Genomic DNA, 476,983 nt, shown 5'->3' with positions numbered 1-476,983 from the left:
AAACTCCTGATTCATCCCTCTCCCACCTCCCCACTTGGCAAAAGTCTGTTCTCTATGTCTGTGAATATGTTTCTGTTTCATAGATATGTTGATTTGTGTCATATTTTAGGTTCCATATAAAAGTGATATTATATGGTATTTGTCTTTCTCTTTCTGATTTACTTCATTTAGTATGATAATCTCTAGGTTCATTCATGTTGCTGAAAATGACATTATTGCATTCTTTTTAATGGCTGAGTAATATTCCACTGTATATATACACCACATCTTCTTTATCCATTCATCTGTCAGTGAACATTTAGGTTGCATCCATGTCTTTCATCTGTCTCTATGAATTATATTTTTTTCTGGGTATATGGCCAGGAATAGGGTTGCTAGATCATATGGCAACCCTATTTTTAGGTTTTTGACAATCCTGCCTACTGTCTTCCATAGTGGCAGCACCAATTTACATTCCCATCAAGAGTTTAGGAGAGTTTCCTCTTCTCCACACTCTCTCCAGCATTTATTGTTTGTACACTTTTAACAATGGCCATTCTGACCAGAATGAGATGGTACCTCATTGTAGTTTTGATTTGTATTTCTCTAATAATTCATGATGTTGACTATCTGTTCATATGCCTGTTGGCCATCTGTATGTCTTCTTTGGAGAAATGTCTGTTAGGTCTTCTGCCCATTTTTCAATTGGGTTTTTTTTTTTTTTTTTCTATGAGCTGTCTGTATATTTTGGAAGTTTAGCCCTTATTGGTTGCATAATTTGCAAATGTTTTCCCCCAGCCCATTGGTTGTCTTTTTGTTTATAGTTTCTTTTGCTATGTAAAATCTTTGTTTGATTAGTTCTCATTTGTTTACTTTTGCTTTTATTTTTGTTGCCTTGGAAGACTAACCTAAGAAAACATTGGTATGATTTACATCAGAGACTGTTTTCCCTTTGTTCTATTCTAGGAGTTTTCTAGTGTCTTGTCCTATATTTAAGTCTTCAAACCATTTTGAGTTTATTTTTGTGCATGGCAGGAAGGTGTGATCTGACTTCATCGAGAATGTCTTTTCTCCATTGTATAGTCTTGTCTCCTTTGTTGAAGATTAATTGACCATAGGAGGACTTCCCTGGAGGTCCAGTGGTCTAGACTCCACACTCCCAATGCAAGGGGCACGGGTTCAATCCTTGGTTGGAGAACTAATATCCCACATGCAGCACAGTATGACCAAAAAATAAATTACTTAATAATTGACCATAGGTATGTGGTTTTATTTCTGAACTCTCTATTCTGTTCCATTGATCCACACATCTGTTTTTGTGCCAGTGCCATGCTGATTTGAGTACTGTAACTTTATAGTATTGTGAGACCATTGCTTATAAGCAAAGAAGGTGGCTGAGCTTTTTGTGAAATGCAATCATGCCTGCTTGCACCATGGGTAGATAAGTAACACTAATGCCTCCCTTATAGGCCTCTTGTTGCAGATTCCTGCTCTTTTCAAAATATACTTCTGCATAAATGGATAAGGAATGAACTTGTTCCTTTGCATCTCCTATAAGATGTAAGAAAGTTGTACTTGGATCTCACAGTCCCTGTCTCTGGAAAAGTAATAATCAGTAGAGACTCCACTTCCAGGAACAGCAGGCTAGCAGATTCTCCTGCCAAAGTCAACCAAGAAAACAAATGAAATATTTTTAAAAATATCTTTTTTAAAACATCCAAGAATTAGGGAGATAATGAGAGAATACCAGGCCAAGACCTAGGAAGAATCCAGAGAGTGAATGCAGCACTTGGGCAGCCTCTGCCCTGAGCCCTTGTATTCTGCCTCCGGCAACCATGGAGGGTTAGAGCAAGGAGTTTTGAGTCCAGGTCCCTCCAAGGGGGCTGGGGGAGGGGCAGTGGTGAATCCAAGAAGCCAGCACCCTGATTTCAGATGGCCTCCCAAATGACTGTGCCTGAATAATAAGGGAGTAAGCCTACCTTATCTCTGGTTGCAGGTGCCCAGAAATCCCAAACTTGAAGTTTGGATTAAGGTAGTCTTGCATTGCTCAGGCCTTTCAGTTCATCAGTTCAGTCGCTCAGTCATGTCCGACTCTTTGTGACCCCATGAATCGCAGCACGCCAGGCCTCCCTGTCCATCACCAACTCCCGGAGTTTATTCAAACTCATGCTCATCGAGTTGGTGATGCCATCCAACCATCTCATCCTCTGTTGTCCCCTTCTCCTCCTGACCCCAGTCACTCCCAGCATCAGGGTCTTTTCCAATGAGTCAACTTTTCGCATGAGGTGGCTGAAGTATTGGAGTTTCAGCTTCAGCATCAGTCCTTCCTATGAATGCCTGGGACTGATCTCCTTTAGGATGGACTGGTTGAATCTCCTTGCAGTCCAAGGGACTCTCAAGAGTCTTCTTCAACACCACAGTTCAAAAGCATCAATTCTTCGGCACTCAGCTTTCTTCACAGTCCAACTCTCACATTCATACACGACCACTGAAAAACCATAGCCTTGACTAAATGGACCTTTGTTGACAAAGTAATGTCTCTGCTTTTTAATATGCTATATAGGTTGGTCATAACTTTCCTTCCAAGGAGTAAGTGTCTTTTAATTTCCTGGCTGCAATCACCATCTGCAGTGATTTTGGAGCCCCCCAAAATAAACTCTGACACTGTTTCCACTGTTTCCCCATCTATTTCCCATGAAGTGATGGGACCAGATGCCATGATCTTAGTTTTTTTTTTTTTTTCCATTTATTTTTATTAGTTGGAGGCTAATTACTTTACATCATTACAGTAGTTTTTGTCATACACTGAAATGAATTAGCCATGGATTTACATGTATTAGTTTTCTTTCTGAATGTTGAGCTTTAAGCCAACTTTGTCACTCTCCTCTTTCACTTTCCTCAAGAGGCTTTTTAGTTCCTCTTCACTTTCTGCCGTAAGGGTGGTGTCATCTGCATATCTGTGGAGCTGACAAAAGCCATTGAAAATCATCTCTGGAAAAAAATAACACCAAACTCTACGTCATCCTAGGCCTCAAATTATTTCTAAAAATAGCATGTTAAAGATTCACTTTCCTTTAACTCCATCACTATGATAAAGGACATTTATGAAAAACCCACACATAACATTATACTCAGTGGTGAAAATTGGCTACTTTCTCACAAGATCAGGCATGAGATAATGATGTTCATATTCCCCGCTGCTATTCAACATTGTACCAGAAATTCTGGCCAGAGCAATCAGTCAAGAAAAATAAAGAAGAGACATACAAACTGGAAAGGATGAATTAAAACTTCATCTGTTCACAGGTGATATTATCCTATATTTATAGGAAATCCTCAAAGGATCCACAGGAAAGCTACTAGAGATGATAAATTCTGCAAAGTTGCAGGATACAAGATCAACACATGACTGTTAATCTCTTTTTTATTTTCCAGCTAAGAATATCCTGAAAAGAAAATTAATAAAGCAATTCCATTTCAATACAACTAAAAGACTAACACACCTGGGAATAAATTTAACCATAGAGGTGAAAGATTTGTACACCAGAAATTATAGAAAATTGCTTAAATAAGATAAAGTATACCTGAATAAATGGAAAGACACCATGTTTGTGGATAGAAAGTCTTAATATCAAGATATAAGTACCCAAAACACTCTACAAATTCAATGTGATTCCTGTGCAAACTCAGACAGACTTTTTTGCAAAAATGGGAAAGCCAATCCTCAAATTCTTCTGGAATTGCAGTGGGCCCCAAATAGCCAAGCAGTCTTGAAAAAGAAGAATGGAATTGGAAGACTCACACTTTCAGATTTCAAAACTTACTACAGAGCTACAGTAATCAAAGCAGTGTGGTAGATGCATAAGGACAGATAGACCATTGGAATAGAATTGAGGGTCCAGAAGTAAATTCATCCACCTAACACCAGTTGAGTTTTGACAGGAGCGTCATCCAGTGTATAAATAATCTCTTCAACAGATGGGGCTGAGACAACTGTATTTTTGTATGCAAAAGAAAGACGTTGGACCTCAGTCTCACATCATATATGAAAATTAGTACAAAATGGATCAAAGACCTAAACATAAGAGTGAAAGTCATAAAACTCTAAGAAGAAAATGTAAGTATAAATGTTTATGATCTTGGATTTGACTCTATATTCTTAGCTCTGACACCAAAACTGTGAGGGACAGAAGAAAAACTAGATTAAATTGTACTTCAAAATTTTTGTCCATAAGAGGATACTTTGAAGGAAGTAAAAAGACAAGCTATTGAATGGGAGAAAATATTTGCAAATGATTAATATATAGCCGATAAGGATTTAATATCCAGGATATATAAAGAACTCCCACAATTCAAAAGCAAAAGGACAACTCAATTTTTAAATGGAGAAATGACCAAACTAAGTATTTCTCCAAAGAAAATGTATAAGTGGCCAATTATAACATGAAAAGATGTTCAACATCACTAATTAGAAAAATGCAAATCAAAACCACAATGTGGTACCACTTGGCATGCGTTAGGATGGCTATTATCCAAAACAAAACAAAAATAAAATAGCCAAGCACTGGTGAGAATATGGAGAAATTGAAATCCTTGTCCACTGGTGATGGGAATATAAAATGGTGCAGCCACTGCAGAAAACAGTATAGAGATATGTCAAAAAATTAATTGTAAAGTTACTGTACCTAGCAATTCCAGGTATACACCAAAAAGGATTGAAGGCAGGGACTTAAAGAGATATCTGTCCAACTGTCTCCTGAACCTTGAGGACATCATGCTGAGTGAAATAAGCCAGTCAACAAAGACACAAATATTCCATGACTCCACTTATACGAGGTGCCTAGAATAGTCAGATTTACAGAGACAAAAAGTGAAACAGTGGTTGCCAGGAAATGGGGGGGAAGAGAAATGAGGAGTTAGTGTTTAATGGGGGCAGAATTTCAATTAGGGAAGGTGGAAAAATTCTGTAGATAGATAGTGGTGATGGTTGGACAACAATGTGCATGTACTTAATGCCACAGAATTACACACTTAAAAATGATCAGGGCTTCCCTGGTGGCTCAGTGGTGAAGAGTCCGCCTGCCAATGGGGGAGACAGGTTCAGTTTCTGGTCTGGGAGGATCCTGTGTGCCTCGGAGCAGCTGGGTCCATGTGCCACAACTGTCAAGCACTTTTGCTTCACTATTGAAGCCCGTTCTCTGCAAGAAGGGAAACCACCATGATGAGAAGCCCGCATACCACAACTAGGGTATAGACTCTGCTTGCCGCAGCTAGAGAAAAGCCCATGCACAGCAACAAAGACCAAAAATTATTTAATTAATTATAAAACAAACAAAAATGTTCTATGATTAATTAATATTCTATGAAAAGAATATTAAAAAAGAATATGTGTATAACTGAGTCACTATACAGTACATATTAACACGACATTGTAAATCAGCTATACATCAATTTAAAAAATGAAAAAAATTAAAATAGATAGGAACTTTCCTGGTGGTCCAGTAATTAAGACTCTGTCCTTCTACTGCAAGGGGTGAGGGTTCAATCCCTGATCAGGGAACTAAGATCCCACATGCTGCAGGGAACAGGAAAAAAAAAAAGATAAATCCAAAATTAAGTTTTTAAGACTTCTGAGTTACTGACTAGGATTTGTGCGAAGCCCCTGAGAAATAAATGAGGTTGGATTACTCAGGAAGGGAAGTGAGGCTAAGAAGTAGGTTCCACTTAAATTAACTCAAACAGCACCATTAAGTCAGGTTATTAGAAACATATATTGTCATGATTTCATTAGAATAAGCAGTTATTCATATTCACACACACTGACTCAAACAAAATTATGCATGAAAGAAATGTTTTGCCTTCAGGGAAAATGTATCAAAATTACGAGTCAAGCCACATGAGATTTGATAATTCTCATCCATCAACTGAACAGAAAATAATGGAGTTGAATTTATCATTTGATTTTGAAGCATGAGAGTCACCTTCAACCAGAACTCCTTGAATAGCTTTTTTATTTTTTAAGTAAGAAACAAAAGTAAAACACTTTGCTCATGGATAAATATGAAGTCTCTGGAAAAATAAACATCACTGCTCTTCAGCGTCAATTACGTGACTGGCCCCACTTTTCACAGCAGAGATGTAATTTAGGCGATCTGTTGGCCTTTTCTGTGTAGGTCAGCTGTGCACTCAGTGACAGCCTTGACCATCCAGCAAATCCCACTCTCTTTCTGCTCTCCCCGATGCATTCCAAGCCCTATGATCCAGAGAAACACCGTTGTTGTTGTTGTCCAGTCACTCAGTCGTGTCTGAATCTTTGCAACCCCATGAACCGCAGCAGCCAGGCTCCACTGTCCTTCACCCTCTCCTAGAGTTTGCTCAAACTCATGTCCATCGAGTCAGTGATGCCATCCAACCATCTCATCCTCTGTCGCCCCCTTCTCCTCCTGCCTTCAATCTTTCCCAGCATCAGAGTCTTTTCCAATGAGTGAGCTCTCTCCCAACAAGTGTGCTCTTCACATCAAGTGGCCAAAATTTTGGAGCTTCACCTTCAGCATTAGTCCTTCCAACGAATATTCAGGACTGATTTCCTTTAGGATTGACTGGTTTGATCTCTTTGCTGTCCAAGGGACTGTCAAGAGGCTTATCCAGCACCACAGTACAGAAGCATCAATTCTTCAGCACTCAACCTTTTTTATGGTCCAACTCTCACATCTGTACATGACTACTGGAAAAACCATAGCTTTGACTAGATGGACTTTTGTCAGCAAAGTGTATGAGACTAGTGCTGTAATAATATTAAAAGACCCCAGAGAGCTCCCTTGCCTCTTCTGCCAGATGACAACATAGCAGGAAGATGGTCATCTGTGAGCTAGGTAGCAATCCCTCAGCAGACACTGAGTCTGCCTGCACCTTGACCTTGGACTTCCCAGCCTCCAGTACTTTGAGGAATATATGTCTGTGTTTACAAACCACCAAGTCCGTGGTCTTCTGACTGTGGCAGCCTGAACAGACTGAAACATGCTCTGACAATATAGCTATAATGACCGTTTTTCAAAACTGGGATGGAAAGGGAAGAACAAATGCAAAAGCTTTAACTGTGTCTGGTAGTTAATTTGTTGTGATAGGGTTTGCATTATTATGATGAGACTACACATAATACCAGATTAAGCAAATGAGGAATTTGGGGACATTCTATCATTTTTTTGTGTCCTTGAGAACCTGGGTTTTCAATGTAGAGACAGGGAGATGCAATATAGATGTTACATAAAATTCCTGTAGTCCTGAATTTGAATTGGGAATAACAACTTTGTGTAACTGTATTAGTAAGGACACTCATTGCAGTGCCTTTAAACTTACCAAATATGTTTAAATCCATGTGGTCATGATAATGTTTTTAAAGAACTCATTGGTTGCTCCCAGTCGATGATAGGGAAATAATTCATAATCTTAAAAACTGGCAAATGACAAGAAGACAATCAGGCATTTATCCTTTCTTTCCTACATAAAGTGTACGTTTGGGTAATCAGATAGCAGGTGAGGGGAAGTATCATTTTATAATAATATCAATTATTATTATAAGAGGTAGTTGAAAAGAAATAAGATGTCACCACTTTGCAGCCCACAGTGAATTAACACATCTAGAAATTGAGCACTGACAGCTGCCGACATCAAATAAAGGGTGAAAACTAGACCCCGACAGGCCTCCTGATGGAAGAATGCATCATTTTTAATCTTGTGAAAGGGATTAAGCCTGACTTCCAATACCGTCTCTGGATCCAGCTGCCAAATGGCAGGACACCCACAGGCAAAGAAACACACTGAACTGAATTAGGAGAATGCACTCAGCAAACGCTGGACTGCTGGACAGTCTGCCTCTTCCACAGATAAACCGTAGGGAAAAGAGAGGGATGGAATGAAATCTGGGAATTCAAACGGACTTGAAAGACATATTTTTAAAAATTTGATAGGTAAGGCTAGTATGTAGTATCTAGAAAGAGATTGTTGTTTGTTCTTTAGTCACTAAGTCATGTCCCACTCTTTGTGACCCCATGGACTGTAGCCCACCAGGCTCCTCTGCCCATGGGTTTCCCAAGCAGCAGTACTGGAGTGCATTGCCATTTCCTTCTCCAGGGGATCTTCCCAACCCAGGATCAAACCCACATCTCCTGTTTGGCAGGTGGATTCTTTACCTCTGAGCCAGTGGGGAGACCCTAGGGAGAGATACTTGAGTGATCAAATTACAAAGAAGTGAGAAATGAGGACTACACATCGGAGAGCAGTCATTGATACTTTGAGGGAGGAGTAAGGGTTTGTCATGGTAATGGGGCAGTTAGAGGAAACTCCAGTGTTTCTGGTGGTTCATTTCTTAAAAAAATATATATTTGTTTTTATTTATTTTATTTGGCTGCTCTCATTTGGCATATGGGATCTAGTTCCCTGGGCAGAGATGGAACCCAGGCCCCCTGTATTGGGAATGTAGAGTCTTTGCCATTGGACCACCAGGGAAGCCCCTCTTGTGGTTAATTTCTTAGCCTGGGGGCGTGGTTACAAGGCCACTGACCTTACAGTAATTCACCCAGATCTACACTTTATGTGTGTGGATTTCGGTGTCACTTTTCCGTTCCCTTCTTCCCCAGAGAATGTTTATTTACAGAAGATGGAAAAACCTCACACTCTGGACTTGTCAAGTTCGTCATGACCTTTCTGTCCCATGACTTTTGTGCCTGGATCAGAGAGTAAATTTTGAAAACTCCATTTTGTGTCTTTCATCCCCTGCAGTGTTCCTCATTCATCCCAGGCAAGGAGTGGCATGTCACCTGCCAGATGCTGCCTGACAAGGAGGCACCCCATTCAGCTCCCCCCAACCCCCACCTCTGCAACCCTGTGGATACTCGCATATGCTGTCTGCTGTGCTGTGTTTTATGGCTGCTCAGATGTCAACTCTTTTGTTTATTATTTTACTGAAGTATAGTTGATTTACAATGTTGGATTAATTTCTTCTGTACAGTGAAGTGACTTAGTTATACACACATGTATATTATTTTTCATATTCTTGTCTGTTATGATTTATCATAGGTATTGAATAGAGTTACCTGTGCTTTACAGTAGGACCTTTTTGTTTATCCATCCTGCATATAATAGTGTGCATTTGTTAATCCCAAACTCCCAATTCATCCCTCCCTAAACCCTTTAACCCTTGACAACCACAAGTCTGTTCTCTGCTTTGTGTGTGTGTGTGTGTATGTGTTTTGGCTGTGCAGCGTGTGAGATCTTAGTTCCCCGACCAGGGATCAAACCTGTGCCCTTGCATTGGGAGCAGTCTTAACCACTGAACTGCCGGGGAAGTCCCCACAAGTCTGTTCTCTCTGTCTGTGGTCTGGATGTCAACTCCTTATTCCTCCCAGACTTAGTCTGCAGCAGATCCATCAGAACAGGTGGCTGTGAAGTGGGAGAAGCAGTAAGCTTGGAATCAAACCCGTGGACCAGCTGGCTGCCCCCCGCCACCAGCGCTATGACCAGGGCCACCCCACAGGCTATTCATCCTTGGTTTCCTCATCTGGAAGGTGTGTGGCTCGGGGGGGCGGAGGGTGGCTGAGAGTGGTTGTGGGGCTTCGATGAGGAGATGAACAGAAAAACCGCTTGTAACCTCAGCTATGAGGCTTCCCAAGTGGCTCAGATGATCAAGAATCCACCTGCGATGCAGGAGACCTGGGTTAGATCCCTGGGTCAGGAAGATCCCCTGGAGGAGGACCTGGCAACCCACTCCAGTATTCTTGCCTGGAGAATCCCATGGACGGAGGAGCCTGGTGGGCTACAGTCCATGGGGTGGCAGAGTTGGACACGACTGAGTGATTGAACAGCAACAATAATAAAGACCTAGGAAAGGTCTGAGGCTCGTCCAGCATCTTTCACGAGAGACAGGCACAACCTCAGGCAGAATGTAGTTCTACCGGGTCACAGGGTAGCATCCTTCCCACTGGGCCCCCCTCTCTGCGGTGCCTCAAGGCTCTGTCTTGGCTTCATGGACCAGAAATGGAACTTGCAGCCGGGCCACCTGGGATGGCTGGCTGTGCTCTGCACAAGGACCCCCATCAAGGGGGCTGGGTGAACCAGGTGGATCTAACTCACCCCCAGTCACCAGGCCAGGCATCTTGGCCTGGAGCATTTCCTGTTCCCATCCTCTGCTTGGCACCCTGATGCTGTGTGTGCTGGCCTCAGCCCTGGCCACCAGAATGCCTAACTCTGTGCCATGGCTTCTCTCCTTGAACCCCTTTCCAAGTGTCCTTGTATCCAGCCCACAACTGATGGATGGTGTGCAGACAGGTGAGTTTTTGATGAAACACGTCAATAGAATAGAGAAGCCAGATCCTTTTTCCATGTGTCCTCCGAGTACTATCAGTAGAACTAGAAACTGTAATTGCTTGTCCGGGCCACTAGGGTGCCATTTAGGAAATTACTTCCTCAGTAAAATTTAGTAAATTACAGTTATAATTTAGGAAAAGTAGGCTACTGTTTTGTGAATTAGTATTTCAGGGTGGTGGAATCATTTACTGCACAGAGTGGTGTCCGGGTGACCTAAAGTCCTTAATGGTCCTTCCAGATGTGTGCTCAGTCCCTTTTTTGCGACCCCATGGACTGTATGTAGCCCACTAGGCTCCTCTGTTCATGGGAATCTCCAGGCAAGAATGCTGGAGTGGGTAGCCATTTCCTGCTCCAGGGGATCTTCCCAACCCAGGGTCTAACCCATGTCTCCTGAATTGGCAGATGGATTCTTTACCACTGAGCCACCTGGGAAGCCCCAACGGAGAAAGCTTCCATGTTGGAAGAAAAAAATGCAGTTTAATTATAATTCACAGAGAAGGGAGAAACCAAGGGTCCTTGGAGGTCCAAGGGGCCCTTGTGTTCTTTAAGGAAAAAAGCTCAAGGCACATGAACTACATGTGTAAATGTCTCCAGAGTGGACCCAAGGTGCTGACCTATACACAGCCTCACAACTTCCAGGAAAAATTAACGTGGAGGGAGGAAAGAAGGAAGGAAAGGAGAATTTTTATGACTGATATAATAGAATATTTAAAGACGTGATGCAAAATGTTTTTAAGAGATCCAGATATTCATAAACATGCTGATAAGGATGACTGTGCTTTATAAACGCTCTAACATAAATTCTAATTAATATGCAAATAATACCCCAGAGGACCTGTAATGTGATCCTCTCAGAAGTTTAACAAACTGCTGCGTCAATTAGCTATGAATACTTTCTCCATTAATCTTACACATTAACTAAACCTTCAAGTGTTACTGTTGTTCTGCCAGTCTCCCCTCAGTCATTATTAAATACAACTTCTCATTTCTTTCTTTTTAAACAACATCCCTTTTTTCTTACATTCTTCAAAAACGGTATAACATAGTAAGAAATTTGAGAAAAATCTGTCTTTGCTAACAGATGCCATGGCAAGTAGATTCCTCTGAAAAGAATTAGTTTTCTCAAAACCAGTGCCTAGATAGTTTTGCAATCTTTTCTTGAAGTCACTTAATTTTGGAAGACTCTTGTAGGGGGAGGTTTTTTCCCTCTTTCGTGCCCCAGAAGGCACCATATGGCACCCACAGTTCATGTCTGTCTACCCCTCCCTTGTTCCTCCCCATAAGAGAGGAGTGACTTACCTGGTCAATGAGTGGACGACGTTACCCGTAGGACAACAATGCCCCTTTCATCTGCTGTGCATTGAATTATGTCTCCCAAGAGGGTATGTTGGGACTTCTCTGGTCCAATGGTTAAGATTCTGAGCTTCCAGTTCAAGGGGCTCAGGTTTGATCCCTGATTGGGGAACTATGGCCAAAACAAAGAAGATAAAAAAACCCAAGAGGGTATGTTGACATCCTCAACCTTGGTACCTATGAATGTGACCTTGTTTTCTGTTTATTTTTAATTGAAAGATAATTGCTTTACAATATTGTGTTGGTTTCTGACATACAACATGAATCAGCCACAGGTATGTGTATGTCCCTTCCCTCTTGAACCTCCCTCCCACCTCCCACCCTATCTTATGCCTCCCAGTTGTCACAGAGCACCAGGTTGAGCTCCCTGTGCTATATAGCAGCTCTTTGTTTTACATATGGTAGAGTATATGTTTCCCACTAGCTATTTGTTTTACAAATGGTAGTGTATATGTTTCTTCGCCAGTCTCCCAATTCATCCCATCCTCTCCTTCCCCTCCCCTATCCCTGTGTCCACAACTCCATTCTCTACATCTGTGTCTTTATTCCTGCCCTGCAAATAGGTTCAGCTCAAATTTCACTTCCATCTTTATCACTTTTTGTTCCTTTGTTGCATTCTCATCTTTGTTGGCCAGCTCGTTCTTTTGATCACCCAGTGTCATAAAGTGCCATGTGGTCTTATCGCTGAGAAGCAAGGAGGCACCACAGCTGCACACTTTGCTGTCTGGGCAGGGACCAAATGATTGGATCCATAAACCAGCCTAAAAGTAAAATGCAATTCAAATTTATATCTCACCAAAGTGATCAGATACCATACACCATACAGGCAAAGGAAGGGGTTTCTAGGCAGAAGTAACAACATGTGCACCATGGTTCAGATGGTAAAGAATCTGCCTGCAATGCAGGAACCAAGGGTTCAATCCCTGGGTCAGGAAGATCCCCTGGAGGAGGGAATGGCAACCCACTCCAGCATTCTTGCCTGGAAATCCCATGAACAGAGGAGCCTGGTGGGCTACAGTCTATAGAGTCACAAAAAGTCAGACATGACTGAGTGACTATTTCAACAGCATGTGCAAAGGCCCTGAGACAAGAAGGAGTAAGGCATGTCCTAAATACCAAATACCAAGGTGCAGAGAAACAAGGAGTGCAGAAGGATATGGAGAGTGTCCAAGGACAGTCCAAAGACCACAGGGAAAGTGTTGCAAGATGTCCATTGGTGGATGAATGGATAAGAAAGTTGTGGTACATATACAGAATGAAATATTATTCAGCTATAAAAAGGAATATATAATGAGGTGGATGAAACTAGAGCCTATGATACAGAGTGAAGTAAGTCAGAAGTAGAAAGCCAAATACTGTGTGTCAAACATATATATGCAATCTAGATGGATGGTACCGACAATCGTATGTACAGGGCAGCAAAAGAGACACAGATGTAAAGAACAGACTCAGTGTGAGAAGGCAAGGGTGGGATGATTTGAGAGAGTAGCATTGAAACATATATATCACCATATGTAAAATATATGACCAGCAGGAGTTTGATGCATGAAGCAGGGCACCCAAAGCCGGTGCTCTGTGACAACCTAGAGGGAGAGGGCGGGGAGGGATGTGGGAGGGGAGTTCAGGATGGAAGGTACACACATACCTGTGGCCAGTTCATACTGATGTTTGGCAAAAACCATCACAACATTGTAAAGTAATTATCCTCCAATTAAAATAAATTAATTACAAAAAGGAGAAGACCGTGATCCAATTTTTAAAAATTTGTTTTTAATTGGAGGCTAGTTGCTTTACAATGTTGCTTCTGCTGTACCCTGATGTGAATCAGCCTTAAGAAAACAGGCGGCAAGCAGATGGGAGAAGGTAGATGTAGGGCAGGAAGCTGTGGCAGGGCCTGGAACGAGGATGTGACACAACCCTGGTGAGAGCAATGGACTTGGGGACAGCGGGCAGATCCCAGAAGCATCAGGATGTAGACCAGTGCTCTAGAGCAGTGATCTCCCTATGCAATGCCAGAACACAGCTGGAACGTGTTAGAGATACAGGTCCCCAGCCCGTCACTGCCCCCGCCCCCAAGTCTCTCAAGTGGTTGGAGCTCTCAGGAGGTTCTGACTCTCAGCCCCATGTGAGATCCACTGAAAAAGGTGACAGAATGCCAAGAAGGAACTCCAGGGCCAAGTTCCGATTGGGGGAGACGCTACCTTGGTGACCAGGTGGGGGCTGTGCTCTCCTGGGGCTGGATTCCAAAAGCAAAAAGGTAAACAACCTGGTCAAACACTAAACAGAAAGACAGCAAAAGCCCTTCTTCAACTTGGATTCACATGAAACTTTGCTTATTTTATGAAGGATACAATTGACAACCTAAAAATTAAGTATTTATATATGGCAAGATTTCTCACCAAAAATTAAGACGAGCAACAGGAAAGAATGCACTTGTAACATTTACAGCAGAGGGGGAAAGGTCACTATCCTCCTTTTCTCTTCTTTTTATCTGCACTGGGTCTTAGTTTCAGCATGCAATTTCTTCCCTGACCAGGGGTCAAACCCAGATCCCCTGCATTGGCAGTGCAGAGTTTTAGCCACTGGACCACCAGGGAAGTTCCAACAGGTCACTCTCCTTAACATGAAAAGAGCCCAAAGAGAAAACTTAATGGAAAACTAGAATGAGGATATGAGAGGGCATTTCACAGAGAGAAGAAATACTGGCTAATCCCGAATGGAGAGATAAGTGATCATGTCAGTAACAAAGGAAATACCATTACAGCAACAGGGTAAGTCTTCCTGCCCATCTGACAGCAAAAAAAGAATTTTTTAGGGCTGATAATACCCAGTATCAGAATTTCAGAAAATTGGGTGTGTGGACTGCATTCTGCACTATTGGTGAGACTGTAAATTGTTAGTTTTTGGTTCTGGCAATTTGATAGTATCTCTCAAAACTTAAGCATGCACTTTCTCTGTGAACTAGGGGAGAAAAAGGGGGAATTTTCATGAGACACACACCACAATATTTTTTAAAGAAATCAACGATTAATTTCTATGCAGGTACCTTCTTATTCATAACATATTATGTCAAGTCATTCTCAGCTTACTTTCAGAGTAATTGTGTTATAAATCCCAAGGTTGTGATATGTCTTATCCAAGGAATTCTCCCATATAGAAATAACAAAGAGTATTGAAATGGAGTAACCTGCTCAGAACATTTTAAATATTTTACTTTGAAATTCAGTGTGGAATTTAAACTGAGTATTTTTATTTCTTTTGGCGTCACAGCAGAGAGCTGTTTCCCTAGGGGAAAAAAGAAAAGCTTTTGTCCCCGATTAAATCCAGTCCATCCTAAAGAAGCTGATTAGGAGAGAGACAGGAGTGTGGTGAGTGTGGTAGAGGGAGTCCTGGATAGGAGACGAGACAGTCCTCACTAGCAGGTGAGAAAGACAGGTAGTAAGGACTTCCCTGGTGGTCCAGTGGTTAAGACTCTGCCTTTCAATGTAGGGGACTCAGGTCTGATCCCTGGTCAGGAAATTAAGGTCCTACATAACATGGGGTGTGGCCAAAACTTAAAAACGTCTAAAAAGAAAGGCAGGTGCTGGCTGTGCCCTATGACTTGGGCTCACTACACAGGGGACAAGCACCACAGTGTTTATAGGGGTATTCAAAGGCAGGCAGACCCCAGTCACTCCCAGAAATGTAAAGATAGAGAATGTTTAACCTGAAAAGCAGCGTGTAGTTAAATAAAGCTTGAATGTCCCTGAAGGACATGTCCCTGGAGGGCCACCTCCTGAGCCACCCATCCTCAATCCGTATGTGTATCCTCAGTGAACAAATTAGAGACCAAACTGTGAAAGGCAGATGGGAATACTACTTTTTATTTATTTATCAATGTCTGTGCTGGCTCTTCATTGCTGTGCATGGGCTTTCTTAGTTGCGGAGAGTGAGGAGTACTCTTTGTTGTGGTGCACGGGCTTCTCTTTGCAGTGGCTTCTCTTGTTGTGGCGCACAGGCTTAGATGCTCCGAAGCATGTGGGATCTTTCTGGACCGAGTATAGAAGTCGCGTCCCCTGCATTGACAGGCAGATTCTTAACTACTGGACCATCAGGGAAGTCCCCTGTTCCTCTGGATTTTAGCCAACGTCATGGGTATGAGCTGGTATCTCAATGTGATTTTGACTTGTGTTTCCCTGACAACCAGTGATGCTGAGCATCTTTTCATCTTTTAAAATTGATAATTAATTGCTTTTAAAATTTTGTTGAAGTATAGTTGATTTGCAATGTTGTGTTAGTTTCTAGTGTACAGCAAAGTGATTCAGTCCTACATATACAATCCTTGTTCATATTCTCTTCCATTAGGATTTATCACAGAATGTGATTCCCCATGCTGTACAGTAGGAGTTTGTTGTTTGTTTGAGTGATAACTGTAGACATTGTGAAAGTACAGAGTGTACACAGTGGAAGCAGTGTGGCCTTTCATGCCCGCGTCCTGACCCCTCTGGGCCCTTGTCTGCATGTCATCCCAGGGACAGATATGTAACTCATCCAGACACATATTGTATGTGTCACGCTATACACACTCTTCTAGGCCAGGCTTCTTTCCCTTGACCGTATACTTTTGCAGATTGATTCATATCAGTAGATCTAGATCTGACTTATTTTAAAAATTGTTTTAAGTAAAACAGGTACAGAAAACCACACAAATCAAATATAGGATTTAATGACTTGTTATTTCTTGAACACGACCTTGGACAAGGCAGAACTTTGCCCAAGTCCCCAAGCCCCTCCTTACACCACACACTAACCACATTTTGCTCCCTCCCAGCATTTCTAGCATGCTATTTTGGTGAAAGTTTTCACTTTCGTCTCAGGTGCAAAGGATTTGTTAACAAAATAAACCACTCATATATACAAATAAATAATACCAATTTGAGAATTATCTAGCTTACTTTTAATATACCAACATTAAAAGAAAAGATAAATAGAAACAGCAGAGGATACATCACCAAATTGGGTTTTGACCAACATCCAGACTCAAACAGCACTGGGAAGTCCTGTGTCCCAGCACATCTGGAGTCCCAATTGGGAAAATGTCCCAGGCATCACTCCGCTCCGTGGATGAGATGTCAAAAATTGCAGTTTGGGGTTCCTACTTATAATTCCAGGATGCAAACTGATATCATCCCACTTATAATCCCAGGATGCAAACTGATATCATCAGTCTGTGAGCAAATAGCAGCTCTGGTTTCATGTTAATGCTGTTTGTTTTGTCATGTAACACTTGGAATGTTGTTAGGCCTGGGGCTTGTTTGACCAGGCCCCCTCCAGGGGCTCAACAATCTCAAGATTCGTCCCCCATCTTGTCTATGGTGCCGCAAGTCTGGTGCTCACTCACAGTCACTCACAGACAGGGCAGTGTCCAGGCAAGTTAGAAGCAAAGTCAGAAGCCTGCTCTGCTATATCTCTAAAGCCTAAACAAGACTATTTAATTTCCCTAACACACTGGCTGTATGCGTGGCCTTTCGTTGGAATTGCATGTGTTTGCTCTGTTTCCTGTTAGAACATTGGTTTTCGAGAGTTTTTTGGACCCCAGGGATCTTGAGCCTTTCTCTGACCTTGAGGTTCCAGCTGCCTCTCTTGTTTTTAGTTTGTGATGTTTGTTTGGTTTTGCTGCAGGAAGAGCCCAGCATTTCCCTTCTGTCTTGTGGCTCAGATGTCACACTTAGAACAGCAGTGTCTACCCCAGGTTATATATACACATATTTACTAAAAGGGCTTCATTTTGTATTAATACATCTCAGCTTTAACCCATCTGATTTCCCTTTCATATAGCAAAACTGCTATTTCAAATAAAAACAAAAACAAAAATTCACCTGGACCCTCTCAAGATTTTCCGGCAGAGACAAAAAGCCCCCTTTGTAAGTTTCTTTTTTTTTTTTTTTGTAGGAGACATCCAGAATAGGTAAACACACCAAAGAAGAAAGAAATTAGGGGCTGTCAGGGGCTGGGAGAGGGAGAAATGAGGAGCGCTTGCTTTGGATACAGGGTTTTATTTGGGGGGAATGAAATAGTCTGAACTACAGTGGTAATGGTTACGCAACATTGGGAATGTACTAAATGCTTCTTACTGCACAATTTAAAATGGAAAATGTTTAACATTTTATTATTTTAAACTTGAAACATAAACACATAGAATGTGACTTTTAAAAAAAAATGTGAATGAAAAAAATAAGTAAGAACAGAAGAAATAACAGAGGAAAGGAAGTAAAGTTAGGGTGTGGGAGTAGGTTGACTTTGAGGGTCCGGAGCTGATGGGATGCTGGTTGCAGGTCTGGACCTGCCCGTGGGGCTGGTGCTTCCTGAGACAGCTTTGGGTGTCCGGCAGGGGTGGTAGTTCCTCACTGGGCTCTGGGTCTCCTGTAGGAACGGGTGTTGATGCTCTCTGCGGGATTTGTGGATCTGCTCCTCCCTCTGAGTCTCCTGTAGGAGCAGATGTGGGTTCTCCTGCAGGAGCTGTGGGTCTTGACCCAGCTGTGGGTTGTTTGCGGCAGCAGGAGCAGGTGTGGCCCAGAGGCCCCCCCCCCCCCCCCCCCCCCACGGCCATGACCACTGTGGTGACCTTCTGCTCCCAGATCAGGCCCAGACCCATGTCTGCTCAGATCTGCCAGAGGGCTTGGGGTAAGCCGCAGGCAGAAGAGCGCTGCCTGCACTCTCCATCCTGCCCAGCCAGCTCTGACAAGGCGTGTGGACACCAAATGCCCGCCAGACTTCTAACCCTTCACCAGCCCGCTCTTGCTGGAGGCCGACCCACAGGACAGAAACCCCCACCCCCACACAGCCAGGGAAGGGACATGAAGCTACCCGGGTGGGATCAGAGTGGTGGCCTGGGTTGGCCTGCGCGGGGGCTCCATTTCAGTGTGAATGTCCAAAGTTAAATGGATTCAGCAGGTCAGCTGGCAAGGAGCGCTATGTCCAATGAACTGAGAGGCAGGCAGGTTCTGCACTTCTCGCACTGACCATACGGTGGTGCTGAACTCGCCTCTTTAACCCACACACCACTTGAAAGGTCCACCTCATGCATGTCCCACGTACATCATGCACGTTCCACTTCGTGCACGTTCATGTGATCCACGTGACCCACGTTTCGCATCATGCACGATTTACATCATGCACGTTTGCGTCACGCACATTTTATATCACTCACGTTAACGCCATGCACTTTCACGTCGCACACGTTTTACGTCATATGTGCATCCGTCGCACGTACGTCACGCACGTTTACGTCACGCACGTTCGCATTGCACACATTTTACATCACGCATGCTTTGAGTCATGCACGTTCACGTCATACACGTTGCGTCAAGCACGTTTTACGTCATGCACGTTCTACATGTAGCGGGCTCTGAGGGCTGCTGACAAGCTGTGTCTCGTCAGCCAGCGCAGGTCTTCGGCTGAACTGCCCCACGCAGCGTCTCTGCAGTTGGGAGCTCAGTCTCCTTACTGCTTGCTGGATTTGGCTTCAGGACAACACAAGGCTGCGTCCACGCTCACAGGAGCTGGGTTTCCTGCTCATCCAGGTGATCCCGGGAGGACAAGGTGAGGAGGAAGTGGGGAGAAGCTTCCTGTGAGCGACTGACAGCTGAAGGTGTCTCTTCAGAGGATGCGGGAAGGGTATGGTGTGGAAAGCTGGGTTTTTACTCAGTTCTCTGTGGGTGTAGAGGGCTTGTGGCACATGGTGTCAGGCCTGCCTGCGCTGTTTGTGGTGGAGCTGCCGTGCTGTCTTCCCCACGGGCTGCACTGGTTCACCCGATTCCTTTATGACAGAATACTGAGTGGTTTGTGGACCACTTTGTTTATCCGCTTACACGCGGTGGACGTTTGCATTGTTACTTCTGGCCGTTGTGAACAGAGTCGCTATTAGAACGTGTGTGTGCTGTGTTCAGTTCTTTAGGTTCTTGTCCTGGCAGCCTGAGCGCGGGTTGGAAAAGAATTTCCAGATGCAGAGCATTTCAGAAGGGACCGAGTGTATTAAGATTGAGGAACAGAGATGATGTGGACGCTGCAGATTCAGCCAGTGGGGGAGAGACCGCGGGGTGCTGTTGTAACAGGGGCAGCTCCAGGGGGAGCTAGAGCTTTTTCTGGGTTAGTAGACATTTATTACAGCCTGGGGACAAAATTTCTGCTCAAACGGTGGCATTTTAGGGAATTGGGTAGGGCGCTGTAGAGTGAGCCCCGGGATGGGCATTTTGCCTTATTTGGGGATCAGGGAGCTGGTGAGTAAGAATCGGGGGCAGTTACAGTGGGACTCAGGCGGTTCCGCGATGACCTTAGTTCTGGACTTCGTATCTGTGGTCTTGGTGCAAGGCCTCCCACCTGTGCCCTTGGGTCAGGATTCCACAGGTTTCTCTCTAGGAGGGTTCAGTTCAGTCGCTCAGTCATGTCCGAATCTTTGTGACCCCATTAATTGCAGCACGCCAGGCCTCGCTGTCCATCACCAACTCCCAGAGTTTACTCACACTTGTGTCCATCAAGTCAGTGATGCCATCCAGCCATCTCGTCCTCCGTTGTCCCCTTCTCCTCCTGTCCCCAATCCCTCCCAGCATCCGGGTCTTTTCCAATGAGTCAACTCTTCGCATGAGGTGGCCAAAGTATTGGAGTTTCAGCCTCAGCATCAGTCCTTCCAATGAACACCCAGGACTAGTTGTAGTAAATATCGGGGCTTCCCCGGTGGCTCAGTGCTAAAGAACCCGCCTTCTAATGCAGGAGACACAGGAGACCGGGATTCAATCCCTGGGTCGGGAAGATTCCCTGGAGGAGGAAATGGCAACCCTCTCCAGTATTTTTGCAGAAAGAATCCCATGGACACAGGAACCTGGTGGGCTACAGTCCATGGGGTCTCAAAGAGTCAGACATGACTGAGCGACTGAGCAACAACAACTTAGTAAACATAGGTTGCACCGTTTTCCCACAAGTAATGTTTAAAGGTTCCAACTTCTGTGCATTGTTGCCAATATTGGTTATCTTTAACTTTCTTGATTTTGAGTTGAGTGTGGAAGAAGTTATTGAATTGTGTTTTTTTGTTTTATTTTTTAGGTAAAAAATTTTATTTTTTTATTGTGGTAAAAAGTTAATAAAATTTTCCATGTTAAGCATTTTTCTTTTTCAAATTGAAATATACTTCCTTTACAATATTGTGTTAGTTTCTGCTGTACAATGAAGTGAATCAGCTACATGTATATGTATATCTCCTCCCTCTTGAGCCTCCCTTACACCCTCTCATCCCACCCCTCTAGGTTGCATTGTATTTTTTAACTTGCATTTCCATCCTGTCTTCATCTGCTTGGTGTCCACATACATGTCTTGTGTGAAGGAAGGTCTATTGAAGTCTTGTTGGTTGTTGTTGATAAGTCATAAAAGTTTTTACTATACCCTGGATACATCATTTACTTAAAATTTCTTTAAAATGTTCTATCGGAGTATAGTTGATGTGACAATGTTGCATTAGTTTCAGGTGTACAGTAAAGTGATTCAGTTCTACATAAATATGTATCTTTTCTTTTTTGAACATGTTTCCCATTTAGGTTATTACAGAATATTGAATAGAGTTCCCTGTACTGTAGTGTAGGTCTTTGTTGGTTATCTATCATTATTTTAAATACAGCAATGTGTATTTGTCCATCCCAAACTCCTAATCTATCCCTCTCCCACTCATGTCCCCTGGAAATCGTAAATTCGTTCTCCAAGTCTGTAAGTCTGTTTCTGTTAGGAAAACAGGTTCACCTGTACCCTTGGTATGTCTACGTCTGTCCTCACCTGGTTCCCCCTTCACATCGCCAATTACAGGAATTGAATGTTTGCTCAGCCACCCCTCCAACATCTCAGTGGCCAATACTCACATTTCGCTGAAACCCAAAGGCAGATCAGTCAGTTCAGTCAAGTCCAACTCTCTTTGACCCCATGGACTGCAGCACACCAGGTTTCCCTGTCCATCACCAGTTCCCGGAGCTTGCTCCTACTTAACAGCCGTCAAGTCAGTGATGTCATCCAACCATCTCATCCTCTGTCATCCCCTTCTCCTGCCTCAGTCTTTCCCAGCATCAGGGTCTTTTCCAGTGAGTCAGTTCTTTGCATCAGGTGGCCAAAGTATTGGAGCTTCAGCGTCAGCATCAATCCTTCCAATGAATATTCAGGACTGATTTCCTTTAGGATTGACTGGTTTGATCTCCTTGATGTCTAGGGGACTCTCAAGAGTCTTGTCCAACACCACAGTTCAAAAGCATCAATTCTTCAGTGGTCAGCTTTCTTTGTGATCCAGCTCTCATATCCATACATGACTGCTGGAAAAACCATAGCTTTGACTAGACAGACCTTTGTCAGTACAGTAATGTCTCTGCTTTTTAATATGCTGTCAAGGTTTGTCATAGATTTTTTTTTCAAGGAACATGCATCTTTTGATTTCATGGCTGCAGTCACCATCTGCAGTGATTTTGGAGCCCAAGAAGATGAAAGTCTGTCACAGTTTCCATTGTTTCCCCATCTATTTGCCATGAAGTGATGGGACCAGATGCCATGATTTTAGTATTTTGAATGTTCAGTTTTAAGCCAGCAAATGCTGTATGTTTTGGAGTCTTAATTTCTCATTAAATTTTGCATTTAAAGAGCCATCTCATTTAGCATCCTGCTTTCCATTCCTGTAGATCCAATAGTTGTTCAGTTTCAAAAATGTAAATAAACATGTATGTTGTGAAATGATGACCACATTCAAGCTAATTAACACATCAAGCTAATTAACACATTACAGGAATTGAATGTCACTTGTTTGGAAGGAAGGAAGTCATGTCACTTGTTTGCATGTTTGTTTGTTTTTTTTTTTTTGCTGGTGAGAACACTTCAAATACACTTTCCTAGCAAAGTACAATATACTCTATAACTGTTTCACCATGCTGTACTTAGATCTCTACAATTTCTTCATCCTGCAGAACTGAATTTTTGTATCATTTGAACAACATTCCCCATCTCCCTCACAGAAAGTTCTTGACAATCACTATTCTGTCCTATTTTGTGATTCGGACTTTAGTAGTTTCCACATATAATTGAGATAATACAGTGTTTTCCTTTCTCTGTTGGCTTATTTCACTTAGCATAGTGCCCTTCAGGTTCATTCATGTTGTCCAAATGGAAGGATGTTCTTTTATAATGCTGAATAGTATTCATTCATATATATCACATTTTTAAATCTGTTTATGCTAGACACCAGGGCAACAATGGTGAGATAGCACCTCAGATTTCTAGATGCTTACATAAAAATGTATATTTACATAAACAGTGATAAAAGAATTGAAATTACCCTATATTGCTGGTGGGAGTATAAAAAATATAGCCAGATAGGAAAACTAATTGGCTTTTACTTATAAAACTTTATCCATTTAGGAAAAAAAAAGTAAACATAAAACAATGAAAATTCTGAACTTCTAAGATACCTCTTCTCTCTGAATTCCTCTAGCCGTCTATGGTTAGCATCTATTGTATGCAAATACTGTTTTTAAGTCAAAGATAAGGAAACAGGTGAATCTCAGGGTTATTCTGAGACGCCCAGTGCCCAAATCCCAGGGTGTTATGAAGAGAAACTCCAGTAATATATTAGGGGCTTCTCTGGTGGTGCTAGTGGTAAAGAATCTGCCTGCCAATGCAGGAAACACAGGAGATGAGGGCTTGATCCCAGGGTCAGAAAGATCCCCTGGAGAAGGAAATAGCAACCCACTCCAGTATTCTTGCCTGGGAAGTCCCATGGGCAGAGGAGCCTGGCGGAGTAGTCTTATGGAGGCGGAAGAATCGGACACAACTGAGCTGCTGTGCACACAGTATTAAACAGTGCACAGTAACCTGTTTTCAAACACATAGCAGATGCTCAGTAATTGTTGTTGTGCTAACTGTATACATATGGTGTCCAATTAGAGACTCATGTTACAGCCTTTATCAGCCTTCTATAAACTGTAAAATGCCAGCCGAACATGTAATCTTTCAAGGCCACGATGGTGGTCCTTAGTGGAGCTCACAGTAGTTGTGTCGAGATAAGGGAGTTGGTATGAGGGGTTCAGGTGTGTTCTGCCCGCTTGCCTGTGTGCAGTGACACTAAAAACGGGTCTGGGGGCTGCATCGGCACAAAGAAGAAACTGGATAAAAATGCCAGATCATGGGTCCCTCCCCGGAACTGCAGAGTCAGTTTCCTCCACAAGTCCTGGAATGGTTTGTCTGCATGTTTAAATTTGAGAGGAAACATTTACGTAAGTGCTTATCCCTCTAGGCTTACAATGAAGAAGATGATGTGGTGAGATTTAATAACTGTAACCTGTGTCCCCTCTCACAGATCCTGTTGGCCTGGGCGGGAGGTTGTTTTTCTGAAATGAAGTAGAGTTGATCGTCGGTATTGTATTTGATTCAGGTGTGCAGTGTCGTTTCAATTGAACATAATTTACACAAATTACAAGTGAATTTGTTTTAATTAGCTGCTCTGGGCAGTTCCGGGGTGAAACCAGGGTTACTCAAGAGGGCTCTCAGATATTTTTGTGATGAATTGAGTTCAGTCTTTAGTTGAAGAAAAGGTAATAGTCTGTGTGGGCTTTCCAGGTGGCTCAGTAGTAGAGAATCCGCCTGTTAGTGCAGGATACGTGGTCAATCCCTGGGTGGGGGAGATCCTCTAGAGAAGGAAATTCAACCCACTCCAGTATTCTTGCCTGGAGAATCCCATGGACAGAGGAGCCTGGCGGGCTACATTCCATTCCATGGGGTCAGCAAGAGTTGGACACGACAACAACAGTAGTCTGTGTGGGCGGGTCTGGTCCATGCAGCCCACACTCCCCTCTGATGCCGCAGGGTGAGTGGTCCAGTGTGTGTAAACAGGGCAGGAGAAAATCGTGTTCTGGTCTCCATGGAGGTACTTGTGTTGTCCTGACTCTGTCAGGTGGCTGTTCCTGCACTTCAAGGTCTTTCTGCCTCACGTGAATAGGCTGTGCTGATGCCGTTAGAAATACACAGGTGTGATTTCTCTACGTAGTATTGCTAGAGAAAGAAACTTCGAAGTGGAGGAGGAAGAGGAAGAAACGCCAGGGTCTCCCGTAAGTATTGTGACCCAGGTTGGTGGCTCTGTTACCTTTTATTGCAGAAACCCCGTGTGTTTAGAACTTGCAAACACTTCTGTAAATCCAGTGTGTCTGCCCATCAGATTTGTTTTTAGTACTTTTCTTCCTAGTGCTAGCCAAGGGTAGATCTTTTCAACATTTCTCCTTCATCCACCACATTCTCTCCATCGTCTCCAACCAGGCTCCCTATATGACATGAAGGATTCCTGCTATGATGTGCAAATGTTAAAACTGTTCCCTTTTTGGTACTGATGAACCTATTTTCAGGGCAGGAATAGGGACGCAGATGTAGAGAACGGACGTGTGGACGTGGGGGAAGGAGAGGATGTGACGAATTGGGAAATTACCATTGACATGTGTGTGTGTGTGTGTATACAGAATTGTTCAGTTACTAAGTCACGTCCAACTTTTTGGGATCCCACGGGCCACAGCTCTCCTGGTTTCCCTTTCCTTCACCATCTCCCAGAGTTTTCTCAGATGCTCAAATATGTGTGTGTGTTTTATGTATATATAGCTGCTTCACATTGTTGTACATCTGCTGCTGCTGCCAAGTCACTTCAGTCGTGTCCGACTCTGCGCAACCCCATAGATGGCAGCCCACCAGGCTCTGCTGTCCCTGGGATTCTCCAGGCAAGAACACTGGAGTGGATTGCCATTTCCTTCTCCAATGCGTGAAAGCGAAAAGTGAAAGTGAAGTCACTCAGTCATGTCTGACTCCTAGCGACCCCATGGACTGCATCCTACCAGGCTCCATGGGATTTTCCAGGCAAGAGAACTGGAGTGGGATGCCATTGCCTGCTCCATGTTGTACACCAGAAACTAACAAAACATTGTAAAACAATTAGACTCCATCGATGCTTTTGAACTGTGGTGTTGGAGAAGACTCTTGAGAGTCCCTTGGACTGCAAGGAGATCGAACCAGTCCATCCTAAAGGAGATCAGTCCTGGGTGTTCATTGGAAGGACTGATGATGAAGCTGAAGCTCCAGTACTTTGGCCACCTCATGCGAAGAGTTGACTCATTGGAAAAGACCCTGATGCTGGGACAGATTAGGGGCAGGAGGAAAAGGGGACGACAGAGGATGAGATGTTTGGATGACATCACTGACTCGATGGAGATGGGTTTGAGTAAACTCCAGGAGTTGGTGATGGACAGGGAGGCCTGGCTTGCTGTGATTCATGGGGTCACAAAGAGTCGGACATGACTGAGTGACTGAACTGACTGACCCCCAGAAAAAAGAGTAACAGATTATAAAATTTCTTTTTCAAAAAAGTTCCCTTTTTGTCTTTCAAATCAACGTGGGAATGTGTTGATATACAAAATTCCCACCGAATGTGCGGTTGGGTCCTGGGATGTCACTGACGAAGGACAGTATGTAGTTTATTTAGGTTCTGTCTGGAGGCAGCATGGGTCTGTGTAGACAAGAATTATGAAAATGCACCAATAAAACAGATGGCTGTGCTGTCCAGAACCCAGAGTTCTGAAAAAGAAACAGAGCTCTCAGTTGCCTCTGAGATTTACTATTTAAAATACACAAGAGTACAGGATACAAGAGTTAATATGTGGCTTTAAATGTGCTTAATCCTGATCTCATGACTAGATTAATGCGTTTTTAAAATCTGTTTTTTGTTTGCTTGCTTTTTTGTAAAACCAACACAGCAGTGATGAGCCCTGCATACATGGGGCAGGTGATATCAATTTGTCCCATCATAGCTGATGTTCATTTTGTTCATTTGGCTCAGAAGCCTGTCTGCCAGATTCCTCGAAAAGCTAAGAATTTTACAATTATTGTTAACAGAGTGCCGGTGGGATTTACTGAGAGATGCGCATGAACCATTGAGTTTAATCTGAAAAGTCCCCCATCTAGTTCATGTCCTTTTACCAGTAGGTTGCTGTGGAAAATGACACCTCTCGGTTTTCTTCAGTCTTTTGTCAGTAAACGTTCTGTAAATTTCTTATTCGACAGTCATGTCACAGTTTTTCTCCTCTTTATTACGTTTTGTATCTTCAAGAAAAGAAAACATGAGTCCTACAGTATATGTTCAGGTATCTTAAAATGCCATAATACAAAAGAAAAATGAGATCATTTCAAGGAACTAGGGGTTTATGGATGCAAAGAAAATCTTTACAATGTTTCATCTCATCCTTCTCATCTCTTGAGTTGACCTCATCCTTCACTCTAGATCATTCTAGAGACTCATAAAATACTGTTGCCCATATCTTAAAGTCAAATAGTCATTCCTTAATTTGATAGAGTTCCTTATTTTTGGAAGTAGAGTTAAGGATCTGTGAATTAGAAATGCTTCCTGAGTATTTTAAAGTATCTGTCAGGGAATGGTATTTGGTGGAATAATTTTCTGTGTCTTCTCTTCTGTGAACACAATACAGGGTTGGAAATTGTAGAATCCCTAGGGTGATTCCTGCTCCATTTTTTAATAGGTCTCGAAGTATGGAAGTTGAACCTGATCACCTTTTTTGAGCAAAGGAGACAGCAGTCATCACTCAGGTAGGTGGGAATGAATGAAGCACATGGCACAGGTGTGAGTTCAAAGAGGGGGAAGGAAGCTTAGTTTTTAAATGAGGGCTGGGAAGCTCTGCTTCAGTGGAAATTACTTTGAGAATTTATTTATCAAGGTTGACATCTCCTGTGTCTCAGAGGTGCATCTTCTGAAAAGGATGAGCAGGGAGTAGGGGTGGAGCCATGGCAGGGCTTTGTTGTTGTTTTAAATATTATCTGAACTGACATTAGCTATTGGAGCCTGATATTAGAAGAGGGTCTGTTCTGTGTGGGGCTGCTGAAGCAGTTTAAGCCGTGCTATCAGAGGTTGATGAGTGCCTCTTGTGTTTATGTTTCTTGGGTGGTTCTGGTGGCCACTCGCTGATCCAAGCTGCTCTTGGGTCGTGTGCTGCACCATTAGAGGACCTGGGTTCAGGTCCTCGTGAGTCTCTCCTGTGTTCCATTTGTGCTTGTGTGAAGTTCTGGGCTGAAGGAAAAGACGGAAAGGGGAAGGTTGTCAAAACCCCGAGGGGTAAGGACAGGGGAAGGAGGGAGAACTGGTCTGTGCTACAGTTGTGGTGCCAGCTCCCAGCTTGCCTGACCTTGGAACTTAGGTGAGTGGGCGTCATTGCAATGGGATTTGAACCTGGTGGTCTGGAGTCCAGGGATGGTGGAGGGAGAAGCCAGGGGCTGTGGGTGCTGGCCCTGGGAGGGGCTGGTGTAGGTGGACAATCCTGTGTGCAGTGCTCAGTGTGCGGAGGGGTCTCTGATAGGAAGGCTGGGTAGTGTTCTTACCAGGGTGAGGTCTGCTCAGGCGAGGGCACAGTTGGGTTGTGTGTTAACGTCCCAAGTGAGTGGGAGTGGGGAGAAGTGGGGAGAGCTGTTCATTGAGGCCTCAGGCCACGCTGCACCTGGATGAGGTGTTTATAGATAAAGACACTTCTCAAAGTAGAAGGTGACTGTGTGGTGTTCAAAGCTACACTTAACACATGTTCAAGTTTCCAAGAGTTAATTCCAGTTCTCACAGCTTCAGATCAAAGGTAGTTTTGGAGCACTTCGTCTGCAGGGGTTGGGGGAGAAGTTTTCTAGAGGACACCACATCAAAGCAAGGATGATACTTGATGGTATCTTAACCAGAAAGCTTGGTTTTGGAAAGCCTGGTTGGCTGTGTGTTGGTTGATCTTAATTTATATTCTCAGATTAAAATGCCTTGACTCCAGATTAAGTTTGCTTAAATAGGTTCCCAAACCATTAGTCATTAATGCGTGCATGCTAAGTCGCTTCAGTCGAGTCCGACTCTTTGCAACTCCATGGACCAGAGCCCACCAGGCTCCTCTGTCCATGGGATTCTCCAGGCAAGAGTACTGGGGTGGGTTGCCATGCCCTCAACCAGGGGTTTTTCCTGACCTAGGTATCAAACCCAAGTCTCTTGTCTCCTGCATTGGCAGGCAGGTTCTTTACCACTAGTGCTACCTGGGAAGCCCAACCTCAGCCTAATGACCTCCTTGTTTAATTACTTTAACACTGGAAATGCAGTAGGGGGGATATTATACTATTTATCCATCTGCAAGGCAAGTCAGCAATTGTTCGATTAGTGTAGAAGTGTAGTCACGTGAGAGCAACAGTTTCATGCCCCAGACCACCAGGTAATCCACATGTGTACAGATTAAAGATCCATAGTCTGTGATAGCAGGAGAAGAGCACATGCAAACATGGAAATGCATCACTAGGAAATGTTTCTGTACAGTCATTTTATTCATATGTACCATGGAATATGATATGATGTCTGTTGGAATGCAAGAGATCCGTTTCTGCTGGTGTGGAAAATATCACCTTCCTATATCATTGGTTAAAGACGGCAATTTGATTGATAGAAAGTTTGATTTAACAATATGTATGTCAATATTGAACCATGTACATAATATTTTGGGCTTCCCTGGTGGCTCTGCAGTAAAGAATCCACCTGCCAATGCAGGAGATGTGGGTCCAATCCCTGGGTTGGGAAGATCCCCCGGAGGAGGAAATGGCAACCCACTCCAGTATTCTTGCCTGGAGAATCCCATGGACAGAGGAGCCTGACAGGCTACAGTCCATAGGGTCACAAAGAGTCAGGCATGACTTAGCGACTGAACAACAGCAACATAATATTTTAGTGTTTGTGTATGTGTGCGTGTGTAATATATAAGTTCAAATGTAGTTTAAATGACACATTTCATACAAGGAGGATATACTTGGAACTGAGGATGTTACATCTGGAAATAAAACTTTAATTGCCTCCAGAGGTGGTTGATAAGTGGGCATTTTTACTTGACTTTTATTGTTTAAATATTTAATAATTTTGTCTTTTATAATGTTTATTATTTTATAATTTGATCCTATATGTAGTAGTTTTTTTTAATCACTGCCATAAAATAAGACCACATATTTAGCAGTTTAAAAAAATTTCTACAGTTCATAAGTTAGAAATCCTGCTGTTTTGGCTGCACTTGCTGTTTAGCGTTTTTCAAGGTCAAAACTCAGGGTGTCATAAGGCCTAGGTTCTTATCTGAAGCTTTCAGAGGACAGTCCATTGCCAGGACCGTTCAGGTGCTAGGCAGAGCCCATTACATCCTGATGGCTTCCTCATGCTCACGTCTTACATCCTGCATCCCTAAAAGAGAAGAAATATAGTGTGTCATTGTTTTACTCTTTTTTTTCTCAAATCCTTTACTGTATATTCAGTTGAAGGGATGGTCACAAGGATTTTAGGTGAATAAGGTAATTTGTTATGTAGGTATGTAATTTGTCTTAAGGACTCAAATTAGAAACTGTTCACTATTGGGTTATGATTTGAATGCAAATCATGGAATTAGTGAAGAGGAGAAAAAAATGAGTGCCCCTCACACCGCCTCTGCAACTGCCATCACCTCACCTCCATCCCTCTCCTCCGTCATTCTCTATTCCTCAGTGTGCCCTCAATACCTTCACCTGCGTGATGTTTATCTCTAGAAATAATTCTTTCCCACCTAGGCTTCTTTATTGCTCTCCCACATCCATCCTGTGAATTTTAGACCTCCATCCCATTGAAACCCCCATCCCCCTGATTCCAGAGCTCTAAGCCCAGCCCTCCTCCATTCCAAACCCTTCATCCTTCATGTCTTCTTTTTCCCTTGCCCTCTATTCTCCCCACACTCCGATGACTTCCACCCATTTCTCGCATTCTACTGTATGTCCAGTGCTCAGTGCTCCAGTCATCAGGTATCAAGGTTTTGTCGTGACCCTGCATCCATTTCCCCCAACCCTATCATTCCTGACTGCAGGTTTCCTCTGCAAGCCTTTGGTACAGTTTGAGAAGAATAGGTGTTAATTATTCTGGAAATGCTTGTTATAATTCATCTGTGAAGCTGTCTGCTCCTAGACTTTGATTTGTTGGAAGTTTTTTATTTTTAAATTTTACATTGGTGAATAGTTGATTTTACAGTGTCATATTGGTTTCAGGTGGACATCAAAGTTCTTCAGTTATATATATACAGATATCTATTCTTCTTAAGATTATTTTCCTATGTAGATTATTACAGAATTTTGGATAGAGTTCCCTGGGCTATACAGTAAGTCCTTCTTGATTATCTATTCTACATGCACTAGTATGTGTATGTTAATTCCAAACTCCTAAATTATCCCTTCCCCTAGCCTTTCACCTTTGGTAACTATGTTTTCAATTATCTGTAAGTCTATTTATGTTTTGTAAATGTGTTCATTTGTGTCATTTTTCAGATTCCACATGTAAGTGATATGATATGATATTTGTCTTTTTCCCTCTGACATATTTAGTGTGACAAACTCTTGACCTGTATGCAGGTCAAGAAGCAACAGTTAGAACTGGACATGGAACAACAGACTGGTTCCAAATTGGGAAAGGAGTATGTCAAGGCTGTATATTGTCACCCTGCTTATTTAACTTATGTGCAGAGGACATCATGAGAAATGCTGGACTGGATGAAGTACAAGCTGGAATCAAGATTGCCAGGAGAAATATCAATAGCCTCAGATATGCAGATGACACCACACTTATGGCAGAAAGCAAAAAAGAAATAAAGAGCCTCTTGAAGAAAGTGAAGGAGGAGAGTGAAAAAGTTGGCTTAAAACTCAACATTCAGAAAATTAAGATCTTGGCATCCGGTCCCATCACTTCATGGCCAATAGATGGGGAAACAATGGAAACAGTGAGAGACTTTATTTTTTTGTGCTCCAAAATCACTGCAGATGGTGACTGCAGCCATGAAATTAAAAGACGCTGCTCCTTGGAAGAAAAGTTATGACCAACCTAGATAGCGTATTAAAAAGCAGAGACATTACTTTGTCAACAAAGGTTCATCTAGTGAAAGCTATGGTTTTTCCAGTAGTCATGTATGGATCTGAGAGTTGGACTATAAAGAAAGCTGAGCACTGAAGAATTGATGCTTTTGAACTGTGGTGTTGGAGAAGACTCTTCAGAATCCCTTGGACTGCAAGAAGATCCAACCAGTCCACCCTAAAGAAAATCAGTCCTGAATATTCATTGGAAGGACTGTTGCTGAAGCTGAATACTTTGGCCACCTGATGCAAAGAACTGACTCATTTGAAAAGACCTTGATGCTGGGAAAGATTGAAGGCAGGAGGAGAAGGGGGCGATAGAGGATGACATGGTTGGATGGCATCATTGACTCAGTGGCCATGAGTTTGAGTAAGCTCTGGGAGTTGGTGATGGACAGGGGAGCCTGGTGTGCTGCATGCAGTCCATGAGGTTGCCAAGAGTCAGAGACAACCGAGCAACTGAACTGAACTGATGACAAACTCTGAGTTCATTCATGTTACTGCAAGTGGCATGATTTTATTCTTTTTATGGCTGAGTAATATTCCATTGTATATATGTATCACATTTTCTTTATCCATTCGTCAGTGGACACTTAGGTTGCTTCCATGTCCTGACTATCGTAAATAGTACTGAAGTAGACATTGGGGGTGCATGTGTCTTTTTAAATTACAGTTTTCTTCAGATACATGCCTAGGAGTGAGTTTGATGGTTCATATGGTAGCTCTATTTTTAGTTTTTTAAAGAATGTTCCTACTGTTCTCCATAGTGGCTGCACCAGTTTACTTTCCTATCAGTGGTGTAGGAGGGTTCCCATTACTCCACACTGTCTCTAGTGTTTATTGTTTGTAGACTTTTTGATGATGGCCTTTCTGATTGGTGTGAAGTGATAATTCATTGCAGTTTTGACTTGCATTTCTCTCATAATTAGTGATGCTAAGCATTTTTTCATGTGCCTCTTAGCCATCTGTATGTCTTCCTTGGAGAAATGTCTATTTAGGTCTTCTACCCATGTTGTGATTGGGTGGTGGTTGGTTTGTTTTTGTTTTGTTTTTTTTTTTTGAGCTGCATGAGCTATTTGTATATTTTGGAGGTTAATCCCTTATCAGTTGCTTCATTTGTAAATATTTTCTCCCATTCTGGGTTTTCTTTTCATCCTGTTTATGGTCTCCTTTGCTTTGCAAAAGTTCAAGTTTAATTAGGCACCGTTTGTTTATTTCTGTCTTTATAATATTTTTCTTACTCTAGGAGTTGGTCATAAAAGATGTTGCTGTGATTTATGTCAGAGTGTTCTTTCTGAATTTTCCTCGTAAGAATTTTATAGAATCTGGCCTTACATTTAGGTCTTCAATCATTTTTTAGTTTATTTCTGTGTATGGTGTTAGAGAATATTCTTATTTCATTGTTTTACATGTAGCTCTCTAGTTTTCCCCACACACTTTTGAAGAGACTGTCTTTTATCCACTGTATATTCTTGACTCTTTTGTCATAGAGTAAGTGACCATATGTGTATATGTTTATCTCCAGGGTCTCTATCCTGTTCCATTGATCTATGTTTCTGTTTTTGTATCAGTACCATAATATCTTTGTAATAATGGTAGCTTTGTAGTAAGTTTGAAGTCAGTGAGTCTGATTCCTCCAACTCCATTTTTCTTTCTCAATATTGCTTTGGCTGTTTGGGGTCTTTTGTGTTTCTATTCAAATAGTAAAATTTTTTGTTCTAATTCTGTGAAAAGTGCCATTGGTAATTTGATAGGGATTGCATTGAACCTGTAGATTGCTTTGGGTAGTATAGGCATTTTCACAGTATTGATTCTTCCAGTCCAAGAACGTGGTATATCTCTCCAGCTGTTTGTGTCACCTTTTATGTCTTTCATTCAGTGTCTTACAGTTTTCTAAGTACAGGTCTTTTGCTTCATTGGGTAGGTTTATTCCTAGTTATTTTATTCTTTTTGTTTCAGTGGTAAATAGGATTGTTTCCTTTATATCTCTTCCTGATCTTTTGTTGTTAGTTGGTTATCCATTTTAAATATAGCAATATGTACATGTGGATCTGAAACTCCTTATTTATCCCTTCCCTCTGCCCTTCCCACATGGTAATCATAAGTTCTTTCTCTGAGTCTGTGAGTCTTTTTCTGTTTTGTAAATTAAGTTTACCTGTATCATTCTTTTTAGATCCACATATAAGCAATATCATATAGTATAATACAATTTCTCTTTCTCTGTCTGACTTATTTCACTCAGTATGACAATCTCTAGGTCAGTCCATGTTGTTGCAAATGGCATTATTAACAACTGAGTAATATTCCAAGGTACATATATACCACATTCTCTTCATCTATTCCTCTGCTGATGGACATTTAGGTTGTTTCCAAGTCTTGGCTATTGTAAACGCTGCTGCAGTGAACACTGGGGTGCATGTGTCTTTTCAGGATCTTGTTTTTCTCCAGATATATGCCCAGGAGTGGGTTTTTAGGATAATATGGTAGCTCTGTATTTTTTGGTTTTTTAGGAATCTCCATATTATTTTCAATAGTGGCTGTACAATTTAAATTCCCACCAATAGTATTGGAGGGTTCCCTTCTCTCTATACCTTCTCCTGCACTTATTGTTTGTGAATTTTTAAGAAATTATTTAATTAGTTATTTTTGCTTGTGTTGGGTCTTCATTGCTGTGTGGGCTTTTTTCTAGTTGCAGTGAGCTGGGGCTACTCTTTGTTGAGGTGCTAAATCTTGTTGAGCAGCAAGGGGCTCTAGAGCGCAGACTCAGTAGTTGTGGTACACGAACTTGGTTGCCTCACAGCATGTAGGATCTTCCTGGACCGGGGATTGAATGCATCTTCTTTGCATTGGCAGGTGGATTCTTAACCACTGGGCCACCAGAGAAGTCTGTCTGTGGATCTTTTGATAATAGCCATTTTGACTGAGGTGAGATGATAAATCTCGTGATAGTTTCGATTTCCATTTCTCTAGCAGTTAGCGATTTTGAACATCTTTTCATGTGCCTCTTGGCCATGTGAGTATCTTCCTTGGAAAAATGTCTATTTAGGTCTCTGCCCATTTTTTGATTGGGTTGTTCATTTTGATGATATTAAGCTTCATAAGCTGTTTGTAAGTTTTGGAGACTAATCCCTTACTGGTCACAACATTTGCAAATAGTTTCACCTAATCTTTGGGTTGTCTTTTTGTTTTGTATATTGTTTCCTTTGCTGTACAAAAGGTTTTGAGTTTAATTAGGTCCCATTTGTTTATTTTTTGTTTTATTTCCATTATTCTGAGAGTCAGATATAATAAGATCTTGCTGCAATTTATGTCAGAGAGTGTTCTGCCTGTGTCTTCCTCTAGGAGTTTTATAGTGTCTGGTCTGACATTGAGTTCTTTGATCCATTTTGAGCTTATTTTTGTTTATGGTGTTAAAGAGTGATCTAATTTCATTTTTTGAATGTAGCTGTTCAGTTTTCCCAGCACATTTACTGAAGAGACTGTCTTCCCACCATCGTATATTCTTGCCTCCTTTGTCTTAGATTAACTGACCGTAGGTATGTAGGTTTGTTCCTGGGCTTTCTGTCCTGTCCCATCAGATCTACATTTCTATTTTTGTGCCAGTACCATACAATTTAATGACTCTAGCTTTTTTTGAAAATTATTTTAATTTATTTTTGGCTCTTCTGGGTCTTCATTGCTGTGTGGGCTTCTCTCTAGTTGAGGCAAGGGCTATTCTCTCCTCGTGGTGCATGGGCTTCTCTGCCATGGCTTCTCTTGTGGGGTGTGGGCTTTAGGGTGCTCAGGCTTCAGTAGATGCAGCACATGGGCTCAGTAGCTATGACTCCCTGACTGTAGAACACAGTTCAGCAGTTGCTGTTCTTGGGTGGTGGTTTTCTACCGCATGTGGGATCTTCCTCATCCAGGGATTGCACCCGTTTCTTCTGCATTGGCAGGCACATTCTTTACCACTGAGCCACCAGGGAAGCCCAATGATTGTAGCTCTGTAGTACAGTCCGAAGTCAGCAAGCTTGATTCCTCCAGCTCTGTTTTCTTTCTCAAGATGGCTTTGGCTTTTCAGGGTCTTCTCTGTCTCCATACAGATTTTAAAATTTCTGTCCTTATTGTTGTGTATAGTGCTGTTCATAATCTGATAGGGATTGCATTGAATCACTGGATTGCATTGGGTAGTATAGTGATTTTCACAATATTGATTCTTCCAACAAGAATATCATATCTTTTCCATTTGTGTCATCTTTGATTTCTTTCATTAGCATCTTATAGTTTTTGGAGTACAGGTGTTTTGTTTCCTTAGGTAGGTTTATTCCTAGGTATTTTATTCTTTTTGTTCCTGTGGTAAATGGGATTGTTTCTTGAACTTTTATTTCTTATCTTTTATTGTTAGTATATAGAAATGCAACAGATTTCACTGTAATAATTTTGTAACTTGAAACTTTAGCATATTCATTGATGAGCTCTAGTAGTTTGCTTGTAGCATCTCTAGTATAATATTTTCTATATATAGTGTCATGTCACCTGCAAACAGTAACAAGTTTTCTTCTTTTCCAATGTAGATTCCTTTTACTTCTTTTTCTTTCCTGATGGCCATAGCTAGGACTTCCAAAACTATAAAGGTAGTAGGAGTGGACAGCCTTATCTTGTTCCTGATCTTTGAGGAAATGCTTTCAGTTGTTCACCACTGAGTATGATGTTAGCTGAGGTTTCTTGTATATGGCCTTTATTATGTTGAGGTAGGTTCCCTTTTTGCTTACTTTCTAGAGATGTTTTCTTATATATGGATGTTCACTTTTGTCAAAAGCTTTTTCTGCATCTATTTAAATGATCATTTGGTTTTATTCAATTTCATTTTATTTTTAATCTATGTCTTTTAGTTTTAATATTTTTGGGCAGATATTTCATTTTTGAACTTTTCCCCCCTCTATAATTATCTCAAATAAGGGAATTTATGTGTGGTATCTCTGTTTTGGCATGTTATAAAGTGTTTCATTAATTGAAATATAATTGACATATAAAATTAATTTCAGGAATGCAACACAATGATTCAACATTTGTGTATATTTCAAAGCAATCGCCATAATTAGTCTAGTTTCCATGGGTCACCATATAAACTTAAAAAATTAATTTTTTATTGAGAACTTTTCCCATTTAGTTTCTTAGTTACTTCCAAATTGGCAATGTGGTAATTTTTACTACAGTCACCTTGCTGTACATTTTATGTCCATTATTTTATAACTAGAAATTTGTTTCTCTTTTCCCCCTTTACCCATTTGACAACCCCCTACCACCATTCCTCTCTGACAACTATCTATGAGTTCTGTTTTGTGTTTTTGGTTGCATGTGTAGTGAAATTATATAGTGTTTGTCCTTCTCTGACTTACCTCATTTAAACTAATAATACCAAGATCCATCCATGTTGTCACAAATTTCATTATTTTCTGTAAATATTCTAAAACAGAAAATTTCTATTTTCATTTCTTTTCTATGGCTGACCAATATATGTATGTATATAAGTGTACTTACATATTGATACACACATATATCTTCTTATATATGTGTGTACAGATACCAGTATCAGTGCTGCTTACTTTGTGTGTCTGTGTGTGTGTGTGTATAGATATCACCTATCAGTGCTGCTTACGTTGTTTCCATATCATGGCTATTATAAATAAAAGTAAGTCCCCTATGCACAAATGAGTCCAATTTGTTTGTCAGTCCAACAAAGTTAGCCTGGGTACCCAACTAACACAAGCAGCTATATGGTACTGTACTGCAAAAGGTTTATAATACTTTTCACATACACACTGCAAAAGGTTTATAATACTTTTCACACAAAAACACATTTAAAAAACCACAAAAAGTAAAAGTTTTCATCATACAGTATACAGTACTTTGAAAATTACAGTAGTACAGAACAACAGCTGGCATACAGGGGCTGGCATCGAGTGAACAGGCAAGAAGAGATACTGACTGGAAGAAGGAGAGGAGGTGGGAGGTAGGAGGTGGTAGAGCTGAAGGATCATCAGCAGTATGAGATGGAGGGCAAGCTGCAATGTCACTCATGCCTGTTGTTGAAGGCTCAGGTTCTGGTTCCTTGCTGGATTCAGTTCTGTCTACATGTTGAAAAAATACTCGTTCGATGTCTGGGTAGAAGCCCCTTTTCCTCATCACGATGACACAGTCGGGCTGGATTGCATCCTGTCGGCTGCTGCAGCCCTTGTGTACCATTCTACATTCGGTCCTGGGCCTCAAAAACTAACAGTGCTTCCTCAAAGAAAATCTCCTGGCCATTTCCTGTGTGGTGAATCTCTTTGGTTCTTCAGCTACTTCTTCCTCTTGTCTCTCTTCATCCTTTCTCTGGGACTCCAGTTCCATCAGGTCTTCATGAGCCACTCATGTTGCACAGCAAGGAGGTCGGTGAAGTTGGCCTTTTGCAGATCCAGCTCCAACTTCTCACTGAGGGTCACTGAGTTGCTGAAGATCTCTTTGGACTCTTCATCAGCCTTTTCAAATTCACAGTATCACAAACAAGCTGTCAGCAAAGGTTCTCCCAAACCCTATTCATGTTGCCAGCCATAACCTCACTTCAAGCGAAGTCATTGTTTTTTATGGCCTTGTGGTTGTTATGCTGCTGCTGCTAAGTCACTTCAGTCATGTCCAACTCCGTGCGACCCCATAGACGGCAGCCCACCAGCTCTCCCGTCCCTGGGATTCTCCAGGCAAGAACACTGGAGTGGGTTGCCATTTCCTTCTATAGTCCTTACAGAATTGTCGCAGCATTGTTCCTGTTTCATCACTCATCTTTGCTACCTGATGAAAAATGTGATGTTAATAATATTTCTTGAAAGTCGATATAACTCCCTGGTCTATAGGTTTGATGAGCAATGTAGTGATAGTATTCAGTAGCAGATGCATTACTTTGACACTGGGATGAAAGTTGTCCTTGAATGGTGGGTAGCCTGGAGCATTGTTGAGTAGTAAAAGAATGTTGAATGGGAAATCCTTCTCCACCTCCCGGATAAAGTGGTGGAAAAACCAGTCCTGGGAAGTGGCCTGTGTAACCCAGGCTTTGGGGTTACTCTTCCACACAACAAGAAGAGAGCCCTTGACTATGTTCTTAAGGGCTTCTGGGCTCTCTGAATGGTAAATTGAGAGAGGCTTCAGCTTCACATTGCCAGAAGCACTGCCACCAAACAGAGGTCAGCCTGTCCTTTGCTACTTTATAGTCTGACATCAACTTTTTCTCCTTACTGGTGTAACTTCAGTCTGGCATCCTCTTCCAGTACAGTCCTGTCTCATTCACATTAAAAATCTCTATGGTAAATGCGCCGCTTTGTCAGACATTTCTTGACGCATTTCAGAAAATTCCTGGGCAGCTGCTGTATCTGAACTTGCTGCCTCAACACCTACTTTTTTTTTTCCCCCATTTATTTTTATTAGTTGGAGGCTAATTACTTTACAATATTGTAGTGGTTTTTGTCATACATTGACATGAATCAGCCATGGATTTACATGTATTCCCCATCCCGATCCCCCCTTCCACCTCCCTCTCTACCCGATCCCTCTGGGTCTTCCCATGCACCAGGCCCGAGCACTTGTCTCATGCATCCAACCTGGGCTGGTGATCTGTTTCATCCTAGATAATATACATGTTTCGATGCTGTTCTCTCAAAACATCCCACCCTTGCCTTCTCCCACAGAGTCCAAAAGTCTGTTCTGTACATCTGTGTCTCTTTTTCTGTTTTGCATATAAGGTTATCATTACCATCTTTCTAAATTCCATATATATGTGTTAGCATACTGTATTGGTCTTTATCTTTCTGGCTTACTTCACTCTGTATAAGGGGCTCCAGTTTCATCCGTCTCATTAGAAATGATTCAAATGAATTCTTTTTAATGGCTGACTAATATTCCATGGTCAACACCTACTTTTACGTCTTGAAGGTTGATGATGGTTCTAGCCTTGAACCCATGAAATCAGCCATGGCTGGCGTTAAAGGATGCACCCTCTGATTCTTCACCATGTTTCCTCTTCAGATATTCATACTGGCTTTTAGCTTTCTCTTGGATCAGCACTAAGATGAGCTCAGCTCGACACTGATGCAGATTATGCAAGCACACAGTGAGGAATTTCTCCATCTCCTCCTTAACTTTTCCATAATTTTTACATATTATTGTTGACATCATTGGTACAGAAAAATCCACATGTTCTGTGATCATGTTCTTGTTCTTTAGAATAGTGCCAGTAGTTGAACAGTTTATAAAAATGAATGATATCTATATATTTTTGCCTTGCTTCACTCTTATTTTTATTTTTGTTTCTGTCATTATCCCTTGGCACTTCTTAGCAGTACCAGCTACATCACTGCTGCTTTTACCCTTGCTTCCAGACATCCTGGGCTTGAAATAAAGATGCTGGACCAGTGTCCACTATACAGGACTATACAGTGAAGTACACATGGACTTAACCAGCTGTACTTGACAGTGTACCCCAGACATGAACTGACTTATGTCATTGGACATGTGAATGCACATTCGCATCTCTGAAAGCTCTCAACCTGAGGGCTCATATGTAGGGACTTACTATAATGCTGTAATGAACATGCACATGAGTCTCTTTTTTCAGATAAATACCCAAACGTGCAATTGCAGGATTGTGTGGTAGTTCTACTTATAACTCTTTGAGGACTTTTCATGCTGCTCTCCACAGTGGCTGTACCATTTTACATTCCCACCAGCAGCGTGCTTGGACTCTGTTATCCACATTCTTGTCAACAGTTAACATTTCTTGTCCTTTTGATAATAGCCATTCTGACTGGTGTGAGGTATTATCTCATTGTGGGTTTAATTTGCATTTCACTAATTATTAGTAATGTTGAGTATCTTTTCATGTGCCTATTGGCCATTCTTATGGCCATCTATTTTGGAAAACAAACAAACATTTAGATTTCTCCCCAACCCATTTTTTTAGCAGGATTGCTTTTTTTAAAATTATTGAGCTGTGCCAGTTTTTTTATATTTTGGAAAGTACCAGATATTTTATATATTTTTTGCTGTTTGGTGGGGAGTCATATATAAGATCATATTTTCTGAAAATAAAATTTTACTTCTTCCTCTCTCTTTTGGATGCCTTTCTGTATCCTATTTTCATGTCAGATTACTCTAACTCAGACTTCATTACGGTCTTTATTTAGACTGGTGAGTGTGAACACCCATATCTTGTTCCTGATTTTAAAAGAAAAAGCTTTCAGTTTTTCACCACTATTACAAGGTTACTTGTAGGTGTGTATTATATTGTCTTATCTTGAGGTATGCTCCTTCCATTCCCGCTTTCTTGAAAGCTTTTGTCAGAAGAAGGTATTGAGTTTTGTTAGTTGCTTTTTCTGCATCTATTGAGAAGATCATGTATTTGTATTTCATTCTATACCATTGTTTTTCTGCATCTATTGAAAGGATCATGTATTTATTCTTCTGCTACCATTGTGTATCACTCTCATCAATAGATAGGTTTAGATTCAGATAGATAAATATTGTCATCCTTCCATGATAGAGAGAAATTCCACTTGATTATGGTGTATATACTTTTTAATTTGCTCTTACATTTGGTTAGACTTTTGCTGAGACTTTTTGCATTTATAGTCTTCAGACATATCAACCTATAGATTTCTTTTCTTGTAGTGTTCCTTATCTCACTTTGGTGTCAGAGTAATTCTGTCATCAAAAAGAGCTCCTCAGTTTTTTGGGAAGAGTTTGAGAATGTTGGGTGTTGATTATTTTTAATGTTTGGTAGAATTTGCCAGTGAATCCTTCTGGGTTGGGGCATTTCTTTGTCAGGAAGTTTGTTTTTATTGTTTCAATGTATTGATTTATTATTGATCTATTCAGATTTTCTATTCATGATTCAGTCTTGGTAGGTATCATGCCTACCAATTCTGGGAATTTATTTATTATAACTTATCTAATTTCTTGGTAATTGTTAAAATATGGGTTTCAGGTGGCACTAGTATTAAAGAACCCACCTGCCAGTGCAGGAGACAGAAGAGACACGGGTTCAGTCCTTGGGGTGAGACAATCCTCTGGAGGAGGGCATGGGAGCCCACTCTGTATTCTTGCCTGAAGAGTCCCATGGACAGAGGAGCCTGGCTTTTATGGTCCCTTGTATTTCTTTGTCTCCTCTCTCATTTACCAGATATTTTGATTTCTCCTTTTTTCCCCTTTGTTAGTCTAACTAAAAGTTTATCAGTTTGCTTTATTTTTTAAAACACCAACTCTTAGCTTGATTTTTAACTCTTGTTTTCTAGTCTCTAACTATGTTAGCAGCCCCTGCTTGCTGCAACTAGAGAAAGCCTTCTCAGCAACGAAGACCCAGCCCAGTCAAAAATAAATAAAATTTAAAAATTATTTTTAAAAGATTTTTGAAAAGTAGACCTAATGGATATACACAGAACATTTCATCTAAAGACACCAGAAAACACATTCTTCTTAAGGGCAGAAAAACCATCCCTAGGATATATCATTCTTGAGCCACAAAGCCAACCTTAACACATTTAAAATTAAGATCCCATGATTGCTTTCTACCTACAATGATATGGAACTAGAATTCAGTAGGAGAAAAATGGTAACATTTTATAAATACATGGAAATTAAAACAACACACTCCTGAATAACCAATGGGTGAAAATAAAAATGAAAGAAATTAGTTTTTGAGAGAAATAAAAATGTAAAATACCACAATTTAGAGAGTACATCACAAGTAATTCTTATGTGCTTCAGTCAGTTCAGTCGCTCAGTCGTGTCCGACTCTTTGCGACCCCATGAGTCGCAGCATGCCAGGCCTCCCTGTCCATCACCAATTCCTGGAGTTTACTCAAACTCATGCCCGTCGAGTCGATGATGCCATCCAGCCATCTCATCCTCTGTCGTCCCCTTCTCCTCCTGCCCCCAGTACCTCCCAGCATCAGGGTCTTTTCCAATGAGTCAGCTCTTCGCATGAGGTGGCCAAAGTACTGTAGTTTGAGCTTCACCATCAGTCCGTCCAATGAACACCCAGGACTGATCTCCTTTAGGATGGACTGGTTCGATCTCCTTGCAGTCCGAGGGATTCTCAAGAGTCTTCTTCAACACCACAGTTCAAAAGCATCAATTTTTCAGTGCTCAGCTTTCTTCACAGTCCAACTCTCACATCCATACCTGACTACTGGAAAAACCATAGCCTTGACCAGATGGACCTTTGTTGGCAAAGTAATGTCTCTGCTTTTTAATATGCTGTCTAGGTTGGTCATAACTTTCCTTCCAAGGAGTAAGCATCTTAATTTCATGGCTGCAGTCACCATCTGCAGTGATTTTGGAGCCCAAAAATACAAAGTCTGACACTGTTTCCACTGTCTCCCCATCTATTTCCCGTGAGGTGATGGGACCAGATGCCATGGTCTTAGTTTTCTGAATGTTAAGCTTTAAGCCAACTTTTTCACTCTCCTCTTTCACTTTGATCAAGAGGCTTTTCAGTTCCTCTTTTTCAGTTCCTCTTCACTCTCTGCCATAAGGGTGGTGTCATCTGCATATCTGAGGTTATTGATATTTCTCCCAGCAATCTTGATTCCAGCTTGTGCTTCTTCCAGCCCAGCGTTTCTCATGATGTACTCTGCATAGAAGTTAAATAAGCAGGGTGACAATATACAGCCTTGACGTACTCCTTTCCCTATTTGGAACCAGTCTGTTGTTCCATGTCCAGTTCTAACTGTTGCTTCCTGACTTGCATACAGGTTTCTCAAGAGGCGGGTCAGGTGGTCTGGTATTCCCATCTCCTTCAGAATTTTCCACAGTTTATTGTGATCCACACAGTCGAAGGCTTTGGTGTAGTCAATAAAGCAGAAATAGATGTTTTTCTGGAACTCTCTTGCTTTTTTGATGATCCAGCGGATATTGGCAATTTGAAATCTGGTTCCTCTGCCTTTTCTAAAACCAGCTTGAACATCTGGAAGTTCTCGGTTCATGTATTACTGAAGCCTGGCTTGGAGAATTTTGAGCATTACTTTACTAGCGTGTGAGATGAGTGCAATTGTGCGGTAGTTTGAGCATTCTTTGGCATTGCATTTCTTAGGGATTGGAATGAAAACTGACCTTTTCCAGTCCCGTGACCATTGCTGAGTTTCCCAAATTTGCTGGCATATTGAGTGCAGCACTTTCACAGCATCATCTTTCAGGATTTGAAATAGCTCAACTGGAATTCCATCACCTCCACTAGCTCTGCTCATAGTGATGCTTCCTAAGGCCCACTTGACTTCACATTCCAGGATGTCTGGCTCTAGGTGAGTGATTACACCATTGTGATTATCTGGATCATGAAGATCTTTTTTGTACAGTTCTTCTGTGTATTCTTGCCACCTCTTCTTAATAGCTTCTGCTTCTGTTAGGTCCATACCATTTCTGTCCTTTATTGAACCCATCTTTTCCTGAAATGTTCCCTTGATATCTCTAATTTTCTTGAAGGGATCTCTAGTCTTTCCCATTCTGTTGTTTTCCTCTATTTCTTTGCATTGATCGCTGAGGAAGGCTTTCTTATGTGCTCACATTAAAAAAAATGAGTTTCCAAAGAAAACAACTAATCTTTACACATCAAGGAAGTAGAAAAAAAGAATTACACAGAAAATAAGGAGAAAGAAGTAGAGCAAAGATTAGGGTTTTTTTAGTTCTAAGTTCTGCTCAACTAGACAGAACTAGAGAGAAGCCCGTGTGCTGCAGTGAGGGAGCCCACATGCCCCAGAGCCCGTGCTTCACCGCAGCAGCCGTCTGCACACCTCGACTAGAGGGTGCCCCGGTGCCACAGTGAGGGGCCCGTTCACAGCGCCAAAGACCTGGCACAGCTCCTCCCACCCCCCTCAGAAAAAGTAGGATCCAACTATATGCTTTCTGTGAGACATGCCCTTTGGATTCAAAGACACAAATAGGTTCAAAGTAAAAGGATGGAACAAGAGATGTCACACAGATAGCAAGCAGAAGACAGTTGGAGTGGCTATACTAATAATGTTGGTCAAAACAGATTTTCAGACCAAATAATATTGCTAAAGACAAAGAAGGACATTTCATAATGCCCTTGTGCTAGTGTTAGTTTTTCAGTATATTCGACTCTTTACGACCTCATGGACTGTCGCCCACCAGGCTCCTCTGTCCACAGGATTCTCCTGGCAGTACTGGAAACTGAAAGTGAAGTCGCTCAGTCATGTCTGACTCTACGTGACTCCATGGGCTGTAGTCTGCCAGGCCCCTCTGTCCATGGGATTTTCCAGGCAAGAATACTGGAGTGGGTTGCCATTCCCTTCTCCAGGGGATCTCCTCCTCACCCAGGGAATGATCCCAGGTCCCCTGCATGCAGGCAGACTCTTTACTGTGTGAGCCACCAGGGAAGCCCCTGAAAGCGTTAGTTGCTCAGTCGTGTCTGACTCTTTGTGACCCATGGACTGTAGCCCACCAGGCTCCTCTGTCCATGGGATTCTCCTGGCAAGAATACTGGAGTGGATAGCCATTCCCTCCTCCAGGGGATCTTCCCCACCCAGGGATCGAACCCAGGTCTCCTGAATTACAGGCAGATTCTTTACCATTTGAGGCAACATGGAAGCCAGAGAGACCATAAAATAAGACTCAAAAAAGTTAAGTTCAAATCACACAAAATGTTCTTTGGTCATTCCCAAATGATCTTTGACCATTCCCAAGTCCAGAATGGGATTAAGTTAGAAATCAGTAAAACAAAGTGATTGGGGAAAGCCCCAGATATTTAGAAGTTAAAGATGACACCTGGATATAAGTTATATGAGTCACTTTGCTATACAGTAGAGGTTGGCACAATATTGTAAATCAACTATACTTCAGTAAAAAATTTTTTTTGAAATAAAAAAGAATACACTTTTAAATAACTCTGGGGTTAAATCATGGAAAATTAGAAAATATTTTCAGTCAGTTCAGTCGCTCAGTCGTGTCTGACTCTGCGATGCCATGAACCACAGCATACCAGTCCTCCCTGTCCATCACCAACTCCTGGAGTTTATGCAAACTCGTGTCCATTTAGTCAGTGATGCCATCCAGCCATCTCATCCTCTGTCGTCCCCTTCTCCTCCTGCCCTCAATCTTTCCTAGCATCACGGTCTTTTCAAATGAGTCAGCTTTTTGCATCAGGTGGCCAAAGTATTGGGGTTTCAGCTTCAGCATCAGTCCTTCCAATGAACACCCAGGACTGATCTCCTTTAGGATGGACTGGTTAAATCAACTGAATGTAAATACAATACAACATATAAAAATTTAAGGAATAAAGCTAAAGCCCTGTATAGAGGGAATTTATAGTTTTTAAATGCTTATATTAGAAAAGACCTCAAACTGATGAACCTCTATCTTCAAAGGCCCAAAAAGAACAAACTGAACCCAGCTAAGGAGAAGGAAAGAATAAAAACTAGAGCAGAAACCCATTCAATGGAAAACAGCTGATAGAGAAAATTCAGTGAAATAGACCAAAATTGATTATTTTACATGTTTTCTGAGGTTGGTAAGTGTACTGCAGTTATGCAGAATAGTTTGTGCTCAGAAAATACGCATCACACCTGTAACCTGTGTTCAGATGACTCAGAAAAAATAATCTGAGTGTCTGTGTGTCTTCTCCTTCCCTGTCAGTTTATATGTTGAACGCATAACCTCCAATGTGGTATATTTGCTCAGGGGGTTTCCATGGGAGTGATTAAAGATTTTTTCCCAGAGAATAGTAGATAAGTCTGTTTTTATTTACACTTTATAATAGGAGATAATTAGGAAGCAAAAATAGATGACAGAGAACAACTATGTGGAAGAAAAATTTTAGTCATTCTTTTTTTTATATTTGAGTGTAGTGTATTTACAATGCTGTGTTATTTTAAGGTGGACAGCAGAGTGATTGTTATATATATACACACATATATCCATTCTTTTCACATTCTTTTCCCATATAGTTTATTACAGAATATTGAGTAAGAGTTCCCTGTCCTATACAGTAGGTCTCTTTTGATGATCTGTTTTACATATAGCAGTGTGTATATGTTAATACCAAACTAGTAATTTATCCCTCACTCCCTTTTCACTTTGGTAACCATAGGTTTGCTTCCAAAGTGTGTGAGTCTGTTTCTGTTTTTAAAATAATTTATTTTGTAACTTTTTTTTAGATTCCACATATAAGTGATAGCGTATGGTAATTGTCTTTCTCTGACTTACCTCACTCAGTATGATTATCTCTAGGCCCATCCATTTTACTGCACATGGCATTATTTCATTATTTTTAATGGCTGAGTAATATTCCTTTATATATATATTTATATATATATAAATATGTTGTTGTTCAGTCACTCAGTCATGTCCAGCTCTGTAACCTTTTGGACTGCAGGACACCAGGCTTCCCTGTCCTTCACTCTCTCCTGGAATCTGCTGAAACTCATGTCCACTGACTCAATGATGCCATCCAACTATCTCATCCTCTGTCATCCCCTTCTGCTCTCAATTTTTCCTAGCATCAGGGTCTTTTCCAGTGAGTTGGCTCCCACTTGCAGTCAGTCCAAAGGACTCTCAAGAGTCTTGTCCAGCACAATTCAAAAGCATTTCTTTCGCACTCAGCCTTCTTTATGGTCCTGTTGTCACATCCATACATGACTACTAGAAAAACCGTAGTTTCCACTATACAGATCTCTGCTGGCAGTGTGATGTCTATGCTTTTTAATACACTGTCTAGGTTTGTGATAGCATTTCTTCCAAGGAGCAAGCGTCTTTTAATTTCATGGCTGCAGTCACCATCTGCAGTGATTTTGGAACCCCCAAAATTAAAGTCTGTCACTGTTTCCATTGTTTCCCCTTCTATTTGCCATGAAGTGATGGGGCTGGATGTCATGATCTTCATTTTTTGAATGTTGAGTTTTAAGCCAACTTTTTCACTCGCCTCTTTCACTTTCATCAAGAGGCTCTTTAGCTGTTCTTCACTTTCTGCCATAAGGGTGGTGTCATCTTCGTATCTGAGGTTATTGGTATTTCTCCTGGCAATCTTGATTCCAGCTGTGCTTCATCCAGCCCAGCATTTCGCATGATGTCCTCTGCATATAAGTTAAATAAGCAGGGTGACAATATACAGCTTTGACGTACTTCTTTCTCAATTTGGAACCAGTATATTGTTCCACGTCTGGTTCTAACTGTTGCTTCTTGACCTGCATACAGGTTTCTCAGGAGGCAGGTCAGGTGGTCTGGTATTCCCATCTCTTAAAGAATTTTCCACAGTTTGTTGTGATCCACACAGTCAAAGGCTTTAGCATAGTCAATGAAGCAGATGTTTTTCTGGAATTCTCTTGCTTTTTCTATGATACAGCAGATGTTGGCAGTTTGATCTCTGCTTCGTCTGCCTTTTCTAAATCCAGCTTGAACATTTGGAAGTTCTCAGCTCAGGTACTATTGAAGCCCGGCTTGAAGGATTTTGAGTGTTACTTTGTTAGCATGTGAAATGAGCATAGTTGTGCGGTAGTCTGAACATTCTCCAGCACTGCCTTTCTTTGGCATTGGGATGAAAACTGACCTTTTCCAGTCCTGTGGCCATTGCTTAGTTTTCCAAATTTGCTGGTATATTGAGTGCAGCACTTCAGCAGTAGCATCTTTTAAGATTTGAAATAGTTCAACTGGAGTTCCGTCACCTCCACTAGCTTGGCAGTAATGCTTTCTAAGGCCTACTTGACTTCACACTCCAGGAATGTCTGGCTCTTACACATACCACCTCTTCAATGTCCATTCTTCTGTTGATGGACACTTAGATTGCTTCCATGTCTTGGCTGTTGTAAATAGTGCTGCTGCAAACACAGGGGCGCATGTATCTTTTCGAATTATACTTTTTTCCAGACATATGCCCAGGAGTGGGATTTCAGGGTCATATGGTAGTTTTATTCCTAGTTTTATAAGGAATCTGCATACTGTTCTCCATAGTGGCTGTACCAATTTACATTCCTGCCTACAGTGTAAGAAGGTTCCCTTTTTTCTACATCCATTCCAGCATTTGTTGCTTATAGATATTTTGATGATGGCCATTCTGACCAGTATAAAGTGATACCTCATATACTTTATTATAGTTTTGATTTCTCTAAAAATGAGCAATGTTGAGCATATTTTCATGTGTTTATTAGCCATCTGTATGTCTTCTTTGGAGATATGTCTATTTAGATCTTCTGTCCATTTTTTAAAATATTGACCTTGCATTAGTTGTTCATGTATTTTGGAGATTAATCATTTGGTCCAATTGCTTGCAAATGTCATCTACAAACAATGACAGTTTTACTACTTCTTTTCCAGTGTGAATTCCTTTTATTTCTTCTGATTGCTGAGGCTAGGACTACCAAAACTATGTTGAATAAAACTGGCTAGAGTGGACATCCTTGACTTGTTCCTGATCTTAGAGGGAATGCTTTCAATTTTTCACCATTGAGTATAATTAGTTGTGGGTTTGAAATATATGCCTTTTTTATTGTCTTAAGTTCCCTCTATACCCACTTTCTCAAGTTTTTTTCATAAATGGGTGTTAAATTTTGTTAAAAGCCTTTTCTGCATCTACTGCAATGATCATATGGTTTTTATTCTTCAGTTTGGTTATGTGTTCTATCACACAGATTGATTTGCAGATACTGAAAAACCTTGCATCCCTGGAATAAATCCCAGTGCATCATGGTGTATGATGATCCTTTTAATGTCTTACTGGATTCAGTTTGCTGTTATTTTGTTGAGGATTTTTACATTTATGTTCTTCAGTGGTATTAGTCTATAATTTTTATGGTGTCTTTGCTGGTTTTGGTATCAGAGTGGTGGCTGTCTCATAGAATGAATTTCACATTGATTCTTTCTCTGCAGTTTTTTGGAATAGTTTCAAAAGGATAAGTGTTAGCTCTTCTCTCAATGTTTGATAGAGTTTACCTAGGAAGCCATCTGGTCCTGGACTTTTGTTTGTTGAGAGTTTTTCAATCACAGGTACTTAAGATTGGTTTGTTCCTGTTTTCTGTTTCTTCCCGGTTCAGTCTTAGAAGTGTATACATTTCTAAGAATTTGTCAGTTTTTTCCTAAGTTGTCCATTTATTGGCATATAGTCTCTTATAAACCTTTGTATTTCTGTGGTATCCATTGTAAACTTTTTTCATTCTAATTTTATTGATTTGAGCCCTCTCCCTTTTTTTAACAGGAAGCATCTGGCTGAAAATTCTTCTATTTTTTCTTTTCAGAGAACCAGCTTTTAGTTTTGTTGTTAATTTGTCTCTATTTCTGCTCTGCTGTTTATTATTTCCTTCCTTCTACTATATTGGGTTTTGTTTGTTCCTCTAGTTGCTTTACGTGTGAGGTTAGATTACTTGAGATATTTCTTGTTTCCTGAGGTAAGATTGTATTGCTGTAACTTTCCTCTTAGAACAGCTTTTGCTTCTTTCCATTGGTTTTGGATAGTTATGCTTTTGTTTTCATTTCTTTGTAGGTAATTTTTTTGTTCCCTATTTGATTTCTTTAGTGATCTGTTGTTTAGTGACATATTGTTTAGCCTCCACGTAATTCTTTTTCACATTTTTCTTCTTATGCTCGATTTCTAATCTTATGGCATTGTCAGAAAAGATGCTTGATAGGATTTCTGTTTTCTTAAATTTACTGAGGCTGGCTTTGTGGCCCATCATATGACCTATGCTGGAGAATGTTACGTATGTGCTTGAGAAGAATGTGTAGTCTGCTGCTTTTAGATGGAATGCTCTATAAATGTCAAGTCCGTCTGGTCTGAGTCATTTAAGGCCTGTGTTTCCTTATTGATTTTCTGTCTGGGTGATCTGTCTGGTGATAACAGTGGGGTGGTAAAGTCCCCTACTATTATTGTGTGGCTTTCACTTTCTTCTTTTATGGCTATTAGCATTTGCCTTATATATTGATACTGAGGTGCTCCTGTGTTAGGGGCATATGTATTTACAATTGTTATGTTTTCTTGGATTGATCCCTTGATCATTATGTAGTGCCCTTCTTTGTGTCTTATAATCAAGTCTTCATTTTAAAGTCTATTTTGTCTGTTGTAACTATTGCTACTCCAGCTTTCTTTTGATTTCCACTAGCATGGAATACCCTTTTCCATCCCTTTACTTTCAGCCTATATGTGTCCCTTTATCTGAAGTGGGTCTCTTAAAGACAGCATATATAGGAGTCTTGTTATTTGTATCCAGCCAGTCTGTGTCTTTTGATTGGAGCATTTAATCCATATACATTTAAGGTAGTTATCAGTGTGTATGTTCTTATTGCAGTTTTATTCTTTCAGATTTGATTTTGCAGGTCTTTTTACTTCCCTTCCTGTTTTGCTCTCTTCTTTTTGATTTGATGAACATCTTTAGCATTCTGTCTCAATTGCTTTTTCCTTTGTGTGTGTGCATCTATTGTAGATACTTGGTTTATGATAAGCATGAGGTTTTGGTATAGCAGTCTATATATGAACAAGATTGGTTTAAGTTGCTGATCTCTTTATTTCCAATGTGTTTCCAACATCCTGCATTTTTACTCTACTTTTCTTACAATTGCTGGTTTTGATACCATATTTGTGTATGGATGATTTCCTACATTTATCATTTGATTGCATTTATCAGTGAGCTTTCCCACTTGTAATTTTCTAGTTTGTAGTTACAGGTTTTCTTTTCCACTTAGACAAGTTCTGATAGCATTTGTTATAAAGCTGATTTGATGCTGCTGAATTCTCTTAGCTTTTGCTTGTCCATAAAGCTTTTCATTTGAGTGCCTTGCTGGGTATTCTTGGTTGTAGGTTTTTTCATGACTTTAAATATAATGTGCCACATACGTCTGGTCTGCAATTGCCCCTGAAAAATCAGCTGACAACCTTATGGGGATTCTTTATGTATTTGTCTTTCTTTTCTTGCTTTTAATGCTTTGTTTTTCTGTCAGTTTGATTAATATGTGTCATGGCATGTTCCTCCTTGGATTTATTCAGTATGGGACTCTGCACTACCTGGACTTGAGTATCTCTTTTTCCATGTTAGGGAAGTTTTCAGTTAGCATCTTTCAGTTAGTATCTCTTCATGTATTTTCTCTGGCTCTTTTTCTCTCTTCTCCTTCCTGAACCCCTGTAATATGGATGTTGCCTTGCTTAATATTGTCCCTGAGGTCTTTTATACTGTCCTTATTTCTTTTCATTCTTTGCTTTTGGTGGTGTTCTTTTGTGTTGGAATATAATTGCTTTATTTTGCTAGTTTCTGCTGTACAATGAAGTGGATTAGCTCTGTATATACATACATCCCCTTCCTCTTGGACCTCCCTCCCACCCATCCCTTCTAGGTCATCACAGAGCACCAAGCTGAGCTCCCTGTGCTATCCAGCATTCCCACTAGCTAGCTCTTTTACACACAGTAGTGTATATGTGTCAATACTAATCTCCCAACTTGTCCCACCCTCCCCTTCCACCATGTCCACATGTCCATTCTGTTCTTTCAAATAGGTTCATCGGAACCAATTTTTAAAAATTGCACATATAAGCATTAATATATTTTCCTCTTACTTCACTCTGTAAGACAGACTCTAGGTCCATCCACATCTCTACAAATAACCCAACCTCATTCTATTTTAGAACTAATATTCCATAATATGTACATGTACCACAATCTCTTTATGCATTCATTTGTTGATGGACATCCAGGTTGCTTCCATGTCCTGGCTATTGAAAATAGTGCTGCAGTGAATCTTGGGGTACATACAGCTTTTTCAGTTATGGTTTTCCTCAGGCGTAAATGTCCATTTGTGGGATTGTGCTGTCCATATGGTAGTTTTATCCCTAGTTTTTCTAAGGAATCTCCAGAGTGGCTGTTATCAGTTTGCATTCCCCTGAAGGCTGCAAGAGGGCTCTCTTTTCTCCACATTCTCTCCAGCATTTGTTTGTAGATTTTTTGATGATGGCTGTTCTGACTGGTGTGAGCTGATATACTTCACTACAGTTTTTATGTGCATCTAATACATGAGAAGATTCTCAATATTGCTCATTGTTTTATTAGCCATCTGTATGTCTTCTTTGTTTAGGTCTTTTGCCCACTTCTTGACTGGGTTATTTTTCTGATACTGAGTTGCATGAGCTGCTTTGTATATTTTGGAGATTAATCCTTTGTCAGTTATTTGATTTGCTATTATTTTCTCCCATTCTGAGGGTTGTCTTTTCACCTTGTTTATAGTTTCCTTTGGCTGTGCAAAAGCTGTGTTTAATTAGGTCCCATTTGTTTATTTTTATTTTCATTACTATAGGAGGTATCATACATAGATGACCATAGGTGCATGGGTTTATCTCTGGGCTTTCTGCACTGTTCGGTTTGTCTGTATTTGCTTTTGTATCAGTACCATTCCGATATACAAACAACAAAAGAAAAGGAAGAGAAATTAAGGAAAGCATCTCATTTACCACTGCAACAAAAAGAACAAAATACCCAGGAATAAATCTACATGGGGTCACAAAGAGTCGGATACCACTGAGCAACTGAAAAAACAAAAGGAGGCAAAAGACCTGTATGCAGAAAACTTGTAAGACACTGATGAAAGGAGTCAAAGACAAATGTGTATACCACCCAAAGCAATCTACAGATTCGATGCTATTCCTATCAAATTACCAATGGCATCTTTCACAGAACTAGAACAGAAAATTTTACAATCTGTATGGAAACACAAAAGACCCCAAATAGCCAAAGCAATCTTGAGAAGGAAAATGAGAGCTGAAGGAAATCAGGCTCCTGACTTGATACTGTACTACAAAGCTATAGTAATCAAGACAGTATGGTACTGGCACAAAAGCAATTACAGAGGCAAATTATACCTTAATTTACTTTATCTCCCCCAAAATATAGCAACATCAGAAAATGTCCATGTTATGTTTTTGGGAAACTGTAAGGGAGGAGACAAATTACATACCAGTTGGCCCTCAGGAATATGAATAAACACCCATGTAGACTTGTCCTCTGCCAGGCTGCAGGGAATTCCCCCCACCCAAACAAGGCCCAACACAGCAGCAGGTGATGACTGTCAGTCTATAGGATTTTATACTAGGTTGTGAAGTTGCAGGACACTAGAGACAGTGGGCAAACAGACCAAACAAGCACCTTATTTTAAAAAGTTTTATTCTGCAGATTTAGAAATTTGAGTTTTTAATAACTGTAAAAGAAATCCAGTCACACCTAATGATTAACAGAATGTAGTGATGTATTATCTAAACAGAAATCGTGCTGATGTGCCATAATAAATTGTCTATTAGTAAAAAAATACACTTTAGGGCACAGCATCGTATCACAAATTACAGTAGGGATACTTTGCAAGAATTTATTCAAACTAGAGAATTCTGAGTAACTGTGTCTTCTGAATGCAGCACTTAAAAATGTAACAACTCTGTGCATTCTTTTTTCTTAAAAAATGACCTTGTGTGTGTCATAGAAATGCTGCTTTATTGCTGCAGAAGTCAAAGTTCAAGGCTCAAGAGGTACAGGAGAGAATACAAAGGTAGCCTTAAGAAACGGTTTTGTTTATGTATAAAAAAGGTAAAGTTTATAAAAGTTAATTTACAAACCAAGAACAAAGTGGTATGCACGCATTATGTACAAGCATCCTTAAAACGTCAAAATTTATCAAATGCATTGCTAAGAGAAAAACAACCACTGCCTCTTGCCAAAAAAAAAAAAAAAAAAATCACCCAAAATCACACCATTATTTTCTTCTGGGTGATCACACATTTCTGAAACCACCAAATCCACAATTTACTCCATCTTTTTCATGATACAGTATCTAGATGCGCACAAAGCCATAAAACTTAGTGATACACAGACAGAATGAGCTAACAATTAAAAACATGAGGGTAAGGCATTCCTGCTGGTCAGTATGTCTGTGGTGATATGGTTAATTTATAGATCCAGAAGAGGCCACGGAACCAGTCTCATGCTTTGGTGTCCTTCCCTAAGAAAAGTGAGTTTTCGTATACAGTAAGTCATTGTCTTCACTTGACCCGCACCCCGCCCCCCCCACCAACACACCACAAATTCCCCTTACTGTACATTTCTGTTAAATCCACTACACTGGTTATATATTCGAGGTGCATTTTAAAAATGTGTGCATATTACTTCATGCATAATAAAATAAATGTGTGTGCAGGCCAGGGCCATAGTGAAGTCTGAAACAGTGTACTTTGGAAAGACTAGAACTCAAATGCACCCCATTTACTGGCTGGTATTTTAACGGAAATCAATGTTAAGTTAAGCAGTGACCATATAAAAGTACAAAAGTCATTACAAAGCATCACATCTCTAAGCCTCCAGCCCGCACCAGCCCCAAATGGGCAGTGGGCAGCATGTTCCCAGGCACGGACACTCAGCCTCCCCCATCCAAACACAGCGCGTAAGACTAACACACTGCAGGATCAACTCCAGGAAAAGGTACTACTTGATAGAGTGGTTCCATTTAGATTTAGTAAGTTTAACCCAGTTTCACATTATTTAATCAAGTTCGTGTATTTTAAGGATTAAAAGTGGTCAATCAGGACAGAAACACAGTTTGCTCCAACAAGATAATTTGGATCTCCAGGAAGACACTTGTTTTGCCAGGTTTTAGGATCACCTACAAGAGAAAAAAAAAGTCCATGTCATTTCTGGTTCTTAAATTGCTTGCAATCATGGGGCAAATAAAACATTTAGACACAATTTCCCTCTATTCCTTTAGCATACTGCACTTGCACCAAAGCTCTTAGTGCTTTTTATTTCATTGCAGACCCAGTGGAATTGAATGACCCAAAAGCTGTTGCAGATTTTAGTTAAGTACATGCCTTTTAAAAAATAAATACAAGTCAGGGTGATTATATGCCTGGGACAGTTCCAGTTTGTCCAAGTCCAAACACTCATTAAAAGTACTCTTCTTTCACTTTCAAAAGTCTGGACTAATTGTATGATCACTCCATTTGAGCTGAGTATAAGAACACATTTCTCACACTTGACACACCAAATGAAATCCTCAATTTGGTTCTTAAAGACTCTCTTCCCTGGGAATTCTGGAGTGGTCCAAGTGGTTGAGACTCTGCTCCTACTGCAAGAAGTATGGATTCCATCCCTGGTCAGAGAACTAGATCCCACAGGGAACCCCCCCATTCCCCTCCACACACCCCACCAAAAGACCCTCTTTCCCTCTACCCAAAATAAAAAAAGTGAGATTGGGCCAGAGATTCTCAGCCTTCTCTGGCTGTACAGAAAAACCATCATGAAGCTTCCAAGTCAGTGAGCTGTGTGAGACTGAAGCCGCCTGGGCCCTTAATCAGGTGACTTGACATTCACAGTTGCAGCTAAGCAGCCCTGGCAGTGGACTCGGCATGAAGGCTTGGGATGGTCTGTTGTCTCCTGTGTCCATGGTAGTGCTGGTGTTAATCACTCAAGTTGTGTCCGACTCTTTGTGACCCCATGGACTGTAGCCTACTGTCTATGGGATTCTCTAGGCAAGAATACTGGAGTGGGTTGCCATTCCCTTCTCCAGGGGATCTTCCTGATGCAGGGATCGAACCTGTGTCTCTTACGTTGCAGGCAGATTCTTTAGTCTAAACGACCAGGGAAGCCTACAGTAAGTCACTGTCAAAGTTGCTGCCTGCACAGCAACAGTTATTCACCAGGGGCAGTTGTACCCCCAGGGGATGGTGTCCAGAGGCGATTTTGGGGTCCCAGCTGGCATCTAGAAGCCAGGGAGACTCTCAAACACCCCACAGAACCTTCAGACTGTAGCTAGGCTGTCCATTACCTCAGCAATGTCATGGATCACATGAGTTCAGAGGAGTTCAATTCAAAGATACATGTAGGTTTATGTAATACTGCAGACAACAAATTGTTCAGGCACTGAGATAAGGTTTTCCTCAGAGTTGTTGTAACTATCTTTAGGTTCAAAATTCTTTTCAGTATGCTCGTTTTTCTTGGATTAAGTCAGTAGCTATCAAAATCTACCCTTGACTTTTTAAAAAAGAAATTTATAGCAGAAAAGCATTCCGAAGTCATACAGAATTACGCGGAAGCACATTTCTCTTCCAGGTGTAAGTATTCAAATTTAACACAGGAAAAAGTTGTTTCAATCTAAAAAAATAACGTGTTTTATGGCACAAGGTGAACTATTTGAAGCATACTAATTTTCACTTACAGTTAGGCCTCTAAACATTTTTTAGATTCAAGGACAGTCACAGCCCATACTGAGACCTGGATACTGACTTGCAGGATAAACATTTTAAATGTAACTTACTAATGTCAATTCACTATCTCAAACTAGGCTAATACAATGTTCTTGGTGGAGGCCCTGAAGAAACAGCTTTAATATTTACTACGTAAAAATTAACTTTTCCCAGAAAATGGGGAACTTGTGAATATATGTAGTATTTTATGTTAGATAGTATTAAAATATGCTCTTTACACCATAAAACTTTTACTCATACTGTACCAAATTAAAAGTGCATAATGGATCATCTGATTTATCAAAAATTCAGAAGGACTTTTAAATTGTAAAGTGATCTATACCAAAACTATAGAAAAGTATACCAAAACTATAGAAAGTTCTAACTGACTTAGTCACCCAAGGAAGTGAGAAATGTGAAAATGCAATGGAAGCCTTGAAATTCATGATCTTGACAGCAAAAAGCCATTTTAAGATAGTGTATTACAGAAGTATTTAGGGTTTTACATGGAAAAACCATGGCCAAGTATGATCACAGTGGAAGGTCTTTTATCTTTCAAGTTTCTCTAGTGTATGTGTATACAAACACACACTCTACAAAGTAATATATATACACTTTGTACATTGAGAAATTAAAGAATAGTAACCAAAACCAAGTTATTACCTAAGTCCTTTCTGTAAGAAAGTGAAAATCCCTATGTATGCAGGACAGTATCAATTCTCCCACCACATCTTAGAAATTTTGACAGATAATTTTGTTGACCATCATGATACTGTCCACTTTTGGCCAAACCATCCATGTTAACAGGCAGAGGCTTCCCCACCTTGCCCTTCTCATTTATGACAGATGTGCCACAAGGAAACTCCACAACACCGGTGATGCCTACAAGGCCAGAGGAATGGAGGGCGATTGGCTCATGATCAGTGTGGGTAGCGCCATCAGCCCAGGCTCAATCAACGACAGCACCCAAAGCCCCAAAGGACAGAGAGAAGACAGCGTACCCGACGAGGAGTCGGATGATTTTAGAGCAAAAGACCAACCGTCAGGAGTCATGGACGCACAGTGTGGTAGGCGCAGCTCCACGGGCTTCAGGAACTTGAGGCCATGAGGCCCACACATCACTAGGGGGCTCAGCAGGGTCTCACCTGGGGGAGGGGAGAGCAGGGAGAAGAGGTTAGACAGCTACCTCCTTCTGGACAGTCTTCTCACCCTTCTCCTAACCACAGGCCTTAAAGCCAAAAGGGGGTTAGTTCTCTGAGTTGTGCTGACCAAGAGAAACATAACATTCCAGATGTAATTTAACGTTTCCCAGTAGCCACGTTACAAAGTAAAAAGAAACAGGTGATGTCAATTTTAGTAGTTTATATAACCTAATATATCCAAAACATTGTTTTAAAAAGTGAGCAATTTACTACATCTCTGGAACATCTAGCCCATCTCAGTTAAAGCAGCCATGTGTCAGGTGCTGAAAAGCAGCACGCTGCTGGTGGCCGCAGGGTCCTGATGGTATGAGACACACGTAAATGTTTTACAGAGGTCACTTGTGCCTTACGTTTTTAATGTTGTGTTTGCTACAGAGTTAAGTGAGTGAAAATGATCTATTTAAGGAAACAAGCAAACAATGCTAAAATACTCTAGAAGAGTTGTAACATGGTTCATTCTTGTGTCATCCTGACTGACCCAGGAAGACTGTGAAAAAACTAAGGCAGAAGCTGCGGCAGCCACTGGGGATGCAGCCTCCCTGTGCGGGGTCTGGGGGTGACGAGGGCTGATCCAACAGCTTTACCTGCACCAGCAGGCAGCTGCTCTGAGCGAGGCCTCTGGAGTGGGTGTTACCTGTTACCTAATCCACCTCTAGAGCTGCCAAGGGTAAGGGACTCACAGATGAATCTGGGGAAGGGCAGCCAGGACTGGCTGGCAGGCCCCTCCTCAGCAGAAGGAACCTGACGGCAGCCAGATATCCTGTCTCACAGCCTGATATGCCTGCAAGAGCATGCAGGCTGCTTGAGGTGCGCACCCACCCTTCTCTTTGTCCAAAGGCGGCAGGATGCTGTTGTCGCGGCAGACCTTGAAGTAGATCTCCTGTTCCACCCCCTCGGGAATGGCTCCCTGGGGGATGATGATGCTGACACCAGTCTCAATGGAGCTCAGCACCCCACCATTGCTGTTAAACACGCCACGGGCAGTAGCCACCACTGTATGACCGTCTTCATCTTCCTCCTCCTCCACGGCTGAGGGACTGAGTTCAGAAACAGCCAATGAAGTACATTGCTAGTGACACAGAGAAGCTCCCATGGCTGTGCTAATCAAGCCTATTTCTCCACATCATTAAGTTACTTTAGTAAGTGAAGTTTCAATGACAGATCCTACCACTGGGGTAACTAAGCATACACGTCCCAGACAAGTTTTGCAACCAGAACACACACAGCCTGATACACTGCTCACCCAACATCTTACATCCGTGAAGCTGGTGTTTTAAAATTGATGGCACATCATGCTTTGATAGCTTGTTTTTTCCTTCTTAGTGATATGTAAGGCAACAGTGGCATCTTAGACATGACAGAATATACTCTCACTGGCCCTTCTCTCTCTCTACTGTGGACTTCTGGTGTGCACACATTTCCCTTCCCACCCAGAGCACAGACAACCAGTTCCATGAAGACATGAAGACCCTGGTGCAGGCAGACACATGGAGAGGGGCCAGCCCGTTTGTGTGGTCACACAAGGCAGAGAGGATGCGGTACCAATTCTCCTTCAAAAGTGGGGGCTTTGGGAATCTCCCAGAGTTAAGTTCTGAGCCAGGACTAAAGGTGAGCAGCAAGATAGGTGGATAAAATGAAGCCAAGTGTGAGGGCCTGCAGCCTCACTCCTAAGCGGCCAGAGGCAGGGGTGGGTCTGCTCTTTCAGGACCCTGACTGTCCCTCTGCTCCAGGGGCAGCTTGCAGGCGTCCCTGACTGTCCCTCTGCATCAGCGGCTGAGGGAGGCTGTCACAGTGAAGACAAGGGAGGGGTTCAGGGAGCCGGCCCCAGGCAAGCGGGCTTCTTCTCATCTGCTCACCATCTGACCACAACTGTTAATTTAACAAAGCGTCTTTTTACCGTTGCTGCAAATGAACAGTGGGTAAGGAAACAAAACTCTTTCTCAGACACTCTCCAAATGTGCCTCCCCAGCTGGAGGTCAGAGGTCAGATAGGGGCCATGTCATGCTAAATGAGCTGCAGTGTCCCTCAACCTGGTTTTTTACACAGCAGGGACAGTGAGTGAGGATGGCCGAGTCACATGAGCAGTGGCTTCTGGACGGCACTGACATCATCTCTGCGGAATCCCTGCTATGGCAGTGGTTCTAGCGTTTGGCATAGCGCCACTCATCATCAAGTCTGAGCTGAGATCATCAGGCAAGTACCCCAACTACACCTGACTCACATGAGGCCGATCACCAGGCGGGGCAAAGACAAGACTCTTACCTCACGGGCACTGCTCTCGGCCCTGTGCTAACACTGTTTACTTGGTATTTCAGCTTGTTGTCTGTGTGGACAGAGAAGGTCTCCACACCACTGTCAAACTCAGGAGGCTGCGCAGACTTCAGAAGGGTTTTTGGAGAAGCGGGAGCTTTGGAGGATAAGTCAGGTTTGTGTGTGGTTTCATTCGGCAGGAGATTGTGGTTGAATTTAGGACTTTCAAACTTGCGTTCAAATGGCCGTGCAGAGCTTGTGTATGGTTTTGGTGTGAATCGATTGTATGCTGGCGTGACCGTTTTCTGTGTCTGTTCGACCCCATTAGCTGGAGCTTTCTCTGGGAAATTCTTTTGGGGGTAAAAAGCAGACTGGACAGCATCCTCTCGGGGGGCTGGTCTGTAAGCTGCTGGCTTATTCTGAGATGGAGGTGGGTCCGGTTTGGACACTAATGAGTTCTGAAAATCCAACGACATAGCACTACCTAAAAAAACATGCAGAGAAGTATTTCAAAAATTTCTGAAAATAATTTAATTTGTAAAAATACTGACTATATAAAGTCAACTATACTTCAATAAGTAAAAAGTATATTCAGTGGCGTGAATAAAAACAGAAATCCATCTCTTACTGACTATAATGGTTGGTGAGATGGAAAAGATGTTACAACAGGCCAAGCATAAATCCACCTGGATGAACAATTTGCTCATCAAAGTATCAACAAGTAATGTTCTGTGGAGACTATGGTATCTGTGATTCTAAACTTGGTCTCTAGGAATAAATCTTGAAACATTTTTCATCCAACAGAAAATAGAAACCAAAATGCCTTTCCTTCCTGAAACAAGCTTCAACATCACCACCTGATTGTCTCTCCCACTGTAACTGGTCCTGGCGTGGAGTCAGTGCCTGGGGCTGGTTGCCAGTCTGAGGACCACATGACCCTGGTGGCCGTGTGTGATCCTGAGGGAGCAGGAGAAAGCATGGTGTGATAGCTGGGACAGCGCTGATGCACCTGGAGTTGGGGCTGTGCCTCCGGAGACTGGCATCGGAGGAACCCCACTCCAGTGTCCATAACAAATCAGAAGCAGAATGACAAATGTGTCCATGTTAAATCAGCACTACAAAACTCACCATAATTAAAGTCAAAAAAGAAAAGTCAGATTGGGAGAAGCTACTTATAACATGCATAATTGATAAAAATTAGGAGGAAAAAACCTGTATGTCCATAAGCAAGAATCAACCAATAGGAAAACAGACAAAAAACTGAACAGGCAAAAATACAAGTGAAAACCAGACTAAACCAGTAATCACAGCAACATCACTATTAATTAGGAAAATTAAAAACCAAAACAATACGATTTCACATCCTCTGAATTTGTGAAATATTAAAAGTGTGGTGGTACCAAGTCCTGGCAAAGATGTGCACTAACAAGAGTTTCCATGTACAGAGCTTCTTCAATTCCCCTGGGAGTGTTACAGCAGCAAGGTGAGTATCCCATGTGATTTACTGAATAATGTCCTGAGAGTAAAAAACAAACTGGCTGTCTGGGTGCAGGACAGCTGTAAGGGTGTCAGTTGTTCACCCCTGTGATGGGGCGTCTGACTGGGGCTCTGCTCATTGCCACTGCTCAGCATCACAAGGGATTGTACTACTCACTAACCTGGGAAAAGACTGAAATTTAAAGTACAGTTTCTACTGAGTGTGTTTTGCTTTTGCACTGCAGTAAAATGAAAGCGTCATTAAGTCAGGAACCTTCTGTACAGCTGGTGGCAGTGTAAAAGAACACCAACTGCATTCTATGAAATAATTAGTATCAGTGTTTTGACACACTCTCCCAGGAATGAGAGTAAGAGGAAACCTCTCCCAGCTCTCAAGAGACTAGTACAACTTTGATACCAAAACCAGACAAGGACAAGAAAATTATAAACCCCAATTTCTTGTGAGCATAGTAATATGATTTATCACAGAACAGAATAAAGGAAATAAATCATAGGATCCTCTACAGGAGGATCCTGCATTTGGCCTTCTGTAGCCTCAGATGTGCAGCCCAAGTGGGGGGTGGGCGCTGTATTGCACCAGTCCCACCAAGGGACTTGTGCATCCATGGATTTCATTGTGTACACGCAAAGTTGGGGTGTCCTGTGGATACCGAGGGCAACTGCACATAAAGTCAGTTGATAGAATGTTTTCAGCAAACTAGAAGGGACATTCTAAACTAATGAAGGGCACCCAGAGAAGTCACACACTGCCCATCTGCTCTCCCAAAGTGGGAGCTGGAGCAAAAGAGGTGTGCTACTATCGCTTCTATTCACACTGCACTGCACGTCCCAGACATTGCAGAGAGGCAAAAAAAAAAAACCAGCAAAAAACGAAACAAAACAAAAAGGCATAAGGTTTGGAGAGTAAAAAGTTAAACTTTGTCTGTAGACATGACAGTGTGTAAAGAAAATCCTAGCATACAGTAACATCAAATCACAGCCCTGAGAGTGAACTTCTATGACTACAGAGCAGCACCATCTGCAGCAGTGGGATGTGAGCAGGAGACGTGAGCTGTGTGTGTCCTGTGAAGGCACCAGAGGGGGTGGGGGTGGGGCTACAGGCCTCCCAGGGTGTCTGGGCTGTGGGCTGGAAAGACGATGGTATGATGGCTCAGAAGAGGTGCACTTGCTGAGACGCAGGAGAAAGCTGAAGGAAGCAGGAAGGGGGGGGTGGGGTGCCTTGGGCGAGGGTTGGCATGGGTGAAGGAGACAGTTTACTGATCACAGGTGTGGAGGACAAGACACAGGCAGACACGCAGGGACACCCCCAAGATGGCCCTGCTGAGACACCTCGTGTGAGGAGGGATGTCACCATGATTTTTATAAACCACCCACCCTTCATTTAGTTTTGGACATACCGGTAAGCTCCACGGACAGAAATTGAGCTGTGTTAGGCAGAATAAAATCTATCTAGCTAAAAGGCAACAGTCATGAAAAAGATGTACTTTTAACAAAATCCTTAATTTTCACGGTCCTAAGCCCATAGGTTTCAAGTATGTCTGTCTTACATGTACCCACTTTTACTTAGAAAGTATGAGGCTAACTGTAGCCTTGTAAGTCTGACTGTAACCGCCGTCTGCCCACTCCTGAGCCATCTACCTTCACCGTGCGGCCCCTTGGTGTGCGCCTGGAGGCCGAGAGCTGTGTTGGGGCTGGGGTGAGCACCCTGGCTGTACTGAGTGGGCAACGGCGGAGGGGGGGGCGTCGCCTGCAGCGGGTCATAGCGCTTCTCCCCGAACGACCTGTCCACAGCTTCAGCCTCAGCAGCCTTCCCCCTGTGAAAAAGTGAGGACACATCAACACCTTGAAGATGGATGCACATTACCAAAGAACTTCCCATTCTTCCAGGCATCCCTAAGTTGTTTGCTTTCAATTGAGAATTTCATAATTTATCCCCCACGAGTATGGGTACTCAACCAAACTACACAAACTAAGTTAAGCCGTCATCAGCACCAGAGATGTGAAGACACTACAGATACAGTAAGAATATTAGTAAGACATCCAGAAGATGGCGCCAAAAGGCAGATGAAATTTCAGGTACATTCGTAATATTGAAGATAGTTGTTCACAAAAAATTTTAATGGTTGGCAAGTTTAACAAAGTCTTGGCAGTATTTTGAAGAAACATTTATTGGCTTAAATCCTCCTTAGATTCCCATCTGCTTTTGCATCTAAGGCATTAGCTGGGCACCAGAGGATGAGGCAGGGGCTAGCAGGCGTTTTTGCTAATGGCTGGGCAGGAAATGTTTCGGTTTCTTGGGCCACACAGTTTCTGTCCCAGCTCTTCAAACTCTGCCCCAAAGCAGCCAAAAACAGCATTTAAGGGACAGGACTCTGCTGTGTTCAGGAACATGGACACTGTGGACTTTAAATCTGCCCTTGATTTACCAGATCCATTCTCTGTTTAGCAATTCCTAGAGGAGCAAACATTGCTTGATTTTAAGACTCATTTAAACCAAACTGTGCCATGTATGCTGCTTTTTTTCCAGATTGCCAACTGTTCATATGGGAACACGTAAAATTCACAAAGAAGAATCTTTACAACAGGACCCAGAATTGCAGTGCTGCCACCTGAGCACTGCAGAGTCCCGCTGCACCTGCTTTGCGCACACACACACAATAGCACAGAACTTGGAATGTTCCGTTTCTGGTTGCAGTCCAGTCACATGGTCAGCTCAAAAAACTACACCCTTAGGATGACGGGAAGTCTGCCACGTGTGCATTGCAACGGGCCCGCGCATAGCCCACACTAGTGTCTTACATGGATGCTCCTGGACCAGCAGTCAGAGCTAGTCTAAGAGGCAAGAAATTTAGGTGATGGCAAAGTCAGCACAAGAGCAAAGTCAAAGAAAACTGTCAATCTAAATTTGCCACAAACAGAACTATGTTTCTGCCTCATGTTATGTTAATGTCTCAACTTGGCTACACTGAATCAGTCCTAGTAGTTAATAGTCCTAGTTACTGAACCAAACACCACTACTGCAGGTGTCCCAAAAGACTATCTAGATGGAAGCTTTTTAAAAGGACATTAACAACCTCTCTGAGCTCAGACATGGCTCCAAATTTCCCTTTCCTGCTGACTTAGGACTTGCTTACCACCACTGTGTAAACGACTTCCTTGTAACACATCCACGTCTGTCTTCATTATTGTGAGTCTGTTCTGCTCAGGTATGGGCCCACCTGTGCCTGCGTGGGATTATACACTCCATTCTCAGAACAAGTTCACCACCAGTCAGGACTCAATCAGAGGCAGAACCAGACCACACACAACATAGGAACCCCACAGAGGCACAAGTGAGCTTGTAGTTTGTAACCCAGCAAAATCCACAAAAAAGAAAAGCAACCAGAGGCCCAGTAGACAAGCAAACAGAAGGATGCAGCATGGAACAGGAAGATGATGGGCAGGACCTCAGAGCTCAGTCCCCATGCTGCTCCCTTCACAGCACCCCACGTTGACAACTGGACCAGCAGTCACTAAGTCCCCTCAAGCTGAAACAATGATAGAAGGCAAGTTTGTTCTTGCCTTGGGAAAAAACCAAACAACTCTTCAGTATTTTCCCTCAAACAACGTCACTCCCTAGCATAGCCTGCTTTTATATTTTAAGAACAAAAACCAAAAAGAATGATGAGAAGCAGCACTGAGTGTGCCATATGGGAAGGAGGGACTTCAAGGTCAGTCTCTTAAATGCTCACCCTCTTACCTTTGTCAAAGCAGTCAGACCCTTAGAACTCTTTTGACATTTAACATCTTTTCTAATATAAGAACCTCTCACAGATGACGCCAGGGTCTAAGAACAAAGCTACATACCCCAGGCTGGATAGCATACATGCTAAACTGCTTAGCACCCACAGAAATCAAGTAAGTATGACACAGCTAACATTTCCCTTCAGAACACACTGAACTTTGTGTGACTGGCTCCACTTGATGCAAGTGATCCTTTGTTTCATCTTAACTTTGAAAATTTAACGTCTGAAATGAAGTGACTCACTTGGAAGAGTAACCAGCAAACTGTGGCTGAGATTGGGGGTGAGCTGGCCTGGTGGGCTCCGAGAGGTGGCTAGTGGGGACATGGGCGGGAGGCTTGGCCTCAAAGCTTCTCCGATCGAAGTAGGAGAGCTGCTTCCGGTAGTACTCCTCATCCTCCTCAGGGTCATAGTGATTTGCCCGAACGATGTCTTCAGGTGGCTTCATGTGAGGCCTCTGTGGTTCAGGGATCCTGACAATGAATGATAAATGAAACAACTTTTGAGATGTTAACCTGACAAGGAGAACAGAATAGGCACCTCTGACCTTCCATTGACACCCTGACTACTCGTGACCTAGCTGAGCGGGGCAGCCATCAAGGCCAAAACTTGGACCCCACATCCACACATATCACACACTCACACACGTTAGGAGAAGGGCAGCCTTCTCCTAACATAACCCATCTACTGAGCTTGACAACCACCTGGTTAGAAGCAGCTTATCAGAGAAAAGACAGAAGGGAAAGCAGACAGTGGGGAGCTCCAGCACGTGCACCATTGTCAGAACGACTGAGAATTTAAGACCTTGATGCCAGGATCAATAGACGATCCTCAGGTAAGGAAGGAGCTAGACAATGATGGGGGAAGCACGCGGCAAAGGAAGTCAACTATTAGCAAAGTGAGGTATTGTTACTTAGGCCCTGCTGGGTAATTCAGGAACTCAGCATCAAAAACAGATAAACCAGGTTTCACACCAAGAAGGAGGGCTAAGCTTTCAGTTATTACACATTTACTCCGTGTAGAAGAGCTTATCTGCTAATGATCCCAGCTAAAGGAGACACCGTAGTAGTTTACATTTGCATGACAAGCACTAGGCATCAGGAAAACCAGAAGAAAATGTACAAATTAGACAGTAGTTCCCTCTTTATTACAAGCACAAAAGTGAATCAAACATTCAGCCAGAGAACTGCTGAAATGCAGCCCATCACTCAGCAACAGCAGGGGCAGCCACAGTGGGGAGCATGCACAGCAGGGCCCCCGAAGCCTCATTCCACCCAGTCATCCTGGTGCTGACCGTGCTCCTGGCCATGGCAGGCACGTGCCACAGGCTACATGCTCACTAAGAGATTATGTTTGGGCTTCCCGAGGTGCAGTGGTTACGACTCAGAGTTCCACTGCAGCAGGCATGGACTCTGTTCCTCCTCAGGGAACTAAGATCCCACATGCCACACAGTACAGCCAAAAATTAAAGAAAAAAAAAAAGAAATTTAGTTCACAGCTATCTGTTTTCTTGTCGCTAAAAACAGCCTGTGTGCCAACAGCACTGTTAAACTAAAAACATATTTCAGAAGTTAGGGCTCTAAAATTGTATATTAGCATATGTTAGAAATTTGCTAGAAAATTGTTTTCAGATTTGTTTATGGAAAGGATAACAAAGATGTGCTGCAGAAGATAAAATGAAGTTATTTGTCTTTCTAAGACCACTGTTTTAGTGGGGACACGGCAGATTTCAAGTGAAGACCAGCAAATCCCCTACCTCCCCGCCCCTCCCCAGCTGGGGCTTGTTCCCACCTATGTGCTGCTCTGTCGTGTTCACTGAGCTGACTCGGAGCGGGGGCTTTCGGACCTGGGACAGGAGCACCTGCCGGTTTTGACATGACTTCTGGGGGCTGCAGAGAAAGAAGACACACATCCTTAGGCAGAGATCGAGAGAAAACAGGTGTCACTTAGGCGTGTTGCACATTCATCACTGAATGTGTTCTGCACACAAGGCACGGAAACAGTGATCACATCTTTACCTTGAAACTAGTGGAATGGCTCTCATCCTTCCTGTTCTCCATGGAAGCAGACCTCTTGTTCTCAAACATCTTCACTCTGGTGAGCACAGATTGTGGCTTCATGGCTGGGTCTTCCTCCTCCTCAGCTGGAGCTGGGGGTGGAGGCAGGGGTTTGGTGCCTGTGGGCGGGAGTTCGGGCTTGTGCTGGGACGAGGGGCCAAGTGGCGGAGTGAGCACGGTGCTGTGAAGTGGCTCGTAGTGGCCTGGGCCTGCCCTGGAGGGGAAGCCCTGGGCAGGCACTGGCTCGTAACTCCGAGGGTACTGGTCCAAGTACGGCTTGGGCTCAGGGGGCGCCTTGGGGCCAGCAGTGGAGTAGGGCTGCGTGTCAGGCCGGTACCTTCCGTGCACGTCGTACCCAGGGGCGGGGGCAGGCGGCTCTTCGTGCCGCAAGGTAGAGGTCCTGGGCAGTGGGTCGTAGTGCGCTCGGCCTTCATAGGACAGGGGCACTGGCTCCTCAAAACGGGGGAAATACCCTCGTTCTGTGGGCTCTGTGGGAGGCTGACCATCAAGAGGCCGGGGCTGGTAGGGCTGCTTGTCGTCGTAGTAGGGCCACTGCTCCTCGTAGGCGAGGAGGCGGTCGTCATAGCGCAGACGGTGGTCATAGTTCCGAGCAAACTGCTCCGGGTAGCTAGAGGCATCATATCTGTATGCAGGCTGCTCCAACTCCCTGCCAGCCTGTCGATCTGTGTACGGAGGCTGCGGCTCGTAGCTCAGGCCTTGCTCCTTGTCTGGCCTCTGCCCAGGGTGAGCCGCAGCCGGCTGCTTCAAGACGTGGTTCTGTCTCATCGTCTCCTCGGGGTAGGGGTCCTTCCTGTACACCTGTGTAAACAGCTACGCATTAAGGACACAGGCTGGCTTCAAATCCTAGTCTAGTGAGAGACAGAAACGACATGTTCTACCCTTTATTACCAGGACAGAAAGAGATTAGTGGAGAAAGCAAGTTTAAGTGAAAGCTCAAAATTTATAACGCAAGTAGGGGCTTTTATGTTTCAGCATGTATCGACACTAAATGAAGTTTAGTAGAAAATTAATGCATTCAGCTGTTGATTCCACTTGATTGGGACACTAAAAATAAATCATAAAGAAAACTTATGGACATAATAGTTTAGAAAACATAAAGCAGTTTACAATGGATCTGAAATGATATATTAAGAAATTTTGTAAGATTCTAAAAGCCAAACATTAAAAAACCTATAAAAGTATTAGGTACCAATCCCAATTAAAAGGCCTATTTAAAGAATCAGGCACCACTGGAAGCCATGCAGACTGCAGAACCAGATGACTCGTAGTGATTTGAGAACATGGTGTTGAGCCCACAGTAAAAGCAGAGGACACTCGAGGGAAAGCAGACGTGCTCATGTGGCAGGCTGACGGGGAGCAGCGGGTGAGGGCAGCCCCCGTGGCACAGGTACCTTTGCTGGGCCCACATGCGACGACAGGGACGGCTCTGGACCTCTGAGCTGCACGTGAGTGGCCTCAGTGCCTGAAGCTCGTAAAGAGTCGGCGTGTGGTGAGTCAGAGGAGGGGGGAGCTGGGCTCGGCTCCTCCAGTCTGACATTAGTTAAGTCTACGTGAGGATTAACAGCAGAGGCTGATGCTGCCGGGTTTGTTTCAGGCGAAAGGTAAGGGCCTGGAGATGAGGCTTCTGCTTTCTGTGAAGTGTTTAAAATATTTTAAATATAATGCTTCTGTTCACTGCTAACTCCCCATTTCCATTTATAGTGGTTGATAGACATACATCGTAAGTGTGCTGAGTAAAAAAACTGTGACCTCATGTCCTGAATTTTTAAATTTCAGTATACTGCTGTGTGAGATTCTAAACACACAAAGTTTAGAATTAAGTCCCTGGTATTCTCAAGTGAAATTAGAGATTAAATCTTAACCTGGAGAAAGGACACCACATTCTTTAAGTCAGTCACCACATCCTAGACTTTGATAAAGTACCTCCACCTGCAGAACATTGATGCTGCTGCTTACCTGTTGAGAGGCTGTTTTAAATCCAGGGGAGTCTATTCTATGGCCTGGCTGTGGCTGCGCTTGTGGTGAGTAGGGAGGATATGCCTGGTGGTCAGGATGCATTCCAGAGGAGTCCTCTCTGACAGGCTCAGAGGACCGGGTAATGGCAGACTCCGGGGGAGTCCCCACCTCATCATTTAGGGTCTCATCTAGTTCTTGATCAGTGTAGGCCCCGCCTTCTGTATCTGTGTCTTCATAGTCAGAAGTGTGTCTACTGTCCGTGCTATACATTGAGTATTCACTACCTGGGGCTGACAGGTAGGACAGACGATCATCATGCAAATCAAGGTCATCACTTGTAGCACCATCCGCCTGGGTCAAATAAAAGTAAATTAAAAATTTTATTCAGTAGTTTTGTAAGAGATGGCCTTTATTTCACAAGGGGACTGAAAAAGATACTTGTCCTCGGAGAAATCACAGCTATGTCTAGAGGCTTCTGCTGAAAAGGTCAAGAAGACTTCACAAGCACACATGCGGACACACAGAGCACCCTCGGATATCTGAAGGGCCTGGATGAGTGAGGTTGGCTGGCTGGCCGTGACAACACTGGACCCTGATGTCCAGCCCCAGAAGACAGCAAAGGAGCCCTGGCCCTCCTCTGGTTCGTGGAACCTAGTCAATTGCTAGCCTGTCAGCCCAGAGCAGGGTGAAGAGGGGGATGTGGCCAGGCCAAGCTCACAGAAACAAAGACACACCGACTAACAGAACATCGCGCATGAGACTAACTAGGAGATAAACGCCACAGTTCAAGCTGAGTAAAAGACCTTATGTATATATGAAGAAACACTACTTTTTAAAAGTTGGTATTTGGCCCTAGAGCTTTTATAAAACACAATGGAAAAGCATCAGCTAAGTGCGGGCAGCCTCACTAGGAACTGCTGTTAAAACATAACTCTGCACAGATGCAGTCAGTGTCTAGTGGAGGGGGGGGCGGGCAGCGGGAGACGCAGGAACAATGCCCTACACAGGATTAAGAGCTGAGTCGGCTCCAGGCTCCACCGAATGTCTCCTGAGCCAGTGAGAGAGAACACACAAGTCATCTGAGGGAACAGGAACAATAGGCTGTCAGCGCACACTGATGTGAAGCTACTGCCTGGACCACACACGACAGCCACTCCCTGCCCTGGAAGACCCAGAGGTGGGGTATGGCTCGAGAGCTGGAAGATGCGGAACGCAGAATTCTACCAGCACGGACAGACAAGGCCTGAGCCGCCTGAATAGCACTGCCCCCAGTCTTGATCATGGCTCTGCAGGAGCCTGATCCTGAACGCCTCTTCTAGGTGGGAAAAACCAGCTGTCCCTGACCAGCAGTTTGAAAGCCAGGGATGATGGGCGGAGTCTCTCCCACAGCAAAACATGCCTGCTCTCTCCACTCTAATCTGCACTTGCAAAGCCTGCAAGACTATAACCCAGGGGCCAGTCGGGGCAGTACTTACGGCCCTAGGGTTGAGCAACTCAGAACTCTCTGATCTGCTGCAGGGTATGAAATGCACAAGGAGCAAGAACCAAGCGCTTGGAGCCAGAGATGACATATGCCTCCTGTTAAGAAAGCCCCAGGATGACTTTTCTTGGTTCAGTAGGGAACATACAAGACCATCAGAACTGCAGAGAGGAACTTTTCCTGGAAACTAGGTGGAAGTAATTAACTCAGGGGAGTTCAGGGTGGAAATGAAGAGAATCTGTTTAGTTTAAGAATCTCTTTAACTAAATAGAATCTCTTAGTTTAAGAATCTATTATTACTAGAGTGGAAGGGGGGGCATAAGTCAAACTTGATTTAAATTTTAAGACCTTTTCTGATTTACAAAATGCATCAACCTATTATTCTAATTGTAAATGACTTACGAGACCTATTAATATAGGTCATTTTAATTAGGTTTTATTAATTTTCCTCACACACAAAAATAGTTGGGAGTTAGACCTTCATTTTAAAATCCAAGCAAAGTAAGCACACAGTAATATCAGAGAACTCACAGAAAACTAAGATTTGTGGAATAAAAAAACCTCTCAGATAGGTAGGCAAGTATATTTTGTGCTTTTATAAAGTAATAGCTAGTGCTAACAGTCTAGCTGACAAAGGCTGCTAGCGGAATTGTGTTGTCCTGGATGGTTAGTATGGAGTGGAGGTGATCATACTCACCCAAGGCCACAGAGTAAATAAGTTAGTAAGTATGTCGGTGGGAAGTGCTGCAGTGAGTTGCTCCACCTCTATCTATCAAGTTCCCGGCTGACACGTCAGTGGTCAGGGGGGGTCTCATGATCGCATGTGAGTGGTACTGACACGTGACTATGGGTGGGAGCAGCTAACAGCACCTCCAGATGCCAGCATTAGGACATCTCTTCTCGAAGAGGTGGTGTCTTCCAGGTAGGAAGCAGGGATCCTGAGCATGCAGCATGCACTGCACTGGCCTCAGGGGCCACAGCCAGGCAGGGGCAGGGGGAGCGTGCAGGGGAAAACACAGCAGAAACAAGCCGACGAGGAAATACAGAAACAAAATAGAAGAGACATTCTCAACTTTCCCTAGCAGCAGAAACACACTAATAATGTATTCATCTGAAGGCAAAACACATTTATAACAATAAGTTCTTTAACTGTGTATTCTGAGAAAAGTATTAGCTCCCAACAAAATCAACATCCTGTGCCATTAAGAACTGCTAGAAGCCCAGACAGGCCAACAGCAAAAGGCAGTGCATGCTACTGTACAGAACACCAGAATACAAAGCCAAAAGTCTGGGCTGCGTAACCTGACTTTTCCAGTGTGTCTCAGGGATGTTAGTTAACAGGTACTGATGCAGAAATCCCTCAGGGACGGACTCAGGGCCATGCTTGCAGCAGGCAGCAGAGCCAGGTCCCGCACTGCAGCCCCTCCAGCCCCTACCACGCTGCTGTGTGTCCATGCTGCCCCAGGGCCGGGTCTCAGGACAGTGGGCCCTGCCCATTCTCTGCCTTTTCCTCCAGACAAGTCCTGGATCTCACATGCAGAGGACAGCACTTTGGGGACCCTCATCGAGCCCATTCAGCCCCTTATTTCCAGAGGAGGAAGGAAGCCAGGTTCACACTCATTCTTGGTCAGGTGGGTGGAGTTGGGAGCTCAGCCCTGCTCTTCCACATCAAGAATTCTGAGACAGAGAACACTGCCGGATGGTAGCTCAGTGGGGCAGGAAACTTCCAAATCCTTTACTACCAAAATGAATTCCATAACCCCACATGCAATTTGTGAAGACCTAGACACTAAAGCCCCTGATTCCTCCAGTACGTTGGTCCAAGTAGAAAACGGTGTCTCAAAGGCTTCTCTTATATATGAGTTATCAAATGGGTTAATAATAGGAAACTTCTTACCTTTCCCTCAGAAACCCATACCAACTGGTTCTGTTGTTGTTGAATTGCTTCTTTCAGTGCCCCATACCAGCCATCATTCATTGAATTTAAGTTAATTGTAGCTGAAAACAGACAACAGCATTGTTCTCTGGTTAGAACACTGCCACCAAATAAGAATTCACTCAACACTGCTTAGAGTTCAGCCTCCACCACTGAGTTCTCTGACAGATGATATCTGAGGACACACCCTTGGAAATGTCTGTTTTGGCATCAAACCATTTCTTTCCATCAACATCTGCCATTAACACAAGAGCAAGCATAACAGGCAAAGGTTATGTGAGTTTTAATATTTAAACACAACAACATTTTTGCCCACATATTACTGCACAGAAACTGTAAGATGAAAGAAGCCCTTTAACGTACTCGTAAAAAGATGGTGATTATTTTTACGAAGTTTATGAGACCGCTCATATAACTTCCTGGCGCTTTTCCGAGATTCTGGACATAACCTCATCCGCATTGTTTTCACACCCTGCTTAGAGTCTGGGTTAAGGAATACCACGATTGGATACCACTGGGCATAGTTCAGACGGTCTACTGCATTGGGCGTTACATCCAGTAAGGCATGTTTGTCCTAAAGACAGAAGGAGAAAGCAGACACAGACACAGGTAACTGACAGCCATCACCTTTAGAAATCCTACCCAAGACTATGTTCCAACAGGAACAGATGTTTAACTTCAAACTGTCTCAGGAGCACGTCAGGAAAAGGTGTACTGTCAAGTTAATGCTATATACTTCCTAGCCCAAAAGTCTTAACGAGCTCACTTTTTTTTTTTTGCTTACTCACAATGTTTAATTTATAAATTGAGTTGCACAAAGATACTTAAAACCATATATAGCAGGAAATACATTAAATTTAGAAAGATTATTCTTTCCCATTTTTATATTTTACACCACCTCTCCTGGCAGCTCACTTTTAAGACAGCCCCAATACTTGCAAGCAGACAGTGAACATAAGTTTAACACACATTCCTATCATTTGAGAACCAAAGGGCAACCTGAACTGTCCCACTGTGACAGCCGCAGACTGCCCACGTGAGGACACTGGATCCCTTTCTGTGGTGATAACAGCTCATCTTCTGAGGCAAGTACTATTTACCATCCCTGACACCAACTGTTACAATTTCTGACTTAATATTCTCATGGTATGCCAGTAACAAGTTGAGAAAAACCATCTCTTACTTTCAATTTAGCAAGACTCATCCCACAGCGTAAGATGAACAGGTCAACTTTCAGGAACATACCTGATCTATTATCTGCTTTATCGTGTGGAGGCGGATAATGCCGGAGCTGCGCTGGTCAGTTCCTGCATCCCGAGGTTCACTTTCTAGTCAGCAAGTCAGGAGAGAAACAAAACATCAGATTTCCACTGGTGAGACCAGGCCCTCGGCTTCTGGGCAGTAACGACACCATGGGCTCCACCTGCTGGGTGTCACCAGCAGTCCCGTGTCCCCCCTGGCCCACGGTGACAGAGCTGTGGCCACATGTCCTCTCTAGGGCTGCCCCGGCTGAGAACACCTGGTGACACCAGAGCTTCACACCAGAAGGCAGGTAGGCGCTCCCCCCAGGTGCATGATTCCAGGGGTGCCCCCACCCAGCAGTTGAGCAACACTGGATGCAGTGTGATTAGTTTTAAAAACTAATATTGATGAACTTGCTTCCATTAAAGTCAAGAAAGTTCAATTATAAATTATATGTTTGGTCCAAATATTTAAGTTTAAAGTGATGTGAGTTGTTAAGGATGCATGTTTTAAAAAATGTTCCAGCAATTCTGAGGGAGAGACGAAGTGAGGAGGTCAGGCTGAGGGTCAGGGGAATGATGCTCTCACAAGACAGAGAGGGCTAGCTTCCAGTCCTCTGGATACAGGCAATGACGGGGAAACCACCTGGGAGCTCTGGCTGGAGAAAATGCTACCAGTTTTTAAATTCAAAGACTCTCATTCAATTCAAAGAGGGTATATAACTAAGCGATCTGAACCCCTTCTGTAAGACCCTGGTTGTACAATAAACCCAATTAAATCCATTCGTCAGTCCTTAAGACAGAACTCTGTAGGTCTTCACACTTGTTCTTCCTAAATTTAAAAGACTTAAGCTTGGTGATGGGTGTTATCTATAACCACCAACTTCTTTAGGCAAAGTGCTATCTATAAGCACAACCAAAAAAAGATCTCTTCTGAAAAGACTAACAAACTGAGTAGAGAATCAGAAGTGAACATTTTCTAAATTGCTCAAATTTTACTATCATTTGTCTGCATCTTCTGAGTTTCGGGACACACATGTCTTCATTCAGCTTCACCAGCAAGCAAATGAAAAGTAATGTATACAACACAAATACAAAGGCAACACCCTGCTCGTGTAAACCAGTCCCTGGAGCTCACGGCACCACAGGGGCAGTCAGAGTGCTACAGCAGCAGCAGGGAGTACAGCCGTCTCCAGGAATTCTAATGAACCCAGCACACACGCACACACGCACACACATAAAGCTATGTACTGGAGTGTTTACACCCAGCAAATTGCACAGATTTATGCATCCTCGTGTTGGTAAAATATTAATTTGAAACAAACTATAAAAACAAAGGCTAATCAAACCAGATTGATTATAGAATAGATAATAAAATGAAAAATGAGTTATCCACTAAGAAGGAAAATGGAGTATGTGCTTTTCTAAACAGTATAAAACCTCCTAAAAGTATGAAGGGTGGGGAGGGTGGAGAAAAATACAATAGGGTAAAGTTTAGGGTGATGATGAGATATGTCAAAACTAATTTTCTAATTTTTTCCAAATACAAAATGGTGTATTTCTAATTAGGAAAAATGTTTTTAAAGTTTTTACATATAAATTAAAGCAGGCCTAAGGGGTCGTAACTAAGTCTGTGGATTTAAACTACCATGCTAGTTAAAATAAGGAAACTGAAAGAATCTGCCAGCAAAACCTGTAAGGCATTTAGAGCACTACTTCCTCAGTATCTACACATAATATCTACACGTAACACCAAAGCACTATAAATGTCTGCAGTGACCAACAGCATAACCATGCTTCTATTACCTTCTGACATTGATATTTGAGTTCTCTATTTGCTTAAATGACTAAAAAGGCTGGGCTGGAGCCAGAAAGAGCTGGGTTCAGAGCCGAGTGTGTGACTTAACTGGTAGTCCTCATGACACCCCAACTAGGGAGGTGGGCAGTGCACCCAGCTTGCCTAGCTCTGGGTGAACATTCGGACAGCTGCCCTGGGATATTGTCAGGATTAAACATGACTGTGGGCTAAGGGAGAGGGACCTGGCAAAGGACACCATCACTCAGGTTTCCCTCCAATTAAACACATGGGGTCAGCAGCAAATTTTCACTTATAACAGTGTTACTTCTATCAGGTGAATGGGTCAGATTTACCTTTAGAGTAATAACTAGTAAAGAAACACTCAACCCCACTGAAAGTCTGCATCGAGACCACTTACTTGCGATCTGGTAAATATCTGGCTCCTCTCTTGCCAGCTTCTCCCTGGCAACATCAGCTATTGGTCCAAAGATGGTTACGGGCCTCAGGAATCCAGCTGAGAAGATTCAGATGAAAAAAACACAGTTTATGCTTTTTCTGTCTTAGGCAAACCGACATTAAAAGATATTAGGCTGGTTGGCAGGAAACAGACTACCTTCTCGAAGAACCACCCTCTCATACGCCGGGAACTTGGTCTGGACTGGTTGGGCTGAGAGGTCTTCTCGGCTCTTGCGCAGGTTTCTCTTGGAGCTGCGCAGGCCGCGGAACCTCCAGAAGTCAGCGCGGTCTCCCCCTGCTGTCTTGGGAAGTGTGTACTGCACACTGGCTAACTGCTCAGCTCTACACAAAAGAACACAGAACAAAATGCACAGACTTGTGGTGGAACACAATGTCAAAACCCTGGACAGAACTTCACATGGAATGTAAACCTTAATGCTTAAATTAAAAGAAAGGAGTTTATAAAACTAGGTGAGTCTTAGACATGGTGAGTACAGTGAAGACTCCCCGTGGGGCTGAAACCTTTTCCTCATTCCTTAACATGCTCTGCGAGACGCAGCGGAGCGCTCATACCTGTTCTTGTTGGGAATGATGCCACGTTCCACCTCCTTATGGTTTTTGCCAATCCGAATGGCGAGCCAGGAGCCCAGCTTCCCATTGTACAGAGTGTCCACAACACGGAACACCTCTCCTTTGTTAAAACTGAGTCCATAGGGAGATTCCTTCTCATATTCAAAGTGGGTTCTAATATAGAAAGAATCACCCACATCGGATTCTACGATGCGACGATAAACTAAATGGAAACAAAATGTAATCAATAATGAGTGGAGAAAGAAATCAATATGAATAGAATACATTAGGTGAAGATTCTATTGATAACGTTAGCAACGACAAAAACAACCATATCCAACTAACAGTAGCTCCTTCCTAAATACTGTCTCGTGGGCATTACCATGAGCTCATGACATGGTGACTCTTGGCACTCCCCCCTCCTGGATGAGGAAACTGCTGCAGACACCCATCAGGCAACTAGTCCAGAGCCACATGTGCTTCCTGCTTCAGTCACCTAACAGGCCCACCTCAGCCCTGCACAGACGCTCCTGCTCTCTAAACTGTGGCTCTCAAATGACGGCAAGCCCGTACCCGTTGGGTGAGAGGGCTGGCATGCATGGAGACGTTTCTGATAGCAGCAACCATGTGCTGAAAGAAGGTGTGGGCACTACAGACACCTAGTGAGCAGAGGGAGGACATCTCAAACAGCTTGAAGTGTTAATACATGGGACGGCCTTCACAACATTACTTAGTCCAAAACATCAACAGTACCAAGCTTGAGAGACAGTCTGTTCTAAATGAAAAGTGCATCTTCTTAATCACAGAAAATTAGTCATTCTCTTGAAATTAATGCCAACAAACATCAGAGCATACTGCTTTAGAAACATCAATACAAAATTCAGAAGCTGCCCAAGTACAGTTCTGTGTGGAAGAGTATACAATTTTCCCATGGATGGCACCTTACTTAAACAGAAGACCAGAGACTATGGCTGGTCCCATTACTGTGCTGTGCTAACAAGGATAGTGTAAGACTGATGATGTTGTTTAGTCACTAAATTGTGTCTGACTCTTTGTGATCGCATGGACTGTAGATCACCAGGCTCCTCCGTCCATGGGATTCTCCAGGCAAGAATACTGGAGGGGGTTGCCATTTCCTCCTCCAGGTGATCTTCCTGACCCAGTGATCAAACCCAGATCTCTCGAATTGGCAGAATTCTTTACTACTGACCCACCAAAGAAGCGCCACAGTGTAAAGGCTGTGTGCCCCTAAATGACAAAATCCGTGGAGTTAAAAAAGTCATTTATCACTTGGCTTTGAGTGATTTATTAAAAACATTAACATAAAAATTCCTTTTTAAGTAATCCAGTGTATCTCCAGGTTTATTTTCTCCATTTCCTGAAAGTAACTCACCGTCTTTCTTCTTCTGAGCCAATATGGTCACTTCTTCTCCTTTTGGGAGGTCAAGCAGGAAGAGGACAGCTTCTTCTCTTATGATATTTGTGAAGTCTACATTGTTTACCTGTTAAAATAACATTTCACAAATTACTATCGGCCGTATTTTAAGACGATAAAAAACATTTAACTACACAGGAAACAAGTATTTCTAGAGTTTATCTACTCCAGAAATATCACATCTCCACAAGTGAAAATATTTATTTTTGGAGAAGAGACCCTAGTTTCTAACAAGCAGAAACCAAGTGTATAAAGTGAGTTAAAGTATAAATTCATTTCAACAGTGACAGTGCCATGCAATATTAGAGATCATACACTGCAAATTCCAATCAGTTCAGACCAAGAAAGCCAACATCTAATTCCAATGACTTATTATTGTAAAATCTCTTGATTTAAACTTTGAAATTAAAGTCCTGACTGTACAACAGAGCCCTACTTCTTAGGACTCTCCAAGAAGCAATCAGAAGGAAACAGCGTGTGCGCTGGGCCACCTCAGTAAGAGCATGTGTACAACACAGGCTCAGAGTCTGCCAGGTCAGTGCTTGCTCGTATCAGATACCCCTGAGGACCTGATGTAAATGTCATCAGTGACTGTATGCAGGGGAACAGGGAGATTTCCTTCTACTTATCTTCTGGAAATTTTCCACATTAAGAGAAAATGTTTTCAATAGGTACTACCTTAATGATACAAAACAAAAATAAATTATGAGAAATATTTTTAAATGACATACGATTACTTCAAACAGCATATGGAGTGGGTAAGAGAATAGGTCTACTTAATTATCAATGTTGTATCTGAGAAAACACAAACATTGTAAATACAACGTCAAGTGGAAATCAGTGAATGCCCTGAACTTCTTCCATGCAAGTGTGAAGGGGAAGGTGGACAGAGCAGCCACAGGCGGCCACCACCGCCTGAGGGAGCTCACCTCACGCCCAGAGGGTGGTTTCTGACTGCGAGCTGCTGCCTCAAGTGACCAAACCCAACATGAAGACAGGGAAGCAAGAGGAAACGGGGGGTTGCTGAACATGTGCCAGGTTTTAGGAAGAATGATTAAAGAAGGTAGTGGGCAAAGAACTGAAACATTGATCAAGTAGGAGGGCCAGAATGACAGTGTTATAGAATCCAAAGAAGAAAGTAATTACTTAAGGTTAAAACACGAGTAAGAAATACAGAAAAACGAGGGCTGGAGATGCCATCAGGTTGGTGGTACCTCACGGAAATCCACCCTGAGCCGTGGTGAAGGTGGAAGGCAGGCCACATGGCCTCAAGACACAAGTTGGCAGGGAAGGGCGCCACCTTACCTGCAAGTTCAACAGCCAGAGGAGAAAGACAGACAACACAAGGCAGATGAGGAACCAAGGGGCAAGGAAAGAGGACTCAGAACAAAGCAGTCAGACTCTGGGGCAGGAGAAGGAAGAAGAGAGCAGAGCAGAGGTGAGGTGGGAACTCCCACTTGAGAGCTGGTCCATATCCAGCAGGAGGTTTGGATATTTTAAAAAGAGAGGAGATGAATAAAGATGGTACTATGTTACTAGGTAACACTGTTTATGGAAAAGAACCAAAAACACAAAGAGCCCACTGGCACACTGCATCTACGCTGGGCCTTCCTGGACTCTCATCCTCGTGGATGTGAAGCTTCAGAGTGAGAGCAGCTTACACGTGGACCCGATAGACACCCCTCTTGGCACACCTGAGCCATCACTGGGTAAGGGGGCCCCACAGGCTGCATACCTGATGCTGCCCTGCTGGCAGGCTGGGGCCCACAGCAGAGTCCAGCCAGCAGGAATGCTCAGCTGAACTGGAGGTAACTGGGAGACCTTGTGGGCTCTAAGACTTGGTTTTTCCACATTCTACAAATATGAGTGATTAAAATTAAACAAAAGCCGCATACTGTGCAGTCACACCTAACATAGACGCGAGCACAGCAGAGGCAGGAACATGATGGAGTCCCACGTTCTTTAACACAGATTACAAGCTCATCATCACAGATCTGCTATGTCTGATGCCTTGCTCTAGAAACCTAAGTATCTGAAACCATGTGAGCTGATCACGGACATACCCTGAGGATCTGGTCGCCCTCCTCCAAGCCTTCTTTGGCAGCAGGGCTGTCTTCGAGAACACCAGCTACAAATATGCCAACATCGTTTCCACCAGCTAGCCGCAGACCCACACTATCTCCTTTCCTGAATTTTACTAACTTCATGCTGGGCCTGTTAAAACAAATACTTCATTTAAACCAGTTAAGAGAAGCTTAAACAGTTACAGCAAACTGCTATAATGAAAACCATATTAGAATAAAACAAAGGACCATCACATCTGGAATTTCCCCCACACCACCGATTTACTTAATAAAATTTAGCATTAGAACTCCAAATCAAATTTAATAGCACTTCCTTTTAATTTCTAGTTAACAAAAATAAGTTCTGAAATATCCAAATGTAATATGTTAGTACTGTTTTACATAATAACTGTAAAATTACTTCATGAAAACATGTTTTCCCAACTCTGACTCTTGGATATATGTATTAACAATGGCTAATAACTGAAAAGTCCTATTGTACAAACGTAGAAACAGAAGTATAAGCTGACAAATTTCCCTAATACCAGGAGTCAAAATCCAGCTCTAAGCACTGTGCCCGGCAGACAGTGCTTTTCAAACTCCGCAGCCAGGGGCTCTTGCAGTAGCTCACACAGCTTACTTGCCCTGAAGCCCCTTTGAACTTTAAACCAAAAAGCCCACCATCCAGCCTTTCTGGATGAGCCCACATTAATTTCTTCATGCTGGAAAGAATGGAGAAGAACTAATGAAGACACATTAATTCCTCTACTATCAGCACAGGGTTAAAACTCTTGACACTCCTGAAACAAATACTAAGAATGCCACAGAAGAATGGCTACTAGTAACTACAGATTACCCTTAATTAATAACAAATTACATACATAATTACAAATTACCCTTCTAGGTTTCCATCGCTATCCCACATTCAGAGACAAGAAGACACAAGTCTTTTACACCCATCTGAACATGAAATGTAGAAAAGTTCTTTTAAAGTAACAGTGAGCAAATAAGTAGAAGTTAGTACTAACTAAAAAACACAAATTAATCAAATGAATGAATGAGTTGAGGGGACAGAGACAGATGCCTACTTCTTTAAACCAACTAAAGACCACCTTGGCTTTTAGGATTTACAAGGTAGCCCCACTAGATCTGGTTTCTTCACATGAGCTAACGATGAACTGGGCAGAAACCTCAGAGCATGTAGATCAGACAAGGTCACTTACTGCCGGGGCTGGTGGCACTGGAGGTCCCTCGAATCTATGGATCATGGATGGTGAGCCCCTTGCTCATGGTGGAATCTACTTTTCCACCTGCATCAAGAGCCTCCTCTCCCAAAGTCAACCATCCAGAGAGCTCTTTTAAGCACCCCCTTAAAGCCCTTAAGATTCCAGGGCCCTAAGTCCTCTCCTAACACTGACCAACCTAGAGCACGTCAAAAGGTACAACAGTGGACTGCACTCTGTGTCCTTCAGGAAGACCTGGCTTTTAAAAACCACCATTCGAGAACAGCTCCAGGCGCCATCTCAGGGTCACGTGACCGAGATGGGGTACTTTACTCTTGGCCCTCTGTTGTATCCACCGCACACAGCAGCAGAAGCCTCTGCTTCAAACACATCCAGAGTGTGAGTGAGCAACCCCAAATACAAACCCTGCCTACTCCTCAGTTCTCTCCATGTCTGTCCTTTAGGGCTCCTCCTGGCAAACAAGGCTCTGGAATCTAACAAAGTTTTGGTAAACCTTAAAGAGTCAGGAAAGTGCTCGGGCAAGTCTTAATAAAGGAAAAACAAGAAGATAATTCCTTTAATTTATAAAATTTTGAATTATCAGTTACCTAATATTAAAATGTGTAATTTTAAACTTGTGACATTCCCACCTATTTCAGGAGCTATTTCTCCCATGCTGGGTCTTAGAGTAACAACCTGATTTCCTTCAGTACAGAGAACAGATGAGAGCAGGGGTCTAAATCTAACCTACTTTAGGAGATTCAGTAATTTTCTATTATTTACATCCTGTCACCTCTCTTTTACCACAGAGGCATCAAAAAACTAGATGATCATGACTGTTTGAAATCTGGATATAAAAAAAAATCTACATCTCAGTCTCAGTATATAAGATACAAAGTAATGAAATGTTTGGAAATCAAACACTGACTTCTGAGGTGCTGATTGATCTAGAGCAGGTTCTCAGTCAAGGTGATCCTGCCTCCAGGAACATCTGGCATCATCTGCAGGTGTTTTTAGTTGTCACAGCCAGGGTGTGTGTGTGTTCACATGCACACTACTGACCACCGCTGGCTAGGGATGCTGCTCAGCACCGACAATGTATAGGACACTCACACAATAAACAGTTATCTGGCCTGTCAGGGTGCTGACTTGGAGAAATTTTTTTTTTTTAAGCTAGGGATTGAGAATGCCTGTGAAAAATCTCATGTTTAACTAGAAAGTTTTTCTTCTTTTTGGTCACACTATATAGCATGTGTGATCTTCGCTGACCAGGGATTAAACTCATGCTCCCTGAATTGGGAGTACAGACTCTTTAACCACTGGACCACTACAGAAATCCAGAAAACAATTTTCTAATTTCTGATCCAAAACCTAGGTTATAAAATAGTGGTGAGAAAGAAGTAAACATCCAAAGAAGTATGTTTTCCTCTAAACTCTGATTCTATCATATGAACAATTTAAAAACTAAACAAATGAAAGTCTAATCAGAGCATTATGCAGCACACACTATGTATAAAAGCATTTTTAATACAGGTCACAATTGAACACTCACTCTAAACCATGATCAGTAACAGGCAGAGAAAACAACACAAGTTTAAAGCCACATTACCGAAGAATGCCATCTTCATGAGTTGAATTGGGCAGAACACCATCAGATGGACTGACGGGTAAATCCACGTCTGGCTGTCCTACCTGGGCATACACAGGCTTTGGTTCTGAAAGAAAAGAAAATCTAAGTTGTGCAGCAAACACTGTACAAAATGGAATAACAGTGCAAGCAACCACTGCAGAACCAAACAATAAAAAGTCTGCAAAATACAGTGAAACTGGAAGTTCAGAGAACCTGATCAGGGACATATATACTACATATGTGTCTCTCAGGGTTCATTTTACAGTCGTATATTGATATCTTTATAACATGTATGCACATCACATGGTCACCTGTGCTTTCCATAGCTCCACCTGTTAAAGTCTGAAAGAATCTACTTTTTAGGGAAGAACAACAGAGGAATGTATGAAGAGAGGATCCCTACATTTCTCTGCTGGGACTGTCACTTTCTTAATTACTGTTAAAATTTATTTTTAAATATCCACATTCCTGTGACTAAGCCAGCAGAGCAGAAAGAGGTTTTGGGAGAAGGACCTGAGGGACAATAGAATTGGAACCTCTAGGACTTTTAAACAACCCTGCAGGATATCTCAGAACCCTGCAGGTTTTCATGTGTGGTCTCGTATCCAGCTCGGCAAGGTACACTTCATAAAGAGTTTCTGAAAACACTGTCCACTGGCAAGATAACTTCTAATGTTTCCCTTTAATGAGCAGTGTTTGAAAAACAACCTCACTCACTGTGAACAGCTATGAACCATGAATAATTTCTACGTAGAAAATTTGAAAAACATTTAAGAATGCCTACTCATCACAGTGACCTCCTATCCACATAGAAGATGCTGGAAATATAGAAAAAATCCATGGGTAGTTACCTACATAGGTAGGAGGTAACAGCAATAGTAGCAGTAGTAGTAATTGCATCTTTGTTATCTCCTGTAAATATAATTCTGTAAATTGTAAAACAGTTTAGTTTGACTGAATGTTTCCTGCACTTCATATTTCATAAGTGAGGCTTACCTGGAAGATTGGGTGCTTGTTTCTCATTTCGCTCAACTACAACTTCTTCCACTGGTTTAGGTGTGTGATCATCTGCATGCTTTACCGGAGTCGAGACAGCCCCAGGTTTCGAAATTCTCTCTTCCTCTCTGCTCCGGAGACTGTACATCAGTAAAACAGAAAGTTATGAGCACATCGTGAAAATCATTTGTAAAGAGTACAAGAACAGCCAAGACAATGTCAAGAAAGGATGACAAAGGACTTGCTCTAAAAGATATCAAAATACTGTAAAAAACTTAGTAATTAAAACTAGAGTAGCACTGCCACAGATCCACGTAGAAAAACAGAAAATGCAGAGATACTTCTGTAGGACCAAAGTTTATCATGGAAGCAGCAGGCCAAAGCTGCTGGAACAGAATAGTGTGTAATAAGCAGTGTCAGAACTGTTCACTAATCTAGAAAACCTAGCTCACTGCGTATATCAATGACATAAAAGTAAATCAATTTCAGATAAAGTCCTAAACATAAAATACATTTTAAAAAGTATTATCAAAAATACTTTTAAAGTAAGTCCCAATTAACAAAAGCCATAATATATCAAGTAAATACATAAAAAGCTTTAAAAGGTATGAAATAATTGGAGAAAATGTCATACGTAGAACCAAATGAATTTTAGAAGTTCAAACAACCGAATATTAGCAATTTGACCAAACAAAATGTAACAGAAGTTCAATTTAAAACTACACATTGATCCAACAATACATATAATAAGGATTTGATATTTAGAATATATAAGAACTATACATCAGTTTAAAAGGGACAATTCAGGGAAAAAATGACTACTAGGAAGAGGAAATTCACCAATAAAGAGTGAATAAACACAGACAATAAACAAAAAATATTCAACCTCACTAGTAACAAGGAAAATGCAAATACAAAAAACTAGAGCTCTTACTACTCGTGAGAGTTCTCCAATCATATCAAGCTGTAAGAAGGACACAGAGATACAGACATTTGGAAAAGGACAGTAGAAATAAGAGTAAACACAAAAAAGAGTGTACAAGTATTTGAGGGAAAAAGAAGAGTTGTTTATCAAAACAACAAAAAAAATGCACACGCACAAAAACCTGGAATCCTACTCTTAAGATTTACCCTGAAGAAACACACACATACATGTCCAAGACTTTATATTTACTCTGTATATTGCAGTTCGACTAGCAATAAACAAAACTCAGTGCCCATCAACAGTTCCCCCAGAAAAATACAAACTATAAAAAGTGAACTTATCTATCTATCTATCTATATATATAAAGAGGCCAATACATATGCTTCACATAAAAAGATAAGTCAAGATCTACCATTTAACGTATTGGTAGAAGATTTTATAGTGGAGTTCTCCCAACTCTGGAAAACCTAATAGTAATTTTCTTCAATCATCCTAGACCACAGAAAAATATAGAAAGCTTCCTAATTCACTTTTTAAAGACTTTTTATTGTAGAAAATCCCACACATACATACAGGGAACAGTATCATAAAAATTTCATGTACCTATCTTTAGTATTTTTCAACTTTCTGTTGATTAGCAATTCAACGTTAGGCTGCTGCTGCTGCTAAGTCACTTCAGTCGTGTTCTACTCTGTGAGACCCTAGAGGAGGCACCCACCAGGTTCCCCCGTCCCTGGGATTCTCCAGGCAAGAACACTGGAGTGGGTTACCATTTCCTTCTCCAATGCACGAAAGTGAAAGTGAAGTCACTCAGTCATGTCTGACCCTTAGCAGCCCCATGGACTACAGCCTACCAGGCTCCTCCGTCCAAAGGGTTTTCCAGGCAGGAGTACTGGAGTGGGGTTCCACTGCCTTCTCCAAACCTTAGGCTAACAGAAGCTTAACACCCAAATCTTGATAATTAACAGTACCAAACGAGAAGACAAAAATATTTTAAGAGATAAATGGAGGTGTTCTCTCTAAACATCCCACCCTTGCATTATCAAGGGTGAAACAGATCACCAGCCCAGGTTGGATGCATGAGACAAGTGCTCGGGCCTGGTGCACTGGGAAGACCCAGAGGGATCGGGTGGAGAGGGAGGTGGGAGGGGGGACCGGGATGGGGAATACATGTAAATCCATGGTTGATTCATGTCAATGTATGGCAAAAACCACTACAATATTGTAAAGTAATTAGCCTCCAACTAATAAAAATAAATGGGGGGAAAAAAAGATAAATGGAGGGAAAAAATTCCAAATAAAATACTAAGGGAAAATAACACTGTATTAGAGGATTATTATACTGATACAGTGGTCACAGCAAGGCTGTTTCAAGAGTGCAAGACTAACTCAGCATTAGAAGTCTACCACATAATTCTATCCAAACATTACAGAAAAAGTTAATACTAGCCAAATGAGCATGTGAAAACAATCAACAGCCATTCCTAATAAAAGTCACAAATAGAACAAAGATCAGGCAACATAATAATGAAACTATTTTCTGAAACCAAGAGCTATTATCATATTACGTAGTTAAACACTGAATCTATTTGCTCTAAAATCAGTAACAGCACAGTGACACCTGCCAACATTACTGTTATTTACCACTATCTGAAGACTCGGATGACAGAATCACGCAATAATGTGCCTGAAATACTGGCAGAAAACTTTAATGAGTATAAAAGAATATTAAAAATTATTTGAATTAAAATAATTACATTGGGAATTGAATATCCTCAACAATCAGATGGAAATGAAAGGGTAAAAATATCTCTACAACAATAGCATTAAAAATTATACATCTATACAAACCTAGACTAGGGGAGCTCTCTCTAAAAAGCAAGATAAAAATTCAAAAGCCATGAAAAAACAACACCCCAGAGAAATGAGCAACAGAAATGAACCAGAAAAAATACTAAAGAAGAAATTCAACATGGATAATATCACAAAAAGATGGTCAGTTCCACTACTAGGCAGGAAATCAAATGATAATAAGAAGTTACACCGTTTTGCACCCACCAGACTGGTACACATGGAATTCTGAGAAACAAATGAAAGCACTGCCACGTATATATCACTGAATCACTTTCCTACACACTTGAAACTAATATTGTAAATTAAATATACTTCAATTTTAAGAGCAAGATAAAAATGTAAACACTACTTTTGGAAAGTAATATGGCACTAACCATGAAAAATTTTAAATGCCAACACACACTTTAAGTATTTTAACAGTTAAAAAAGCCAATATATGAACCCATGGACAAATATGAAAAAGACCTAGAAAAAGACTTTCCACAATATGGAAAATTTCTGATCAAATGAAAAAGCTAAAAGGATGCTTACCTTGTGTTGTGTGCAATAAGCTAAAAGCTGGGGAGTAACGTGCAGAGCCTGATATTTTAAAATTCTTTGTAAAACACACAGAAACTCTATATATGATGCTAAACGTTGACACAAGTACAGAGAAAAGCTTACTTCAAGTCTGAGATCCAGATGTAGTGGAGTTGGTAGCTGTGGCCTGTGCTACTTGTTCTAATGAGCATAAAATGCTTTCATAATTGAAGATAAAAAACTAAAATCTTAAACTTACAATGAAACATGTTGTAACCAGAGATATGAAAATAGCCCCAAAACAAAATGTGAAGAACAAATGGCAGAATACATGTGGTGAGACACCACTGAGGTATTAAAGACCACTTTTTCCTACAGCTGCGCATGGGTGCGCGTGCACATACACCCACACCCGCACACACCCCATGTGCAGAATTACCAAACAGATGGCAGTGACACCGGTTCACAAAGGGGGAAGCAGATACAACAGCAGCCCAGAGAAACCTTAGATTTATCTTGACTGTTTCAATTTTCAGGTGGCTCAGACAGTAAAGAAATCTGCCTGCAATACAGTAGACATAGGAGACATAGGTTCAATCCCTGGGTGGGAAAGATGCCCTGGAGGAGGGGGCATGGCAGTCTTCTTGCCTGGAAATCCCATGGACAGAGGAGACTGGTGGGCTACAGTCCATAAGGTCACATCTTCTTATAAAAAGACTGAAAAGTTTTAAAGTATTTTAAAATAATGATTATTTAAAGATGAAATTAAGTCTAACTTTAAAGAATTTGTCCCTTACCAGGAAAAAAATTTCTTCCTGATGTCCTCCTGAAAGGATAAAAACATATGCTTTTTTTATAAGAAAAGTTTTCAGAGTTCTATTTTTAAGTTAGTTTAACTACTCTGGGGAGGGTGTATTCCAGTTTTAAATAATATATATTTAAAAGAGCTGCATGTAAGTAAAACAGTCTTTTAGTAAAATACACACACACACAAAACACACACACACGTATGCCAAGATATTTTCTAGCTCAAACCAGAATGAAGTACTTTTAAATCATAAAAGGTTAAACTTTTTAGCCATTGCTTATGTAACAATGGGGTGGGCTTCCTTGGTGGCTCAGATGGTAAAGAATGTGCCTGCAATATGGGAAATCCAGGTTCAGTCCCTCGGTTGGGAAGATCCCATGGAGAAGGGAATGACTATTCACTCCACTGAGCTACTCACTATTCTTGCCTGGAGAACTCTGAACAGAGGAGCCTGGTGGGCTACAGTTCATGGGGTTGCAAAGACTCAGACATGGCTGAGCAACTGACACACGATGTATTAATATCTCGCATGTAATTAGTCTAAGTATAAATGAATACAATTAAGCTATCTGCAAACTGTTCTAGGCAATTCATAATAAAAAGAGCAATACAAAATAGTAAATTCTTCTTGCATTCTTTGCTCTAAAAATACAAAGGTACATATGAACATTTTGAAAAGAACACGATTAAAGAACTACATAATTTTAATAGTTCTACAGAATTCTGTTGCTTTCCAACTGGCTTAAAACTATCTGTTTAATAAAGATCACATTTCTGGACTTTCCTGGTGGTCTCATGGTTAAGAATCTGCCTACCAATGCAGGGTTCGATCCTTGGTCTGGGAAGATTCCATGTGCCACGGGGCAAATATGCCCATGTACCACAACTACTGAAGCCTGTCCACAACCAGAGAAAACTGCATTAAGAAGCCCATACACTGGAAATACAAAAAACCTCAAATAGCCAAAGTAATCCTGAGAAAGAAGAATGGAACTGGAGGAATCAATCTGCCTGACTTCAGACTCTACTACAAAGCCACAGTCATCAAGACAGTATGGTACTGGCACAAAGACAGAAATATAGATCAGTGGAACAGAATAGAAAGCCCAGAGATAAATCCACGAACCTATGGTCACCTTATCTTCGACAAAGGAGGCAAGGATATACAATGGAAAAAAGATAACCTCTTTAACAAGTGGTGCTGGGAAAACTGGTCAACCACCTGTAAAAGAATGAAACTAGAACACTTTCTAACACCATACACAAAAATAAACTCAAAATGGATTAAAGATCTAAATGTAAGACCAGAAACTATCAAACTCCTAGAGGAGAACATAGGCAAAACACTCTCCGACATAAATCACAGCAGGATCCTCTATGACCCATCTCCCAGAATTTTAGAAATAAAAGCAAAAATAAACAAATGGGACCTAATGAAACTTAACAGCTTTTGCACAACAAAGGAAACTATAAGCAAGGTGAAAAGACAGCCCTCACAGATTGGGAGAAAATAATAGCAAATGAAGCAACAGACAAACGATTAATCTCAAAAATATACAAGCAACTCCTCCAGCTCAACTCCAGAAAAATAAATGACCCAATCAAAAAATGGGCCAAAGAACTCAACAGACATTTCTCCAAGGAAGACATACAGATGGCTAACAAACACATGAAAAGATGCTCAACATCACTCATTATCAGAGAAATGCAAATCAAAACCACAATGAGGTACCATTATACGCCAGTCAGGATGGCTGCTATCCAAAAGTCTACAAACAATAAATGCTGGAGAGGGTGTGGAGAAAAGGGAACCCTCTTACACTGTTGGTGGGAATGCAAACTAGTACAGCCACTATGGAAAACAGTGTGGAGATTTCTTAAAAAGCTGGAAATAGAACTGCCATATGACCCAGCAATCCCACTTCTGGGCATACACACCAAGGAAACCAGATCTGAAAGAGACACGTGCACCCCAATGTTCATCGCAGCACTGTTTATAATAGCCAGGACATGGAAGCAACCCAGATGCCCATCAGCAGACGAATGGATGAGAAGCTGTGGTACATATACACCATGGAATATTACTCAGCCATTAAAAAGAATACATTTGAATCAGTTCTAATGAGATGGATGAAACTGGAGCCCATTATACAGAGCGAAGTAAGCCAGAAAGATAAAGACCATTACAGTATACTAACACATATATATGGACTTTAGAAAGATGGTAATGATAACCCTATATGCAAAACAGAAAAAGAGACTCAGATATATAGAACAGACTTGTGGACTCTGGGAGAAGGCAAGGGTGGGATGTTTCAAGAGAACAGCATTGAAACATGTATATTATCTAGGGTGAAACAGATCACCAGCCCAGATTGGGTGCATGAGACAGGTGCTCAGGCCTGGTGCACTGGGAAGACCCAGAAGGATCGGGTGGAGAGGGAGGTGGGAGGGGGGACTGGGATGGGGAATACATGTAAATCCATGGCTGATTCATTTCAATGTATGACAAAAACTACTGTAATGATGTAAAGTAATTAGCCTATTAAAAAAAAAAAAAAAAAAGAAGCCCATACACCATGTCTAGAGTTGCTCCCATTCTCTATAACCAGACAGAGCTCACACGCAGCAACAGATCTTTTTTTTTTTTAAGTTTAAAAACCATTTCCAATTCCAATTGATTTTCTTCCTTTCCTGTAACTGAAAAAAAAAAAAAACTTCCTCAATCTACAACATGACTAAGTAACACTGATGATAACTAAGAATCAAAGATAATATTTTAATGTGAACATCCTCATGTGAACATCCTCCCCAATGGTAAAAGGCCTTGTAATAGGGCTCCTGCTCCGTACAGCACACAAAAATCCCACAAGTATTTCATTTTTGGCAAATTTTCATTCTCTTCTGACTACCACCTTTCATTAACGTAATTACTACACCTTAACACTGCACATCAGTGGAACTCACATCATTCTATTGAACTGTTCACACGATCAACATTTTAAAAAATCATTATTCTTTTTAGTGCATTTCCATTATCTACCAAAAGGTGGAGGCATTATTCAATACATATAGATCTAGAGCCATGCTGTTAATAGAATCATGAAGAAAGTCATTTATGTAGCTTGAAATCTTCTAAAACTTATTAAATGAGGTGAAATCAAATAATACATTTTAACTCAATATAGTTAAAATATACGCCAGTCAGGATGGCTGCTATCCAAAAGTCTACAAGCAATAAATGCTGGAGAGGGTGTGGAGAAAAGGGAACCTACTTACACTGTTGGTGGGAATGCAAATTAGTACAACCACTATGGAAAACAGTGTGGAGATTTCTTAAAAAGCTGGAAATAGAACTGCCATATGACCCAGCAATACCACTTCTAGGCATACACACCGAGGAAACCAGATCTGAAAGAGACACGTGCACCCCAATGTTCATCGCAGCACTGTTTATAATAGCCAGGACATGGAAGCAACCTAGATGCCCATCAGCAGACGAATGGATGAGGAAGCTGTGGTACATATACACCATGGAATATTACTCAGCCATTAAAAAGAATTCATTTGAATCAGTTCTAATGAGATGGATGGAACTGGAGCCCATTATACAGAGTGAAGTAAGCCAGAAAGATAAAGACCATTACAGTATACTAACACATATATATGGAATTTAGAAAGATGGTAACGATAACCCTATATGCAAAACAGAAAAAGAGACTCAGATGTATAGAACAGATTTGTGGACTCTGTGGGAGAAGGCGAGGGTGGGATGTTTCAAGAGAACAGCATCGAAACATGTATATTATCTAGGGTGAAACAGATCACCAGCCCAGGTTGGATGCATGAGACAAGTGCTCGGGCCTGGTGCACTGGGAAGACCCAGAGGGATCGGGTGGAGAGGGAGGTGGGAGGGGGGACCGGGATGGGGAATACATGTAAATCCATGGCTAATTCATTTCAATGTATGACAAAAACCACTGCAATGATGTAAAGTAATTAGCCTCCAACTAATAAAAATAAATGGAAAAAAATTTAAAAAATATAGTTATTATATATAAATACGAAGTAAATCATGAAGTAATCATAATCAATTACAATAAATCAGTAAGTAATCATAAATTATAAATGAGGTATTTTACACAATGTTTTTTGGTGTACTCAGCCATCAAACTCCAGCATGTATTTGAAAGCATTAGCTGCCTAGTTGTGTCTGACTCTTTGTGACCCCATGGAGTGTAGCCCATCAGGCTCCTCTGTCCATGGGATTCTCCAGGCAAAAATGCTGGAGTGGGCTGCCATGCCCTCCTCTAGGGGATCTTCCTGATCCAGGGATGAGAATCTCACGTCTCCTACATTGGCAGGCGGGTTCTTTACCACTACCACCACCTGGGAAGCCCCAAAGTTCTGGAGAGCACAACTGTTAAAGTCTCTGCGAGAGTTTTTAGTCACATAAACAAACTCAATGGGAACAGAGCCTTAAGTCTTATCCCATCAGCTCTGTGTGAGAATAGCAGATATAACACACTCAACCAGATCAGTAATAGACGGCTTTAAGAGCAAGACTTCAGGTGTGAGGTCACAGCTGTCTGGGGCCATTTAGTGCAGGCAGAGAGCAGGCAGCTGGGTCAGAGGGGCCTGGAGAGACATGGACAGGGGAAGGGGTTTCCTCCTCCAGGTCCCCTTAGTAGGCAGGCAGGCCACAGGCGGCACACACTGCGGGAGGGCAGCTCAGCAGCAGCAGCTTCCTGACACTTCCGAGGGTGCTCGGGCACTCGGTCTCTGACAAGACAGGTCCTCAAGCACTGCTTTCCCTGGGCCCTCGGAGGGCAGGTTCCCTGTAAGCCCACCCAGCGACACCCCATAGTAAGCCTCGGGCGTGTGGGGCAGGCTCCACCTCAGCACCACTGATGTTGACCTCCTCACGTGTGATCCTCACATTCTTCAGAGTTCTCTTTCATTTCCTAACTGGCTAATCCTCCTATTATACCTGTTCTGCTGAAACTGTGCTGCTTCCTAGACCCTGATGAAATATACCAGACTGTCAACTCTTCAAGTTTTGTTTCTGATTTCTAGCTCTCAAACACCTCCCAATGGACTGGTTATATCTTATTTAAAAATAATCTGAATATAGGAAATAAACTGAAAATAAATGTTTACTGTAATAAAACACCCTTTTATAATAAAGCCCATTTCCTGTTACCTAAGAAATGACTCATCCTACGAAAGCAAATTTATACCTTCTTTTCAGAAATGTTTACTGCATACAGGTTGGCAAGAACTACATAGTTTAGAATGAAAACAAAAACTAGGTGCCCTTTAAAGACAACAGGACTATCTCGCCCCTAATTAACAGTAAAAAATAGAAACTCAGAAAGTAACTTAAACCAGGCTCCCAAGTTCTTCTCCACTAACAAGAGTTCAGGACGGTGGGCCCCTAACACATATGAGGAAGAAAAACCAAGGTGCACTCAAGTCTGATAACTCAGAATGCTCCCACTAGTTAATCCCCTAAGTTATATATGCAAACACACAGATATTACACACTGCAGTTTCTCCTCGACAGCAACTCAAAAATTACAGCACGGCACAGTGGATTAGAGGGTGAGCAAGGCAGAGTGACCGCTATGGAGATTCTAGGCAGGTGCTCAGGCAGAGAAGCGAAGAGCTGCCCCTGGGCGTGCTGAGAGCAAGGAATGACCACCATACATCCACTGGACTGTATCTGCAAGCTAAGCTCTCACAATTTAAAATCTGTTCTTTATACACTGCAACGTTTCCTAGAAATACATGTGGTGTATGCTTTTGAAGAAATAATGACTGTACTGCTCACTGTGACAAGGGGCCTATCAGTCTGCACAGAGATTCTCCTCCTGCGTGTTCATTTGTTTCGATGGTGACAACACTGTAACCTAGCCACCTGAATTAGGAAGAAAACAGACGCATCATTCTGCAAGTGTAATTTTTGAAGAAATGAACAGCTTTTAGTAAGGAATGACTGAAGAAAAACTAAGAATGAAGGGTATCCTTGCCAGGGCTTCACTGATTGGGTGACTGTTAGGCACTTGGATTAATGTTTTGAGTAAAACAACGCTTGACTGTACAGGATGTTTGGCTGATCTTATAACAAGACCAGTGTTACCACACTCTTCATTTTTTATTAACATTGTCTCAAAGGGAATAAAGAACTGTCCTACATTATTTAAAAGCAGAAATAAAAGTTCACATACTCATTACTTTTATATGTAAGTGAAGTGGTCTATTTTTAACTATTTTATGTTTTATACTGTACTTGTATAAGAAAATAATTTCCAGCTGATGGAATAAATAGAATGTATACTTTTTACTTTAAAAACAGTGACAATAAAGTACAATATTTAAGCTTGCTTTAGTGCCACTGGGCCCACAATCTCTGCTTAGAAGTTAAAATCCATCACTACATAATATCCACAATCACTACATGGGGGTCTCCATTAACTAGAGAAACGTTATCAACTGTGACCCTGCCTTCAGCTTGGACCCTTACAAAGAGTATGAAAAACAAAAGGTCACTCTGGAGTTCTAATCCGGTAACCTAAAATTCCCAAGGATTGAAAATAACAGTCAGCACTTAACCCTCAACAACAGAAGTTCAGGATGGGTCATCAACATTCCACTCACTTTCCAACATTACAAAGAATCTTACCAAAAAACCCTTCAGTAACAATTCAACTGAGAAACAACTGTTTTAAAGTTTCACATTCTCCCCAAGCAATTTTCGAAAACCAGAAAAAAGAAAAATTTCCAAGAACTCCAAAGCACTGGCTCTTCCGCCAGTGGTCCACCCCACTAGCTGCCATGCTGTTCTCCCAACAAGCTGAGAGCTGTCCTGTCTACCTTACTCTGGACCCGTCCTCCACTGTGGCTCCTTCTCACTGGCTCCCCTGAAGATAAGGTGACCAGAAAGAAGCCTTCTTTCCATATATGCATATGTATAGAAGAAATGACTAAGTAATACAAAATATAACCTTTACAATTCAAATTTTCAACATATGAACCATATCCTAATTAGTTTGAGCTTTTACTGCAATAGTTTTTCAACAGTGTACCTGCTTATGATAAATCAGTAGCACAGGAGTCACATTAAAACAGTTTATAGAACAGAACTACAGCGTAAACGTATGTTGCTCCTCTACAGAGAAAACTCACAAAATGAGCCTGTTAAGTAACTAACGACTAGGGAGAGTGCAGTATAGCTAGGCAGAGGCTTGGAACTCACTCTGCACCTCAAATACTCTATAGTGACGAGTCCCCTTACTGACAGTCCTGTCAATCAGCACGAGGCAGTGCCCCAGTGAGGACTCCCAGCTCCATCCTGAGCAGAGTCTCAGTCCAGAGCAGGCAGTGGAACGACACTGAATAAAATATACAGAACAAACCTAGCAACAAGCATCAAATGATTTTAAAAAAATCACTGTAATAATTCTCTCTACACACATATTATTTTTTAATTTACAAACAAAACTATTTTAACATCCTAGACCAGGGAGGGACTGGCAGACTTTTTCTGTAAATGGCTCCGTGGGCCAGGCACTCTCTGCCAACTTTTTTAATTATGACACTGTAGGATGGATTCCAATAAAACTTTATTTGCAAAACCAGGCAGCAGGCTGGATCGGGCCCACAAGCTGCAGTTTGGCAGCTGCTGTTCAAGACAACAATAAGGGTACACTGTTCATCTGATTGTAAGGAAGAAGTGAGCACGTGTGTTGTGCTCAAAACTCAGCTCTCTAAGAAAAGAACATTACGTAGAGGAACCTACGTAGGTCACAACAAGGGAAGGCTCTGACAGTTTCTGTTCCCTTAGGTAACCTTCCCCTTCTTTCTCTACTCCAGGAAGGGCAAACACTTGAGTCAAAAGGCCAAGAGGCCTTAATCTCTTGTCAACAACATAACCCTGGACTTTATCCTTAAACTGACTAGCCTACGGAATGAGGAAGTCTTCTTAGAAGTGGTCAATGTGAGCACATGTGGACAGTCTACAGCATGAACTGTTCCTACTACTAATCACTGTAATAAAGGAAGCTGCTAGTGTCTGCTCCAGGTGTTATAATCACCTTTCACAACTTCGAGGTGTTTGATGCCTTCTTTGTATCAAATGAGGAAACTAAAGCTCAGAGAAGGATTCAAGGTGGTGCAAGTAACCAATGACAGGCAGGGGCTCAAACCCAGGAAAACTGGCTTCAAAGTCCAAAGAGATGACTGTATTCTGTTGCTTCTGACAACAGGTTACTCCATTTCTGACAAAATGAAGGTTACTATTCTCGGCAGATAACTGCAGTCTTATACACACACACAGATATTCAGAAATCCACGGAGGGGCAGTAGTGTTTTACACACTAATCTGAAACTTTTTTCACTTGTCTTCTTGTATCACTTTTTAAACCACAGAATTATAACATTTGTAAAACAAAAGCATCTGTTCAAACAAACAACACAAGGAAAATGATCCATGGTGTTTTTTATACTAAGATTTTACTCTCCTACTATATCTAAATTAGGATGAAACACATGCTGGAATCAAGACGGCCAGGAGAGACATCAATAATCTCATATATGCAGATGACACCACCATTATGTCAGAAAGCAAAGAGGAACTAAAGAGCCTCTTGATGAAAAGTCAAAGAGGAGAATGAAAAAGTTGGCTTAAAACTCAACATTCAGAAAACTAAGATCATGGCATCGGTCCCATCACTTCATGGCAAATAGATGGAGAAACAATGGAAACAGTGACAGATCTTATTTTGGGGGGCTCCAAAATCACTGCAGATGGTGGCTGCAGCCATGAAATTAAAAGATGCTTGCTCCTTGGAAGGAAATTTATGACCAACCTAGACAGCTATTAAAATGCAGAGACATTACTTTGCCAACAAAGGTTCGTCTAGTCAAAGCTATGGTTTATCCAATAGTCGTGTATGGATGTGAGAGCTGGACTATAAAGAAAGCTGAGCACCGAAGAAATGATGCCTTTCAACTGTGGTATTGGAGAAGACTCTTGAGAGTCCCTTGGACTGCAAGGAGATCCAACCAGTCCATCCTAAAGGAAATAAGTCATGAATCTTCATCAGAAGGACTGATGCTGAAGCTGAAACTCCCAATACTTTGGCGACCAGATTCCAAAAACAGACTCGTTGAAAAAGATGCTAGGAAAGATTGAAGGCAGGAGGAGAAGGGGCCGACATAGGATGAGATGGTTGGATGGCATCACCGACCAATGGACATGAGTCTGAGCAAACTCCGGGAGTTGGTGATTGACAGGGAAGCCTGGAGTGCTGCAGCCCATGGGGTCACAAAGAGTCAGACATGACTGAGTGACTGAACTGATACTGAACTGATATCTAAAGATCTAAAGTGTTTCTCAAAATGCAAGGACCCTCTAAATTAAAACTGCACAGTTGTCTGGGTTTTAATAGTAACTTTATGGAGAAAATAAAATCTTTAAGCAACTGGTACTATTTTTCATCCTGCCTTTAGGCAGGCTACTTAAATTTTCAGGAATTATATATCAGCACAAACATATGGAAATAAATCTGCAGACTTTTTGTCTTCTGTAGCCGAAGTACTATCGTCTCCTTAGGATCGACTATGTGGTAACATGCAGAAGAGAATGCTATTATATTAGAAACTTAAAGTATTATTCCCTGCCTCCATCCCAGATGAACTCAGAAGCAGGCCCAAGATTCTATATTTTCAAAGATCTAATATAATTGGTGTCACCTATAAAATAAAGAATACTTGAGGCTCCCAAGAGAAGTAAAACACTCCAATATAATAGGAAGATACTTAAAAAAAAAGTTTTAAACCCTCTTCAACATTTAAAGTTACAGATGCCGAATATTTAGGAAATCTAAATGAAAAATGTAGGTATTAAAAAGACCTATCTAAAGTTTAGAATTTGGTTACAACAGATACAAATGGCCAAAATTTTGATGAGTATTTCTTTCTTTTTAAAGGAAAATCATGTCCAAATGGCTTGCTGCCAGCCTGGCTTCTAGGGGAGAGAACTGTGTTAGGACTGCACCACACCCCATGACTCATCTGGGTGTCAGTTCTATTGCTGTGTATGTGCTGCGGGCAGCTGTCCTTTTCCAGGTAAGGGATGAGCTGTGTCAGCAAGATTTTCAGAATTAAGATGTTAATGTATAGCAGTTAAAACTAGTAATCAGTTATTAGTCAGTTTTGCATGTGACATACTATAATATTCCTTAAAAAAATCATTATAATGTTAATTACAAAGACCAGGGTTAATACAATTTATAAATCTAAAATCTGAAATTCAGAGAGAATCAGTTTTACAAATAGCTAAAATCAGCAGTGTGCAACAACTGTGTCAGGGTGATTTCTGACAGTCTTCAGGAAAGCTCTCTTCCGAAAGGTACTTCTCATTTGCTTCCTCAGCGTCCTTGGGAAACACTCCCTGTATCCACTTCTGGGCATTCTATCTGTTTTGTTTCTCTTGGCAATTTTAGTGACTCCATGGCTTAGGTGAACACCACCCTCATGCAAGTCAGTCACAAATAATCACGGTGAATCTTAAACTGGTCAGCTCTGGACTTGACTAAGTGCACAAAGAAGAGCTCCACACGGACTGCTGCTAAAACCTAGGTCCACTGTTGGCCAACAGAGCCCTGTGCACGTCCAGAAATCTTACATAAAATGCTACGTGTATCTGTGAATGTGCATCTTTCTGGAGAGAAGGATCATTTTTTTTCCCCTCAGATTCTCAAATGTGCATGTGACCCCCTCAGACCATAAACTCAGGTAAGTCACATAATACTAGCATGGCAGACCCTTTGACGTAAATAAATACCACACAGTGTACTTTACAGGGAAAAACAAAGCCCAGGGTAATCTCCACTAAAAGACTTCTACCACACACATTTAATTTGTTCTAAAGCTTGTTAGCTAACATCTTCTAATGCAATGGATCAGCAAACTGTATCCAAGAGCCAACTGTTTTTTTTTTTAATAAAGTTTTACTGGAAAACAGGCATGCCCATTCATTTACGTACTGTCCACAGCAGTTTTGAGCCACTAAGACAGAGCTGAGTGGTGGCAAGACTTGGATCACATATCTAAAACATTTACTATTTGGCCTTTTATGAAACAGTTTGACTGACCTCTGTTATTCTAGCTAAAAAATACATAAACTGATAAAGAAACAAAGCAAATTTAAGTAATCAAAAGAAAATCTATCTTCTAGTTTTATTTCTTAGCAAACCCAGAAGCGTGCACCAAGCACACGCCACTGTCTCACTTTACACAACAGAGGGATTACCTGCCACTGCTGGGCTGCTGTGGTGAGTGCCGAGAATGGTCAGAAGGCTCGGACCGCTGGTCAGGAGACCGAGAGCGGCTGTGACGGGGAGGCCGGTCGTGGGATCGACCTGAATGGTCTGATGCCAATGACTGGATTTCTGAAATATCTGTTAAACAAGAGAGTGCTGTTTATTTTCCCAAGATTATAGTAAAATATAAGGCACTCCAATGATAATGATAAAGGAAATAAGTTACTAAATATAATTTCCCATACAATGGTGGATTTAAGCATTAACTTAAACTCAAACATGTCCAACCTTCCCACTTTAAGCAACAGATAACCTTGAGAGTCTCTAGAAACAGAACCACACTCACCGTCCCTCTCAGAGGCGTCAGCAGAGTGGATGCTGTCAGAAAGGTCAGGGACATTCAGCAGGGTAGCCCGCTCATCTCTCTGGACCACCATCTTTAACTTGCCCTTAGACCTCTCGATCAGCGTCTTTGCATCTGTCAGTGACATGTTTTCCGTCACGGTACCATTTATCTGCAACAGAAAAGAAACTGTAGTTTGAAGCTAAATGACAAAAATACAAGCATTAACTTAGTGAGACACAGACAGCAATATCTCAGCTGCTCCCAGGCTTGCTCTGAGAGCTAAAATATTCCCTTTACACCTTCCTAAACTATCAAAGTACTCCTCCTTCCCAAAATGATAAACATTCACTACACTCACTACACAGCTGCTCTGCCAGAGGAGCCCACATCACACCCTCTACCTCTTCCTAGTCACTTTCTGTGACTTAAGAGCAAACCAATAAAGCTGACATTTCAGTAACATCTGGAGGAGTCATCAAAACCACTTAAAGTCAGAACAACAGACAAATCTGTCTACAAAGTAACTCCTGTGAGTGAATAATATGTGTCTGGAGCTATTAATTCTCCAGGATGATACAATGCCCAAAGAAAAGCATCAGTGTTGACATGGAGTAATAGTCATGGCAGGTTATACAGTCCCCCAGATACTGATTTCTAATTCTTCTTGGAAAAATCCACTCAAATATGAAAAGGAGCTATGTGGGCACACTAGAACTTGTTTTCTATTGTAGTTCATCAAAATGTTAAGAACATGACTATACCTTCAATACAACATCGCCTTCTTGAATATTGCCATCTCTTGCTGCCAAACTATCTTGTGAAATTTCCTTCACAAATATATGGCTGGCCAATCGAAGACCATATTCTGAAATAATATATTTAAATGTATTTAGTGTAAAATCCCAAGACACTTAAATAGTTTAAAAGTATGAAACGAACAATCACCGCACAAAGCAAGTTTTTAAGTACAAGCAGTAAGTTATCCTTGGCCTTCCTGCAAAGAAGACATTTCCTCGTGTCAACATTAGTTGTCACCATCAGTGTGAAAGCACAGGGCAAGTCCGTGGTCCAACAGCTGACTGACCCTCACGCCCTCGCTGTGCAGAGAGAGGACCATGAAGAGAAGACCATCCCCTCTGACCTGTCAGGCTGACGCACCTGGTTCTTAGGTTTAATGACAACAACTCTGAAAACAAATACCCTGGGAAGCTCAATGATCTTAGTGATGACTTGTATTACCAGGTGTATACTATTTTTGTTTCCCCCAGTTCTTACAGAAGAGGATTTTGGGTCCTAAACCCGTCCAACTCTGAGAGGCATACGCAGAACATCAGCACGAGCCACTAGAACTAGGGCCTGGAAGGAGCTGAGTGGAGAGGGGAGCAGTTAAAGATGCCAGTCCTTCCAACAGCCAGCAGAGCACCCAGGATGCAGCAGCAGGACCAGGACCTGTGGGCAGGGGAGCAGTCAGAACTAAGGACATTACTGGCAGAGTCCAAAAACCCATCCAGGGGCCTGCAAAGTGATGGACTGTTTTTTTTTTAATTAGAACAATATACAATCAGTATAATGTCTATAGGAACAGGATTGCTCCTGGTTGTGTTAGGAATCTAACTGGGGGCAAGAAAAATAGAAGGGAAATAAGTGTTATTTTTAAGGTGGGCTAAGACCTGCTACTCAAGCTTTTAGAAGTTACATCAAAGTTACAGTTTAACTTAAGGTAAATATACAAAGAGTGTTGACAAACAGAGAACTGGGACACAAAAAGAAAAGACTTTACAGAATCTACGCAGTCCACTCTGTGCTTCAGAAACAGTCATCATATCTCTCAGAAATAAAGTGTTGATTAAAAGACTGTTCTTATTTAGGATTTAAAAATTATAAATGGCCAATACAAAGATGACTCTGAAATACTCCCTGTATATGAAAGCATCATTTATCCCAAATATTTCTCTGGTAAATATGAACAAGGTGGCAGGCTCTACAGATACAAGCAGCAAGCAAGAGGCAGCCCCGCGCTCTGGCAGCAGGGCAAGGATGTCACCAGTCCAGCTTCAGTGAAGCACAGAGCAGGCAGCACAGCACTCTGTGCCGGGGAGGGGGAGGTGGGCACAGAGGGCACCTCTCCCTCAGCCCCGAGAAGCAGACACTAAAGTTGAAGCTTCATCTAAGAAACACTGCCACTAAAGCTGAAAAGTGAGGTTGTATGGTGGGGCAGTGGCACAGACAGAATGGCTAAAAACAGACACGGCAAAAGGCATGAAGGAAGACAAGGCAGGTTTGATGAAGCCTAGAAGTGTAGAAGAGTCAGACACAGCAGCGCCCCAGAGTCCCTGTAACCCAAGGAAGAGAACCAACAGGAGCCCCCGAGACGAGCTCACAAGGGTGAGCGAGTCCAGTTAAGAAAGGGTGGTGTGGTGCTCCTCACCAAGCCCCATCACCCCACCCATGCAGGTTAACTTGACAGTAGTGATCATTTTCTAGTGTGTACGCATCTCAAGCATCACACTGCACACCTCAGATATACACAACTTTACATACTAATACATACTGGTGATCACACATCAGCAACGATGGGAGAAGAGAAGGTGCTGGTGGCTTGGATGAGGGGTGGGGGTGGAGAAGGGAGGAGGACAGGAGGGTGGATGTGCGCTCAGCAGACACAGGAAAGCAGAGGGGAGATGGTGGCATAGGTAATCACACCACAATGAGTGAGCATGGCTGGCCTGAGACACCAGGTGCAGAAGGACAATCAATGGGCTACTATGTAAGAAACATGAAAAATTCCAAGAGGGACATGGGAGTTTCGCTGGAGATGTGCAGAGTCTGAGGGCCACAGAGGACGCTTCAGTGAACAGGTCTGTGCCAGCCGTGCCCCTGGGGTGCACACAGGCATGGGGAAGAAGCTGCACCATCATGAGAGCTCCTCAACACCCCAGGGAGACCCCAGGAAAGAATTCACAGAACACTGGAAGGCAGGATGAGTATAATGAGCTTGCCAAGGATACAGAAGGTGGGGGAAGCCCTGACACCCGCAGCATTGCAGAAGCCAAGAGAAAACATGAGAAAATGGAGTGGTGAACTGTGAAATGGTGCTGAAAAGACAAGATACAAACTGGAAATTCCTACCAGATTCAGTGTGACCAGTTCCAGGAGCAGATACCAGAGCACCCACCAGATACTGAAGTGTGGGGGTGGTGACTAGTTCTGGGAGCAGGTACAGAGAGGGGGCTTAAGCGTGGGTGGTGAACAAGAAGCAGCAGTTCTGAACACAGACCGTCTGACTAAGGAGGCCCGTGGACAAGGGGGCGGGAGCCGTGAGTAGGGGATTCGTCAGGTTTCGGGAAAGCAAATGAAAGCCAAGCTGGAGAGACTATTGCACCTTTTCATCAAAGCCGTCATCACTGGTGCTTTCCTGTGTGGGAGAGACACACCCACAGCAGTGCTGCGAGGCCACCACTGGACTCATCCGGTATGGACTGTGACTACCTGAGGGCAGGCAGCTAGGCTGCAGCCACAGAGTTCTGACAACTGTGTCCTTTCTTTAGAGCAGCATCCCAGCTTTCCATCTGGGGCAGCAAGCTGCCCTCCCTCCCCACCCAGTGCTCTCTTCCTGGATGCGGATGCAGCCCAACCCGAGCCTGACCACAAAGACAACACTGCGCTGCAACCAATGCAGGGACATAGGACACCTCCTACTCACAGAGCTAACCTAACACTCCTAATGGACACGTTATCCGCTACAACAAAAAAGTAGAGGAAACAGACGACCCGAGGCCTGCAGTAACAGGATGTACTTTTAAGCAAAAGGACACAAGAACAAAGGTAACAAAAGACAACAGAGCAAAGATGTCAAGAGACAGCAAATTTACTTCTCATTAAAATCAGTTTTAAAATTCTCATGTGAAAATACTAAGTTGGCAGAAATACCTTCATTCTTCCGGGACTTCACCAGGGTGACTTTGGTGGGTCTGGCAGGCTGACTGGAGGCCACAGACCGCCTGTCTGACCGGGGGGACAGACTCCTCTCTCGACTGGCACTCCTATCTCGGCCCCAGCTCTTCTCGTTCCTCCTGTTTGCCAGGGCCCCACGGCCACTTCTCGGGTCGTGCGCCTCCTCGTCATAACTGTCCTCTTCATTCTCAGACACAGGTTCAGGATCAGGACGACTTACTGGGATCTGAACTTTCTTCTTCCTTCGAATGGTCTACAAATAAGAAAGGGGATGGTATGAGTTGATGGATGTACCTTCAGTTCTTCGGAGAGGAAAATCACATTTTTCCAGTCTCATATTAATTATGAATAACAGACATAATAGATAAATAAAACCAATTACTAAGAAACACATTTCCATACTGGTTATCTTTCCTGCTTTACTGGCAAAAGATCTGGTTACGAAGCACATTGAAATCAAGGGCTAATAAAGTTTTTATTTAATTCAGAACATCTTCTACATGTAATAATCACGAGCTTAAAGGGGAACTAGTAACTGCCAGTGGTCTGAATAAAGGTGGGATGATTGCTGTACTCTGAACACCACTGAGCATCCTGCAGAGCCACCGAACCACTGCAGGCCCAACTCCGTTCCTTACAAGCTTCAGAATCCATCAGTACCAAGGACCACAAGTGTCCTGTGGGAGCTCTAAGAGGCAAATTCACTGCACCTCTGCACTAACACTGGACAAGTATGCGGGACCTAATAACTTCATGATACTTTATCAATATAAACTGCTCTCAGATTCTCTATCCAAAATGTGTAACTTCTGGTCCAGGTATGAACGTCTTTTGGCTTTTTTTCCTGGCTGGCTCTGGTGCTGATTAAGTTTTCCTGTCCATTTCTTTCCCTCACTTTCCGGAAGATCAAGGCCTGTGTGCACTGTCTGCTCACAAAGGGACCGCCTACTCCCTGGCCTGCACCGTCTCCCCACACTGTGTACACTTGCTCTCATCAGAGATCTGCAAGATCTCCTTGGGGAACACTCCTTGTCTTCTACTTCTGACACCATCATCTACTAAAATTCTTACCTGTCCATCTTCTTTCTGACTCCTCCATGCCCTCCTGTTCTCCTAAGTCCATCAACTCCCTCCTAGTTTCAACAGCCTTCTTACCAAGTTTGACGAGATGTCAGGCTTGGGTATTTAAATGATTTTCTCCAGCCCCAGGACCCCACCGCCCTGAGCCAGCTGAGTCAGGACCTAGCCGCCTCAGAAGGCCAGCACCAGCCCCTGTACTCCCAGGGCCCTGTGGCCAGAGACCCCAGGACCAGCCTGCCTACCCTGGGCACTAGTCCTGGACACAGAGGACCCTGAATCCATCCACCAGCAGGCCAACACCAGGACCCCTGGCCACAGAGCCATCCACCCAGCTCTACCCACCACCAGCAGGCAGACACCAGGACCCCTGGCCACGGAGCTTTTTAATAAAATCTGACATCCATGTATGACTGAAAAAAAAAACTAAGTGCATATAGAGGAAACATAGTTCACATGAAAAAGGTCATATATGAGCTCACAGCTAACATCACACCAAGTGGTGTAAAGCTGAGAGCACTTTCTCTAAGACAAGGATCCCCACTGTCACCCTTTCACTCAAAGTACTATTGGAAGTCCTAGCTCCAGTAATCAGACAAGAAAAAGAAATCCAAACTGGAAAGGAAGAAGGACAACTGTTGATGTGTGAGGATGACATGATACCACGAGGAAAATCCTAAAGACACTACCAATAAACTACTAGAGCTCATTGATAAGTTCAGCAAAGTTGCAGAATAAAAAACTAATATACAGAAATCTGTTGCATTTCTATACACTAACAACAAACTATCAGAAAGAGAAATTAAGAAAACAATCCCATTTATAAATTACATCAGAAAATAAAATTCCTGGGAGACAATCTAACTAGGGAGATAAAAGACCTATATTTAGAAAATAGAAAGACATAGATGCAAGAAACTGAAGACAAGAGGCAAAGATGGAAAGCCACATCAAGTTCATGGGCTGGAAGAATTAACCACACCACCCAAAGCAATCTACATATTCAGTACAATCCCTCTCAAAATACCAGTGGCATTTTCCACAGAACAAGTAACTCTAAAATGTGTATGGAAAAACAAAAGACTGAATAGAAAAACAAACAAACAAACCCAGAAAACATCCTGAAAATGAAGAATAAAGCTGGAGGCAACATGTGTCCAGACCTCAAACTACACTACATGGTTACAGCCATCAAAACAGCATGGTATTTGCACCAAAATAGACACATAAATCACTAGAACAGAACAGGAAGTCCCGGAAGATGAATCCAGACTTAAGACGGGTAATTCATCCTTGACAAAGGAGGCAAGAATATATAGCCTCCTCAATAAATGGTGCTGGGAAAACAGGACAGCTACATGTACAAGAATTCCACCGGACTACTCTTTCACACCACACACAAAAAATAAACTGAAAATGGATGTAAGATTTAAATGTAAGATCTGAACGCATAAAACTCCTAGAAGAAAACACAGGCAGTACACGGATCTGCCTCCTCAGGCAAGGGAAAGAAAAACAAAAATAAACAAATGGAACTACATCCAACTAAAAAGCTTTTACACAGTGAAGTTAACAATCATCAAAACGAAAAGGCTGCTGACAAAATGGGAGAAGATATTTGCAAATGACATGACCCATAAGGGGTTAATATCCAAAATATACCAAGAACTTAACAAAACTCAGTATCAACAAATACATAAATCAATAACTTGATTGAAAACTGGGCAAAGGATCTGAATAGACATCTTTCCAAAGAAGACACACAGATGGCTAACAGGCACACAAAAACATGCTCAACATTACTAACATTCAGGGAAATGCCAATCAAAACCACAATGAGATATCACCTCCCACTTGTTAGAATAGCAATTATTAAAAAAACAAGGGCAAATGACGAGCATTGATGAGGGACAAGTGCTGAATGTGGAGAAAAGGGAAATACTCATGCTCTGCTAGTGGGAATGTAAACTGGTGCAGCCACTATGGAAAATAGCCTAAACCCATCTCAAAAAATTAAAAATAGAACTACCATATGATCCAGCAAATTCCACTCCTATTTATCCAAAGAAAACAAAAGCACTAAACAGAAAAGACGTTTATGGGAATGCCCTGGTGGTCCAATGGTTAGGGCTCACCTTCCACACCAGGAGGCTCAAGTTCAATCCCTGGCCGGGTAACTAAGATCCTACATGCCACAAGGCCAAAAAAAATTAAGAAGAGAGAGAAGACATTTGCACTCGTATGTTCACTGCAACATTATTTACAATATCTAAGAAACAGAGGCAATGCAAGTGTCCATCAATAGATTAATTGATAAAGAAGATTTGATACACACACACACACACACACACACACACACACACACACACGAATACTATTCAGCCATGAAAAAGAACAGTGTTGTGCCATTTGCAACAACATGAATGGACCTGGAGGGCATTATGTTAACTAAAATAATACGTGGAATCTAAAAAACAGATGAACAAACCTAACAAGATAGAGATGGAGTTACAGATACAGAGAAGAAACGGGCCAGAGGAGGAGAGAAACAGAAGAGAGAAGCCAAGAGGTACAAACTTCCAGTTGCAAAATAAATGGGTCATGGGTGTGAAACATATGGTGTGGGAAACACAGTAACTATGTAATACCTTTGTGTAGTGACATAATGTAGCTAGACTTATCCTGGTGACTTTGAAATGTAGAGAAATACAGAATCACTCCCTGTCGTTAAACAGGGACTAAGTGTTGTAGGTCAATTATACTCCAAAAACAAACAAATTTATAGAAAAAGAGGTCAGACTTGTGGTTATAAAGGTGGTGGGAGATTGGATGAAGAAAATCAGAAAGTGTTAAGCTTCCCTTTATAAGATAAATGAGTAGTAGGGGGTGTCGTGGACAACATAACAAATATAATTAAAGTTGATAAGACTAATAAATTGTAAGCATTTTCATCTTAATTAAAAAATTTTTTCTATTCCTTTGATTTTTTATCTCTATGAGGTGATGGATGCTCACTGCACATACCATGGTCATCATTCCATGAAGCTATCAGCCTGCTGCACCCCTTCAACTTGCACAGTGTTGTTGGCTGTCACCTGTGTCTCAGTAAGGCTGGTCATGTGCCAGGACAAACCATGATCCTGTGCTAGGTCCCCTTTGGGTGGCCACATCCCCCTACTACTCTATGATGACGTCATCCTCTACAAATTCATCTTACTTCAAAGAATCCTTTCATTTCTTCAGCAATCCTCTCATCTACCTCTGGCTGCCTTAGATTCTGTGGAATCAACTAACAAGAATGCCCCAAACTGTTCTGAGACATCATTCATCTGGGCTGATTTCCAGAGATCAGTCACTTCACATCCCCTCCACTCCTACATGTTTTCAGTATCTCATTTATTTAGTCTTCCTTCCTGGTCTCAAAGACAAGTCCATCCTCCTCCTTATGAGCAACACACTTTCAGAGGAGCTTATTCTTATCCCTCCCTTCCTGCATGACCTTTCCTCATCAATTACCACCCCCTGCCCCAGGTACCACCCTATTTACCTCCAGTCTGTCCTCTGCCTACTAACTGGCATATGCATGTGCTACTCATTTCCAAGTCATCATCTTTTCTCTTCTTTTTGTGACTAACTTTATTCAAGGGCTGCTCCACACTTAATACCATACCTTCTGACCACCAAGAGTGATCAGAGAAGGCCTCTCGGAGGGAATAACATTGAAGCTGAAGGTCAGCAAGGAGCAAGACGCTAGCATGTGGAGAGGACAGGCAGCCAAGGCCTGTGCTAACAGAAAAGGCTGCCAGTGCTGCTGCTCCCAGTACTGCCCTGCTGAGCCCTTCTGGGCAACATTCCCTGTAAGGCACCCCTAACTGCCTCCCTGAGTCTCGTCTCTATTTCCACCTCCTACATTTGGTATTAGAAGCTATTCTGTTACCACTTCGATCTTCAGCTGCTGCCTAGTAAGGTATAACCATATCCATCCAACTTGTGGATGAATCACAAGCTGCAATCAAGATTGCTGGGAGAAATAAGAACAACCTCAGATATGCAGATGACACCACCCTAACGACACAAAGTGAAGAACTAAAGAGCCTCTTGATGAGGAGAGGAACAAGAGGAGAGTGAAAAAGTTGGCTTAAAACTCAACATTCAAAAAACTAAGATCATGGCATCCAGTCCCATCACTTCATGGCAAATAGATGGGGAAAAATGGAAACAGTATCAGATTTTACTTTCTTGGGCTCCAAAAACACTGTAGATGGTGGCTGCAGGCTTGAAATTTAAACACGTTTGCTCCTTGGAAGAAAAGCTATAGAAAACCTAGATAGCATTATTAAAAAGCAGAGATGTCACCTTGGGGACAAAGGTCCATATTGTCAAAGCTATGGTTTTTCCAGTAGTCATGTGTGTATGTGAGTTGGACCATAAAGAAGGCTGAGCACCGAAGAACTGATGCTTTTACACTGTGGTACTGGAGAAGACTCTTAAAGAGTCCCTTGGAAACCAAGGAGATCAAACCAGTCAATCCTAAAGGAAATCAACCCTTAATATTCATTGAAAGGACTGATACTGAAGCTCCAATACTTTTGCTACCTGATGTGAGGAGTTGACTCACTAGAAAACACTGTCATGCTAGGAAAGACTGAAGGCAGGAGGAAAAGAGGGTGGCAGAGGATGAGATGCTTGGATGGCATCACCGACTGGATGGACATGAGTTTGAGCAAACTCTGGGAGATGGTGAAGGACAGGAAATCCTAGTGTGCTGCAGTCCATGGGGTAGCAAAGGGTGAGACAGAACTCAGCAACTGAACAACAATAACAAGATATAAACAGGGCTTCCCAGGTGGCTCAGTGGGTAAAGAATCTGCCTGCAATGCAGGAGATGCAGGTTCAAACCGTAGGTCAGACAGATCCCCTGGAGGAGGGCATGGCAACCCACACTAGTATGCATGCTCGGAGAATCTCACGGACAGAGGAGCCTGGTGGGCTACAGTCCATAGGGTCACAAAGAATTGGACAGGACTGAAGTTATTGAGCGCGCGCGCGCGCGCACACACACACACACAGTATAAACAAAAACAAAAACAAAGTAACCAACGGAGTCCTCAAGCTTTCCCTATCATTCCCCCAGGACACTGAGTATACACCACTCCTCTGAAATCTGTGCCTGCAGCCCTCTCCATCTCTGGTTATGTGCATTATGCTGATGACCGTGTGTACCTCCTCATGAAGCGTGCTGAAATTCAAGTTCCCTGAGAAGTATTTGCACCCAGTAAGTGTTTAACTCACTGAAAAATATCCAATCCTGCTATGATTCTCCATTTATACTATGAATAAACCCACAAAGGCTTGCTGATAATGCCTGATTTTAACACAAGTATTTTCTCAGGTTTTTTTTTTTGATGAGAACCACTTTTAAAATCTTCACTGAATTTGTTACAGTCTTGCTTCTGTTTTATGATTTGGTTTCATGATTTCGAGGCATGTGGCATCTTAGCTCCCTGACCAAGGACTGACCCCTTCCTCACCCCCTGCACTGGAAGGGTAACAAGCCTTAATCACCGAATTGCCAGTAAGTCCCAACTCTGAAAATTTTGACACAAAAATTGGGAGAAAATGCTTACTTCAAAACAGCTTAGCTGAATAAAAGATTCAAATATAAAATAAAATAATGAAATCACATAGGTACCAGAATAAAACACAAGATACACACTTTTATAACTCTGCTAAGCACCAAAGGCTTAGACTTCTGTAAGCACCAAAGGCAGAGTCAAGTAAAAGCCTGACAGATATGACGGGATAAAAATGAAAACATTTCACGATGAAACAAGGTAACAGAAAAAGAAACCAAAAAAATACCATAAACTTACACACACTCAAAAAATAATTGGAAAAACAACATATGTTGGATATACAACAAAAGGCTAATCACCTTAATATAGAGACACTAGTGTGACAGCATCACAATGGAAGGGCAAAGGACAGGAACAGGCAAAGAAACATCACGGGAAGTATACACACCACATGATGATCAAATCCACCTGTAACTTAAAAATCCTCATTTGACACAAGAGAAGCCACTGCAATGAGAAACCTGGGCACCACAACTGGAGTAGCTTCCACTCGCCCCAACTAGAGAAAAGCCAGTGCAGCAATGAAGATCAAGCACAGCCAAAAAAAAAAAAAAAAAAAAGATAAGACTCCTCTTTGACATAAGTTTAGTCCATCAGTTTGGCAGAGATGTCAAGGGCTGATGAAATTGGACTCTCTCAAAACCTTACTGGTTCTCTGACTGGCAAAACAGCAACCCACGTACCTCAAGTCATTCATGCCACCTGACTCCAAAAAGCCACTCCCGAGAAAAGGAACTAAACAAGCAGGTAGAAGATGACGATCCTTAACACAACTTTTAAAAAATACCTGTGGGAGCTGGACACTTAAATGCCCATGAGCAAGCGGGGGAGGAAGAGTGAGGTGCGCACACACTGAGACACTACACAGCCATGCATTCACACACTCAGCTGAGCATTCACATAGCTCATCTTTGGAAAGTTTCTGCCCATTCACTTCATAATGCTTTTTTTGGTATGTTCAGAATTTTAGTAAAAATTATACATGTTCAGTACGCTATAAACTTTTTCTATCTTCTCTTCACCTACTGTTAAACAAAATGAAGCCCATTAATGGTAGTTATATTATCAAAGGAGTTCTAAGATTTTAATTCAGTGGGAAAGAAATTTACTGAGCCTAACACCCGGCGGGGAGGGGAGGGGAGGGGTGTGGTCTTAGTTTATGGAAAGATATAAACTGACAACCATAAATATGTAAGAGAACAGGGAAGAAGGAAGACTAGTAGATCAGAAAGCAGGAGGGAAGAAGCTGGTTACTCAGAACTGGGCAGGGGTGGGGAGCATATATAAGATCTGAGGCTCTTGTTATGGCTGGAGGTAAAGACATCCTACAATGAAAGGCCACATTGTAAGATACTATGGTTTTATCCTCAAACAGTGATGAAAAACTTAGCATCAACAGATGACATGATCTACTCTCTTTAGATGCAGAAGTGAACAACTACCCTTTGCTGACTGAACAGAATTCCAACCAACCCTCTACAGCTTCTCCCTGAAGAGCAAAAATACTTGCCTAACCTTAAGTCCACCTTCCCAAATTATTCAGCCAAGCACAGTGAGAGGAAAACTCAGGCTGCTTCGTACATGTGCTGTTTCAAATACATAATAGAAAATCATTGCTTCTTACAAATCATTTCTATGGTGAGAAAGTCTGGGGTACAGGTAACAATTTTCCTGGATGTATTATTGATGTGGAGCATACGTACTAAACATTCTGCATGAAAAAACAAACCAGTTCCATGTTCCAGAAGAATGAAGTTGGAACTAAAGCCCATAACTTCAGGTACAGGAGGAAAAATTCATTTTATCTAAGGTACTCAACTGGAATATGCAGCAACACAACCAAAGAACACTTACTCAATTTATAAAAACCAACAGTTACAAAAATTAGCAATTTGCTTCTGTAAACACTACAATCTCATGTTATAAAAACTGTGAAAAAACTCTACCATCAACTAGCCAGTCTGCACATGAACCACACTTTAAGACAACATCAGCGTTACAGCTGTAAAAACACAACTACAATGAAAGCTGTGAAAACACCAGCACATTAGAAGCTGCCTGTCATTTGGAATGCGGTAACTGAACACGGGGAGCGCTGCAATGAGAAAAGTAGGGACACTGCTGCAGAGTGTCCACACCAGTGGACATGGCAGCCTGCACCCAGTGAGAGGGCCTCCGACTGGGGGTGAGGGCAGTCTCAGGAAGCACCCCTCTGGCTCTCGGCACAGCTCCCAGAGGTCATACCAAGGCAGGCCTCCTCACTCCAGCTCTCTCATCTCTGCTGGGTCCACTGTGGTTCAGCCAGTCTGCTGCAAAGCAGAAGATTCTCAAGGGACAGGGCAGGACAGTCTCTGCCTTCTGCTCCATACACAGGAGCCAAGGCCTCATAGAACCTCAATCAGGCATTTCAGAGTTTAGATGAAGAAGAAACGGGGCAGCGAAGCAGCTAAGGTGCTCCTCTATGTAGAAATAAACATGTATATATTTTTGTGGCCACATGCGTGCAGGCATCTAGTTCTCAGACCAGGGACTGAACCCATGCCCTGCAGTGGAAGCACAGAGACCTAACCACTGAACAGCCAGGGAAGTCTCTATGTAGATATAATTTTTTTAAAGTAGGATTTTAAGATTAAATCCATTCTCTGTCACAACTGCCTAGTTTTAACTGTGATTTGAGGCCAGTTACTGAGAGATTACTGAACTTTGTCTCTTACTAAAAACAAGAAAAACGGGAAAAAAAACAACTTCTTAAATATGAAGTAAGAGCCTAGCAAACATATGAAAAAACAACAAAAGTACCCTGAACAACTGGAACAACCCTTACAACCCTCTTTCCTCAAAATGTATCACAGTAACAAGGTAGCAACATTGTATGTGTTTAAGGGATGACATAAAATTTACCCATTAAACAAATTCTGTAAGAGAAAAATAGGGCTATAGACTAAACTGATTATATGTCAAGATTCCATCTAAGTGTTTTTTAAAAAAGGAAATATTAAGCCATAAAGTAGTAACTATTTAAACAGGAATTCCTCCCTTCCTCTATAATCAAAAAAATCCTGGAATCTGAGCTTTGAGAAAATACACACTAGTGACAAAACATATCACCAGTATCAGAAGAGGTGCGGTATGGGTAAATAACTAACCTTGAACTACTGTCCCAGAGTTTATTTTCTTAAATGGGAAGAATGAAATCAAACACCAAAAACATATCAACAGTACAGCTGGTACCTTTATAAAGTCAGAGGTAAAAACACTTACAATTTTTGCATTTTTCCCACTTTTCCTTAGTTGCTGAACAGCAAATGCATGCTCAACATTATCCATGGAGACGCCATTAACCATTGCCACTCGGTCATTTTCCCTAGAGCAAAAAAATGATCAAAACAACATGTTAAACAAAATCACACAGAGAAGTTTATAAAGGTGTTTTCAAGATAGGATTTTAAAAAGATATTCCCATTATGGGCTAATTAATCTATCTTCAGATCAATAATTATAAAAATGTACAACTATTTTCTTTCAGTTAGCCCACAAGAAATGTTTACCAAGTAACTAACCACAGGTCATTTATATTTACCTATTAATACAAAGGTTCCTGAAAGGATTGAACAGGTATACTGCTGTTGTTGTTGGCCAGTGGCCAAGTCATATCCAACTCTTTGTAATCCACTGACTGTAGCCCGCCAGAATCCTCTGTCCATGGGATTTCCCAGGCAAGAATACTGGAGTGGATTGCCATTCCCATCTCCAGGGGATCTTCCTGACTCACGGATCGAACCTGGGTCTCCTGCATTCACAGGCGGAATCTTTACCACTTGATCCACCTAGGAAACCCTGATCAAGTAGCACAGCACACAAGATGACTTCTACTGGTACAGTTACATGCATCCAATGATACTAGGTCAAAAGTCTGGAAAAAATTATTCTATCTTTAAAGATAAAGCCTTTCTCCTTCCAGTTTTCTTTCAATCCTCCTAATCATACTCATGTTTTTGCAAGTGCATTTTTTGCCTCTCTTCTATCTTGCTAATCTTCCTGCTCAACAAGAAATGGTAAGACTCTTGGTGAGCAGCTCCTGAAGACTAGATTCTACTCCAAACTGAGTAACAAGTTTTCTTTTCACTATCTTTATTTTTTACAGTGACCTACTTACAGTAAGTGAAACTAGCTTTCCATTTATGACAGATAAGCATAAACACATTAATTTAGAGGCATCACTAGCATGACATGCTGGTGGCAGAGGGCAGGAGAGTCCCTGTGACCTGTGCCCACGAGGAGAAAGAATCACACTTACTGCAACTGTCCTTCCGCAGGCCCCCCCTTCAGCACGTCTGATATCACAATGGAGGTTTCCCCACTCTGGAAATGTGGATTATCTCTTCCACCAGATATTGCAATTCCAAATCCAAATCCAGGAGCCTGAAGTAACAAGAGTAAAATGTCATTATCAGGACATCCTCTACAATCAGTCCTACACAAAACACTCCTCACTTGTCCAGACACGCATGAGGATGAGAGATTCTGGTATGGGAACGCAGCTCTTAATGAATGTAATGCTGGGTGGAACAGAAAACTGAAAACTGCCAACTACGCCAATGTTAAGAACCAGAACACACTTAAAAATTCTCAACACTGAAATTCTCAGTGCCTTTTTGCTTATCAGAAAGTTTCCTGAGGGAATTGGTGGTGCCCCACAAACACTGCAAACACTGGCAAAGAATTCATAGAATGACAGTTTTAATAAGCATATACATCAGAAGCTATTTTTATATAATAAAATACCAGTAGATGTGAAAATCAACTTCCTTCACTTACACTAAGAATCTCTATTGAAATAATACACTATAATGTCTTTGTACACTGTATTCAACAGAAAGTCCATTAACTTTCAAGCATGTTTATTTATATATATATCAAGCATGTTTAATTATTGCATTTCTAATTAAATAAAATTATTATGAATTAATAACTTCTAAATAAGCTGAAAATCTTTACCATGACTAAAGAAGGTCCAGCACAGAGAAAAGTCAAAATAGTTCCAAGTTATTTAAAAACTGCCTGATATCCAAGAAAGCCACACATTTGCTAGAAAGGAAATGAGTGAAGTACTCAGAGTCATCTAAGCAAACACCCAGCATTTTCCAAGGGCTCCAGAATCAGTGAGTCAGGGGCCACGTGTTCATATAATGTCCTTCTGTGCTCCACAACTCAGACCACCTGAGGACAAAGGTGTCATGTTCTTCCACAACCGTCCTGCCCACAAGACGATGTCCACCAGAGAGGGGTCCATCGTGACCTCTTGCACGCCAGAGTCTACTGAAACAGCCGAGGAGGAGGAAGAAGGGGAAAACTCTTCTTCAAAGAGAATAAACACCAGCAATTCCACTCCCAGGTGTACTCCCAAGAGAAATGAATACGCATGCACTCAGAGACATTCACAGCCACACACAGCAGCATCTGACAGCCAGAAAGGGAAACAACCCAAATGTTCATCAACTGATGGACATGGTCTATCCATAAAGTAAACTCTTATCTGCAACACAAAGGAGTATAGTGTTGATATGTGCTACAAGATGGGGAACCTGGAAAACAATGCTATCTAATGGAAACCAACTACAAAAGACCACACGCATATCATACAATTGCTCTTATATGAGATTTTCAAAAAAGACCAACATGTTTAAGAAAAAGTAGACTGATTTGCTGAGGGCCAGTGGAATGGACCTTTGTTGGCAAAGTAATGTCTCTGCTTTTTAATATGCTATCTAGGTTGGTCATAACTTTCCCTCCAAGGAGTAAGCGTGGATGATTCATGGCTGGAATCACCATCTGCAGTGATTATGGGGCCCAAAAAAATTAAGTCTGACACTGTTTCCACTGTTTCCCCATCTGTTTCCCATGAAGTGATGAGACCAGATGCCATGATCTTAGTTTTCTGAATGTTGAGCTTTAAGCCAACTTTTTCACTCTCCTCTTTCACTTTCCAGTGGTCATGTATGGATGTGAGAGTTGGACTGTGATGAAAGCTGAGTGCCGAAAAATTGATGCTTTTGAACTGCAGTGTTGGAGAAGACTCTTGAGAGTCCCTTGGACTGCAAGGAGACGGAACCAGTCCATCCTAAAGGAGATCAGTCCTGGATGTTCATTGGAAGGACTAATGCTGAAGCTGAAACTCCAGTACTTTGGCCACCTCATGAGAAGAGTTGACTCACTGGAAAAGACCCTGATGCTGGGAGGGATTGGGGGCAGGGGGAGAAGGGGACGACAGAGGATGAGATGGCTGGATGGCATCACCGGCTCGATGGACATGAGTTTGAGTGGACTATGGGAGTTGGTGATGGACAGGGAGGACTGGCATGCTGCGATTCATGGGGTCACAAAGAGTTGGACACGACTGAGCGACTGAACTGAACTGAGGCGGGTGGAGAGATGGGGAAGGAATGGCTTATGAGTACATTATTTCTTTTTAGGGGAATGAAATGTTTAACAAGTGACTGGTGCTGGTCCTACAGCTCTGTGACTAAACTAAAAAGTCACTAAATTATACATTTTAAAGGGTGAATTGAATAATATGTGAATTACATTATAGTAAACCTACTGCCCTCCCCGCCCCCCAAAAAAGGGCTAATGCAAAAAATAGAGAAACATCTGGGTGGCCGAAGTAAAGGCAACTGCCTGAATCTATGTCTCCAAAATAACACAAAGCAAATCACTACACAAAACCACACCTTTGGTATAATTCAAAAAAAAGGGAATATCCAAATTTCAAAACAGCTAGACACAGGGCTCAAATTTCAAAAATAAATAAAACAGGAAATGGTTAGAAAGAAAACAACTATTAGCACACAACTAGAAAACATAAGAGACTACAGAACAAATTCAAATGAATGGGATAACTTAAGATAATGGAAATTTTCTAAGGAAATATAGGTTATTGAAACTGACTCTACTAGAAATTAAGTTTAAACAAACCAATTTCTGGAGAGGAAACAGAGATAGTTATGATGGAATTATCTCACAAAAAATACCAGGCACAGATATTTCACAGGGGAATTCCACCAACATATCAGTGTCCAGAGAGCCCTGGTGCTCCATGAATCGTTCCAGAGCATTCTAACATTAAAGGGAGATTTCTGAACTCTTCTCAAGAAGCAATAACAACACTGACATCTAAATGTGATAATGACTCCTCATGATCAAGACAGAGCCCCCTCCAAATAGGACAGCCTAACACCATTTTTAAAAGCCTACATCACACAAATACACCATGAAAAGGTGGTTTATTTCCAAAAGTGGTGTATTAGGAAAGCCATTATATAAGAGTTATATACTAGTAAAACTAGGAGAAAAAAGAAAATTCAGAGATTAAATTCATAGACCCTGAAAAGGCCTCTGACAAAATCCAACATTCACGACCAAGGGGTGGGGGGTAGGAGGGCGAATCAAGAAGATGCTTTCAATCTGTTTTATTATTTCATTTTTTTCCCACACACATTATTTGAAAAGGAGAGGAGTTATTTTAGAAAGTCTTTAAGGAAATGATGGATATTCACATTTCATTTTATATCAGTAAGTGACAGTTTCTGAATAGGAGGCTGTAGTGTGCAATCTGAAAACGACACAGAGGACCTTCTGTATCTGTTGTTACATGAACACCCATCCACTGGTCCATTCTGCACTTTGAATGGATATTTTATCCATTGTGATTTTATAATAGCATGAAAGGGAAAGTCATTCAGTCGTGTCTGACTCTCTTCAAACCCATGGACTATACAGTTCATGGAATTCTCCAGACCAGAATACTGGAGTGGGTAGCCTTCAGGGGATCTTCCCAATCCAGGGATCGAACCCAGGTCTCCGGTACTGCAGGTGAATTCTTTACCAGCTGAGCCACAAGGGAAGACCAAGAATACTGGAGTGGGTAGCCTATCCCTTCCCCATCTTCCCAACCCAGGAATGGAACCAGGGCCTCCTGCATTGCAGGTGGATTCGTTACCAATTGAGCTATCAGGGAAGCCCTATAATAGAAGTCTTACAGTTCAGTTCGGAGAAGACCATGGCACCCCACTCCAGTACTCTTGCCTGGAAAATCCCATGGACAGAGAAGCCCAGTAGGCTGCAGTCCAGGGGTTGCTACGAATCGGACACAACTGAGCGACTTCACTTTTACTTTTCACTTTCATGCACTGGAGAAGGAAATGACAACCCACTCGAATATTCTTGCCTGGAGAATCCCAGGGACGGGGGAGCCTGGTGGGCTGCCATCTATGGGGTTGCACAGAGTCAGACACGACTGAAGCGACTTAGCAGCAGCAGCAGCAGCAGTTCAGTTCAGTTGCTCAGTCGTGTCCAACTCTTTGCGATCCCATGAACCGCAGCACACCAGGCCTCCCTGTCCATCACCAACTCCCAGAGTTCACCCAAACCCATGTTTATTGTGCCAGTGATGCCACCCAACCATCTCATCCTCTGTCATCCCCTTCTCCTCCTGCCCTCAATCTTTCCTAGCATCAGGGTCTTTTCAAATGAGTCAGCTCTTTGCATCAGGTAGCCAAACTACTGGAGTTTCAGCTTCAACATCAATCCCTCCAATGAACACCTGGGACTGATCTCCTTCAGGATGGACTGGTTGGATCTCCTGGCAGTCCAAGGGACTCTCAAGAGTCTTCTCCAACACCACAGTTCAAAAGCATCAATTCTTCAGCGCTCAGCTTTCTTTACAGTCCAACTCTCACATCCATACATGACTACTGGAATAACCATAGCCTTGACTAGACGAACCTTTGTTGACAAAGTATTGTCTCTGATTTTTAATATGCTGTCTAGGTTGGTCATAACTTTCCTTCCAAGGAACAAGCGTCTTTAATTTCATGGCTGCAATCACCATCCGCAGTGACTCTGGAGCCCAGAAAAATAAAGTCAGCCACTGTTTCCCCATCTATTTGCCACGATGAAGTGATGAGACCAGATGCCATGATCTTAGTTTTCTGAATGTTGAGCTTTAAGCCAACTTTGTCACTCTCCTCTTTCACTTTCATCAAGAGGTTCTTTAATTCTTCTTCACTTTCTGCCATAAGGGTGGTGTCACCTGCACATCTGAGGTTATTGATTTATTTTTCCCGGCAATCTTGAGGGATGTGTTATTCTTTGGTTTTTTTTCCCTCCTTGGGAAGAAGCTAGGACTAATCTTTTATTCTGTATGCTTTAATGCTGTACACTTATATCTTCCTTGATAATTCTTGTATTTAAAAATTTAAAATGTAACATAAAAATATTAAAGAAATGCCCCCAGTGAAAATGTCTGGAACTCTCATGGAGGGGAGAGATGAATAACTACTTCTGAGGATTTGCTTGTGAACAGTGAGTGCAGTTTCTGGCTACAGGAGACAGGGCCTCAAAGCCAGCTGACCGCACGCTGCAGGGCGTCATCCTGCTGCCTCAGCGCTCCCTACGCTCCCTTCATAACTATATAGGAGGTCTTTGATTCCAAGCCCTGACTGCAGATGAGACTCACTTGGGATAAGTGTCAAAAGTGCTTGACCATTTTCAACCCCTCAACCAATACCAATTAAATAAAATTAGATGAGGGCTATAGTAGGTATTCTCTTAAAAATCTCACATCATGCAAAATGCCAGGCTGGATGATTCCCAAGCTGGAATCAAGATTGCCAGGAGAAATATCAACAACTTCAGATATGCAGATGAAACCACTCTAATGACAGAAAGTGAAGATGATCAGCATCGAAACATGTATAATATCTTCGGTGAAACAGATCACCAGCCCAGGCTGGATGCATGAGACAAGTGCTTGGGCCTGGTGCACTGGGAAAACCCAGAAGGATCGGGAAGAGAGGGAGGTGGGAGGGGGATCGGGATGGGGAATACATGTAAATCCATGGATGATTCATGTCAACGTATGACAAAAACCACTACAATATTGTAAAGTAATTAGCCTCCAACTAATAAAAAAAAAAGTGAAGATGAAATAAAAAGTCTCTTGATGAAGGTGAGAGAATGAAAAAGCTGGCTTAAAACTCAACATTCAAAAACCTAAGATCATGGCATCTGGTCCCAACACTTCACAGCAGACGGATAGGGGAAAAGTGGAAACAGTGACAGATTTTATTTTCTTGGACCCCAAAATCACTGCGGACAGTGACTGCAGCCACAAAATTAAAAGACGCCTGCTCTTTGGAAGGAAAGTCATGACAAACCTAGACATATTAAAAAGCAGAGACATCACCTTCCCAACAAAATTCCATCTAGTCAAAGCCGTGGTTTTTCCAGTAGTCATGTATGGATGTGAGAGCTAGAGCATAAAGAAGCTGAGCACCAAAGAATTGATGCTTTCAAACTGTGCTGCTGGAGAAGACTCTGAGAGTCCCTTGCACTGCAAGGAGACCAAACCAGTCAATCCTAAAGGAAATCAACCCTGAACATTTGCTGGTAGGACTGATGCTGAAGCTCCAATCCTTTGGCCACCTAATTCAAAGAGCCAACTCACTGGAAAAAACCTTGATGCTGGGAAAGATTGAGGGCAGGAGGAGGAGAAGGGGATGACAGAGGATGAGATGGTTGGATGCCATCACTGACTCAATGGTTATGAGTCTGAGCAAGCTCTGGGAGACACTGAAGGACAGGAAAGCCTGGTGTGCCGAACAGCAACAAAGTGATTCTAATGGGCAGTCAAGCTAAAAATCTCAGCCTTAAAACACTGTGAACATCAGATGTGAGTGGCCGTCACAACTCCACAAGGTTCAGCGACCCCCACGCTCCCTCCCTCTCGGGGAAGGCCCCTCTGAAACCTGCGCAGACTGACACTGTCACCACTGTTTCATCTGGCCTCTCCTCCATTGCACCAGTCTACTCTCCATTGGGCTGCAAGGATTATTATTCTAGAGCAAATCTGACACTGCTGTTCCACTACCCTCCACATTTGCAGTATCCTGAAAGGCACAGCCAATGAGCTTCCCAGCACCGGTCCTGGCTCTGACACTCGTCACCACTGCCCCCACTTCAGCAGGCGACGCATATCAAGCTCTGAGCTTTCACATTCTTCTCTGCTTGGGATTCCTATCGCTTCTCACCCTTCGACATTCAGGTTCGCCGCTGTCTCCTTCCTAAAACCATCCCAGCCCTCCACGGGCAGCAGTCCTGTCTTGTAGGCTCCCTGAGTACCCATGCCCACTCTGACCGCGCACAAGCACAGTAAGTAGCCTGGATGTCAGAGCTCCACTTGGGAGGGAGCTACACAAGCTTCTATAGTCCCAGCTAAGCCCAACCCTGCACCGGTCTAACACAAAGTGGCTGATCAACATTACTGCACTGTAAGTATCTGACTGACTATTCAATTTAACTCATTTCCCTTTACAGAGTTGTCTTTTTTACAACTTGCATGAATTTGAGCACTGAACACTCATTAGCAGCCGTAGTAGTGCCAAGGATTTGGAATTTTCTGCATCTCCAAATAAAATCAAGCAGGGCAACTATACAACAAAAACCCACAGACATTCACAACCAAACCAGGTAACCAATACACCCCATTGAGGATACAGGTGGAGACGAGCAACACCTGTTAAGACTGCATGCTCCCAACTTGAAAAGAGAGCCACAGACAGCTGACATCCCCAAAACCAGAGGAACTCCCAAATAAATGACATAATAGCAGCTGAAATCAGTCAGCAGTGAGAGCAGGAGCCTGCAGAGAGTCTGAATGGTGGGAGTGGCGTCACCCCAGGATTTCTCAACATGGACGTGCCAGGTCCTGTGAAGACTGTGGGTTCAGACTCCAGTGCACAGGAGAGCAGAATATACAAGGTACAAAGGGCACAGACCTAGAAAGTGTCCGAAAACACCAGCTATGTTTCTTGAGCATACAAGAAGCATACACAAGAGCATACACAAGACGACAAAGCCAATTTCTAAAAGCTCAAGAAAGCTAATTTACCATAAAAATGAACAAAAAAGGGATTATGATAAAACCCCCAACAAAATTACTAAAGAAGACAGTGAGCAGCAGAATATCCCTAAGGAAAATGAAAGCATGGCAAAAAGAGTGCTCCAAAGAAAGAAAAATAAAGGATCAAAACTGCAATTTCTATCAAACAAGTGAAAAGGCATAAAGAAAACTTACAGGACATAAAAATACAAACAAGAATTTTTAAAACTAAAAAATGAGGCCGACAGAATTCATGCTAATTAGAAAACTTTAAAAGCAATTTTATATAGGAACACAAATAAATATACTACCATGAAAGAAACAAAGTAAAACAGAGAAATCATTTTTAAACAGAAATGATTCAGGGATTTTTAAAAAAAGGATTTGAGAGGAAATGACAAATAATGAAGACAGGCAAAAGAGATACAATATATAAATAAAAGGAGTTCCTAAAGAACAAACCAAAATAAAAGAAAAAATAAAACACTAACACTAGAATTAAATAATATTTCCTTTCCTATATACATTATATAGGTAGATAAAAAACTGTACATACTCAAAGGACACAAATCCCTGTAGATATCTGAGAAAACCAATTCAGAGGAAACACCAAAATATATTCAAGTAACCTGACTAGATTTTAAGGAAGAAGACTCATTTGTATCTAGGCAAAATTTTAAAAGAAATAAAAATCAGATTACCATCACATTAGGGGAGTGACCCATTATGCCAAAATACTCAAGGGAACCAGTGAGTTATGGGGTTTTATGTCCATTAAAGCTAATCTTCAAGTATAAAAGGGCAGAAATAAGCTACTAAACATGTAAAAAGACCTTAGGGAATATTGATTTTCATGATCCTTTCCTAATAGAAAATAACTTTCTGACAATCAACATGACAAGCATCACATGAAAAGGACTGGTGATAAATATACACCTACTTACAATACTAAGATTAAATGAGGATTAAAGGATGAACAGGTTAAAGTTTATAACTACTATATGATCAAGATAGCTGTAAAACCATTTTTTAAATGGGGAGAGGAACAGCGTGAGCATTTGCTAAAAAAAACTTGTAATACTGTTTCCAGTAATCAAAATTGACAGTAGTATAATTATTATTATCCCAAGGCAATTGCACACTCTGTAGTAGATTTACAAAAAGACTAGCATGGTGCTTTTCAGAGGCATTTTCAAAAGAAATGGAAAATAATCCACTTTTCTCACATATGTTAACCATAGAAAAATTTAGATGCATCAAAATACAGTTGATTTTCATATCTTTACATGAGAAAATGTCCAAGATAATGATTTTTTTTATTATGGTGGTTTAAAACAGTATAATATGATCTCATTTATTTGTATGTGCACACACAAACATGACTATAGTTTTTGGATGAATTAAAAGCATCAGAAGAATTTTATTTCCATCATATTTCATTCTTTCAAGACCACAGGCAGCCACAAGCAACACTAACCTATACTTCCACCTTTGCCTGGTAGTGAAACTAATCTGATGGTAAATAGGAGGCCTACATTCTGTTCAGTTACTTTCCAATTCCACTGGACACTAGACATGCCCACTCCTCTACATAATAACTACTTCTGCACAGAGTAGTTACAACAGGGGCCATATGGCCAACAAACCTGAAACTATTTACTGTCTGACCTTTTCTATCAAGAGGAATGGTTTGCCCACTCATGTGCTGAAATTTTCTTTATTTTTTAGTTGAAGAATAATTGCTTTATAGAATTTTGTTGTTTTCTGTCAAACATCAACTTGAATCAGCTATAGGTGTACATATGACCCTTCCCTCTTGAACCTCCCTGCCATCTCCCTCCCCATCCCACCCCTCTAGGTTGACACAGGAACACCTGTTTCAGTTCCCTGAGGCACAGCAAATTCCCACTGGCTTGCTTCTTGGAAGAAAACTATGAGCAACCTAGTTCAGTTCATTTCAGTTCAGGCGTCAGTCGTGTCCGACTCCCTGCGACCCCATGAACCAGAGCACGCCAGGCCTCCCTGTCCATCATCAACTCCCGGAGTTCACCCAAACTCATGTCCATTGAGTCGGTAATGCCATGTAACCATCTCATTCTCTGTCATCTCCTTCTCCTCCTGCCTTTAATCTTTCCCAACATCAGAGTCTTTTCAAATGAGTCAGTTCTTCACATTAGGTGGCAAAAAAACTGGAGTTTCAGCTTCAACATCAGTCCTTCCAATGAACACCCAGGACTGATCTCCTTTAGGATGAACTGGTTGGATCTCCTTGCAGTCCAAGGGACTCTCAAGAGTCTTCTCCAACACCACAGTTCAAAAGCATCAATTCTTTGGCGCTCAGCTTTCTTTACAGTCCAACTCTCACATCCATACATGATCACTGGAAAAACCACAGCCTTGACTAGATGGACCTTTGTTGGCAAAGTAATGTCTCTGCTTTTTAATATGCTATCTAGGTTGCTCATAACTTTCCTTCCAAGGAGTAAGCATCTTTTAATTTCCTGGCTGCAATCACCATCTGCAGTGATTTGGGAACCCAAAAAAATAAAGTCAGCCACTGTTTCCACTGTTTCCCCATCTATCTGCCATGAAGTGATAGGACCAGATGCTATGATCTTAGTTTTCTGAATGTTGAGCTTTAAGCCAACTTTTTCACTCTCCTCTTTTACTTTCATCAAGAGGCTCTTTAGTTCTTCTTCACTTTCTGCCATAAGGGTGGTGTCATCTGCATATCTCAGGTTATTGATATTTCTCCCAGCAGTCTTGATTCCAGTTTGTGCTTCTTCCAGCCCAGCGTTTCTCATGATGTACTCTGCATATAAGTGAAATAAGCAGGGTGACAATATACAGCCTTGACATACTCCTTTTCCTATTTGGAACCAGTCTGTTGTTCCATGTCCAGTTCTAACTGTTGCTTCCTGACCTGCATACAGGTTTCTCAAGAGGCAGGTCAGGTGGTCTGGTATTCTCATCTCTTTCAGAATTTTCCACAGTTTCTTGTGATCCACACAGTCGAAGGCTTTGGCATAGTCAATAAAGCAGAAATAGATGTTTTTCTGGAACTCTCTTGCTTTTTCAATGATCCAGCGAATGTTGGCAATTTGATCTCTGGTTCCTCTGCCTTTTCTAAAACCAGCTTGAACATCTGAAGTTCACACTTCACATATTGTTAAAGCCTGGCTTGGAGAATTTTGAGCATTACTTTGCTAGTGTGTGAGATGAGCAACCTAGACAGCATATTAAAAAGTAGAGACTTTGCCAACAAAGGTCAGTCTAGTCAAAGCTATAGTTTTTTTCCAGTAGTCATGTATGGATGTGAGAGTTGGACCATAAAGCAAGCTAAGCACCAAAGAATTAATGCTTTTAAAATGTGGTATTGGAAAAGACTTAATAAGAGTCCCTTGGACCACAAGGAGATCAAACCAGTCCATCCTAAAAGAAATCAGTTCTGAATATTCATCGGAAGGACTGATGCTGAGGCTGAAGCTCCAATACTCTGTCCACCTGATGTGAAGAACTGACTCACTGGAAAAGACCCTGATGCTGTCAAATATTGAAGGCAGGAGAAGAAGGGGGCGACAGACAATGAGATGGTTGGATGGTGTCACTGACTCGATGGACACGAGTCTGAGCAAGCTCCAGGAGTTGGTGATGGACAGGGAAGCCTGGTGTGCTGTAGTCCATATAGTCACATAGAGTCAGACATGACTGACTGACTGAACTGAACAGGACACCTCCAATTGGGGGGTGTCCTTCTCCAAACCTGTCCTTTTCTCCACAAAACTGAACTTACCACCAATGTTCTTAAAAAAAAAAAAAAAAAAAAAGCCAAACTTTGGCCCCATTCTTATCAATGTTACTACTTTTTATTTGATTCATTTTATTACATATACATGTAGTTTATGTGATAGAACTACAACAGTTTTGAATTTTAGGTATTATATTCCATAAATATTCCCTATATTTAAAGTTAAATTTTACATGTGAGAAGAGCATTATATGCTGAGTCCAGAGACCTACAGTCAAGATGCTCCTCTTTGGGACCATTTCCCTAGACCTTTCTGAGACTTAAGTTTATTCCATGTGGTTACTGACACCTGTCGTAATGCTGTGAAAGATTGGGGGCAGCAGAGGATTCAACGGTTGGATGGCATCACTGACTCAATGGACATGAATTTGAGCAAACTCTGGGAGATAGCGAAGGACAGGGAAGCTTGGCATGCTGCAGTTCATGGGGTTGCAAAGAGTCAGACATGACTCAGTGACTGAACACCACCACAGAGAATTAAATAAAGGCTCTGAAACATTCATAATGCACTCTAAATATACACAATGGCATCCAACCAGATAAAACAAGCCTAGCTTAGCTTGTATCCTCACCTCAGTGTAAATGCTTGCTTCTACCCATCATACACTAGTTGGAAGCTACTCAACAAACATGCAGAATTCCACCCTCCTGGCCTCTTTTCTTAGAATAGCTTTATTGACATATAAATGCATGTCACAGCTCGTATCAGTACTTCATTTCTTATTCTGCAATATTCCATTGTGCAGATATAACACATTTTGCTTATTCAACATTGGTGAATGGGCATGTGGGCTATTTGCAGTTTCAGGCTACTGTGAATAATGCTGCTATGAACATTCATGTTTAAGCTATTGTGTTGGTATCCGTCTTCATTTCTCTTGGGTATATGCCTAGGAGTAGAGCTGCTGGCCACATGTAATTCTATGTTTACCTCTTGAATACCTTGGTTTACCACAGCTGGCTCCACCAGCCAACATCCACATCTTCACCAACACTTATTACTGTCTGCTTCTGTGATCACAGCCATTCCACTCTCACTTTTGACATCTAGTTCCCTGATGGTCAATGCCACTGAGCACCTTTTCATATGTTTACTGAATAGTTCTGTATCTTCTTTGGAGGAATGTCTCATTAAAATCTTCAGTCCATTTAAAAAACTGAAGTGTCTTTTTACTTCTCAATTTCTGTATTCTGGATACAAGTCCCTTCTCATGCATCCTCTGTACTCAGTCATTTCCGACTCTTTGTGACCCCATGGACTGTACCCCTCCAGGGTCCTCTGTCCACGGAGTTCTCCAGGCCAGAATCCTGCAGTGGGTTGCCATTTTCTCCTCCAGAGATCTTCCCAACCCGTGGATCAAACCCACATCTCCCTTGTCTTTCTGTACTGCAGGCAGATTCTTTACTGCTGAGCCACCAGGGAAGCCCCTATCAGATACCCAATTTGCAGATATTTTCTTTCTCCCATGCTATGGGTTATCCTCTTCACTTTCTTACTGAAAGTTTCTTGGTTTCCTTTGAAACACAAAAAATTTTAATTTTGATGCAGCCTCATTTTACCTGTTTACTCTTTAACTGCTTATATTTTCAAGATCTTATCTAAGAAATCACTGCCTAACCTGAGATCATAAAGACTTATTCCTATGTTTTTTTCTAACTTACATTTAGGTTTTGAGCATGTAGGTTAATTATGTTCCTGGTGTGAAATAGGAGTCAAAATTCACTAGTTTCCATGTGGTCAACCAGTTGTCGCAGTACTATCAGTTAGGACTATTCCTTTTTTCACTGAATTATCCTGGCCCCTTGTTCCAAGGTTATTTATTCAACTACCTCTCTATTTGAAACACGTATCTGCTTGACCTTGTATTATCTATCTCTTAACTAGATTCCTTGCTTTCAACACACTTTCCCCATTTAATTTTTTTAGTTTTAGGTGTACAACATACTGCTTAAATTTTTTTTACTCATATATAGTTTATATTATTAAAGTATACAATATCACGATACAAGTTTTTATAGATTATACTTTCAGTTACTATAAAAATATTGGCTATAATCCCATCCTATATAATATAACCCTATAGCTTATTTTATAAATAGTTTTTATCTCTTAACCCCTCTACTCCTATCTTGAACCTCCCATTTCCTCTCTTCACTGGTAACCACTAGTTCGTTCTCTATATCTGTGTCTGTTTCTTTTTTGTTATATTCACCAGTTTTATTTTTGATTCTGCATATCGTCTTTTTCTGTCTAGTAAGTGTAATACTCTCTAGGTCCACCCATGTTGTTGCAAATGGCCTTATTCCATTCTCCTTTATGGGTGAGGAATATTCCATACCGTCTGGTGGCTCAGACAGTAAAGAATCTGCCACCCGCAACGTGGGAGAGAGCTGGGTTTGATCCCTGAGTTGGGAAGATCCCCTGGAGGAGGAGCATGGCCATTCACTCCAGTATTCTTTCCTGGAGAATCCCCATGAACAGAGGAGCCTGGCAGGCTACAGTCCACGGGGTCGCAAAGAGCTGGGCACAAATGAGCAACTATGCATGGCACAATATTCCACCACGTTTATGCACTACATCTTGATGAACACTTAGGTTGTTTCAGTATCTTGGTTATTGTAACTAGTGCTGCTAGGAGCACTGAGGAGCATGTATCTTTACAAATTAAATTAGTCTTTGTTTTATTCGAATATACACCCACAAGTGGAACTGCTAGATTATATGGTAGTTCTATTTTTGGCTTTCTGAGGAACCTCTGTACTGTTTTCCATAGAAGTTGCACTAATTTACATTCCCACCAGTGTACTAGGGTTTCCATTTCTCCACATCCTCACCAACACTTGTTATTTGTAGACTTTTTGATGATGGCCATTCTCAAGGTCCCAGGAGGTCTTGGGGCTGGTGTCAGTCTGTTGGCAGATAGGGATGAGGTCCAGGGCTGATGCCCACCCACCAGTAAGTAGAAAGAGGTTCAAGGCCTAGTACCAGCCAACTGGTGGGCAGAGGCAGGTCCTGGGGTCTCTGGCTGCAGGGAACCCAGGAACCACTGGTGAGAGGGGCTGAGGCTCAAAGGGTGCTGGGCTAGTGCCTGCCCACTGCTGTGTGAAGCTGCTCTCACGGCTGTGCCAATTCACAAGTGGGTGCAGCCAAGTCCCTGGGTCTCTGGCTATAAGCCCTGGGGGTCCTGGTGCTAATGAGTTGGAAGGATGATTCCAAAATGATCCTTGCCAGCAACAGGGGCCACAGGTTAGAATGAGCTCCCCAAAATGGGCGCTGCCAGTGTCTGTGTCCCCTGGGAGCCCTGTGGTTGCCTCCTGACTCTCTAGGAGGCTCTCCTAGGTAAGAAGGTAGATCTGATCCAGGTTCCTTTCAAATTACTGCTCTACCTTGGGTCCTGGACAGTGTGAGATGTTCTGTGCCCCTTTAAGAGTGAAGTCTCTACTTTTCACTGTCCTACTGGGGCTCAAAGCCAAGGCCTGGGGTTTCTGGGGGCTCATCTTCCTGGTGCAGGACCCCTGGGCTGGGGAGCCTGAAGTGGAACTCACATTCCACTCTTCAGGGAGAACCTCTGCAATTGTGATCATCCTCCCAATTTGTGGGCCGCCCACCTAAAGGTATGGGTCTTGACCATGACTCCACCCCTCCAGCCCATCTCATGTGGCTCCTTATCATCTTTAGTTGTAGATCTTTATATGCCCGATCTTGGTCATCAATAACTGCTCTGTAAATAGGTGTTCATTCTGGTGTACCCCGGAGACCAGGTGAGCTCAAGGTCTTCCTTCTCTGCCATCATGGCCAAGCCTCTCTCAAACTTCTCTCAACCCTGTAATTCTTTAGTACAGAAATATCATTTAATCTTTCACATATAATACTTTTTCAGAAAATAACAAAGTAGAGGGAACCAACTCATTCCTGAGCATTTATTCATTCCTCAAAGAACTATAAACATATACATACGTGTTTTCTAAGGGAGAACATCTGAAAGTAAAGAAAGCCATGGGTACGTCATGGGAGGGAAGAGTGGGACACAGGGTCCCCTGGATGCACTACCCTCTCAAGCGACAGACCTGGCACCTGCCACTACTACAGCCATTATATACATGACTACTAAGCACCCAAAACGTGGCTATTCTTACCACATTTGAAATGTGCTGAAATTGCAAGATGTGCACCGGTTTTGTAAGACTCAGTATGGAAAAGAAAAAGTATAGTGTATCAATTTTTAAATATTAATTACATGCTGAAAATGACAATATTTTGGATATACTGAATTAAATAAAGATTATAAAATCAATTCACACACAGTTTACATTTTTCAATGTGAAGACTAGGAAAATTATAATTACATTGTGGTTTTTATTATATTGCTAGTGGGCAATGCTGCTATTTTATCTCTGAAAAGCAACTGTGTTGAATATATAGGCCTCCTAGGAAATTAAGCTTCATTGGGCATAACTAAGTACACCAACCACTAAAAGGGTAATGCAAGAGGAGATGGGATAAACAACCACCTGGAGCATATATTCATCTATCACTGAGGCTAAGAAAATCCATGAGGCAAGGAACGCTGTCTATTTCCTTTCTGATAAACTTCCCAGAACTACAGCAGTGCTTGGCATACAGTGGAGCTAAATTACTCAGCTTTGAAGGATATAGGATTTCAATGGCTTCTAGTATTCTAAGAAGAGAGTTTCCTCTGAAGATGCAAACAGAAGAACGAGGAAACACAGAAGCATATCATGTATTTTTCTGAACAGTAAACAGCAGAAAATGGTAGTTTAATCCACAGGATTTTTATTCTTTTGAAAAACAAAGTTACCTTCGCCTTTCACGTAACTGACATTGGATGTCAAAGAGTATGGATTTGCCTTTATCTGTCAAGAGACAGTGTCTGTAACTCCAGGTTATTGCCAAAAGCATATAGCCTCAAATTATCTCCTTCACACTACTGTTCCAAAAGTTCACTTGGCTCACCTCTAGGAGAATGACTGTCTCATTCCTTTGCCAGTGTTTCTTAAATATGTGATGCTAGAAGCCACAGCCCTCCCTTTCAAACATGTGGTTTTAAACATACACACGAGGGGTTCCATCCCAAACTGAAAGAATTCAGATCTTGAGTAGGGATGATCCAGTTACCCTTCTTTACAATAAACCTAGAGGGCTACTGCTCTCCATCAGTGGTCAGCAGACCATAGACTGCAGGCTAAATCCAGCTAGCTGCCACTGTGTAAATAAAGCTCTCCTAGAACAGAGCGACATCCATCTGTTAACCCACTCTCTATGGCTGTTTCTGCAACCATAAAGTAGCTGTGACAGAGATGCGTGCCCTGCGAGGCCTGAAGTATTTATTAGCTGGCTCTTCACAGTAAAAGTTTTGCGGACAGTGCTCTAGACAGTCCATATTTTATTCTGGATCAACTCAGAAAACCAAAGGAAAGACATCTGGAAGACAGTTCGGCAGCCTCAGAGAATGAAGTCAACTGAATTATGCTTTGGTGTTAAGTCTCTGGGCTTACAGTGACAGGTCTATTTTTAAAAACCTTCAAAAACGCTTCCTGGAGGGATGGTTGCTGAGGATTTCCATTCTGTCCTAGTCTCTGATGAGGCCCAGAGGCACACAGCTCTGTGTTCCCGGCACAACAGTAAACATGTTTGGAAACCAAAGAATTGTGAACTATACACACTCATTTTCTCTCCAAGTTATTTTTTGATGACATTTTTCTGGGCTGCTACCCTCCTCAAAGCAAAAGAAACCTGAAGCCCAGGAAGAGCAAGAGAAGGGAATCCACACTGATTTTCTCTTCAGACAGAAAGAAGCTCCAGACCATTTCCTTAGGACCACCACTTCCATGAAGAGCTGGTGGGACACTTTTAAATTAACACATTCAGAAAATCAGACTTTTGTTTCTTCACCATTCAGAATGTTTTCCTACTTGGCCTAAGCCAATGAGACAGATCTGTAGAAAATAAACTAGCATTTGCCCAAAACTGAGAAAACCTGGCAAAACAGTAAAAAAGGAGAAACATACTTTAGCTAATTTAAGTGTCTTATTTTATTTTACTTATTTAAAAACTAAAAAGGTATTAGAGGAAAAAAAAGTAATGTGGTATGTGGTTAAATGACACCCTATGGTCTCAAATGATCTAGCTTCTAACCTTAAGAAATTATAAAAAGAACAGCAACTTAGACCCAGTATAAGTAGAAGAAACGTTAAAATAAGAGCAGAAACCAGTGAAATACAAAGCAGAAAATTTTTTAAAAATCACTAAAAAGAAAAACAGGTATTTTGAAAAATCAATATAATTGTTGTAAACCTACAATCAGACTGACCAAAAAATGAGACGGCACAGATTATCAGTATCAAAAATGAAAATATTATAGATCCTAAGACATTAAAATAAGGGAGTGTTATGAACAACTTTATGTCTATAAATTTGATAATTTAGATAAAAGGAACAAATACTTTGAAAGGTACAAACTACCAAAGCTACAAAAAAAAAACCTCCAAAAGCTAAGAAGAAATATATAACCTGAAGAGTCCTATACAAAATCAAAGAAAATAAAATACAAAATCAAAGAAAAAAAGCTTTTTCGTGAAGAAAACTCCAGAACCAGATAGCTACACTGTGAGTCGAGAGAATTTCAACTGTACACGGAGTCTGCCAGGATGCACAGCAGGGAGGAGACAGGCAGCCTTCCTCACTCCTAAACCAGCACACGCACAAGAAAAAAGTACTAACCAATATCCTAAACCAGCACACACATGAGGAGAAAGTACTAACCAATATTCTAAACCAGCACAACACATGAGAAAAAAGTACTAGCCAATAACCTAAACCACCAGTACACACACAAGGAGGAAGTACTAACCAGTATCCTCCATGAATGCAGAAACAAGTGTCTCCACAGAACATCAGTCAATCAATCCAGCCATAGGCAAGATGAGCAACACATCACAACTAGGCAGAATTTATCCTGGGAATGGAAGGTTGTTCAACTCCAAAAAGCAAGACTGAACATACCAACAGACTAAAACCTTTAGAGTGACAACTTTAATCAATTTAATGATAATGTCCATCAATACTTAGGAAAAAAGCATGGGCAAAAATACAATGACTACAAAGTCTACTCATGACTTTAAAAAAAGGCCTTTAGCAAAGTAAGTATAAAAGGGCACTTCCTCAGCCTATTAAATGGCAAAATAGAAACACAAGGCCACTTCTTTAACCTCATTAAAGGCATCTACAAAAACCTTACTGCCAACATCACACACAAGGGTGAAAAAGACGTCTGCTCACAGTACCTATTCAACAATATCCTGGGAGTCCTAGCTAGGACAGTCAGGCAAGAAAAAGAAACAAACAGCTTACAGATAAAAAAAGATGAAATAAAACCGCTTCTATTCACAAAAGACTGCCCACACAGAAAAATGCAAAAAGAAATCTACCATGAAAGTTCCTAGAACTTGTAAGTTTAGAAGTTCCAAGTTCACTATTAAAAGAAACAAAAATCAACTGTATTTCTACATATTAATACACAAACAAAAACTGAAATTTAAAAACTACTATTTACAACAGCATGAGGAAACATAAAATATGCTTGTACAGAAATCTTAACAAAGTGTGTGTAGAATCTGTATGCTGAAAACTACAAAACAGTACTAAGGCAAATGGAGAGACTGTTGAGGAATACTCAATACTGTTAAGAATCAATTCTCCCCAAATGGATCTGCAGGTTCAATGCAATCCCAATGAGAATCCTAGCAGATTTTTTTTGTAATTTGACAAACATTCTAAAATTCATATAGCAAGGCAAAGGAATTAGTTAAAATAATTAAAAAATAATAGTACATTTGGAGGAGTCACACTACCTGATTTCCACACTTAATATAAAGCTACAATCATCAAAGCAGAAATAACTAGCAAAAGGACACACAGCTCAATAGAACAGACTAGGGAAAGACCCACATATACATGGTCATTGATTTTTTTTTCTAAAGATTGTTTTTCATGTGGACAATTTTTAAAGTCTTTACTGCATCAGTTACAATACTGTTTCTGTTTTATGTTTGGGCTTTTTGGCTGTGAGGCACGTGGGATCTTAGTTTCCCAACCAGGGACTGAACCAGCACACTCTGCACTGGAAGGCCACGTCTCAAACACTGGATCCCCAGGAGAGTCCCAGTCATTGATTTTTGACAAAGGTAGAAAGCAATTAAATGAAGCAAGGATAAACCTTTTCATAAGTGGTTGTTCAAAAAAATGAACATCTGTATTAAAAAAAAAATCCCTTGCCCTTATTTTATAATACATACAAAATTTAATTTAAAAAAAAAACAAAAACACTTCCAGAAGAAAATAGCAGGAATAATAATTGGGACCTTGGGTTTGGCAGAATTCTCAGATACAAAACTAAAAGGCAAAAATGAATAAATTAGACTTTATCAAAATTGAAAACGTATGCTCTAAGAAAGACACTGTTAAGAGCAGGGAAAAGGCAAGTCACAGGGAAAAATATGTGCAAAACAGTATCTAGTAAAGAACTTGTATCTAGAAGATATTAAAACTTTCAAAACTCAGTAAAAATTTCTGTGCACCAAGGGATACGGCCAACAGAATGCAAAGGTAATCCATGAAATGGGAAAAAAACATTTACAAGTCATGTATCTATCTGATAAGGGATTAATGAACAGAATATAGAAAAACTCCTACAATTCAACAAATAAAACCCCAATTAAAAAATGGACAAAGGAACTGGGGAAAAAAAGGAACTGAACAGATGGTAAATCCTGTTATGTGTATTTTACCACAATTTTAAAAAACAGTAAGTGTAAAAATTAATACACAGAAACCTCAATTAAAATAGTTAGGTGGCCAGCAGGGGATGCACTAGTGCACTGCCCTAATAGCAGAGCCCAACAGGAGTTAAGACTGACTTGCTCTTCCTGCCTGTCAGGAGCTCCACTGTGACAGACTCACAACTCAGCCAGGGAACAACCACAATACCCTGGGCTCTCAATTCCTCTGGTGGACTCGCTGTTTACTTCAGCCCTCCCAACTTCCTTTTCTCCTCCATAAAAGAGTGCCCTTCTCCATTGTCTGCTGGGGTCCTGTACTGTCTCACCATGGTTGCAGACCCTTAACTGCAATTCTTTGTTGATCCCCAGCAAACCCACTTTGCCTGGAGAAATAACTGTTACTCTATTGTTTAAGGTCAGTATAAGAAAACAAACAATTTAATTAAAAATAGGCAAAATATGTGAGCACAGTTAACCAAAGAATACTGGAGTGGGTAGCCTATCCCTTTCTCCAGCAGACCTTCCCAACTCAGGAATCGAGGTGGGGTCTCCTGCATTGCAGGTGAATTGTTTACCAACTGAGCTATCAGGGAAGCCCTAAAGAAGATATATAGATGACAAATAAGCACATAAACAGATATGCAACATCATTAGTTTTTCAGTTCAGTTCAGTCTCTCAGTCGTGTCTGACTCTTTGCGACCCCATGAACGGCAGCACGCCAGGCCTGCCCTGTCCATCACCAACTCCCGCAGTTTACTCAAACTCGGGTCCACTGAGTCGGTGACGCCATCCAGCCATCTCATCCTCTGTCGCCCCCTTCTCCTCCTGCCCCCAATCCCTCCCAGCATCAGGGTCTTTTCCAATGAGTCAACTCTTTGCATGAGATGGCCAAAGTATTAAGAGTTTCAGCTTCAGCATCAGTCCTTCCAATGAACACCCAAGACTGACCTCCTTTAGCATAGACTGGTTGGATCTCCTTGCAGTCCAAGGGACTCTCAAGAGTCTTCTCCAACACCACAGTTCAAAAGCATCAATTCTTTGGCACTCAGCTTTCTTTACAGTCCAACTCTCACATCCATACATGATCACTGGAAAAACCACAGCCTTGACTAGATGGACCTTTGTTGGCAAAGTAATGTCTCTGCTTTTTAATATGCTATCTAGGTTGCTCATAACTTTCCTTCCAAGGAGTAAGCATCTTTTAATTTCATGGCTGCAATCACCATCTGCAGTGATTTGGGAGCCCAAAAAAATAAAGTCTGACACTGTTTCCACTGTTTCCCCATCTATTTGCCATGAAGTGATGGGACCAGATGCCATGATCTTAGTTTTCTGAATGTTGAGCTTTAAGCCAACTTTGTCACTCTCCTCTTTCACTTTCATCAAGAGGCTTTTTAGTTCCTCTTCACTTTCTGCCATAAGCACTAGTCTTTAGAGAACTACTAACTAAAACCACAATGACATACCACAACATACCTATTAGAACAGATAAAAAGGAGGAGGAAAACAACACTCCAACCCTGATACAATCAACTGTTCGTGAGGATACAAAGTAACGAGCTCTTATGAGCTGCTGGCTGAGATGCAAAATAGTACAGAAAGTATGACAGCTCCTTATAAAAGTTAAGCATTGTATGACAAAAACCACTGCAATGATGTAAAGTAATTAGCCTCCAACTAATAAAAATAAAAGGAAAAAAGAAAAAAAAAAAATTCTTGCCCACAAAAAAAAAAAAAGTTAAGCATTCACTTACCATAAAACCCACAACGCTACATTCCCAGGAATTTACCCCAGAGAAAGGAAAAGGTATAAGCATACAAAAACTTGTATACCAGAGCAGATTTATTCATAATCACCAAAAGTATCCAGGCTGAAGAATGAATAAGCGAATTATTCTATATTCATACAATGAAATGCTACTCAGCAATAAGGAACTACTGATACAAGTCCATCACAGAGAAATCTCAGGTGCATTAGGTTAAGTGTAAGAAGCCAGTCTCAAAAGACTACATACTATATGAGTTCCTCTCATGACATTCTGGAAAAGGCCAATGTACAGAACAGAAAACACCAATGGTTGCTAAGCACTGAAGGTGAGGGCTTGGGGCTGACTACAAGTTGCACTAGGGAGAACCTCAGGGTGACCAACAGTTCTACATTATCTGCAGTGGTGGTTATGTGACTGTCACAGGGCTAAATGCGTTTGGCAGACTCAGGACTGTACACTAAGGATGAATTTTAATGTGTGTAAATTACACCAATAAAAACAATGAAGGTATTAAGAAAAATTAATAAAATATGATAAAACAGTATCCAATTATTCTATAAACATTAGCCAAATGACATGATGATATACGTTTAATCTGATTTAAATATGTTATCTATCAGGATATTTCAAACAAATTCAGGCCATACCTTTAGCTCTATAAATTAAAAGTTAAGGTTATTATTGTGATTTTTTTTTATTTAGGGAGACACAAAAAAAATCAAGTATAGTTTATCTGAAATCACTGTTTCTTTTCAAAACAATTAATTTACCCGTGAAGTGATGGGACCAGATGCCATGATCTTAGTTTTCTGAATGTTGAGCTTTAAGCCAACTTTTTCACTCTCCTCTTTCAATCAAGAGGCTCTTCACTTTCTGCCATAAGGGTGGTGTCATCTGCATATCTGAGGTTATTGATATTTCTCCCAGCAATCTTGATTCCAGCTTGTGCTTCATCCAGCCCAGCATTTTGCACAGTGTACTCTCCATATAAGTTAAACAAGGAGGGTGACAATACACAGCCTTGACATACTCCTTTTCCTATTTGGAACCAGTCTGTTGTTCCACGTCCAATTCTAATTGCTGTTTCTTGACCTGCATACAGATTTCTCAGGAGTCAGGTCAGGTGGTCTGATATTCCCATCTCTTGAAGAATTTTCCACAGTTTGTTGTGATTCACACAGTCAGAGGCTTTGGCGTAGTCAGTAAAGCCAAAGTAGATGTTTTTCTGAAACTCTCTTGCTTTTTTGATGATCCAGCAGATGTTGGCAATTTGATCTCTGGTTCCTCTGCCTTTTTTAAATCCAGGTTGAACATTTCAAAGTTCTTGGGTCATGTACTGTTGGAGCCTCACTTGGAGAATTTTGAGCATTAGTTTGCTAGCATGTGAGATGAGTGCAGTTGTGAGGTAGTTTGAACATTCAGAAAACTAAGATCATGGCATCCGGTCCCATTACTTCATGACAAATTGATGGGGAAACAATGGCAACAGGGAGAGACTATTTTCTCGGGCTCCAAAATCACCACAGAAAATGACTGCAGCCATGAAATTAAAAGACACTTGCTCCTTGGAAAGAAAAGCTATAACCATCCTAGACAACATACTAAAAAGCAGAAACATTACTTTATCAACAAAGGTTCATCTAGTCAAAGCTACGGTTTTTCCAGTAGTCATGTATGGATGTGAGAGTTGGGCTATAAAGAAAGCTGAGTACCAAAGAATTGATGATTTTGAACTGTTGGAGAACTCTTGAGAGTCCCTTGGACTGCAAGAAGATCCAACCAGTCAATCTTAAAGGAAATCAGTCCCAAATATTCATTGGAAGGACTGATGCTGAAGCTGAAACTCCAATATTTTGGCCCCTAATGTGAAGAACCAACTCATTGGAAAAGACCCTGATGCCAGGAAAGATTGAAGGCGGGAGAAGGGGCCGACAGAGGATGAGATGGTTGGATGGCATCACCAACACAATGGACATGGGTTTGAGTAGGCTCTGGTAGTTTGTGATAAGACAGGGAAGCCTGGCATCCTGCATTCCATGTGGTCACAAAGAGTCGGATGCAACTGAACTGAACGGAATTTACCCGTTGCCTATCATGTGCAGATTCAAAGATTCACAAGATCGCGGTTTAGGAACATGACTTTCCCCTTCTCTAACTTGCTAGTAATGGACACAGCGGGTAGAAACAGTACGTGTAAAACGTCTGTCTGTTCTCTCATCTCTTTCTGCACATTCTCCAAGGAGAAGGGGAATCAGCAATCAGCTCTCTTCAGAGGGAGGAAGAGGGAGACCTATGGGCAGCACAACTTTATGCCAAGTACAATTATGTGGCATCAGCCACATTTTACACCTGTGGAAACCAAAGTTTTAGAAGTGAGTTGGACCACATGTGCTCATTTCTAAAGGGAAGCAGGGAGTGCTAGGATTCAAATTCCAAACAGGTTCATTTCAGACAAAGCTCTTCCTTTTTTCTTTTAACATAAGTATTTTAAAGGTATCATTTCCTTAATCCTCATTTCAGAATTTTCCATCCAGTTCTAGAGTCACATAGCATGCGGTATCTTAAGTTCCCTGACCAGGGACTGAACCCATGCCCTCTGCAGTGGAAGCGCAGAATCTTAACCACTCGGCCTCCAGGAAGTACCACAAAGTTCTTACTCTTACCCAGATCACTGTGATTTGCTCTCTGACCATCTGCAATTGCTTAAGCAACAGCTTGGTTCTACATGTTTCAAAACAAGGAATATCTTTTAAGATTTTATTACCTGCATGACCTTGTTCAATTTTAAACCCCAAGCTTACAATACATACTTATATACTCAGAAACACTAAAACAGTTTACACATTTACACTAGCATACGGTGTCTTTTATCTGATCACTCAAAACTTATAAAGTATAAGCCACCTGATTTAAGTCATGATTAAAAACAGCAATATACAAATAACTGAAAGGATATATGAAAAAGTAATCATGCTCACTTTTGACCTTAATAAAGAATTTATTGCAACTCTAATTTCAAACAAAGGATTATAGAAAAGTTCTTCCCCTTTCTTCTGGCTTCCTGACATCTGGCTTTCCTCTATTGTTTTCAGAAACTGCCAGGATCCTGAGTTACACAGATTATTTACTCAACAGAACTCACCCTGTGAAGTGTCACCGTGTGTTGTTCCCATATAGCTGTTTCCTCCATTGTTGTGCTCTGACAGAGGAAAAGAAAAACAATTATCTTTTAAGAGAATGTCTTTCATAAAGTAGATGAGAACCTCTAAGAAACAATTTAGCACAGTAAAATACCAAAATCCATACTTTTAATATCAGGTACTCTGAAAACTGCTTAACAATTACAGAAGATTTTTTGCTTGCTTCTGTTTTTGTTGTAAGAGACAGGAAAGTACACACAGGAACTTCCTTTGTTTTAACTTAATTTGGACAGACGCCACTCTACACTCACTTCAGGCCAGCTGAAATCAGTGTTCAAGCTAATTCTGCAACTTAACAGTGACAGAAGTTAGTACAGCCTTTTTAAAGTATCTAACAACATAAAACATTTAAAAGCTTTCCTTACATTGTGCAAAGAAAGGAAACAACAAATACCTCTAAACTCAGTAATTATAAATATACATATTACAGGAAAACAGATAAGACCACTTGACAGGTTTGGTCAGTGGTTGCTTCAGTATCAGCTGAAACACTACTGCTCAACTTAGTTTCATTTTACTACAGAATTATCTTCAAGTTTTGTTTATTACTCTGAAGGGAAAAAAAAAGGGTGGGGCTTTTCTAGTATACACATCATGCACACAAGCCCATACCGAAAGAACAAACAATTCCACCCCTCCCAAAGAATCCCTGGGTAAAATAAGTGATGCGCGTGCCCAGACTTGCTGCTGCTCAAATGTCCGTATAGTTCAGGTTCTTCTCCTGTCAGAGCTTTTACTGAAGCGGGAAATAAATCACTATCTATCTAAAGGATGGGCACTAAGGAATTTAAAGTAAATTTCTTATAAATTGGGTTCATTGCTCTTGGAAGTTTAAAGTAATTCAGTATCTCTTAATGTTATCACTCTCTGCAGCTGGGGTCGCTGAACATACACAGACATTTACAATTTGTCTAAAGGCTTTCCATAGTTATCCAAAGGTAGGGTGGAAGGGAGAAGGCTGAGCATGACACTGTCAGGCCATCGCTGTAACCCAGTGTTACCGACGTCTGTGCCACAGGTGAGCTTTCCTAGCGCATTGCTGCCATGAGCATCATGAGAAGGTATCCACCATGGAGCCGTGGGCCCACTTCTTTACACAGCAAATTTAATCGAACATTAATGCCCCTTGAGAAAATGAACCCCTATAAAGAAAGCCCACTTCCCTAAATTCAGAGCCACTAGATTAACTTTCCTGCCAGATGAACAAGAGAGGGAGAGAAAGGATCCCTCTGTCCCCTCCCATAGATAAGAACTGTCCATTAACGTTTTGTTTCAATCTTGCAGTCAAGTGCAGCAAAACCTCCTTTAAATGAGACCTCTACTGGAAACAAAGCTGTTTTTTGTTTTAAAAAAAAAAAAAAGACCAAGATCTATATGTTTTAAAAAAATTCCTCCATCAATGTGACACAGTGATGATAGGACTAATTCTGCTAAACAGAAGGAGTTCTACTAAATTACACATGATAAAAATAATCTCCAACTGCCGGTTTGTCCAAGCTTAGCTGACTTATGAAAAATAAGAATTGCTTGCATGGCTCTAGCTCATCATGCCTGGATCCACTTCTTTAATCAGCAGCACTGCTTTTAAATCCTTTCCTAACAAGGGCAAACTGAAAGTGATCTGATACCAGAAGAGAACCTCCATAACATAAACTTTGGAATGAAAATTTATGTCCTGGATATAGTTTGAATGGCCACATAGCTTTTCATTTTGTAAAAGAATATAAATCAAATGAGAAAATTCATTTAATGTGAAGGGAGGAAAAGTAGATTCTGAAACAGCTTGTATACTGTTATCCTCATTTTTAACACGATCACTTTCAAACAGAGCGAAGTTTAAACATGAATAGGAAAACAAAGGATATATAAAAGGATATATAGAATGTTAACATGATCATCTTCAAAGTGAGGGGACTATGGGTGATATCTCTTCATTAGGTTTATTTTTTCCTTTTCTTTCTCCATTCCCAAGCAGAATAAATTGCCAAAATATTTTAAGATACATTCATTAAATCCTACTTTGCACTTCAAGTATCTATTTTTAACTTTGCTTTTAGGAAAAATCAAGTAATATTTAAGATTACTTTATGTTACTTACAAAAATTACTGTGTTAGAAAGGGGTTTATACAATAAGGTCTTAATGTATAAGCTTCTAGAGGAGTACAATAAGAGAATTTTAGTTATTTTGCATAAGGGGGAAAAAAAGAATTCTGAAACAATGGTTCTCAGCATTTTAATCAAAATTAGGACATTTCTTCAGAAGAGCACACACACCTCAACCAACTCAATATGTTCCCCCGAATGGGTAACACAGCAGATCACTTCTCTGATAAAGCCGAACACAGCTTTATTAGCTCAATTCACCAGAGGGAGACCAATGAACAAGACAGGGGCCAACAGAGAATGAAATATGAAGAAGGATGTTCAGTCAGGCTCTTAGCTTACACACTAAACCAACTAAATCTATAACATAAGTTGTTATGCCCTGCTCATCCTTATCGTTTAAAACACACAGAGGCACACACAAGCATTCCTAGTTTAAACCACAGACCACGCCATGTCTCTCCACTTGCAGGCCTTTGGCTTCTGTCACTGGCAAAAAAAAAAAAAAAAAACAGCAAAATTCTATCCACTGTTGTCTAACTAAGCAGATTTTATGAGGACTTCTAGAAGGCATTGAGGGGTGAATAAGTGGATGAACACAGAGATATGTGAGAATACAAATACAGTAAAGTACAATGGTAGATTCAGTTGATGAGATTCAAGTCCTCACTGTAATTCTTTCAACTTTGCTCTATTTGAAAGTGACCATAAAATGCTGAGGGGTGGGGAAAGCAAATTCTTAAATCACTCAGTTTTATGAAGGCTAAAACTGAAATAAAACATTTTTAGTACTACTAAATTTGGTACTTCAGAAATTTTGATACTTTAGAAAAAGAAGGAAGGGGATTTTCTCCACCCCAGGATTTTCTCCTCTGGGATGGAGAAAGAGAAACTGGGCAGGCAGGCAAGAAAATTTATTTTCACTGTGAGTACTTCTCACTTCATAGTATTCTGTTAAGTACATCTACTACTTACTCAAATAAGTAATTTAAAAACATCATCCTTATTACAGAATTGCTTACTACTCATCATTTTTCTTACTGGGGGGAAAAAAAAAGCATAATTGTGTAACTCACACAAGGATTTTCTGGTAGTCTCATTCCCCAAATATTCAGGCTTGTGGGAAGACCACAAGCAACAAAGTGTTGCTTCAATAACAATGACTCCAGCACTATCACGCCTGTAATTCTGAAACATGCTGTTAAACAGAAAATGAAGAGGCCACGAACACCAAGAGCAGAGCTCGAGTCTGCCATTAAATAGGTAAGTAACCTTAAAGTTTCCCATTTAGGGAATGGGACACATCAACTCAAGGAGAAAGCCCTGTCTAGCTCCAAAATCCTACTAGGTTATAATTCCAATTCCAAACAGGCTGTAAATTCATTAATTAGGTAACCAGTGTGGACATCAAGAACAGTGACACTCTTGGCCACTGGGCTCTGAGTTCTACACACAACTTTAAAATCAGTATCCACTGACCAGAATCCCAATTTCTGAAGGAGCAAAAAGCTGCATTTCAGAAAGTGCCAAGAGTTTGTTTGGTTTCTTTGTTGTAAGCTCCAGCTGGCAAAGATACTACTCAGATCATCAACTGTGAAGGGCTTTCTGCCAAAACTTCAGATCCTAATTTTAGGCGGCGTCACTGTCCTTTCGGCAGATTCCAAGTGGTGGAAAGACAGGAAGCTTCAAGAATGGACAAGACGTGGAGAATCTATATCTGTTGTTGTTCAATCACTAAGTCGTGTCCAACTCTTTGCGATCCCATGGACTGCAGCACACCAGGCTTCCCTGTCCTTCACCAACTACCAGAGGATGCTCAAACTCATGTCCATCCAGTCAGTGATACCATCCAACCATCTCATCCTCTGTCGGCCCCTTCTCCTTCTGCCTTCAATCCTTCCCAGTATCAGGGTCTTTTCCAATGAGTCAGCTCTTCACATCAGGTAGCCAAAGTATTGGGAGCTTCAGCATCAGTCCTTCCAATGCATATTCAGAGTTGATTTCCTTTAGGATGGACTGATTTGCCATCCAAGGTACTCTCGAGAGTATTCTCCAACACCAAAGCTCAAAAGCATCAATTCTTAAGCACGCAGCCTTCTTTATGGTCCAACTCTCACATCCATACATGACTACTGGAAAAACCATATCTTTGACTACACAGACCTTTGTTGGTAAAGTAATATCTCTGCTTTTTAAGACACTGTCTAGGTTTATCATAGCTTTTCTTCCAAGGAGCAAGTGTCTTTTAGTTTCACAGCCACAGTCACCATCTGCAGTGATTTCAGAGCCCAAGAAAATGAAGTCTGTTGCTGTTTCCATTGTTTCTCCATCTATTTGCCATAAAGTGATGGAACCGGATGCCATGATCTTCGTTTTTTGTTTTTTTTTTTAAGTCATCTGTATTTGTTACAACTTTTTAAAGCAGAATGTGACTTGAGCACTACATTTCCACTCACAAAACTTGCTCCAAGTTACTTTTCCAGCGGCTTTACAACATGCCTGAGCAGGCTTATAAGTTTGCTAAACAATATTTTTCTTTGGAAAACAAGCCCTATGTATGGACAGCGACTCCAATCAAGTTGGTTCAGCTTAACACACTAACTTCTAGAGGCCTGCACTGCTGATGACAGCAGTGCTGCTGTCACTGAGGAAATGCCTCCCCTGGAAGGAGATGATGACACGTCCCGCATGGAAGAAGTAGACTAAGCGCTGCCTGAGCATCACTTTGCTGTGTGTTCAGCACTCTGTCTCCATTCCCTCTAATATGTTTTCAAGTATTTCTTTATTTTTGTTAACATTTAAAAATCGTTTGGCATGGTAACTACATGAGGGGAGGATAAGATTCCTTTATACTAAGTGTGATACTGTGATACTTTTAGCACTAAAGCAGAGCTAGTTGTTTTTTCCTAGTTTCATGTTGGCTTATTTTAACAGATGGAAGTAGTTACGTTTGTTGTAAGGTGTGTATGTAACCTGTGTTAACTTTGTGGTCTGAAGTGTTTAGCGATCTTCGTTTTTTGAATGTTGAGTTTTAAGCCAGCTTTTTCACTCCCCTCTTTCGCCTTCATCAAGAGGCTCTTCAGTTCCTCTTTGCCTTCTGCCATAAGGGTGCTGTCATCTGCATATCTGAGGTTATTGATATTTCTCCTGGCAATTTTGATTTCAGCCTGAGCTTCATCCAGTCTCATATTTCACATGATGTACTCTGCTATAAGGTAAATAAGCAGGGTGACAATATACAGTCTTGACATACTCCTTTCCCAATTTGGAACCAGTTCTTTGTTCCATGTCCAGTTCTAACTATTGCTTCTTGATCTGCACACAAGTTTCTCAGGAGGCAGATCAGGTGGTCTAGTATTCCCATCTCTTTCAGAATTTTCCACAGTTTGTTGTGATCCACACAATCAAAGGTTTTAGCATAGTCAATGAAACAGAAGTAGATGTTTTTCTGGAATTCTCTTGCTTTTTCTATGATCCAACAGATGTTGGCAATTTGATCTTTGGTTTGATTCCTCTGCCTTTTTCTTTTTCAGATTTTTTTTCATTTATTTCTATTAGTTGGAGGCTAATTACTTTACAATATTGTAGTGGGTTTTGCCATACATTGACATGAATCAGCCATCTCTGCCTTTTCTAAACCCAGCTTGTACACCTGGAAGTTCTTGGTTCACGTACTACTGAAGACTAGCTTGAAAGATTTTCAGCATTACCTTACTAGCACGTGAAATGAGCGCAACTGTGTGATACTTTGAACATTCTTTGGTATTGCCCTTCTTTGGGACTGGAAAGAAAACTGACCTTTTCCAGTACTGTTGTGACTACTGAGTTTTCCAAATTTGCTGGCACATTGAGTGCAGCACTTTAACAGCATCATCTTTTAGATCTGAAATAGCTCAGCTGGAATTTCATCACCTTCACTCGCTTTGTTCATAGTGAGGCTTCTTAAGGCCCACTTGACTTCACACTCCAGGATGTCTGGTTCTAGGTGAGTGAGCACACCATTGAGGTTATCTGGGTCATTCAGATCTTTTTTGTATAGTTCTTCTGTGTATTCTTGCCACCACTTCTTAATAACTTCTGCTTTTGTTAGGTCCATACTGTCTCTGTCCTTTATTGTGCCCATCTTTGCATGAAATGTTCCCTGAGTATCTCTAATTTTCTTGAGAGATCTCTAGTCTTTCCCATTCTATTGTTTTCTTCTATTTCTTTGCATTGTTCACTTAGGAAAGCTTTCTTATCTCTCCTGGCTATTCTATGGAACTCTGCATTCAGATGGGTATATCTTTCCCTTTCTCCTTTGCCTTTTGCGTCTCTTCTTTTCTCAGCTATTTGTAATGTCTTCTCAGACAACCATTTTGCCTTTTTGTATTTCTTTTTCTTAGGGATGGTTTTGATCACTGCCTTCTATACAATGTCACAAACCTCTGTCCAAAGTTCTTTAGGCACTCTGCCTATCAGATCTAATCCTTTGAATCTATTTGTCACTTCCACTGTATAATCATAAGGGATTTGATTTAGGTCATACCTGAATAGTGGTTTTCCCTACTCTCTTCAATTTAAGTCTGAATTTTGCAATAAGGAGTTCATGATCTGAGCCACAGATCATGACGACCTATATCTGGGAGAAGACCAAATCCAGGATGGACTAAATTAAAAGTCAGTGTTCCCCAAATGTAGGAAAAATCTTAACTCCTTAACATTAACTAGACTTACAGCCAAAGCCTATCTTCCTTATGGCTGTAATTTTAAAACAATTCATTCATTTATTCAATCCAGACTTTGATATTAAGTGCTTTGGAGGTCAAGAATAGAACCCTCTCTTCCTGAGGGGCTCAAGGAGAAGGTTTAGAACACTAGATAAATGGTGCATACGAGGTGTCACAGCAGGTGGAAAGGACAAGGCTTGCTGAGAAGATAGGAGACTTGAGTCCCCAAGAAAGCAACATTTGAGTTTAGGCTTGAAGGATGACCAGGAAAGAAAGTGGGGAAAGATGGCTCCAGAGAGGAATCAGCATGTCAACAGGCTGCTGCTGCGGCGGCACACAGAGCCGCTGTCATGCAGGTAAAGAGCCTCTGGAGCAGCACAGCAAAGGCCCTGTAACATCAGGCTAGCAACAGAGAGCTCAGTGGAAAGATACGAAGGACCCATTCTGACACTGGGACGTGGAAGACAGAGTTGAGGCAGAGAGACCAGTTAGAAAGTGGAAGTTAAGGAAGAGGTGCTAAAGATGGTGGTGAGAGGTTTCTGAATGGAACAGCTGCATGAAGAAGCCAGCAGAAGAGATGACGAACTCAGTTTTAGTCGCCTTTAAGTTGAGGTGCCTGTGTAATACTGAAGCAGAGAGAGGCAGTAGGCCGGTGGGTGGATACAGGAGATCTGGCGTAGATAACAATCTAGGAGTAATCTACAAACTAGTTCCGAACCCAAGGGAAAAGCTCCAATTACCAAAGCACTAAGCTGACCCGGTGCAATATAAGTACTCTAAGGGGGAAAAGGAAGAACCCCAGGGACTTGAGAAGGAACAGCCAGCAAGGAACTCACATAAAAATGTCACTTGATAGTGAAGGACAGGGAAGCCTGGAGTGCTGCAGTCCATGGGGTCGCAAAGAGTGGGACACAGCTGAGAGACTTAACAACTGTTCAGAAAAGATGACAAAATAGAAAAATCAAGATATCATAAAAGAATATAATTTTCATGTATTTTTAAACTGTTGGACCTTTCCATATCAATATGTATTTAAAATAGTTTATTCAGGGTCATCTCTTAAATAAAGCACACTGGGCATTCTTTGCTGACGACCGTGGTTCTCACTAGGAAAACCAGGCAGTAAACAGGGCAGTCACACTCTGGTGGCTCCTACTGGGCTTTTTCTTCTCTGAGCAGAGCTGCTGCACTCAATTGTTTCTGAATTTTCCTGCCCTATAAAGTGTTGGGTTTCTTTTTTTTTTTTTGCCTTCCATCCAAAACAAAAATAGAAAGCAAGATCACCTATTGAGATAAGGTGACCCAGAAACTTACGAAGTAGAGCCTAAGTTTTAGTGAATAAAACAGATGCCCCCTTCCCTTTTTGACCTTTTCTGTTGTGGTTCAGTCGAGTCCAACTCTTTGCGACCCCATGGACTGTAGCCTGCCAGGCTCCTCTGTCCTTGGAATTCTCCAGGCAAGCATGCTGAAGTGGGGAGCCAGGCCCTCCTCCAGGGGACCTTCTCGTACCAGGGATGGAACCCGTGTCTCCTACCTTGCATGCAGGTTCTTTACTGCTGAGCCACCAGGGAAGCCCCTTTGATCTTCAGTTAAGCATTTAATTTCAAATGTGATCATTGCTACACAAATGAAATAAAAAGGGAGAGACTACTGTATGTGCTAAAAAGTGGGGAAAATATACATTTGGATTGATCTGAAGGGTTATTATGCAAACTTTCAAAACAGAGATGTCCTGTTCAAGAGATAATAAAAAAGATAAATTTGAAGTCAAATGAAGAGAATCAGAAATTCAGCAAATCTCACAAATACAAGCCTAAGAACTAAAAATAAGGATCCAAGTAACTACAGCAACTGAACCTCAACTGAACCTCTCGACCTCAACTGAAAGTAACTGAACCAAGCGTCCGACACTCTGCTATTTCAGCTCCACTGGACTTCCTAATGCTTTGCTGCGTATACTCCTTGGCTGAGAATTTAGGAGACATCAGATGTTTGACGAGATGGATATGATTAAAAAATATTAAGAGCTAGAACAAAGACGTTAAGTGGGCCTAGAATTTTTTTGGCTGATCAAAATTTAAATAAGTTTACAGATAAACTGCCTATTTGCTGCTGTCCTAAGATCCAAGTGAAAGAATATCAGCTAAGTAAGTCACATTAACCACTATAGGCACATGAAAGGATAGTTACAGACACTCCCCAAAAATCAGTGCTTTCCAGTTATGAGCAATAAAACTTCTTAGGTTGACATTTTCTAGTGGCTGAAGATGGATAAAAGACCTCTCCAACTTTTTCCAGGTAGAAAGGGAAGGAAAGGGGGCCGCAGAGATGGAGAAGTGGTGTTTCTGAGTGTTCTCCGTGCACCAGTCCTGCTTTATGGTACGTTATCCTTCACACACTCAAGTCCTAGAGGGAGGGACGAGTAAAAAATGTAAACTGCTTTGTGTGTACACTAGGAGTGAATAAATGCGCTGAAGATAATGAGTGGTGGCTTTCCATTGCTATAAATAAGAAAAAGAGGGAGAATAAACTGAACTGTACGATGTGAGACCGGACTCTGAGGTATCAGCATAAACCCATGGTTTAAACACACATGCAGACAGATACAGAGGAAAGAGTCCTGTAGCTCCACACACACACCCCTACTTCCCAGCTGTCTGCTGAGAGCCTAGCAGCACGAAAAGCCCAACAGCAATGAGCATGGCCAGCACAGAGACCTTAACTTCTAAATACTGGTCTATAGTAAAACAAACTAGAATTTCTCAGAGAAGGGGTTGGCTTTAGGGTTAGGTCAGAGAAAATTCAGGATGAACCTGGAGTATCATGAAGCATGAGAAATGAAAGGACTGCTCAAAAAGTTATCAGAATTTGTCAAGATTGCTCAAAAAGTTACGGGAATTTGTCAAGAGGACACAGGAATCAGCAGGAAAGAGTTTCTAGACGCCAAATCTGGAATAACTTGAGCAACAAAATAATGATGATAATACATTTTTAACCCATAAAATAACCCATAAATCCATAGGATGTAATCAAATTTGTAAATGGGAAAGGGACAGCTCCTTGTTAAGAGTGGAATTTCAATTAACAAATGTGGAAGGAAAGGGGGCTACAGAATTACCATCAGGAAAACTCCACCGATTGCTACCGATGAAGATCCACCCAGAGAGGATAAAACTGGTGGGTGAGTGCTTGAGGATTAACATGATTAGCACAGCCTCAAATCCTCTCCTCCAAAATATTTATAAATTAGAAATATAATAATTTTCCAGGAGAGAACATCATCGTAACCAAAATAAACATTACGAACAGTAAGATACATCACATCATGAAGTCCTTGACATGGTGTACAACATGGTATCAAGTATTTTATAATATTCTTGCCAAAAATGCACCATCTCATCCCAGTGATGAAAACACAACAGAAACCGAACTAAACAAAGTGAAAGTCACTCAGTCGTGTCCAACTCTTTGTGACCCCACGGACTATACAGTCTAAGGAATTCTCCAGGCCAGAATACTGGAGAGGGTAGCCATTTCCCTTCTCCATGGGCTCTTCACAATCTAGGATCGAACCCAGGTCTCCCACATTGGAGAGGGCTTCTTTACCAGGAAGCCCAAGAATACTGGAGTGGGTAGCCTATCCCCTCTCCAGGGGATCTTCCCGACCCAGGAATCAAACCAGGGTCTCCCATATTGCAGGAGGATTCTTTACCAACTGAGCTATCAGGGAAGCAAAACCAAACTAAAGGGCAGTCTAAAAAATAATCAGTTCTTTTCAAAAAGTCATAACAGAGGGAAAACTGAGGATCTGTTACAGATTCAAAGACACCAAAAAGAAGTTAACAACTAAACGCAAAGTGAAATCCTGGAAGAGAAAAAGGACGAACTAGCAAAGTTCAAAAGTGGTCTGTCATTTAGTTATTATTGGATCAATGTGAACTTCTTACCCTTGATAGATGTTCTACAGTTACAGTTATGGGAAATGTAGGGTGAATAGAATGAAAGATACAGCTCTAGTATTTTTACAACTTTTCTCTAACATTAACTCAAAATTTAAAAGTTTTTCCATAAACAAACAGAGACTACTTACAAACTGAGAAAGAATGTACAAGGGCTTAATTTCTAAAACATACAAACAATTCATGCAACCCAATATTTAAAGAAACAAAAATCCAATAAAAAAACAGGCAGAAGACCTAAACAGGCATTTTTCCAAAGACATACAGATGGGCAAGAGACACATGAAAAGATGCTCAACCTCACTAATTATTAGAGAAATGCAAATCAAAACTACAATGAGGTATCACCTCACACCTGTCAAAATGGTCATCATCAAAAAAATCTACAAACAATAATTGCGAGAGGGAGATACTTGCATGAACCCAGACTGTCATACAGTGAGGTAAGAGAAAAACAAATATATAGTATCTCTTATATGCCCAATCTAGGAAAATGGTACAAATGAATTTACTTGTAAAGCAGAAATAGAAACAAAGATATAGAAAACAAACCTATGCACACCCAAGGGGGATGAGGGTGGGATGAACTGGGGGATTAGGACTGACATAGATACACTATTGATACTTTGTAGATTGATACTAAAGTAGATAACTAATGAGAACCTATTATACAGCACAGGGAACTCTACTCAATGCTCTGTGGTGACTTCAATGGGAAGGAAATCCAAAAAAGGGATATATGTGTATGTCCAGCTGAGTCACTGTGCTAGACAACAGAAAGTAACACATTGTAAAGCAATTATACTCTAATAAAAATTAAACAAACAAACATACATCACCCTAAAAATACAGCTACCACATGATTCTGCAACCCCACTCCTAGGCATATCTACAGGGATTAAAAGATACATACCATTATATATAAAATAAACAGGGACCTACTGTACAGTACAGGGAACTGCAATAGCAGGATCAGCAGTAGCTGACAGTAACCTATAATGTAAAAGAATCTGCAGCTAAACACTTGAAACATGACATTATAAATCACTGTGCTGCTGCTGCTAAGTCACTTCAGTCGTGTCTGACTCTGTGCGAGCCCACAGACGGCAGCCCACCAGGCTCCCCCGTCCCTGGGATTCTCCAGGCAAGAACACTGGAGTGGGGTGCCATTTCCTTCTCCAATGCATGAAAGTGAAAAGTGAAAGTGAAGACACTCAGTCATGTCCGACTCTTAGCGACCCCATGGGCTGCAGCCTACCAGGTTCCTCCATCCATGGGATTTTCCAGGCAAGAGTACTATAGTTAAATTAAAAGTAAATATTCACAGAGCAAAAAAAAAAAAAAAAAAAAGAGGAAAGAGGAATGATCATGACAAGAGTTAAGGAGCTGAAGATTGCTGGTACCAAAAAATGTCATCTTGATTACATCTGCTTTGAGCAGAACATCTAAGAAGTCACATTCTGAGCTATCATATATAGGCAAATTTGTCAAATTCCTAACAAAATCAAAACCATTCTTCCTTTAGATGCTAAAATAAAGAAAATAATCAACTCACTGAAGGAACCTGAATGGGTAATTAATATACCAGTTTTGTGGAGTTTCTTACATTTTTCCTTCTCACTAAACCACTATTTGATTTTCCAAAAAAAAAAAAAAGTTTCAGAAAATCTTTTAAATTTCTAAATAATAAAATATATGAAAAACCATGCTAATTTTCTAACAAAGCACTTAATGAAAAACAGCAAATTTGTACCAATGTGTACACTACAAATTTCTTTAAAAGGTCACACCTTTAAAATCAGCCTCCTTACTTCACCTCAATCCTAAAACTAAACAAATCACAGAACGTCTAAGGTAAGGTCACAAGCCGCATCTCAGCTGCTTAGCCTCATGCAGGCTCACTCCCCTGGGCCAGAGAGCTCACTAAAATTAAGGTGGGAGCAGCAACGGATCAGGTTCAGTGAGAAGGAAGTAAATGCACCAGTTAGAATGACAGTCACTGGGTCTTCTTCCATACACAACAGAGAAGCAGCATATTTGTTTTCACATAAAACTGGGCTTTTAAAGTAACCTGCAAAAGTTTGATTTTACCTCAGACTTTCCAGCTTGTGGAGCCTCCGGGCCTTCTCTTCTGTGTCAGTGGTCCCCTATCAGAAACATCCTGCCATCAAGAAGCTCAATCACAGTGCTGGACTTCCATTCCAGTAAACGCTTCATCCACTGCTTACAATCTTTTCATAACCTTATGCTCCTATTCCCAGGGCAAATCTATATTACTTTTTAGCTGTAGCCAGTTGGGGCTCTTAAAGGCATAATGCCTTTTTTTTCCTGCTTCACTAAACTTGTTTCAAATGTAAGAGCTTAATAAGCAATTTTTAAATGTAGAAAAATAATCTACAAATATCTAACATATATATACATATGTGTGTGTGTATGTGTGTGTGTGTGTATAATTCACATCCAGAAAACACAAAAGAATTCCTATCAACAAAGACAGAGCACCTAACAGAGAAGATGGACTGCGGTCTTGAGGAGAGCACTTAAAACAAGAGGACATCAAAATGGTCAGTAAGCATGTGAAAAAAGTGCTCTACTTCCTTACTCAACAGGGTAATACAAACTGAAAACACAACTAAAAGCTACTATACAACCACACAAGAAGCTTAAAAAGAACAAAAAAAACAGTAATGAACACTCTAATCAGAACTCGGCACTGGTGGGAGTGCAAACTGGTATCACAGCTTTGGGAAACTGGCAAAACTAAGCACATTGGATGATCAATCAATAGAAACGTGTCCATACATGCACAAGAATTTATGTATAAGAATGTTCACAAAAGCACTATTCTTAACAGTCAAAAACCAGAAACAATCTACAATAATCCAGATGCCCACCAATGATGCAACATTCAGTCAATGGAATATTACAGCCATGAAATCAATAAACTCAACCTACGGAATCCCTGGTGGCTCGGACGGTAGAGAATCTGCCTGCAATGCAGGGGACCCAGGTTCTATCCCTGGGCCGGGAAGATCTCCTGGAGAAGGACATGGCTACCCACGCCAGTATTCCTGCCTGGAGAATCCCATGGACAGAGGAGCCTGGCGGGCTACACTACATGGGGTTCTAAGAGTCACACACAAGTGAGCGATTAATACACATAAGTAAATATGGATGAACACTGCTCCATACTGAACAAAAGAAGCCACACATAAGAACATATTTCCATTTAAGTTTAATAACAGGTTTAAAAAAAAAAAAAAACACTGCAGAAGAAAAGGTCCTGGGGGAAACTATCAAGTTATGGCCTCTGAAGACTCACCATAAGGTGCATCTACAATTAATGGTGTGACACTGAGGCATGAGTAAATAGACCACGGAATAATGGAAAAATTCTTAAAACAGAAAGTGAAGTCGCTCAGTCATGTTCAACTCTTTGCAACCCTGTGGACTGTAGCCTACCAGGCTCCTCCGTCCATGGAATTTTCCAGGCAAGAGTACTGGAGTGGGTTGCCATTTCCTTCTCCAGAGGATCTTCCTGCCTCAGGGATTGAACCCAGGTCTCCTGCATTGCAGGTGGATGCTTTTACCATCTGCCACCTGGGAAGCCCTACCTTCCAATAAATGGAAAATCAGTGTGTGAGAAAAGTAACGTCTCAAGTCACTGAGATGGAGATGCGCTTTTTAATAAATGCTGCTAGAACATCCGGGCTGTCACTTGGAAAAAACATATATTAGATTTATATCTCACCAAGCACAAGAATAACCTTCCAATGAATTTAGAGATCTAAATGTAAAAAATGAAATGAAAGACATAGTAGAAGAAAACTTGAGTGGATTCCTCTTTAATGATAGTGTAGGCAAAGGCTTTCTAAGAATAACTCAATACATAAGGGATATAAAATAAATTTAAATACACAAAAGATTTTAAAAGCATGCCTGACCAAAATAGAAACATGAATATTTTCATTTCTTTAATTATGACTGAGTCTGAACATTGTTTCAAACCTTAATATCCTTTTTGTGAAATATCTTTTTCCCATTTTTTAATTGAACTTTTGTTCTTCTCCGTGCAGTTTTGGATTTCTTTATGTATTAGAGCCACTGGCTCTCACACTCAGAAGTGTGAGAGTCAGTATCTCAAGTGTGAGAGCCAGTAGGAGCCAGTATATCTAATATATAAAGAAATCCAAAACTGCAGGGAGAAGAACAAAAATTCAATTAAAAATGGGAAAAAGATATTTCACAAAAGGATATTACGGTTTGAAATGATGTTTGGACTCAGTCATAATCAGAGAAATGCAAATTAAAATAATACCAAGAATCACAAGCTGAAATCAACATAGCTGAAGAAATATCAACAACCTCAGATATGTAGATGATACCATTCTAATGATAGAAAAAGTAGAGGAACTAAAGAGCCTCTTGATGAGGGTGAAAGAGGAGAGTGAAAAAAGCTGGCTTAAAAACTCAACTTCAAAAAACTAAGATCATGGCATCCAGGCAAACAGAAGGGAAAAACGTAGAAGTAATGACAGATTTTATTCTCCTGGGATCCCAAATCACTGTGGATGGTGACTGCAGCCATGAAATTAAAAGACGCTAGTTCCTTGAAAGAAAAGCTATGACAAACCTAGACAGGGTATTAAGAAGCAGAAACATCACTTTGCTGACAAAGGTATAGTCTGTATAGTCAAAGCTATGATTTTTCCAGTAATTATGTACTGCTGTGAGAGCTGGACCACAAAGAAGACTGAGTGCCAGAAGAACTGATGGTAACTACCACAGGGAAAACGCAGACCCAGAAATCCTACAGGACAAACAATTCTGCTCCTCACCAGTAAGACTGCACCGCAGGCAGGCAGAACAGAGCCAGATGGGGAGAGTCTTACAGCTTAGAGACAGGAGACACACCAACCACAAAGGGAGGTGTTTACTTGGAAGCGGAATTTTTTTAAAAATATGTTTCAAGAGGAAGTTGATACTTCAGACAAAAAAACTGCACACTGACTAAATGGTGGATTTTTTTCATTTAGAAGTTGTTTTTAAAGTGTGGTAACAATATAATTTTTTTTTTTTAAGAGTTCTTGGACTTCCCTGGTGGTACAGTGCATAGGAATTCCCCTGCCAATGTGGGGGACACAGACCTTGGTCTAGGAATATCCCACATGCCTCAAGGCAACTAAGCCCATACATTACAACTACTGAGCCTGAGTGCTACAACTAATAAAGTCCACTTGCCCTAGAGCCTGTGCTCTGTGATGAGAAGCTACCACAATGAGAAGGCCACACACTGCAACTAGAGTAGCCTGCCCACTGCCACAAGAGAAAGCCTGTGCACACAGCAATGAAGACCCAGTGCAGTCAGAAACAAATATTTTTTTAAAAACTACCTTTAAATAGAAAGTGTTATCTTTTAGAGATACATAACTTTGCTTTGGCCACCTGATGCGAAGAGATGACTCACTGGAAAAGACCCTGATGCTGGGAAAGACTGAGGGCAGCAGAAGGGGACGACAGAGGATGAGATGGTTGGATGGCATCATCAACTCAATGGACAGGAGCTTGAGCAAACTCCAGGAGATAGTGAAGGACAGGGAAGCCTGGTGTGCTGCAGTTGATGGGGTTGCAAAGAGTCAGACAGGACTGAGCAAATGAACACATTTAAATATTAGCAGATGAAAAGACAAGTCTGGTATTTGCTTTGAAATAATGGGGGAGACAATACAATGGGTAGAGAAGTATAGATGGAACAAGACGGCCATAACTGACAACCAGGCCTGTGATGCTAGTGTGCGGATTCATTATACTCATTTACTTTTGTATGGTCTTGAAATTTTTCCACTTAAAAAAAATGGGGGTGAGGGTGGGGTGGGGGTAATTAAGGGAATAGAAGTTAATTACTGAATCTAGGAAAGGCCTGACCAAGAATCCTGAGACAAGATGCCAAGCAGGTAAGCCACGCTTCAGCGGGCTGGCTCCTCCAGCAGCTGTCTCCTCTTTTTGTAAGGACAAGTGCACACGTCCTGGAGACGCAGAGCAACTTCTTCGAGTTTCTCGGCTAAATGTAACCTGGTCTATGAGCAGTAACAAGCACCAGAGAGAAAACGGTGCCCCTGGTCTAGAAGTGGCATCAGATTCTAATCAAATAGGCATCAGACAAGGAGGTAACACACTGTTGTGCAGGACAGGATAGGGAGAGCACAGGGTGTTTTCTGGGCTCAGAGCAAGGCTCTCATGGAGAAGAGCTGGGCCAGGGCTTTAAGAGGAAAATGGTCACAGAGGCAGCAGAGATCCGGCCACTCTAGCAGAGAAACAGCCACTCCCAAACGAGGCCACACCAGAGGAACAAGGTGGTCTGGAAGTCTAGCTTTGACCTCGCTTTTTAAAATGCAGGAAGAACCTGCCAGACCAGAAGTGGCAGTTCATCGAATCACAATCATCTTCAGCAGCCTCAACACTGACCTGACCAGACACACAAAGGAAAAGCACCTCAAACTGAAAGGACCGGTTTGGGTGCATACCAAGACCCTGAGAATAGCTACAAGAAAACCTGGTGGGGAAGGTCCTGAGATGTGGGGTGGCTTTCAGAAGAGGCTCCGCAGAGACTCACAGACCAGCAGGTCCTTCTGAGACATAATTAAGTAGACTATCTCCACCAGGACCAGGCCAGGAGTCAGGGCTGAAGTCACCACTGCAGATGCTGAAATGGGCTTATTTAATAAGCTGATAATCAGTTCTTTAAAGAAAGAACTGGCACAAATGCTGGGTGAACAAGGGACAGAGAGTCCCTCGTTTCTTCCAGGTGGAGAAAATAGTATGTGCAAAAGCCCCAGGGCACGAAAGCACTTTCCACATTATACTTTCACAATATCTACATTTATTATATGCTCAACACTGTGTTAAGCTCGGTGATAATGTGACACATCAAGGTGACCTTTGCTCTCATGGAGCTTAAAGTCTAATGGGAGAATCGAATGATTAAGAAATGTCACAACTCAACCTATTATCACAAGCGTAAATATTCTAAAGGAAAGAATGAGAGCCATGAGAGGAACTAAAGACTGTCAGGAAGTTCAGTACCTGCTCAAAAGGACAGCGCAGGTTGAGAAGGGAGCCCAGGGTGGCGGGGTGGGGGAGATGCAAGGTGAGGCTAGAGGAGTAGGCAGGGACCAAATAACCCTGTAGGAATTTATTGATTTTATTGTGAAATTTGGTCTTTACTTGTAAAGGCAATTAAGATGCAGAGGAGTTTTAGGAGGAGCATATGTACTGGGGCCATTTTAAAAAGACTCAATGGAAAAGACCCTGATGCTGGGAAAGACTGAGGGCAAAAGGAGAAGAGGTGACAGAGAATGAGGTGGTTGGATGGCATCACCTACTCAATGGACATAAATCTGAGCAAATTCTGGGAGACAGTGAAGGACAGGGAAGTCTGCAGTACTGCAGTCCATGGGATTGCAGGGAGTTGGATATGACCTAGCAAGTGAACAAGAACAACAAAGGGAGACGAGGTGTGATATATATTATTTGTGCGTGCATGCTAACTGACCCTATGGACTGTAGCCCACCAGGCTTCTCTGTCCATGGGGATTCTCCAGATAAGAACATTAAAGTGGGTTGCCATGCTCTCCTCCAGGGGATCTTCCCGAACCAGGGATCAAACCTGCATCTCTGAGGTTTCCTGCTTTGGCAGACGGGTTCTTTACCACTAGTGCCATCTGGGAAGCCCAACATGTGTTCACATGTGTCTGTGTCTGTGTGCTAGAGGAGCAGGATGTGAACAGTAGACAATACAGATGGAACAAGTGGAGAGATACAAGGTGCTCAGGTGAAAAGGAATTTCCTAGTTGGTGATTCACCATACTGGACAGGTAGCCCAACTGGACTGGGTGGATAGTCTTTCATCTCTAATCCCTAATTCATCAGAATAAAGACTGCATCTCTTCCTCAGCATTACTGTAAAAACATTTTCAAAAGCAACTCAGGAACTTCCTCTGGGACCACAGCACATCTTACTGGTCTGGGGCTCAACCAACCTCCATCCTGTTATTAAATAAACAAGTACATACACACACAAATATACAGAATATGTAGATGTTTGTGTGAGTGTACACACAGAAATATCATAATTCTCATACTCCTCTTCCCTGCTATTAAGATGGGCTTCACTGAGCATGCCAGCTAACATGGCAGTGCCCCTGTTTCAGGTAGAGTGGCGTGTACCAGCGCCTTGAGTGTGGGCGCTGGGACCACGCCCTCCCCTGTGAGAGGGGAACAGTGTTGACTGGTGGCTCCAGATGCAGACTCCAGAGCCTGAACTCAGGATACAGGGACACACACACAAGGTTATTCAGTGATGACCTTCTCATTTTTTACCCTGCCTGACCTCTCTCTGCACAGGTGTGGTCTGGTGACAGATCCCTCTCTGGGACTCTCTGGTCCCCTGCTGGTCTCCCTCTGTGCCACGACACTCAGACCACATGCAAATTAAGAGCTTCATCAAAAGACCATCAAGAGAACCACCACATTGGAAAATACACCTACAACACATAACCAACTAGCTTTTATCCAAAGATAAAAAAAACAAAGCAAGTCAGTAAGAAGATAATTCCAAAGAAAAATAGGCAAAAGACTCAAACAGGCCATTAACATGAAAAGTTGCTCAACTTCCATCTAGTCAAAAAAATAAAATGAAAATGAAAACTTCAGTGAGATTTACTAGAGACCAACCAGAAGGGCTAAAATTAAAGTGTCTGATAATACCAAGTCTTTGTGAAAATGCACAGCAATAAAAAGTCTCATTCACTGATGATGATGAGTATAAACCGGTATAATCTTTCTAGAGAAGACACTGTCTACTAAAATTGAAGACACACTAAACAATCCAGGAGCAATTCCATCCCTAACTACATCTTAGAGAAATATGTGTACATGTTCACCAAGAGTTACCCCAAGTGTTCACGGGAGCTTTATTCTTAATAGTCCAAATTAGTAAATAGCCCAAATGTCCATCAACAGTAAAATAAACTGTACTACAGTCACACAATAGAATACTAAACAGATATGAAGATGAATGAATTCATAATGTCACAACACATGAATCTTTAAAACATAAATTTAGAACAGTGCCTGTCTTGGGGAAAGAATGGAATTGGCAGGAAGAGCCTAACACAGGGGTCTTAGGGTAGGACAGCAGCTCTGTTGGCAGAATAATGCTGCCAGGTAGGGATGCTGTCAGGTAGGGGTGAGGGAGCAAGTGAGGAGCCCGCAATGTTGTATGCCCTGACCTGGGTGGTGTTTACACGGGTGTTCACTTTGTGGTAATTCACTAATGTACACATGCTTTCTGTACTTTTACATAGATATTAAGTTTCACAATAAAAAAAGTACATTAAAAAAAAAATGAAGTCAGTTGGCAAAATGTAAGTCAAAGTAACTTACATAAAATCCGGGATTCCGACCTGTCCTGAAAAACCAGACAATTTGGGCCTGCCTTCCTCCAGGCCAGCAACAACCCGCTGGAGTTGCGCAAACACCCTTCCTTCAGAGCAGCTCCTGCTGTCTGGCCGCACTGCACCCTCTCTTCCACCCTCTGGTCCGACTCCTGTGCATCATGCTCTGGTCCGACTCCTGTGCATCATGATGCACCTAACACCATTCCCTCCTCCTCTCCCTGACACTCCTTACAACACAGGAACGTAAAAGCACGTGTACGTGTGAATTACAAAGCCTAGAATCAAGTATGCCGTTAGCCAGAGCAGTAAATTTAACCTCAGATTCCTCACCTATAAAACAGAGGTCCTAGGAGTGCCTACAACAATTGCTAAGATCAGATGAGACAATGCACATAAAAGAGCTAGCTTAGTATTGTCATGGAAACAGCACTCAGTATTAGGAGGCTTTTATTTATTATTAATACACAATTCTCATATTTATGCCTAGAATGTAAATCTGCTTGCCATGGCCACTGTATTCTGACTATACAGGAAATACAGTATCAAAATATGGGTTGATATATGTTTAATTAAATATCCCTACATGTATCACTATTTAAAAAAGAAAAACAACATATAAATATTCCAAAGTTCCTTTACATGACACTGGGAAAGACTTCCTACGATTATACTTTGAAAAGTACACTTGTGTTTACTTGTTTTTGCCAAAGCACATATTTCTCCCCATCAGGGCTTTTACTGGTCTCATTGGTGTCAGGTGAATGGATACTTATGAAAATACACTTTAAGATAATGGATTTTAAGACCTCAGTCATAAAATGCCCTCAAAATTAAAACTGACTTTTCAAAGTAACATCCTATGAACACCAAAAGCAGCTTATTTTTCACATACTTTTTATGTCCCAATGCCTAGCCAATATACTTAATCTAATTCTTGCCCTTCAGTAAAAGTACACGTTTTTCTCCAAAACCCCACAGAAACTTTTTCCAGAAGCCGATCTGGCAGTAAGTCCTCCCTAAAAAGGAACACTATGAATTTCATCCACAACTACAATGAAAGCTAATGAACTAGTCACCCTCAACACCCATCAACTAACAGACACCACGCTGAGCAAAAGCCATACACAATAGAACCCACACCAGAAGATTCTGGAAGTTCACAGGCAAAACCACAGTGTTTACAGAATGTGTAAGTGGTAAAATCACAAAGGAAAACTAGAAAGTAAGTACTATGGAAGATTCTCGTGATCTCTGGAGAAAGCAGGTTATGACAGAAATGGCCTGCTGGGGATGCCAGTCCCACCATCATTTACAGCATTAAAACGGCCCGTAAGTACAGCACAGCGATGTGTTCACTGCTCTACTTCTACCACCTACAACCGTGCCTGGTACACACTAGGCTAGCAGAGAATACCTGCTGAATATAGAAAACAGCTTGAAAGCTCCAAACTCTTAGTATTTCAGAGCTAGCTAGACCCTAAACATAACAGTGACAGACAGCTTACTGTCCATTTTCCATTTCAATATATTCAACATATAAATAAATTGCTTTGTAATTATTAACCTTTTTGTCCTATTCAGACTTTCACCAAATGCATGCATACAATACATACACGAACGTATCTAGAGTCAACTGAAGTTTTTTTTAATTAACAAAAGAAAATGCAGAAGCTCATGTGTTACACCAAGTCCAGGCTCTAAACAGGATTCCATGATCTTCCCCAACCAAAAAAGCACACCAGAGAGCTATGCTATTGTATCAATAAGATGAACTCAAGCGAGTTTAGAGGAAAAAAAGCAAAATTCTTTTGATCTTAAAAATGACAAATTTCACAATTGATTATGACAATATAGACCAACTAGAAATTATAAGCCTTTAGAGGACAGGGATCCAAAACAAACTGTGCTCAACTAATGCTCACTGAACTAACAAAAATGAATGTCACTACTGAGGGCCTCCTAAATTTTAACATTATGTACTGAATTGGAGAAGACTCTTGAGAGTCCCTTGGACAGCAAAGAGATCCAACCAGTCCATCCTAAAGGAGATCAGTCCTGGGTGTTCATTGGAAGGACTGTTGTTGAAGCTGAAGCTCTAATACTTTGGCCACCTGATACAAAGCACTGACTCATTTGAAAAGACCCTAATGCTGGGAAAGATTGAGGGCAGGAGGAGAAGGGGACGACAAAGGATGAGATGGTTGGATGGCATCACCGACTCAACGGACATGGGTTTGGTTGGAGTCCGGGAGTTGGTGATGGACAGGGAGGCCTGGCGTGCTGCAGTGCATGGGGTTGCAAAGAGTCGGACACAACTGAGCGACTGAACTGAATTGAGAGAACAATCATATATTAAGTTTAATTCACTTATCAAAACTGTGCACAAATCCAAAAGATTACTAATGACAAATTGAAAAGAGTGAAAATTCCTAAAACAGCCAAGAAATAAAATGAACTTTCACTCTTTAGGATGTACACTATTTTAAAAAACAAAAAATATTTCAGGTAAGTAAAAAAATTTTTTTAATTAAACCAGATATATGCTAATTTTATGTTCCTCATTAGTATCCAATACTCATTCCAGTCTTCAGCTCCCTCTGGGCACGATAAACTAGAATGACTGAGACCACTCATCAATCATTTCCCAGCATGCTACCAGCATGAGTGAGTTAGGGTGTTCTAACATACACCAAAATGCACTCACACACAAATAAAAACCTGTCTTCTGATACATCCCAAAGTTAAGGGCTTTCTGAGACTCAGTATTTAACACATTAAATCTCAAATGGTAATTTATGGTACAAATTTTGGCAACATTGATTTTATCATGTTAAAACAGTGCTTTGAGTCACTATCTTCATCCACTTCTAGGATGTAAAATGCAATTCCCTACCCTTGTAGTCGCCACACATGTCTTATTACTATGGATCTGTTTAAGAAGGCATGGAAATCAAGCACCTGGCTAGCCCATCAAGGAGCAACTTGAACCCACTCTTGTCTGCAATAAATAAATTAGGAGGTACTCTAGGTTACCAATAGCAAAAGGCCTGTTTTTATTGCTGACTTGTATCAGAAACACTGTACTGAAACAGGTCCAACTTAGATTCAAAACTTGGTAAACTGTTCTAATGTCTCTTTCTACAAGATTTAAAAGTTAAGCTAAAGAGATTTTTCAAGATTCCCTTCCAAAATTCAGAGATGCAAAGCAAGTTCAAGTCAAATGTTTCAGAATCATACTAGAAACTATCTTTTAATCTTAACATTTGATCAAAAACTCTACTAATAAAAAAGAACTCTACTCGTCCCACAGCTAGTCTCCAGCCCCAGGAGGCTGGTAAGTGTTGGACGGTGAGTGGGTGACCACACAGGGCCTGCAGTGAGCGGTGGCCAGGCAGCCAGGAACCAGTGGCCAGGCAGCCAGGGACCAGTGGCACCACACTTAAGATTTACAGTCAGACTCCTAGTCTTTCATTAGATTCAATTTTATCATGTCAGAGCTACATCAATAAACAGGATTACATTTCCAAATTTTTCACCAAAATTATTATTTTTAATGACATTTTCCTTAGCAGCATAGTCTGTCTTGTTTATCCTCAGTTCTATTCTTAGAACTACACTGAGTTTACATTTGGTTTCTAATAGAAAAAAGATTAAAGAGCAAGTAAAAGTCAGAGCCAGTACATTAACAGGATTGAAAAAAAGAAAAGAAGTGAAACTATTGTAATCTTTCTCCTTCAAACCAAACAGGAAACGGGACTCCATCTACTAGCCCACAGCTTCGAGAACTGCAGATGGGTCTTAAAGGCATGACTTGTAGGTGTGGATGGCTGACCTCTGTCACTCACTGACAGTCACCAAAACACAGCATCGGCCCTTCCTTAAATACAAAATAAAAGTTTTCAAGTCCCTAAAATGAAATCATCACCATTCTCAAAAAGGAAAGAAAAGAAAAAAGGGTCTTTCCTAATAGCACAGAGCAATTTCTGCTACTGAACAATCGGGGGGGGGGGGGGGGGGGGCAGAAAAGTGCAATCTGAAAAGCACCTATCTAATGGAACTGTCCTAAAATGAACTGGAGAGCTATAAATGTGGTCAGGGAGTATCAACCAAGGATATAAAGAACAATTCTAACCATAAGCGTCTACAACGTCAAACACACTAACATAAAAAATTAAACATCCTTCCCTTAAATACTATAAAAATATTTCTAGTTAAAAACAGGACATATGTATACCTATGGCCAATTCATGTTGATTTTGATAAAAAACAACAAAATCTTGTAAAGCAATTATCTTTCAATTAAAAATAAAGAAAAATTTTAAAAAGTATTACACAAACTTGATAGGTACAGAAAAACATTACCACAGTGAAGCTCAACAAACACTGAAAGACACAATCAAGTGAATTTTCATAAAGCAACGTGATTTTTCAGTTTACCTTTAAAGTAGCAAGAAGGCTTTCCCGAAGCAAATACACACCAATCACAAAGTATCAAAACTAAAACTATGTCATAATAGCCAGGCAAGACAATTCCCATCTACAAGGACTAATTTTGTAATTATTTTTGTTCATTTAGCTATATTCTACAGTTTTTAACTTTCAAATGATCAGCTATTAAGGATACAATAAATCAATTCCTACTAAGTGCCTTAAATAATTTCCATACTAAAGTACACTGAAATTTTAGAAATAATCAGTGGGAAAAAAACTGTTTGAGACAAAATGGAAACTTTTAAGCAGCAAAATCTGTAACAGAACAATGCTACATTTTATTGTTTCCTCTGGAGTGAACAGCTTGACTCCACAAGCTGCTGAACTTCCTTCAGACTCTCTGATTCAACCAATGGGAATGTTTCTAACTATTCCTATCATTTTCTCACATAATTAAACAATTTTGTGGTGAGACAGAACTATCCTCAAATTCCTGGTTTCAATTTTTGAATCATTTGCATCAGGTACACTAGTGATTCCGTTTGCAAATTCATATATCACAGATTAAAACTTTTCCTTTATTACATAAGTTAATATACACAGAGAAGCCCTTTCCACTGAGGACTTTTTTTTTAAGCCTCCTACACTTTCTTCTAGTATTTTATGATTTATCGTCTCTGCATGTTTTTCAAACATTTCAAATGGATTTTTTTGGAGGGGGATGGCCTAAGGGCAGAAACAACATATATATTTTCAAAGGATAGTCAACAGTCCCAACACCCTATACCGACATCCTTTCTCCAGAAATCTACCCCGTTATTTTTATCAGTCTCAATTTCCTCTCCTGTAGACTAGGTGAATTTGGGCAAGTTACCTTATCTGTTTCAATTTCTGCATCCATAAACTGGGGATAACAGTAGTGCTCATTTCATAGGGATACTATAAGAATTAAAAGTTAATTCACGTTAAGCACTTAGAACAATAGCTAACAAACATTAAATGCTGATGACCATAATTACTAAAAACTCGTAAACACACAGATGTTTCTGGACTCTGCAATGCCAATGTCTATTCCTGCACTAAAGCACTGCTTCAAATTACTCTGAATTTATAACACATCAGATTTTCTAATAGGGCTTCTTTTTCTGAACTTTCACAATTATCTACTTATTTTATCAGATAAACCTTCTCATCGACACATTAAGTTTTCCAGAATACCACGCTGGAATTTTATTTGGAATTGTATTAACATTTATACTCCAACTCTAGGAAATGTGATATTTTCTACGATATCCTCCCCATTCAGAGACTATATTTTCTCATTCCACCTACTTAAGTTTTATGTCCTTTAAAGTTAAGTTATCAACAATTGCTGTATTTATTCCTAGGAAATGGCAACCCACCCCAGTATTCTTGCCTGGAGAATAGAATCCCATGGACAGAGGAGCCTGGTGGGCTACAGTCCATGGGATCGCAAAGAGTCCGACACGACTGAGTGACTTCACTTCACTCACAACCTTTTTGGAGAAAGATTTAGTGGCATATATCAGAATTTTAAATGCACATACATACCCTTTGACCCAGAAATTCCATTTTAACAACGTGACACACAGTAATACCACACACATGCAGAAAAATAAAGGCTATTTATTACAAAATCCTGGAAACAAGCTAAATGTGTATCAGTAATCATCTGCAGCCTATTCATGGAATGGAAAAATATTCAATCATTACAAAGAATACAGAATCAAAGATACTGACTTAGAGCAGAGTTGTACAAACTATTATGCTAAAAGCCAGAAAAGCAAGCTGCAAATTAATGTTTTTTTTTTTTAAACAGAAGTGGGGGAAACAAAAATATCACATGTAAAGTATTGAGTACATTCATAGCCTGGTTCTTATTAAGCATTTTAATCATCTTAGAAAATTAAATGTGACTTGGTTGAATATTATTTCATTTCCCCCATCTTTTACGGCCTTTCTCTATATAAGATTTAACGGTGATCCCAAAACACAGCATTTTAGAAAAATAAGCTTTCAACTGACATTCTAACTCAAATATTTTAAGAATGCAAACGTCCCTAAAATGTAATGTTTAACTAGTGATACTTGTTAATATGCCATAAAATCTCAACACCATAATTCATGAGGAAAAGTATGACTCCTTCTAAAGCATCATTTTACTATGGCAATCCACTGAAAACTTATTTCCCTACGTAAGTGAAATATCCTTTTTGGCTATCAAGTGCCAGAGAGCACACTACAAGAACACAGTGGCATTCTCTATAATATGGAAACAAAGCCTCTCCTCCCCGGAAAGCAAGTCCCAGGAAAGTAAATAGTGTAAGGCTATTTTAAAATCATGAGAAAATTTGCCGTTTATTCTAAATCTTTAGATCAAGTTTTACCTTTAGATTGGTCTTTATCAATGTAGAGCAAAAAGGTACACATAAAAGTTTTCTTAAAGAGAGCACACTAAATTCCTTACAAGAATTTATTCACTGCTAAACGTAACCGCTAACTGCCAGCCAAAAAACAAAGTCTTGAATTCAGAAACTTTAGGGCCTAATTATGACTGGTCCAAGATGTCATGAATAAACATCTCAAACAGAAAAGAAAAAAACAAAACAAAAACATGAAGCCAGCACCTGCTTAAGCAATATTACTTAAATAAATTGATTTTTAAGTGAGATTTTTACTCTTCATATTTCTGTATTCCCGCAACCGTTTACGGTGAAAAAGATTAAGCTGTACAGAAGGAGAAAAAGAATATTAACTTATTTTTAGGAGCTTTTTCATGTAACATACAAACTGGCTTCAAAGCACTGAGAAAATGGCACAGTACTTCAAAGCATATGAAATAACTGATAGGAAAACGTTACTTTTTTAACGAACCCACAGGTCTTTGCCAACTTTTATTTTTAAAAGTTCACTGTCCATTTTTAAGGGCATTGTGCGGTACTTTTTAAAGTGTACCTCGAATTAAACTCTTAAAAAGTGTTAGGAAGTTAGTTTTTCCAATGTCACCTTAAATAAATAAAACAGCGAAAAGATCCAACCTACTCCAAAGGGGCCGAGTGCCGTTCCAAAGCCATGTCGCGGCCGCGCGCATACCAGCGACAGTGACATCAGACCGAAACCACAAGGTTTCGCCAGGGACCAGCCACTCCCGCAAAGACTGCAGCCGCCAGGGTGGCCCCGGCCCGCCCGCCGCGCCCCGCTTCCCGGCGGGACCTGTTGCGCGTCCCCGCCCGCCCGGCTCCCTCCCGCCGCGGGCCGGGGCTGGAGCCGGGACCGGGTAGTGACGCCGCCGAAGTGCACCTGCCCGAGACCCGCCGGCCCCGGCCCCGCCGCCCGCCCCTCCACGGCCAGCCCGGCAGCCCGCGGGAATTGGGAGAAGGGCCCCCAGCGGACGCTCCCCGCAGCGCTCACCTTGGCGGCCGCGGCCCTGGCGGACATCTTGTCTCTCCCGCGCCGCGCAACGATCCTCGGACCCGAGACTCCGCGCCGCCAGCCGCCGGCTCCTCACGCCGCGGCCCAGATAAACATCTCCCGGGAGCGAGCGGGGCGGGGGCTGGGGCGCCGGAGAGGCCCAGCCTACAGGGAGGGGACTCAACTCGGACAAAAGTCCTCGCCGAGCCCGCCCCGCCCGGGGCTCCCCGCGGGGTGCGCCCGGCCGGCGCCTCCTTCCGAGCGCTACGCCCGCAGCCAAGCCACGGGCAAGTCGGCTCGCCGCCCGGATGCCTCGGGGCCTCCGCCGCCCGCAGCCCGCCCGCCGGCTCTTCGGGGGACGCTTTAGCACGTAACTTTCCGGGAACGAGCCGCAGCAACGGGACGTGGCGTCGGCGGGCTGAGCCGGCGCCGGCAACCGCGGATGGCCACGCAAACCTGCCGGCCCGGCCCGGCTCGGCCCACTGAGCATGCCCGGCCTGGGGGTGGGGGCTGGGGCGGTGCGATCGGCGGGGGCGGGGCCGTAGCAGGAGGGGCGGGGCCACGAGGGCGCGGGGCGAGCGGCCGGTCCGCTTCCTGTCCGGATGCGACCCCTGTCGCGGAAGGAAAAGCCCAGTTTCCGAAGTAACTTGGATACGGAGTTTCCTGTTTGTTCGCAGCACGGGTTCGGCGGAAAGCGCCCCCGAGGAGCGAGCCCCCGCATATCCAGCCTTTGCGACTTGGAGAGAGACGCCCCTGGCCAAGACCCCCACTGCCCGCCTGCCTGATCCTCGCTGGAAAGTGCTTCCAGGCTGTCGTAGTGGACGGACCGACTGCCCCGCGAACACTGGTCACGGGGTCATTGGGCACCCGAGGACCCACCCACACGAGGCCTTGAGAGAGATCCCGCACCACCTTCAACAGCCCATGTAGACAGGGATCCCAAACGCATATTTTTGGCATCAAAAATATTGGTTTCTCATTGGCGAGGGAAGGGGTCGCGCCGGGCAGAGTCGCGAGGACGTTGGGTCCACAGTCCAGGGGACCGACCCGCAGTGCAGATGGGCTCGCTAAACACCAAAGAGTATTTCAGAACCCTCTCCCGCCCTCGTTGTTCTCCACTCTGTAAAACGTAAAGCTCTCAAATGGTAACCTCCTAAAGAACCTAGTGAGTGAAGTCGCTCAGTCGTGCCCGACTCTCTGCGACCCCATGGACTGTAACCTACCAGGCTCCTCAGTCCATGGAATTTTCCATGCAAGAATACCGGAGTGGGTTGCCATTTCCTTCTCCAGGGGATCTTCCTGACCCAGGAATCGAACCCGGGTCACCCGCATTGCGGGCAGACGCTTTACCATCTGAGCCACCAGGGAAGCCCAAAGAACCTAGTACAGTGCCGCAAAAGGTACATAAGAAATGGAAAAAGCAGAAACAATGGTTTCCTCTTTAGAATTCAACTGTAGGGAAAATCTAACTTAACCAAGAAATACCTGCCTCTCATACATAAAAATGAATTAAAATTTCAAACTAAAATACCATACATTTTGCAACCTGAAGCTACGGAACTAAAGTGAAAGTCATTCAGCCGTGTTCTACTCTTTTCGACTCCGTGGACTATACAGTCCATGGAACTCTCCAGGCCGGAATACTGGAGTGGGTAACCGTTCCCTTCTACAGGGGATCTTCCCAACCCAGGGCTCGAACCCAGGTCTCCCGCTTTTATGGAACTAAAAGCGTGCTGCAAATCAAATCCTTCCTCTTTTCTCTCCCTCTCCCCGTCCTACCCCCAAAGAAATGATTAGTCACTTTTGTTTTAAAGTCATGTTGGATGTGACTTTTGTTTTTGGACAAAGTATTATTTATTCACTTCAGAAGTGTAATGGAAAATTTCTTATATTTTTTTTTTGTGGCGTTATTATTTTTTATTTTCAAAGGTGACTGTGGAAAACCTTCCACGTTATCTTTATTAATCTACCCATTTAATAAGACATGCAGTCAGCATGATCTGCCCAGAACCAGATACCATGCCTTTAACAGACCTAAACCTGGAAACGTTTAAAACAAAGGCAGAGACCTTTTCTCTTTCCTCATTTGTCACTTTTCACCAGGCCTACTGTACCTGTTAAATGCTAGATTACATAATGATATGTCAAAAATCTAATATATCTGATGACAGTTTTAGTTTATTTTAGTTTATTTTATTTTTGCCATGGTTTTAAAAAATGAAATTAAGCAAGAAATTTAAACTTGAGAATACTATGCTTTAAAAATTAATAAAAACACTTCAATAATTGTATCCTTTAAAATTTTTTCTAGTGGTATTTATAATATCTAAATTAAGCTGTAAAACTTTTTTTAATGTATTTCCAATTCTCTAAAGAATGAAGGGAAAGTTTTTGTCATTTGTAAAAATAAAGGTAAAACCTAGTTGTCAAGAATTTAAAACCTATCTCCATTCTTACAGTTTATTTCTTAGAAAATGCTTTGATTAGAAGTGGAAAACATAAAGCATAATTTCAGATAGTTGCCCCTTTAACAGTGAAGAGTTTATCCACTGAACATCAAAAAAAAGGTTCACATTATACCACAACTTTAATGTCTATGTATGGGTGTTGTTATAGCTCCTCTGGATCAACTACATGAGAAGAAATACAAGCAAATCTGAGTCTCCTTCAGAATTACAATAAGCTTTAACCAAGAATCTCTTTCGATTACAGAGACTATTTCTGGTCATCTAATGCAAACTGAATAGGAAACTAAAAAACCACAATACTTACAAAGACAACTTCCTGTGAGACTTTTGGTGTCTGTGGCTCAGAGTGGAAAAAAAAGAAAACGATGTGTACAAAATCTTTATTAATCTTTTAGAACCATTTATTAAAACGGCTTTGACCAAGTGAACAACTGTGTCTATACCCACATTTTATATATGTGTATTTATGTTTCTATTACCAAAAATATCCTTAGAAAACTTATGTGTTAGAGTATGAGCGGTGAGTTTACACATGAAATACAAAGGGGAAATATGGCACTGCGGAAGAAAAGGAGACAGTCGATGATGTCACAAAAGAGGATATATACACAAAATACTAGAATTAGGAGAATTTTATCAGAGCATCAGAACAGCAATATAAAATAAGTAATTCTACTCACAGGGTATCTTAAAAATTGCTTCAGAGTTTTCCTCCACCAATAAGAGTTGTATAACACTTAAACAGAGAAATGCTTTGTGAGGCTCGTGGCGTTTCTACATTTCACAGACCAGTAAAATTTCACACCCACACACACACAAAACCACTTTGGGATACAATATAGGATGACCAATTTTTAATCTTTATTTTGCAAAGTGAAGACATTTTAAAATTAACATTATGAACTGTACACTTAAAAATGGTTAAAATGCTAAGTTTTATATAGATTTCGCCACAGGAAAAAAAAAAACAAAAAGAACGTTACGCGATACCACCAATACCATTTCATTTTTTAAAAGGACACAGAAACACTAAAAACAGGACTTTTTAAATTCAATTCAGAATAAAGGACAATCCTTCCTAGGAAGAGCTCTTCCTAAGGAAGAGTGGGGCCGTACTTCCTCTGAGCAGGACAAGGCAGGGTCTCTCTCTTTAGGTTCCTGAATGTCACACAGCCAAGCCCACTGTACACTCCATAATCCCATGGAGTCCATGACTGCAATCTCCTCTCCTTCACAGCTCAGTTCCCCGCCTTCTACACTCTCCCAATGATCATGATCACTGAAACCCCCCTCCCAGCCCAAGCACAAATTTCACAGAGAAAATAGAAACAGAGGAATGGAAATTCCCTCATCTTCCTGCCAAATATGACACACCAACTCTAACACCGGGCTTTCCAGGAGGCAATAGTGGTAAAGACTCTGCTGGCCAATGCAGGAGACACAAGAGATGTGGGTTCAATCCCTGGGTAGGGAAGATCTCCTGGAGAAGGAAATAGCAACCCATTCCAGTATTCCTGGGCTTCCCTGGTGGCTCAGATGGTAAAGACTCCGCCTGCAATGCAGGAGACCTGGGTTCGATTCCTGGGTTGGGAAGATCTCCTGGAGGACGGCATGACAACCAACTCCAGTGTTCTTGCCTGGAGAATCCTCGTGGACAGAGGGGCCTGGTGAGCTACAGTCCATGGGGTCTCAAAGAGTTGGACATGACTGAGCATGCGTGTGCACACACACACACACACACACACACACACTCTTAACATCTGCTTTTCTCCTCGTTCCCTCCCACTGGGCTAGGAATCCCATTTGGGTGGTTGGCCCTATCAGTTCTCCCACCATCACCTTTGTCCTCTTTCAGCTAAAGGAGTCTACCTCTCAGAATTCATGCTTCCCCTAGTGTCTCCCATCTTAAAAACAAAACCCTCCGACCCTCCCAGGCTGCCTTCCTAGGTGTGCCAGCACTGCAGTTATACAACCCAGCACTGGGAGGGCCCTGCAACCTGGGTTTAATGCTCTGACTCCGAACAATTTTCACTTTGGACTTGTGTTTAGTAACTGAAGGTTGAGGTACAATGCAGGGCACCCTGGAGACCTGGGGCCTCAGCTCACACTGGCCCTGGCTCTTGTGGCCTCTGGGGAGGGCTTCGCCAGGCAGTCTGTGCCTCCCTGCCTGACAGGGATAGGCAAGTGCTGGTATCACAGCATCCTGGGTAAGCAAAGCCATCGCTCACCTTGGTAGGAGGGGAGCCTCTTGATCAGCCTGCACTCGGGTACCAGGGCTTCCCAGCCTGGAGATTTAAGGATCCTTGCTGGCTGCTGTCCACTGTGGACGTGGCAGCTTGGCTCCCCTAGACTCTGTGCCCAGCCTGGGTGTTTCAGTCAGGCATTTGATGAGAAGGGGCTTCTGGGAGGCCCAGCAGACAAGTGGGACCCGCAGGGTCCATGAGGGTCTGTCCTGACTGTGATTATCCCCAGGCTCAGGGGTGCTCCCTGTGCCTTTGAGTGGGGAGTGGGGTCCTCTCTCGCCTCAACCATCCTGAGTTGGTTGAGGCTGGTCTCTTCTACTGGCTTGAGAGACAACTCCAGGAACAAGCCCTGACATATCAAGTATATAATTCAGCTAAGTACTCATATAAGTTCTGATCTCTGCATCTAAAACCAGCCCAATACAAAGATACATGATAAATCATCTGCACCTTTAATGATACTTTGTCCTGTGTTTTGAGCAAAGGATCCCACATTTTCACTCTGCACTGGACCCCACAGGGACACAAGCAGTTCAGAGTCCACCCCTGCTAGACAGCGTTCTCTCTGTTCATGACAAGCTGCCTGAGACATCCCCCACCCTGCCCCACTCCTGTATCTCTGTGATCAATTATGTAAAAGACTTGAGCTATAGACAAATGTTAAAAGTCCAACTGGCCCACATTGCCCATTCCCACTACCCAAGAATAACAGTATTTAAATCTAACTAGAGAGTATATACCAGATCGCTTTCTGCTTATTTATTTATGCATATACATGGAAAAAGAAACGTGTAAATATACAGCAATGCCTGTTTTCTTTAAACAAATGATAGACTACATTTACTATCTTACAATTTATTTTTTCACTTAGTATTTTTGTCTTGGAGATTATGTCAAACAATAAAAATCTACCTCATGATTTTTAAATGGCTGTCTAGCATTCCACAGTATGGATGTACCATAATGTATCTAGGGTTTCACCAGTGGCTTAGAGGGTAAAGAATCCACTTGCAATGTGGAGACCCAGGATTGATCCCCAGGTGGGGAAGATCCTCTCGAGAAGGGAATGACAACTCGCTCAAGTATTCATGCCTGGGGAATCCCATGGAAGGAGGGGTCTGGGGGCTACAGTCCATGGGTCGCAAAGAGTCAGACACGACTGAGCACACACATGCACATACTTAGTTAAAATAAAAATTTTAAACTGATACTGTCAACTTGCCAACCAAGAATATTAGATCAACCTATCCTGTCTCCCTCACCCATATGAACACTTGATATTAACCTTATACATTTCACCTGTGTGGTTAACAAAAATGGTATATTACTTGGCATGCATTTCATTTAATCCCTTTTTTCTGTTGGGTTACTTCTCTTACCACTTTGTTGAAGTTCTCTAAGGATCCCTTTGTATTTCATGCGTTCTAAGTCTTTTTAGCTTACTGTCTGTGTGTGTAAGTGTGTGTGTGAAATAAAATTTCATTTGGAACAATTTTAGCTTTACAGAAGAGTTGAAAAGATGGTACAAAGTATTCCCTTATACCCTTCATCCAAGTTGCTCCAATGTCAACATTTTATATAACTCGGGTATATGTGTTAAAACCAAATAATAACAACAATTTTCTCACATTATTAATAAAAATGCATCAAGTTCTACCAATTTCAACTCCAATTTCTCTGATATTCTCCCAGTTTTGCCAAGCCTTCTTCTTTCCAAATCTTATGAACACAATTTTGGCCATGTTAATTTTGAGGCTCTAGAATTTCTCAAGGTCAAGTCTATGAGCATGACTATGAAGGAGGCAGAGAATGAATTAAAAAGTCAAGAGGACAACACCCAGGGTGCACCTGCAGTTTCATGGTTCTTAATAACATTTTAAAAAATGTCTTTCTCATCTTGCTATTTTTTTTTATTGAAGTATAGTTGACTTCAACTATACACCAGGGCTTCCCTGTTAGCTCAGAAGGTAAAGAATCCGCCTGCAATGAGGGATACGTGGGCTCACTCCCTGGGTTGGGAAGACCTCCCCTGGAGAAGGGAATAGCTACACACTCCAGTATTGTGGCCTGAAGAATTCCATGGAATGCACAGTCCATGGGGTTGCAAGCAGTTGGGACATGATTAAGTGATTTTCATTTCACATAGTTGATTTACAGTATTGTGTTTCTGATGTACAGCAAAGATACTCAGGTATATATAAACACCCATATATATATTCTATTTCGTATTATTTTCCATTATGGTTTAATTCAAGGAACTTTTTCTCAGAGTCATCTTTGTAAAAGAACTTCTGTGAGATATTTTCTCAGCCTCAGACAAAAAATGGAAATTAGAAGAAATCTCTCTATTTCATTTTAGTTTTCAGTCTGTTTCCCCGAACATACCAAACTCACTGAAGAGACAGACATATTTCTTAAAAGAAGCTAAACAGTGTCATCTGCCAAAGAATTTTTGGATTGTTCTTTTACACTTGACACAGGTAGGTGTGATAAAACCTTTATAATACTAGTCTTTTAAAACAAATAATAACCAAAAAATATAGAAAAGCTAGTGGAACTTCACTGAAAAACATGTAAATTTTTTTTCTATTTAAGATAATTTCTAAAAGGAAATATATTTGCAAAAGAAACACTGGAAGGAAAATTAAGAACAAATGAAAGGACTTGCCTTCAGAGGAGGGAGGTAACCCTAGTAACATGAGACTTTTCTAGGCAGACTCTATATTGTAGTTTTGACTTTGGAAACAAAAATATTTTACATATTTTTAAAAAATGAAATCAAGAAGAAAAAAGGCATCTGTAAAAACTGAAAACCAACTGGGTTGAGAATATATACATTAATTTGGTGCCCTAACCATACAAAGAAAAGAATGGTTCCCAGTGACTTGTCCAAAGTACTTTGATGGAATTCTCAGTGGAATATTTTCTAAGGAAAAGGGCATTACAGAGAAAACTTAAATTTCATCCAGTCGGAAAAGACCCTGATGCTGGGAAAGATTGAGGGCAGGAGAAGAGGGCAAAAGAGGACGAGATGTTTGGATGGCATCACCAACTCAATGGACATGAGTTTGAGCAAACTCTGGGAGTTAGTGAACAACAGGGAAACGTGGTGTGCTGCAGTTCATGGGGTTGCAAAGAGTCAGACAGGACTTAGCAAATGAACAACAAGTCTGATACTAATAATATCAGCACTATTATTTCAAAACTTTTATTTATGTCTGTGTGTGTACATTAATCGGAAACTGTTACAGACTTACTAGTGTACTAATATATAATAATGAGCTGTTTTATATGTGTATTATCTATTAGTATACTTAATATATGTTAGTTATTATTTACAATAATCTATAATATTAGCATTATCACATTATGTATATAATAGTTCAAAGTTAAATGTAAATACATAACAATTTCAAAGTAATAATGCTGATACCATATATTATTAGCTTTAGTATACTTGTTTTCACACATTAGTTAATATATCAATACATATTAGTGTATGTTAACATACCCTAACCAAAACTTTTCATTGAAAAGAGAAGAGTATAAAAAACAAAGAAGTTAAATAAAAATTTTGCAATTCTAATTTAAGTTAAAAACTCAATTATACTTGATTTTTAAAATATACTTAAGAGAAAAAGAAACATGTATGTATTTATGTGTACCAGGAGTCCCTGCAGATATCAAAATTCATGGAGGTCACTTATAAAAAATAGTGCAGTATTTGCATATAAACCAATGCACATCTTCCCAGACACTTTAAATTTCCTCTCAGTTCAGTTCAGTTGCTCAGTGGTGTCCGACTCTGCGACCCCATGAACCATAGCATGCCAGGCCTCCCTGTCCATCACCAACTCCCAGAGTTTACCCAAACTCATGTCCATTGAGTCAGTGATGCCATCCAACCATCTCATCCTCTGTCGCCCCCTTCTCCTCCTGCTTTCAATCTTTCCCAACATCAGGGTTTTCTCAAATGAGTCAGCTCTTTGCATCAGGTGGCCAAAATACTGGAGTTTCAGCTTCAACATCAGTTCTTCCAATGAACACCCAGGACTGATTTCCTCTAGGATGGACTGGTTGGATCTCCTTGTAGTCCAAGGGACTCTCAAGAGTCTTCCCCAACACCACAGTTCAAAAGCATCAATTCTTCGACGCTCAGCATTCTTCACAGTCCAATTCTCACATCCATACATGACTACTGGAAAAACCATAGCCTTGACTAGATGGACCTTTGTTGGCAAAGTAATATCTCTGCTTTTTAATGCTATCTAGGTTGGTCATAACTTTCCTTCCAAGGAGTAAGCGTCTTTTAAATTCATGGCTGCAATTACCATCTGCAGTGATTATTTCCCATGAAGTGATGGGACTGGATGCTGTGATCTTAGTTTTCTTAATGTTGAGCTTTAAGCTTTTTCACTCTCCTCTTTCACTTTCATCAAGAGGCTCTGTAGTTCTTCACTTTCTGCCATAAGGGTGGTATCATCTGCATATCTCAGGTTATTGATATTTCTCCCAGCAATCTTGATTCCAGTTTGTGCTTCTTCCAGCCCAGCGTTTCTCATGATGTACTCTGCATATAAGTTAAATAAGCAGGGTGACAATATATAGCCTTGACATACTTCTTTTCCTATTTGGAACCAGTCTGTTGTTTCATGTCCAGTTCTAACTGTTGCTTCCTGACCTGCCTGTATATACAGGTTTCTCAAGAGGCAGGTCAGGTGGTCTGGTATTTCCATCTCTCAAAATTTTCCACCATTTATTGTGATCCACACAAAGGCTTTGGCATAGTCAATAAAGCAGAATTAGATGCTTATAATACCGATACAATGTAAATGCTATGTAAATAACTGCCACTGTGCAGCAAATTCAAGTTTTGCCTTCTGGAACTTTCTGGAATTTTTTTTCTGAGTATTTTTCATCTGCAGTTGGTTGAATACACGAAAAGCCCACAGATACAGAAGGCTGGCTATATATATGTGTCTTCCAGCTCTTGCCAGAGAAAGGACTAAAAACAATAAAAACTAGCAATGAGCCCAACCACTGCCCACACTGTAATCTCCATCCAAGAATGGATGATTACAAGAAACATACAAGACAGGCTTCCCTGGTGACACAGATGGTAGAGAATATACCTACAATTCAGTAGGTGTGGGTTCAATCCCTCGGTCAAGAAGATCCCCTGGAGGAGGTTGGCTACCCACTACCGTATTCTTGCCTGAAGAATCCCATGGACAGAGGAGCCTGGCAGGCTATGGTCCGTGGGGTCGCAGAGTTGGACACAACTGAAAGACTAATGCTTACTTACTCCCCCAGATATCCTGAGATATACTGTGCCAGAAAGCAAGGGCACTCTCATGGAGTAATGGTGCCAAGGGAGACAGAAGCCAACAAGTAGCTCCCAAGGCCCAAAGATGAAACAATTTGAGCCTCAAAAAAACGCAAATGATTGAAACACACTGAATATCTAAAACCCATGATGAGTTCATAATACAAACATATGTTATGTTACTGTACTTTGCATTTTTTATAAACTGAAGGCTATCAAGGATGGCTAGCATTTTTTAGTAACCAACTACTTTTAAATTATTGTATATACATTGTTTTTTCAGACATAATGCTATTATTGCACACAGACTACAGTATAGTGTAAACATATCTCTTGTATGCACTGGGAAATAAAATAATTTGTCTGACTCTACTATGATACTCACTTTATTGCAGTGGTGTGGATTAGAACCTTTCATATCTTCGAAGTCTGGCTATAATATCAAAAACGAGGGGAAAAAAGAAAGAGATACCCAAAACCACTATGAATTGAGTAGCTATGGATATAACTAGTGCACCAACTCCTTATTCTGTAAGCCATCAATTAAAAGGGTCAGCTGTCCCCGTGCTGCAGATAACTAAGTGACTCTAATTGATGAGGGAAAGTTCCTTATAAAAGAAACTCCAGCTAACAAAATCTGGAAGAAATGACAGAGTTAGGAAATCATTGCCTTATAATAACTGAAATAACAGATTTGTATAATGATCATCAAAGGGTCAGCCCACCCATCAACATTAGCATCAATGAAAGTAAGACAAGCCTCATGTGACGAGACTGGAAGCATGGAGGTCCTCTTTAAAAAGGACACCTGCTCCAGGAGTGGCCCTGAATGAAATTCACCCACTGGGCAACTTTCACAAACAAGAGATGCTAGAGATGCACATCAGTTCAGTTCAGTCCAGTTCAGTTGTTCAGTCGTGTCCGACTCTTTGAGACCTCATGAATCACAGCACACCAGGCCTCCCTGTCCATCACCAACTCCTGGAGTTTACTCAAACTCATGTGCATCGAGTTGGTGATGCCATCCAGCCATCTCATCCTCTGTCGCCCCCTTCTCCTCCTGCCCCCAATTCCTCCCAGCATCAGGGTCTTTTCCAATGAGTCAACTCTTTGCATAAGGTGGCCAAAGTATTGGAGTTTCATCTTCAACATCAGTCCTTCCAATGAACACCCAGGACTGATCTCCTTTAGGATGGACTGGTTGGATCTCCTTGCAGTCCAAGGGACTCTCAAGAGTCTTCTCCAACACCACAGTTCAAAAGCATCAATTCTTCGACGCTCAGTTTTCCTCACAGTCCAACTCTTACATCCATACATGACTACTGGAAAAACCATAGCCTTGACTAGATGGACCTTTGTTGGCAAAGTAATGTCTCTGCTTTTTAATATGCTGTCTGCTTTCCCTCCAAGGAGTAAGCATCTTTTAATTTCATGGCTGCAATCACCATCTGCAGTGATTTGGGAGCCCCCCAAAATAAGTCTGACACTGTTTCCACTGTTTCCCCATCTATTTGCCATGAAGTGATGGGACCAGATGCCATGATCTTAGTTTTCTGAATGTTGAGTTTTAAGCCAACTTTTTCACTCTCCTCTTTCACGTTCATCAAGAGGCTTTTTGTTCCTCTTCACTTTCTGCCATAAGGGTGGTGTTATCTGCATATCTGAGGTTATTGATATTTCTCCCGGCAATCTTGATTCTAGCTTGTCCTTCTTCCAGCCCAGCATTTCTCATGATGTACTCTGCATATAAGTTAAATAAGCAGGGTGACACTATACAGCCTTGACATACTTCTTTTCCTATTTGGAACCAGTCTGTTGGACCTGCACGTCAAATGACCCCAAAAGGAAGCAGCCACACAAAAACAGAATGCGGGAGGTTCCTTGTAGGAAAACAGACCAGTCTTCAAAGCCGATCAATAGGGAAAAAGAAAAGAAAAGCACGTTGGGACTGCTATGGACTTTATGTGGATAGAATCCTTTCCAAATCTACCTGCTGCAAAAAGAGACAACTGGGAAAATCTAATTATGGACTAAGTGCTGAGAATACCATGACATGACCATGGCTGGTGGCTACCTAAGCAAGGTCTCCTTTTTCTGCATTGATACATGCAGAGCTAAAACAGCACCATGGGACTTGCTTGAAAATACTTCAGCAAAGAGGAAACTTTTAAAACAGAGGTCCAAAAAAAGGCAGCAAAATACTGAAAATTGTTGAATCCAAATGATGGGCATATAAGAGGTTTAATGTGTTATTCTTTCTACTTCAGGGTAGGTCTGAATGTTGGTATGCATTTGAAATTTGTTATGAAAATACTCCCGTCAGCACAGGTAGATACATTGCAAATAACTGTGATAAATTCCTGCCAACCCCTTTGGATGTCCCACTGCAATGTGACGTGGCAGCTCTTCTTGGCTTGAGGAAGAGTCCTTCTTTTCCCCCTTGAATCTGGGCATCAGCACGACTTGTTTCAAAGGGCAAACATAGCACAAGCAGAGGCCTGAAAAGCACCCAGCTTGCTCTGTCTCATTGCAGACACCCCTGCAACCCCCAGAAAAGAACCCAGGTTAGCCTGCTGGAGCGGTCACAGGGGAAAGAAATGAGATGCTCTGGTTGACAGTCTGCCGGCCTCCAGACATATGAGCAAGGAAATTCTAGACCCACAGTCCCGGCCAAGTCACAGGCTGATGGCATCTGCATGAGTGAGCCCAAGTGAGTCTAGCAAAAGGAACCACTCAACTCATCTGAGCCCAAACAGCCAGCCCACAGAACCATGATTATGTTTAAAGATGCTGAGTATGGGGGTGGCCTGTAACAAAGCAAGGACAAACTGATATGTAAACTAAACCTGTAGGAGTACTACACATACATATGCAAAACATCATCAGCTTCTTAGTACTGTGGGGCAAAGGCACGTCAGGGTATCTGAATGGGAGTTTCAGAGCACTGGAAAATGATGCACCGAAACTGCTCTAGAGACAGGGCAGGCTTGAGTAGTCTGCCTCCTTTTGTATGTATAATGAGAGCTAAAAACCAATCAGTCCCTCCACAGATAGAGGCAAGTATGGCAGATAAACTTAAGACAACATTTTTTTTTTCTTTTCAGGACTAAAAAGGTCTGGCTGTGACCCTGGTCACCGTCATCAGATGCAGCACAAAAGTCTTTGGGATGGTTCGAAGATGGCCCTGCCTGTCTCCTCGGACACACCCCAACTAGCCAGTGCTAGAGAGAGCCTGGCTGACCCTCCCTCCCCCTAGGGCTGCGCTGGGGCTGCCTGGCACCCAGGAACACATCTGGGCCACCTTCCAACAGGGCAGATTTCACCCTGTGAACTCCAAGAACAAATCATGTCTCCTCTTGACGACAGATGTTCACCAGCAGATGATGGATTCATGGGATTAATTAGAGAGTGCTCAGGGCGTCACAGATAAACTAGGCAAAGTCACTGAGGTACACAGGGATGCTTCAGCTAAGGTATTTTTTACTAAAAGAAAATATGAAAAGATTTTAAACTACAATCAATTTAGCTGAATCACACAGCTTTAAAATTATCTCCCTAAGGGCTGTGTAGCTCATCTTAGTGTCATTAGCGAAATATTGTACTTGTAAAAGAAAATTTCAACATAGTTAAATATTTCTCCAAATATTTCTCCATAATAGCTATTTATTTGGAAACATTTGAAAGGTAATTTGCTCCTTTAATCTTGATGAATATGGCTATTTTCAGTACAATAGAATTACTTTTCACACCCTTGCCACCACATTTACATGCTAATTTATCCAGTCTCTTCATTTATTTTTTTTTTCATTTTTTTTTTCTTTTTTTTTCCATTTACATTTTTAACGGTGCAGTATGGTTTTTTGCAGGTGCGTTTTTTGTGTGTTTCATGTATTTATTTTTGGCTGTGCTGGGTCACTGTTGCCATGTGGACGTTTCTCTAGTTGCCGTTATCCAGGGCTGTTGTCCATTTGCAGTGCACAGGCTTCCCACTGCAGTGGGTTCTCTGTTGCTGAACACAGGCTATAGGTGCACAGGCCTCAGCAGTTGTGGCACTTGGACTCCGCAGTTGTGGTTACCAGGCCCGAGAGCACAGGCTCAATAGCTGTGGCGCATAGGCTTAGTTGCTCCGTGGCAGGTGGGATCTTCCTGGATCAGGGATCGAACCTGTGTCTCTTGCATGGGCAGGCAAATTCTTTACCACTGAGCCACTAGGGAAGGTTCCTGTAAGTACATTTTTTAAAGCACAAGAATCTTGAAAGTAAATAACCATATTTTATACTATTTTGAATTAGCAAATTATTATTCAGTAAATTCTATAAAAGCTTTATGGAACTATGGATTTGGATTAACATTATGCAACAAGGTTTAACAATATTTTGGGGAAGAATGGACTTAAAAAAATTTTTTTTTTAAAGTGGTGGCTGCTTTGTTATCTGTGAAACTACACTTACAGAGGACACATGGAAATCTGAGGCGGAGCTGAAGGTACACCAGGAACTAAGGGCCCCAGACATACCCCTCACCTGGGAGAGGCTGTGAGCTCCTGGCAGCTCTGCCTTCTCTTTTGGAAAGAGCCACACAAAGGGCTCGGAAAAGCCATTAACTCATTATCTTTCTACTTAAAACTAAAACAAATGTTCTCTTTGGCTAACAAAGTGTGGACACACATGCTGAAAGCATCAAAGACAATCTGATGGAAATATCTGGAAAAGGTCTTCTGGGACTAAGGTTTTCTTATCTGCACAGCAGTAGGGGTGGGAGATGGGGGCTGACTCCCAGGGATTCGTGTGGGTGGGGCAGGGCTGGATTAATTCTAAGATCCTTTCCAGCCGTGACTTTCAGTGATCTGAACAGGCAAAAACTGAAGATCTTTTTCATTCCTGAGGCCATGAGACCACCATGGGTTGTGGTTATTTGGAGGTCCTGCAAGTTTTGGAAATATACATATTATAAAACCATATACTTTGTTTCTATGAAAAGCTAACATTAGACCAGTTCAGTCTTAAATGTGATTAATATTTCCACAAGAGACTATATATTTATATAAAATGAAAAGTTTTATAACAACTGGGCAAATTAAAAAACACATAAAAATCCAGCTTAATTTAAATCTCTGTGTGAGAGTATATGTTTTGAAAGGGTGTGGTTTCCTGGCTGGGTTGTTTGGAAACATTCTGACAAAGCCAAATTCACTTCTCTGATATCCTAATTCAGCAAGGAACAGGTGCCTAAAATAGCACAGAATAGGATATTCCTATAGATATAATCAATTTTAAATCAACTAAGAACAGTGATTTTTAAAAGATTTCTAATCTGTATTCTCCTAATTCCCTTTTAGAGACAGTCTACACAATTAGCTGGATTGGAAAATGTAGCAACACTTCACATACTTTTCACTCATTCATTCATTAATCCTCAGCAAATATTTCTTCCTTGGTGGCTCAGACAGTAAAGAATTGCCTGCAACGCAGGAGAGCCAGCCAGGTTCTATCCCTGGGCCAGGAAGATCCAGTAGAGAAGGGAATGGCAACCCACTCCAGTATTCCTGCTTGGGAAATCCTATGGACAGATGAACCTGGTGGGCTGCAGTTCATGCGATCTCACAACTGAGTGACTAACACTTAATTTTTTACAAAAATTTACATATCTCTTAGTATGTACCAGAAATAATGTCTTTTAATTTTTTTTCCAGTTTTTCTTTTTCATACTCCTGCTTTTGTTAGGTATGAGGCCATATTCAGATGACTCAAGCATACTTGTAAAATTGAAATATAGTTGATTTACAACACTGTGTTAATTTCTGCTAAATAAAAAAATAATTTTAAAAGAATACCTTTAATATATGGTACTACAACCAGAATGCTCTCTTACTAAGGGAGAAACCCCTGGGTTTCTCTGGGTCACCCCTCACATGACAGTGTCAGGAGGAACAAAGAGATATCCAAGTACTTTCTTACTCTTCACCATCCCCACCCCCCACAAGGGAAGCACAGTTCCGGCTGGACTTAACTTGTGCTTCTCCGACTATTGCTAAGAGAAGTTATTCTTGTAATGACCAACTTTTAGACAGTCAGTCCAGGACACAGCAATAATAGACAAAAAAAATAATAATATAACATTTAATAAGTAATTATACACATATTATTGCTTTAACCTAAAAAGTAGGTACTGATGGAAATTATATTATTCTGCATTATTTCTCTTTCTGTTATATAAATGTTATTATTTAAATAAAACAACAACAGAATTTGTTGAGTGGCAATCAATAGTAATTAACAGGAGTAAAATGATGCATGAGAAATATGTAACAATATTTGTAAATGTATCTTGTGTCCTCTGATACAGCAATTAGGCTAATTTAAAATCATTTATTAAACATTTAGATTTTGCAGGCTGTAACGGTGCAACTATTCTGTATCATACTGTAATGGTGCATACATGACCATGAGCTTGTGAGAACACACAGAACTGTACAACACAAAGAATGAACTCTAATGTTAGCTATGGACATTGAGTGCGTGAGTGAAGTGAGTGAAAGTCGCTCAGTTGTGTCCGACCCCTTGCGACCCCATGGACTATACAGTCCATGGAACTCTCCAGCCCATAATACTGGAGTGGGTAGCCTTTCCCTTCTCCTGGGGATCTTCCCAACCCAGGGATCGAACCCAGGTCTCCCACTTTGCAGGCGGATTCTTTACCAGCTGAGCCACAAGGGAAGCCCAGCTATGGACCTTAGTTTTTTTTAAATGTTAAGTCCCTCTGCATTTAATAACTTTTTTTCCTTCAGCATATTTTGTCTTGTAATTAGTACACCACTGTGGCTCTCTTACAGTCACTGTTTGCATGATATGTCTTTCCCATTCTTTTACTTTCAATCTCTTTGAATCTAATGGGCTTTTATTTTTTAAATCCAGCCTGACAATCTGTGAATTTTGATTGGAGTCTTTAATCCATGCACATTTGGTGTTTTAACTTATCTAGTTGGAAGTATCTCTGCCATCTGGATGTTTATTTTCTATACCACTCTTGTGTTTTGTTCCTCTATTCCTCCTCTATCGCCTCTTTTTCAGTTAAGTGTATATTTTGTTATGTATCATTTTCATCTTTTCATGGACCTTTGGACTATTTTTGGTTTTAGTTATCTTCCTGCATGCTAGGTCACTTCAGTCATGTCCGACTCTTTGCATTCCCATGGACTGTAGCCCGCCAGGTTCCTCTGTCCATGAGATTCTCCAGGCAAGAATACTGGAATGGGTTGCCATTTCCTTCTCCAGGAGATCTTCCTGACCCAGGAATCAAACCTGGGTCTCCTGCATTGAAGGCAGATTCTTTACCATCTGAGCCACTACTATTTAACTACCACACACACACACACACACACACACACACACACAAATGTCCTGTTCCTTTCTGCTCCACAACCCCATAGGGTATTAGTATCATTACTGTTTCCTTTCCCTGTAATATCTGTCTGCCTTTGTCAAGCCCACAGGACAATGATGCCTGGTGTCAGTCCAGTGCGATGACATCAAGCTAAATATCCTCTCAACAAAAATGAGCAGGTTTTCAGACTTGTGGTAATTCATTTCCACCTCTCCAAAAATGTCCACACACTTCCTATCTACAGGCTTGTTAATGAGGTTGTCTGCATCTATAAATTCATCAAATGAGCTACATCTAAAAGATCCACTGTTTTATAAACTCTTCATTTTGAAACAATTACAGATTCAGGAGAAACTGCAAAGCAATGTACAGGGAAGTTTCATGTTGCCTTCACCCTACCTATACTGAGGTCAGCACCAAACACATCGCCAGGACAACACTGCTACCAAAAATGCACACTGAACCACCAGAGACTGTCTGGATTTCCTGAGCTGTCTGTGCATGGGTGCCTGCTCTATGCTGCTTGCTTTAACCACAACCACCACCATCCCCAAGACATTCACTCACACTCGGCCTTTCCCACAGGGCTCCCTCCTGTCAGCCCTTCATAACCACACCCATCCTGTGCCCCACTCCCTGACCTGGCAACTAGTGATCTGATCTTCATCTCTGTAATTACATTACTTCACGAATATTACATACATGTAATCACAAGGTATGTAAGCTTTCAGAACTGGCTTTTTTCACTTGGCACAGTTTCCCTGAGATTTCCGCAAGCAGCTGCACATCCCAGTGGCTCATTCCCTCTTGGTGCTGAGTGGTGTCCAGGGTATGGATGGATCACAGTCTGCTCAACCATCACTCACTGAAGGATACCGTCATAGGCAAACCCGCTATGAGTGTCTGTGTACCAATCCCAGCATGGAAATAACTCCTCACTTCTCTAGGATAAATGCCCAAGAATTCAAAAGCTGAGTCCCTACAGTGAATCCATGTTTAGTTCTGAAAGGAACTGCCCACCTATTTTCCAGGGAAGCTGTACCACTTTACATCCTCACAGCAATGACTGAGGAATCCAGATGCTCTGCGTCTTCAGTACTGTCCACAGGTTACTCTTTAGCCACTCCGATGACTAAGTGTGTAATGGTATCTTAGATGGTTTTAGTTTACATTTCCCTAATGGTTAATGATATTAAACAGCTTGTCAGGTGTGTGTGGTTTTTTTTTTGGCCACACCACAAGATCTTCATTCCTGATCAGGAACTGAACCTGGGCTCTTGGCCCTGAAAGTACAAGGTCCTAACCACTGAACTGCCAGGAAATTCCCCTATTTTCCCAACAAATTTTTCTTTTCTGTTATTTTGAGAGTTCTTTAAACAGTCTAAATATAAGCACTTTGTTGGATTTCTGGTTTGCAAACATTTTTTTCTGGTAAACAGCTTATCTGAATCCTTTCAACAGACTCTTTCCCAGAGCAAAGGCTGTTTTGATTAATTTAAACTTATCAATTTTTCCCTCTTATGAATCACACTTTTGGTATCAAGTTTAAGAGTTCCCAGCCCTGTTCTAAGTCCTGAAGATCTTCTCTTACATTTTTTTCTAGAAGTTCTATAGTTTTACGTTTTACATTTAAGTTTGTCTATTTTTTTTTTTTCAATTAGCAATAATCGCACCTCGTAAACTTCACTGGTTATGATACTCCCACTGTGCAAAGCTTGTCTATCATTCTTCAGTTCAGTTCAGTCCCTCAGTTGTGTCTGACTCTTTGTGAACCCATGGACTGCATCACACCAGGCTTCCCTGTCTACCACCAACTCCCAGAGCTGGCTCAAATTCATGTCCATTGAGTCGGTGATGCCATCTCATCCTCTATTGCTTCCTTCTCCTCCTGCCTTCAGTCTTTCCCAGCATCAGGGTCTTTTTTAATGAGTTAGTTCTTCACATCAGTTGGCCAAAGCATTGGCTTCACCTTCAGCATCAGTCCTTCCAATGAATTATCAGGGTTGATTTCCCTTAGGATTGACTGGTTTGATCTCCTTGCTATCCAAGGTACTCTCAAGAGTCTTCTCCAACATCTCAGTTCAAAAGCATCAATCTTCAGCACTCAGCTTTCTTTATGGTCCAACTCTCACATCCATACATGACTATAGGAAAAACCATGACTTTGACTTTGTGGGCAAAGTATAATGTCTCTGCTTTTTAATATGCTAAGTTTATCATAGCCTTTCTTCCAAGGAGCAAGTGTCTTTTAATTTCACGGATGTAATCACCATCTGCAGTGATTTTGGAGCCCAAGGAAATAAAGTCTGTCACTGTTTCCATTGTTTCCCCATCTATTTGCCATGAAGTGATGGGACCAGATGCCATGATCTTCATTTTTTGAATGTTGAGTTTTATGACAGCTTTTTCATGCTCCACTTTCAGTTTCAGCAAGAGGCTCTTTAGTTCCTCTTTGCTTTCTGCCATAAGTGTGGTGTCATGTGCATATCTGAGGCTATTGATATTTTTCCCAGCAATTTTGATTCCAGTTTGTGCTTTATCCAGCCTGGCACTCCGCATGATGTATTCTGCACATAAGTTAAATAAGCACGGTGACAACATACAGCCTTCACATACTTTTTTCCCAATTTGGAATCAGTCTGTTGTTCCATGTCCAGTACTAACTGTTGCTTCTTGATCTGCATACAGATTTCTCAGGAGACAGGTAAGGTGGTCTGGTATTTCCATCTCTTGTTTGTTGTGATCCACAAGTCAAAAGCTTTAGTGTAGCCAGATGAAGCAGAAGTAGATGTTTTCCTAGAATTCTCTTGCTTTTCCTATGATCCAACCAATGTTGGCAATTTGATCTCTGGTTCCTCTGCCTTCTCTAAATCCAGCTTGAACATCTGGAAGCTCTCGATTCACATACTGTTGAAGCCTAGCTTGGAGAATTTTCAGCATTACTTTGCTAGTGTGTGAGATGAGTGCAATTGTGTGGTAGTTTGAACATTCTTTGGCATTGCCTTCCTTTGGGATTGGAATGAAAACTGACCTTTTCCAGGCCTGTTGCCGCTGCTGAGTTTTCCAAATTTGCTGGCATATTGAGTATAGCACTTTAACAGCATCATCTTTTAGGATCTGAAATACTCAACTGGAATTCCATCACCTCTGCTAGCTTTGTCCATAGTGATGCTTCCCAAAGCCCATCATCATTTTTAAACTACCCAAATGGATAAGTTACACCTCTCTCAGAGAAAATAGTTCTAAAGCAAAGATGTAATTTGAATTTGTGGGAACAAAGTTTTAGTTTAGTTGAGAAAGTTGCCCTTATCTGATGACTTAACTTTTAACAGTCATTAAAAAATGAGTCATCTTCTCATCATATGAGTTTTTGCCTCAACCTAAACATAACAGCAAACAAACTGGGTGCAGTTGCTCCATCTTTTCCTAGGTTTTTTACATATCATCAAAGACCATTAAGCAGTTCTGAAGAAATAGCATACAAATATTCAGACCTCTTTTCTCCATTCTCCTCCTCAGTGTGTGTCCAAATCAGAGAAGGACATGCCTTTTATCTGCACTTTGGAAAGAGAATTTGGCAGGTGGTGGTGCAGGGAATACTATTTTATGTCAGGTCAAAGTTTTAATATCACATGATGCCTGAGAACAACGCCAGCCATCAGGTCGACAATCTCTTTGCATTTCTATAAATACAAACATTGCACTAAGTGCTTCTAAACATTTTGAGGAAGCTGAAAAGTAACCAAACACTTTCATTAGGAAAGTATCTCAGGTGAATCTTTTTAGGAGTGTTGTGTATGAGGTGTGCAGGAATGTAGCATGGGACACCATTTCAGTTTCTTCACTCAGACTAACTGGGATTCACAAGTGCTCTGTCTGCTGAACAGGCAGATAAACAGAGTAGGACAAGATATCAACAACCCTGCACTGTTTGCTTACTGAGATATCATTTAAACCTTCACGGAAACGAAAGAGTTAGTAGCTCATTCATGCCTGACTCTCTGCGACCCCAGGGACTGTAGCCTGCCAGGCTCCTCCATCTCTGGGATTTTCTAGGCAAGAATACCGGAGTGGGTTGCCATTTCCTTCTCCAGGGAATCTTCCTGACACAGGGATCAAACCCTGCTGCATTGCAGGCAGACTCCTTATGGTCTGAGCCATGGAAATGAAGATGATCTGAAATGTCAATTTGCAAATCAAAACACCTCACAGCTGGGTAGAAGACTTCTGCTGCCCTGATCTGACCACCCCTGACCTACTGCAGAAGCAGGATGTTGGACAAGCCCTGACAGGATCAGATCTAAGCCACACTGCCCAACACATCTGCCAGGGAGATTTCCTCTTTCTTTCCCACGTGGCACATTATTGTAACTTCTGGATTGAGAAATGTAACCTTCCTCAGTTTCACAGAGTAGTCGGGCAATAAGGTTGTATTGCATTCCTGTGGCCTGCCAGAGATTCTTCCACACCAGCTAGTCTCAATTGCGTATTGGTGTCTTTAGCAGAGATGGGGGACTTTTGATTGACTGGGAAATACCTGCCTATCCCAGCCCCAGTCGGTGGGCTCCCCCTCTGCACTTCCACAGCCCCTTCTCCGTGCCCTGCCCCCAATTCGTTCTGGGTGCTGCACTCTAGGCTCTGTTTGGGTCACCTGCTCATCCTGATCCAGTCCTCCAGGTTCCTGTGCATCTTTTTGCTTGTTGTTAAAATTTCATGGTCATTCTGTCTTTTTCAGTGAGGTCTGGGCAATGCCGCCACTGCTATTGCAATTGTTTCCATGTTAATTATCTGAATCCTTAGAAAGCATGATCAGAATGTTCCCAATGTTTAACACTTTAAGCAGCACACACAAAGCACACAGGTAACCAACAGTCAACACTGAATTCTTAATGCTTGGGTTGCACCACCCTTAACTACACACTTAAACCTCCCCAGCTGGGTGATGCAACAACGGTGCCGATTTACTGTGACCTGCAAATTGTGGTGCCCCCAGCGGTCAGCGCAAGAGTGACAACTGGCACAGAAGGCAAATAACCCATACAGGACCCATGAAACGCTAAAATGATGTTGTTTCCAGCGCCTATTTGGGGGCAGGGACCATCTTACAGGCTTTGTACTCCCCTTCACCCAACCTTCAGTACCAACACCAGAAGCCAGGGTTTCGTGTCCCCGGGTGAGGTTTCCTGGGACACAGGATATTGAGTGCTAGAATGAGGACACGCCATGCCAAGGAAGTCAGTGAGTCCCTCACGAACACCACAGAAGAGCCTTCTAGGGGGCCCTGGGCCAGGATGACCCCGCTCTTTGGCTCCAGTGGAACCTTTCTGGACAACCAGGTGGAGACGGATCAGGGAGCAGATAAACGGGCATGCCTCCTCCTCCTTTTCAGCTATATCCCCACTTTATCCCCAGACCAAAAGTTGTAACTGTCCACAGCCTCCTCACTCCCCAAAAGGAAGAGGGGCAGACTCTGAACCTGGAGAGCGCAGTGTACACACTTCCTCAGACATCGCTACTCAAGGCACAGAGAACTGCCCACAGCAGCACCTGCCATGAACACAAAGCACTGGTCTTCACTATCCACTATTTTTCTGTATTAGATGCCACGAACCATTCTGCATGTTTGGGATACAAGAAAGACTAGAGAGAACATCTCTCTCCTCAAAGAATCTCTCCTCCTAGAGAAGGAGACGATATACAAGAAAAGAACCAAAGAGTGAGGGCTGAGAGCAGGTGGAGACAAGGGAAGCAGAGAACAAGGAGGTTTGCTTGGATTGGGGCTTGGGGAAGGCATTCCCAGGAGGCAGGTCGGTGGGAGGGTAACATATGACACAGAAAAATATGGACCTGAGAATAAGTCCCTGTATTTCAAAGTGCTTGGAGCACATTTCAAAGGGTGCCACCACTTTGAGGGCAGGAGCTGGTATTTCCTATGAGAAGTAAGGAGACCCCACCAAGAGTGCACGTGACTGTATGCGGTTGACAAGAAGGAGAGGCAAGCCTGGCAGCATCCCCGCCAGCCTAGAGGGCTGGGTTTCTCCGTGACCAGACAGTAGGGGCGCTGATCCCCATGCCCCATGCAGTCTGGACTGGAGTCAGGTCTGGCAAGTCCACGACAAAGAGCTGAGCAAGCAGAAGGGCAGGGGGAAAATATTTCAGCAAAAATATTTAACCCACTGAAGATAATTTATATCTGCATACAAACAACCTGCTGATTAAAACGGATCCTTAACTGCTCATTAAAAGAAGGTCTGTCCTCCAGGACCTATATTTTGGAGCACTTAGTTACCACTGAATTGGAGTCACAGTATCAGCAAAGTAGAGAAAGGCTGCATTTATTTATATGCTATAACTTTACTTCTTTGACTAAGTAAATTTATACCATACGCGTTGGTGGAGATGCTGTCCATGGACTTCATGTGGGGTCTGCTGGCAGAGCCCACAGGATGTGCTGAGGGAAGAGACGCCAGAACAGGGCAAGAGAGGAGCCAAGGAAAACGCTAAGATTTTTTATTTAAGCTACTGAAAGTGTGGAGCCTCCATCAAGTAAGATCATATACCGTGTGGAAAAGCAGGTTTTGGTAGCTGATGTTAGCAGCTAGTTTTGGTGTGTTGTGCAATAGGCTCGTGTGGATGTCCACGGAGAAACACAGGGTCAGCATGGGAAATGTGATTGGACTTGAGGTCCAGAGTGAATGCAGAGATCATCAGTGTGAGGCTCTCTCTGAAGCCACTGGTGGTGACCTCAAACAGCAGGGGCTGTGAATGCACAGAAGAGACCCAGGATGGAGCATGCCAGGGTCAGAAGGCAGGGAGAAGCAGCCTAGGCGACTACAAATGAGGAACTAACAAGACAGAGGACAGTGTCTTAGAAGCCAAGTGAGGCTGATGTTTGAAGGAGGAGGGACTGATCAACTGTGAACTGTGGCAAATGCTGTCAACTGGCTAAGAACAAGAACTGACCAAATGGACACCCCAAATCCTCACAAAAGCTACATTAAACCAGTTTGTAATCTTTTAATAAGTCCTTATAATTAAACACAACATTTACAGACGTGTTTATCTCCTTTCCTAAATCTCACTGAAACGACACCAAGTTATAAACACACAAGGACAAAGAGACAGCACTGGTCAGGAAGTGTCTCCTTCCTCTCCCTCTCCCCTAAAACCTTAATCAGACCCTGGAATCTATTTCAGACAACATCCCAACAGACCTTCAAAATGCTTGAAGCAGAAACTGACAAAGATGAAAAGCCCCTCCTTGCAGTTAGGAACTGCAAGCTCCTCTCAGCAGGTCTGATTAAAGTTTATAGCACTAAATATTTGAATGGAAAATGCTGGAAGGTCTCAAATTAATAACCTAATTTCCTACCTCAAGAAACTGGGGGTGGGGGTAGGGAGAGCAAATTCAGGCCAAAGCAAACAGAAGGAAGTAATACAGATAAGACTAAAACCAAGCAAAATTAAAAACAGAAAAACAAAAGAAAAAGCAAAAACCAAAAGGCTGGTTCTTGGGGGAGGAGGATCAATAAAATTAAACAAAAGTCTAATGAGACTGCCAAACATAAAAAGAGAGAAAACACAAAAGACCATTATCAGGAATGAAATAAGGGACATCAGTACAGATCCCATAGTCAGTGACAAGATAACAAGGAAATCCCATGAACAACCTTTTCAAAAATTTGAAAACTCAAAAGAAATGGACTAAATATCTCAAACCCCAAAAACTACCAAAACTCAACCAAGATCAAATAATCAATCTGAATAGTCTTGCTACGTTTAAAAAATGTGTATCTAACTTTAAAGCTTCCAAAAGATAAATTTTCAAGGCCAGAAGGATTCACTGGGGAATTCTACCAGACATTTAAGTAAGAATTAACACCAATCAAGGGCCACCCTGGTGGCTCAGCAGTAAAGAATCCATCTGCCAATGCAGGGGACATGGGTTCAACCTCTGGGTCAGCCAGATCCCCTGGAGGAGGAAATGGCAACTCATTCCACTATTCTCGCCTAGAGAATCTCATGGACAGAGAAGCCTGGCAGGCTACAGTACATGGAGTAGCACAGAGTCAGCCGTGACTGAGTGACTAAACACTACCACCACCACTAGTCAAAATCCCTCCAAGATATTTATTGACACAATATTGTTTCAAAGTATAAATAAGGAGAAGTATATATTAAGAAGAGGTGGCAAGAATACACAGAACTCTACAAAAAAGATCTTCAAGACCCAGAAAACCATGATGTGACCCAGATCACTCACCTAGAGCCAGACACCCTGGAGTGCGAAGTCAAGCGGGCCTTAGGAAGCATCACTATGAACAAAGCTAGTGGAGGTGATAGAATTCCAGTTGAGCTATTTCAAATCCTGAAAGATGATGCTGTGAAAGTGCTGCACTCAATATGCCAGCAAATTTGGAAAACTCAGCAGTGGCCACAGGACTGGAAAAAGTCAGTTTTCATTCCAAGCCCAAAGAAAGGCAAAGCCAAAGAATATTCAAACTTCCACACAATTGCTCTCATCTCACATGCTACATGAACCATGAACTTTCAGATGTTCAAGCTGGTTTTAGAAAAGGCAGAGGAACCAGATTTCAAATTGGCAACATCTGTTGGATCATCGAAAAAGCAAGAGAGTTCCAGAAAAAAAACATCTATTTCTGCTTTATTGGCTATGCCAAAGCCTTTGACTGTGTGGATTACAATAAACAGTAGAAAATTCTGAAAGAGATGGGAATACCAGACCACCTGACCTGCCTCTTGAGAAATCTGTATGCAGGTTAGGAAGCAACAGTTACGACTGGATATGGAACAACACACTAGTTCCAAATAGGAAAAGGAGTATGTCAAGGCTGTATATTGTCACCCTGCTTATTTAACTTATATGCAGAGTACGTCAAGAGAAACACTGGGCTGGAGGAAGCACAGGCTGGAATCAAGATTGCTGGGAGAAATATCAGTAACCTGAGATATGCAGATGACACCACCCTTATGCCAGAAAGTGAAGAAGAACTAAAGAGCCTCTTGATGAAAGTGAAACAGGAGAGTGAAAAAGTTGGCTTAAAGCTCAACATTCAGAAAACTAAGATCATGGCATCTGGTCCCATCACTTCATGGCAAATTGATGGGGAAACAGTGGAAACAGTGGCTGACTTTAGTTTTCTGGGCTCCAAAATCACTGTGGATGGTGACTGCAGCCACGATATTAAAAGATGATTACTCCTTGGAGGGAAAGTTATGACCAACCTAGACAGCATATTAAAAAGCAGAGACATTACTTTGCCAACAAGGGTCCGTCTAGTCAAGGCTATGGTTTTTCCAGTAGTCATGTATGGATGTGAGAGTTGGACTATAAAGAAAGCTGAGTGCCGAAGAATTGATGTTTTTGAACTATGGTGTTGGAGAAGACTCTTGAGAGTCCCTTGGACTGCCAGGAGATCCAACCAGTCCATCCTAAAGGAGATCAGTCCTGGGTGTTCATTGGAAGGACTGATGCTGAAGCTGAAACTCCAAGACTTTGGCCACCTGATGCGAAGAGCTGACTCATTTGAAAAGACCCTGATGCTGGGAAAGATTGAGGGCAGGAGGAGAAGGGGACAACAGAGGATGAGATGGTTGGATGGCATCACCGACTCAACGGACATGGGTTTGGTTGGAGTCCGGGAGTTGGTGAGGGACAGGGAGGCCTGGCGTGCTGTGGTTCATGGGGTCGCAAAGAGTCAGACACAACTGAGCAACCAAACTGAACTCACACAGATGACACCATCCTTCTGGCAGAAACCGAAAAAGAACTTAAGAGCCTCGTGATGAAAGTGAAAGCAGAGAGTGAAAAAGCTGTCTTAAAACTCAACATTAAAAAAACAAAGATCATGGCATCTGGTCCTATCACTTCATGGCAAATAGAAGGAGAAACAATGGAAGCAGTGACAGACTTTATTTCCTGGGCTCTAACATCACTGCAGATGGTTAATGCAGCCATAAAATCAAAGGACCTTTTCTCCTTGGAAGAAAAAATATGACCAATCTAGACAGCATATTAAAAAGCAGAGACATTACTTTGGCAACAAAGGTCTGTCTAGTCAAAACTATGGTTTTTCCAGTAGTCATGTATGGATGTCAGAGTTGGACTATAAAGAAAGCTGAGCGCCAAAGAAATGATGCTTTTGAACTGTGGTGTTGGAGAAGACCCTCCAAAGTCCCTTGGACTGCAAGGGGATCCAACCAGTCCAATCTAAAGGAGATCAGTCCTGGGTGTTCATTGGAAGTACTGATGCTGAAGCTAAAGCTCTAATACTTTGGCCACCTGATGCAAAGAACTAACTTATTGGGAAAGCCCCTGATGCTGGGAAAGATTGAAGGTGGGAGGAGAAGGGAATGACAGAGGATGAGATGGTTGGATGGCATCACCAACCCAATGGATATGAGTTTGAGCCAGCTCTGGGAGTTGGTGATGGACAGAGAAGCCTAGCAAGCTACAGTCAATGGGGCTGCAAAGACTCGGACTGAGTGAATGAAGTGAACTGAATACAGAGGAAGACAAAGAAATTAGGTAGATTCATTTTGAAAAAATAAATAAAATGGGAGGAATCAAGTCTATGTGGTCTCAGGAATCAAGTCTATGTGGTTTATTACACATCTACAGTAACCAAGACTATGTGATATGGACAAAGATCAGTACGACCCCTACAGACACGCCGGACTCATCTTGACAAAGGTGCAATTCAAAGAAAGGACAGCTTTTCGAACAAGTACTGCTGTAGCAATCAGACATTCATTGCCCCCCCCAAAAAATGAATATGGACCAAAATCTCACATCTTATATATAAACTAATTCAAAATTGATCAGACACTTAAATGCAAAAGCTTTAGTGAAAAAAAGAAAAAATACTTCAGATCTCAGGTTAGGTAAATATTCATTGGAAGGACTGATGCTAAAGCTGAAGCTCCAATACTTTGGCCACGTGATGCAAAGAACTGACTCATTGGGAAAGGCCCTGATGCTGGGAATTACTGAGGGCAAAAGGAGAAGGGGGCAACAGAGGAGGAGATGGTTGGATGGCATCACTGAGTCAACAAACATGAGCTTGAGCAAACTCCAGAAGATAGTGAAGGGCAGGGAAGCCTGGTGTGCTGCCATTCATGGGGTCAAAAGAGCCGTACACGACTGAGCAAATGAACAACAAGAACAAAGATTTCCGAAACTCAACACCGAAAGGACAACCCACAAGAGGAAATGGTGAAGAACTGTACATCATCAAACTTTAACACTTTTGCTCTGCCAAGGACCCTGTTAAGATGATGGAAAAGACAAGCCACAGACTGAAAGAAAATATCTGCAAACCACACACCTAACAGAGAGACTAAAATATATAAGGAACAGACGTTTCACTGAAGGGAATATTCAGATGGTTATTAGCATGAAAAGATGTTCAACATCCTGAGCCCTCAGGGAGATGCACATGCAGTGAGGTACCACCACACATTTATCAGTCAAAACCTGCTTTGTGACAATACCAAATGCCTGGAAAGGACCTAGGAAAACTGGGTCACTCATACATGGCTGGGCTGCCCAGGTGGTGCTAGTGGTAAAGAACCTGCCTCCTGACGCAGGAGACACAGGTTCGAACCCTGGCTCTGGAAGATCCCCTGAAGCAGGACATGGCAACCCACTCCCATATTCTTACATGGAGAACCCACAGAGGATCCTGATGGGCTATAGTCCATAGGGTCACAAAGAGTCAGACATTACCACACGCATACATTGCTGGTGGAAACGCAGTATGGTAGAGCCACTCTAAAAATGTTTGGCAGTTTTTTATGAAAGTAAACATGCAATTAGTGCACCCAGAAATTTCATTCTTGGGCATTCATCTCAGGAAAATTAAAACTGATATGCACACGAGAACCTGTACATGAATAATGTTCATAGCAGCTTTACTTGTAAGAGCCCCAGACTAGAATCAGGCCAGGTATTCTTCAGCAGGTGAGTTACACTGGGGTCCAGTTATACCAGGGAATGCTATTTGTCAATAAAAACGAAAAACCAATTTAAATCTGTAAAAATTTGACTGAATCTCCAGGAAATCATATGGAGTGAAATAAGCCAATCCCAGAAGGTTCAGTCTGCACCGAATGCTTGATTCCATTTATATGACATTTGAAATGATAGCATCTTACAAACAGAGAATTAGCTGTTGTCAGGAGTTAGGGACCTGCCAGGGGAAGGGAAAAAGTTGCATGTGGTTATAAAAAAGCAACATGAGAGTTTATTGTGGTGTTGGAAATAGTATCTTGACTGTAGTGGCAGATACACAAACCTACACATGTTGCACAAGTGGTGAAACTGTATAGAACTTAATATACATATATAAATAAAACTAAGGAAATATCAATAAGATCAGTGGATTGTATCAATGTCAATAACCTGGCTGTGATATTAAACTGTCCCCATTTATAAAATGTTATAAATGGGGAAACTGACAAAGTACTCAAGGGACTTCTCTATATTGATTTTTGTAACTGCATGTAAAATTACAATTATCTGAATAAAATTTTAATTAAAAATATAAAAGGCTAGATAAACAGAAATATTCATATCAAAGGGGCTCCATTTTTTCCTACAAACTTCATATTTAACACAGTGGCCACGCTATAAAGACTGAATAAGAGGAACAGATACCCTGTGGTTATTTATCAACATATCAAAACTAAACTAAATACAAGTACTTTCTAAAAATAAATTCAAAGCTCTGTAAAATGTAATCAGACAAGGTTACTAAATGTCCTTGTTTTCCGGATCATGACAGTGATTTCCTTACATCAAAACCTAGAAATGAATATCCTTTGTTGACTGACTTTCACGATGAATGCTGTTCTGCCACCATAACAATACCAAGGAGACGGTGGTTTTTTCACGAGAGGCTCCCTCATGGAGGGAGCAACCATGCATTTGCATCTCCAGGCGGTTGCAGCACCATCTCCACATCACCACCAGGTTCCCACGAAGCAGGGAGAACGAAGTGGATGCATCTCAGTACCTCCCCTCTAATAATACATGGAGACACGACCAGTCAGTCCATTCTTGTGCCATGACATTTTCAGAAGAAATCATGTAATTACTCGGAAAAATATAAGTATTGATCAAATATGTATTTACCATGTGCAGGAAGTTAGGTGAACAATGAGAAGGGGCCCCTTTAGCTAACCGACCAATAACCACCTAATCCCACCAAACAGTTTATCAGTCCTGCCCATGATACACCCACCAGTCCTACAAAAATTGGGGGCCAAGAAAAACCCCTTACTGACTTGTTATTGTTCAGTCACTCAGTCATGTCCGACTCTTTGTGACTGCAGCACGCCATGTCCTTCACCATCTCCCAGAGTTTGCTCACACTCACGTCCACTGAGTCAGTGATGCCATCCAACCAACTCATCCTCTGCCTACTGGTGGGACTGTCCCTACTCTGGAACATGTTTTATACTGAAGTAACCTTTGGTGGTCACTGGACTCATTCAGTTCAGTTCAGTTCAGTCACTCAGTTGTGTCTGACTCTTTGTGACCCCATGAACCGTAGCACGCCAGGCCTCCCTGTCCCTCACCAACTCCCGGAGTTTACCCAAACTCATGTCCATTGAGTTGGCGGTGCCATCCAACCATCTCATCCTCTGTTGTCCCCTTCTCCTCCTGCCTTCAATCTTTCCCAACATTAGGGTCTTTTCAAATGAGTCAGCTCTTCGCATCAGGTGGCCAAAATACCAGAGTTTCAGCTTTAACATCAGTGCTTCTAATGAACACCCAGGACCGATTTCACTTAGGATGGACTGGCTAGATCTCCTTGCAGTCCAAGGGACTCTCAAGAGTCGTCTCCAACATCACAGTTCAAAAGCATCATTAGCTGCTCATAAATATTCCATGAATACATACATCTAATTAGAGTAGACTGAATTATGAGAAAAAGAGGAGGATAGAGAATCTTGTTATATAACCAGCAGCTGTCAATCAACAACCCCCCTGGATTATGCAAATAGCCCTGCCTTAAAAACTCTGTATTGCAGCCTTCTGGGGCCACTGCCTCCCCTGGCATGGCCCACCTCTCCCTTGAGGTGTCCTCTCTGTTCTTCCTTTCTGTGTGCTCAGTCATGTCCATCTCTTTGAGACCTGTTCTTTCTTTCCTTATTGTTAATAAGCTTTCTTGCAACAGATAAGACGTCATTCTTCTCTGCGTCCTTACCAGGAACTGAGGTCCATGGGAGGAAGGGTCTCCAGACTCTACTACACTAACATAGATACAAAAAAGATAGAGAAGCACCAAAAAGCTATAAACAAGACAGACATCCTCTGTGCTGGCAACTGGGGAGTGGCGTCCACAGTAGGGTGAATGGTGGCCCAAGAGAAAAGTCCACACCCTGATCCGCAGGAACTGAAAAATGTGACCTTGTTTGGGAAAATGGGTCTTTACAGATAAGGTTTCTGAGATAGGAGGCTATAAATCCAGTAAGCGTCCTTCCTTTCATGACGGAGGCAGAGGAAGTGTAAGGGAAACAGGGAGAAGGGTGTGAAGCCCAGCAGAGGCTGGAGGGCAGAGGCCGCCAGCCTGGCACGCCCAGCACTGCCCAAGCCACCCAGACTGGAGGGGACAAGGGTCAGTCTCTCCTGGCCTCCTGCAGGGAGCGTGGCCCTGCCAGATTCCGGACTTCCAGCCTCCAGGACTGTGTGCTAATTTGTTAGAGCTGTCTCCCTTCAGCAGGAATACAATCCACATACCTGCCAGTCAGAGGAAAACATGAAAACCACTATCTTTCAAATTCAGGATAAAATAGGTCTCAAGAATACCATAGGGCAGATTCCTCGGTGGTAAAGAGTCCACCTGCCAATAAAAGAGACATGGGTTTGACTGCTAGTCTGGGAAGACCCTACATGCCTTGGAGCAACTAAGCCTGTGCACTGCAAGTACTGAGCCTGTGCTCTGGAGCCTGGAAGTCACAACTACTAAGCCCATGCACTGCAACTACGGAAACTCAAGCACTTAGATAGAGCCCGTGCTCTGCAACAAGAGAAGCCACCTCAGTAAGAAGACCACACACCGCAACTAGAGTAACCCCCGCTCGCTACAACTACAGAAAAACCTGCACAGCACAAAGACCCAGCACAGCCGAAAATAAATAAATGGCTTTTTTAAAAAAAGAATACCTTAGGGCTCTAGCTCACAAAAGTGTGAAAATACGAAACACAGTATCAAGGAATAACTTTAGCCAACTATGCATGGACCTATATGAAAACAAAGAAGAAAGTTAATATCTATTTTCTTAATTATTATTTATACTTGTTTATTTATTTAAGTCAAGAAGTGGGACATGCCCAGCTCCTGAGCAAAGGACCAAACACTGTAAGATGCAAGTTAGTCTCAAATTTGTTTGACACAATGAGAAAAAAAAAAATCCCAAATATATTTTTCAAAGGAATGTAAATGATCCCAAAGTACAAATGATGTAAAAATCTAGTGGTAAAAAGGGTTTATGAAGTAAACTGACAGATATGATGATAACAAGACCTGCTGGATACTAGACATGATATAAAGGTATAACTAATAAAACATAAGGAAGAAACTAAAATGGAGCAGAACAGATAACAGAGAAATAAATCCTGTTATATAAGAGAATTAATCTATGGTAAAACCAGCAACAGGGAAGAGAGTATCAAATCAGTAAGCTTTACAAGGACAAAGGCTGGCACCCAGGTGGGGTAAGGTGGGGATGGGGAAGGATTCCTATCTTTGTATCATGCTGTATGTGACAATGAACTACACAAGAACTGAAGACAAATTAAATAAGTAAGCCAGAAAGAGTGGGTTTCCTAGGTGGCTCAGCGGCAAAGAATCTGCCTACCAGTGTAGGAGACATAGTCGGACATGAGTGATCCTGGGTCAGGAAGATCTCCTGGAGAAGGAAATGGCAATTCACTCCAGTATTCTTGCCTGGAGAATCACATGGACAGAGGAGCCTGGTGGACTACAGTCATTGCAGCTGCTTAGTCACTTCAGTCATGTCTGACTCTGTGCGACCCCATAGCCGACAGCCCACCAGGCTCCGCCATCCCTGGGATTCTCCAGGCAAGAACACTGGAGTGGGCTGCCATTTCCTTCTCCAATGCATGAAAGTGAAAACTGAAAGTAGAGTCACTCACTAACTGACTCTTCGCGACCCCATGGACTGCAGCCTACCAGGCTCCTCTGCCCATGGGATTTTCCAGGCAAGAGTACTGGAGTGGGTTGCCATTGCCTTCTCCGACTATAGTCATTAGGAAAATGCAAATAAAAACCGTGATGAGACACCCCTTCATAACCACGAAGATGGCTATAATCAAAAAGACCAATAATAACAAGAGCGGGAGGACACAGAAAAGCTGAACTTCCATGTATCACTGATGGGGATGTAAAATGGCTCAGCTGCTTTAGAGAATAGTCTAGCAGTTCCTCAAAAGGTTAAATACAGAGTTACCAGCAATCCCACACCCAAGAGAACTGAGAATATACACCTTGATAAAAACTTGTAAACAGAGCAGCATTATGTCACAATAACCAAAGAGCAGAAACAGCACAAACATCCACCAACTGATGACTGAACAAACTGCAGTCTGTTCACACAACAGAGTATTGCTCAGCCCTAAGAAGGAGCAAAGTGTGGCTACCATACGAATAAGTCTTGACGACATCATGTTAAATGAAAGAAGCCTGATACGAAAGGTCACATATCGCATTATCTCATCTGTATGAAACGTTGGGAAGAGGCAAATCCATAGACCGGTGATGACAGAGGCTCAAGAGAGGGTAACTCGGGGTGACTGATAATCACCACGAAGTTCTTTTGGAGTGAAGGAATCATTCTGGTATTATGAAGTTGCATTTTTATCTTAAACTACATCATGAAATAAATGTGGAAGCAAAAATTTTAAAATAAAAAGAACAGAAGAATATTTCAACAATCTTTCACTGGGAGAGGTCACCCTTCTAAGCATGACATGGATTAAAGAAATTTTAAAGGATGGATGAACTTAATAAAATTTACAAACTTTGACAACACAAGAGACTTTCCGAATGGTTACTGTTGGACTGAAAAGAGGTGGTTACAATTAAAGTTTTTAAAAGGCCAGAGCAGTAGACACCTGAAGGTCTGTCTCCTTCACATGTGGACCCACCCTTGGGCCCTGGTCGTGTTTTTCTATCACATGGACAAAAGCAGAGGAGGCCTCAAGTGTCTGCTCCAGGGCCCTCTGGCCAACATATAGCCTGCCTTTGGCAGCTGGGAGATAATTAGGACTGTTGCTTTTTTTTTTTGGTTTGTTTTTTTTTTTGGTCACACAACGAAGCCTGTAGGATCTTAACTCCCAACCAGGCATCACACTCGCACCTCCAAGCACCCCCAGCAGTGGAAGCACAGAGTCTTAACCACTAGACTACCTGGGAAGTCCCCACACTGGGTACTCTTAAATAAACAAGCCTGTATCAGTTAGTGGCTCGTAACAAATGTTGCCTCATTTCCAAGATTATTATTATTAGAAAGTGTTTTATTATTAAAACAATGGCTTTCTTTTGTTTTTTAATTTTTTTGGCCGTGCTGATTCTTAGTCACAGGACGCAGGATTTTTAGTTGCAGCATGTGAACTCTTAGTTATGGCATGTGGGGTCTAGTTCCCTGACCAGGGATCAAACTCCCTCTGCAATGGGGGACTGGAGTCTTAGCCACTGGACCACCAGAAAAATCCTTATTTGTTTCTAAATCTTCTAAGTGTTTATGCCTTTGGGTTTTTGCCCAGTGTTTCTGTATTAACATTCCAATTTTAACATTGTCATCTTCCTAAAATCCAACCAGGAAGTCAGCTCTAACACTACACCTGAAAGCACGCCAGCTTGCGGCTGGATGGTCTTGTCCGTGGGTCTGTCTTATTTACAGGACCATCTTATTTAGAAAGCCAACTGTTTTGTGTCATACATTTCTCTGTATGGTGGAAATTAATTTTTGGTTGGTTTTTATTTTTACATCTATGCTCAATCATTTCATGACTTTTTAAAATGAAGTGTAGTTTCCATTGCACACCAAAGTGATTCAGTCATGTGTGTGTGTATATATTTTTGTTGTTCAGTCAGTCGTGTCCAAGTCTTTGAGACTCCATGGACTGCAGCATGCCAAGCTTCCTTGTCCTTCCTACTATCTCCTACAGTTTGCTCAAACTCATGTCCATTGAGTTGATGATGCCATCCAACCATCTCATCCTATGTCATCCCCTTCTCCTCTTGCCCTCAATCTTTCCCAGCATCAGGGTCTTTTCCAGTGAGTCAGCTTTTCACATCAGGTGGCCAAAGGATTGAAGCTTCAGCATCAGTCCTTGCAATAAGTATTCAGGGTTGACTTCCTTTAGGATCGACTGGTTTGATCTCCTTGCAGTCCAAGGGACTCTCAAGAGTCTTCTCCGTGAACACCACAGTTCGGAAAAGGCATCAGTTCTTCGACGCTGAGCCTTGTTTATGGTCCAACTCTCACATGCATACATGACTACTGGAAAAACCATAGCTTTGACTATATGTACCTTTATCAGCAAAGTGATGTCTCTGCTTTTTAATACACTGTCTAGGTTTGTCATAGCTTTTCTTCCAAGGACTGTCTTTTAATTTCATATATATATATACACATATGCACATGTATACATACACACACATATATATACATATACATGTAACATATATATCTATTCTTTTCCAGATTATCTATTCTTTTCCATATTCTTTTCTTTATATGTAATAACAAAATGCTGAGTGCACTTCCCTTTGCTACAATGATTTTATAACCTGACAAGAAAATATCTTGGGGAGAAAAACTGATTGCAGGACATCTTCAAAGATACGCTGGCCACCACCCGAATGAAACCACAAGCACATGTGTCCTGCAGACACACCCTCTGTCTCTGCCCTGCCTCCACACCACTGTCAAGGGGACGATGACCTCACACCTGCTGTCCACACCACGTCCCTGTCCTGGGGACTGCATCCCTCTCCCAGGGACTGTGTCCCTCCCCTGGGGGATCACATCCCACTCTCTGGCCTCACTCTTCCCGAGAGTCCTTCGTACCCTCAGTTCACCGCCCTCCTCTTCTCCTGTCCATGTTGCCTGGATCCAGAGAGCAGGCTGGAATCACAGGCTCTGCTTTCCAGTTGTCCTAAGGTCATCCAGGTCAGACTTGCACAACTATACTCCACCTACTGAGAGAACATGCCACACTTGCTCCAGGGTAACCGAAGTGTGTGCACTGCAGACAGGACTACTGTATACTATGAGTCTTGCAGGTGGAACCCTACACACGTTCTGGTCCTGCTGAAGCAGAACCAGGACACAAGAACAGAAGATGCTATGTATACTGTAGAAAAGCTCTCACAGGGATTGAACAAAACAGCTTTCTTGAGATTTGTATAATTCACATATGAAGACACTGTTTTAAAGTGTACAAACTCAGTGGCTTTTAGTATATTCACAAAGAAGTGCAACTATCACCAGTATCTAATTTCTGAACATTTTCAGGACCCTGTTAAGGACCTCGTTCCAAGTAATCATCACACCCTACTCTGCTCCCCTTCCCAACCTTCTAGTCCCTGGCAACTACTAATCTATTTTCTGCCTCTGTGAATTTGCCTACTCTGAGTCTTTCATACTCATAGAAGGATAGAATATGTGGCCTTTTGTGACTGGCTTCTTTCTCTCACACACACAATATTTTCAAGGTTTACTCATGTTGTAGCATGTGTCAGTATTCCATTTATTTTCATGTCTGAATAATATTCTATCATATGAATATACCAAAATCTGTTTACCCATATATCAGCTGATGGGCATTGGGACTATTATGAAATAAAGTTGCTACATATGTTTATATATAAGTTTTTGAGTGAACGTACATTTTCAACTCTCTTATGTACAGACCCTTAGGAATGGAATTGTTGGGTCACATGGTGACTATACCCTTCACGGATCACAGTCCTGGCATGGTTAAGGGACTTACATAAGTCAGTGAAGCTATGAGCCATGCTGTGCATGGGTACCCAAGAAAGACGGGTCACAGTAAAGATTTCTGACAAAATGTGCTCCACTGGAGAAGGGAATGGCAAACCACTTCAGTATTCTTGCCATGACTTAGTGACAGTTTCCAGACACAACTTAGCCACTGACGAACAACAAAAAAAAAATGGTAACTATACCATGTGATCTATATTAACATTTTTAGGAACTGCAAACTTTTTTACATAGCAGTTGCACTGTTTTACATTCATACCAGCATCCACAGGGGTTCCAATTTCTCCACTTTCTAGTCAACATTTGTGACTGTTTAGCTTGATTATAGCCAACCTAGTGGTGTGAAGTGGCATCTAATGTGATATTGATTTGTGTTTCCCTAACAACCAATGAGGCTGAGCATCACATGCTTGTTGGCCACTTGAATACTTTTCCTTGGAGAACTGTTTTTTCCAGTCTACTGTCATTGCTTCTTCATAGCTGATTTGTAACAGTCCTTTGTACTTTCTGGACACTAGGCCCTTAGGAGATGTGTGACATATTTCCTCCCATTTTGTGAGTTGTTTTTTCACTTTACTAATGGCGTCCTCTGAAGCACAGAAGTTTATAACACTGATGAGGTCTAATGCATTTGCTTTTTCTTTGGTCACTGGTGATTTTGTTGTATCTAAGAAGCCACTGCTTGTTCCAATGTCAGAAAGGTTTAGCCTTCAGATCTCGTCTCATGATTTAGGTCTGTGATCCACTCTCAGTCAATTTTAGTGTCTGGAGCAAAACAGGGGCCCCACTTCACAACTCTACATGGGGTGTCCATGTGTTGTCCAGCACACGCATGGGACTCCAGCTGACCTTAATGGGTACCTCCAGTCAAGAACCACCAAATTCTGGTGGTGGTAGACACCTCCAGTATCTTATGAGAAATTCTAGGCCCAGAGAGACTGAGGTAAAACTGCTCTGCATTTGGAATAAAGGAAGTTACAGGAAGAAAGAGAACCTGGTTCCCACTGTTTAGAATTTCACAAACATTGCCATGTTGGAATATAAATACAACAAATCAGGAATAAGCACAGAAACAGGAAGAGCGGCACGGGATGGCAACAAAGAGACTGAGTTAACTGGTGATGTAAGCTAAGATGCACCATGCAGTGAGGGTCATTCCAGCAGAAGAAAACCCACTCAGAAAACCCCTAGGCTGGGCTGTCACAGCACACACAGAGTCACCTGAGAGGCAGGGCCTTAAACCGGGGCCAACAGGACAGGGAGTGAGAGCAGGCGAGGATGACACCCCGGCAGCTGTGGAGCACTGGTGTCCACAGGGAAGAGGCTCCACCAGGCCAGATCAGGAGTCAGCGTCTGGCGACAGGGGTGGTGGGTCCCAGGCAACAGGAGGCCCTGGAACAGCTGCTGACAGGGGCCCAGTGCAGAGTCCTCAGCCCACACCCAGTTTTCTGATGCAGCTGGCAGAGAAGTGTTGTTTGGCGCCTTTAACACATCCTGACCTCAAATGCCTACTGGGGGCGAGGGATGAGGAGAAGCCCTCCCTGGGGCGCTAGAAGCCAGCGCTCCCTCCTCAGGCCTGCCTGGCAGGAGAATCAAGGATGCAGCTGGTCAGGCCCTGTGTGCCTTTCAGTTCACCACCTGGGTCTAGTCTAGAGACAAACAAGCTGAGGCAGCTCCGGGGGGAAAGTGAGAAAGCAGCTGCTGCCAGTCCTCTGGGGGTGGAGAACCGCAGAGCAAGGCTGGCCTCAGGACCTGGGTGTGTCCCACCCACCCTCCCACCCACCGCCTGCTCCCAGGAGGACGACAAAACCTTTGTTAAATCTGCTGCTCTCAACAGTTTGCACTGCTGGCTCCCAGTCTCCATGGCCATTCCTTCAAGATGGCAAGTCAACTGTGGTTTCTATTTTCCTGTTGAAGGTTTATGACTGAAAGCTGCAGAAAGTTCCAACCTGTCATTCCCTGAGCAGCATAGGCTCTTTTAAACTACAGGCTTCAGCTTTTTCAAGGCTGCCTGAACATTCGAGGGGTTGGTCAGTGATACAGTGTTCACTTCCTTTGTCTTCAATTGGTATCTCTCCAAAGATATCTCTCTCAAGATGAGAAGACATTCTTTACTGAAGTCTGATCACCGCTTCCTTCTTTCAGAGCATAAGCTCCTTGAGGGGAGGGACAGTACCTGGCTTATTTGGTGGTAAATCATGAGTTTAGCGAGGTCCCAGCCTCAGGCCATGGTCACTACTGAGAACTGCACGGGACACCCACTGTCAGGACAGTTATCTGCAAGTTCTTTTCCACTCCAGTTGCCTGGAGGCCTCTGGGTCAGGTTCAAGTCAATAGAGCTCTCACCCAAATCAGGGACACAAAAGACAAGCAAACTGGCATCTGACCCTGAGGCCTCCAGGACCGAGGGGCTGAAGCTCCAGCTGGAGGGGCTGGAGTGAGTCCTGCTCCACCATCCCCACTGCGCTTATCTGCTGGCCACATAGGCGCTTTTTCTCCAGTTTACATCTGGCTTCCTTTTTCTTTGTCTTACTGGGCACTGAGTGGTAAACACGTCTGCTACTTATCATCCCTTTCAACTTTTTGCTTTACAAACACCTGTATTTTGCTTGTCAATCTCTTCTCTAAAACTGAAACAAAAGTTCTATGATAAGAAGCAAACATTAACTAAATTTAGAAGGCTTAAATTTAATTTAAGCCTTTTTTCCTCCTCCTCTCCAGGAGCTATAAGAGGGCCTGGCTCTTCCAGGTCTGATGTGAACATCCAGGAAACCATGAGCACTCACATGAGCCAGGATCTTCCTAATTTACTTGAGCTAGAATCTGCGGTTGAGTTTTAACAGGATGAGCAAGATGTAACAGGACCAGGAAACTATTCAAAGACAAGATCAGATGGTTGTTCCTAGTTTTAGCTACACAGTCAACACCAATCCCCCTGACAGGGTAAGAATCACTCTTTCTGCAGCTACCGACAGCCGCAAATGGTAAGATGCTAACCGGGAGCATCTGTGTACAGCCCCAGTGCCCGTGGGATGAAGCGGACAAGCTGTGCATGTTAACCAGAGCTCTGCCTCTCACTCTGCTCCATCCTGTTGAAGACTCTACTCTGCCGGGTCTGGTGCAGCCTCAACACACACTTCTCCCCACAGAGTGGGCTGTGGCTTCCCTCAGCTTCAGGTGACTGTAACATGGAAAGAAACTTGCAATATCCGTAAGAACTGGGGGCCTTTCATAATATGATCATCTTTAGCAGTACGTCTGTATTTGTAAAAAGTATTGTAATAGATACTTGACAAATGAATGAAGGCACACAGACATGGTGAAGACTCTGGAGCCATGCTGCACACCTAGAGGAAGACCAGTCTGCATCTGTCAGTGAGGGGGGCCAGAGAACGTACACACACCCAGCAGCACCTCACATGAGGCCTGAGCCAGGCACCATCACCAACACCAGACAATGGGTGGATCTGGCCCTCCAGAGCCTTAACAGCTGCTGGAGAATGCAGAAGAGGAGTGAGGGAGCAGACAAGAGAGACAAACAGGGAAGCTAAAAAGGCAGAAGCAGCTTGTTGAAGGGGGCCTTCCCACATAGCCCAGTGGTAAAAACCCACCTGCCAACGCAGGAGACACAAGTGTGATCTCTGAGTCAGGACGATCCCCTGGAGGAGACAATGGAAACCCATTCCAGTATTCTTGCCTGGGAAATCCCATGGACAGGGGAGCACGGCAGGCTGCAGTCCACGGGGCTGCACAGAGTAGGACACCACTGAGCACGCACACACACCCAGGGATCTAGTCTCATGACCAGACTCTGCCGAGTGGGAGACACATGGCCTCCACTGAGAAGTCCCGGCCCTCGGCTGCTAGTGACACAGAAACAAACCTGCAGATAACAACTCAGAAGCATTCTTCCATCACAGGCTCTCAGAAGAAAAGAAACACAGAGCCGACATAAACTTGATGTAAACACAGCTTTAAGTATTTTTTCTTTTCCTTTCAGTGATGTGACACCTTGTCCTTTTCAAAAATAGCAGCATATTAATTCTCTGTCACCTCTGCTCTGTGGACTCTGCCTGTATGTCTGTCCTGACTTTATCCCATGCACCCGAGTCTTGCCCCCATCTCCCTGCCGCTTCTGTAACACCCACCTGAATTTCCACACATTTTCCCTAACAAATGGAGCATTAGCTTAAGTCACTGACTATATTTAGAGCCCATCTTCACCCTCATTGAGACATACAGGGTAGTTGCCATAATGGTTCTGGTTGTTTATGAAGAGAAACCATTCATTTTCCATCAGTACGTTTAACTACATCATTTGTGTGCTGCAACACAGCTTTGACAGATGCGAGGGGAGGGGTATGAAATGTCCAGGCCGGTGGGAACACAAATGAACAGCATTCTTCACCTTATTATGTGAACTCCCCGCACAGCAGGCTATGTGGAATTCGTGTGGGATCTTATTTACTATATTACAAAAGCTGCCCTTGGCGTATGTTTTCTGCAGGACAAAAAAAAAACAAGCTGCTTTCATAGAAGTCAAATGTCAGATCAGAAAATAGTCTGGAATGTTTGGAAAGCATTCCAGTGCTTTGGATCCACTGAAGACTATACCGTGCCCTTCACGACAACAAATTGATGGAGGGGAAAGGCACATTCAGTAAACACAAATGCCTCTGGTTGGAAGTTAGGAGGAGAGGTCCAGTGACTGCCCTCAGCTGAGTCGGCCTAGGAGGCTGTGGGCTGGGGGCATGGGACCTCAGGGAGCCAGCATCAGGAGCCCCCAGCCTCGCAAGGAAGGAGAGGAAGAGGGGGAAGGAGGGAGGAGAAGGAGGACGGGTCACTAAGGTCCTGTCCTATCTGTGTGGGGACCCAGAGCTGCCTATGTGTCTGTGCTCCCTGAGACCTTCCTGAAAGACCAACCAAACCAGACTCAAGACATTTATTCAGAACACTTAAGATCAATCCTGTGGGGCTGCCCCTGGCTCATCAGTAAAGAAACCACATGCAATGCAGGAGATTCAGGAGATGTGGGTTTGATCCCTGGGTCAGACAGATCCTCTGGAGGAGGAAATGGCAACCCACTCCAGTATTCTTGCCTGGAGAATCCCATGAACAGAGGAGAGGAGTCTGGCAGGCTACAGTCCATGGGGTCACAAAGAGTCAGACATGCCTGAAGCAACTGAACACACACACACACAAAATCAATCATGTACTACATCAACCGTATGAAGTGGAACGAGTGATCCCTGATGGGCACCAAAGCTATCCTGGACACAAGAAACCTCTGCCATCTAAGCTGAGCAACGCCAGATCAGTCTCACTGGCTGTCTGTGGCCCATATTAGAACCTGGTCTCCAAGGGCAACAGTGAACAAGAAACCAACTGAAAAAATGAATGACCTATGTGACGACCATCACAAGAGGGGACAAGGGCAAAACTGTAAAGGCACCTATTGGATGTCCAAGCATGGTCCCTGGAGAAACGGCCTGCCTGCCTCCACACCCGCTTAGCCCATGCACTCGGGCAGGAGAACATCACTTCCTTCCCTCCCACGGTGGGCTCAGAAGGCAGCCCTCCACTCCCATGAGAGGAGAGGGTGTGTATTCCCTTGAGACTGTCTCAGTGTATAAAGTATGTGTTTTGAAAACATTTCCAAGTAGAATTAGTAGAATTTTAGAGTGCCAGCTCCTAGCAACTTCTCTGTGATTTTCTAGGCATTCAGCATCAGCGGTCAGTTCTAAGAACCACTGGTTGGTCATAAGGCTGCTAGCCCAGACTGGGAGCTGTACGGAGGCTCAGGACAGGACGTAGGAACAGTTGAGGGGAGGCTTCACTCCCTTCTCTGCCTTTCCTGGTGTTCTAGAGTCTACACAAGCTCTGAGACCACGTCCCACATGTGCCCAGTCCAGAGGACAAGGCCCAGCTCCAGTGAAACGGAGGCTGGTGCTCCTCTGTGTCTCCCACCAAGTTCAGTGTTCGCACAGAGCATCACGCTATAAACACTGAAGGAGAGAAGGAAAGAGGGGAAGCAGATCGAGAGAATGAAACAGCCAATCAAGTCTGGCAGCAACAGACAGTAGCTTCCCCAATATTTGTTGAAAAAATGAATCCCCTAATAAGGAAAACAGCCCAAATTCATTTTTTTCAAACTTCCTTTATAGACTGGTTCTGAGGACCTAAAAGAAAGATTTTGCTACTGCTAACAAACTTTGCAAAAAGAAAAGTTTTCACAATGGGAAAACAAAATTTTGGGGAAAAAAAGTAATGAGTAGGAACTAGCTCTAGCAGATAATAAAACATATTATGAAGCTTCAATATCAATATAGTTTGGAGTTGAAGAAGAAATAAACAAAACAGATGACTGGATCACAAAAAGGATTAAAATACGTAAGAGAATTTAATTTATGATAAAGGTACATACGTGCACACTAAGTTGCTTCAACTCTGTGTGACCTCATGGACTGTAGCCCACCAGACTCCTCTGTCCATGGGATTCTCCAGGCAAGAATACTAGAGTGGATTGTCATTTCCTTCTCTAGGGGATCTGCCCGACCCAGAGGCCGAACCCAGGTCTCCTGCGGCTCCTGCACTACAGGCAAATTCTTTACTGCTGAGCCACCAGGGAAGCCCATGATAAGGGTATATCATTCTAAATATAGGATTCAAGAAAAGAGATTACTCAGGACTTCCATGGATCTACAGTGGCGAAGACTCTCACTCCCAATGCAGGGGGCTTGGGTTTGACCCCTAGTCAGGGAACTAAAACCCACATGCCACAACTAAGACCCCATGCAGTCAAATAAATAAATAAATAAATAAATAAATAAATAAAAGATCACTCAATCAGTGTGTTTAAATGTAACCAGGAAACTATCTGGAAAAAACAAAGCCAGATTCCTTCGTGCTTTACACCACAATTAATCTTAGACAAATCAGAAGTTCTAATGATGCAAACATGAGGCCGTAAGAGGAAGCCTGGGAGAACAGTGAGGATGTGCATCATCTCAAGGCCGGAAGAATGATCCCTTTTTGGGCGGGACATAACGTCAGAACCAAACAACAAACAGGGAAGACATTAGTGACAAGACACAAAGGGTAACTTCCTTATTTGAGAAAGTGCTCATATGGACAAAAAATAAATAAAGCAACAGAATAACGGGGATGGTATCAGAGAATTCATGGGAAGAGAAATATACATCTCAAAAACAAAACAAAAATCAGAAGATGCTCGACTTCACACACATTGAAAGAGGTAAAACAAATAATGAGACACTGTTCATTTTACCCTTCACACTGCAAAACAGTGGAGAGGACCTGGAATGAAGCACAGAGACAGCAAGGAGGGGAGTACACATTAAGTGTAGCGTTTCTGGGACTGTGGCGATGTTTACCCAAATATGGAGATGCCTGGACCACAAAGAATCTGCCCTACACACACACTTCCCGCTCCGAGAGCTGCTCTAGGGCCAAGGGTGCAGCAGCAGCAGTACTGTCTCCTGGCGACGCCCTGCGCTCAGGTTCAGCCCCACGACCACGGACACTGCTCGGTGCCCTCCCTGACAGTCCCGGACACTCTGTGCAGACAGCTCACCAGGCTCCAGCATCCCATCTTTCCTATCTAATATTACACAGCCCACACCAGGCATACAAAGTAACATTTGTTGAATAAATGAATAAACGGGTGAGTGAACCTGTCAATAAGGCAAATTAAATTAGCTAGCTAGAAATACCAGTGGGCAGGTGAGGGACTGAAACACGGGGGAAAGGCTAAAAAGTAAGAACTTTACAACAGTTCTCTAACGAATTTAACATGACTGGTGTGTAAAGCAATTTTTATATTGAGGGTGCAGAACCATGTTACAATAATATACAGAGCAACACGAGTAGACAGTAATGGTCTCACACAAGGGGCAGGCTGGGTGAGATGGGGGTGAAAACAGATTCAAGCTCTGGAGACGAGTTTGTTAAATAACCATGTTCCTGTAAACAGGCTGCTAGATTTATCGAGCCCCCGGGAAACTCTCTGGAATGAGCACAGAAAATGCTGCTGCTGATTAGCCCTCCTAGCTGGCGGCGGAATGCTGACCTACAAGGGAAAGGCTTGCCCTCCAGATTTTACATAACATGCCCTTATCAACTCCCAGCCGGACTGTCCCCCCAGGACATGAGGAAGGGGACCATCCTTGTGGGCAAAAGCCTGTCCTCCCAGAGCCTGCTGCCCATCAGAAACTGGTCGTCCACACCTGCCTGCTGATCAGATCACTTTACACTGAGGGCAAGGAAAAGGACAAGGAAGGATGGGGAAATTAACACAACAAAGGGAGGAAATCAGGGCCATGCGTGTGTGACCACCTGCCCCAGGTCACAGGGGACCTTGGGGCAGCAGGGCAGGTCCCCTCCCACAGCGGGGCCTTCTCCAGTCACCTGAGGGCTGGCTCCAGCGGCAGGGAGGGGCTGTGCCCAGCAGGTCCCACTGAATCCTGCTCAGTGTCTTCACTTGACAAAGGAAAGGAAAACGGCTCCTACAAAGAGGACACTGCCCTCACTCAGAGCTAGCAACTGAAGCATCCAGCTAGACTCCAGGCTCAGGTTAACCAGCTCTGGGGCTCTTTCCCTGACAGTTCTGAAAAAGAACGCCAATCAGGAAATGGAGTCAGAGAGAGATGGCATTTCCAGTCTTGTGAGAGTAACAGTAAAATGAGCAGACTGTAGTGACCGCAGGGAGCACTGAAATATAGGGGAGTGTCTGTCGCTGGTTTTCTGGCTGTGGTGGCCAGTCTCCAAGGGTGACACCCACATGACCCCCACTTTCTTCCCACAGGGATACCCCCACCCTCTGAATGCAGTGAGGTGGAGCCCTATGACCTCTGAGGCTGAATTCTGAAGAAGCCTGGCAGCTTCCATTTCTGGGGCACCTTCCCTGGGAGGAAGCGTGTCACTCAAGAGGGGGCACAGCCCAGAGGGCGATGCCCAGCAGGCACTCGAGAGGCATCCTGGACACCCAGCCCAGGTCCACAGGAGCCCTGCCCCACCCCAGCGGACCGCCAGCCCAGGGCAGACCCTGGGGAGAACCGAGGAGAACAAGAGACAAGTCAGCAAGGTCTGGGGTGGGTTCCTATTCAACAACAATCATACAACATCAGGTACCCACAGTGTGAAAAGCCCAGAAGTAGACTTCATGCTCTAAGACATGAGAAATGTGAACCAAATAGGTTAATCAACGACTGTGCTCTTACACTGCTACTTTGAATGGAAGGCCTCAGAAATACTTCTCTGTTTCTGAGGTCTTTTGAAGGAATGCAGGTCTGAACACACAGCAGCACCAATGCAGGGAGAAAGGCCGGGGGCTGAAAGGACCGGGACGGTGATCACAGGGGGTCTAGGAGGCCGCAGCTGAAGGGCACAGGACAACATTTAACTTTCCATCAGAAACACCTCAGCCCTGCTGGTTACTTCTCTTAGAAATTTTGGACTGTTCTAGGATTAAAGAGGAATTTATACTGTGAGCATAAGTGTGCTTGCACTGTCCAATTATGTGGTGAAATCTTTTTTTCTGTACTTTCTCAAGAGCTCTACCTCTTTTTTTTAGACTTACACCTTACTATATTTCAAAGAGAGATGATTATGAAGGACTGTGAACTCGCATTTAGATTTAAAATAGAAAACATAGAGAAGGAAATGGCAACCCACTCCAGTATTCTTGCCTGGAGAATCCCATGGACGGAGGAGCCTGGTGGGCTACAGTCCACAGGGTCGCAAAGAGTCGGATATGACTGAGCGACTTCACTTTCACTTTCAACCCTCAGCTGAGAAGACTTTCAGCTCTTGTGTTTGCTATTGATTGTTTTCTTGAGTTCTCAAAGACCTGTGACCATATTTTTTTTAAGTTGCCTGTTTTCTAATTGCATCACTTTACACACTGTTGTCTAATAATATGTGGTATTTAGAATGCCTTCTTAATTATTTTGAGCAGCCATTGCCTGTATTTTTTTAGCACCTCCTTGGTTTTCTTATGTGAACTCATCTGACAGGGAAATGCAGCTTTTTTGTTTGCTCTCTCTGCATACTGGACCATCTGAGTCAGTGTTCTAATCCCTGATGGTCTCTAAGCTACTGTTCTACCAGACTCAGTAGTTATGTGCTTCAGGAATTTTTCAGTAGAATTGGTCCTATTAGGAGACTCTTGGTGTCACCTTTGTTATCTTAAAAGCTGGTCCCTTCGCTGAGGCTCTTAATTTTTTGAAAACTTGATTCTATTTCAGCTGAAAATTGGCAAGGCTATTTAAAAAATTGATGGAAGCCATTTAAGAAATTGAAAAGTAATCGCAAACAACATTGGGTAGTTGTGACTTTCAGTTCTGTATCAGTTGAATTTTTGTGCTCTTTTCCCTGTGTACGTGGTGGTTCTATTTTTCTCCAATAAAACTTTTTATTAAAAAAAAAATAAAATAAAATAGAAAACAAAGATGAAAGCACAGACTAGGACAGAAAAAACAAAGCACAATTCAAGGACAGAGTAACCAAAACACGCTTCAGACCCTGGAGAAAGTGCGTACTTTGGGTCAGGTTTTAGGGGTATCTCACCCTCCACAAGCACTTGAGTCCCCCAGTTCCTGAGCCAAGTCACTCCTGCCGCTCAGAGTCAAACTGAAATGGGCCTCACAGGACATGTGGGGCCTGGAAGAAAGCTGGAGCAGGTGCCCATGAAGCCACAGGCACACATACTGGGGGCCCCTGGCGGGGAGGGGCAAGGCCCCAAGCCCAGGAACTTCCAGCAGCTCTGAGCTTTTCTTTTCATGTCTATTCGGCAAAGGAATTTCTTTTACAAACAGACCAACTCACTGTGTTTTTGCCAATGATATTAAACACATGCGTGACATTTTCTCGGTCTTTCAGGCTTAAAACATTAATTGCGGATATTCGTGGTTCCCAGATTCAAAGGAGACATCATTTGATGTTAAAACCTAATTTAGAAGCTAGAAACACCTGGGGGAGGGTCAAACCGGTAGATCCCGCTCCCAGGCTCAGTGGCCACTACCCATTCTGTGTGAGAGCAAACCACTCCGCGTGGGGAGTTGGCCCCTCTCACGAATCAAATTGGGCTTCCCTGGTAGCTCAGCTGGTAAAGAATCTAATGAATCAAATTAGAGACAAAGAATCTAATAAATCAAATTAGAGACATAGAACATAGAAGACTGTTCACTTATGATGAAGGCAATGTTTGCTAGTCCCATGGACAGCAAGGAAACAAACCAGTCAATCCTAAAGGAAATCAACCCTGAATATTCATTGGAAGGACTGATGCTGAAGCTGAAGCTCCAATGCTCTGGCCACCTGACATGAAGATCCAACTACTGGAAAAGACCCTGATGTTAGGAAAGACGGAGGGCGGAGGAGAAGGGGGACGACAAAAGAGGATAAGATGGTTGGTTAGATGTCACAATGGACATGAGTGTGAGCAAACTCTTGGAGATAGTGAAGGACAGGGACGCCTGGCATGCTGCAGTCCATGGAATCGCAAAGAGTCAGACATGACTTAGTGAACAACAACATTTGCCATACTTGGTGTGTTTCTTCAGTGTCATGCTTCCATGTTCTCATGGAGCAGATATCAAGCTCGGTTCTCCCTTTCTCTCAGCAGGGTGTGAAGGTGACTCCACCTGCCAGCGAGACCCTGGCCACTTCCTAGGAGATGGACCACAAAGGTATGCTGCTCCAGATAAACCTAGAAAGCCTGTACTATAAATGCAACTGCTGATCATCAGAGAATGTTTTGCTGAGAACAGAAATGTATCAGTGCTGCACATAGCACAGCACTGGACGAGCTCCCACCCCTGAGGCTCAAAGTCCACATCTGAACAAAACAAGGGAGAGAAAGAGGGCAGCTTTCCCCGGCCCACCTCCTCCTCTCCCCCAAAATGTGACACCCGTAGGGGGATCCTGGTCACGAAGCTTAGTGCACAGACAGGGATGACAGGCCACGCTCTCCTCGAGTCCCCATCTCAGTGTCACCACCATCACAGCAGTGACAGCGAGGGAGTGCAGCCACATGAATAAAACAAGAAGGGCCTGTTCTGAAGCCACATGGGGCCTGCAACCTGGCTCCTCTCTGAGAAGGAGGGTGATGGGTGAGAATGGCCTGCAGGATGACGGTGGGCCTTGTGTCAGCGATGGGGTCGCAGGGCCCAGCGAAGTCTCCATTCCGTGCTGTCGGAACCAATCAGGCCCTCAGCTCACTGGAAGCTGCTCAAAGAGCAGTAGGGGGAGGAGGGCGACCCCACCAGCATGCCCCAGTCACGGGGCGCAATTGTCGGCAGCCCTGACACAGCCTGCAGCAGCCAGAGACAATGCTGGGGCATGGCAGGAATGTACCCAATTATGAAAGAGGAGAAACCTCAGCAAATTGTTGTCTATGCTCTTTCTGAGCTGACAGAATGGCGTTACAATGAGCCAGGAATAGCCAATCTCTCAAAATCCAAGTTAATGAAATTTTCTAAAACCAGTAAAAACTAGTAAAGTCATCCTTTTCAACAAATGTAGAATTAAGCATTCTTATTTGTTGGCAAACCTGATCACTGGGCTTTTGAGGCAAAAAGTCCAATTCAGCTCCTTATTAAATGAGGAATGGCTTTTAAACATGACTGCTCGAGCTGCTGTACCAGAAATGGCAACTCATGTCAGTATGGAGAATCTGATGCATAGAGGGTGGGCTACAGTCCATGGGGTCACAAAGAGTCAGACACAACTGAGCAGCTAACACTTTTCACCAGTATTACAGCTATTAATATGCTTGCTGCTTCTAACAATGTGTGTATATATTACATACACACACACAAACATCATACAAAAGTACTACCTACTTGATTCTGACATGCCTATGTATAAAGTAGGACCATTTCACGATCACAAAAAGTAAATACACCCATGAGAACAACATTAAAGGGAGCTGGATTTCCAATCCCTTTCTTGGTAGAAAGCAGCATTCACTGCTATCTATTCCTTGCTGGGGCTGCAGCACAAAACCTTGTCCCAACTGAAGGGATTTGTTACAAAAGAAACTCTTCCTTAAAGTGGACGCCCCCCAAAGTGCCCACCCATCAGGCACTCGAAGACCCTCACAAGGGGCAAGGAGTACCATGTCTAAGTCCGGCAACCACTGTGGACCTGAAGCCAACCTTCCACTCTGGCCCAGTAGGTGCGTGGCCCAGGGGAACTGGGCCTCCAGAGAACTGAGCACAATCCTGATACCCAGCGTACCCGTGGATACAAATGTGAGAACCCCTCATACCTGCTCTGCGGGGTCAGGACCCTACTAGGGGCAGAGCCCACACATTTATGAGGACAGAAACACATGAGAGGCCCAAGGAGCCAGTGTACTCACAAAGCAGGAGTTTCGGCTCATTCAGGTTACCTCACTCACCCCTTCCTTCTGCTGCTTTCCTGTACAGTACATCCACTCCCCTTCTGCTTCAGTGTGGCACACTTAGCCCTGATCTTACCTAGTTCAGGGCCTTCCCTTCATTGCGGTTCACTGTTTTTACTGTTTCATGTAAAGCAATGAACAGGCACAGAAGATTTTAGAGGATTTGACTTCACATTTGACTCCAAGACATAAAACTGGAAGATCACTTCTTTTAAAAACAAATCCTTTCATTTTTTAAATTAAAATTTGCCTGTTTTCCCTAAAAGTAGGGTTTCTTAAGAGCCAGTTAATTGTGACTTATTGAGAGCAATGTAAACTGACTTGATCTCCACGGGCAGCAAGGACTTGCCCAGAGCCACGAATTCCTGGAAGGAGTTGAGATGGCGGCTCAGATGAGTCCTTTGCTCTATATCAGATGGTTCTGATACACTCTCATCTCAAACAATGGGTCACAGTTGAGTCTACAACCACCACCTGTCCTTACAGTGGAATCTCGAGCACTTAGAGGAAGTCTCCGCAGGCATCTTCTGAAAGGTCCCCACAATTACAGAGTCCACAGCATGAGTGATTTCTGATCACGCACGTCAGTGGCTGAAATGAAAAACAGTCTCCCTTTTGTATGTCTCCGTTTCTGCATTTGTTTGCACAACATTCCCGTTTTGCCTGGGCCAGCAGGGAAACTGGTGTGGGAGGAGGGTTGGCCGGGGGTTCGTGCACGCACCAGAGCAAGTGACCTGCACATTGACTAGTGCCCTGGCCTCCCCAGCACCCTCTCCCCTACACATTCCTACAGCAGGATAAAGAGAACAACAAATACCATGTTAGTGGGTAAGCAGCATCTCAGAAAGGTGAGAAGATAAGCCTTGAGACTGATCTGTGTCCCCTCTAGCTCTCATGCTGCACCCCCCCACCCACCTCCACCACCAAGGTGTCTCCAGGACTCACCGCCTCCCCTAGGGCCAACATACTGCGGCCAGATTCTCCACCACCTTTTTTCCTCTCTTGAATATTTTCCTTAGGTGTGTATTTCTCATGGGCTTCCCAGGTGTCTTGGTGGTAAAGGATCTGCCTGACAATGCAGGAGACACTGGAGACATGGGTTTGATCTCTGGTCAAGAAGATGCCCTGGAGAAGGAAATGGCAACCCACTATCCAGTATTCTTGCCTGGAGAACCTCATGGACAGAGGAGCCTGGTGGGCTACAGTCAACGGGGTCACAAAGAGTCAGACATGACAGAGTTACTGAGTGCACACCCACAGATTTCTAATGCTATATTAATGATTTAATTAGGCCAATCAATTTTCAGTGGTTTAAACCTAAATCTTGGTGTTCTAGGAAATGTGTCTCTGGGCAAAGCCATCTGGTCATCAGCATTAACCCCAATCCTCTGACCTGCTGGTATTTCAGGGACAGGACCCTGATGTCCACACGTGATCTGGACCAAGTGACAAAGTCAGCTCCTGTATCACAAACACTTTCATCTTGTTAGCTATTCTGAAACATGTTGAGTACTGCTTTAAGAAAACAATTGTGCCTCATTAATAGAGTCAATTTCAAAATTACACAAGCTTTTACTACAGAACTATGCTGAAATACGCTGAGTATTGCTTTAAGAAAACAATTGTGCCTCATTAATACACAGTCAATTTCAAAATTACACAAGCTTTTACTACATTTATTGCTTTTGTCTCCACCACATTCTCAAATATTTCTTTCTTGGTGCAATTAACTGCAACAGCTGATTCAACCATTTCTCCATGTGTATGTACATTCAGGGGTTTTTGTCGCTAATAACAAAGCAATAATAATAGTTGTAATAATAAAAACAGCAATGACCTTGTCCACAGTCTGTTGCATCCTTTGCAGCCAGGTAGTCCAATGCAGTGGGTAAGGAGATAAAGCTTTAGAGCTTCATTACCTGCGCTCACATCTTTCCAGCATCACTGCTGAACCAAGGACAAGCAACTGATTTTCTGCTTGGTTTCCTTCTCTGCTCACCTGCAGTGACACAAACCGATAGACACAGCATCTCATCTACAAAGGCTTTATCCAGCCAGAGTTCATCTCCTGTCGTGAGAGCAGATGCAGAGTTGACCCACACCTTGCAAAGCTTTTGCCCCTATTCAGGAAGCTTTGGGTATTTATCAGTAATTCCCAGATAAATCAGTGAGATTTAAAAAGCGTTTCTGGACAGTAAAGTCTGACGCCCTTGCCTCAGCCCAAGCCGGCCTGAAGCTGCTCCAGAGCGCCGACCAACAAGACCAAGGAACTGAGCCCTTGCATCGGGCCAAGTGCCACCATGTGCTCTGCCTGTCTGTGTTGTGGTTTGGGGGAGGGGAAAGAGGTGTCAGCGGACTCACAGATACATCACAGCACAGACCTTGAACATGACATGACTCTCAGGCCCCCATTCCCAGCATTAGCAAGAAAAGACTTCCTGGTCAAACCTGGAGAATCTTTCCAAGATGACTTTGTGACGTTCATCCTAAATCATTAGGCAACAATTCACTCAACAGGCTGCAGGAAAGGGGCCACACAGTGACCAGGAGGCACGTGGTCATCAGGCACAGAGGATGGGAGGGGGACCACTGTTAAAGTTGTAACTGGGCTTAAATACAAAATCCCCAAGAGATTTAGGTGATGGATTAAAGCTGAAGAGCAACCATACACAAAGTTCTGCCCCTGCCCCACCCCCCACCCCACCTAACCACCCTCCCCACATTCATAATCACGGGTACAATTCATGTGACCGATAAAGGTCAAAACACCAACCACAAGGAAACCTGTTGGATCAATCTGGTGGAGGGATTTTGAGTCACTAGGAAAAGCAAACAGACCCAAGATCTGACCAACCTCCTTGCCCAGTGGCGACGTCATCACTGTGGAATGCCTCCTGACTGCTGTCTGGGGCTTCTTTCAGCTTTCTGATGCTGCCACTCCTAGGGCTTCAGTGGGAGGAGTGCTCACATGACTAAGGCACTCAAACGCTTTCAAAATGGTTCTGAAAGAACTGATGTAATTAATGAAAAGACATGCCTCTCCTTGAGTTCCAGGACTCCTGCTCCCGCTGGGGAAGACAGTCTGGTAAATCTGCTTCCAATGCTAAGATGTAGACACACCAGCATGTGGAATATAGTCTATAGCCCACTGGAAGTCTACCTGCTTCCTCTGACTAATGTCAAAGAAATTCAACTTGGACTCTAATAAAAGAAAAAAACATCTCTTTCAAGTGGTGGGCTTGCCTGAGGACTTAAGAGAACACTGGGTCCACTTCCTGCCGCCCTGGACAGCCTGCAAAGGCAACTCTCAGGGCGGGGCTTGGGGCGGCTTGTGCACAATGCCCGAGAATGCGGGGAATGCAGACCGTGCCTCTGTGTTCTCTGTCACGCTGAACTGTTCATATTACTAAACAACCTCTATTTTTTCCTCAGTCCAGGACGACTTGTGCATCATGACTGAGGCGTAAGATGACATAACAATCTCACACATTTCTTGCAGCAACGCATCTCCTTACAAGCCCCCACACACAAATTTTCAGTGGTAAAACGGTGGGGTTTTCCCTTTTAATCCTGACATCATTTATTCCATCATTGCCATTTAATACAGTGACCACGTAACACAGAAGAAAAAGAGGTACTTTGAGAAAGGGTTTCATTTTTGCCTCTAAGTATAAGGATAAGGCTTTTTCTTCCTTCTTTTCCAGAGGAAAAAACCTAATGATGAAAGAATTGCATTTTAAAGAACGGTGGCTATATAAATCTTTTAGAATTTGTGCATATATTCTATTCATCAAACATTTACAGCTCAATGAAATGAAGGACAAGACAAAATATACATGGAGCTTGATTGCCTCATATGTTTGGGGGTGAAATTATTAAAACCATGGTCCATGGTTATATTTGGAAAGTCCCCTATACATGAATGAGTTCCATTCCAAGAGCGCAATCATCCTAAGTCCAACAAAGTTAGTCTAGGTACCCAACTAACATAATCGGCTACATAGTACTATACTGTAATAGGCTTATAATACTTTGCACAAAACTAATATATAATAAAGAAACAAACACAAAAAATAAAACATTTTTAACCCTACAGTACAATACCTTGAAAAGTATAGGAGTACAGTACAACAGCCGGCACACAGGGGCTGGCACTGAGCGAACAGGCAAGAAGAGTTACTGACTGGAGGAGGGACAGGAGGTAGGAGATAGAGCTGAAGGGTTGTCAGCAACACGTGACAGAGGGCAAGCTGCAGTTTCATTCACATCTGACATTGATGCAAGGCACGTTGGCATCTTCAAAAGCTCACAACTTGAAGGTTCATAGGTAGGGGACTTGCTGTAATGTGTTAATAAAGTGAACAGATGATAAATATGGAAACTCTTAAAAGGTAACATTTTCAGGAAAAAGCCTTTAGGCCAAAAGCCACATGGGGTTTCCTTGCTGCAACAGCCACGCTAATGACTGCTCCCTCCTTGCAGAGGATCTGAAAACATGCCTTTTCTACTAAATGAGACACATGCTCATCATCTGTGCTTGTGACTGCACCCAACTCACAAAAGGGAAAGGAAATTAAACACACGATGATAGAAAGTAAGGTCACAGAGCTGTCCATCCTATCTAAGTGTCCTTTAAAACAGAGCTGGAGACAACACGGAAGTCACCTTGTTCAGTGGTCCTCATGTGTGGCCTGGACCATGGGGCTGGTTAGTGGGGCAGGGGAGTGGATGTAAAGGCTCAGTCCTGCAGCCTGACAAGTCTCAGAGGGCAGAGCTCAGGCATTTGCAATTTTAATAAGCACCTATTTCACTCTTCTCTGCATTGAATTTTGAGGACCTTTTCAAACACAGAAACTCCAATCCAGGCTGTCCAAGATTAGAGTGGTGAGTTGAGCAGAATGTAATCCAATAATCACAACACCACACCAACTCTGAATTAGAACACTCATGTCAAGCATATGTCTGTGTTGCTCAGTCGTGTCTCTTTGTGACCCCATGGACTGAGGCCCGCCAGGGTCCTCTGTTCATGGAATTCTCCAGGCAAGTATACTGGATTGGGTTACCATTTCCTACTCCAGGGGATCTTTCCAAACCAGGAGTTGAATCCACGTCTCCTGAGTCTCCTGCATCCGCAGGCGGGTTCTTTACCACTAAGTCACCTGGGAAGCCCTACTAGAACACTCACTAAACACCAAACAGACAGGAGAGCAAACATGTACCTTCTCTTCACTGCCTCACAGGGACATCCAGGCTTTTCTCGTTCCACAAACTTTACTGAATACCCAAATGATACAGGCACCACTGTCATAGCAGTGCCCTCAAGGAGTTTACAACTGAGCAGAGAGGAGACATTTACACAGAGAGGCACAATTCACATAGCCTGCAATAAACACAATAGGAGCAGGCTGACTACAGGGACCTAGGGCTTCTAGGCAGCTTGTTCTCCTCCTGGTTCAGGTGATCAAGAGAGACTTCACACATGCAGGCCTTGTTGGCCAGGGAAGCAGGACAGCTGGCCAGCAAGGGCAGCGAGGGCATAGAGAACTCAGCTCACCAGCTCATGTACTGCCCAGTGTGGACATCATGGGGCTGCAGCTTTTGGACAAAGTGAACTGAACGAGAGGTGGGGGTGGGCAGCGGGGGACAAGACCCTGCCTGTGAAAAAATACTGAAAAGAGTTCTCTGGATCAGGATTTTCTAAGACTGGATTGAATTAGTTGGGTAAATGGATTCTGTTGGGAGTAAGCTAAAGTAAGACTTGGGTTTGATTTTCTTTCTGGTAAGAGAACAAAGTTTTCTTGGAATGCCATTTTTGATAACAGATTGTGTGGACTTTCTTTGCCTTTAAGTGATCTGAATTTACTCTTGAGATGTCCTGTAACTTTGGATAAGAAATAGGTATTGTCTCAAAGTGACTGTGGTTTTTGATAACATGTATCAAAATTTTTGACAAACTTTCCAAGTATCAAATTTTAGCCAAACTTTTTTTGACTTTCAACTAACTTTGGGATGCTTTCAAGTACCTCTGAGGCATCTCAGAGAAATATTTAAGTAGCATTATATTTGGTATGTTAAATTACATGGAAAGTATTATCACATCAGCGAAAAACCTACTTAAAAATACAGTGTAGGAAACAGAAAGAGACTCACAGATTTAGAGAATGAATTTATGGCTGCTCAGGAGAATGGGGGAGGAAACAATTAGGGAGTTTGGGATGGACATGTCCACATAGTTATATTTAAAATGGACAACCAACAAGCACCTACTGTACAGCACAAGGAACTCTGCTCAGCATTATGTGGCAGCCTGAGTGGGAGGGGCGTTTGGGGGAGAATGGATATATGTATACATATAGCTGAGTCTCTTTGCTGTCCAACTGAAACTATCACAACACTGTTAATCAATCAGCTATACTCCAACGCAAAATAAAAAGTTCAGAAAAAAATACTGTATGGATGAATATTATTAATATGGACTTTCCAAAAATTATATGAGATTTCTAAAATTTGGATATGTCCTGGTATAATGCTAGAGTTCTAGTTGTTATCTTAAAATGCTATCACATTAGTAATCAGGCTTCTCTATCGATTACACTGTAGTCAAATATTTAATCATGATTTTTAAGTCTTTCTGTCATTTACAGCTGTGATGCTGTTATAGAAAGGGCTTCATCATCAAGGAGATCTACTGAGGAAGGCTACTGAGGTTCCACATCCAGATAACAGCTATGTGGGGATTCCAGCCCATATGAATTAAAACAAGGAGCCATCCTGCCCCTAAGGCCCCTAGATCAGACATCCAGATTTTTACTCCCTGACAGGCAGGGTCAACGCTCCTACTCAGCCTGGAAAAAAGCTCTGAGTAGAGAATGAGACAGGAAGGGGGCAAGATACAACCTTTAAAATGGGTTCCCAACCCCCACCCCACCCTAGACCACACAGCAGGAGGTGAGCCTCGGGAGAGGGAGCAAAGCTTCATCTGTATGTACAGCTGCCCCCCACCACATTCGAGTTAGTGCCTGAGCCTCCGCCTCCTCTCAGACCAGTGGTGACAGCATTAGGTTCTCCTAGGAGCATGAACTCCACTGCACTTTGGAAAAACTGTCTTACACAAAACCGGTCCCTGGTGCCAGAATGGTTGGAGCCTGCTGCTCTAAAAGAATGACACAGCCCAATGACACGACATAAACTGATTAGAACCAGCTAGGTCCAAGATGGCAGATCTGCTGACTCACAGTGTACGCTCACTGAAACACATCAGCTAAGTGACGCACCAGCACCATGGTCCACGATAAACAACTAGGATTAGGATGAGGATTGACTGGTTTGATCTCCTTGGAGTCCAAGGAACTCTCAAGAGTCTTCTCCAGCACCACAATTCAAAAGCTCAGTTTTCTTTATGGTCCAACTCTAACATCCATACATGGCTACTGGAAAAACCATAGCTTTGACTCTATGGACTTTGGCAGCAAAGTGATGTCTCTGATTCTTAATACACTATCTAGGTTTGTCATATCTTTTCTTCCAAGGAGCAAGTATCTTTTAATTTCATGGCTGCAGTCACGGTCTGCAATGATTTGGGAGTCCAAGAAAACAAAAAGTCACTACTTCCACTTTTCCCCCTTCTATTTACCATGAAGTGATGGATGCAGATGCCATGATCTTTGTTTTTTGAACACTGAGTTTCAAGCCAGCTTTTTCACTCTTCTCTTTCACCCTCATCAAGAGGCTCTTTAATTCCTCTTCCCTTTCTGTCATTAGAGTGGTATCATCTGCAAATCTTAGGTTGTTGGTATTTCTTCCAGCGTCTTGACTCCAGCTTGTGATTGATCCAGCCCGGCATTTTGTATGATATACACTGCATACAATTTAAATAAGCATGGTAACAGTATAAAGACTTGATATATTCCTTTCCTAATTTTGAACCAGTCAGTTGTTTCATGTCTGGTTCCAACTGTTGCTTCTTCACCTGCATACAGGTTTCTCAGGAGACAGGTAAGATGGTCTGGTATTCTCATCTCTTTACAAATTTTTCAGTTTTTTCCACTATCTTCTGCCATTTTTCAAGCAACTTCATAATTCCACCTTCCCCAAACTTTTTATCTTTTTAAGCAAAGAACTGTTCCAGGTGATTTAGAGTCTTTCAGGGAATTGAAATTTTTCCATTAGGAGAATTCTGTAAAGACCAAAATCAATGGGCATCAAAGGTACAACATCTGGTGAATGCAGCAAATGAATCAGAACTTCCCAGTCAAGCTGTAACAGTTTTTGCCTGGTCATCAAAGGAACACATGATCTTGTGTTATCCTGATGGAAGATTATGCATTCTCTGTTGACTAATTCTGGATGCTTTTTGTCAAGTGCTGCTTCCAGTTGGTTTAAGTGGGAGCAGTACTTGTTGGAATTAATCATTTGGTTTTCTAGAAGGAGCTCATAAGAAAACTCCCTACCAATCCCACCATATAGACAATATCACCTTCTTTGGATGAAGACTGGCCTTGTTGTGGTTGATGGTGGTTCATTTTGCTTGCCCCACAATCTCTTCCATTCCACATTATTGAACAGTATACACTTTCTATTGCCTGTGACAATTTGTTTTTTAAAATGGAACAGTTTTGTTATGTTTAAGAAGAGAATCGCATGCAGAAATATGGTCAAGAAGGGTTTTTCCTGCTCATGTGGAAACCAAACATCAAAGTGATGAACATAACCAAGCTGGTGTGAATAATTTTTAACGCTTAATTTAGGTATTTTGAGTATGTCAGCTATCTCCCCTGTGGTATAATGTTGATATTTCTTGATTAATGTCTCAATTTGATCTCTATCAACTTCAATCGGTCAACCTGATTGTGGAGTATCACCCACGAGCAATCTCCAGCATGAAACTTCACAAACCACTTTGGACACTTTCTCCATACACTGCACATTTGTTTTGTGTGTGTTTTTATCTTTTTTTTTTAATTACTTAATTTTTGACTGAGCTGGGTCTTTGCTGCTGCACACAGGCTTTCTCTACTTGCAGCAATCAGGGGCTGTTCATTGCGGTGTACAGGCTTCTCAGTGCAGAGGCTTCTCCTGTTGCAGAATACGGGAAACAGTGCACTTATGCTTCAATAGTTGCACCTCATGGGCTCCAGAGCACAGGCTCAGTAGTTGTGGCACACAGGCTTAGCTGCTCCAAGCCATGTGGGATCTTCCCGGATCAGGGATCGAACCCATGTCCCTTGCATTGGTAGGTAGACTCTTAACCACTGGACCACCAGGGAAGTGCTCTACCTCTCTTGAAATAATTAAGCATAATATGCCGAAAATGTTGCTTTTTTCCCCTTCTATTTTCACTATTAAAATGGTTACACAAAAATTCACCAATTTTGATAAGTTTTTTAAAAAACGCACGCTAATATGACAGCTCACAGAATACAATCTAAAAAATTATTTCAAATGAAGTTAAAGACAAAAGCACTACTAGAGCACCTCACGGAAAAAAACGGAACCTTTTGGCCAACCCAATACATTCCATAACGAACTATTCTAGTCCAGTGTGCCCAGAATCCCAACACCACCTGTGTGCATTTTCACTCCTGTCATTAGAGTGACACCCCAACAGAAGCACTAGTAGAGTATCAAATGCAATGGGATGCTACTGAAAGGACTAAACATGGGGCTAAAAGCCCAACAAGGAAGTAGGAGAATGGGGAAGCCAAGGAGGGAGCAGAACAGATTGGATCTCACCAAATGCTGGAGCTGAAAAATGGCCAGAAAATGTGCTCACGAAAGCCAAGCACTCCTGCTCCTTGGGACCAAGAGGAAGCAAATCCACTCCCCAGACTAGGTAATCAGTCCCAAGAAAGAAATGAGACGAGAGATTTGGCAACAATGGCCATTCCGACTGGTGTGAGTTGATTCCTTATTGTAGTTTTGACTTGCATTTCTCTAATAATGAGCAATGTTGAGTACCTTTTCATGTATTTATTGGCCATCTGTATGTCTTCTTTTGAAAAATGTCTGTTCAGGTCTTCCGCCCATTTTTTTTAATTGAGAAAATCTAGAAACAATAATGGAGAAGGAAATGGCAACCCACTCCAGTGTTCTTGCCTGGAGAATCCAAGGGACAGAGGAGCCTGGTGGGCTGCCGTCTATGGGGTCGCACAGAGTTGGACATGACTGAAGCAACTTAGCAGCAGCAGCAGCAGAAACAATAAATCCTGGAGAGGATGTGGAGAAAGGGGACCCGTTTGCACTGTTGGTAGGAATGTAAATTGATATAGACATTATGGAGAACACTATGGAGAGTGCTTAAAAAACTAGGAATAAAACTACCATATGACCCAGCAATCCCACTCCTGGGCATATACTCTGAGAAAATCATAATCAGAAAAGACATATGTACTCCAGTGTTCACTGCAGAAGTATTTACAATAGTGAGGACATGGAAGCAAGCTAGACGTCCATCAACAGATTAATGGATAAAGAAGATATGGTATACATATACAATGGAATATTACTCAGTCATAAAAGGGAACAAATCTGAGTCAGTTGAACTGAGGTGAATGAACCTAGAACTTGTTACACAGAATGAACTAAGAAAGAGAAAAACAAACATTGTATACTGATGCCTATATAGGGAATCTAGAAAAGTGATACTGATGAACATATTGGGAAAACTGTAACAAACCAGACAGCCTATTAAAAAGCAGAGACATCAGTCTGCCGACAAAGCTACATATAGCCAAAACTATGGCTCTTCCAGTAGTCATATGCAAATGTGAGAGTTGGACCATACAGAAGGCTGAACGTTGAAGAAACGATGCTTTCAAACTGTGATGCTGGAGAAGACTCTTGAGAGTCCCTGGGACAGCAAGGACATCAAACCAGTCGATCCTAAAGGAAATCAACCCTGAATATTCGTTGGAAGGACTAATGCTGAAGCTTAAGCTCCAATATTTTGACCACGTGATGTCAAGAGCCAACTCATTGGAAAAGACCCTGATGCTGGGAAAGAGTGAGGGCAAAAGGAGAAGAGAGCAGCAGAGGATGAGATGGTTAGATGGTACCACCGACTCAATGGACATGAATTTGAGCAATCTCCAGGAGATTGTGAAGGACAGGAAAGCCAGGCATGCTACAGTCCATGGGGTCACAAAGTATCAGGTATGACTTGGCAAGTGAACAACACCATAGTGAGTAAGAATCCACCTGTCAATTCAAGGGACATGGGTTCAATCCCTGGTCTGGGAAAATTCCACATACCGTGGGGCAAGTAAGCCTGTGTGTCACAATGACTGAGCCCATGTGTTGCAATTACTGAAGCCCACATGCCTAAGGCTGATACTCTGCAACAAGAGAAGCCACTGCAATGAGAAGCCTGCACACTGCAACTTGAGATTAGCCTCCTCTCTTCCCACCTAGAGAAAGCCTGCACAGCAATAAAGATCCAGCACAGCCAAAATAAATAAATAATTTTTAAATGTTTAATGTTTTAGAAGACCTGTCAAATGGTCTTGTCATCTGTAAGCTGAAAGATGTACCAGAAATGTAGTAGGTTTATAAATAACACTGTTATGTTTGAGATAACTTGATTACTGCACTAACAGTTTATCATATTATTTTAGCTTGAGACTTGTTTTTCTATTGGGATTGTAAATTTGCCTCTCACACATTTTAAAGGCTTAAAAATAAAATATACAAACCCACAAATGTAGTATAAAATACTGGAGGGAAAAACCATTTAACTAAAATTAATTGAAAGGTGAAAGTGTCAGTCCTTCAGTCATGCCCGACTCTTTGAGATCCCATGGACTGCAGCCCACCAGGCTCCCCTGTGCATGGGATTTTCCAGGCAAGGATACTGGAGTGGGTTGCCATTTCCTTCTCCAGGGGATCTTCCCGACTCAGAGACTGAACATGGGTCTCCTGCACTGCAGGCAGATTCTTGACTGACTGAGCTACAAGGGAAGCCCTAAAAAATTAATTGACAACTAGTCTAATTTTATGCAAAATAATGAGCTCACTAATGAAATAAGATTTTTAAACTGAAAAGGAAAAGGAAAACTAGCTTTTAAAAGTATAACCTCCATAAACTGGTTGTCATCTATAAACACAAGTGACTGGAAAAGTCCCCTGTGAGGACATCAGTCCCTCTGGACAGGGGGACTCTCACTGTCTCCTCCTTCCCCAGGCCCTCCTGCAGCTGCAGCCACGGAGGCTTTCTGGGAAAGGAGCCAGGCCAGCCCCTCCTGCTCTGAGGTGACACAGAGTAACTCATCTCATCTTCCGGGGAGACCTGGCGCCACAAGGCATTATCAAGTCATAGTCATTTTACCAAAGATTTCATGGGGAAAAGATCAGCAAAATCAATACTTTTTCCATATACCATGCAGCAAAAAATTTTAATTTCTTCCGTTAAATATCTCCTCCTTCTCCTCGAAAGTTCCTGCCAATTTCATTATCTCTCTTGGCCTCTCCCATGATCTTTCTTCACATACATTTCTCTTTTTTTCCCCTAAATGTTTATTTATTTGGCTGCATTGGCTCTTTGTTGTGGCATATGGGCTCTCTAGTTGTGGCATGCAAGCTTAGATGCCCCACAGAATGTGGAATCTTGGTTCCCCAACCAGGGGTCGAGCCTGTGCACCCTGCATTGGAAGGTAGTTCTTAACCACTGGCCCACCAGCAAAGTCCCTAGACACACCCGCATTCCCTATTTAGGAGAACAAAAGCTCCACAGTGCCCACCCTGAGTCCCCCACTCCATGTAAAAACCAACAACATGACAGTATTCTACTGCCAAGGAAATGAAACCTTTCTCATATCATTTAAAATAAAATAACTGTGACAAGCCAGCTGAGACAAAATGAAAATTAAGGAGAATAGGTCATCATAAGGGGCTTCCCTGGTGGAAAAGATTGTAAAGAATCTGCCTGCAATATGGGAAACCCAGGTTCGATCCCTGTGTGGGAAAGATCCCCTGGAGAAGGAATTAGCAACCCACTCCAGTATTCTTGCCTGGGAAATCCCATGAAGAGAGGAGCTTGGAGGGCTATAGTCCATGGGGTCGCAAAAGAGTCAGATACAACTGAGCAACTAACACTTTCACAGGCCATCATAAAGGAATAGAAGTATAGCCTCTCCACTATTTGCTTACTTCTTAATGCTATCAGTTAGATCTTTGGGCTACTGAAAGCAATCTATTAACATCACCAATGGCATTTTTCACAGAACTAGAACAAAACATTTTTTTTATTTGTATGGAAACACAAGGACCCCAAATAGCCAAAACAATCTTGAGGAAGAAAAACAGAGCTGTAGGAATCAAGCTCCTTGACTTCAGTCTGTACTGCAAAGCTACAGTCATCAAAACAGTATGGTACTGGCACAAAAGCAGACACAAAGATCAATGGAACAGGACAGAAAGCCTACAAATGAACCCATGCATCTAGCATTCTTTTAAACTGCAATTAAAAGAATTAAACTGGTCAATTAAACTACAAAAAAGGAGGCAAGAATATACAGTGGAGAAAAGACAGTCTCTTCAATAAGTGGTGCTGGGAAAACTGGACAGCTACATATAAAAGAATGGAATTAGCACAGTCTCTAACACTATACACAAAAAGAAACTCAAAATGGATTAAAGTCCTAAATGTAAGATGAGACACATCTTATGAGATACTATAAAATTCCTAGAGAAAAACATAGGCAGAACACTCTTTGACATAAACTAAAGCAATATTATTTTTGGATATGTCTCCTAGATTAATGGAAAGAATAATAAAAGTAAACAAATGGGACCTAATTGGACTTACAAGTTTTTGTACAGCAAAGGAACCCATAAACAAAATGAAGAGAGAACCAACAAACTGGAAGAAAATATCTGCAAATTATGTGACCAACAAGGGCTTAATTTCCAAAATATATCCACGTTCAATATCAAAAGAACAAACAACCCAGTGAAAAAAATGGCAGAAGACCTAAGTAGACATTTCTCCAAAGAAGACATACAGATCGCTGACAGGTAAATAAAACATGTTTAACTTTGCTAATCATTAGTGAAACACCAATCAAAACTATAACAAGGTATCACTTTACACTGTTCAAAATGGCTAGCATCAAAAAATCTACAAATAATAAACACTGGAGAGGGTGTGGAGAAAAGGGAACCTCCCACACTACTGGTGGGAATGTAAGCTGGTACAACCACTATGGAGAAGAGTATGAAGGCTCCTCAGAAAACTGAAAATAGAATTACCATGTGATCCAGCAATCCCATTCCTGGGCATAAATCCAGAAAAGACTAAACTCTAATTTTAAAAGACACACGTATCCCAACGTTTACAGCAGCATTACTTACAATAGCCAAGATGTGGAAGCAACCTCAGAGTCCATCAACAGGTGAATGGATAAAGAAGATGTGGTACATATACACTATGGAGTATTAGTCATAAAAAAAGAGAGAAAGAAGCCATTTGCAGCAACATAGGTGGGCCTAGAAATCATTGTACTAAGAGAAGTTAAGTCAGACAGAAAAAGACAAATAGCTGATGATATTACTTATATGTGGAATCTTTTTTAAAATGACATAAATGTACTCATTTACAAAACAGAAAGACTCACAACTGGTGAGTGCAGCCAAATTTGGCCTGGTGCAGCCAAATAAATATATACATATTTTAAAAATATCCTCAGGATACTTCCCTGGTGAGCCAGTGGTCAGGATTCTGCATTTCCACTGCTGGGGAGCCCAGGTCGATCTCTAGTCAGGGAACTAGGATCTCACAAGCTGCACGGCATGGCCAAAAAAACAAAAAACCTCAAAACAGAACAGCCCAAATGTCTATCAATTGATACATGAACAAATAAAATATGGCACATCCATATGATGAAATATTATTAGGCAATAAAAAGGAATGGTATTGATACATAGTAAGATATGGGCAAAGTTTGAAAACATCATGCTAAGTGAAAGAAGAATATCAGTTCAGTTCAGTTCAGTCACTCAGTCGTGTCCAATCTTTGAGACCCCACGAACCGCAGCACGCTAGGCCTCCCTGTCCATCACCAACTCCCAGAGTCTACCCAAATCCATGTCCATTGAGTTGGTGATGCCATCCAACCATCTCATCCTCCATCGTCCCCTTCTCCTCCTGCTTTCAATCCTTCCCAGCATCAAGGTCTTTTCCAATGAGTCAGCACTTCGCATCAGGTGGCCAAAGTATTGGAGTTTCAGCTTCAACATCAGTCCTTCCAATGAACACCCAGGACTGATCTCCTTTAGGATGGACTGGTTGGATCTCCTTGCAGTCCGAGGGACTCTCAAAAGTCTTCTCCAACACCACAGTTCAAAAGCATCAATTCTTTGGCGCTCAGCTTTCTTTATAGTCCAACTCTCACATCCATATATGACCACTGGAAAAACCATAGCCTTGACTAGATGGACCTTTGTTGGCAAAGTAATGTCTCTGCTTTTTAATATGCTGTCTAGGTTGGTCACAACTTTCCTTCCAAGGAGTGTCTTTTAATTTCATGGCTGCAGTCACCATCTGCAGTGATTTTGGAGCCCAGAAAAATTAAGTCAGCCACTGTTTCCCCATCTATTTCCCATGAAGTGATGGGACCAGATGCCATGATCTTAGTTTTCTGAATGTTGAGCTTTAAGCCAACTTTTTCACTGTCTTCTTTCACTTTCATCAAGAGGCTCTTTAGTTCCTCTTCACTTTCTGCCATAAAAGTGGTGTCGTCTACATGTCTGAGATTATTGATAATTTTCCTAGCAATCTTGATTCCAGCTTGTGCTTCCTCCAGCCCAACGTTTCTCATGATGTACTCTGCATATAAATTAAATAAGCAGGGTGACAATATACAGCCTTGATGTACTCCTTTTCCTATTTGGAACCAGTCTGTTGTTCCATGACCAGTTCTAACTGTTGCTTCCTGACCTGCATACAGAGAATATACTACTCCATTAATATGAAATGCTGGAAACCAATAAATCTACAGAGACAGAAAATAGATTAATGGTTCTACAGGGTAGAATCAGACATGAGTGATTAAGCACAGCACATCAAGTAATGTCTCACCTTCTCTGAAGGTTGTTTTTGGGCTTCCCAGGTGGTGGTAAAGAATCCATCTGCCAATCCAGGAGACAAGAGACATGGGTTCGATTCCTGGGTTGGGAAGATCCCCTGGAGGAGGAAACGGCAACCCACTCCAGTACTCTTCCTTGGGAAATCCCATGGACAGAGGAGCCTAGTGGGCTACAGTCCATGGTGTCACAAGAGGTGGACACAACTGAGCAGTATTTGGGGGGCTGGCAGAGGCAAACAGGGAAGTTAATGGGCAGTGACTACTGATGAGCCAGGTAATGAAAAAGTTTTAAAATTAGACTGTAGTGAGAGCTGCATAACTCTATCAAAATGTTAAAAACCACTGAAACGTATACTTTAAACAGGTGAACTGTATTTTATGTGAATATCTCAATAAAGTTGCCATGTAAAAAACAGTAATCATCATCTCTAACCTATTCTACATTAAATATTCCTAATTTTTAAAATGCTGAATGATTATTATTTGTTAGTTTGCTATGATCCATTTTCCTTTTTTCCCCTATCCTTTTAGAGATGATAGCTGAATTACAGAACTCATTTAATCTAGAACAGGGGTCAGCAAACTACAAGCTGAGAACCAAACAGAGCTCAGAATGGTGTTTTATTATTTTAAAGGTTAATTTAAAAAAGGAATATACTACAGACAGCATGCTTGGTTCACAAAGCCTAAAGTATTTGCTGTCTGTTCATTACAGAGGTTTGCTGACGCATGACCTAGAACAACAGTGAATCTGCACAGTACGCTCATCATAAAACTTACAGAAACATGTTCACTTTGATCCACATTAATGTTGTGACTATGTTTAATGGGCAGAGGAAGAATAAAGGGACTGTTGTTAAACTCCTAATATGCTAATATAACCCATTTTAAATGCCTGTATTCCAGGGTATGAATCACCATAGGTGACCTGGGAAAACTGGTGACTACATGCACAACTGCCTCGTCCTGAAGGGGGAAGGGGTGCTGACTCAGGCAGGTGCTCCACTCACAGTCTCTTAGAGGTTATTTCGCGAAATCCATCAGGTCTTGGCCAAATCATTTCACAGCAATAGAGTCAAGGATGTACCATCGGGACTGTGAACATGTGTGAAGGAAACCTGACTCAGAACTACAGTCAGGAAGCCGGGAAGGAGGGCGCTGGCCCAGCCCGCAAGGTCCCCGCCTGTGGCCCCGGGGAAGCCCCTCATGCTGCACTTGTTTTCCTGCCGTGACCTCTGTTCCAAACAGCTCCCCCCAGCCTCCTCCTTTCCTCCACAGAGAACACTCTCCTCCTCTGCCCCCTGCACTTGTCTCAGGGCCACCAGGGTGCTTGCCATGAAAGGTGATTCCATTGTGTTTCGAATAAACTCATCTCTGCTGAAATAAAATAGCTCTTTGCTCTGCTTGAGGTTGACAGTACCTGAACCCTGCAAGTCCGCATCCTTCCATCCCCACCCGTTAGTCCCCACCCATCCTTTTATCCCCATCCTACTAGTAGAGGCAGACAGAACTCGGGCTCTGCTGACGAGCCACCCAGCCTACACCTGTGACGTCATTCCTGACCCTGGGATCAGACGAGCAGTGAACACAGGCAAGCACACAGCCCAATGCCAGCAACAGAGGGCCCTCAGGCTACATTTGGGGCCAAGACATTCAACAAGCCCTGCTGAATGTCTGCTCTAGGCCTGGTCCAGAGATACAAACGGGGAAGGTGTGGAACCCCCTCCAGAAGTTCAGGATCTAGAGAGAAAGTAGCCTTCCTCGGCAGCGCAAGGGTCCACAGGAGTGTAAGTAAGATAAGAAGCCAGGATGGGCAGGTGGGGGTGTCTCAGAAGGCTTCTGAGAGGAGGTGTCAGCAGAGCAGAGGAGAGGGATGAGAGCTGGCACACCCAGGAAATGGTTGGAGACAGGAGGGACAGGGCACCAAGCGTCCACTACTGAGAACCTGAGAATAGGCGACTCCCCTCTATGCTCCACAGCGTGGTGGGGTCAATCACCCATCCTGGAGATCACAACATGGACATGGGTCCCTCTGAACAATCCCTGACCGGCAGGTGGTTGCCATTTGATTTGACCATTCTTGCTTTCATAATCACACCATGTCCTCTTGACTATTACAGCCAGATCTTTTTTTTTAAGTTGACATGCTGTACTTTCACTTTTATTCAGTTCAAGAAATCTTCTTTCCCTTTTTTGTTTTTGACCATGAGGCATGTACGATCTTACTTCCCCAACCAGGGAGCAAGGGTTCGAACCCTGCAGTAGAAACATGAAATCTTAACCACCTGACCACCAGGGAAATCCCAGTCAGATCATCTTATACTGTTCACATATTAAGTACCAGCCTATAATTCTATATTTAATTTGATTTTTCTTAATAACATGAAATAAAAAAACTATAAACATATTAAATAATATGGAAAAATAAGCCATGAGTTTCTGATTGAACCCCCGAGTTCATATCATCAATTCCAAAAACAACTCCACTTTCAAGAGTTAGAAGATAAATAGAAAAAAAAAAATCCAAATGGTAAATAAAAATTTTTAACTGTCACATTGGATTCTTTAATTAAATCATGGAGATCTTTGAAATTGTATTTTGTAAGAAAATCAGAAAATGAGAAACAAACAGGCCATTAAAAAACACAATTTAGAAAATTTTTTCACTGAAAGAAATGCAACATTTTATTTTTTTCCCTTGCTGGTCATTTGAAAGTTATAGGTGCAACTGAGTGAGAAAATGTGAATTAATACTTCAATGTCATTAGTTTGTATTTCGTTCTAACAGTCCAAATGGTAGAAGAAATCATTTGTAAAGTAAGGATAAAACAAACTCAGTTAATTACATGGAAATGATCAGAGTCAGGTTTAATTTAATTTATCTAATAAAAAATTATAACGCAGCTCTATCAATACTAAACTTTTTAAAAAATTAATTTATCTATTTAATTTTGGCTGAACTGGGTCTTCGTTGCTGCATGCAAGCATTTTCTTTGCAGTGCTCAGGCTTCTCGTTGTGATGGCTTCTTTCATGGTTAAGAGCATGGGCTCTAGAGCACGGGCTCTAGAGCATGGGCTCAGTAGTTGCATTTCACAGGCTTAGCTGCCCCACGGCATGTGGAGTCTTCCCAGACCAGGGATCAAACATGTGTCCCCTACATTGGCAGGTGAATTATTAATCATTGAAATACCAGGGAAGTCCTGGGTCAGGCTTGATTTTAAAAAGAACCTTTCTAGAATATTAAAAATCAATGTTACTTCAATTTAAAAATGTTCTTAATAAAAAATAAATTAAAAATAAAGAAGCTTTCTATACATTCACAGTACTCATGTAGGTCAGATACCTAGTCCCATATACAAACACCTTTAAAAAATGCTCAGAAACAGGGAACTCTTCTTCATTAGTGCTCCTTTTTGGCCTTTATAAAGCAGTTCTGTTAAGACAGAACTCCTCCACTCAATAAATTATACTAAAGTACCACTTGCCCTGCCCTAGAGGAATTAGTTTGATCCAAAGGAAACTGATAAGAACCAGAGAATGTGAAAATCAACAGTTTATCAAGTTAACATCAGTGACATGCCCTTCATTCACATCCAAGGAAAAAAAAAACACACTGCCAACCCTATCTAAGAAAAGTACGTGTTGCATCTCACAGGCCCAGTTTTGACCTGAGTGATTCACAGGCAAGCCAAGCTTCAGTGAACATGTCCAGGCTTCTCACAGACACACCTGTCCAGTCCCTTCTACCTTTCCCACTCATCTCCTGGTGGCCTCTGACTCTGGGAACGGTGAGTCTGAATGAAGCAAAACTTTTCAACTTATGTACTGTCTTCTCCACGCTGTGTATGAGGCTCAAGTTGAACTTTATACAAAGGCATAGAACACGCATACCAAAAAAATGCTTATTTTCCTTCCACGGTGATCAAATGTACCTATTGTGTAATATTAATAGTTACCTAGAAGTATCTCCTTGACATCTGGTAAAACAGTAGGTAAAGATTAAGGCCTTGATCATTGAGAAATTATTAAGTGTTCATTCTTACATGTTTAATCTTACCAAGTTTCAAAATACTAAAAAAATCAGAAAACTTCCCTCTGCAGTTCTTTCTTTTTCAGAACCAGAGGAGAGCTTTCATGAAAAGCAGCAATCTAAGCAGATCATCTGAAGAAGAGCATGGCAACCCACTCCCATATTCTTGCCTGGAGAATCCCATGGACAAAGGAGACTAGAGGGCTACAGTCCATGGGGTTGTGAAGAGTCAGGCACAACTGAGCGGCAGCACTAGCACGAAGCAGGTCATAGCAACGGGAAACTCCTCTATGGGAATTTAAAAACTCCAAATAAAAATATGCATTTGTAGTAGGCAACTTGAAGACAGAACACCACAATCAAACTGGAGAGCTGGCGAAGGACGAGCTGGGGGGGCGAGCCCAGGTGTTACAAAATTTTGACCTCTCTGAGCCTAAAATAAACAGGCAGATTTCAGCAGAGTTGCCTGAAGGCCTGTCTGGATAAACCAGAGGGAGGGGGCAGGGGGGAAAAGGGGCAGGAGAGGAGGTAGGGAAGGCGCAGGCCCAGGGCCACAAGCAGGTCTCAGGCTTTTGTTCAGCTGTGAGCAGAGCCATTGAAGGGCTTTGAGCTGGAGAGCTGTAGGGTCTGATTTACATTTGAAAAGGGCTGTTCTGGCTGCTGGTTGAGACCAAACTGGGAGGAGCCAGAGAAAGCGCTGCAAGGCCCCTGCAAGGATCCCTGAGAAACAAAGGATGGCTCTGGCCTCGCAGGCGGTAGAGGAGGAGGTGAGATGTGATGGAATACAGGATGTATTCAGAAGGAAGACACGAGATCTAAGAAGAAGCCAAAGGTCCCTCTCTGCCTCTTTTCATAAATAAAAATAAATTCCAGATTGTTTGATGAGTTAAGATGAACCACTGAATTGAAAACTAAGAGCTGACTCATTGGAAAAGACACTGATGCTGGGAAAGATTGAGGGCAGAAGGGGACGACAGAGGATGAGATGGTTGGATGGCATCACGGACTCAATGGACATGAGTTTGAGCAAACTCCAGGAGATGGTGAAGGACAGAGAAGCCTGGCATGCTGCAATCCATGGGGGTGCAAAGAGTCAGACATGACTGAACAAACTGAACAACAAGAAACTGAACTGAAAACCAGCTAAGGGCTACAAACAAGAAATACACGCAAACAACCACATCAAAAGATTTCAACACCACTAGTAAAGCAAACTGCATTACATAAATACAAATTAAAAAAAAACCAGGATGCTTTCCCCTCTGTTTCGATTAGAAAAGAAATTTAAAGGTAACTGTGGTGGTTTGAATGGTTTCCCAAAGTCCCATTCACCAGGAGCCTCAGGGAGAGAACTTGTTTGGAAACAGGGTCTTGGCATGTGTGATGATGGGTTAGGATGAGATAATACTGGACTAGGTGGGCCCTAGACCCAGTGGCTGGGGTCCTTCTAGGAAAAGGAGATACATGCAGAGAGACAGGCCTGGGAAAGGCCGTATGAGATGGAGGCAAGACTGCAATGATGCAGCCATCAGCCAGTGGACACCCCGGATGACAGAGCCATAGATGCTGAGGAAGTCACGAGACTCCTTCCCAGAGCTCTGGGAGGGAGTATGGCCCGCTGACACCTGACTCTGATTTCTGGGCCCCAAATGGAGAGCATACATTTCTGGGTTGTTGTTGTTGTGTTTTTTTTTTAATTAATTATTTCTTTATTTGGCTGCACCAGGTCTTAGTTGTAGCATGTGGGATCTTTAGCTAGGGCATGTGGGATCTAGTTCCCTGACCAGGGATCAAACATGGGACCACTGCACTGGGAGCTCAGAGTCTTAGACACTAGACCATCAGAAAAGTCTCAATTTCTGTTGTTTTAAGCCACCAAATCTGTGCTCATTTGTTACGGCAGCCCTGGGAAATGAATACAATAACTGACGATGTTACCACCAACATGCGAGGTGGTCAGTCTCACTCCCTGCTGGCAGAGCTTTGGGACGACAGAGTGGCACGACCTTTGGGAGACACGATGTCACAGAACTTACACAATTCTAAAAAACCAGATCTCTGGTACTAGGAATTCCAATCTGAGAAATTTACATTCAGAAAATAATTAGAAATGTGTACAAAGACTGGAAAAGAAGAATGTTCATCCTAGGACTACAACGGGAAAGACTGTAATGTTGTTGTAAACTTTGCATTGGGATGAGAGTGAGGTTGATGTCAGCTCACCAGTTTTAAGAAATGTAGTACCCTGAGGGGATGCTGAGAATGGGGGATGAACATGCGCGAGGATGGGGCACATGGAACTGCACTTCCTACTCAGTGTCACTGTGAACCCAACACGGCTCTAAAAAATAAAGTCTATTCATTTTTTTAAAAGTTCAAAAGAAAAAAATGATCTTGAAAAAATATTTAGAGCTAAGAATATTCAAAATATGTGATGCATTGTTAACTGAAAATGAATATAAAAGCAACCTATAGTAGGATTCCAATTTTGTTCTTAAGAAGGAATACACATTCATATATTCATATACTATTAGAGACAGCACAGAAAACAATCAAATATTAATAATGGTTATCTCTGAATGGTGGGATTCACACAATCTTTATGTTTTTCTTTGTGAGTTCTTGTATTTCCCAAATTTCTACAATAAATATGTATTACTTTCATAGTCAGGAATGTAGTTAATGTCATTTAAAACTAATAATAAATGTAAGGGTCTGAGAAACCTAAGAACATTAATCTGAGAAAAAACAAACCTCCTTCAAATTCCTTTTCTTTTACTAAGCAACCTGCCCACTTCTTCAGAGATACTGAAATGCACGGAATATGAACAACCTCTGACTCCCTCGCTTGCACAAAGAAGCTTCCTAGAGTATTCATCCCCTGCATCTCCCACTCCTCTGTCACTCTGCTCTTTAAAAACAGAACGGGGAGCAAACGTGCTCTTGAAAACTAAAAATATGGGAGGAGGGGGAAAAAAAAAATCAATGGAAATTTGGAAGATAAAGTTGTGAAATTATCTCATAAAGCAGGATTGAAAGGGGGAGTTAAAGGAGGTTAGTGGGAAGAAAAATAGAGGTAAAAAGAGATGGAAATTAAAAAACAGTCCCACAGTCCCAACTAGAGAGGAAGAAAATGCCACTTAACAACTTCCCAAAGTCTAGAAGATATTTCTGGTTTCAAACTTCTACCTGGAAGTTGCAAGTGCCAAACACAACGAATAAGAAAAGACCCACTTCACAGCACATCGGAACACCAGGGATAAAGAGGATTTCCTAAAAATGTCCACAGAGGGAGGGGCGGACAGGAGCACACAAAGGGCTGATGATGAAAACGCCCTGTAGGGAAACTGGAAGGCAATTAAGTGGCAGCTGCAGAAAGAGGAGAACGTGGTCTCTGCCCTGGAATCCTACCCCAGCCACCTGTCTGGCATATGAGCCACGCAAAGATGCCCTGGACATTCCATGTACCGAATCCTTCGACACCACAGTGGCCACTGCTGACAGCCAACCCAAAAGCCACCCTCTTCCTCTCACTGAGAATCCCTGACTTTATTCTTCTGTTATGTGGTCATCCATGTTGTGGGGGTGGAGAGCGTGGGGGAAGGGTGCTAATCCTTTCTAGAATCCAGTTACAGCCCGTTCATCTCTGGTCCTGGGGCCTGAGATGTGAACTGAGGCTGGTGGAAAGGTCTCAACAAGAGCATCTTCTGGCCTTTGAAGAGAGCCTCACCAGAGAGGATGGTTCACCTTTTGTTCTTGAATATTGCTGCCTGCACAGGTCACCCAAAACACGGCGGCCACCTCACAGCGGCCTTGAGTCCAGATTCTACGTGGAAGCCCAAGGGGTCGAAAATGAAAGAATCTATGTTTGAAATGTCACTAAGCCAGCCTTGTACCATCCTAGCTCCTGACTTCCCTGATATGATAAAGTCTTTTATGTTTAAGTCACTCTTAGTGACTCCTACCTGTAGTTGAAAGCACCATAAACTGAGATGTCCCCATTCTCAGAACACCAATGGAGGCGGCCTTGCTGGAGCCATGAAACAGGAGCGTAAGGGAAGCCCTGGATGACAATGAACTGATGCCCAAGGAAAATAGCCGTGCGAAAGCTGAGGGACACACATGTGCCTGGAGCCAGAGGACGGGCCACAGGAGGGTCTCCAAGAAAAACCAGCAGACGTCCCGCTAGGCACCAGATGGAGAATAACATGAAGAAGGGCTCTGCAAGTTGACAGTTTAAGAAGACATAATAATAGCTGCTTAGAAAATAAGCAGATAGATGAGGCAAGTTTTAAGTCCAAGAAAAATGAAAATTTGCACAAGAAAGGAGAAAATGGTCATAATATACTCTTTGGCTCAGCAGAGAATAATATTTATACAGTCACACTACCTCAGCTCTGAATTCTGAGATGGGGGGAAGGAGAGGGAGGGGGTCCAGGGAGTGAGCTTCCCCCCCATCTTCAGCAACAGGAAGTCAATGGGGAATGCTTCACGTGGTCACACCAAGAGACTTCGGAGAAGGTCTGTTACCTAGCAATAAGGAGGTGAGCAAGTGCTGCAGAGGAGTCTGAATGCTTCTGAAAGCTGGAGGAATTCAATCTCTGAGAACTATGTGTCACATTAACCACAGGACTGCACTGCTGTGGTATACTAAAGAACCCATCTGGGCTCCGTCCCTGTCCCAGATCTCTGGCGGGGCACCTACAGCCTAAGCTTTCCTGAGTGACAGGAGCATCTCTGTTACCTAAAAAGGTAACTCCCCAGTTGGCTTCCCACTGAAGGCCAGGCCCTGGGAGGACCAGGAGGACCTATTCTGTGAGGAGGGGGCTGGGGGGCTTTTCGATGCCTGACCTCCATGGAGGGAGACAGGGGTGAAGGCCGACTTCAATCATGTGCCTGTGACTCAGTGAATCCCCAGTAAAATCTCTGGACCACAGAGTTCAGTGGAGCTTCCTGGCTATGAGCACAGGGCAATGCTCCTGGCTCCCAGCGGGGTGGGGGGGCGGGAAGATGGGGAGCAGAAATCCAACATTCCCCCCAGAGGGCACCCACTGTGTCTCCTCATTGGCTTCCTGATCTGTGTCCTTTTATAAGAATAAGACTGCAACCATAAGTACAGACCATTCTGGGTGTTGAGCATTGTTCTGGTAAATCCTCTAGCCTGAGAGGATCGTGGGAAGCCCCTCGTTAACAGGAACATGGTCAGAAGTGCAAGAAGTCCTGTTGGGGACCCAGCCCTATAACTTGTGGGGTCTGAGCTAATGCTAGGTGGTTAATGCCTGAATGCAACAGCAGGAGACCCAGTTAGGGCTGGCACAGAAAAGTGACTTTGCTAAATTAACTTTTACAAGAAAGAAGGAGTAAACCTCATCACTTTAACGGTGGGAGGGTGCTGAGGCACAGGTCTGATGGCCCCGAGCAGGAGCACAGCTGTGAGAGCACTGCCCACTATGGCCTGTGAGGGCTCCTGGCTGCGAGCATCCCTGGGGGGTGGGGTTGGGGGTGGCGGCTTCCTTCCTCCCACCTTGGGAGACCCTGGCATCCTCTGTGCAGAGCCTCTCCAGGAGCCTCTCTGGGCGCCCCCAGGCTGCTCTCCCTCTCCCCCAGGGTTTCCCCTCCCCTGCTGTCCTGCTCCTATTAAACCTCAAAGGCCTGGTTTTGACTACTTTGGGAAACAGATTCACTAATTCACAAATGAAAGCAAGTGACTGCTTTGTATAGGAGTGAAGTTTCTAAACAAGAAGACTGGATAATTTAAAAGTGAAATTTCAATGTGATAAACCACAGAAAAGGGGTTGTGACGATGGACAAGCTGCTTAGGAGCTAACAGCAAAGTCACCCTTCCTAGTCCAACAATCACAGCGGCTTTGGGGCAAGTCTGGCTGCGGCTCCCAGGACTCTGTGCCCGTGGGGTCTCTGCTCACACACCATGCACACACAAGGTTCTGAGGGTAGCCGAGCACCCATTCCCACCAAACATGACATCTCTACACTGGTGCCAAACTGAGGCCTGCAGATTAGAACCCAGGTCCCCGGGGCGCAGGGCAGCCACGGCTGTCAGGGCCCTGGGAGGCCTCAGTGTCACGTGGAAGAATTCCTCGGGGTATGCTGCAGCAGGCAGAGGTGGGAAATGGTCAGCTCTTTGAGAATTCTTCATGTCTTCATCGCTGATCTGGTCAAAGCAGAGTTTCCAGAAGGATCCAGTTCACGCTCCACAAAAGGCTGAGATACGGGCACTGAAATCGGAAAATACTCTGAGAGGCAACGTGATACTTGCTTGTTTGTACTGCTAGAAACCACTGGAGAAAACGCCTTATTTATCTGCAAAAACAATCTGAACCTTTATTCACCTCCCCACATCTAGATTGATATCTAACACCCACTTTCCTCCCAAAACAATGGCAGGCAGTGGGGGCAGAGCCTTCATACTGAGAAAGGTTACAATGTCATAGAAACCTGATACATATAAATAACGGGACTTATTTTCTGCCCACTCACTTTCTCCCTCATATACAAGCCCCTGTTGTCAACAGTGGGGTGGAAAGAGTGACCATAGATGTCCAGGCCACCCAGGTCCATTGCTACAATGCCTGAACCTCTGCCAAAGCGCCCGCCCATCGCTAGGGAGCCACACACACAGCCTGTTGTGAACACTTCACCACTCCCTTAACCTTTCCACTTTCAAAATATTTTCCGATATTTTGTTTACTTTTCTATTCCAAACACTGTTTATCTGAAGCAAAGTATTTTAATTAAATCGAGCAACATAGCTTATGCTTACCATCTGCATGCAGATGATTCTACAGTATGTTGTTAAAGTTGAAAAGAGTTATATATACTCTAACAGCTCTGCTAATAATGCTAGTGACGCAAGCAGACTTACGAGTTTGTTTTTAAGAAGCCCTGCTATGCAGAGTGACCAACATCAACCCCACCCACCCCAACGGCTCTGAAGACATGAGGCTCAGCAGCCCCTCTTCTGCAAACAGAAGCACAGGGAACCCAGGAGACACAGACACCACATCCCCTGTGACATGTAAGGGCTGCATGGAAGGAGACAGGACATGCCCTGCACCAGGGGAGGCGGGTGAGGATGCACATCTGGGCCGGGGGAGGGACACCTGAGAACAGGGGTGCCCAGCACTGGTCACCGGCTGCCCCCTGCCACCCCAGGGGGCTCTGCTGTTTCTCAGAGCACGTGAGGCAAGGAAGGAGGCCACGAGCAACTCAAGGAGCGCTGAGGCAGACAGACTGAAGTGAGGGGACACACTCTAAGTCCTTCACCTACAGAGGTGTCTCCTGAAATCCAGCAGGTACCCGCTGCCTCCACGAAGCTGACCCCACATCCAGCGTACATGACTCACCTGCCCACGCAACTCAACTCCAAAACCCAAAACTGGGCAGGGCACGGGGAACCTGGGAGGAGATTCAGCTGGAGGAGGAAAAGGCAGGAAAATGAGGGTAAGGGAAGTTCAACCTCATAATTAAAGCAAGCCTTAGAATTAGTTGTGTCAACCATGACTTCACGTGTGGACTCAGCTAAGACTCATGCCCTGGGAATGTAAAACACAACAGGTTCTGTGGCAGGAACAACTGGGAAACCAAAAATTGAGATGGGGTTTCGTTATGGCGTGAGGAGGAGAAACAAGCAACTATTTAGTTTTAGATTAAATATGAGGTTGACCCACACAAAATTACATTAAAAAGCAGAACCCTACAGAGCATAGCATGAACGAACGTACTGGGGCAGGGTAGGTGATCAAACTGTCCCATATCCTGAGCGTGGCGGTGGTGACACCACTCAAAGCACCTGTGAACATTCTCAGAATGGGACACCAAGAAGAGGGAACTCAACTTTTCTAAATTAAATGACACATTTTACAAGCAATGAATATCAGTTGTTTCATGTCGTTCAACCCCATGGATGTTCCAGTGCAGGAGCACAGGGCGCAGAGATGAGCAGAGACTATCAGCAGACCCACAGCCATCTCATCAGAGCTCTGAACAAGCAGAGGCTGTAGACAGACAGAGAAGGAAGGGGAGCTGGTGAGCACTGTAGGTGCAGGAACAGAATGAGCAGGCAAAAAGTTATGCAAACTCAGCATGTCAGGCAGGAGAAAGTTCCTGAAAGTGGGGAAACAACAACGGCAAAAAAAGGGAGGGGGGTAGAATTAGATGATGGAGGTCCTTCTAGACAATTCAGAAGAGATCAGAATTTATTCTACAGAGACAATCATGTTTTTAATTAGGGGAGGGATATTATCACATCTAGTTTGGAAAGAAAACCTCGGTGAAGATGTGGAGAATATGTATCGCAGGAGCGATTAGAAACCAGAAAATGGCCTTGATGAGGTTTTCTGTACCAGGATCTGCAAATCTCTCCAGATGATTGTGTGTGGTTGTGAGTGTGTTGTATGTGTGCTGTGTGTGTGTGTGGGGTGTGTGTATGCGCGCGTATGTGCCCATGAGCATAAGCACTTCTTAGCAAGAGGGCCTATGCCTTCATCAGACACCCAAGGGTTCGTAACCTCAAAACAGAATTGCACAGGTAACATTCCGTGCAGAGTGGGGCATGGGTCATGTGTGTGCAGAGAACAGAATAATTCATGAGACCCTTGGTGGTGACTGCATTTCTGGACCTGCAGTCAGCCAGTGAGCGAGAGTGAGAGGAGAACTGAACGATGACAGCAGAGATTCGAGCTTGGTGATCCGGAAAGTGCGAGGAGGAGACAGAGCGGGTATCCTTACACAAAAAACAAAAATAATAACAAGTGCACTTCAAAGAATCAAATACTTAACCTTTTCACTTAGCTGGTGGTTTTGGCCCATTTTTATGGGCACAAATATTTCTGGCTGAAGACAGAGATAAGGTGAACTACAGAGGATCCTATTTGCATATAAAAATAAAAGGCAGATGAGAAAACAATCTTCAAAGTCTTTGTCAGGGAGGTTTCTCTTTCCACATTCTCACGGCATCAGCAAACCTCAGGGATACACATATGTTTAACACACATAAGTAGAGCAAGCTGAAGACAGCAATGCAGAGTGTTATTTTTCTAGGTATAGAACATTTCATATTATTTGAGATTTTCACAAATTAGGGACTAGACGCTCCATGGTGGATTATCCCTTAGATGGACATAGCTTCACCCTTCCTGTTCTTACACACACACACACACACACAACATGTAACTGACAACTCACACGTCTTTAGCAAAACTTTATTAAGAGGAGCCTGAAGGCCCCTTTCAGCATCCCCTTCTCCACGTCCGTCCTGACCTCCAAAGTCAAAACAGTGACTGACACACAGCAGGTGTTCAGAGCTGGGTCCAGAACAATGTGACTGCTCACCTCTAGCTTTCCAATTTCTAAGTAAAACAAAAATTTCTGTGGATTTAGAAACCAACTGCAAAGGTATTTGCTTTTATTACATAAACAAGACATGAAAGAACTCCAACTGTGAAATAAACCCCCATTAGCCAGTATGGGTTCGAATACAGGAGCCAGAAAAGTGGTCCATGGACCATGGAGGCACCCTGTCCAGGTGCATGTGTTAAAATGTAGGTTCCCAGGCCCCACTAGCCAACTAAGTCAAACTCCCCTTTGTGGGTGGGGTGTGAACATTACAGTCCTTGCTCATAGTCTGAATGCCACTGGCCTGAGAAACAAGTGGTGCAGAGAGAGAGATGGGGGTGAGGACCAGCAGGACAAACCAGAATGTCTAGGGAAGAGATAGAAAGACCACAGAGAAAATCCGCCTGTGTGCCTTGCAGGAGGTGCTGGGACTGGAGTGCTACAAACTTCGACCTTGGCAACTGTCAAGGCGACTGGTCCCACAGATTTCCTTTCCAGCGGTTCTTAAAGAAACCGACTTGTCTGTCGCTTTCTCTGATTCTACCACCCATGAACTGGCTCTGATGTCCGAAAACCTGTGAGTTGCGGGCTGTAAGGGCTGCCCCTCCTCCGCCGCCCAAGGGCCCCCCCTCCGCCGCCACCCCCGTGGAACCCAGGCCAGTAAATCTCCCCTGTCCCCTGACAGGCTGGGGCTAGGACTGCAGGCACCTCCTGCCCTGCAACTGCTGACCCAGGGCCCCAGCTTCTCCTGGAGAGGCCCGCAGGGGCCACACGTCTGGCTGGAAAGGACCTTGAAGCTGAGTGTATAGAGAACTTCACATGGTCTGGGAAACACTAATTAAAACCAGGAGAGTAGAGCCCTCATCCCCTCTGCCAGCGGTTCTCAAACTTCAGCCTTGGGGCTCAGCAGGTCTGGGCGGGCCAGGAGCCTGCATTTCCAACCAGCTCCAACACGGTGCCACTGGAGCAGGGCTGGCTGGCTGAGAACCACTGGGTCACACTGTCATCTCTGCCGCCGCCTCCCCTTTACCACCGAGCAGCCTGTTTAACTGGCAGATTTCTGGCACATTCAGGGAAAATGCAGATCAAGAGCCAAAATCACTCTTTAGCCCTCGGGCTAGATGAGTGAGCAGGGGTCTCCAGGCTCCATAGGAAAGAGGGAGAAGGAGGAGGGGTCCAGGTGTGCAGAGGTTCGAAAGAGGGAGGGCGGATTCCAGAAGAGGAGGATGAGGGGTGCCTTCCCTCACCCTAGAGCCCTGGACAAGCCTGAACTGCATAGACCTGCACAGATGGCTGCAGGTTTCTGTGCACCTTCCCTGAAAGGTCCATGGACTCTCCGGATCTGCCCCCAGAGTGGCCTGTGATCCTGTGCCCTGAGCCGAGCGTCCCCAGCATGGGCCAAAAACTGACGGAGTCCAGCAGTCGGCCAGTGAGCCACCTGCCTGCCCTCGCTCTGGGCAAACCAGACCACCCCAGCAGAGAGGGACCCACTGCTGTGGCCCTCAGAGGCACTGATGTAATCTGTGGCCAGCCTTGCTTTTCAGAGCCCCGCCAGCCCTCAGAGGTTCACAGGCCCCAAGTGTGGAGGAGGGTGCTCTACAGAGAGCTCTCAATCATTCTGTCTGCTGTTTGACCCAGGGTCCAGTGAGCCAAGGCACATCAGGAAGCCTGGAGAGAGTCAGACAGCGAAGGCCGGCGAGTCTGTGTGCAGCAGGCAGGACGATGCCATGACCATATCAGGATGCACGGCCATGCGGGGGCTCACTGTTGGGGCCAGCTCAGCCACGCAGCGCAGCCCCAGAGGAGGAACTTGCTTGGTTGGGAGGCCGGGAAGGCTGCTACTGCAAGGAGCTGGTTGCCACAGGGACCTGGGTGGGGCACCTGATGCTCCCGTCCACACTGGACAGCAGGGCACTCTGACCTGGACTCCATGCCACAGCTCCACTGGGTCAACCACCGCCCTCACTTTCCTCAGTGAAGCATCACAGATACCAGGACCACGAGGTATGGGGCCTTTAGGCCTCCTGGCTGCCCACAACACACGCAAGCCAAGGATACTCACAGATGCACACAAAGGCACAAGCACACTCGCAACTTATGCTCTCAGCAGCCGAGCTCTGTGACCAATACAACCTTAGCCGATTCACTGTTACAGTTGTACTTATTATTGTAACTGGTGAATGGGTTCAGTGAATGCTTTGAAAGCACCTGATAAAGGCAAATTACTATAAAAAATTGTTGGAAAATTTAGCATGGAAGAGATTAACTGTAAAAAGGAGGAAGGGAAATTATTACAACTCATGGGGGCTTCCCTAGTGGTCCAGTGGTAAAGAATCTGCTTGCCAATACAGGAGACACAGGTTCGATCCCTGGTCTGGGAAGATCTCACATAGCACAGGCCAACTAAGCCCATGTGCCACAACTACGGCTCAAAGCCTAGAGCCCATGCTCCACAATAAGAGAAGCCACTGCAATAAGTCTATGCACCACAACTAAAGAACAGTCACTGTTAACTGAAACTAAAGGGAATCCCGGGTAGTAGTGAAGACCCAGCTCAGTCATAAATAAATAAAATTATAAAAAAGATAACAGTAAAAAAATTACATTTACTTCATGTGATAGGCAGCCAAAATGGAATCTACAGACTGCTGTGAATTTTAAACCATACACAAAAGCAGTCACACAAACTCATTTTATTCTGTTCTTCACAGTGTTGCCCAAGCTCACAAGTCAGCTCCTGCACACCTAGGTTCTGCTCTACAATGGCTGCTGTCAATTCAGAGAGGATCCCTGTCTAAGGACCACAATTAAAAGGGCAGATGTCCCTAAAAAGTGTTACTATATGGCTGTCACAAGTTAGTTTTGAAACGAACTCACTGAATTTTAGTATATCAGTCTACAGCATCCATTAAGCAATTGGTATCAAGCATTTTGAAAGCAGTTCATGGGGTCACAAAGAGTGGTACATGCCTTAGCAACTGAACAACAACGACTTTGAAACCAACAACAAACCAGTAAGTGGTGATGTCACGGACACGTTCCTTTAAGCCCTCCCCTCTAATCCACTTTTCCAACAGCCACTACAACATACACACAGTGTACACATACACCTCAAAGTTTTGTGGCAACACACGCCAATCTTTCATGGATATACTTATGTTTTTTGTTGTTGTTCACTTGTTGAGTCATTTCTGGCTCTCTGCAACCCCATGGACTACAGCATGCCATGCTTCCCTGTCCTTTACCATCTCCCAGAGTTTGCTCAAACCATGTCCACTGAGTCGGTGATGCTATCTAACCATCTCATTCTCTATCGCTCCCTCTTCTTCCTGCCCTCAATCTTTCCCAGCATCAGTCTTTTTCAACGAGTTGGCTCTTTGCCATCAGGTGGCCAAAGTATTGGAGCTTCAGCATCAGTCCTTCCAGTGAATATTCAGGGTTGATTTCCTTTAAGATTGACTGGTTTCATCTCCTTGCAGCCTAAAGGACTCTCAAGAGTCTTCTCCAGCACCACAATTCAAAAGCATCAATTCTTTGGCGCTCTGCCTTCTTTATGGTCCAACTCTCACATCCATACATGACTACTGGAAAAACCATAGCTCTGACTAGACAGACCTTTATGAGTGGGTTTCCCTGGTAGCTCAGACGGTAAAGCGTCTGCCTACAATGTGGGAGAACCAGGTTCAATCCCTGTGTCGGGAAGATCTCCTGGAGAAGGAAATGGCAACCCATTCCAGTATCCTTGCCTGGGAAATCCCATGGACAGAGAAGCCTGGTAGGCTACAGTCCATGGGGTTGCAGAGTTGGACACGACTCAGCGACTTCACTTGCAATTACTTACACCTTTATGAGCAAAGTGATTTATGGTTTAACTTTTGCCAACCTTTAAAAAATTTTTATTGAAGTATAGCTGATTTACAATGTTGTGTTAATTTCTTATGTACAGCACAGAAATTTAGCCCAATTAATGTTAATCTCTTCTGAAAGCTTTGGAAGTATTTTTCAACCCTGTTTAGACAAATGACAGTAAGACTTTCAGGACTCAGCTCTATGAAGGTATCTTTGTCATTACCACTGTTTTCTGTCCTCTCTGGGGAACGTCTCGTGCTATCGGGCACAGAGCTGTCACTCAGCCATGAGGAACGGATGCTGCCTCGTGGGGCCTGTCACTCAGCAGAGCCTGGGTTTAGAAGCTGACTCTGCACTGTGACCCCAGCTCCCAGGGGATGGTTGTCCTGATGTGGACAATGACATCAACTGAAGAGCTGGCTGAAATAGTACTTTGAGTTTTCATTTGTATGTGAGAAGATTAGAGATTAAAGGTATATCCATAATTATATGATTAGAGCTATTAAAAAATAGCTATGCTGACCTCTGATTTAAAAGGTAGATAGTACATGTAAAATATGTTATTTCCTCTCTCCCCTGAATCATAGCCCCTCCATAAAAAAGATATAAAGCCATAGGATAAAGATTCAAGTGAACGGGAGCTGGCAACATGCTGTGGAAGAGGGAAAGGGGTGCAGGAATGGTTTTGAACTAGAAGGAGCAAAGGCCACAGCCCAGCCTGCAGGGCACAAAGGACAGAGAAAATGAATTGTTCTGAGACCCAGAGAGGGCTCCCGGAGCAATTGCCCAGGGCAGAGCAGGGGGACAGGGAAGCCTTGTGGCTCAGGGAGCAGCCACATGGGGCAGGGCTGGGCAAGGTGGGTGACAAGGCTGAAGACAGGCCCCTGAAGTCCAAGATGCGAGGACTTCATCCCCACGTCTGCCCTGCTGCCGTCCAGCCTGCTCAACCACTTCAAGTGCTTGTCAGTGAGTCACTCCTTCATATAAACTGATAACTAAAGATTAGAGAACTTTCAGGAAAACTTTCCAACTTTGAAAGAAAACCAACAGAAATGAGGAAGGAGTCTTGAGCATTTAAAATAGTACAATGAGTTGTGCAAAAAGAGAGATCAGACACTGCCAACGAAAGAGAAGAAACAATATTGTCTAACATCAAACTAATAGAGAAGAAAGGCATTTATCAAGAAACAAAAGAAGACGCTTCTCAAAATTAAATATGCCAAAGGGCCTTCCGGGCTTCCTAAGTGGCACTAGTGGTAAAGAGCTTGCTAAATCACTTCAGTCATGTCTGACTCTTTGCAAACCCATGGACTGTAGCCCACCAAACTCCTCTCTCCATGGGATTCTCCAGGTAAGAATACTGGAGTGGGTTGCCAAACTCTCCTCCAGGGGATCTTCTCGACCCAGGGAATGAACCCATGTCTCTTATATCTCCTGCATTGGCAGGCAGGTTCTTTACCACTAGTGCCACCTGGCAAGCTCTAACCCATGTGCTAACGCAGGAGATGTGAGAGATGCAGGTTCGATCCCTGGAGAAGAGCATGGCAACCCACTCCAGTATTCCTGCCTGGAGAATTCCATGGACAGAGGAGCCTGGCAGGCTACAGTCCATGGGGTCGCAAAGAGTCAGACATGACTGAAGTGATTTATGATGCAAAGGGCCTTCTGAGAGCTGGGAAAAGATGAAAACAGACCATTTAGGGCACATCATAGTGAAACTGCAATATGAACAAAGATGCTGGAAGGCTTTCATGGAAAACAGCAAATCACTTCAAGGCTTAGGAAATGGAATGGCACCACTTGAGCTGGGCCAGAGAAGAACAATGGTTTTCAAGTTAGGAGGAAAACAGTTTTCAAGCTGAATTCTGTAACTAAGCAAACCATCAATCAGGAAAGAGGCATGAAGGGCCTGGTTCCCATCAGAGTGGCAGAGGAGCCAGCCACCAGGAGCTCGGTGGTCAGGGCTGGGCGTGGAGGAGTCCCGCAACCCGCAGTGTGGGGGTCGGGGTCGAGGCCTCCCCGGTGCCCCGGCTGTGTTCCTGAGGGTCTCCTCCATCAGGTCTGTCGGTCTGTCCAGAGATGGCCAGAGCTCTGGTCCTCACGAAGTGCTCCTTCCACGGCTGGAAGGACAGCTAAAAAATAAACATACCCAGTGAGGTAAAGAGCTGAGGAAAATGGGCAGGGTGAGGGTCAGAGTGCGGCCGGTGGATAGAGCCCTGGAGGTCAACAAGCAGCAAGGCAGGGGGATGCCAGGACCCCGCCCCCACCAAAGACGAGGTTTCCACGAGTCTCCAGCCATCTCAGCTCTTTTCGCTCCTCTAGGAAGCTCGGCCTGGAGCCCAGGAGCCAGGTCAGGTGACCACACTCACCCCACATCCAGGCCCTGCCAGGCTGACCCTCTGACCCCTCCCTGTGCAGTGTGGACCTTGCAAGGGAGACAGAGCCCATATAAAAAGGGCACAGTACTTGAGTCTAAAGCGGGAAGTCCAGACCTACATGGGTCCAGGTGACAGTCCACTCTACTTCTGCAGCTCCTTCTGTGTGTCTCCACAGGCAGGTATCCTCCTTCACATTGAGACCAGAGACCAAGGCCCCCAGGCAAGGAGATTGTCCTGGGTCACAGACCACACCTACAGGCCCAAACTACATCCTGGACCTGCTTCAGAGACCAGTCAACACCAGATGTAAAAACATTTTCCCCATCACTTTTCACTTTCTTCATGCAGGTAAAAATAAAGCTCAAGCTGTAGGTGGTTCGTGAGACCAACAGAGCTCCCCATTCATCGTTGAATAAACTATAACTCTGCTCCTCCAGGCACTTCTCCTGGAGCTACCCGTGGTAAGAGACAACAACCAGAACTAAGTGAGACTTACTCCACCTCAGATCAGAAATAACTGCTAAATTCAGGAGGAAAAACTGCTAAAGTTTGGAAAAAAAGACAGCCTGGAAGAAAGGTGTTTCCATGTTTGATCACTTCCTTCACCTGAGTTCCCCCTGGAGCCCATGACTTCAGCCTTCCAAACCTCCTACATCTTTCTCTCCCTGCCTGTGGGCTGCAGCCGAACCCTGTCCAGCGTCCTGTGAGCATCAGATGGTGCAGAGTGGGAGGAGATGCCCAGGCCCACATGGGGAGTCGGCAGCTGGCCCTGCTACCCTGCTGAGCAAGGAAAGCGGGCGGCCTGACTCCACCCAGGTCTGGTGCAGTTCCAGGGTTATGACTCCAGAACTGAGTCATCATTTGCAACCTGAAGTCAGGCGACTTCTGAGCCAGGCTTAAAACATCATGTATTTCTAAAGCACTTTCCCATTTAATCTTCAAAATTCCTGCATGAGAGAAGCACAATGGTGTCTGCAATTTATCTGAAATGAGTTGAAAGTGTAAAATGGATGGATAAATGGAGGAAGGGAAATGTGATAATCACAAGTGAAGTAACATGATCAAGGTGGGATCCAGGTATTGGATTAGGAGTATATACCATAACGTCCTTTTGTGTTCAGTGTATTCCTGAGGTTCTTCATGATAAAATCTTGTGGGGTGGCGGAGGGCTTTCCCATCATTCTGAATAATTTCAACATTTGTGTGAACAGTCCATTCAACAACGCCATGTCCAGTTTCATGACCCTCAACACGTGGGGGGCTCCCTTAGCCCATGAACCTCATCCTCTTGCACGGAGGCGCTGCCTGTAAAGGAGATGCCGCCTCTTTAGACCAACTTCCTCTCATTCCAGTTCAAGTGCTCATCAGCACTTCCACCTCAGGGAGATGCCAAGAGCCCGAACCTCGCCTTTCTCCCTGTTTCTCTTTCTTCCATGCCCAGCAGAGACCCCATGGGTGGTCACCAGCCATACCCAGTCTTATAGCTCTCTCAGCATCTTTCCTGGAATAAGCAGGGCCAGTCACTGTCAGGAGAAGGCAATGGCAACCCACTCCAGTACTTTTGCCTGGAAAATCCCATGAACGGAGGAGCCTGGCAGGCTGTAGTCCCTGGGGTCGCTAAGAGTAGGATACGACTGAGCGACTTAACTTTCACTTTTCACTTTCATGCATTGGAGAAGGAAATGGTAACCCACTCCAGTGTTCTTGCCTGGAGAATCCCAGGGACGGGGGAGCCTGGTGGGCTGCCGTCTATGGGGTCGCACAGAGCTGGACACGACTGAAGTGACTTAGCAGCAGCAGTCACTGTCAGGTACTAGGGATGCAGAGTCAGGAAACTCCAAGCAGCCCCCATCTTTGGGGAGCTTATCCCAGATGTTCAGCAACTGTGCTACCCAGGGGAGGGGGCAGCCTGGCTCCCCCTCACCCCACAGGCCCTAGCCACACACGCCCCCTCTGGTGTTGAATCTCCTCTCTCCATGGCCCAGATCTTACCAGAGAGTTCAGTTTACTCTCATTTTGATGGAGCACACCTTTCAACAGCTTAAATACTTTTTTAAAAGAAATTTTTTAAATATACTCAAAAGTAGAAAGAAATGTATAATAAACCCATCCCTCATACTCAACAACATCAAGATTTTAACATATCTGCTTTACTATTCCTTTTTTTCTTTTTCTTTTCTTTGCTGAGTACTTTAGAGTAATTCTCAATTCTTTAATATACCTCTCTGAAAATGTGGAATTGGAAAACCAATACCACTGTCACTAAACACTAACCAATGTCACTAACACAAAACCAATGTCATTAACACATATAACAAAATTAAACATAACTCCTTGCTAGCATGTAATACTTAGTCCATAATAAAAATATCCTGATTGTCTGAAAAATGACTTTTACTCAAAAAAGTTTTAATCAAGATCCATGCAGGGGGCCCGTACCTGCTCCCTGTAGCTTCGTGTCTCCTGGGGCCTCAGAATCCAGAAGTCAACCCCCGGCCCCCACCTTTGTTTATTTAACACCATTAATTCATTGTGTCTGTTCCAGCTGACCCACATTCTGGACTTGTCTGCTCGTTTCCTCATAGTGTTATTTGTTTAATTTCTTCCTTTCTCTTTCACAACAGAATTTAGCTCCAGCAGCACGATTATTCTCAGGCTATGGTCTTCAGCAGGCACGATTCACAGGAGCGCTCTGTGCTTCCTGCTGCACCTAGCTGGGAGCCCCGGATTGTTGCGGGCACCTGTCTTAGGATCGGGTAGTGGACTGAGCCAGTGACCACCTGAATGCTGCACTGTGAAGTCCCCTCAACGTGTCACCCAGTGCTCTCACCACCTCCATCTGTCTCCTCACCAAGGATGGTGTCAATACAAGAATCATCTACTAAGTCTAGCATCCTTCCACAGCTCCTAGCTGGAATTCTCTACAAAGAACAACTTGTCCTTATCAGTTACAGCTGTGAGTTCACCTGTATTACAGTTCATAACACAAAAGGCAGGACAAGGGAATAATTCTTTCCTTTTAATTGCTAACTTTCAGAGGAGGACTCCGGCCCTAATTCTGAAATAATCCAACAGGGCCCAAAGAACTGTTTGTTTGACTTTCTCTTTTAAAGTTTTCTTATGAACTTATAGGATTTTACAAGTTCTTTGTGTTTTAATTAACTGCATTTTTCCTCCTGTGTTTGACTTTCCCCAACTCTCCCATCTTTGTCCAATGAGAGCTCTTTCACATTGGGTAGAGGGTGTATTGACATGCCCCATTAGCCTTGAGTAACTTCTTTGCTTTCTGGCACAATAAAATGTTCCAGGCTCATTATGAATATTTCCTGCCCAAACAGGAACTGGCCATTTCTCAAGAAGTCAGGGCTAGATGCTACAGTCTGTGTGCTGGATGTGTTCACTGCTACAGTTATCATCGCCCTTAGAATTTACAATCTAAAGAGAGCTGGGATAACAATTTTAACTTTTTTAAAAAATCAGTTCATACTGATATTCCGAATTAAGATTTCACATCACAGGGTTTTTACTTAAGATCTACCAACAGAGAAGATTTTTAACTCTCTTTCAAGGTTTCAGGCCTCTAACATTCCTGACTTTAAAAGGAAGGCCTCTGCAAGAGTACACAATGTTGGAAAGACAGTCTCTTCAACAAATGGTGCTGGGAAAACTGGACAGCCACATGTAAAAAAAAGAAATTAGATTATTCTTTAACGCAACACACAAAAATAAGCTCAAAATGGATTAAAGATTTAAATATGAGATCAGATATTATAAAACTGCTAGAGGAAAACATAGGCAGAATACTCTTTGAAATAAACTGCAGCAATACTGTTTTCAATCTGTCTCCCAAAATGGAAATAAAAACAAAAATAAACAAATGGACTTAAACTTGTAAGCTTTTGCACAGCAAGAGAAACAATAAAGAAAACAAAAAGACAACCTATAGACTGGGAGAAAATATTTGCAAATGTTATCGATCATTGCAAATGATTGATAAGGGATTAGTCTCTAAAATTTACAAACAGCTCATAATGCTTAACAGCATGAAAACAAACAAACCACTCAAAAAAATGGGCAGAAGACCTGAATAGACATTTCACCAAAGAAGACAGAGATGGCCAAGATGCACATGAAAAGATGTTCAACACTGCTAATTACTAGAGAAATGTAAATCAAAACCACAATGAGATATCACCTCATACCAGCCAGAATGGTCATCCTCAAATAATCCACAAACAACAAATGCTGGAGAGAGTGTGGAGAGAAGGGAATCCTCCTATACTGTTGGTGGGAATGTAAATTGGTTCAGCCACTATGGAGAGCAATATGGAGATTCCTTAAAAAACTAAAAGTAGAACTACCATATAACCCTGTAATCCCATTTCAGGGCATATATCCAGAGAAACACATGATCTAAAAAGATACATGCACCCCAATGTTCATTGCAGCACTGTTTACAATAACCTAAGATATGGAAGCAATCTAAATGTCCACCAACAGAGGGATGGATAAAGAAGATGTGGTACATATATAAGTGTGTGCATGTGTGTGCGTGCACACGCTCATTAGCTCAGTCGCTCAGTCATGTCTGACTCTTTGAGGCACCATGGACTGTAGCCCACCGGACTCCTCTGTTCATGTGACTTTCTAGGCAAAAATTCTGGAGTGGGTTTCCATTTCCTTCTCCAGGGGACCTTCCCAACCCAGAGGTCAAACCCTGCAAGATCTCTTGCATCTCCTGTACTGGCTGACAGATTCTTTACCACTGTGTCACCTGCGAAGCCCCCATGGTACATATACACAATGGAATTATTACTCAGCCATTAAAAAGAATGACATAATGTCATTTGCTGCAACATGAATGGACCTAGAGATTGTTATACTGGGTGAAGTAAGTCAGACAGAGAAGGAGAAATACCATATGACATCCCTTAAATGTGAAGTCTAAAAAGAAATGATACAAATTAACATAAAATAGACTCACAGACTTGGAGAACGAACTTATGGTTGCCGGGGGAAGGGATAGTTAGGGAGTTTGGGATGGACATGTACACAGTGTTGTATTTAAAATGGATAACCAACAAGGACCTACTGTATAGCACATGGAACTCTGCTGAATGTATTGTGGCAGCCTGGGTGGGAGGGGGAGTTTGAGGGAGAACGGATATGTGTATATGTATGGCTGAGTCCCTCTGCTGTGCACCCTAAACTATCACACTTTGTTAACTGGCAATACCCCAATATAAAGTAAAAAAATTTTTAAAAGGAAGGCCTCTAGCTTTCCCCCACTATAAGGTGCTGACTTTGGGATGTGTGTGTATGTCTTCATGTGAAAAATGTTTCATGCCAGCTTATACACACTGAATCCTGTTTTACTGAGCATTTTTTAAGGGGTGAGTGTTCAATGTTGTTAATGCCTTTTTGGTATCTATGGAGATAACCACATAACTTTATTCCTTAAATCTACTGACCTAATCTGATGAACTATATGAATGGATTAATAAATCAGATTTGAATTCCTGGAGTAAACTTTATTTGATCATGACCTTTCTTACATACCATCAGATTGCTGTATTCTACTTAACATTTTTACTTAAAATCTCTATCAGATTTTAGTATTAGTTATATTCACTTCACTAAAAGAGTTTGGAATTTCCCTTCTTTTTCTGTGCTCTGGAACAGGTTAAGAGGCACTGAGATTATCAGGGTTTGAAGCTTTGACAAAATTCCCCTGTGAGACCACCTGCGTGTGGTAGTTAAGTTCTGCAATTTTTCCAACCTCCAGATAATCACAATGGTGTGATCACTCACCTAGAGCCAGACATCCCGGAATGTGAAGTCAAGTGGGCCTCAGGAAACATCACTACAAACAAAGCTAGTGGAGGTGATGGAATTCCAGTTGAGCTATTTCAAATCCTGAAAGATGCTGTTGTGAAAGTGCTGCACTCAATGTGCCAGCAAATTTGGAAAATTCAGCAGTGGCCACAGGACTGGAAAAGGTCTGTTTTCATTCCAATCCCAAAGAAAGGCAATGCCAAAGAATGCTCAAACTACCACACAATTGCACTCATCTCACACACTAGTAAAGTAATGCTCAAAATTCTCCAAGCAAAGCTTTAGCAATACGTGAACCATGAACTTCCAGATGTTCACGCTAGATTTAGAAAAGGCAGAGGAACCAGAGATCAAATTGCCAACATCTGCCAGATCATCAAAAAAGCAAGAGAGTTCCAGAAAAACATCTATTTCTGCTTTATTGACTATGCCAAAGCCTTTGACTGTGTGGATCACAAGAAACTGTGGAAAATTCTGAAAGAGATGGGAATACCAGACTATCCGACCTGCCTCTTGAGAAACCTGTATGCAGGTCAGGAAGCAACACTTAGAACTGGACATGGAACAACAGACTGGTACCAAATAGGAAAAGGAGCACATCAAGGCTGTACGGAGGAAGCACAAGATGGAATCAAGATTGCTGGGAGAAATATCAGTAACCTGAGATATGCAGATGACACCACCCTTATGGCAGAAAGTGAAGAAGAACTAAAGAGCCTCTTGATGAAAGTGAAACAGGAGAGTGAAAAAGTTGGCTTAAAGCTCAACATTCAGAAAACTAAGATCATGGCATCTGGTCCCAACCCCATGGCAAATAGATGGGGAAACAGTGGAAACAGTGGCTGACTTTAGTTTTCTGGGCTCCAAAATCACTGCAGATGGTGATTGCAGCCATGAAATTAAAAGACACTTACTCCTTGGAAGGAAAGTTATGACCAACCTAGACAGCGTATTAAAAAGCAGAGACATTACTTTGCCAACAAAGGTCCATCTAGTCAAGGCTATGGTTTTTCCAGTGGTCATGTATGGATTTGAGAGTTGGACTATAAAGAAAGCTGAGCACCAAAGAACTGATGCTTCTGAACTGTGGTGTTGGAGAAGACTCTTGAGAGTCCCTTGGACTGCAAGGAGATCCAACCAGTCCATCCTAAAGGAGATCAGTCCTGGGTGTTCATTGGAAGGACTGACTTTGAAGCTGAAACTCCAATACTTTGGCCACCTGATGCAAAGAGCTGACTCATTTGAAAAGACCCTGATGCTGGAAAAGATTGAGGGCAGGAGGAGAAGGGGATGACAGAGGATGAGATGGTTGGATGGCATCACCGACTCAATAGACATGGGTCTGGGTGGACTCCGGGAGTTGATGATGGACAAGGAGACCTGGCGTGCTGCAGTTCATGGGGATGCAAAGAGTCGGATACAACTGAGTGACTGAACTGAACTGAACATGTATTCCTGGGTCCTTGAGCTTCTCTATTTCTACTGGTAAAGTTTATCTTCATAACACACTGCCCAATTTATCTAGGCTTTCAAATATATTTCGATGGATCTGCACAAAGTAATCTCTTGTTTCAGTTTAAATTTCTTTGGTTTGATGGTTATTTCTCCCTTGTTCTATCTTATTTGATATATATGGTTTTCTTATACCACTTTTTTTTAAAATTTGGGGGGGCTAGTGGTTTTTATCTTTTCTTGATCTTTATCTTGAGAACGAGATTCTTGATTTAGTAATTATTCTGTTTTTCCATTTACTAACCAGTTAACTTCAGTTTTTATATTTATTAATGCCTTCTTCCCATTTTTTTTTCACTTTGTCATTTATTTCCCCAGTTTTTCTCAGTTCATTGTATTCATTTTATGTTTTGATTTTTATTTATGTAGACATTTATGCTATGAATCTTCCTAAGCATTGCTTCATTCACACTGACCCTGATACAGCATGGTTTTAATATTGCTATTTTCTCAGCACTCTGTTCATGTTTCCCTTGTGATCCAAGAATTATTGACTAGAGGTTTAAGTGTTCCAGACTAAAGAGCCTTCATTCTTAATGAATAGAACAACTGTTATTTAAAACTGCACCTTTGAGCAAATGAGCATTTTTACTCCACCCTATAAAGCAGGTTTTATTTGTACTTGCATTAATTTTTTGTGTGTTGTTATCCCTCTTCTTCTGGCTCTGTTAGTTTTACTCCAAAGATGTGCTTCCAGTGTACACTCCCAACACAAAACCAAGTCAGACCCTGGCTCCATCACTAACCAGCTGGGAGACACTGAAGGAAACAACAAACCTCTCCAGGCTTCCCTATCACCCCCTGTTTAAGTATGGCGCCCTTGCTTCCAAGTCTTGTTCTTTATTTAAGTTCTACTCTATAGCTGCACTCAGAGTGGTAATTACTTCCATTTTCTATCTGGAATAAACCAGCAGTCCAGTAAAACACGCCTCCTCACCGGTCCATGAACTTGAAAGCAGTGGGAGTTGGAGATTCGTGTGATCACTTTCTGGATTTTCCTCCTGACAATCAGATCCAGTATCTTCTCTAAATGTTAATGGAAGTAATGAGTTCACGTTGAGACTGCTCATCATTAGTTCACTTCATGGAACTAATTTAATGCCAGAAACTCTAAAGGAAGAACACCATCACTTTTTAAAAAAAACTTGAATTTGCCAGGAATTCACCACAAATTCTCAGTAAATCTTCACCCTAAAGGTAAGTGATATTACCTAGTTGAAAACTGGGGAAGCAATTTGCAAAGCTGACTATTTTTCTTGGGCCTCAAGATGCTGGAAGGTCCCTGAATTGAGCCTAGCTCTATGTGGTGGCAGAGTCTGCCCCATTTCATACTCATCTGCTCTAGGTCAACCATGTGTTCTTTCTGGTTCTATCAAGTCACTGGGCTTTTTTTTTTTTTTTTTTTTTAGGCTTTAAAGAAACTGTGGTAAAATACACATAACAGAAAAATTACCATAATAACCATTTTAAGGGTATAATTCAGTAATATTAAGAACATTGACACTACTGTGAAACTATACTTTTGTTTTTATTACTTTCTAATTTTATTTGGAATATGTTGATTTATTTCTCTTTTTCAAAATTATTTGAAGTTTCTTACAATCAACTGATATAAGGCCAGCTGCTATCAGTGGCACAGTCTCTGTCCGGGGTACACAGTTCAGCGAGTGTCCACAGGTCTCTTTGCTGGTCACTCCCGTGGGCATCTATGCCCCCATGCACATCCGCACCTCATCTGTGTCAGCAGAGAGCACGTCAGAAGTCCCTACTCAGCAGGACGTGCTACTCCTCCTCACAGCTACAGTTTCTGCTTTAGGAACATCGTTCCTGTGTTAATAAAAGCACAGATGTTAAAAACTGTCATTTTTTTAAACCTGAAATCATAGCCTTTACATCAGATAGTATCTGTGTCTTAAGCAAACTTCTCCGCCGCGCGCCGCCACACCCCCCCCCCCCCCCCCATATTTGGTGCAGAGTCTTAGCCACGGAACCACCAGATTACAAGTCACTCATATAATCTTTTTTGGCCTAAATTCTACTTCATCTGATATCAAGACTTTCCTTTCTGTTTATTTATTTTGGTTGGGCTGGGTCTTTGTTGCTGTGCTCGGGCTTTCTCTAGTTGCAGGGAGTGGGGGCTACTTGCTAGTTGCGCTGCACAGGCTTCTCACTGTGGTGGCTTCTCTTGTGGCAGAGTGTGGGCTCTGGGGTGTGTGGGCCTCAGTCGTTGCAGCTCCTGGGCCCTAAAGCACCAGCTCAGTAGTTTTAGCACATGGGCTTAGTTGTCCTGTAGAATGTGGGATCTTCCCAGATCAGGGATCGAACTCGTGACCCCTGAATTGCCATTTGGATTTCTATCCACTGGACTATCAGAGAAGTCCCTCATGTAGTCCTTTTTGGCCTAAATTCTACTCTGTCTCATATCAAGACTTTCTTTTTATATGCATTTTCCTGGTACATCTTTCCCAATCCCGTATTTCTCATACGTCTCAGTCACTCTAAGTTTATCTCTGCACACAGCACAGAGTTAGGTTTTACTTTACCAACTAGAAACTCTTTAACTTTTAATAATCATTTAGATCTGCTTACATTTATCAATATGAATAATTTCTATAATATATATATATAATAATATATATTATGAGGTCCAATTTCTTTGCTCTGTTATTCTTTTCCCAGCATTTCTTTTGGTACTTAAGAGTGTTGTGTATTTTCTACTAGCTTCTCTATCCTAAACTTTTAAGTAACATTCTCAGTCATCTCTTTATTCAGCTATTACCTACTGGTTTCATAATCCAGAATTGTCATTCAGAGCTAGTGATAAGCTCTTTCCACCGTAATTACTCAGGACACAATAATGCATGGAATGAAAAGTAAGATTTTCTAGGGTGCATTAAAGAATGAAGCTTTCCCTCATTCCAAAGGGAAAGGAGGGAGAGTAGGAAAAATGAAGATAGCAGTAGAGAAATTAAAAAAGAAAAAGAAGCCATATAGAAAAAAAGGAAAATTAATGCAAAAAGTCAGCATAAATTAAGCCTATTAATATGATATTCAGTAACTTTGCTTTATAAATGAACAGATTAATCCTGAGGCTACACATATACAGTATATTTGTGAAGGGCCATGCTTTTAAGTTTCTAAGAAAATCTTCAGTTAGCAGTTTAGTGTCTTCTAAAATTAAAGTAAAAAGAATTAACTGGTGTGAAAATACAAGGGTTAGCTGTGTGGGAAAATGTCTAATTGAGGGTTGTAAGTGTGCTGCATCTTGAGAAGAATAAATATTTTGAAGAGTAACACTGAAGGTGGCATTTTAAAAGACATTAAATGCTTATTAAAAGCCATAGGAAAAGTAGTGGAAAGGAAACGGTAACAGAACAGTCCAAGAAAAGGATAATGGAATAATAAACAGGTTAACAGTAGAATAATGATAATTAACAGTAATAAAAAGATACTATTATAGTCTCAACAAAACATAAAGCAGTGGAAGAAAATATTGAAAATACTCAACCATATAAAAATTCTAAACCTGTACTCATAAGCTTCCAACCTTGTATGTTTTAAATGATAAAATACAAATGGCCAAAATGTAAAGTGGCCACATCCTTTCAACCACCAAATCTACTTCTAGAAATTTATCTATAGAAGATAATTACAGAAATATCCAAAGATTTACCTGAAACAGTGTTCAGAAGAGTGAAAACTAGGAAATACTCAACTATCCACAAACAATGGCTAGGGCAAATAAACTACAGTACATCCTCAAAAAGGATTCCTGCTACAGCCATGAAAACATAAGGGAGTTGGAGGACGTCATGTAACAAGGAAACTTGTGTCACCATACATTCATGACACTGCTCCCAAATGGGTCCTGCCCACTGTCTCTAACCACACTCGAAGGTCCTTCTGCTGAGCAGCCAAAGCTCTCCTACCCGCAACAGGAAGGAGTGGGTACTGACACACACTGCAGCATTGAAGACCTCCGAAAGCATCATGTGAATTGAGAAAAGTCAAGCACAAAGGAAAACATGGTGTATGAAATGTACGGGGCTGGGGAGGCTGGAGTGGGGGATAGGAGAGTGGGGGCGAAAGGGAGTAGGTCTGGGGGGTAATGAAACTATTCTAAAATTGATTATGATGATGGGTGTACACCTCTGTAAATAGATTACAAGGTGCTGAATGGTACACTTTAAATGGTGACTTGTGTGGCATGTGTATTATAGCTCAATAAATGTATTAAAAAACAGCTCTCCCATACGCTGAGTATCTTTGTGATGCCCCTTTGCCACCTCGGTGCTCTTACCCTTTTCTTTTTCAAAATGGGTAAAGGGGATTAAGAGGTACACATTTCCAGCCAGAAAACAAACCAATCACAGGAATGTAGTGTACACACAAGGAATAAGTCACTAATAATCTAACAAGTCTGTGTGGTGATGGATGACAACCGGACTTATCTTGGTGATCATTTCCTAACATATACATATACTGAGTCACTATGAAGTACACCTGAAATTAATATAATATTGTATGTTAATTATAACTCAACAACAACAACAAAACTACTACCACACAAAGTAAAACATAGCAGGATATCCCCAAATGTAATGGCCAGTAGACCTTGGGAGGTACACAGATGAACCTATTTTTTTTTAACTTTTTATTTTGTATTGGGGTGTAGTAAATTAACAATGTTGTGCTAGTTTCAGGTGCACAGCAAAGGGATCAGCCATACATATACATATATCCATTCTCCCCCTAACTCCCCTCCCATCCAGACTGGCACACAACATTAAGCAAAGTTCCTTGTTGGTTATCCATTTTAAGTACAGCAGTGTGCACATGTCCATCCCAAACTCCCTAACTATCCCACTGCCCAGCAACCATAAGTTCGTTCTCTAAGCCTGTGAGTCTCTTTCTGTTTTGTCAATAAGTTCATATAAGGGGTGTCAGGTAGTTCTCCTTCTGTGTCTGACTTACTTCACTCAGTATGACAATCTTTAGGCCCATCCATGTTGCTGCTAATGGCACAAATTTTGTTCCTTTTTAATGGCTGAGTAACATTCCATTGTATATATCTACCACATCTTCTTTACCCACTCCTCTGTGGATGGACATTTAGGTTACTACCATGTCTTGGGTGCTCTTATCCTTAAAGCTGGATATGCTTTACTTGTTTATTCCAGCATGTCTGTCATCATCTGTATACACCCAGCCAGCTCGACATGCATCAGTCACTCCACCGTTCCAGAAAGCCATCTGATGACACATGCCAACAGCTAACATAACAATCCTCATCCGCTGGTTCAAAGGTTCTCCTTCAGAAACCTATCATAAGGAAATGTAAACTTAGAGACCTACACTCAAAGCAGTAATTTTTTAATTTAGGGGAAAAAACGCGAGCAATCTAAATGTTTAACAATTGAGGAATCAATCAGCTGCAACATGTCCACGTAAGAAATAGCAAAAAGTCACTAAAATGTCTCCAAAGCATATGGAATACTAAAAAAGAGCGGAGCACAAATAGTAGAGACAGTGTGGTTGCTGTTAGGTACATGACACATGCCTGCAACACGGAACTGGGGGATGTCCACTGTATCTCGAGACCCCAGGCCCCGACCCAGCACCACCGTGCTAGTGCACTGTGACTGCACTGCTTGGCCATAGGGACAGGGGCTGATCTGCGGTGGGGTGGGCAATCAGATTAGCTTTCCTAGAATGCAGCTCTCCTGGAAATGTGCAGCTGAGACCATGAGATCTGACCTGGCTTCTCCCTGAACTGCCCAGGTCTGACACAGCCCCAGTCTGTCCAATGCTGAGCCTGCGGTTATCTGAGGAATGCTGCTGGGTCCCTGCCTCAGTCCTGACACATTGCACTTGCATTCCATGTTCCCAGTGCTCACTGGAATGCAGGCTTAGGAGTGCCCAGTGCACACTGGCTGGTAGGGAGAGCAGAGCTCATCCCCTGGAGCACCACTGGCCGCTGTCCACCTGTGCAGGCAGCACCCATGTGCTCCAGCCACAGAAAGGAATCCAAGAGCCAATTCAGTTTCATCAGTAAGGGGAGTCACGAACAGTGAAGCTCTCTTAACCTCTCAAGTACTGTGTGGGCTGAGAGGACTGCGCACTCTCGCCTGGGGTCATGGTGGGACGTCCCAGGCTGTACTGTCTCCCTTCAGTTTCCTCCTGGTCTGGAACGAGACCGCAGAAACTGAGAGTAGCACAGCATGAACTATGCAGGAGACCTCTCAGCCCGCCCCCCTCAGCCCCCAGAGCTGAGTATCCTTCTCCAAGAGCACCAAGATCTCTGAGAACAGAGCAGCCATCTGGCCCCTGAGGCCAGGCTCCGTCCTCCCCTGTCCTGGTCACTAGAGCCCCACGGTTGGCGACTGACTGGAGGCTCTCGTCAAACGGTATGCTTGTTTCTCCTCTGTGCTACCTCCTTTTCTATATATAAAAAAATTTACAAACAGAGATACGGACTTGCTGCTGTGGACATAATAATTACAACCTATAAATGATGGCATTCACCAAGAGCTCAGGAAGTCATTCCTGTAAACACATACACCCCTTCCTGCCTGTGTACTGTACTTGGAAATACCTGTCACACTGAGTCAGCAGACTTGTGGAATTCATGAGCAGGTCAGCAGTTTCTGATACATTCTCCCTTATCTCTCTGATGGCAGATCTTCCCTTTTACAGCTTGATTAAAGTATGTATCACACATCATAAAATTCACCCACTGAAAGGGTAAAGTTCGGTGGTTTTTATTATTTGCAGGCAGATCCTGACCAGCATAGAGCAGAAGATAAAAGATATGTGTTCTCCACCACATCTTGGTCTTCTCCTCTCCTACTCTGTTTTCCTGGGCACTCTGTCTAACCAGGGCTGTCTTCAGCCCCCTGGAGGCTGGCAAGCCTGGGAGGGAGCCTGACCCAGGGCTGTGGGCTAGACTCAGTATGTCATGACCCCAAAATCCCCCAAAAGGAAACAAATTCTCAACTCAGAATGCTTGATCTTACTGAAAACTAAAGGAAAAAGGATAAAAAGGAAGTGAAAGAAACACATTTTTGTGTACTTTTAAAGTACAGAGAGCAAATTGAGAGTTTATAAATAGAAACTGAGTTTTTTTAAAAAGAGCTTTTCACATAATCTTTGTCTTTATCCGCACAAATAATTAAAATATCACAAATAACCAAAGAGACCCATCAAATGGTAAAGAATTATTTGGTGTAACGAACAAATTCACACATGTGATGGATAAGAAAAGGCCCAAGAAAGTGAAAATCCCAGAAGAAGTAGGGTAAATACAAAGCACAGGAAGACATGATAGAAATCCATCTAAATATATCACAAATCACAGTAAGAATACATACAGGCGATGTGTTTAAGTGGATAAAAACTGAGATTGTGTAAAAAAGAAAAATAAGCTCTACAAAATCCACAGAGACACATAAAGAGAGGTTAAGAATAATAGGAGGAAAAAACATGTCTATGGGAGGAGTTGAGACTCTCAGAGAGGTAGCCTAGTAATTGAGAGTAAACCTCCAGCTGAACACAACTGGAAAAGCACAATGATATTTTCTTGAAGAAATCACAGAACCAGTAAGAGAACAAAGACCTTCTAAGTCAGATCCTGGGAGAATGGAGGTCTGGGGGCATGAATCAAGCACATGGGGGTTACTCTCCCTGAGGGTGCAATCTGATTCTAGGATGTGGCCAAGCAGCTCTGTGACTCCATCATGGGTCCAAGGGACAGAAACTGGAATCCAGGCCCACCAAGTGAGAGTGCCTGGGAAATGCTCCTCAGTTTGGGATAGGTTCCAGAAAGTGTGCTCCCTTCAAAAGAAGAGACCACCAGGTCTTCACAGGCACCCCACAGGCTCACTTCTGAACCACTCAAGTCCTTGCAACTGGACTAAGGTGGGACAAAGATTCCAAGTGCCTGCCAGAAACAAACACAATCCATTTTGGAAGAAGACTGGACTTTAATTTCTTGTTAATTCTTTTCATCTTTTGGGCACTTAGTCAATAAATATAAACAGACATACAAAAAGACAAGACTCTATGGAGAAAGCTCACAAGCAACAGAATAACCACAATTACTCTGAATATTAGAGAGTGAGACACAAAGTATAAAATAACTTGTGGTCGACCAGATAAAAGACAAGATTGTTGAGACAGAGAGCCAGAAACTGCAAAGAAGAATCAATAAACATGAAAAATGGCTCAAACTATTTAGTTATTATAGAAATGCACACTAAAACCACAGTGTGCTACTATTATACTCCAGCTTGTTGATCAGTTGCTGTATTGTGTCTGAAGTCTTTGTGATCACATGGACTGTAGCACGCCAGGCTTCCCTGTCCTTCACTGTCTCCCAGAGTTTGCTCAAACTCATGTCTATTGAGTCAGTGATGCCACCCAACCATCTCATCCTCTGTCATCCCCTTCTTCTCCTGCCTTCAAACTTTCCCAGCATTAGGGTCTTTCTCAATGAGTCGACTCTTCGCATCAGGTGGCCAAAGTAACAGGGCTTCAGCTTCAGCATCAGTCCTTCCAATGAATATTCAGGATTGATTTCCTTTAGGATTGACTGGTTTGATCTCCTTGCAGTCCAAGGGACTCTCAAGAGCCTTCTCCAACACCACAGTTCAAAAGCATCAGTTCTTTGGTGCTTAGCCTTGTCTATGACAACTCTCATATCTGTACCTGACCTTTGTCTGTAAAGTGGTCTCTGCTTTTTATATGCTGTCTAGGTTTGTCATAGCTTTTCTTCCAAGAAGCAAGGGCCTTTTAATTTCATGGCTGTAGTCACTATCTGCAGTGATTTTCGAGCCTAAGAAAATAAAATCTGTCACTGTTTCCACATTTTCCCCATCTATTTGCTATGAAATGATGGGACCTGATGCCATGATCTTTGTTTCTCTGAATGTTGAATTTTAAGCCAGCTTTTTCACTCTCCTCTTTCACTTTCATCAAAAGGCTCTTTAGTTCCTCTTCACTTTCGGCCATTAAAGTGGTATCATCTATGTATCTGAGGTGGCTGACCTGTCTCCCGGCAATCTTGATTTCAGCTTGTGCTTCATCCAGCCTGGCATTTCTCATGATGTACTCTGCATGTAAGTTAATAATCAGGGTGACAGTATACAGCCTTGATGTACTTCTTTCCCAATTTTGAATCAGTCCATTGTTCCATGTCTGGTTCTAACTGTTGCTTCTGTCCTGCATATAGGTTTCTCAGGAGATGGTAAGGTGGTCTGATATTCCCTTCTCTTTAAGAATTTTCCAGTTTGTGGTGATCCACACAGTCAAAGGCTTTAGCATAGTCAATGAAGCAGAAGTAAAACTTCTTGGAATTCTCTTGCTTTTCCTATGATCCAACAGATATTGGCAATTTGATCTCTGGTTCCTCTGCCTTTTCTAAATCCAGCTTGTACATGGTAAATTCTCAGTTCATATACTGCTAAAGCCTAGCTTGAAGGATTTTGAGCATAATCGTGCTAGCATGTGAAATGAGTGCAATTGTACAGTAATTTGAACATTCTTTGGCATTGCCTTTCTTTGGGATTGGAATTAAAACTGAACTTTTCCAGTCCTGTGGCCAATGCTGAGTTTTCCAAATTTGCTGGCATATTGAATGCAGCACTATTTAACAGCATCATCTTTTAGGATTTGAAATAGCTCAACTGGAATTCCATCACCTCCACTAGCTTTGTTTGTAGTAATGCTTCCTAAGGGCCACTTGACTTTACACTCCAGGACTTCACACTTACCATACTACCATCCTGGTTATCCAGGTCATTAAGGCCTTTATTGTACAGTTCTGTGTATTCTTGCCTTGTCTTCTAAATCTCCTTTGCTACTGTTAGGTCCTTATCGTTTCTGTCCTTTATTGTGCCCATCTTTGCATGAAACGTTTCCTTGGTATCTCCAATTTTCTTGAAGAGATCGTTCGTCTTTCCTGTTGTATTATTTTCCTCTATTTCTTTGCATTGTTCACTAATGACGGCTTTTTTCTCTCTCTCTGCTATTCTTTAGAACTCTGCATTTAGTTGGGTATATCTTTCTCTTTCTCCTTTGCCTTTCTCTTCTTTCCTTTTCTCAGCTATTTTTAAGACCTCCTCAGACAACCACTTTGTCTTTTTGCACTTCTTTTTCTTGGGGATGGTTTTGGTACCACCTCCTGTACAGTGTTATGAACCTCCATCCAGAGTTCTTCAGACACTCTTGTCTACCAAATCTAATCCCTTGAATTTATTCATCACCTTCACTGTATAATCATAAGGGATTTGATTCAGGTCATACGTAAATGGCCTAGAAGTTTTCCCTACTTCCTTCAATTTCAGCCTGAATTTTGCAGTAAGGAGCTGATGGATGATCTGAGCCACACTCAGCTCCAGGTCTGTTTCTGCTCACTGTACAGAGCTTCTCCATCTTCAGTTGCAAAGGATATAATCTGATTTCAGTATTGACCGTCTGGAGATGTCCACATGTAGAGTCGTCTTTTGTGTTGTTGGAAGAGTGCTTGCTATGATCAGCGCGTTCTCTAGGCAAAACTCTGTTAGCTTTTGCCCTGCTTCATTTTGTACTCCAAGGCCAAACTTGCCTGTTACTCCAGGTATCTCCTGACTTCCTACTTGTGCATTCCAATCCCCTATGATGAAAAGGACATCTTTATTTGGTGTTAGTTCTAGAAGGTCTCATAGGTCCTTCATAGAACTGTTCAACTTCATCTTCATCGGCATTTGTGCTTAGGGCATAGACTTTTTTTTTTTTTTTTCCATTTATTTTTATTAGTTGGAGGCTAATTACTTTACAGCATTGCAGTGGTTTTTGTCATACATTGAAATGAATTAGCCATGGATTTACATGTATTTCCCATCCCGGTCCCCCCTCCCACCTCCCTCTCCACCCCATCCCTCTGGGTCTTCCCAGTGCACCAGGCCCGAGCACTTGTCTCATGCATCCAACCTGGGCTGGTGATCTGTTTCACCCTAGATATACATGTTTCGATGCTGTTCTCAGGGCATAGACTTGAGTTACTGTGATACTGAATGGTTTGCCTTGGAAATGAACCAAGATCACTGTCGTTTTTGACACTGCATCCAAGTACTGCATTTCAGACTCCTGTTGACTATGAGGGCTAGTCCATTCCTTCTAAGGGACTCTTGTCCACAGTAGTAGATATAATGGTCATCTGAATTAAATTTGCCTATTTCCATCCATTTAGTTCACTGATTCCTCAAACGTCAATGTTCATTCTTGCCATCTCCTGCTTCACCACGTCCAATTTACCTTGATTCACAGACCTAACATTCCAGGTTCCTATGCATTATTGTTCTTTACAGCATCAGACTTTACTTTCATTATCAGACACATCCACTATTGGGCATTGTTTCCGCCTCTTCATTCCTTCTAGAGCTATTTCACCATTCTTCTCCAGTAGCATAGTGGACACCTACCAACCTGAAAGCTCATCTTCCGGTATCGTATCTTTTTGCCTTTTCATTGTGTTCATGGGGTTCTCAAGGCAAGGATGTTGAAGTGGTTTGCCATTCCCCTTTCCAGCAGATCACACTTTGTCAGGCCCTGCCCAGGGACATGCCCTTCACCTGGCACACTCCAGCTACAGTGGCTAAAATGTTAAAAACTGACAATACTAAGTGCTGCTAAAATAGTGTAAAGGGAACTGTCATGCAGAACTCATAAGATTATAAATCATTTAAATCACTTTAGAAAGCTGTGTAGAATCATCTAATAAAACTGAACATACGCACAAGCTTGTTGTTCAGTAGACCAGTTGTGTCTGACTTTGTAAACCCTTGGACTGCAGCATATCAGGCCTTGCTGTCCCTCGCCACCTCCAAAGTTTGTCCAAGTTCATGTCTACTGCATCAGTGATGCCATCCAGCCATCTTATCCTCTGATGCCCTCTTCTCCCTTCTGCCCTCAATCTTTCCCAGCATCAGGGACTTTTCCAATGGGTCAGCTGTTCATATCAGGTGACCAAAATACTGGAGTTTCAGCATCAGCATCAGTCCTTCCAATGAGTATTCCGGGTTGATTTCTCTTAAGATTGACTGGTTTTATCTCCTTGCTGTCCAAGGGACTCTCAGGAGACTTCTCCAGCACCACAGTTCAAGGACATCAATTCTTTGGTGCTCTGCCTTCTTTGCAGTCAGCTCTCAAAACTGTACATGACCACTGAGAAAACTACAGCCTTGACTACATGGACATTTATCGGCAAGTAATGTCTCTGCTTTTCAACATGCTGTCTAGGTTTGTCATAGCTTTCCTGCCAAGAAAGCTTTCCTTTCCTTTGATTTCATGGCTGCAGTCATTGTCCACAGTGATTTCAGAGTCCAAAAAGAGGAACTCTGTCACTTCTTCCACCTTTTCCCCTTCTATTTGCCATGCAGTAAAGGGACCGGATGCCAGGATCTTAGCTTTTTAATACTTAGTTTTAAGCCTGCTCTTTACTCTCCTCCCTTACCCTCATCAAGAGGCTCTTTATTTCCTCTTCGCTTTCTACCATTAGAGTGGTATCAACCGCATATCTGAGGTTGTTAAATGTTTCTCCCGCCTATCTTGATTCCAGCTTGTAATTCGTCTAGCCTAGCATCTCATGATGTGCTCAGCATATAGATTAAATAAACAGGGTGACAGCAGACAGTCCTGTTGTATTCCCTTCTCAGTCATGAACCAATGAGTTGTTCTATACAGGGTTCTAACTGTTGCTTCTTGACCTGCATCCAGGTTTCTCAGGAGACAGGTAAGATGGCCTGGTATTCCCATCTCTTTAAGAGCTTTCCACAGTTTGCTATGATCCATACAGTCCAAGGCTTTAGAACAGTCAATGAAACATAGATGTTTTTCTGGAATTCCCTTGCTTTTTCTATGATCCAGTGAACTGTTGGCAATTTGATGCACAAGCTAATATGTAGCAATTCTACATCTAGGTTATACAACCAGCAGAAACAAATGTGCATGTACACTAAAGGTCTTACACAAGTAAACTTCCAACAGCAAAATTTGATCACTAGAAGGAAAAATGGAGAACTCCACTATCACAGTAGTAGGAGTTAACATATTTATTTCAGTAAATTAATTGATCAAATAGAGAAAATCTAAATAACTAGGAAGTCTAATCTAAAGTGACTGGGCTTCCCTGGTGGCTTAGATGGTAAAGAATCTGCCTGCAATGCAGGAGACCCAGGTTTAATCCCTGAGTAGGGATGATCCCCTGGAGGAGGAAATGGCAACTAACTCCAGTAATCTTGTGTGGAGAAATCCACAGACAGAAGTGACTGGCAGGCTACAGAGTCGGACATGACTGAGCAACTCACACAAAGTGACTGGAGAACTCATTGTTTTCAACCCATTGGCATCTTAAAAAAACTGACTTTATCAGGCAATATGTACATTTCAACAATTATCAAAGAAACATCAGCACACAGACTGCATTATCTTACAACAATGAAATCAGAAATCTAGGGCAGAAAGGTAACCACTTTGTGTCCTTCTTCGAAATTTATGAACACAGGTAGAAACAATCATAGGTCAGAGAAGAAATTATAAAGGATATTAGAAAATATTTAAAACTAATGACAATGAAAGCTCTAAATATTTCAATAAGACTCATCTATATCACTACTTAGAGAGAAATCTGGTGTTATAAGTGTATATTAGAAAAGCAGGAAGACTGAAAAACACTAAGCTAAATGTGCAACTCAAAAATGAGTGGAAGAATGAGCAGAAGGTTAAGAGTGTGTGAGGAGAATGATGAACCTAAAAACAAACCATGACAAGAAGCAACCCAATCAAAAGCTGGCTCCTTGACTAAAGAAAAATACAGAAGGTACAAAGAAGAAATATTGGGAATGAAAAAGAAAGTCACAGTGCAGAGATAGCTGACACTAATAAAAAGACAGAATATAATGAACAACTTTATGCAAATAAAAGTGAAATTTTGATGGAGAATGAAAAGTTTTTAAGAAAACTGTAATAAGACTCCCCCTCGTGATCCAATGGTTAAGACTCCATGCCCCCAAAGCTCAGGACCCAAGTTCAATCCCTGGCCACGGAACTAGATCTCACATGCCACAACTAAAGATCCCATGTGCCACAACAAAGACCTGGCACAAACAAATAAATAAACACTTTCTTTAAAAAGAAAGAAAAATATAACATCAAAATTAACTCAAGAAGAAATGTAAAACTTGAATAAACCTAGAAGCACTGAAGAAATTGAATCAGTACTTCAATATCTACCCTTCAAAACATATTATTAATAGAAACAAACAAAAATCAGCCTTCGATGATACTTTTGGCAAGTTATATCAAACATCGAGATATGGATAAATTTCTGTTTACACAAACTACCCCAGAGAACAAGAAGAGAAGGAATCAATGCCAGCTCATACCATGAAGACAGGAAAGCCCAGAAACCTAAGTGAGTAAGAACAGGATCAACATCTTGGTTTCTAAGCAGATGCAAAAATCTTTCTAAAAATGTTAGGAAACCCAATTTTGCCAAGTTTTAAATAACATCAACATTGTCAAGTACAATTTATTCAAGTGACACAAAAACAGTTTTATGCTATTAATAGAAAATACAACAGTAGAACTTTGTAATTCACGACACTGACATGAAGATGTCAATTAAAAATAAAGGCGAAACACTGGATTAGCTTAGGAGGTATAGGAAAGGCACTCTTCAAAACTGAACACTAATTTATGATACAAATTATTAGTAAACTGAGACTAGGAGTCCTCTAACCTAATAAAGGTGACCTACAAATATGCAGCAAATACCACCCCTGAGGGCAAAGCATCGGAAACTAAGAGGACCACTATCACGGACCTCATCCGGCCATGCACTGGGGTGGCCAGCACAGATGGAAGATGTGCAGGGTGGCATGAGGGCCCAGACAAATCCATCACAACTCGCAGGGACCAGCAGAGTCTACAGAGAATCTCCAGGAAATCTAGATACTATGAGAATTAAAATGGCAGGCTGCTGGTTCTAACACCAAAATACAAAAATCAATTACACATCTACACAATAGCAGTTAGAAAGCAAAAATAAAATTTAAGCCATTTACAATGACAAAAAAACTAACAAATCTTACACGTCATATAAGATATAACTTTACTGAAAAAAATTTTAGAATAGAGAGACATGTTCTGTTTCAAGTATAAGGAGTCCAAACTATAAAGAGATTAATTCTCCCCCATTCTAATTCTACACGTTCAATGTCATCCCAATCAAACTCCCACGGGTGTTTTGTGTGGAATCTGATGACTGATTATAAAATGTGGAAGGAAGGTAGAAGGGCCAAGTGTAGGCCAGGCAGCCTTCAACAATCAGGGTGAGATGGGAAGGCACTTGCCCCACCAGCTTTCATGATTTGTTTGTGAGTTACAGTAATTAACACCATATGGTCTCAACATAGGACTAGGTAAACAAACCAATGGAAAACAAAACACTTAAGAACCTTCTGTTTGACAGATAAGGTATTACAGATCAGTATGGAAAGGATAAAACTTTTCATGAATAGCATCCATGCTGAAAATAACAAAGCAACCTCTACCTCTCACAACACCCAAAAATAAATTTCAGGATTAAAGACTCAAATGTGAAAAGCAAACACTGAAACATTTTTTAAAACATAAGGGAGAACATTCTCTTTATGACTTCGAGGAAGAAGGGTTTTTTAAATAAGACATTAAGAGAATAAAAACCATAAAGGAAAAGACCAATAAACATTAAAATTAGGGCCACAAAGTAGCAAGTGAAAGGTAAACCATGGAAGAGAAGACCTCTGCAATGCATATTGCCATTAGAGGACTAACAATTACAATGTACAAGAAGTTTCTACAAATCAATAACCAATCTTCTCGCTAAACAAATCAGCTCATTCTACAACTGTGAAGTCTCCATTTTTGTTTCCATTTCGCAAAAGGAATATTTAGGTTCTCTGAGAGTTATTCTTCTTCTCTTATTGTAATTTTCAATACAGAATTCTAAAACTGATTTGAATACTATTAGAACTATTAAAGAATATATTAAAACTAATCTATTTTAGGGACTTCCCTGGTAGTCCAGTGGCTAGAACTCTGCCCTCCCAATGAAGCGGGTCTGAGTTGGATTCCTGGTCAGGGAACTAGATCCCACATGCCACAACTAAGAGATCACACATGCTACAATGAATGAAGATTGAAGATCCAGATCCTGAGTGCCACAACTAACATCCAGTGCAGCCAAATAAATAAATACAATTTTAATACTAATGTATTTTAACTAGAGATACCAAGGGAACATTTCATGCAAAGATGGGCTCAATAAAGACAGAAATGGTAGGGGCCTAACAGAAGCAGAAGACATTAAGAAGAGGTGGCAAGAATACACAGAAGAACTGTACAAAAAAGATCTTCATGACCCAGATAATCACAACGGTGTGATCACTCACCTAGAGCCAGACATCCTGGAATGTGAAGTCAAGTGGGCCTTAGGAAGCATCACTACGAACAAAGCTAGTGGAGGTGATGGAATTCCAGTTGAGCTATTTCAAATCCTGAAAGATGATCCTGTGAAAGTGTTGCATTCAATATGCCAGCAAATTTGGAAAACTCAGCATTGGCCACAAGACTGGAAAAGGTCAGTTTTCATTCCAATCCCAAAGAAAGGCAATGCCAAAGAATGCTCAAACTACCGCACAATTGTACTCATCTCACACACTAGTAAAGTAATGCTCAAAATTCTCTAAGCAAGGCTTCAGCAATACGTGAACCGTGACTTCCAGATGTTCAAGCTGGATTTAGAAAAGGCAGAGGAATCAGAGATCAAATTGCCAACATCCACTGGATCATCATAAAAGCAAGAGAGTTCCAGAAAAACATCTATTTCTGCTTTACTGACTATGCCAAAGCCTTTGACTGTGTGGATCACAATAAACTGTGGAAAATTCTGAAAGAGATGGGCATACCAGACCATCCAACCTGCCTCTTGAGAAACCTGTATGCAGGTCAGGAAGCAACAGTTACAGCTGGACATGGAACAACAGACTGGTTCCAAATAGGAAAAGGAGTATGTCAAGGCTATATATTGTCACCCTGCTTATTTAACTTATATACAGAGTACATCATGAGAAACGTTGGGCTGGAGGAAAGCACAAGCTGGAATCAAGACTGCCGGGAGAAATATCAATAACCTCAGATATGCAGATAACACCACCCTTATGGCAGAAAGTGAAGAAGAAGTAAACAGCCTCTTGATGAAAGTGTAAGAGGAGAGTGAAAAAGTTGGCTTAAGACTCAACATTCAGAAAACTAAGATCATGGCATCCAGTGCCATCACTTCATGGCAAATAGATGGGGAAATAGTGGAAACAGTGAGAGACTTTATTTTTGGGGGCTCCAAAATCACTGCAGATGGTGATTGCAGCCATGAAATTAAAAGACGCTTTCTCCTTGGAAGGAAAGTTATGACCAACCTAGACAGCATATTAAAAAGCAGAGACATTACTTTGTCAACAAAGGTCCGTCTAGTCAAGGTTATGGTTTTTCCAGTGGTCATGTATGGATGTGAGAATTGGACTATAAAGAAAGCTGAGCGCCAAAGAATTGATGCTTTTGAACTGTGGTGTTGGAGAAGACTCTTGAGAGTCCCTTGGACTGCCAAGAGGTCCAACCAGTCCATCCTAAAGGAGATCAGTCCTGGGTGTTCATTGGAAGGACTGATGTTGAAGGGGAAACTCCAATACTTTGGCCACCTGATGAGGAGAGCTGACTCATTTGAAAAGACCCTGATGCTGGGAAAGATTGAGGGCAGGAGGAGAAGGGGACGACAAAGGATGAGACGGTTGGATGGCATCACTGACTCAGTGGACATGGGTTTGGGTGGACTCTGGGAGTTGGTGATGGACAGGGAGGCCTGGTGTGCTGCAGTTCATGGGGTTGCAAAGAGTCAGACACGACTGAGCAACTAAACTGAACTGAATGATTAAAATAATTCATAATGTACAAACTTTATAAAGGCATAAAAATTATACATATACAAATATGTTTTGTATATACATACACAAATATGTATTTGTATACATATTTATATATATATTTGTATATATACATATACAAATATGTTTTGTATATACATATACAAATATGTATTTGTATATTTCAAATGTATATTTGAAATATTTAATACTTAAAATGTTAAAGTTAAGTGGAAAGGAAACAAAAAACCAAAAATCATTATTAATCCTTGATGCACACACATCCCTGTGAATATTTTGGAATTTTTCTCTAGACTTTCTTTCTCTTAATACCTACAGACATGTCCTTGTACCTCATAATACACACATTAACATAACACATGCATGACCATTTCATGCATCTGAAATAAGGGCAGATTGTTCACATGCTGACACTGTCCATCAGCAGGAGATGCCAGCCGACAAGTGAGGCTCAGAGCAACAACAGTTAATGTCACTCCTGGAGGAGGAACCATCACAGGAGCTACGGCTCAGCACCAGGTAAGGACCACACAAAGATGGTGGGTTAAAGAAGTTTTGGAAATACAGATGGCAGAATCAGAGGGGTTAGGACGAGAATCAGTACACTGTGAAAGAACTTCAGGAAGATGATACTGTTCAACTGATGGATTCTGCAAAGAAGTCAGGACAATGGCTGAAGAAAAGGCATCTGAGAAAAGGCATTTCACCTGGTGAAATATCAGATTACGAGAAATGGGAAGAAGAGGGGACAAAGCTGTGTGTGGACTTCACAGTCAGCAAACTCATCAGGAAGAGAGGGTGACACATCAGTGGAAGTTCAGCCTGGTCCACTGAGAGACGGGAATGTGGGAAGAGACAGGAAAGGAGAACATGGCAGCCTGTTGACAGCAGCCCCAGAGAGACGGGCCCAAGCTGAGGATGGACAGGCGGTTGGCCTCCAGCCAGTAACTGTAGTCAGTTTACTACCAGGGTCTAGCACGGGACAGAAGTTTAAAGCAAGACGCATCCCACCAAGTCGTATCTGACAGCACACAGGAAATACAAAAAAGGAGAAAATCTCTCATTCTGTCTTTGCTTCAAGTCACTCATGGCAGGAGAACCAAGATTTGAGAGAAATGTCACAAAAATTGATGCTGAGGGAAATTTTTAAAACTAGGTATCTGATGACACAAAGGACAGATAAGCACTTGTTTCCTTAAAAGAAACTCCTGACTTCTTCCATATTATCTTTGACTGTGTCTATCTACACTACTGGCAAATGCTACACATAATGAATGTCTCTGTGCTACGTGGGCAAGTGCATAAGTGCTAATTTAAGACACAAAATTAAAAGCAAAACAATTCAAGGTGAAGCAACCCAACCCGTGTTTTCTTAAACACCTGTGATTAAAGCAGGAATGTGGTGATTCACAGTTCTCTGCAGGTTACCCTGGGGCGGCGCCCAGTGGTGACAGAGGGGCAGGCCAGCTGTTATCTCCCAGCCCCCTCCACATCCCCTACTCTCCTCCTCGCAGCACCCTGACTGATGCTAAATGGAGACACCCCTACGCCAAGCACCAAAACTGGAGAGGCAAGGACGCAGACTGACCACTTTAATTACTCCTTAAATTTAAAACAGATCTAAAACTCATGAGTAATAAATTTTTTTTCAAACTTTAAACTTTTTATCTTATATCAGGGACAGCCGATTAACAAACAAGGCTGTGATAGTTTCAGGTAAACAGCGAAGGGACTCAGCCATATACATACCTGTATCCATTCTCCTCCAAACTCCCCTCCCACCCAGGCTGCCACATAACATTGAGCAGAGTTCCCTGTGCTATACAGAAGGTCCTTGTTGGTTATCCATTTTAAATATAACACTGTGTACATGTCCACCCCAAACTCCCTAACTTTCCCTTCCCCTTGGCAACCATAAGTTCATTCTCTAAGTCTGTGAGTCGCTTTCTGTTTTGAAAGTTCATTTATATCATTTCTTTTTGATTCCATATATAAGGGATGTCATAAGGTATTTTTCCTTCTCTGTCTGACTTACCTCAATGAGTAATAAAATTTTTAAAAGAACGTTTATCTTCTATGTGTACACATGATTGAAGCTTATGGCTGAAGTGTTTGGAACTTCTAACATGGTTTTCAGCTTCAAATACAAACATTAGAGGCAAAAGCTAATCAGCTTTATTACAAGGAGGGTGTGAAGAGCTGATGTGATTTGAGGAAGTAAATAAAGCTTGCAAAGACTGTCATTTGACTGAATTTACAAAATGTTTGATAATTCTAATTTCTGAAATAGCTGTGACCTTCCTATAAATCAGTCAGCTAAGGGTGGAGGCCTCAGAAGTGGTTCAAAACCATGCACGAGAGGCAAACTCTCAGAAGTGCCTGGAGAGTGATTGCCAGAAATGAAGTCAAACAAAGCACCACATCCTCCCTGCTTCCAGGCACACTTCTTCTGTTTATTACATTAAAGTGAAGTCGCTCAGCCGTGTCCGACTGTTTGCGACCCCATGGACTGTAGCCTACAAGGCTCCTCCCTCCATGGGATTCTCCAAGCGAGAGTACTGGAGTGGGTTGCCATTTCCTTCTCCAGGGGATCTTCCAAACTCAGGGATCGAACCCGGGTCTGCTGCATTCCAGGCAGATGCTTTAACCTCTGAGCCATCAGGGAAGCCTGTTTATTACATTAATACCCCACAAAACACCTGTATGTTTCCTAACACTCAGCAGTTAACTCTCCTGTTAGCTGAAATCACGCCACAAACCATTTCTTCTCTCCCTCTTCAAGGGGTCCTTATTCTTAAATTTCTCTTCAAATTCCACTCTTCATATTTACCTTCTCAACCTCCTCTGCTCCAGTCATCAAAGGTACTCGACTCTGCTAGCCCCCGTCACTTTTGGAATCACTGTCAGGAATTTTCTAAAATTCTGGCATCTCGCCTGAGGTGCAGGTGGCTTTACAAGAGCCATCCAGAGCAGTGTTAACACGACCAGGAGAGGACAGTTAGGAATGGCCATTTCATGGCCCATGGTCACTCCAAACAACCTAACTAGCTCCCTTTACGGAGGAAAGACCCTGACCTCCACTCCATTCCAACTGTCCCTCCTAGAGCCACACCTGGTCTCAATGCCACTACTCCCCTGACAACTTCTTAAACTTCTACACTCGGCACTCCAGCCAAAGCTCCTGAATTCTGCACTAGGCCCGCCGACACTCTCTCTTCTGACTTCATGTCCTTGCATTATCACTCTGGCCCCAGGGACCATCATCTCCAGGATCCTCTCATCTAGAACTTCAATTCTTCCCACTTGATCTCTTCTGGACCGGCCAGCCTGCTGCGCCAGGCTGCAGAGCCTGTCTGGAGAGCATCACACAGACCCGCTGTCCCCTGCAGTCATGATCTCTGACCTCAGGGTCCCTCAACCATGCCCACAATCCCTGCTCACACTCCCAGTCACTTCCTTCTCCTTCCATCCCTCAGCAGCAACCCTGCATCATCACCTCTCCTCATAAGCTCACCCCTCCTTCCTCCAGACCGGAGCTCTCCATGCCCTCCCAGCCCACCTTACTCTGTGCACACTATTCAGTTCTCTCTGGGCCAGGGGTCCTTACTCTGTGCTGTGAATCCCACCCACTCGACCCCCTGCAGCGGCAGAGCCCTCCATCTCTGTCCCTGCTCCCCCCTCCTGCCCCAATAACTCCAAAGGACCCCCCAGGCATAGAAAGATGCTCAGCACTCTCCCATTTCTACAAAATGGCATATATTGAAAATGACAAACTTCTGTAGAGTAGGTTTAACACTCACCAAGTACTAGCACAGCGGTATGCTCAAGCTTCACCATATCGCTTTACCTGTGCTGTCAGTAGATGGCTCCCCTGGTCTTTTCCTGTAGATGCTGTCTATTCTCATCCCTGAGCAGTTGATCAAGCCTCCAGCCATCCTGTGGGATCAAGGGGACCAACCACTGGCTCCCCATATTGAGGCCTTCTTTCTCACGTCAGCAGCTCTGATCACCCCATCCCTGACCTGGTTTCAGCTGGGACTCGGGCACCTGCTGGGACGGCAGGTGACCCTGGACACCCAATGACTGCACTTGCTTCCAACCAATGTCCCGACAAAGAACCAGCTTTTTCTGCTGGGGGTCCATCTTAACCCCAGGAATTACTAGGGGTCCCTTCACCTCAACTTCACATCACTATAGTTGGGAGCTGAATAAAAGCCTGGCCTTTAGGTAGCTCTACCTAGGTAGACAGCTAAGACTCTACACACGGGACACGGGCTGTCCTGCTGCAGTTCGGCTGGTCTCCTCACCCCTGGCTCCCTTGTTCCTCTTATTTTCTACCATCTCCAAGCCATCTCTCATCAAATCTATGGCAAACACCCATGCCACAACAGACAGTCATTTCATTCATTACATATTTTAAGTTCTGGTAAGTGTTACAACTGGGGCTTCCCTGGTGGCTCAGTGGTAAAGAACCCACCTGCCAATGAAGGAGACTTGGGTTCGATCCCTGGGTCAGGAAGATCACCTGGAGAAGGGAATGGTAACCCATTCCAGTATTCTTGCCTGGGAAATTTCATGGACAGAGGAGCCTGGCGGGCTACAGTCCACGGGGTCACAATGAGTTGGACAAGACTGAGCGACTAAATAACAACACAAAGTTGTATAACCAGATTCTGAAATCTACATGACTCATCCATGGTGAGCAAACGACACTATTACAGACCCCATTATATTTCATCATCATATATTATATATAACATGAATGCTCTATGGTTTATGCTCAGAGAAGATCATCATTTTTAGGGTACAGAATATGTGAAACTGTTCAGTCAAAAGCAAAGAAGGAAAGGTTACTGTCAGGTGGTCATAAACTGCAAAGTCAGACCCTGAACAAAGATTTAGGGAGTCTTAGGCTTACAAGGGGGTTAACTGGTGGCTCAGCGGGTTAACAATCACCTGCAATGCAGGAGATTCAGGAGACTTAGGTTCAATTCCTAGGTTGGGAAGATCCCTTGGAGAAGGAAATGGCACCCCACTCCAGATCCTTGCTTGGGAAATCCCATGGACAGAGGAGCCTGGCAGGCTAGAGTTCAACAGGGTAACAAAAGAGTTGGACACGAATGAGTACATACACACACACATACACACAAATACAGGCTTACAAATATACTGGTTTCCACTGGATAAATTCTCTACTGTCTCATTTTTTACCATCCAAACAAAGGAACTGATATATATTTTTAAAAAACGATCCAAAATAAATCTGAGAAAACACAGAGAAAGTTAACTATAATTTTATATATTGTATCTTAGGAAATTAAAACAAAGAAAAACCCAGCATGCTAAAATCCCTGGGCACTACTGTACTTCCTCATGACCACACCACAAAGCAGAATTTAATAACTCCAAAAAGCAGATATCTAGGACTTCCCTGGTGGTCCAGCAGTTAAGAATCTGCCTGCCAATGCAGGGGACACGGGTTCAATCCCGGTTTGGTAGGATCCCATTGACCGTAGGGCAACTAAGATCTTGCACCACAACCACTGAAACCCACATGCCCTAGAGCATCCATCACAAGAAAAGCCGCTGCAATGAAGAGCCTGGGAACTGCAACGAGAGTTGTCCTCACTCTCCACAACTAGAGAAAAGTCCATGCAGCAGCAAAGACCTAGTGCAGCCAAAAAAAAATTTTTTTAATGAAAAAAGGAGTTATCAGATGCCATCTGCATGTGATGTGCAAAGGAAACAGTAAGCATACAACCTAAAACAGACAATGCTAACACCTGACATAGTCCAAGATACAAAACAACAGACAGAGACACGCTGAACACACCATCAACTGGAGAGTAAGTCAGGAAACGGGACAGCCCGACTCTGTCCTCTCCTATAGGACGGTCTTGGGAATGCTACTTCTTCAGCAAAGCTGTCCTTGTGCCCTGCTCAAAATGCACCTAAACATGAGAAAGTGCAAGGAAGAGCACGTCTCTTCACTAGAAAGAAATCTAATTATCAGATGGTAAATCCAAGTGTTACGTAAAAACAAAATTTAGATGAAATAAAATACGGCTGCCTCAAAGCATTAGCAGGTCTTGCCAATCTCACTGTACCTCACTAACAATTTCAAGGAGGAAAACATAAACATTTGAACCATTTAAAATTACACAGTCCACTAAACATTCTGCTGTGAGCACAGAACACATGGTGTGCTTGTTTTACAGGACATGTAGAATGAACCACATTTATGTGGAAGCCAAAGATTAAGATTTTTAAAATATGAACAGTGGCAGTAAGAACTTGCTGAATTATATAATTTCCAAAATGCTGAAAATGAATTCTCAGGCCAAAATAGTAGGAAAATGCCAGTGATTATGAGTTATTGAAATAAAATGCAGTAACTCAAAGTATACAGTAAGAGCAAAAGGGAAAAACTAAAATATTTAAAAATCCAGTTCATGATTTTCATTCTCTAATTATAATACATCTTTCAAAATTTAATACACAATAGAGAATGGAGAAACAAAGTTAATAAGTGCTTACAAAGATGGTTCCTATAATAAATGCTTACAAAAATGGAAATGACTATCAAAATATGATTTTTAAAACAACTGAAAGCTAAAATCATGCTTGGAGTACAGGTATATAGCCAGTTTCAAAGAATTTCAATAAGTTGCTTTTTTAAAAGCAATCAAGAAAATAGTTGACTTCTTCCAGACAGCAGAGTCCCTAAAGCACTTTCATTTTTCATCCCAAAGAAAAAAACAGAGCCACTGCTGTCATCCTGCTGCAGCTATCCTCAATTATCAGAGTCCCTGGCATGTAAGTCACCTTCAGACAAGCACAGGGTGGCCCCGTACTGTTCTCTGCCCTCAGCAGCACCTTCTAAATACCAACAGCTTCCAGAGAGTCAAACAACCAAACACCTCCCAGGTGAAAAGGCCTTCCACTTTCATTTCCATCTTAAAGTCCACCAGTCACAAATTTAAGCAGAGGTCTGACAGGCAGGAAGTAGGAAGAAGGAAGCCTTCAGGCCGCAAGGCCGCAGTGGCCAGTCCTCCCAGGTGGCAGGTCACTTGCTGGGAAGCCCTGCCCCCAAGTGGCCACCAGCTATCCTGCCCAGGCAGCAGGGAGAAGGCCATGCATTCTGTAAAGAGATCCGGGAACAGTCTCCTACCAGACTCTCTCTCTGCCCAGGCTCAGGCCCCGTGTCCCAGACCAGGTGGCAACATGCAGGTAGCTGCCCGGAAGGGAAGCAGCTGCCAGGCCCACAGCTGCCTCGCGAAGGGGCCCTCAGGGGCTTCAGCCAATGCTGACTTTCAAGATCTGAGCCCCAGTTAATGGATATCTGTCCTGCTCACACCTGTATTTCACTGCCAGTGCAATACAGAAAAGATTGTGCATGATATCTACGACCTTTTCATTAACAGTAAAGTTGTATGTAAAGGTCATGGATGACTTCCTCTGATCCTGGGGCCTACAGGACATCCCAGTGTCCTGGCCCTGCTATGTTCCTCCTCTGCCCTGGACCAGGTCTGTGGGCTGGGACCCGCCCTTCCAGCTTCCTGGGCCTCTCCTGTCATGCTTCAGTCTCCCCCTGAGGCATAGCCCTCGGCCACCAACCTCTGCCCACCAGCCCCACATCCCATCTGTCCTGTGCCCCTGTCCACCTTGGGGGCAGGCTCTCAACACTAGGTGAGAGCCAGCTCCAAGCCCATGGGGGACTCTCAGAGCGGGGATGGTTTCCAGAACAAACAGGCCACACAGAGATCAGGGAGGACTGGGTCTTGTGTCCGCACCCAGACAGGCTCTGAAGAGCAAGCCCTCCTATGATCTATGAAGTTACCACTGAAGGGAAGTGACTCTGGAGTTACCCTCCTACACCTTCCACCAGAAAGGACACAGTGAAGAAGCAGTGAGGACACCAAAGGCCTCCTCTCTGCCTGCTGTCCTCTTAGGGCCACCCCAGCTCAGGCCAAGAGTTGGCACCTCCTATACCAGGCCACAGTCAATAGCCTTCACTACTGACTACCAAGTGACCACAAATGTGGGCATCCCGAAGATAGCAAACAGCAGAGACAGCAAACTACATATTCTTAATCTTTCATTTCTCCTCCTAACACTGAGCAGCTTTGGTTGCAAGCAACAAATATTGGGTATATTCTCTTTTCCTTTTTATTGTTACAAATATTTTCTAATTTTTCTTGTTATGGTTTCTTAGACACATCCATCATTTAAAAGTAGACAATTTCCAAGTATATGGGGTTTCTTAACTATCTTTGATATTAATTTCTCATCTTGAAATGAGAAATTTTGAAATTTCAATTTAAAATGTTGCAGTCTATAGGATACACAGAAAGCGGCATACCGCTTAGCAACTGAAGAACAGCAGCGTCTCTGCGATCACTCCCTGTGCGTCTTCAGTCTTTTAACTTTACTGACGTCTTTTGCACTTTGCTGGTCGCTCAGATGGTAAAGGGTCTGCCCACAATGCAGGAGACCTGGGTTCAATCTCTGGGTCAGGAGGATCCTCTGGAGAAGGAAATGGCAACCCATTCCAGTATTCTTGCCTGAAAAATCCCATGGACAGAGGACACTTGTGGGCTACAGTCCATGGGGTTGCAAAGAGTCAGACAAGACTGAGTGACTAACATTCACAACTTTACTGAAGCTTTCAATGGCTAAGTCAAAGATCTCCCTCAGTAGATGTCACATTGCACTTGAAAATATGTGGAGTATTTTCAAATAGCTTTTGATATGATTTCTAACATAATTTCACAGTGATAAGAGAACAGATTCCATATGATTTCAATACCTTTAGACCATGAAATTTTGGCACCTAGATTTATGTCCAGTTTCTCCTGGTTTATAGTCTATGGGAACTTGAACAGAATTTATATCCTACTGTTGTGTGAAAATCATATAAATTCTAATTACATTGAATTGGTTCACAGTGCTTTTCAGGTCTACAATAACCTTCTATTTTTCTGTCTACTCATTTTATTAATTTTTGAGAGTTTGATATTGAAACTTCAACTAAAAATCTTATCTACTTAAAAAAATAATTGTTATAGTAGAACTATATGTAACCTTGTTCTGTATTTTCCAAGTCTCCTGTAAATGAGTTATCATACTTTCATAATTTAAAAAATAAAAAAGAGAAAAAAATGTCACATAATAACCAGGTAACCAATTTCTACATATCCTTGAAATTACAGTGTGTGTGCACACAGACACAGGTACACTATATTGTTATTTTTTTTCAGAGATTATTTATTCTGTTCAGTGACAAATAAGGAAATCAAATGACTCAGTTCCTTGAGTTAAAAGTAATAAAGCAAGATCATTTCTAAAAACCTGAAACAGATCCATTTCAGGTCATTGAGTTCAGTCACTCAGTCATGTCCATCTCTTTGCGATTCCATGGACTGCAGCATGCCAGGTTTCCCTGTCCATCACCAATTCCTAGAGCTTGCTCAAACTCCTATCCATCAAGTTGGTAATGTCATTCAGCCATCGCATCCTCTGTCGTCCCCTTCTCCTCCTGCCTTCAACCCTTCCCACCATCAGGGTCTTTTCTAACGAGTCAGTTCTTTGCTTCAGGTGGCCAAAGGACTGGAGCTTCAGCTTCAGCATCAGTCCTTCCAATGACTATTCAGGACTTATTTCCTTTAGGATGGACTGGTTGAATCTCCTTGCAGTCCAAGGAACTCTTAAGACTCTTAAAGACTCTCTTGGACTCTTCTCCAACACCACAGTTCAAAAGCATCAATTCTTCAGTGCTCAGCTTTATGGTCCAACTCTCACATCCATACATGACTACTGGAAAAACCATAGCTTTGACCAGACGAACTTTTATCAGCAAAGTCTCTGCTTTTTTAATAAGCTGTCTAGGTTTGTCATAGTTTTTCTTCCATTTTAGGTAAAAAAGAATTATTTCCATAAATTTACTCATTCAGCACACATGAAAATAATCTTTTTATTTCTATAACTTCAACCTCTTTTGCCCTGCCTGTCATCCCACTGTCCTTGGCTAACATCACCAGCAACTTCCAAACGCTCCCCTCCCTACCCTACTCGCCACTGGAGGCTGAGTTCCACTGCCCTAGACCCTCTCATAGCCCTAGAGGAGGTGCTGTCAAGAAGATGGTACAACTGTCAGCACCCATGACATGGCTCTTTGTTCTGTGACTGTACAAAATAATTACACTATTTCTCTTCTCAAGATAAAAAGTAAAAAAGACAAACTCTGGTTCCCACTCCTTAAGTGACCCTCTCTGACCACAGGCAGGTCCTTTCCCCTCCTTCGCATACCTGCAGGTCATTCACTCCTTTCTGGAAACTGTCCTCCTCAGCTAACATCCATCCACAAATGCCCTCTCCTCGTTCCCCTCCTGTGCCCCGCCCTTGACCTGGCCATGCTCTCTGGTTCAAGCTTTAGCCCTCTTAGTTCCCAGAAGCATGCTCCTAACAGAATCGTTTTTCCCCAATGAAATGGAGCCTGTTCCCCTGCCCTTCTGAAGTAAAATAGGTGAACATGGAGCTCCAGGCTGGTGGGGAGGGTGGGGCTCTGCAGAGCTCCAGGCTCAGAACAACCTGCGGTCCCTCACAAGGCCCTGGCAGCTCCCAGCTTGTCCCCATTCCCTGCTTGGCTCCCTCAACCTGGGGACAGCCCCCACCTTCCCCCTCACAAAGTCAGATGCCTCCTTCAGGTCCAGTGACAGGTCAGTTCTTGGTGATTCTCTTCTGAGCCAGGCAGGGATGAGCATGGCCTCTACTACTGTCCGTGGTGCAGTGATGCTGTTGACATTTCTGTCTTCTCTATTAAATCAAGACCATTTAAAGGCAGATGAGATGGTGGTGGTAATGGTGTGTGTGTGGTGTCGGGGAGGGGGGGGCGGAGAGAGAGAGAGAAAAGGGTGTGGGAGAGAGGGGTTCCAGATGAACCGAACACAAGGCTCAGGAGTGTTCTGCTGTGGGCTAGTGTCTTGATCTGCATGAATACAAGTGAGCCATGGGGCGGGCAGTGACTAGAGAGCTGGAGGGGAAGGCAGCCACTGGCCTCCAGCCCTGCCCACAAAAGGAACTGGAGCCCTTGAGGGAGATGGTCAGGCAAAATCCAGGAGTGGCTTTCCTGAGACTGAAATACAAACTAATGCAGAAAACTAAACTAAAGGCTTCTCCACACTTCCCAGGTGGCGCTAGTAGTGAAGAATCCTCCTGTCAATGCAAAAGACAGAAGAGACAAGATTTCAATCCCTGGGTTGGAAAGATCCCCTGGAGGAGGGCATGGCAACCCATAGTATTCTTGCCTGGAGAATCCCATGGACAGAGAAGCCTGGTGGGCTACAGTCCATGCGGATGCAGAGAGTTGGACATGACTGAAGCGACTTAGCATGCACATGGTCAACTCACCAGTTGGGAATTTCTCACTGGCCAATGTCTCTGAGTCTCTGGCTTCTACCCAGTTTGTTCAAATATATACACTGTGTTCTGCTTCCTTCCATCTGAAGGCTTCTCATTCAGTTCTTGGAAATCATATTTTTTATATTTCCTCCTCAAGACTTAAATTTCAAAAAGGACCCTGTTTTCTCCTCAGTTCTGACAAATAAAATCCTGCCTAAAACTAGAGCCAACAAATTTTCTTAACTAGCAGTTGTTAGTGAAAAGAAACTCTGAAGAGATAAGAAATATCAGCAAAGGTCCAAGATGGAGACAAAATTCTGAGCTCCAAAAGCAATCCAAAAAGCCTGCTGGATAGAGACAGGCTGACAATGTTACAAGAACAAGAGTTCTTGGAGCCGCTGTGTTTATTAACCATTTAGAAAGTCCTTGTAAGACTGTCTATAAGAGTCCCTTAGAACCATCTGGACATTCACAGTTTAATGGAGAAGTGACCATTACAGACAATGCAGCTCCCACTAACTGGCTGTCAACTTGCAATTGCATTCAGACTGGTCTATGGAAGTCATGAAGTCACATCGGCAACTTGATTTTTTTTTTTTTTTCAATATTCAATTGGCTGTACTGGGTCTCAGTTACAGCATAGGGGATCTTTAGGTGGGACATGTGGGATCTAGTTCCCTAATCAGAGATTGAACCAGGTCCCCTGCATTGGGAGCACAGAGTCTCAGCCACTGGACCACCAGGGAAGTTCCAACAGCCGGACTCTTCTGTTCCCCAAATTGAACCCTCTGACTCTGGGAAACTGCTTTGAGTGGTAATTCTGGTGGATCTCTGTACCCTCCAGCCATGTTCCTTCCCTCGGAGGGCCGGGACTGGCCACAGCACATAGGCATCCAGCGATGCAGCAACTCAAGGAGCCTGGACTAGTTAGGAGAGACCGTTTCTGCTCGAGCAACAGAACCTGAGGTTGGTCATGTGGAAACAGAACAGACCCCAGATGAGGATTCTTTCAAACTGCCAATAAGGAGATACGACACCCAGAAATGATGCATGTTTGGATGGGAGATGTGGACTGGACAGAACTGCCCTGACAGTGCTGACTTCCTGCCTTGGTTATATGGGCTGCATCATGATTAGGCAGGGAAAGGCCTAGTGTGGGGGAACTAAACCCAAAAGAGTTTAGAGGTTGTGGAACATCGTATCTACAGCTTGCTCTCAAGTGTTCAGCAAAAGACTAGTGACAAGGCATGTACTCACACACACACATACACATCTCTATGCAGAAAGCGGGGCAGTGGAACAAACACTGTGAAATGTTATCAGTTGGGAAATCTGGGAGATGGGTTATGGCCGTTCTCTGTACTGTTCTTATAATTTTTCTTCAAGTTTAAAAATATTTCAAAATGACATTTTAAAATTCTTCCTATTGTTTATTCTAGTATTTTTTTTAATCTCTCCTTTCCTTACATCTGACAAAGCCCAAAAGTAAAGACCCCCAAGACATGCCTGCAGGCAAACAGAGTGAGGTCTGTTAACTTGCTGCAGCCACAAGGAACCCCAAACATCTCTGTGGCAGGGGAGAGAGAAGTCAGCAGGGTACGAGATGGGAGGTGGCAGGGGTTAAGGGCTCCCAGAGCACTTGGGGAGGGACGAGGCAAGAGTGGGTCATTGCATGGTTCTGGCAAAGACCAGTCAGAATTTATAGAGCAGAGAGAAGTTGGACCAATCGGTGGTTTATCTTCAGAGCTCAGGAGAGTCTGAGAAGTGACTGTCAGATCACTTTGTCTCTGGCCTTACCTGAATGGATGTTTGGGTCTGTATGGACAGGTGTTACAAGCCTAAACATGGTCTATGGTGGCCACCATGGCATGGAGGAGCACAGTTTATGTTTTGCAAGTTGTGGTTTCCATTTTTATTCACAGTGCCTCCTTCTGGCCCACCTCCCATCAGCCAGGCCATTGATCCACCTAATGAAATCTCTTCCTTCATTCAATAAATATTTGCCCTGAGCTCCACTAAGTCCTTAACATTATGCCCAGCATTATGAAGCTCTCTAGGTTAATGACACATGATACATCTTCGAAACTAGTGAGGCACTGAGTAGACATAAACGATGATACAAGAGATCCGTGCTAGGTTGCACTGTGAAAACAGAGACTTGATGGGATGAGGGAGAACCTGGGGAACACTTTGTTCTGGATAGAGAAGTTAGTCCCAAGTACCACATCAGGTACAAAATCTTGTATTTTAACCATGTGGTTATGTAATATTTTCTAAAAATGTATTATATACTTTACAGTCTTAAACTAAACATAATTTGATGACATGCTAAGCAAATTTTAGTGGTGCAAATCTAAATCATGCAACATAAAATATTAATGGTCCCACTTCATACACAAATCTGAAATTATACAAATGCCCTAAATTAAGAATGAGTTTCAAGAACTGCATAACTTCAAGATTCCATACTAGCAGGCTGACTGAAATGTAACCAGACCACTCTATCTGGAAAACAGAAATAAGCCACCTTATTTTGTGAGTGCTCTGGGACAATGGGTTCATGACTGTATTGTTGTTGTTACTCAGTCACTCAGTCATGTCTGACTCTTTGCAACCCCATGAACTGCAGCACGCCAGGCTTCCCAGTCCTTCACCAACTCCCAGAGCTTGCTCAAACTCATGTCCATTGAGTCGGTGAAACCATCCAGCTATCTCATCCTCTGTTGTCCCCTTCTCCTCTTGCCTTCAATCTTTTCCAGCATCAGGGTCTTTTCCAATGAGTCAGCTCTTCGCATCAGGTGGCCAAAGGACTGGAGCTTCAGCATCAGTCCTTCTAATAAATATTCAGGATTGAGTTCCTTCAGGATTGACTGGTTTGATCTCCTTGCAGTTCAAGGGACTGCACAATTCAAAAGCATCAATTATTCGGCAGTCAGCTTTCTTTATGGTCCAACTCTCACATCCATACATGACTACTGGAAAAACCATAGCTTTGACAAGATGGACCTTTGTTGGCAAAGTAATGTCTCTTCTTTTTAATACGCTGTCTAGGTTTGTCATAGCTTTTCTCCCAAGGAGGAAGCGTCTTTTAATTTCATGGCTGCAGTCACCATCTGCAGAGATTTTGAAGCCCAAGAAAATAAAGTCTGTCACTGTTTTCATTGTTTCCCCATCTATTTGCCATGAAGTGATGAGACCGGATGCCATGACCTTAGTTTTTTTGAATGTTGAGTTTTAAGCCAGCTTGTTCCCTGTCCTCTTTCACCTTCAAGAGTCTCTTTAGTTCCTCTTCACTTTTTGTCATAAGTTGGTGAAGGACAGAGAAGCCTGGCGTGCTGCAGTTCATGGGGTTGCAAACAGTTAGACACAACTGAGCGACTGAGCAACAACAACAATACAGTCATGAACCCATTGTCTCATGTCACCGCATATCTGAGGTTATTGATATTTCCCCTGGCAATCTTGATTCCAGCTTGAGTTTTACCCATCCTCACATTTTGCATGATGTACTCTGCATATAAGTTAAATAAGCGGAGTGGTAATATACAGTCTTGATGTACTGCTTTCTCAATTTAGAACCAGTCCCTTGTTCCACGTCTGGTTCTAACTGTTGCTTCTTGACCTGCATATAGGTTTCTCAGGAGGCAAGTAAGGCAGTCTGGTATTCCCATCTCTTTAAGAACTCTCCACAGTTTGTTGTGATCCACACAGTCAAAAGGTTTAGCATAGTAAATGAAGCAGAAGTAGATGTATTTCTGGAACTCTCTTGTTTTTTCTATGATCCAGTGTTGGCAATTTGATCTCTGGTTCCTCTGCCTTTTCTAAATCCAGCTTGAACATCTGGAAGTTCTTGATTCACTTACTGTTGAAGCTTAGCTTGGTGAATTTTGAGCATCATTACTTTGCTTGCATGTGAAATAAGTGCAATTGTGTGGTAGTTGGAACACTCTTTGGCATTGCCCTTCTTTGGGATTGGAATGAAAACTGACTCCCGTGGCCACAGATGAGTTTTCCAAATTTGCTGGCATTTTGAGTGCAGCACTTTCAAGCATCATCTTTTAGGATTTGAAATAGCTCAGCTAGAATTCCATCACCTCCACTAGCTTTGTCCATAGTGATGCTTCCTAAGGTCCAATTGACTTCGCACTCCAGGATGTCTGGCTTTAGGTGAGTGATCACACCATAGTGGTTATCTGGGCTATGAAGATCTTTTTTGTATAGTTTTTCTGTGTATTCTTGCCACCTTTTCTTAATATCTTCTGCTTTTGTTAGGTCCTTACCGTTTTTGTCCTTTATTGTGCCCATTTTTGCATGAAATGTTCCCTTGGTATCTAATTTTCTTGAAGAGATCTCTAGTCTTTCCCATTCCACTGTTTTCCTCTATTTCTTTGCACTGATTCACTCAGGAAGGCTTTCTTATCTCCCTTGCTATTCTTTGGAATTCTGCATTCAGATGGGTGTATCTTTCCTTTTCTCCTTTGCCTTTCTTTTTTTTTTTTTTCTCTTTTTTTTTCCTCTCCTTTGCCTTTCATGTCTCTTCTTTTCTCAGCTACTTGTAAGGCCCCTCAGCCAGCCAGTCTGTCTTTTGCATTTTTATTGGGGATGGTTTTGATCACCACCTCCTGTACAATGCCATGAACCATATGGGTCTTGACTGTGCTTCTCCTGGGACATCACACTGATGCTGGGGCACATACACCTTTCACAGAATGCCAGATCCATCGTAACTTAACCCCTTCAGATTTGGCTTTAATTAAGCATTAACTGTCTGGTCTGTACAGTGGTGAGCTCCAGACCTGCAAGGGTATGTAAGTGGACCTTGCCAGTTACTGATACAATGCCCACTTCCTCCTTCTTGCCCACCAGCAGAACGTTACTCTATCCCCTGTAGCCCTGTGCTACCAACACTTCCCACTTCTTATCCTTCCTTGGAACTGGGGAGGACAACATGACATAGTTCCTGCCAAAGAGATACAGGAGGACCTCCCTAAGTGAACATGATCTCCTCTGAAATAACTGGACAAAGCTTCCTGGGGACAAAGTCTGCCCCTTTAGGCTGGCCCATGCTTCTCAATGGAAACACAAGATGAGGGCAGTCCTGCAGCAGCCATGCAGATGCCACAGGAGACAAGCCTGAGGACCCAGGCCTACACACTGAGGGGCCTGCACAGGTGGAAAGAGCTGGGTCTCATCACAGCAGAGGGCTGCTGGGCCCCTGACTGCCTACCCTAGACATCTACTGAGAAAAATCTTTGGCAGCTGATTTTATTACTGTTATAAATAACATTAATAAATGACTGTAGTTCAATCATCCAACTCTTACATTCATATAGCTATTGTTTGTTTATGGATTTTTTTTGTGTGGCACTTCTTCGGTCAAAGAGCCCAAGCTAAGCAAATCAATACATATCATTCACCAAATCCTGGTCCAGGAAAAAGCCTGATGATAGAAATGGGAAGGGGTAAAGGGAGCTCAGGGGAGGGTTTCCATCCTTGTAGGAGAGACTCCCCTCCTTCTGGACTTCATCCATGTGTATGTGAGGCCTGTACCACACTCACCACATGACAATCCTACTGATGAAGTCCACGCAGAGGAGAGGAGACCAAGATTCCATGACAGTGGAACTGGATTCACTGGATTTAGTGAGTCCTGAAGATCACCCCACTAGATTATGCACCTGATAAACATCCTGAAAGTTCAGGCCACTGTGAGTGAGTGTTTAACATGCAATCAGGAACATTTTCACTGCCTCAAAATGTGAAGGACATGGCAATTTTGAGAAAAGAAGCTGCCATAATCATCTCTTCCACCACCACCACCACCACCATCTGTACCACTACCATCACCTCCATCACAATTACTGCCACCACCATTATTATCACCATCACCTCCATCACCTCTACCATCACACCTCCACTCCACTGCCAGAACAACTATCACACCACCACCACCACAATCATCACCATCACCACGTTCATCACCATAACACCACCTCCATCACCACACTACTACCACCTCCACCACCACCACCTCCATCATCTTCATCACCTCCATCACCACACCACTACTATCTCCACCACCACGACCACCTCCACCACCTCCATCACCACACCACTACCATCTCCACCACCTCTATCACCACACTACTACCACCTCTACCATCACCACCACCACCTCCATCACCACCACCTCCATCATCACCACCACCTCCATCACCGCCACCACCACCTCCACCACCACCTCCATCACCACCACCACCTCCACAACCACCTCCATCACCACACCACTACCATCTCCACCACCATGACCACCTCCACCACCTCCACCACCTCCATCACCACCACCTCCACCTCCATCACCACCACTAGCTCCACCTCCATCACCACCACTACCACCTCCATCACTTCCACCACCACCACCTCTACCACCACCACCTCCATCACCACCTCCATCATCACCACCACCTCCATCACCACCACCACCTCCATCATCACTACCTCCACCTCCACCACCTCCATCACCACCACCACCTCCATCACCACCACCACCACCTCCACCACCGCCACCTCCATCACCACCACCACCTCCACCACAACCACTTCCACCACCTCCATCACCACCACCACCTCCATCACCACCACCATCCATCCACCACCTCTATCACACCACCACCTCCATCACCACCACCTCCACCACCTCCATCACCACCACCACCTCCATCACCACCACCTCCACCACCACCACCTCCACCACCACCACCACCACCTCCACCACCACCACCACCACCACCACCTCCATCACCTCCACCACCACCACCTCCATCATCACCACCACCTCCATCACCACCATCACCACCACCACCTCCATCATCACCATCACCACCACCACCACCACCTCCACCACCTCCATCACCACCACCTCCACCTCCATCACCTCCACCACCACCACCTCTACCACCACCACTTCCACCACCTCCATCACCACACCACTACCATCTCCACCACCATGACCACCTCCACCACCTCCATCACCACCACCTCCACCACCTCCATCACCACCACCACCTCCATCACCACCACCACCACCTCCACCACCTCCACCTCCATCACCACCACCACCACCTCCATCACCTCCACCACCACCACCTCCATCATCACCACCACCTCCATCACCACCATCACCACCACCACCTCCATCATCACCATCACCACCACCACCTCCACCTCCACCACCTCCATCACCTCCACCACCACCACCTCTACCACCACCACTTCCACCACCTCCATCACCACACCACTACCATCTCCACCACCATGACCACCTCCACCACCTCCATCACCACCACCTCCACCACCTCCATCACCACCACCACCTCCATCACCACCACCTCCACCTCCATCACCACCACCTCCTCCATCACCTCCACCACCACCACCTCTACCACCACCACCTCTACCACCACCACCTCCATCACCACCACCTCCTCCATCACCTCCACCACCACCACCTCTACCACCACCACCTCCATCACCACCACAACTTCCATCACCACCACCACTACCACCTCAATTACCTCCACACCATCACCACATTCATCAGCACTTCTACCACCATCTCCACCACCTCTACCACCACCACCACTGCCACTATCACTATCATCACCACCACACCATGACCATCACCACCATTACCATCACCTCTGCCACCACCACCACTATCACTTCCACTTCCACTATCACCAATACTACTCCACCATCTTAATTACCATGACCCTCACCACCATTTCCACCTCCAACACTTACCTCCTCTACCTCCATCAGTACCACCACATCTACTTCGGTTATTCAAAAAAAAATGTTCCCCTTATTGCTTCATGCTCAGGCATATTCGCCGTAACAGGAGCCTGTCAGGGAGCATTTAACAGGAGGCTTCCTGTGTGCTGTTTCTGATCTGTCATGAATCCTCTGTTCCTTATTAATTCCTGAATATTCAGGAATTAAGAGGAGTGGCAAATGGCTTCCAGGACTGAGGAATGCACGAATTTCCTTCGTTAGTTTTTACAGTGAAAAGTAACTATTTACGACCCTCTTCTCTTTTATGGACCATACAGTAAAAGTGATTATTTACAACCCTCTCTCTTTGATATGGATTGCCTTCTGTTTCCTTGATAATTTGTAAGTCTGGCTTTTTGATCTTCACCTTTGCTGAAAAAAGCTACCTTGTAAGACAGTATATATACCCACACTATGTTGAATAACACACCCTTGTTCCATCAGAACTTGGGTCCTCATGTCTTTCTTTCTTTCTCTCTCTCTCACTCTCTCTCAGGCTAATTCTTTGGAGCACAGAAGCCCGCTGAGCTCACTTCCTTGCCCAGGCTTTCAAGACCCCCTCGAGAGGGCACCCTGTGCTTATGGGAAGCAGTGCAAGCCCTGTGTCAAGGGCTTTATTGGTTTTCTGTGTAAACCAGGGAATATCAGCCACTTTCTCTCTCTTCCACTTTCTTATTGTCGACTCCAGACCACCAGGTTCTGGTCCATTAAAGGACCTCAACAGGAGCCAATATATGAAGTTGCTTCCTTTTCCTGTATGTCAAATGAGGGACATTATTTTCCATATCGTTTTGCTCCTCAGCCTCACCACTTTAACATTTAGTGGTCTCCCAGCTTTCCTCTACTCAGCTACCATAGCTATTGAAGCAAAGAGTTAACCAATACGATCAACCAACAAACACTGAATGAGCAGAGACCTGTCATGCTCAGCATCTGGGAAATACAAAAGACACACTCGCTGCCTTTGAGAAGCTGAAGCACCTCATCAGTGGGGAGCAGACTATGCACTGAGAGGTGAGAATGCAGTCAGGAGATGTGCAGATGGCCTGGGGCCAGCACCCCCAACTGCACAGAGATACCCAAAGAGAAGAGAAAGATGCCACGTCATTAGAGTTCAGGGTGAGAGGAGCGGAGAGGACCCATGAGGCTCACTGCTGTTTCTTCTAAACTCTCCTCGGATGAGGCAGCTGTGGGGGTCAGCAGGGAACAGGGAGCAGCGGGCTCCTCCCACCAAACCAGGAAGCAGGGTTAGCTGGTGTTCAGTGTCCCCCGCCTCTTCTCCCTCCACAGACTCTGCACCTTAACTGCCAGCTTGTCACTAGTCTGTCAGGAACCAGTAAAGCAAACCTGACACACGGTCAAGGTCAAAGGGACACTTAGTTTTAAATCAGGCCTCAGCATCCTGCACATCTCACAGGAGGAGGTCATGGGGAAGAAGGAGAAAATTTCATCACTGAATTTCCCACAGGGGTACATAGATCCTCCAACAGCCTATACAGATGCCCCTTTACCAGGAGAAAATGTTTCTTTTCAAATGTGAAAACTGCTGATCATTACAAAACCAGAGAACTATTATTCATGCAGCAGTGAAATGTGACTTATTGGCCCCAAAATGTAACACTCCAAATAATATCTTCACATATTTTCCTGCTTCAGGACAAATACTTCTGGAAGGGTTTGAAACATGTATCATTTTGCCTAAGGGTTCTCAGTGATAACTGAATCCTTCTTTCACTCAAGGCTAAGTGAACAGAGACATAAGTTATTAATTAGTTCATTGTTTCCATTTATTGTGCAGAGTTTTTGTAGTATTTCTCTGTTGGAGGAAAGAGAAACTAGCAATCAAGGTTTACACCCACAAAGAAGGAAATAAATTCCTTAAGTTCACCTTCAGAACAGCTTCCCAAATGGAAGGAATCCCACCCAGCTGGCTCCTATTTTAGGGGGGAGGAATAATTAAGAAAAGCCATCAAATTCCAAGCAATCTGTTGAATTTTTAAAGTATCACTTAAGATTCTTTGACAATACACTTCAGGATCTGAGAGGAAGGAAGGTACAGAAGTGAAAATGCAACCTGATGGCTCTAAAGTTGATGGCAAGGACACTAGAGTGACATGGAAGAGCTAAGAATAGAAACACCATTAGCTAGATCGCCAGACTTTTCTTCTTCATATGGATTATCAATGCATCACTCCATCACCCCAAGGGAGAAAAGGAACTTGTCATGTCATTTATATAGCATTTTATACATGAAAGTGTTGAAGAATGGCTCAGGTTTTCTAGGTGTAACACATCTTCATAACAGACTCGTCCATTCCAGGCCTCGCTTGAGAAAACCATACCAACATCCCTGGGAGCTGTCTGAGGACCTCGGCAGATTGGATGGATTCCAGCCCCCTCAAGAAAATGGGATGTCAGTCAATGATGCTGCAGGGTTTACCAAATGACCTGGAAAGACCATCTCATTAAATCCCCACAGAGAAAGCTAAAACAATCACCTCTCCCCAGGGGTGAAATGGCATCGCTCTGACGCCAGGACCAAAGCCAATGGTCTCAGCTGGAACTTGAGGCCTCTCAGCCAGAAATCAGGACTTTGACACTATGGCAAGTGGACTTGCTGCTCCACTTGCCAAGTTCTTCCAAAATCAATAAAGACTGCATTTTTTCTCAGGCAAAGTTAAAAGCAAAGTATAAAAATACATGTTACTCTGCTGGTCACACAAATGTGACATATATCCACATGAATGAAGCTTTAGTTCATGATCATGAACTAAGTTTTAGTCTTTCAATTTTAAGGCTCTCTGTGTACTGTGGCAGACAAAGGAAGCCACAGAGTTAAGAAGAATTTTGACAATTTAAAAATTAGCATACAGTATGACAAATTTTCCAGTCTGCTTGAACTAGAAGAACATCTCTAAAGAGAGCCCTGCAATGGCTGAGCTATATGCTGACGAAAGTGAGGGTGTTTGCTCCTGTCCCATTGGAAGTCATTATGGACCCTTTCCCAAGGAGCATCTGCCCGTTAGACTTTGTGGCAAAGGTTTTAAAATCTGGTTCTCCATAATTATATGGTAGAGCCAATTGCATTAAAGAATCAAATCTAAATGCCTTTTGCTTCCCATGAAATCCTTTTCTAAACTATGTTTTTTAAAAGTGTTAACACTCCTTAAAAAAAAAAAAAAAGATGAAATTTGAAAGTGGGGGGGAAAAGTCCTTTTTCAGCCCCAGACCAAAGATACTCCATGTCCTTATGTCTTCTGGATACTACAGTATCATCTGACTGCAGCTTGTGGTAGAAAAGTGGGAATAGCCAAGCTGGAAGACTGTTCTTTCTATTATTTTATTGTTCAGAAAATCATCAGTTCATTGCTTTGCTAAAAATGTTACATGTTCATTATAAAAATTTCTGACAATATAAAAACATTAAACAACAAAATATGAAATTGCTGCCCCTCCAACAGTAACTGCAAAAACCTGAGACAGAAAATAAAATCGAATTGCAAAAAATGCAAACTGATTGTGGTAATTACACTTCATTAATACATTCCCATCACTGACAAGTAGATGAACTGTCAGAACGTGGCCTTCCAATGCACTCTGCAGAAAGTAGAACACCAAAATCAGAGACAGCACAGTGTGTGCAGCCGAGTACATCCCGTATCAGCACCACGGCTCCTCCCCAGAATCCACTTTCCTGAACTCAGCTGTAACTCTCCTTGAACCTCAATGTCAGGATCTTTCCCCAGAGACACACTAAAATGTTTCACTTCTGAGATAAAGTCAAATAGGAAAGATCATCACAAAGAAATAAACTAAGTTTGCACCTGGCCAGTGCTATTTTCCCATGCTTGGACTGTAAACTAACTTCAGCCAAATCAGCTCTTTCATACATAAAATGAGACAGGAAACCTACCATCAATAATTTGTAAACATGATCATGACAATAAAAAGATAACTCTATTCACCAACTTTTCCTCATAGATGAAATAATCTATTATCTGAGAAACTGAAGGTAACCTTATAAGAAGTTAAGCTTTTCTCCTGTCACATTCCAGAAAAATTTTAACATCTTCCCCAACCACAAAAAATTGTTTAAGCAAGTAAACATACTTTATGACATGCCAAATTAATCAATTAGCTGATTATGCTTCAGTAATGATAATAATGATAACATTTAACATCATACAAAATAATGTGATGGAATTTCAACTCTCATTTGTATATTATTCTCAAATTTGAATTAACAAATAATTAAAATTTATTTCTCAGTTTGCTTTATTTTAGGCAGACTTCTATTTTCTTCTGTCACTCTCATAGGTCTATTCAGTAAGAACTTACCATCTTTTTACCTTTTTCAGTTATTGTTTGAACATCTTCTGATAGGTCACATTTCACCTTCTTAAGTCTGACATGGTCAAGTGTACTTTTAAGTAAAATAGTTGGGTAAAATTATTTTAATGAACATGTTGGAAAATGAAGGAAAAAACCCCAAAATATCCACTATTACTAAATAAATAATAATATAAATAATAAAACTAAATAAAATTTTGTTTTCATCAATTATAGGTAAAAGATGCTGCAGTTGTGTCCTCAAAAAAGACAGGCTTTACTTCTATGCTTTCTAACTGCCTTTTGAAACAATAATGGTCAGTGGTATTTTCATAATTCTGAATTTGTCAGAGCTCAAAGAGGGGAGAAATTAACATATCTTGTCTAAGCATCCCAAACATCCTTTAATTTGCCAATGAATCCTACAGCACATACATATGAAAAAAATCTCACAGCTGGTTTTCTCACAGAGAAAATCCTAGTGTTTCCTTTATGGCATTAAGCAGCTCTTCTAGACCAGGACAACACAATTAACAGGAAAGGAAAATGGGGCCTGAACACCGGTGATCTCTAAAAACATCACGAATTTACCATATGCCCTTGTGAAAAACTGTTACCTGGCCTGGTGAAAAAAGACCACTAATGTTAACCACCAAGTACAAAAAGAAAACACCATCGCTAACTGAACCAGGATCTGTCCTAATATATGAGGGCACCTCTATTTTCCAGAACTACCAGGAAGTTGGGTGTTTGGGGTTCATCAAATACTTAGATCGGTACCTACATTAACATGTGGATTTGTGATTTTTCCAAGAAATTTACTTCATACACTGACCTTAACTCAGCTTTTATTGTAGAGTTCAGGAAACACATCTTTATCTTGGTCTGTGAACCAGAATCATCATTATGAACCACTTATCACAAACATATCTATGGGTACTGGTTAAGAAAGTTATGCCAGTTGGTAACCTGTTGTGTAAACCAGTTTTTACTGAAAAATGCTTAATACAAAATAATCCCATTTCCTTCTAATGATAATTTTTAAAAATCAATTTTTTCATATGCTTTGAAAAGGAAGAAAAGTCTTAAACCATCCACTCACAGTGAGTTCACAGAAATCGATGCTATCGAGGCTCTTGCTTCTGTGCAGTCTCCCTTTAATTCGTCTTAAAGAAGGCTTTCCTTGGCTGATACTAGAAGTAGCACCACTGGGGTTTTCAGAGGACGGCGTTACCCTGCAAGAAGAGGAAAGCACTTAAGATGACAGGCTCGCAGATGAGCACATTTCTCAGTACGAGGTAGACATTTACTCGAGAACAGCTGTGGAAAAGCCATCCTTTTAGAGCTAGAGAGCTAAGAACCACAGTGGAGCTGCCTTCTATCAGGTGCCTTTCTAGATATTTCTCAGCAGCTTGTGAGTTTAGAAATCTCTAGTGACAGTTCAAATATTCCAACATAGGATCCACTGAGAGTCAGCTCTGTGACCATCAGAGAAGCAATCAAGACTGGATGAAGTTTCCTAGGTGACTGACAAGCGCTGTTCCCTGGGGTAGCTATTCATCAAGTGCTCAGCTGGGCGCCTGGCACACCAGTGCACCAGCCATCATGTGCACCAACACAGACACTGTTCAGGAGGCTTTTGTTAAGCATGAAAATAGCCTTTAAAAATCTAACCATGACAGCTGACACTTAATTCAGTATTACCATGGAACCAAGAAAATACAGATAAGAAGAAACGGCACATAAACTAAACCATCTACAGAACACACACTGGGATACGTGTTCACACATACAAACACACACTCCAGACTGCCATGTGTTCTCCTATGTCTGTGCCACTGCTGATGACAGTCTTAAAAAAGATGCCTTGGGAATTTGGGAGGAAACTGCTCAGTGGATTATGGTCTTAGTGATAATAAAGATAAAGTAATGAGACTAATTTGTAAGTGTGGTCTGGGAAAAACAGCATTCTTATTTTATGCTCAGAGCTTCTATTTGTAATACATTTCATGTTCATGAATTTATCAACCTTCACACCATATTTAACTTCTGATATTTAAAATGTTGTTTTCTGGGACTTCTCTGGCGGCCCAGCCTTTATGGCTCCATGCTTCCACTGGAGAGGCCATGAGTTCAATCCCTGGTTGGGGAACTAAGATCCGATATGCCTCTCGATCCAAAAACCAAAACACAAAATATAAGCAATATTGTAACAAATTCAATAAAGACTAAAAATGGTCCACATTAAAAAAACTTTAAAAAAATAAAATGTTTTCTGAAAAGGATAAGCTATGTCTGCTACTGCTTGAAAAGGACACAAGGATGACTACTAGCAAAATAAACTGAACTTAATAAAAATAAGATAGGAGTAGATACCATAAAAGAGACTTGTTTAAGTACACCTACAGTGGTCTTGAGGAAGCACAAGCTGGAATCAAGATTGCCAGGAGAAATATCAATAACCTCAGATATGCAGATGACAGCATCCTTATGACAGAAAGTGAAGAAGAACTAAAGAGCTTCTTGATGAAAGTGAAAGAGGAGAGTGAAAAAGTTGGCTTAAAACTCAACATTCAGAAAACTAAGATCATGACATCCAGTCCCATCACTTCATGGCAAATAGGTGGGGAAACAGTGGCTGACTTTATTTTTCTGGGCTCCAAAATCACTGCAGATGGTGATTGCAGCCATGAAATTAAGAGATTCTTACTCCTTGGAAGGAAAGTTATGGCCAACCTAGACAGCATATTAAAAAGCAGAGACATTACTTTGTCAACAAAGGTCCGTCTAGTCAAGGCTATGGTTTTTCCAGTCGTCATGTATGGATGTGAGAGTTGGACTATAAAGAAAGCTGAGTGCAGAAGAATTGATGCTTTCGAACTGTGGTGTTGGAGAAGACTCTTGAGAGTCCCTTGGACTGCAAGGAGATCCAACCAGTCCAATCTAAAGGAGATCAGTCCTGGGTGTTCATTGGAAGGACTGATGTTGAAGCTGAAACTCCAATACTTTGGCCACCTGATGAGAAGAGCTGACTCATTTGAAAAGACCCTGATGCTGGGAAAGATTGAGGGCAGGAGAAGGGGACGACAGAGGATGAGATGGTTGGATGGTTATCATCGACTCAATAAACATGGGTTTGGGTGGACTCCGGGAGTTGGTGATGGACAGGGAGGCCTGGCGTGCTGCAGTTCTTGGGGTCACAAGGAGTCAGACATGAATGAGCGACTGAACAGTTTTTAAAATAAAAGTACTCCATCCACACAGAATATTTGAACAGTACAGAAAGACACAAAAATGACAAATAAAAGCCTGGTGCTTCCCTGGAGGTAACGCAGTTAGAGGACTCCAAGATTCTACTGCAGGGGTGCAAGTTCAATCCCTGGTTGAGGAACTAAGACCCAGGATCCAGCATGGAGAGGCACAGATCAAAAAAAGGAGGAGAAAAAAGGCCTCCCTTATCACCCTCATGCCAAATCTCCACCCTTTTTCTTAAGGACAATCATTACCAACAGTTTTCTGGAAAACCTCTCAAATGATCACATTTATCTATGTTTGTTTTAATCTCCTTTTGAAAATCTTAAGGAACCAAACTGCTTATATTGCCCTGTATCTTGTATTTTTCACCTAATTACCTATCTTGACACTCTTCCCATAATAACCCATACTGATCTATTTCATTCTTTTTTTAATGGTTAACCACAGCATTGTCATTGCTGTTTAACCGCTAAGTTGTGTCCAACTCCTTGCAACCCCATGGACTGTAGCCCACCAGGCTCCTCTGTCCATGGGGAATTCTCCAGGCAAGAATACTGGAGTGGGTTGCCATTTCTTTATCCTGGGGATCTTCCTGATCCAGGGACCAAACCCGAGTCTCCTGCATTGCAGGCAGATTCTTTACCACTGAGCTATAAGGGATGCCCCACTTCATAGTAAAGGTGTACCATATTAAACATTCCCCTGTGATGGGCATTCAGTTTAGCTTTCAAATATTTGCTCCAAAAAAGAAGAAAAAAGAGGCTCCAATTAAGCGACTATGAAAGTGAAGTTGCTCAGTCGTGTCCGACTCTTGGTGACCCCACGGACTACAGCCTACCAGGTTTCTCCGTCTATGGGATTCTCCAGGCAAGAGTACTGGAGTGGGTTGCCATTTCCTTCGCCAGGGGATCTTCCCATCCCAGAGATTGAAGCTGGGTCTCCCGCATCGTAGGCAGATGCTTTACCATCTGAGTCACTAGGGAAGTGCTATCAAACCACAAAGCAATAGTTTTAGGAGCTCCTAACTTCTCTCTCTTCAGCCCTTTCTTTTATGACTCTTCAGCTTACTCCTCCAGATTTCTAATTTGCTTTTCAGTTCTGTCAATTTGTCCATTGTTTCACTTCAATGAGTAACTTTTACATTTCTAGTGTCCAGTATGTTTTTATTAACAGAATTCTCTCCTGTATCTTTCTGAAAAACATGTGGATCTAATGTTTTCTTTTCCTTCAGAGACTAGTTTTTCTGCCTGTTGAAGATGCTAAGTAAGTCTCCAAACACTGGCTGTGTGATCTGTATAGTCTACATCTATCTCCACTGGAGAACTTCTGTATCCCCATGGGAGCGCTTACCAGGCCTGCCCTCAGCAGCTTTGGCAGACAGGACACACTGCTAGAAGGTGTGTGAGGTGGTGTCTCTTCTGGGTCAGGATACGCAGTGGCCATCTCAGGTCCAGCCCAGTTTCTCTGGCCCCAGTGCCCACAGCACTGCCACAGTGAGAAAGCAGCATGGCTGTCCCCTCGGCGTCACATCTCAGTGAGGACGAGCGCATGAATTCCCCCCACGTCCTCAGCTCCTTCCAGTCCTCGAAGCTGCCTTAAGCTGTCCACCCCTAACTTTGCAGGTATCTTCTGCACATTTTCTACAAATGGTTTCAGCAAGGCTTTTCTCTCTATAGAACTACCCCTATCTACTAACTACGTCTCAGTTGTTGTTGTTGTTCAGTTGTTAAGTCGTGTCCAACTCTTTGCAACCCCCAGGACTGCAGCACACCATGCTCCTCTGTCCTTCACTATCTCCCAGAGTTTGCTCAAATTCATATCCATTGAGTCGGTGATGTTACGCAACCATCTCATCCTCTGTCACCCCCTCCTGCCCTCAATCTTTCCCAGCCTCAGGGTCTTTTCCAATGAGTCAGCTCTTCCCATCAGGTGACTAAACTATTGGAGCTTCAGCTACTTCTCTACTTCTCAGAGATCCCTCAAAAATGCTGGTCCATTGATGGTATTCCTCATTGTTTACCCAGACTGTTATTATTAATGCTGCAGCTTTTCTTCATTTATCCTTTTGTTATTTCATTGGTTCCAATGAGGACACCTTTCAAGTCACCTCCCAGAGTAAAATCCTGCTGATGACCTTTTCACGATTCTCAATACAAAGAGCAGCATCTTGTACAGTTTTGCTCTCCTTTCTGCAGGGAAGAGCTTCTATGAACACAGTGAAGAACTGTGCTCTAGAAGTGGGCATATGGTAAAGAGAAACCGAGTGGCACAATACAAGTCTTAGGGTGTGGAGAAAAGGGAACCCTCTTGCACCGCTGGTGAAAAAGTAAATTGGTACAGCTGCTATGGAGAACAGCGTGGAGGTTTCTTAGAAAACTAAAAATAGAGCTACCATATGATTCAGCAATACCTCTCCTAGACATATACCCTGAGAAAATCATAATTCAAAAAGGCACATGTTCCCCAATGTCCACTGCAGCACTGTTTACAATAGCCAGGACATGGAAGCAACCTAAACGTCCACCAACAGAGGAACGGATAAAGAAGATGTGGTACCTATATACAAGGGAATATTGCTCACCCATAAAAAGGAATGGAATCGAGTCATTTGTAGTGATGTGGATGAACCTAGAATTTGTCATACCAAGTGAAGTCAGAAAGAGAAAAATAAGTATCATATATTAATGCATATGTATGGAGTCTGGAATAATGGTACTGAAAATCTATCTACAGGGCAGGAACAGAGACTCAGACATAAAGAATGAACTTGTAGAACAGCAGGGGAAAGGGAGGGTGGGACAACTTAAAAGAGTAGCAGTGACATATATATATACTACCATGTGTAAAACAGATAGCTAGTGGGAAGGTGCTGTGCAGTAAAAGGAGCTCAGCTCGGTGTTCTGCGATGATCAAGAGGAATGTGATGGGGGGTGGGGTGGGAGGTCCAAGATGGAGGGGATATAGCTGATCCACTGTGTTGTACAGCAGAAACCAACACAAAATTGTAAAGCAATTATATTCCAATTAAAAGAAATATATATATAAGTCTTGAATTCTCTTTATTTCCTCTCTCACTTCATGTTGACAGCCCTGGTTAGGTGGTATGATAATACTGGAAATTAATACAAATGGAATTTAAATTTTTTTAACAGAAGAATATTTTCAAAAGTTTTTCTTCATCTGACTTAGAGATGCATCACCGGTTTCCTTTTTTCCAAACTAAAAGACTAAAACCTAAAGTCTCCAGTAAGAATTTATGTCCACCAAATTTTGAAAATGACTAAGAGCCAAAAAATCTATCAGGATCACAATAAAATTCTTCAATAACCAAGAGGGCTGAGCTGGCATCCACCTGGGGAATACTGGGTCGGGCAGAACCCACCTACCCACACATTCAGCAAGGAGGAGGGGGTCTTATCTCAGGACTGAACCAGCTCCTGGGGAGAAATCTCAGTGACTTCACAGCTCAGACCAGATCTTTGTGAAGCTAAGAGACCAACGGTTAACAAGCACATGGTTCAGTCATAGCTCCCCTTTCTCTGGTGGGAGATAAAGAAAAGGAATAAACAGGTCCAGATAAATATGTAGAATATTTATACTCATATTTAAGTAGGAGGAGCCTTGAGATATAAGATAATTTAAGATGTTGCTTCTCTTTCATTTTAATGTTTTTTTGAGAATTAATTCCAGACATAGTCACATATGGACGTGAGATTTGGACCATAAAAAAGGCTAAGCACTGAAGACGATGCTTTTGAACTATGGTGCTGGAAAAGACTCTTGAGAATACCCTTGGACAGCAAAGAGATCAAACCAGTCAATCCTAGAGGAAATTAACCCTGAATACTCATTGGGAGGACTGATGCTGAAGCTGAAGCTCCAATACTTTGGCCACCTGATGGGAAGAGCTGATTCATTGGAGAAGACCCTGATGCTGGGAAAGATTGAGGGCAGGAGGAGAAGGGGACAACAGAGGATGAGATGGCTGAATGACATCACCAACTCAAAGGACGTGCGTTTGAGCAAACTCCAGGAGTTACTGAAGGACAGGGAAGCCTGAAGTCTGCAGTCCATGGGGTTGCAAAGAGTTGGACATGACTGAGCAACTGAACAACAAACAATGATATTTGTGGAAATATGTGTGTCTGATAGTTCTGTGCTGGACACGCAAACACACACAAGAACACTGAGGTATGTCCACAGCTCAGGAGGGAAGCCCTGTCCACAGTGTTCCTGATGTGGAGAAGACAACATCTCTGCCACCCAAGGTACCCCTCTCACCCAGCCTGACCTGAATGCCTCAGACTCTGGAGATGACTCCCTGAGTATCAGGAGCATGGTCTCTGATGACAGGGAAGTAAAGTCAGGAACTAAGCTGTAAGCACTCTTCAACCCTGGAGTGCTTTCCCTTCAACTCTGGAGTGCTTTCCCTTCAACTCTGGAAAAACATCAACACTTGACTTAAAAGGAAGTTTTTCTTTTCCTAATTCTTAATTTTACTGAATCGTCCCTAGAGGGCAATTGGGGAGAAAATGTCTGCCTCTCTCCATTCCCTTCATAACTTCTCTAATGGGGTCATGTTTTTATTTGGCTGATAGGCTTAAAAGGCAGAAACCCAGGGTCCACCCTCTCATTTTGTTATATATAACACAGGAGATTTGGCTCACGACCACTTCTGACCGCAGTTCACTTAGGACAAATAATCCCCAAGCTCATCTGCCGCTCCCACTGCTAACTTCCAGTGGAAAAGAACTCACCAATAACACAGAATTGGGCAAAAACAATCGAGATGGTAAAAACAAAGCAGTTCCCTCAGGACAAAACTAACAATGCTTCTACAATATACTAATTCTAAAATGTCAGCAACTGATGGCTTCAACCAAGTCAAGCTAACACGGATGAGTTAACAAGGCACCCTTCCCCGAACATGGTTGTGAGAACAGGAGCCTTGAGGCACTGCCAAGCACAGAAGGCAAATGACTTCAGAAGGACACTGAGTACTGTGGAAGGGTTCTTCGCTAAATGCCAGTAAAATGCTAGTTTTTGTTTACGAGCATCTAACTTCAGAAACCTTACTTACTCACTGAATTGCTGGTGTCATTCAGTTGCGAGGTCATGCCCAGCTCTTTGGGACCCCAGACTGCAGCATGCCAGGATCCTCCATCCTTCATGGAGGATCACTCCTCCTCCTATCTCCTGGAGTTTGCTCAAATTCATGCCCACTGAGTCACTGATGTTATCCAACCATCTCATCCTCTGTTGCCCTCTTCTCCTCCTGCCCTCAATCTTTCCCAGCATCAAGTTTCTCAGATCACTGAAAAAGTCTGTATTAAATGGCCCTTAGTTGTACTTATAAACAATGATGTGTGTCACTGCCTATAATTTGCTCATTAAAGAAACCAAGGGGACATCCTTGGTAGTCCAGTGGCTACGACTCCACACTCCCAATGCAGGGGCCTGGGTTCCATCCCTGATTGGAGAATTAAAACCACAACTAAGAGTTTATGTGTTGCAACTAAAACCCACTGCAGCCATATATATAAATACACACACACACACACACACACACACACACACACACATATATTTCTTTTAAAGGAAAGAAACCAAGGGAGGACCTGGAAATGGTCCTATCCCATCAGGGACCTCGGTGAGCCATGAAGGGGCCATGGGCCACCCTGGGAGAAACAATATCATGTAAGACATGTTCTTGCCCTTTGGTTCCTGTCTTCAGTCATCTCTCCAGACGTGCATATCCTTGCTCAAACGTGATTTTAATCCTAAGAACTGGCATAAAGCTGAGGTGTGACTCTGGACAGGCCAACGATCTCATTTGTAAAGCTGGGGGAGACACAGCCCCCACCTCCAGGGAGATGGAGGGCCCATCAGGGAGCAAGCTCAGTGAATGGCAGCTCTTCTTACTTTCAAAATCTGATTATGAGACGACAACTTCAGTGGTTGAATGTATACTGCACGACCTACAATAATTATAGTCTCAACAGGGAGAAACAGACTTAGAAATACAAGAAAATGATACGACACTCTTTTCCCCTAAGATCCATGTAAATGCTCCTGAAAGCACTCAATGCAAAAATCAAAACTCTGACAACAATAACCTTATTATGAAAATACTTTTCACATTTCATCTAAAACAGACAGGAGTAAGAACTCTCTGGGCCTCACACCTGCTGAGCAGGTGTGGTTCCCGCACTGGACTGAGCCTTGTCCCTCCCTGCCCACACCCCCTAACCGCATGAATGTGACCCTGGCTAGAGAAAGGGTCTTCACAGAGGTCACTGACTACCTAACTCTGATGACAGGTGTTCTCATAAGAGACAGAAGAGAAGACAAGACACAGAGGGAAGACCACGAGAAGGGGCAGAGACAGACTGAAGAGGTGTGTCCCACAAAGGAGGCCTAGAGCCACAGACACAAGTGGCGACAGGAAGGGTTCTCCCCAGGGTATTCGGGGAGCACAGCCCTGCCAACACTGACTTCAGACTCTGGGCCCAGAACTGGGAGAAAATAAACTTCTGTTGCTTTGGCGATATGCTAGTCTCTAGGAAGCACTGTGCTCTGTGGCTTCTGTCCATCACTGACCATTCACTGGAAGCCCGCAGGCAGCAGCCGCACGAACTCATGTCTCCCTCCGGCAACAAGCCTGAGTTCCAGCTTTGTGAACAGTAATGATTCAGAACCAAACACTGCAAACACTCCCATGTACTAAACTTCTTGGAGAAGGAGCCTCAAGAAGTGGGCTCCTGCAGGCTCCACTGACGCAGTGGAGTGTGTCCCCTTCAGGTTCCAAGTAAAAGTGTCTGCAAGTGTGTACTCCTTTAAGGATGTGCAGAGCCAATCAGAAGGACAGAAGGACACTGCAGACAGGAAAGCAGATGTGCACAAATGGCCAGACCAGAGAGGAGAGTGGGGCCAAAGCACTGGCCCCCTCAAGCCCAAGCTTTACTTGGACAGGCGTAAGCTTTGTGAGCGAGCTGTCTTCCCACACAGACTGTAAGAGTTAAGACAGAGGAATGCAGGGAGCATACATATCTTTCTAAACGTCCTCACATAAAGCTTCACACAAGCCATGATCAACGACCACGCTATGACCTCACATTTCATAAACGGACACAAGCTGATGCATCCCAAGGTCTGAATGCACTGTCGATGTCGGATACTAGCTCCCACTCACCACTCCGAGGTCAGAACCCATTCACACATCTAGACAAATAACAGTGTCTTTGCCTTTCATCTCCAATTCTCCACATGCAGTTGTTAGGACACTGGCAAAACAAAATGTCATCTAGAAAATAAAACGTTACCTAGAAAATGAATTCCATAAGACATAAGAGACAGAGGAACCAGATGGCACAACATTCTCCAACTTAATAAAAGATTACGCATCCGTGTTCAAAAGTACCACCCACTCCAGAGTTTCGTAGAGCGTGCTCTTTACTTTGCCACTGGAGAAACTAGATGAACATTCGCAAATCCACTTAACATTAAATAGAAATTCTCAAATGCTCATTTGAGACTGGGGAAAGCTCAACAAAATCTCCCTGATCTTTTCAGGCTGTCTCTTCATAAGACGGTTTTTAATGTTGGTCCCAGGTCACTGCCTGCCTCAAACATGAATCTCTAGAGTACAAACATTACCTGGATTTCATTTTCTTTGTTCTATCTTCACAAACTGTATACTCGGGACACCAGTCTCAGAAGCAGTACTCCAGTGATGAAAAGGAATAAACCTAGTTTCCTGACCTTGTGACCAATCACTGCTAATATTCATGCAGAACAGCTCCTCAAACATTGTATCCACATCTTGGTTTTTAAATGTAACATCAAGAAAATTTCCTAGGGACTTTCCAGAGGGTCCAGTGGGTAGACTCCGTGCTTTCACTGCTGAGGGCCTGGGTTCAATTCCTGGTCTGGAAACTAAGGTCCTGCAAGCCACTCAGAACAGCTGAAAAAAAAAATTTCCTCAACTTTCTTTCAGGGTTACAGATTATGAAGAATTCACCAATTCAACACACACACATCTTCTGAGAATCTATTTGTACTAGAAACTAGTTGTAGGGAATTTAGTAATCAACTAAACAGACAAATGCCCTGGCCCCATGCTACTTACGAGAAGAGGGATAAAATATGCAGCATGTTCCATACTGGGAAGCACGCAGGAGGAAAGCTGAGCTGGGGGTAAGACTGGTGGTGCCAACTTTGGCTTTGTTTTCTCTTTATCTGTAACCCATCCATCTGGAAAGTCATCTTCAAACCATACTGCTTATTGCTTCAGAATACTGACATATTGTTGATACATCTGCTAAAATCTTCTTCCATGGACATTTCTTACTTCAGTGACTGCTGATTTTTACCAGCCTAGTCTTCCAGGTGTTGTCACTTGCTGTTTTTCAAATTAACATAACTTTTGCAAAAATAAATTTCTCTTTTTCTGAACAACGGGGGGCGGGGGAGGGGGTTTCACGGGAAGAAAGACAGAAATATTTACTCAGTACCTACTATGCACTGACTATGGCAGTTGATCTACCCACGACCCCACGAGGTAAAGAGTATCATTTCCATTTTACAGAAGAAAGAGACTCTCCAGTAACTTGTCTACAGTCACACAGTAAGTGGCACAGCGAAAAGTGAACTTCGCTGCTCATGTATTTTGGTCTTACCTTCAAAATTCTCCACTATTGCCACTGTTTTTCTAAGCTCTTCTTTTTTCCTAACCGCTCGATCTTTATGTTCTTTGGATGGTTATTCCATTTTGTTTCACAAAGCTGATATTAGTTTTCTACACTCCCTAAAAGCAGCCTCTTTTCCTTTATCACCTTCAAATTAAACTGGACTATGTTCAATTGAATTGAATCAACCTCTATGGGACTGTATTGAGCATGCATTTTTTTAACTGAAATGACCACAGAATCCCATGATCATCACACTTTTTTTCTACATCATCATCCTTTTTACTGAACCGTCTCCCTTGTGACAGAACCAGGCACCCAACTCTCAAGTGGATGGAACACCAGGGTGACCACCGGGATTCTTGTGACATGTTTACATGCTAACAAAACGGCATACAATCCGACGGATGATCCCGTGTGTACACGGCTCCGGGTGATCCCGGACACCTTTCTCTAGCGGCTTCCAGGTGGGAGCACCGCCCCCCTCCACCGATGATGACCCCGACCTGCAGCCGATGGATGGGAGGCGCCGCAGAAAACGCAGTTCGAGAGCTGCTGGACTTTCCAACCAGACCCGCCGGCGCGGCCCCTTCGTCTGCCGCGGTCCGGGCCCCGCCCGGTGGCGCTCCCCGGGGGTCCCGGAGCGGACGAGCTCGCCCCCCGCCCGCGCGCGCCGGCCCCCGCCCTCACCACAGCCTCCTCTTGAGCGGCAGCAGGCTGCCGCGGTTGGACGGCGTGACGCCGATGGCCATCTGCAGCACCGTCAGGTACTTCTGGTACTTCATCTTGTCCCCGCTCCGCTCGCGGCCAGGGCCCCGCCGCCGCCGCCGCCGCAGGCACAGCCTCTCCAGGCGCCGCATAAGTCAGCCCTGGGCCATCCGCCGCCGCCGCGCCCGCCGCCCGCGCCCCCTGCCGCCGCCGCCGCCGCCGCCGTGCGTCCGGCCGTGCGTGCCGCCCCGCGCCCGCGTGCGTGCGTGCCCGCCGCTCCCGCCGCCGCCGTGCGTGGCCCGCGCCCCACCGCCCCCGCGTCGCGCACCGGCCCGCGACGTCCGCGCGCCTCCGGGCGGCCAGCTGGCGGGGCTGCGGTACCGAGCGGCAGGCGAGGCCAGCGTCCGCCCCACCCCGCACCGCCCCCCGCTTCCCGCACCGCCCCACCCCTTGCTCTCTCCCCGCACTGCCACCCCGGCCTCGCCTCCTCCCCGCAGTGCCCCGCTCCTTCCCCGCACGGCACCGCCCCCTTTCTGCGGCCTCAGCTCTTGGCGGGAGCTCACTCCCCACCGCCTCCCGCAGAAGCCCAATCACAACCATCCAGAGAGGAAAATGACTATTCTGCATTTATAATCTTTCCCCAGTAGCTGTCGCCGTGACTTGGGCTCCACCTTGCAGTGTGTGGACGCGCGTTGTGTAAGTTGCACGTGTGTCCGTGTGCTGTACGTATGGGTGGGTGCGTGTGCACACAAGCCGGCCTCGCCGGCGGTGGACAGGAAGGACCCTGAAGTGAGAAACCATCTTCATCGTACGTGAGGAAAACTAACATTGTTCCACGAGACATTCCTAACTCTTCACCGATGGTTACGAATGTGTAAGGAAATGAGAAGACTAGCAAAACTAATCACTTCTTCTTATACTGTAAACCATCACACACACGGAGACTTGAACTGTGTTCTTTCTGTGCAGGAAAAGCTTAACAGGAGTGGCTTGAACAGGGCTTGTCTTCTCGTGGACGTGTCGTTTTGTGCACAGAGAGCATCTTTTCCGTGTCTTGGCAGAACGTCCCGTTTGGATCACTTTCAACACGTTATCCTCTGGGCGTTCCCTGTCACAGTGCCTTGAATGCCTCGTCTGTCCTCTGGGATGTATGATCCTTTTATCCAAGCCTCTTTCCTCAACTTTTCATTCCCCTGGGGGCAAATCTGGAGTCTTTGGAAAGGTGTTGAGGTCAGCATTCCCACAGGTGCCTTTTTTTTTTTTTTTTAATAACTCCAGTTACATTCCGTGCGTATTTCATGTCACTTCCATCTTTATCATTTTTTTGTTTCTTTGCTGCACTTCCATCTTTGTCGCCCGATTCTTTCAGTTACCTTTTTTTTTTTTTGCTTGCACGGCGGGGTGGGGGGTTGGGTAGGGACGGATGGTGGGTGGAGGTTGGGTTTTCTTTTAACAAGGCTGTGTGGGTTTATCACTAGGAGAAAAGGAGGCAACACAATGATACACTTTGCTGTCAATGTCTGAACTTAAAAATGCTCAAAATTTGTAGAGACCTGGATGAACCTAGAGAGTGTCATTCAGAGTGAAGTCTGCAGACTGTAGTCTGCCAGTCTCCTCTGTTCATGGGATTTCCCAGGCAAGAATACTGGAGTGGGTTGCCATGCCCTCCTCCAGGGGATCTTCCCAACCCAGGGATTGAACCCAGGTCTCCTGCATTGCAGGCAGATTCTTTACCCTGTGAGCCAGGAGGGAAGCCCAGAAGAAAGGCTTACTTACTGCTATGTATAAAATAGATAACTAATGAGAACATATTGTACAGGACGGGGAACTCTACGTAATGCACTGTGGTGACCTAAAAAGGAAGAAAATCCAAAAAGGCAGAGATAAATGTACTTGTGTGGCTGCACAATGGAAACTATAATAACAGTGTAAAGTAAATTCAGTAAAAGTTAATTTTAAAAAAAATTTTCAGAGACCAGATACTGACAGCTCTGAAAGAACTTCTTCTATTGCTCTCTCATGATGCACAAACATGTGTAGTGATTTCTGGACTAAAAAGCTGGCGTCAACTTAGTACTAGATGAGCTGATACTAGACACATTTACTCACAGTGTGCCATGATAACTGAAATTTGAACCATATCATTGATCCGCTGGTATTATTGAATTAAACTATGGGAGCTGACTTCAGGCATATCTGAACCCTCAAAGCAAGGACTGCCTGGAAGCAGTCTGTGTATGTCTGTCTGTGTATATGAAGAGCACAGATAAGTTCACCCACTGGAAAGAATGATCAAATGTCATCCCACTCTCTCTGCAGTGTGTCCCTCATGTACCTCTGCTTAAATGCTTCATTTCCAAAATAATTAGCACATAGGAAAATTAGAACAAAACAGTCTCCTAGTTTAGGCTCTTAACTTAATTTCACAGCCACTTTGGTAGAAAACTTGGTCTAAATCTATTTCACTTTTGTTTATTCAGAGGTTTTAGCTCTCACGTAAAATGAGGGATTGGAAGGTCTTTCACACTTCAAATGTATATACTAGAGAGAAGACCTTTTAAAAGACATCAGGACCTGTACTTATCTATTTACCATTTCTTACATGTGCTTAGTCTTTTGTACCACCCTGCTATATTGTTGTAAGATATTTGATGAAAATGTAAGATATTTGATGAAATACTGCACTATCAAGGATTTAGAGAAATAGAGGTTGAGGGGATCTATTCAGGATAAAAAGAGAGACAATAAATCTGGCAGAAGCACTTCCAGAATGGCAGAAAAATCTGGTTCCCTGTAAAAAACAGAATACCAGCTTAAATTGTTAAATCAACCTTTTCAGAACTCCAGACATTAACCAAAGGCTTCCAACCATCCAAAGATTGTTTTTCAATAAAAATGACTAAAGCTTGATAGGAACAGTGACTCTGATGGCATTGTAACTTGCTCAATTCCCAGCCCCTCCTATCCGGTTCTGTCATAGCCTTGGGAACTAATAGCCTCATAACTATAGTAGCTTTGAAACCCAGTAGACTAGCAGCCACTGGATGGGAGGAATGGGTTTAGATAGTCCTAAAACCCCATCCCTAGAGAGTTGTCATTATTTGACCTGTTGGCAGCTCCATTCACAGGGCTCATCTTTATTGACCTGCTTCAGAATTCACTCTGTGCAAACAGTCCTATCCCTAGGGCATTTGTTAAAAACAATCAACAGCAGTTGTTTAACATCACAGCTGCCTGAGGTGGTAAAACCAATTGGGGCTAACAAGAGGTTAACCAAAAAATGAAAGCAAAAATGGGGAATGAGAGTCCATAGGCTGCCTTGAAAGCTAGCTCTGACATATTCCTGGGAATCCAGAATGCCTTGCACAGTGCAAGACTGTGCACACTCTTGAAACATCTGAAAAGGCCCTAATCTCTCACTTCAGGCTGACTTAGAGGTTTCGAGCCAGCAGAAAGTGAAGGCAAAGGAAGAGTTGTAAGTTACCTACCAGAATATTGAAGGCATAAAAAGAAGAAAATAAACTCTACCCCTGCTTCCACTTTTTCCCCTTCTATTTGGCATGAAGTGATGGGATCAGATGCCATGATCTTAGTTTTGTGAATGTTGAGTTTTAAGCCAGTTTTTTCACTGTCACCCTCATCAAGAGGCTCTTTAGTTCCTCTTCACTTTCTGCCATTAGAGTGGTATCATCTGCGTATCTGAGGTTGTTAATATTTCTCCCAGAAATATTGATTCCAGCTTGTGATTCATCCAACCTGGCATTTCACATGATGTACTCTGAATATAAGTTAAATAAACAGTGTGCATTTATATATATGTACTTATATGTAACTGGAATGATAATAATAGTAATAGTGCAAAGGAGAAGAGAGAGAATGGAGCACAACTGGAGCTTAGTTTGGGTATACTACTGAAATTAAGCTAGTGTTAATTCTACCTAGATTATTTTAAGTTAATTGTAATTCCCAACACAACCATTAAAAATGACTCTTTAAAATATAGTAAAAGAAACAACAAAGAAATTAAAATACTACAGTAGAAAATATATAGCACAAAAGAAGGCAATAATAAGGAAACAGATGAACAAAAAGACATAAGATACATAGAGAACAAATAGCAAGATGGCAGTCATAAATCCTGCCTTATCAGTAATTTCATTAAACGTACATATACTAAATACTCCAATCAAAAGACAGAGACTGACAAAATATAAGTAAAAACACGATCCAACTATATATCGTCTACAAGAGACACTTTAAAGTCACAAATCGGTTGAAAGTAAAAGAACAGAAAGACATATACCATGTAAAAAGAAAGATGAAGTGTCTATACTAATATCAGACAAACTAGACTTTCAGCTGTAAATTGTTCCTAGAAACAAAGAACATTTTATACTAACAAACAGGTCAATCCATCAAGAAAGCATAACATTTAAGAAACGCCTGTGTGACTTCCCTGCTGGCTCAGTGGTAAAGAATCTGCCTACCAACGCAGGAGACACAGGTTGGATCCCTCTCCAGGAAGATCCCACATGCCACTGGGCAACTGTTGAGCCTGTGATCTAGAGCCTGGGAGCTACAAGTACTGAATCCCCAGTGCCCTAGAGCCTGTGCTCCACAACAAGAGAAGCCACCACAATGAGAAGCCCGCAACTAGAGAAAACCCCAGGGTGTAGCAACAAAGACCCAGCACAGCCAAAAAGAAAGAAATGTTTAAAAAAAAAAAGTAAATACCGATATATTTTTTAAAAGGGAAGCACTTGTGTGCATAACAGCTGAACCCCAAAATAGCAAAAACTGACAGAATCAAAGGAGAAAACTAAACAATTCAACAATAATAATTGGAGATTTCAACACCCTCACTTTCTGTAATGGATAGAATAAGGCAGATGATCAACAAGGAAAAAGAAGTCGAGAACAACACCAATATTCAACTACACCCAACACATCTGTGGAACATTTGCACTCAACATGGTCAAATATACATTCTTTCCAAATGCACATGGAACATTTTTCAGGATAAGTCATATATTAGGCCACAAAGAAAGCTCTCAATAAATTTAAAAGTAATGAAATCATACAAAGTATGTTTTACAACCACAATGGAATCAAATTAGGAACCAGTAATAGAAGGAAATTTGGGGAATTCAAAAACATATGGAAATTAAAATACCCCCAAACCAAATAACCTGTGGAACAAAGAAGAAATCATAAGAAAAATTAGAAAAAATTATGACTGAGATAAAAAGTATAACATAGGACTTGGGTACAGCTAAAGCAGTGCTCTGAAGGAAATTTAAAATTGTGATCCCAATAGTTTACACTTGATCTTAGCCAAAAGGCCGAGAAGCGATGATCCCAATAGTTTAAAAGATGAGAGAGTTGAAATTTATAGCCTAGCCTTACATCTTAACAAATTAGAAGAGTACAGTAAACCTAAAGCAAGCAAAAAGAAGAAAATAATATACAGTGGAAAGAACCAAAATAGAGAATAGAAAAACAATAGAGAAAAATTAGCAAAAGGAAAGGTTGGTTCTTAAAATAAATCGATAAAATTGACAAACTTTTAGCTAAACACCAAGGGGGGCAAAAGGGAGGAAAACACAAATTACTGATATTTGGGATGAAAGAAAGGACATCACTACCAATCTTATGGGAATAAAAAGGATTTGAATGGAATACTATAGTAATTGTATGCCAACAAATTAAATAACCTGGATGAAATGGGAAAAGGTCCAGAAAGACCAAACTACTGAAACTGACTCAAGAACAAACAGAAAATCTGAAAGAACTGTATCAAGTGAAGAGGCTGAATTCTAAAACTTAACCATCATTCAAAGCCCAAGTCTAGGGGAAAGGGTTTACTACTATCCCTCCAAAACAAAAAGAACTGGGTCTGGTATATATTAGGCACTCAATAAATATTTGCTGAATTTGCATGAGGGCACAAATGCAAAATGAAAGACTCTATGACTTTTCATAAAGTATTTCATTATCCTAGCAAATGAGGAAAAACTACCCGTAGAGTTTTACATGCAGTGTAGATAAATACTACAGCTGGAAAACTGACATCATTTTACAAAGTCAAAGGCATTAAAATGTGCTGCAGATTCTCAGAGGATAGCCAGTGCTTTAGAGGAAAATGACTTCTTTCCTTATTTCAAGTGTAGTTTTAAAAGACTTCAACATCCATGTGGATGGACCACCCGACACTCTTGCCTCTCAGTACCCTGGCCTCATCTCTTCCAATGACTTTTCCCTGTCACATGTCACTCCCTAGGCCTGGACTCACATATCCAAAGCCAGTGGGGTGAGGCAGTCATAGCCTGAAGGTGACCAGGGTTTGTCCACAAGGAGTGGTGGGAGCTGTGACTCACCCACCAGGTGCTGAGGTCCTTTTAGGAAAGGACCTGTCCACAGTCATGTGGAGATGCTAGATTGTATTCCCATCCCTCCAGTTCATGTCAACAGTGATTTTCCTGGGCTGTTGCCCATGTGTTAAGTGTTACCAACAACATGGACTTTCAATTTTAAGGTGGTGACATTCTTCATCCCTTTTTCTTCTCTCTTGAAAATCAGCTCAAAAGGATAAGCACAGGAACTTTTCTGGTAGTCCGTAGCTAAGACTCCCATACTCTCAATGCAGGGGCCCGGGTTCCATCCCTGGTCAGAAGAACTAGATCCCACATGTGGCAACTAAGAGTTCACATGCTGCAACTAAGATTCCACATGTATATTCCAATGTAAAACAAATAAGTTTAAAAGATTCCACATGCCACAAAAACACCTGGTGCATGCCACAACAAATACCTGGCACAGCCAAAAAGAAAAAAAGGACAAGCATAAGAAAGGCAAATAAAAATTCCACCTTCCTTGAAACCTGGAGATAGCTAAAACCCCATTTCAGAATCTGAAAGCAGGGATTTTTTTTGGCAGTCCAGTGGTTAAGACTCAGCCCTTCAATCCCGGGGATACAGGTTTGATCCCTGGTTGGGGAGCTAAGATCCCACATGTCTTGGAGCCAAAAAAACTAAAAAAAAAAAAACATAAGCAATATTGTAACAAATTTAGTATTAGTCCCTCAGTTGTGTCCGACTCTTTGCGACTCCATGGACGGTAGCCCACCAGACTCTTCTGTCCATGGAATTCTCAAAGGCAAGATTACTGTAGTGGGTTGCCATTCCCTTCTCCAGGGGATCTTCCCAACCCAGGGATCCAACCCAGGTCTCCTATATTTCAGGCTGATTGTTTACTGTCTAAGCCACCAGGGAAGCCCAGCAAATTCAATAAAGACTTTAAAAGTGGCCCACATTAAAAAAAAAAAAAGGAAACCAATAACAGTGTTTTGTTTTTTTTTAAAGAGGAAATTGAAAGCAGCATAAAAGTAGTAAGCGTTTCAGCAGAAGGAAGGGGTTCATGAACCCAAGAACCTACCCAGGGTGGTGTCATGAAGCAGGCTCTCTTCCCCTGCAGAGATGCTGAGGAATACCAGGGAGGCACCAGGTACCACGGAAGATGCATGAAGGTGAGGGAGACAAGAAGCACGGAACACAGGGGCGTTATTAGAAAGATCAGATAAGAAATGTCATTTCTTATAGATCAATGGAACAGAATAGAAAGCCCAGAGATAAATACATGAACTTATGGACACCTTATCTTTGACAAAGGAGGCAAGGATATACAATGGAAAAAAGACAACCTCTTTAACAAGTGGTGCTGGGAAAACTGGTCAACCACTTGTAAAAGAATGAAACTAGAACACTTTCTAACACCATACACAAAAATAAACTCAAAATGGATTAAAGATCTAAATGTAAGACCAGAAACTATAAAACTCCTAGAGGAGAACATAGGCAAAACCCTCTCCAACATAAATCACAGCGGGATCCTCTATGACCCACCTCCCAGAATATTGGAAATAAGCAAAAATAAACAAATGGGACCTAATGAAACGTAAAAGCTTTTGCACAACAAAGGAAACTATAAGCAAGGTGGAAAGACAGCCCTCAGATTGAGAGAAAATAATAGCAAATGAAGCAACAGACAAAGCACTAATCTCAAAAATATACAAGCAACTCCTCCAGCTCAATTCCAGAAAAATAAATGACCCAATCAAAAAATGGGCCAAAGAACTAAACAGACATTTCTCCAAAGAAGACATACAGATGGCTAACAAACACATGAAAAGATGCTCAACATCACTCATCATCAGAGAAATGCAAATCAAAACCACAATGAAGTACCATTACACGCCAGTCAGAATGGCTGCTATCCAAAAGTCTACAAGCAATAAATGCTGGAGAGGGTGTGGAGAAAAGGGAACCCTCTTACACCGTTGGTGGGATGCAAACTAGTACAGCCGCTGTGGAGAACAGTGTGGAGATTTCTTAAAAAACTGGAAATAGAACTGCCATATGACCCAGCAATCCCACTTCTGGGCATACACACTGAGGAAACCAGATCTGAAAGAGACACGTGCACCCCAATGTTCATCGCAGCACTGTTTATAATAGCCAGGACATGGAAGCAACCTAGATGCCCATCAGCAGACGAATGGATAAGGAAGCTGTGGTACATATACACCATGGAATATTACTCAGCCATTAAAAAGAATTCATTTGAATCAGTTTTAATGAGATGGATGAAACTGGAGCCCATTATACAGAGTGAAGTAAGCCAGAAAGATAAAGACCATTACAGTATGCTAACACATATATATGGAATATAGAAAGATGGTAATGATAACCCTATATGCAAAACAGAAAAAGAGACACAGATGTACAGAACAGACTCTTGGACTCTGTGGGAGAAGGCGAGGGTGGGATGTTTCGAGAGAACAGCATCGAAACATGTACATTATCTATAGTGAAACAGATCACCAGCCCAGGTTGGATGTGTGAGACAAGTGCTCGGGCCTGGTGCACTGGGAAGACTCAGAGGGATTGGGTAGAGAGGGAGGTGGGAGGGGGGATCGGGATGGGGAATACATGTAAATCCATGGCTGATTCATGTCAATGTATGACAAAACCCACTACAGTATTGTAAAGTAATTAGCCTCCAACTAATAAAAATAAATGAAAAGAAAAAAAAAAAGAAATGTCATTTCTTTTGGTATCCCCTCCTGCCCCATCTGTTAGGCAGCCACTCTTCCTCTATCCTGCAGAAATGGAGGAATGTTCCCAGGAGAGAAACTAGAGTGGAATCAGTACAGTAGGGTGGGCTGTCAGGCTGAAAGGGGGAGGAATGTGGGAAAGCCTGTACACTGAGTGCTGAGCCACTAAGCTCTCCTCCCCACCAGGCTCCTTATTACAGTGACCTCAGGCCGGAGACTCACACATCCTGCCATGTGGATCATCAACACTACTGGTTAATCTATATACTTACTTATTGTGACTATTTAAGATTGTTCACTGGAGCTTCCCTTGGTGGCTCAGTGGTAAAAAAAACCTGTTGCAATTCAAGAGATACAAGTTCAATCCCTGGGTTGGGAAGATCCTCTGGAGAAGGGAATGGCAACCCACTCCAGTATTCTTCCCTGGAGAATTCCAGGGACAGAGGAGCCTGGTGACTACAGTGCATGGGGTCTGAAAGAGTCAGACACAGCTGAGTGACTAAGCACATAAGATTGCTTAGTACTGACCATAGTACCATAGTACCATGATTATATATCCTTTCTTATACAACTTTGAATTTTACCCAGAGTTGATACTTGCCTAGCTTTTCAATTTAATTTTCCTAGAATCCATGGCTAAGCATTCTTACATCTCCAGTGGGAATCTGAAAGGCCTTGCAATACAGCTTTCCATACTGTAAGCCAGAAAAGCCAAAATAAATAAATAAATATTCTTTTAAAAATAGTTGCTGGTGCACAGCAAATTAAAGTTTAAAAAAAAAAAAAGAAAGGGTGGGCTTCCCTGGTGGTCTAGTGGTTAAGAATCCTCCTTCCAATGCAGGGGACATGGGTTCGATCCCTGATCTGGGAAGATCCCATGTGCCATGCAGCAATAAGCCCCTGCAACAGAACAAGAGAAGCCACTGCAATGAGAAGCCTCCCCACAGCAACTAGAGATTAGTCGCCATCACCCACACACAGCAACGGAAGACCCAGCGCAGCCAAAAAGAAATAATTTTTGTTTTTTAAGAAAAGAAGCAGCAGCAGTGATTACACGGAAGCTGGTCTATCAGGAGCAGTAGCAGGAGCCAGAAGCCAGTAGGAGGGTCAGTGCAGTGAAGGAAAATAAGAGTCAGAGTTGAATTCTACAGCCATTGAAAATACCTTTTAAGAATGATGGTGAAACAAAGACATTTTCAGTCAAACAAAAATTTGTCTTCAGCAGACTTTCAATAGAGAAAATTTGAAATGACACGTTTGTCAGAAGGAAAGTTTTCCTAGATGGTAGGTTTAAGACACAGGGATGAACAGTAAAGTGAATCCAAGCAAGTACTGATTAATAAAAGAATAATAATAATGTCTTCAAAGGCTAAACAAGAATAGCTAAAATTCATGGAAAAATGATTATAAGTTGGGAACTGTTCTAAGTTTCTTTTATTATGCAGGAAGAAATTAAGGGATTTATTCAGACTTCATTAGCTTAAGTAAGCATATTATAATTTCAAGGACAACTACTAAAAGAAATGAACAGAATGTATAACTTCTTAAACTACTTAGCCGGGTGACTGTTGCTCAGTTGCTAGACTCGTTATGACCCCATAGACTGCAGCATGCCAGGCTCCCCTGTCCTTCACTATCTCCCAGAGTTTGGTAAATTTCATGTTCACTGAGCCGGTGATGCTATCTAACCATCTTATCCTCTGCCACTCCCTTCTCCTTTTGCCTTTAATCTTTCCCAGCATCAGGGTCTTTTCCAATGAGTCAGCTCTTTGCATCAGGTGGCCAAAGTATTGGAGCTTCAGCTTCAGCACCAGTCCTTCCAATGAATATTCAGGACTGTTTCCTTTAGGATTGACTGGTTTGATTTCCTTGCAGTCCAAAGGACTCTTTCCAGCACCAAAATTCAAAAGCATCAGTTTTTCGGCAGTCAGCTTTCTTTATGGTGCAACTCTCACATCTGTACATGACTACTACAAAAACCACACCTTTGACTCTTCAGACCTTTGCTGGCAAATTGATGTCTCTGTATTTAATACACTGTCTAGGTTTGCCATAGCTTTCCTTCCAAGGAGCAACATTAGAGGGGACAACATTGGAATAACTATAATACTCAGTAAATTCAAAATAAGCTAAAACAAAAGGACAAAAAAGTGCAACAGGTATGACAAGTAGAAAGCACAAAATATGTTTTCAGACCTAAGTGCAAAGATATGTACAGTGTGAACTGTGCCTTTAGGAGTGGTGCAATGTTATGGCATTCATAATGTAGTACTAATTACATTTTATATAAATGAAATAAATGCCCCAGTCAAAAAAACAAAGATTTTCAGACTTCATAAAGACAAATTCTACCTGTGTGTTATTTACAAGAAACGTATCTTAGAAGTATAAGGATTAAGGATAGAGAAAATTTGGAAGTGACATTATTAAATAAGACTTCCCGATATATTCTACACCAAAGAAAACTAGTATAGCTATATTAAGTGGGAAAATATTTTTAGAGAAAATAAAATTGTAGCAGTAAAGGAGGTCGAGGGTTTCCCAGGTGGCGCTAGTGGTAAAGAACCTGACTGCCAATGCAGGAGACATAAGAGGCGTGGGTTCCATCCCTGGGTCAGACAGCATGGCTACCCACTCATGGACAGAGGATCCTGGCGAGCTCCAGTTCATAGTGTCATAAAGAGTCGGACACAACTGAAGCAACTTAGCATGCATACATACAAAGAATATTGATTCATGGTTAAAAAGGTTCCATTGCTGAAACTATATGACAATCTTCAGTTTGTATATTTTTCAACACATACCCTCAGGATATGCAAAGCAATAGAGAAAAACAATAGAATGGGAAAGACTAGAGATCTCTTCAAGAAAATTAGGGGAAAATTCCAAGGAAACATTTCATGCAACTATGGCCACAATAAAGGAGAGAAACAGTATGGACCTAACAGAAGCACAAGATATTAAGAAGAGGTGGCAAGAATACACAGAACTATACAAAAAAGATCTTAATGACCCAGAAAACCATGGTGTGATCACTCACCTGGAGCCAGACATCCTGGAATTTGAAGCCAAGTGGGCCTTAGGAAGCATCACTACAAAAAAGCTAGTGGAGATGATGGAATTCCAGCTGAGCTATTTCAAATCCTAAAAGATGATGCTGTGAAAGTGCTGCACTCAATATGCCAGCAAATTTGGAAGACTCAGTAGTAGCCACAGGACTGGAAAAGGTCAGTTTTCATTCCAGTCCCAAAGGAAGGCAATGCCAAAGAATGTTCAAACTACTGCACAATTGCACTCATCTCACACACTAGCAAAGTAATGCTCAAAATTCTCCAAGCGAGGCTCCAACAGTACATGAACCAAGAAGTTCCAAATGTCCAATCAATTTAGAAAAGGCAGAGGAAGCAGAGATCAAATTGCCAACGTCCTTTGGATCATAGAAAAAGCAAGAGAGTTTCAGAAAAACATATACTTCTGTTTTATTGACTACACCAAAGCCTCTGACTGTCTGAATCACAAAAAACTGGAAAATTCTTAAAGAGAAGGGAATACCAGACCACCTTACCTGCCTCCTGAGAAATCTGTATTCAAGTCAAGAAGCAACAGTTAGAACCAGACATGGAACAACAAACTGGCTCCAAACTGGGAAAGGAGTATGTCAAGGCTGTATATATGTCACCTTACTTATTTAACTTATATGGAGAGTACATCATGCAAAATGCCAAGCTGGATGAAGCACAAGCTGGAATCAAGATTGCTGGGAGAAATATCAGTAACCTCAGATATGCAAATGACACCACCCTGATGGCAGAAAGGAAAGAGGAACTAAAGAGCCTCTTAATGAAAGTGAAAGAGGAGCGTTAAAAAGCTAACTTAAAACTCAACATTCAAAAAAGGCACATCATGGCATCCAGTCCCATCACTTCATGGCAAATAGATGGGGAAACAATGGAAACCGTGAGAGATTTTATTTTCTTGGGCTCCAAAATCACTGCAAATGGTGACTTCAGCCATGAAATTAAGACATTTGCTCCTTGGAAGAAAAACTATGACCAACCCAGCATATTAAAAAGCATATCAGAAAGCAGAGACATTACTTGGCCGACAAAGGTCCGTCTAGTCAAAGCTATATGGTTTTCCAGTAGTCATGGTATGGATGTGAGAGTTGGACCATAAAGAAAGCTGACTGCTGAAGAATTGATGCTTTTGAACTGTGGTGTTGGAGAAGGCTGTTGAGAGTCCCTTGGACTGCAAGGAGATCCAAACAGTCAATCCTGAAGGAAATCAGTCCTGAATATTCATTGGAAGGACTGATGCTGAAGCTCTAATACTTTGGTCACCTGATGCAAAGAACTGACTCATTGGAAAAGTCCCTGATGGTGGGAAAGATTGAAGGCAGGAGGAGAAGGGAGTGACAGAGGATGAGATGGTTGGATGGTATCACTGACCCGATGGACATTAGTTTGAGCAAGCTCTGGGAGTTGGTGATGGACAGGGAAGCCTGGTGTGCTGCAGTCCATGGGGTTGCAACAAGTTGGACATGACTGAGTGACTGAACTGAACTGAATTCAGGATATGTAACACTGACAGAACTTCGAGGGGAAACAGACAAATCTATAAGGATAGAGGAGTGATGCTTTTGGTACTACATCTCTTAGTTACTAACAGAAAAAACAAACAAAAATGAGTAGACATGAAAACATTTGAATAAAATAATAAAATTGACATACTGAGATCTCTACATATCTACTGTAGAATACATTATATTTTTGTGTATACAGAACATTTACAAAACATAAATGAACCATAAAGCAAGTCTCAATATATTTAAACAGTTCAAAACCATACAGAGCATGGTTGTACCATAAGACAAACTAGAAATCAGAAAAATTAGAAAGAGGAAAAAACCCCATATGCTAGAGACCTAAAATGACCACGCATCAAAACAAAATTAAGAAAATATTAGAAAATATGTTGACTAGAATAACAAAATATTTCATGTCATAATTTATGAATGCAGTACAGAAAGAGTAACACACAATCCCAAAGTGAGTTGCCTTCAGATGGTCTGAAACCTAAGTAATTAAATACTCATCTGAAGAAGTTAGAGCTATATTAGTAAGTAGTAATGAAGATAAAAGGAGACACTTTAAAAACAGAAAACAATTACATAACAGAGATGTTCAACAGAGCCAAAAGTTGCTTGTTGATTTTAAACAAATAACTGTCTCTATCAAGAGTGATCAAGAAACTAAGGCATAAATAACCAATATCCGGAAGCAAAAAAGAGACACACTTACAGATGTCACAAATATAAATAAGACAATGTAAGGTTAACATGGTCCTCAGTAAAGCTGGTGTGTGTGTTGGGGGAGGAATATGTTAAATAAAAAGAAGATTGATAGGAAATCTCTGTACCAATACACTTGAAAAATTTAGACAAATTGGACAGTTTTTAAAAAAAATACATAACTTAATTTTTTCAGAAAGAAATAGGAAATCTATAAGGAGAAATAGGAAATCTTACTATTGTGATGTCCATAAACCTCATTTTGCCCAAAACAGTCCCAGTTTATGCCCATTGTTGATTAATATCTATTCATTGTTTTAATACTTTTAATTCTCAGTAATGTTACATTTTGGAGGATAAGTCATATGTTCATCCTTCCTACTTCTAATAATTAAGAGAAATGAAATCCATAGCCAAAAATGCTCATCCTGAAAGAGTTCCAGGCTCAAATTCACCAGCAAGTTCTACCGAACACTCATGAAAGAAATACTATTAATCTTAAATTCTTTCAGAAAATAGAAAAAGAAGAATCACTAACTCTTGAGACTAGTATAACCTTGATACTAAAACCTGACAAACACAGTTCATGAAAAGAAAATTACAGGCAATCTCCTGGATGAACATAGGCACAAAAATCCTAAATATCTGCAAGGTGAATCTAGCAGTATATAAAAAGGATAACGCATCATGACCAAGTTGGTTATATCCCAGGCATTCAAGGTTGTTTACACTAGAAGATGAATTAATATAATCCACCATGCTACCATATTAAAGAAGAAAATCATAACATTGTCTCAGTAAATATAGAAAAACGATTTAATAAAATCCAATATACTTTCATGGTTAAAATAAATTTTCTTCTCAAAGTGAGAATGAAAGGGTACATTCTTGAAAGTTATCTTCAAAAATCATACAGCAAATATTCTTAATGGTGATATTTTGAGAACAGGACAAGAATTTCTACTATCCTTACTGCTATTTGCATTGTAGCAGTGGTCCTAGCCAGTGAAGTAAGTAAGTATAAGAAAAAAAAAGTTGTGTAAGAACTAGAAAGGAAAGAACAAAACTATTATCATTAGAATATAATGTTCATATATAATAGATAATTCAAAATAAATCTAAAGATATATTTTATTAGGTTTAAGAGAGTTAAACAAGTTTACTGGATACAAAAAATCAATTGCATTTCTATATATCAGCATCAAAAATTTGCAAAATGAAAAAAAGTAAAAGATACTATTTACAATGGTACCAAAATATACAAAGCATCTAGGAAGAAAATCTAACAACAGGTGTTATAGAGAAAACTATAAAATCTTATTGAGAGATAGCAAAGAAGATATAGATAAATATAATAAACTTATGGGTTAGAAGGTTGACTATTAAAAATATATCATTTTTCCTCAAATTAATACATGGATACTATGTAATCACAATAAAAACAATAGTTTATGTGGTTGTTAAACTAGGCTAACATGTTAAAATTTATATGGAACTGGAAAGGGTTTAGAAAACTGCAACAATCTCAATGAGCATATTTGCCCCCATAAGATGTCAAGATTTAAAACAACACTGTGATAATTAAGAAGCTGTTTATTGGTTCAGGGACAGACAATTAGATCAGTGGACCAGAGGGAGCACACAGACATAAACCTACACACCTGTGGACACTTGATAAGTCGACGGAGTTGCCATTGCAAGTAAGTGAAAAAAGGATGGCTTTTCATTAACTAGTCCCAGAACAATTGGGATTTCATATGAGAAAAACCCTGAATATGATGGTCCTGTATCTTTCATTACACTTAAAAATCAGTTATAAGCAAATATACATGAAAACCAAAACTACAGTATTTTCAATAGATCAGGTGCTAAGCCACTTTAGTCGTGTCCAACTCTGTGTGACCCTTTGGACTGTAGCCTGCCAGGCTCCTCTGTCCATGGAATTCTCCAGGCAAGATTACTGGAGTGGGCTGTCATGCCCTCTTCAGGGGATCTTCCCAGCCCAAGGACTGAACCCGGATCTCTTACATCTACCTGCATTGGCAGTTAGATACTTTACCACTAGCGCCACCTGGGAAGACCTCAACAGATAATACAGGAGGATATCTTCAAGATCTGGGAGTAAGGAAAGATTTCTTAAATAGTACATAAAATGTATTTCGACATAAAGAAAAAGATGAATAAGTACGACAACATTAAAATTAAGAACTCATAAATAAGACATCTTCCCCATTATCATAAGACTGAAGACTAGAGATAATTGTAATGAAATAACTGACAAAGGACTCATATCAAGAATATATAAACTTTTTAATGCCTACCAATAAGAAAAAGGCAGATAAGTCATTAGAAAAATGCACAAAGGACTTGAACAGGAAGCTGCTCCATGTGTAATTGTTGGTGTTGTTCAGTCATTCAGTCATGTCCGACTCTTCGAAACCCCATGGACTGCAGCATGCCAGGCTTCCCTGTCCTTCACCATCTCCCAGAGCTTGCTCAGACTCATGTCCATTGAGTATGTGCTGCCAACCAATGATCTTTCCCTCTGTTGTCCCCTTCTCCTCCTGCCTTCAATCTTTCCCAGCATCAGGGTCTTTTTTAATGAGTCAGTTTTTTGCATCAGGTGGCCAAAGGATTGGAGCTTTGGCCAAAGGATTGGCCAAAGGATCAGCCCTTCCAATGAATATTCAGGATTGACTTCCTTTAGGATTGACTGGTTCAACCTCCTTGCAGTCCAAGGGACTCTCAAGAGTCTTCTCCAACACCACAGTTCAAAAGCAGCAATTCTTCGGCACTCAGGACCTTCTTTATGGTCCAACTCTCACATCCATACATGACTACTGGAAAAACCAAAAAAATGTGTAATAAACACATCAAAGATGTTTAGCCTGCTTTGTATTCATGGAAATGCACCTTAAAACCACAATGAGACCCTTTATAGTCCTATCAGACTGGCCAAAATTATAAATGTAAAATAAGTTTGGTAGAGGCTATGAAGACTATTTTCATACACAGTAACGGGGAAATGCTCTCTGTATTATAAAAACAGCAACTGAGTGTAGGAGAAGAACCCAGGGACTCTGGGGAGTGCCAGGATGCACACCTGCTCACTTCCTGCATTGTTGGATTTGATGAATGACCAGGCAATCAATTCTGGCTCTTGTCAGTCCCAGGGCTAAGTTGTTCAGCTGCCACTTAGTGGAAGTAACAGCTGTCATATTGCTTCAATAGTTTCCTTCCTCTGACATGAGATGAGGAATTTCTTCCACGGGAATGCTTAAGAGTTGGCAAAACTCCTAATGGCATTCTTGTTTTGGCCTCCACTGGCTCTTATATTCAACTAAATTGTGTAGAAAATAGTTAGAAAGAAGGAATTATCAATCATATTCCTCTCTCAAGGAAATGAGCCATTTTCCTCTTCTCTTCTGTAGTCTGATGGCATTTTTTTTTTCAAGCTTGCTTCGTTTGAAACCTACATACCTCACCTTTTTCAGAATGTTATTCTAAAATGATGTCTTACTGCCAGCTCCCCTTTCATCCTCTTCAGTCTCTATTAATCTCTTGTATCACTACTGTAGGGAGGACATGCCTTAGCTCTTTTAGTAGACAGTGACTTTGTGACAGACAGGATGCTTGTCTGATCCATTTTTGAGCTCCCTACAGAGAAACTTTCCCAGTTTACTACACATAGTAGGTGGTTAGTAAAAGTCTGTCTTATGATCTTCAGATTATTAGGTAGTAAACATGCAGAGTTTTAGGATGTATCAGTTAGGAAGGGTGTCGGTGTTAGTACTGAGAACCTGTTGCAGTGGCTTGAACAAATGAAAACTTAAAAATTCATTGGTCTGCCAGTGTGGAGTTGGTAAGGTGGTTCCACAAAGTCATGAGAGATCCAGGCACTTTAAAATTTCTGCTCTGCATTCTTTAGCATGTTGTTTCCATTTTCAAAGTCACAAGATGGCTGCTGGGGCTCCATCCAGTACATCTGCATTTTAGGAAAATAGAAAGGGAAACAAGGGACAAAACAGGCTCTTCTCTCATCCAAGACAGGCCCTCTTTAAAGAGAATTTCAGAAAACATGAACCAAAGACTTTTAGTAAATTTCAATGAATACTCCCTTAATTGCAAGGAGGCTGGGAAAAAAATGTTTTAGCTTGGCACACTGACCTTCTGAACAAAATCTGAGTTATGTGGTTGTTGTTGCTTAGTCACTTTAGTCATGTCCAACTCTTTTGCAACCCCATGCACTGCAGCCCACCAGGCTCCTCTGTCTATGGGATTCTCCAGGCAAGAATACTGGAGTGGGTTGCCATTTCCTTCTCCAAGAGTTATGTTACTAAGGAAGAAAGAGAGTTTACATACTGGGCAAGCAGCCTGCAATCTTTGCCATAAGTAGTCTTAATCACCCATCCATAAGTGTTATCATTGTTTTCCATAAGTATTAATTGTTTCATCAAGATTTTTAAGTTTCTCTTCAAAGTCTGTAGGTAAGTTATTGAAATTTATCCAGACTCCATCTTTCACATTCAGAGTTTTAATGTCATACAACCCGCTTGATATCCTCCCCTCCTCAAATGAACCTTGTTTTTCCTATATCCCCAGGTAGACATGATACCATCTGGTGTTTTCTGCTTTTGACCCAAAGCCACTGCTGGTATCATCTAATTAATCAGGAGCTGGGAAGGGACAGGGTCAGGAAGGGGTTAGTCTCAAATCACTTGGCAATTAAAAAATCCTTGGTTATAATGTTTGCTCTCCACAATAAAATATCCATTGCAGGATTTTGATAAAATTGTGTTATATTAAATGAGAAACTGAAAGGTCAAGGTATAAGTCTAACTGATGCCACTTCTGATATGAAGTATTAAGTTTCAAAAACAGAAATGGAGAGGCAGTTAAAGAAACATTTCTTGCAGACTTCCCTGGTGGTTCAGTGGTTAACACTTCGCCTTCCAGTGCAAGGGGTGCAGGTTTGATCCCTGGTCAGGGAGCTAAAATCCCACAGGCCTCAGTTGCCCAAAATACCAAAACATAAAATGGAAACAATATTGTAATAAATTCAATAAAGACTTTTAAAAAGGTCCACATAAAAAAAAAATCTTAAAAAAAAAAAAGAGAAACATTTCATATATGTTAAATTTCTCCTAAAAGTAACCTGGATGAGGGAGGTACAAGTGACTAAAGATAATAGTTGATCTATTTATCATCCATTTCATTCAATCAATAATTGTTCAGTATACACTATTTGCTAAGCATTGTGCTAGTTCCTAGATTTTTTAATGTAGACATTTCAGAGATAAAGATATGTAGAAAGACTGCAATGGACAGCAGAAAACTGAAATAAGTAATCTGAAATCAGCTTCCACAGACTAACATTAATAATTCCTGAAAGCCTACCAGGAAATTAATAGCAGAAACCGAGCTTGGACATTTTGTAATTCTTTTTTAGCCACACGAAATTAAATTAGAAAATTTCAGAAGACTCAGGCACAAATTGCTAATGTAAGATTTTGACACTTACAAATCAGTCTACCTTAATGAATAAAGAAAAGAAATGCAGTTGCTTATATGGCATAATATAGGAAAGAAAAAGAAAAAGGTGTCCTAGATTGCCAACTATTCTGCTTGAAAGATAAAAAGAAGTTCTAAAAGGTTACAGCTGAGTGAGTGGCTCAACATTCCATTAGAGTATTCTTAGCTTTAGTACCAAAGTTTACACAAGAATTACAGAAAATGGAATTTAAAACCAAGACCTGGAAAGCACTCATTAACTTAAGGGTAGGTTGCTTTTTGAGGAGAAAAATCACTGGATTGTCAAAAGTTGAAATAGGTTAATTACAGTTGCATACAGTTGGTCAAATCTTTGAAAGTCATGAACTGAGAAGCTGCTAATGCTATGGAAGACCAAATCTGTCCATAAGAAGGTGTTCAACTGGTAGCTGCTAGGTTACCTTGGGTTTCTAGTATGTTTTACTTGGAAATCAGGCCACTGTCCTAAGTTTTTGACCTTGGAACATCAGTTGGCCTGACATGCTTGTTTTGTTCCTGTTAGTAGTATGAATAATTTATAATCTCTAAAACTCAGTGTACTCTTATGTAAGTTGTGTTTAAATATAACCATTATGATGTCCTGTACATACACTCTTGTTAATTTTCTTAATGATTTTTGAAAGGCTTGAAAGGATTTTATCCACAAAATTTATAATGCTGATTTCATAATTGATAAGAGTGGCTTAAATGTAGGAAGATTTTGTTTCTTATATTTTTAATCCTCTTGGTATATCTGAAATGTTTGAGAGGGTTAATTATTTTATATATATATATAACTGTAATATATTACAGTTTTATATTAAAACTGTACTTTGAAGCAGACAAGGAAATTTGATTAAAGTTAAATACCTAAATATGTTATGTGTATGAATTAACTGAAAAAGCACAAGTGAAAATAACTGTTCTTATTTTTGATTAAAATTATAAAATTTGTAAATGAAAAAGAAGTTATAAATGTTTAAGGAAAACAAGGTTTTTACCTTTATAGCTATAACAATATAATATGGATTAAAACAAGTTAATTATAAGGAATCCTTTCTGTGCACAAGAGCCCAACTAGGAGAGTAAAAGCCCCAAACTCAGAGATTACCAAGAAGAGAAGTGGGAGTAGGCCATGGGTGTGGGCTGTGGATCAGTCATTTAAGACCCCCATTCCTAGCAGCAGGGTCAGTGGGCTCCATACCTCATACACAGGTTCCAAGTGAAAGGATGAAAGAAGGTGTTCCATGCCAGTGGAATTTAAAAGAGATAAGGGGTAACTATACTTATATCAGACAAAATAGATTATAACTCAAAAGCTGTAACAAGAGACAAAGAAAGTTGTTACATAATGATAAAGAATTCAGCATGGAGAGGATGTGTGCTAGGGCTTCCAGGGTGGCACCAGGGTAAAGAACCTGGCTGCCAATGAATGAGAGGCAAGAGATGAGAGGGTCACAGAGAATCGGACTTGACTGAACAGCTGAGCACATTGATAAAGAATTAAATGCATCAAGACAATATAACAATCATAAATATACATGCACCTATTTGGAGATCTGATGAGGGTCCAGAAATTAACCTTCGTATTTATAGTCAACTAATATTTGATAATGGAGTCAAGAATACCCAGTGGGGAAAAGACAGTCTCTTCAGTAAATGGTGCTGGGGAAAGTGGATATGCACATGCAAGGGAATGAAACTAGACTCTTATGCAACTCACAAAAATTAACTTGAAATGGATTAAAGACCTAACATGAGACCTGCAGCTATAAAACTCCAATGATGGTTTATGTATGTCACCTAAAAAACAAGTAACAGGAACAAAATAAATAGGATCACAACAAACTGAAAAGCTCTTCACAGCAAAAAAAAACCATCAACGAAATGAAAAGGCAACCTGTGATATGGGAAAAAATACTTTCAAATCATCTGTGTGATAGAGCTTAACATCTAAAATATATGCAATTTGGGACTTCCCTGGTGGTCCAATGGCTGGGACTTCACCTTCTACTGAAGGAGGTGCATGTTCTACCCCTGGTTTGGGGAGCTGGGATACCACATGCCTTGAGGCGGAAAAACCAGAAGATGAAACAGGAACAATACTGCAATATATTCAATAAAGACTTAAAAATATATGCAACTCAATGCAAAAAAAAAAAATCCAGTTAAAAAATGGGCAGAAGATCTGTACAGACATTTTTTTCCCCAAAGAAGCTATTCAGATGGCCAGCAGATATAGGAAAAGGGTGGTCAATATCACTAATCATCAGTTCAGTTCAGTTTAGTCGCTCAGTCTTGTCCGACTCTTTGCGACCCCATGAATCGCAGCATGCCAGTCCTCCCTGTCCATCACCAACACCCAGAGTCTACCCAAACCCATGTCCATCGAGTTGGTGATGCCATCCAGCCATCTCATCCTCTGTCGTCCCCTTCTCCTCCTGTCCCCAATCCTTCCCAGCATTAGGGTCTTTTCCATTGAGTCAATTCTTCGCATGAGGTGGCCAAAGTATTGGAGTTTCAGCCTCAGCATCAGTCCTTCCAATGAACACCCAGGACTGATCTCCTTTAACAGGACTGGTTGGATCTCCTTGCAGTCCAAGGGACTCTCAAGAGTCTTCTCCAACATCACAGTTCAAAAGCATTAATTCTTCGGCACTCAGCTTTCTTCACCATCTAACTCTCACATCCATACATGATTACTGGAAAAACCATAGCCATGCAAATCCAAGCGGCAATAAATTATCACCTCATACCTGTCAGAATGGCTGTTCTCAAAAAGACAAGAAATAACTGCTGGTGAGGATGTGGAGAAAAGAGAATGCTTTGGTATGCTTTGGTTTTTGTTGTTCAGTCACTAAGTCTTGTCTGACTCTTTGTGACCCCATGGACTGCAGCACACCAGGCTTCCCTGTCTATCACCAACTCCTGGAGTTTGCTCAAACTCCTGTCCATTTAGTAGGTGATGCCATCCAACCATCTCATTCTCTGTTGCCCCCTTCTCCTCCTGTCTTCAATCTTTCCCAGCATCAGGGTCTTTTCCAATGAGTCAGTTCTTTGCATCAGGTGGCCATAGGATTGGAGCTTCAGCTTCAGCATCAGTTCTTCCAATGAATTATCAGGGTTGATTTCCGTTAGGATTGACTGGTTTGATCACCTGCTATCCAAGGGACTCTCAAGAGTCTTCTCCACTACCACAGTTCAAAAGCATATCAATTCTTCAGCACTCAGCCTCCTTTACCATTCAACACTCACATCCATACATGACTACTGGAAAAATCATAGCTTTGATTATATGGATCTTTTCCAGCAAAGTGATATGACAGCTTTTTTAATATGCTGTGTAGGTTTGTCATACCTTTTCTTCCAAGGAACAAGCATCTTTTAATTTCATGGTTGCAGTCATCATCTGCAGTGATTTTGGAGCCCAAGAAAATAGTCTGTCACTGTTTCCATTTTTTCCCTTCTATTTGCCATGAAGTGATTGGACCGGATGCCATGATCTTCATTTTTTGAATGTTGTTTTAAGCCAACTTTTTCACTCTTCTCTTTCACCTTCATCAAGAGGCTCTTTAATTCCTCTTTGCTTTCTGCCATTACGGTGGTGTCATCTGCATGTCTGAGGTTACTGATATTTCTGCTAGCAATCTTGATTCCAGCTTGTGCTTCATCCAGCCCAGCATTTTGCAGGATATACTGTGCATATAAATTAAATAAGCAGGGTGACAATATACAGCCTTGACATACTCCTTTCCTAATTTGGAACCAGTCCGTTGTTCCATGTCCAGTTCTAACTGTTGCTTCTTGACCTGCATACAGATTTCTCAGGAGGCAGGTGAGGTAGTCTGGTATTCCCATCTCTATAAGAATTTTCCACAGTTTACTGTGAGCTACACAGTCAAAGTGAGGTCAATAAAGCAGAAGTAGATCTTTTTCTGAAATTCCTTTGCTTTTTCTACAATCCAGTGGATGCTGGCAATTTGATATGTTTCCTTTGCCTTTTCTAAATTCAGCCTCTACATCTGGAAGTTTTCACTTCATGCACTCTGAAGCCTAGCTTGAAGGATTTTGAGCATTACCTCACTAGCATGGGAAATGAGTACAATTGTGTGGTAATTTGAACATTCTTTGACATTGCCCTTCTTTGGGATTGGAATGAAAACTGACCTTTTCCAGTCCTGTGGCCACTGCTGAGTTCTCCAAATTTGTTGGCATATCGAGTGCAGCACTCCAATAGCATCATCTTTTAGGATTTGAATTAGCTCAGCTGGAATTCCATCACCTCCACTAGCTTTGTTGATAGTAATGCTTCCTAAGGCCCACTTGACTTCACATTCCAGGATATGTGGCTCTAGGTGACTGACCACATTATCATGGTTATCTGGGTCGTTAAGACCTTTATGTACAGTTCTTCTGTGAATGCTGTTGGTGAGAATGTAAATTGGTGCAGATGCTACAGAAAACAGTGGAAAATACTAGAACCAGAAACAGTATGATCCAGTAGTTCAACTTCTGGGTAGGTTCCTGAAGGAAATTAAATCATGATCTTCAAGAGATGCCTGCACCTACATGTTCACCGCAGCATTTTTTACAACAATCAAGACATGAAAACAACCTATGTCCATCAACAAATGAATGTATAAAGAAGATGAAATATATACATATACTTATTTATACATATAAACACACAATGGGATATTATTATTTCAGCCATGAGAAAGAAGGAAATTCTGTCATTTATGACAACATGGATGGACCTGGAGGGTATTATGCTAAATGAATAAGTCAGACAAAGATAAATACTGTATGATTTCATTTATATGTGGATCTAAAAAAAAACCCAAACTTATAGAAACAGAGAACAGATTAGATTGGTAGTTACCAGAAGTGGGAATTGTGGGTGAGGGAATGGGTGAAGATGGTCAAAAGGTGAAACTTCCAGTTATGAGATAAATTATTTCTGAGATGAAATGTACAGTATGATAACTATAGTTAACAATACTGTGTTGTATATTTGAAAGTTTCTAAGACAGTAGATCTTAAAAGTTCTCATCACAATAAAAATGTTAACTACGTGAGGTTATTCAGTCTTGAATATTCAATGGAGGGACAGATGCTGAAGCTGAAGCTCCAATCCTTTGGCCACTTGATGCAAAGAACTGACTCATTGGAAAAGACCCTGATGCTGCGAAGGATTGAAGGCAGGAGGAGAAGTGGGTGACAGAGGATGAGATGGTTGGATGGCATCATTGACTCGATGGACATGAGTTCGAGCAAGCTCCGGGAGTTGGTGATAGACAGGGAGGCTGGCGAGCTGCAGTCCATGGGGTCGCAAAGAGTGGGACACAATCAAGCAACTGAACTGAGGTTGTGATGTGAGGTTATAAATTTTAACTAAATATATTGTAGTAATTATTTTGTAATATATACTTATATCAAATCATGTTGTATGCCCTAAACTCATAGAATGTTATATGTCAATTATATCTCAATGAAACTGGGAAAAAGAAATTTTTCATTTTTCATTTACTAAATCCATATTTTCCTCTACATTCTTTAACATATTCATGCTAATAATTTGAAGTCCTTTTTTGGCCAACTCAAATAGCTAGGATATTTGTGGATCTATTTCTTCATCTATTTTTTCACCTCAATTAATCAGTCATGTTTCTGTTTTTTTCTTACGTCTCGTACTTTTATTCTGTGCTGAATAGTGTGTATAAAATAACCACAGAGACTGAAGTTGACGTTTATTTTTTTCAGGAGGCGGTCCCCACTTCCTCCATGAGTCAGAGGGCTGAGAGGCCCAACACTTCACTCTGCTCAGGAATTGTGCTGGTCTGGGCTACACAGGTTTGCTCTTGTGGGCATCTGACCTGAGTCACTAGGGTTCTTTTAGAGACAATAGCTAGCACACACAATCATGGCTGGTCTTCCATGCTGCATAATATTACATAACTTGCAACAACAGTCATTGGAAAATGGATTTTACCATGTTTGTTCTGTCTGCTCTCTGAGCATAATATTTGCTGTTAACCTTGAGACTATCCTTAGAAATACAGTGATCTGTACCAGTTTTTACAGGATGCTGCAATGTTCTTTAGTTTTACCTTTTCTCCTTTAGAGACACAGTTTGTCAAGTTTGTGCTGAAAAGCATTATTTGTTTTGTAAAACTTTCATTGCTCAGACAGAAGCTCACTGTGCTGTCCTTGAAAATTACATAAAACATTGATGGACTGTGCCATTATTTGTCAAATTTATATAATGGGGAATTATTAGAGGAATAGGTTGCTGGTCATCAAATCCTCAGTTTTCAGAAATTAATCTTTGTGCTTCCTATTCAATGGTTCATATATTTATTTTGGACACTTATTTGAATTCTCTACTCTGGTAGATATCTAGCCTGAGCATACATTGATTTCTGTTCTAATTTACACAGGAGTCCTATTCAACATTTAACCTTACATTTTAAAGATATATATTTTTCTATCTCAAAACTACTTTGAAGCTTAATTAACAACCCTGAGCAACTGGTCCACTTGGAGAATTAAGGTTGTATTACAACACAATAATAGTAAGAAGAAAAACATAGAAAAATGTTCAGTGTAAAAATTAGCAAAGTTGGGGATGTTAATAAGACAAATTATCCAATGAAGAAATACCAACAAAAGTAAAATAAACAAGGAATGCTTAGTTTTGGATCCTAAACAGTCATTGGAATGATTTCATGATTCCTGAAAACTCATGTGTGTGTTAAGTCGCTTCAGTCACGTCTGACTCTTTGTGACCCTGGTGGACTATAGCCGGCCAGGCTCTTCTATCCATTGGATTCTCCAGACAAAAATACTGGAGTGGGTTGCCATGACCTCCTTCAGGGAATCTTCCCAACCCAGGGATCAAATCCACGTCTCCTGCATCTCCTGCATTGCAGGTGGATTCTTTACCACTGAGCTACCTGCGAAGCCCTGCCACCTCACAGAAGGAGAGAAGAACCGAAAACCCTGAAGCATAGTAATGGGCTCACTCTCCTTTAGGAACAGGAATAGAGCCTTGCTCATGGAGGAAACATTTTTTCTTCCAATTTGGCAAATTCATGGCCTAAGATTTATATTAGGTCACAGACATCTTTGTTTGGCCTACATAGTACTTTTTAAATCAGGAAATTTCCTATAGAGATCTGGCACCTCTGGAACAATCAGCCCTTTAGTCAGCAGCTGGAGCTGATTGGAAGTGGTTCTCTGTTGGCACTTGGATCTCTGATTTGCTCCAGTTGCCATCACTTCCTGTTTTAAAACACTTGCATTGCATTACCTGCCTGGCTTCCATAAACATTTTCGTTTGCGACTACTGACTAAACTACTCCCAAAGTGGGGGAAATAGGTCTTATAGGGAAGGAAGGAAGCAGCAGACCAGGCTCCTGCTGCAGGAAGACTAGAAAAGAAACCCAAGGCCAGGATTTTGAAAGCCTAGACTTTTTCTCTAGACTGCAGAACTCAGAAAGCCTGAGAGAGCTGTATCTCTTCTTATGGAAACTGATGAATATTTCAGTTTCTAGGGAGAGGAAAGTGGAATTGTGGATTGAAAAACTTGAGAAAAGGAGGTAATTACTTATTCACTGTAGGCATAAATCTGAGGGTGGGTAAATCCCATTCGGGCTAGATGGAGCCCCAGTCAGATAACAAGTAATTAAAATTTTTTTTCAAAATTATGCTGACTGTACTAGTTGTTTTTTTTTCCTTTCATTAAAGTAAATTTTTTTACAGAGGTTAAAAGGACCCTTATGTCTGAGTCTAGGAGTATAATTGTTGGGTCATGAAATGTGTACGTCTCCAAAGTTGGATGGAAAGTTTCAAATTGTTCTCACATGCTCCCACTGCAGTGACCCCAAACACACATTGTTCTGCACTGGCCAGTCCTGGATGGTGTGATGGTCTCTCTATACTTGGTGCCAGTCTGATGATTATAAAATTATATCTTTTTGTGGTTTTAACCTGCATTTGCCTGATTATTACTGGAAGCGAGCCTTTCCTATTTTCTTCTGTCTGAATTGTCTGTCTAATAATTTTCCTATTGTGTTGTCTCTTTCTTTTTGATATACATGTATTCTGAATTAATCCCTGGAGGGTGATGTGTGTTGCAAATGTTTTCTCCTAGTTTACACTGACCTTTCTTTCCTTTTTTTTAGTGTGTCTTTCACTGAGCAGTTTTATATTATCATTTAGTTCAGTCTGTTAATCTTCCCTTTTATAGTTTTATAGTTGGTGCTTAGTTTTTGAAAATCAAGAACAATTCTGGCAATATTTCAACCGTTTTGCCTATAAGATACAATGTATTTTATATGTACATACACAAATATGCCAAAATAACAGCTCTGCCTAAATTATGAAGCTCTAACTAGCTTTAAATATTGTAATTAAAAGTGTATTATTAAAATAAGCAAGCCAGCCAATGGTTTAAAAAAAGTTTCACTCCAGTTTAGTATTTATTTAGCTTTTGAGCTGCTATAATCAATGGCCAGAGAAAAGCAATTATCTGATGCTTGTGGGTGGCAACCTTGGAGAATCTCAGCCTCTTCTTTCATCTCATCCTATTTTTGTCCTTAATAGTAGGTATTTACCTCAATTTTAGATTCTATTATTTTTTATAATCATAATCTAAAAATGTTTAAATGGTACTAAATTTCATGTGGAATGAAACTTCAGATTCTCAGCAACTTATCTTTCTTAGTGATTTCTACTCTATCCCCCAATATTATTATATAAACTCTTATATAAACAGTGGCTTTTATTTAGTATTATCTAAAAGAAAGGGGAAAGGGAAAAATAGAGCCTAAATTATCCATTATTGCCTCTGCCTTCTGAGGAAGGCGACATAATTTATACCACTGAAGAGAGAAATCTCTCTGTGGCTTTATTCTCCTGACATGAACCATTCGGAGAAAGGAAGACATGAGACCCCAGTTCAGTAGAGCCTTTGGGTATTGAGTGGAGACTCAGAGCTGAGTTCTCCACAGGAATGGACTGAGATGGAGGTGAACAAAGGAGGACGGGCTAAATATGTTGGTGAAAAGCTGGATCCCGAGCTGGCAGATATGGTCAAAAAAGAGTTAATTAAGTATACAAATTAGAGATTTGAGGTGACCTCACTTTCCCTATTACCTTAGGTTCTTCATCTAGTTTACTTTTTTTTTTAAGTATTTATTTGGCTGTACCAGGTCTTAGTTGAGGCATGTGAACTCTTTAGTCGTGGCACGTGGAATTTAGTTCCCTGAGCAGGGATTGAACCCAGGGCCCTCGCATTGGGAATGTGGGATCTGAGCCACGGAACCAGACTAGGGAAGTCCCTAGTCTACTTTATATATCGTGTGATCAATGCTTTTGAGGAAAGGTAATCTATGTTTTATGTGATACAAGGTATGAAAGGAACAAGACGTATGGATGGTGAGATAATCTCCTGTTCAACCGACTCAGCTATGGAAGATGATCAGAGCAGAGAGAACTGGGCTGCTTTGTGGTCCTCAAAAATGTTAAGAAGGATGTATGTCTTTGATCACCCACAGCAAGGGGATCAGGCAATTTTATTAGCATCTCCTGTCATCTCAGTTATACAAACTAAGAATGAGACATACACAGCAGTCACTGATCCATTATAATTCCAAAGTCCAGCCAGGCACATATGTACCAGCAGCAAAAAATGTTCCTTAATTAGGGTCCATTTTCTGCTCCCTGGCAATGGTTTCCTGGCAATGGTTCCCTGGTCATTATGTTTCGGGGCTCCTGAATTCATCCTCTCTGCTCATGGCTCTGCCTCCTTAATTGTCCTTCCTTTTGTTTGGAAGCTTCTCTCTCAATCCTCTTCTTGCCTTCCCAAAACTGGGGGCCTGCTGAGCTCTCTTCATCTTGAACTGTCTCTGCTCCTTTTAGTGAAAGCTCATGGTGCTTTCACAAGTATAATCTTCTTTAAAGCATTTTGGGTTCCCCATGGATTTTATTGGAGACCACACCATGACCAAAAAAAAAAGCATCCATAATTATTTCTAAGTTAGGCTTCTTTTTATTTGGGGCTACATGGGAGGCAGCTATGGGAAAATATGGCCTTAATATTCTTAGCAGTCCAGCATCTAGTAGAGAGACTCTGCAGCCTTAAGTTTTAATGTAGTTTCAACCAGGGATCTTATAGCCAAGCCCATGATTTAATCTTTGCTGCTGCTGCTAAGTCACTTCAGTTGTGTCTGACTCTGTGCGACACCATAGACGGCAGCCCACTAGGCTCCACCATCCCTGGGATTCTCCAGGCAAGAACACTGGAGTGGGTTGCCATTTCCTTCTCCAATGCATGAAAGTGAAAAGTGAAAGTGAAGTCACTCAGTCGCATCCGACTCTGTGCGACCCCATGGACTGCAGCCTACCAGGCTCCTCCGTCCATGGGGTTTTCCAGGCAAGAGTACTGGAGTGGGTTGCCATTGCCTTCTCCGATTTAATCTTTATTCCAAGGCTATTTCTTTTTATTTTATTTATTTATTTAATTTTTATTAAACTTTTAATTTTATACTGGACTATAGCCAATAAGAATATTGTGATAGTTTCAGGTGAACAGTGAAGGGACTCAGCCATACATATACATGTATCCATTCTCCCCCAAACTCCTCTCCCATCCAGGGTGCCACATAACATTGAGCAGAGTTCCCTGTGCTATACAGTAGATCCTTGTTGGTGACCCATTTTAAATATAGCAGTGTGAGGCTATTTCTTATTTTGAGAATGTTTTGCTGGACAGAGAGGCTATGTGAGGCCCTCTGTATTTCTTCATTATCCTGCCCAAAAGCTAAATACCTCCTTCTTTAGTTAATCGCTCTCTTCCTGCATTTTATAAATGCAGCTAAAAGAAGCCAGTTGCATTTTCTTTTCCTTTTTATAATACTGAGTTGGCCAACGGGTTCGTTCAGGTTGAAAAACCTGTAAGAACCTGTTGGTCAACCCAATATGTGCACATATTTAGTTTATTTTTTTTAATTGCAGTGTAATTGACATATAACATTAGCTTCAGATGTATTAATATGACTTAATAATTTGATATTTGTATATACTGTAAAATGATCACAATTAGTTAACATCCATCACTATAGCTACATAGTCTTTTTTCCCTGTGATAAGAAGTTTTAAGGTTTATTCTCTCAGCAACTTTCAAGCATGCAATACAGTATTATTAACTATAGTCACCATGCTATACATTACATCCCCAGGACTTACTTATAACAGGAATTTGTACCTATTTATCCCCTTCACCCTTTTCTCCCACCCACACCTTCTACCTTCTGTTAGCCTTCAATCTGTTCTCTGTATCTATGAGTTTTGCGGTTTTTTTTATTCCACATAAAAAGTGAGATTACACAGTATTTGTCTTTCTCTGTTTGGCTTATTTCACTCTTCATAACATCCTTTAGGTCCATCCAGGTTGTTGCAAATGACAAGATTTCCTTCTCTTTTACTGGTTGAGTAATATTTCACTGTGTATAAAGACTATATTTTAAAGTCCATCCACTCATTGATGGACACTTAGGATGTTTCCATGTCTTGCCTATTGCAAATAATGATGCAATGAACATGGAAGAATATCTTTTCAAATTAGTGTTTTGCTTTTCTTCAGATACCAAGAAGTGAAATTGCTGGATTATATAGTCCAAAAAAAGGGCTTCCCTGGTGTCTCAGATGGTTAAAAAAAAAAAAATCTGCCTGCGATACAAGATACCTGGGTTCGAACCCTGAGTCAGGAAGATCTCCTGGAGAAAGGAATGGCTACCCATTCCAGTATTCTTGCCTGGAGAATTCCATGGACAGAGGAGCCTGGCAAGTTACAGTCCATAGGATCACAATGAGTCAGACACACATGAGCAACTAACTCCCTTTGGACTTTAAGATATAAGACTATGGTAGTTCTAGCTCTAATTTTTTCTGGCACCTCTATACCGTTTTCCATATAGATTGCACCTATTTACATTCCCACCAACAGTGCCCAAGTGTTCCCTTTTCTTCACTTTCTCACCAATGTTTGTTATTTTTTTAAAAAAAACCCTTGATCCATATTTTATTTGTAAATCAATAAATATATATGCTATACCAAAATATCACGACAATTAAGACTGCATTAGTAATGCATCATGTGTATGGTGAATGAAACTCGATTTGAACCAGTTTCAGTGTTTTGTAAATAGCATAATCACTGAGAAATATATTGTGAATGCAGAGCTGTCCCTCAGTATCCATGGGGGATTGGTTCCAAGATGCTCCCCCACTCCTGGGATACCAGAATCTGTGGATGCTCAAGTCACTTATACAAGATGGTATAGTTTTGCATATAACCTATGCACACTCTCCCATAGACTTTAAATCTCTAGATTACTTTTAATACCTAATACAATGCAAATACTATGTAGTTGACAATGCACAACAAATTCAAGGTTTTTTGAAACTTTCCGGAATCTCTTTTCCTGAATATTTCCAAACCAACAGTTGAATTCAAAGATGTGGAACTCACAGGTACAGAAGGCTGACTGTACAGTGTTTATAATCTTATTTGTATTTTTCTCTCCTCACGATAGCCAGTCTCACTGTGGTTTTGATTTGCATTTCCCTGATGATGAGTGATGTTGAGCATCTTCTCTTGTACCTGTTGGCCTATCTGTATACTTCTTTGTGTAAAGTGTTTATTCAGATCCTTTGCCCACTTTTTCACCAGAATTGTTGTGTTTTTTGTTTTTTTGTTTTTTTGCTACTGAATTGTATGAGTTTCTGACACATTTTCAACCTGATCACTTATTAGATAGATGATTTGAAAATACTTCCTCCCACTCATTCAAGTTGCCTGCACTTTCAGTATTTTGCCTGGAAATCTTCTTATCCAGATCAGCAGGTTCACGAGCTGCAAATTTTCTATCTTCCATGATATAATGTGGCCAAAAATTCCATCAGATATAACACAGCTAACCCTTTTCTTGAGCATCCACTAGCAATTTTCTTGCTGCTGTTCCAGGCTTCCCTAACAGTTTTCTCACTGATTCTTCAACCTCTTCCACCCAGTATCAAAACTCATGATGTTACCAAGTGCAAGTCTGTGCACCTGACACACAGTGAGGCCAAACACCACCAAAATGTCAGAGTTTGGAGCAGAGAAAGGCTTATTGCAGGGTCTTGTAAAGAGACAGGTGTCTTATGCCATAAAGACTCCAAATTCCCCCAAAGCTTCAGCAAAACTCTCTTACAGGAAGGGTAAGGGAAGGGGATGATTAGCTGTTGCAAACTTCTTGGTGTCAGATCCTTTGTTCTTGAGGTCAGGTCACAGTTAGGTCACCATGTTCCTGTAAACCTCCACAAAAACAAATGTTATTCTCTGTTCTGACGAGATAGGACAAGGGCCCAAGGCTCAACTCTCGCCCTCCAAGGTTCAGGCCAGGCTACCAGTAGGGGAGGAGTGGTACCAGCCTAGAAGCAATCGGCCAGCACCTGGTCTGGGCCCTCCCACGCGCCCAGGCCCAGTGGGAGAGGCCTATCTTAGTTGGTGGTGCCCTCAGGGCCGGATCCCAAGGCCTGGCCATCATCCCTGAGGGCACCAGGCACCCAGCCAGCTCTCAGGCTTTTCACTGAAACTGGAGAGAATAATTTGTACAGGATCACTAGGAAAGCCAACTGTAGCAAATACCCACCAGGTGAAGCTCCTGCTCACCACAACTGCCCCTCTTTGACAACAGCCCCAACCACAGAGGGCCTCAAGTAACTGAATGCAAGGCCCTTACAACTTAACTTAACCTCTGGCCATCTCCTAAAGGCAGACAGCTGAACTAAGATGGACCAAGTACTGAAACATGAATGGAGAAACCAATGCTGGTTGACGCTCTTACCTGCCCATGGCAGTGTCCACATACTCCTGTTGGTGAGGTCTCCGTGGGCCATGACCCATAGAGACTGCTGCCATTAGGTCATGGAAAGGAGGGAGCGGCTCATGGCTGCCTGAAGGCCTAGGTTCAGCTGGTGGGTGGCTGTGGTGAGGGCTCTGGGCCTCTATAGACACAGCCCCCAGCCTGTACCCAGCACGCAGCTTACCCACCAGCCGTAGGTTGGAGGGTCTGGAGAGCCCAGGCAGACAGCCAAAGTCCACCTTGCACCATAGTCTTGCGGGAGAACCACTGTCCACTGACAGTTGATCCAAAGGGAACTCTGGCTGCCAGGCTATGCATCTTGTACCAAGTGTCTCACGGTATCCGAAAGTCTTGCAGTAACTAAGGGTCTCAGGGTAAATGATGGTCTCACGGTAACCAAAGATCTCGTGGTAATTAACAGTCTTGTGGTAACAAATGGTCTCACGGTAACCAAAGGTCTCGTGATAACAGTCTCCTAACTAACAGTCTTCTGGTAACTAACAGCCTTGTGGTAGCCAAAAGTCTCACGATAACTAACAGTCTCGTGGTAACTTACTGTCTCACAGTAGCCAAAGGTCTCGTGGTAACGAACACTCTCAGTGTAACTAATGGTCTCATGATAACTAACAGTCTAGTAGTAGCAATAGGTCTCATGGTAACTAACAGTCTCGTGGTACCAGCTGTGTGCCCACCCCACCAATAATGGATGTTTTTGGTTTTTGCAATGGCAGCACCAGTGTCTGTTTCACTTATCTGTTTCTGTGTGATAATGCAGCCCTGCATTTAGTAGCTTAAGTCAGTATCACTTTTACTGCTCAGAGTGTGTGGGCCAGGACCTTGGGTAGGGATTGGTGGGAGCAGCTCTTCTGGGCTGCAGTGTGGTCAGCTTGGGCAGGAGAGGCTGGATGATCCCAGCTTCTGCCCATGGCGTTGGTTGGCTTGGGTTCCTCGGTTCTCCTCTTATTGTCTGGACCATCTTTCCTTCCACATTACTTTGCTATCAGCATCCTCTGGACTTGCCAGCTGGCTTCCAAAGTGCAGAAACGAAGCTACAAGGCCTCTGGAGGCCCTAGCCGAAAATTCAGACAGTGTTACTTGCACTGCACCCCATGGTCAGAAAAAGTCAGAGCCAGTCCAGACTCAAAGGAAGAAAGAAGGAATGTCAGTTCTGAGATGGAAAAGTCACACTGCAGAAGGGCATACAGGATGGGACAAATTGCTGTGACCATCCTTAGGAACAACCTACCCCACGGACAGATGGAGAAAGGTCATGAGCCCACGTGCTCTCTGAGGCTGCTTCTAGTCCTATCCAGCAGTGAATCTGAGGTTCAAACCATCTCCTTAGCAAAGTGGCAAATTAATCCAAGGTAGATCAGAAGGGAGTTAAGCCAACAAGCAATCAATACAAGGCTGCTTTTATGACATTCCCATCTGTATTTTCTTGGGCACTTTGAGAGACAAGCCACCTCTAAGAACCTGTGAATGACCGTAAATTCCAAAAAGTGTTAGTCGCTCAGTTGTGACTTGTTGCGACCCCATGGACTGTAGCCTTCCAGGCTCTTCTGTCCATGAAATTATCCAGGCAAGAATACTGGAGTGGATAGTCATTTCCTTCTTGGGGATGTCCCGACCGAGGGACTAAACCCAGGTCTCCTGCCTTGCAGGTAGACTCTACCATGTGAGCCACTGGGAAGCCCTAAATTCCAAAGCAGTGTCCGTCTGTGATGCTGGCCCTGCCTTTCTGTGACTCCTCCTGGGGTCAGAGATACACCCTCTGGAACAAGCTCTCTTCCAAATATGGCTTTCTTTTTTCATAGTTATTCTTTTTTCAAAAAGTTAAAAGAAAACAATCTTTCTTAAGTGGGAGGATGTGGACCATTTTTAAAATCTTGACTGAATTTGTTACAATATTATCTCTGTTTTATGATTTGCTTTTTTGGCCCCCAGTCATGTGAGATCTTAACTCCACAATCAGGGATCAAACCTTCACCTCCTGCATTGGAAGGCGAAGTCCTAGCCATTGGACCACCAGGGAAGTCCCTACTTGTTCTTTAAAAAAAAAATTTTATATAGGAGTAAGTTGATTTCTGGGAGATAATGAGGGACAGGGAATTCTGGCATGCTGCAGTACATGGGGTTGCAAAGAGTTGGACATGACCAGGTGACAACAACGAAAGAGTTGATTTACAATGTTGTATTAGTTTCAGGTGTCCGGCAAAGTGACTCAGTATATGTATACATGTAACCATTCTTTTCCAGATACTTTTTACATATAGGTTATTAAAGAATACTGAGTAGAGTTCTCTGAGCTCTACAGTAGGTCCTTGTTGATGACCTGTTTTATGTATAGTAGTGTATATATGTTAATCCCAAACTCCTACTGAATATGGCTTTTATTCAGATTTAGATATTCTTGACTCAAGGCCCAACACCTCCCAGCTATTTTTACTCATGATTTCCCAAACATGTGTCTATGTGTATAATATATACTCATACCATGAATTTTTGCCCAGTTAGTGTTTAAGAAGAGAGGAAAGTAACGGATTATTGAAAGTTTTAAAATATCTGACAGTGCAAACAAATGGGTTATTTACTGTAAATGTATTTGTTACACAGCTTCCCTGGTGGCTCAGTTGGTAAAGAGTCTGTTTGCGGCAGAGGAACCAGAGATCAAATTGCCAACATCCTCTGGATCATCGAAAAAGCAAGAGAGTTCCAGAAAAACATCTATTTCTGCTTTATTGACTATGCCAAAGCCTTTGACTGTGTGAATCACAATAAACTATGGAAAATTCTGAAAGAGATGGGAATACCAGACCACCTGACCCACCTCTTGAGAAACCTATATGCAGGTCAGGAAGCAACAGTTAGAACTGGACGTGGAACAATAGACTGGTTCCAAATAGGAAAAGGAGTACATCAAGGCTGCATATTGTTACCCTGCTTACTTAACTTATATGCAGAGTACATCATGAGAAATGGTGGGCTGGAAGAAGCACAAGCTGGAATCAAGATTGCCAGGAGAAATATCAATAACCTCAGATATGCAGATGACACCACCCTCATGGCAGAAAGTGAAGAGGAACTAAAAAGCCTCTTGATGAAAGTGAAAGAGGAGAGTGAAAAAGTTGGCTTAAAGCTCAACATTCAGAAAACTAAGATCGTGACCTCTGGTCCCATCACTTCATGGCAAATAGATGGGGAAACAGTGGAAGCAGTGTCAGACTTTATTTTTCTGGGCTCCAAAATCACTGCAGATGGTGACTGCAGCCATGAAATTAAAAGACGCTTGCTCCTTGAAAGGAAAGTTATGACCAACCTAGATAGCATATTAAAAAGCAGAGACATTACTTTGCCAACAATGGTCTGTCTAGTCAAGGCTCTGGTTTTTCCAGTGATCATGTATGGATGAGAGAGCTGGACTGTGAGGAAAGCTGAGTGCTGAAGAATTGGTGCTTTTGAACTGTGGTGTTGGAGAAGACTCTTGAGAGTCCCTTGGACTGCAAGGAGATCCAACCAGTCCATCCTAAAGGAAATCAGTCCTGGGTGTTCATTGGAAGGACTGTTGCTGAAGCTGAAACTTCAATACTTTGGCCACCTCATGCGAAGAGTTGACTTGTTGGAAAAGACCCTGATGCTGGGAGGGATTGGGGGCAGGAGGAGAAGGGGACGATGGAAGATGAGATGGCTGGATGGCATTACCGACTTGATGGACATGAGTTTGAGTAAACTCCGGGAGCTGGTGATGGACAGGAAGTCGTGGCATGCTGCGATTCATGGTGTCGCAAAGAGTTGGACACGACTGAGCGACTGAACTGAACTGAAGATTTTTCTTAATGAATTGACCCTGAATTTCCCATTTTACATAAGACAAGAAGAGTACCAATCATGCAAATGGAATACATAACCACACACCAAATGACAGATATGTCATAAACCCTCTCCTACTTGGAGCCCAAGTGTATGCCAAGGGTGACTAGTACAGAGTCCCAAACAAACATTTTCCTGATACAAATCGTCCTCAGTGGTAGTCAAATGTTAGAACCAATTGCAAAATACCCAAATGACACTCATTGGTCATAAGTGGTCCTCAACAATAGTCAGATGTCAGAACCAATTGCAAAGAATGCCCCAAAGCACTTCATGCTCACAAACAGTCCTCAGTGGCAGGTAGACATCAGAACCAATTGGCAAAAATGCCCAAGTAGCAGTCAGTGCTCATAAACAGTCCTTAACATCAGACACATGTCAGAACCAACTGGCAAAGTGCCCAAATAGCACCTCGTGTCTCAAGCAGTTCTCAACATCAGACATTCATCAGAATCAACAGGCAAGAACATCCAAATAGCACTAGCATTCACAAATGGGAAGGTTGTCCGTATGCACACTGGTGGACTTACCCTGTCTTGGAGCTCGTCAGCTCATCCCAAATGCAAGTTTCCATTCCACCAAGAAAAGTGTAAGTTGACAACCAGGGCCAAGCAGGGGAAAAACAGGGAGGATCCTCAAAACAAATGGTTTCAGCAACTGCTAGGAACATCCCCCAAATCTCCTACCTAGTGTTAGCTAGCTTACAGTAGCAGGCTAATACATTGTCAAAGACACAATTCTCCCCTGGAAGACTCAGGAGAGCCAGGTGCCATGAAAGCTCAGGAGTCAGCCATAGCCAGCCCCATGCTGGGTGCCAAAATCTGTTACTGAAAGGTATGTGTGGGAGGTCCAGCTGCTCACCGCTCAAAAGTCAATACCAGGCCAGGTTTGTGCAAAGGAAAGTTTGCTTCATTTCAGATGCTGGCAGCTGGGTGGGAGGGTGGCAGATATCTGTCCAAAGGCTGACTCTCCCCACCCTCCTGACAAGCAGCAGGTAAGAGTATTTATGCACAGAGTTGGGGGGCGGTGTTAGATGCAGAAACAACATAGTCATCTCTGACAGTCATCTTCAGTTGGTCATCAGTGGTCTGACTGGCATTATTTTGGTTGTTTTAGGTACAGTTAATCTTCAGTTCCGGGGAGCACTTGTTCCCATTTCTCTGTGGTCAGTTCTCAGAATTATGGCAGCTCAAGTCCTGGGTACAGTCTGATCATCATATAGTTAACTTCTCCACCTGGTGTTTTGGTATCCATAAGACAGCTCACAGGATATGGCTCAGAATATTATCTGCAGCCCTTGAGAAAGAACTAAAGGTCCTTGACTATGCTTAATAACTGCATTATTACTATTTATTCTCCTTAGACTCCTGTTTTCCTTTGTTTCAGCATTTCTCACTTCTCTGATTAAATTTTTCCTTTGACTAAAGTTTCCCACAGGCAAAAGGCAGGCAGAAGACACAGTAGGGGGACAAGGATCATAGAATCCTGCTCCATTTCAAAATCAGGGTGAAGCTTTCACTTGTTGGGGAAGGTGACTGGAGAAAGATGAGAATAAAGAAGATCTATGACCAATGAAAAGAACAAGAATTTAATCACAGTTATATCAGCCCCCAACCAGGGATCACAGAAAGCCTTAATCATGTCCTGTGGTGTTAAGACAACAACCCTACATTTTCCTGACAACAGATGTTGGTGCTCATATTTTGGTCTTTGCCTCCAAGCATTGGCCTCCTCATAAAGTCAGACAGCTTTAAAAATGCATGTGTGTATGTGTTTGTTTTATAAATAGAAATATATTTGAGGTTATATGAAAGGAGCAAAGTATTTATCTCACCACCCAGTTAAGGACTTTAAAAATATTCATGCCCTATAGTGTCCTTTACAACAGTAAAGTAAGTGGGAGCATTGCTTTGAATTTATGAAGAATAACATATATAATTAATGACTTTCCCCTTCTGTCTGCATTGTACTTGCTCAGTTTTTTTCAGACTTTGTGAAAAGGCTATATATAGGGAAAAACAATGTGTATACATAATAATAAAGAAATATCCAGTGCTCTGTGACAACCTAGAGGGGTGGGAGGTGGGAGGGAGGTTCAAGAGGGAGGGGACATACATATACCTCTGGCTGATTCATGTTGATGGATGGCAGAAACCAACACAATACTGTAAAGCAATTATCCTCCAATTAAAAATAAAATATATTTTCTAAAGAAAGAAATAATGTGGACTATTAATGAAATGAAAAATGACCCATTTGGATACACTTACTAATAATTTGAAGATAGTTCCAGATATTCTCTCTACATTCACCTTTCATATTTAGTGCATAACTAGCATAAGAAGATCTTCAAAATTAGGAAACTCAGCTGTATCCTAGTTGAACACAAAAAAGTGAGAAAAAACCTAATTTTGCTAAATATGTAATAGAGGGTAGAAGACTGTTGGAATTGTAGAAATCTTTTTCAAAATTGATTCTGAAAAAAAGAAACTGATTCTGAAACTAGTGGCAATGGTTGTTCAACAATGTGATAGGACTAAATGCCTCCAAATCGTACACATTAAAATGACTGAAATGGAAAATTTTTCTATATGGATTTTACCATAATAATAAAGAAATGACCTTTCTGGGCTTCCCTGGTGGCCAGTGGTTAAGAATCTACCTGCCGATGCAAGGGACTCTAGTTTGATCCCTGATCCAGGAAAATCCCACATGCCAAGGGTCAACTAACCCTATGCATCATAATACTGAAGCCTGCGTGCCCTAGAGCCTGTGCTCTGCAACGAGAAGCCACTGCAGTGAGAAGCCTGCATGCCACAACTAGAGAGTAGACCCCACTTGCCACAACTAGAGAAAGCCTGCACAGCAACAAAGACCCAGCACAGCCAAAAATAAATAAATAATATTTTTAAGGATGACCTTTAAAAAAAAAAAAAACCCATTATTCATCTAAATAGGCCTGGAAATCTACTCTGCTAGGAAGCTAAGATCTGAGACTTGAAGGAAAAAAGAACAAACCTGAATTTGCTCGGATTGCCCATCATTGTCTTTGTTGACAACCTGCAAAATGTTTACAAACTTCAAGGCAAACCCGAGTTCAGTCAGTACAATCAGGAAAGACGTGACATGCACTGGGGCCCAGGCAGATGGTACCCAGGTGTCTCTGGATGTTGAATTCACCCAGTTCCCTACTGAGCCCGTAGCAGAGCGGAGCTGGTTTGAGAGCTATTGATCCTAAGAGTGTGCAACAGAGTCAGCTGGCCGTGAACAGGGCCAGCACAAGTGGCCTTTCATGCCGGAGCTCTGCTGGCCGCCAAGAGGACAATCCCTCCATTCATTTCTTCCCTTTGGACACTTGTGGTCTTGGGGCCTTTTGGATGTTTGTTGTTGCAGATGGCAGAAAATAGGGGTGGATCAGTGTTATAATAGGATTTTCTTTCTTTTTTAAAATTCATTTATTTTTTATTGAAGGATAATTCCTTTACAGAATTTTGCTGTGTTCTGTCATGAATCATGAATCAACATGAATCATCCATAGATATACATATATCCCCTCCCTTTTGAACTTCCCTCCCATCTCCCTCCCGATCCCACCCCTCTAGGTTGATACAGAGCCCCTGTTTGAGTTTCCTGAGCCATACAAAAAAATTCCTGTTGGCTATCTATTTTACATATGGTAATGTAAGTTTCCATGTTACTCTTTTCATACATCTCACCCTCTCCTCCGCTCTCCCCATGTCCATAAGTCTATTCTCTATGTCTGTTTTTCCATTGTTGCCCTGAAAGTAACACGTGAAAAGATGGTCAACATTGCTCATTATTAGAGAAATACAAATCAAAACTACAATGAGATATCACATCACACCAGTCAGAATGGCCCTCATCAAAATGTCTGCAAACAATAAATGCTGGAGAGGCTGTGGAGAAAAGGGAACACTCTTGGACTGTTGCTGGGAATGTAAAGATGAGTGTGAATTGAGCCACTATGGAAGACGGTATGGAGATTTCTTAAAAAACTAGGAATAAAACTACCATATGACCCAGCAATCCCACTCCTAGGCATATACCCTGAGGAAACCAAAATTGAAAGAGAAATATGTATCCCATTGTTCATTGCAGCACTATTTACAATAGTTAGAAGATGGAAGCAACCTAGATGTCCATCATCAAATGAATGGATAAGGAAGTTGTGGTACATATACACAATGGAATATTACTCACCCATAAAAAGGAACACATTTGAGTCAGTTCTAATGAGGTGGATGAACCTAGAGCTTATTATGCAGAGTGAAGTGAGTCAGAAAGAGAAAGATCTATACTATATTCTAACTCATAAATATGGAATCTAGAAAAATGGTATTGAAGAATTTACTTACAGGGCAACAGTGGAAAAAGTTTTTTATTTATTTATTTGGTTGCGCCAGGTCTTAGCTGTGGCACACAGGATCTTCCATCTTCATTGCAGCGTGTGGGATCTAGTTCCCTGACCAGGGATCAAACCTTCGTGCCCTACGCTGGAAATACAGTCTTAACCACTGGACCACCAGGGAAGTGCCAGTAGGATTTTCTTTAGACTAGGAAAATCCCTGATTAGAAATAAAACAATAGAAAATGGGGAAGGTGAACAACACCAAGCAGCGTAGCTCCTGAGAAAATGACTTTATCCAGACTTTATCCTAAAATATAAGGTGGCCCAGCATGACTCTAGGCCAGGTCATGGACTATTAAAGTGTCATACATCAGACAGCCAACAGGGACATGATGAGATGCTCATCATTGCTAATTATTCAAGAAATGCAAATCAAAATTACAATGAGGTTTCACCTCACACAGGTCTGGATGGTCATCATCAAAAAGTCTACAAATAACAAATGCTGGAGAGGATGTGTAAATTGGTGCAGCCACTATGGAGAACAGAATGGAGGTTCCTTAAAAAATTAAAAAATAGAACTACCATATGATCCAGCAATCTTACTCCTGGCAAACCATAATTTGAGAATGTATATATACCCCAGAGTTCACTGCAGCATTGTTTAGAATAGCCAGGACATGGAAGCAACCTAAATGTCCACTGACAGATGACTTGATAAAGATGTGGTACATATATGCGATGGAATATTACTTGACCATAAAAAATAATGCTATTCACAGCAACATGGATGAACCTAGAGATGATCATACTAAGTGAAGTAAGTCAGACAGACAGAGAAAGACAAATATCATATGATACCACTTATATGTAGAACCTTAAAAAAAAAAGAGTATAAATGAACTTATCTACAAAATAGAAACAGGCCCACAGACATAGAAAACAAACAGGGAAAGGGTGGGAGAGTGGTAAATTAGAAATTTGGGATCAACAGACAGACCCTACTACATATAAAAAAGATAACCAACAAGGACCTACTGTACAGCCCAGGAAACTATATTCAATATTTTCTGATAACTTATATGGGAAAAGAATCTGAAAAAGAATAGATGTATCTATATGTGTAACTGAATCACTGTGCTTGTTATACACCTGAAACTAACACAACATTGTAAATCAACTACAATAAAATAAAATTTTAAAAAAGATGTATCCAGACAAAAATAAATAAATATATTTTTTAACAAAAGAAATGAAAAAAGAAAATTAAGGTCTTTTCTGGAGGGCGCAGCAAACTTCTCAGCTTGGTAACTGATCCGATTTGGGTCTCATGCCAATTTCTGAACTGATTTAGGGCCATGAATATGGGTCATTCTCTGACCAACCACCTCCCAGGTCTGGAGGTGAAATTTACCTTCACTAAGGCACATGAGGGGTCCCATGGGTGGGGTTGGGGAAAAGAACCACACAAAATTGGAGCTCTTGTTAGCAAGGAGGAAGCAGTGAATGAGTGCTGTGTAAGCACAGAAGGTGCAGAAGGAGGAAGGTGCAGGACGGTATATACAGAAGGCTGACAATTTTTGTTAAGAGAGAGATGGAGAGAAAGAGAGAGAAATATATATATTCATGTACTCATAAAATATATTTAGATGGGAAACATCCAGGTGTCTGGAGACAAGCAGAGGTGGACTTTTCACTCTATACTTATTTATACCTTAAAAGAAATTTTGTTTTGGCCACATAGCTTGTGGGATCTTGGTTCCCTGACCAGTAATCAAGCTTACCCCCTGCATTGAAAGTGTGGAGTCTTACTCACTGGACCACCAGGGAAGTCCCCATACCTTTAAAATTTTGAACCATGTGAATATATTGGTGATTTGGGGAAAAAAAATGAAATTTTAAAAAGTGGACTTTTCAGAAGCATGAGAGTGTGAAGGGGCTTGGGAACTCCAGATCTGAACACTTCCAAGGGCTTTGCTGCAGATTAAGTGGATGCTATGCTTACGTATTCATCCAGGGTCCAGAGGGTGATTGCTGGGTCAGATAATCACACACACACACACACACACACACACACACACACACACACACACACCAAACATAAATTATCAGAGGCAGTGCAGTCTGCATTCATGCTTAGGAAGGATGTCTCCACAGTTACTGCCTCCAATGGGAGGGTCGTGGGGGGCGACAGGTGGCAGGCCCTTTCTTCTGTTACCAGCCTCTGAAGCAGTGGTCCTCAACCAAGGGTGATTTCACAGCCCTCAGAGAGGGACCTCTGACAATATCCACAGGCATTTTTGGTTGTCAGGACTTGGGGGTGGGTGCTACAGGTATTTAGTGGTTATTACAAGGGTACTGCTAAACAAGCTAAAATGGGGGCTTCCCTGGTGGTCCAGGGGCTAAGACTCTGTGCTCCCAATCCAAGGGCCCAGGTTCATTTCCTGGTTGAGGAACCAGATCCCACGTGCCATAATTATAGATCCCAAGTGTCCCAATTAAGACCTGGCGCAGCCAAATAAATAAGTAAGGCATGTTAAAATGGATAGGACAGGCAGCCAACCCCCCCTCCCCAATAAAAAACAATCCCTTCCTAAAGGTCAACAGTGCCACTGTTGAGAAACCCAGCTCTAAGGCAGGAAGTATAAGAACCAAGCTCTCCGTGGCCACCGTGTAAGAAGATACCTGTCTTTGTAATTGCCACTTGTCTTACTCCCAGATAAGAATTCTTACTAGAATCCTGCCATGAAAAGGAAGTGATGTGGGAAGCTGTGATATCCAGGCTTTAATGGAGTGCACACAGCCCTTCCGGTCAGAGTTGGTGTGCTCCGTCTGAGAATGGGGTACGGTGCCTGTGAAGCTGCCGTGCTGCACTTGTCTTCAGCAGCTCACAGCTGAGAAGCAGTGGGACGTTCTCTTTACAGGAATGTTGTGATCACCGCCTCCTATGTGCTGAGCCTTCTAATCTGTACAAATGAAACGGATCAGGACCCTATGGTCCATCCCCCCATGTCCACTGCCTACCTTTTGTCTGTGGAAAACTTTAGTCAAAGAGTAAGTTTAATCAGAGAAATGAGAACATGAAGAAACAAAGGAAAACAATCAAAGGAGACCAAATAATAATAAGCACAGTCAAGGACCTTTTATTTCTCTTCAAGGGCTATAGATAATATTCTGAGACATATCCTGTGAGCTGTCTTGTAATACTGTAAGCCCCACCAGGTGGAGAAGTGAACTACATGATGGCCAGATTGTAGCCATGATATAAGCTGTCACAATAGCAAGAACTGGCCTCAAAGAAATGGAAACAAACTGACCTTGGAACTGAAGATAACTACCTGAAACAACCAAGATGACGCTGGTCAGACCAATGATGACCAACTTCAAGATGACTGTCAGAGCTGCCTGTGCTGTTTCTACATGGAGCCCCCTCCCTCAGCCTATACAAGCTCTTGCCCCTGGATTGTCAGTGAGGGAGTCAGCCTTTGGACATATGTCTGCCTTTCCCCACCTTGGTTGCTAGCATCTAAATAAAGCAAACTTTCTTTTCCACCAACCTGGGCTGTTTATTGGCTTTTGAGTGGCAAGGGTTTAGACTCTACACAACTTTCAGAAATGCAAGTACACCTAATTTTCGTGAACTCTACCTCACAGATGAGGCCCAGGTAGGCTAAGGTCACTTGTCACAGTCAGACAGCTGGAGACTTGCTGAGGTGACCTCTGACCCCTGGCAGGCTGGTTCCAGAGCCTGACTGATCACATAACACAACCTTGTCCTGTCCTTGCGCACCCGAACCATCCTGCCCCTCTGCATGCTCTCGTGAGAAGGAAAACTCTCCTCCATGAAGGTCATTCTGACATACTTTCCAATGAATGATACACAGGAGTGACTATTTTGCCTCATCCTCACCAACAAACAGCGGGTATAATGAAGTTTTAAAGCCTTGGCATCAACCCTTATTATTTCTGTTTTTTATCTCCCACCTTAAAATGAAATTAAGAATATTTCCATGTATTTACATTTGTGTTTTGTGTTTCTTTTTATATGAGAAGTTTGCCTGTTTTTCTATTGGGATGTTTATTCTTTTCTTGCAGACTTAAAACACTTTGTTTATTAGGAACATGTAACAATTGACTATCCGTATCACCAGTTTTTTGTCCAAATTTATCTTTTATAGTTTTTACTGTATTTTTCTCTTCCTGTGCAAAGGAGCTTCATTTTTTCTGTCCTTGGATGTATCAGTCTTTTCCTACTTGGCTTCTTGAATCTGATGTCACCCTTGGAAACTTCTTACCTATAATATATTGGGTTGGCCATGTCAACTTAAAGAAGACACACAATGTGAGAGCTGTGAGTTAAAAGCTTTATCTGGGGCAAAATGAGAACAGCAGCCTGGAGGACAGAACCTCAGATGGCTCTGAGAGACTATTCCACAGAGGCAGTGGGGAAGCTCAATATATAAGATTTTGGTGAAGGGGGAGTTCAATGCAATCAAGTGCTTACTTTACAAAAGGTTTTCTGTTAGTCATGAGGAGCTGATGTCACCATAAGGGATTTAGTACTTTTTAGATATGAAGAGATGCAAGGATTGGGGTCATGCAGTCCATTTCTGAAAATTAAAGACCTGTTCCACCAGTTTCCCTAGAGCACAGAGTGCCTCACTCCATCCTGAACTCTCTGGGGTGTTGAAGGTCAACAGTTGCAACAGCACAGGGTTCAATCTCTGCAGAGTCAGATGGCAAATGCCCTTGGCAAGCGCCAATTTGCTGTTGGCAGCCAAAAGTTCATTTGGCTTTTTTTCCATAAGATGTTATGGGAAAACATGAACAAACTTTTTAGCCAAATTATTCAAAATATTTATCCCTGTTTCCTTTTTACAGATTCTCACTGTAGAACTCTAATCTTTAGTGCATCTGATGTTAATACACTAAATCTGAATGTGCTTGTGTATTTTAACATGGGAAGAATCACAAATAGATCATGTTTAATCTTAACATAATGCAGATTTCAGTTGAGGTCACTCTGTCTTTTGAGATTTATCAAAAAATCAACCCAAATCCCCATTGCACACCAGAAGGGAAGCCCAACCCTGTTTCCAAGGTTTCTGTCTGTCCCACAGTCAAGTCCTGATTCTCTTCTCTGGCTGAATTGTTGAGCTCATTTGTTCCCTGACCCTCACCACAGTCTGCTCTCTGTTCCCTCAGCCAGATGAAAACTCCGTCTACTGTTTTAATCCAGTTTCAACTTTATTTTCTTGGCCTCCAAAATCACTGTGGACAGTGACTGCAGCTTTCAGTTAAAAGACGGTGGCTCCTTGAAAGAAAAACTATGACAAACCCAGACAACGTATTAAAAAGGAGAGACATCACTTTTCCAACAAAGGTCCGTAGAGTCAAAGCTATGGTTTTCCTATAGTCACATACAGATCTAAGAGTTGGACCATAAAGAGGGCTGAACACCAGAGAATTGATGCTTTCGAACTGTGGGCTGGAGAAGACTCTTGAGAGTTCCTTGGACAGCAAGGAGATCAAAACTGTCAATCAACCCTGAATAGTCTTTGGAAGTACTGATGTTGAAGCTAAAGCTCCAGTACTTTGGCCGCCTGAGGCAAAGAGCTGACTCATTGGAAAAGATCTTGATGCTGGGAAGGGCCGATGACAGGAGGAGAAGGGGGCGGCAGAGGATGAGATGGTTGGATGGCATCATCAACTCAATGGGCATGAGTTAGAGCAAACCTTGGGAGATGGTAAAGGACAGGAAAGCCTGGAGTGCTGCAGTCCACGGAATGGCAGAGTCAGACACAACTGAGTGACTGAACAACAAACCACTAAAGCCCCTCCCAGCAGACTTTTCCATGGGGGTGGGGGAAGGGTGCAGCTTTCCTGCTGCTACAGCAACAGTAAACTGGACAGTAAAGTTCTTTGGTCAATTCATGCTTCCCAGGTGGCACTAGTGGTAAAGAATCTGCCTGCCAATGCAGGAGACATAAGAGATGTGGATTCCGTCCCTGGGTCAGGAAGATCCCCTGGAGGAGGGCATGGCAACACACTCCAGTATTGTTGCCTGAAGAATTCCATGGACAGAGAAGCCTGGTGGGCTACAGTCCATGGGGATGCAAAGCATTGGATATGATGGAAGCTACTGAGCTCACACATGGTCAACTCACCAGTTTTGAAATGAAGCAGGACTGTATGGTCCTTGCCCCCACCACCATGTTCTCTGCCTTCCTTTTGCCTGTGGAAAACTTTAGTCAAAGGATAAATTTAATCAGAGAAGTGAGAAATGCTGAAACAAAGGAAAACAGTCTAAGGAGAATAAATAGTAATAATGTGTTATTAAGCATAGTCAAGGACCTTTAGTTCTTTCTCAAGGGCTGCAGATAATATTCTGAGCCATATCCTGTGAGCTGTCTTATGGATACCAAAACACCAGGTGGAGGAGTTAACTATATGATGACCAGACTGTATCCAGGACTTGAGCTGCCATAATTCTGAGAACTGACCGCAGAGAAATGGGAACAAGTGCTCCCCGGAACTGAAGATTAACTATACCTAAAACAACCAAGATGATGCTAGTCAGACCACTGATGACCAATTGAAGATGACTGTTAGAGATGACTGTGCTGCTTCTGCATGTAACCTCCCCCTACTCTTGTCTATAAAAGCTCTCACCCCCTGCTTGTCAGGGGAGGGGGAGAGTCGGCCTTTGGACAGATGTCTGCCACCCTCCCCGCCAGCTGCTGGCATCTGAAATAAAGCAAACTTTCCTTTCCATCAACCTGGCCTGTCTATTGCTTCTGAGTGGTGAGCAACCGGACCCCACACACATACCTTTCAGTAACAGTTTGGAGTTTCTCACTGACAGATTTCTCTGAGAGTCTTAGGCTTCTACCCAGTTTGCTCAAACATATACACTGTATTCTGCTTCCCTCCCACATTTTTCCCCCTTCCAAACTTCTCTTTGTTTTTGTACTAGGTGTCACAATTTTCTTGTTGAGCACTCCAGGACAAACAACTCCCTCAGGATTTTGTCTTCCAACCAAAATATTTTCAAAAACAAAAAGAGCATTCTATCATTAAACATACGTTGGTATTATCTATTTAAAAACAAACTTCTCTTTCTGTTACAGTATTTTAAAAGTCTTGTCAGTAATGCAAAATTTTCAAATGGCTTCATAGAATTAAGATAATTGTAAGGCTTTCATTTTTTAAAAATCAGGCTTTCATTATTACTTATTAATTAATGAAGTTCATACATCAAAGGATTCTTTCATTCTTAAATTAAGCCTTGCTTAGTAATAGTGTGTGTTTCTTGTAGAACATGCTCTTTAAGTATGTGTCAGGGATGTGTAACTTCATAAGTAAGTTCATAAGTAAGACTTTAAAATAGAGATGCTCTGTGAGTGTATGTATTTGTATGGGAGCCACCTGCAGGATGGTTTTAGAAATCATAATGTACTTTCTCAAGAATAAATTAAGAAGGCTTCCTTTCTCCTCTGTGCTTTAAAACAGTTTAAATGCCATTGGAATCATCTTTCCCTAAAATGGCTTTATTTATATAAGACAAAGTAGACTTCAGAACAAAGAATATTACCAGAGACAAGAGGAAAGTACTGTTTTTTGGTTGCACCACACATCTTATAGGATCTTAATTCCCCAACCAGGGAACAAACCTATGCTCCCTGCAGTGAAAGTACAGAGTCCTAACCACTGGGCCACCAGGGAAGTCCCAAAACACTTTTAACTGTAGATGAACAAAGATGAGAATTAATCTAGCTTTTTCTCAAAACCCATGTAAGCAAGAAGATAACAGAGTAAAACATTTAAAGTACAGAAAGAAGAATAACACCATTCTGGAATGTCATATCCAGTGAAGCTGTCCTTGAAAAGTGAAGGAAGGAAGAAAGTTTCTCAGAAGACAAAAAATCCAGGTAATTTATTACCAGGAGACACACTTTGTAAGATGTTAGAAAAAAAGATCTTCAGAAATAAGAAAATTGATATTGACCAGAAATTTGATCTATGTAAAGCAAGGAAGAACAGTATATATGCAACCAAGAGACAAGATACATAGACATAAAAACACCAAGTTAGGTAAAGAGGCACAGAGGAATATATTCCAAATGAAGAAACAAGATAAAGCCACAGAAGAACTAAATGAAGTGGAGACAGTCTACCTAAGAAAGAGGTCAAGGTTAATCATAAGGATGATCAAAGAACTCAAGAAAACAATAGATGAACAGAGCAGGAAGTTAGAGGCTTTTAACCAAGACTTAGAAACTATAAACAGAGACAGTAAAAAGATCAGTCATTGCCAGGAGTTCAGCAGAAGAGGGGAGAGAGATTAATAGGTGGAATACTGGAGTTTTATAAAGAAAATTTTTTTGCCACACAGAATGTGGTATCTTAGTTCCCCAACCAGGGACTGAATCAGCACTCCCTGCATTGGCAGCTCGAAGTCTTCACCATTGGACCACCAGGGAAGTCCCAAGTATTGGACTTCTCTGGGGTGGTGTAACTATCCTGTGTCATATTGTAATGGTGCATACAAGACTATGAACTCGTCAGAACACACAGAACTGTACAACACAAAGAATGAACTCTAATGTCAGCTATGGACATTGGTTTTTTTTTAAATGTTAAGCCCCTCTGCATTTAATAGCATTTTTCCTTCAGCATATTTTGCCTTGTATTAATACACCACTGTGGCTCTTTTACAGTCACTGTTTGCATAATATATCTTTCCCATCCTTTCAACCTCTTTGAATCTAGTGGATTTTTTAAAAAATTCAGCCTGACAATCTGTGAATTTTGATTGGAGTGTCTAATCCATGCGCATTTGGTGTTTTAATTTATCTGGTTGGAAGTATCTTTGCCATCTGGACATTTGTTTTGTATATGACTCTTGGTTGCTCTATTCCTCCTCTATCGCCTCTTTTTTAGTAAGTATGTATTTTGTGGTGTATCATTTTCATTCTTTTGTCGACTTTTGGACTATTTCTGGTTTTAGTTATCTTCCTGCATGCTAGCTCACTTCATTCGTGTCTGACTCTGAAATTCCATGGACTGTAGCCTGACAGGCTCCTCTGTCCATGAGATTCTCCAGGCAAGAATCCTGGAGTGGGTAGCCATTTCCTTCTCTAGGGGATCTTCCCGACCCAGGGATCAAACCCTCATCTCTTACATCTCTGGCATTGGAAGGCAGGTTCTATACCACAAGTGCCACCTACTTGCTCTAAGTGTGAAGCACCGAGGAGGGGCAGAATTGGAATCAGGAGAACCAGTAAGAGTCACCATGTGGGTACAACCTGCTGACCACACTCTCTCCTGGCTTCTGGAAGCTGATTTGGTCCCGTCTTCCTCTTAGGGGACTGATTTGGCCTTTGCTCCCTATCTGGCTTGCTGCTCAAGTCCTTGACTTCAGTCTGAGCCTGAGGAATCAGTCTTTCCGACCTGACTCTTCTTACAGTCACTGGCTGTGATTCCAAGGTTTTCTGGTCTCTGAGCAGCCCTACATGTCTGCCAGAATTCAGGAAGGAAGCTCCTGTCTAGGTGCTGAAATCTTGGATCTCAATCAGCTAACACTGAAAGGTTCTTTCCAATTCTTTTATTCCCCAATTGCCTTAAAATAGTACTGGAAACATTTCTCACCTTCTGCTGTTCCCATGTGTCATCTCATTGAATCTCTACAAGGTCTCTGTTCCATGCTTTTAACACCTTTTTGCTTGAGTTCAGATAAACAATACCTGAAATTATAACCCTTTTATGATAGGGTGATTTAGTTTTAGTTTTTCATATTATGAAACTGCAGAATATCTTAAATATGTTTCCTGATAGATCTAGGGCAGCAAAACCCTTCTGGATATTTTTCTCTGAAATTACACTGAAAGAAATAAACAGCTGTCAGGCGGATGCAGGCTAAATCGTTAGATTGCTGACTCAGTGTTCTGGAAGTTACAGTGTGTCCTGGAATGCAAGTCACTTGCTCTGACATTCAAGTACTCTCTTTTGGGGGGAAGGTTAACATAAATTAGTTGAGGGAGGCTGAAAAGAGGACAGGAGAATAACTGGCAAATGCATGGACTACTAACAACCAGGATTCTAGCTGTACAGGCAGATAGTCAAACGAACAGGTCACATGCAAAATATGAGTCATGCCTCATTTAGGATGTCAAAAGCCTATGTTAACAATGGTTCTCTTTACAGGCTTCTCTCTCCATGGGATTCTCCAGGCAAGAATACTAGAGTGGCTCTTGGGCTCGGATCTAGGTTGCGTTAACATGGCGAAACGCACCAAGAAGGTTGGAATCATGGGCAAATACGGGACCCGTTATGGTGCCTCCCTCAGGAAAATGGTGAAGAAAATTGAAATCAGCCAGCACGCCAAGTATACCTGCTCCTTCTGTGGCAAAACCAAGATGAAGAGAAGAGCTGTGGGCATTTGGCACTGTGGTTCCTGCATGAAAACAGTAGCTGGTGGTGCCTGGACCTACAACACCACTTCTGCTGTCACAGTAAAGTCTGCCATCAGAAGACTGAAGGAATTGAAGGACCAGTAGAAGCACCACCATTTGATAATGTTGCTAGCCTATAAATAAATGGGCTAATTTATGTAACAACAAAAAAAAAAGAATACTAGAGTGGATTTTCAGGCCCTTCTTCAGGAGATCTTCCCAACTGAGGGATCGAACCCACGTCTCCTGTGTCTCCTGCATTGGCAGGCAGGTTCTTTACCACTAGTGCCACCTGGGAAGCCCCCATTAAAGTTACTGAATTATATATTTCTTTGTTGCTTGGTCTTGTTTTCCACTTCAAGACCCTATAAAACAGTTGTAATGGAAAGAGTATTTATAAACTTAAAACCAGTGCATTTTATCCTTAAGTCATATTTCATTTCAACCTCTTTCATCTTGATGCAGAGTCAAGAGGCTTACTGGCCAGGGCAGAGAGCTCACATGCGCCCTCTTTGGCTTGATGCTAGGCTTGAAATAAGGCTTTGTGCATTTGGTTGACTCATTGAGCGGCAATTCGAATGGCCTAGTCCCGACTTGGAACTTAAACCATCTCCCAGAGTGATGAGAGAAGAGGGTCCTTCCGTCTGTCTCTGCTGGGCCTCAGGGCTTTCTTCAGTCCAGTGAGAGGAATCTTGCAAAGAGATGTGAAGGGAGCTCCTACTTTCTGAAGGAGGGTGCTACAAAAGAGCAAGAAGGGTCTGGCCACATGGTCAGTGGTGTGAGTGTCAAGCTCCAGCAGGAAGGGGTGCAGAATACAGGGGATCTACAAGGGGGAAAGGTGAGCCTACGTGAGGGGCCCAGCTTCCTGAGGAGCCCTGAGCCCAGAGCTCAGCTGAACAGCTTGCCAGTCCCTACCAGCACTGCCCTGAGCTGGGAGCCACCTGGAGTCTTGGTGGTAGGTTGAGGCCAGGCTGCAGGGGCCCTGAAGGAGTCACAGGGAGGATAATGCAGGCTCTTGGAGGAGCTCAGCCAGAGAGATGGGGGAGAAGCTGGGCTTATCAGGGCCATGCCTCCCCTGTGGAAACCTGCAGGCTCCCCCAGGCCTCAGCTCTCATGCCATTAGGGAGCTCAGTGCCCACACAGCCAGGAGTGCCCCTGGGACCCAGAGGAGGACCATCTCACACTCAGACACTTGGACAGATGGAACCGGGAGGCGGGCCCATGCCCAGCAACAGACGAAAGAACCGTTTGTCTCTGAGCTTTAAACCTGATGGGTCATTTAGTTGGGTCTGTTGGTGTGTTTGCTCTGTTGCCCCAAGAGGTACTTGAGGAAGGTGGGAAGTTATGAAAACACAACGAGAAACAACATTTTCTCTGTACATCCCAGCTGTGGCCTGCATCGCTGCAGGTAGGCTACACGTTGAGGTGAAGCACACATGTGTGCAGACACTCACACCTGGTGTAACAGAGCATATGGGAGTGAGTGTGAGCAGCAGAGCAAAGCATACACAGCCTTCTCTATGTGGCTCTCTCCTGCCTTGTGGTTCCTATCGGGTCTCACAGCGGCCTTCTGCAGGAGGGGGCCAGGACATCCTGCCTACATCCCTTACACTGGAGCTTGTGGCACCACTGCAGAAGAACCTCCACACAACATGCCTTTTCTTTCTTTTTAAACCACCTTATTGATGTATGATTGATATGCCAAAAGCTGTATATTTATTATATACAAATTGATGAAATGGAGATAGCTCTGTATCTATTAAGTTATCACCACAATCAAGGCCTTTAGCTCCTCTTTTTTAATTAGTTAATTACTTATTTATTTTTGGCTGTGCTGGGTCTTCATTGCTGTGCAAAGGCTTTCTCTAGCTGCAGCAAGTGGGAGCTACTCTTCATTGTGGTATGTGGCCTTCTCATTGTTGTGACTTCTCTTGCTGTGGCACGTGGGCTCAGTAGTTGTGGCGCAAGGCTTGGCTGACCAGGGATGGAACTCAAGTCCCCTGCATTAGCAGGTGGATTCTTAACCACTGGACCACCAGGGAAATTCCCTTTTTAAAAATGTTTTATTTTATATTGAAGGATAGTTGATTGACAATGATGAGTTAGTTTCAGGTGCACAGAAAAGTGATTCAGTTCTAAAAAAACAAGTATTTATTCTTTTTGAAGTTATTTCCCCATTTATGTCATTACAGAATATCGAGCAGTTCCCCAAACACCACTTTATAAGAAGGTTCACCAGGGCAGGGAGCTTCTGGTTCTTGAAGCCAAGTTGTCCTCAGTGAGGCCAGTTCTCACCCAGAGGAAGAGTCCTCCCAGGCCTGGGGCCCTGAACCATCATCTGCTTCCAGTGTTCAGGGAATCTTGTGTCAGGGGGACTGGTCAGTTCAGTTCAGTTCAGTCGCTCAGTCATGTCCGACTCTTTGCGACCCCATGAATCAGGGACTGGTCAGCCACCCGCAAATGAGCGTCTTCATGTGAACACATGATTATGGGTGCTTCACACACATGATGTTACTTATGTAGCTAACTTTTTATCAGATGAAGTGTTTACCCATCTTAGAGTTGTTGGAGGATAGCTATCCCAGTGTGGTGAGGGGGGAATTGGGGTGTGAACACAGTGAACCGCCCCTCTTGGGCACTGGAGATTGTTCCCATCTTCTTGGCTCCCCCAGGTCCCCCAGGATGAACAAACCTTTCCCAGACTGAATGGCACTGGCCCTGCAAAACCCCTCCAGTAGCTTCCCAATTCAAAGTTAATATGGAAGCTTGAAAAGCTACATATTATTGTCATAATTATATTGTGTTGAATATACTTATCACCGTAGCCAATAGTTCATCCTTTTGTTTTCATCTAGTCTCTGAAACCACAGTTGTAAAGGCTTCTTTTCTACCACACTGAGTTGACTCGAGTTTTCCTTATCTTCAAAAATGTCTTGGACTTCCCTGCTGGTCCAGCTAAGATTCCAAGCTCCTAATGCAGGGGGCCCAGGTATGATCCCTGAAGAGGGAAATGGCAGTATTCTTGCCTAGAGAATTCCATGGACAGAGAAGCCTGGTGGGCTAGAGTCCTTGGGGTCTTAAAAAGTCAGACATGACTGAGAGACTGAGCACAAGGAACTAGATTCCACAGGCTGCAGCTAAGAGTTCGCATGCCACAGCAAAGATCGGAGATCCTGTGTGCCTCACTGAGACCTGGTGCAGACAAATAAATAAATAAGTACTTTTTAAAAATAGAAATTAAAAAATCCCTTTAAAAAATGTTTCACTTCATCATCTTTCTTTTTTCTGATTTTTCTTTCAGAATATCGATGAATATAGACTCTGCAGGACTTCCTGAATTCTTCCCTATTTAGGTCATCCTCTGTTGAGAGAATGACCATGACTTGATGAAATATGGTACCAGTGTCGGCCTCTCTTTCCTCTGGGAAATTCCAAAGGCAGCCAAAATTCTGAAAAGATGTGCTAAAACACACAGGCAAGGCCAACATTCCAGACTACAAATTTTAAAAGATCTTCTAAGAACTGATTGCCTGAGGTCTCTGGCATGGGCTCAGCATCTGTCTCCACTGGGGTTGGCCATGTATCTTCATGGGGCTTTCTTGGCATTTTGGGGGGGACGATTCTTTGTTCAGAACTACTGCACACATTATCAGAGAGCATCCTGAACCTTCAGGCACCAAATGGTGGTAGAATTTCCCTGTTGTCATGGCAAACATGCTGACCCTAAATGTTTCTGAATCCCCCTTGAAGGAAGTCTCTCCTCCAACTGAGATCCATTAGTTCTTCCTAAAAAGTATGAGCAAATGATTCTAGAGTTCTTTGTTTAGATAGAATTTCATGTTTGCAATCAAGTCTTTAAAAGTATGAAATTCTAATTAAACAAAGGGCTCTGGAATCTCATTGGTACTTCTCAGACAGAGCTAATGGATCTCAGTTGGAGAAGAGTCTTTGGGCCTCCCAGGTGGCATCAGTGGAAAAGAACCCACCTGCCAATGCAGGAGACATAAGAGATGTGGGTTCAATTCCTGGGTCGGGGAGATCCCCTAGAGGAGAGCACAGCAACCCACTCCAGTATTATTGCCTGGAGAACCCCATGGACAGGAGCCTGGAGGTCTACAGTCCGTGGGATCACAAAGAGTCAGACACGACTAAAGCAAATCAGCACACATGCAATCAAGTCCTTAGATCAAAATCTACATTTTAAAACTCAATGAACTAGTAGAATGAAGGGCTCTAATGGGAATCATGTTTGTCTCCCACTGCCCTTAGTTTTTCAGTCTTTCTACATTAAGTGCGTCCTCACAGAAGCAGCACTGGCATCATCTGAGAGCTTGTGAGAAATACAAACTCTCCTGAATCAAAACCTGTATTTTTGACAAAAATCCCCATTTAATCCATATGCACTTTAAATTTTGAGACGCAGTGCTTTAGCGAATGCCCTGGACAGTCTTGTGACAGCTCTTGTAACTAGACTTTTCCCCACTCAGGGGCACAAATGATTTGGATCCCAACCCTCAATGTTATAAATGCTTTCCATTTGCACTTTCACATTGTGATGGGATCAGCCATGTCTTTACCAAAAAACCACTGTGCTCCTCGCCAGCATGGTCTCCAACCACATCAACTAAGCACTCTCTCTCTTTTTTAAAAGGTTTATTTATCTAGTTTCCTATTTTGGCTGTGGTGGGTCTTTGTTGCTGTATGAGGGCTTTCTCTAGTTGCCACCAGTGGGGGCTACTCTACATTGTGGTTCTTGGACTTCTTGTTGTGGTGGCTTCTCTTGTCCCAGAGCACAGACTTAGTAGTTAAGGCTCACAGACGAATTAGAGCCTGGGCTTGGTAGTTGTGGCATACAGGCTTAGTTGCTCTGTGGCATGTGGGATCTTCCCAGACCAGGGATCCAACCAGTGTCCTTTGCATTGCAAGGCGGATTCTTAACCACTGGACCACTAGGTAAGTCCTAAACTGTCTCATAATTTTGAGAAAGCCAGAATATCAGGTGATCTCAAATATTCCTCTTGCAGTCTATGATAATGTGTTTCTTTTCCATTATGGTTTTTTGTTTTTCAACATTTATTGGGCTGCGCCTGGTCTTGGTGGCAGCACATAGGAATCTTCGATCTTTGTTGTGGTATGTGGAGTCTTTAGTTGCGGTGTGCAGGATCTTTTTTTCAGTTGAGGTATGTGAAGTTTAGTTGTGGTATGTGGGATCTAGTTCCCAAACCAGGGATTGAACCCCGCCCCCTGCACTGGAAGTGCAGAGTCTTAGCTACTGGACCATGAGGGAAATCCCTCAGCTTATTTATTATAGGATATTGAATACAGTTCCCTGTGCTATACAGTAGGTCTTTGTCATTTACCTATTATATATATAGTAGTATATATCTGTTAATCACCAGCCTCCTAATTTATCCCTCCCCTACTTCCTCCTTGGCAACCACAAGTCTATTCTCTGCGAATCTGTTTCTGTTTTGTAAATAAGTTCATTTGTGTCATATTTTAGATTTCACATGTAAGTGATATCATATACTATCTGTCTGCTGTTGGCCACCTGTATGTCTTCTTTAGAGAAATATCTGTTTAGATCTTCTGCCCATTTTTGATAGGGTTGTTTGGATTTTTTTTAATATTGAGTTGTATGACCTGTTTGTTTATTTTGGAAATTAATCCCTTGTCTGTAGAATAATTTGAAAATATTTTCTCCCATTCAGTAGGTTGTCTTTTCATTTTGTTGATGGCTTCTGTCGCTGTTCAAAAGCTTTTAAATTTAATTAGGTCCCATACATGTATTTTTGCTTTTATTTCCGTTACTCTAGGAGAGGGATCTATAAAAAGATACTGCTGCAATGTCAAAGAGTGTTATGCCTCTGTTTTCCTGTAGGTTCCTTTCCTTTTTGTTACACTATGGTTTTTTTCTTAAGTGTTAAGATCCATTAGTTTTATTTTAAATTATAGTTGACTATTAATCACTACGCTGTGTTAGTTTCACATGTACAGCAAAGTGATTCAGTTATTCATATACATGTATCTATTCTTTTTCTAGTTCTTTTCTTATTTAAGTTATTACAGAATATTGAGCAGATTTCCCTGGGCGGTACAGTAAGTCTTTACTGGTTACCCATTTTAAATATAGTAGCATGTACATGTCATTTCCTTTTAAGAGCGCTATGGAATGGACTCCTGCTTGCTTCCCTTGGACACCTCTGTGTTGGGAAATAAACATGAGGCAGACACTTCAGGCACAGCACTGGAGGACTGGAGTGCCTGGATTAAGCCAACCCTGAAGCCTGAAGCAGTCCTTCCAGGAATAGGACAGAGGTATCCAGCAGATGAGGTTAGGGTCAGGAGGCAGTGACATGAGAGCTGTAACTGTAAACACAAAGTCATTTCAGTCCATCTCTGGTGGGCTTGCAGGCTTCTGTTTAACAAACGTAAAGTCATTTCTGATGTATAGTAAGTTACAGTTTAAAAAGTACTCTCACATTCAGGTCTTGTTTGACCGTGACTGTGCAAGGCAAACCCTCCACCCCACTGCACAGTGAGGAATGGAAAACATCGTGGGGAAGCTCTGGTCCAAGGCCATGCATCTTGTAAGAGGCAGTACTGGCACCTGACCTAAGTGTGCTTCCGAACCAAGGTTACATTCCCTGACTTTCCTGTGAACCCTAGGCTGCCGGTCTCCAGGCATCTGTACCCACAAACATGCAGGGGACACTCCTGATGGTCCAGTGGTTAGAACTCCATGCTGTCAACGCAGGGGGCCCAGGTTCAATCCCTGGTCAGGGAACTAGATCCCTTACTACAGCTAAGATCTGCTACAACTAAGATCTGGCACAGTTAAGTAAGTAAATAAATAAAAATAAATATATATATATATATAAAAACATACATGTAGTGAGGGCCCATGCTGCCTCCAGAGCAGCAGGACCAGAAATCCCTGGACAGGCAGGAAGTAGGAGCCGGCAGGAAGAGCACCATTAGGATACAGTTGCTGCCACCAGGACAGCATGACCTCTAATCCTGCCCCTACCCCCTACCCTTGCATCCAATCCTCAAGATTCAGTGTTAACATGTAGCCTCCAGGTTGCACTGAGGCAGGAGAGAAGGACCCAGTGCCCCTTATCTGGTGGAAGACCCCCCAAGACAGACATTAGGGTGCGATGCTAGGGAGCCTCAAATGGCCTATGTCCCACCAATCGCTAAGGCTCCTGCCATCCCCAAAACTCTGGTGGCAAATAACAATGAATACACTTTAGCAACCTCATTCCTCTGGAGAGTTCTCTTTCTTTTAAAAATAATACTTCAACTGATTTAAAGAGAATTCAGTCTGAAACATGAGAGCAGAGTTGATGATGGGTTCAGGGAGCTGACCTCAATCAAAAGTTAGGAGAAAGACACGTGCGATAGCATCCTTGGGCTCAAACTTAGTCCCAGAGCTTCAGCTGAGTCTGTGAATGTGTCATTTAGAGGCACACTAGGCATTGCACACACCCTTTTGCTTCTGCACAAGCACAAGCACGCCACAATGGTGGTGTCGCCTTTTGTTTTTAATCCTCCGTCCATTTTTAGATCCTAAAGCACAAAACAGAACTCAAGAAGTGTGAATTTACTTGAACCAAACTGTAAAAAGCTTTTCTCAACCTCTGAAAAATGTGGCTACAGAATTCACAACAGTTTTAATTATAACACACTAAATTAATACAGTAAAGCAACTCTGCTCTGAGGTTGAAATCTCTATTTTTATCTCCAAGCAAATAACAGACCAGAAGAGAAAGTTACTACATCTTGAGTGGATTGTTGAATCTAAGCATCAACAACTTCTTTGACATTATTTTGTACTGCAATGCTGAAGAAAATCATTTACCTGAAAATATTACTGTAAATAGACTGAGTAAAAAATGTAAGGTTTTTTAGAAGAGATTTTCTTCCCACATGCAAAGAAAGAATAAGCACATAAAAAACACTGCTATGCAAATTGTGCTCTCTCCATACAATGGAAGATTATTCAGCCTTAAAAAGGAAGTAAAATTCTGACACAAGCAACAACATGGATGAACCTAGGAAACGTGCTGAATAAAACAAGCCGGTCACAAAAAGACAACCACTGAAGCCCATGTGCCCTAGAGCCTGTGCTCCACAACAAGAGACACCACTGCAAGAAGCCCACACACCACAACTAGCCAGTAGCCCCTGCTCTCTGAAACTAGAGAAAAGTCCACATAGCAATGAAAACCCAACACAGACAAAAATAAATAAACAAATAAAATTATTTTTAAAAAGACAACCTACTGAATGAGAAAAAAATAATTGCAAATGAGATGATTAACAAGGGGTTAATATCCAAAATTTACAAACAGTTCCCACAGCTCAATATATTAAAAAAAAAAAACCCAAAGAACTCAATTAAAAAATGAGTTGAAGGCCTGAACAGACATTTTTCCAAAGAAGACAGATGGCCAACAGGCACAGGAAAAGATATTTAACATCACCAATCATCAGAGAAATGCACATCAAAACCACAATGTGATGTCACCACACATCTGTCAGAATAACCATCATCAAAAAGACCACACATAACAAGTGCTAGTGAGGATGTGGAGAAACCCCTACACTGTTGGTGGGGATGTAAACTGGTGCAGTCACTGTGGAAAACAGTATAGAGTTTCCTCAAAAAGCTAAAAGTATCATGTGACCCAGCAATTCCACCTTGGCCATACACTGGAAGAAAATGAAAACACTAATTTTAAAAGATGCATACACTCCATTGTTCACTGCAACACTGTTTACAATAGCCAAGACTTGGAAGGATCTAAGTGTCCATCAACAGAGGAGTGGATAAAGAAGATGTGATTTATATATATTTATATATATTTGGGCTTCCCAGGTGTCTAAGCAGCAAAGAATCCACCTGAAATGCAGGAAACGCGGGTTTGATCCCTGGGTTGGGAAGATCCCACGGAGAAGGAAATAGCAACCCATTCCTGTATTCTTGCCTTGGAAATCCCATGGACAGAGGAGCCTGGCAGGCCATGGTCACATGGGGTCACAGAGTCAGACATGATTGGGTGACTAAACAACAACAAAATGCATGTATGGCTATATATATACATATATACATACATATGTATATATATAGTAGGATACTACTTAGCCATAAAAAAAAAACTTACCATTTATAAACTTGTATCAACTTGGAGCATATTATGCTTAGTGAAATGTCAGACAAAGAAAGATAAATACAGTATGTTATCACTTATATGTGGAATCCAAAAAATAAAATAAATAAATGAATGTAACAAAAGAGAAATAAACTCATAGACATAGGGAACAAACTAGTGGTTACCAGTGGGAAAGAGAAAGAGGGGAGGGGCAAAGCAGGAGTTGGAGAAGAGCTACCAACTACTATGTACAAAATAAATAAGGACTTCCCTTGCAGTCCAGTGGATAAGACTGTCCTCCCAATGCAGAGGGCCTGAGTTCAATCCCTGGTCAGGGAACTAGATCCAGCATGCTGCAATTAAAGATCCCACATGCCACAATAAACTCCCAGTTCAGTCAAATAAATAAATAAATATTAAAAAACAAAACAAAATTTCTCTTTCAAAAATAAAATAATATAAAGTACAAGGCTATATTGTATGGCACAAAGAATATAGCTAATACTTTATAACAACTTTAAATGGTACATTATCTATAAAAAATATTGAACTAGTATGTTATACACCTGAAACTAATATAATGTTGTAAATCAACTATACTGCAGTTAAAATGGTAATTTTTTTCTTTTTGTCAAAGTACTCTTTATTTTTATTTTATTGAAGTATCTATTGTACAGCAAAATGATTCAGTTATACATACATATACATTCTTTTTCATATTTTTTTCATTGTGATTTATCTAGAATATTGAGTATAGTTCCCTGTGCTTGATAGTAGGTCCTTGTTGTTTATCCGTCCTATATATTATAGTTTACATCTGCTAATCCTAAACTCCCAATCCATCCCTCTCCCACACCCTCCCCCTTGGCAACCACATCTGTTCTCTATGTCTGTGAGTCAGTTTCTGTTTCATAGATAAGTTCATTTGTGTCATATTTTAGATTCCACATACAGGTGATATTTGTATTTCCTTGCCGTACTTCACTTAGTATGATAATCTCTAGATCCATCCATGTTGCTGCAGATGGCCTTATTTCATTCTTTTTTATGGCTGAGGAGTAGTCCATTGAAGATATGTACCACATGAGATGGCAGATTTTCTGTTACATACATTTTTACCACAAGAGAAATTTGAAAACAAAAGAAAACAAAAGCGCTATACTGCTCTGAAGTATTTTTATAATTCTCCTCTTGACTTTCAGAGGAGCCCTTAGAGATTCTTCGTTTTTCCCTCTCCACAGTCACCAGGGCCTAGTGTCCAGGTCCCTCCAGTTAGCACCGAAGCTGGGCTCCGGGAACCATGGGATCCAGGAAGACAGCGCCCTGGGCATGGTGGGCTGGGGGCATGGTGGGGGCTGCCAGTTAGAAAAGCCTAGGTCATGCTGCCCCACATGCCTGCCCTTGGCCTCACTTCCCTGCTCTTCCCACATTAGAAATGTCTGTGGGCTGAATGCCTTCTCCATACATGAGGTCACATCATAGAACTCTTGTAAGAAAGGGACAGCAAAGCGAGGAGCAGGCAACAAACATTGAGGTTCACTCACTTCACTTTCAAAGCAGCCCCCACTGCAGGTGAGGAAACAGGTGCACAGAGGTGGTGAAGAGCCTTGCAGGGGACCATGCTTCACCCCAGCTCTGTCTGACTTGAAACTTTGAATTACATCAAAATAACTTCTGAAAGAAAGGGTTAGAGAACCGCTGATGGAAAACGCCCACCCTGACCAGGCAGAAGGATAACCACTTGCCTGAAGTGCCTCACAATAGGACATCCAGATAAAGAATGCTTGATGCTGCCACAAAAACTAACCTAGAAGAATTTGGGAGGGGCTGAAAGGAGGAGGACATGCTAGCCTATAGTATATCCTACCAACCTCCCAGAATCTTTTGTACTTGAATTCATCTTGGTGGAGAGAGACCCGCACCACCAGGAAGACCCTGAGTCACCAAGTATGGACCAAGCAAGATGACTGGCCGAGACAACTCAAAATCTAACCCATCACCATGAAACCTGATACTGCAAGCCTTGTGGCAGAGCGGTTGTCCTGGGTTCCCTGACCTGCTGCTCTCCTCCCAGGCACCCCTTCCCAATAAAGTCTCTTACTCTGTCAGCATGTGTGTCTCCTCAGACAATTCATTTCTGAGTGTTAGAGGAGAGCCCACTCTTGGGCTCTGGAAGTGGTTCCCCTTCTGCAACAAAAGAGTTGATCCTCAAATTTACAAAAAAATTTAACAAGCCACCCAAAGGACTTGTTTGGGAGATTCAGTGAAATGACTACACAAGAAGTTTTCCATTAAAGGCAGCCTCATTGAACGCTTAAATTATGTTTTAACATTAACAGTTTTTAAATTGCTTAAAGATGTTTTAGGGCTGAATGGGTTAATTCTTTATGATGCATTCCTAATGAAAGGAAACATGGGCTGTTATTATTCATTATCAGGTGTAAAACAGGAAATTTCACAGCCAGTCAAACCAGAGTTTAGAACCGGGTCGTCCTGCACTTCACCCCCCCGCCCCATGTGGGTCATAGCCATTCCCTTCTGCAGGTTTCTGCTGGTCTCTGAGCACCCTGGACCACCAGCTACAGGGTGCTGCCTGCCTGATCCAGCCAGGAACACCCCTGGGGGAGAGGCATCATCTTCCGTGGAGCTTCCAAAACCCTGGGACTTGTTGCCATGCCTGGCTTCACTTACTCTAAAGATATATCAAGTCAACAAAAATATAGTAGAATCTCAATGCTTGGCTTGGGGTTTGAAGATCAATGGCATCTACTATTGGAATGACCTTGGGGCTTTCCAACTGACTGATGGACTGACTGATTGTGGTGTGGATGCCCAAGGGTCCTCAACCTGGCCCAGCTCTCTCTCTCTGTTGCTAATTCCACCCCCAGACTCTCGGCTGCCTCCCTGGTCCTTGCCTCTCCATTCGCACGATCTGGGACCTGAAGCTTCTCTGCCCCGCGGCCCCGGGACCTTGGCTTGGTAGCCTCTCCGTTGTCTCCCAGGGAGGTACGGCTGCCTTTCCTGGGTCAGGGCTGCACAAGGAACCACGCAAAGTTGCCAGTTTTGTTGGCTACTTTTGTCCTACAGAGGACAGTGTCACATCCTTCAGTTTCATACTTCTGGAGGAGTAAATGATCTGCTTTTGTTGCCCAATTCAGGGAAGGGAATGGAAACCCACTCCAGTATTCTTCCCTGGGAAATCCCATGGAAAGCAGAGCCTGGTGGACTCCAGTCCAAGAGCTCACAAAGAGTTGGACATGACTGTGTGACTAACGATAATCATGGAACTGATAGTTCCTGCCTCAAAGACTTTTTCTGAGCCAAACCACCCTTGTTTGATGTCTGTTTCCTCTGCAATGCCATGGGTGGCACCATCACAGGAGGCCTGGATTCCTTCCTGCTTCCTAGAGAGCTCATTGCCCTTTGCCTGACAAGTATCCTTCTTAGGATGGCTCCACTGTGATCGTCTTCTGAGGGTGCAGTGACAGGAAGAACATGAAATACTGATCCTGTTCCCTTAAGTAATAAGTTACAGTTTTTTCCACGTTCTCTTTGGCTGGAAGCTTTACCCAACTTTAGACATCTTTCTCTGCTATGTAAAGAGCCAAGAAGATGTGACGGATCCATTCAAATTAGCCTGCTTCAAGCTGGAAACATCAGTGACCCCTCTGTTTACTGTCTTAGAAGGCTTAGTAGCTGATAAATGTTTCTTCTTCAAATGAACTGGAACACATGCGATCCCACAAAACCTGGGATCCCACAAAACCTGGGCTCATCATACGAGAATGTGAAGCTTCTCCATGTGTGGTTCTGGCCTGTCTTGTAGAAGCTCAGAGTCAAGAGTGGGGTTGGGGGGAGAGGCCCAGCCAGGGTGGCTGGTTCCAGGAGAGGATTCTTGTCAGCTCCCTATGTGACATCTCACTGCCGGAAGGCAGTTGGGGGTGCATTAGAGGAGTGCATACATACAACAAGATCAAAATACAACGAGCAAAGAAACGGAGACAGAGGAGGATTAAGGTAAAAAGTTAAGACGAAGCCACATTTTTCTCTTTGCCTCTTCATATTTTGAGTTTTCTCTCTTTCCTTATTGGCCTGAAGGAGTTTCTTGTATATTCCAGTCTGTACTGCCCAGTGGGGTCGTCACAGGTCCTGTGCGCCTGTTAGAATGACGATTAATTAAAGTACAGCTGCTCAGGCACACTGGCCTCATTTCAAGTAGCCGTTCATGGCTCTCGGCCAGAGCAAACCTGGAACATTACCATTGCATGGAAAATCCTCTCGGATAGAGTCGTTCTGTCTGTGAGCCCCTTGTCAATCTTATTCATTTCAAATCTTCTTCCAGATTCTTGTTTTCTGCTAACTTTGGCTAAGACACTTTCACAGAGTCACATATAGAGTTTTTATGTGGTCTTATCCATCCTACTTTGCCCTGTTGTTGGTAAATTGGGGATTTTGTATGATCAGTCTTCTGATGATCATGATCCGTATGATCATGTCTTATATGATCATACAAGAGGATCAGTCTTCTTCCTGAGGTCTCCAAGACATTTCCTATGACCTTTTTGCATCCACTTCATGGTTTTACTTTTTCTTGTCTTTTACAAAAAATTTATTGGCCTATAGTTGATTTACAATGTAGTGCTAGTTCCAGATGTACAGCAAAATGAATCAGTTATACATATACATATATAGTGCAGGACAGGGGAGCCTGGTGTGCTGCAGCCCATGGGATCACAAAGAGCTGGACGTGACTTAGCTTGACTGAACAACAGCATAGATATATCTATTCTTTTTTTTTAGATTCTTTCCCCATATAGGTCATTACAGAGTATTGAGTAGAGTTCCATGTGCTATACAGCAGGTCCTTGTTGTTTATCTATTTTATATATAATGTTTGTCTGTCAATCCCAGTCTCCCAATTTATCCCTCCCTCCCTTCCCCTCTGGTAATCATTAAAATTGTTTTCTACATCTGCGACTCCATTTTTGTTTTACAGATAACTTCATTTGTACCCTTTTTTTAGACTCTACATGTAAGTGATATCATATGATATTTGTCTTTGTCTGACTTACTTCACTCAGTATGACAATCTCTAGGGCCATTCATACCTTTCCTGTTTAGGTATTGACTCTAACAGGACGTTGCCTACTTTGAGAGGGGTGGGTAGGGAGGAATCCATTTACCAAGATAGGTGTCCCAGTCGCTGCTGCTACACATGGGCTTCTCCCTACTGGTCTGGGGGGCTTCTGCTCTCCCAAGCTCATCCCAAGCCTTCGTGTGGCTAGTGGGTCCATGGCTCTCTCAGCGGCTACATTCACCTCTGTTTTTCCAGAGCACACTACCTTCTTGCTACGACTCTGTAGTGTAACTTCATGTGGGGAGCATGCCCGGCAACCCCTAGCTCTTCTTTTGCCAAAGTATCATAGCTATTCATGGACCCTACCCATCCACCCATGCACTTTAAAATTCATTTTTTAGCTTCCTCAAATATATTTATGTGTGTACATGCTCATTTGTGTCCAATTCTTTGTGACCCCATGGACTGTAGCCCACCAGGCTCCTCTCTCCATAAGATTCTCCAGGCAAAAGTACTGGAGTGGGTTGCCATTTCCTACTCCAGGGGGATCTCCCCGACCCAGGGATTAAACCAGAGTCTCCTGTAGCACCTGCACTGGCAGGCGGATTCGTTACCACGAGCCACCTGGGAAGCCCTCAAATATATATGTATGTAACATTACATATAAAAAACCAGCATCCACTAATGAAATGCTCTCCTTTGATTTTCAAAGAGTGTATGTATGGGGCAAGCTGTGAGATTTTCTTCTGAACCTCAGAATAAAGCTGCAAGTGTGAACAGTGATTCGAAGTCCACTCCTGGAGTCTCGGTAGCCCTGGTGCGCCTCGTTTCCAGAGCACTCTGTGTTTGGAGGCTTCTGATGAAGGCAGTGTGTTGCCACGGTAACGGTTACTTTTAGTTAGTACTTTTTATAGATTAAAGGGTTACACCCTGGAGTCTATGCCTGCAAAAGAATAAATCCTAAGGCTGTGTGGTACTTCATCTAATGTAGATATTTAACAGCACAGAGGTGACCTAACCCACCAGCAATGGGAAATTTCAGCCTTTGTATTTGATGTGGATATACACTGTTACCAGGGCTACAGCATTTTCTTCAAACTTTTTTTTTTTTTTTTTACAAAATACAAGTTAATATTTTTTTATCCAATGAAATATATCCATTTTTAATAAGTTGTGGCAGAAATACATGTGTGTCAGGAGTTTGCCCAGATGGCTGTTTTCTACCTGGGGCAGAATCCCCAGTTACTGGGGGAAATCTGAAGACATGAAGAAGAGTGTCTCCTGACCTGACTGGGGGACCTCAGGGATGCCAGGGGGAGAAGGGAGCAGGTGGACCTGGGTCTGGACACAGCTCAGCCCTTTACTGCCTGTGTAGGGTTGAGCTTCAGAAGACGGGATTTCCCTATCTACAACGCAGAGAGACATAATGCCTCAAAGAGATCCATGTCAAAGTTGCAAGATATTTATCTGAGGAATCTGAAAATACAACAAAGTAGTGAACACAACAAAAAAGAAGACTCACAGACACACAGAACTGGGGAGGAGGGGAAGAGGGAAGGGAGAGGGGCAATTCAAGGTTAGGGCGTTAGCCGGTACAAACTTTCAGATATAAAATAAGCTACAAGGATGTACTGTACAACATGGAGAATACAGCCAATATTTTAATAACTATAAGTAGAATGTGATCTTTATAATAGCTCTAAAATTGTGAATGACTCTATGATACGTCTGGAACTTATAATATTGTATAGCTAGGTGGGCTTCCTTCGTGGCTCAGATGGTAAAGAATCTGTTTACAATATTGCTTCTATTGAATGTTTTGGTGTTTTGGCCCCTGGCATTTGGAATCTCAACTCCCATAAAAGTGATAAAACCTGCACCGCTTCCATTGGAAAGTGAAGTCTTAACCACTGGACCACCAGGTAAGTCCCCTCAAAATGCATTTATGAACCTTATCTCACTTGGCTCCCGGAAGAACTTTGTGAGCTAGAATCAGCAGGCATTAGTTACATCCTTGTCTAAAATCAGAAGAGACCATTTCCAGAAAAGTAACAATCACAGTGAAGGTGAAACAATTTTTAGGCCTTATTCTGTCTTAAAAGCAAGCAAGAAAGAAAAGAAAGTGGCTTCTTTTGCCTCTGTGGTTCAACACCACCACCAAGGTCAGGTTTATGTTGGTTCTCTGGGAATCAGGAGGAAATTGCTGATAAACAGACATTCCCAGGAAGGGTCTCTTAGACCTCTCAAGGACAGTCGTGATTGTTTAGAAGACAGATCAGTTTACTCTGCAATGAAATGAACATGTCCTGGGCATGGTCAAAACAGGGTACTTCCCAACCTATGAGCTCTCCAGGGCTCAGATGGGCATGGGTTGAGGGCCACCTACCATGAATACAGCTCAGCCCATTATCTAGCTCTTCCCTGGTGGCTCAGGCATTAAAGAATCTGCCTGCCAATGCAGGAGACCTGGGTTTGATCCCTGGCTTGGGAAGAAATCCTGAAGAAGGGAATAGTAACCCACTCCAGTATTCTTGCCTGGGAAATCCCACGGACAGAGGAGCCTGGCAGGCTACAGTCCAGGGGTCGCAAAGAGTCAGACACGACTGAGCGACTAAACAACATCATCATCTGGGTCCATGTGATCTCCATCTCAACTGTCCCATTGTAGCCCATGGTATTTCCACTGTCCGAGTCCCCTGGGGGAAGAGCTTCCCAAATGGCCCCCAGTGATCCCTGCCTCCTGGTATTCATGACTGTGTGTGTATGGGCTGGACCACTGAGTTAACTTTAATGAACAAAATACAGCAGAGGGGATGGGTTATCACTTTTGAGAAGAGGTTATAAAAGACTTCCCTCTTTTTCATATACTCTGTCTTTCTGACTCTTCTCAAGTGTTTGCTCTGATAGAGTAAGAGGAAAATCCACATGGTGAGAAACTCTGGGCTGCTTCCAACTGTGTTGGTCACTCAGTTGTGTCCAACTCTTTGCGACCCTGTGGACTGTAGCCCACCAGGCTCCTCTGTCCATGGGATTCTCCAGGTAAGAATACTGAAGTGGTTGCCATTCCTTCTTCAGGAAATCTTCCTGACCCAGGTATAGAACCCAGGTCTTCTGCATTGCAGGCAGATTCTTTACCATCTGAAGCTTCCAACTACCTGCCAGTAAAGATTCAAGGGCTTGGTCCTAACATCTCAGAGGGAGCTGAATACTGCCAACAACCGTGGGAGGGAGCCTGGAAGTGGGTTGTTCTCCCATGAAGCCTTCAGATGAGACCACAGCCCTGGCAGACACCCTGATTATGATGGCCTGTGAGAACCCCTGAGCTGTGTAAACCAGCTAAATTGTGCCTGGATTTCTGACCCACAGAAATGATGAGATGATAACTGTGGGATTTTCTGCTTTTGTTTTTGTCTTCTCGGGATGTGGGGATCTTAGTTCCCTGACTAGGAATTGAACCTGTGTTTCCTGCCATGGAAGTGCAGCATCTTAACTACTGGATCACCAGGTAAGTCCCTCAAAACTGTGTTTTTTAAGCTACACATACTGGGGTGATTTGAGGATGATTTATTATGCAGCAAGCGATAATTAACACACCCAGATTCCAATACCTGGGGCTATCTTTGCTCCTATTGATTATGACAAGACACCTTAAAGTTCTCCTGCCCTTTTCTCAAGGCCTTTATATTTACACTTCTTTAACCCACTCCAGTATTCTTGCCTAGAGAATCCCATGGACAGAGGAGCCTGGTGGGCTGCTGTCCGTGGGGTTGCATAGAGTCGGACATGACTGAAGAGACTTAGCAGCAGTAGCAGCAGGAAGGAAAGATCTCCAGTATCAGTCTCCTGGCACCCCTTCCTCTGCTGGACAACACCTCTCCAGCTTCTTGTCAGAAAACAACACCTTCCTTGCCTTGGACTCGCTACATCCCAACACTTAGCTTGAGTCCAGACTGTCTTCTTCTTTCTTGATGGATTCCAATCCCAGAGCCCGATGCTGGGGTTCTGAGCCTGACCCAAGCAGCATACCTTTTATCACTGCTGTGTTTGATGGTTGGTCTGTGGCATTCTTGATGCCATATGACACCCACTCAGATCAAACCGTCTTAACAGCCTTGCCGGATGGCCCGAGTCCCTCCCTGACCAGTACACAGCCAGGTTCCCAATTGGGTCCTGGTGGCCAGCCCTGGCTGTGGCTCCCCAACTGCTCTGCTCAGGCTTTTCATGTCACTGACTTTCCCAATGCTACCCCCTGAGGAGGCACGCACCATCTGTCAAAGGCCTATGTCAAATTCTGAGCTCTTTCTCCTAACTTTCCAGGCAACAGGGGTCGGAGGGTGGGGGGGACTTGTGGACAGGCCAGTTCTTCAGGGGAGATGTGAGCACAGTGGGTCCAAGAAGAGTTTGGCAACAGAACCCCCCTCAGTGGCACCACAGTGACTCAAGGCAGTGGGGGATGGAACATGGGTCAGAACCAGCTCTCAGGCCCTGTCAGCAAGGATGAAGCAGACTGTTGACTTGGAGCCAGGAAAATAAGAGTAAAATTTCCTTTCTTTGGCTTCCAGGGAAAGTCACAGACAGACACTAACCTACGCGTCCAATCTGTCCTCATCTCAAGCTCTCTGCTCCCACCACTTTCTAGTCCAGAATTCTTTACCTTAAAAAATATTTATTGAATGGATGAGCTCCTCACACGTTATGTGAAGCAAAAGAATCTGGATGCAAAAGAGTAAATGCTGTGTACCTCCTTTAGATGGCTTTTTAGAATAGACAGAGCTCGGCTAATGTGAATAAAAGAAAAAATCCTACTAGTCACCTCTGGTTGGTGAGGGATTGCCTGATGAGAGATGAGGAATTTTCTGGACTAATGGAGACGTTCTCTGTCCTGAATGTATGTATTTGCTAAAATGATAAGCCAACTCTGTGGTTCTGTCACTATGCCATTTTCACATATGTAAATTTTATCTCCAATTAAAAAAAAAAAAAATTAAACCGGGGCAGGGAGTGGGTGAGGTTACAGAAGAAGCAGAAATGGTGGAACAGTAATGAGGGTGTGCGGATAAGTGTTTTTGAGGGGAGGAACCACCTTTTACTTTTTTGCATTCCTCCCAAAACTTAGCCCTATGGTGCTCAGTAAACATTTGTTCAAAGTATTTATTTAGAAAATAAGTATCTCCTTATAAAGCTTGCCTGTATTATATATATATTTATAGTCTGAATGTTTGTGTCTACTTCTGTGTTTAGTTGCTCAGACATGTCTGACTCTTTGCGACCTCACAGATTGTAGCCTGCCAGGCTCCTCTGTCCATGGGATTCTCCAGGCAAGAATACGGGAGTTGGTTGCCATTTCCTACTCCAGGGGATCTTCCTGACCCAGTGATGGAACCTGAGTCTCTCGTGTCTCCAGTACAGGCAGGTATTCTTTACCACTAGCAACACCTATGAAGCACACCCCCCCCCACCGCCCCCCACCCTGCTCCAAATTATATGTTTAGATTGTAACCTGCAATATTGAGGGTGTTAGCAGGAGTCTTTGGAAGGTGGTTAGGTCATGAGGGTGGAGTCTTCACAGGTAGGATTAGTGCCCTTATAAAAGGGGTCCCAGACAGCCCCCTTGCTTCTTCTGTCAGGTGAGAAAACAGAGAGAAAGCAGCCATCTATGAATCATGAAGCTCTTGCCAGGCACTGAATCTGCCAGCACCTTGATCTTGGAAGTTCCAGGATCCAGAACTATGAGAAATAAATATTTGTCTTTAAATGCCACCTAGTTCAAGCTATTTTGCTGTAACGACTCAAATGTATAAAGATATATGCAGATTTATAAATATATCAGGGAGAAGGAAATGGCAACCCACTCCAGTATTCTTGCTTGGAGAATCCTGTGGACAGAGGAGCCTGGAGGGCTGCTGTCCATAGGGTCGCACAGAGTTGGACACGACTGAAGTGACTTAGCATGCATGCATAAATATATCAAGAATTCTTTCTCAAAGTATTGAACTAAATGATTAATTGTTACTGGGACATGCTCTCTTATGAAAGGAAATATAAAAATAGGTAAAATTTGAACATAACTTTTCAGTTATTTAATTTTGTGACATGCCAATTCAGTGTATTTCCTGTTTGACAAATTCTGTCTATATTATTTTTGGTATCTGTTCTCATGCAAACCATCCATATGCTGAGTTGGTTGTAGGGGAAACATTTGTTCTAACAGAGTTCTTGGGACTTGAGCTGAACCTGAACCCACTCAGGCATTTGGAGAACCATCATTCTTAGGAGCTGACCACAAATGAGAGGAACTATATGTATCTATTGGGCTTGTCAGGTGGCTCAGTGGTAAAGAATCCACCTGCTAATACAGGAGATGTGGGTCCAATCTTTGGGTTGGGGAGATCCCCTGGAGAAGGAAATGGCAACCCACTCTAGAAGGAAATGGCAACCAGACAGAGGAGCCTGGCAGGCTACATTCCAGGAGCTTGCAAAGAGCTGGCCACAATTGAGCACAACACACAAAGAAGCATTAGAACACATTTTAGGGGGTCAATACATAATTCCTAATCTCCATTGACATGTTAGAATTTTACCACTGAAATGCAAAGTTACCTAGGAGGCTCTGAAAGTGCAGAGTTGGGGCTCCAATAAAGAACAAAACCCCATTACAGATGAACCTATTTCCAAGGCATAGAGACACAAACTTGTATACACAGGAAGGGAAGGAGAAGGTAGGATGAACTGAGAGAGTAGCACTGACATATGCACACCACCATGTGTAAAACAGATAGCATAGGAAGCTCAGTTCAGTGCTCTGTGATGATCTAGAGGGGTGGGATGAGGACAGGGATGGGGAGGAGGTTCAAGAGGGAATGGATATATTTTATCTATACATATATATGTATATGATTTACTTTGTTGTACAGCAGAAATTGACACAACATTGTAAAGCAGTTATCCTCCAATTTAAAAGAACAAAATCCCAGGAAAGTCAGGAGTGTGCTCTCACAGCATCAAGTGCCTATGATAACTGTGCTCTCCAAGAACTGTTCTTTCTATACTTTGAAACAACCCAAGAAGCCACACAGTGACCTAGGCATGTCCTCGGAAATATGGGCATCAGCATGACAATTTGTAAAGGGCTTCCCCAGTGGCTCAACAGTAAAGCATCTGTCTACCAATCCGGAGGCACAGGAGACCTGGGTTTGATCCATGGGTTTGGAAGATGCCCTGGAGAAGGGAATGGCAACCCATTCCAGCATTCTTGGCTGGAGAATCCCATGGACAAAGGAATCTGGCAGGCTACAGTGCATGGGGTCGCCAAGAGTCGAACATGACTGAGGACACAAGATGATTTCTAAAGGCCCAGAGGTCAGGGTGGAATCAGATCTACACAGGAGGAAGAAATCTAAAAAGAAAAAGGCAGGACTTTTGAAAGGCTGCAAACACACTGGGAATGTGAACATACTTGTTAAATAATTGAAGACTTTCCCGATCCTCCGGCTCAAGGACGCTGTGAAGCTTCTCAGGCTGAGCTCCAGCCTTTGCCTCCTGCGCTGCGGCAGCTGCGTCTTGCAGGGTCCCGCGGGTCCTCTCTGAGTCAGAACAGAACCAGGGGTCAAAGTCTGGCGAGACTCTGGCTCACCTGTCGCTGCCCGCTTCCCTTCCCTTAAGTCGTCTGTCGTTGGACACGTGGCCATTTAAACGGCACAGAAAAGGACAAACAGCGTTTGGGCCAGATCTTGCTGACTAGACACCTATTAGTTCACTGAAACATGGTTCATACTTAGTCAGTCTTTCAAAATAAACAGTCTCTCACTTGCTGGGTGTGGGAAGAGATGGGCTGGCTTTCAGAAGCCCATGTTGCTATCTTCCTGGGTACAGACCTCTGGAGTCAGTACTTACACTCCCTATGATATAGAATGTTTGTTTCATGGAAACAGGGAAGGAAGAAGAAGAGGAAGGAGGAACGAGAATCCCTTAGCCAGGTGGCTTCCTGCGAGCCACTGATCCAGGACAGGCACAGCCTGGTGGGGTTGGGAGGCACAGTCAAGTGAGGTCCACCAGGGAAGCTCGTCTTCTCCCTCTCCAGGGCCTGGTTCAATCATTACATCTGATCTAACCATCTGAGACTTTGTTCTTGGCTAGCGTCTTCGTCCCACCTCCCATCTGTCATAAGAGGCCATCTTCCCTGGCAAAGAGCTGATGGCACCCAATTATACCTTCTGTGGGGGCCCTTCAGCATCCGAGGCCACTCGCCAACCTCTCTGCCCACCCCTGCCTGCCCTGGCCCTCGCTCACATGCCCCTCCCCCTCACGTGCCCACTCACGTGCACCTCCCCCACCCTCCCAGCACTGGTCTCAAAGCTGCCAGGTGCTGACGTGTCGTGGTCTGTGCCGCCACAGGGAATCCCATCGTCCTGGAAGAGCTCCCTCAGGAGGTGGGCTGAGGGAGAGGCTGGTTCTGCTCACACTTTAGTGGTCTTTTCAGCTCTAGGGCCTGCCTCTCTGGCCTACGCACAAGGATGGGAACAGGAGAAATGGGGTGGCCACCTTAAGGGGCCATAGGGATGAGTCTCTCGCCCTATGCGGGGGCTTGTCTCCTGTAATTAAGGGTGTCAGGCACTCTTCATTTCTAGGGGCACAAATGATCATTACAACAAGTCCTTCCGCAAACAACATTACAATGTGGACATAGGACTCCCCTGGTGGCACAGTGGATAAGAATCTGCCTGCCAACGCAGGGGACATGGGTTTGATCCCTGGTCCAGGAAGATTCCACGTGCCAAGGAGCAACTAAGTCCATGTGTCACAACTACTGAGCCTGTGCTCTGGAGCCTGTGCTCTGCAACAAGAGAAGCCACCATACTGAGACTTCTGCGCACAGCAACAAAGAGTAGCCCCCACTCACTGCAACTAGAGAAAGCCTATGCACAGCAACGAACATCCAGCACAGCCACAAATAAATAAATAAAAATTATTTTTAAAATGTGGGCATAAAACACCATCGTGCTTTGGGCCCCACATTGCACTAGCTGCTGATACGGAGTGAAATACAGTAACTTCTTGCCTTCACCTTTATACCGATTAGGTCATTTTTCCTTTGCATTTGCTCTGAAGCATAACTGCTGACTGGGATGCTTTCTTGCATGGTCACGCTGGGACATGTTTGTTTATAGTATGTATGTCTAATGATGGTAGCCGGCCCTGTGCATATAAGAAGAATGGAAAGGCCTCCTAGGCATTTGCACAAGCTCTTTCTACTCCCACCTAAGGAGACCAGTTACTTCTGAAGGGAGATGTCATGATGGGCCATCATAAAGCAGCTCCTTCTGGGGACCTACAGAGGGCGAGCCCCACGGTTGGGTCAACCCATACTGGAAGAAAGCAAACCTCTGTAAAGAACTTGCAGAAGAGCTTGAAATTGTTACATAGGGAACCAGCTACAAAGGTTACTTTAAAACTCTTAAATCCTGACCATCCATATGGAATTCAGTTAGTAAAAGACATTGCACATTTTAGAATTTGATTTTTGAAAAATAATCCCTTCAGTTAAATTCTTGATAATGTATTTCTGTGTCTCTCTCTCTATATATATATACACACACAAATTTTAATTTTTGAGGAGTTTTAGGCTTGTGTAGAAGTTGCTCCCATGTATCTTTCACTCTACTTCCTCCAATATATTGTTTTGCATAATCCTAGTTATGATATCAAATAGTCAGTCAACCATCTAAACCAGAAAGCTGATATTGGCACTGTACTAATCCATAGATGTTATTCAGATTGTACTAGTTTTTACATGCACTCTTTTTTTGTGTATTTTTGGTTTTTTGCTTTTTGTGGTTGTTGTGTAATTCTATGGCTTCCCTGGTAGCACTAGTGGTAAAGAACCTGCCTGCCACTGAAAGAGACAGAAGAGGCAGTTTGATCCCTAGGTCAGGAAGATCCCTTGGAGAAGGAAATGGCAACCCACTCCAGTATTCTTGCCTGGAGATCCCCAATGGACAGAGGAGTCTGATGGGCTAGGGTCCATGGAGTCGCAGTGACTTAGCACACAAATAGGCATATAGTTCTATAAAATGTTATCATTGATACAGATTTGCATAACCACAGTCACCCCTATTCCCTTTACTTGCAGCCCTGGACAATCACAAATCTATTTTCTGTCTCTATGGATTTATCTCTTTTGGACCTTTCATATGACTGGAATCATACAATATGTGGCATTTTGTAACTGGCTTATTTCTTTTAGCATAAAGTTTTCAAGGTCCATCCATGTTGCAGCATCTTTTAGGCCTTCATTACTTTTTACATCAGAGTAATATTCCACTGTACGAGTATAACATATTTTGTTTATTTACTCATCACTTGATGGTCATTTGGATCATTGCTTCTTGGATAGCATGAACTATGCTGTTGTGAACATTCTCACATAGGTTTTTTCTGTGGACATATGTTTTTACTTCTCATAGGAATATACCAAGCAGTAGAATCCTGGTCATATGGTAACTCTTACATTTTGAGGAACCATTGCAACTTGCGTGCCTTCATGTGTAGAATGAAAGCTCAGGCCAGAGCTTCCATGAACAGAACCTTAATCTATTAATGTTTTGGTGGTGGTTTAGTCCCTAAGTCATGTCCAACACGTGACTCCCATGGACTGCAGCCTGCCAGGCTCCTCTGTCCATGGGATTTCCCAGGCAAGAAATACTGGAGTGGGTTGCCATTTCCTTCTCCAGGGGATCTTCCCCACCCAGGGATTAAACCCACATCTCCTGCATTGCAGGAGGATTCTTTACTGACTGAGCCACCAGAGAAGTCCAACTAATATTTTATGCTTTGCAATTAAAAGTCTTCGTTAAAATCAGAAAGGTGAAAACCATTCTATCAGACAACCAAAATTACCCTCTAGGCTGTCTTGTGAGGTTTTATGTGATGCCACAGACATTTATTTCTGTGTCATCAGTACTGGAAAGGAGTACTGAAAGAAGTTCTGGATCTTTTTATTAAGATAAAAATCAGAGACATAGCCAGTTGGGGAAGAATGCTGTTACCTTAAAATAAAAATCAATGCTGTCTTGAAGCTCCTTTTTTTTTTTTGGCCATACAGCAGGGCATGTGGGATCCTAGTTTCCTGCCTGACAAGGGATTTAACACATGTCCCTTGCAGTGGAAGCACAGTGTCTTCATCACTGGACCACCAGGAAAGTTCCTGAAACTCATTCTTAAAGAGTGTGGTTGTGGTACCAGATATCTTGATTAGACCACCATTCATCCTTCTTACCACTTCTCAGAGCAAAGCGTGTTCTTACCTTGGAAGTAAAGAAAAAAGCAGGTGAGCAGGTAAGGGCAGAATTCCTCCAGATGAGAGCAAAAAGCACAGAACGCCTCCGGCCCTTTGGAGCCCAGCTTCAGGAAGAAAGCATCCACTCTCTGCTGAGAGCCAGCCCGGGAGAGGATCTGGGTGCCCTCCTGCAGGGAGAACAGGCCATCGTACACCAGATGTGGGAGCACTGAACCCACGTCCAGGGCCCGCAGCGCCCTCTCTCGGTAACTCCCGGGGATCTCCGCGAGTAGCTGGGCCCGCCTCTCTCTTTCTCTCCGCGCCCTCGGCTCGCAGTGATAGAACCAACAGTCGGCGCCTCTCTCTGCTGCCCTAGCAAGCGGAGGGCCCGAGAAACCGCTCCCCCTGGGGCCTGGCGGCTCCTCGGCCTCCGCGGGCACCGTCCACACCGCGCGGGCATCTGCAGGCCGACTCATTCCGCCGTCTGCAGAGACTGCAGGTCTGCGGGGAGGGCTGGGATTAAACCTGCAGTGCTGGCGGTCGTGCCCTAAGAGGATTGCGCTGCACCGTGAACCCCTTGCGGGGGTGAACATGAAAAGATGAGCCAGAGGCAGACTGACTGAATCCCCTCCCGCTGAAATTCCTCCTCTGGTTCCCAGGTGAGCACTCTCACCCCATCCCAGGTGACCCCTACATCGCCCTCCCTCACCCCCCATAACACATTTACAGGCGACTTGGAAAATACAGAACGAAGTTACACACAGTTCCACTATTGTTGTTGTTCAGTTGCTCAGTCGTTTCAGGCTCTCTGCGACCCCACGGACTGCAGCACGCCAGGCTTCCATGTCCTCCACTATCTCCTGGAGCTTACTCCAATTCATGTCCACTTTGTTGGTAATGCTATCTAACCATCTCATCCGCTGCCGCCCCTTCTCCTCCTGCCCTCAATCTTTCCCAGCAGCAGAGTCTTTTCCAATGAGTCAGCTCTTCACATCAGGTGACCAAAGTGTTGTCGCTTAAGCTTTAGCATCAGTCCTTCCAATGAATATTCAGGGTTGATTTCCTTTAGGATTGACCAGTTTGATCTCCTTGCTGCCTTCTCCAACACCACAGTTTAAAAGCATCAGTTCTTCAGCACTCAGCCTTCTTTATGGTCCTTGTTTATGGTCTCTCACATCCTCACATGACTACTGGAAAAACCATAGCTTTGACTACATACACCTTTGTTGGCAAAGTGATGTCTCTGCTTTTTAATATGCCGTCTAGTCTTGTCATAGCTTTTCTTCCAAGGGGCAAGCATCTTTTAATTTCTTTTAATTTCCTGGCTGCAGTCACCAATTTGCCTTGATTCATGGACCTAACTTTCCAGGTTCCTATGCAATACTGTTCTTTACAGCATCTGTAAAGTTCTTTACAGGACTTTACCTCAATCACCAGTCACATCCACAACTGGGTATTGTTATATTGTCACCCTGTTTATTTAACATATGCAGAATACATCATGCGAAATGCTAGGCTGGATGAAGCACAAGCTGGAATCAAGATTGCCAGGAGAAATATCAATAACCTCAGATATGCAGATGACACCACTCTTATGGCAGAAAGTGAAGAAGAACTAAAGAGCCTCTTGATGAAAGTGAAAGAGGAGAGTGAAAAAGTTGGCTTGAAACTCAACATTCAGAAAACTAAGATCATGGCATCTGGTCCCATCACTTCATGGCAAATAGATGGGGAAATAATGGAAACAGTGAGAGACTTTATTTTCTTGGGCTCCAAAATCACTGCAGATGATGACTGCAGCCATAAAATTAAAAGACGCTTTCTCCTTGGAAGGAAAGTTATGACCAACCTAGACAGCATATTAAAAAGGAGAGACATTACTTTGCCAGCAAAAGTCCATCTAGTCAAAGGTATGCTTTTTCCGGTAGTCATGTATGGATGTGAGAGTTGGACTATAAAGAAAGCTGAGTGCTAAAGAATTGTTGCTTTTGAACTGTGGTGTTGGACAAGACTCTTGCAAGTCCCTTGGACTGCAAGGAGATCCAACCTGTCCATCCTAAAGGAAATCAGTCCTGAATATTCATTGGAAGGACTGATGCTGAAGCAGAAGCTCCAATACTTTGGCCGTCTGATGCAAAGAACTGACTCTTTGGAAAAGACTGTGATGCTGGGAATGATTGAAGGTGGGAGGAGAAGGGGGCGACAGGGGATGAGACGGTTCGATGGCATCACCAATTCTATGGACATGAGTTTGAGTAAGCTTCGGGAGTTGGTGATGGACAGGGAGGCCTGGCATGCTGCAGTCCATGGAGTTGCGAAGAGTAGGACACGACTGAGCTACTGAACTGAACTATAGTCACCATCCACAGTAATTTTGGAGCCCAGGAAAATAAAATCTGCCACTATTTCCATTTTTCCCCATCTGTTTGTCATGAAGTGATGGGACTTGATGCCATGATCTTAATTCCACTATATATTACAATTATTTTTTGAGTAGATAAATTAAGACTTTTAGTTGGAATTTCAATATCAAACCCTCAAAAATTAATAGAATGAATAGACAGAAAAGTAGAAGGATATAGCAGAACTGGAAAGCACTGTGAACCAATTTGTCATGATAAAGATGTATACAATTTTCACACAACAGTAGGATACAAATGCTATTCAAGTTCCCATATACTATAAACTAGGAGGTACTGGTATATATCCAGGGACATAAAAGAAAGTGCAAAAATTTCATGGTCTAAAGGTATTGAAATCATACAGAGTCTGTTCTCATTGTGGAATTATGTTAGAAATCAATATCAAGATATCTGAACATAACCCACACATTTACAAGTGCAATGTGACATTTACCAAGAGAGATCTTTGACTTAGCCATTGAAAGCCTCAATAAAGTTAAAGACTGAAAAAATGCAGATGGTGATTGTGAGAAGAAAGCCTTTAAATGAGAAATTAATATCAAAGATACTTTTAAAACCCAAGTCCAAATGATTATTTTCAACATCACAAATGTAACAGGCTCACAGTCTGTACTGAAGGGTCTCCTTGTGACAGTGGAAGCTGTGTCAGGACCTGGCTACTGATCTCTCTGGCCTTCTCTGTGCCTCCGTGTGAGGTTGGATGCAGCCTGACAACTAGCCTGCCTGCAGACACTGGGGAACTCGGCCAAAGCCAGATTTTGAACAGGGCATTTCAGTTTTCCCAAACTGTTCGCTGAGTGCTATTTCTTAGTACATGGTTTCTTTTCTTTCAGAAATTGGGACACCTCATTTGTAGCAACATGGATGGACCCAGAGATTGTCATCCTGAGTGAAGTAAGACAGAGAAGGAGAAATACCATATGACATTCCTTATATGTGGGATCTAAAAAGAAATGATGCAAATAAACTTACTTACAAAACAGAAAGAGACTCGCAGACTTAGAGGACGAACTTATGGCTGCTGAGGGGAAGGAATAGTTAGGGAGTTTAGGATGGATATGTGGTAGTTTAGTCACTCAGTCGTGTCCGACTCTTTGCGACCCCATGGACAGTAGTCTGCCAGGCTCCTCTGTCCATGGGATTCTCCAGGAAGGAATACTGGAGTGGGTTGCCATTTCCTTCTCCAGGGAGGATGGACATGTACACACTGCTATATTTAAAATGGATAACAAACAAGGACCTCCTGTATAGCACAGGGAACTCTGCTCAATGTTATGTGGCAGCCTGGATGAGAGGGGAGTTTGGGGGAGAATGAACACATTGTATGTATAGCTGAGTCCCTTTACCATTCACCTGAAACTATCACAACATTGTTAATTTAGTATAACCCAATACAACATAAAAAGTTCAAAAGAAAAAAAAAAAAGAAATTGGGACACTTCTGTGTGATGACTTGGTTAAATGATCCGGTCTCATAGATGACCCCTCCCCTTTGATCCAGCTCTGGTGTTCAATTAATGGATCAGATTAGAAGAGATTATTGCCAGGTTGGGAGAGTGCCACAAGCCATGCCTCATTGAGGATCATATAATATGATTACTCCACCTGCTGGAGCCCCCAGGCCCTAGTGACTCAGGATGCTCCCTGGGTGTGTCTGAACGGGACCTGTTGTTCTCTGGCCTGTCCCTCTTCCTTTGCCCATGAGTCAAAGTATGGCCTCAGGGTCCTTCTCTGGCTCACATCACCCATCTTCTCTCTAAAAGTCACTCTAAGAAGAACCCATTCATAGCACAGGGAACTCTACTGAATACTCTGTAATAACCTGTACAGGAAAAGAGTCTGAAAAAGAGTGGATGTATGTATATGCATAACTGAATCGCTTTGCTGTACACCTGAAATTAATACAACATTGTAAATCAACTATACTCCAATACATTTTTTTTTTAAACAAAGCAGATCATTTCCAGGTGAAGAGAAAAGATTTAAAGAAGCCTGATTTTCTAAAACTTTTTTTCCGGTTAGGAAATTGTTAAAAAGTTCTGTTATTCTCTAATATCCCTGCCAGTTCTGTTTATAGAAGCAAATAGATATTTTTCTACAATATCTGTGTAGAAGATATTTACTTTTCATAGATCCAAACACCCTTGTGGTTGTCTGGTGGTAGTGTCACAGAAAAGACTTCCTGGCTTTGCTTCTGACCTCATGTGTGACCTTGAAAAAATAATTCTGTGTCATCATACTCCTTTGTGTTAACCATGTTTTCCTGATGTTTTGCTATCTTGAGGCCTTACCTACTCTGAAGAGATGGCCTCCTTCCCCCTGAGGGCTGGCCAGGTCCTAGAGACAGAAGAGAACTTGCCTGCAAGCATGCCTTTTATAGGCAAGTTACCAGTCTAGAAGCCACACCCCCACACACCTCCTTTATGGGATCTTTACACCTGGGGCCACACTCCACCTGCCCTAATCACTGCAGGGCCAGAAAACTAGGGACAGACCATCTGCCCCACAGGCTGCCAAATGTGTTCAAACTAGTCCATCGTAAGCCTGCTTACCACCTCACCCATTCCTCCCTGAAGAAACCACATAAAGGCTCTTATCCACATCTGCTTCCTGCTCCTCCAGTCTCCTGATGGACCCTATGATTCCCCACGTGGCCCTGAACAGAGCACCCTCTCCTCCTGGGAACTGTAGGTGACAGACCATCTTTTCAATGGCAGGGGTCTCCTGATCTGTTGGCCTCACCCTGCCTGAGTAACAGTAAACTCCATATTTTAAAACATCTATTGAAAGTACAAAGCTGGGGCTGAATTGTGATGACTGTAAAGCATTTTGAGTGTGGTTAGAACAGGACCAGATGACATAGAACCTGACTGCTTTCTTCAGCACCAGCAGCGAAGGTCATGTGCCCCACACTGAAACTTCTAAGGGAACCAGTGCCATCTTGTGGTATTCGGTGGTCTCTCAGGTGATTTCTTTTCCTTCACACAGCGGTCCCCAATCTTTTTGGCACCAGGGATAGGTTTCATAGGGCTACCCTGGTGGCTCAGATGGTGAAGAATCTGCATGCAACGCAGGTGACCTGGGTTCGATCCCTGAGTCGGGAAGATTCCCTGGAGAAGGGAAAGGCAACCCATTCCAGTATTCTTGCCTGGAGAATCCCATGGACAAAGGAGCCTGGGGGGCTACAGCCCATGGGGTCGCATGCATATGACTGAGCAACTTTCACCAGTTTCATGGAAGACAATTTTTCCACTGACCAGAGAGTGGGGCTGGTTTCGGGATGATTCAAGTGCATCACATTTATTGTGCACTTTGTTTCTATTATTATTACATTGTGATATATAATGAAATAATTGTACCACTCACCATAGTATGGAATCAGTGAGAGCCCTGAGCTCGTTTCCTGCAACTGGAGGGTCCCATCTAGGGGTGATGGGAGACAGTGACACCCCAAGTGTGTTGCTTATGTCCAGTCTACTCTGCAATCTCATGTTGGTTGCTGTCACTGCTGAAAACTGTGCTTCCCAAAGATGGGATATTGGAAATGGAAGTGGAATTTTCAGTACTTTTGTGGTAATCTCAGGATATTCTGCCTTGACTTTAATCCAGAAAGTATGGAGATTTGAAGCTATCTCAAACATGCGTGTTGCCTGCTAAGTCACTTCAGTCATATGACATCCCTTATATGTAGGATCTAAAAAGAAATGGTACAAATAAACTTACTTACAAAACAGAAAGAGACTCACAGACTTAGAGGACGAAATTTTGGCTGCAGAGGGGAAGGGATAATTAGGGAGTTTAGGATGGACATGTGGTAGTTTAGTCATTCAGTCGTGTCAGACTCTTTGTGACCCCATGGACCCCATGAGATTCTACAGGCAAGAATATTGGAGTGGCCTCCACATGCCCTCCACAAGGGGATCTTCCCTGATCCAGGGATTGAACCCATGTCTCCTGTGGCTTCCGCATTGCGGGCGGGTTCTCTACTGCTGAGTCACCAGAGAAGCCCCATTTCAAACATACCCTGACCTTAACCCTAACTCTGACCCGCTGTGCAGCCTGGTTCCTAACAGGCCACGGGGACCCCTGTCTTAACAGACCTTACTTTTTAGAGCAGTTCTAGGTTCACAGCAAAGTTGAACAGACATTGCAGAGCATCCCTATGGTACCCGCTGCCCCCCCACAGCCTCCCTCTCGCCCATTATCAATATCCCCCACCAGAGGGGTACTTTGGTTACAAGGATGAATCTACATTGACATGTAATTATCACCCAGAGTGCATAGTTAGTTCACTTTTGGTGTTTCAGATTCTGTGGGTTTGGAAAATACATAATAACATGTGTCTGTCATTACAGGATCAGATGGAGCTTCATTGCCCTAACAACCTCTGTGCTCCACTTGCTCATCCCTCCCTCCACTCTTGATCATGTAACCTCTCTTTGCTTCAGTTTCTCCACCTATAAATGGCTGTGTCTCTCAATATAAGTATCTTTTAAAGGAGTTCATACTTGTGTAAAGACCTTAGAACAAGGTTTGCCACATCCCAAGCCGTACGAATGTTAATAAAAACCAATCTGTGTTGTTTTTATGGGAGGGTGTGTGCTCATGGTTATGAGGGACACAAAGACCTATGTGGCATTTGCCCTACCCTCGAGGCACTAGCAATTTTGTGTCATCAGATGGAAATCTTTGTAGCGATCTGGGTGCCCTGTTGCCATGGCCTCTACACTTGGCCAGCCTTGGCATGAGGCCAAAGAAGGTCAGTTCTCAATGGCCACTTTTTAGAATCTGGGGGCAAGTTAAAAGAATGGTGACTGCCAGCATTTGAGAGGGAAAGACAAGAACCATTATGGGAAGGGAGATGTTCCCAAGGTTTTGGACAATTTGCATTTTGGCAACATACTGGCGTGCTGTAGTCCACCGGGTCGCAGAGTCGGACACGACTAAGCGACTGAACTGAACTGAACATACTGGAGCTCTGAAGGTACCTTGAACCTGTTCAAAGCCAACGCCGCTCTACAGGCCGGCCTGCCGGTACCCGGTGGTCTCCCCCCAAAAGAGTGCCCAACCTGGGTCCACCTGCCCCGCCCCTTACTTGGCTCCTGGCCCCTCTCCACACCCCCGTCCCTCGTTCCGTAGCCCCGCCCCGCAGTGTACAACCGGCCCCACCCCTCCCATTGCCCCGCCTTCCTTACGGTGCCTTTCGCTCCGCCTCTTCTCTTCGCCCCGCCCCCTACAGGTCCTATGGCCCCGCCCCCCCGAGCCTATCGTCTCACCCCGGCTGTGCACAGCCGGCCACACCTTTCCACATGGCCCCGCCCCTACAGTTCTTATAGCCCCATCCAGTATCTGCGTCCCCGTCAGCTCCTATCGCCCCGCCCCTGCAGTGTACAACCAGCCCCACCATGCCCTGGCGCCCCGCCCCCCCCCCGTTTCTATAGCGCCGGCCATGCCCCGCCCCAGCAGTGCGCCCCTTCGCTGTCGGCTGTCCACGCGTGGCGCTGGTGCGTGTGGGAGGCGAGGTTGCTGCCATGGCGGCCGAGGCCCTTGCGGCTGAGGCGGTGGCGTCGCGCCTGGCGCGGCAGGAGGAGGACATCCGTTGGCTGTGGGCGGAGGTCCACCGTCTGAGGGACGAGCAGCTGAACGCGCCGGACCGCTGCCAGGCCGAGGGGCCGTGCCTCACGCGCGAGGTGGCGCAGCTGCGGGCAGAGAACCGCGAGCTGCGCCACCGCCTGTACCGACTGCGGCTGTGCCTTGAGGAGGAGCTGAGCCACCAGGCGAGGCTGGAGGGCGCGGAGCGGGCGGAGGCGGGGCGCGGGGCCGCAGGCGCGCAGGTACGGAGGAGGGGGCTGACTGCCGGGCGGGGCAGGGCAGGGAGGGTGCGCTGCTGGCTGGGGGTTGGGGGGGCGGCAGGTGCGGGTGCGCTGAGGGCCAATGGGCGGCAGGAAGGTGCTGAAACCAGACCTCCTCCCCGTCCCCCCGACCCCGCTCGGACCCGGAGCCCACCGCAGACCAGGCACCCCAGGGCCGCTGCCTTTGCAGCGATCGCCAGGCTGACCTAAGGCAGTGATGTCTCAGCTCTTCTAAATTGTCCGCTACTCATTTTCTTAAGTGGCAGAAATAGGGTTCTCCTTTCTTTGAAAAAAATGCTGCGGTGTTTAAAACTCAGTGTTCTTTGCTTGGGCAGAAGAGCAGCAGCTCCCTATAGAAACCCCTTCGTTCTGATGAATGGCTGGTCTGACCTGTTGACGACAGGTGGCTTGGGGTGTTTGGTCCTTGCCTTGTTTCTTGGGCGGGGAGGTGGGGGGAGGTGTGTCTTGAGAGTTGCGTATTTAACCTTGTCACTTAATAGTGTTCTGAAAGATTGAGGACACAAGGAGAAGGGGGCGACAGAGGGTGAGATGATTGGATGGCATCATTGACTCAGTGGACATAAGATTGAGTGAGCTCCAGGAGATGGTGAAGGACAGGGAAGCCTGGTGTGCTGCAGTCCATGGGGTTGTGAAGAGTCAGACATGACTGAGTGACTGAGCACGCATGCATGTTAGTGTTTTGATTCACTTACCTTCCAGTGATGTAGGGCATTTTAAGTTCTTACTGTGGCTCAGACTGTGGATGCTCCTCACTTTTTTGCCAGGGAACTGGGTGTTCTTGGGTAACACCTTCCTGAAACAGTGCGTTTAAAAATCTGCAACCGACTTCCAAGGACATTGTTTAAGATTTGGGGTGGGGGAACCATTAAAGAGCAAAATATATTAAGTGCACTTAGCAAGAGTGTGTGAAAGTGCACAGTCAGGAAGGACTGAACCCAAGAAAACCATTTACCTGTTGAGGGTTGAAGGTGGTGGTCATGAGAGCCTCTCACATGGGATGCCTGCTGCCTGCCGACCTGTCCCTCCCCTTCCTGAGGCTTCAAACCTGTTACTCTTTGTGGTCCTTGGTATAAGTTGTTTATTATTTCCGTTTGTTTGTCAGCCTCCTCCGAGTCAAAGCCCAGAAGAGGACGTTAGAAAGGAGATTGAGCCCGACAATGAGGTAAGTCATTGCTGTGGAAATAATATAGAATACTACCTGTAATTTATTTATGCTTATATAGTTAATTGCCCAGGGGTGTGTGTATGTGTGTGTGTATTTGTGCTCAGTCGTGTCCACCTCTTTGTGACTCCATGAACTGTGGCTCTAGAGCCTGGGAGCTGCAACTACTGAGCCTGCACACCTGCAGCCCATGCTCCACAACAAGAGAAGCCACTGCAATGAGAAACCCATGCACCTCTAATAGAGAGTAGCCCCCACTCACTAAAACTAGGGAAAAGCCTGTGCAGCAAAAAAGACACAGCATAGCCAAAAATAAATAAATAAAGATTTAAAAAAAATAGCCATCTTAACTTAGAGATGAGACAGCCACATAGCCATGAAGCACTGCTTAGTCTAAATTGAGACAGCAGAGCTTTTCTTTTGTGTTAAGGAAACTTTGTTGCTTTTTTTAATATAAGTCATTACAGCAACTGGAGAGAACTGATAAAGCACATCAACATTTGGTAGGAGCAGAGGAGGAGTACTTGGCCTCCGGGTTGAGGAGTTCAGACACATTGGAGAAACAACTAGAGAACAAAGTCAGATAGTGTATCAGTTAAGGGCTGAGTTGTGTGACTCTGTGCACATGCTTGCTAAGTGTGCAGAGAAGGGCGATGCCAGTGGGTATAGCAGTTGGAAGAGGAGGGCTTTGCGTGGCTTGGTGAGACCTGGGCTTCCCAGGTGGCTCAATGGTAAAGAACCTGCCTTCCAGCGCACGAGCCTCAGCTTCAATCCCTGGATTGGGAAGATCCCCTGGAAAAGGAAATCCAGTGTTCTTGCCCAGAGAATTCCAGGGGCTGAGGAGCCTGGTGGGTACAGTCCATGGGGTCACAGAGTCAGACAGGAGCATGAAGGCACTGAGTTGGGAGGGGGTCAGCCCTGTGGAAGGGAGTCTCTAGAGGGTGGGAGTTAAAGCAGAGCCTAGGGGCTGGTGCAGGGGAATGCCCTGGGCCTGCTGAGGAGGGTGAGGCTTATTTAGAGCTGAGCAGTTAGAAAAAAAGTCGGCTGTATGTGTTAACCTTACCATGTTCTGTATTCTGATGGCTTTCAGGTGAAGAAATCACCAAATTTTATGAAGGAAAGATTGAAGCTTTTTGAAATATTGAAGAAAGATCATCAGCTCTTACTTGCTATTTATGAAAAGAAGGGAGATTCAAGCGATGTGATCACAGTAAGAGTGGCTGATGGGAGAACAGTGAAAGGGGAAGCTTGGAAAACAACGCCTTACCAGGTGGCTGCTGAAATTAGGTAAACCATAGTGTGGAGCAGATAATGTTAAGTGCTGCACCAGAGCTTGGTGAGGGTGTGTTCTTGGGACTGCTGAAGTATTTTTATCTTAGTTGAATAAATTAAATGTAATCAGTTTATTTATTCCCTCTTGGCTTCTAAAGAGGCCATTTAATAAGTAATTGAATGTCAGAACACAGTCTCTTCCTCTTTAAAGTGTCCAACTTTTAGAGTTCTAATAAAAATACATAGTAAAGAAAAGTACCTATAATCCTTGACAGGCGACATGATGTTGACTCGTTTTATCATCAAGATACTTCCATGAGATTTTACAGGTCTTTTGTCGGACTTGACTCCAAGCCATTCTTCTGCCAGTAGATAACCATGGGTGAGTCTTTGGACCAGTGTGGGCAGATCCCTCCAGCTGTCCAAGCCTGTTTTCTTCTATCTTAAGTGGAAATGATAATACTTTCATCATTTACCTTATAAGGTTGTAAAGATTAAATGAAAAAATGTATATGGAAGATACTCTGAAAATTAAAACCTTTCTAGAAATGTACAAAGAAGGCTTACTAATTATAGATTGAAGATGTGTGTGTTAGAGCTATGATCAGCCTTGGAATAGGTGCCTTCATCTTCCTAGAATTTAGACACTTCAGTGAAGTTATGTTATTCTGACTAATGTTAATTCCTGGCATTATATAAAATTCTGTGGAAGCTGTAGCTCAGAACTGCCATGTAAATAAACTTATTATTTAAAAAGTAAACTTTTCAACAATTCAAATCCTCAGATTCCTTTGAAAGCTATGGTTAAGATTGTGTTTTTTTTTATCCTATTACATCATATACCTTCCAGGGCCCTCCCATCTGTTCCTGTGCTTTCCAGGAGAGGTGGATAGATGCACTGGGAAAATGGACTTTGAGGCAAAAGTAAACTTCTGTCTCCTCGTGGAGAGGTGTATGCATGTTGGTAGATTGAAGTCTGAGCTGCCCTGCACTGAAGAGATGGTCCAAGCTTGGCAAACAGGGTCATTTCATTCTAGGCCATGTTCTTTGTTGCTCTGTCAGTGATGTTCATTTCCACAGGTACCAGGTTAAAACCACCCTCGAGTTTGATGACAGAAGGGTTGCAGGAGTTGTCTACAAAGTAAAATCATCCAGAGCTAAAGGATGGACCTAGCCATGTCAGACATACCTGATAAGAAGAAAGCAGAGGTCATGATATTACCTTCAGGTGGCAGAACTCAGGGATACACTCATGGAGTGGGAGACTAGGACTTATTTTTAAAATAGAAGAACAGTGTAATCCGCAATTTTTCACACCCCTTTATGAGTTATATAATGTAGCATCACACCAGAAATGCAAAATTATAAGAACTCAAGAGTAGTAGGTTTTAATATACCTGTCTCAGTTCTTGATCAAATAGGCCAAAGTTAAGATGACATGGTCTGAATGGTAACATTTAAGGTGGGTTTCATGGCTACTCCCCAGTCTCTGTGCTGTGGCCCACATGGTGCCTTCTCTCTTGGGACATGTGGTTGTGCTTTCAGCTCCTCAGAATATGATGCAGAAACACACAGTTAGCATTCTGTGAGCAAAATGAAATCCATTGTGAACTCAGTAAGCATTAAATGGCAACAAGACAAAACAAAACTAGGTAACTGAAAGAAAGACTTCAAGATACTCAGGTGAAGGGAAATAAAAACAAATATTCTTAGGAATAGAAAGGAATATTCTTAGAAAATACTTCTTTTTTAAAAAACTATTTATTTATTTGACTGTGATGTGTCTTGGTGGCAAACAAACTCTCAGTTGCAGCATGTGGGATCTAGCTTCCCGACCAGGGATCAAACCATTTGCATTGGGAGCTCAGAGTCTTAACCACTGTACCACCAAGGAAGTCTCAGAAAATGCTTATTATAGGAGAATACATTTCAACATCTGTGGAATAAATCTGAAGTGGTGATCAGAAACAGATTTGAAATTGCTGAAGGCTTTTATTATCGAATAAGAAAAAATGAAATGACCTGAGAATTCAACTCAGGCAGTTAGGATAATTAAACAAGGAGGAAACTCTAAAAATGTGACTTAGAGAAGTAACTGAAAAACTCATAAGGGTAAGGGTGCAGTGAGGTGTCTGGATACAAAAATAAAGTTAAAAATAATAGTTTTATAAAGTTATTCTGTCTGTTGCCTTGGTTTCCTGAGAGTAGATTGCATAGATGATTCTTCCTGTTCTGAAGGAGTGTAGTAGGCCTTCTGAAGTACAGTGCATAAGGTCCAGATCATTCAGGCAAGGATGGGAAGATTTGAAATCACTTTGGAGAAATAGCTGTGTGTAAGAATGACACCACAGACAGGGAAATGACAGATATGAAAAAAATGCACCATATAAAACTAATGATCACTCCTTAAATAGTTTTTCATATTAATAGGAAAATGATGAAAACTTCAGAAGAAAAAAATAGTCTTAGGAATGCAAATTAATTGTGTATTATAATATCTTTTGGTCTATCAAAGATTTACTAATAGCAGTTAATATTGATAGCGTTTGGCCCTGCTGGAGGGGTAGACACAGAGGTGCCGTGTCTTTCTTAAATATTTGAACCCCAGCCCTGACCCAGTCATCCTATATATAGCCAATTATCCTCAGAAAACACCCCCAAAGAAAAAAATGGGCAAAGGACACTTGATAGCTCAGTGAAGAGTAGCTCTTGGCTTATGGTCCCCAGACCAGCAGCACTGGCATCACCTGGGAGCTTGATAGAAGAGCAGCGCTCCGGGCCCCTCGGGAGTCAGTTAGTCACCTATACTCCCAGTGCCCTGGGGGCTCCTGACTAAACTGCTGCCGGAAGAAGCCCCTCGGAGACCGCAGCTTAGATAAGACACACGCTACTCTCCCCTTACAGTGTGGCGGAGGCCTGCTGGCGGGTATCTCTGGTCCAGGCCATTTTTCATGGACCCTGGTCCCCCTTTCACCATCTTGTCACTCATCTGACCCTTAAGTGGGGTTTGTCCATGTCTGGGGTGCAGGCTGTGTGTCACCCATGGACCAGCTCACAGGCCAGGGGAAGAGCGGCTGAAGAATGAGGGTGCTTTGAGTCTAAGACCCGAGTGGCACACATTAATCCTCTAAGGGCTGTGAGCTCATATGGAGTCACAGGCTCTGCCGAGCTGTGGGAGAATGGAGACACAGCTCCTACTGACCCAATGCATATCCAGCCCAGGTGCTCTTGCCACGGGAGAGAAGACTCTTAGCATCAGGTACAGTGTCTCCCGGCCATGTCCCTTGATGTCCAGACTTCTGTGAGTAGCCCCCTGCCTCATGCCTCACCATTCCTCCTCCCTCCCCTGTGAGTGGACTCCAGGCACCTCCAGTGGCAGCAGAAAGCCCGGGACTGACTTTAGGTGAACCACACAACCGCCCTCCTCGCTCTGCCCATCAGCCGGCTGCAAGCAAACTAACAGACAAGGCTGCATGTGTCACATGGGTTACAGTGAGGGATAAATGCAGTCATGGACATTTGGAACAAAGAGGAGCGGTGCAGCTGACATCGAGGCAGTGTTCAGGAGCCCTAGGGTCCTGTTGGTTTGGGTTGGCCTGTCTGGCTACCCTTTGTTCTCTGGGAGTAGCTTGATTGCCCATTGTCCTCTTTTGGGCCTGGTTTTGCAGTTTGGAAGGTACATTGTCGTCCCTTGCCCTCACCTGCCATGTCTCAAGTGCAGACAGCCATTGGGTATACAGGCTGCGTGTTTGGTGCAGCTTCCCTGGTGCACATGGTGAAGGTGGGGGTGGGGGTCTCAGGGCTCCTCTGAGGATCAGTCATGGGTGTCTGTGAGTGGGGCTTATAGTTTGTTCTGCAAAACATTTCCCTCAAGCAGTTAACTGAAGTAGGCCTCTCACCAGAAGCTTCTAATCAGTTTCACATGAGAGTAATCTTCCTAAAGAGTTCTCCTAGACCGGAACTTCTCACGCTCTTATTCCCTGACTTTGTACTTGACTCATTTGTCTCTTCCTTCATTTAATGGACCAAGATTAGACATACCGTAGGCCGGGGGAGAGTGGCTCCCTTACTCTAACCTGTGCAGTTGGACAGACCCATCTTGTCTGTCCCTGCGTGGACTCTGAGAAGGGCTGTCACTGCCTGTCCCCTTGCCACCTCTGTTTGCAAGCAGAATAGGTCTCACCTGAGCATCCCTTGGTCTGGTGTGTGCATGCTCAGTTGCTTCACTCGTGTCTGACTTGTTATGACGCCATGGACTGTAGCCCACCAGGCTCCTCTGTCCACGAGATTCTCCAGGCAAGAATACTTGAGTGGATTGCCATGCCCTCCTCCAGGGGATCTTTCTGACCCAGGGATCAAACTCACATCTCTTAAGTCTCCTGCATTGGCAGGCCGGTTCTTTACCATTAGTGCCACCTGGGAAGCCCTCTTGGTCTGGTTGCCGTTGTTGTTTAGTCGCTCAGTTGTATCCCACTCTTTGTGACCCCATAGACTGCAGCACACCAGGCTTCCCTGCCCTTACTTATCTCCCGGAGTTTTACTCAAATTCATGTCCATTGAGTTGATGATGCCATGCAACCGTCTCATCCTCTGTAGTTTTTTGCTAAAAGCCGGAGGAGTTCCCTGGCATATCCCAACATCCTGCCTTTTCATATCTGTTTACTCATGTGCTACAGGCGTTGTGAGCAGATGTTTTGCCCGCAAGTCTTACGAGATACTTTGTTGTGCTGTAACAATGGTTGTTAGCTCTGCGCATCTTAGTGTCTCTCCTTGTAACCGCTGCCCATCTGCTAAGCCAGTGCCATATAACTTGTCATGTTACTTCCAGGTCCTTGTTTCTGTGTTGGTTAAGACACAGGCTAAACTGCTGCAGTGGAGGCCACAGAAAACTCCATGGCTTAAATGTGGTCAGCATCTCTCTGAGAGCAGTCAGGGGCTGCAGGGTCCAGGCTGCGGGGCAGCGCTTCTCCATACCCTCATTTGGGGACCTGAAGTCCTTCTGTGTGGCTGCTGGGTGGTCTGGTACAGTGTTGCCTTGTCTGTGTGGTCCAAAGGTTGTAACTCACTTGTGTTCCATCCACAGAGGGCTGGGAGGGGGTGGATTGGTGCCCTACATAGTCTAAAGGCAGAGATGCAGCAGTGTTTCTGCCCATCTCCTCCACCTTAGCCACACAGCCCCCCTTCTGCTGCAGGGCCAGCCAGACGCTGACTGTAAAGGATGGAGACGACGGACTGGAGGGGCCCTGAGCTGCCTGGCCCGGCCAGCAGAAAGGAAAATGAGATTCTACTCCTTTGACAGTAATACTGAACATTTATTAAGTTCTGATTATCAGTACACCTTATTTTTGTTGTTGTGTAGTTGCTCAGTCATGTCCGGATCTTTATGACCCTGTGGACTCTAGTCTGCCTGGGTCCCTCTGTCCATGGAATTCTCCAGGCAACAATACTGGAGTGGGTTGCCATTTCTTTCTCTAGGGCATCTTTCCAATCCAGGGATCGAACCCGCATCTCCTGCCATCTCCTGCATTGCAGGCAGTCTTTACCACTGAGCCTCCTGGGAAGCCCACACCTTATTTTATCCTCAGAATAAATGTATGAAGAAGGTCCTGTAATTCCCATTTTACTGATAAGGAAAGTAAGGCTTAGAAAAGCTGAGTAAATTGTTCAGGGTTCAACCTGAGGTTGGCCTGACCCCAGAGTGTGTGCTCTTAACCACAGGGCTGTGCCCCGGCTCAGGGCAGTCACAGAAATACAAATGAAAACATTACATTGCCAAGAAGACATAATTTTGTACTCCCTGAGAGCACAGAGAAAGGTATTCTTAGGCCCTCTCCTGGTAAGGAAATTTGGCAATGTAGTCCAGTTGTTAAAAGTTCAAATCCCAAAAGTTTACTTCTAGAATTTTCCTGAGAAGATAGTCAGGAACTAAGATGTATTCAATATTCAATGAATATTCAAGAATATTCACTGCAGCATTATTTGTCACTGCCAAAATAAAACAAGGCAAGCAAAACCCTCAAATTATAACTGAAATGCCCAGAAATAGTGGGTTCATTGGGCAAATCTTAGTTCTGCTGCAGCTGTCAGGTAGCATGTTTTACAAGTCTGTCCGCTGTTGGGGAAAATGTCGTGGTTTGCTGTTAAGTTTAAAAAGTGAGTGAAAGTCACTCAGTCGTGTCCAACTCTCTTGCAACCCCATGGATTATACAGTCCATGGAACTCTCCAGGCCAGAATACTGGAGTAGGTAGCCTTTCCCTTCTGCAGGGGTTCTTCCCAACCCAGGGATTGAACCTAGGTCTCCTGCATTGCAGGTGGATTCTTTACCAGCTGAGCTACCAGGGAAGCCAAAGTTTAAAAAGTAGGTTAGCAGATAACATAAGCAGAGTAATACTTTCAAAGTTTTTATATTGATGTATAAATGTTGTGAGTACTTATCTCTGAGTGGTAAGATGTATGTGATTTTATTCCTGTGCATTCTGTTTTCTGAATTTTTACAGTGAACAAATCATATTTCTTTTGTACTTAAACATCACAAAAAATTTTTTAAAAATCTATTAGTTTACATTTGTACTTTCCACTTAAGAAAGAAACAAACCGTGGAAATTAATTTCATGTCTTTTTTTAAGGAATAGCTTTAGTCTGTGATGGGTTAACCCTGACATGACTGTCCTATCCCCAGTCAGGAGCTAGCAGAAACCACCGTGGTGGCCAAAGTGAACGGGGAGCTGTGGGACCTAGACCGCCCACTGGAAGGGGACGCCACTGTGGAGCTCCTCACCTTCGAGGATGAGGAGGCCCAGGCCGTAAGTGTCTGAAAACCAGCCAACCACACTTTGGGTGTTTATGTTGTCAGATGTACCATGTACAAAGTCACACACTAAAGGGTAGAACAGTGGGTTTTGTGATTTTCTAAGTTTGGTGTTTATTAAATCTAACATGACACCGTATTTAAAAGTGATTCATAAAGAGCATGAACAAAATATGTAATGAAATACATAGCTTGCATATGTGTGTTAGTTTTTCTCACTTAAGGACTAACCCTAACAACTGTCACCTAGCTTCATACCAGATGCCACCCTGGAACTTGTGAACCTGTGTTGATTTCCTCAGTCAGCTGACCAGCGTCCATGTGCATGTGCCAATGCTGTGGGCAGCAGAGTTCACGACAGGTGGAAGGGATAGTTAGTAAGCAAATCAAACAGCTGGATGCTTTCAGGTAATGTCAGCCTCTGGAGAGCATCAAGTAGGAGCCAACCCGGAGCAGCTGTGGTGGCTGGCCTAGCAGGTGGTTTTAACCCTTTTCTGAGGTCAGAATCCTGCTGAGACCTGAGCAGTTTCCCACACAGGTGGGCTCTTTGTTGACCTGTAGACACGGTTCTTCAACAGTGGGCTGCTAAGGGTCTTCAGTCTGTCAGAAATATGGGTGGTGGGGACAGGGGACCACCAACCTTAATGTTCTACAGAGGGGTCAGCCTCTTTGACATTCTGTCCCCCTGTGTTCAGTGACATCATGAAAGATAAAGCATTTATCATATTATCACGGGAAATCTTTCTAGAGTGCCTGATCAGTCCACCCCTGGCACCTGGTGTCACGCCGTAGGGCTTGCAGAATAGTTGTGGTTGCTCGTGAAAATGAGAATGTTACCTCCCAGACTCCAGCCCCAGCCTTGGTGTACATTATCTAGGCGAGACCCAGTAACCTTGTCACAAAGGTACCGTGTTAATAGTACGCAGAGCTCAGATGAGTCAATAACTTTTCCTTCCTTCCAAGAGACTTCTCTGCCTTCCTGAGTCCTCTTTCAAACTTCACGGCCACGTGCTGTTTAGTGTGGGAAGACTGCTGTGTAGACGCAAAATCTTGTTAATGTGAGCGATGTCAGGAACAGCCACTGTGGCCGCATCTCTGGCTCAGAAAGGCTGGCCAGAGGAGGAGGAGGAAGGGGGCCAGTGCTCACACTCTTAGGTGGCCCTCTGCACTGGGCCTGAACCAGCTCTGGGTGGATGCTCTGCTCATGGTCCAGCTCTCTTCTGCTCATGGTTGAGGCCCAGAAGGAAGTGGTTTAGGAGCCGGGCTCAGCGCTGCTCAGAGTGAAGCTGCAGGAGAAGCACATAGCTGGCTGGTGGGGCAGGGGGTAGGGTGGGGGCACAGTGGGCTCCAGGGAGGGCTCAGAAACAGGCAGGTCTCAGCAGTCTGCAGAGACGACACTGCCTGTGTCCTGGGGTCTGTCACCTGATGCTGTACCCACATGCTCACTTGTCCCTGCATCAGCCTGGTGACTTCCCATGATGCAGCTGTGGCCTGGCCTCTGTTGCTCCACAGGTATATTGGCACTCCAGCGCCCACGTACTCGGGGAAGCCCTGGAGCTCCACTACGGGGGCCTCCTGTGCTGCAGTCCACCCGGCGATGATGGCTTTCACTACGATGTGTACGTGGAAGACAGGTAACCCTGAAAGCTTACTTGTCAGTGCATTGAGTATCTGATAAGGACATGATTACAGATGGGGTAACCATTTGTGAAAATTATTATTTTTTATGACTGTAGATTTAAGGGTAACTTCTCAAGTGGTTTTCTTTCTTTGCTCAAGAAAGACATGACATACTATTTATCTGACCTGAGGCTTGTTAGGGCAGACTACCGATTCGGACCAGAGTGGTCAGGTTAATCCCCGGAGAGCAGGTAGTCCTCACCGTGATGGTCAAGGGCGACGTGCCCCCCAGCCATACATCCCATGGCTGGTGCCAGCAGGGCCAGTCTCTGGAGGTTTCACATTCCCTAGGTCTGTGCATGAACTCCCGAGCCACAGGCCCCACCTCAGCCCTCCTTACCTCTCACAACTGTATATGGAAAGTCAGACTGAAACTTCCCTACGCCACCCTGGTCCTCATCCCCCACCCTGTCACTCCATCCAGTTCTGCCTGTTTTGACCCTCAGTGGTTCTCCCTGACCCACCTTCTCACTCCTTCTGCCTTGGCATAGACCCCTGGCATCTGTAGCCTGGTTGCCTGTGGTTCATTCCACCTCCAGCTGTTACCTCCATGCTGCCCGTGTGCCCAGTGCTCTGTAGCTCCTCTCCTAGCCCAGCCAGCTCGTCCCCTGTGAGCACCCCTACCCACCAGAGTCATCTCAGAATGTGTAGATGCCTCTTGTGTGCTGGGCTTGGTGCTGCTGACTACCCAGTGGAGATCAGCCTGTCCTCATGGGCTCAGCCATCCAGTCAGGGGAGACAGACGGAAACAGACGCACCACCACTTGCTGCGGGAGGTGACAGAGCTGTGGGACAAGCAGGTGGGCACTCAGCCGAGAGCTCAGTGACCTGGAAGTAGGGTGGGACGGAGGATGGCAGGGAGCTGTCCCAGAGCATCCCAGGCCTCTGTGCGGCAGCCTTGAGCCCAGGGGTGGTGGGGTGCGGCCCATGAGACTGGAGGGACATGAGCACAGATGGTGGAGGAGGGAAGGAGTGGGGGTTGGGGGGACATGTTGAGTCTCTGAAGTCCTGGACCATAGAGCACCACGTTCTTCTGGGAGAAAGTTGATCTGCTGCTGACTAGGGCCTCAGGTCACAGGTGCTGTCCCAGCGTCCGTGGTGACTGCTCCTGCTTCCCTGCAGGGCCGTGTCCAGCGCAGAGCTGCCGGTGCTGGAGAGCCTATGCCAGACCATCATCAAAGAGCAGCAGCCGTTTGAGAGACTGGAAGTCAGAACGGAGGTCCTCCTAGACCTATTCAAGGTGATTATGGGGGGACTTGAGCAGTAATAGCACACCACTGCTTTAAACAAATGGTCAGTCCCTGCTCACCACATTCCTAACGCTTGGTTCAGATTTGTAATGCAGATATAAGTAGGTGAAGGGCCGGGAGAGTAGTGTTCATTTGTGTTTTATAAATCTGATTAATCCTGAGTGTTGTTAGTACTCCAGCTACTGAATTCAACAATGTTAATAATGCCATATAAAATTCTGGCTTTTCCTCTTTTCATTGGGGTTTTCGGCTAGTTTTTAAAATAGATTCTAGCCTGTAGTAACCTGTGTAAAACTTGAACTTTCTCTTTTTATTGTTCAAACTAATTTGCTTAAATATCTTCTAAATTTTATTTTTAAAATCATAAATATCAAAGAAAACATAATTTGAGAGTGCATGCAGTATTGTTAGTTTCGTGGGCTTTAATTGAAAAGTAGATTTGGATTTGGTAAAAGTTGAAGCTGCTTTTTTTCTGTGTGTGGTAAACTATCCAAAATATAAAAATTACTGTTTGAGTCGCACTCTAAGTGGACAGTTCTGTGGCGTTAAGTACTCGCACACTGTTGTGCAGTCACTGTCAGCACCCATCTCCAGAGCTCTGCACCTCCCAGCAGTTACACCGAATCTCCTTTCCCCACCCCTTCTGTCTCCTTGAGAGTGACTGCTCCAGGGCCTCATCAGGTGGAATCACACAGTAATCGTCCTTGTGAGTGGCCTATCTCAGTGTTGTGTGCTCAAGGTTCATCCATGTCATACCAAGTGTCAGAATTGCCTTCCTCTTTTGAGGCTGAATAATATTCATTCCACTGTATGGATGGACTACCTTTTATTTATTCACTCTTTGTCAATGGACATCTCTTGACTCCTAAGAAAAATGTTACTACATGGGTGTACTCGTATCTGTTCAGGTCCACACTTTCAGTTCTTCAGTGTATACCCAGAAGTGGAGTTGTTGAATTATATGGAAATCTTGTGTTTAATTTTTTGATCAACTGCCATACTGTTTGCCACAGTGGTTGTACTGTTTTACATTCCTACCAGCATGAGAGTTCCAGTTTCTCTGTATTCTTGCTAATTTGACTTTTTCTTTCTCTCCCTTCCCTTCCCTTTCCCTTCAAAAAAATAAAATAACCATTCCAGTGGGTGTGAGGAGGTACCCCATTGTGGTTTTTATTTGTATTTCTCTGATGGCTGGTGAGAGCATCTTTCCACACGCCTGTTGCCATTTGTAGATCTTCTTTGGAGAAATGTCTGTTCAGTCCTTTGTCCATTTTTGAATTGGGTTGTTTGTTTTTTGGTGTTGAGCTGTAGGAGTTCTTGATATATTCTGGATATTAATCTCATACTAGATATGTGATTTGCAATTATTTTCTCGCATTCTTTGGGTTGAGAACAAAACTCCATCAAAACTTTGTGAAGAAAAATGAGTTGATTTTAATATGTAAGTACACAACAGTTAAATCATACAAATCCATTTTTTTCTCTAAACAACTACCTCCTTTAAGTAGTTATTTAATACAAAGTATCTGGCACAATAGTAATAATGATGAAAGCAGGAAAGTGTCTGCTAAGTTTTTCAATGAAATAATATTATTTACTGTAGACTTTGTTTTGATTTTTTGTACAAATTCATAATGTAGCTATGTCTTCAGAATTTTATTTATTCCATGTAGTTAAAGCTGAAATCTAGAACAGTCCAGTCTAATAATGCCATTCCCAAGTCTGAGCCCTGTATGTCATCTGAAATTTTCTGGTAGCCACATTTTAAAAGTAAAAGAGAGGTGAAATTAATCTTTATAACATTTTATTTAACTCAATAAATCAAAAAATATTACTTCAACATGTAACCAACATAAAAAGTGATTTTATATTCTTTTTTTTCACATTGTGCTTCTGGAATCCAGTGTGTCTTGGCCTGGTGGTGCCCCTCAGTTCAGATCAGTTACGTATCAAATGCTCAGGGCCCACACAGGCTCTGGGCACCCATCCTGGATGGTACAGAACCGGGCACTGGGCTCCATGTGTCCCCAGGGTCTCAGCACCTAGAACATAGCAGATGCCCATTCAGTGTTTGTTGGAAAAAGGGAACATTTTTTCCCACTTAAACGTTTTATGTGATACTATTTGGGTGTATTTTTCTTTGTAGTACAATAAATTTAAATGCCGCATCCTGAAGGAGAAGGTGGACACGCCAACGACCACAGTTTACAGGTAACATGTGTGTGAATTGTAAACTCTGCTCAGTGATGCATCTGAAGGTGTTAGCAGAAACAAGTTTGTCTTTGAGTGGGAGGCCTGATTGTAAGTTTGCATGGTTGATAGAGTGCTCCTTTGTGTGGGGACTCTGAAATGTCACCGCAAAGGGAGGTAATGATTTTCTCATTTGTATTTATCAGGATGGTACTTAAAAGCCACAGGTTTCCCTGGTGGCTCAGCAGTAAAGAATTCTCCTCCCAAAGCAGGAGATGTAAGTTTGATCTTGCTTTGGAAAGATTCCATGGAGGAGGAAATGGCAACCCACTTCAGTATTTCTTGCCTGGAGAATTCCATGGGCAGAGGAGCCTGGCGGGCTACAAGTCCATGGGGTCACAAAGAGACACAACTTAGCAACTAAACAACAACAAACCCACATTCTGTTTTTGGGATGTTAGCTGTAGAGCACCTCTCTCCCTGCAAGTGAGACCATGTTCTCAGGGCCTCATGTTTTGGGGGGCTGTTCAGGAAAGGAATTCTGTTCATCCTCCTGTGTTCATATTGGGGGGCAGTGGAGCTGTAGTGGACCATCTCCTCAGGTATGATTCTCTGCCTCTCACCACACTCTCCACTGTTTGGGGGCCAAGAGCATCACCCTCTATGCATCAGTAAGGCAGAATAGAAGTGGTGTATAGCAAAGACCATGGGAGTCCAAACCCAAACCCTTAGTCCTGCTGGACATCAGGCTCCCAGCCCCCCTTACTGTCCATTTGTTCAACTGCCTTACGGGTACTGCTTGTCCCCACTCCTGGTGTCCCCTTCTTTGACTGCTTGTGACCTTCTCAGTCCCATCAGAGAAGACTTGTCCCTGTAATGAGTATGACCACAGATGTCCTGCACAGGGCACTTCCTTTCCACACTCAAGTGCTGTGGTTCTGTGACTTAGCTGTACCATGAGTAAAGTCACACCCCTTCATGCACAGCTGTGCAGTGTATTTCCTGAAGGGTCATGTGAACATGTGGCCACTTTATGCTGCAGGTGGATACCATGTTTGTTTTTACCACTCTCCAGTGACCTGATAAGATTTTATTATTACCTGTAATATAAATAAATGTTAGCATACCATTTCAGAGTTTAAAAACAAATGAGGAAATTGACAAGATATGGTGAGCTTTAAATTTCTGACTTTTAATACTTGATCTTTTGGGGTTTTTAAGTACAATTTTATTTATTTATGGCTGTGCTGGTTGTCATTGGTGTGAGGGGGCTTTCTCTAGTTGTGGAGAGTGGGGGCTACTCTTTATTGCTGGCCCTAGAGCACCCAAATTTCAGTAGTTGTGGCACACAGGCTTAGTTGTTCTGCAGCATGTGGAATATTCCCGGACCAGGGCTTGAACCTGTGTCCTCTGCATTGACAGATGGATTCTTACCCACTGCATCACCTGGAGAGTCCCTTTTGTTTTGTTTTAAACGTTTCTGAGGTCAGCATTAACACTTAATTTTTCAATTGGAATGGCTTGTATTTAATTTTTTGAACATAAATGACTTTTTTCCCTATGGGGTTATTTAAAGATTGGCTTATTTAAGTCTTTCTTACTAATCAGGCATTTTTTTCCATTTCTCTTGAGCATTAACTTACAATCTCCTTTTTGGACAGAGAACAGTACATAAATCCTGGTCATTCAAAGAAATGGTGTTTTCATGGTTAAATCTTCATTCTGCTTTGATGAATAATCCAGTCGCTTTATGTGTTCATTATGATTTTTAACTTTTTAACTAGTGAACTTTAAAAATATTTAAAATTAGTTGGAATAGTTAAGGAACAACTTTCTTTTTTTACTAAATTTCCCTTAAATTGGTTGATGTTAAGTCACCTTCTCTGTGACCTGCATTATTGGTATCTTAACTCTGTTCATGTTTTTGTACTTGGAGAAGAGTCTACTCTTGTTAGGGTTTTATGGCCCCTTGTTCATTACAGGTGCAGACAAATGCTTTATAGTGGTTTCATCTCTCATCTAAACTTTTGCATCATCTAATAAACCAAAATACAAGTAGGCATTTTGTTATAAAACCAGAGTGCCCGAAAACAAGCAAAGAAAACCCTTAAATTTATATATTTATAAATAAATATATATAGAGTTTATTTTTTGGAGCAGTTTTAGGTTTGCCGTAGAATTTAGAGGACGGGCAGAGAGTTCCCATACACCCCGCCCCTGTGTGCATGTGGCTTCCCCATGGTCAAGATCCCCCCCCATCCAGAGTGTGACATGAGTTATAGTCCATCTACACTGCCATGTCTCTGTCACCCGAGTCCAGCATTTACATAGGTTTCACATTTGGTGGTGTGCGTTCTGTGGGTCTGGTGAAGTTTATTTTTGACATCAAGTGAATGTATTTTTTTATATCTTTCATGTAATTTTGGTTTTGAAAATTAGGATAAAGCAGGAAAGTGGATTTTTGATTTTCCAATAGTGAAAATTTGTAAGAGCCTTGTGTGTGTCCAACTGTTTGTGACTGTATGGACTAAAGCCTTCCAGTCACCTCTGTTCATGGAATTTCCCAGATAAGAATACTGGAGTGGGTTGCCCTGTTCTCCTCCATCGGATCTTCCTAATCCAGGGACTAAATCCAGGTCTCTTGTGTCTCCTGCATTGGCAGGCAGGTTTTCTACCACTGAGCGACCTGGGAAGCCCTCTAAGATGTGACAGCCTCAGGATGTGACAGTGAAAAGAGGTGTGAAAAGAGGTGTGTCTGTCTGCAAAGTTTCTTTCCAAAGATTCTGTGGCTTCTTCTGTATGCGACCTGAAGGGGGAAGATTGGGATCTGAGACCGGGTGACTCACCTCTTTCCTGCATCCCTAAATTAAAGATGGATTCATACTAAGTTGTTCCTGAATTAAACATTGCCCCAGAACATAGAACATGGTTTCCAACCAATAGTCCCCAAAGCTATAACTGTGTCTGGACATGTTTTAAATATTTCACCACAGGTGCGGTCCACTAGTTGAACTTTGTAAAGGCCCTCACATAAGACACACTGGAAATATTAAGATCATAAAAATTTTCAAGGTAAGGATTGATTTTTTTCTGATACAGTAAACTTTAAGTGAACTAGATAAGATAGTAGTTCAATAATGTCTTGTATAATATGAGCACTGTGTCACTTTCAAACACCACATGTGTATTTGACTTTTGTATGGGTTTCTAAAAATAATAGTGTTTTAGGATTGATAATTAGAACATTTTACATTGCTTTTGATTGTCTATCATTTAACATTACTGTAAGTTTCACAGCACATTTTGTTTTTATCTGTGAAGATATTCTGTATACTCTTGTTTTCTTGAGTTGTTCTGATGTGAACAAGAGTGTTTATCTGCCATGAGAATAATATAATGTAGGAAAAGGAAGGGAAAAAGAGATGGAGTGGTGTGATGCCGAAAACACGCTGTGAAAGCGAGAGGCCTGGGACTGATGGAGCTGGCTTGACCTGCCTTGGTTTTCTCAAGGCGGGAGGAGGCGGGTGGAGGAGGGGGCTGGCCACCACACCCCTTTCTCCTTCGCTGCCCTCTCCTGAGTGATGCACGTGGTGCTTGCCTTTCCTCGTTTTCACATTTTCTTTCTCACTTTCCACTCCTAGAACCCACAGCAGACTGACTGTAATTTACTGATTAATGGTGTAATTTGGAGTGGGAGGTTTAGTTAGAAACAATCTAAGATTCTAAGTCTACAGGAAGTCCCCTGTGAGTCAGCTGTGCTGATGTTCAGATGGGAAGTTGTGTGTAGTCCCTCATCCCTTGGTGTCCAGGATGCCTGACTTATATCCAAGTCCACAGCAGTTCAGGCCCCTGTTTAGAACCACCTGCACATATTAGTATTTCAGAGCAGTTTTACTGGTCACCAAGAGTTTGACGTGTTTACCCGAATCTTGTCTGATGTTTAGAATTCCTTGGCATACTGGGAGGACAACCCTGAGATGGAAATGCTGCAGAGAGTCTACGGGGTGTCCTTTCCTGATGAGCAGCGGATGGCTGCCTGGGAGGAGCTCCAGGAGGAAGCCGGGGCCCGGGACCACAGGACAATCGGGAAGGTGTGCCCGCCAAGCGCTGCTGCACTGCTCTGGGACCAAGGCTCAGACCTAGCCTGTCTTAATGCTGACATTTCTTCTCCCCTCCTGTCTTTTGTTTCCCTGGCACTCGTGGTTTGCTGCTGAGTTCTTTCACACTCCTACCCCCAGTGTCTACTAACCTTTTTCCTTTTTATATTTCTATTAGATGTAAAAAATTGCACTTCTCTCTTATTTTTATAGTTATATAAAATTTTTTAAAGAAAAAAGAGTGTATACCTGATAGTATACTTTGTATTTGGTAAGCAGAGCAAGAACAGTATATTGCAGGCAGGTGGACCTGGTTTAACTCTCAGTCCTCCAGTGGGAGCTGTGATGTGAGGGTGCAGCGCTCACTGTGGAGCTCCGTGTCCTTGGCTCTGCTGGGGGGTGTGTGGGGTGGCAGGAGGACGGACACTGGAGGGTGGTGGCCACCCAGGCGGGCTCTCAGCATGACGGCCATGCAGAGGTCACTGCCACTCAGACCCACCTCCAGCAGTGAACTTTCCTGACCTTTTTGCCATGTCAACTCCTCATGAGATCCATATCTCAAGGTGCCAAGTAAGAAATCGGCAGTAAATCCCAGGTGAAATAAAAGTTAAGTTCAAAGCTGAGTAATCATAAATATGAGTTGTAACTTCACATGCACTGTTACATAAGTCAGATTCAAGTATTTGGAATGTCAGCTATTAGAACTTGGAAATAACAGTGTATGTTTTATTCTAGCATATCATATGTGTACGGTAAATATATAACAGCAGTGGAATTTGAAACGCAATTACTTTTTCAACCTAGGAACAGGAACTTTTCTTTTTCCATAATCTGAGCCCTGGAAGCTGTTTCTTTCTTCCTAGAGGAGCCTTCATTTATAACACACTGATAGACTTCATACGAGTAAGTAATTTTTAAAATTATTCTATGCTTATTCAGCTCCATTTTGTATTTTACCATTTTCTCTCATCATAAAATAGCCAAGCCTTTCCATTGATTTTATTTTAATAATACCTAGAATTTTGAACCTCAAAGAGAAATGCTGTATTCTGCCTTCAACTGAAAACATTGAGACCATTAGTATTTTCCTTGGATTTCATTAAATGTACCTCTTGTCAGTTTGAGTTTCTAGAGCACATATGATACAAAGATAAACTTTAGGGCAACTGTGGAACTTCTTGTGAGAGAGGAAGGAGGAAATGTTCTGTGTGACACATTACCACCTGAGATTGCAAATGATGGTGGCCTTAAGAGTATGTTTGACACAACTCCAAATCTCCATACGTTTTAGATTAAGGTTGAGGTGGAATATCCTGAGACTGCCACAAAAGCACTGAAAAGCCTGCTTCCATTTCCAGTATCCCATCTTTGTGAAGCAGGGTTTTTTGCAGTGAAAGTGAAAGGCATTCAATCATGTCCAACTCTTTGCAACCCCATGGACTGTACAGTCCATGGAAATCTCCAGGCCAGAATACTGGAGTGGGTAGCCTTTCCCTTCTCCAGGGTATCTTCCCAACCCAGGGATGATCAAACCCAGGTCTCCTGCATTGCAGGTGGATTCTTTACCAGTTAAGCCACAAAGGAAGCCCAAGAATGCTGGAGTGGATAGCCTACCCCATCTCCAGCGGATCCTCCCAAGCCAGAAATCAAACCAGGGTCTCCCACATTGCAGGCGGCTTCTGCAGTAACAGCAACCAAAACAGGATTATGGAGTAGGCTAGACATACGCAACACACTCCAGGTGTCACTGTTTTCCATCGCCCCTAGATGGGACCATCCAGGTGCAGGAAAACAGGCTCAGGGCTCCCACTGATTCTGCATTATGGTCAGTTGTATAATTATTTCATTATATATAACAGTGTAATAACAATAGAAACAAAGTGCACAATAAATGTGGACTTCCCAGGTGGGACTAGTGGTAAAGAATCCACCTGCCAATGCAGGAGACCTGGGTTTGATCCCTGGGTTGGGAATATTCCCTAGAGGAGGGCATGGCAACCCACTCTAGTATTCTTGCTTGGAGAATTCCATGGACAGAGGAGCCTGGTGTGCTACAGTCCATCCATGGGGTCCCAAAGAGTCGGACATGACTGAGGTGACTTCACACACGTGGACACACACAATAAATGTAATACATTTGAATCATCCCAACCTCCCCTACCCCTGCCGCCAGTCAGTGGAAAAATTGTCTACCCCAAAACTGGTCCTGGTGCCAAAAATGTTGGGGACTGCTGTTATATACTACATACCATTATATTATGAAATGAATATGTGTGTGTGTGCTTGCATGCTAAGTTGCTTCAGTCGTGCCCAACTCTTTGCGACTGTGAACTGGAGCCTACCAGGCTCCTCTCTCCATGGGATTCTCCAGGCAAGAATACTGAAGTGGGTTGCCCATATAAAGTGAATATACTTATATACTGAGCATACATGAATCTTTCCTTTATGATCCATAAGGTACCACGCTTAAAACCAAGGGCATATTAGCTGTGAACTGATGTAAGGCATGATCCTGAATTTAGCAGTCCTTGTCTGGATATCTCTTGCCTGCAGTTATGCCCTGCCCCAGCAGATTTCAGCTCTGCGCCCCTGTCTCCTTTAGGAGCAGCACCACCAGCGCAACTTCACGGAGGTCCTGTCCCCCAACATGTACAGCTGCAAGCTCTGGGAGGCCTCTGGACACTGGCAGCATTACAGTGAGAACATGTTCACCTTTGACATCGACAAGGACACTTTTGCCCTTAAGCCCATGAATTGCCCAGGGCACTGGTGAGTATGAAAAATGAAGCAGATCTGTACCTAGCAGGTACTTCACTATAGTTAGTTTTTAATGTTATTTTGCTTTTTGGAGTTAAAAGGGTCCTTTAGCATGAAGAACGGTGTTTAGAAACTATCTTTACCAAGTTGTTTCATTCCGGAGGATGAATTTACTTTTAAAATATGTTTGCTCTTTGCCAGATGTGGGCTGTTGGCTGGAAAACATTTAGTATTTTGTGCTTCTCAGAGGATAATATTACCCATCAATTTTAGAAATTATTACATTTCTCTTCCCAGTGGTAATATACTTCAAATATGCACATTTGCAGAACATTTAGTTCTTACGTGCTATTTGGGTGATTATAACAAGGCCTGTGAGCTCACAGTCAGTGACTGGATTTAATTGATTCTAAGATGCATTCCCCTCCATATCTCAACATCCCTGAAATTGGGATATGTCTTATAGTTGGTATCTTAGCATTATACCATATTTTAATTCATGGCTGTGTTCTTTCTTGGTTGTACATAATATAATGGTCCATCTTACAGTCAAGGTTGTCTTAGAGTCTATGAAAGAATGTAATTATCATAAAGCTGCATAGGATGCGAATGCAACCTTGTCAGAGAAGTAGATTTTACAACTGGACGTGAACAGGTACAATTTTCCACCAAAGAATGTAGCTTCATATCAACATACACAGTTTCAGAAAATTGACCTTAGAAGGTAACTGCTTGAAAGAAACCTCTGAATACTGAAGAAAACTCTTTGCCCTTTTCAGTAAAGACTAAAGGAAGTTCAATTCTGTGGTAACTGCATATAAAAGATATATATTTATCGTTAGTTTTATGAAAACATATATAAATATTCTATAGCCTCTTTTTTTAAACAAAGGTGGAGACTAAAACCTAGTGCTTTGCATTCTCCAGAATTCCTGTATTAACTACTTCTTAACTCATTTTCCCATTGGGTACTAGTTGAAGCTGTGATTTCAGTATTATTACAAGAAAGCTGAACACAATCAGAGTGTGTAATTTTGTATTTTCTTATCTCAGAACAAAGAATCAGGACCACAGTGGCTTAGTGGTCATGGGGTGTGGGAGCGAGGGTTGCTTCCTGCAGAAGAGAGGCCTTTTATGCAGAGAGAGTATTAGTGGGGTGCTTTAGACATAGCCATTTCCTTCTGGAGCTCATGAGCAGAGTGGAGAAGGAACAAATACACAGACAGACAGTTATTGAAAGAGTAAGACCAGTGTCAAAAGTGTGGCAATTCTGGCTGTTCTTGGAGCCTGAAGCTCGACTGACCAGCCCTTCTGGGGAGTGTCCAGGGCTGCCTCACTTAGGAAGTAGCCTTTGAAATGGATTGTAGATGGTTAGTGCAAATGGGTGAATGAGAATAGGGAGCAGTATTTCTGGAGGAGATGATTGGGTTCTTTCTCAGAGTGTGCAGTGATGTAAATACAGCATTCAGTAATTCATGGGAGAAGAAATTTCTTTTAATTGGTCATCTAAGAACCAGAATCAGGTGTTTACAAATCCTGAGTCATTTAATTGTTAACTTACTAACATTCAGATGGTTACTGCATCTCTTCTGCAGTAAGGAAACACTGTGTGCCCCTGTGTCTTTTCTAGTCTGATGTTTGCCCATCGTCCACGGTCTTGGAGGGAAATGCCGATCAGACTTGCTGACTTCGGGGTTCTTCACAGGAACGAGCCATCAGGAGCTCTGAGTGGCTTGACCCGCGTCAGGCGCTTCCAGCAGGATGACGCTCACATCTTCTGCACAGTGGGGCAGGTAGACGGGAACTCAGGGGGGCATGGTCAGCACAGGTCCACAGTGGAGTAGGTAAACAGGAACTAAGGGAGGCGTGCTCAGCATGGGTCCTGTGTGGCTACCTTAGACGCATTGCTGGGCCTTTCAGAGTTGCCGTGAACTGAGTTGTTCAGTCTAGTCTCCGAGGTCCCAACTGTTCCAACACATTCTTTTGTATCGTTTTTTTAGATTCCACATATAAATAATCTCATATGAATTTTGTCTTTCTCTGTCTTACTGCACTTAGTATGATGATCTCTAGGTTTATCCATGTTGCTGCAAATGGCATCATTTTTTTCTTTTTATGGCTGAGTAATATTCTATTGTGGATATGCACCATATTTTCTTTATCCATTCCTCTGTCAGTGGTTGTTTAGTTTGCCTCCATGTGTTGGCTATTGTGAATAGTGCTGCGGTGAACATTGGGGTGCATGTGTCGTTTCAAATTAGAGTTTTCATCTTCTGGATATATGTCCAGGAGTGGAATTGCTGGATCATATGACAATGCTATTTTTAGCTTTTTAAGGATGCTCCATACTGTTCTTCATAGTGACTGTACCAATTTATATTCCAGCAACAGTGTAGAAGGGTTCCCTTTTCTCCACACCCTATCCAGCATTTATTATTTTATAGACATTTTGATGATGGCCATTCTGACTAGTATGAGGTCATGCCTCATTGTAGTTTTCATTTGCATTTCTTTAATAATTATTGATGTTGAGCATTTTTTCATGTGCCTGTTGGCCATTTTTATGTCGTCTCTGCTGTTTAGGTCTTCTGCCCATTTTTGGATTGGGTTGTTTTTCTTGACATGAAGTTTATTTTTTTTTCTTTTAAGCTTCTTCCAACTTTATTAACAGTAATTATTAAGTAACATTATTTAAAGGGTATTGGTGAAATTTTGGATGTGTTTGTTTTTCAGTTTTGCCTGGAAGTTAGAATTTACTTTTTCAGGTTTTCATCTTAATTCAAATTCAAATTGCCATGCAAAGGGCCACTATTAGATGGTTTGACCTAATAGACAGTTATAGACCCTTCCAATCAATAATGGAGTACACATTCTTTGAAAGTGCTCATGGGACATTTCCCAAGATAGACCATATTCTGGGCCATAAAATGAGTCTCAATAAATTTAAAGGGGTTCAGTTCATGCAGAATATGTTCTCTGGGGCTTCCCTGGTGGCTCAGTGGTAAAGAATCTACATGCCGATGCAGGAGACATGGGTTTGATCCCTGGTCTGAGAACTAAGATCCCACATGCTGTGGGCAGCTAACCTAGTGTGCCACAGCTAGAGCTTGTACTCTGAAGCCTGTAAGCCCCAACTACTGAGTCCATATACCCTAGAGCCCATGCTCCACAAGAGAAGTGACCGCAACAAGAAGCCCAAGCACTGCAACTAGAGAGTGGGCCCTGCTCACCACTAGGGAAAAAGCCTGTGCAGCGATGAAGACCCAGCACAGACAAAAAAAAAATTTTAATAAATAATTTTTTAAAAAGTCCTCTGGCTGCTTTGAAATTGAGGTAGAACTCAATAACAGAAAACTATCTGGAAAATCCCCAAATATTTGGAAAGTGAGTCATACGCTTCTAAATAACCATGTCAAATAGGAAATCAAAGGGAAATTAGAAAATATTGTACACTAACCTGTGCACAACACAAGTTTGAACTGCCCCTGTCTATTTCTACACAGAAGTTTTTATGAATACATACAGCACTGCTCCGTGAGTCACAGTTAGCTAAATCTGCAGGTGTGCAACTGCAAACTGAGGACCAACTGTACAGTTATGTATGGGTTTTTCATTGTGTGAGGGGACAGTACTCCTAACCCCAGCCATGTTCAAGGGTCAGCTCTATACCAAATGAAATGTAAAAGAAATACAGTATATCAGGATTTGTGGGATGCTATTAAAATGGTACTTTAGAGAAACACCCACATTAGAAAACAAGAATGTTTTCAAAGATGATTTCAACTTCTATTTAATAGACTAGAAAAAGGAGAGCAAATTACATTAGAGATGAGCAGAAAAAAGAAAATAATAGCAGAAAAGAAATCAGTGAAATAGAAAAAAGAAAAACAATATGCAATATCAACCCAGAGGCTGGGTCTCTAGATCAATGAAGTTCATAAACTTTTAGTTTTGTCAGAGAGAAAACTTAATTAAAAATAATCAAGACTGGAAAGTTCCCTGGAAGTCTAGTGGTTAGATCTCTGTGCTCTTACTGCCTGGGGCCTGGGTTTGATCCCTGTTTGTGGAACCAAGATCCCACAATCAACAATGTGCAGCAAAAAAAGAAGGAAAAAACTTCAGACTCAGAGATGTGACATTCCTGTAGATTCCACAGATATTAAAAGGATAGTAAGGTAATAGTATGAAAGTGCTTACGCCAGTAAACTTGACAAATTAAATTAAATGAACAAATTCTTTGAAAAACACAAGCTACTAAATTTTACTCAAGAAGAGATAGATAATCTGAGTAGTCCTTTGTTTATGAAAGAAGTTGAGTTGGTAGTTAGCAACCTTTCCACAAAGGAAACTCCAGGCCCAGAAGGAATCACTAGGGAATTCTACCAAACACTTACAGGAGTCATGCCAAATTCTGCTCATTCCTGGCAGGCATTAACGGGGAACCCCTACACCCACCCTGTAATGTCAGTGGAGACTAAGTGGCACCTGGACTTCTTCACCTGGCAGTCACACGGTGCCTCCTCCACTGCCTACTTGAGGGGGGAGGTGAGACTCCTGCCAGCACTCCTCAGTGATGAGACTGCACCCTGGGATCAGTAGAAGCCACATAAGGAGTGATACCAGGACACTCCGGCCGCTCCTAGCGTCATTGGAGAAGCCTACCAGGGTGCAGAACTCCTGCTGTCACCCAGCAGTAACAGGGAGCCCCTGCCTTCCTCAGTCCCCAGTGGGAAACCCTGACATGTGCTCCCACTCTGCAATAGCCAGGCAGTCCTCCCTCCCTGTTCCAGCAGAGTCCATGGAAGACAGCTCAAATAGGTAATTTAACTAAAATCCAAAGTCTTGTAATAGCCAAAATATCCAGATTTCAGAAATCAGTCATCATGTCAAGAAGAAGAAAAATCTCAACTTGGATGAAAAAGGGCAGTGTAGGCACCCTGCTGCGGAGATGATAGGGTTGTTTGAATTATTTGATGAGGCCACCATAAAAATACCTCAATAAGCAATTACAAACGCACTTGGAACAAATGCACAATTTAAAAAAATCTCAGGAAATAGAAGATATAAAGAAGAACCAAATGGAGATTTTAGAACTGAAAACTGTAATAACCAAAATGAAATATTCAGTGGATGGTTTCATGAGAAGAATGGAGGAGACAGAGAAAAGAATCAGTGAGCTTGAATTGACACCAGCTGAAAGAACAGAAAAGAGACTGAGGGAAAAATGAACAGAACCTCAGAGACTGGTGGGACCATAACAAATGCCTAATATATATGTCACCAGAGTTCTGGAAAAATAGAGTAGGGTGAAAGTGAAGAAGTACTCAAAGAGGTAATGGCTGAAAACTGGCCAAATATAGCAAAAGCCATAAGCTTACAGATTCAAGTAGCTGAGAAGTCCAAGTGGGATAAACACAAACCAGGTGGTGCAGTGGTAAAGAACCCACCTGCCAATGCAGTAGACATGGATTCAATCCCTGGATCAGGAAGATCCCCTGGAGAAGAAAATGGCTATGCACTCCAGTATTCTCACCTGGGAACCCATGGACAGAGGAGGAGCCTGGCAGGCTACAGTCCATGTGGTCACCAAAGATCAGACACGACTTAGTGACTAAACAACAACAAAGAAACATTAGACACATTAGAGCCAAACTTAGAAAAACTATAAAGAAAAAAATGAAAACAGAAAGAAGTGATACCTTAACTTCAAGAAAAAAATTAAAAATGAAATAACAGCAGATTTCTCATCAAAATGAAATATAACCTACTGTATAGCATGGGCACTCAATGCTCTGTGGTGGCAAAGAGGGGATATATATACACATGTTACTGAATCACTTTGCTGTAGAGCAGAAACTAACACAACACTGTAAAGCAGCTATACTCCAATAAAAATTTAAAAAACAAAATTCAGAGGCCAGAAGGAGGAGTCACAGTATTTTCCAAATGTTGATATAACTCTTAAATCAGAATTCTATATCCCCCCAAAAAAAATCTTTCAGTGATGAAGGTGAAATTAAGACATTAGATCTACCTTAAAAGATTGCTGTAGGAATTTCTCTAAAGAGAAAGGAAATTATAAAAGAAAGTCTCGGAACATTGAGAACGAAGAACTGTAAAAATAAAACATGGTAAGTACAACTTGTTGCTGTTGTTTAGTTGCTTAGTTGTGTCCGACTCTTTTGCACCCTCATGGACCGTAGCCTGCCAAGCTCCTCTGTCCATGGGATCTCCCAGACAAGAATATTGGAATGGGTTCCTTCTCTAGAGGATCTTTCTGGACCAGGAAATGAACTCACATCTCCTGCATTGGCAGGCAGATTTCTTTACCGCTGAGCCACCAGGGAAGCTCAATTAACTACAATAAATATTGCTTTTCCTTTTTCTTTTGAGTTTTCTGTGTTACATCTGATGATTAAAGCAAAAATTATATCATCATTGGGGACACTGGGTAAATGGCTAAAAGATCCCTGTCTTATTTCTTGCAACTGCGTGTGAACCTCAAAATAAAAAGTTTAACTTTAAAAAATGGGCAAAAAGATGTGACCTTTCAGTTTACCTAAGAATATGTACAAGAGAAGGTACACATCTAAGGAACTAAGCAGATGGCAAAGAAGCATGTGAATGAAGTGTTAAGGATCATCGGTTACTGAGGAAATGGAGATGGATGCCCTATGAGCTGCCTCTATGCCTGCAGAGTGGCTGACATTTCAGAGACAGACTCTGACATGTGTTGAGTGTGTGGAGGCACTAGATCTCCCTCTCACCAGTTGTGGAGGTTGAAGATGGTACAGTTCCTCTGAGAAATAGTTTGGCAGTTTCTTAAAGTGAAACATGCACCTTCCATATGTCCCAGCCATCTTACTCCTTGTCTTTTCCCAAGAGAAAAACAAAGCACACGTCCATACAAAGACCTGTACACACGTGTTCAGAGCAGCTTTGTTTGAAGCCGTTGAAATGTAGAAACAGCCCAGTGACTGGTGAGTGTGTAAAGGAACAGTGGTGCATCCACAGAGTGGACAGCTCTGCTGCTGACACTGCAGCATGGATGGATCTCGAAATAATCATTTACTGATAGTTTCAGTCGCTCAGTCGTGTCTGAGTCTTTGCGATCCCATGGACTACAGCACATCAGGCTCCTCTGTCCATGGAATTTCTCCAGGCAAGAACACTGGAGTCAGTTGCCATTTCCTTCTCCAGGGGATCTTCCTGAGGGATCAAACCATGTCTCTTGTGTCCAACTGCATTGGCAGATGGATTCTTTACCACTAGTGCCACCTGGGAAGCCCTTGAAATAATTAAATGCTATGTGCACGAAGTCACTTTGGTCGTGTGCGACTCTGTGACCCCATGGACTGTAGCCCACCAGTCTCCTCTGTCCATGGGATTCTCCAGGCAAGAATACTGGAGTGGGTTGTCATTTCCTTCTCCAGGGGATCTTCCCAACCCAGGTATCATACCACATCTCTTCTGTATCCTGCATTGGCAGACAGCTTCTTTACCACTAGCATCACCTGGGAAGCACTGAGTGTAAAAACTGAAAGAAAATAGCATGGACATGTGGTTCCACTGATGAAAATCTGCAAATCTAATCCACAGTGACAGGACAGAAGCAGACCCTTGCTGGTACCCTTTCTCTGCGTCTATGTTTTTGCTGCCCCATCTCGCTCACACTTAGAAGTGCTCGTCTTCCTCCTCTTTTGGCCTCTCAGCTCAGCCCTGCTCTTCTCACCCTGTGCTCACTGTCTGTCTTCAGTCCCTCCGCTAACCTCAGCTGCATGTCTCAGCTGACCCTGTGAGCTCCAGACCCCAGCCCTCCAGGGGACGTGTCTCCTTGGCCATCACATGCACCCTCATGTAGGCCAGGTCCAGTGCCAGCCCTTCTTCTGCCTCTCTCCCCACGTCCTCTCCTTTCAGCGATACATCAGCACCCTCTCCACAGCCCCAGCCAGGAACCCAGGCCAGGCTTTCAAATCTCATGTCCAGTTTATCACAAGCCCTGTCAATCGCTGCTTTTAAGCATGTTATTCCTGAATAATTTCATTCATCCCTCATTTACCTGCATCTGGTGCAGTGCTGATTCCACAGGCTATCACTGTCTGTTAGAACAAGGACAGGTGTCGTGCAGATGCAGCCCACTCCTGTTTCAGTTACTTGTTTCTAGCACCAGCCTCCCGCTCCTGAAGGATCCCAGAAACTCCCAGATGGGCTGCTCTTCTCATCTTGCTGATCAGTTTCCCAGATTCACAGAATCATGGTGAGCTGTGTTGTTCCTCTGCACCACTTCTCACTGCTCGCTGGCTCAAAAGTGCAGCCTTCACCCTGGCTCTGGTAGCGCTGGATTTCCTCCAGCCCTGGCCTGCCTCCATCCTGTGTACTCCGTCTCTGCCTTCTGCCCGGTCACAGGCAGCTCCCACAGCTGGCCTGCCCTCACCCACTCCTCTGTCCTTTGGGCCTTCACCCTCCATGTTTCCTGTGCTCAAGGGGGTTCCCGCCCTGGCCACATTGGAGGACTGTCACCTGTCCTCTGGTTGCAGCTTGGCCATCACATCCTCTGGCCAGCTGCTCTTCCTCCTGGGTGGCATGTACATGGAGAGGCACCCTCACCTGTATCTTTGCCCGGTTCTGTGCTGGCCCAACAGCCTGGAGGTGCATATGGGCATTTGGCAGGTGTCCTGTGAATATTCCAGTGAGAAAAAGACAACAAGGCGAACAGTGCCATGGACTGTCCTCCACAATAAAAGCGCACTTTATTTCTAGCTGACCTGGAAGAATTTTCTTTAATGCTGTAAATGGATTTAATTTCTCATTTGCTCTGATTTCAGATTGAAGAGGAGATAAAAGGGTGTTTGCAGTTTCTGCAGTCTGTTTACTCAACGTTTGGCTTCTCCTTTCAATTAAATTTGTCAACAAGACCTGAAAATTTCCTGGGAGAGATTGAGTTATGGGATGAAGCTGAAAAGGTAGGGAGAAGCAAAGTGTTACCTTTCATTTTACCTTTCATGAAGTTGTGATGCTTTGTGGTGGAAATTAAAGACTGGGAAATTTGGGATAAATGTGCTAATTGTGGAACACAGTTAATCCAGTTTTCTTCAAACACTGATGAGAACGATACCTAACATTTGTTTCACACTTTAGTTTATATCAGGTTTTTGTTTGTAGTCTTTTCAGTGCTGCTTCCTAATAACCAGTTTCATAAGTTTTTCAAGAAATCCTCTGGCTCGTTTTTCAGCAGCTCTGGTCAGACCTCTGCCCGTGGGACCAATGTAGGTCCCTCAGCTCCTCGGAGCCAGATTAACCCCAGCCTCTCTCTGTGCTACTTTCCAGAGTTGTAATGAGTCGTTAAGAGAACTCCAGCCCCACCCACACACCACTAGCAGACAACTGTGTCTGGAGCCCAGCAAGTACCACAGTCTAGACCCCAGTGCTCCTGGGAGCCAGAGATGTGGCGAATGTGGGACAGGACAGATAGATGGCAGGGAGAAGGGGTGCTGGGCAGTGTATATGGCCAGGCCTAGGAGCAGAGGTTCCAGCCCTGGCCAGACCTTGCATAAACTCGAAGCTTTCTGACCCTCGGCCTCTCCAGCCAGGCCTCCCAATCCCTGTGTCCTCAGAGGCTTCTACTGTATGCTCTTCCCCCAAACCTGGCTTTTAAAAAAAATGTTAATTCCCTGAAACTCCTCCCCTCCCTCAGCTGCTGTAGCTGGGCCTCACTTTGTCTGAGAACATGCACCAGAGTCCCTTCAGAAACACTCCACCCCCTCTGGAGTCACCCCCTCTGGTTGCTCCACCCCCAAGGTCACCCCCTCAGGGCGCCCCACCCCCAGCGTCACCATTCGGGTCCCAGTGCACTGGGACAGTGACAGGAGTCTGGCTGCTGTTCTGACAGAAGCCTGGATGCTACCCAGAGAAGCTGCTTCCACAGGGAGGGAGTATCCAGAAGACCCAGAATGCCCTGACCCTACTGTCGTGTACACATCCGGCCCCGTCAGCATGGACGGGTGTCTCCACTGCCAGCTGGCTGGAAGGACTGTATGTGGCTTACAGACCATGGAGAGCCTCCCGCTTCTGCGCCCCATAGGTCACCAGGGGCGCTGCCCACCAGCCACAGGCACAGAGATGGGGGAGAGCAAAAGAGGGTGCACAGCCTGCCCCCGCCCCAGGTCTTCTTACACCTGTAATGGAGTGCACGAGGGGCAGGGCAGAGCCTGCTTGCCCTTTACCGTGCAGGGTCCCTCCTGAGAGGGGCTGGGAGTGTGAGGTGGGGGGCTGCAGGGGCAGACGAGCCCGAGTTCCCCCCACCTCTCACTGGGGTTCACTGGACATGTCAGTGAGTGATCCTTTCTCCCCCAGTTAAAGTGTCTGTTTCTTGAGAGCAGGCACCATCTTAGTCATCTTCCTGTGTCCTCACCCAGAGTTTACTGACTGTAAGAGAGGCTCAGTAAGAACAAGTGGAACTAACATGGAACGTAGTGAAGATGGACAGTGACTTACTATTTTGAGCTATAGGACAAAAAGAAAATGTACAATGAAGTGGAAGTTACTAATGTTCTCTTCTTATTAAAAAATAGCAACTACGGAATAGCTTGATGGAATTTGGGAAACCATGGAAGATAAACCCTGGAGACGGAGCATTTTATGGTCCTAAAGTAAGTAGGCAGTATGCCTCAAAAAGAGTAAAACTGGAAAGTAAAAACTGTGTCTAAGGAAACATCTTTGAATTTACAGATTGATATAGAAATCAAGGATGCTCTTGGCAGATACCATCAATGTGCTACAATCCAGCTGGACTTTCAGCTGCCTATAAGATTCAATCTTACATATGTGAGGTAAGTGACTGAGATGAATAACACAGGACTGATGTCTTAAATACTGTCACTCATGCTTTAGCAACATAAGAACGAGCATCAGTGAATGTCCATCTGTGTACAGTGCACTCAGTATTTGTTCACTTGCTTCTTATCTTGTTGGAGGTTAGCCTTAGTTTCTTCAGGCCCTGGTCAGTAAGATGATGAACATTAGAGCAGTGAACAGAGGATATAGAAACACACCCCAGATGGTGACGTCTCCCTGAGGTGGAGGAGGGGGCTTTCTACAGGCTGATCCTGGGTCTGTGTCTCCAGGACAAGGTGTTTGCCCAGGAGAGCAGACAGAAAAGGCTGTTTCATCAATGCAAACAAGCAGTGTTTATCTTTTATATTTTGTCCTACCTTCCTTCGAAGACAATGGGCTGCTTTTCTGGGTGCCTGATGTCCTCTGCTAGCGATCAGAAGTTGTTTTGTGAAATTTGTTCAGCGTTCAAATGTTCTTTCGATGAATTTGTAGGGGAGAAAGTGGTCTCCCCGTCCTATTCCTCCGCCATCTTGGCTCCTCCCAACAAGCAGAGTTTAAACTTTAAACTTTTTTCTTAATACACAGTGAAGTCGACTTCGTGTGTATGTGTGTATGTATGTGTGTGTCTCTGTGTGTCTGTGTGTGTATAGTTGTGTAAGTTTTATCATTGTGTGGAGCAGTGCCTACTACCCCGATTGTGATCCATCAGACCAGCACACTCCTGTTCCTCTGTGATCACACCCTCCCCTCTTGCTCCCAGCAGCCACTGGCCTGCTCTTCTTCACTTACCCAGAAGGTCACACATATGGGGTTATGCTGTATGTCACCTTTGAGGGCAGCATCTCCTGTCAAGTGTGTGCGTGGCAGCAAGGTGACTTGTCACCAGTGATGTTAACCTCCATTGCTCAGGTAAAATAGAATTTGCCAGGTTTCCCCATTGCAAAGTTACTCTTACTCCCTTTCTGTTATCTGTTCAGAATTGTGACTTTGCTGGTGATGCATATGCTGAATAGTTTTGGACTGCATCCCAGATATTGTTAATATTATACTATGAGGTGCTGTGTTTTGTTTCTTTTTTCTATAACAGTTTTTTTAATTGATTTATTTTGGCTGTTCTGGGTCTTCATTGCTGTACCAGCTTTCCTCTAGTTGCAGCAAGCAAAGGCTACTCTCGGCTATGGTGCATGTGCTTCTCATTGTGATGGCCTCTCTCGTTGTGGAACACAGGCTCTAGGGTATGTGGGCTTCAGTCGTTGCAGCTCCCCGGGCTCTAGAGCAAGGCTCAGTAGTTGTGTTGCTCAGGCTTAGTTGCTCTGCAGCATGTGAGAGAACCAGGAATCAAACCCGTGTCTCCTGCATTGGCAGGCAAATTCTTCACCACTGAGCCACCAGGGAAGCCCTGGGTTTTGTTTCAGTCCTAAGCAGATTATTGAGTTTTTAGCAGTCATTGTGCCTGGGCAGGTTCAGGCTGTAATTTCCAGCCCACCTTCTGTGGCTGCGATGTCAGCTTAGTTCGCCCGGCCTATGTACTATGTCCTCAGCCCTCTGTATCCATATCCAATGCCCGTGGGGGCCCGTGGTTCCCATCACTGCATAGGAGGGACTCGAGCATCCCTGGATCTCAGCATCGATGGGGCTTCCTCTCCTGTGTGCGCCACCCCCGGTCCAGGTCCCACAGCTCGGTTTTCAAGGCTTCTGTGTGCTGTTGGGTCAGGTCCTTATACACGCAGTGAGTGGTGAGGCCGGGCAGCTCTCCCACGCCCCCTGCTGTCTGATTTTCCTGAAGTCCTTTCTGCAGTCCATGGCCAGGAGGCTGGGCGTTAGCTTCCCTGCCCCACCTGTCTTCCCAGACTCTCTGTGTCACACACCAGGCATCAGGGCGCCAGAGTGAGCGCAGGGACTCGCCCCGTGCACCTGGGCTCAAGGCTGTCTGGTCAGACAGAAGGGTCCCTGCCTCAGAGCTTTAGGTGCCTATTTACTCTCTGTGTACCATGGGAATGCTGGGGGCTGGAGGAAGAGAGCAGGAAAAAGAAACAGAAGGAAACCCCAGGACCCCCGACTCCGCTCTTTCTGAGACTTAGTTGTTATTTTTCTGGCTGTGTATTTTTGGTTGTGGACTGTCTTTATGTCCAGGCCTCACAAAAGGGAAGACAAAATTACAAGAACCTAAGCACTGGTTTGGTGGCACTTGAGGGTTGGGTCTTCTTGGGCATAACTCAGCTCTCCCAGCCCTTTCGTTCTCTCCTGGGTTCATGTCTGTGTCCAGTGAGTGCTGAGTGTAGCATGCTTACTTCATTCCACCCGGAGCCAGCCTCTTTTCAAAGACATTCCCGTGACTTGAATTAGACAAAATCACAACATTCTTCCTTTAAATGCTCCTCTTCTCACCATGTCCAATTTTAGATGTAGTGTTGCTTAGACAGTGTGTTGAGATCTCTTTCACTCAAAAGTTACTAAGGCAAGAAAGGAAAAATCATTGGCATATTTTAAATCTAATAATTTTTATTAGACTATTTTCCTGATAAGATTCTTATAATAAATGAACAACCACCAGCTCCCCAGAGCATATGATATTATGGGTTGATCTCAGTTTGTGTTCACCAACAGTAATTTCATTTTGGATTTCCTGTGTTGTGTTTTAATTAATAGTTATAGAACTACACTCAGAGTTAGGTCCTAAGAGAAAGTAAAGAGCTGAAGAAATGGTTGCAGTGTTCATATGGAGTTACACCAGGACATGAGAAAAGTAAAAATTATCAGAGAGTAAAGGGGAAGGCACAGAACCTTCAAGAACAAATTTGGGCCTTTTAGAAAAGATTCTGTCTGGAGTTTATATTTGCAAAACCATCTTTCCCCAATAACCTACTATTAATAAAATTAGGAGTAGGGGGACTTTATTTATGCTGAAATGGCCCAACTAATTTAACAACATTTGAATACTGCTGGCCATCTAAAGGGTATGTGGAGAAGAAGCAGATCAGGCAAGCCAGCATCCATCCATCCATCTACCCGTTTACCCATATATCTATCCTCATCCATCCACGCACCACCTCTTCATCCACCCATCTATCCATCCATCCGTCCATCATCCTAGGTGTTGTGTGGATGACAGGGACTGGAGAGCATAAGTGGAAGCAGTGGTCTGTAGACCAGGTAAGAGATGACAGTTATAACAAGGTAGCTGTAATAGCAGAAATATGAGAAGTAGAGGTATACAGGGTTTATTTTGGAGGCCGAACCAGCGTGATCTGTTGTGGCTTAAATATGAGGAGAGAAGGAGGGAGGAGCAGTGAGGTCATTATCTTGATCAAGTTAAGTTTTCTACCCAAGAAAGCAAGGTTTAACATGAAGAGGCATATTGTCACCCATTACCTTTAATAGTGCTGAAAGGCATTGGGTAAAATGTAATTCATTCCAGTGAGAGGAAAGGAAATAAATTTTCCTATTACTATAAAAAACATCTATTTAGAAAATAATGATAACATATTGACCTATTTGAGAATAAGGCAAATAGCCTGTTTGTACTTTTACTCACAGTTGTGCTGGGATATATAGACAAATTGAAAAAAGAGACAAAATCATCACTATGTGTAGATGCTAAGATGTCAAGAAATCCAACAAGATCAGATGGAGGAAAAATTAAAACTGATAATAGAGTTAAGTAGGGTACCTAGCAATACGGTCAATGCAAACATCAATTTGCTTTCATATATATATTAAAAACAATCCACTGGGAAATGCAATGGAAAACAAATTTCAGAAACAACAACAAAAACAAAGCGAATATGTAGGAATAAACTTAACAAGAAATATAAATATATAATATATATGTGAAGTATATACTATAAAACTTAATTAAAGGCAAAAAAAGTCACTTAAATGAAGATTCATACACATTATTGGAAGGGGAAAAAATAATATTGTGAATATACTGATTCTCTTCAAGGGTATCTTTGAATCTAATGTAATTTCAGCTGAATCCACTGGGATTATTTGGGGGAACTTGATATTGATTTTAATGTTTACCTGAAAGTGTGTCTGTGTAAGCATAGTTTAGGTCATTATTTGCCCTTCTTAAGGCTAGACCCGATTTTAGTTCTTTTAAAATAAATGACAGGACAGCAATTTCTGGTACACCGAGGCCTGTGAAAGGATTGTGTGGCTTCTCTTTCATTCCCTCCACAAAACAACATTATATGACATCCAGGAACATCCACACTGGTTCCAGGTTGTGGAGTGAATCATTTCTTCACGTATCTGAGCAGGACTGACCCGGGCCCCCACCCCACCCAGAAGCTCCTCTTGGCTCTGACAGAGGACGTGGCCTGCAGTCAGTCTGCCTTGACCCTCAGTAGAGGTGACTGGCAGGGATGAGATCCAGTGAAAACTCACCTGAAGTGAGTTAAGTGAATGACTCTCTGTTTTTGTTTGCTTGTGCATACATGAGTTTTAGTAGTAACCAGCTGTTAAAACCCTATAGATAAAAATTCCTCCTAAGAACTTTGTAAGCATTATGAAAACATTTATCTTCCTGAGAAGAGTGTGCACAGATCTTGGAGTGAGTTACTTCATTACAGTTAACAGTCATAGTTTGCTTTTTACATCTTTTTTGAAAGAGTGGGGAGAATCCTCCAATGTAAGGAGCAGGTCATGAAGGTTTCAGGTCTGTATAGAGAATTAGACCGGGAACATTTTGAAATGTAATGTAAGGGCATAGCATTTACAGGGTGGCACGGCAGTGTGTTTACAGCGAGTGGTGTCCGGAGTGGGTGCGTTTGGACCAAACAAGGTGGATTGTGAGCTGATGTTTGCCGATGCTGAGAAAGAGTTATATGTGAGTTCATTATACAGTGCTCTCTAGTTTTGAATATGTTCTCAATATTCTCTAATAACTAATGACTGTGTTATACTAATTAGACAAGTTTGGTAAATTTTTTGCCAGCCATGGTGGTCATACCATTAACCCAAATTAATAGAATACCAATGTATTCTAACAGAATACAGAAATACATTTTATTTTTTCAATGTCTTTGATAATTGTTCAACAAATTACTGGTAGAGTAAGCCATAGTTCAAAATAACATTAATTTTAAAATGTGATTTGTTAGATTGCCTGTTGGTATGGGTAAACTGGTAACTTAGATTAAAGCTGGTAGTTTAGAATAATCAGTGGACTTGTGATAGAAATAGTGATCTAATATTACCTTGCTTTTTCCTAGATGATATATTTCATTTCCCTTTGGTTTATTAAAGATACTATAATTTGAAAGAAAAAACCCTTTATTTCTAATTAATGCATGGCACATTTATGTTTAAAGATAATTCATGAGGAATCTTTTGTTTTACCTAGTATGGAAAAATAACTTTTAAATAAAAGGTAAGAAGATAAAGTTATTCCTGAATCTGAAGAGAACATTACATGTGTAATTTTCATTTTTCAGTAAGGATGGGGATGATAAGAAGAACCCTGTGATCATTCACCAAGCCATTTTGGGGTCAGTGGAAAGAATGATGGCCATTCTCTTGGAAAACTATGGGGGAAAATGGTGAGTGATGTGGGAAAGCTACATGTTTCCTGTTCTTTAAAGACATGTCTAAAGATAAAATTAATATGAAAAAAAATGATGGCTCCTACCTTATAATTAGCAAGTGTCCAAACAGCAAATAAAAGATTCTTGTGGCATCTGCCAGACTAGGAAACAAAACAAAGAAAACAAAGGCAGAGTGGCATAACCCCGTCATTTACCTTTTTGGGAACTTGGTGAAATGAGAGAGTAGCCTTTTCACATGTGTGTCTAACCATCAAAGATCTGGTTTCTGGAACACATGTGGGCCATACTCCAGGGCACGCCCCCATCCCCACCCCCACCCCACCCCCGCTGGCTGTCCTGCTCTCCTTTCTTCCACTCACAGCCCTGTGACCACTGACTTGGGAGGAGATACGTGGACCTGGGTCACATGTGGCCCCAAAGCCAGAGGCTGTCTGCAGTGGCAGCCCCACCTGGGGATGGAGGGGCAGGTGAACTCCCTGAGGGCAGCTTTGAGTGGTTCATCTGGTCACCCTCTGTGCCCCCAGGGAAGAACGGCTAGAGGTATGAGTTACACTGATGTGTGGGCTCTAGTTATTGCTTTGGCTGCAAGGTCAGATTTAGAGATAATTAGGCTGGAAAATGTAGATTTGAGCACTTAAAACTGTCCACAAGGATGGTATCGCCTGAGTCTGTGTCTGTCTCTGAGATTTTATTTGTGATCTTAGAGAAACACACTGAGGTGTCACAGGGTGTCCAAGCCATTACAGGTACAGGCATAGATATGAATGTGTGTGCCTCCTAAGTGTGAGTTAACTTGTTTGTATTTCTTTCCAGTTGATTCCATTGTAAGTAGTTAGCACAGTAAGAGATGGTGGGTCTTTCACAAGAGCAGTAGAGCTAAGGGATCTGGAGATGGGGTGGCGCACTTCCCCATGGAGCTGCTGTGCACACCCTCCACAGTTCACGCTGCAAGCCTTTGGACACCTGCTGAGTGCTGGCAGAAGACACCCTGAGATGGAAGTAGAAGTGTGTAGAGTGCGGCTTTCTAGGGCTGGTGGCTGGGTCTGGGGTGAGGGCAGAGCTCAGAAGGAAGCATTTACTGTATTTCTCTGTTTCATCATGTTTATAATTACATTCATCACATGTATTATTTTGGTTTGTAATTTAAGAATAAGTATATAAAAAAATGCATTCACAGAATGCCATCCACAATAATCTCCATGCATTTCCCTACACTTTCAAACTAAATCCATGTGATGAAGAAAAAAGCAGCCGTTTCCCACATCAAACATTGCTTATCCCCACCTTTCCATCTTGAAAAACATTTTCATTCTGAAAATAACTGTAGAATCATATACACAGAGGCCTAGCACACCTGTTACCAGTCTCAGTGGTGACATTCTGTAGAACTACATACAGAATGACCAGGAACTGACTCTGATACACTTACCAGCCTCGTTCAGATCTCACACTTGTACACGAGTGAATCTGTGTACCCGCTGGTCAGGGGATAGGACAGGTCCGTTACTTACAAGGACCCCACACACCTCCTGCTCTACTCTGTCCCTATCCCCAACAGCCACTAATCTGGTCTCCACCTTCATAATTCTGTCATTTCCAGAGTTTTACGGGCTTGGAATCTCAGCACACAGCCGTCGAAACTGGCTTTTCCACTCCTTGGATGGAATTGCCTTGGGATCTGTCTGAGGTGTCTCGAGCCCTAGTCCTCGGCCCCCTATCACTTCTGTCAGTGTGTTTGTATGCAGTGACAGTTGAGCACTTACTCGCTGAAGGGCACTGGGGCATTTGGTGCTCTGATATGGAACACTGCTGTAAATTTTAGCATGCGGGGCTAAACACGTTCATGCAAACACGTTTCCACTTCCCTGGGGTGGATGCTCAGGAGAGCAGTTGCTGGGTCAGATGACTAGTGATGTTTAGGTCTTTCACCTGGCTGCCAGCCTGTCTTCCCCTCCTCTTCCAATCAGAAGGCCCCGCCTCCCCTTTTGTCTCCTCAACTGCTTTTCCATATAGTTTGCTTGACTTACACCTCTCTCTTCTGAACCTGCTCTCATGTGAAGTCTTACTTTAAAAAAAAGTCTTCAGTTAGTTTTTAATCTTGTAATAAATGGTCATTTTGAAACATACATATTACTTACCTTTTTCAGGCCTTTCTGGCTGTCTCCTCGTCAGGTGATGGTCATCCCTGTGGGGCCAACTTGTGAAAAATACGCACTTCAGGTAACATCAGAGATGTTTAAAGTGCATAATCTTGGCATGTGGTCAGTGAATGTCATTGACTTGAAATGTTATTCATGCCTTAAAACATTGCATAACTAATACATGTATTTACCATCCCATGTTTTCAGTAACACCTGAGACAAGTCTATGTAGCTGTATAAGAGATACTTTATATATTGTTTTTGAGAAATTGGTGTTTTAAAACATCTCATAGTTAATCTTTTCCTTGTGGCTCTGTTAGGGAAGAATACTTATATTATCTGTTGCTGTGTAACTTGGCACTTTAGAGCAAAGAAACAGGCATGTATTATCTCACAGTTTCTGTGGGGCAGGATCTGAACCATCATGGCTGGTGGGCTCTGGCCCGGGCGCCTGGTGAGGCCACAGCCCTTCGGAGCTCAAAGGTCCCAGCTAGGGAAGTGGTCTCAGCCCTTTAAGCTCATCTTAGAACTTATGCGACATCACTCACTCTTCACTGTGGTCAAATGGACCAACCTGGGACCAGGTGGAAGAGACACACCAGGGTGTGAATACTGGGTGGAGGGGATGTTGGGGCTCATTTTGAAGGCTGGCTACCATACTACCCTACCCTACACAGAGTACTAATGAAAGTGTCTCGTTGTCTTGTAGATATCCAGTGACTTCTTTGAGGAAGGATTCATGGCTGATGTTGACTTAGATCATGGTTGTACACTAAATGACAAAATACGAAATGCACAGCTGGCTCAGTATAATTTTATTTTTGGTAATCTAAATTTATATATATTTTCCCAAATGCTTGTTTTTTCCACTTTAATTCCCCCCAAAAAAACCCTCACCAAAAAAGAAAGAACGTGGTATAACTGCTTGATTATGAATACTTAAAGAAAAGCCTGTGGTGTTCCTGGCTAGATACTCTGTGATTTTCTGGAAGAAGACTTAGGAAATTTCATGTGCATTCTGTGGTGTAGTATTACTAGCAATAACTGATATTTCAAACCAACAGTGGAAAAACTATATAAATGATCTTATCAGTAGAATTATACTCCTCATGTTTCAGCCACGTGACAGGCTGAAATAATATCCTTTGCTTTTCTGGTTTATTAGAACTCTTTAGGATTCAAGTAATGAGTAGGGAAAGTTCCAAATTTAAGATGATCAAAAGAAAAAATTAAGTGAAAAAAATAAAATGTCCTTGAAGAACAGGAGCAATTAGATGTTGAATCTAAAATTTTGACTGTAAGAGTAATTTAAAACCAAGGGAGACAGATATTGACATGCCTGTGGGCACAATGTTGTTATCTCCTGTTAAGTTGAAAGTTTCTGTCGAAGGCAAAATAAATATGCAGGGAGCAGTCCTGTGGGCAGTTTGTCATCAAAAGTGTTTATAATGGGTATTGGTCAGACTTCTTGTGGTGACAGAGATTTCACATTAGCTTAGACATGATGAAATGTATTGGGAGTCAGAGTGTGTCATGCCATCGAAGGTAAAATTCGAGAAGTAACTGGGACAGGAGGGAACTCCACCCTGACCAGGACCATTTCTCCCCATTTCTGTTCCCTTTTGGTCTGGTTCTTTATGCTTCCTTGATCTACTTTATTCCACCCTCCTGGATGGCCAGTGTCTTCTTTCCAGGTGGCAAGACACATGACTGCAGAATTCTGCATCATCTCACAGTATGGGTTGTGAGAACAGACCTTTTACTTATATTCTAGAACATTCTGTCAGCTGGTTGACCTGTGTCAGGTGCCCACCCTGATTCATCAAGTGTGCCAGGTGGAGTTGGGGAGTCTGTAGGAGCTATCTGCTCCTATTGGTACCCCACAAACACCACAGGTGTTCTCCAAAATGGACAATAGACCAGCGGGATTAGAAGTCATTCCTTGTCTCCAGAAACTTACTCTCAGTGGATGACCCATGGACATTAGATTGGTATTTGGTGATTCGTGCTAAGAAGGAAACTCAATGGGACACAGGCCATGTGATTGCTGACTTAATATTTAGTAAAACGTTGATTTAAAATAGATTTATTTCCCTTTGTTTTCTACAGTGGTTGGAGAAAAGGAAGAAACAAATAATGCTGTAAATGTTCGAACAAGAGACAACAAAATTCATGGGGAGATCTCAGTAACTTCCGCCATTAATAAATTGAAGAATCTCAAGCAGTCACGTACCCTGAATGCTGAGGAAGAATTCTGACGTCCTTTCCCTGTGTGCAGTCTGTGTAACCTCATTTTGACCCCTAAGCTTGCATTTTCCCTAATTACTATTAGTACCTCTAAGAACTTGGAACCCATTGTCAGCTCTGCTGCTGGGCACAGTGAGAAGCGAGTCAGGAACTGAGTGGTTGATACCCACAAAATCTGATTTACTCATGTGTCTACAGACAAAGGACAAGGGTGAGAAATTTTAAATTTCCTAAATGTCTTGAGAAACTTAAATAGGAAAATGTTCATCAAAAGAGAGAAATACTAGGAAATAAACAATATGATATGTTACTGTTAAGAACTGTGGTTTTTCAAAAGATAAATCTCAAATAAAACTCTGCAAAGCTTTTTGAATGGGGGAAAATCTTATTTTCTAGTAACATTATGTCTCAGGTATTTTTTTAACTGAAGTTTTACTAAAGTTCACACTGAAACTTTATTTTCAAAATCAGAGTCAATTTGTTTTAGCTAACCTACAATCACAACAGAAGCTAGTACTAAATATTGGATTACTAACAAAGGATTCTAAACTCAAAGAAATTCGGTATTGTGTAATCTTTTGTAGTTTCCACTGTAGGATGAGTTGCCATTTTAATGCTTCTAAATGACAGTTGAACCTTACTTATCTTTAGGAAAAAAAATTCAAAATGTATTACATAGTGCTTCCAGGGTTACACCTATGGGTTTTTACCATAATAATTTGCTCCCCTACAATAAATTGCTCTTTTGATGGGATCACGTTCCACTGACTTGTAGACTCAAATGTCTTTCTGATTTTAACTGAGAGGAATACCTTGCTTTATAGAACCATATTAAAACGGCTTTATGTCAATAGTGAATTTAGCTTGCATTCCATCAGTCTTTATTTGCTATGTGCTCTGGAATTCGAAATAGATTTAAAACCTGCTCTCCTCTGTACACACTGGTCATTTAGCTTCCTGAAGAGGTGGTGGACAGAATAGTCGACCGTGAATGACAGCAAATTGAACTGTATGGGTCCATATTCCGGTGGGTTTTTTTCAATAGTAGGCTTCCCTGGTGGCTCAGCGGTAAAGAACCCACCTGGGATGCAGGAGATGTGTGCTGGATCCCTGGGTTGGAAAGATCCCTTGGAGAAGGGCATGGCAACCCGCTCCAGTATTCTTGCTTGGGAATCCTACGGACATAGGGGCCTGGCAGCTACTGTTCGTGGGATCGCAAAGAGTCGGACACGACTGAGCAACTAACACATTTTTTTCAATAGTAAATACTAGAGTATACAGGATCCTACCTGCGACAGGTGGAAGAACTGAACTTGGAGGGCCTGCTCTAAGTTATATGTGGGTTTCCCCCTGTACCCCTCTCCCCGAGGTGGTTCAAGGGTCACAACTGTGCGATGCTAGAAGCTGCAGATTGTGTAATGTAACTTTTAAAGCCAACTTTTATTGAAGCCAAGAACTATTCGATAGATTTCTTTATTCACCAAATGTACTAGTGAGGGAAGGGGTGTGAGAAGACTACCCACCCGGACGGTCTGGTGGAGGGCGGGCGCCAAGAGGGAGGCCTATGCGCGGTCCAGGACGAAGGATGCTGCGGCAGGAACACGTGTGGGTCGCCGCGTGGGCCTCAGGGAGCCGCGGCCTGCGAGCAGCTCCCTTCCTGAGGCGGGCCTCCTCCGGACGACCTGGGGGCCTGAGACCCGCGCCACGGGGCAGTCGGCCTCTCTCTGTCCTCGAGGAACGTCTCTAGGGACTGGCTAGACTTCGGGGCGGGACGCTGGCCGGGCTCCGGGGTGGCGTGGAGTGGGGCCTCGGGTCCCCCGGGCACACCTCGAGTCCTTTCCGAGCAGTCTGGGCCGCATCTGTACACAAGCAGCTTTTCAGTCGGACGAACCGTAAATTCGTCAGATCTCTGCACGGTGCCAAGCGCACAGTAGTTTTTGTCTCTAAACGTACAGATCCAGTCACAGGTAAACAGTGGCCAACTTCCCAAACTTGTCCACCTCTGCCCTCAATCCCTCAGGAGGGAGAAAGTGAAGTAAAAGTCGCTCAGTCGTGTTCGACTCTTTGTGACCCCACGGACAATACAGTCCATGGAATTCTCCAGGCCAGAATACTGGAATGGGTAGCCTTTCCCTTCTCCAGGACATCTTCCTAACTCGGGGATCGAACCCAGGTCTCCTGCATTGTGGGCAGATTCTTTACTAGCTGAGCCACAGGGAGAAAGGTAAACCTCTTATTCCAGGGGCAGGCGGCGCCCGGGTACCCGTCAGCCTTAGCCGGCGGAGCTCGGGGAACCGTGGTAAGGCTGCCGCGCCTGCGCCGGCGTTGTAGCCCTGTCCGGACCCGCCCCCTCGGCGCGCGCTGGCGCCCCGCCCCTCGCGCGTTCCCGCGCGGCCGGAAGTGAGCGCGCCGGCAAGATGGCGGCTCCGGTGGTCCAGCTGCGGGCTCTTTGCCGACTGTGTCGTGTGGTGCTGTTCCTCTCGCAGTTCTACATCCTGTCGGGCGGCGGTGAGTTGAGGGCTGGGGGCCCCGGGACCGCAGGCGGAGGCAGAGTGCGGGAGGAGGGCGCGGGTCGCTGCGGCCGAGTCCGGCGCGGTTTGCCGCCGCCTCTCGGCTCGCTCAGGGACCCGAAGCCGAGAGCCTGGAACTGGGAGGGCCCGGGGGCTCGGCCGGGGGCGTGGAGCTGTGTCCCGGCCCCGCGCTTGGTCCCAGGTGTTCGAAGACCGGGACGAGTGTCGATCTCGTTGGGTTTCCCCTTCAGTTCGTGGGCGATCAGGCCGCCAGGTTTGCCCAGGCTGCTGAAGCCTGGAGCGCAGCCGCACCGCCTGAGGTCTCCGTCTCTCCGGTCGCAGGGTCCTTCAGCGAGGAGCCCTCGCAGCCGCTGCCGCAGGCCATCAAGGACCCGGGCCCCACACGGACCTTCACTGCGGCGCCCAGGGCGGCAGGTACCGGGCGTTTTCCGTGCTCGTAAATGTGTGTGTTTATATCTAGTGGTCTCTCTCTTTTTGGCGAGCATTTCCTGCAGAATATGAAGTCATTTCGCTGGTGGCTCAGATGGTAAAGAGTCTGCCTGCAATGCAGGAGAAGATTCTCTGGAGAAGGGAATGGCAACCCACACCAGTATTCTTGCCCGGAGAATCCCGTGGACAGAGGAGCCTGGAGGGCTACAGTCCGTGGGGTCGCGGAAGAGTCAGACACGACTGAACGAGTTTCACTTTCCATATTTGAACATTTTCTTAATTGCATTTTAGGTTATGTGAACTAAAGACAGATGCACAGACCTTTTCTGTAGACAGTCTCGGTATTTCAATACCTTTCTACATTCCGGCCTCATCTCTTTCCAGTCCCAGGCTCTTATTCCCATCTTTTTATTTGTAATATTTTTTCACCTCACTCATCAAGATTACCTTCAACCAATGTTCCTTTCTCTTCAGAAAATTTCTTGTGCCTCTTGAACCCTGATCCTGATGTTGGGTATTAAAAGGCGCCCCCAGGGCTGTGTGAAATGGGGCGGGGGCGGGGGGGGGGGGGTTGGGAAATCCCAGAGGAACTGGTTGAGACTTGGCTTTAAGTCTGGTGATGCCACTGGAAGCTGGAGCAAATTACTAATCTTTAGGGCTTCAGAGACATTTTGGTTTTGTGATTCTAAGTGTCCATCCTCCAGCCTCAGTAGTAATAGGAACAAAACAATAAAGGAAAAAGTGATATTTTGCATCAGTTCAGTTTAGTCGCTCAGTCGTGTCCAACTCTTTGTGACCCCATAGACTGCAGCATGCCAGGCTTCCCTGTCCATCACCAACTCCTGGAGCTTGCTCAAACTCATGTCCATCGAGTCAGTGATACCATCCAACCATCTCTTTCTCTGTCATCCCCTTCTCCTCCTGGCTTCAATCTTTCCCAGCATCAGGATCTTTTCCAGTGAGTCAGTTCTTCACATCAGGTGGCCAAAGTATTGGAGTTTCAGCTTCAGCATCAGTCCTTCCAATGAATATTAAGCGTTGTTTTCCTTTAGGATTGACTGGTTGGATCTCCTTGCAGTCCAAGGGACTCTCAAGAGTCTTATTCAGCACCACAGTTCAAAAGCAACAATTCTTCAGTGCTCAGCTTTCTTTATAGTCCAACTGTCACATCCATACATGACTACTGGAAAAACCATAGCTTTGGCTAGACGGACCTTTGTTGGCAAAGTAATGTCTCTGCTTTTTAATATGCTGTGTAGGTTGGTCATAGCTTTTCTTCCAAGCAGCAAGCGTCTTTTAATTTCATGGCTGCAGTCACCATCTGTAGTGATTTTGGAGCCCCCCAAAAATAAAGTGTCTCACTGTTTCTATTGTTTCCCCATCTGTTTGCTGTGAAGTGACCCAGATGCCATGACCTTCGTTTTTTGAATGTTGAGTTTTAAGCCAGCTTTTTCACTCTCCTCTTTCACTTTCAACAAGAGGCTCTTTAGTTCCTCTTTGCTTTCTGCCATAGGGGTGGTGTCATCTGCATATCTGAGGTTATTGATATTTCTCCCAATCTTGATTCTAGCTTGTGCTTCATCCAGCCTGGTATTTTGCATGATGTTCTCTGATATTTTGCATCATTGCCCACTTAATAGTGACTTTAAGTAGGACCAGTTTTAAATGAGTGTCCGAGTGCTTTGCTGAACGAAACCTTGTTCTCTGTAGTTTCATCCCTGTAGAGTTCCGTTATTTCAGTGAACTGAAATTAGTAGCCATATATTATTCCTTCTATTAAAGTCTGCTAGAAGACATCAGCATACTTGAGTTTAAAACATAGATTATTTTACAGAGAAAGCACAAGAATTTTTGACTCTTTCAGACGTTTTGAGAGCTTTTCTTCCTTCCTAAGAAAAGTGTTTGCAGTTTTGGTCATCTCTTATCTCATAGTAATATATTATACGCCTGGGTAGTCTGGCTGGAAAAAAAGAACTGTAACCCACTGAATAAGTTGCTAATATAAAGAACTGTTTGTACTTTGGTAGTGTAAAACTGCATACTCCTTGCAGATTGTGGCTTGTGGAAGTACCAATGTGTAACAATGACAGTATATTTTCTGGGGGTGGTTCCTTTTGTACTGATTCTGTTAGAGGGTCAGTGGCGTCACTTAAAAATTAGTGATTTCAAGTGAAAAGCACAGTGGATTGGAAACGGAGAAATTTGGATTCTGATTGCAGTTCTACCCACCCTCTGTGATCTTGAACAAAATTTACCATCTATAAGCCTTTGCTTTTTCATCTTGTAACACAGTAAACTTTTTGCAGTCCTGATTATTACTAGCACCGTATATGTATGTTATGCTCATAATTGTGTTCCTTAACCTTGGAAAATTGCTTTCATTTGTTATTCTAATCCGTATTCTAAGAGAATAAGCTTCTCTCTCATCCCTTGCAGAAAGTACCGATATCCCACCTTATATGATGAAGTGTCCGAGCAATGGCCTGTGTAGCAGACTTCCCGCAGACTGTATAGATTGCAAGACCAATTTCTCCTGTGTCTATGGGAAGCCTGTTACTTTTGACTGCACAGTCAAACCTTCTGTTACCTGTGTTGTAAGTACTGCAACTTATGAATTCTTAATAAACTTATTGTAAAGCTTGAGTTATAAATAGAGTTTAGACATGAACATGGGGAAAATTGAGAAAGTGCTCTACATTTTAAAAGTAAGATATGAGGATTGAAGTCCACTTTATCAGATGAAACTTCCGTCTCCCAGCAAGGTTTGGTGTAAGGGTTCAGATAGCAATTTTCTGACATCAGACTAAACTGAAGGAACTGTCAGACTGCTTATAACAAGTAGGGCGTAGAACAGGCTCAAGGGCACCCACTGTTGTGCATCAGCAATGACCTTGTTAGAGCTGTCGCACTGCAGCCTGTCTCTGATATGTTGACAGCTCTCAGGACACCTGCTTCAGAGCTCGGTTCCTGGGGGCAGCCCTACACCTGCTGAGTGTGACCAGGTCAGCGAGATTCACATATGTGCATTCTTGAATGGTTGGACCAGGTAAATTACTGCACACTTCGTTGTAGTCCCAGCATCTGGGCGAGACAGAGAGTAGAAATGAATAACAAAACAGTGTCTACTCTTGGCCTTGCCAGGACCAGCTCTGAGATTTATTCATCTGTCTCCTGTTTAATCAGGAGATGGACCTAGAGCATCTTTTCCTAAAGTGTTTCTGTGGAGCCCTTGTTGTGGTAGGTGGTCAAGAAAACGTAGATTCTAGGTCATGTTCTCTTTAGCAGGTTTCCATTGACCCAGGATTCTCACTTGAACAAGATACCTTTCCCCATCTGTCCTTTGGAGCCTGGTTTGCAGAGGGCTAGATTAGAAAGTTTCTCCCCCCCCCCCCCCCCCCCCCCCCCCCACGCCCGCCCAGGCTCTTTCTGTTTCTCCTGAAGTCCAGTGTCAGGAGAGGGCCTGAGGGAGCCTTCACTCCAGGGGGGCATGAGATTTTATGTGGCCTCAGCATCTGGATGTAGTGGTGGTAAACTTCAGTACTTGTCATTTTCGTGTATCAGTGTTGCTCTTGAAATCGCGCTGGAAAACTGAGCTAGTTGGTGGGTAGTCTTCATGACTGCCCTTGGATTATCAGTTAGTCTTTGTCGCGTCATCTTAAATAGAATTTTCTCCCTACTCACCTAATAACAAAACCTGTTTGACGGCTTTTGAAATCACATACTTAGTAAGTCTGGCACACGTAGTAGGTACCTTGTGGAAAATGAGAAAATCCAGATGGCTGAGGGGCGCTTTTCCCAGAATGAGCCTACTATGTTTGCCTTCGTGTCTTGGACATTCATCTTGCACAGCTGGTTTCTGAGTGAAACTTAGTTTTCAGTTTCTTCCTCCTTTAGGTGTTCCAAAAAAACAGGTGGTTTCATTTTTCAGAAGATAGCAGAGGACAGGGGAAATGACAAAGGTAGAGAAATGACAAAACTTAGGGAGTGACTTTTCCTAGCTGATCCTGTCCCGGGTCTGTCCTTAGCCCTTGGATGAGACACGCCCTGGAAGCAGTCTTTCCCTCACACCTCAGGTGCTTCCATCTCACCTGCTTCGTGACTAGCCGTTCATCACAAATCCTGTACAGTATCAGGTGCCCAGCCCCCAGAGGTGGCTTTTGAAAGTAATCTCAAGAGCATCTGGTGGTCTGTTTCTTCTCAGAAACGAAGAACAGTCAAATAAAGGAGCTGCGGGTCCCAGGAGTACTGCAGCTGTGATTTGGGGCAGGCCCTGTGTTCTTCCCTTGGTGTTTAAGACCATCACAGGTGTACACGCAAGTACTCATCCTCGCCTGCTGCATTCACCCCCTTCCCTCCCCTCACTTTGTGTTGAACTTCAGATTAATAGAAGGAAATAAACTCTTCTCATCGTTCTAATGTGCACTTATAGGGACTCAGGCCAAGGGAATCTCACCTGGATTACACTAGTCAAAGAAATTGTTTTATAATGTATATAAATAGAAGTAAGTGCAGAAATCTGGCTGTAATGGAAACTGCCAGGCCAGTTCACATCAGCTGGAGATGTGCTTGACAGAAATGGTTTTTGTGTCTGTTACTTGGAGGAGAGCTCAGTCTGCTAGTGTAAGTGAGGCAAGTTTAATTCCTTTAGATAGGCTCTGGATTCTCAGTAATGACAGTTGTGTCACAGAGGGAAAGGTATTTACCACAGGTGAGCTCTTGTTGGGGTCTACTTTTTTGTGGTGTGAAAGTGGACTTAGTGAATGCTAGGGTGCCCAGGTGCCCATGGAAAAAAAGTGGAATCCCTATTTTGTCCAAAGTAAATTCCAGATAGATGCAAGACTTTATGTGAGAAGATGAAATCTCAAAGTACCAGAGAAAGTGTGAGAGTTTTGTCATCATCTCAAAGTGGGGAATAATTTTCTAAGTATGAAATAAGGTTTAGAAGTTATACAAGAAAGAATTTATACGTTTGACTACTAAAGATGAGAGGTTTCTGCATGAGCTTAAAAAGCATAAAGGCCAGAGATAAATGAGAAATGATGAAAAAGTTTTAACACATGTGACAAATAATATACTAGTACTCATAATATATCAAGACATCCAAAAAGCCAATGAGAAAAAGATGACAGTCCTGTAGAAAAATGGTGCTAGAGCATGAGCACATGGTTCATAGCAAAGGAAATACAAGTGGACTTTCAACTTGTATTTGAAAGATGCTTAATTTTCTCATAGTTTAATACAAATTAATGAATTTTTATCCTGTCATATTGGCAAAACAGTCAAAGAGTTTGATGACACTTTTCTTGAAGGTGTTAGAGACAAACATTGCTGTGTCTTGTCAGTAGATGGGTGGGTTAGTTAGCCTGTGGTAGACAGTTTGTCTCATCTCTGAAACCTGCGGGCTTCCCTGGTGATCAGAAGGTAAAGCGTCTGCCTGCAATGTGGGAGACCTGGGTTCTATCCCTGGGTCAAGAAGATCCCCTGGAAAAAGAAATGACAACCCCCTCCAGTACTCTTGGCTGGAAAATTCCATAGACGGAGGAGGCTGGTAGGCTATAGTCCATGGGGTCTCAAAGAGTTGGACACGACCGACTGACCTCACTTTCTTCCTTTCTGAAACGTACAGGTGCATGTAAACTTTGACCTGGCAGTTCCATATCTAGGAATTCATCTAACAGGTGTTACTTATTGCATATTGATACACAAAAGTATGCCTAAGAATATTCTTAGTTGCATTGTTCACCCAGCAAGGTTGGAAGCAAGCTGAATGTCCAAGAAAGAGCAGTTCACTTTGCAGCTCACTGTGTAGTGAAATAAATACATTGCAGCTGTTGAGAAGAACTAGGCAACTCCAGAGATGTTTCCTGATACCTACAGAATTAAGTGAAAAGTAATTATCAGTGGGAACATTAAATTAGAAAAAGAAGAAGCGTACCTGACGTAAGCGTATGCATGCATAGAACAGACTCCCTGGAAGACCAGCATGGATCAGCTGTGCTCAGTGCTGAGGGCTGGGCCAGGCCAGCCACCTCTTTACTCTCCTCTTGTCTCCCAGAGTTTGTACCATGTACACTGACTGCCCAGTGTTAAAAAAAACAGTTGATAAGAAACGTGTTACAGATGCATCACTAGAAATATGCAGACATTTACAATAATATTGCTTAAATCAAGGAGTGCCTTGCTCATGAATACTGCCCTTATAAGTGGTTTTGCATTAATCAAAAAAAAAAAATTAGTAAATATGATACTTCCAGAGGTGATTGTGTTACCATATAAATACAGTTTTAAAGTATGTTTTATAGCATAATATTAAGTAGTGGTGAAAGAATACAAAATGTTTTCAGTTTAATTCCATGTATGTAAAACTATCACAGGAAGCAAAAATGAAAGAAGGTTAGACGTGCTTCTCTCTGGAGAGGTTACCGGTTTTCCTGTAATTTCCAAATGTGCAACATATAAGCACATGGGGTGCTCTTACAGGCAGAAAACAAATTTAAAATTGAAATGGAAAACTTGTTTCAAGGCTCAGGGCCACAATAGCACTGGCTGAACCTCGCCAAGGGGTTCTTTCTAAGTTGGGGATGGTCTTCTGGGGCTGTCTGTGTGTGGGTCCTCTCGGGTGCTCCTGGGAGTGTAACAGCAGTGACTGCCCTGGGCCTCAGGACCTCAGGGACTCCTAGGAAGAGTTGAGACCCGGTAGGCAGGCTGTTCCTCCAGGAGCGTCCAGCTGGGTCCGGGCTGCCACGTACTGCACAGTACTTTGAGCAGAGAGGCTCATCTGCCCTGTCAGCTCTCTTGTGTCTCTGGGGCTTCATAAAGTGCCTTTTCCTTTCTTCTTTGTTATATAAGTACACATGTGTGTTACTAAAAATTTAGCCAAAGTTAACAGTGATGAATTTTATCCTGATAACCTTTGATATTTTGATGTGCATTTATCTAGGTATTTTTTCTTAGGTATATATTTTGGGGTATATACTTATGATCCTAGATCATGGCATACGCATTTGTTTTGCATACATATTGGCTTGGTACCTGTTTGTCTGCTGCTTCCTCCTAGATCATAAATAGAAGAGTTTTTGATACTTGTGCCTTATAACTATGTAGATTTATTGACATATTGATAAACTGGATTATGACTGAACAGCTCTGTGTCCTTTGTAGGATCCAGACTTCAAATCCCAGAAGAGTTTTGTCCTCAACATGACCTGTAGGTTCTGCTGGCAGCTCCCGGAGGCTGACTATGAGTGCTTCAGCTCCAGCAACTGCAGGGCGGTGTCCTGCCCTCGGCAGCGCTATGCAGCCAACTGCACTGTGCGGGACCACATCCACTGCCTGGGTAGGTTGACTGAGGGAGGCTTCTGGGCAGAGTGCTCTTCTTTAGGCGTACTTGCAGAACCATCACAGAAGTTTGAGAATTAGGTTTCAATTGTGTAGTCAGAAATGTTTTTCAGCACCTTTTAGTTAATGCCAGTTCTCTTATCTTTTAAAATGTAGTACTTCATAAAATAAAAATGTGTAAGGTGTAAAGCATAATGTGTGATTGAGTCTCCCCCAGGTTAACAGCCAAAGCATGTGATGTCATCGAAACTACCAGAGTGTTTGCTGCCTCTTCTTTAGGGGTGACACCCTTTTGAGGTTTCTTATGATCCCAATCCCTTCCTTTAAGTTTTTTACAGTTGTCCCATGTATGTGCTAGAATACAGTGTGGTATATTATTCAGTAATGCATGTCTCAGAACTGTGTGAAGTAGTAGCAGGCTGTTTATGGTCTCCTGGGACTTGTTTCTTTTCATCATTATGGCTCTAAGATTCTTCAGCTTGTCCTTTTCTTTTTTCACTTCTTTATAATAACATGTTGTAAGATTGTATCATAGTTTATCTGCTCTCCAATGTATTTGGACTATTTACCTTTTTTTTTCTTTTTCTTTTTTTACAAATTGTGGTGCTCTTAAAGCTTTTGTCTGTGTCTCTTGTCACACGTGTAAGGGGGTGTGTCTGGTATGCGCCCTCTGGCATGTGTTCTTTTCCAGGTGGTTGTGTTTGTTCACACTCCCACCAGTGGTGCACAGCTGTTAGTGAGGATCCACATCCTCTCCAATACTCCTCCCTAAGTTTTGTTTTTTCTTACAGACTTCTATGAATTCTTTTGTATTTTGGATAGTAACCTTTGATGGCCCTAAAATCCTCTTCTGGATTTTAACTTTTTCCCCCACTTTCTTTTGGTCTCTTTTGAACACAACTTTAAAATTTCAGTTAGTTGGTTTTTCATCTTTCATAGTTAGCCCTTTTTTGTTGCAAAAAGCCTTTCCCTGCTCCAGATTCACAGAGATAATTTCCTGTACTTTCTTTTAAAAGTTGTAACCTTGGCCTTTCACATATAGGTCTTTAGTTCCCCAGGATTGGTTTGGTGTATGGTGTGAGGTGGAGTCAGACTCACTTTTTCCAATTTGAACAGTCAGATGTCCCAGGACCCCCGGGCCATCTGTGGCCTGTGTCCAAGGGGTGTGTCGGTCCTGCGTGGCCTTCTCCCCTCCCGGTGTGTGGTTTGTCTGTCTTGTTCACCCCCACATCATCCACACCTTGACAGCAGGTGGGGTGGTTCACCTTCAAGCTGTGGTCCTCATGAACCTGTTCTCCTCACGAACCTGTGCTCCTCACAAGCCTGTGCTCGTGGACAGTTAGGGCTTTCTATTTAGCATTCAAGGTAGTGAACATTTATTTTTGTGAAGAAAGTTGTCTTTTTAGGTTATAAATCATAAGACCACCAGCTGTGATTTAGTCTCTGTGCCAGAGTATTTTTATACCCTTGTTTCATTGTGGAGTATTTCCCTTTCTTAGGTAACCGCACTTTTCTGAAGATGCTCTACTGCAACTGGACTGGAGGATACAAGTGGTCCACAGCCCTGGCTCTGAGGTAAGCACTGTCCCCAGCTAGCAGAGACACCACTGGGCATTTGCTGTGGCTTCTGCGCTCTTCTGTGCTTCTCTCGTACTCTCTCAGGCCCTGCCACGTGTTGGGTAAACCACAGGGACTGTGCTGCCGGGGGCCGTTGAGGTGGTCAGACTGCTGTCTTTGTGGAGCTTGGTGGCCTATTGCTGGCTTTCCTCCCAAGGTGCCTGCACGTTCTGGGGGTGACTCGAGTCTTTATTGGAGCTCATTAGAACCAGTCAGTCTTCCCATCATGAGCGTACTGTGAGTCAGTGACGTGCTGCCTACTATTTAAAGTAGCTAGGCTTATGACTGTCTTTAATTTTCAGTAATTTCCTTCTAAATCATAAAAAAATACTACATGTTCAGTATTGAAAACTAGAAAAAACAAAAATGACAAAGATAAATGTTGAGAATCACCTGTAATTCCACTATTCAAGTATAATTATAGACTTAATTTTTACATAAAAATATACTTGTATTTGTTAAACTTTTCAGCAGTTTGAAAAGAAAATTGTAGCAGTTCTCCCCACCCTCACCAGAGGGAAGGGCAGGTGGGCTGCTGGCTAAATGGTCCCTGATTCAGAAGTTGTGCAGCTGCTGGTTTAGGGTGAGAGCCCAGGGACTGTATGGTGGGGTGTGGGCAGGGCTTCTCGGCCTTGTCATTGTGGTTGTTTGGGCCAAGAATTTTTGGTTGTGGGGCGTCCTGTGAGAGTAGGGTGTGTAGCATCCTCTCTGGACTCCATTTATTGGGTGTTGTTTACAAGTCTTCCTACCCCAGTGGTGACAGTCAGTAGTGCCTCCAGGTATTGCCTCTGTCTGGGGACCACTGCTTGAGGGTCTGGCTAGGAAGGTGGAGGGTCCTGTCTGGCAGGAAATCTCCCTGGAAAGTGAAAAGATGGGGCCACGACAGAAAGTCAGACACAGTGAAGGTGAGATTGCCCAGTGTCTTTGACACAGCAGTTCACGTTGAAAATAACACCTGACTTTCTGCTTCCCAACAAACTTTTTATTTTGGATTCATTTTGGATTTACAGAAAAGTAAAAGCAAAGCTAGAGAGTTCTGTACACCGCTCACCCAGTCTTCCCCTCATTGTGAACATCTTAAATTACTATGACACGTTTCACAGCTGGCTTTTAAACAGTAAGAGTTCTTCTCTGGGCTCAACATGGTTTCTTGCAGAATATTGAATGTGATGATGCCTGGCAGTTGCTTCATGGTTCTCGGGTTGGGGTGGGAAGGAAAGGGTATGATAAACCAGGGTGGGCACATGGTGATAATTATTGGGGCTGGGTTGTGGACTTCCCAGGTGACTCAGCGGTAAAGAAACCACCTGCCAATGCAGGAGATACAGGCTTGATCCCTGGGTTGGGAAGATCCCCTGGAGAAGGAAATGGCAACCCACTCCAGTGTTCTTGCCTGGAGAATCCAATGGACAGAGGAGCCTGGTGGGCTACAGTCTTTGGGGTCGTAAAGTGTCAGACACAACTGAGTGACTAAACAACAACAATAAACATGGGTGCTGTTTGCCTTCTTTTTACTCATGTATGTTTTAGAATTTTCCATAATAAAAATTTTAAAAGAAAAACAATTGAGAAGTTGTCTGAATATTGTTAGATTCTAGAATTTGAAGAAACCTTTTAAAATTCATATTTTCCTAACACAGAGCTTTTTTTACATGGGTGATTGACAAAGGTCCAGACTTGATGAGGCGGCCAGCTGGCTGGCTGCCTTGAGATGCTCCTGCAGCCTCCACATTGCTGGTCTGTTAGACTAGCCCTGCTTTGCCCTCCCAGATGCACCAGTTTTTTGCTACTTAAAAAAGTAGTAAGCTAGATTTTCTTCAAAAGAGAAGGATTAGATTTCATTACAGCTTATGTGTGTTCATTGTTGACATGTGAGCAGTCTTCTTGCCTGTGATTGTTTGGTGGTGTGCATTTGTGAGATGATCGCTGTGTCCTCATCCAGGGTCTGCTGATCTGAGGCCCTTTCACACATGTGAGTCAGCATGGTTACTGAGCCCCAGCTGGTGCAGTTGGGGGGCTGTTGATGCATTTCAGGCCTGTTTGCTGTTGCAGCATCACCCTTGGTGGGTTTGGAGCAGACCGCTTCTACCTGGGCCAGTGGCGAGAAGGCCTCGGCAAGCTCTTCAGCTTCGGGGGCCTGGGAATATGGACGCTGATCGACGTCTTGCTCATTGGGGTTGGCTACGTGGGACCAGCGGATGGCTCTTTGTACATTTAGCTGCAGTTACGTGCTTCAGAGAGGAGCGGAGCTTAGCAAATATGCTTTGCCTGTGGGAATCCACGTGCTTTGAGGGACCTGTATGTGTGTTTAATGTACAGCATCTGTACTTTGCCTGCCTTGATGAAGGTAAAATAAAAAACAGTGAACCATGCTTATCTGGAATTTGGTTTTCTTTGCCTGAAATTTTTTTTTTTTTCTGTGAAAAAATTTAAACTGGAAGAACAACCTGTGCAACTGAAAATCTGTTTACTTCCTAGACTTGAGTTTTATATTACTTACCTCAGAGTGTATCATTTGTATCTCCAACTTGAATGTCATTTACTGTAAAAAACATTTCAGCTATAATTGCAAAGAGTGGAAAATCTTTTCATTCTTCAGCTAAATAAAGTTATCTATCTAAACTTCAGTCATCTCTGAGTTTTGCAGTGTAATAATGTCTGTGTAGTGTGGTCTTTCTATGTGATTGTTTGAAATAAATGCAGAACTTTTGTGTCTGGTTCCTGTAATTGCAATTTTGTTAGTAATATAAAAGGTTGCAAGAGTACTGGAAAATAAATAAAAATACAAGTTACTTTAAAAATTTTGCAGACTTCTGTTATGTTTTTTATATTAAAACATAATCTTGAATAATCATAGCAACTTTCTTTTATTATTAAGAAGTGAAATGTTTATTTTTCAGGGTATTAGTCCATTCTAATAGATTTATTCATAATTGGCTGGTTCATTAACACACAGTGGAAATACTTAAAAATGTGTCAGTGTGATAAATGCTTTTGAGTCTTTATAAGATCTGTTGTAGACCCTTTCTGGATCAAAAAACATTTATTAATCCCAAAACTCTTTTTTTTAAAGACATTTTTAGTTAACTTCTTAAAATTCAAGTGTAGTCAATATACAGTGTTTCAAGTGTATAGCAGAGTGATTCAGTTATGTATGTTGTTGAGTCACTGAGTTGTTTCTGTCTCTTTGCGACGCCCAGGCTGTAGCCTACCAGGCTCCGCTGTTCATGGAATTTTCCAGACAAGGATACTATAGTGAGTTGCCACTTCCTTTTAGTTGTGTGTGTGTGTGTGTGTGTGTATTTTTTCAGATTCTTTTCCATCATAGGTTATTACAAATATTGACTGTCATTCCTGTGCTATACAGTAGGACCTTGTTGGTAATGTGTTTTATTTAGAGTACTATGTGTATGTCAATCCCCAATTCCCAATTTATCTCTCCCAGCCTTTCTGCTCTGGTAACCATAAGTTTCTTTTCTGTGTCTGCAAGTCTATTTCTGTTTTGTAAATAAGTTCATTTGTATAATTTTTATGACTCCACATACAAGTGATATATGGTATTTGTCTTACTCTGTCTGACTTGCTTCACTTAGTGTGATCATCTCTAGGTTCATCCATGTTGCTTCAAATGGCATTATTTCATTCTTTTCTATGGCCTAGTAATTTGTTGTTCAGTCGCTCAGTTGTGTCTGAGTTTTTGCAACCCCATGGACTGCAGCACTCTAGGCTTCCCTGTCCTTCAGCATCTCCTGGAGCTTGCTCACACTCAAATCTGTTGAGTTGGTGATGCCATCCAACCATCACATCCACTGTTGTCCCCTTCTTCTCCTGCTTCAGTCTTACCCAGCATCAGGGTCTTTTCCAATGAGTCAACTCTTTGTATCAAGTGGCCAAAGTATTGGAGCTATAGCTTCAGCATCAGTCCTTCCAGTGAAGGACTGAGTAATCTTCCATTGTATATATGTACCACATCTTTATCCATTCCTCTCTGGATGGACATTTAGGTTGCTTCCACATCTTGGCTGTTGTAAATAGTGCTGCTATGAACACTGGGGTGTTTGTATCCTTCTGAGTTAAGAATTTTCATCTTTTCTGGATATGTGCCCGAGAAGTAAGATTGCTGAATCATATGGTAGTTCTATTTTTGATTTTTGAAGGAGTGTCCATACTTTTCTCCATAGTGGCTGAACCAATTTACATTCCTGTCAAGAGTGTAGAAGGGTTCCTTTTTCTCCACAACTTCTCCAGCATTTATTGTTGATAACTTAGACTTTTTGATAATAGCCATTTTGACTTGTGTGAGGTGATACTTCATGATAGTTTTCATTTGCATTTCTCTAATAATTAATGATATGAGAGTCTTTTTATATGCCTGTTGGCCATCTGTGTGTCTTCTTTGGAGAAATGTCTATTTAGAACTTCTGCCCATTATTTGACTGGGTTTGTTTGTTTGTTTGTTTATATTGAGTTGTACAAGCTGTTTGTATATTTGGGGGATTAAGCCTTGTTGGTTGCCTTCTTTACAAATATTTTCTTCCAGTTTGTATGTTGTCTTTTGTTTTGCTTGTGGTTTCCATTCCTGTGCAAAAGCTTTTTAGTTCAATTAGGTCTTTTTTGTTTGTTTTTGCTTTGCTTCTGTTAGAATCTAGAAGTAATTCTAAAAAAATGTTGCTGCAATTTATGTCAAAGAGTGTTCTGCTTATGTTTCATCTAGGAGTTTCATAGTATCTGATCTTTAATCCATTTTGAGTTTATTTTGTATATAGTGTTAGAGAATATTCTAGTTTCATTCTTTAACATGTAGCTATCCAGTTTTCCTGGGACCACTTATTGAAGAGACTGTCTTTTCTTCTCTTGTATGTTTTTGCCTCCTGTGTCATAAATTAATTGACCCATTGAACTTTATGTCTGCTTTTGTGTCAGTACCATACTGTTTTAATAACTGTAGCTTTTAGTATAGTCTAAAGCCAGGGAGTATGGTTCCTCTAGCTCCATTCTTCTTTCTCAAGATTGTTTTGGCTACTTGTTCAAGTTCTGTGAAAAATGCCATTGGTATTTTTGTTAGGGATTGCATTGAATCAACAGACTGCTTTGGGTAGTATAGTCATTTTGACATCATAGATTCTTCCAGTCCAAGAATATGGCATATCTTTTCATTTGTGTGTGTGGTTTTTAGTTTCTTTCATCAGCATCTTATAGTTCTTGGAGTATGGGCCTTCTGCCTCCTTAGGTAGGTTTATTTCAATCTATTTTTTTTTCTGCAGTGGTAAATGGGGTTGTTTCCTTAATTTCTGTCTGATACTTCACTGATAGTTTATAGAGATGCAAGAGATTTTTGTATGTTAATTTTGTATCCTTCAAATTTACCGAATTCATTGATGAGCCCTAGTAGTTTTATGGTAGCGCCTTTAGAATTTTCTGCATATAGTATCACATCTACAAACAGTGACAGTTTTACTTCTTTTCCAGTTTGGAAGTAGAAGTGAAGTCGCTCAGTCGTGTCCTACTCTTTGCGACCCCATGGACTGTATAGCCCATCAGGCGCCTCCGTCCATGGAATTTTCCAGGCAAGAATACTGGAGTAGGTAGTGATTTCCTTCTCCGGGGGATCTTCCTGACCCGGGGGTCAAACCGAGGTCTCCTGCATTGCAGGCAGATGCTTTACCATCTGAGCCACCGGGGAAGCCCTTATTATTTCTTTTTTTTTCTCTGACTACTGTGACAAGAACTTCCAAAACTCTGTTGAATGAAAGTGGTGAGAGAGGGCATCTTTGTCTTGTAGCTGATCTTGGAGGCAATGCTTTCAGCTTTTCACCCTTGAGTATGATGTTGGCGCTGGGCTTGTTATGTATGGCCTTTATTATGTTGAGGTAGGTTCCCTCTATGCCCACTTTCTGGAGAGTTATCAGAAATGTTAGATTTTATCAGACGCTTTTCTGCATCTTGTGATAATCGTAAGTTTTTTCCTGCAGTCTCTTAATATGGTGCATCACATTGACTAACTTGTGAATATTGAAAAATCCTTGCATCCCTATGAATCCCACTTGATCATGCATGGTGTGGGATCCTTTTACTGTACTGTTGGATTCGGTTTACTACTATTTTGCTGAGGATTTTTGCTTCTCTGGTCATCAGTGATAATTGGCCTTTAATTTTCTATTTTTTGTAATATCTCTGTCTGGTTTTGGGATCAGGGTGTTGCTGGCCTCATAAGAGTTTTGGAGTGTTCCTTTCTCTGCAGTTTTTGGGAAGAGTTTCAGAAGGATAAGTATTATTTCTTCTGTAAATGTTAGATAGACTCTACCTGTGAAGCCATTTGGTCCTGGACTTTGGTTTGTTGGAAGTTTTTAAATCACAGATTCAATTTGATTACTTGTGCTTGATCTGTCTATATTTTCTTTATCTTTGTAGTTCTGTCTTGAAAGGTTGTGTTTTTCTAAGAATTTGTCCATTTCTTCCAGGTTGTCCATTTTGTTGGCATATAGTTGTTTGTAATAGTTTCACATGATTCTTTGTATTTCTCTGGTGTCAGTTGTAGTTTTCTCCTTTTTCACTTTTGATTTTTTTGATGGGGGCCCCTTACCTCGTTTTCTTTATGAGTCAAGCTAAAGGTTCATTAATTTTGTTTATCTTTTCAAAGAACCAGCTTTTAGTTTTTTTTTATCTTTTCTATTTTTTTTTAATTTATATAAATTTTTTGTCTGTTTTTGTTTTTTGTATTTTCTCTTATTGCTTTAGGTGTAAGTTTAGGTTGTTTATTTGAGATTTTTCTTGTTTGCTGAGGTAAGCTTGTGTCACTATATACTTCCCTGTTAGAAATGCTTTTCTTGCATCCCATAGATTTTGGATTATTGTGGTTTTGTTTTCATTTGTTTCTAGATATTTTTATTTCGTTTGATTTCTTCAGTGATCCATTGGTTGTTTAGTAGCATATTGTTTGGTCTCCACTTGTTTGTGTTGTTTGTGGGGTTTCTCTGGTAGTTGAGTTCTGGCCTCATGGCGTTGTGGTCAGAAAATATGCTTGATATTCAATTTTCTTGAATTTATTGAGGCTTGCTTTGTGACGCAGCATGTGATCAGTCATGGAGGGTGTTCTGAGTGCACTTGATAAGAATGTGTATTCTTCTACTTTTGGGTGGAATTTTCAGTTAAGTCCATCTCACCTAATATGTCATTTAAGGCATGTGTTTCCTTACTGATTTTCTATCTGGATGATCTGTCCATTGATGTAAGTAGGGTGTTAAAGTTTCCCACTATTTCTATGTTAACTATTGATTTCTTCTGTCATGGCTGTTAGTGTTTGCCTTATATATTGAGGTGCTACTGTCTTGGTTGCATCTGTATGTGCAGTCATTAATCATTGTCTTAGACTGATCCCTTGATCATTGTGTAGTGTCCTCCTTTGTCTCTTGTAGCAGTCTTTATTTTAAATTTTACTTTGTCTGATACAAATTCTCTCTCTTGATTTCCATTTGCATGGAGTATCTTTTTCCGTCTACTCATTTTCCGTCTTTATGTGTCCCTAAGTCTGAGGTGGGTGTCCTTCAGATAGCATATATACAGGTCTTGTTTCTGTATCCATTCAGTCTGTTTCTTTTGGTTGGAGCATTTAATTCCTTTACATTCTGGATTATTATTGACATGTATATTTTTATTTCCATTTTATTAATTGTTTTACATTTGTTTTTGTAGGTCTTTTTGGGTTTTAATAATTTTCTTTGAAAACATTTACAGGCTTTTGGCATTTTTCCCTTTAAATTGGGTATGTGTTGCTATTTTCCTGATATAACAATATTTATTTACATCAGTTTCCCATCAACACACAAGTCATTTAATGTTATTTATGTTAGCCATTTCCATTGGTTGGCAGGAGGCTCTTCTGCTAAAGACTCCCGTGGTTCCCACTGAACCATTTTTCTTCCCAGACTTAGTTTATTTTCAGCCTGAAGAATCACCTCTTCTATTTGGCCTCCCTGAAGTTGCTCTTCTAGTGTCTTAACATCTGGTTTGGCTTTAACCATACTCAACTTCTCACTTGTAATCTGTTCTGTATGCTTTTCTAAATTAAAAAAAAATAATAATTTTTTTGGCTGTGCCATGTCCTCATTTTTGCATGGGCTTTTCTTCTCTAGTTGCAGAGAGCAGGGGCTATTGCAGTGGCTTCTTTTATTGCAGAGCACAGGCTGTAGGGCTCTTGGGTTTAAGTAGTTGTGGCTCCCACAGGCTCAGTAATTATGGTGCATGGGCTAAGTTTTCATGTGGGATCTTCCAAGACGAGGAATTGAACCTGTGTCCACTACATTGGCAGGTGACTCTTCACCACTGAGTCACCAGGGAAGCCCTGTATATATGCTTAATTTTTAGGGATTTGTGTAAGAACATCAAGAATCTGTGTATAGTATTTTTAGCCTCTCATGTAGACTGTCACATACAGCCAGTTCCACAAGGCCAGTGATCTTTAGCAAGCCCACCATGACAGCAGTGTTACTTTTTAAACATCTGTGTCAATAGCCAGAAGATGTAATTAACCAGGTTATGAGATATTTAGCTATAAAATATTTTTGAGAATATCTCCATAAATCTCAGGTGACAGAAACATGCTTCTTTGCCAGAATAAATTACAGTTTACCTGAAATGGGAACTGAATCATTTGGTTCTATAATGCCTTTTCGTGGTAGTGGTTTAGTTGCTTAGTCATGTCCAACTCTCTGCCTGCCAGGCTCCTCTGTCCATGGAATTTCCCAGGCAAGAATACTGGAGTGAGTTGCCATATCCTCCTCCAGGGGATCTTCCTGACCCAGAGATTAAACCCACGTCTGCTGCATTGCAGGTCGATTCTTTACCAGTGAAACCACCAGGGAAGGTACTACGTGCCCTTTAGGACCCAGGAGTTGTGTCTGGGCAGATGTGTGTTGGTCTGGTCAAGTAGCAGTTCCAGCCCTGGGCACTAGGTGGGGCTTCCCCATTACAGTGCTTTCCCGTCATATGCCCAGAAGCAGCCAGCCTTGACTTGTTTTTTTCCTGGGACCATGAGCCTGGGCACAGAACAGGCAGCACTTCAGGTGGGTAGCCCAGGTTGCATGAGACTTTCTTTTCTAGAGACAGGAGACTTTCTTACCCTACCTGGGTACTTGAGACTGGGCTGAGCAGGTATTTCAAGGAGGACCTCTCCTTCCAGGAAGTGGGCCCTTGGTTAATTATTGTAAAGATTTCCCAAGAATCTGCTCCATAGAATCAGCTTTGCATAGAAGAGAATCTCCATTGCTGTTACTCCCACGTGAGGAGGAGCAGGGAGGTGACAGGAACTTTTGGCAGTGTGCAGTGTGTATCCTGACTGGGGCCATCTGTATGGCTTTGGCACCTGAGTTAAATGACCAGTGTCCAGTGTTTGAAAGGTGAAAACTGAGAAGACTCTGACTGCACAAGAGGCAATGGATGAACTTCTTCCTAAGCTGTTTTACAAGCAGACTTCAGCTTCCTTCGTCACCCAGTGGTAAAGAGTCTGCCTGCCAATGCAGGAGGTGTGGGTTCGATCCCTGGGTTGGGAAGATCCCCTGGAGAAGGGAATGGCTGCCCACTCCAGAATCCTTGCTGGAGAATCCCATGGACAGAGGAGCCTGGTGTGTTAGACCATGGGGTCTCAAAAGTGTTGGACATGACTTAGTGACTAAAAACAACACCTAAAGGAACCTAAAGAATATAAGCAAATCGGGGATAGTTCCTATCAAGAATCTGATGGAGCCAATTTGATGGAGTTAGGGAACTGATGGCGTTCCCTCAGAGAACTAGTGGGAAGATGAAGAGGTTCTCAAAAGTTATGAATGAGGAACTCATGTGAAAGTGGAGTCACTCAATTGTGTCTGACTCTGTGACCCTGTGGACTATACAGTCCACGGAATTCATACATGGGCCTTCTTTTGCCAGTAGTCCTAATTGTGAAGGATTAATTTTGAACCTAGGTTTGAAGGGTTTGTTAGCAAAACAAACCACTCATTCCACACATAAATAATTTCAATTTTTAATATATTTTTTACTTAATTTCAATGTACAGTCATTAAAAATAAATAGAAACAATGGAGAGAAGTAACAGCATACTCATCACTAGATTGGGCTGACCTACAACCAGACTTAACAGTTGTGGGCAATTCCTTGTTACAATAATCTGGAGTCCCAGGTGGGAGAGGGTCTTGGGCAGTGTGTCCGCTCCATGGGTGAGACAGTTCCAGGGCTGTCACATGTGATCCCAGGCTGCAGAGTGATTTCATCAGTTTGTGTGCAAAAATGCGCTCTGGTTAACTTTAACCTTTTTACAATGCTGTTCTTTTCACATTGTGAATCATAGGATTTTGTTAGATTTTGGGGGGGGGGAGGGTGCGGGTGACTGGGTGGTGGTTGACCAGATCCTCAGGGACTCAAAAATTCAAGACTTACTCCCTTATCTAAAGTGCTGCCTGACTTGCTTCACGTGCCAGCAGGCACAGAATCCAGGTGTTACCAAAACCCCAAGTCTGTGTGCCCAATGTGCAGTGAAATCAAAGAATACTAAAACATTGTTTGGAACAGAGAAAGGTTTATTACAGGTTCATGCAAGGAGATGGGTGGCTAATGCCCTAAGGACCCCAGAGTTACTGAAAACTTAGCAAAAGGGAAGGGAGGGGTGTGGTTAGCTGTTGAAGATTTCTTGGTGTCAGATCCTTTGTTCTTGAGGTCCAGTGATGGTCAAGTAATGATATTCCTGTAAATCTTCACCAAACGAATGTTACTGTCTGTCCCGACAAGAAAGGGCAAGATCCCAAGGCACAGCTGTCACCCTCCAGTGTCCCCATCCTGGCTAAGAGGAGGCAGAGCTCAGCTGGCAGCTCCCTCAGGGCCAGGTCCCCACACCCTGCCCAGCTGTCATCGCTGAGGGAGCCAGGCACCCAACCCAACTGGCCCTCAGTCTCTTCAGGCCACCTAAAGGTGTTAACCAGGTTTCACAGACTGCAACCCAGGCAGACGGCCTCTGCTATTAGGTCACAGATATAGGGATGGGGGAGAGGTTCACTGCTCTCAAGGCCTGGGCCAAGACTAGTGGGTGGCCTTGGCGAGGGCTCTGGAGCCCTGCAGGACACAGTCCCTGTCTGGTCCCTGGACCTCCAGCTCACCTGCTTGCCCAAGGCCAGGAAACAGGCTTGAGGTCCTCAGGGAGCATGCTGGGATCCGACTCTTATCTCACTCTCCACCTGATGACCATCATGGCACCTACTTGCTGAATCACTCCCCTGATGGTCGCTCATTGGCAGTTTGTTACTTGTGGGCGGGGCCCACTGTGGTGCTGACCAATAACTGAGCAGGACTGCTAATAGTTGTTCATTGACAATTGTTGCTTGTGGGTGGGGCCCACTTTGGCACTGACCAGTAGCTGAGCAGGGCCCATTGCTTGGTAACAGGGTGCAGAATAATGATGCACAGCAACGGCTGCTATGATCTGCGCTTGCTGTGCTCTGTCACAGAGGCACAATCCAGGCAGGTTAGAGGTCTGCTCTCCTGCTTCTGAAGCCTGAACAAGACTTCCTCCATTTTAGTTTCCCTAACAGGCCCCTTGAAGGAAGTCTAATAGAACGACATGTTCAAAGGGCAGCAGAGAAGGTGAGGGTGATCTCTAGTCAGTTGTAGGAGCCTCAGCTGGCAGCCAACTGTCTTGTTTGGGTCTGACCTTTAGACTCTGTTCCCCTGTTGTGGGAACTCCGATCAGAGGCTGTTACATGGCTCATCACAGGCTGGGCACCGTGTTGGTCACAACCTTCAGATGACTGTTCTCTAGAAATTCAGAATTTATCACTGCAGCACTCCATGTGTCATTACTTTGAAGAATGTCTATCTGCTTTGTCAGCGTTCTTCCACTCACCCCAGTAACTCCTGGTGGGCAGGTGTTGTGTTATTTATTGCTCTCTCCACACCACTGTCCCCAGCACAGCATCATGCAGACAGTGGCCCTCATATTCACTGCTGAATGAATGCCATAGGTGTCTTGCAGGTATTGAAGCCCGAGTGGGATTCTGGACTCTGGCGGGTGAGACAGTTGCAGGGTGGTGACATACAGAAATTGGCTCTAAATAAATATTGGCCACAACACCATGTGAATCTGATTTCTGCAAATTGCTGAGGAGCATTGGTTTATGGTGCCTGTAAAAATTTTTAGAGGATTTTATGTTTCAAGGGACTTCTCTGGCAGTCCAGTTAAGATTCCATGCTTCCACCACCGGGGGCTTGGGTTTGATCCCTGGTTGGGGAACTAAGATCCCACATGCTGCACTGTGTAGCCAAAAAGGAAAAGAATAGATTTTTGCACTTCAAGATTTAAAATCTTTAGATGTCTTCTGTACGCCACACAACTTTGCTTTCTTCACTTTTAAAGTACTTTGTGCCAGAATTGCATTTATTTTTGGCACATGATCAGGTAAGGAATTTGGAGATAGTTCTGATTCATTCCGTTACCAGTGAATGGAAAGCACCCTGTAACTGATGCTGCTTTTCAGATACGCCAGGAGAGCTTGAAAAGGCAGGCAGGTTCCTTCATGTGTGCTCTCAAGTTTCCCTCTGTCCAAGCCAGAGTGTGTTAACTGTCATAAGAAGGTTAGAGGGTATGCGGTTTGGTATAAATTCTTGGGTTTGAAGTATTGAAATTGTCCTTTATAAACATGCTTTTACACAGGAGGGGGGCAGCTTTGATTAAGACACTGGACGTGGTTTACTGAAACTGCAGGAGAGCAGGGCTCAGGGTCTGTGTTGTGGCCCAGCATCTCAGGAGTAAGCTAAAGAGTAAGCTAGAGACCTAAATGCATTGCTAAGACCTGGAGAGAATGGCTGGATCAGAGCATCTCCCTTTTCAAATACTAAGTGAGACGAACACGGTGGTTAAACTGGCGCCTCCTTGCCACAAAGAACAAGCAAACAAGTAAACCTGGCAGGAAACAAGGAAAAAGACAACCACCCCCACCCCCCCAAAAAAGTCCAGAAATGGTAAGAGAAGAAAAAGTTATTGCTCATGTGTGCCAGGTTACTCCTGCAAGTGGTATTGGTGGCGAATCACCACAATTTGGGCACTCTGCCTCAGGAGAGAGGCTAGCTGGGAGTGGGTTGGGTATCCTTATTGTTCCCTGTCCACGGGGAAGGGGTGCGTGGTGAATAGGGCGGCTGGTTAGCAACCAGGATGGACTCTGATGGAGGTGGGAGTTCCACGTTGAGCCAGAGAATGGATCCAGAGCCTGGGATGTTCCCCAGGGGTTATGGCATCACCTCCTACACAGGGGGTAGGAAACCCTGCCAGGGACATTTAGAAAACCTTGGTGAAGAGATGGGAGATCAGATACTCCAGGAAAAACAGTCTCGGCTGAGTTCTTCCCACATCGCCTCTGGCAGTCAGACTCCAGAGCATTATGTGGAACACAAAATATGGCTTTCACACTGCTCAGAGAGGAAACAAGCAGGGTGATCTGTTCACTCAATACCATGAGGTTGCCCACATCATACAAGAACATGATAAAAAGGAATGACATAGCTTCATATCCACTAGAATAACTGCAATAGAAAGGACAGTCAAACAAGAATTAGGATGGGGAGAAATTGGAACCATCATATATTGCTGGTGGGAATGGAAAATGATTGCAGCTACTTTGTAAGACAGTCTGGCAGTTCTTAAAAAATTTCAAACATGGAGTTAACTGTTTTTGACTCATGAATTCTACTTCTAAATACATGACCCCCCTAAAAAAATGAAAATATAGGTATATGCAAAAACTTGCTTATAGCAGCAATATCCATAATAGTCAAAAGTAGAAGCAAGTCAAATGTCCATTAAGCACACCAGGCTCCTCTGTCCATGGGATTTCCCAGGCAAGAAGACTGGGTTGCCATTTCCTACTCGAGGAGAATCTTCCTGATCCAGGGATTGAACCTGTGTCTCCCGCACTGCAGGTGGATTCTTTACCTCTGAGCCACAAGGGAAGAACAGATCTGTGAGCACAAGGTTGTTGATTCCATTGGACCACTCCTGTCTAATTGACTTATTGGACAGGGGTATTGATTTATCCTTGTGGAATAGACACACTCTGCGTATGGATTTGTCTTCCTAGCCTTCTTTGCTGATTCACACAAGATGGCTTTTGCTTAAAGAACTAATTTCACAGCAAACTACATGTAGCTCCAAGAGTGAGGTGGTGCTCAGAAAGGGGAAAATGGCCCCAGTAGTAGGCAGGTTGTGATTTTTAACCTCTGAATATTAAAAAAAAAAAAATGCTCAGAATACTGCTCTAGTTGTGAGTAGGGGCTACTCTGTTTCTGTTCGCTAAGTTGTGGTACACAGGCTTCTCATTGCAGTGGCTTCTCTAGTTGAGGAGCACAGGCTCTAGGGTGCATGGGTCTCAGTTGTTGTGGCATATAAACTCAGTAATTGCAGCTCCCAGGCTCTAGAGCACAGGCTGTATAGTTGTAACTCCTGGACCTAGTTGCTCCATGGAATGTGGGATCTTCCTGGATTGGATTGAACCTGTGTCTCCTGCATTGGCAGATGGATTCTTCACCACTGAGCCACCAAGGCAGCCCCAGAATTCGGTCTTTTTAAAGGTTATATAATATTCCACTGTTTGTCCATTTATCTGTTGATGGAAATTTGGGTTGTTTATGACTTTTGGCTACCATGAATAATACTGCTATGAACACTGGTGTACAGATTACCTGTTTGAATCCCTGTTTGAATTATTTTGGGTATATGCCCAGAAGTGGAATTCCTGGATCAAATAGTAATTCTGTTTAACTGTTTGAGGGCTATATGATGTTTTCTTGATGACTTGACCCCTTCGTTATCCTGTAATGTTCTTCTTTATCACTGGTAATATTCCTTCTTCTGAAGTCTACTTTTCTGATATTAATATAACCACTATCATACTAATGTTATACTATTTATTAGTGTTTGCCTGGTGGTGTATCTTCTTCCATCCTTTTAGAACTATAAAAGTTTTTATATTTAATTGAGTTTTATGTTTATATTGAGTTTATCTATCTGTCTTTATATTTAATTGAATTTCTTTTAGATGAATATGTTGGGGTTTGGTTTTTCATCTAATCTGACAATCTCTGCCTTTTTAATTGGGTATTTTAGACTATTTACATTTAGCATCACTAGTGATAGAATTGGATCTAAGTCTACCAGGTTGTTAGTTCTTTTCTGTTTGTTCCATCTGTTCCTTGTCCTCTTTTTCATCTTTTCCTGCCTACTTTTGGATTAACTGAATTAAAAAAAATTATTTTCAGTCATTTTCATTCAAATATTTTTTTCAGCTTCATACTCTTTCTCTTTTTTCCCCAAGACTCCAATGATACAATTGTTAGATTTTTTGGTAATCATCTCACTAGTTCCCGAGGTGCTGTTTTTCTTCTTTTTTAAAGTCTATATTCTCTCTGTTGTTCAGATTGGAAATTTCTGTTGATTGGTCTTTGCATTCACTGTTTCTTTCGTCTACTATCTCCAATTTACTTCTGAACAACAACTGTCCAGAGAGTTTTAATTTCAATTATCACTTTTTTTTAGTTCTATAATTTCCCTTCTGTTCTATTTTTATGTCTTCTGTTTATTTGCTGACGTTTTCCTGTTTTTTATTTAAGTGTGTACGTAATTGCTCACTGAAGCATCATGACTGCTTTAAATCCTTGTCAAATTAATTCCAACCTCCAAGTAATCTCAGCGCTGGTGCCTTTTGATTATCTTTTTTCATTCAGGTTGTTGGTTTGTGGTGTGGCAAGTAGCTTTGTGCCCTGGCCACTTCTCTGGCATTGTGTTGCAAGACCTGTTTGATATTACTCCTATTAAATCCTTTTTCTGTGTGGGTGTAGTGTGCAAGTCCAGCCTGGGGTGCATGCACAGCTCCTGTGGGGCTTCACTGACTCCACCCTGACAGTGGCACGGGGACTTATGCCTTGGTGCAGGTGGTGTAACCTGGTCACAGGAGCCCTGGTAGGACAGGCTGCTGTGATGTGAACTGTCTGTAGAGGGCCAGGGGGCAGGGAGCATGTGGCAGGCAGCAGGAGCTGAGGGCTGCAGTCCTACAGCTTTGAGGAATCCAGTTCTTTCCACACCATGTGAGTTTGGAGGAAGGCCTCAAGATCCCAAAAGGAGCACAGCCCCATGGCACTTGAGTGCAGCCTGGTGAGATGCTGAGACAGAGAACCAGCTAAGCCACTCAGACTCTAGATCCACAGGCGTCCTTCTGAACCATCCACATTTTACAGCTGTGGAAGACTGACATGCCCTTTTTGCTGCTCCTTCTCCCTCCTCGTGTTCCAGGTTTCCTTCCATTGTCATTTCCTTTCCATCTGAAGAACTTCCTGTAGCATTTTTTTGTTTTTACTAGAGCAGGTCTGCTAACAACAAATTCCTTAGATTTCCTTCTGATAATACCTTTATTTCACCTTTGTCCCTGAAACATAGTTTTGCTAAATATAGAATTCTGGGTGACAGCTTTTTTTTTCTCTCAGCACTTGAAAAATGCTTCTTTCTGGAGTTCATGATTTTTAATGAGAAACATGCTGTCACAGAAATAGTTTTACTGTTCACATCAAGTAACACATCATTTGTTTCTGGTGGCTTTCAAGGTTTTTCTTTGTCTTTCTTTTTCAGGGATTTGATTATGATGTATCCAGGCATGAGTTTCTTTCAGTTTATCCAGTTTAGGGTTTGCTTAACTTCTTGAATATGTAAGTTTCTTTTTCAAATTCACTAAGTTTTCAGTCATTATTTATTTTTTCAGCATTACACTCATTCTCTCCTGCTGGGTCTCCCATGACAAGAATATTAGATCATTTTGTTGTTGTCCCACATATTGTTACTAAGATTCTATTCATTTTCAAAATCTATTCTCTCCCTGTTGAAATTGGATAATTTCTGTTTTTCTGTCTTCCGGTTCACGGATTCTTTCTAATATCACCTCCACCTGCTGTTCAGCCCATTCAGTGCGTTTTAAATTTTCATTTTTTTTCAGCTCTCAAGTTTTTATTGGGTTCTTCTTAAGTCTTCATTTTCTTGACAAAGTTTCTATTTTTTCCTCTTTTCCCAGATTTAGTGTATGTGCCTTGGAACACTTTTATGATAGTGCCTGTAAAATTCTTGTCAGGTAATTAGAACATCTGTATCATCTTGGTGTTGGCTCTGCTGATAGCTTTTTCCCATTCGAGTTGAGATTTTCCTGATCTTACTATGATGAGTAATTGTAGGATGTGCCAGGACAAATTGAGTGTTAGTTTATGAGATCCCAGTTTCCATTTCAGGCTGCTTTTGGCAGGCACTCAACCAGCTGGGGTCAGAGTGCGTGTTCTGGCACACCTCTGTGGGCTGCAGTGCAGAGACCAGTCGGATCACAACGCTGTCCTGCCCAGCTTCGTGCTCCCCAGAGGCCAGCATTTGACGTGAAGTGCAGTTCTTCAGTCCTTTGATGTGCTCGTTCGGCTGGTCATGTCTGGGCTGCTTGGGGGGTCTGCCCAGGACTCCACACACAGATTTAATGTCCCTGTCTCGAGCTCTTTCCTCTTTGTTATCCTCAACCCTCCCCGCTGATGGGGAGGGAGCGGGTGCTGCCTCCTTGTTCCTGTTTGCTGAGTGAGTGTGAGTCTGCCACAGTCTCTGCAGTAGTACTGCCTGGTGATGGGGAGATGGAAATGGTAGCTGGGGACTCCTCCATAGTTAGTGTGGGGTGAGATATGGAGCGAGTCTATGCCTCTGCTCACGTTAGTGTAGGACAGAACAGCTGACAGGTCACCTCTGCCTGTAGACAAGGGGGATCACAGAACTTTCCCCAGTCTCCATGGCCCTTATGGGGGGACCCTTGTCAGCATAGGGCACCAAGGCTCTGCCTGCTGTCCATCCCTCTGGCTGCAGTGTTGGGTGTGGTGAGGGTGGAGTGGCTGTTTCGAGGTTTCCTCTGCAGTGAGTATGTTCTATCCTGCAGGACTGCCCTTTGTCAAGGCTTTGGGGCAGAGAGAAGAGGCTGCCCTCGGAGGCTGTTGGCCTGTACAGGGCATGCTGGCATTTGTGGGTTGTGGCCCTGTGACTCCAGGCAAGGATCTGTCAGAGGAACACAGTGCCTGGCTGTACTTCAGTCAAGATCCCCATGCCTACCTCCTCTTCTCTGCCCCTGAGTATCCTGCCAGCTGCTCTGTGTGTTTGTGAAGAGCTTTATTTGTACACAGTGAGGAACGGGGTGAAATGTGTACTTTGTCTGGAACCAGAAGCTGTGGATTATCTTCCATTGTGATTTACAGTAAGAAAAATCTTCTCTAGTCACCTCCAACTTTGCCATTTCCAGTGCCCCTCCTCTCTCTGTCAGTTGAGTTTCTGTCTGCTGTCCTATCCATGTAGTAAAGGGTGAGTCTCCACTTTTGCTGTTGGACCATACACAACTTTCTCTCCTCCCTCCCTTTTGGCTCCACACCTGAGGCAAAAGCCAATAAGAAAGTAGTAAGAAAACCTGTGCTCTCCCTCCAGGACTGGGGCCAGCAGGAAGCTCACACCTCGAGAGCTCAGCCCGATGTCAGAGCCCCTTCCATCACCACTGGCCCTGCGCTACTCGAGCCAGCTGGCCTGGCTGGCAGCCCCTGCCCCTCTCTCCTCAGGAAACCCCCTGGGTGGTAAATCTTCTACATCTTCTTAGTGCCCGTGACCTTACGAGTCTCAACATCCCAGTCTTCCCCTAGGAGGGGGTCCCTCCCATCCTCCTTCTGCCTCATGAACTCAAAGTCTGCTTTCTTTAAAAAAGTGTCCTGTACATCTGTGTTCTCTCTTCTGTGTATAAAGTACTCTTTTCCTAAAAAAAAAAAAAAAAAAAAAAAAATACTCTTTTCCTATGGCTACCTTCAAGCTTTTTTCTTCAAAAATGTTTTTTTCCCTCTAGTTTTATTGAAATATAATAGTTATACAGCACTGTGTAAGTTTAAGATATATGGAATGATTGGACTTACATCATGAATTGATTATCACAGTAAGTTTAGTGAATATGCATCATATCATATATACATATACAGAATTAAAGAAAAGGAAAAGTTTTTCCTTGTAATTGATGACTCTTAGGATGTGATCTCTCAGCAGCTTTCATAGTTAACATGAGTGCATGGGTGCTGAGTCGCTCAGTCGTGTCCAGCTGTTTGTGACCTCATGGACTGTAGCCCACTAGGCTTCTCTGTCCATGGGATTCTCCAGGTAAGAATGCTGGAGTGGGTAGCCATTCCCTTCTCCAGTGGATCTTCCTGACCCAGGGATCGAACCCAAGTTTCCTGTGACTCCTGCATTGCAAGCGTATTCTTTCCTGCTGAGTCACCAGGAAGCCCCATATGTAACATAAGCAGTGTGAATTCTCTTCATCACATTGTACAGCTTTTCATCTTTCAGCAGTTTAACTGTGATGTCTATAAGTGTATGTGGGCTTCTCTTTGTGGTGTTGTCTGTTTTTTGGTATTTATTCTTTTTAGTGTTCTCTGAATTCTTGGATCTGTGGTTTATTCTTATTTTTGGAAAATTCTTCTTTAAAAAGAAATTTATTTCTTTGGCCACTCCAGGTCTCAGTTGTGGCACACAGGAGCCTCAGTCTTTGTTGTGGCATGCAGGATCTTTTAATTGCAGCATGCAAACTCTTAGTTGTGGGATCTAGTTCCCTGACCAGGGATTGAACCCAGGCCCCTTGCGTTGGGATCCCAGAGTCCTTAGCCACTAGACCACTAGGGAAGTCCATGGAAAATTCTCAACTAAAATTATCTTCCTCAAATAGTTCTTCTCTTCCAATTCTCCGTTTTCTTCTGTCATTCCAAGTACATGTATGTTAGACTGTCTGGTGGTTCCTGTAGCCCTGGAGTGCTCTGACTCGCTTTTGCCACTTTATTATCCTTGTGTTTGAAGTCACATGATTTCCATTGATCCATCCTCAAGCTTGTTGAATTTCCAAAGCTATATTCATTCTATTCATACTGGTCTGTCACAAGAATTTTCCATTTGTGACATCATATAGTTTATTCCCAGCATTTCTCTTTTACTCCTTCTC

The 476,983-nt window shown here is 42.7% G+C and overlaps 5 protein-coding genes, 2 long non-coding RNA genes and 1 pseudogene across 10 annotated transcripts; 4 read left to right on the top strand and 4 right to left on the bottom strand.

Annotated features, from left to right (window-relative positions):
- Nucleotides 1-19,009: 19,009 nt before the first annotated feature.
- LOC110124728 (uncharacterized) lies at nucleotides 19,010-60,659 on the top strand. 2 transcript variants are annotated; one of them, XR_002309865.2, is made up of 3 exons: nucleotides 19,010-19,275; nucleotides 27,258-27,324; nucleotides 60,106-60,659. It is a non-coding gene; the product is annotated as an uncharacterized lncRNA (long non-coding RNA). The 2 variants fall into 2 exon arrangements; XR_002309867.2 differs by having other exon boundaries at nucleotides 55,429-60,659.
- On the bottom strand, nucleotides 53,779-394,991 carry TJP1 (tight junction protein 1). Of its 2 annotated transcripts, XM_070477665.1 has the most exons (30): nucleotides 394,751-394,991; nucleotides 390,904-391,030; nucleotides 305,128-305,260; nucleotides 140,357-140,413; nucleotides 115,194-115,318; nucleotides 114,158-114,260; nucleotides 104,160-104,436; nucleotides 100,991-101,094; nucleotides 100,230-100,398; nucleotides 99,874-100,021; nucleotides 84,451-84,590; nucleotides 83,434-83,539; nucleotides 80,602-80,752; nucleotides 78,497-78,605; nucleotides 77,107-77,326; nucleotides 76,691-76,875; nucleotides 76,496-76,591; nucleotides 74,284-74,366; nucleotides 73,402-73,612; nucleotides 73,000-73,100; nucleotides 69,623-69,973; nucleotides 69,058-69,297; nucleotides 67,607-68,464; nucleotides 67,380-67,477; nucleotides 65,834-66,061; nucleotides 63,445-63,620; nucleotides 60,322-60,793; nucleotides 58,879-59,096; nucleotides 57,859-58,002; nucleotides 53,779-55,278 (listed from the first exon to the last, which is right to left on the bottom strand). In XM_070477665.1, the coding sequence occupies exons 4-30, from the start codon at nucleotides 140,402-140,404 to the stop codon at nucleotides 55,184-55,186; spliced, it is 5,256 nt and encodes a 1,751-aa protein (XP_070333766.1). In that variant the 5' UTR covers nucleotides 140,405-140,413; nucleotides 305,128-305,260; nucleotides 390,904-391,030; nucleotides 394,751-394,991; the 3' UTR covers nucleotides 53,779-55,183. The 2 variants fall into 2 exon arrangements, with proteins under 2 accessions (XP_070333766.1, XP_070333765.1); XM_070477664.1 differs by lacking the exons at nucleotides 390,904-391,030; nucleotides 394,751-394,991 and adding an exon at nucleotides 314,937-314,962.
- On the bottom strand, nucleotides 187,522-187,640 carry LOC139038881 (U4 spliceosomal RNA; annotated as a pseudogene).
- LOC110149432 (large ribosomal subunit protein eL43-like) lies at nucleotides 369,016-369,537 on the top strand. Its single transcript, XM_020911839.2, has one exon. It carries the CDS (start codon nucleotides 369,039-369,041, stop codon nucleotides 369,315-369,317), a length of 279 nt encoding a protein of 92 aa, XP_020767498.2. The 5' UTR covers nucleotides 369,016-369,038; the 3' UTR covers nucleotides 369,318-369,537.
- Nucleotides 394,992-402,515: 7,524 nt separating the features above from the next.
- On the top strand, nucleotides 402,516-445,381 carry TARS3 (threonyl-tRNA synthetase 3). Its single transcript, XM_020911837.2, has 19 exons — nucleotides 402,516-402,979; nucleotides 404,121-404,180; nucleotides 405,271-405,467; nucleotides 412,133-412,256; nucleotides 413,774-413,895; nucleotides 415,064-415,181; nucleotides 417,338-417,402; nucleotides 420,375-420,453; nucleotides 421,326-421,472; nucleotides 422,283-422,381; nucleotides 424,081-424,247; nucleotides 425,866-426,028; nucleotides 433,061-433,198; nucleotides 434,807-434,884; nucleotides 434,964-435,064; nucleotides 440,510-440,614; nucleotides 442,768-442,840; nucleotides 443,471-443,585; nucleotides 444,871-445,381. The coding sequence occupies exons 1-19, from the start codon at nucleotides 402,677-402,679 to the stop codon at nucleotides 445,017-445,019; spliced, it is 2,403 nt and encodes an 800-aa protein (XP_020767496.2). The 5' UTR covers nucleotides 402,516-402,676; the 3' UTR covers nucleotides 445,020-445,381.
- Nucleotides 445,382-447,380: 1,999 nt separating this feature from the next.
- TM2D3 (TM2 domain containing 3) lies at nucleotides 447,381-459,295 on the top strand. Of its 2 annotated transcripts, XM_020911831.2 has the most exons (6): nucleotides 447,381-447,516; nucleotides 447,861-447,953; nucleotides 450,405-450,562; nucleotides 455,130-455,304; nucleotides 456,806-456,881; nucleotides 458,976-459,295. In XM_020911831.2, the coding sequence occupies exons 1-6, from the start codon at nucleotides 447,426-447,428 to the stop codon at nucleotides 459,139-459,141; spliced, it is 759 nt and encodes a 252-aa protein (XP_020767490.2). In that variant the 5' UTR covers nucleotides 447,381-447,425; the 3' UTR covers nucleotides 459,142-459,295. The 2 variants fall into 2 exon arrangements, with proteins under 2 accessions (XP_020767490.2, XP_020767492.2); XM_020911833.2 differs by lacking the exon at nucleotides 447,861-447,953.
- A 5,469-nt stretch (nucleotides 459,296-464,764) lies between these two features.
- On the bottom strand, nucleotides 464,765-465,397 carry LOC110149428 (NADH dehydrogenase [ubiquinone] 1 alpha subcomplex subunit 5-like). The gene is made up of 2 exons (XM_020911835.2): nucleotides 465,335-465,397; nucleotides 464,765-464,932 (listed from the first exon to the last, which is right to left on the bottom strand). Exons 1-2 carry the CDS (start codon nucleotides 465,395-465,397, stop codon nucleotides 464,765-464,767), a joined length of 231 nt encoding a protein of 76 aa, XP_020767494.2.
- A 2,076-nt stretch (nucleotides 465,398-467,473) lies between these two features.
- Nucleotides 467,474-468,659, bottom strand: LOC110149429 (uncharacterized). Its single transcript, XR_002317468.2, has 2 exons — nucleotides 468,068-468,659; nucleotides 467,474-467,754 (listed from the first exon to the last, which is right to left on the bottom strand). It is a non-coding gene; the product is annotated as an uncharacterized lncRNA (long non-coding RNA).
- Between the last annotated feature and the right edge of the window lie 8,324 nt (nucleotides 468,660-476,983).

The sequence above is a fragment of the Odocoileus virginianus genome, chromosome 16 (genome assembly GCF_023699985.2).
Source record: "Odocoileus virginianus isolate 20LAN1187 ecotype Illinois chromosome 16, Ovbor_1.2, whole genome shotgun sequence".
Taxonomy (NCBI): Eukaryota; Metazoa; Chordata; class Mammalia; order Artiodactyla; family Cervidae; genus Odocoileus; species Odocoileus virginianus.
Note: the sequence above shows the minus strand (reverse complement) of the source record. Positions and strands in the feature narration are given on the sequence as shown.

What these genes read in the sequence shown, in the direction of transcription:
- LOC110149428 (XM_020911835.2), bottom strand. Translation starts at nt 465,397, where the DNA reads ATGGTGGGCTTGCTAAAGATCACTGGCCTTGTGGAACTGGCTGTATGT. An exon ending in TATGTGACAGTCTACATGAG is followed by an intron (nt 464,933 to 465,334) that starts AGGCTAAAAATA and finishes ATGGTTAAAGCC; the next exon opens with AAACCAGATGTTAAGACACT.
- TJP1 (XM_070477664.1), bottom strand. An exon ending in GTGGGAAAAATGCAAAAATT is followed by an intron (nt 104,437 to 114,157) that starts GTAAGTGTTTTT and finishes TCTTATTTGTAG; the next exon opens with ACCATTCGAAGGAAGAAGAA. An exon ending in TGACGCCTCTGAGAGGGACG is followed by an intron (nt 100,022 to 100,229) that starts GTGAGTGTGGTT and finishes CTTGTTTAACAG; the next exon opens with ATATTTCAGAAATCCAGTCA.
- TARS3 (XM_020911837.2), top strand. Translation starts at nt 402,677, where the DNA reads ATGGCGGCCGAGGCCCTTGCGGCTGAGGCGGTGGCGTCGCGCCTGGCG. An exon ending in CAGGTGGCTGCTGAAATTAG is followed by an intron (nt 405,468 to 412,132) that starts GTAAACCATAGT and finishes TCCTATCCCCAG; the next exon opens with TCAGGAGCTAGCAGAAACCA. An exon ending in CACTGATAGACTTCATACGA is followed by an intron (nt 422,382 to 424,080) that starts GTAAGTAATTTT and finishes TGTCTCCTTTAG; the next exon opens with GAGCAGCACCACCAGCGCAA.
- TM2D3 (XM_020911831.2), top strand. Translation starts at nt 447,426, where the DNA reads ATGGCGGCTCCGGTGGTCCAGCTGCGGGCTCTTTGCCGACTGTGTCGT. An exon ending in TGCGGCGCCCAGGGCGGCAG is followed by an intron (nt 447,954 to 450,404) that starts GTACCGGGCGTT and finishes CATCCCTTGCAG; the next exon opens with AAAGTACCGATATCCCACCT. An exon ending in GGACCACATCCACTGCCTGG is followed by an intron (nt 455,305 to 456,805) that starts GTAGGTTGACTG and finishes TCCCTTTCTTAG; the next exon opens with GTAACCGCACTTTTCTGAAG.
- LOC110149432 (XM_020911839.2), top strand. Translation starts at nt 369,039, where the DNA reads ATGGCGAAACGCACCAAGAAGGTTGGAATCATGGGCAAATACGGGACC.